This window comes from Phyllostomus hastatus, unplaced genomic scaffold (assembly GCF_019186645.2).
Source record: "Phyllostomus hastatus isolate PE091 unplaced genomic scaffold, TTU_PhHast_1.1 phas_scaffold_1066, whole genome shotgun sequence".
In the NCBI taxonomy this organism is placed as follows: Eukaryota; Metazoa; Chordata; class Mammalia; order Chiroptera; family Phyllostomidae; genus Phyllostomus; species Phyllostomus hastatus.
In genome coordinates, this window is record NW_025334004.1 from 3,233,352 (window position 1) to 3,759,303 (window position 525,952).

The window sequence follows — 525,952 nt, forward strand, 5'->3', positions numbered from 1 at the left end:
GAGAAAAAAAGAATAACAGGCTTAAGCTAACAAAGAACAATAATATAAAAATATGGTATCAAATCGGCATCATCGGTTTACAAAAACCAATCAATATTGTTTGAAACAAAACATTACCAAGCACATCGAAAAACATTACCAAAAGCATCTCCTAGTCTTGATTTTACCAGTTTTAATGGGAAAAGCCTTTTCTCACCAAGGGTCTATTGATATTTCCAGGAAGCAAATCCCCAAACACTTCTTTCTTGGAAAGTATTGCTCAACTTGTATTTCTAATGTAACACGCTAGCCTGGGAGATTATGAGTGGAGACCAGAGGAGATAAAGAAAGTCACAATTTGAGGGATCCCTAAGCAAATAAATAAAATTTAAATCGTCTGTTTAAATAAAATAGGAACATTTCCCATCTTGGTTGAAAACCACAAGGCAGAGGGTTTAAGCAGTTTTGAAACAAACCTATAATTTTTTAATAAACGAGCAGAGACTAGGAAGTAAAGTAAGGGCTTCTGGGGGCTGAGGGTGATGGAAGAAATTATGTTAGAAGACCACTCTTGGTTCATGTACAACAAAAAAGTTTGTTCTTTTTTCTGTAAGATGGCTCTAGTAGCGCTTAGCTGCCTTTGACTTCATTTGAAACAATTTTATTAGACTGTATTGTGACAGCTGTCATATCAGCATGCAGTTTTCAAAATCTTATCAAAATTGGTGAATTTTTGTGTAGTTATTTTAATACTGAAGATGGAAGAAAATACACATTTTTGGCATATTATGTTTTATTATTTCAAGAAAGGTAAAAATGCAACTGAAACACAAAAAAGGTTTTGTGCAGTGTGTGGAGAAAGTGCTGTGACTGATTGAACCTGTCAACATGGGTTTGCAAAGTTTTGTCCCGGAGATTTCTTGCTGGACGATGCTCCACGGTCAGTTGAAGTTGATAGAGATCAAAGCAAGACATTAATTGAGAACAATCAATGTTATACCATGTAGTAGATAACTGACAAAATATCCAAGTCAATAAAGTTATTGGTGAAAATGAAAAACATGTCTTTCATTTTACCGAAAAAACCCAAACAGACTTTTCAGCCAACCCGACATCTTAACAGAACAGTCAGAATAAAATCTGCTAATCCTATCTTTTTTAATCCGTCAGGATGGAGTTAACATCTCCCATAAATAATATATATCACGTGAATGCACGGCCAACTACTCATGTCTCACTATTAAATTCACACAACACCCTCCCTTTCCTCAAAGAACATGTATTTTACAAATGTCATCTCTGTTCATCTCTCGCCTCTCTGTGGAGAACCCAGAGGGAAAATGTTGAGTGACTCAGTCAAGGTCACAGTGTGATGAAAGTGCTTGGAGCTGGAAAGGAACCCAAGACACCCCATCCAGTGCCATATGCCTGAGTTCTCACTGCTGGGTAGAGCTCATTGCAGCTGCGTGCATGTTTAAGTGATATATCAGTGCTAAATGGTAACACATGTAATGCTTCCCACTTAGGATATGATCTTGGCTAACTCTGTTGGAAAATATTATATGGAGATTTCTCCACAGTAAAAAATAAAATTTTTTGAGCAAAGTTTAAACAAAAAAGAACAAGATCTGAAGCCCGGACTATTCTCATCCCCACTTTTCCAAGGATGGCAGTGGCTCCAGCAACCTTGTTTTATTGAGTCTATTAAGGATGAAGGCAGAATTCACAGTTCAGGTGTTCTTTCTAGAGGGAATCATCAAATGAACGTAAGCAAACACCATGTCCTACAATCGAAAGTAACATTGCAAGGCAAACTCTGCATGGGAAAGTACAGAACTTTTTTTTATAACAATGCACACTCATGTGTCATAACTGCTTAGCCAGGGTGTCCCCCAGGCTGGGAAATGTGTTGGCACCACAGGAGTTGAAAGTTAGCCAGCACATTGAAGCCCAATCCTTTTGTAGGCTGAGAAACACTGAGGTCTGCTTAGAAGGCTCTTTTAAAAAGAGAATAGTACTAGAGCATCTCGTGAAGGTAAAGAGATTACTGAGTAATCTGTTGTGGATATGAACTAGTTAGTTTCTAGCATTCATGTAGGCTTTAATCAAAGTCTAACAAATTTAAAAAAGGCTAGAGACAAGCTCCCGAGGAGAATTATTGAGAGCCTTCAACTTCTCCTAGCATACATTGTGTTGGAGGCAGATTAGGGTCATATGGTGGGACACACATTTACTCCTCACTGAATAGCCATATGTTCTTCACATCTCTCAGCCCTTTCGCAGGTAGGTGGCCAACAAGCTGAAGCATTTAAAAGCTGATGCAATACTTTGAGCTTTTTTTTTTTCTGCAGCCACGGTGACTTAAAACTATGTGTTCCAAGTTTCATAGTTATAATATAGATACAATCAGATTGAGTTCCTGAGCTTCCCTCCATGATCCCTGCACAGACACAGGTCTTAAGGGATTGAGAAGTAAGCCTTTTTGTGTTAAACCACTGAGATTTGGGGAAGTATTTGTTACTACAGCACAACCTAGCTTATTCAGACTAATACACACAGGACTGATAACTTCCTCGTCAAAGGGGAATTTGACTAATTATGACTAATATCTCACTTTTTTTCTTATTTGGCTTGTTTCTCACTTTCTTGCTCTTAGGACACAGGATTATGATTGTAAAATCTTAGCCAATCCTTTCCCATGGACAGTAAGACCATGCACTTGGTATTAAATATGCATAAAAACAAACACTCAACCTTGCAGTATTGGTCCTGCAATACTGTTGTGCCTCTATTCAACACATGCCTCACCCTTTATTTGAAAATAAATCCTCAGCTGTTTCTCTACCTTAAAGTCTTCTAAAATGCACTTTGATTTACTTGACATTCAGTGGATTTCACTTTCTTTTTGGTAAACTATTCATCCATGGTATCTTTGAATACATCCCTTGGAAGCATTAAGGAAATTGTTTACTAAGCTGCTATTATGACATTTCTGGTGTTAGATGTATTTCCTTACAAAAGCTATTTTTTAAAAATCAAGCTTTACAAACAGAGTATTATACCACAGGTGATTGTAAAACAGAAATTGTGACTATGTGGCTTTCCCTTTGGGCCAAACCCCAAAAGCACTAGAGCTACAAGGATGCGCCATGTAAAAGCTCCAGACAATGCAACCAGTAGCTGAAGTCTCACATAATTGCAGTTCAAACATTAATTTGTATGCCGTTTGGGGTTTATTTCAAAATAAATTATTTAGCTTTTTAAAAACCAGCTCCAGTTTTTAGAAAATGCACAATAGAAGCAGTTATTACTACAATCACTAGCTGAACAATGTAAGTGGAATATTTTAAAATTCATTGTTCATTTGACCTTTATTTTCCTAGTTAAAATTATCATACTTTTGGAGTCTTATTAATTGCTCTGTGAAAACTCTATACCTTTCTGGGTGCCAAAGTCTTATTTTTAAATTTGAAGAAACCCCTAAAATGATACTGATAGAAACCTTTCTTTGCAGGTAGTCAATAGATGTGAGTTTTAGTTTAAACTGAGTGTTTGATTGTCACCTAGTGATTATCTGGAATTTAGTTTCATCATCTCAAAATTTCCTTAGAACCTATCAAGTTCTAGCATTTAAGCTTTTATGATATTGACATAAGTTTGAACGTCACAAAGAGAACCACTTGCATGTACATACATATCTGTCCATCTAGACGAATGTGTGTGTACAGATAGATAGATAAATAAAAGTATACGCATTTTCTTAACATTTCAGAGATGACTTTAAAAGCTCTTAATGGAGGTTAACATTTGAATATCATGTTCCTAGGTTATTCATTTTATAATTATTTACATCTTCCCTTTCCTTTACAAAAAGGAAAAATGTAAATACCCTTTCCCTCTATGTATTTTAGGTTGAACAACCCAGCAAAGTAGCAATTTGAACCTATACAAAATATAGCAATAATTTTGCTATATAAAAATTTGTGATGAAATTGTGAAGATTAAGAAAAAGAAACCTCATTTAAATTGGCGTTAGGAGGGCCTGTAGAGAGAGGTTTTTCACATCCTATTGCTCATCATCACTTACCCCAAACAGGAAGAGATATACTTTCCATCTCTAACAGGAAGATGTTTTTCTGCTCTTCTGCCCCAGCAGCAGGGAGAAGGGGGATCTTCTCCTCACCCAGCAAGCACTGAACTAATGAAAGACTGCTACAACTCAGCCTGTGAAAGGTCACTACGCTTTGAAATCCCAGTGTCCTCTGACGGACTCTTTGTTTTCAACAGCTGCCCCCCAACTCCCCAAACTCCTCCTTTTCTCTCCTTTGTTCTCTGGACTTTCATGTGGTTCACCATTAGACTGCCTGTCCCAAATTACAGTTCTTTGTTGTTCCTGAGTAAACCCATTTTACTGGAGAATATCTGGCTGCCAACTTGTTTAAGGTCAACAAAATTTAACCTGAAACTATGAAAAAATTACTCTCCCAAGGCAATAAAAAACATACAAAGGAAGGAAGGAAAGATGAAAGAGAAGGAGAAAGGCAGGCCCGCGTGTGCTTCCTGCAGGCTGGGTGGGAGGCTGCACGACCCCGGGGACTGACTGCTGGTCTTGTCTCCCATGCACGCACGGAGACTTGCACCGTGCCTGGCGAACAGCAGGCAGTCAGTGAATAGTTGTGGACAAAATGACAGTTTTGGAGTGACTGACAGCACCAAAAGTTTTGTCATTTAGACAGTGAACGATTGATTTAAAATTATTATTTTTTATCTCTTAACAAATCTTTGACCAAGCACACAATGCAGCGAAGCGCTAGGGGTAGGAAGTTCATATTTATGTTGGTCTCAGGTTATAAAAAGTTATTTTCTGTCTGTTCTTTGGACCTTTTTAGGTGTCCCAATCAACAGTGTTGGGCATATTTAAAATACTGATTGACTACCCTTTCCACCCCCGAATACCCTCACCTTTTCAAAATATTGTAACCAAACCTATGTCTCCTTCTGAGAGCCAGGGACAACCAAAAGACAGCAGGAAGTGTGATTATGAACCAGGGCAGAGGAATAAGAACTTCCGCCCTGGGATCAGCCCTAAATTTGGGGTTCCCACTTTTGGGGATTCTTTCTTCAACTCCTGTGACCTGCTGTGCTCTGGATCCTTCCTGCCTTCATCTTAGATATCTGTCTAAATCCTTAAGATGTATTCAGCTCCCTAGATTTTCAACCCATCATCTGCTCTGACATAAAGGAACTGTCTCATTCTTTTCAGACCTGGACTTCTCATTCCCCATCTGTTCTGACTTTGGCGACTTGAGACTTTGAGCCATGTCTGAATCCTTGGCGGTATTCTTTTGCTGCTTACTCCCTGACCTGACCCAAGGAAACAGAACAAATATAGGCAAATCATGAGAGACCATGGCACATAAAAGGGGAGGTCTGTGTGGATTACAGAGATTAGGAAAGATTTTTCAGGACAGGTGAGACTTAAAGGATGGGTTAACTCTGTCTTCCCTCTGTCATCCTGTTGGATGAAATGTTGCATGAGCCATATTTAGTAAAGTGGAATTTTTTTAGTATGCTGTGATGTGGATGCTCTTCATTAATTCACACCAACTTTTCTAGGTTCTATGTATTACAAGACCTCTCTGTTTCCCTTATATGCTAAAAACCCTTTGTGATTTGAGTTGACTGGGCATAGGGTTCAACCTCTACGTGTCCTCCCCTCCCTCTTCCTATTTTGCTCATGCACATCTGTGCTTGCTTATTTTCCATCTTCTCAGATCATAGTTCACGGTCCAGAAAGCTCATCTCAGAGTTGAGTTTCCTCTTGGGGAACAATCGTGTCAGTCGTGTCTGCCATATTGTGTGCAGCCATCCATGCTACACGCTGAACAGGCCTCGCTTAGCAGTGAGATCCAGGGTGGGTCTGGTCCAGGGCAGAGGCAAGCTCCCAGGGCTGTGTGGCAGGCCTGCCCTGGCTCTGCTTGGCCTGATTCAGGGCTTGGAAGGGGAGGCACAGAACTGTGCCAGGAGCTTTCTCTAAGGGCTCCTGTTCTTGGACCCAGCAGGCTTGGCTCAGTGACAGTGACATGTGTGGGGGCAGGACATGTGCTCCTTTACCAGGAACTCTGGCAGCTCCTGCAGCTGTGGGGGTGGCTCCCTAGTCTTTCCACCCACACCAGCCTTCAAAGGGGGTTCATCTCTTGCCTCCCATTGACCCCACAGCTCTCTTCCTCTGAGGAGTGTTGTACAGTGTGCCTACCTACTGTGGCAAGTAGGAGAGTTTCGGAGAAATTAGAAATTACGGCCTGTACTGTGCTCTTAGTCCCAGAGAGCTTTATAGGGTGATGAGTACTTTGCTCTTAAGCAAAGTATGCTAGATCCTTTTATTCCTCCCACCTTCTCCCGCTCCCGCCCCCACTGAGGCAAACCAGATGCAGAGGTCTGGGGGCAAAAAGGTAAGTTAGCTGCACTGTGCTCTTGGGTGTCCCGTGCTAACTCCATGTCAGCAGAGATTAATTTTTGATTGCTTCTGTCATCAGAGTGGTTCCGTCTAAGCTACTCTCAATCTTTAAAATTAGCAGCAATGTAGTTATGAGTAGGAAAAAGTCCCAGATCAGGAAACAGGTGCCCAGCTGTAACCATGAGGCCCTGGGCAAGATAAACACTCTCTCAGGTCCAGGTTTCTCATTCGTGTGTAAAATGAGGCACGAGTATCATAGATGATACTCCTGAAAGTTCCCTCCATGGGACCGGGCTGGGATTTATGACCTTGACTCTGGCTTCAGCGTACCTCTGAGTCCACACTGTTCTCTGGTTTGTACACTCTGTTCGCACTTTCTGCTGCGGCACTGTCTGCTGAGTTGGCTAACCTGTCTCCTTGGCCGCCTTTGCTTCTGGCCCATTATAAGAGAGAGTGTTTGTCAAATCAAAGCACAGATAGCAGGGGGGTATCTAGAAGTGGCACTAGTATTCAACACACAGGGGAGCTTCTCAACGAAAGAGCCAGGTGCCCGCCACGTTTTTCTCCCGGACAGCCCCTCTAGGACACTGTATTTTTCACACCATGTTCCATGTGTTAGTTCAAAGTCGTGCACTACAGAGCCTGCTGTCTGACTGACATGAACAAAATGACCTCCCTGCCCCTCCCTGGTTCCCCCATTGTGTCTGTCAGTTTTCTTATCTATAAAATAAACCAATAGGATCTACCTTGTAGGTATGTTATGAAGACTAATGAGATAATAGCTTGTAAAGTGCTTAGAACAAAACCTGTACATGATAAGTGCTTGTGAAATACCTAGGTATCCATGAAATGTTGGCAGGTGTGTTATTAAAAAATAAATAAATGAAAGGATCCCCAAATAAAGTAAGGTCTTTTGGAAAATCTGTGTTGATCAAGGTCATCTATGTTTTTTTTCTTTAGTCCTCAGCACCTTTAGTGTAATGCTCTGCCGGGGAATTTTGAAACTTTTTTGGATGCCATGAAAACCAGAGGATGTGATTTGGAATTTCCCAGGCTTACCTGACTGTGGAGTAGATTTTACGAAACATCCAACATTGTTTTAGGGAACTCCAGCGCATGTCATGGAACACGGTTTGAGAAACGCAGCGCCGGGTGCATGGCAGCTGCTCCCCAGCGTGTTCAACTGTCATCAAAGGTCTCCCTGGCTGCTTTGGCTCCCAGGCCCTCCTCATCTAGCGGGGTGTCTGTCACTCATTGTGCTGAGTTTTAATTATACTTTTCATATTTATATGAACAGTGCTTTTCATATTTCTATCTTTACTTGAGCAATTACTTGCTAATGTTAAAATTAAAGATTGGTTAGATGGAGCCACCCTATTTAAGAAGCAGCCAAGAATTAGTCTCTACTGAAATGGAGTTAGCATGAGCTGCCACAGCCCAAGAGCATGGTCCCACTAATTTATCTCGACCTATCCCTGACCCGATTGTGAAGAGATGCCTTTGTTAAGAAATAGAGGTTGTCTGTGAACTCCTGGGATTTATGACAGCCAGGGGCCTGACCCCATGGTGCTTAGGATGGTAGTGATTTCGTATAAACTGGAAATCCTTCCCTCATCCTCCTGGATATGACCTTCAGACAACCAGATGCTCTAGCCTCTCACCAGGCTCAATGTGCAACAGGCCTCCCAGAGAGCCTGGTCTGCAGCTGAAAAACAGATAGTGAGCAAGGGAAGGTGTGGGGCTAGGCCTCTGGGGCAGGTATGTGCCCTTACAATTATTGACTCTGCCCAAGAACTAGAGCTACAGGGATTGGGTTAGGGATTAGAGCTTCCTGGGACCAAGGACTTGGTGGTGGCCCATATTACCCACAGCTGATAAAGCCCAAACGTATTGGCCAAGCAGTCAAAACCTTCCCAAACTGGGCCAACCTCACTCCTCTCCCTAACGTGTCAATGAAAAGCTCTTGTCCACTTTTTGGGGACCTCCCCATAAATGCCACCCTGCATTTCTTATCCCTCTGAACCTTTGCTTGAATAACCTTGTTTTCATGTTCTATGCCAAAATCGTACCTATCTTAAGACCAAATTTTAAAAAATCATACTTCCTTCCTTAATACCCGCCTATGCTCTTCATTCAGGGGTTTCAGGATTCCCCTCTTCTAATTACTGTAGTCTCGCATGCTCCATTTTGAGTCCACCTCTACTTTACATTATGGCTCTTGGAGTAGACGTGATGTTCACTCACAAAAAAGAATTTGCTTGAAGAAGGGGACTGTGCTGTTTTTATCCACATCCTCAGCCTTTGTGCTGGCATTCCACCAAAGTCTACTGGTGTCTACAAAGTAGACACACCAAAGTCTACTAAGAGCTATTTATTTTGCAGGGTTATCATGACTTAGTCTCCTCTGGGCTAACTGGTTTGCAGGCACAGGTGATTTTCCTTTTTCCTCTGAGCTTACTAAGTATGGAATAGGGTGCACCACCTAAGAATGGCATTCAAGATCCTCCACCATCTGGAATCAATGCACCTTTGAGCACCTGGAGAAGGGGTTTAAGCTTTCCAAGTTTTTCTCTGAGGAGCAGCCAGGTCTAAAGCAGGCGTTAAGGCCTCAACATGGTTAACACTGTGTGCTGGACAATTCTTCGCCGTGGCTGCCTGTCCCGTGCACTGCAACATGTTCAGTAGCTTCCCTGTCTGTGCCCGCCAGATGCAGAAGCACTCTCCTTACTGCACGCCCCACTCTCATAACCAAAAGTATCTGTGGACATCGTGAAGCGTGGGGGGAAATCCCTCCTGATTGAGAGCCACTTATCTAGAGATCTCTGGTGGTTTGTTCTGAGTCTAGCAACAAAGGGCATGTCTTCCTCTCTAACAACTCAGGTGATATCTCCCTCATTGGGAGCCCACAACAGACGGATGTAGCCAGGGTTAGGCAAAGGCTTTCTGAACAGCAGGGACAGGCAATGCATTGCCTGTGGTTCCCCGGTGCAGTCAGGAATAGAGCATGACACACGTGACACAGGGCAAACCGAAGGGAAGCAGACAGGGAGTTCGGTGAGTGCTTTTCGAAGTCTGGTTCATGAACCTTGTGTTTTGGAGAGAGGATTAAATATAAAGATTCCTCGGCTATTCTTTGGCCCACTATATTGAAATTTGGACTGTTAACAACTTCCAAGGGAATTCTTATGCATCCAAGAGTTTGAAAACCACTGCATTAGACAACAGTGCATGTTCATTTATGTATCTCAAAAAATCATTTATTTTTAAATAACTAGGGACAGTGTATTAACAGCACACCCCAAAACTGGAACTTAGCTTTGATACAATGAAAAGCACTATACCTTGTTTTCTCTTTTTCTTTTCCTACCTGCTTCCTGAACACTAACACGGTCCATATGTTCATGGAAAAATAAAACCCCACCCGATATGAGACGGGTCACACACACCTGCATGAGTCTATCCTACCCCAAGACCTGGGGGGCGTTGGACCCGAGTTCTGTCTTCAGCACAGTGTGGGCACCGATGTACCCCTCACTCCCTTTTCCAGTCGGCTGGGTCTGTGCTTCTTTCTTCCTGACCCAGGAGGAGATATTTTTGTGACTTAGGAGGAAAAGTGAAAAGGTAAGCAAGCACAGATAAGATGCTCTTTGGCAAAAGAATGGGATAAAGTACATTGTAATTGCTTTGAAATTCATTATGTGATTTGGGTTTGTATTCTTAGAAGCAGAGACTAAAACTCTTGACCCCCAGATCCCTAGTGGTAGTGCAACTAAAGTTACGGCTGCCCCACACCTCATGAATGGGTAAGTAGTATTTTCTGTTAGAGAATGTAGTCTTCTTCCTTTGCTACCTTCCATTGCCTGGCAACAGTGCCAGACACACTGCAGGAGACCTGTAACTCCCTGTTAATTGGAATTCAGGATGGCATAACCCTGTAGGACCTATAGTTTGGTGCAAAAAGGCATCTGGATGTTGACCTGTGCACAAAGCAGCATGGATGGCCTTCTTATAACCCTTAAGAGACTGGGAGCAGAAGGGACCCAGGTACTGCCCAGACCCCTAGACAGAGCTCATCTAGTGTCCTTGCTTCTTGGCAATGGAAATAATTGACACTGTGGAGAGAATAAGAGAGAAGACAGCAATGATGCCAGGGCAGGTCTATACCAAAACGACAGACCAATCCAGTTTTCCACTGGAACTGTGTCTCTGAGTTCAAAGACGTCCCCCATCATCAGACCTGCTGAGCCAACACAATGAAATGTAAATACAGCCACATTCAGTAACGTGATACCACTGGAGGCCTCCCCTGACTTTCTGCAATAAAATCTGGCCCTGGTTCTTTCAGATTTATGTTTCTAGGGGCTTTCCTTTTTTGGTTTATTAGCATGCTTGCTCCTATTTGTGCAGCAGTTAGGCTGGTGTCTTTGCATTTGCAGATTACAGGGGTGTCAATTAAACATCAAATGAGGGCTCTGAGACCTCGGAGCAGAGGGATGCATTTTTCACAGATATTTGCTTAGAGATGGTTGAAACTTGAGACTAGAGGGATCTCTTTTTAGCCAGCCTTGCCTAATATTCTGGCATCCTACAATTTTGTACACTTTTTAAGGAAAAGAAAAGGAAAGTGGGAGGGTGGGAGGGTTTGTCTTTCATTATCTGGGTTGGAGAAATGAGGAAATGTGGTGTTTGATTCATAGGCAAAGTTGTCCTGGCAAGTGTTTTGAAAGTGAGATTTTATAGATCCTCTCTACCCACTCCACCCCTCTACGTTAGCCACCCGCACCCCAGATCAGAAAATGTCTTTGGTGGATGGAATTACTGGCCTCAATTCCTTACCCACACCCCTTGCCATATGACTTTGCAGCCTCTGGCACAAAAGGCAAAGTAAACTTTCTCACTGGTTTGAGACTTGCTTTGGCCAATGACGTGTGGGTGGCAGTGGCCATGTGCCATTTCTGCACTTGGGCCGTAAGAGGCATCACTACTCCCATATCTGTGAGGAGAGGTTTTCCCAGAAAATCTCTCCCTGAGGCCCAGATGAATACATAGGGAAACTCAGCATGGAGCCAAGGGCTGCTAGACCTATGTCTGATGCAGAGGCAGACTTGAGGAGCAATACCCAGATGACTTGCAGACCTGTGAGCAAGGGTAAACGATTATTGTACTAATCCTCTGGATTTTGGAGTGAATTACTTGTCATGCAGTAACAAGGTGTAGCCAACCTATACAATATCCTTAATCCCTTTGTTCCCCCAATTCATATATTAATTCTCAACTCAATTTGTTTAGAGACAAATGGATAAGTTTTGTAGCCCCTTCCAAATGTTGCAAGTAGACACCAGCTCTTCTTTCTAAATAATAATGCCTCCAGGGAAGAGTCTGCATCTTCCAGTCTTATCCGTCCACAACCCTGAGCTTGTGCTTGAGACAGTCCAGCCCAGAGGAAAAGTACAAGGCTTGAGGATTTAAATTGTCCTGGAACAAAGTCAAGCTTTTGCCACTTAATAACTGAAACTTTGGTGAGGTCATTTCATATCTCCGAAGCTCAATTTGCCCATATATTGAGGTTGTAGGGAGATAGTAGAGATAATGTACATAAAGTGCTCAGCACACAGTAAGTGTTAAATAAATGACAGCTGATACTATATTTGTGGAATAAATCAATAAATGCTGTGTTCTGTCAATATTAGTGGCTCTGTCCCCTTTGAGAGATACCTATCTCTTTCCTTCTGCTAAATATGGCAACTTCCCTAGGCTCCTTCTGGAGCCTGTCTGTCTGGGGCTGACACTGCACGTCAGCAGCACGTCTTCCCTCCCTAGTTCCTGCTCAGTAAACTCTTTCATAAAGGGTGCAAGCTGTAGAGCTGCCTGTCCTGGTTAGGTGGTGCTCTACACTCTCAACAGCAATAGCAGCAACCACAATAATAATAGGCATTACTGAGTGCTCACTAGGTTCAAATACTTTACATGGAATCCTATGCTGTGGACTGAATTGTGTCCTCCCCCGGCCCAATTCTTATGTTGACACCCTAGCCTCCACTGTGACTACATTTGGAAATAGGGCCTTTAGGAGGTAACGAAGGTTAAATGAGGTCTAAAGGTAGTGTGATAACCTGATAGGACTGGGGTCCTTATAAAAATAGGGGAGACACAAGAAAGGCTTCTCCGACCCCTCTCTGTGTGTGCATAGAACTGTGATTTTCAACCCGTGTGCCACGAGAATTTTTAAAACATGCAATACCTGACTATTTAGTCAGGGGCATTGACCTCTTTTCCCTTAGATTGTTAAATAAAGGAATGACAACAGCCAGCACCGTAATTGCCGTCAAATATAAATGAATCAAAATTATACCTATTTTTTTGTCAGATTGGCAAAAAGTATATTTTTTGGTGTATCACAAGATTTTAGTAATTAGTTTATGTGTGCCATGAGATAAAATAGGTTGAAAGCCACTGGCACAAAGGAAAGGCCGTGTAGAGACACAGCGAGAGGTGCTGTCTGTCCACAACCAGGGAGAGAGGCCTTGTTAGAAAGCAGCCATGCTGGGCCCTGGCCGAGCTGGAGCATCACCCAGTTTGCCAAGGGCGTGGGTTCAGTCCTCCGTCAGCGCACATATGGGCAGCAACCAATGAATGCATACATAACTGGCACAACAAATTGATGTTTTTTCCCCTTTCTCCCTAAAAATCAATAAATAAAAATTAAAAACAAAACAAAACGAAAACCTAGCCATGTTAACACCTTGATTTCAAGCTTCCAGCCTCCAGAGCCATGAGAAGATAAGTTTCTGTTGTTGAATCCACTCACTTTGTAGTGTTTGTTACGGCAGCTGGAGCTTACTGAAACTGCCTGTATAGTTGATGTTATCACCATAACATTTTACAGTTAATGAAACTGAGGTGCAGAGGGTTGAAGTAATGTCCCCTTGGCTCACCTCTAGCAAAAGCTGGAGCCAGCACTCTGAGCTCCACAGACCTACACCAGAGTCTGTGCGTGAAATCTTCTGTCTTTATTGTGATCACGTCCGGACAACCTCAGTCACTGCAGGCGGCTTTCAGGCCCCAGGCGGACAGTACCTGCGGCCACCAACAGGAGCAGGCCCGATGCCGAGAGAACAGAGCGTGGGCCCTCAGCTCAGGTTTCACAGGTGGAGAGGCAAGAATATGACCTACAGATAGGGTTTCTTTTGGTCAGAGCAGAACTTCAGATATCAGCTCAACACTACAGAAAGGAGGCCACCTAGAAAAAAAGACTCCTCCCCAAATCGTTTTGTTTTGGGGCAGGGGTGGCGCTGGGAGTAATAAATACTTTACAGTGTAAGTAATTCCATTCACTGCATATTTTATCAAGTCACCGCCTGGTGTTAAGAAAAAGTAGTGGGTTATATAATATATTTTTTAATTTTATTTTTTAGAGGGAGGGGAATGGAGGGAGACAGAGAGGGAGAGAAACGTTAATGTGAGAAAGAAACATTGATCTGTTGCCTCTGCACGCCCCCCACTGGGACCTGACCCTCAACCCAGAAATGTGCTCTGACCGGGAACTGAACTGGTGACCTTTCAGTTTGCAGGCCAATGCTCAACCCACTGAGCTACACCAGCCAGGGTGCTGGTTATGTAATATTTATAAATATTAATAAAAGAACAATGAAGTCATTTTGAACTACCTCTCAGTTTATCTTTCTTCAGTGGTAAGTCAGCTTTTCTGCCGGCACTCATTTCACCCTTTTGGCCCCAGAGAAGCCCCCAGGGCAAGCGACATGTAGAAAAGGAGGAACAAATAATGTTGGGGACATGGTGTCACTGAGGAAAGGCTAGGAAAGCCTGCTGTTTTGCCTTAGTGAAGTGTGCGGCGAGGAGAGACAGGTAGAAAAAGGTGGTGAGGTACCATATCCCTACCTCCCTACTAACTCCATTCTGAGTAAAACCCCCCAGCTAATGGGAGAGGGAGGCAGTACTACATGGTAGAAACATCTAGATAGGTTTAAGGAGAGCCTATAACCTTTAATCTAGTGGCCTGCTTTCCTCATTGTGGCCTGAGGGTGCTGGGAGCCTCTATGATGGATTTTCTCTCCATCTGTACCACAGACATTTGGGGCCAGGTAATTCCTTGGCTTGAGGAGCAGTCCCACGCAGTGTAAGATGTTTAGCAGCATCTCTAGCCTCTACCTGCTGGCAGCCCTAGCATCTCCCCATTGGTGACCATCAAGAATGTCTCCAGATGTTGTCATATCTCCTGGAGGCAAAATTGGGTTTCCTCCCCATAGGGACTGCTGTCCTCGGAGAAACCCAATGTTTGGCTACGTGTCAGAGTGACAGTGATGGAGTGGCTCAGGTCGGGAAGAGGTCAGTGATGGGCGGCTGAGGCCGGGCTCCTGGCTCCCTAGGGCTTGCACACGGTGAGCAGGAAATCTAAAAATTTCAGTTTGCTCTGATGATGATGAGACTCAGAGGTGCTGGAGGCCAGTGACACTGCAGAGATCTGAAAGTAGATGGCTGGTTCTGAGGTTGTCAGCATGGCCAATGCCTGTCCAGGACAAGGCTCACCCGACTGCAAAGACAAGCGAGAACCAAAGCAGGGCTGCAGGTCCCAGGCCCTCACCACCCACTTATATCTGACTCCATTTTTGGTGAAAATCCCTGAGAAGGGGAGACAGCCTACATGACCTAACCTACATGAAGAAACTACATGAAATCAAGAACATTTTTCAGTTCAAATAGATTTTACATTAATTCAAAGAAATTGAGGTACCATTAATTGATGTTTAAAATCTTCCCTTCCCAACTGCCCAGTGCTGTGGGGGAACTCCTGAGGAATATTGCATCAGTAGGGAGCAGAATGAAGGAACTACCTTTCCTTTGCTAACCTGAAGAGCAACGTGAGTGTGTGTGAGTCCATAACGTGGTAATAGCACAAACACGAATCAAGTGCTCACTGGGTGTTGAGTATTTGCAGGGATCATCTCATTTCACCCTTAGAAGCAGCCTTATGAGGCAGATGTTTCCACTGTGGTGTTTTCTTTACCTGAGAAAAGTGAGTGCAGCTAAGCTCAGTGATTGGTCTAAACTGTCACGGCGGGGAAGTGATCAGGCGTAGATGCAAACCCAGACAGGGTGACCCCAAAGCCCGAATGCCTCGCCCTCCCACCATGCTGCCTCATTACTGTGGCACTTTGTGTCCACACACCAAATTCATCCATTTGTCCCTTTTACCATACTTCTGAGCCATTCCATGTCTTTTCCATAGTGATGCTTCGAGAGAGCATTTCCAGCATTTAATTTCTATTGAGCAATGATTTCTTTCTCTTGGGAGCTCAAATACTCTCAAAACCGGGAAGGAGCTAAAGGGAGCATTTGTTGTAGCAGATTATTCACGGTAAAGAATTTGCTGCACCCAGAGCAACAAAGATCTGTTTGTGTGCAGGCTGCAAGGGTGGCATCTGTGTCACACTGTGTAGCATAAGCAGAGCACTAAGCAATGAGCTTATCCCCTGGCCCCATGAAGTGGCCCTCAGTAACAAGGTTTTGTGGATGGACTTACTGGATACTTAGCAATTCCCTTGCCATTCTTTCTGAAACAGCCAAGGATGAAGCATTATCAGAGAAAAAAGTCAATTACATAAAAATAGGTCTTTATTTTTTCTTGTTTGTTTTTTAACAGTGATCAGTTTCTATTTATTTAAACATAACTTTTTGGTCTATAAACAGTGTCTTCATGAACCTGACCTTCCTCTGCAGTCAGCTTCTTATCTGGGTATGACGAGAATGTAGAAGAATCATTGACTATCCCAAACAGCCTTCTTGTTTAAAGAAAGCTAAATTTTTAAAATTTTGTGAAAGAACAAACTTTTTTTTAGTCATTGCCATTGGGTAGATTTAATCATGTTGGGAATTAATTTCTATTTACATGCTGACCGTGACCCATAGAAGATAGTTCCTGATACTCTCAGGTACTCTGAAATTTTCTGATACTTCTCCAGTTGATCAGTGGGTTCTAGTTCTTCATGTGAATCTACATTGGCCTGTGATGTTTTGATCAGTAGAATACAGTAAAAATGATGCTATTCCAACCCTGGGCTTGCCTTTAAGAGGACCACAGCTTTAACTCAGCCTGTTGAAGCACTGCAGTTCCAGGTGAGAAGTATGACCACCCTGAGGTTGCCAGGGCACCCTGAGAAGTATGAGCCACATGGAGGGTCCCCGGAGGAGGGACAGGGGGGAGGAGGGAAGACAGAGAGAGAGAGACGGACCCTATGGCATCAGACAGGTGAGTGAAGAAGCCATCTCAGAGTCTCAGAAATGGGTCCTTCTGCCCCAGCTGGAGTCAGAGGTGAGTTCCCCAGGTGAGCTCTTCTTGAATTCTTGAACTACAAAACTGTGAGCAAAATTAAATGGTCCCTTTAAGCTGCTAAATTGTGGAGAAGTTTGTTATGCAGTAACAGGTAACCAACTTTGCAACTACTCAAAGCTGGAGGGGGTCATGGAATCATCAATTCTAATACTTTTATTTCACAGAAGAAATTGAAATCCATAGCTGTGAAAACAGCAGGACTTACAGACACTTTTTTGTAGATCAAGGGGTCAACCATTGCTTTAATAGCTTTGTGACAACTTTCCCAGATAAGAATATATCTTGGTCTTCAAATTTCTGATGAGGATTTTTACTGCTGCCACTAGATTCGTAATCTGCCATCACCCCCTTTTGCCACCTAGTGCCTGCTCTCCATGGCAGGGCTCCTTCTGAGGAGTCTGTCTGGTCCTGGTACCCAGAGTCTTCCTCCTTTCCTCCACCTCATCCATGAGCAGTTTATTCAACTTCAAATGCAGACGGGACGCAAAGGACGTTGTGAGTCTTCATGTGCCTGGGCTGCTCCATTGGAAGCCATCAAAGGGCAAATCCCAAGGCCCCAGGATTAGGACAGTCTCCTGTGTTATCTGCCTCTTGGCTCGTCCCTCTGGTTGGCCTCATCCTTGCTCACAGCTGCTTAGCCAAAGCAAACCATAGCCCCGGATGCCCCACCGCTCGGTTTCTGTGGCCACGTGCTCTGTGCAGAAGTTGACCACAAGCTTTTAACGTAATAGGGAAGAGAGTCCACAGGAGACCCAGTTCAGCTGACTTCCCCCAGTTAAAACTTCTCTTGGTGGAGAAGCCCCTCAGGAGAAAATCTTCCTGGTATTCCCTGTCATTGTCTAGCTGAGGTTCAGAATACAGCTGTCTCCACTACATTTGCCCCAGCCGAACTCCATTAAAAAGCACTTAGCTTTTAGACACTAAATATTGTAGTTTCCTAAAATGGAAAAAAGATCCACCTGGAGAGAGGCAAAGGGGGAAGAATTGGGAAATTGTAATAGCATAATCAATAAAATATTATCATTATGCTTAGTGAGAAAACTGGGGAAAATAGTTAAAAGTTATTGCCAGGCCTGGCCAGTGTAGCTCAGTTAGTCGGAGCATTGTCTCATGAATGGAGAGTTTGCAGGTTTCATCACTGGTCAGGGCACATTCCTAGGTGGCAGGTTCGAACACCGATCGGGGCTTATAGGAGGCAACTGATCAATGTTTCTCTCATATTGCTGTTTCTCTTTATCTGTCTCCCTTCCTCTCTCTTAAAAAAATCTCCTCGAGTAAGGATTAAAAAAATAAATAAATAAAATAAAATAAAATAAAATAAAATAAAATGCAGAAGGTCTGGGTCTGGAGCCCAGAGATGTGCCAAAAAAAAAAAAAAAGTTATTCCTAAATGACTAAGAGGACAGGAAAAAAAATTATAAAAATAAAAACTTCAACTTCAGACTAGCATTTTTCAGAGTGGTTCAAGGACCATTTTCATCAGAATTACATGGGACGCTGTTAAAAAAAAAGATTCCAGAGTTTCATCCCGGACCCACTGAATCAGGCTCTCTGGGCTGGACATACAAATTTTCAGCAGCTCTCCAGGTGGTTCTAGTGCTCACTGCAGTTTGAGGCTGGCTGCCTTAGATTTATTTTACAAATTTCACGAAACATTTTCTGGGAAGTCAATGTAAATTTCAACTCTGATTTATTGCGTCTTTCCTAATGCCTGCATGGGCACGTGTGTGTACAAACACACAAAGACGCACACAAGTACACACGTATCACAGTGTTTCCTGCACTAATGGGAATGGGTGAAGGAGTGGAGGCAGGCTAATTTAAATCTTTATATGTGGTTTTTAGACCTCAAGACTCACCCCTTCCACTTTGCCTTATCTTCTCCCTTTAACATTTCTTTTACGCATGAAACATTTCCCCCTTCTTCCCTCTTCGGTTTTCTGGCCACAAGGGAAATTCCCAGGTGCAAGAACATCCAGTCCTCCGCCTCAGGAAAGACTCTGATGTGGATCTTTGAAGATGGAGGAACTTAAATATTAAAGGATCCACCAGGTGCCAATAGAGTTGAGCAGGAGTCCCAAAGGGGAATTTGTTTTCAACGTAAATACTAATAATCTAGTAATTGTGAAGCGAATATTTATGGTGTGTGGAGTGCTCTCATCAGCGCCCGCCTTGCTCTTCTGTGAGATGTCAGGGCCGGTAAATCAGGCAAAACATGGGAAAGCCATGACCTGGGGAGTTTCTGCTGAGCGTGCATTCCTTCCCTCCTTCACCCCCGACAGTGTTTGGTTCCAGGCCTCCTCCTCGTTAACCCTTCAGGACCAAGCCTTCTGCAAGTGGTTCCACAGCGGGGGAGTACAGTGGTGGACAGAAGTGGGTGCAGTGACTAGCCTTCATTACCTAAAAGATAAATCATAAGATACAAAATAACAATAATAGGACAAATAAATAATATAATAATAAATTATAATACACAAATAAACTGAGTTTCTTGTACTCACAACTGTAAACCTACTTTTGCCCACCACCATACAAAGCTTAGAACTGATTAAAACTTATAAAAGCCTCGGATAAATACTTCTGTTTTCGTTCCTTAGATACTGAATAGCCAAACATTGCCTAGATGCTACCTATTCTTCAAGATTTAGCTCAAATGCCAAATTTTCCATGAAGCACTTACCATGTTACAAATACTATTATTATGCTATTAGTTTTATACTGATTAATATTAAGATTAATATTAATATAACTATAGAAATATAGGGTACATGATAACATGCTGGTAGTGTTATACTATATATTAATATTTATCATAATATTACTATTCTCCAGTTAATATAATACTAGCCAATAATAATAACAGCTACAACAATAATGGTTAACATTTATTAAGCGTGATTCAGGCATTATGTCCAGCTATAAGTATTATCTCATTAATGCTTACCACCATTCTGTAAAGCAAATACTATAGGTGCTCTCACTTTGTACACTAGGAAATGAAGTTTCTCTCAGCTAGAAAACAGTAAGATAGCGATTTGAACCCACAGCCCATTTGCTCAATCAGCACTTCACCCTCCCCACTCCCTCAGGTCCAGACCACCGTGTGCACTTTGGCTGCAGTGCTTGGGCACCACCTGCCCTTTCTTACAGTGATGTATGAGTCGTCAACTCCTGTAGGGCAGAATATGGTTTATCTCGGAATGCCTGAGGACGCTTAGCTCTGTGCCTTGAACATAAAGATGTGCCGTTCACACACCGTTCTGACTCAGTTAAGATGCCACACTTCCCACAGGGTCCACCTTGCTGGTGACAAGGGCAGCCCATCCTCTCCTGCAAACGGTTCCCAGATAGTGCTGATTATTCATTTCTAGTAACAGCAGAAGGTCCTGTCTGCATGATTTCTACGCCCATTTCATCAAGGACGAGGGCAATGATTTACTCAACCAGGTTTAAGATAAGTTCTATTAAACTATATAGTAATTGTGAGAATAGTGATCACTGAGCACTTCCCATGTGCTGAGGAAAATGCTAAACCCTTTACAAAGTGAATCTCACAATCCTTATCATGCTTCTTTGAGGTACATATTATTATTTTTCTATAGCTAAAAGTTCAATAACTTGCCCAATGTCACCCAGCTAATAAGTCAGAAGGTTTGCATTTGAAATTCAGTTTGACTCCAAATCTATGCTTTTAATCGTTTAATCACTGTTCTAGTCAGCCTATTCTCTACCTTCCCTCTTTCTTTCTTTCCAGAAATATTTATTGAAAGCTTCCTCTGGACTCAGCCTCCATCAGGTGAATAATGCAAAAGTTAGTAAGCAAGACAAGGCCCTTGCCATAGCAGGGTCTTGGGGGAAGTCACAGTTGACACAAGCAATTAGGAAACAAGACAGCAGCGAGTGCTACCTGAGAGTCTACTGTGCTGTGAGAACAGAGGCAGCACAGCCACAACTCCTGGGGACCTTGCTCAGCTTCTTGAAATGCAGAATCCTCACAGCAACCCTCTGGTCTAGGTGTCAGTAGCCTCATTTGTATGTGGTGATCATCAAAGAGGTCAGAACACACATTCATGACCATACAGACAGCAAGCGGCAGGCCTGCTATTCAAAATCCTGCCTATAGAACCCATGGCTGTGCTTTCCTTACTAGGCAAAGTCACCTGGGACTAATATAAACTAAAATGGAACGAGTGCCTTCCTCTATGGTGGGCAATGGGTTTGTACTAAATAAAATGAAGTTGACATTTTTCCTAGCCAAACTATTATTCCTCTACACACTTTCTGGAAAGAAATGCCCCAAATTCCTGCTTTTTGATGATTCTGTCCATTTAAAGACATGGAGGAAACCTTGAGATGATGCATCCTGCACAGTTCTGCGATAATCGAGTTTGCTAAAAAAGTATTCCTCAGTTCATTTTATTTAGATTTCAGATCTGCCTTAACTTGGATTAATAGCAAGAATCAGTGGCTTTATTCTAGGCTATGACAAACTGATCACAGACTAGTACTAAATGCTGAAAGAAATACAGAGAGGCCAAGGTACTTGATTGCTGGTGCAAAATTAAGGATGTGAACTTCCAAGGGGTACTCCAGCCTCAACTGGTGACTCATTGGAAATTTCCAGCATTTAACTCCTTGTTGGTCTTCTGAGTTTTCTTTACATTTTTGTAAAAATAACCACAATAACATGAAATGCTATTTTGAGAATACCAGATCCACCCAAGAAGAGGAGATAAAAGAGGATCCAAAGCAGTATCTTCCTTTAAGGGCAACTGAAAGCTTTCACTTCTCTGAAAATGCTTTTTACAGGAGTTCATACTGGGTTTGAACCGTTGCTGAAACATTCAACAGAGTAGAAGAGCCTCCAACATGATGTTTATGCTCATCGATCCAAACCAGCATCTTGGCCATAACAGAGGAAAAGCTTCAGGCGTTTACAGAGCACTGGGGCTCCATAGTTGTCCTTGCTCCTTTTGAGTTCCTCACGTTTAATGCTGTAGTGGTTTTGGAGGGTCCAACAAGGCTTTTTCCCAATAAAAGACTCTGCTAAACTCAGCTATCCCCTGCTTGGGTGCTGCCATTCCACACAGCGACATTCTGAAGCCTCGGTGCTCTCAGGATGCACCCCACATGCTGAACTGCACCCTTCATTTCAGTGGGGGCTGATTATGTTTTTAAAAATGGCTCTTGTGAACAGCATTTGGACGTGAGACAACTAATTTTCTGCAACATGTGTGGATTTCCAGAAGAAAGCCAGAGGGGCTAAGAACACTCTTCCTCTGTTGACTACACAAAAATGTTTTCAACATCTGCCTAGGGCCAGACTTCGTCTCCTCCAGTTTATTAAAAACACTGTCCTGGAGCGTCTGTATTAAAGGAAGAGCAATTTAATGAGCCAAGTGCTTTGGAACTCATCTTTTTGAGTTGTGAGATACACTAAAGAATAAAAGGGCCCCAACTGGTACTGACCCTAATTACCTGAACACAAAATTTAAACAGAAAAGTCTGGTTTCCTTCTGCCCCTTCCCCTTTACCCCTTACCTCAACAATTTTCTCTTTAGTTAAAGTTCAGCAATATTTAACTAATATATCATGCTAGTGAATGTCATTTTTATCTGACCAGGACTCGAAGCAAGTTCAGACACAGAAAAACTAAAGTATTATTTATTCTTTTTCTCAATACTCACTAAAAGTATTGACATCCCAATACTTTTTTTTAACAGAAGGCATTGATCTCTTGTGTAGATCATGGGAAAGATGACCTCAACAAGAATTATAACTGTTCCTTGCAAAAAATGATGCACCATGAAAAAGTTGAGGAAGGGACTGGTTAGCCCTGCATGATATAAAATTGGGGGTGTGAGGGATCATGCTATAAGTAAAAGTTTATGAAAAGGCAACTCACAGGCAAGATCGAGCCCAGAGATGTGTTTTGTTTGGCCTACACAGAACTCCCATAGAATTGAAATTTATTTCTAGCATTTTAAAATGGGAAGAAAAGAAAATATCTTTACAATCTTGGGTTAGGCAAAAATTTCTTAGATAGAATACCAAAATCATGATCCATGAAAGAAGAAAAGAAGATAAGATAAACTTTGGCAAAATAAAAACTTATGACTTTGAATGGCACTATTAGGTGATTGAAAGATGAAATCTTGGATTGAGAGAAAATATTTGAAAATCACATATCTTATAAAGGACTATATAACAATTACATAAAACTCTCAAAATCCATTAATAAGAAAACAAATAACAATTATAATGGGCAGAAGATTTCTTTTACTCCTCACCTGAGGAATTTTTCATTGCTGTTTTAGAGTGACAGAGAAAAGGAGAGTAAGAAACATCAATGCGAGAGAGGAGCATCGATTGGTGGCCTCCTGTATGTGACTGGAACAGACTGCAACCTAGGTACGTGCCCTGGCTGGAGGTCAAACCGGCAACCTTTCATTATGCGACGACACTCCAACCACCTGAGCCACACTGGCCAAGGCAAAATGGGCAGAAGGTTTAAATCGATGCTTCACCCAAGAAGATATATGAGCAGCAAATAAACAATTAAAGAGATACTCAGCTGAATTGGTCATTAGAGAAATGCAAATTTAAACTACAATGAATTATCACTATATAGCTATTAAAATGGCTGAGATTAAAATGACTGACTATACTAAGGTTAGCAAGCATGTAGAGGAAATGCATCTCTCATACACTGCTGGTGGGAGTGTGAAGTGGTGCAGCCATTCTGGAAACATTTTGGTACAATATGACCCAGCCATTGTGCTCCTAAGTATATATCCAAGAGAAACAAAAGCATATGCCCAGTGACTTACACACAAATATTATAGCAATTTTATTCCAGTAGCCTCCAAACTAGAAACAACCCAAACGTCCATTGACAGATGAATGGATAACCAAATTGTGGTGTGTACACGCAATGGAATACTACTCAGCAACAAAAAGGAATCAACGATTAATACACACAATGTGAAGGAGTCTCAAAATAGTTACACTAAAATGTTTATATTAATAATGATGATACCTGCTCCACAAATGAAAAAAGTTATGCTGAATGCAAAAAGAAAAACCCCCAAAGTGCATACTACATGAGTCCATTTACATAAAATTCTACAAAATGTAAACGAATTTAGAGTAACAGGAAGCACATCTATGGTTGACTGGGGATGCGGGTGAGAAAGAAGGATTATAAATGGAACAAAGAAACTTTTGGGGAAAGGTTTTCAGGAACAACTATAAAGGACACATGGACAAAACCAAGGGGGGCTAGAATCGGGGAGGGAGGTGGGGATGGGTGGGGTGGTGGGGGAACGGTGAGGGGTGAATGCAGACAACTGCACTTGAACAGCAATAAAATAATTTAAAAAAAGAAACTGTTGAGAGAGATGGATATGTTCATTATCTTTGTTAAGGTTCTGGTTCATAGGCATATATATACATATATGTATATATACAGGGTCTGGCACAAATAACGGCCCTTTTTATTACAAAATCTTTTTATTACGAAACCATAAGCATGTAATTCTGTAACATAACAATATCACACTCGAACACACCATATGACATTGTAGGTGAAACATTCAAATTGCTGTCCATCTTGTGCGTGACATTCACATACCCTATCAACCACATTCAAGCAGGTGTGGTTGGTTACTTCTATCGGATCCTGTATATTAAGCTGTGCATTTTAAGCACATGCAACTTATTGTATATCAATTATATTGCAATAAAGCTGTTAAAAATGGGCAGGGTACAGCTAAGTATTTTGGGTGTTGGGTTTCTCTTAAACACTTAAAAATTGTGGGCCTTAATCCTGCATGACCCCAACAGGCTGGAGCTGGGGGTCACCACTTTCATGGGACAGATCGTCTGTCTCGTGTTCACGGCTATCTTCCATTGGCTCCACGTCATTCGCTGAGGTTACCTGCTTAGCCTCTGCAGGCACTGGACTTTACGATTTCTAGGCTTGCCCCACCTCTTGCAGGCATTTAAGTTTTCAATTGTTCTCCTTACTTCCCAGATTAAATTCCCTTTAGAGAAGTTTTTCAAGTGTAAGCCCGCTGTCAAAGATCACTATGGCAGAAGGGAATTAGGGGACTTTATGAGGGTGAATAGCTTCTTTTGACTTTCACATACAACCTGAGACAACTGTTCCCTTGCCTGCTCAGGAGCCTGATTTCAGCTCTTCAACTCAAAAAGCGCTGGTTGGCAGGAATCAAAGGAATGTTTTATTAAAAGAGGAGAGTTGATAAGGCTTCTGTAACCTTCCATAGCTAAAATCACAGGGCTCAAAAGTTGAACAGAATGTTCCCCCACGGGACACTCAGTTAAGTCTTTGGCTGAAGAGCCTCTCTTCATGCTGGGACTCCGTTGGCCTGACTTTGTCCCACAGTCCCCTGTCGCTGCTTCTAAAATAACTATTTGCTTCACTAGGTGCCTCTTATGAGTTTCCTTTGCACCCCTAGATTTCAGCATGGGAAGTCCAGGAATCCCTGTGCTAATGTTGGTGATAATTATAACACTTTCAGATACCCAGAATCAAAAGAGGACTCCCCTTGTTTTGAGATCCATGCTTTCTGTGTGTGGTTCATTTCCCTCATCAGACGTGAAAACCTTAGAATGGGGTAATCATGTCTGCTCAGACCAATACAGCCCAGTCCTTTGAAGCTCAGAGCTTGGTCTAGACCACAGGCTTATGGTATACCAAGTGGCTGAAAACTTCCTCCAGCCCTGGTGTTCTTGCCATCTCTCCAGGAGGATTCTCTACCACTTCCTCAAGCAAGTCTTCTTCTAGCATCTGTCTCCATCTCAAATCTGCCTTCTCCAAGGGGGGCGGAGTTCACCTGAAACTGCAGAACATTTTTAACTTTCTGTTTGCATCAAAAGATGTCTGAATGCTGCGTATCTATTGAAATTTATGATGTTTATACAGATGCCAACTGTATAATTACATAAAGCTTGGAGACTGGAGATGAAGAAGGAATAACTCAGTTTGAGTCACTTTCTGGCCAGATCAAATTTAGAGAAAGATATTATTATTATTGAGAATGGCTATTCTAGCCCCTTTGAATTGAGTATCAGTTGGTAAGCCGAGGCAAGCATGAGTAAATTCTCCATGCCATGTTCATGGAGGGAAAAAATGGTGGTTTAATTAAAGTACAGAAATCATGAGAGTACATACACAGAGTCTTTAATGACAATGGTGGCCAAGTCATATTTTCCCATAAAGCTGCCCAGCTGCCACTGTCTGAAGCATATCTGGAACTCCTCTTTTTTGCTAAAACCTGCATCAGGTAATTTTGAATGTCCTTAAAAATATAAAACTTGTGTGGTTAAATTTTCATTTATTTTTATTTTTAAAGATTCCATTTATTTATTTTTAGAGAGAGGGAAATGGAGGGAGAAAGAGAGGGAGAGAAATATCAATGTGAGAGAGAAACATCGATCAGTTGTCTCTTGTACATTCCCTGACCGGGCACAGAACCCACAACCCAGGCATGAGCCACAACTGGGAATCGAACTGGTGGCCCTTTGCTTTGTGGGACAATGCCCAGCCAACTGAGCCACACTGGTCAGAGCTTGTGGGCTTTTAAAATTTTTTTTTATTTTTAGATACTGATTTTGGTGATTGCTCGGTGCTGAATAGTGAACCTCCCAAGTAGAATCTTTGCAGATATGATTATGTTGAGATGAAGTAACACTGGATTATGGGGGGCCCCTAAATCCTGTCTAACTGGTGTCCTTATACGGAGAAGAGAAGAGACACAGAGACAGACATGCAGAGGAATGAATGACATGTGATGATGAAGGCAGGTATTAAACGGCTAAGTCTACAAGTCAAGAAACTTCAAGGATTGCTAGGGACCACCAGAACTAGGAAAAGGTGTGAAGAGACCTCCCCTAGAGCCTTGAGAGAGTGAGTATGGCCCTGCTAATACCTTGATTTTGAACTTCTAGCATTCAGAACTGTGAGAGAATACATTTCCGTTGTTTAAGCCACCCAATGTGTAGTACCTTTTTATGGCAGCCCTGGGAAACTAATCCAGGACTAAGTTGGATGTCTGGAGTGATCAAGCTGAGTAATTCTGCTACTGGTCAAAAATCCTATGATTACCTGACAAGACTGATTTTATCCTATTGATCTAAACCTGAACCTAAGTGACACAAAAAGAGTGACTGCCTTTAGTGGCAAGCACTTTTAAGACTGATACTTTGAAACATTATCTCATTGATGTTAAAAAAAATGGAGTGTAGTGTCTCATCTCCATTTTACAAGGGAATCTAAGGAGTTGATAAGTTAGGAAACTTGCTTGTGGCCATGCAGCTGCTAGTGGTCAGAATTCCAAGTGTCTGCTTCTTGCACCAGCCCACACCACATCCCAGAGTCTGAAGGTGCCTTCCAACAAGGGATGAGCGACAGACACATCTCCGAACTAATTGTATCATGTCGCAAGGTGATAGATTTGCAGAGCAGTTCTCTTGAACAGCAAGTTCTGGTATTTATGTTTAAAAAATTCCTTGTTATTACTTTGCAGCCCCATATTATCTGTATTACTTAGGATTTTTTTTTTGCCTGCCTAACTTATCACTCCCTGAGGAGGGACTGGAACTTCTTTTCTATCTTGCACGGAACTGCAGAAGCTGTCAACACTTAGTCAATAATCAGTACCCAAGCTAGCACAGTGATCCCACAAAATTATGACCCCTCAAGCCTTGAAGACTAAGAAAAATATTCAGTTGTGCAATTTTCCACTCTTATAATAATCATAGGAATGTGGGTCATGTTATTCCTAGTTTTATATCATTATCCAAGCCACATTTGACTGAATGCAGAGTGGGGCCCAGGAATCACCCAGGACAATGTATTCTAAGACAACTCATGGTGGTTGGTCGGGCTGTCTGACCTTTCTAGTCTTTGCAAACTAGCTGGGCTTTTTGTCCCTCCTCTGCCTACGTGGTGCTTACCACGCACATAGTAATAGAACAATTGTAACATTTAAACTTTTTCTTTTTTCTTCTTTTTTAATCTTGTTAAGAAGGACCAGCTCGGCCCTGTGGGTTGGGTGAGCGAGGGCCCGCTTGCGTGTTCACTGGCTCTCTAATTCAAGCGGAGTCAAGCTTGGGAGTCTTCATTTCCTCTACCCAACTCTAAATCTTTATCATTCTCTGTCCCCAGCCAGAGAAATGTGGTGTACCCCATGTGGGAAGTGTTATTTACAAATTGTCCTTGGGACTCTGCATCCCCCCTTTTCTACATGTGAGTGTGTCTGGATGAGGCGCGTACCAGTGTTTAGGACAATGCATGAAGAGAGGATGGCCTGTGTTGAGTTCTGAGGACCAACTATGGGTTGAACCCAGTCTTACAAGTCCCCAAATATTAGTAATTCCTCTAAGAAGCATTTCTAAACTGTACACCTGATTTCATGTCTCCTCTTTCAAACCCTTTTTTTTTTTGTGAAGTGAAATCTTTGACTTCTCTTTTTTCATTCTCCAACTTTTTGTTCTTACAAAATTAGTTATATTTATTTTTCTTTGGAATAGCTATGTAATGACCTCTTGTTTTGTCACATTTTGTACTCAAATTTGTGTTTAATTATTAGGTGTTTACAAGGTAAAATTCAGAATTCATGGTCTATCATGTAAGCCTATCACATAAGTCTTATTGCAATCCTCAGCCCCTGCCCAGCCTGTTTGTACAACACTCATTCATTTGTTCATTTATCTGCCCATTCAACAAAACTCTATTGAATATGTAACAGGGCAAAATTATAACCCACTCCACCATTCTTTTGACATTGTTTCTGTACATTCTGACTCTGACTAATATGTAGCTTGTAGATGAACAGTATGTTTGCATAAGAACCCTAGGAACTAACTTCACAAGATACAGACTCTGACCTTCATGCATCTTAGCTCTGGGACATTTGCTGACCTTCAATTGTGGAGCCAGGATGACATGGAGCCAGGGGCACTAAACCAGTATGACGCACACAGGACCAGCACTGTCCTTGTAAGAATGGACTGTGCTGGTCCGCATGTAGGGAAGTTTTCAACCCTCTCCCATTGGTCTCTTTTTTCTGCTCCCCCTCCCCCTCCTTATAAAACCTCTGCCTGCACTAAGATGTGGTGAGGGGTTTTGAGACACGAGTCCCCTATCTTCTCAAGGAGATGGGCTTTGAGACAAGAGTCTTCTATCTTCCAGATGGCCAGCATCTGAATAAACCACTTCCTTTTACCACCACCTGTCTCTTGAGTATTGGCTTTTGAAGCAGTGGGTAGCCGGATCTGCATTCAGTTACAAATATCTAACAAGTTTCAGACACTGCTTTGTGTTGAGAACAGAGTGGTGACATAGGCAAGCCTGGTCCCTCTTCTCATGGACCTTACAGTCTGGCGGCAGAATGCAGCACTGAACGTGACCACGCAGTGCAACCAGCTCTGTCAGCAGGAAGCACAGGGTGCTCTGAGGGACACCCTAGGAGGGTGTGTCCCTCCTGTGAGGGACCCTAGAAGGTCGGACCCTAGGGACAGAGTGTCCCTAGGGGAGACACATAACCTGGGCCCTGAGACCAAGGGACTCTCTCAGAGGAAGTGCTATCTGGGGTGAGTTCTGACCTGTGAATAGGAGTTAGCCAGCTGGAAGATGGGAAAACTTTCTTGGTGGCAAGAAGACCAGGTATGGAGCCCAGGGGAGACAGCATGTGCCCTTGGGAGCTGAAAGAAGTTCAGTGTAGCGGGACAGCAGAGTCGGGTAGGGCTGGGAAAATGGGGGCTGGGGTCAGAAAACAGAGGCCAGATCCTGGTGGACTTGAGAGCCTAGTGAGCTACAGTGTTGTCCTAAGGTCGGTGGGCAGCCATTGTAGGTTGTAAGCAGGGCAGGAAACTGATAGGATTGATCTTTTAAAAAGTGCATTCTTCATTCTTGCTGCCTTACAGACAGTGGGGTCAAGACAGTTCCAGATACAGTGACTGGAAACCCGATTGGAGGCTGCTGTTCAGACAAGGGGTTAATGGCAGTAACCTGGAGCATGGCAGAGAGGACAGGAGATGCGGACAGAATTGAGATATTTAGATGCCAAGCTGGTCCCAAATATGTCACATGATTGCATTCACATCATACATTCTCTTGATAGGTAAGCATTGCTCCCTCTGTCCAGAGTGAAATTCTACTTACACTGATGTTATATCTATTCAAAGCCTTTTCTGACCTTCAACCCCCAGAACCTACACAAATGCTTGTAAGAGTTTTCTTCTGTATCCCTTATTTCAAAAACAGAATTAATCTATAATTCCAGTTCTTCTTTTCATAGGATATGTATTTTCTCAGGCGAATGCCGAGCAATATGAGTAGAAATCATGTTGATATTTTTGTATGTCCCTCCACCCACTCCGTATTTCCCGCTGCACCTTGTGCAAGGTGCATGAACCGTAAATATTTGTCCTGTTGACCAGCTGTGATCTTGCTCCACTTCTAAAAAATTTCCAGCTGGTTCTCTTTCAGGTCTCATTTTGAACTGTGAAACATTCATTCATTCATTCATTTGCTTTTGCTTTTATTGGTTCACTCAACATATTCATAAGTGTCTGCTACATCTTAGCCACTATTCTTAGGCTGATTCTCTGCTTTTCACTGAATTTTGGATATTGTGTTTTTCATCACAGCCAGACCCTCTTGCCTGTTCGCCATATAAAATGAGGCTTGAATGTATGGGAAATGTTTTTCTGCTATAAATGCAGCTTAGCACATGGTACGCAGATGAGCCATCTTATGGCGTGGGGAGGAACTAAGGTGTGGAATGGTTCCCTTGGCTTGCTAGGTAGAGTACGAGCCTTCTGTAGTTGGCAAATGTCTGGCCCAAGGGACTCAAACTCTGGTATTTGAATGTGTATAGGGCTCAGTTAATTCTGTCGTGTTTTTAAAACAGTTCTTGATGTTTACCCAGTCGAAGCAGAATTACACAGTGCCAGATACTCCAAAAACATCAATCAGAAGAATGTCAGAGTCCTAATACAAACTGCTTAATGTAAAGAAAAAGGCTGGTTTTTGCCCCTGTCGCCTCCTTGGCCCTGAGCCCGCCATCACTGCACTCCACCCTTGCAGGAATGGGCACTGGCTGAGCTGTGGGTTGGAAGGGAAGCTTCTGTGTTCCTAGAGTCTTCTGAACTACTCTGGCTTTAAGTGATTTTTTTTGCTAGCATTGCATCAAAGCTCTTTTTGGCAAAAAAAAGTTGCCATATAAGATTAAAAATAATTTGGGGGGCAGGATTTCTACCAGGAATTGAACAAACAATGTACTGTCTTAAGCTGGTCCCAAATTCCTACTGCATCTGCTTTGTACAGTCCCCATTTCATAAAACTACAATTCCTCATTTGTCTGCATTTTCTGTGCTTGTGTGTGAGAGGAGTCACACTCCTTTACTTCTGGCCCTAAAGGCACCTTCCCAAGATTGGGAAAGCCTCTTAATTTGAAATCACAGGAGCCCTAAATAATACAAGTACCCCGGCCAATACCTAGCAAACTACCCCATTGCTTCTCCTGCTCAGGGCAGTTGTAAAGCTGCTGACTCCTCAGCTAATTTCCCCAAGAGACTGCTGAAGTCCTGATCCATTTTCGGGCCCAAACCACCACCTTAGATTCTGATACATTTCCTAATTTCTTACTTGAACCCCCGCCAATTGAACAGATATGGCCACATAGCATAAATCAGACTTTTTAAAAAGTTACTGTTATTTGAAGGTGCATTCATGAGTCTTTCAATCAATTTGTAGAAATTTGTAGGTTCAACAAACTGTTGTCCTGGGCAGTACTCTCTCAGCTGTGATCATAGAACTGATTTCCTTATGCCTAATTTAAACTTAGATATTTCTTGATTCTGTTTGTTTGTTTGTTTTTGATAATGGATCTGGAGATCATGAAGTCACTTTAACTTGCAGGTAACAAAATCCTAGTTTAGACTGGCATGGGCTTCCATACACTGGAAAGCTTGGGGAGCAGGCTTCAGCACAGCAGGACCAAAGGTTTGAAGGGTATCCCCAGGACTCAGCTTCTCTCTATTTCTCCATTTCTTCCTTTGCTTTCTGCCAGCGTCAGCTTCCGTTGCACGTTTCATGAACAATAGTAGTAGCAGTCGGCAGTAGTAGGAGCACATCCTCTCATTTGGGGGTCTTGTGGAAAAGTATATTTCTCTCCCCAAGATGTTCTGTTTAACAAACTTCTGAACCCGATCAGAATTCTTTAGCCAAAATTTTTTCATATGCCCGTCCTGCAACCAGTCACTCTGGCCAGTGGTGTGCTGATTGGTACAGGACAACCCGGACGTGGGTAGAGTGGACTGGGAGCCAGGACAAAGAGCCCTCAACCCAACAAAACTGAAGCAATACCCACCGTGGTTCCTATGTCAGAGGGGACTGTGAATCTCCTTGCCTGCCCCAGGCTAGGTTTGTGTTGAAAGGCGATCCAATCTGTAAAACCATTTAAAACTCTCTTAACGGGATCTGAATTAACCGTACTCATATATGTGTGTATGTTATTTTTATACTTTTTGGCATACTTTGTTTTTCTATTTGTTTATTGTGGTATTGTTTCATTTTTCAGTTTTTATCTTTGGTTTTCTTTCTGTATTATGCCATAGTTTAAAAATGGGGTATTGTAGAGTACATTTTCAAAATTCTTTTAAAAAGTTCATATGTCATTTCGGATGCCATTATAGAGGTCGAACAGATAAATGGAAGGTATTAGCTTTTATCTTTTAATGAAGTTTGTATAATTCAACTGTTAAAAGAGATTTGTTAGCATTCATTACCTTAAATGGGACGTTTTGCCTGAATTGAAAATAAGCAGAGATTAGCATACAAAATCCTCAAAGTGTTTGAAAAATTTGACTTAGTTAAGGTACGTACTCTGTATTGACCTCAACAAAACTGATCAAAATGCCCTTTCATCTCTTTGCTGTCCTAATCCCTACATGCCAGGCGGAGAGGACGGCGGGCTTGTCTGCTGGTAATTATTCTTAATGCTACTTTGTAGGCCTCAAGTTTCAGTTATTCCACACATACAAAATTTAAATAGAAGTGAGCAAACTTCTACAGAATCTGGTATTATCTTTATAATTACTATTACTAATAATTATACTAATGATGGCTACTAACTGTTGAGTACTTCCTATGATTGGATAAAGTACTTAAATTTACAATGAAATAGGTGGTATTATCTGCACGTTTGGGAAAGAAAACCAAGGTTAAGAAAGCGCCTCTGAGATTTCACACAACTAGTAAACTACAAACCTTGGGGTTTAAATACAAGCCTTCTTTATATCAAAACTCATGATTTTTGTTTAGGTCCTGTTAGTGGATACACATAGTTTTTAGGTCTGTGGGCCAAAAGTAAAGTTGCCTTGGGAAGTCCTTTTCCTTGGCTCTCATTGGCCAGACCTGGAGAGGGGCTTCACTTGGATTGTGTACAGTGAGTCCTGAACACCCTACTGTGGACATGAGTTTCGTGCATCAGAGAGCTCTTACATGGTTGCTCCTCACATTTAGACCTTTCATTATCTGTCAGACCTCACAGAAGCAAGCCATCTGTAAATTTTGCTACTTGATCAGTGCTTTGTCATGTTTAGGAAAGAAGAGATTGAGAATACGGATTAAGATGAGTTGGAAATGTACATAAAGTTACACGTTTCTATCTCATGTCATAAATAAGAATTATCAATCTATTCCTGGACCTTAGCATACCAATAACAACAGGAAAACTCTCCATTAACAGCGGGCTCTAAGTACCAAGGCATCAGGTGGGAAAGCCTCTTTCTTCAAGGTGAGTAGCCTTGAAGCTACCCTAAGCAAGAAAGGAAATGTTTTTGGCCAACCTTGTTAAAAAACTCAGGCATAGTTAGCTTCAGGCACAACTAGGTCAAGGGGCTCAAATGTCACGAGACATCTGGGTCTCTTCACCTTTTATCTCTGTGTTCACCTCTTGGCTTACTGCTCCCAAAGATTCCCCCGATGGTGACAGGGTGGCCACCAGAGGCTGTACGCTTACTTAGTCTATCAGCTTTTAAATCCAGTAGAAAAACAATATCTTTTTCCTGAGAGTTCCAGCATGAATCCTGAGAATGTCACTTTGGCTTGGGTTACACACCCACCTCCTGAATCAATTCCTGACACCAGGGGAGAGAACTGGCCAGGCCAGGTTGTGTGCTGTCCTCTAGCTCCGCAATTTTCAACCGGTGTGCTGCACGGATTTTTAAAACATGCAACACCTGACCATTTAGTCAGGGGCACATGTGTAGAGATGGCTTTCTAAAAGAAAGTCAGGAAGAAGGGGATCAAAAAACAAACCAACCAAACCCAAAACCCTCAGGTGTCCATCATACTTTTTCAGAACTCAATTTCTCCATCTGAAAATCGATCCCACTCTAGACTCCCGTGTGCTCCAGTGCCCTCTGACGTGGAGAAGAAGAAAGCTGTGGTAGGTGGGCTGCTGCCCTGGCAGTGGGTACAGATATACGGGCTCTGGACTTTCTAGTGGCCCAGTAGGCCTAGAGGCTGCAGTAATTGAGACAATGGTGGGTCCCAGTTAGGGGGAGGCGTGAGAGAGAGCAAGATCAAGTCTAAGGAAAAACAGATTGACTTTTCAACATCCACTTAGGGTGGTTATTAAACAAGCCTTTTAGAGCACTAGTAAGGTCACCATTGTGCTATACCCTGCTGGGCTGCACTCTCAAGATGTGACATTAAGAGGTAACACCCACTGTTACCGGGTGACTAGAGAGTTAAGGACGAAGCGGCAAACAACACAGGACAATCAGCAACAGGAGTGATGTGGGCGGCACTGAGCTCATTAGAGGTCTTGGATTCAGATGTTTTGCAAAAGTCACTTTTTCATCAGTTGGGTAAAAATATTAAGATCTGTGGTTTATGTTCCAATATTTTTAATAAAAAAGAAAGATAACAAAACCCAAAGAAACATCTTGGGTCCCTAATGGTAAAAAGTGATCCTCATTCTGTGAGTGTTATTGGATATAAAAAGTCAAGAAACCTTCATTTCAGAGCGGAGAATCCTGGTACCCATTCCTGGATAATAGAATCACTGCATTTTGCTGTGTATAATGCACACCAGCATTTTTGTGTGCATTATACATGGAATTATCATACCCATTTTCATACCCATGGTATGTAATCATTATATCCATGTATATTGTGCATCCTTGTTTTTCCCTTACAAATTTTGTCCAAAAAAAGTGCACATTATACACAGCAAATTACAGTAGTTATAGGTAATCCACAAAATAAAATAGAGGGCTTCAGGTAGAAAGAGAAACCCAAGCTGTGGAGCAGCTCTGGGAGAAGAATACTCAGAGATTAAGTAAAATTTTTGTGATTTTTCCAACTCAGAAATTTAATTCAGATTAATGTTAGAAGAAAACTCTTATTGCATTCGAATGATAAAATAAAAAGAGAAGAAAAAATAAAGATACCCTATTTTTTGATTTCCTGCCATACAATTTGTGCCAGAGAGCTGGGCTCCTAGGTAACTGACCCCCCCGAAAGGGTGCCCTGGCCACCCATGGCCAGCCCGCAGCACCTCCTCTACCCGGAAGCAGATGCTGGTCAAAGAGACCAGCCCTGTGCCCGTCAAAGTATAAGCTATGTATGGCAAATGGGATTAGAGAGGAGTCGTGGGATCTCAGACATTTCTGAGAGAAATGAATAATAGAGGGCCAGGCCTCAGATGATCTTTTCCAAATGGTGGGCGGCCTGCCGGGGATGTGGGCTGCAGATGGGAAGCACACTTTCCCGGGGTTTTGTTCTATTCTCCAGGCTTCTCTTAGCCACCAGAAGTATTCATTTCCTGCCATGAGCAGGGATTCAGAACATGGGTGTCCAATTCACTCTTTGGATAGCTTGGACAGCTGCCTGGGCCCTGGGATGTTGGAAAAGGTGAGTGGGAACCAACTGTTAAGATAGGCTATGTCCCACCCAGGTTCTCAGTCCCATTTCTGCCTCTGGATTGCTGGTGTAGCCTCTCCTGACCTCTTCCTCCTCAACTGTCCCATCTCTGACCCTCTCTGAACATGGCTGCCAGAGCCATCTTCTTAAATTACCATTTAAAGTGGTGAACGCTTGTCCTGAAATTCAGCAAGGACTCCCCTTCGTTTCCAGGAGAGCGTTTGAATACCTCTAACTCAGACCAGTGTCCTTCAGACACTCTGCTTGTGCCTCCCACTAAATCTTCGCCAGTCTCTTCCCCTTGCCTGAATGTTCCATTTGCAGCAGCTCCTGATCCTTGTCCACTTGTCCCTCCCAAACTATTCCAGCTCTTGAAGAATTCTCTTTCAACAGATTGACTGTATCATATAGTATCTGCCCTGCTCCTTGGACAATTGTGTCCTTTTCCCCTTTTTCTTTTGGGCACATTTTTATACACGTCTGTTGATGAGACTATCAATTTCTTTCTCTCTTGTATCTCTCAGAGGGATGATCATATAGTAAATATTTTGTAATTATTTATAGAGTAAATGAATACAAAACTAAATGATATTATAGCACTACAGACATTCTTGTTATTTGAGTAAAACATAGGTTAGAAAAATGACAACATAACCCCATCCTTTCCATTTCCAAATCTGAGTTTGATCTACTAGTTGGTCAGTGTGCTCTCTCTGCCTCTTGTTTTAATCTGTAGCAAGAAGAGGTACTAGAAACCTCTTTCATCAGCAGAATATTCTTACTGTCCATTCCTCTGCTTGGAAACCTGTGATGATTTCCTGCTGATACTATGTTGATAACAAACTGGCCCCTTGACTTCCCTGGTCTCATGGCTCCTCCTTTTATCAGCTTCCAGCAAATTTATCTGCCTGGTTCCTACCTCATTGTACTTCCTGTTTCCAACCTCATTTTCAGGGCGGGCTGATGAGACAGCCTTTGCTGCTTCTTTCTCCCTGTCAGATGGTTGCTTTCCCTGACTCCTGGGCACAGAGCAGAGGCGTCTGAAGTTTTATCTTTAAAGCCATGTGAAAGCTCCTCTTAAACTGGAGTATGAAAATTGGTGGAAAACAGCAATCTGATTTACCATTCAGTGCTTACGACTTGTTGAGTTAAAAAAAATAAACAAAAGCAGGCATATTTAAAGCACTAAAGACACATCAATTACTTCCAGCTTGTGCTATTTCCTTTTGAACTCTCATCTTGTGAAGTTTGTTGTCTCCCTGCCTCTGAAGGCCTTTGCCCCCTTCTGGGTCTGAACCCACACCTCAAGGGGATCTCCACCAGCACACAGGAAGCCAGGGAAAGTGTGCAGTCCCCGAGCCCAGCTGGTTCCCTGATGGTTCAGCAAACCCAGCTTGCCATTGCCTTCTCACTGAACAAGCTGGTGCCCTACCTGAATGCGGCAGATCAGAGTCAACGGTGGGTGGGGCATCCTGACTTTCACGGTGGCCAAGTGCAAAAGCCTCCACTTCATTGTCCCTGATTCACAGATGAGGAGGCTGAAAGTCCAGGAAGTGAACAGTACTGGTGACAACAGTTCCTAAGAACGAGCAGAGGCTGGGATGCAATTTGGGGCCTCATTTTCACCCTTGACTATCTCTTGTTTTAAAATCTGCTTTCCTTTGTTTTTGGTCAGCTTCAAGGAGTGGAACATTATGGGATCTCTGGGGGGTTAGGGTTAAATCTTCAGGTGTGATTAAGCCCAGGGACTACTGAGGTCAAATGCTGCATTGTATGAACTTTCCTGTGACTTCAGTCTCATGGCCAGGACAGGGCCCAACCGGTGGTGGAGTTGAGCATCTGTGAGAACTACAGAGATCAAAAGAACATTATTGTTAAAAGGGGTCCAAAAAATCAGTCTTCCTTAGGTAGATGAGAAAACTGGGGCCCAAGGAGTATGTAAAATCATTCTTGAATTTTCTTCTTCATTCATTCTGCCAATATTTATTTAGTGTTAACTATGTCTAAGACAGAGACTACAAGGTCCTGGTGTTGGTTTGTACCAGAACTCAAAGCTTCTTATTCCTGGCCCAGTATTGCTTTCCCTTCAAAAAGTAATAAGCCTGCATCTTAATGAATTACTTGACCATTTGTCAAGCACCAATTAAATTCCAGGCACTGTATACAAGCGTTTGACATAATTATCTCAGTCAATTTTTTATACCATATTGTAGGGTACATGATGAAGAAACTGAGATGCAGAGAAGTTGCATATGGTGTTCAGACCCTGCAGCTGGTGAAGTGACAGAGGCAGGACTGAGTTGGAAGTCCATCTGACTGCAAAGTCCCGGCTCTTTTCACCACGTGCATGTGCTTCTCAATTGCTCCCAAGACTCCATGCTCAAACCAGGCTGACCTTTCTCCCCACTAAGGGGCTACATTCCTTTTCAGCACCAAACCATTGTAAATGCAGTTCCCCTGCTAGATACGCCCTCCTCTCTTCCTCTCTACCTGTGCATTCCTACTGGTCCCTCAGGGCTCACTCCTTGATTAGCTCATACTTCAGGAATGTTTAAAGATGATGAAATCTGGTCGCTAAGGTTTAACTTAGCTGAACTTGATCTTTAGAGAGCCATCATTCCTTCAACTGCATTTTATTTTGTCAGGTTTTACTGACATCTCAGGTCAGACTGGCAAACAGTAAAACTACATAAATGTTTATCACGGGGTCTTTAGAAAAAGAAGGGAGACCTTGACCTGTCTTCTTTCCTTTTGTCTAGAATGAATTGCTGCTTGTCTGGGGGATGATTATTGGCTATTATCCAGCCAAGTCAGGAATGATCGGAATAATCAGATATTCTGATGAATAGAGTTACATTACACAGATCATCAGTTTTCAAGGAATTTAAATGAAATACACTTAACACAGATACTGTACTAAGCATAATCCTATTGGCTTGCTGGGTTTTGCTGCTGATCTGTGAGTACCAATTACTGCTCGACAGGAGTTGAGCTGGTGGGGAAGTGCACTAGAAGCCAGGTAACTCTGCCTCTAACTTGCTAAGTGGTTTTGAGGCATTCAGCCTTTAAGGGTCCTGTTTCCTCCTCTGTAAAATGAACATGTTGGATTAGATGTGGCCTGGTATACATGTTGCAGGTATGCCATGATCTACTCCTGGGCCCATGTCATACATCACTGATCAACTGAGGCACTTTCTCCTTTCATCCCTGACAACCTCAAGATCCTTCTAAACCCACTGTGGCCCATGTGGCTCGGTTGGTTGGAGCTTCAATTCCCAGTCAGGGCATGTACCTGGTTGTGGGTTTGATCCCCAGTCTGGGCACCAATGGGAGGCGACCCATCAGCACTTCTGTCTTGCTTGGATGTTTCTCTCTCTCCCTTCTTCTCTCTCTAGAACCAGTGAAAAGGTGTCCTAAGGCAAGGGTTTGAAAAAAGGACCATTCTAAACACAGTGTTCAGCAGCAACCCTCAGTGGACTGGAGTTGGCACATGAAATGCAATCTTTTGCTATCATTGATCTAGATGATCTTCAGGGTCTTGGGTTTTAGGAGTTGCCTGAAGCAAGTGAATGCTAGATGGAAAGCTGGATGATGAGTAGTTTGTAGTGCATCAAGCACTAAGCATTTGACCGCTCAGCTGAGGTTTTTCCCCACCCCACCCCCTTCAGTTCACTGACACCCAGGTTGATGTGGCTACTGAAAACTATGGCAGGAATCACATCTAAAATCCTGGATGGGTGAGTCCACATAAGTGGCGACAAGGGAGGTCTGGTCAGCTTGGCTCTCTGCCTAAGATTCAGCTCAGCTGTTCACTTCTTTCTGAAGCCCTCCTAATCAAAAGAGGATCAAATAAGCCCAGATCTGAGTTTCCTTAGCCCACAGCACTAGGGTTGGCTGTGTCATTCTACGCTGTGTTTAGCGGACTGTGAAATACAACCTCCTGGTGGATTATAAACCCCTTTGGGTCAGGAAGGAGGTTCTAGTGATCTTTTGGATTCACAGCCTGATTCCACAGCTAACAGTCTGTTTAACACCTGACAAGTTACTTAACCTCTCCTGCCTCAGTTCTTTGTTTATTAAATAGGCAAATAATAATACTTCACACTTCAAAGGTTTGTCGTGCACATCAAATGAGATCATTGGTGTAAGCACTGATAAGATCACATGGATAAGATCGCATGGTATATTTTTATTATTTTTATTCTTATAAAGTTGCAGCCTAGCACAATGTCAGATGAACAACAGGTGCTAATGTATATGGACTGATTTAGTTCTTAAAGGACCATCAGAGGTGAGCATCCTGTTTGAAGGGACTGATGCAAGAACCATGAGGGAGACAAATGTCTGGGATCTGTCCGTGAGATGGTGGGGAACTGCACAGGGCGGAGTTAGTACAAAGGGTCTGGATCCGCCTGCCTCTAAAGCCACCAGAAACTGCTGATGGGAGGCACGTGGCAAGGGCAGAAGCGCCACTCAGTTTTCTGAGCTTGGGAAATTCTTATTTTTTAACTGGTCTTCCATTTTTTAAAGCATATTTACAAATCATGAAAGTATTTTTGTTAGAGCACATTATTTTAATCTCGTGTCCTCAGAAAAATTTGTGAGCTTAAGTTGAAGGCAGTAGCACCCTCCCATATGACGTTGAAGGCAGGATCACCCTCCCATCTGACTAATGAGGGAGGCTAAGTCCGAGAAAGCTTATGTGACTTTGCCTAAGGACACACAGCTTGTGAGGGGCACAGCCTGGCTCAGCCTCCCACCTCCACAGTCTCACCCACTCATTGCTCTTGCTGTCCATCCAGAAATGTAGTTCACTTTTAGGTTTCCCTGTAGTTTGTTTGTTTGTTTGTTTGTTTTTAGCAGCATTTACAAAAGTAATTTTATTAATTCATTAATATAAACAATGAATTGATAAGATACTTTTATCTTCCTCATATCCTCCAACCCCTATGTCAAATGTTACTTTGTGGTTATAAGAAATCATAAATATAGAAATAGGGAAGAATATTGCCACAAAAGGAGCCTGCAAATCATGCCTGGGCGTGACTGTGGAACCTGAGGACAAAAACAGCATATAATACTTAATGAAACATGTAAGGGTCAGAACTGGGTTTTTATTTGAAACGTGATCTTTATTTTGCTGCCAAATAAAATAAAACAAGTATAAAATAGGCACAAACTACTGCTGGACATGTTTCCCTAAAGACTTAGACATAATGTAAAACCAAGAGTTTGTATATTGCCCTTTAAAAGAAACAACACAGGAATGTGTACCTTCAGAGTAGAAATTACTTTTAGTTTTCTTTTCCATGGTGGGGATAAATTTGCAAGGAACCATTATCAATTCATCCCTCCTTCCTCCTGGGGACCAGGGCATATAATAAACCTGTTTTCCAAATCGCCCCCACCGTGACCTGAAATGAGTGGGCCCGAGTCACATGCTTGCACACTTGAGAGCCCCCACTACGGCTCCAGCTGACTAAGATGATCTGACCCTTATGACCCCATAGGCTGGCGAAGCCAACCAGAACCCTCCTTTAGATGTGTTAAATCGCTGAGAGGAGGACTCAGTGGGTGTATACACGGGAGGAGTGGGGAGAACACGAAGATTGGGTCTAAGAACTACACTGGGCCATGTCCACAATGAGCACTCAGAGAAAATGTGCAAGGAGAAAAATGAAGTACATACAAAAAGAGTAGTGAAGGCATGAGAAGGTATGAGAAAGACCATGCAGGTCCTGAAAAATAGAGGGGTTGTTTTCCAAACCCAAGAGTCCAGTGCTAGTTCATGAGGTCTGGCTGGACTTCTGGCCCTGCAACGCTATAAGATGTCACCAAGTCTTGGGAGAGTGTAAGCACTCTAATTATGGGGTAAATTATTGATTAAATAATCTCCCTTGAGCTACTTTGAGTGGATTTTGTTCCTTATATCCAAAGGGGCTTTTGTCATGCAGCTTTCTGTAGCTGACATGTGGGCTGGTGGTTCATTTCAATACTCAGGCAAGGTTTTTTTTTTTTTAATGTGACTGTTTATTGTATATTTAACATGCTTCAGAATTTGTACAAAATATTTTACTGCATGATCTCATTTAAGCCACACAACAATCTAGGTCAGTACGTACAATTTGGTACCCACAGCAATCAGCAATACGTACTATAGTCACGCGCCATGTAACAATGTTTCAGTCAATGACCAACCACGTACATAATGGTGTTCCCATAAGGTTTTATAATGGAGCTGATCATTCTAATTGCCTAGGGACATCATAGCCTCATAATGTCATATGCAAAGTATTACTCACATGTTCGTGGTGATGCCATTGTACACAGACCTACTATGCAGTCATATAAAGCCTAGCATGTACAATACATTAGGAGGCTACACCATCCAGGTTTGTGTAAGTGCACTCTGTGGTGTCCACACAACAATGAAAAAATGTATCCTCAACATTAAGTGGCACATGACTGTTCTTTAATCTGATTTTATAGAGTAGAAAACTAAGTATGAGCATAAGAGCAACTGCTCTGACTCAAGGTCACGCAGGTAGTAAATGACAGAGCTACTACTGCAACCTCGAACTGGGCAGGTCATTCAACATTTCTTAGCTTCAGTTTCCTAACTGTAAAATGGAGACAACAGTATCTGGAAGGAAAGAATGTTCTGAGATCTCAGGACACATACATCTAAAAGTGCCTGATACAGTGCCTCATACTCAGTGTTCAATGCTTATTTGTTTAAAATAGCAATAAGGCAAATGTTGTTAATAAGATTTCATGGATGGGCTAGAGGAGATCTGTTTACTCCCCAAAGTTACAAGCAACATTTTATGCATATGTCAATGTCTTTTTTTTTCCCTGGAAGGGTGTTTGCTTTCAACAGTTTTCACACAGGTCTGTGCTGCCTCCTACCCTCATACCAAAGTAAAATACATATACTTTAAAGGAAATTTAGGATTCTCCTTTGCCCCAACTCATTGCTCACTCATCCCCAAGAAGGAAGAGTTTTGCAGTCATGGTGAACTTAGTGGAGTTTTCATGTACTAAGGGAAAAAAAAGCTAAATTCTTGATTCCTACCTGGGAGCCCTGGGCCTCTTGGCTACATTCTGCATTGCTTCTCTCTCAGTGGTCTGCGTGGCTTAAACCATTAACATCAGGCTATCTCCTGCTTGGGTGATATTTAAGGAGAGGTGGCCCATTTAGGTCTCTTTATTCCAGGCAAAATAAATTGTCATAGGTACACAGGTCTGAGCCTCACCGTTGAGAAGATTGGGGCCAAACTTCAGAGGGTAATCAAGTCTTCCTTTTCCAGGTGTTCTTATCTGGCCCTCATTGGTGGTAGCATGCTAGCAGGAGAAGATTTGGAGGTCAAGGTCCTATCTATCTCCCTAACTCTCAATAGAAAAGTCTACCATTTAAAAAAATCATCCTTTGTGATTATTACTTCCCCACCCTCCACATGCAAAGTCTCAGGTGGAAGGCTTCCAACCACTTGAATGGCTTTACTGATAAATGATCTAGGCAATTTTATTTTCTATTTTAGCTTCAACATTTGGGAAGGTAATTTCATAACTAAAATCAGCCTTTTGAGAAGGGTCTTTTTTAAACATATAATGCAATAGTAACACAAAACATTTACTGAACATGAAACTAGTGTTTTCCATGTATTATCTCTAGTTCCCAACCACCCCCATGAGATTGGGTATATTATTATCCCCACTTATAGATAAAGAAACCAAGTCTTGGATATGTGATAGATATTTTACTGGAACTTTCAATTACTAAACTGTCATTGGTTTGCTTTATGCTACAATAGGAAGTATGTGGTATATGAGTGAAAGGCCATCTTTGGGGACATTTGGGTTTAATTTTTAACTCTTTCACAGTTAGAAAAATCAATTCTCAGTTTCTTCACCCAACAAATCAGGTATCCTAATACTTGCCTCCCACTATGTCAATGACACCTCTTCCTGAGTGTACACACATGTCCCCAAAAGAGAAAACATTATTCAGCTTAGTTTTTACATTCCATGTTCCTGGGGGTCAGCCGGCCATGACATACCCTCTGAAGTTCGTACAGAAGTAAATCCAGATTTGGTACTCTTTATTGAGCCAGGCAATATTATTAATTAAAGTTTCAGTAACACTCTTCTATCTTCTCAGTTCCCAGCTTATTAAATGGGCTGACATAACTAAATACCGTAGACCGGGGGGCTCAGACAATAGACATTTATTTCTCACAGTTGTGGAGGCTGGAGGGTTGAAGATCAAGGTACCGACTGATTTAATTCCTGGTAAAGGTCTTCTTCTGGGCTTACAGAGGGCCACCTTTCTGTGTCTTCAGGGTGGAGAGAGAGAGTAATCTCACCCATCTTCTTCTTATAAAGCCACTGATCCATCACAAGGGTCCCACCCTCACGATGTCATTTAACTCTCATTATCACCCAAATAACATCTCTAAACACCATGACACTGGGGGTAGGTGTTCAATATATGGGGTGCAGGGCTGCACAACTCGGTCCATAAAAATGGCAGTTTAAAACAACTGAGACAAGAGAAGGCTGCTAACATCATTTTACTAACTAATTATTAATTAAAATGAATTACATTTGATCATCTAACATAAAAATAGAGAGACCAAGAGAAGGTCCTTTAAAGAAAATGCACTTATACCAGCATTTTAATTTTCTTTTATCTTGTTATAGACTAACAAAACTTTGTCATGAAATGAATTTTGTGAACCATTATTGCTATTGAAAAGTTTTGTATGAGTTTACAATTAAAGAGATGGAAAATTTGCTTTGCTTTTTAAAAATGTTTTTTGGTTGGACTAATTTGTACACAAAGTTTTTCTCATTTTTAAAGTGCTGGGGTTCTGCTTTGGCCATTGCTTAGACGCAAAGTCCTTGGGAACAGTTCATCATTGATGAATATTACAACTTAAGACATGTTTCTTCAGCCCGATCAAGGACATCGAAATGGACAATTTTAGCTCTTTATCTACTCGAGGTTCACACAATTCTCGGTTAGCCAGTGTAAGATGTTAATTTCAGAATCTGATAAACACTAGACTCTGAGGTATTAACCCTTACAACTGACATCTATCCCAGCTAACCATATGCCTCTGGAGATAGTTGAAGAAGAATTTCAGTTATCTAAGGCTCATGTGGTTTCAGCTCCAGCTGGGACTTCAAATCATGTTTTCAGAACACAAAGAACACTTGATAAAGTTGGAGAGAAATATTTTTCGAAAATATGTCACCAGGCAGCTTGGGAGTGAGTTAACAGAACCATCCTACAGGGTATGAATTTAACCTTTGATCTCTGAAGTGAAGGTTAGCAAATTTGTTTTTACTGCACATCTCTTATAATCATCTCAATGGTTGGGTAATCAATTTCTAACGATACTGTGTTTGCAGGTAAGTGATACTTTCACCTCCAGTTTTTAGTCTCATAACCCTCTTTTCTGAATTAAATTCTACCATTCTCCTCAACTTTTTGTGGGAGAAGAATCTCAAAACTTAAGATACAATATATTAGAAGGAGGAAAATATACTGTTGCCTGCAAAAAAAATTAAAATGTTGAACAAAATGGTTTAGTTATTTTTTTCCTTCTAGGAGATGACATGAAAAGATACTGATTTTTATCTCTCAGTTCACCTGAAGTCTTTTTACTAATCCCTACTTTAATCCAGGGTTGCAAAGTACAGCCCATGGGCTAAATCCAACTCACTGTCTATTTTTATAAATAAAGTTTTATTGGAACACAACCGTGCTCATACATTTAGCTATTATCTCTGGCTATCTTTGGTGCTACAATGACAGAATTGAGTAGTTGCAACAGAGATTGTATGTCTCTCAAAATTTAAAATATTTACCATCTGGGCCTTTATACAAAATGTTCACCAACCACTTTAAAGCAAAATAACTTGGTATGGCAACATTGTAAAAACAGATCCTTAGAAACAAATATGGTTGGGGATAAGTGAGGATGGACACTAGTTTTAATACAAATATTCACTCTGCAGAAACTGAGTCTTAGAATAACATCGAGCTGATGAAAAGAACAATAGCGGGGGGTATATTGTAATGAGATATAGACAAAGTTACTAAATCCATTTTCAGTTGCCCATCTACTACAAATATACCACGGTAGAGATGAACACGGCATCTTCAGCTAATGTCAGCCATTTGGGAACAAGAGTTCCTTCTCTGCAGCAGATGCGCGGCTCCGAGTTCATCATGAGTGCGCTCCCAGAGACAGCACAGCATGTGTTGTTCTGTGAGGGGACCGGACTGGCCTGTCAGTGGAATAACTAATTTCATTAAAGGGCCTGGGGAAACAGTGGGGGTGGAGGACTGGGCAAGAACTTAGAAAAGCCGGTTTTAACCCTTTCTGGACATGACTGAATTTACCTTTTAAAAAATAATAAATCTGGTTAAGAAATGTCTACAAAATTTAGACCAAAAGAATGAAATGCAGTCTGTAGCAGTCCTTGCCAGTCATCCTTCATGGGCAGCTGCCAGGAGCTGATACACAAAGGTGATCATTGCACTCAGGGTTATTTCAGTCACAGACACTCGTCATCCTTCGAAATTGCTCTACTCCAAAGATTCTAAATTCCAACCTCTGCTTTCCTGTCTCAGGAGTGAAATGTATAGTCTGATGAGGGTAGGCTCTCTCAACTTCCATCTCCAACCCAAACTGTCAGGAGTTCATCCTGGGTCTAGATTTTTGACCTGCCTCAGGAGGACAGAGACCCACCTCTGAGCTTGTGCATGGCCTGTTTTCTGCTTTCTTTAGGACACTGCTTTCTCATCTTCAGGTTCTCCCTTTCTACCGACTCCTTCCATTTTCCTAACAAGCATCCTGGGGTCTCATTAGTCCTAAAATTATGAAAATGCAAAACAAACCCAAAACATATTTTCTTTGGCTTTGCTCTTCTTGTTTGCTACTTTCCTAGTTCACTGTCTACTAGCAGGAATAAGACAAGGTTATGAGAACATACAACCCCTACATGTCAGTGGCTTGACAAGAAAGTATTTCTTCTTCACGCCATGGCCGCAGAAGACCAGGTGGACCTCTTTGAGAATAGTTGTCCTCTTAGACAGGGACTCAGCGATAAGGGGCTTCAATCTTTGTTTTTGTCATCTAGGTGACAAGTTCTTCTCCATGACCACTGCTGCAGAGAGTGGTGGAAAATCAGGCATGGGCTTTTTACTGCTTCACTTCACATTTCACTAAAAAAACCAGAGCCTGACTCCTCTCAAGTGCAAGGACACTGAGAAGTACCATCTTCCACATGCCGGTATGGAGAGCAGAACCAGACATTGGTGAGCATAGTAATGCTTTTCACAGCAACCAAACTTCTGCACAGAGGTTCCTAAACTGCCGCCTCTGCTTCCTCAGCATTGACTCACTGTCTGTCCAGCCCACATCTTCTGAAATTCGGCCTTGATCACCATCAGTTCACTGAAATTCCTTTTTTTAAAAAAAAATCCAATATTTCTACAATGACTTCCTTCTTGTCTCTCTGACCATATTTTCTCTGTTATTACCTCCTTGGTGTTTTTGTAAAATTTGACCCAAACTTTAATCCCTGTCTTCCGGAATGCCCTTCTTTGTTTATATGACAACATTTGCAGCGCTTTCTAATCACTCCACGTCCTCTTCCACGCACCCTTGCTCAGCTGCGTTCCCTGACTTCTCTTCCTTTCCCTCCTGCTCAGTGTGGGAGTTCAGGCAGCTCAGTGCTCTCCGCTCTCTCTCTGGGCTCTTTCTCGGGCTTCAGCCTTCAGGTCTGACATGTAACTCTTTGATCAACCCTTTCACCCCTTTCTCTAGATCCCAGACTACACTTAACTTTTGGTTAGAATACACGTGCAACATGTAAATTAATGCAAACTCATAGTCTCTCTGAAAAAGCAACCCTTCTCCTGACCCCAAAAGTTTTGTTAATGGAATTGTATCAGTTAGAACATTGTGACTACAGGTGACAGAATACCCCAGCTCAACTGGCCTAGAAAATGAGGAAGTTTATGATCTTAAGTAATGAGAAGTCTAGGTGCTTCTCTCCGCCCTGGCCTGCTCCCGCAGGTTCCTGGTCCGAGAAGGTGGGTTTCAGTAACAACTCCAGTGACCAAATTCCGAAACAGCAGCCTCCGAAAGAGGTGCCAGCTCTTTTTGCTTTTGTTTTTAAGAGTGAAGACACCTTTTCCAGAAGTCTCCCTAACAATCTTCCCTTTGTTTCTTAAAGAAAATTTAATAACAGCTTTATTGAGCTAGCCTATGCATACTATGGACAATAATTCATCTATCTAAAGTATACAATTTATTGGGTTTTGGTACATTCACAGAATTGTGCAGCCATCAGTCACCACAATCAATTTTTAAACATTTTCACTGCCCCCAAAGAAACCCTGCATTCATTCCCCTCTAATTTACTTTCTGACAACCACTCATTTACTTTGTTTTAATGGATTTGTGGTTTCTGAACATTTTATGTAAATAGACTTACACGATATGTGGTCTTTTGTGTCTGGCTTCTTTCACTTAGCATAATGTTTTGAGGCTTATCCATATTATGCCATGAATTAGTACTTCATCATTTTTATTGTTGAATAATACTCCATTGTATGGATATACCACATTTTGTTTATTCATTCAGCAGTTGATGGACATTTGGAGGGGTTTTTTTTTTGCTCTTTTTGCCCCAAATTTTGCCACATGCTCATGCTTATTCCGATCTCTGGCAGGAAAACAGAGTGACCTGGGTGTCTTGGACAAATCAATATTCCCCCAACTCACCTCCAGAGCTGAGGGTAACTGCGTCCATTTTCTTTGAAGCAGTGGGCAAACATTAAACAAAATTGGAGGGAGGAGGGGTGATGGGGAATGTGGGGAAAAACCAAGGTCTGCTACAGGCAACAACCAATAATTTAGTCTTACAACTGTGGCTTTTTCTTCTTCCTGACTATAGATAGCAAACGGGCAGCCAAGTTTGTATATCTGATCTCTGCAGTTCCTCCTCTCCCCTTTCCCTCACCCTGTAGTATGCCCTTTGCTTCCCACTTCAAGCTCATATTACTTTTTATCTGTTTTCTTCTAACAGCCCCCTGCCCCCCCAGCCTTTCAGTCATATCCTTTCCAGGCTCCAGTCCATTTTACACAAGTTTGTGAGAGCAGTCTTTTCACAGCATATATTTACTAGTAACAGTATCATAGCTCCTGTTCAAAAGTCTTCCACAGCTCCTTGCCTAGGAAAAGCCAAGTCCAAATTCATCATTTATACCTTTAAGGTCAGCTTCATTATAACTTTAATTATTTATTCTTTTCAGTTCTAAATTTATTTTTCTATTTATGAAAAACCCTACCTATAACAGGTAGCGTTTATTAAGCTGCTGTTACGTGCCAGCACCGTTCTAACACTTACTGGGATTATTCCATTGATTCCTCACGAGGACTCTGTGAGGCCCATACAAATATTTTTACCCCCATTTTCAAGATGAAGAAGTTGAGGTGAAGTACTTTGTCCAAGATCACATGACCAATAGGTGGTAGAGCTAGGATTCACATTCTTACAGTTTAATTCCCATGTGCTCCAATAAATTATTTTTTATTTCTCAACTCTCATCTCCTCCCTGAAGCCTTTTCTGATCCTATCTCTTTTTTTCCACCTGCTGCCCCCTCATCACTGATTGCCAGTCTCACCCTCCTTTGTAACCATGCAGTTTTCTTTATAACTTGCTTAACCCACTTCTCAGATGTTACTATAAGCCTTGTTAGAATGAAGAGAAGGGACTTAGCATTTATTGAACGCTTACTAGTTGTTACCTGCCTCGCTTGTCCCTGCTGGATCATGCACTGGAGGGCAGGAATTTGTGTTTGCACTTCATGCTGCTCATCACAACAAGCCATAGTGGGATGAACGGGCAGCCTGGCTGGGCTGAGAAAATGGGGAGGCATGAAATTTAAAGAATGACGGATTTTTAGAGACACAGGGATCTGAGCATGACTCTCTCCTCAATGTATCCGGTTGTAGGATCTGGGCTAAGTCACCTAACCATTCTGTTGTAAGCTGAATTACATCTGCCCTCCACCCCAAAATTCATATGTTGATATCCTAATGCTCAGTATCTTGGAATGTGGCTATTTGGAGATAGGGCTTTTAAAGTTGTAATAAAGGTAAAATGTGGTCATGTGGATGGGCTCTAGTTCAATGAGACTGGTGTTCTTGATTAGGACGCAGACACAGAACAAAGACCGTGTAAAGACACTGAAGGAAGATGGCTACCCACGAGCCAAGGAGAGAAGCCCCTGGAAAAACAACCGTGTTGACACCTAATATACCCTCTGAGCCTCAGTTGCCTCATCTGTATTATCAGTAACAGGAGGTTGCTAGAGGATTTAGTGGAATAAAATTCTTAGCATGGTGCGAGACACTCCCTGGTATAGCAACTTGGCAATGGCAATTTTGCCCTTCTGTCTGTTACTCTAGGGTGATACCTCTCGGGACAGGCAGCGTCAAGGTTTGGAGGGGCTTAAGGCTGAAATCCTTGACAACTGGCAAACAAGCGGGTTGAGATGAACCTTAGTAGTTGCAAATGGGAAGATTCCACAATGAAGCACTGGGCAGATGGAAATGGAGTAGGAGCCAGCAGACTGGCTGTAGCAGTGTTTGCAAGGAACAGAAAGCTGGTCTCAAACAGAATTGAACAATAAATAGGCTGTATTTGGACCCATCTGTGAGCAGCTCAGGGATGGACACAGGAGCTTGAAGGACAAGACAGGACTTTTACCCCCTCACTCTCTCAGTGGCTGGGTTCCTTCTATACTGATTTGGTTCTTCCGCAGACTTCACATTTGTAAGGTGTAAGTTCTTCAACTGGATCGCCATGGTTGTCAGATGTCTGCAGAGATTTTAGACTGTCACTTCCTCTAATTTTCAAAGGCTAGGAGGGAAAAGTTGACACTTCTCTTAATCATTCAGGCCGGGGCCCTAGCTCTCCGAGAGATTGATTAGCTGAGTCACGTGCCCAGCTCTGTGGCTGGGGGTTATGGTAATCTGCTTGTTACAGGCCAGGTCACCTGTGCCTTGACTGAGCCTGAACCACCAAAGAAGGTCTGAGGGAAAGATGGCGACTGTAGCTGCCCAGGGCAGATGACCACCATACCCACGTACACAGAGGGGTGGCTTTCAACAATAAAACCAAACCCTGAAGTCTCTCTCTGTACTTTCCTCCCTCTCTCTTCCTTTCCTGCTGGCTCACTCTTCCTCCTTTCCTCTCCTTTTTCTTTTCTCCATCTTATTCTACTCCTTAAAGTAGATTTCTGACTCCCGATACATTTTTGTGTTGATGTAATGCACGTCCATTTGGTGATCTGATCACTGACTTCTGAGGTGGTCAGTCTTTGGGCTGCTGCAAGACTGAATGGGGCAGGGCCCTTTGGGAAAGTGGTGGGGTCAAGTTTAATCAAGTTAACCCTTCTGGTATACAAGGGCTTAACGGCCTTCTAGAATCCATGTTCCGGCATTTCCAAGCCTCAGGCTTGAGAGGACTCTATTCCAGGTGTCACCATCACATGGGACACACCAAAGAGATACAACAATAATAACAATGGCTAACATTAAAGGAGCACCTACTATGTGCCAGGCACTGTGGCAAGCACTGTACATGCTCCAATTTCATGTCACCCTCACTGGGGTCCAGAGAGGGTAAGGAACTTGCCCGGTGTGCCATTGGCAGACAGTGGCCGCGCCAGAGTTCAAAAAGGGTCTGCCTGACTGCGCACCCCTTACTCTTTACCTCTCAGCCCCTCCACGCCACCTCCACAGTTGGCAGGCCTGGTTGGACTGCAGTCTGTAAGCAATTAGCAAAAGCAGTTCTCCAGCAAATCCAAGAAACAATCCAATCTGGAAAAGGGGAGGGGAAAGCCATCTTCAAAGAGAAGCTTTTTTCCTCCCCAGCTGGTTGAGGGGAGCAGTTTGCCACAGGCTGCTGAGGGCAAAGAAGGGGCGGAATGCTCACTGAATGTTCATTCTCCCAATTGTTTTTCTATGACACTGAGCTCACACTCCAGGGAAAATGCAGGGCCTGAACTGAAATGTCTCCCAAAGCCATTCAGCCAGGGCTTTGAAAGACGCTTTGTTGTGAAAATCTCTTTGCTGTCTTGACTCTCCCTGGGCTGAGGGTGCCTGATAAAATACAGGATAACCAGTTCAGTTTGGATTTCAGATAAACGATGCATATTGTTTCAGTATAAGTATGTTCCATGCAATATTTGGGATGTACTTATACTAAAATGTGATTTGTTTTTTTATCTGAAATTCACATCAAACCGAGCGTCCTGTATTTTTATTCACTAAATCTGGTAACTCTGCCTGGGCTTCAAGAAGAAGCCTGAGCCCTCCTGCCTCGCTGCCCAACCAGACTCCAACTGGTTTTGCCTTTCTTGTGAAGGAAGCAGAGTCTGGAGATGCATTCTGGACGCTGCACGCTTATGTCTGCTCTATCTTGTTCCTTTATTTTATTTTTTTGTTCTTTTTCTTTGAAAGATTTTATTTATTTATTTTCAGAGAGGGAAGGGAGGGAGACAGAGAGAGAGAGAAACATCAATGTGCAGTTGCTGGCGGTCATGGCCTGCAACCCAGGCATATACCCTGACTGGGAATCGAACCTGCGACACTTTGGTTCGCAGCCCATGCTCAATCCACTGAGCTACGCAAGCCAGGGCTATCTTGTTCCTTTAAGAAAACTTTTTAAAAAAATATGATATGGACTTTGTAAATAATAATAACAATGTTGATAATAACCCCTTCAGGATCTGGAAAATGTCTTGAGAGTTTGGGGGGAATCGACTTTCCACTAAAGTTCCTGGAAATGGGTCAGTGCAACCTGTGTGTAATACCAAGCAGCAAACCCCACAGCTGCGGTGTCTGTGAGAGCATCTCACAGAGGAGGTGGGAGAGGGCCCTGACCTCCCTGGAGCAGAGACCTCTCCCTGGGGATTGGGGTTGAATTCCCTGAGCTCCTCAGGACCAAGTGACAGAGGAGGACAAGATGCAGGGGAGGAAAATGAGAGGAATGAGAAGGAAGAGAGGACAGGAGGGGGAGGAGGCTTTGGTGCAAATTCAACATCATTTTCTCCCTTGCCATGCGCCCTGCTTCCCTCTCAGTTATGAGTCTGAGAGCACATTCTTGGCATTGACACTCTCCTACTTGGACCCTTCTCTTTGCTTGGCTCCTGGCACAGTGAACTTGGCCATGTGCTGCAGTAATGGGCCATCCCGGGGAGGGCCCCATCAATTCAGCAGCAGGCCGGCTGTCAGAAGAGCCTTTTCAAAAGGGAGGACACCCTGGGAGGGAGAGTATTTGCCAAGCAACTAAGAGTCCCCATGTTTCCAGGTGTTTAGTATATGTTTGTGGGTGTGCACAGCAGGGAATACAAGACCCTATTGTGTTCTTCACTCAAGTTGGCTGAGGGCCTGGCAGCCAGAGTGGGTCACAATTCACTACAACTCAACACATTTTTATTGAACTTTTAAGTCCAACACCCTCTGCTCTGCTTATAGGAAATATGAAGGTAAGACTGATCCCCTCTCTTAAGGGGTTTCAAATCCAATAGGAGATAAGGCAAAGAGACAGCAACTTAACGCGAAGAGCAGGGCAAGTATCCTCAGAGAGGTAGAAGCCAAGTTTAGGAGGTATTCAAGAAAGAGTGAAAACATTTGCTTGGAGAAGTAGTCAGAGATGTAACAGAGGAGGTGGCGCTCAGGGTGAAACTTGCAGGATGGGTGAGATTTCGTTGAGGACCTATTAGGCAATTGGTGTTTTATTGTGTTTGACATGGAAATAAATCCATCCCTAACATTGATCCAGTATGAATTCCGCTGATGGTAAGCATGGTCACACCGGGGGAAGTACCCCAAACAGCCGGGCATGACCAGTTATGTTATTAATACAATGCTTCCTCATCTTGGGGTAGCCTCGTTTTATCAACTACTGCCATGGACAGCTGAAACGAGTCACCAAGCCCAGGTGTTAAACACTGTGTCGTGTGGCTTACATACAATATCATACTCAGTTGAAATGAATGGCGGCTTCCCAGAGAATATTATCATCTCGACTGCGAGTCTAACAATATAGAAGAGTCAATGATACAAGTCCATAAAGCAATTAGCCTACCATTTTTTTCTCTCATTTTTTTCATTGATATATACTGTTTGTCAATGGGTAGATTCAGTAGAAATTATCAATATGGACTAATAATCACTGACACTATTTTTCTTTCTACATTGTGAAAGTATTGCACAGGTAGAATCCTATTGTAGTGAATTTTACTAAGACCCATTTTTGGATTTGAGCTCTTGTTATCACTGTGGGCTGCTCTGTATGTTAATATAGCAGTTACTTAATGAAGAAATCATGGGTAATAAGTTTTCGGTAGTCTCTGATTAATATTTGTTGACCTCCTTAGAATTTTTTGATCTTTAAGTAACTACTACCTCTTTAGACATTTTTGACCTTTAAGCAGTGTATTCATGTGACTCTTACTACTGAACACTTGTATTGTGTTAAATACTTAACCAGATATATGGCAAGGTTTCTAAAATATTTTATGGAAACTGTGGTATAACATTGTTTGAAAATGCCTGGCTTTTGCTTACGTGCGCCATAAAGTTCTGGAGAACAAAAGGCCTCGGCTCCTTTAAGAAAGAGGTGGTGGGCTTGGCAGCTTATGAATTTGGCTGGCACAGTCCTTGGCATGGAGCAACTTTCCAAGTTGAGGAAGTCTTAATACAGGCGGAAGAGGTAGAGCTTTGAGCTGACTTTATGAGGGCCTAACCAACCATTTCCTGATTTAAAAAAAAAAAAAAAAGGATCACAGGAAATGCTATTACATAGGCTTTGATAGTTTAGCTTTCTTTCTGGCGAATCTTCAAGGGATTGAGACTTCTTTTCACCTATCAGCAAAAGGAAGTGATATCCCTGAAAGTCGCCCACTGGCTTTAAGGGTGGGGGGGGGGGCGGTAACGAGGTAAACGGTTGCCTCCTCTCAGGGCAGCTCAGCACAGATGCTAGGCAAAGAGCGGCACAAGTGCGCACTCCACCAAGAGCTGGGTAAGTTACTTCCCATTTCAATTTCCCCTTCCAGTGAATGCATTACACTGTTATTTTATAGGGCTGATATGAAAATTCATTTATGCAACTAATACAGTGAGTATTAAGCCCCTCCACACACCAGCCCTCTGCAAAACAAAAGACAGTCCCAGCCTCGACAGAGCGACAAATGAGAGGGTGTTTGCAGAGTCAGATACGAGGAGTCAGTACATGCCATGACAGAGGCTTTTGTCCCTACTATGAGAAGCTCAAGCTTCTTAAAATAGTCACCTCCCAGGCTTCTTGTGGAAGGACACCTCCCTCTGAAGCACTGATAAGCAGAGTGCTGCTCAGAAGTCCTCCAGTTTAGGTTGGCTCCCAAAGGAGCTTTCCTCAGGCTCCTTCTGAAAGTAAAATGGAGTTGGGTAAAGTGGTCACCGATCAAGTTTTATGAGGGAAAATCCTCAAGTTATATTTCTAAGGTTGGAATTCTTTTTTTTTTACTTTCTTACATTGATAGACTTGCTGTGTGTACAAATATGTCAGTAGTTAACAGGTGGTTGTTATGTATGTGGATACTTTAACAAAGGTTCTTTGTGTTTTTCTTTCTTCGCCTTTTATCTCTTTCTTTCATCTCTTCTTTCTTTCTTCTTCCTTCCTTCCTTCCTTTTTTCTTCCTTCTTCTCCTCCTTTCCCTTCTTCTCTCCCTTCTTTCTTTCCTTCCTTCCTTAATACAGAAAGCATAGAAAAATAGATCTTGTACTTTGAAAACCCAACTACTTTATCTACAAAGGATCTGTCATAACTAAGACTCCTCTATCTACTACAGAAATGACTGTCATGGGCCTATCAGAAATTAACCAACATCCCTTTCAATCAACAGATAATGCCTGCAGTGTTGCGATATCTGTGGTGATAATATTTATACATGTGTTATCTTATTGAACTGCATAAAACACATTATTTTCTCTTAAATATTGATGTCCAAAGCTAACTTGAAACCACAGAAAAGATCTTCTAAAATGATATTTCTTGCACATATGGGCTACAAAATGGTGCGAAGGACAATGTTTTTTGTGTACTGCAACTTCAGCTGCCATATAGCATAAACCAGACTGTATTTTTAATATCTATCAATGAACAAATTGATCAGTCAACACACAGTTATCGAGTATGTGCTTTGAGTAAGAATCTATGTGGACCTTGAGGGAGTTATCTCCCAAATTTAAGTAAACAAATATTAGACAGGATTTTTCCCTTTGGGAACCATGAGGTGGAAGAGATGACAAAAATTTAATGAACAGTTCAAAGCCAAGTGACAGATGTTTCCCCAAAAATGCCAAAGGGGAGACTATAGGGAAGGCTTTTGAGGAGAGTTGTTTTTCAAACACAGGTAGGGTTAGGTAATTCATTTCTAAAACTTTTTTGATGACAAATGGGACAAATGTCTCTCTCTAGCAACTTCAACTGCCTTGTGGTACAAAACAAACTGTTTTTCTTGTATTCATCAGCTAATAGATTTATCAGTCAACAAACATTCGTTGGGTATGAGCTTTGTAGATGAACCAAGGCTGGATCTTTTAGATTTTTTTTTTCACTTTTGGAACTTAATGAATTTTAGATCATATGTGTTGAGTATCTGAGGACAGATCTTCAACCTCTGTAATGTTCTGGGAGGAGCTGAGCTCAACTTCTAGGAGCCTCAGAGACTCCGCATTTGGCCTCCCCCGTGGCTAGGTTTGAAAGCCTGTAGTGTAAGGCTCGTGACATTCTGATGAGCCCTTCTCCACTGATAGGAACTTCGCTTATGTGGAAAAGGGAAGTGGAGGCTAGGAGGCCCATGAGTCTTCAAGGACCCCTACCTTAAGCTTTAAAGCAAGCCAAGTCTCCTGCATCCGACAGTTGGGTTATTTTGGTTTGGAAGGAACGTGTGTACCTGGTGACTCCCAAAGCAAAAATATGAACTTGCTCCTTGTTCATTCCCAGGTCCACTGGACCTGGGCCATGGGAGAGTTTTGGCTCACTGGGCAGAACAGATTACTGGGCATGCCGTGGAGCCACCATGTTTTATGAGGCTGGGAGCAGGTTACACAAAGTGCCACAGAGTGAGAAATATTTGGATGTTTGGAAATATTTTTCTGCTTAAAGCTCTGAGATTGCAAGGTTTTTCTTAGCCCTGCGGAATTCCTCTAGCTGCCTGGGGATTTCTAGGTTTCTAAGAAGCTTGAGGTGGTTGTTAACCTAATACACAGTTAAAGGGAGCCAAGACAGCTTTCCTATGCCAGCTGTGTGGTAGGATGTCTTTTTAAAAGGCTCTTAAAAATCAGGCATGTAAGGGAATCCTTCTTTCCTGAACTGGGGCCTCTGAAATTGGGTCAATGGTTCTCATTCTCATCTCCCTGCCTGCTTTGCTGAAGTGCAGTGTAGGCAAATAAATATCAATGAATTGCTTAATGATTTTCATAAGGCTTTATATTTTCAAGGCCAGGGGCTCTCCTGAAATGTTTGATCTACTCCATATGAATCTGTTTCCCAAATGGCCAGCACATGTCGAGGCCTGCCGTCCTCCGGGTTACAGGAAGACATCTTTGATGGGTTAACCGCAGAGTAACTGAACTCTTTTCAAGTCCCTTTCAAAAGTTCCTTTGTCCTGCTGTGGATCTTGCCACTTGGGCCAGATCAGCAGAAGGTTGCTCCTGGGGAAGGGTTCTAGTTCATTCTCCCTCTGATCTGGGTTTGGTTTCTGGGTAATGCCATCTGTAGCCTGGTGGCCCAAAGGTTAAAGCATAAGCACCAGTCCGTTACGAAACAAGGACCCCAACTCTAGAAGGGCCGCTCATTCTTTTCTAGCACTCTCTCCCCAGCTCACACCTGGATGAATTTCCTTAAAGCCAAACGAAGTCGTCATCACTCTCAACCATCTTGGGGAGGACTGGTCTTGCTATCAACAAAACCTCTTGGCAGCTGCCCAGTGCTGCTTTCAGTAGGATATTACTGCTTTGGAAGTGGACTTCCATGTTCTAAAGTGTTGTGTATCTTTTTCCTAGGCTGGGTAGAAAAATTAGTCATTAACTTTCTTGACATTTTGTACATACATAGTAAAATGGCCATTTGGTTTGGTTTGTTTCTACACAAGCCAAATTTTGATACACATTCAAGCTGCAGAATAATGAGTGAAACATACATGGATATTATCAAGTCGAGATGGCAAATTGGAGAAACAAAGGGGGATGAAAAAGGCAATTCTGGTAGCAGCCGGCATGTGCTCACTGAGGACCAAAATATATATTTTGTTTTTTTCTACAAAAATTACATTGGTTGTAAAAGCAGCTTAGTTTTAATCCAAAATGTAACAACTATTTGTAAAAACATAAAATACGTGATAAAGCAAGATTTGAGAAAATGGAAACATCTTTCCCTCTTTGTTATGATTTCAATGTTAAAAAAATATTTTTATCACTAATATTATCATCATTAGACACTTCTTAACTCTGGATTTACTATATAGTTCCAAGATAACATTTGTTTTTCTTAGTTACTATAATTCTGGGTGTCCAAATGCCTCAGTCCATTACTTATTTATACACTGTGTAAACTGCTGGTAGCTTTTGGCTAGTTCAGTAAACATTTATTCAAGTGGCGACTGACAGGCCCAGCTTAGGCTTCAAAAGCCAATAGTTTCTGTCTCTGTCTCTGTCTCTGTCTCTGTCTTTGTCTCTGTCTCTGTCTCTGTCGTCTCTGTCTCTGTCTCTGTCTCTCTCCCTCCTGATATTAACTGAAATCCTGGGGCAGCAAAAGCTTTCCTTTAGGCTGATACTCGGCTCTGGTAAAAAGTTATTGCCCCTTCATAGGAGAGAGCCTTGCTAGTTTCAGATAAACCTTCAACCACCATTTTTATTTTGATTAATTGAATAAGCCTCCATACAACCACCTAGTCCAGAAAGCTGGGAGTCAATAATAGACTCCCATCTTCTCATTACAACCCTTCTCCCCACACATGCAGTCAATCACCAGCTTCTGTCAGTCTTTCCTCTTAATCACTGAGGAGCTCCACCCTCTCTCTGCTCAGCCCTCACCATTAGGGCTCTTCTCCAGGCTTAAATGTCTGGGTCGCAAGCCTGGAGTTGCCACAGCGGCTCCTTCCCTTCATCTCCACTCTCTTTGCTCTTCCGTTTCCTTCCCCTGCCTTTGTTATACAAAGCTTAGGTTGTCTATCACTTAATTAAATTTAATTTAATAATTAATAGGCCATGGAGCTATGATTCAAACTAGTTGGCAAAATTTTTTAAAATTATGAGCAGAATTTTACTGAATGTTTCCCATGATCTATTATAATGTCAGTGTGATAAATTACATGATTGATTTTTTAATGTTAAACAATCCCTGCATGCCATAAAAGATATAAGATATTTGTCTGCACACTCACTTTGGATTTCTTGCTAATATTTATTTAGAGTTTTTGCATCATTGTCCTTATGTGGGACTGATTCTTATTCTCTCAGTGTCTGGCTTTGAATCAGGGTTATAATGGCTTTATAAAATATGCTGGGGAGTTTCTCTTGTTTTCTATTCCCTAGGATAGTTATTTGTTAGTGGTTATTTTTTCTTCCTTGAATTTTTGGAAAAAACTGCCCACAAAGTCTTCTGGAGGTAAAATTGTTTGTAGTATATTTAAAGTTATTGAGTTAATCCCCACCCCCACCCCCCACTTACTGGTTATTCAGTGTTAATTTCTTCTCCAGTTAATTTCTGTAATTTATACTTTCTAAAAATTATCTCATGTGCCTACGGCTTCAATTATATTGGCCTAAAGTTGTTCATGTGATTCTCTTATGACTTTTAAATATTTACTTTTTCTGTTTCAATGTCCCTTTTCATATCTAGTACTGCTTATTTCTGCCTCTTAAAAAATCCGTCATGCCAAGAGTTTGTCTGTTTAATTACTTTTTTGAAACAACAAGCTTTTCATTGTGTTGATCAGATGAGTAACCATTCGTTCTTGACACCACCACAAGAGCAACTTTGGAAACTGCAATCTGCTCTTCAGAACCCACAGCCGCCTCCGACACACCCTCCTAGCTACCACACAAGCTCACCCCCACACGAGGCCCCCCCTCCAGCAGTTTCGGATTCCTTCTGGGCCCCAACTATGTCACCCCATTTCATCCTTGGTGCCTTTTTACAGATTGTCTTTTTTCTTCCATTACCCACTTAGTCAAAGTCTTTAAATTCCACTTCAATTTTCCTTCTTTCCAGCTTTTCCCGACTGACTCTCTCTCTCTAGGCAATCACTTCCTCCTCTGTGCTGTTTTTGCGCCTTATATGTATTTTCTTATTTTTCCATCTAGCATCGTGTTTTGTTTCTTTGTCTGCCACCACTTCTGGACCACTACAGGAGAACCTTGAGAGCAGATGCCATCCATTTTTCTTCTTTATTTCTAGCACTTTACCTTATTTCTCCTATTCCATATCTTTGTCAAACAAGGAAGGTAAAAAAGAGAGAGAGAAAAAAAAACCATACCATGTCCTTTTCCTGTATTTTAGGGGAGGTTGGCATCCAGCCTAACTAAGAAGCTAACTAAATTATTGTCAGGATGACTTAGCACTGAATCACCTATTTTCTAACATCTTTAAATGTCCAATTTTTCAAGCCAGTTATTTTCCTATTATAATGTCCAAGATTTTTTATGTCTGGACATTGTAATGCATTGCAAATACCAGACCAGATTTTAATCAGGCTATATAATGTTTTCCTCACAGAGTGTTTATTTACCAATGTATGCACTATTTAATTAAAAGGCATGATGAGATTTCATGACCAATCTCACTACCTTCATATTTAGGCAAAACATTGCATGTAGATAATTCAAGGAAACCTCTGTTTTAGCTCATAATTTTTCTTATCCATAAATTTACTCTTTATAACAGTCAACCTAGATATGAATACTCAAGATGAGAAGCTAATGAAAAAAGGCAGTTGAGCCCTGACCAGTGTGACTCAGTTGCTTGGGCGTGGTTCTGCAAAGCTCAAGTTTGCCGGTTACATCCTGGTCAGCGACCATGCCCGGGTTGCAGGCTCTTCCCCTGTCAGGGTGTGTGTGAGAGGCGACCAGTGGACTTTACCCTCTCACATCGATGTTTCTCCCTCCTTTCCCCTTTCTTTAAAAATAAATAAAGAAAATCTTATTAAAAAAAGAAAAAAGGCAGTTGGGGATTACTCTGTAAAGTACATGATTTTCTAACTACTATGCTGTACCTCTGAAACTAATACAGAATAATACTGACTATAAAATGTAATTGAAAAATAAAAAATATATATATAAGAGGAACGAAAATAGACTGTTGAGTGGTTCTTCAACATGGGAGTTAAGAAACCTAGATTTGAATCCCTATTCTACGACTTACCCATGAATTAGGATTTTAATTAGGTTAAGTTTCTTCAGGAAAACAGTGATAATGTTATATGACCCACCAGGTTCACGAGGGTTAAGTCATATAATTTTGGGCAAATACCATGCACAGTTCCAGGAATGTAGGGATACTCACTAAATTTTAATTTAACTTACATGATGAGAAATCACAAATGTACCTGCTGTGCAAATGTTAATTTCACACTGACAACATCTCCACAGGGGCATTTGACGTCAGCCTAATCAGAGAAAAGCCCACTGTCCCTGAGGCTCCGTTTGCTTTCTGAACTTGTTGGCCTGCAACACGACCCTTTGCTAATCCATTTTATTTTCATTGTTTTACTCAAAGGACAATTAATCAGACTTTGGGCTTTGGGAGTCTTGAGTTCCATTTTCAGCGTGCACAGTCTGGTGACTTCAGACAATCAGTGGAATGACACTCCTTTGTGAACATTTCTTGTATTGCCCCCAAGGCAAAGGATGAGTCCTATTCCTCCTTTCTGCCTGCTCAGCATTAACTTGGCAATGCTCGTTACCCTAAATCTGGGCTTCGATGTTTTCATTCATAAGAAAAATCCAATTCACGTAATATTTTTATCTGTCTGTGAACTGTGGGGGCAAGGCAGGTAACCAAGCCTAAATGTTCTACTGAAAGCATTTGCCCATGTCCCTTTAAATAATAATCTCTCCTCAAGGCCAGCGGCTCTTTCACCGACACCTCATTTTGCTGTTGGAAAGAAAACGTTTTCTGTGTTTTCTGTCTCCACCTGAACTGCTCTGTAATTCAAAGTCACTTTGTTTCTGCAATCACCCTAGGCAGCTACGTGCACATTACCCATCTACTATGCTGTCTAAATCAGGGGTTGAGGAAAAATCCCTCTGGGAAGCGTGAATAGCCAGCAGCTGCGTTTGGCCTGGCCAGCTGAATTTCAGCCGGCTTGTTGGCCCACCCCCAAGGCTGATAAAGCCTTTGCTAAGCCTGAGATTTCCCCAGCATTTGTGAACAAAATGGAAAGACTGCTTTCTTTCTGCCTTTCCATGTTCTTTGGGCCTGTTAACTTGTTTTGGGCAGAAAGAAAGTGAGGGAGAACTGTGCCTGGTCGGGGTCCACATGCTTCAAGCTTGCCTTAACTTATCCAGCAAATGCTGACCTATACTGCAAAGGCACACCCCAGGCCTGAGTAGGACAGAACTGCCTAGGGAGCCGCCCACCCCTCCTCCTCCTTCTTCCTCAGCCCAGAGGGCAGCCAGACCTGCACACCAAGTTCTCTCTCGTTAGCACTACAGGGGCAAGGGTGGGCACGTCGAGGCCCCCAGAGCAGGCACCTGAGGGCCACTCCACGCTCTATTCCCTCCAGGGAGTGAAGCAGTAACCAGGAGGGCGCAGAAAAGTTGATCTCTCTTGGGTTTATTCAATTATTTCCTTCCAGCCATTGTTTTTTGGAATGCTTTGCTACATTTCTTTAAAGTGGGCAGATGGCAGGATACTGGAGGTGTAAAACAGCTACAGAAAACAAGATGATTAAAACAGAAGGAATATGTATAAACCCTGCTGGATCATTCTGATATTAATCAGGCTTTTTTTTCTTGTTTCTTTTCCAGGATGTTTCAAGTTTTATGCTCCCCACCCTTTTACAAGGAAGACACAATGTATATATGGGCCACTCTGGGGGCTTTGGCTGAGAAAACTGGTGTCAGGTTTTGAATTTAGCTTATTTTGAGGATGGGCCCAACTGAAAGGCTTTAGAACAAGACCTTTCGCTTAGAGTAGATGGAGGAGAGCAAAGATGCAACTCCTGCAGGGGAGAGCCAAAGCTGGGTAGTCAGGGACGGTGCCATCCAAAGTACAGGAACCGTGCCTAAAAGAGATAATTTCAAGTTGAGCTGTGGTTTACCGCAGTGTCCTCGTGATCGGTTGAGTGGTCAGATGTCAGGGGTGACTGAGAATAAGTTCATTTTCCCACAGTGAAAGAAAGAAAAAAAATCACACCGAAAAAAACAAGTTTGCCCATATGAAACAAGTATTTGCACATTTCAGAGCTTGGCTGGAGCAGGCTTGAAAATGTATCATAATCCATGTGACTTTTGCGAAGAAAGCTGAAGAAGAAACAACAGTTATTGCTTTGATTAGCATAGCATTGTGCCCAACCCCCCTTCCTTCCCCTAATGATCACGAATCATTTTTCATGGTGGGATCGTTCTGCCTTGTTGTTCGTTCCTTTTGGAAGGGCTTCCGAGAGTTATGCGTTTACGCATTATGTTGCTGATGGGGAGAAGTGGATGAGTCACAGAATGATCTCGAGTGAAGGGCTTGGGGATCATGCTCTGTGAGCTGAGGAGCAGAGCACTGACCCAGGGTTTCTAGACCTTCCTCCTTCAGCCTATGGTCCAGCCTGACTTCACAAGCTCTGAAATGTGGCGGCAGCGGAAAAGCTTTTCCCTGCTCTGTGTGTGTGGGAGGACTCTGGGATTCACAGGGTTAAAGTGTCATCTGCAATGGGAAAATGGCTTCACCACAAATTCATCCTGTGTTTCCCTAGTTATGTTATTGTGTGTGTAATTTTTTCTCCTTTTCAAATACTATCCTCTTTTATGATCTCATATCCTAAAATGTCTCCTTTCTAATTTAGGGACAGGAATTCCATGGTTTACCACCCAGAAGAGGGTGCTTTCTTCCATCACATATGCCAGAAAAGCACCGAAAATCTCAAAGGCGAACACCCAGAGCATCAAATCACTGATTGTAAGATCAAAGTCTTGATTTGGAAATCACACGTCAGGTCGGGCAACTGCAAATCCCACCATCCTGGTGCCTTTTCTTTCTCTTTGTCTTTTTGTTTTATATTTTCATAATCATGTGTCCTGATCTGATCTCCCCAATCTCACTGAGCCTGCAGCACCTTGAGTGATTCAGTGGCTGTAAAATCCCCCGCCAACTTTGTTTTGGCTGGAATTGCGACCCACATATGGGAGAATTAAGCTACAACATCACAGAGCTAACAGCGAGCGAGCGGCTGCAGCAGTGGCTGATCAGTAGAAAAAAGTGACATCATGGCTCTTCCAGGACCTCAGGTCTGCAGTGCAAAGTGGCTTCCCCTCTGTACATCAGAGTCGGAGCCTGGATTTGAGACAAAAACAACTCTCCCTTCCCATAAATATCTGCTCTGGGGCTCAAAAATATTCTAAGTGCAACGGCTCAGAAATGGTCTCTTTCCTTGGAGACCCATCTGATTTTCCAATTCAATCACAAACTTTTTAATAGCACGTCATGAACCTCTCAGCTCATTATTTCTCTTCAAAGTCCTCCAGTTTGCCAGCTTAGAGCCTGTGAAGTGCTGTCTGATGATGTGCTGCACCATAAATAAACACACAGGACATGCTAAAATCCATCCTTCACTACCTCTGGCTTTCCCACCAGGAATACTGCCATACAACCAGGGACGTGTAATTTGCGGCAATTGCTCTGAATCAAGGGTGGTGTTTTTTCCCTCCTTTTTAAATGGGCCCAGAGAGTAATGTAGGTAATATAACAGATTTTATTGTGTTTTTATAAATCCCATTTTCCTCTTCTTCCCCTTGCCCCTTTCAGGGTCAGGATGTCGGAAGCATAGACAGTAAGAATATAAATGGACTCTCTAAAATAGCAATGACAGCTTCAACCATTCCTTATGGCAGGAAATCAGGCATTGGGTGATTTACCACATCTCTGACACTGAGTGTACCCTCTAATGTTTTTAAGTTGTGAGCAGACAACCATTTTACACGTGTAACCGGCCATGAAGGTTAGGGTGCAGAATGGAGGTTGCTGCTGTAGTCAAATAAGGCTCACACAAGCTAATCTGACGTGTGTTTTGGCCAACTCTTATTTTACTCTGTGGTAATCAGGCAAAAAATGATAAGCAGTTGACCCAAATAACTGTCATTTCTATTATTTTGTTACAGATTATGGTGGGATCAAGATGGTTTGGGGGCAGGGATGTAAGAACACCTCAATCTTATTCTTTCCTTATTTTTTCCTGAAGATTTTATTTATTTGTTTTTTAGAGAGATGGGAAGGGAGAAGGAAGGAGAGAGAGAGAAACATCAATGTGAGAGAGAAACATTGATTGGTTGCCTCTTGTATGTGCACTGACCGGGGACCGAACTGGCAAACCAGGTATGTGCCCTGCCTGGGAATTGAACTGGTGACCTTTAACTTGGGGGGTCAATACCCAACCAACTTAGCCATACCAATCAGGGCTCAATCTTACTCTTAATTATCCTCCTTTCCCTGCAGTCATTGGGGGACATATAGTCAGAGGGAACAATGGCCTGTAAACCACTTTGTATTAATGCCTGGGGCTTTGGACACAAAGCCCACTGCATGGCCCAGCAAAGCATCACCAGGAAAATTATTAGGTATAAAGTATGTTAAAACTTGGTGCATAATAAGAGTATTAGCATTCTCCAGAGGAACAGAACCAATAGGATTTATGAGTACATATATTTATATATTTTTATAGAAATTTTTAATAGGAATAGATGTATTTATTATAGGAATTTATTTTAACAGATTTATTATAGGAACTGGCTCACATGGTTATGGAGGCCAAGAAGTCCCACAATGTGCCATCTGTAAGTTGGAGAACCAAGAAAGGCAGTGGTGTAATTCAGTCTGGGTCCAAAGGCCTGAGGATTGGGGTGAGGGGAGAAGGGGGGAATAATGTAAATCCTGGTCTGAACCTGAGAGCCCGAGAACCACTGACGCCAGAGGGCAGGAGAGTGTGAGTGCCTCAACTCAAGCAGAGAGCACACTCTTTTATTCTATTCAGGCCGTCAATGGACTGGGTGGTGCCCATCTGTATCAGTGAAGGTGACCTCCTTTTCTTTGTCTACTAATTCAAATGTCAGTCTCTTCTAGAAACGTCTTCATGGATACACCCAGAAACATAATGTTTTGCCAGCTATCTGGGCACCCTTTAGTCCAGTCAAGTTGACCCGTAAAATTAAGCATCACAATAAGTTCTTGTGGTGGACAGAATTTTTGGCTCCCTGAACATGTGTATGTCTTAATCCCTGCAACCTAAGAGTATGACTTGTTACTGACAAGGAGGATTTAAAGTTGCAGATGGAATTAAGTTGCTAATCAGATGACCTCAACATAAAAAGATTATCCTGGTTATGTGTGTGGACCCAATATAATCACAAGTTCTTTAAATGTGGAAGAAGGAGGCAGAAGACTCATTGTCAGAGTGATGAGACAGAGAAGACTCAACCTGTCTTTGCTGACTTTGTGAATGGAAGGGCCCACTGGGCAAGGGATGCAGGCAGCTTCCAGAAGCTGCAAAAGGCAAGAGAGCAGATTCTCACCTAGAGCCTCAAGAAAGAAACTCAGCCTTACTGACACCTTGATGAGAGCCCAATGAGACCCATTGTTGACCTCTGACCTCTAGAACTCTTAGATGATGCATTGGTGTTGTTTTTAAGACACTAAGTTTGTGGCACTTTTTTTTTTTTACAGAAGCCATAGGAAACTATTACATTACTTAATAAATGTTAGCTGATGGTTTAATCTTTTTCTTTATCAAGTGATATCCCTTCATGATTAGTGAGTTTAAAGAGATCCACATCACACTTATGTATTTAATGTCTCATTCTGGATTTATTATCACTTCAACATCTATCTCATAGTCTCAAAATAAATGCTGTTGAATATAAAGAGCAGTTCAGAGCAAAAATTCTTATTGTAATATTGTCCAACTATGAGCAGCAGAAAGTGATTCTATCTAACTTAAGCAGGAAAGGAATTTGCTGGCAAGATGTTGGGTGGTTCCCAGAATTAACTGGAAGTCAGGAGGATCAGACTTAGAAAATTAGTGGGAGCTGAAGAAGATCACGAATCAGGCCACAGAGCCAAGATCAAGACTGGTTGGGTCCAGAGGTTTCCCCCGGACACTCAGGGCCAGTAATAGTGGACCTAAAATGCTACCACTGAGACTGTAAATATAATTTTAGCTCTACCTTTGAGCTACTCGCTCAAGATCCCAAGTTCTGGGCAAAGATGTCCATTGGGATCGTGCGGCTCTGACAGAGGTGCTTTCATAGTGGCTGGCAATGCCCCACCCGCCACCAAGACATTTACAAAGGAGGGTTCTCCCAAATAAGATGTTGGGACCCAGATAACTCCTCAAATGACAAATGTTGATTACACTTATCCTCTGTCAGTGTTAGTCCCTTTGGGCTGCTGTAATAGAATACCATAGACTCAGTGGCTTAAAAACAACAGAAATTTATTTCTCAGAGTTCTGGAGGCTGGCAAGTCCAAGATCACAATGTTGGCAGATCCACTGTGTGGTGAAGAGCTGCTTCCTGGTTCATAAATGGTTGTCTTCTCTCTGTCTTCACATAGCAGGAAGGGGAAAGGAGCTCTCTGGGGCTTCTTTTATAAGGGTAGTAATGACACTTATGAGGGCTCCACACTCATGACCTAATCATCTCCCAAAGGCCTCACCTCTAAATGCCATCACATTGGGGATTCCATTGCAATGTATGAACTTGAGGGGGAATTAATATTTAATCTGCAGCACTGAGCTTCAGTTTTCTTGTCCATACAATGGGGATGAGACTATCTACTTATTCCACTTCACCCCAAATGCAAGGTTCCTTCCAACTTTGGAGAACTACGGGAAGTTTCCTGAGCATGAGCATGCACCTCCACACCTCTGCTGGAATTTTATCCCTCCTTACTTGTCTTGCGACCTTCTACTCATTCTTCAGTATCTAGTGTGCTAGTTCTGGGCCTGTTCCCCTTAGACCCATTTTTTTCTTCCCCCACTCTGCTCTGTATTGAGAAGGAACTGACTCTTGCAGGCTGTGTTTTCTAGGCTTCTGGCCGAGTTAGGCCAGTGGGAGGCAGTGGCAGAAGATGTTCAAACAGGAAGAAGAGAGAAACCTAGTATTCCTCTTGTTCCTTGAGTAGTATCTTCACTCCAGCTGTGTTTTTTTCCATTGTTTCCCTCTTTCTGGAAGGCTTGCCTTGGTTCTAACTTCTGCCAGGTTACCTGGGACCCTGAGCCTCATGAATGCCAGCACTTTTCTTTGTCCCTCTATCCTAGAGATGGCAGCACCGTGTTTCCTACTGTTGCTAATATGTAGGTTGCTTCTCTGTCTTGTTCGGCCTTTTTAGCAATTCCATAATCTGTGGTTCTGGTTATTGTTTCTGTGTAACAAATTACATCAGAATTTAGCTGCTCAAAACAGCCATTCCACGCATCCAGAATTTGAACAGCCAGTACGATTTCTCTTTTGTCCAGTACTATCTGTCCCTCAGTTGGAAAGTCTCAAATACTGGGATGATGTGACACCTAGGGTTTGGAATTGTCTGCAGACTATTTAGTCACATGTCTGGTGCCTGGGCTGTGATGACTCAAAGGCTAGGACTGCCGACTGGAGCACCCACGCACGACCCGACATGTGGAACGACTTCCTCATGGCACGACAGCCTTGGAGCAACGAGCTCGCACGGTGGCTCGGGGCTCCAAATGTGAGGGGTCCGTCTGGCAACAAGAACACTCCCTTTTGTGCCCTGATGTCTGAAGTTGTACAGCAGCACTTCCTCCCTACTCCGTGAATTAAAATTCAAGTCCACCCAGATGCCAACAGGGGGCAGGAACATGGGTTGCTCCCTCCATGGGCGGGATGTCAAAGAATTTGGGAGTTGTGTTTGGAAACCACCACACCTGGGTTACCGATTGACAGTGTGGAAACCACTCCATTTTCCTTAGAATGCTTCCTGTTTTCCTTGTTGGATCTGATGATTCAGTTCAGTTATTTGCTCTAATAAAATTCCTTAAATTCCCCTCAATAGAATTGGTTGCTCCCACCTTTATGCTACCATGACTCACCATAACCTTTGGGTAAACTATTCTAATCACATGTTTCTCTTTCCCATTAGCCCAGGGTTGCCGGAGAGGCTAAGCCTTATGTTTGTCAGTTGCCTCCATTCTCAGCACCCATCCGAAATACAACAGAAAAACAATATATATTTAGGGAGTGAATTCATTTTTTTCACTCTAATCTCACTGATCGCCAAAACCATTTTGCACTCAACACTGGAAGAGAATTGGTTGGAAGCCTCCACAATGTACTAAAGATTTTGACCCCTGATACATAGCGAAGGCCATGAACTCAGATGCAAGCAGGGCCCGGTACGTATGTGAGCGAAGCAGGCAGGGACAGAGGACAGTGGTGGGTGGGACGGACCGTGTGACTGTTTGCCTTGACTTGAAAGGCTGCCCCGTCTAAGGCCCTAGTCACTTCATGCCAACAGTGTGTAAGGAATGGCTCAGTGTCTCAGAAACTTCTGATTCTGTACAAGCCATAATCTTTCTTTTTATATAATAACCTCCCGGTTTTTAATGTTGTGAAGTAATTCAAAAATCTAAAAACTCTTGTGTGGGCCAGCACTCTGCAAGCCAAAGCAAACACTATAACCAAAGACTGGATTTGCCTGGGACCACTCATTTGTGTCCTCTGAGTTCAAGTTCCCTGGGAATGATCCACGGATCACCTCATTAACCTGAACTTTAATAGCCTGGGATCGTCATCCTAGAAACATAACTTGTGAAAGAGGCATGTAAGCTTGTTAGCTTACACTCTCTACCATAGCAGAATGGACAATAATCTAAGAGAATAATGTAGCAAACTGCACTCGAACTTGTCCAATTTGCTTCATTTTGCCAACCTTGATTCTTAGAAAAGCGGTAAACCCAAAATTCACACAAAGTTTATCTTTTGAGGTTACAATATTTCCTCTATATTGTGCCAGTGATAAAAATGCTTGCATATTCAGGGAGAAGAGACAGATTGTCATGGAGAAATTAGATCGCTCTTCCAGAACCTCATACAGACGGCAGGAAGTTGATGCCTCTAACTTGGATACCTAAAACGTAAATTCCAGGTTTTAAAGGGAGAACACTGGACTGGCCGTCCGGAAAACTGCTTTCTAGAACTTGGCTTTGCCAGCATCCCGCACACAATGCCTGGCATAAGGCAGGCACTTGGTGATATTTGCATGAATTTACACATAGAGGAATGAGCAGCTGTGGGACTTTGAACAATTCATTTGCACTGTTTCTGTCCCTCAGTTTCCTTATGTGTAAAATGAGAAATTTGACACAGTCGTTTTACTTTTGTTATCACTGATAAAATATGCCGAGCACGTGCTAAGCATCCCAATAGACAGGTTCTCATTTAATTTCTATTCCTCCCTCAGCTCTAAAATTCTGTAAACAAGAGGTTCCAAAGAATAGAGCATGAATCAGGTGGGTGTGGAACTACCTAGCGAACATCTCCCCTTTACTGTTTTAATTTTATTTTTTGATTACAGTTTGCATTCCACACTATTTGGTATTGGCACAGGAGACATACATTCATATAGGTCACAAAGTGTTCCCTCTGATAATTCTAGTGCCCATCTGGCACCATACATAGTTACCCCGTTATTGTTAACTATTCCCTACGCTGTACCTCACAACCTGGTGCCTGTTTGTAACTATCGATTAGTACTTCTTAATCCCATCACCCTTTTGTTTTAAGCCCATCTCCCAGCATGCTGCTCTTCACTCTTGAATCAGGTGAGGATGGACCGAGAATTGACATTCTGCAAAACCACCGACTGCCAACACCACACGCACACACACATGCACCAACACACGCATGCACAAACACACAAAGCTGGAATAACACATTTCTGTATTTGACATTTTCTTGTGACTTAACTCTGCGTTAGGACAGATGCTCATGAAACTTAAATCTCTGAAGCCTCTTTGAAGATTGCTTCACTCCATATTTCAGCAAAGCTTTGTCAAATCTCAGGCACAGGCCAGGGAGAAATCTAAGTGAGTCATCTGAACTTTTTTCTTGCCTACAAACCTCTGCCAATGGTGCGTCTTCCCACAGCGCATTAATCCCATATTCAAAGCACGTCAGAGACAACTGGCAAGAAATGGTTTATTATATTGGATTGGACCCCTTCTGCCAAGCGTATCCATTCCTGTTCATCTTAGCAGAGATGGAGTTGCTAGTCACCAATCAGCAGATAAAAATCAGCTGGTAAGCTTACGCCAGCAGTAAGTGGTTGGAGTCACCTAGCCAGCTTGACAGCTTTTCCCTTCCTTCTCTCCTCCACCCCAGACCCGATCCCATCTCTCCTCTCTCTGTCATCTGGTATCTTTTTTTTTAAAATCCTCACCCAAGGATATGTTTATTGCTTTTAGATAGAAAGGAAGGGAGAGAGAGAAAGAGGAAGAGAGAAAGAGGAGAGAGAAACATCAATGTGAGACATAAATATCAATAGGTTGCCTCCCGAATGCGTCCCGGCCAGGGATCGAACTCGCAGCCTTTCGGTCTGCGGGACAACGCTCCAACCAACTGAGCCACCCAGCCAGGGCATGTGCCATCTTTTTTATCATTCATCCCCAGCTACTTGGAACACAGTAGGCACTCTACATATTTGGTGAACTATTTAGATGACTAACTTGCTGTGACAGAAAGTTCAGACAGTTCTCTTAGCTGACAATCATAAAGTCCAATTTTGTCATCATCCCTGCAGGGAGGAAAGCCTGTGTTTTAATGTGTGTCCAGCTCCGCATACCGTCCAACGCTCCACATGAGCACGTGGACTTGCGCTGTTTTGCCAGGTCAGCACATTGCTGGGCCTGCTGAGGGGGGCGGGCCAGAGGCCGCCGCTGAAGGGTCTGCTAACTGTGGTCTTCATCCCCATCTTCATTGGTGCACACCCTTTGCTTCCTGCAGGACTCTGCAGATCTAGTCTTTGCTTTAGGAAACCTTCTCTGACCCTTCAATATCCTGCAGGTTTCCCTTGGGTGCACCAGGTGCCCAGTTAATCCTGTGAGCATTTATTATCCTGTACTTTTACTGCTTCTTTAGATGCTTTTTCCCCCTTACTGGACTGTAGTAGATTCCCTACACTCTGCAGGACTGAGTCTTATTCATTCTTTTATAGTCAGCTCCTGGCACACTGCTGGGAGCATAGTAGGTTCTTAATTAATTGATTACCTTACTGAATGTATGGCGATTTTGTTTTACAGATAACTTTGTAGGCCCACACTTCACAAGACACAGAGGCCTGAGGCTATAGATAAACTGTTGAAATTGCCCAAGTTGGCAATTTTGAGGTTTTTGGTTAAGATAATAGTCCTGGCACAAAAAGGAAGGGTCTATGGCACTGAAACTCAGGATCTCCTAATGTCTGGGATTTGAACACTCACTCAAAGCTCTTAGGTGACAGTGAATTTTTCTGGAGCTTTGGCATTATATAGCTGTGGTGAAGATAAAAGAAATGTTTAAGGAAATATTTGGACGATGTTTCAGGGCTGCCACCTTGAGCCATTTTGAAAACACTGTGTCTACTCTACAGTTCATGCTGTGGTTGTGATTTATCCACTGCATTTCAGAGCCCCGATCACTGTCCCAGCCAGAGTCTCTGGGCTCTGTCCCTAGGGTAGGAGTTCAGCTCTCAGCGCTCTCAAAATTGCTTCATAAGTCTTTGGCTTTAACATGAGAGTGGCCATCTGTCCTAACCAATCCCTGAGGGAAATGCTAGAAGCAGCAGCACATTGACATTCGGGCCAGTGGAAGCAGGATGTGAGAGCCCAAACAGAAAGGCTTCCCGAGTTGCCCTGGCCGGGGGGTTCAGTGGGTTGAAGCATCGTCCCGTACACCAAAGAGGCTGTGGGTTCACCCCAGAGCACATTCTTAGGTTGCAGGTTCAATCTCCTGTCAGGCATGTAGGGGAGGCAGCCAGTGGATGTTTCTCTCTGACATCAGTGTTTCTCTCTCTCTCTCTCCCCCCACCCCCAAATCAATAAGGACATCCTTGGATGAGGATTAAAAAAGGAAGACTTCCCAGGTTATCCTCATGGTGTCCCCGTGTGGGAATGGCGTTGAGGCCAATGGGCTGAGAGGCTGCTGTTTCTATAGGATGTCTGTAGGGCCTTTGGAAGTTGGCATCAGCTTTGCCCTGGAAACCATGCATTGCCCTTGTGTGATGTTCCTGACGCCTTTTTATTACCAAAGGAGTTTTCTGGTAGTTGCTCTGTCTCTGGCCTGGAATTTACTGATGTTCTGTAAAATTCTGTGGAGGCTTCAGCACTCTAAACCAGCTCAGCTGCCTTTCTGGGGAGAGAGGGTGGCAGCACCCATCCACTGTTCAGAGACCAGAAGCTTGCCTCCAGTGCTCTGGGCACTTTCCTGCCCCTCCCTCCTCTCCTCCAGGCCTGAATCTGTCCCCTGGGGCCTGGCTCTCAGCCAGCTCTCAACTAATCCTTGCTTAGGTGTTAGGTGGCAAAGGCTTAAGGGAGATTAATCCTGTAGGAGCTTTCCACATTAAACAAAGTTTTCTTAATAAATCAAGGGCCATTAAAAAATCATCACCATAATATAAAAACAATTTCTTTGTGTTCCCTATAAATCTTTACCTTCATAAGTGAATAGAGTTATGATTATAACATATATGCAATCATTTTTTTCACACAGACACTTCACACTTTTTTATCACATTTCTAAACGTCCCACTTTCATCCTCCTAGTACTTTGAAGGTATCTTTTGCAGCATCTGCCTGTGTCAAGACGATTTCTCCCCCACACATCCAACTGCTCTCCCTCTCTGCCAGCCTCCTCCCCAGTGAAGTGGGCCCTGAGTGGAGGCGGCCGTAGTATGTCTGCCACCCCTGCCTCACCTCTGCCTAACCCCTGCCACAGCTGAATAAGCAGGACTAGCGCCGGATTCAAGGCGAGTGAATCTGAGCCTTTCCCCAGAAATGTGAAAGTAAGGCCAAGAAAATGACTCGTATTACTCTTTTTTTGGGTAGCTGAATCTGGACTGTGTCAGCTTAGGAGTGAAGAGTGGGTTTTCTCCAACAACTCAGTGGACCTGAGAAGAGAAGAAGCCAAGAGAGGACCGTCAGGCAGATGTCAGAGGTGACAGAACCTCTCTGAGGTCCAGGTATGTTCCCACTCATAGTTTCTGCGAGACACACTTGTATTTTCCAGCTAGTTTCGGTTCATTCTTATCACTCACCAACAAAAGCGTCCAAACAAATTAGAGTAATGATAATAAAACTGACGATACCGGACATGTGTGTGTGCCAGATTCTCCACTCACACCCGCTCATTTAATCCCTTCAACTACCTAACCAGTTAGCTCAGAGACGTTTAGTAATTTCCCCAGGAAAATAGATTATGTGAATTATGGACAAGAGTCTGAACCCTCATCTGTCTGATGCTATAGTCTTTGGTCTCAGCGATGATCTTATGTGGGTTCCCGAGGTACGTCTGCCATCCCACAGGTGGGGTGAATAGAGGGAAGACTTTCCATGCCTTCTAGGATTACTCTAATTACAGGTGCCGGCAAGAAGATATTTTGAGGCAGAAGCCCCTCTTTGCTCAGTCCCCTCAACAACCCCACTTAGATGGCACTGCTCTCCCTGTGTCCCAGCTCCTGGCTGTCCTTGCCTGGGGTTTGGTATCTCTGAGAGGGCTGCCCTCAAGGCGGGGAAACAAGGGGGGGAGGAATCCAGCAACAAGGGAGACATGCGCTGAGTCAGTTGCCTGCATGCACCCACAATCCATGGGGGACTGTCCAAGGTACCCTGGTGAGGGTCCTCCTATGGCCATCAACCCAAAGCCTGAGCCACCTTTCCTTGCCTCTCGACGGGATATTCTTATGCTTTTCAAGTGAGTGCCAGTCTTTTGTGCATTCATTCATTATCTATTAAATGTCAGTTGGGGACAGTCTGTCCTAATCTTGGGGATACAGGACAAATTAAATATCATCTTGATGCCCTAGAGATCACAGTGGCATTTGAAGACACTCCCTAACAACACCGGACATTAATACCAGATGAGAGCTAGACATAGGCTGTCTTGGGAGCTCAGAGGAGAGAGTAACTAACTCTGAAGAGCTAGGGAAAGCTTAATGGAGCAATGGACATTGGAGGCTGTGAGCTCTTGTGTTAACCTAAGTAGGGCAAATTCACAAGTTTCAGTTTCCTATGGCAAGTCATCTGTTGGGAATCCATACTGAACTAACTGCAAGGGTATTCCTCCCTATGTCTGCCTCCCAGGACACCATAATCTCAGGAGCTGATGACATGGGCTACACACCCCCATGTACACTAAGGATTCCTTGCCCATCACCCAGGAGTACTACCTCAGTGAAGAGAATCTTTGAGTGAAGGCCATCAGAAACATCGTTCAATGGAGGGAAAGGTTGATTGTCCCATAGTGACGTCTCCAAACGTGTAACTCAGATCTGTGACTCTGTGCAGGACTCCTCCTGCTGAATACAGCTCAAGGCAGAGAACACAGTTCCAGGAAATTCAGACCAAGTGAGCCCACTGGGATTTTTTTTTTTTTTTTAATTCCAGGCAATGATTAGATCAGAATACAGTCCATGTTCCCAATGTAAAGACTTCCCCTTTTGGCTACTGATCTTGCAGCAATTCAGAAAGCGGTTTGCGGGACAGTGGTTGCCCTTTCCCTTTACATAACGTTCGTGAATGTGCAGGCAGATGAAACTTGTCACGGACTGAAATCGCCAAGCAGAGCCCCCACCCCGGATGTGCCACATGAGTGCGGTTTATGGGTCCAGTGTTCTCCAGTGAGCATCCCAAATCCACACAGTGTTCCCGAGTGCTAAATTTGGAGTTCTGATTTAGCTGACAGATGTTTAAAATCACATTTAGTTGGACAACTCCCTGAGGAGGACACAGCTGCAGATGTGAAAGAGAGCGAGTTATTCCAGTTAAGGTCGGCGGGAACTCAGCCCGAAAACCTTCCATCTCAACCCGCCTTCTTCAGACAGGATGATACGGTGAAGGGACGTTTTCACGCTGATTCCACCCACCTTTGGCCACACCTCATTCCTTTGTTGAAGTCCTGTGGACATAAATGCAGAAGTTTTATTTTGGGTGAAGTAGGGTGATTTAATCATGCTTAGCTGAGTGGAAAGGGGGCTGCAAGTCTTTTTAAAAACTGGCACAAGGCCACGTTCGCAGCCTGCTTTGCCCCCCTGGTGGCATCTTGGGCCTGCAAGTGAATGTGATTCTGGCATTTTGTATTTCAGGATGAGAAATGGTGCCCTTCTTCATTGCCTTCCTTGTCTGACATCTCAAATGGTCCATCCTTTGTTTTAAAAAAAACAACAAATTTAAAATTATCCTAGCATCTTCTTTACAAAGTCACATATTTCAGACTTGTTTCAAGACTCAGACTGAAATGAATTTGTTTAAAAAAATTGTCTGTGTATTTGATGTGGGAGACTAGTGACCTTTGGTATTTTGTGTTTAAAAAAAATGTTTGATGTCTAAAATTTCCCTGCTGAGCTTGTATTGTTTCTGGTCTCTTTCTGTGAGTTTTCCATCCTCCACCATTGCCCACAGTCAAAATCAGGTCTTTATTTACTCAACAGAGGTTTTGATATAGTTATGAGCTCGTCCTCATGGCAGCCTCACATCGATGCAAATCACATTATGATGTCAACATTGATGCGATGTGAGTGTAAGTGAAGTGATGTAAAACCATTCTAGGACAGGGCCCAAGCAACACTCTTACATCGTCAGAAGAACGGCAGGAAGGGATTAATGGAAGATATCCTGCATTCATATTGGAGCACCGTGTATACCAAGACGTCACTCTCAACTTAAAGTTCTTATAAATCCTTCCTTAGAGATCACAAAATACCCTCAGTGGAAGTCGATGTGCAGCTGGCTAAGGTGGCAGAGTGGATTTGGCTCACAAATTTTATGTACTAGGATGCATAGTTACTATGTCAGATGGGTGACAAGCTGCGAACATACCAAGCTCAGCCAGCGCCAATTAGTCCCGAGAACCTCGTTTGTAAATGGTCGGGCTGGGAGGCCCATTGCTAGGGAGGGGGACTCAGGCATGGGGTCACCAGGGGAGGGTGAAACAGCCTCTAGGGCTACTGAGAGAATTTCAGATGGATTCCTGTGCTTAACATGGTAAAAGTTATACTGGAAGAAGTGCCTTTTAATACATGATTCAGTCCATGATACTATCTTTGAAACCATGGATGTCCATAGTCTGGAATGGAAGATTAAACACCAATACATTACCAAGGATAGCTTCGGAAGGGTGGGATTGAAGAAAGAAAGGAGAAGGCAATTAATCTCGAAAACAGATCTGTACTGTTTGGTTTGTTGCAACAAACACTTATTCTTTTGCTTAAAAACATCCAATAAAGTAATTGAATCATATATGCATAAACACACATTTTCCTCCCAAAAGAAATTTCACTGGATAGAGAATCAGGAATTGTATAATGGACTAGGCAGATTCTTTGACCTCATCTCTAGGGAATCATAGTATTTCTCTGAGAACAAAATGCATCAGAAGATACGGGTAATAGAGAAGTTGAAAGAGAGCCTGGAATGCAAAATGTTATTGCCATTATTCTTGATAGGACATAAAGGGTAGTTCAAAAATGTTGTTGACTGTGACATTAATGGTAATTCCTGTCAGAGAGAGTCTTTTAGGCACCATTCCCAGAGGACTTTGGATACAAGATAAATGTTTAGAACTATGAATTCTGGATCCTACTAAATAAAATCTAATTTAACTAGTGGAGAGAACAGTCTTCAAAGTCAAGTTTGAAGCCTGGCTTCACAACTCACTTGTTCTGATACCTTTGGGCAAGTTAGTCCATTTCTCTGAGCCTTAGTCCCCACAGCTGTAACAGAGGGTGTGACAATGTGTTCCTCCTGGAGGTGCAGTGAGAAGTGCACGGGATAATTAGTATTAACTGAATAGCCCTGGTGCGTATGTCAATCATGACTTCTCACTTCATCAGGAATTCTCCATGCAAAGTGCAATTATCATTTGATGATTGCAAATATTCATTCTCCTTTTACCAATGGGCAAACTGAGATAATGGAAAAAGTCATAAATTCAAAGTTGCAAGGTGAGTTAAGGTAAGGAATAAATCCCAGGTGTGAGACTTGGCCATTAGCTCATAATAGGGACCATTTGGTCAAATTATGTAGAGGTACTCTTGGCTTGGGAGCATTAGGGACTTGTGATGTCTGGATAAGAGAGAAGGCAGACTCATCCCTTCACCAGAGACGTGGGGATCCCTGGCACAGGGGTCACGAGGAAGTGTGGAAAGAAAGTGCACTCTCTGATGCTCTGCTACCAGTAGGCTTGACTCCCTCAAGCTAAAGAGCATTCTGGGTGCCCCAGTGTCCCTCCACCTTCCCCCGTGGACTTGAATCATTTTCTAATTCTAAACTCTGTTAACAGAAGAAAATGCTATCACTTAATGGTTACTTCTTAGTTGGCATTAATGTATGGTCTCGAATATACCTAATCATTGAAATTATTGCCCATAAAAATATTGGTTTGGAAAAGTACCAAGGAGTGGGTTAAAAACAATTGGTTGAGATTCACATATGTGGGTCTCCTCTTGAGTCCAGTTAGTAAAGTGAAGTTATAAAGACAAAGAAAAGAGGAGTTTCCGAAGATTCCAGTTCCTATCTGAGTGAGGAAAACAATCCCATTTCCAACTTGGTAGAAGCCATCAGTATCTACAGGACATTAGTTTTAATTAAACTGGAGCCAGAGGAAGGGATAGTTCAACAAACAAAAAGAAATATACTTACCATCATCATGCTCAGTAACCTTCAGCGCTAATCCTAATACATGTTTTCTCAATTTAGACGGGCATTGATGTGTACTCATGGGTGCAAGGGCTACTCATGGAAGCTCTACTCGGAACAAGTTTAAATGTCTACGCAAACCAGGTGAGTGAATTATGTCTCGCCTGCCCAGCATGTCCTGCTCCTGGAAGCTGAGGAGGGAAGCTCTGTACACTTCCATCTGCAGTCACCAGCTGAGCACATCCTGCAGCGAAGAACCAGGTATATAACTGTGCGTAGAGTATGCTAATTTTTCTCCAGGTAAACTGAGTAATAACAATATAGCACAGAACATGTATAGAATGAGGCAGAAATGAAAGCTAGAATTTAGGTAAAATAAGATTTGTTTTGGCCTAGAGAATGTGTACTAAATATCTAACAGTATCCCAATCCTTGACTCCCAAGTAAAAAACCCGCTTCCTCCTTGTACTCAACTCCCATCATAGTTTCTTCGCCAACAAATTTCCCAAAAGAACAGGAACTATGAAGCTAAGCAAACCTGAGTTGGTTTCTTTGATTCCTACAGTCACTTTGTTGTGGTACCACTCTGATGTTTTGTAACCCAAGCTGTGCAGGTTGGTAGGCATCGCTTATGGCTGGCTTAATACTGCTCTTCATCAGATATTTATCAGATACTAGGCAACTATGCCAAGGGTTTTATCAACATGAGTTCAGGATGTAATCCTTATGACAACCATATAAGTGTAGCTATTATTTACCCATTTTGCAGATGATGAAACTAAGACTCTTGGGAGGTTAAATAATGTAATGGTCACAGAACAAGTAAGAGGCAGAGCTGGGATTTGAACTCATCGGACTTTGAAATCCTGCTCTGAAACACCAGGTAGTGCTACTCTGACTTCCCAGACAGCGCTGTACTTTCTAAGCCTTCATGGGTGGTCCTTGGGCTGAATTAGACAAATGGTGTTTTGCTTAGTCCCAAATTTGTCTTCCCATCATCCAACCTAATTTCAGTATTTTACCAACACATTGATACCACTGGCAAAGAGAGTTGTCTTTTTTTTCTTTTTGAACAAAAATTTCTTTAAGGAAACCACTATACTAAAGTGGGGTAAGTCAGAGAGAAAAAGACAAATACTGTATGATATCACTCATGTGTGGAATCTAAAACAGCAGAGCTTGTGAAAACAGAGAGTAGAATGGTGGACTGGGGGATGGAGGAATGGGAGAGATGTTTAAGGGAATAATCTTGAGACTAGCAGATAAGTAAGTCCTGGAGAGAAAATGCACAATATAGTGATGATAGACAACAATACTGTCTTATAAACATCAAACTTGCTAAGAGACAAGATCTTTATTCCCACCACAAAAAAGAAATGATAACTGTGTGACGTGATGGAGGCGTTCGCTAGTGCTACAATGGTAACATTGCTGTATATAAATGTATCGAACCCACACATGGCACACCTGAAGCTCACACAGTGCTATGCCAAACGAGAAATAAAGTTCAATAGAAAATAAATAAATAAAACAAAAAAGGGGAACCATTGTAGTAAAAAACATTGTGTTTGGAGTTTAATGAAAGATATATTTGCTTAGAAGAAAGTGAACAAGAACTCTTTAAATAACTTTTAAAAAATCTGACTGGAAAACGAATACACTAATAACACATTCTTTGTTGCTTTTAGTTAAGGATTGATACTTCATGCACAGAAACCTTCTAAGGTTGCTCTGAACAAACTCCAACACATGAGACAGAGTTCGGGAAAGGACACATGGGAGGACATGAGAAGAAGGTAGGGGAGGACTTGCGTGGATATTCTCAGAAGGAAGAGCTGCCTTATCAATTCCAGCCAGTGCTGAAGAACTGGAAAGGAAGCAACATTTGGAATGCTAAGTGTGAAAGAAGATTGATCTCTTTCCTTTTTCTCTATTCCATAGCGGTATGGAAAATACACTTCCAGAACTGTGAGAAATAAATTTCTTTTGTTTATAAGCCACCAATTTAGGGCATTTTGTTATAGCAGTCTGAGTAAAGACAATAGTACATAGTGAGCACTTTCTGGGAAATAGAAAGAACAAGGTTTCATTCTGGGGAATTGTGGGACATGATGGTGGATTGATGGGCAGAGCCCAGACCAATGAAAACCTTGTATGTCTGTGACATAAGCAGAATTTTTTTAAAAATGCAAGATCATTGATGCTGTGCCCAATAGTATATCCTAGCCATGGGGCCACAGGGTGCAGTGGAAAAGTTCTCAGTCTTAGTTCCACAATCTGTTTAATTATTTTGTTGATGGAATGATACTCATCAGTTCTGTGACCTCTGGCATCCCAGGGTCCCACTGCCTTTGCCAGTAAATGAAGGGCATGAAGTGGGTAGAATTTGAGTTTCCTTTAAATATTTAAGTTCGAGGAGTATGACTCAGATCTGTGGTCTCCATGGAGCTTCAGCCCCAGGAAGACGGCCACGCCAGTCTGGCCGGACAATTCTGTACCACCGTCTGAGTTTCCTCAGGTTCTATTTCCGGTTGGCTACTGGTTTCCAGGGGTGCCACGGCTCTCTGGTAGTTTGATAATGACTACAAAAGTATAATACTTATAATAAATATGTAAATTTTTTGGGTTTCACAGTTTGCAAAATAGGGGAAAATGTATTTTCTATCACCCAATTGCATAGTTCCAAAGACTTCCATGTCTCAGAATTGCTGATTTGGCCTGATACATGGTTTTCTTCTTGCACTCTTCACAGATACCAAAGGGGATTCAGACCAAAGTATTAAATCTGTGACTTGCAGAATATCTAGCCTTAATATTTGGTACTTTATCAAGAAATTGTGATTACTGTATTTTGTCTGGACTCTATGGAGTCTGCTTATGTTAAGCTCTGATTTGCCCAGGCTATCGGAAGTACTATGGGTGTAGTGATTAAAAGTGCAGATTTCAGAGAACAAACAATTTCATCTCCCAGGGCCTTGGTTTCCTTATCTGAAAGTGGAAATGATACTAGGAGCTTTAATTAATAGGCAGTGAGAAAAAAAAAGCTTACTGCAGAGCCTGGCATCTGTAGTAATGTTAACAACAATTATAATTATTATTAAGAAGTGGAAGGTGAGCTAGGATCAGCAGAGATGCAAAAAAGACATGAAGAGAATTTGAGCAGGTGGGGTATGATTCAGATGTGGAGAGAGAACACGGTTGTCGGAAAGGGGCATGTGAGGTCTCTGAGTACCTGGAATAACTTTGTGAACCAAAGTAAAATTTAAATCCTAAAACAACTAGACTTTCATATATTTTGACTTGAAGAATAATTATTTTTCTTCACATTGACATTGTTGGCAAGAATAGCATTATCACAATCAAAAGCGGATTCACTGTGAAGCGAACAAAGCTGGAGCTTCAGCCTCTCTCACTGGCACGGCCCCTTCTAAGGCCCTGGATTGAATTTTGTTTTCATATATTTTTTCTTTTTTTAATGAGGTCCCCTAATACACACACTTCAGTGTCCCCCAAACCTGGATATGCCTGGATCACAATGAGACATAGAAAATTGTGGTTGTGGGTACAGGCTCTGGAGTCAGAATGGCCCAAGTTCAAGTCTCAGCTCAGCCATTTGCTACCTGGGTTAGTTTAGGCAAATTACTAAAGCGCTCTGAGGCTAGGTGTCCTCATCTCCCCAAGGAAGGCTATAAAAAGACCTTCTTGATAGGGTGGTCTAAATATAAAATGAGATTATGTGAAAGTGCACAATTAGTATTGCTTATTATAAACAGTTTATTTTTCTCCTTTGAGTAAAAGGAGGGTCTGGGTTTACTCACAGGTGACCTGAGCAGGGAATTCGTCAGTCATGCTTCTAGAGTTAGCATCATCCATTACTTTTCTTTGAATCCTTTCCCCTTTGTCTCCCCAACAGCCAGCAGCTTGCAGAGAAATTACATAGATGACATCATAAAGATCCTAGAAACAGTGGTCATCTCTTGGGCTTTCTTTTATGAGGCAATTTATTGGCAGAATACAGGCTGGTAAAATGCAGTGTGTATGGTCTTCTTTACAAGGCTAAGACCTTGGAGACTGTGAACCCTGAGGCCCCTTGTATAGCCAGAAAGTAACTTCCCAGGAAAGCTCACCTTCTCTAATGACAATGATCTGCTTCTCTGCAGGTGCCCCTGACTAGGGGAATGCTGAACTCGTGGTGGATTTATGCAAAAAGTCCTATGAAGAAAGAAACACATAGCAGGGCTTTGGAACTCAGATGGTAAGTCTGGGTCACTGATGGTGCTGCTCCCAAAATATCTCTCCTGATTTGTGGCCAAAACAGAGGGCTTTTCCCCCTTTATGATTAACACAGTGTGTTGGATGCCTGGCAGTCCCAGAATACTTTGCACTCTTGGAATTTCTAATTTTGTTCCTTTTTAAAGTTGTGAAATGATTCTTTTTCAGCCAGACAGTCTAGAAGTTGGGGGTGAGGCTTGGTCTCCCAGACAGAAAAATTCTATTCTGGTTTTCATGGTTTTATCATGTCACAGTTCAGACCCCTATTTTCAAGGCAATCTTCTTTCTTTTAAACACACACACACACACACACACACACACACACACACACACACACACACACATCAAATGGCTTCCACTTTAAAAATACCCACAATGACTACTACTTGGATCACTTTTATTTATTTATTTATTTATTTTTAAAAAAGATTTTATTTATTTATTTATTTTTAGAGGGGTAAGGGAGGGAGAAAGAGAGAGAGAAACATCAATGTGCGGTTGCTGGGGGGTCATGGCCTGCGACCCAGGCATGTACCCTGACTGGGAATCGAACCTGTGACACTTTGGTTCGCAGCCCGCACTCAATCCACTGAGCTACTCCAGCCAGGGCTGGGATCACTTTTAAAAGAACCTTTTGTGAGGAAGGTAGTTGGCCGGTGGTCAGTTGTTGCACGGAGCAGTCTGGAGCCCAAGGTCTGGACCATTTCTGCCTGAGCCATTCCTTCCTCTACCAGGCGACCTTTGCTCTCTTGCTCTCAAATGACCAGCATCAGACAAATCATCGAAAGCTTATGCTACGTGGCTCTTCCAGCCCCGTCCCCCTTCTTCCTTTACTTCTCTCACAGGCACCAGACCTGCATCACTACCTGAAGGACCTCCATACCTGCTCCCTGCACCCTTTATCCTCCACACGCATGTCCCCCTCTACACCTAATTTGATGCCAGTGTCTGCTTTCTGCAATGCCAAACTGATACACCATACATTTCATTTTTAATGAATTGCAAATCTCATGGAGATGTTTGAAGGTACATTGCTGCAAACCCAACAAGCAACATAAAACAATGCTATCTCACACAACGAGTGGTCAGCTTCTGGGAAGAATAGATGAGCGATACATATGCTAAGCCTAACTAGGGAGAGAATGTAACTTACAAATTATAGATATGGGAGCAATACAGTTAGACCTCCACATTCTGGGTTTGGGTACATTTTTTAAAAAGATGACCAGTGATGGGAGGGAGGCATGAAACAAAGGGAGCAGAAATTGAGAATCTATTCTCAATAGATTGAGAATCTATTAATGTAGAAATTAAGAACTATAGGGTCAAGTGTCTTCATAAGGGGACCAGAGGCCACACTGGGAAAAGATGAGAGTCCCCTGGGGACTGAGCTAAGAAATTCAGATCTTAAATATTTGGGGGATGGAACAAAATTTTATGGTCTTATAATTATAGGGAGAAACTTTGGTGTAAGATTTGTTCTTAAGCAGAGAAGTTTGTATGAATCAGTGGCAGTGGTCAAAGGAGGAATTAGGGAGGACCCTTTGTTTTATTATGTACTTTTCACAGACTTTTGAACCTCACTATGATAGAACAAGTTTATTTCATGTTTATTTCACTGAGAACAAGTTGTTGGGGTCAACACAATGCAAAGCACTGATTAACGCAGGCCTGGGGGTTCCCTCCCCGCTCCCCCACCACCCAGGGCACAGCACATCACCTCACTTCAGACCATGGGGACTGAGAATAGGTAAAGGGAGGGAGCCCACATGAAATTTTTGGAAGGAAAGGCAGTAGATGTTAAGGAGACAATTGGCAAATATTTACTGGAGTCAGCAAATTGCTGGAGTCTATGATGAAAGATCAGTGAAACTCCTGGAGGCATATCCTATTTGGAGGAGAAGCAATAAAATGCAAAATCCAGGTGAATCAAATCTTTCAGACTTCTTTGGCCACTTTAAAGGGTATGTGATAACCATGAGATTGAATAAAATGTTTTCATGCACAAAACCCTCTTTTAGCATCCACAAGGAATGAATATGAATTGCCGGTTCTCTGAATAAAGGAGTACTTCACAGCGGGACTCTGGGAACCCATGCTCTATGTGTAGATAGGATTAGTACATTGAACTAGGGTCCTGGCATGAAAGCATTTTATCAGTTTTTTCCCTCCTTTAAGATCCTGTTTTTTACTCTTTGAGATGCTGTGGCAGAAGAGCAAAGTACAGAAACACTGGTCAAATCTGAGTTGTCATTCTCACCCATCAACAAACCATGGCCGGGCCTCAGCAGTCATGAGGCGTAGCTGCTCTCTTTGGATGACTGTCCCACAGTGCGTCAAGGACAGAATCACGAATATCTGGGGGGAATCCTCAACAGGGTGACGATGTTACAGAATTAGGCAGCAAGGACCTGAGAAGACCCTGGTATTTGTGGCTTCCACTGTATCTTGACAGGCCCTTGGAGGAACCCAAGGGGGAGTCCTTCTTCAACCTGAAGAGCTGACCCTCTTGCATGCGATCGATCTTTGTTTATGCATTTATGTGTGTGTGTGTGTGTGTGTGTGTGTGTGTGTGTGTGTGTGTATGATCTCTATCAATCAATTTGTACTCCTCGGTGAGTCTTACAGCTAACAGATGTAAATTCGATCTGTTGGAACTTTTCCTCTGGTCAAGATCTCCTACCTATCAGACTGAGAGGCAGACTTTGTCTTCCAGATTCTCTCCACACCTTTTATTTTGAGGATTTAGCTGACTTGGTCAGTCTTCAGCCAGACACTCCAATGGCACCTTAGGGACCAAGCCTTGCTTGTCAGACAGCAGTTCCCTTCAGCTTCCATTGCTGTGAATGCCTCGGGGCTTTCCTAGCTGGAAGTGGTGACCAGGAGCTGCTCTCCGGGTTGTGACACTGTCCCCAGAGGGGAACCCTTACTTTGATTTGCTCAGTGCTTCCCTCCATGAGCAGCATGAGTCTGCCTCTGCTCAGCATCCTCTGAGAACTTTCCACAAGAGTGGTTACTAGCAAACACCCTACATAGATTGCTGATGGGACTCCATAACCACAACCCCTGTGAAATCCTGCTAGTTCACTGTGTGCTAGTTGGTGAGAGAACACATTTTTCAAATACTGGTATCTTACCACTGGACGGGTGAGAGATACACCCCAACTCCCAAGCAAATTCTTTTTCTGAGTGGCCTTGGTAGAGTCCCAGGAATGAGCTCATGTGTTAAAAGGGGTTTCTCCACCTAAACATCAAGCCCTTGCTTTGGGGCTATAGTGAAAAATTCCTTTGGGATTTCTCTTCTCAAGCTTCAAGACAGCCAGGCTGAAGTGGCTTCCATGCTGTTCATACATACACTGGTCTTGGCGGGCTGGTGGCCTGATTGATATTCTGAGGTCTAGCAAAGATTTAGCTCCAGGGGGTCACCAAGAGGTCATGGTCTCAATGATTTCCTCTGTTATTTATCTTTGGCTTGTGGTATTGGAGCCTGCCTTTGATAGCAGGCCTTTCTACCACAACTGCACAGACTCAAGCATTTCAGTGCTCTGGTTTGAGGTGGAGAAGGGTTGGCTTCTCATGCTGTGAAAATGTCACTGAGTGCATCTGAGAGTAGCTTATTCTGTTCCTTTTTTGATGAGCAAATTCATTTCTGGTTGTTTACCAGTGACACTTCCCAGACTTGGGTCAGCGAAGGAATCGTCCTGGTGAAGTCAGCAGTTTTTAGTTTGAGTAATTCCACTTTCAGTTCCTTGTGAGACACTCGTCTTGAGATGGAGATAAAAGTGGCATTTCTCAGACCTCCAGAGTGCATCTCTACTTTTCTACACTGCTTATGACTCACCTGTGACTGCCCTCCATGCAGCCAGGGGACCGTTTATGCTGAACTAGCCTTCAGATTCCTCTTCTTCGTGGCAGCAAAACTTCTGAGCCAGCTCACAAGGAAACCACAGGGCAACTTTGGTCTGGGCAGCTCAGCAGGCTCTCGGGTTCCCAGAGTGAGTGCCTGAGAGGACATCTCAACATGTTTCATGTGGGTTTGTTCACCCCATCCTGTTTCATTTTGATTTGAAACAACTGCTATCTCTCACCTGGGTCAGAAAGCAAGGGTTGCGTATGCTTTGGACCTGACGTGAAATATCTGGGCCTGAGTCAAATACCCAGCACTCTGGCCTATAAAATTGGTTGTGGTATGCCCTCACGTGCACTCACCGGCCTGCAGTGAGCACGGAATGCTGCGATGGCTCGTCAAAACACAAGAAAAACATACACAGAGACAACCAGGTCCTGTGGGGAAGTAGGAATGGAACGGCCACTCTCTCTAGTGGGGAGTGCCCTGTATCCATTCCCAAGCAGATTTTTATTGAGAATACAGACTTAGTTTGTGGATTCACAGTCTGGCAGAAAGGATTAAAAGAAGTAGGTGACTTACAAAGGTGCAGACAGAATCCCCGCTGTGATTCTGGGCAGAGCTTGGAGTTTTAACATATGGCTCAAAGGGCTAGTTTCGTTTCCTGCTTGTGCCTTCATATTCTAATTTAATAACATCCTCCAGCAAATAGATTTCACAGGATTTTGCATATGCTATGTCCCAGGCCTGATTACCATGGGGGTCCACCGTTTCTGGTCTGGGCTGCACCGCCCCTGTTATTTCCGCAGGCCTGAGTCAACAGAGGAGACAAAGGCAGCTAGGATACTTGGATTACTCACTTCTAACAACAAGGACTCAGGCTTTGACAAAGCTAAGGTGGCAGGGGTTGATGTCCATCACCCCTTCATTTCCACAGCCCCAAATCTCTTCTCAGAGGCCTCCTCGTGATCATGCCTATCTTAGGCGATTCCCTCCACGGGAAATCTTACCCGTCATTGGCTAACTGATCAAGCTTAGGAGGTCAGGCACAGAACAGGCAGCATTCATGCCAGGGAAATAAGTTTTGTCTCCTTAGTGGCTCCTGGTCCGGAGGTCTCTCACTCAGCCTAAGTCATGGGGGGTTACAGCTTCCTGAGACCAGGCAGGGAGGTCCCCAACAACGCCCTGTGTTCTTGTTCCCTCAAAAAGCACCCTCACAGGTGGAAAACATGTGGCCCCAGGAGGTCTTTTCTGTCTGATGCTTTATTTCTGCCCCAAAGTGGCAGGACAGAAAGTGTGCTGTGCCAGGCCATGTCTATCAAAATGATGCAACCTGTGACGGAGACATGGCCATGTGTGGGAGAGGGCAGTTCTGGGCTCTCCTCAGAGAAAAAGGACGTGCCATTATACTAGGGATATGCTTGTGAGTCAGATTCCCAGAACAGCCTCTAATGCACGATATCAGGATCGAATCACACTTGGTGTCGATCTCTTTCTTTTCTTTCTTTTCTTTTTCTTTCCTTCCTTCCTTCCTTCCTTCCTTCCTTCCTTCCTTCCTTCCTTCCTTCCTTCCTTCCTTCCTTCCTTCCCTTTCTTTCTTTCTTTCTTTTTTAACTAAAGCCTGTACCTTCTCAAGGTGGTTGATATGCCTTAGCCTCTCAGCATCTCCAGATTTGGACTAAGGGAGAACAGTTGGGTATAGGAGCTAGAGAGGATGAGTAGTAATATTATAGATTTTATATACTATCATATTTCTAGCAGTGGTTTCTGTGTGAACCCAGTTTACATAGTGACCTGGGGCACTAAAGCAAAATTTTATGAAATAATAGCTACGCTTATTACTTGTCAGCCTTCTCATTCTTTTTTCTCTTTCTGTTCTTTTAATAAAAAAAACACTTCTTGCTTTCCTAAATTACTATTACAAATCATTTATGAGCCAAACCCTATATTTAGAAAAATAACACTGCATTAATATAAAAGAAACATGTACAAGGGTATTTATTACAATAAATATATGCAATATGTTGTAAATTAAAAAAATCAGAAGACATTACTACATTTTTATAAATACATATAAAGTCAAAGTATAAATATGTGGCAATGTTACCATAATTTAAAAAATGTATATATATGATAAAAATAAAATAACAAAATTTAAATTTTAAGGAGTTTTATCTCCTTAAAGACTATAACACTTTTACTGTAAATTATTTTAAGTGTTTATATATATATTCATAATCAATCTATAAACTTTTAGTTTTATTTTCTGAGAGTTTTAAATATTCAACTATATTTTTCTCTACTTTTTAAGGGGATGTATATTTGTTTATAGTTACCCCTTTAATGCATGTATGCTTTTGTAATGCTTTCTTGTTCACATTAAGTGCTTTTAAAGTCATTATTTGCATTGATTTGTGTCAATTCTAGAACAATATTAAACTGCTGTATTCATATAATGTCTTTTGAAGATTATGCCAGTGCAAAATCAATCTGGCACTGGCCAGGGGACCTGGTTCAAGGTCTTTGTCACCACTGGGGACCACAGAGGTAGCTACTGACATCTGTGGGACCACCAAGCTCTCTATTGTCCCTGTGCGGTGAGGCTATGGGGGGAGCAAGATCCGCAAGCCCATACTGTGCTTTGCAAGGTGACTGAGCACAGTGGCTCTGTGCTGCCGCACCTCACCCTGCCCCCAGGGGCACTGGCATTGTCTCAGCTGCTGCTGATGGCCACTGTCAATGACTGTTGCACCACAATCAGGGACCACACTGCCACCCTGGGCTGCCCTGCCACCCTGGCAACTTTGCCAAGGCCACCTTTGATGCCATCTCTCAGACCTCACCCCCACCTCTGGAATCAAGTCTCCCTGTCAGAGGGTCATGGACCATCTTGTGAAGACCCACCCCAGAGTTTCTGTGCAGAGGACTCAGGCTCCAGCTGTGGCCACCACATCATTTTCTGTAACAAAATAAAGTGAGTTAACCTTGTTTATAAAAACAGCCATGGCTGGTGTGGCTCAGTGGATTGAGTGCTGGCCTGTGGACTGAAAGATCACCGGTTTGAATTCCAGTCAGGGCACACGCCTGGGTTGTGGGCTGGGTCCCCCGTCAGGGAGAGCACAAGAGGAAGCCGCACATCCGTGTTTCTCTCCCTCTCTTTCTCACTCCTTTCCCCTCTCTCTAAAAATGAATAAATAAATAAAGTCTTTAAAGTAGCCAATAACTTTCATGGTAATGATTTTCTCACTCCAAAACTTATTTTTCACCTATTATTTTTTTCAGATGAACTTTAGAACCGCATTTTTCATGTTTAAAAAATCTCATTGTGATTATGTTTAACCTATAAACTAATAAGAGGAAAATTAAAAAAATACATAATATTCACTATTCCCTTTTAAGAACATGCATATGTATTTTTACTTATTCAAATCTTTTAAAATATCATTATGGAAAATTTGAAAATGTTTCTTTGTATATCTTCCTAGAGATATTCCTTTGTATTCTGTTGTGGTTAATAAAATATATGTATATATGTATATATATATATATACACACACACACACACACACACACACACACACTGAACAACAGTGTGGTGATTGCTAGGGGGAGGGGAAGGGGGTATAAGGGGATTAAATGGTAATGGAAAAAGTAACAATAAAGATTAAATAAAAAATTAAAAAATATATAAGATATATATTCATTAATTATTATGGCATATAAAAAAATCATTGATCTTAAATATTTATAATTCTGTCTCTCTGGTCATTTCTCATTAGTTCTAAAATAAGTTCACCTGTGTAATCATATTGATGGAAGTTAGTAACCGTTTGCCTTTCTTTCCCAGCATTCCCATCTCTTAAATATCTTCTATGCCTTAATGCAGTCCCTAGAAATTTCAAGACATTGATGCAAAGATCTTTGACTTCTTCCCAATTTAATGTAGATGATTCTAGTAATTTGTTCTTAATTGTGATGTCTATAATTTAAAAATAGTCTTTATTCCTCTAAGGTAGCACCCCACTTCTCTGAGTTTTCTGTAAAATTTTACCAATAATATATGTTAATTTTATGACATAATTTTCAGCATCTATTAAAATAATTATAAGACTTTTATCATTGAAACTATTAATATGGTTTATTGTATGAGTGGATTTCCTGATTACAGGGACATTCTTTTAGCTAATTTGTCAGAGTTCATCCAGATTAACTTTTCTGAATTGAGTGACATTGGCGAATTTTTTTTTCTCCACAATCACCTCTGTATCATAAGCATTTTGTTTCCTGACAATCTTACAGTTTACAGAAAATAGTTTGATTTTTCCCCCAATGGGTAAATAAACATGGCTATTGTTATAATGAAAACATATTGTGAAAATTTGAGATTGGTGACTGCCTAGTACAACAGAAGCAGTCCCCTACTAGGTCTAACTCTTACCACCTTTAAATCAATTCTAATGAAAAGAATACCAAGAAAATAAAAATATGAGCCACTAAACCCTGATTACGCATTGTTGGCTGGAGATAAATCACAGTGGCAGAACACAGTGCGAACACAGGAGTGATGTTGGTTGTTTGCACAGGGAAAGCCTCACTGCCCCTCCCCCACTCTGCCACACATTTGCACACGCACAAACACAGCAGTTACACAGAGAGAGATTCTCTTGGGGTTTTTAGAGTGTAGTGCTCGTTTTTGCTCAAACTTTTCCTTCCTTTAATCATTTAATTATTCAACGAAGATTTATTCAAGGTCTACTATGTGACTTGCTCTGTGCTAGGTTTTTGGGAAACATTTTAGTAAGTCAGACATGATCGTTGTTTTTATAGAACTTATTCATAAGCTAAGACTCAAAGTTTTTTAATTTTTAATTTTTATGCCTTGTTAGACTTTATAAATTGTTAGTTTTTCAATCCCTTTTCCAATATCTTTTAGACACATAAGATAGCTTTCTAATTGCTGATGGTCTGAATGGTTTTGAATTACTTATTCAATGTGTTCCAGGTAATGTTCTGGTGTCTCAGGTAGACACTACTGGGGATTCCAAAGTGAAGAAAAAATCTTTGTCCAATGGAGCTTGCTACATTCTAATGAAACCCCAATTCCAAGGATTACCAGGACTCATTCAACTGTAATATGCCATGAGAACCATAGGCACTAAAAAAAAAAAAAGTGAATCAGCATTATGGAATGGCAACAAAGCAGGAGTTGGTGCAAACAAGGGATTCTATTTAGTAATTATTTAAATTGAATGCATTTAACCTTCCTCTTTAGGTAATTTAGTTAGCTGTGGTTTTAATAAATTTCTATACACGGTATTCTTGTATAGGACTCCAACTTTTCAGGTAGGTTACCACTAAACAGATTCAGTGGGCTTCTACAGTCTGGTGCATTTCTTCCCTCAGACTTCTGACTTCATAGACAGGAGCCTTTAAATAGTAGACAAAATGATGAGAAGTGAAGTATGAATATGTATTAGATAGTTTCAAATGGTAGGGCAGGTCTCCCAAATGCCCCCACCTTCCAAATAAAGTTTCCCCAAATAATGGGAGGCATCGTAAAGTAGCAATTTTCTGAAATCACCTATTCACTCTGAATAGAAACTATATAGGGAGAGTGCAGGTATTGTTGTAATTATCTTCTCTATGGAGGTGGGTATATTTTTGTTCTATGGGACAATTCTTTTTTTTTCCTATGGGACAATTCTATATCAGCAATGTTTCCTTTGGTGCTTGTTGTATTTCAAATAAGAAATATTGATTAGTTGAATTAATTCATTCATTAGATCAACAGATTTCTATGAAGTACCTCCTATGTGCCAGGCCCTGCTGCTGTCGTTCTTGCAGTTTTGGTGACAAGACGATACTGAATGACTAACTATGCATGTGAATACTATAATGAGAGTGAGGAGACTAGGGTGCCTGGGGGAAAACACGGTACTGTGCAAGGTATGTTCAGGGGCATGGCAATAACATTCATTCATTTACTCAATCAAGAGTCATTAAGAATTTCTGAAGACAAGACTCTGAGGTCAAACTTACCATGGCACCTGCATGCAGTCCTCAATGAGTTTTACAAATATTCTCTTGGTTTCCTGACTAGGTCTAATGCTACCTATAAAGGCAGGAGTCTTTATGAGGAAGGATAATTCTCCTAATAATGTTTTACTAATAATAATAGTAATAATAATAGCTAACATTTATTGAATACTTTCTATATGCAGGACACAGAGCTAAAATCTTTACATGTATATTCCATAACCCTCAGAATTAACCCTAACGTGGGTAAAGTTAATACCCTCATTTCATAGATGAAGATCTGGAGGCTCAGAGACATCAGAAACTGGTCTGCTATCACACGTTTAAAAGTGGTGGATTTAAGACGGCATGGAGCTCCACTACGAGTCATTGCTGTTTACCAGGAGTTGAGCTTTTAAAAATGAAGGCCAAGGACAGGGAACGAATCTGCATACTTAGCCAAACACGTTAAGAGTGTGAGAAAATTCACTCCTAGTGTTCACAGTGTTTCAGAGCTTAAGTATAGGCATATCTTGTTTTATTATGCTTTACAGATGTGTATTTTACAAATTGAAGGAACTAACTCTCCACCAGTGAAAAGATTACAAATCACTGAATGCCAGTACTCACTTTATTGCGGTGGTTTGGGACCGAACCCTCAACAGCAACAAGGTCCGCCTGTGAACAATCTTCCAGAGAAGCCAGTCCAAGCACGCAATTTTTTTTGCAATCAGCACACATGCTTGTTAAAGGAATGACACTGTTCATTGCAGAGAATGCTTCTACTTTACACCATCTCTACTCCTGGTTTCTTTCCAAGGACCACTTTAGAGCAAACCACCTTTTCCGCAAGCAACAAGGGTCTACTTAACTGTAAGAGGACAAGAGAAAGTGGCTCCCAGCTGGTCTCAGGTAGACACTACTATTCAGTGTCATGAAGATTTTGAAGAAACCTAGAGCTTTGGAGTTTCACCAGTTTGCTGTCAATGCACAAATTTGCCCCATCATCAACTTTCCTAAGTGTCCTATGTAAATGCAGAGGGAACTAGCCTTCTTGGGGGCCTCAGGGGCACCAGGAGGATCTGCTGATGCTCTTCTTCCTTCTCCTTCTTCCTCCCCTTTGTCACCCTCACCATCATTGCCATTCATTAAGCACTTACCACGTGTGCAGTCTCTAAGGTTTTCTGTATATTTAAGCCTCACAACAATCTTACGAGTAGCTACCATTAACTCATTTTTCAGGCGATGAGGGGTCTGTGAGGCTCTGTAACTGTCTCCAGGTCATACAATGAAGATAAAATTATGGATAAAATACCAGAGAATGTGTTCTTAACTGGGAAGCTATACTCTTGTCTTAAAGGATTTACAATGGGGCATAGGATCAAGGAAGAATGGGCCAGATGTGTGGATCTAACATAAGCCTGTATTTACATAAAATCAGAGTGTTGAGATTTAAAAGTTCTTAATCTGAAGTCCATAGACCCCTGAATGTCTAAAAATAGACTTTGGAGGATTTGTAACCCCCAAAACAGGAGTCAACAAATTGTTTATTAAAGCATCATACAGTTACCTATTTTAGGATTTGCAGGCTATATGGTCTCTGACAAACACTTACCTCTACTGTTGTAAAAAAGAAACCATACACAATACACAAATGAATGGGCAAGGCTGTGATCCAATGAAACCTATTCACAAGAACAAGTTCTAGAATGGTTTACAAATTCTATGTGCATGTGTGCAGTTACTTTTACTGTTGTTTTTAGGAGAATATCCATAGTTGTCCATAGCTTCTCAAATGGGTTCAAAACACAAGATGGCTTAAGAAATGGCGAAAATGGTCTCCACGCCCTCTAAACTTTGATTTCCAGGATTCCATGATTCTACATGCCTTTTAAATTAACCCTCTCTAGACAGTCTTTCTCTTTAGTAGGTTCATTTGATGGGTTCTTCTATGAACTCTTAGTGAGCTATAATTACAGTCTGTTGAGAAGGAAATATAGGACACATTACCATTCCAACCCTCTTTGGCTTATCTGGCCAGGTGATAATGGGTGAGACACAAATGCACTTCAGATTGGAATACAGCAGTTCAGTCCTGCACAGGCTGGTCTGAGGTTCGCTGAAGCTTTTTCTTCTTCCCAGAGACCACTTTCTGTGTCCCACTGAGCCTTCTCCAAAGAGTGGACTCATTGTCCTGATAATACAGTTTGGATTCCTGGAGTCAGCCAGGCCTGCTCAGGCATGGTGTAGAGGGATGTTTGCCTGGTGCATCTCTGCAGCTGTTCAGGCACGCTCTCCTAACTAAACCTTGTCTTTCTCTTAGGATTCCCCAGCTTCATGAGTTAGAGCACCTTATTTACTGTCTGCCATGACACCAACATGCACCTTGACCCTGCCTTCCCCACCATGTGACTTGTCTTCCCCTAACTAGAATCCTTGGGAGGAGATTGTTGATCATATTCCATTGTGCCTGCCACCATAGATCCTGATTCCATGTTTTGCATGTACTTTTAGGTTATTAGTATTGAGATCCCTGAAAGCTACAGACAGTTTTCAACTCTTGCATCACTTCTGAAAAATCTAAATAATGATTATCTAGTCCACTTGAATAAAAAGCAGAATCAACTGCTTTAAATTTTAGAAAAAATTTAAAATAAGACAAATATGAATCACAATGTGATTGCACTTATATTCCAGGTTTCTAAGAATGGAGAATTGAGCAGAGAGGGAGAAGCAGGAGGGAAAATAAAAGGGAAGAAAGAAATGACAGAGGAGAGAAGAATGGAACAAAGGGAATGAAGAAACAAAGAAATACAAAGGAAATGACCAATGTAGTCTGTAGCCAACCAACTACTGTTAGGTTCATGTCCAGCATCTTTATGATGCAGCTATTTCTCACAGCAAGAGCCCCCCCCCCCGAAGGAAATAAACCAGCAAATGAAAATAACAGGAATATAAATCATGTTGCTGGTATTAGGGAAACTTTATGCTATACCAGACCCTTGTATATATCACATCAGGATTAGTGCTAGCTCTCTGAAATGAACCATCAATAAGAGGACCACACAGTGCTCACTGTACCTCCAACCAATGTTTCAGTTCAGCCTTAATTACCATGTTCATTTGGCAGCAGTATAGCACCACGTGAACAGAACTGGGATGCATGGATCTTGTCTCGGCATCTCATTATGTGACCTTGGTTGACCAATATCTGTGCCTCTGTTTCCTCATTTGTCAAATGTGAATAAGAAATCTTTGCTCTGTTTATTTCACAAGAATGTTAGGAGGATGGAAAGTGGATACTCACACATATATGAGTATATTTTATACTCATCCAAATATAAGTATATATAAATATATTTATATTTGTATATATTGGTCTATATAAAAATATATATTTATATAAATATATATAATTCACATATATTGGCCTATATATAAACATATATATATACACAAAAACATATATAGGCCAACATATAAAAATTAAATATATTTATAAGTATATATTTATACAAATATATATATATAGAAATTGGCCAATATATATACAAATATAAATATACTTACATATATTTATATTTAGATGAGTATAAAATACCAGGTTAATGTAAAATATACTTTTTTTTTTTTTACTTAACAAGGTAATGGGTAGGCAGGGGTGGGGATGATGCCATTTTGCACAGAAGGCTTGGTGACTCAGTGAAGTGTCTTTTCCCCCCCAACTGGCCTACAATTATTACTGCTTTCTTGATGTTTTTAGACATACTTCCCCCCTTCAGGAATGCCAAAGGTGAAAAATACTACTCTGCTGATATAATTTGTCACCCTTGCTGCCGGAGCTAGAAGTGCATAGACAGTTCAGTAATTAAGCTTTTCAACACTGCATCATAAAGTTTTATTCTGGCAAAGGCTATATTTATCAGCTAACAAGTATTAAATCACCCCACTGCTCCAGCCGTTTCTCACTTGAATATGCTCCTTTCAAAACAGAGCAGCTTTCCTTGGCTGGCTTGATTAACGACGCTGTTGTTTGGAAATATCACGGCGCAGTGTGAACCTGTGGGGCTGACATACACACACCTTGGCAACTGTTCCAAATGGTGCTGACCCTGGTTTCCCAGGGGAGCTTGATACCTTAGCCCTGGGTCTTTTAGGGCATCCTGGCCATCTGAGTTTTCACAGCCTTCTGGGATGCCTTCCAGCACAAGATAACCCCATATCCATTTCATTTCTACAGGGAAGGGGGTAAATGAAAATGAAGAACATAAGCATTTCATACATTTTTACTTCCTTATCTTAGCATCAGGGAATTGGTCTCTTCCTCTCATAGACAGATCTAAATGTAAAATGAGTTTTCAGAATGATTAAAATAGCAAAGTAACTGATCTACATATAAGGCAGGGTTGAGTTTTCTTTTCATATTGCATATAGTCTTCTCACAATAGGTACAAAATTATTAGGGAGACACAGAGTGGAGAGATATTGAAAGTCACCACTAATGGCTTAGAAGACTTTTGTCTTTATGCATCCCACCCCACCTTTACAAATTTTTTTCCTTTCCTTTGGAGGCTATACATTCATGAGAGAAATATAACATTGTTCTTAAAACTTTAGGATATTTTCAGTCAAATGATTCCAGAATTATATTAAACAACAAAAGTTAATACATTTGAATGATTTTTCTACCTTTTAAAGGATAAAGCCAAAATAAAGAAAATGTTAATCAAATATGGGCCAAAATGATGAAAGAAGTCTCAGTATTTTTTTAATGATATCATAGCAGAAATTACATTAATTTCCCTTTTCTTTCTCTGTGTTCAAAAATAAATGACATTATACATAGGCATTTCTGTTTTTCATCAACCAGTTGCTAAAAGGACACATAATACTCCCCAGAATCACGAAACCCACTTTGTAGCTGTATAAGTAAGTTCTTCCAAAGCCCGTGTGTATGTATGATCAGTGGGCATGTCGGTGTGAAGCTTAAGGTTGCTACGAAGATAAGAAGTCTTTTGTTAGACTTTTCTTAGTTTGAGAGGCTACAACGATTCCTTTACTTTCCAAATGATAAAATAGAACTTACCATTTTGCTCTTCCAATTAGCAACAGGTAGCTTGTTTGGAAGGCTGAGAACCAATTTCTCTCCAGCCAGCAAGTCACCGGGTTTTCACTGAACCATGTGGGTCGCTGAACCAATATGTTGGCAAATATTGAACTACTTTAAGTACATCTAATTTCTGGTTCAACACATTTTTTGGTTGCATTAAATTCACTAAACCTGACGCAGTCTTAATGCCACATCACATGCTGGAATGCACATAAATGTAACAGCAGTAGCCATGAGAGATAACATAAGGTAGAGAGCAACATATTTTCTCTCAGTTTCCATTTAATTTTCATTTGTCATAATAAGCCTTATTTTCAAAGTTAAAAAGCACTGTGTGACTTGGAAAATCCTGTTGAATCTGGTTCTTTTCTGACAATTTAAAGAGAGGTTACTTCATCAGTCAAGTTGCTCTCTCAGAGATGAGGACACAGCTGACCTACAATTCAGGATTATTTAATGACTTGGGAGAAAAATAAGAAACCAAAATTATTCACAGTTTGGAGGAATGTTGTAGTTCAGCAGGCTGCAAAAATACTGAATCAAGGGTACACTTGAAGATTAAAAACCAGGCTTTGATAATGGTTATTCTTTATTTGAAAGCAAAATTTTCAAAAGAATAATAAAGGTTTGGGAACATGAGTTGTTACTGTGATTTCACCTAATTTTTTTGGAGGGTCATTTGTTATTCTTAAGCACTAATTTTGGTCCATCAAGAAGTAGTCATGGCAACTCAGAAAAGTGGCAAAAGGTAGAAAGTCCAAAAAATTTTTATTGTAGTGTGGGTTGTAACTATCAAAATTTTAAAATTGATTTTATACTCCATAAAAAAATGACAAACATGAACAATTTTTTGGTAATTTCTCTCATCAAAATAGAAAACAAAACAACCAATAACAGAGAAGTGTGAAATCCAAAACCCAAAGTACATGTAGAAGATAAGAACACAGATACTAAATAGACTTATTTGCGTGATCACTTTTTAAGTTATATAAATGTGTAATCACTATGTTGTATTCCTGAAAGTCATAATATCGTATGTAAGCTGAAATAAAAAATTAAAAGAAACACAAAGAATACAAATTAAAAGAATACAAATACTAAATATGATTCTTTAAAGCTTCCAGAACACATAAGGCAGAAGCGATGCAGCCATCAAAGTTGGACTGAGTAAATCCGTCCCCTCCGCACACGAGGAAAGGTTTGAGATGAAGAGTCATTTGGCCAGGATATTTGGCAGCAGCATTTGTAACCTGAAAAATATTTTTAAAAAATGGGGGGAGTGTTGCAATTAACATTCTGTGCTCCACTGTGTTATCATGTCAACACCCACCTGGGCAAGGCTTCCTGACCTGGAGAGATCAAGGTGTCTTACCAGAAGCAACAAAAAACAAAACCAAGACACCTGTGCTTCCCCCTCATCCAAGTGTTTACACTAATCATTCTTACATGTTTACATTTTCAATTGTTTGATAAGATAATCAGAAGAGCACTGAACTTCAAAATTAGTAGCTCATGATTTGCTCGATTAGTTGAAAATATACTGATTTTTTTTTATAAGAAGGAAATGACATTCATAGTATCATTCACCGAATATCAAGTCCAGGCCACATGACAGACAAGGTGGGTAGAAAAGAGCTTTGAGGGTCGTTTCATTAAGGAGTTTTCAGTTCAGCATGACTGCTGGCACTTTACAGGGACCACAGGCTAAGACAGAGAGAAGAAAGGGCACTATGGGAGCACACATGAGTGGGCCCCACACAGCACATCGGGACAACAGAGGAAGCTTCAAAAGGGCGTGACCAGTCATTTCTGAGTTCTCATGAGTGTGTAAGAGTTTGCCAAGGAAGCAGAGACAGGGCTTTCCATAGAGAAGGAGCAGCATGAGTAAGTGCCCAGAATCTATGGACAAGAGAGAAGACAGTTTACGGCACTGCAGGCCACCTGCTGTGTGTGTGTGTGTGTGTGCATGTGTGCATGCATGTGTGTGTGTGTTAAGTGAGGACATGGCCAAAAGGCGAAATAAGAAAGATACAGGGTTTCAAAATTTAAAAATACAAAACATAAATATAAAAGCCTATTAGAGTGTAGAATTTACTACTTAGCCAAAATCAGGAGAATCAGCCGAAGTCTGAAATTTATTTTATTTTGTAGAACCAGGTTTATAATATCTGAAGTGATGAAATAGGTATAGAAAGATTATTTCCTGGAAAAAATATATCCTCAAAATTCGGGTGAATGTTGCTAAGAAGCATCCACAGCCAGGAGAATGAGCAGGAGGTGGATGCCATTACCTTGGACACTGAGATGGTTTGGCTGTGAAACACTAAAAGAACCCCAAAATACAAAGCACACAAATTTATTATGAAGGCAGTCTCACTTGGGACTTCTCTACACAACTTCAGGGGGCATCATTCATGTAGACAGCAAGTAGCAGTTCTGACCTCTCTTGTACAAAGTTTCCATAAAGAATCTGCTAGTTTAAAAATCACACAAAAAAGTCAGGAAATGTAATAAATGCTATCTGAATTGTGGAGCTGAGATTTTGGTTTGAGACAGGCTGTTACAATTTTTTGAACCAGGAAAACTTTGCCTAGGTATGTTTTTATTTATATGCCATATTTTACTTTAAAAATAAGGTGGTACAACTATTCCTTTGTTGGGTCTCTAAAGCTATGGACCTTTAAAGACACATGTCATTCAGCTACAAGTGTAAAATTTTGAGTATGTCACTTCTCTGGAGGTTGCTTGACAACATCATCTATCAGAGACATTGCAGATAATCTTTTTTTAAATTATGGCATACTTTTAATCTACATTGAATTGTCCAGACCATGGACAATTCAACATAGCTACAGCTTTGTTTTTTTTCCAGCTTTACTGAGGCATAATTAATTGACAAATAAAAATTGTATACATTTAAGGTGTACAACTTGATGTTTTGATATGTGTAGACATTGTGAAATAATCACCATAATCAAGGTAATTAGCACATCCATCAGCTCATGTAGTTACTTTTTTTTGGTGGCACACATTATGATCTACCTTCTTATCAGATTTCAAGTATACTATACAGTATTGTTAATTAGTTACCTTGTTGCACATTGGATCTGAGGACTGAGTCATCTTGTATAACTGAAACGGTACCCTTGACCAACATGTCCCAATTTTCCCCTCCCACCAGCTCCTAGCAATCACCATTCTATGCTCTGCTTCTACGAGCTTGACTATTTTAGACTCCACATATAAGTGAGGTCATGCTGTATTGGGCACTTGTCATTTCCTAGCCAATAACCTTGAAATCAGCAGTAAAGATCTGAGTGACTAAAATAGACAGCACATAGTATAGGCACTGAAGGACAGTCTTGGGCATTCAGTCAGACCTTTAATACTCCTGCTTTAGATGGAATTTTAACCAATCAGGTTATCTGATTTGTTAGTGAAATGCTAAGGGAGGAAGAAGACTGTTTGGTTCCTATATAAATTAGCAATTTCAGAATGTGACAACTGATAGTGGAGGGCCAATTAGAGAAGGGACAAATAACTTTCTGGGTCTCAATAGGCCCCAAGAGTGTCAGTTCATTAGTTTTCCCATAATCATTAATGCCCATGATGATGGTCCCAATACCCAAGAATCAATTCTAATGTGCATCAAGTATTCATTGTTAGCATTACTTGAATGTCCACTAATACCACATGCTTTACATGCATACTCCCTTTAATTCACACAGCAACCCTATGAGGTGGTTTCTCATTTTATAGTGAGAAAGCTGAGACTCAGAAAGATTGTTGTTTGTCCAAGGATGAAAAACTAAAAGGCAAAGAAACAGGAATTCAAGCAGAGCAGGCTGACTCTGGAACTCACCCTCCCAATACTTTCAGAAATATTTCCATAAAGAACTGGATTGAAATGTCCACACTACCCAAAGCCATCTATAGACTCAGTGCGTTTCCTCTCACAACACCAATGGTATATTTCACAGAAATAGAACAAATAATCTGAAAATTTATATGGAACCACAAAAGACCCCTAGTCGCCATAGCAATCTTGAGAAAAAAGAACAAAGTTGGAGGATTACACTAACATATCAAGCTACCACAAGGCTATGGTAATCAAAACAGTATGGTACTGACATAAAAGCAATCATGTAGATCAACGGAACAGAAGAGAGAGCCCAGAAATAAACCCACACCTTTATGATCAATTAGTACTTGACAAAGGAAGCAAGAATATACAATGGGGTAAAGACAGTCTATTTGATAAATGGTGTTGGAAAAATTGGGCAGATACATGCAAAACAATGAAGCTAGACTACCTCCTTACACTATATACAAGAATAAACTTGAAATGGATTAAAGACTTAAATGTAAGACTTACAATAATAAAGATCGTAGAAAAAAATATAGGCGGTAAAATCTTAGACATTTCCCATAACAATATTTTTTCTGATGTATCTCCTTAGACAAGGGAAGCAAAAGAAATAAATAAATGAGACTACATGAAAGTAAAAAGTTTTTTCACAGCAAAAGAAGCCATCAACAAAATGAAAAGAGAACTCACTGAATGGGAGAACATATTCGCCAATAATACATCTGATAAGGGGTTAATATCCAAAATTTATAGAGAACTCATACAACTCATCACCAAAATAACAAGCGATCCAATTAAAAATGGTCAAGGACCTAAGTGGACACTTCTCCAAAGAGGACATATAGATGGCCCATAGACATGGAAAGATGCTTACCATCATCAACCATCAGAGAAATGCAAATTAAAACCACAATGGGATATCACCTCCTACTTGGTAGAATGGCCATCATAAGCAAATCAACAAACAAGAGATGGCAAAGATGTGGAGAAAAGGGAACTCTTATGTACTGTTGATGAGAAAGCAGATTTGGTATAGCCACTAAAGAAAACAGTATGGAGGTTCCTCAAAGAATAAAAAATAAAACTGCCGTATGGCCCAGCAATTCCACTTCTGGAAATATATATGAAGAAACCCAAAACACTAATTTGAAAGAATATGTGCACTCCTGTGTTCATTAAGGCATTATTTACAATAAACACATTTTGGAAACAACCCAAGTGCCCATCAATAGATGAATGGATAAAAAAGCTGTGGTACATATACAATGGAATATTACTTGACTATAAAAAGAATGAATTTTGCCCTTTGCAACAGCATGGATGGACCTAAATGGAACAGAAGAGATGGACCTATGCATCCCATCCAACTGGCTGTTCCTGAGTTATATCTTTTTATAATTGGTGATATAAGTCAGTGAAATAAGGCAGTTAGAGAAAGGCAAATACCATATGATTTCAGTTATGTGTAGAATCTAAAGAACAAAATACATAAACAAACAAATGCGAAACAGACTCATAGACACAGAGAGCAGACTGATAGCTGTTAGTGAGAAGGAGGGTTGGGGGCTGGGTGTAAGAGGCGAAGACGGAGAAGTACAGATTGGGTATTACAAAACAGTCATGGTGATGTAAAATACAGCATAGAAAATATAGTCAGTATTGTAATAGCTGTGTGTGGTGCCAGGTGGGCACTGGAAATACTGGGGAGAACACTCTGTAGAGTACAGAGTCGTCTAACCACTACGCTGTTTACTTAAAACTAATGCAAAATAACATGGGATGTAAACTGTAATTGAAAAAAATTTTTAAAGACTTGATTTAAGTAAAACAAAACAGAAACGTTACATAGCATGATAGTATAATTTATAAGAAATGTGTGTTTGGTCATTCTGATGACCAAAATATATTTTTCATATATATCTGGTCTTTGCCCACAATTTCTGACTCACAGCTCCTGAAACACTTGAACTTTCTTAAGTTTGAGAGTGATAAAGTTGCCTCTTGTTATGTTAATGATGTAACTTTTGTAAAGTCAAAAAATTAAGAATGGGGGCTGGTTTCTAGTGGAGCCTGTAGGAGGCCGCTCTGTGTGGTGTGGGCCCAGCTCCCACTGCGAGATGCACAGGACCCACACCCACGGATAGGTTCTCCCGTGGGGAATCAGGCCTGCAATGTGCCTAGGCCACTATGAGTCTTGCTTTTTGCTAAAACTCCCTTAACCTGAACTGAAGACATTTACTGCAAAGTAACTTCCTAAAATCCATGCTAAACCTTCCAAGGATGAGTGTAACCAGTTCAACCACTTTTGCCTTTTCATTTGCAAATACCCCTCTTCTGTGATGTGATTAGCGGCACTGGTTCCTTTGTTTTCTGTAAAAGGTAACCACCTAAAGTGAACCTGTGCATAGTAAATGAGGACCATAATGTAATGTGCGGAGAGATAGAAATAAAGGCCTGTCATGGTGGAGGCTGAGGCTTTTTCTCCCCTTGAGAGAAAAGCCATGCTGTCCCTTTCCCTCCACTGGACTCGGTAGTCCATGTGAATGTCTCATTTCATCCATAAAGACTTGGACGCTGCGGGCCGGTGTCTGTGTCAGAGCCAACCCTGTAATTAGAGGGTTGATATTTTCAGTCTTATCCTACCCACCACCTCCATGGAGGGGAGAGGAGCTGAAGATGGAGTTCCATCATTAATGGCCAAGGATTTAGTCATAAAAATCCTTGGAGCCTCATAAAACCCCAGAAGGACAGGGTTCAGAAAACTTCTGGGTTGGTGAACACATAGCGGTATTAGGAGAGTGGTGTGTCCGGAGAGACCATGGATGGTCTGGGTCCCTTCCTACATACTTGCCCTGTGCATCTCTTCCAACTGGCTGCTTCTGAGTTATATCCTTTTATAATTGGTGATCTAATAAGTAACACGTTTCTCTGAATTCTGTGAGCCACTCTAGCAAGTTAATCGAACCTGAGGAGGATCATGGGAACAGTTAAATTGGCCAGTGGGCCCAAAGCACAGATAACACCTGGGTTTGTGATGGTCTTCTGAAGTGGTGGCAGGTGGGTAGTCTTGTAGGAGGACCAGCATGTATCCTTTACCTGTAGAACCTGATGCTATCTCCAGGTAGATAGTGTCAGAATTGAGTTGAATTCTTGGACACATGCTGGTGTCTGAGAATTGTTTGTTGGTTTTGGGGGACATCCCTCAACATTAAAATCAGTACCAGAATCTATTTAGGTAGTCACATAGTTTTATGCATCTGAAAGATACATATAAATAAAATAACTCATTCATATATATATATATATATATATATATACACACACACACACACACATACAACACATATACACATGTGTCTATAAAATTTTTAAAACAAGAAAAATGTTTGATAGTCACTTAACTTATGCATCTGGAAAATTTACATAAATGGGATAACTCATTCATATACATTCCTACATATACATGTGTATGTGTCTATCTATGTATAACTTATGCAAACATACAAATCTTCATTTGTGATAAAGTTTTAATACATTCCAGGTGATGTCCCCGAATAGATAAGCCATGGCGCTATTAAACAGTACACAGTATTAAGGAGGAGGGAGTGTAAGGGAAAAAGTTCTGCCCAGGGGTGAGCTGATCATGTATCGGTGCTGTGTAATTTCATTTGATGGGTAGTAAATGCCAGATGCCAGATCACATGACTGGAAAACTGGGCCACTGATTAGCTAGCCTGCCGTTTAATGAAATCAATCTCGCTGCATTTAGGTGGAATCACCCATTTTGCAATTACCCAGTGAGGAAAATATGAAAACATGAAGTGTGCGTTGGCAAGTTCCTTCACCCAAGTGAAGTGGAGAGTCCTGCAGGGGAGCAGCTCGTAATTGTCAAAGCCACAAGTTCTCACAGTAACACAGCCTTTGGCTGTGCTTCCAGCCACAGTGAAGAACCACAGCTCAATGACTGTGTTTAAAAGAAATGTCAGGGATGAAACAACCCCCTGGCAATCCAGGTTGCTTCTGCTCACATGTGTATCAGGGCTGGATAAAAAGAACTCCCGCTGCAGAAGCTCATGCTGCGGGGTTGCTAATGTAATATTTCTATAAACTTAGGTGATGCTTGAACTGAACATAAAAATTCATAGCAGAAACAGTTTTATTTCTAAGCTATTTAAACCCACATGAATGCATTTTGTAACTTCTCTCCACCTGCAGAATAAAATGCACACTCCTTGGCCCCATATGGGAAGACCTTTCATAACCAGATCTTGCCTCCATTCAAGCCTCGTCTTTTGCCACTTCACTCGCATGTCCTATCTACATTCAAACCAAGGTCCTTCGAACACATCCTTCTTTGTTGTCCTTCTGTGACTTTGAACAAGCCATTTGGCTTGGTGATGTTGTATTGTTTCCTTTCTTTTTTGCCAAGTAAATTGCTCATTTTTTGAGAACCAGTACACATGTCACTGCTCTGAGGTCTTCTTGCTCTTCCAGGCAGGCTAAGTGCCTTTTCAGCATGTTATTTATAGCTATTATGCGACTTGCTATTTTGCACTGTAATTATGTCCATGCCTGTATTCCTTCCTAGATTGCATGCTCCTAAGAGTAGGGACTGTGATGCACTAAATTTTGTATGTAAGGCTGAGAAGGGTGGCTAGCCCCTATTAAGTGTACAGCAAATGTTTATTGAGTTAAAAAAAAGACAAAATATTTTATATAAGGTTGATCAAATAAAGGTCTTTACAGGGAACCACCTACACAAAGGGTTATTAAGACACTCCCCCAGAGCTGGCAGAAGCTTAAACAGGAGAGAGGCCACGTGGAGAAGGCTCTCGATAATGGTGAACAGAAGGCTGGCTCCTTGTCTCTGGTTGTGAGCTGCTTTATGTGAAAAATCTCGTAATGTCATGTTTTACATAGAACCACACAAACTCGCTGGTTCTGTAGGTCAGAAATGGTATTGTCAATTTTATATGGTTTAACTTAATAGTTTTTTGTATCATGATTATTAATTACAAAAATTAATTCCCCCAAAGTTCCTTTGGTGTAAGAACGAAATTAAAGACGAAACGAGGAATGTGGACAAGCAGGGGAATGGGTATTTCCATAAAGGACAGTTGATAATTAGCAAAAAAAGATCAGTGGCACACACGACAATGGGCAGTCTTCTATCCATACCCACACTGACACGACAGACCGCCTCGGACTGTCAGACATCTACCTGCACGGACCGATCTTACTGCGCTGGGCTATGGAATGGCTGCCTTTTAGCCTGATCACTTCTAGTTGGCCATCCAGCCCATGATTTGGATACTTAAAACCAACCTTTCTGAAATAGGGCACTAAGTGATGTTCAGGTGGGTAAGGCAAGAATTAAGGTCTCATAAATTCTAATCCTAGACGTGCAGTTCACAATCAGGTTCTTAAGGCTGCATCTCTGCACTTGTTATGAATGTAAATTATACTGCATTTCACTGAGTCTAAGTCACCGTCAGCTGGAAGAGGCGCCAATATTTTATGTGCCAGAGAGAGAAAAAATGATGTCATCGTGACATAAAGCTTTATTTTATATTTACTAGAGTTATTCTTTTGAGCTTATTTACATGTGGAACTTTTGCAAACAAAAAGGAAACAGAAGAGTAATACGTTGGCTAAGCCTTTTCAAAAACTCCTTCACACTCAGAGTTTGATGTCCCTGCGGCACTCTCTAACTCAAGGTCGGTGGTGCCCACGCTCTTCCCCACACAGTCTGCCTCTGTGCCGCCTACAACACGGGTCAGGGGCATATCTTATGGGTGTGTTCCACTGAATTGTCCTTTCTGGGGGTTTCTTCTGAGCCACTGACACCTGTTCTGTAAGTTCTTCCATGAAGTCCCAGAGAATAGAAAATTTCTGCTGGGACTCACATTCTTTTCTCTTTAAATAATCTGTTAATTTAAATATCAAGAGGTTTCAGTGGGCTCCCAGTTAGACCACTAGAAATAACTCAGTTCAGACGTGTGAAAAAATGACATTCTGGCTGTGTCCTGGTATGTACCGACTGGGTGGCATCTTCCAATTGATGAAATATAGCAAATATTAGATAGGGTTAGGAGAGAAGCATCGTGAATACTTTATAGTAAACACATAACAAACCAAAAGATGATGAATGGTCACATCTTTCAAGGAGGGAGTTTTCTGGTAATAGCATAAGGTGTCAGGACTTCTAACATCTTTAGGATTGCTGGTTTAAGCCTTCCATTTTCTCAGTTCAACCAAATGAACAGCCTCAGGTGAGGCTGACAGAGATAGACTGGTTATCAGAGAATCAATTTGCTCATTTACAAAGGTAAATGTACCGATTCCAGAACCAAGTCTGGTTGCCTTCCCAGACCATTCATCTTAGTAGGCAAATTCCCTCAACTGTGTCACAGATTATAGGGGTGACACACGTTTGGCATCTCCCGACAGACATCGCTGATCAGTTGTGGCATTCTTTCCCACTGAGCCCAGAAGTGGCCTCAGCTCCCTGCCCCCTTCACTGCTTCAGGCAGACACTACCAGTCAATTGGAGTTGGCACCTGAGAGAAATCCTATATAGCAATCCTGGATGAGAAGATTGCAGAGCAAACACATAATTAGAAATAAGGGAATTAAGTATTCTTTACTGGTTTTTTTCTTTTTTCCCATTAAGCCAGGATAGTCTGATGCATTGCCTCTCTCCAAACCAGAATCATGTCAATGCGGAGAATTAGGATCACATCAGGAGCCATTTTCTCTAGCTGATGCCGGAGGTCGAAATCCAATTCCTTCTAATAACCTTCTAATGCCCTCTCCCCAGATCGCTGCCCTTCCATACAGCACACCAGGGCTTTGCCTGCAGTGTGAAAATAAAACACAGGTATTTTGGCTACAAAATTGCACACTAAAAATATCAGAGTTTGTGGGAAAAATAGAGTTGGGGCAGATGACTCAAATCTTATGGAACTTTGAACCAAGCATGAACTAAAACAATAAACATCACAGTAAAGTGAATAGAACAGTTAACATTCTCCCAGCCTCTGCATCTAGCTACAGGGTCCACCCTTTGCAGCCTAACCCCCGGGGCTTGTCCTTTCTCCTTTGAGATGTAGGCCCTGGGAGACAGTTGCTTCTACAAGTGACTATTCTGAGCTGAATTAAAAATATGATCTGGCATGTAGCCTTCTTCATCAATCTGTCATTTTAGTGAAGGGAAAATATCTGTGGTTTGTTCATCAGCACTTACATCTTTGCTGACAAAGTTAACATGATGGAAAACCCCGCGGTTCTTAAAGCCATTGAAACAGCCACTATTTGCACTTCAGGAAGACACTTCTGGTCACTTTCTGGGTTTTTTTTTTTCCTTCAGAGCTTCATGTTTGCCAGGGCTTTATCTTTGCTTGTGAGAAAACATAACCTGATCACCTGAAAACATAAACATGTATGAAACCAATATAATTCCTCTGTGATACTGATCTATTTCTCAATTGCATTTGAGATAATTCTGTTAAAAAAACCCGAAGGTGTTGTAAAAGATGGTAGGTGACTTTACTGCTTTTTTATGTTCTATGACATTCCCAAGGGTCACTTTAATTACACTGGAGCGTGCCTGAGTCCTGACAGCAAATGGCGCTGTCTAAGCCATCACTTGTGCTGTTGAGACTCACACGGCATCTTTTTTTAAATTAGTTTTTAAAAATCAATTTCAATGTCTGAGGGTGACTCTCTAAATTGTCCCTGCATTCCAGGGAAATCTTCTTGTCTCTTAGTTGTACACTAACTTGACTGGGGCAAACTCTGAGTAATAACCTCCTCGCCCTGGCATTTCCCTGCCCGTGGTACGTGTGAAGTGCTGACCAAACTGGCGGCAGAGATGTCTGGGGAGGCTGCGATGCTACGGAGCTGAATCACACATTTCCTCTCTGCGTCTATTCTGCTGCCAGTGTAAACCTGAACCCATGCCATGGAACATAAACAGTAGAAATTGAATATTTGGTTAACTTATTCTTTTATAGCCTCTATGCAAAGCGCAAAGGAAGTGGTTCCCAAAAGCCAATCTATGGCAAGAATGGGAAAAAAATAAAGAAAATTATGCACTTTTTTAATCGGGCTAAATGTATTGTATTTATAAATTTGTTATGATGTTATATCTTTATTATTTTTTTAGTTATCCTTTTCATTAAATTCTTTTAGCTGTGTTTTTGCTTTTTAAATTCTTAACTGCAGAATAGAAAGATAACAATATTATATCAGTTCTCAAAACAGTTAAGGGGACTTTACTGGTCCATGAAATAAAAATGCTTCGAACCACTGTGCTGAGGCAAGGCACTTACGTGGCTCACAGCAGTCTTTGTCAGCCTCAAGGATGTTTTCCGAAAACAGGGGTGGGCAGGGCAGCAGTGGTTGGCTTCACAACCCATCAGCAATCTCAGGTAACACTGGACAATCTGAGTTTGGACTTAGTGAGTAGATGAGTATTTTTTAAAAACTTTATTTATTGATTGATTTTAGAGATGGGGAGAGGGAGAGAGAGAGGGAGGGAGGAAGAGTGAGAGAGAGAGAGGGAGAGATTTGTTGTTCCACTTATTGATGCCCTCATCGGTTGATTTCTGCAACCTTGGTGGATCAGCATGATGCTCTAGCCAACTGAACTACCTGCCAGGGCTGGGATGAGTGATTTTTAAAAGTGGAATAAAACCTTGTGTAAAACACAAGATTTCCTAGAAATGTGTACAACGTCTCTTCTGTGAAAATATTAATTTAGACAGAACCAGAATCTAGGATAACAAAAGTTTTCTTTGTTCACCTGTGGCTAAATATTCAGGTAGTAATCATAAAAGGTGTGGCAAAGATGGGGATTTGGGGGGAAAGACTTTATTAAATGTGGAATAAATACCTATATTCAAATTCATGTACTTAGAGGGAAAGTGTGGTTTGTACTGATTCGCTGTATACATCTCATTCTTATCATATTCCCAAGCATCTATCACATTGTCTGTTTTCAAAAATGGGGAGAAATGTAAACAAATGAAGGAGAAACCAAAACATATGCTGATATCCCACTCCTAGGAAAAAGATGGAACTTCCACTGATAATCGAATAAAGACGATGTGGTACATACAATGGAATACTACTCAACCATAAGAATAGATGAAAGACTGCCGTCAGTGACAACATTGATGGATCTTGAAATAAGTCAGATCAAAAGTCAAGAACCATATGATTTCACTCATATGTGGGATATAAAACTGAAAGTAACAAATGGACAAATGAGAAAACAAACAAAACCTCACAGACACAAGCCACAGCATGGTGGTTTTGAGGGAAGGGGTGGGGGAGGTAGAAATGGTAAAGGGGGTCAAATGTATGGTAACAGAAGGAGATGTGACTTTGAGGGGTGAACACACAGTGCAACATACAGATGGTGCATTGTAGAATTGCACACTTGAGACCTGTATAATTTTATTAACCAACATCGCCCCAATAAACTTAATAAAAGTTTTTAAAAATTAGAAAAGAAAATGATGGGACTTCACTATTGTATCAATGGTGAACAATACTATTGATCCCTAAACAAATTTCTGTGATACAAGAAAGGAAGATCTGACAAATGAAAGTTGAATGTAGACTTTTTTTAAGAGCACAAAATGTTTTCTACTGGCTAAATTAAAAATGTAATATATCCATTCCTTTCTTTTATTTTTTAATAGTCCCTAACGGGTTTGATGCAAATGCAATAAAACGTTGCAGATTCCTCTACACTTAACTCACCAAATTGCATGTGGTAAGAGACAGCCGATGTTCAAAAGCCTTTATGAGAAAGCTATGAGGCAGTGTCTCACTCATTTTTGTATTCCCACTATTTGTTACTCCCTAATATACAGTTAATGTGGGATAAATGTTTGCCCACAGAATATATGCCTGCAGGACAAAACAACACAAATCCAATTTTTTGAAAGTTTTAAATTCTCAGTGTTCAAATGGTATTTACTGTAGTGGATTTTTTCCCTCTACAAAAATAATTTATTTTGGTTTCTCAGTCTCCACATTTTTGTTTTTCTTTATGAATTGCCAAGTTATTAGCCTCCTCTTATTTTAACACACGTGACACCTCACCATTCTAACCCAATTCTCGGGCAGAGGCACTGTCCAGGAGACAACTACTGGTGTATTCTGGTACCCACACCCCTTGCTCTGACACTTATATCATCTCCCCTGGCAAGGTGGATTCTCTGTCTGCAGCTCCTGTTTTGCAGACTGCAGGCACAAGCACCAGGAATATTTGAATCACCCTGAATTTCAAGTAGGAAGTGAAGATATATTCTTAGGTAATTAACCCTTATCTCATAAAAATAGCTTGAGAGGTGTGTAAAATATAATTAGACAGATGTGCATATGTGTCTATATGTACGTGTACGCATGAGAGGATATACAGACGTTGCCTTTATTCTCAAAGATGGGGAGACCAGAGCGACGCAGCCCATGCTGTCTCTGCAGCTGATGGCAAAGCTGCAGTACACCTGCACGGATGAACGGTCTAAATAATCCTTTAAGTACTTTTTTTCTGGGAGATGGCAAATACAATCTTAAAGGCTATAGGTGTCAGAGAGAAAAAAAACAGTTTTGGGGGTGATCTAGACAATTTATGTCTATATCTTTTTAAAATTCTTTCTTAAAATAGTCAACTCTCTATGCTTTGATTTTTGTGGCACAGCCAGAAATCATATACATATGGAATATATTTGTTATATTGTTGGAAAAAGTGACGATAAGGATTATTTATTAACCATACATTGCATATTAGTGAAGATAAGTGAGATCCAGAACTGGGATAATAATGATAAATTGGGGGTGTTGATTTTACCATTGGAAATATTTTTAGGTATATTTCCTTAAAAATATTGTACCTCTTTAGGCCACTGGTGTTTGAGATTCTCAGTCCTCTATTATGTTATGTTATAGTACTGAATATTCATAAAAAGCTTTATCGACACATGGGTGTTTTCCTGTAGAGATGGTACATTTTTATTTTTATTTTTTATTTTTGTTATCTTTTTTCCATTTTTAATTAGTTCTTATGTTTCATAAGAACTAATCTCATCTTGTCTCTGTTCTACTCTTCTCTCTAGTGTTCTATTATATTTAATGGTGATTTCATAAACTCGTTTCTTTGTTGTGCATTAGGGAAAGGTTTGCTTGTGTTGTGGGTTCCTGGCTCCAGACAGAGCTCAGTCTCTGATACTACAAAGCACTGCTATAAAATTACTATTGGTTGGAACACCGTAGGTGTGAACAGAGTGATGTGGTTTGGTCAATTCTCGGTGGAGCTTTTCACTTTATTGGTATTTGTCTATTCAATTTAAATAAACCATTGGGTAGATGCAGGCAGAACGTGCCACAAATCATTTATATGATCCATGTAGCAGCTTTAGTGGGCTCAAACTGCTAAGGACATACTTCGCTGAAATTGTATATTCAGTTGCTGAAGTCTACACTGAATCCATTTAGATCTAGTCTATCTTTTAACGTCCTGAAAACACGGGAGCAGTCTGTTTTGATGAGGACTTGTTCAGAACAAGCACACAATAAAGAAAGAAATACTGTTTCCTTTAGTACTGTTGCAGTAATAATGGACAAAACAAGTGGTATTACATTACCCTATAGAATTTTTAATTTAGTAGAAAATGGTTCTGTCCTTCAGCAAGTTTTAGTATACTCATTCATTAACCCTTCAAATATCTGGTGTGTCCCCAGTGTTTGCCAAGCACTGCGTAAGGTGTCACAGTACAGAGAGCAGTTCCTAGGAATAAGGTGATTTAACAGGCTGGAATCCTTTTGTTTTCATCTAAATGTAAATGTTGCACCACAGTCTCTCAACAAATCCAACTCTTTGGGATCCTAGGATGCAGACGGCAAAAATGCTTTTGACTATGAGTCTGGAGATAAAACTGAAATCATCTTTCCTACTCAGCTGAGCCTAATCACACCTTCTCCCCCATTCAGGTTAATAGCTGCTTAATTTCCTGCCAATTCAACCTTTCTTCATCCCTTCTCCCATCCCCTCTCCCTTCTTCTTCCTGACGACCCAGAAACGTGGTTGTTTCTTTTTGGTTCTCATTCACGTTGGAATGTAATAGCTTTTTGTTTAGGCTGTGCAGTTACGGCAAAAAGATTGTAACCATTTTGATCTTTGTTTTAGAAAGAACCCTCTTTCTACTTCTACCACTGTGAAAACAAAAAGGTCAATGTTTATGCTCCTCAGAGAGAAAATAATGGAGGATAAAAAAAGGTGGTTTTAAATCAATTTAATTGAGGAGTAATTTATATACATTAAAATTTACTCTTGTGTGTACTGTTCCAAAAATTTTGGCACAAGGTAACAGAGAGGCCTGACTAGGTCCCTGGGGTGCCTGTGAACCCTGATCTGGCAGGTGAGGCTACGCTCCCTGGAGAAGGGAGGGGTTGGAGAAAACCCCAGGGTGGTTGATTGAAGCTGCAGTGGGGGCATGAAAGACCTCCTTACCTGCAGGTAGGGTAAACAACTAACATGGCTCTTGATACAGCTTGCACAGAGCAAGCAGTTTGAAAGGTCACGATACACGGTTATTGTGAAGGAGATCATGGCAATGCCCCACCCCAAGCAGAGGAGCTGTGTCCCTGTGGGCGACTAGAAACCATCCTACCCACTTCTGGATCATGGTGGCAGAAAGAGGGGCAGAGACACTCTGTGGGCTGACAATCATGGTGGATGCCAGCCATGGACATTTTTGCCTTGGATTTTGGGGTGAAAGATTTAAAATGGAGGGCATGTGGAAACTTGCCCTTTTTGTGTTCCCCTCCCCATGCCTGGTTGGGGGGACCAGAGTGTTCATGGGACCAATGGATGCTGGCCCTGCTTGTGGCTCTTGCCTTGCCCTGATAGCATGATTGGGAGCAGCCTCGGTGGGATGTGCACCTTGCTGGTGGCAACTCGCAGGACGCTCTGGCCCTGCAGTGCTTGGCATGGCTCGACACCTCTCCCAGTCTCTTGCCCTGAGAGTAATGCACAGATGTGCAGCCAGAGGACTTTTGCTGCCTCCATGAGTGTGAGCAGCCTTGGGTGCCAGGGCCCTGTGCCTGGAGCCCCTCTCACAACCAGCTGCAGTGATCTGGCAGCACCCCTGGCTGGGGAAAGGGAGAAAGCTGCAGCAGGGCAGTAGGGATGTCTGTCCCATAAGTGTGCACTCCAGAAAGAGAGAGAGAGAGGGCGGGGGGGGAGAGAGGGAGAGCACGCACCTGGGCTGGAGAGATGTAGCAGCCTTGGACTTCCAAAGGACAGATTAAAAATGGAGTGGAGTCTCTCTGGGCATGGATTTGAATTTGACTCTTTTGGGGAACAAGGGTATTTCTGTGTTTTGCAGAAGAGAATGGCTTGGAGCAGGGGAGCCCCCACCTCTGCCAAACTGGGCAACCTGTTACTAAAAAACCTTTTTCCTCCCCCACCAAGTAATTGTGTTATGCTTGTGTATGATGGCAGGTGGCTGAATCCCACTTCGTTCAGTAACTAAAGTACATGGTTGTGTTTGCTACCACTATAAACAATTAGAGAGCATTTCCATCAACATTCCCCTTGCCCCTTTGTAATTAATTCTCTTGTCCCAATCACAGCTCCTGCAGCCACTGATCAGTTTTCTGTCCCTACAGATTTTTCAGTTCTAGGAAGCCATACAAATAGAATAATACACTAGGTAGTTGTTGAGTCTGACTTCTTTCACTTAGATAATGCTTCTGAGATTCACTCATGCTACTGCAAATATTAGTAGTTTGTTTCATTTTATTACTGAGCAGTTTTCATTTCTGGATGTCTAACAGTTTGTTCATTTACCACGTGATGAATATTCAGATTATTTCCAGTTTGGGGCAATTATTAATAAAGCTGTTGGGAACATTTGCAAATAGGATTTTATGTGGATATATGTCTTTATTTCTCTTGGTTAAATCCCTAAGAGTGACTTTGCTGGGTCATATGGTTAGTATACATTTAATTTTGTAAGAAACTATGAAACTGTTTCACAAAGGGCTGTGCCGTTTTGCATTCTCACAGTGACATGTGAAAATTCAGTGGTTCCACACCCTTGCTCATATTTGGCATCTTCAAAGCTTTTGATTTGAGCCATTCTAGCAGATGCAGCGTAGTCCTCATTGCAGTTTTAATTTATAGTCCCTTGATGACCAATGATGTGCAGTATTTTTATTGCCATCCACCTCTCTTCTTTTATTGCGTGTGGTAAAATACACACAGCACAGAATTTCCTGTTACTAATAGCCACTGGCAAATACTTATCTGCTTTCTGTCTCCATGAATTTGCCTATTCTGGATATTTTGTGTAAATGGAATCATTCAAGAAACCATCTTTTTGTCTGGTTTCTTTCAGTTAGGATAATGTTTTCAAGGTTCATCCATGGCATAGCCAGCATCCATACTTCATTGCTTTTTTTTCTCCTTCAAATGTTTAATATATGCATTTTCTACCATTTCCTATGGCTCTTGTTATTAGAAAGACATTGAACACATTTCCCATATAATGATTGATTTTTTAAAACCGAGGTTAATTTATTTCTTTTTATGGCTAATATTTCATTTAATAGGTATTCCACATTTTGTTTATCCATTCATCAGTTGATGACCAATTAGTTTTTTCCCACCTTTGGCTGTTGTGAATAGTGCTGCTATAAATATTTATACACATTTTTTGTTAAAAAGCACTTTTTTAGAGCTTTTGGGTACACACCTAGGAGTGGAATAGCTTGGTAATATTATAATTGTATGTTTAGCCTATTGAGAGACTGCTGAACTGTTTACTATGGTTTCTGAATCATTGCAAATGTCCTGGGAGGTACAAGAATTCCATTTTCTCAACTTAACAGCACTTGTTCTTTTAATTTTGCTTTTTTATTATTAAAATATTTTATTTATTTACTTTTAGAGAGGGAAGGGAGGGAGATAGAGAGAGAGAGAGAAACATCAATGTGCGGTTGCTGGGGGTTATGGCCAGGCATGTACCCAGGCATGTACCCTGGCTGGGAATTGAACCTGCAACACTGGTTCGCAGCCCGCGCTCAATCCACTGAGCTATGCCAGCCAGGTACTTCTGCTTTTTTAAATCATAGCCATCCTAGTGGATGTGAAGTGGTATCTGATTGTGGTTTTAATCTGCATTTTTTTAACGTTTAGTGGCATTGGCATTGGGCATCTTTTCATGTGTCAGTTGACCAATTGTATCTCTTCTTTGGAGAAATGTCTATTCAAGACCTTTGCCCATTTTAAAAACTGTATTTCTTTTTTGGTGTTGAGTTAAATAGTTCTTTATATATTCTTGATGGTGAACCCTTCTCAGGAAGTGATTCACAAATATCTTCTCCCATTCTATATGGGTTGTCTTTTTACTTGATAATTTTGATGAAGTCTAAAATATCTATTTTTTTTTCTTGTTGCGTATGTTTTTGGTGTTATAGCTAAGAAACCACTGCAAAATACAAAATTGTGAAGATTTACCTCTATGTTTTCTTCTGGGAATTTTATATTTTGAGCTTGTATATTAAGGTTTTTGATCTATTTTGGGTGAACTTTTGCATGCAATGTCAGTTATGGGTCTGACTTCACTCTTTTGTATGTGGATGTCCAGTTGTCCCAGCGCTGGATAAACAGCATGTTGAAGATACTGTTCCCCCCCCCCCCCCGCCCCATTGCATGTTTTTAGGAAACTTGTCAGAAATCAATTGACCATTATATGGGTTTATTTCTGGTCTCTTGATTCTATTCTATTGATCTATAGATCTGTTCTTATGTTTTTACCTTATTGTTTTGATTATGGTAGCTTTGTAGTAAGTTTGCAAGCCCAAAAATGTGAGTCCTCCAACTTTGTGATTTTTCATGACTGTTTTGGCTATGTGGGGTCCCTTGTGATCACCTTTTCCATTTTTCAAAGGCCATTGGGATTTGGATAGAAACTGAGATACATCTGTATATCACTTTGGGTAATATTGCCATCTTAAAAATATTAAGTATTCCAGTCTATGAATATGGGATGTCTTTTCCTTGAAGTTGTCTTTGATTTCTTTCAGCAATGTTTTGAATAACAGTTTGTCCATTTGCCAGAGAAAAATATTCAGATTATTTTGAGTTTTCATTATAGAACTCTTACAATACTTTTACAATGGTTAAAATGTCATATTTTTAAAGTAAAGTAATCTTAATTTAAAAGAATATATGTATCCCTATGTTCATTGCAGCATTATTTACAATAGCCTAGATATGAAAGTGCCCATTAATAGATGAGTGGTTAAAAAATACGGTGAGATATCTATATATCTATATATCTATATCTATATCTATAGCTATATCTATATCTATATATGTGTATATATATATATCTCACAGTGTATATACACACACACACACACACACACACACACACACACACTATACTGGAATATTACTTGGCCACGAAAAAGAATAAACTTTTATTTGCAACAGTATGGATAGACCTAGAGGGTATTATGCTCAGTGAAATAAGTCAGTCAGAGAGAGACAAATATGGCATGGTTTCACTTAGATGTATAACCTAAAGAATAAAATAAACAAAACTGAAACAGATTCATAGACATAGAGAGTGAACTGGTGGGTGCCAGAGGGAAGGGAGGTTGGAGGACTATATAAAAGGGGTGGAGAGATTAAGAAATACAAGCATGTAAAGGCATGTAAAGTAGAGCATGGGGAATGCAGTCAATAATATTGCAATAACTATGTACGGTGCCAGGTGGATACTGGAAACATTGAGGAAAATACTTTGTGAAGTATATGATTGTATAACCCCTATGCTGTATACCTGAAACCAATACAAAATAGTATTGAAAGTACACTATAATTGAAAATTTAAAATTAAACTTAAAAAGTAAAATGAAGTACTCTTTCAAGTATTTTGCCCATTTTTAAATAATTGCACCATTTTTTCTTATTACTGATTTGTGAGAATTTTTATATGTTCTAGATACTAGTCTTTTATCAGATATATGTTTTTTCAAATATTTTCTCTACGTTTGTGGTTTGTCTTTCCATTTTTTAAAATAGTATCTTTCAAAGACATTGTTTTTAATTTTAATTAAGCCCAATTTATCAATTTATCCTTTTATGGTTTATACTTTTCGTCCTATCTAAGAAATGTTTGCCAAATCCATGAGCATAAAGATTTTCTCCTATGTTCTCGTCTAGAAGTTTTATAGTTTAAGGTTTTCCATTTAGGCCTATGATCTATATTTGGTTAATTTTTGTATACTGCATGCCACACAGGCTTTTGAATCTAAACTGACATGTTCCAGTTTCTGTTTTGCTGGTTACTAGTTGCATAACATTAAACAAACATTCAACATGATTCTTAGTTTCCCCATTTAAAGTAAAGATGGTAATATTTATTTCCTGGTCTATCAGAGATGTTGTGAGGATGAAATGAAAAAAAAAGTATAACAGTGCTTTCTAAAATCAGAGTATGAATGTTAACTATCATTATTTCTAGCTGACAGCAGTAACAGAGATCATATAAGAATGTGTCATAATTGGGAGAAAGCCAGGACTCAAACAGTTACCAGCAGTAGAGTAAGGTGTTTAAAAGCACTAGCTTTTAATTAGACCCACATTTGAACTCCAGTTTTGCCACTCCCTGGAGGAAGAACCTCACAGGGATCCTGAGCTCTCTCATTCTCACCTTTCTTATCCATGCAGTGGGGACAGTGTCTAAACTCTACAGGGTGTTTGGAGGATGAAGGGAGTTACATACAAAGCCCAATGAGCTACACGGAGTAGGAGATTAATAAATGGCAGTTTTGAGACAGAGGATAAATAGATACTGTAGGTAGGTAGTAGGTAGATAGATAGATAGATAGATAGATAGACAGACAGGCTCTCTAATAAAATGACAATGTGGACTCTCATGGTTTACAGAAGTCCTAGGAAGGGAGCTGCCTTTGAGTCTTTAGAATCCGGTACAATGTCTGGCATGTAGTAGGAGCTCAATACATGTATATTAAATGAAAAGATGAATATATATATTCTTAACTTTTAATGTGGATATAAATAGCTTTTGTCAACTGAACTTTTTTTTTTTTTTTGCTGGGTTTATATCATATTACTGATCTTTAAGGAGAACAAGTAGATTTAACTTTTGTGTAATAGGGTTAGAATAGGGCCACTTCCTCTTATGGTGTCCATGTCAATATAACAGCCATCATCCAGTTTTAAGTGGTAATATTGGGTACAGATGAATATATGTAACATTTGTTCTGGAAAGATAACACAGACTCCTTTCAAAGTTTTCTATAAAGTAGTGCTGTTCAAAATAATTAGTTTTTCTGAATAAGTGTGATACTGACTACATAGCAGGGTAAGTCCCACAAGTACTTGAGTAAAATGATTTAATTAAATGTATATGTGTTAAAACACTTTATAGCTCATATAATATGAGATTTTGTGAAACGGGAAATACGTACCCATAAAACTTCAGTTAATCTATGACTGTATATCCTTAATTCAATAACCAGAATTTCTCAGCTGATGATCTCACACATATGCAGCTACCTCATAATAAGGTGAAGTAACTAGTTAATTACATGCCAGTTACAAAGAAGCGGGAGATTACTCCATGGATTGCTTAGGACTGACACCTGTTATATTTCCTGCTGTTGATAGATTGGGTCATGCCAGAGTCCACTGATCCCAAAAGGCCTGTTTTGGCTCTTTATAGTTTACTGTGATCCTATAGCATATAGGCAAGAGTGCTTGTGGCCATAATTTCATGCCAGGAAATGTTGACTCATGGCATAAATGTGTTGAATTTACCAAACACTGGAAAATGTGCAAGTTAGTTTAGAAATGAATGGTAAGAAGCTGAAAAATTCTATTAGCTTAAAAAAACCCAAGTGAGAAGAGTTGCTTGTATCCACAGGAGATCTACCATTTTTATCTCACCGTTTGTTATATTATTCAACAGTCCCTATGGTATGACTAAGTGTCATAGTTTCTGGCAATGAAGCAGTCCTTCTGAAACACCCCTGTTAAAAACACTCTCTCGTTCATTTTAACTACTAATGCGATGGGGTAGGTTCAGTTGTTACCATTTACAGATTGGGCCCTTGAAGTTTAGAGCTGCTATTCAGTTTCCTCAAAGGCATATGGAAAGCCAAGGTTTGAACCAAAGTCTGTCTGAGTCCAAAGTTCAAGATCATAATCACAGCACAGTATTAAAAATCCAGGAATTATGAACACAAATGTAAAAGAAAAGATATAGGACTGGTGGCAGAATGACCCCCCGCCCCCAAAACAGAATGATTTTATTGAGGAAATAAACTACTGAACAACATAACTACTATTTTAACTCAAACACAATTATTGACTTTCAAAGTAATTATCCTAGAAGACCACATGTTTAAGTACATAATGATGCACTGGCCAATGTCTTTTAGGGGTACCAGCTTTGAACTGCTTCTAGATTCAGCCTAACAACCACATTAAAACAGATAAATACAAACAGCTATGTTTCTTTAGTTACTGCTATAAAACATTTAAAAAAATTATCAAGGTTGAGCAGCCATTTTATTAAAAAGATTTAAGTCCAAATGACTTTTCAATTGTTTCCAAAACATTAAATTCAAGGTCAAATTTCAATGATCTGATCCAACTAATAATATACTGAAGAATACATGTCAGTCTCTGAAATAGATGCTCCATCTTGTTGAAATAAAAGTGCAGCTTATCAAGGCGACCAACAACTTTGAAAGTGACAGTCCTTTGTAGTTATAATTTTGGTATATTCCTATAATCAGTTACTGCTTTCTAGTTCCTATCTACCTACAAGAAGAAAATGAGGAAGATACAATAGAAGATGCATAAGAAAGAGAAAGAAAAAATGAAATTACCAATCACCACCTGACCCTCCAATCCTGAAATTAGACATAATTACCCACCAGAAATTAATCTCATGTGGGAATAATATATTTCAATAAATATATGGGTGGTCTCAGGCTTTTCTTTGTACACTGCCTCCTCTCCCACCAAACCCAAATCGCTAAGGAAAATTCTGGCCTCACATCGGTGCACATTTCCTCTTTCTCTTTTATTTTTTCTAACTGCTAGGGAATTCTATGCCAACTGAGGTATTCAGGTGAGGAAGACCTGAGGAAGCCAAAATAAGGAATTTGCATTGAAAAGGGCAAAGACATTTATTCATCTAAGAAGGAAAAAAAAGGATAGAGTCAAAAGTGGAGCACATGGCCCAGTTTGGTGTGGCTCAGTTGGTTGGAGCATCATTCAGTACACCAGAGGATTGGGGGTTCGATTCCTGGTTAGAGCATATACCTAGGTTGTGGGTCTAATCCTCATCGAGTGTGTATGAAAGGCAACCAATAGATGTTTCTCTCTCACATTGATTCAAGTCAATGTTTTATAGCCTAGGCATCAAGTTATACTAACTGGATAAACATTTAAATTATGGAGAGCAAATGGGGGCAAAAAAGGGGAAAATCTGTCATTGCGATGCAAAGTTTGTTTGCACCGCCAACTTATTCAAATCCCAAATGGAAGGCACAGGGCACCTCCCAAGTCTTTCAACATGTTTTCTTTCTTCATCTGCCTCTTTCCTCCCTTAAGGCAACTCCCACAAGAATGCACTGTTATCTTACTCAGGACAAAAAAATTTGAGTGTCTTAGGAGTGGCCTTGAACAAATATTAGCCTCTAGGGTTCTTTGAGCAGAGGACTAGCCTTGTCGTAGGAATTTGTTGAATATATGAGTAACCAAATGAATAAATGAAATATCTTTCACCCTTGCTGCCAATGTGGCATGTAACATTAGAGGTGGCTCTGGGCATGGAAGAACAATATAGGGATACAGGAAACTGACCCCCACTTTCCCACCCCCTGCCACAATATGCCCTTATCTTTCTTCTTCAGACAGCAGTCATTTCCTTTGAGTGCCTTGAGCCTTAAAGGACTGATGCTCTCCCTGGAGGTTTTATGATGGGAGTGGAAGATACTGCCTCATAAAGGATAATGGGGAGATTATCCTGGATTATCCAGGTGAGCCTGATGTAATCATAGGGTCCTTAAAGAACAAGTGAGGCAGAAGAACAGGTCAGAATGAAGTAACACGAGAAGCACTTGACCCACTGTGGCTGGCTCTGAAGATGGTGGCAGGGGTCTCAAGCCAAGGAATGTGAAGTTTCTGGAAAATATGAAGGCAAGAACATGGATTCTCTCCTAGAACCTACACAGGAAGAAACATAGCCCTACTGACACCTTGATTTCAGTGAGACCTATCTTGAACTCCTGAACTCCAGAACTGTAAGATAATAAATTTATGTTGTTTTAAGCCATCAAACTTGTGTTAATAGGAAACAGCGTCAGTGAAGAGGAAACAGAGGGTCAGTGAAACGGAGTAAAGGACTCAAGAGGCAGATAGACTGGTTTTCTCATTACTAGCCAATGGGCCTTGGAGAATTTATTTCATGTCTGTGAGGCTTTGTTTTCCTCATCACTGGACTTGGTTGAAACTAGCAACCTTTAAGGCTACTTTTGATTTTAAGTGAGACCACGTCTTGGCATTGCCCAGCTCCAGGGGGCCCACACTGTGGGTGCTCATCACCACTATCTCCCTTCCTCTTCTTCTGCCAACCCTCCGGTCACTGGGTGCCAGGATGCAGTGTAGGGATCACAAGTAGGAAAAAGAAAATGGATGTGGATAAAAAGTTAAGCCTGAGGGGTCTGGAAATGGAAATCAATACCACTGCTGCTTGGAGCACGGATGGCAGCAGTTCCATGGTCTACCCAGAATTTCATAAAAGAAGGGTTTGAAGGCCAAAGAGGAAAAAGGAAGTGGTCGAGTGTGAAAAGTAGGAGAAGATCTGGGTGGAACAAGACTGGGAGGAGAAAAAGGAAGAGAACATAGGGTGGAACCCAGGCTGGAAAAAAAGATCCCCATGCAAGGGGACTGTACTGCTAATCAGAAATATAAGAAAAAAGTCAAAATCAGTTGTCTGTTCCTCTTTCTTTTTTCAGGTCCTTGTTTCTACCCCATTCTTCCCTTCAGTTTAAGCACCACCTTAGAACTTACTCACACACAAACACTGTGAATTACCACGGTAGATCATGCATCCTGGATGGCAAGGGAAGAGGGGTGCTTATATTTATGTAACATGCAAAGGTTAAAGTGGACATTTTAAAAACACTAAAGAAATGTTCTCTTGGGAGTAAAACTGAGAACTAGTTAAATGTTATTGGGTCTCTGAACCTGTTTATTTCATTTTCTAAGCTGATGTGAGGGATTATCTATACCTACCTAGCTCGTTAGCTATCATCTACGGAGCTACCATCTCACAACATAGGTAAGGTCTCTGCTACCAACGACAATGCTGTGTTCTGTAGAGTGCTGCTCAAGGTACTAAGAGAAGTCCATGAGTGGTGGAAAATGCAAACTTCTAAGGTTGAATGACAACTCTTCCCTCTTAGACTTTGTAGCCAATATAGATTTCATGACTACAGAGCTGTAAATGTACTGGAATAATTTCATGAAAGAACATCCAAACTGTCACAAAAATCATTGCTAGGGTTTGGATGTACTCTGTTCAAAATTTTGTGATTTTGCGCAACTTTGAATAGGTGATTTGGTAGTAGTAAGGTCACATGTATTCCTACAACACAGTGAATTTTAGGAAATAAGTAGGTTTTAAAGTCATGTTTTTGGTTTATTAAATTATGTTAAGGAAATTACAGAAAAAACTCACAAACTATTCTTTCTTTAAAGGAATGTTTATAAATTGCAAAGTGACTTGCTGTGTGATCTAGCTTCATATCATATCAGAAGATTATTTCCCTGACTTTTTCAAGTCAACCTAAAACTGAGTTAAGTATCACTTAAAGACATTAGCTGTTGAGATTTTTCTATGCTTTTAAAAGGAAAAAGTCATCTTCTAAAGTGACCATGACATGTTTAAGTAAATATTTTCCCCAAAGTTTTGCTGTATAATTTACCTTGAGAGGATATGAGTAAACACATAGATCTGCAGCAATTTTAGGAAATAATTTACAATTTCCCATTTCCTCTGATTTTGGAAATCCCTTCAAAATACACAAAATCTGCTTCAATTTCTCACAACACCACTTTTTCTAAAGGCTTCGTAGCTTAGATAACCAATAGCCCCAGGGGCTCGGGAATCTAGGGGGAAGATAGACAGCTCTGTGTCCTTTCCCCTCCTGCCCTTTGCTCCACTGTCCCCAAATAACTTCACAACCAAGTTTACAGATCAAAAGGCTTTTTCTAGGAATACTCACAAACTTCTACTGAAATATGCAGAGACCTTCAGAAAAGTCAACATTTACTCAGTGTTAAAGAGCTTTAAGTTTGAACTGTAGTGCGATCAGCAGGTTTATCTAACCCTGCAAAACAGCCGAACTAGCTGATCTGTGCAGGTATTCATCTTTCTCCCGCAAAGAGCTCTGCTGGCGGCAGTCAAAACCAAAGTGGGAACTAATAAAAATGAAAACTGTGGTAGCAAAATACACTTATGAGGTTAATTTGACGTATTGCAAAAATTTGGGAGGTTATAGTGGTTTCTACATAACCACAGTACTGATTTAGAGAAACCCCAGGGAAACAGCTGCATTTTGGTACATAACTTGCCTTGCTTGCATAGGAAACCCTGGATTTTCAGGGTGTACGTTTTGAGATGCTAAAATTTAAACATTAGGTTGGGGAAAATTGTAAGCATCTCTTATTGGGAAATAACAGGATAGTAAAACCTATAGAAGTTGACACGCATTAGGCAAAGGAAGAGATAAAGTAAAGTCAGTTCTGCTGACCTGTTAAGAAAACTGTGCTCGTACTACTGGATTCCATGATTACCTGTGAATGTCTCCATTTCTGGCATTTGGTAGCAACTGGCTGAGGCAAGCCTGGCAAAACGTTCTCCAGCTGCTGGAAGATTAACTCCTGCACATCCTCCGTGCTGTGTTCCAAGTGTGCAACTCCAAATGCAACAGTGGTGTGAATCACGAGGGAAGGCCCGATTGCCGACGATGCTAGCATACAAGGAACATAAAGATACATCTTAAGAGGGTAACAGGGTAGGGTCTCTCAGCATTTCAATCCAGATTTAAGACTTAATTACAATAAACAGGCAATAAATTGAGGGCAAACAGATTCTAATCTTTAAAGCATAAAACTAGGCTATTTCTGAAGTTCAAACTCAAGCTTCTCTGAAGAAGAGGGGAAATTCACGATATATTTTAGAGAATAAACTTCTAGGCCTTGCTAAAGAGTGGGAAGGAAGGGCACCTAATACATACTGCCTTGGGTATAATCAAATTTATTTGTATGTTCATCTTCTCTCATCCACTAAATTATAACCTCTTCTGGGCAGGAACCATTTCTTATATATAGTCCATATTCTCCTTAAATTTGAAGAACAAAGCACATGTTCAAAAAATACTTATTCATTTTTGTTAAATGGGTTACAAAATATTTTGCTGAAATTGTTAAATGTTAGAACAAAATACCTTTCCCATTTTAAAAAATCGAGTTTCTCTCTAAAAACAGGCTTGATTTTCTAATAGTTTCCTTTATCTTTTAAGTAGCATTAAAAATAAAAGTCTGCTTCACTTATAACATGGAGTTACTTTCCATTTTTGTTTGCCATTGAATTTTTTTGGTATATTTCACAATTATAAATAATGAATGTCTGCTTTGTATCTTTGACTCTTTAGTAGAATATAGGAAAATCAAATAAAATTCAAAGTTGAAAGCAAAGCAACTGAGGCATTTATAAAAGACAGACTTGGCAGGAATGTTAACAAGAGTTTGCCTACTATTCTTGTTTGCTTGAAACATGCAGAGGAGAAAGTTGAGGGAAAACAATAATAGATCTGAAATGCATGAAACAGTAGTAAGAAGTTGGTGCTCCCCACTACTGAGAGAAAAGAACATTAAATCTTGGAAGGTACTGACAGGTGTTGGCAAACCTGATTCTGAAAATTCTTTAGTTTGGGATTCTAAAGACAATGATATATTTGAGGTAGGTGTGTACAATTTTACACAGAAAAAATTGAAAAACATGCCACTTAACCTCTTTGCACTTCAAGGTTCTTTGGATTTTATATATAATCAGAATTTTAGCTTTTATATAAAATCGTAGTGCATGTGAAGTGCTCGGCATTTTCTGGCACAGAGTAGGTGCTTCATAAATATAAACCATGGGAATAAAAACAATAAATCTGATATATATAAGGGAAAAGTTCTCATGGTGTTGCCCAAATGATAGGTGTGAGTTATTTTTTGTAAAAGTACTTCATTTTTCCATTGCTTTCTGCTCTGAGAAACCTTGATTATGAATTTTACACAAAGTAACAAGGGAAGAACATCCCAAAATGCTGTAAGCATTTTAAAATAAAGAGAGTACTTTCCAATTTTTATATGTGTGAGGCAGGAGATGGGACTTCAGAGTATGCTCAGTGAATGCAATGGTGAGGGAATTGTCTGCTGTTTCCACAGCACCTGGAATGACTTGAAAGTGTAAATCAAGGGACCATCTCTTTGAATGTTCAAGGTTTAACCTGTCAGTGTAGACTGTATAGGGTACCACACAGAGGGAAGGACCAAGGAATGCAAAATCTCAAATTCTTTCACCGAATCCCACCACAGTGAAACCTATTGCATATTGTCGCAGGGTTAGAGTTAAGTTATTGATGCTATCAGTTAATAAATTCAGGGAGGCTTGTTCATAGCAAGGGGGTGTCAATACCACCACTCTTCCCACGAGGTGCCAAATCTTCCCGGAGACAGCGAAAGCTACTGGGTCAGCATTCTGCAGCAGGAGAGTTGGGGTTCTGAGTTGACTTATCTATGGCAGGCTTCAGAAAAAATGAATGCTATCTGTGTGCTGAGAATCAAGAGGTTGCACTGACCCAGCCATTTATTCTAGGGGAACTCATAAAATTACTAAGGGCAGCGATGGTGCATTGCCAGGTTTCTCTCATTTGCATTAGCTATCCACTCCAAGGAGAGCAATAAAAAAGGAAATTTAAGACCTAAAATGAGACAGTTCTTGCATAACAATGAGAGAACAACCTAGCTACTTGGGTTTTTTTTTTTTTTGGAATCAGATATTTTTTGGAGAATTTAGATTAAAAATTTAATAGCCTTAACCTAAAACAGTATGTTTTAAGATAAAGCTCCCCCACCTCCCAAATTAAAGGGTATTTTTAGAAACAAAAGTTCAAAAATACAAACAGCCAACTAGAGTTTAAATGTGACCAAGATTTGGAAACTGAGCATTATAAATAAAGCCACAAATATGTTAATAGGATTCAGTGCATAAATTCAGTATAATCATTATTCCTTGGTCACCAAGAAGGTAATGATGTTATCTTTTTCTTTTTTTTATTCAGTTTAACAAGCAACACACTTTACTTTTGGCATTTCAAATGTAAGGTTCATAGTAAGGTGACAACTATTTCTGTATTGTTGGGAGGTGAATGGCTTTAGTCAGTAGATATTTGAACCCTTGCATCCTTAATAGCTCCGTGGTCTTAGACAATTTAATCTCTCAGGCTTTGCTTTCTTCCATGAATTAAAAGGGAGTATTACAATTTACCTTATAAGACTGTCACAAGGATTAAATGTTAGGACACATAAAAGCCTTTTTTCAAGTATAAAGTGCTACACAAATGTGAGACATCCGTAGATAATATTCTTTTTATCTTTTTGACATCTGTGCTGTAGTTAGAGCAGTGTTAGAAAGGGATAACAGAGTTGACTCCTCTCAAAGTATTCAGATTGATTATGTAACAGAACCACTGGGGTCTATAGCCTGCTACCAATAAGAACCTTGACTCCCAAAGCTAGAGTCTTCGGAAAAGGAAAGGAACTACTTATTCAAAAGTTATACAGGTTTAGAATAATGGGTGAATTCTATTGTTAAATCTCACTCCCTTTAGAAACAAACAAACAAAAAAAAACCCCACCCAGAAACACATTATCTTGCCTGTGCCACCCCCTTGCCAAACCAGGCCAGTGAGAAGTACTGTCTCTCAGGAAAAGAAATAGAAGCCTGTAGAGTAGCTGGGCAGATTCTTGTCTGTATTCTGGCTTTTTCCAGTCATCCGTGCTCAGCTAGCTAGGCTCCTGCTCTTAATCTAAAACCATATCCTCATGGTGGGCTGCTGGGGGGAGGTCCTTCAGCATTCTTTCAAACCACGTGGCCAAGACCCCCCTTCTCTGCTCCCAAACCTCATGTTGAGGGACAGAGAGCTTCTCATGGCTCTCCTACTCTCCTTCCCACAGGGTCCAGAGCTCTAGCAAGGCTGAGAGAAATAGAGATAGAGATAGAGATAGAGATAGAGATAGAGATAGATAGATAGAGAGAGAGATAGAGATAGAGATAGAGATAGAGAGAGAGAGAGAGAGAGAAAGAGAGAGAGAGAGAGAAAGAGAGAGAGAGCACAGCTGCCCCCATACCTGGGTTTAAATCCTGGCATGGATATTCCTCCATAACCCCATTTCTGACTCCTCCCACACTGGGTTACACCTGTCAGCACTCTGGTTTCTTCTGCCTTTCTTGGCTGCCATTCTTAGTCTGGGCAAGCATGGCCCTGTGACATAGAGCTGACTACCTTCCTTCTCTGGAGCAGGTGCAGCGAGCCCCTCCAGTCAGGGCTACATGCATCACAGGTTAGAGTCATGCCGATCTCTTCGGCTCTGAGCAGGCACAGCTATTTAGCATTACTAAAACACTGGCCAAGTTCTTTAGATATGCAAAGTAACTCTCAATGGCCCTGCTCTGTTCCCCGATTCCCCAAGCAATAGCTCTGGGGGTTTTCTTTGTTTTGGGGGTGACCTCTAGCTCAGCATCCTGTTACAATTATTCTATCAACACCCCAGGAAGAGTGTCAAACTATTCCTGGGTATTGGCACAGAAGTTTTTTTTTTTTTTTTTTTTTTATTGTGGTAAAATACACATACCATACAATATTCCATTTTAACCTATTTTAAGTGTGCAGTTCTCTGGCATTAAGTGTACTCACATTGTCCTGCAAACATCACCACCATCCATCTCTAGAATGTTGTCTTCTCCAACTGATACTCTATACCCATTAAACACTAACCTCTCACACTCCCCTTCCGCTAGCCTCTGTCAACCACCATTCTACTTCTGTCTCTATGAATTTGACTATTCTAGGTACTCATATAAATGGAATCAAACAATATTTGTCAAGTAATTTCATGACTGGCTTATTTCACTTAGCATGATGTTTTCAAGGTTCATCTATTTTGTAGTATGTGCCAGTTTCTTTTCTTTTTAAGACCACAAGATATTCCACTGTATGTATATACCACATCTTGTTCATGCATTCATCCACAGAAGCAACTTGGGTTGCTTTGACCTTCTGGCTATTGTGAATAACTATAAACATGGGTGTACAAGTGCCTGCTTCCACTTCTTTTAGGTAAATAGCCAGAACTGGAATTGCTGAACCACATGGTCATTCTATGCTTAAATTTTTGAGGAATAACTTGACTCTTTTGCACAGTGGTTGCATCACTTTTTCATTCCAACCAGCAAAGTACAAAGAGTCTAATTTCTCCACCTCCTTGCCCACACTTGTTACTTTATTTCTTATAATAGCCATTCTAATGGGTATGAAGTGGGGACAGAGTTTTAGTTTACAATTTTGGATGGGGGTCCAGACACTGGAAGTTGATGATAACAACAGCAGCAGCCCTAGCTGTGACAGCAGCATTATCATCTCTGTTAATAGAACACTGAGATACTGAACACCCTCACTTGAAATACAATAAAGAGCTAAGGACATTACTTATTATCCAAACAGAAACTGAAGTTTGTTCTGAATTAAGTATACTAGGTGCCTCAGATCCATGATCATATTAACCATAATTATAAACATTAACAGGTTAAACTTGCTTTTGTGTGTTGTGTGCCACTGAGTCAGCTCTGACTCCTGGTGTGGGGTCCACAACATCCCGTCCTCGACGGCCCGGCTCAGCTTCCGTAGACTCATGCCTATGTCTTCTTTTACCAAGTCAATCCATTTCATATTTGTCTTCCTCTTTTCTTGCTGCCTTCTATTTTTCCATCTCCACTGTCTTTTCCAAAGAACGCTGCCTTTTCGTGATGTGCCCAAAGTAGGCCAGCTTCAGTTTTGTCGTTTTTGCCTCCACTGATGTTTCAGGTTTAACTTGCTCCAGGACCCACCTGTCCCTCCTTCTGGTGGTCCAGGGTACCTGCAGAGCTCGACAGCACACTATTTCAAGTGGATCAATTGTCTTCCTCTTTGCCTTCTTTACTTTCCAGCTTTTGTATCTCTTCATAGTAATTGGGAACACAAGGATGTGGATGATCTTACCCTTGGTTTCTAATGATGCATCTTTGCTCTTGGTAATCTTTCCTAATTCTTCTCTTACTGACCTTTTGAGTCTCAGCTTTCTCTTGCTTCCTTGGCTCAGTCTCCATTTGATTTAATGATTAAACTTGCTTAGTTAAAGACAAATATTGCCATATTGGGTCAAGAAAATAACATCTAACTATATGCTGCTTTTAATAAAATACATTTTAAAAACAAATCCTAACTCAATTATATGAGGTCAATGTGATCTGTGTGATACTTTAAGATTTGTTAAATGGCTTCATACATAGTCAGTTTTCAGGTGTTACATGTGTGTGTGAATATCATTTTGTAGATGTTGAATTAACATTTAAAGTCCATTGGAGTAATTTTATTAATTGAGTAGTTCTAAAACAACTAAATTCCCATAAACTTTTTGTGTGCTTAATCAATTACTGAAAATTTTTGCTATATATTGAAACCATGTTACTAATTTCCTGCTATTTCCTGATACCCTTTACGAAGACATTATGAATATCTTCCATTTAGAAGTGCGTTTAACCTTAAAGTTTATTTCTGCTTTCTATTTGTTTCACTTTTTCAAAAATTTTTTCTTTTTAAAATTTTGCCTTCTTTATTGATTAAACAATTTTACCCCTTATTCCATTCTTTCCCTTTACCAGTTTGGAAGTTATATGGCTTGCTTCTATTTTTAGATCATCCACAGATTTAATCATCCATATAAAGTAAAAAATTATCATCTTTATCCCTCTCCTGCATAATAGAAAAAACTTAAAATATTTAAACTCTGATTTTATATGCTTTTGTTGTTCAGGATTTACTTCTTCAGTTTTGTTTTAATATAGTCAGTGTTTGTTTATATTTAACCACAGTCTCTTTTGTGGATTTCACATCTTCTCTCCAGGGTCATTTTCCTTTTCCCAAAGTATCTTCTTTTAAAGTTTTTTAATGAGTTTCTGCCAAAGGAAAACTCTCTCAGTTTTTGTGTCTCTAAAAATGTCTTTATTTAATCCTTGTTTATGAAAGATAGTTATCCTCACTATATAATAATAATAGACTAAAAATGTTTTCTCTTAGCACTTTAAAGAAATTATTCTAATGTAGGCTAGCTTTTAGTAACGCTGTTAAGAAGTCAACTTTTAATTCGATTGCAGGTTCTACGCAGGTAACTGTTCCTTTATATCTGGATATATCCATTATTTTCTCTTTGTCTTTGGTGTTCTACAGTTTTACTTTGATATCTTGAGGTTTGAGTTTCTTTTTGTTTACCTTCTTCGACTTCATTGGTTTTTCTGAATCTGAAGACTCATTTTTGTCAATGATTTTAGAAATTGTTCAGCCATTAGTTCTCCCTGTTCTCTATTCTGTGTGGAGCTCTGATTAGAGAAACAATGGTTATTCTCATTCTATCACCACATATCTTGTTCTCTTTTTAATACTTTCCTTCCTGTCTCTGTGCTAGATTCTGTGAATTTCTTCTGACTGATCTTTTAGTTCATCATTCTTCCTACATCAGTGTTTATTTTGATGTTTAATTTGTCCTTTGAATTTCAAATTTAAATGATTTTATTTTTATTTATAAAAGTTTTATTTTCCAAATCTTGCATAATCAATTTGGATGGTTGTTTTCTCCCTAGTCATACTGTCAGTGCTTTCTTTTATCTCTTTAAACTTAGTCAGTATCTTACATTGCGCGTTTGGTTGTTCCAAAATTGGCAGTCCGTATGAGTTTGATTCTGCTTTCTGTTGTTTTGGATGGCTATTACTCATAATGGTGTGCTGCCTTTTATGTTGTGTGACTTTTTTTCCCCCTATTGTTGGCACCTGTTCCTATAGGGAGCCTAAAGTTCCTAGGAACTTTATCTGAGAAATTCTTTGAGGCTTAAGTTAAAGAGTGTTCCTTTGGAGATTTACTTTAGGTTCTGTCAGATGCCTTGGGGCAATTCTGCCCAGGACTACTTCAACTAGATTTTTAGAATATACTGGCAGAATAAACTCTGGCACTAAATATGCCTGAGGGTGAATATGTGCTTTGGCATCTCATGGGAGACATTTTCTTTCTTTTATGTTTTTTTCCACTCCACTCAAAAACATTCAATCATCCCCATTTTCTTCCTCTGCCAGTTAGGATGTATCACATACAGAGAAGTTCTTTAAAGCCATAAAAGTGTACCTGTCCGTGCTAAAAACCTTTAAATATTAAAGAAAAAGGGTGATTTTTCCTTGGAAAATAAAAGTTATCAAAATCAACTTAATATAAAAACATCAGTATTAACTAAAATACATAAAAGATTTTGAAAAAAGTCAATAAGTTAAAAATAAAGTGTTTGGGACCTGATTGCTTCACTTGTGATTTGTTTAAAATTGTCAAGCAAATAGAATGTTGATTGCAGATGCACACATCACATTTACACATACCAGCACACCAAACTGCAGATCATTCTTCTCTTAAATAATAGGTACATTCTTTCATATGAACAGGTACAATTGAGAAACACATCATCACATCATATGTATTTAAAAAACATCTATTAATATTTAATATCAATTCATAAAAATATACAATATGAAAAAAGGTAACTTTCTCAAAGTGAGATAGTGTATCTTTACATCACATTTTACAATTAAATAATATATATTTTCACAGTAAAACCAGCATAAACCAAGGATGCTTCATAATACCAATGGTATTCAGTATTGCTCTGGTCAGTGCATTAAGATAAAAAATATAAGTGAAGTTTACAATTACTAAAAAAAAGGAAAATCATAGGAATAAAAACAATAGTAAACCAAAATAAAATCCATCAAATTAGTTAAAATTTTTTGATATTAAATTGATTTTCCTATATGCCAGCAATAAGTAGCAAGAAAAAAATCTTAATTCTACATGAGGTTGTTGTTTTTTTTTAATTAGAAAAAATAATTCTAAAGGAAAAATAAAGCAACAGGATTATTTAAAATTTTTGAAAAATCGGTGAGTCAAGACTTGCTTTGCCATGTGTTTAAATGCATCATTAAAACAGCATGGTATTGGTTGACAATACTAGTCAAGGAATCAGAAAAGATACTTCTGGAAAAATAATCCTAAAATATATTAAGTTTTTAGTATAGGAAAATAAACAAAGCAATGGAGGAAGATCAATTCTTTACATTGTCCTAGAAAATTGGAAATACTAAAAAACATAACTCTTAGTATTCCTCTCCCTCTTCTGACCAAATTTGTCACCATTTCTGATTTCTTACTTCTGTAACCATATGAGAAATGTACATTTTTAGGCCACACAACGAGCTCAAACTCACCGAGACACCCTATTCACATGCAAATACCTCAGAGACATTTTCTACCCAATAAACTTTATTTTTGGCAATATCTACCAAGGGACAAAAGTTAGGTCATCAAGTTGGACAGAAGCTGAGTCTTTCAAAAGAAGTCTAAGGCCAGCTCTAGATCTCATCTCTGACAAGGAAGTAGAGACTAAAGAAACAGAGGGAGTGGCCTGCACTATAGCTGCAGGGCAAGAACATCAAGGAATGGGCGAAATACTTCTGCTTCTACTGATTCAATCAAATGAACAGCACGTGGGTGGCTAGTACCACGTCTGCTATGATGAGAAACTCGGCGGAGGCTTACATCTTAGTGGGGAAGGTGACACACAAGCAAAACAATTAGAGAACCATTATCTGCTAAATGGCATGGCACCGACAGTGTGTGCAAGTGAGGTTTAGGAAAAAAATGCATGTGAAGACAGGAACTGGAGAAGGAGTTGAGAGCCATGGTTTGGGGGTGGCAATACCCAGCTCTCCTTCCTCCCTCTCCCTGGCGGAAGTTGGTGCTGAGTTTCCCTCTCTCTACTCCTGTGGAACTGGCTCAACTATCCTTGCCCTCTAGCCATGAAAGCTCTCATTACAATTTAGCTCTTTCATACGGCTCCAGGCTGCAGCAGCAAATGCAATCAAGAGGAAGCCAATCACATCAGTAAATCCAACAGTGATAAAAGTTAAAAAGTTAACTCGTCTTCCATGAAAGAATACATAGTGAAAGAGAAGGGAGAAGAGTGGGGAGGGGAAGGGAGGCTGAGGTGGGGGAGATATGTGCTTCTGGTGTCTCTCTCTCCCCTTCCTCCTCTCTCTAGCACAGCCAACCCAAACAAGCATATAGCACTCTGCCATTTGGCATTCCACGTCGTTGGCAGTGTGTCTGCTGTTCTGCGTGTCTGCTCCTGGCCCAGAATCGGGAACTAGGCCTCACCATTCAGAGGGACCACCTGCAGGTTTTATTTGCTTTTCAATAATCTCAAACCTATTTCTTACGTATACATTACAGAGGCCAAAATTCATCTACAAGAGGCCTACTCATGTCATGGGCAACTTCATTACTTCCAATTTTATCTGCAGCAGTGACTTTTGTAATAAGTGTTTATATTCATTCAGTACAATCTCATGGTTTTAACTGAAGAGTAAGGTTCTGAAACTGTAAACTTCTGAAATGACAGCATGGGCCAGGCACAGACAAAAATGGTTGTACTCCTAGTTTTCCCCTTTACTTATTTCATTTTTATCCTATTATCTTTGAGGAGAAATATTTGTTTTATTTTCTTCCTTATTATTTCTCTGGAGGTAGGGGACTATATTAATTGATACAGCAATTGCTTTAAATAGCTAATGAAAATCACTGATGAGGTTTCAATGAAGAGTCTCATTTGGGAGATATAAGAAAATAGTATCTAAAAAACTAACAGGAGAGGGTAATTGGCCTAGAAAAGATTCAGAAACAGAAATGGAGAAATTGTATTCTTGTCAGGAACTGGATACCAAAATTCCCTGACAAGCCCCTGCTTCTCTTTTTAAAGGTAAAATATCTTAAAAAGGAGGAAATGATAGGGCTAAAATGGTACTCTTTTAAAAGACAGGAAATATAGCTCAAGTTCAAATGTGTCTTTTTTTCTCTTCCTGTGGAAGGTAGTACCTAACTCTTTTTACGAAACCATGATATACCATCTAAGATTGACAGAAAAACCTGCAGGTCTTTTTTCCCTTTAAGAAACAAGATACACTTTATTTAGTATGAATGAATCAGTTCCCTTTCTTCATCTTGATTGCACAGCCAGTTTTGGAGGGGCATCAGTTGAGTTTTGTATGTTGAGTCAGAAATTCTGTCTCCCTACTCCCTGACTATATAACTTTAGGTCGGTTATAACATGTCTGTGATTCCTTGGGCCAGTGTTCCCCACAGGATGACCCATGCCATATTAGTAGTTATTAGGCAAAACAACAATAATAAAATTTTTGGGACAAATATATTTTTGAAATGTTTGTCTTAAACAAAATTATAGAGGATTTCTGAGTTCCTAGTATAATTATATACAGTGTGATTCTTTAAAGGGATGATGCTAGAAAATTCTTTTTGGTGTTTTAAAAGTACTTTTACTTAAATTACAAAATTATTTTTTAAACTGATGAAAACAGATACTATACTTGATCTTAGCCAAAAGGCAGAGAAGCGATACAAAATTATTTTTTAAAAAAGGTTATTCCAACACTGTGAAAGTGTATAAAGTGAAAAATAAAAGTATTGCAAAATTATTTCAGATATAGCTAAATGGTGCTCCAAAATTCCACCTGCCCCGATAGCATACAAGAGCTCTCATTTCTCCATACTCTTTCCAACCCTGGGTAATGTTTGCTAATCTTTTAGGTTAAAATGTACCTCGTTTTTAGTTTTCAGTTAGTTACATGTGAGTGGGGTATTTTCACATACAACCCAATTGGTACATTCTTTTCCAGTGGTCTGCCTTTTTGTTGTCCTTGTGGTAACCATAGTGCCAACCTCAAGATTGCTGTGCAGATTAAATCCTTGTAAAGCGAGAAGTTTAGAGTTTGGCACATAGTAAGTACTCATCAAGTGTTATTTGGCAAACCTACCTATCAAGGCTGACTCACTTCATTTCAGAGGATTAGAGTTACTGCGGTTTTATTGTGCCATCACTCTTACCTTCCACTTCATTGACGGGAAATCAAAATCTCAGAAAATGATGCATCATGGGAGAAAAGTGCATCCCAGAATCATAGCATCTGTCACATTGTATTTTTTTATTGTTTTTCAAGTACAGCTGTCTCCATTTCCTCCCCTCCACCCTCCCTGCCCCTCCTACCCCCACCTCCCATCCTCGATCATAGCCCCTTTGGCTTTGTCTATGTGTCCTTAACACATGTTCCTTGACATTCTAATTGTCTATTTACTTGTCTGTTTTGCCTCTAGATGGAAAGCTACTTCAACTTACTTGTTTTACATTTCTAACACCTACCTCAGAAACTAGCATGTGGTAAGCAATCAATTTTTGTTCAAAACATGGATGAATAGATGAATGAATGAATGAAGTAACAGCTATTCACCTCCTATTATGGCAGATGAGGACTTAGGTCTTCCACATCACCCTTCTCCTCACTCCAACTCATCTCTCCAACCAGCATCTCAACAGTTTTTGGTAAAATTATTCATCAGAGTTTACATTATAATAATGTATAGTAATGCTTCTGAGCAACCAAATAGTCCTTTGTAACCATACATCCTGTTTTGTTCAACCCTTCATTTTTCCTAGAGTTGATAATTAGCTCATCTTTTCATTTTGCTTGATTCTTGATGTACCTCTAACACTCTAACATATTTTTTCCAAAATGCTTGAACACCTCTGTTATCTATCAACTTATAACTTTTTGCACACACTCAAACACATCAGTTCCATTCTCCTCCGTCCCTGAGACCTTTCTCTCAGAGGACTGCATGCTGTCTGTGTGCACCTAGAGCCTGGGTAGGCAGGGTAAGCGCTCCGCCATCTAGTGAATGAATAGGATGTGGACAGCTCTACCGGGCAAAACAACAGCACATTTAGAATCTGACAGTATTGAATGCTTACAAATAGACAATTATAGCTGTGGTTCTATATGTGACCCTAGGGAATTTCCTCCATCACTGAATTGGAAATACTAGCTTTAAAAAACACTAACACACCTAATAGTTTCTTCTACTCTTTTGGTCTTTTACTTGTTTATTTTAGGCCTGTAGGCACCAACATATCTGTGGACGTATGCATTAGCCATTTTAAATACAGGACAGGAAGGGAAGTTTTCAAGCTGACGCACGTGTATATTTGTAATCCTTGTTATCCCAGGCTATATATGTTTGGATTTCTAATGTTTAATAAGACATACATACATCCTCTAAACAATTCTGTATAAGCTAACCATTCTGATAGACATTTAGTTAAATATAAACAAGTGTGTAAAACCCCACATGATGAATTGAAAATAAAATGAGAACCCCCCTTAAACTTCATACTTCCAATTTCAGATGTTTCCCCATAGCTCCAGTATAAGTAAATGTATACAAATTCAGGAAATAATCTTCTAGTAAACAACGGAAAATTGTTCACAGAAGAGTATGCTCTGCCTTCTCTAGCCAACTGAGAAAGTAAGTGATAATATTTACCAGTAATCCAAGATATTTAAATAATAAACAACATATTACCTATTTCCGCCATACCTGTGAATGCTGGAGTGGATACTAGACACTTTGAGGTGGGTTCAAGAGTGAGAACAGGGGCTGGGCTGGACTACGGGAGAGAATTTTCTACTGATTAGAGGAGCTAGGAGTAGACATAAGAATTAAGGTGCTGAGTCAAATCTTCAAAGTGGACAAGATTTCATAATAGACAAGGTGATCAGTGGAAAGGGCTGACATTAGGGATAAGAAATAACCAGTAGAGTTGGGCCTGAGGGATGGGCAAGAAGTACTCCTAGTACTGGGAGAAAAAATACACATTGCCTACACAAATTCACTTTAATTTTTTTTAATTTTTTGTACTGGATTGGCTTTGAGTCATGAAGAGGATCAAACTGGTTCACAAATGGTAATCTTCTACCTGGTAATCCACTTAATAGATTCAAGAAACTTAGTACCCCTTGAAGAAAATGTATGGGATAGCATAGTTAAATATTGACCTCCGGGCTAGTTAATGAGGATCGCATGAGTGAATGTATATGGTCATCACCTGTTCAGCATCCACTGGCTCTTTTGTGGCAACAGCACCCAAATTTTGTTTTAGGGAATTACCCCTCCCCTGCTTTCAGCCTTGATACATGTAGCCTAGCCTAAACTGGTCAGTTATCCATTCCTACTGGTCATAGTGAATGGTTCAGCAGTGGACTCAAGCCAGGCCAATCAGATCAATGAGATTAAATTCCAGGACTAGTGTTAAGGTTTGGGGGAAACAAGGTTTGGGGAAAGACTCCTAAGTCTTACTTCATTACATGGGATCTTAGCTAATGCTTTCCTCCATCCCCCATTCTCAGGACTTGAGACTTCTTTGATTTTCCAATCACATTTAACTATTTAATTGGAAATTCTGATATTTTCAAATCTAACCATTTTAGAGGAAGTCATTTCTTGATGGGTTTCCACTGCAGCAAACCAAGGAGACAAGAATTCCAAACCATGGCAAAGATAAACCCTTGCAGATCAACAGAATTCCTGTTACAGGAAGTTCTGTGTCATGGAAGTTTTCCTCTTGGCCAAGAACTCATGTTTGAGTCCAACCCTCTCCGTCATTCCTCCTTTTACAAACGTGCAGGACACAGATCGGGTTTTGTGAGACAGATCCCTCCAGGAGAGTCCCTTCAGGAAAGCTGTAGCAATAAGGAAGACACCCTCAGGTGACTGATTTCTAATTAGAGCATTGTTTCTACCTTCTTTGATGGAGCAGATATGGCCTCAGAGTTTATTACTGTCCCTTTAAAAAAGGCACATTTTTATATTCTTATCAGTATAACTCAAGGATTGTTAATGATCTGTCTAGGATTACTGATCAGATGAAAAGGCAATGTCTCATGGAAATATCAATACTTAATTCAATTCCACAAACATTCTATTGAATAGACTTTAAAATATATATCTTCAAAAGTTTTCATAAATAAAGTAAGGAAAAAAGAGAACATCAGATTAAACATTGTTGAACTTTTGCTTATAAAGAATTTTAACTTTATATTATTGTCCTGGAATATGTTTTATTATCCCCTGTAGAATGGAAGCACCAGGAGGCCTGTCTTATTCACCTGAGCATCTAGAACAATGCCTGGCCAATAGTTGGAGTTCAATAAACATTCATTGAAAGTGTGACTGATGAATAACTTATGTAGATATAATTTTTGGAGCAAAGAGAACATAGGTTCTTTTCCTTGTAAAGATTGTTCCCTTACAGTCAGTTTTTGGATTCTGATCCTTCACTTTAAAAAGAAATATACCATAGAATGCTTTTAAAATGACCCAAACTTATAAGTATATTGAAAAATCATGGTCATAACATGAAATTGTTTTTGAAATGAGCATTTTTCTCTACATTAAATCTTTGTAGAAAGTGTCTGTGGGAAACATGACAGTAAGAGATTAAGGATTACTAACAAGTATAATATTACCATAAATGAGCACATTAAAAATTCAAGAAAGGCTTTATAACATTGGTAAAATACATAATTTATAGTATACCAATCTATGGGGTTTATAGTATCTTCATACAGCCAATTTTGCTTAATATTATATATTTGAAATATTTTTTTACATTCTCTGGCAGAGATAGTTCATTTTCACCATAGTCCATGTGCTCCCTGACAATTCCCAGCCCATTTGGTAGTTAAGCTGGGGCCATGTAACTAGTTTTGGTCAGCGGGCTACGAGGGGAAGTGAAGCGTGTCACATCCAGTCCAAGGCTGTTAAAGCTGTTGTGCTTCCTCCATGTCTTTCTCACTTGCACTCTGACATCTGGGGCTTGGGTTCCAGAAGGCAGAGCTACCCAACCTGCATGCAACTCTGTGTAGCCCCAATATATCAACCACAGTTCCTTTAAGTTTTAAGCCTATGCCTATTACCTACCCTGATCTGTACATATTCTTTATTTGGAGAGTAAACTTTTCAAATGGTGTACCCTGGAAATAAATGGATTTAAAAGCATCTCATGTTTCCGATCAGAAATCCCCAAATTATCTTGTTTTCCTCATCAAATTTTTTATTAAGTCTCATTAATTTTTTAAAATTAATGAACATTTAATTGAGAAGTTACCATATGTTAAGCACTATGCCAGGTGCTAGAGATACAAAGATGAGTGAAGTAAATTTAGTGTTTCCATTCATGGACCTTACAACTTGAAGATGAAACAGGCTTTAAATAAATAATCCCATGAATAAAGGCATAGTTACTGAAAATTAAAATAAGTGGTGCTATAAGAGTACAATAGGAAAGCATAATTAAATTAGAAATCTAGGAATGGCCTCCTCCATGGAAGTAACATTTAAATTGAGACAGTCTAGGCAGAGAGAACAGAATGGACAACGTTTTTGAGTGGGAGAAAGCATGGCCGGAGTGAGAGGTATGACGGGAAAGTGAAGCAAGCTAAGAAGTGAGGAGTTAGTGAGACTGGCATGTGCCAGATCAGCGGTTGGCAAACTAAGGTCCTTGGGCCAAATCTAGCCTGCCACTTGTGTTTGTGAATAAAGTTTTACTGGGACATAGTCATGCCTCTTCCTTCATGTAATGTCTGTAACTTCTGTTACATTAGTAGAGTTGTGTAGTTGGAATGGAGATGGTAGATATATATAGCTCACAAAATCTAAACTATTCACAATGTGGCCTTTATAGAAAAAGTCTGTGACAGTTTGTACTAGGTCTCTCAGGACCTTGTAGGTCATAATAAAGATTTGAGACTTAATTCTGTGTGCAAAGTGAAGACATTAAAGGGTTTTGAATGGGAAAGTGCGTGGCACAAACAGATATGTTTTGCTATGTGAAGGATGAACTGAAAAGAGGCAAGTATGGGAGGCCGGTTAAAATAAGACCATGACTTGGTTGTGACAGTGGTGATAAAAACAAGTGAATACATTGCCTATTTTGCAAGCAAGATCAGTATGACTTGGTTACAGATTGGTTGTTGGGGTGAATGGTGGCAGGGGTGGGGGCAGAGAAACAAAGAATGATTCCTGATTTTTGGCATAAGGAGACAGGAGATTGGTGGCTCCATTTCAGAAACAGAGAAGACTGGAGGAGAAACATATTTTGAATTTGGAAGGCAGGTAATTGAGAGCCAGTGTTTACATATAAAGTTTGATTTTAACATATATAACTGTTTAAAGAAAAGAATAAAACAACTCTGATGAGCATTTTCTGAATTCTACTTACTACCCAGGGCTAGAATGATTTTTCTTCCATGTTCCTTGCCCTAACGCCTTTAAAAATTCCATAGATTCTACCCATTTAAAGAAAGCAGCCACATTTAGTGGGATTGCACACAGTTTGGGATCTGTTTGGGAGAAGCTTTTTCTTTGGCCAAGACCTCCCAAGTTTTATGAAAACATCTATTTATCCTGAGACGCAAGGAGATTTTCAGCCTGTTGCAGCTTTTATTGGCACTGCCAAAAGGAAAAACGGAAGGGTTTCGATAGTCTTTTAATTGGGCCCTACCCAGGTCCTTAGAGCAGAGGATTTGTCCTAACTCGCACTTCAAGTTCCAGCCCTGACTGGAGTTCTTCCATAGTGTGTAAGAAAGCTCTGGTTTTCTGTGACAACAGTCCACTAAAATGCCCCCCTTTCCAAATACTCATCAGCAAGAAGCAGCCATCCCTTATTATACATCGTTATTTCGGCCTACTCAGCAAAGTGCCCTATATGAAATTTTGTGTGTTAAGCGGTATTATGATTGGACTATTCCCGAATTGGGCAAAATTTTCTCCTTGAGCCAGCATACTGGTTTGCCTCTAAGGCTATCACTCTATCACTGTAGTTGCGTAATTATGTTCTACTTTAGATTTGTAACTGTTCAAAAGAATTCCATGAACAGATGAAATTTATCTCTGGGCTGGAAGATTTGATCTAAAGCTTTGCTCTCATTCTTTTGGTGTATTGAAGAGACGTTTTTGCCTTGACATTATAAAATGTTGAATTTGAGAGACCGAGACTGATCAGATAATGAAGTTTTTATTTATGAAAATGTCAAAATATTTCTGGCCCTTTTCATAGAGGAAACTTACTGGTTTACTGTGGACATTCTTATCTACTTTACTAATAAGGCTAGTGAAATTATTTTTCCTGTTAAATTTTGACAGAACAAAAACACCCAAGATTGAGTCTGAGCAATCTGGTGAAAAAGTTTAAATCAAAGGGGCTATAATCTTTATAATGTTAGCTACTCTAAGAAACTATTATTATGATTAAAGATAGTGGAAAAGGCATTTTACTTTTAATAAAAAAGAGTGGATTAGGTTCAACTGCGTTCGGGTTTCTGAGATGCATTTTCAGCTTCTATTAAATAATGTAAGGCTATAACAACAACAACAAAGAATTCACTAGGTATATTATATAATAGAAATCTAATTCAGTGAGGAAAACTGCATTTTAAATTCATGGATGCTTCATTCTTACAAACATGAACTTGGAATATTTCATACTGAAGAATTCCCCTAGTCTCACAGATCAGTTATAAATATTAATGGAATTGCACTATTCTTTTCAGATCCTAATGTTTAATATTCATTCATATTATGCAGGGAATTCAATGTCCTGTACAATATATGTGGATCCTTCTCATTATCTAAATGAACACATATAAGAAGTCTGTAGGTGCAATGATCTTTAAAAACATCAGGCCCCATGTATCTTAAGGGACATATCAAAGCCTTCTCAACTCACTTAATAACAAGAAAAACATTGGTAATAAACCAAAGGGCCCTTTAAGCTAAATGGACTCAATTACATCACATCTGGGCAAAATGATAGATTGGTGACTCTGGACAGAATTAAAAATTCTAACTGATATAAAGTATTTATAAAACATGATGAAGTGATTTCCTGTGGTGAGATTCTGTAGTGAGACTCTGAAGCCTGTTCTTGAATCAGTCTCAGCCCTTTGATTTCATGATGACTCATCTCAGAGTGCCTAATTCTTCTCAGAATGGCTACCGTGTGAATTTTGGGGGAATTATTCTTATTCAAAAAGTGATTTGAGATTGTGTAAAAAGAAAGGATGGCATCTAACCTAATGTCCTCTGAATCTAACAGCTTATTCAGGCAATGAGATATTGTTTAGCCACCCTAATGTATAAGTGTTATTATTTTTCACAAAAGATAATATAACTAAACTTCCACTATTGGCAATTGTCTTCCCTATTCTCTTTCTCAAAATGAAAAAAAGTATATATAACTAATAGGATGAAAGTATAGAATAATTTATATGTGCCTACTATGTGCCAAACATAGTACTAGAGATTTTGGATATACTGTATTCAATCCTTATAACATTTCTGGGAGACTTTATTAACATTATACTTATAGTAGAGATTAGTGAAGCTTAGAGTGATTAATAAACTTAATCAGGGACTGCTGGCCAAGATGGAGGCATAGGTAGATAGACTTTGCCTCCTTGCACAACCAAAAGAAGGACAACAACAAATTTAGAAACAAAAAATAACCAGAACTGCCAGAAAATTGAACTGTAGGGAGTTCTGACAACCAAGGAGTAAAAGAAGAAACATTCACCCAGACTGGTAGGAGGGGCAGAGTCTGGCAGCAGGGCTGGAGAGGTCATGGCAAGGCAGCAGCTGGAGGATGGGGTGGGTGAAGTGGTAGCTGGGAGACTGGGCAAGGTGGCAGCTGGTAGAGCAGGTGGTCCCACACTTGTGTGCGGATAAACCAGGAGAAACAACTGGGGAGTGAGACAGTCAGTGTAACCCATGGTCCAGTACAGGGCAATAAAGTCTCAAAACCTCTGACTGAAACACTTGTGGGAGTTGAAGCGGTGAGAGAAACTCCCACCCTCACAGGAGAGTTCATTGGAGAGACCCACAGTGTCCTAAAACGTACACAAGCCCACCCACCCAGGAATCAGCACCAGAAGGGCCCAGTTTGCTTGTGGGTAGCAGGGGAAGTAACTGAAAGCTGGCTGAGAGCTGAGCAAGTGGCATTATTCCCTCTGGGACCCCTCCCAACATGAGTTGTCTCACTCTGGCATATACCTAAGGTTCTGCCCCTTACTACATAATGGGCACCCTGAGATAAAAAAAAATATGGCCCAAATGAAAGAACAGATCAAAGCTCCAGAAAAAATACAGCTAACTAATGAAGAGATAGCCAACATATCAGATGCAGAGTTCAAAACACTGGTCATCAGGATGCTCACAGAAATGGTTGAGCATGGTCACAAAATAGAGGAAAAAGTGAAGGCTATGAAACATGAAATAAAAAAAAAGTACAGGGAACCAACAGTGAAGGGAAGAAAACTGGGACTCAAATCAACCATTTGGAAGAAGGAAGAAAGAAACATTCAACCAGAACAGAATGAAGAAACAAGAATTCGGCCCTGGCTGGTGTAGCTCAGTGGATTGAGCGCGGGATGCGCACCAAAGTGTCGCAGGTTTGATTCCCAGTCAGGGTACATGCCTGGGTTGCAGGCCATGAACCCCAGCAACCACACATTGATGTTTCTCTCTCTCTCTCTCTCTCTCTCTCTCTCTCTCTCTCTCCCTCCCGTCCCTTTCTGAAAAATAAATAAATAAAATTCTTAAAAAAAAAAAAGGAAACAAGAATTCAAAAAAATGAGGAAAGGCTTAGGAACTTTTGGGACAATTTTAAATGTTCCAACAACCAAATCGTAGGGGTGCCAGAAGGAAAAGAGGAAGAGCAAGAAAACTTATTTGAATAAATAATGAAGAAAAACTTCTCCAATCTGGCAAAGGAAATACACTTCCAGGGAGTCCAGGAAGCTCAGAGAGTCCTAAAAATGTTGGACCCAAGGAAGAACACACAGAGACACATCATAATTACATTTCCCAAGATTAAAGATGAGGAGAGAATCTTAAAAGCAGCAAAGAAAAGAAGATAGTTACCTATAAAGGAGTTTCTGTAAGACTATCAGCTGATTTCTCAAAAGAAGCCTTGTAGGCAAGAAGGGTCTGGAAAGAAGTATTCAAAGTGATGATAGCCAAAGACCTACATCCAAGATTACAAAGCTATCATTTAGAATGAAAAAGCAGATAAAGTGCTTCTCAGATAAGCTCACGTTAAAGGAGTTCATCATCACCAAGTCCTTATTACATGAATGTTAAAAGGATTTATCTAAAAGAAAAGAAGATACAAATACAAACAGTAAAATGACAACAAACTCACAACTATCAATAACCAAAACTAAAAAAACAAAAACAAAAACAAAAATGAACTAAGCAAACAACTAGAACAGGAACAGATTCACAGAAATAGAGATCACATGGAGAGTTATTAGTGGTGAAGGGGAGTGTGGAGAATGGGGGAAAATGTACAGGGAATAAGAAGCATAAATGGTAGGTACAAAATAGACAAGGGGAGGGTAAGAATAGTATGGGAAATGGAGAAGCCAAAGAACTTACACGTACGATCTATGGCCATAAACTAAGGTTGGGGAATGCTGGTGGGGAGGGTACAGGGCAGAGGGGAATAAAGGGGATGGAAAAATGGGACAACTGTAACAGCATAATCAATAACATATATAAAAATAAAATAAAATTAAATTAAAAAAGAAACTTAATCATGATTATAGAGCTATTAAGTTGAATCACATGAAAATGCTGGTATTCAACCATTTTTAATTTACAAAGATAGTGATATGACATGGTTCAATCTAATCCTAAGTGTTGAGTTATAATTTGAAACTAGGTTTGTTACTGCAAAATATTCACAGAACCATGCTGGATAAAACTGGTTATTTTTGACCATTCATGATAAATACCAAGTTGTGAATTATGCAATAGAGAATCCATCACTCACCAAACCTTGGTTAATATGAACTATCATTTATGGCAAGATTCTTATGCAAAATGTAATTTCACTTTAATATCATTGCAATATAAAAAAGAGAGAACTGCTACACCGTTTCAAAGAAATGGAACATTTGCAGAACTCACCACATATTTTCTAAGTTACATATCTCAGCTGGAGCACAACTGTTCTTTAACTAACTATTAAAAAGGAATATCTTTCACAAAGAGAACAGTGGGATCCTTTGAAGTGTAACCTTGGAAATCAAGGTCTGTGTTACAGGGCATCATTCAAAGCAGATGTATCATCCCTGGACACAATGGTAAAATTGTTACTGAGAATATCTGTACCTCTCTGGGAAGAGGGCTCCATAAAACTTCCAGATCTTAATTGATAATACCTCTAATCCTATATAAAGAATTGATATGCCCAGTTTGCAAGTATCTCTCCAAAATAGGCTTCTAATCTTTCTAATTGCCAAGACTCACATGTGGTCTTCAATGGCTTCTAGATTCAGCAATTAGAGAGCTAACTTGTTCTATGTGATTTTAAGGGCAGTGGGAACAGATACCTAGATTGTCTTAGGGATGAGCAATTTGATGACAGTCATTACCTTTTCTTGCCTGCTCAGTGGGTGACCAGTACTGAAGTATTAATTATCAATGTTATTTCAGGACCTGGGAAGGGCTTCTCAGAGCAGCAGAAGGGACAACTGGCTGAGCAAATATTTATTAAGCACCGATGCCTACTCCTATTAAGCCTGATGTTAGTGTCTATCTTTTATTTTCAATCTTGATCAAGATCAGAGAAATCAAGAGATAGGCAGCATGTCTGATGGATAGTGGCATGTATTCCCACTAAAGGAGAGAACTTCTAATTCTGGAGAAAGCAGTAGACACTGCAAGCAGGGCATATCAATTCTTTAGCTCATGAGACATTTAGATTGATCCGAGGAGGAACTCTTGACAGTGAAGAAAATGGTGGAATCATTTCTGAAGGAGCTCTGGGCAAAGGAAAGTTCCCACCTCTTTGGGATAGTGTTGTCATGGTCCCAGATTAAAAAGGACCAGAATAAAGACTTGTCAAGCTCTCCTCCGGCTCAGCAAGTCTTGACTGTCTCCCAGGACCTGAGGCTCACAAGCTGTCTGAGAGTTACACAAGTTTACAAGACTGTTCTCAACTTGCAAAGGTTTTGAGATGCCTCCAGATTGATGAAAACCAGGCACTTCCTGGGAAGCAGAGCAGAGCACATCATTCTGAGCTCTGGCTCCCAATCCAAGGTGTTGACAGCTTTACTTCAGACCTCAGTAAAGACTTGACTTCAAGATCCTTTGAAACAGTTCAGTTCCACAGAGAGAGCCTTTTGCCAATCTCCAGCTCTCAACAGATTGACATGGTTGTGGGTATTATGGACACATCAAGTTGAGCTTGCTTTATTTGAGGTCCAGAGGATGAGGAGTTCTGTCTTAATTCTAAATAAGGTTCTCAAACAGATGTGAGGTTTGCCACATAAACAGCAAACTCAAAATTTCTGTGCAGGGGCTAACCTAAAGAAACCATAAAGTCCCAGCCCTGGCTGGCATGGCTCAGTGGATTGAGTGCTGGCCTGCAAACCAAAGGGTCCAGGTTTGATTCCTGGTCAGGGTACACACTTGGGTTGTGGGCCAGATCACTTGGGTTGTGGGCCAGTAAAAAGGTGCATGAGATACAACCACACATTGATGTTTCTCTCCCTCTCTTTCTCTCTCCCTTCCCCTCTCTCTAAGCATAAATAAATAAAATTAAAAAAAAAAGAAACTGTAAAGTTCTTATCTCATTTTATCCTAGATATTCCAGAAAGTACCTGCACTATCTTGACTACCTAACAACTCCCCAGTAAAGAGCAGCCAGGGATTTAAAGCAGTTGTTCAATCCAGGACTACGTCGAGGTTGTAGGGGGTTGCAAAAGGGGGTTGCAAAGGAAACTGAACAGCCAAAGTTACAAATCTACCATTGTCCCTACACCATTGTCCCTCAGGTCAAGCCACAGCCTCTCATCATCTTCTTTTCTCTTTTTTCCTTCCCATTCTCTGCTCCCGCCCTACCCATTTTTTCAGGATGTCTGAAATGTTCTCAATTTGGCAAAGCAATTTAGTTCTCCTCACTCCTACTTCCAAGCTGGCATTTTATCTCTTCTGGGTCCTCAGCAGGTAAAAGAACCATCTCTTAAAAAGGACTGAATTATGGATAGCAAATATTGGATGGTATCACATCTAATACAGCATTTTCTTTATTAGACAATAGCTGCACACCTAGTTAACATGATGTTTGTTAACGGAGAGGTCAGAGGGACTGTGGCAACTTCCGCCTGTGAATGTCTGCCGATTCTACTCTTCTCGCTATACATGGCCTTACTCACCTGCTCACAAAACCAACAGAGTTCATCCTTGCTGTTTCCTTTCTAAATTGGCAGCAGTGATGGCAGCCTCTGTCAGTTTTTCTGTTGCTCTTGTCTATGACCTGAAAATTTAGATCACAGTCATCTGATTCTCATTCCTCCCTTACCTTCCACTAATAGTGGGTAAAAAAGACATCCAGTCATCGACACATCTGAGTTTTGTGTGCTGGACCAAGTCTTGGCCAACGCAAAGGTCTTTTGTAAATCTCAGCCTGACAGCCACAAGCCAGAACCAATACCACAAGTGAAACCATCACTCTCAGAGGGCAGGGTGGCAGGACACAAAGGTGGAATGCTGACACAAAAAGGGACTTAGAGTATTTAATGTTTAAGACTCACTTCTTAGTGTGAGTGCTATATAAATCTGTAGTTTGGAGCTGCTTTTAGTTACAGAAATGCCAGGCAGCTGTGGACTCCAGGCTCTTTAACCTTTTGTTCACTACTTCTTGAACTTTTCATGACCTATGTGCATCTATGGAACTTTTCAGCAGCCCTGGACAAAGTTCAATAATGGGTCATACTGAAGTTTCTGATTTATTCATGTATTTAAGTATTCCATAGCCCCAATCTTTTATTTCTTCACCAAAAAAAAAAGAAAGAAATTTATTGGGTTCATGTTGACAAAAAGTCTTATGAGTTCTTTTAAAAGCTCATGATATTATTACGAGGCAACATGACTCTTCTGTGTTTTGATTGTAAATATGAGTTAATGTTCTATACATTGTATATATCAGTGCATCCATTTATATTTATGAGGACTCTTGATTCCAAGTCAGTGGTTCAGCAGAGCCTCATATATCTATGTCCTTCAGAATTCTCACTTGAGCAGACTTCATGAAACCTTGTGTTATGAGGGCGGGGACTACAGAATCCTCAGTTCTTAGCACAGAGCCTGGCACACAGAGGCAGTCAATACATATTTGTAAATAATTAATTGTTCTACTGAATAAGCTGAGAATTCAAAACATATAAGGCAAATACTTGTAAATTCAATTTCTCTGAAAGAAACTTCTGTAAGATATATTTTTCCCAGTAATACATTCCATAGAATATTTTTAAAGCTTTTTTTTGATGTTATATATTTAGCTGCTTTTCCACTTTCCCCCCATCTCTGGCATTGATTTTCATACTGAGTTAGCTTGCTTGACAAGTGGGAGGACAAGTGCTGTCTTGGATGTGAATCTTTCCCATTGAGGATGGCTTCATAGGGAAACCAGAGGCGGGGAGGGACTGCTGTTTGCTTTTACTTTGTGTGCAAATGTTCTCCCTACATTCATTTTCTGAGTTATTTTATTTTCTAAGGAAAACCCATTTTTGTTTTTAGAAGTGGCAAATATTATGTGAAATAAGGTTCGTTTATTTTATAATGTGTGATTTTAATTTAAATGACAGCAAATGGGTATTTATTTTATATATGACATATGCATATGTATATTTACATATATTTTATATATACATTCATTCCAAATAAAGGGTGGGGGTAGGACAGTGTTAGTGACAAAAAGAGATGACTCTTTCTGGTCTAGTTAGATACCAATGTCAATAAAATACAGTGGAGTTACAGTATGTGAACATTTATATTATATGGATTTACCTAGCCACACTTAGCATCCTGCCCCAGGTAGTGAGAAAAAATAGTTTCAGTGCAAGGCAGTTAGATTTTACATTAAGAAATGTCATTACTGGAGCCTCCCATAATTTAAAACCAGCATAATCGAAGATGAATTTTCCATAAAACTGGCACAGGAATGCAGGCGTTTCTTTGCTGTCTGAAGTGGCACCACCACGGGCTGTAGCAAAAACATGGTTTCCCACTGACCCAACCCTCCAGCTTCAAAACTGGGTGACTGTTACTATTAAGCAAACTTCTGTGTTTCTCTTATCTCAAATGTTGCCAATCATCTGAGAATTTATTAACACTTTTATGCTACACTATTTCAAATTTGCATAACTCTGATTTTATAAATTGCTACTGCATTGGGTAGCCTTAGTGCTTTCACCCACCAACCCACTCCATTTGTACAGAGAATTTAATCTGTGAGGAAATACGACTGCTATTTTTTTCTTTCCAGTGTGCCTTTCATAGTAGAAAATATCACTCTGCCCTATAAAAGAAAACCAAGCATTTCATCTAGCCTTATCCAAAGAAACTGAAGTCTATTGAATGCTGGAAAAATACTGAATTTACTGCAAGTTACATCACTTTCCAAAATGTCATGTCGTTTTAAGGGATTTTCAAAGACAATTTTGAATATACGTGGTTCTTTATGTGCCAAATTTAGAACTCTACCTCCCACATAAGATGTGACTGACTTGAAGATAATAGGCATTATTTGTTGCCAACCTGGCATTAACTACTTTGTTCTTTCTCTCTAACAAATCCTTATTTTGTTCAGGTATCTACTCCTCATATGACTAAAGAGAAAATTATCCTAATACCCTTCGCAGGAATAAATCTTAATTTTCCTAGGCTCATCACGACAGTCAGCCCCCTTGCCAGCGGTTTGTTTGAGACTGGTTGGTCGAATAACCCAATTCTGACCTATGAGATTCAAGATGAGGCCAGTTGAGGAGTTTCTGGAAATATTTCCTTGATTTTTAGGCAGGGACGGAGACAGGGAAGAGGAACTATTGTTCCTCTTCTTCCTAAGCATGTTGTTGGGTCTAGCTGGGACCCCAACAGTCACTGCCATCTCTCTACCAGTCCTCTTAAGATGTCAACATCAAAAGTGGAAGGCAGCACAGGGGGATGAATCCTAGGTCTTTGAAGATATTGCTCAGTTCTTGAATCAATGAATTCTGAAGTCTCTTTTCTTCTTCTTAGATAATATATCAGTAAGCTTGGGCTGTCATAACAAAATACCATCGACTGGCTGGCTTAAACACCAGAAATTTATTTCTCTCAGGTCTAGAAGTTGGGAAGTCTGAGATCAAGATACTCACTGATTTGGTTCATGGTAAAGACTCTCTTTCTGGTTTGCAGATAGCTCACCTTCTCACCTTCATAACTCTCCTCATTTGGCCTTTCTTCGGTGTGTGCGCCAGAGTGGAGAGGGACCTTTCTCTCTTCCTTGATTTATATGGCCACCAATCCTATTGGATTGAGAGCCCACCCCTATGACCTCAGTTAGCCTTAGTTACTTCCTAAACGTCCTCTCTCCAAATATAATCACATTGGGGCTTAGAGCTTCAACATATGAATTTTGGGAGAATGCTATTCAGTTTATATCAGGTAATCAAATAAATGTCCTTATGTTGTTTAAGGAAGCTTAAATTGTTTCTTTTTCTACTATACATTACTAAATACATCCTTACAGATATCAGGTCTTATGAAGCAATACACAAAGGATAATATCTAAATCATGACATATAACATGAGAGGATCAAGGGCTATTTTCCTTCCTTAGAACAAAGCAGTTGTAGAGTTAAAGATGGTTAGTCCATTTCTGGTCAAGGTAGCAGCGTAAGTAAACACTGCTTGCCTCCTCACACAACCACATCAAAATTACAACTAAAATATAGAACAACCATCACTCAGAACTGTCAGAAATCTAGTTGAATGGAAGTCTGACAACTACAGAATTAAAGAAACCACATCCATCCAGACTGGTAAGAGGGGCAGAGACATGGAATGGGCTGGTCTTGCATCCATGTGTGATGATTAAAAGTTTGGGAGGGATATCTCAGGAGTGAGGAGTCCCAGCCCCACACCAGGCCCCCTAGCCCAGGGATGTATTAACAAAATACATCCCCATAACTTCTGGCTGCAAAAAGCAGTAGGGATCAAGTCAGTAGAAGAAACTTCTGGAGTCCCCAGCAGTTCCTCTTAAAGAACCCACACAAAGACTTACTCAGACTCACTCCTTCTGAGCTCCAGCACTGGAGTGGCAACTTGAAAGGAACTAGTGGCACACAGGGAGAAACTGAAATGTCTGATATCAAGGCAGGAACTATGGACAGTTTTTCTGAGACAGAAGAGCAGGCAGAGGCCAATGTCCCTTTTCTGAGCCCTCCCTTGACAGAGCCACAGAGCTGGTAAGTGGGGGCCATATCTAAGACTCTATCAACTCCGCTAACACTGTCTGCCCCACCCTGGGGGTCCCTTGAGATTTTTTCCCACCCAACTTATGGGTCTACCCAAGTTGTTAACTGTGACTTTTCCATATGAGTGGCTGGTCTTGGCTCATGCTTCACAACTTCCTAAATCCTATCAATAAGCAATAGCAAAGTGGCCCCAGACCTGGCACCAGCAGCAACCAGCCCAGATTCACAGCTTGGCTTCACCTGGGAATTTCCCAGACCAGCACATGTATTTAAGATTGCTTTATAGCTTATGCAGGGTGGCCATGGGAAAAACAGGTTGGGGCTGACCTTGGCCTGCTCCACCCAAGAAACTGTAGAGCCTGCACAACTGGTGGATAGCTACAGACCATGTTGGAGCACCACCACCCTACTCCTGCACAGCCAATCCTCCATGGAGGGTGCAGGTTGGTGGTCAGTAGTCACAGCCAGTCCTTGTACCTGATTGGCTAGGGTAAATCCCTCCCATTGATCTGCCAACACCAGTCAAGGCTCAACTACAAGAGGAGGGTGTATTCAGCCTACACAAAAGAGCATGACTCAAGTACCCAGCTTGGGTGATAGGGGAGGCTGTGACACTGGATCCTACAGGACACCTATTATATTAGGCCATGCTACAAGACACAGAGTCATATCACCTCTATCTAATACATAGAAACAAACACAGGAGGTTGCCAAAATGAAGAAACAAAGAAACATGGCCCAAATGAAAGAACAGATCAAAATTCCAGAAAAAGAACCAAAGGAAATGGAGATAAGCAATCTATCAGATACAGAATTCAAAACACTGATTATAAGGATACTCAAGGCACTTCATAAAGACCTCAACAGCATAAAAAAGATCCAGACAGAAATGAAGGATAGACTAATTGAAATAAATAACAATTTACAGGGAAACAACAGTAGAGTGGATGAAGGTGAAAGTCACATCAATGATTTGGAAGATAAGGAAGCAAAAAACAACCAGTCAGTATAACAAGAAGAAAAAAAGAAACCAAGGAAATGAGGATAGTATAGACAGACTCTGGGACAACTTCAGGAGGTCCAATATTTGAATGATAGGCATGCCAAAAGGAGAAGAGAAAGAGCAAGAGATTGGAAATCTATTTGAAAAAGTAATGAAAGAAAACTTCCCTACTTTGGTGAAGGAAATAGACATTCAAGTTTAGGAAGCACAGACAGTCCCAAGCAGGATAGATGCAAAGAGGCCCACTCTGAGACACATCATAATTAAAATGCCAAAGGTTAAGTTTAAAGAAAGAATCTTAAAAGCAGCAAGAGAAAAGCAATTATGTACAGGGGAGTTCCCATAAGACTGTTAGCTGATTTCTCAAAAGAAACTTTTCAGGCTAGGAGGGATTGGGAAGAAATATTCAAAGTCATCAAAAGCGGGGACCTACACCCAAGATTGCTCAACCTACCAAAGCTATCATTTAGAATAAAGGGCAGATAAGGAGCTTCCCAGACAAAAAACAAACAAACAACGCCCCCCCCAAAACTAAAGGAGTTCATGATCACCAACCCACTATTATATGAAATGTTAAAGGGACTTATTTAAGAGAAAGAAGAAGATCAAAACTATGAACAATAATATGGCAATAGATACATATCTATCAACAACTAAATCTAAAAAACAAGCTATGCAAACAAGAAGAACGGACAGAATCATGGATACGGAGAGCATTTTGATGGTTGCCAGATGGGAGGGGAGTGTGGAGTAATGGGTGAAGAGGTGAGGGGATTAAAAAGTACAAATAGGTAGTTACAGAATAGCCATAGAGATGTAAAGTACAATAAGTACAGTATAGGAAATGGAGTAGCCAAAGAACATGTACTTGAGACCCATGGACATGAACAATGGTGTGAGGATTGCCTGAGGGAGTGGGGGGTGCTTGGTGGAGAAGGGCAAGGGAAAGGAAATTGGGACAACTGTAATACCATAATCAATAAAATATAATTAAAAATAAAATAAAATAAAATTTAAAGAAATGATTAGTCCATTGTTGTTACAGGGCATTTCATGAACTGCTGATTGTACACATATGTGGTATCATGTTAATGTAAACAGTCCACCACTTAGGGAGTTTTAAGTTATAAAAGAAACATTTTTCTAAGATCATGTGCTTTGATATAAAAACATACTCCAGCCTGGTTCCACCACTGTAAAGTTCTGGCAAGCCAGAAGACAAGAGTTGATGATTATGTCAAGCAAGACTTCTAACTAATGGCTCAATGAAACCATCACTGTATCATAAAACACTGTAACAGTTGGAAATGGCAATCCCTTTCAAGAATTCTGTAATTTTAGATTATTACACTTTATTCCATAAAAAGCAGTAGCTCAGCGATCACCACAATGCTACAAACAAGAATGCACTTCACCTTTTTGCCTGAAATGAATCAGTTATGCTTATTCTTGCAATTCAAGTATAAGTTTTATAACTATCTTCAACACAAAGAATGGAGTGCAGATTTTATGGCATTCTAGTAAAGCTCGTATGAAACATTTTACCTATCATTAAGTTACATTGTATACAAAGTAATTTTACGTAGTCTCCCAGAAGAAAATAAGTAAAATGATATTAAAGTGAAGGATTTTCATAACAGCATAAAATTTACCTTTTTCTCCCCTAGCCTGGGAAGAAGAAACAAGAGCACACTTATCAAATTTTTTTAAAACACAAACTCAGCCAAGAAACAAATGATGAGAAATACATTTGCATGTAGATGAATCCATTTTAAAGCCATGGATCTTGGGCCATTTTGAAATCTTAAACCTTCCGACACCATTTTCATGAACTCAGTAATACAAACCATGTTGTGAATAATTTTTCTGAAAAACTGCTGGTTTCACTGTGTATTTTATTATTAGCCAAATAGGACATTAAATTTTATCCCCCGTGGCTTGGAGTTAAATGCTTGCTCTGTGCAGAATGGCAACACTCAATTAAACCGCATTTTTCATGATCTACACCCACCATTGTTACTGTATTTAAGGGAAATAATGAAGGCACTGACCTATATTGCGTTTCTTATTATCAATGGAGATGAAGCGTATGCAGGGATTACTGGTGATGTACTGCCCAGCCCAAGGGACATCAATCTTCGTGCCAGCTTCATAAAAGAGGCCCAGAGCGTAGCGAGAGGAGTAGCTCACCAACTCCAGTTGCTCCCTTTGGCATTCACTAATTACTGTGGAAGAAAAAGCACAGGGCATCAAACTTGCAAATATCATCTTTCCTTTTAGTACATCAAATACAAAAGTCCTTTAAACTAGTTCCAACAGCTTCCACCAATTCCATCTCACTTATAATGAATTTTGAAAGGTAATGTGAAATAGCATCAGCTTTTATTTCTTTCAGAATGATTACTGACCTTGGCACAATTATTTTTACCACGCTGAAGGTCCAAACTCTTTAGACTGGCATTCAAGGCTCTCAAAATTTGGCACCAAGTTGCTTTTCTAGCTTTGTATCCTAATTATTATCCTGGGACTGTCTGGCCACATTATAGATTCCATATACTGAGCACTTACTATGAATCCAAGTCTTTGCCAAACACCTGACACAAGGATTTCACTCTGTCCTCACAACTGCTCTGTAGGGTACAGTGTTTTTCCTATTTGACAGCCGGGGAGACCGATGCCCCATCTTTCAAGGACCTCTTAAATTCTTCCATGTCACATAGAGATTTGTTGGCTTGTCATCTTCCTGTCAATGGATTATAATAGTTCCTTAAGTACAGGGACCACACCTTAGTCATATTTGTTATAGACCTCCACCCTCCTCATTATAGGCACACCAAGGATTGAAGTATAAAAGTATAAAAAGGGAAACACAGACCTGCAAAGCTAGTTAAAATACAGGAGGTAAATAATTAACAAATGGAAAAAAGACTGGGAAACAAATTAGGTAGGTTTGGGTTCAAATCCTGATTCTGTCACTTACTTAATCATTCAGTTAGAGTGCTCTCGTCTATAAGTGGCAGCACTAGTACAGGGTGTCTGAGTGTGCTGTGAGGATTACATGAATAATGCATAGCTCAGTGCTTGGCACAGGGTATGTGTTCATGAGATAGGCACTTTTTCTATTAGAGAGATGAAATTATTTAGGAAAATGGGACAATATTTCATCCTGGGGTGGAAAAGGAAATTTCCTTCACATGTGAATCTCCATGTCCAAACTCTTTATCTTAAAGGGTCTCAGGGAGCTGCCTGTTCATATATGTACGGCATTAATAATTTGCATTTCAAAGAAGGCCATAGTTCTATTTTAAAGGTCTATACAGGCAAATTCAGAAATGCAATATATGAAACATTTTCATTAAGTTGGTAAAAAATATCCTAAATAAAAAGACTGATAGACGGACCTCAAGGATGACAGCTAATTTTAGCTAGACCTTGGAGAAGTGATTTTAGGTGGTCAAGAGAAGGCAAGAGGGGTATTTAATGAAGTATTTAAGCACAGCAATAATCCTACACATTATTATAACACATTCCTGGCTACAAAACATTTGTAGAACTAAGACCCCATTTAATCTTCACAAAAGCCCTGCAATGGTAAGTGTATTTACCATCCTCATTTTACCTCCCTAGGAAGCTGAGATTCAGCGTGGTCAAGAAACTTGCCCTAGATTACACAGCTCCCAACTCACAGGGTCAAGATGAAGCCACAATCACTGCACCGGAGTCACGCACAGGAACTCATTACTTTGTGCAATCTGCCACCCCCCCACTGCACACGCCCCTGATCTGTAAGTCTGACCTTCAAAATGAACTTTGGTATTGCTTTCTCCTCAGACATTAATGATTACTTTGCACATGGAAGTCTAAGCCATCACTCCCTTTGACCATCATTTCCTGCTTATTAAAAGATATTAACTGCTTGATAAACAAATGATCTTCTGACATTGGCCTCATTACACTCAATGTGTCTTGGGCTTCATTTGATTATTTGATCTGTTTTTAAAGTTCTGGCTTGATGTTATGCTTGACTGCTTTCCTAGGGGGAGGAGGTGACGAAGACTAATACCAGCAGTTGAGCACATATTGGAGTCTTAGTGATATCACTAAGTTTCCCAGTTTTTCGATTAAAAAACAAACCAACAAAACTGTGGAGTCAGCTATTTAGTAAGTGAAAGGGCCTAAAACTCCTTTTTTTTTTTTTAAACACAAAGTGAAGGTCAACTAGGTTGACAACCAAATGGGACCTTCCGCTCTCCCCACATGCACATTTGCACATTTAGCTAGTTTTTAGGCAAGCTGCTGAGTGGCAAATCCCACAGGGTAGCCCTTTGAAAAGGTAATTGATATCTATATAGAAACAGAAATTAACCTCAAACACCCTTGCATGCTCTGGGGGCTCTCCAATTCATTCTGAGAACAAGGAGGTGAGACTTCTGATGGAAACGGTCTCAATTTCTGGACATATTCACTTACCAAAAGTTCATTTTCAGGGCCTTAAAAGTTTTTGATTCTTGCCGGACCTAACAAAATGTTCTGATTTTGCTTGAATTTTTTTTCTTTGAAAGTTTTTCTTATGCAAATGCCAGAGGGAACATCCCTGGGCCCCAAATATATACATTTTTAGCAAGAAAAATGGTATATTCTTTACTATCATGTATTTGTACTAACACGTGTTATTTATCCTAAAATAATTTCTCACATAAAAATGCCCAATTCAACATATGAATCTTTATCTGGATGTCCTAATTACATCCTAATTTAATTCTGAACCACTAGGATCATACACTCTCTGTAACTATGCACACATGTACTTATAATATTGAATATAGGTTTCGACCTTGATGTGAGTAAAGTGGCTATAAATTGTAGTGAACAGGGTACTTTACACTCCCTACTTCTATCCATTAGAAGAACTGTCCTTATTCCGTTCTCTTTGTGACTATGCCTGTGTGTGCATGTAGTGTGCGTGTGTGGGAATGGGGGAGGTGGAGGACAGAGGGAGAAACAGGAAGTGGTGGAGGGAGAGAAAAAGAAGGCCTGACTGTACTCCTGAGAACGCCCTCAAGTAATTTCATTCTTTGTTTTCTTACCTATCAAAGAGGCTAAACATACACATTTTGTCTATTTTCTATGTTTTTTGGTGAAAATATTCATTCATTCATTCTTGACTTTATGCCAAGCACTGTTCTAGATGGCAGGGATAAAGCAGAAAGATAAAGGCCCTGCTCTCACGTTACTTATATACTAGTGGTAGAAAGACCAATGATAAATAAATAACCTACTAAATGGTGTGTCTGTTGGTGATAAGAACTATAAGGAAAATAAAGCAAGGTAAAGGGATAAAAGTGACAGGTATGGGTAGTGAGGCTATTTTAGATAAGCTGCCAGGGGTCTAAGTCTCCTCTGAAGATTTTATCTTGACTTACATGTGAAGTTACTACCAGTTATGAGCAAAGAACAGACATGACCCAGATTCTGTTTTAAAAATAATAATTTTTAAAATTATTATTGCATCCCTGGCTACAGAGATGCAACAGGGGAGTTAGGGCAGATAGCTCCACAGCAGTCGCAGACTAGGGAGAACAGTAGAGGAAGTCAGGAGTCACTACATTTTAGATGGAATATATGAATATGAGTGTGTATAAGTAAATACATTTACATTATAATTTACATATATGTCTGCATTACGTGTTCATATATATGTCACACACATATATATAAAACTATACCTAATATAACTTTTGATGTTTAACATACACACAGAAAAGTATGCCTTGATGAATTTTTAAAAGGGAACATACCAGTGTAATCACTAGTTATATTAAACAACAGATCATTCAGTGATCCTGAATTCTAACACTATAGATTAGTTTAGCTGTTTTTGAATGCCACATATACAGAATGATGTGGTATGTACCCTTTGTGTCTGGCTTCTTTTACTTAATATTAATGATTGTGATATTTATACATGTTGTTATGTGTAGTTGTAGTTAATTGTAGTTAACGTGGGAAAGTATTGCTTCCATGTATATACTACACTGTATTTATCCATTCTACTGCTGATGGACATCTGGATTGTTTATAGTTTTTGGAAATTACAAATGTAATATGAAGAACATCTGTATGTGTTTCTCTTGGGTACATATACCTAGTACTGGAATTACTGGATTGTGGGGTTTGCTTATATTCAGCTTTAGTTGATACTGTCCTCTACTTTTCTAAAGTGATTGTACCAATTTCTACTTTCACTTGGGGTATATGAAAGTTCAGTTGCTCCATATCTTTGTCCAACTTCACTACTATCTGCCTTTTATTTTGGGATGTAGTACTTACTATTACGTGGTGGTTTTAATTTGCATTCCATGATGACTAACATTTGGAAACCTCTTTCAATGTTTATTTGCATATCCTTTTGTGATCGCTTGTTCAGATCTTTGCTCATTTTTCTTTTGGGCTGTCTGCCTTTTTCTTACTGCTATTTAGGAGTATTTTAGAGATTCTGGGTATGAGTCATGTATGTACAGTAAAACTTTCTTCTCCTTAGTGGCCTGCCTTTTCACTCTCAAACACATGGTTTGATGAACATAGTTCTCATTTAATTTAGTACAATTTATCTTTTTTTTTCATTTTAGTGAGTACACTATTCTGTTTAAGAACTTCTTGTCTACTCTAAGGTCTTAAAGATATTTTCTTATTTTTTTCTTTCTGAAAGCTTTATTCATTTACCTTGCACAGGGTTTTGCATATATTTTTGAATATTAAGCAGCCAGGATTTCTGTTGGCTTGGAAAGGTGGTGTGAGGCCCCCCAAAAATCAAATGAGAAATAGATAGAGTGTTACTTCTCATCTACTCTAGTGAAATAGTAACAGCTTTATTGTTCCATAATCGTTGCGGTTACAATAGAAAAAGAAGACTAGAAGTAGCCTGAGACAAAGACTGAGACTCATAAGCTTTGTGTGTCCAGGATCCCAGGACACTGCCTGGTATGACGTGGGCTTTCAGTAAATGGTAATGAATACATCCTCATTGTAGAGTATTGGAGAGCACACAAAGGCATAAAGAGACAAAAGGAAAAATAATCACCATATTCTCATTAGCCAGAGAAACAAACAATGATTAACATTTTGGCATTTTCCTGATTTTTTTCTTTAAACATGGCTGTGCTCATATAGTACATACAATTTTGCAAAGTGCATTTTTGCTTAGGATATGACAAAAACTCCTCATTGTACACATAATTTCTAATACTTCCATAAAATTTGATAGAAAGGTTGCTGTGTGATTTAACCATTCCATTAATTTTGGACATTTCTTTCTTTGTCTGTTGTAATTAAAGCTGTTATACATATCCTGTGTCTAGATCTGTATCTATGGTTTTAATTATATCCTTTAGATAGAATATTGGAAGCAGAATTACTCTTAAATTGATTTTCAGAAAGACTGCACCAATTTATACTTCCACAGAGTGTATGAAAGACCCATTTCACCATATTCTTGCTTGTGAGGTTTAATATACATACTAACCTTTTTTTTCTTGATAATTCAATAGACCAACACAGATACTTTGGTTTTAATATCTATTTCTTTAATGACTGATGAAACTAAACATTCTTCATATGTCTACTAGCCCATATATGTTTTTCTCTTTCGGAAACAAGCTGTTCACGTCATGCTGCTAACCAGTCTACAGGATTCTTCACGTTAGTAGGTTAAAATGAGTGATGCATTATAGAGACTCTTCATTAATTATGTTATAATTTTAATGTGCTGTTTACTTTTTAGTATTGTATATATATTATAATACTTATGCCAATGATCTTACCAGTTGTTTTCTTTCTTTCTTGTGCACACTCAGACACCTGCCGGTGCTCTTGGGCTCTCTCTTTCACCCTGCTTCCCTCCCTCTCTTTTCTGTTTAAACACTTAAGAGGCCAAAACTTGATTTGTGCTGGTTATTCTTTCTCCCCCAGGTCCAGGCCTTCTCTGCTCTGCTCTGCGCCCAGGGTGACTGCCCTCTCTATAGGGTGAGCTCTCTGGAGTTCTTTTCTGGATGGTATTGGCCAATGAGAGGCTTAGACAAGAGACTTCAGGGCGGAAGGTGACAGACACTGGAATATTGATTCCTTCTGCTCCTTCCTGCTTGCCAGGTGCTGGCAATGCCGACTTCCGCAATAGTTAAAGGTCTTTTTAGGTAGCTCTGATTCCAAGGCTCCAGTTCTCAAGGGGATCTGGACATCCTGTTTTCTTCTCTCACCCACTCAGGCCTAGCAGCAGTAAGGGCTTCCTGTTGTTACTGTCCCAGGGTGTCACAATGTCCTTTGCTGGTTGCCTTAACCCTAACTGCCATTCTATAAATGCCCTTTCGTTAAAGTCTTCCAGTGAAAATCTTCGTGAATACACCATCCATTTCCTGCTGGGACCTTGACTGAAAAAATATTTAACTATATTTTCTTCTAGCTTCTTCTAGAAATAATGCACTCTGAGGCAAAACATGACACATTCTACTCTTACGGAGTTCTAGAGATCAACTTTTCAAACCAAGGAGTATTCTGAATGAGAATATTTTGTGCTTCACGAAGGTCTGTGTTTTCATAAGTAAACAAAGTACTGCTTTCGATTATGTTTTTTCTTCATCTAATTCTGGCTTTTTTTTTGGCACGAAAACAAATACTTCAATGTTGCTAGTAAAACAAACACCTTTTGGCACTAGCACGGCATTCACCATAAATACTGTAGTTAATGGTAAACGCTGCTCACACTGACAGTTGGTGCTCCAGAGCCTTAATCTCTTTCCAGGAGTTTGTTGTCTATAGCCAAGTACAGAGGATTGCTAAATTCCTGATTTGCCACCATATGTGAAGAATTTCAACTCAGGGACAATTGAAATTAGGATGTCAACTTGTGTTATAAGCATTTCAAGGTCTGCATCAGGGGACACTGGCCGCTCTTGATTTACTTATTCTTGCTTTTATCTTTTATGTTGAATTCCACGAACGTCAAGAGATTTCCTGCACTTTTCATGTTAGACCATTCAGATCTGTGGGCACATGAAACCAGCAGAATTTTAGCCAGAATAGCCAATTCCTCTTTACTCAAAGTAGCTGTAGAAATAGTGCTGAAATACCCAGTTTCCATAAATAGTTCTCCTAGCAGGCCAGTGCAAGAGTTTGAACTGTTACCATTCACGAGCTATTTCTTTTGTGTAAAAGCATCACAGAATGTCTTGTTTCACTTCACCTGGAATAAATTGAATGGTCACTTGGACTCTCTAGGTATAGAAACCATTAAGCCTGGAAGCACAGTTTCAAAAACAGTTTTGGCAAGCAATAAATCTAGAGTTTATTGGTGACAGACTTCAGCAGTTATATATCTATGTGGAATTTCCCTGGGGAAAGATTTCTTTCACCCTGAGAAGCATCTCTAGAGTCAGAAAAATCTGGGTTTGAATTCCAGTTCTGACATTTACTGTGTGACCTTGGTCAAGTTGCTTAATCCCTCTAGCATCTGTTTTCTTGTAAAATGAGAAGTATAATAAAGCCTGATTAAAGGATTATTAGGAAAATTAAATGAGATAATAGTAAGTGCTTAGCACAATGCCTGGCACATAATTGCCTGCTCGCCAAGCTGCCCCAGTGGCCTTTGAAAAGGAATATTTAACTATTCAATGTGGCTGTAGCTAACATTGTAACTCATAAAGCCTTTTGACTTTCTCCCAACCACATGAAGTCTCTGCTGGTTTACAAACTCACTACCCACTCTTCTCTCTATCTGGATGGAAGTCCTGTGAAACTAAAATGATAGTGAGTTGTTTCTATAGCAACTAGTTCTAACCACAGGATTAGAAAAATAAACATTTTTTAATGTAGGAGCCGTTTTCTAAAAGAATGTGGGATTATTTAACTCAAACATTATTTGCTGTAGGTCTACTGTGCACCCAGCACTATGCCAGTCACTGTAAAATACCTTTTAAAAAAAACACTCAGCAGAGTCTACGATAGAATTTAGACTGAGGCATAAAATAATTTTATCCTGGTTATTACCAATTTTATCCTTTGGAAGCTTCTCTTTGGGCTTCAGAATAAAAATGTAGTTAGCTTTCCTACTCTCTGTACAGAACATATACAGTCAGCCTGGAAACCACAGTAGGAAGGTTGGAAAATGCTAGCGTTATTTCCATGCCCTCTAAACTTTCAGACTATTATGTCATCATTCTTTTTGTAGGAAAAGCACTGAGTTTCAGATGAGAAGGAATATGAAAATAAAGCATTGTGTGTTCTATTATGCAAAATGTCACAGAATATCATACATATTTTACAGCTATGGCCCTGTCATTCATGAGCAATGTAGAAATTTTAAAATTCACAATAATTAAAGCTTGATTACATGTCACCTCATATTTTTACACAGATACTTATTTTTATATTTATCGCTAGTGTTACTTTATACTGAGGCAATGACTTGGTGAATTAGTCTAACTCAAAACTTTTGTAGTTTTAGAAATCAGAAAGCAATGTTTGCAAGGATCTGGAATCTGCGATATTGTGGCAAAAAGTCAGAATTTGGTGATGTAACCTCTAGGACGCTCAGAAATATGTTCATCTTGTACTTTGCAAATCCTCTAGTTTCTTTTCTATTTACGTAACAACAACTCCCCACTATGCTTAGCTAAAGCCAAAGCAAATAAACTGAACGTGGGGAAAAAACTGTAATGGTACCAAACTTCATTTAGTGGAAGCTTACAGCATTTTGCTTATTTTCAAATTAGTGTGCTCCCAGAACTAACAAAAAACTCAGTTGGATGTAAGGCACAATTATTTTTGATCTTCATATTAGCTTATCTGTTCTTTGCAATGTTTTTTGAAAGTTTGTTTTCTTTTTTTTTTTTTTTTTGGTGCTAATATATTTGATTTATTGATTATGCTATTACATTTGTCCCTTTTCCCCCCTTCCCTCCCCTCCACCCTGTACCCCCTCTCCCACCCACGTTCCCCCCCCCCTTTAGTTCACTTCCATGTGCAATTCTTATGAGTTCTTTAGCTTCTACCTTTCCCGTACTATTCTTGCCCTCCCCCTATCTATTTTCAACCTACATTCTATGCTACTTATTCTCTATACCTTTCCCCCCCTCCCCTCCTCCCACCCCCCCCCCTGTTGCTAGCCCTCCATGTGCCCTCCATTTCTGTGGTTCTGTTCCTGTTCTAGTTGTTTACTTAGTTTCTTTTGGTTTTGCTTTAGGTGTAATTGTTAATAATTGTGAGTTTGCTGTCCTTTTACTATACATGTCTTTTTCTTTATCTTCTTTTTCTTAGATAAGTCCCTTTAGCATTTCATAAAATAAGGGCTCGGTGATGATGAACTCCTTTGATTTGACCTTATCTGAAAAGCACTTTATCTTCCCTTCCATTCTAAATGAGAGCTTTGCTGGACAGAGCAATCTGGGATGTAGGTCCTTGCCTTTCATGACTTGGAATATTTCTTTCCAGCCCCTTCTTGCCTGTAAGGTCTCTTTGGAGAAATCAGCTGACAGTCTGATGGGAACTCCTTTGTAGGTTACTGTCCCCTTATCTCTTGCTGCTTCTAGGATTCTCTCCTTCGTTTTTACCTTGGCTAATGTAATTATGATGTGCCTTGGTGTGTTTCTTCTTGGGTCCAACTTCTTTGGGGCTCTCTGAGCTTCTTGGATTTCTTGGAAGACTGTTTCCTTTGCCAGATTGGGGAAGTTCTCCTTTATTATTTGTTCAAATAACTTTTCCACTTGTTGCTCCTCCCCTTCCGGTACCCCTATAATTCGAATGTTGGAACGTTTAAAGGTGTCCTGGATGTTCCCAAGGCTCTCCTCGATTTTTTTAATTCTTATTTCATCATGCTTTCCTGCTTGGTTGATTCTATCTTCCTTCTGGTCCACTGTATTGTTTTGAGACTCAGATTCCTTCCTTTCTCTATTGGCTCTCCTCCGCGTATCTTCCTGCATCTCTTTTATGGTAACCTGCATCCTTTCATCTAAATTGCGCCCAAAATCAACCAATTCCGTGAGCTTTCTGATTACCAGCGTTTTGAACTGTGCATCTGATAGATTGGCTATTTCTTGGTCACTCAAAAGGATGAGTCCTAGGGGACTGATCTGCTCTGTTGCACACATGTCTTATGTCTTTCCCTGTCTCTCTCCTTCGGTCTGGTCGCTCTTGTTAAGGTGGGGGGCGGAGCCTTAGGTGTTCACTGGGGCTGGGCGCCCCAGTCGCTAGATTGTGACGTTATATGTGGGGGCGGGGGGCGGGGCGGGGGCGGGGCGGGGGCGGGGCGGGGGCGGGGGCGGGGGGCGGGGCGGGGGCGGGGCGGGGGGAATCAATGGCGGCAGTTCAATTCTCCTGGGCCCAGACCTTTCCCTGGGCTCCTGGGCTGCGAGCTCTGCCCTGGTCCACAATCGCTGCCCCACTGGGTCCGGCAGCCGCAGCTTGCGCACTCAGGGTCCACCGCTGTGTTCCTGCGCCCCAATGGCTGTCGCGCTGATTCCGCGCCAAATTTCCCCCGACCTCCGTGCGCTGCCGACCCGCACCAGCCCCGCGCCCGCTCGGCTCGTTGTCTCCTACCAGTCTGGATGTACGGGTCTACTTCAACTTCTTGGCTGTCCAACTTCCATTCAGATGAATCCCCTGTCGGTTCTGGGTGTTATGCTGACTGTATTTTATTGTTGTTCTAATCTTGGTTGTGTGAGGAGGTACGGTGCGTCCACCTATTCCTCCATCTTGCCGGAAGTCTCGAAAGTTTGTTTTCTTAATATGCTGGTTGGTACATTTAAAAATATTGTTCACTTTTTTATTTCCATTTTATTTGTGTTAATGAATTATAAATTTTACTGCTAGGTTTAAATCATTTCCCCCTGTTTTTCTTTTTCTTTTTATTATTGTTCAAGTACAGTTGTCTGCATCCTCCTGTTTTTCTTCTGAACTTTACATCACTGCAAATGTTTAATCTGAACGATGTGACAACAGAGATTATCCTTAACTGAACACTTGCATTTGTGAGCCACAGCAAAAATCTTTATGTGTATAAATACATGCATATCAATATAATGCGATTCACGTATTTCAACTCATTGAGCTTCAATTTCCTCATCTGTTAAGTACTAGTATGACCTAGCTTTAAAAGTTGTTATAAAGATTAGAAAGTCTGTGTTCTAGGTATTATTAAAAAGTTTTTGAAATTTTATATTCCGAAATAGGGGCAAATAAAAAGTAATAGTAGCAATTGTTGCTGTCATTGATGTGGCAAGGAAAGGGACGAACAAGATAGCCTTAACTGGTATATAAAGGTACACTTGTTAAGATAAAATTTAGAAGTGGGAACAAGGAAGGAAGAAAATAATTTTTTTCCTAACTCATTTCTGGAAAGACATAATTTTATATCCAATTTTGTAGCTTCAAGGTATTTGTTTCTGATCTATAGCTTCAGTTATATAATATTTTATCAAAAAGTTTATTAAAATATTTTTACCAGGTATTTGTATTTTTTACTAGGGATCTGTTATTAACCAAAATTGATATACAATTAACTTGAATAAAATTAACCATAGCATCTCTATAGCCTCAAAATAATAAGTAGTTTTCTTCCTTCTTATGACATATTCCAGACCCATGATTCTACCATTTGTAGAGTCAAAAACATAAATTCTCCATTGCTTTCCTGCCCTAACACACCCACCTCACACACCTGTTTACTCTTTGCTGGCAGGTAAATGTGTACATCTGTTAGGTATCTCCATGGTGGGGTGATAAATGGGATCTTGTCATTGCATTATTTAAAGAGCAAATTCCAGAGATCAAACCTTTTCCACACCTGTGTCTGCTTAGGGACATTAAAATGGAGCTAGGCTCATTGATTAAAAAGACATTTAGAGTAAAATTATTGGGTTACCTGATGAAATCTTTTTAGCCATATCTGGTTTCACCCTAACTTATGGGTATCCCACGGATATGAGAATTCAATTGCAGATCTTCTTTGTAACCTCCGCCCAGCCAACCTCGCCCTCACCTCTAGCTTAGGCTGCAAACTGGCTGTCCTGGTCAGGCGGACACCTAATAGCTTACTCTTGCCACCTCCTTTCCTAAGCTGCAGACCCAGGTTACCTCCTCTGCATTCGCTCTCCTCCTTACCCAAGTTGTTCTGTTGTCTCAGGAAGATCACTTTTTAGCTCACCAGTTGCCTTCTCTTCCTTATTTCTTTTATTCTATTTATGAAGAAGACATGGGCCCATACCCCAACAGTAGAACAGAGAAACTCTTTGCCTGCCAAATAAACTGAAAATGGCTTTAATAGTTGGTGATGCAGAGATAAGGAAAGCTACATATTTTGTGGCATAATAAGAAGTAATAAAGAACCGTAGCTTGTAAAGAGTTCCTTGAAGTACCCTTCAGAATCTCACAAAAGACTCTACCTACCTCCTCATCTGGCTTTTCCTCAATAACCCGTGCCCAATACAAATAGAACAAATGTATTGTGTTGTATCTTGTTTGGGCAAATAGGTAGTATTTCTATCATATTAACAATAAATAAGCTTTTGTGGACAAGACTGAAATAGCAGATTAGAATATTGGTTCTGTGGGAATACACATTCCTAATTTGGAAAAAAATATTACCAACAAATAGTTTATAAACAGAGTGCTGCCTGGAAGGGGAACTGATTTATGTTCTGCTTTCTCACTCGGTACCAATTTCACTGTACTAGCTTGTCCTCTTGCCTAAAGACTCAGGGACATCGGTACAGACGGATAAAATCAGAATAGACAGCCCATAAAAAAATTAATTCACCTCTATGTCAAATAATGCTTACTGAGAAACTGAATTGAATGATGCAGCAAATAAAATATTTATTTCTTACATGCAATATAAATGAGTCAATGTCACTCTGAGAAATTTAACTTTTTAATTTGCTAAGTTGGTGTTTGTATTTTACTAGCAATTGCAAAAGAATAATCTATGATTCTCTTACTAGTGTCAAAAAGATGATGCTGAGGGGAAAGCAGCATCGTGGCAAAAAGATGATGCTGAGGGGAAAGCAGCATCAGCTATCACTCCAGCTAGCTTGGGAAAGCATGCAGTCTACATTGTTCTTCACTAGTCTCTGAATCCCTGGCCTTTATGTCTATGGTGGCAGGTACCAAAATCAGGGTTGGATTACAAATTTGCATAACCCTGTGTGCAGTGATCTAGTTATGTGGGAGATACATGAATCTTATGCTACATATAGTTAACTCTACAACTGCCAATATATAAATATAGGTACAGTAAATAAACATAAAATTTTACATATCACATTTATATGAAAAGAACCCAGATGGCTTTGGTAAACAACACATTTAAAACTTATTTTCTTTTTTGAAAAAAATTTTTCTCTGTTCTAATAGTCTTGGTAAATATACTACCCTATATGCTAATGCACTTAACATTACTAAAAACAATGTAACAATTTAAACTTCACCAGAAATAGCAATCCATGAATTATAAATCATTTATTAAACTTAATAAGTTTTAATATAGAAAAATTATCTTGGAACAAAATAGTACTTTATTTATTAAAAATCAGATAAAATTAGCTCCATTTGAGCTTCTTTCTTTCTTGAATATAATTCAAAAGTATTCTTTAAAAAGCTGAAATGCAAGATAATGTACATTTCTGTGTTTCCCTCTCTTTCTCTCTCACAAACACACACACAATGTAGAAGACAACTATAAACTACAGGGGAAAAAAGCATGTTATGTTCAATATGTTATGAGTATATGTTCTAAAGTTGAAGAATTAGTTGAATTAAGGAAATATTTTTGCTTTTGTTTACTTAAATGTGAAAATTTAATGCTATGTAAGCAGAGTATGCAAAATAAGTAATTTTTCACATTCTAAAAAGTAGCCAGTTTTTAATAACATTTGAGCAAAAATAAACTCTTTCCAGACCAAGAATTTTTTAAAACCTTGGGAAAAACACAGTGCTAAAATTTAGTCCAATGTTTTTGTTTTTCTTATCTTCCTTTTTATCACCCCTCCCACTCTTTTTACAAAAAAATTTAATGAACTGGGAAGAATTACCAATCTGATGTGTGATTGTCTCGAGTTGTTTGATTTGCATTTTCTTGATACACAATATGGCAGATAGATTTTTCCCTAGATGGTGGCAACAGTATCCTCCATCCTCCATTCTCTTGTTACATCGCTTTTATCAAGAGATAGGATCTATATCCTCTTCCCTTGACTCTGAGAGAGTTTGTGACTAAGGCAGAACTGACACTACTATATACGATTTTTGAGCTAGGTCATAAGAGTTGATACAATTTATGCCTGGTTCTCCTGGGACACTTAGTCTTGGATCCCAACCATTGTATTATGAAGAATCTCAGGCCACTTGAGAGGTGGCTTAGGTTTCTGGCTGACAGCTCCAGCCTACACCAGCATCAACCCACAGACTGGAGTGAAGATGCCTTATGAAGATAACAACCCCCAGCTGTTGAGTCACCCTCCAGCTTTTGAGTCTTTCCAGCTTAGATCCCAGACACTGTGGAGCATAGACAAGCTGTTCCCATTGTAACCTGTCCAAATTTCTGATCTGTGGAGTTTTTGATATAATACAATGGTTGTTTGTCACTAAATTTTGGGATTTGTCACACTGCCATAGAAAACTGCAGCAACCAGGGAGGTGAGTCATCTTTTCATATGTTTATTGACCAATTGCATGTCTGCTGTGTATTGCTTATTCATTAACTTTGCCCACTTGATCTTGGGTTGTGTCTTTCTTGCTTATCTGAGAGGCCTATCCAGAAAGTATCCAGCCAGGTACTATGAAAAGTAGAGACATTTACTGAAGAAGATACAAGACACAAGAAACATTGTACACAGGACAATGACGCATCAGTCCCCTTCAAAGTGGGCACCTTGGGGTCTCACACAGTTAACCTAGTGTCTCTTCGACTGTTCAAAACTCTCTGCAAAATCCTTATTGGAATCACCATCAGCTGCTCCATCACATTTTCCTGAATCTCATCAATGGTCTGAAATCTCTTCCTTTTCAAAGGTGATTATAGTTTTGAAAAAAGCAAGAAGTCACAGGGCTCCAAATCTGGGCTGTAGGGGGGCTGAGTCACCTGGGCGGTTTGATGTTTCACCTAAAAACTCTGCACGAGATGTGATGCATGAGCAGGCACATTGTCATGATGAAGCTGCCAATCACCTGTTGCCATAGTTACAGCTGTTTTTGTCGTATTGCATCTTTCAAACAACAAAGAACGTTGAGGTAGCATACCATATTAATTGTTTGGCCTGGAGGGTGATACTCATGATGGACAACACCTTCCCAATCAAAAAACGCAATTAACATGGTCTTGATCTTGCTCAAAGTCACGAGCATGACCAAGACCATGCTCGTGACTTTGCATCGCCTTCTTCAGGTGTGGAGAACCAGGTGACTTCCATTGGGATGACTGGGCCTTCGTTTCCATATCATAGCCATAGAACCACCATTCATCTCCAATTATGACCTTCTTGAGGAAATCTGGTTCATTGGTAGTGGTTTGAATTGAGTCATTAGCAACTGCAGCATGATGTTCCTTCTGCTATGGTAGCAGAAGTCACAGAATGAATTTTACCACGACATGTTGCATGCCAAGATCCTGCGCCAAAATCTTGACATAGTGGTTTTTGGAATCCCCAGATAAGCTTCTAGTTCTTGTAATGTCAGTTGTTGATCTTTGTTGATCGCAGCCTGTACACATTCAACATTCTCAGGTGTTCTGCTTGGTGCAGGCCTTCCAGAATGTGGACCGCTTTCAACAGATTCTTGACCATCTTTGAAGTGTTTGTGCCACACTTTTATTTGTGTTGCATTTGTTGCATCATCCCCAAAAGCCTTCTGAATCATCTGAATAGTTTTCACAGAGGAATGTTCAAGCATGATGCAAAAGATTTGGCGCAGATTTGTTGCTCTACTCAGTCATTTTGAATGTGACAGCCTCACAGTACAAATACTCACTCAATGGTGTCTACCGCCCCTACTGACTAGTACAGTGAAGTCGTCATTGTTCACAGTGGAGCATTCCAGTCCACTCTACTTGGCTGCCAGTTTACCTCAGTGTCATGCAAACTGTTCTCATTATATTAACAATGGCTGGACTTTTCCTGGACAGACCTCGTCATACATTTTGCATATAATCCTATACTCGTTACATACATCGTAAATGTATTCAACCAATTGCTTCTTAGGGAATAGAAAAGTTTGAATTTTATATAGTGAAATCTTTAAATTATTTTTTTTTGTTTTGGAATTCTGTCTTTTTAAAGGAAAGTCTTTCCCACCTGAAAACTATAAAAAATCCTATATTTTCTTCCAATACCTTTATTTAGGATCAACTCTTTAATCTACCTCTAATTCATTATATCATGTGGTATGAGGGAGAGCAAATTGAACTCTTTATTAATGGAGAGTTGTCTTTATATCATTTATTTAAATAATCCATTCTTCTCTGAGTTGAAATGCCTTTTTTATCAACTAAATTCTTAAACATATGTCTATTTCTGGACTCTTTCTGACTCATTGATAAATTTGACAATTTCTACATAAATTCTGTTTTATTTTAATTTCTATAGCTTTTTGGTGTGCCTTAATATCTGGTAGAACAAGTAATCCAGCCTCACCATCCCACCCCCAACTTCTTGCTGAATCTTAAACTTTTCATCTTTCATATGAATTTTGAATCAACTTGCCAAGTGCCTTAAGAAAACTGCTTTGACTTTATAGATTAAAGGGGGGCCCACTGATGTATTTATTATATTAAGTCTTTTTGTGTGTGAATATGCTATACTTCCTGATTTATCCAGGTCATCTTTTAGGTCTTTCACTGAAATTTCAGAATTTTCTTCATGTACCCATGTAGAACTCTTGTTCAGTTTATTCCTAGGCAGTTTACTATTTTTTTCACTTCTTGAGGATAATTTTTTAAAAATATTATATTTTCTAATTAGTCATTGTCATAGTATGACAAAATCATTAAATTGTGCATATATGTATTTATACCTATATGTATCAAAACATATTTTGTATTTCTTGTGCTCATTTTTTCCTATTTGCTCCTTCATTAGTTATTATAGGTTCTCAGCGATTTCCCTTGAATTGTAGATGACCATTATGCCATCTACAAATAATGGCAGGATTGTCTTTTCCTTTCCAAATTGTGTCACTTCAATTTCTTTTCCGTATGTGGTTGCATTGGAGAACATCTCCTATACCAGTGCTTCTCAAACTTTAACGTGCATGTGAATTACTTAAGGGTCTTGTTAAAGTGCTGCTTATAATCTTAACAAGCAGCCAAATGATACAGAACACATTCTGAGTAGCCAGATATCTACTATGTTAAGTAGCAGTGATGATACTGGTCTCTTCTGTCTTATTTGTGACCTCAGTAAGAATTCTAATTCTTACCCAACCCAATAATGGGGATAAAGAAACAAAGTTAAGTACCTTAAATACCTTGCACAAGTAGCAAATGACAGAGCAAGACTCTGACCGAAGTGAGCAATTTTGAGGCCCTTGTTCTTAATACTCACTCTATAGTAATTTCTGTGATAAAACAAAGATAAATACGTCTGAGGCTGTTTTAAAATGCAGATCACCTATCACCTGTTTTAGAAAAAATTCATCAAAGTTCTTATTTGAACTTTAACATTTACTCACCTAGAAGAGAGGTTGGTAAACTACATTTCATGTCCCATATTTGACCCCTGTCTATTTCTCTATGGCCGTCTAGCTGAGAATGGTTTTAAAAATTTTAAATGACTGAAAAATAATCAAAAGAATAATAACATTCAGTGACATGTGAAAACGACATGACGTTGGAATGTCAGTATCCACAAATGAAAACGTATTGGAACCAGTCATGCTCATTTGTTGGTATATTGTGGTTGGTTGCTTCTCTGCTCCAAAAGCAGAATAGAACGGTGATGACGCAGACCACACAGGGTACGCTCCCATGGCTGGCAATGCTGTTGGGTGCCCTAACACACTGATGCAGTTATAATTTTCTATGTTTCAAGCGCCATTTTGGCCTATGACACCTTTTATTGTTATTTTTTGAATTACCACTGCATACTCATGTCAAAATAAGAGATAAGTGGATTTCAAATGGAATGTACGGTGGAGCGTGGATGGTTTTACTATGGAATTAGATGGCAAAGCACCGTGTTTATTGTGGAATGACACTGTAGCCATGCTGAAAAGTACAACCAACATCAGCATTACTGGATTCCAGCACTCATCACAACTCACATGAAAGCAATGGTCATTAAAATTTAAAAAATACTAATGAAACAATTCATCACAGCAGAATTTTTTCACAAAAATGAAAAGTGATAATGAGGCTGCAACCAAGTTTCTGAGTGCCTCCTTTACTGCCTAAGCAAGGAAAGCTGTTTGCCAATGGTAAGTAAATTAAATTGTTTTATTGCAGCAATTGAAGAAATTGTCCAGAGAAAATAAAGTTCTTTGAGACTATTTTTTTTCTGGTGAGAAAAGTTGCTTGAAGTGTTCAGAATATTGGGAGAAAAGTCAATAGTCAATTAAAAAACAAGGTAAATGATTTCCAGTGGTTTTCCTTGGAGTGGATCTTGTCTTTGAAGTGACTAAAGAATTAGCCTCTCTCTAAGCACCCTGAATGGTAAAACAATTAGGTGAGAATATTTTTGAAGAAATTGAGAGAACACTAATTCAGAACAATCTGAAGGAGAATCTTCTAAGATGTGTTACAAAAAATGGTAGTAAAATATTTCTTTTTAAGCAGAAATAAAGGCTCAGTTACACAGATTTTACACAACTTGCGAAAATATAAAGCATTCTGAGCCTATAGATAGTCACTTGATTATTCACCAGTCGGTGCTTTGAGGACAATAATTAAATCTATCTTATGCAATTAAAACACAGTTAATGGTGAGCTTCATTTACTTTTTTTGGACTTAACCACATCAGTTCTGTAAGTATTTGGAGTAATAGAATCTAAAATATGTTATTTCTCTACCACATACCAGATCAATTGCTAACCAGTGCTAAAATTTTATCTTGATATTTTTGAGGGCCATGGTTGAAATTTTTGTGAATGACATGTGCCACCATCCACTAAAGTAACTGAACACTGGATGATTTTGGAAATGAGTTTTCATTGTGGAATTGATACTGTTTCTTCATGAATACAATCCTAAATTAGAAGACAAAACAAGCACTGAAATGTGAAACTTATTACTGTGGTAAAGTCGTTTCAATGACAGTTAATGCTGTTTGAATCACATGTAATGTCAAGCTGCTTTATACATTTCCTGTGCTGTCAAAAGTTAAAACAAGAAGCAAGACCTCCACTTCCACACAAATGTGCATTAGATATTTTATCTGAGCTCAAACTACAGTTCTAGAACGTTTTTTGGACCCTGATGCAAGTGCAAATAAAATTTCCATATTTCAAAATCCATTTAACTGTACAATTGAGGAGCTTCCACCTACCTTTCAAAAGCAAATAATTTAATGACATGCTAAAAGGCAAATATTAAGAGAAGAATTGAATAGAATTCTTTAAGTGCCTTCCAAGCAATAAATGTGCTCAATTAAAATCATATGTTCATGGACAGATACTAGTATTTGGCCGTACCTTTCTGTATGAAAAGCCATTTTCAAAGATGAAATATGTGAAATCTCATTATAAATCAGCATTAACAGATGGACATGTGTAATCAATTCTGATGATAGGAAATACTAACTTTGAACCCCAATTAAGTGAAAGGTTATCCCTCCTCTACAATAAAAGAATTGCATTGATCTCATTCATGGACCTATATTACAGAAAATTGTACTCTATTATTATTACTAAATTTACAATTTTGTCAATAAAGATTGGTGGAAATTTGTTTTCTTCCTTGTTATGTAAATGCCTATGTAATATCCTCGATTTTGCCTGCTGGCCTGCAGAGCCTATTCTATTGACTCTCTGGCCCTTTACAGAACAATGTTGCAAATCCCAAGTGTATTCTCCTATGTCTTTTATTGTCACAGGTGCCAAGTGAAGATAATTCTCAAAATCGTTTTCTAAGTTTGTTTGTTGAGTACTAACTTCGTGCAAAGCTTTTTCCTTGTGGGAGAGGCACTACAATTTCCAGTTTATGGTGCAGAGAAATTGAATTTCAGAGCCTTCCCTACAGTCAGTTGTATACTTGGAAGTGAATGAGCCACTTTTAAACGTGGTCTTCCTGGCTGCAAAGTTTAGGTTGTGGGACCTTGGGGAAGTTACTTAATCACTCCAAGCCTTTTTCTCTTCCTCATCTATAAAGTGGGGATTGTAACTATAGCACCACCTATATCATAGATTTAAGCATTAAATTAATTAATATAGAGCTTACTTAGAAGAGCTCCAGTGGAGAGCATTCTGAAATGAGCTGGTAGTCCAATAACGGCAAAGGGATCAATAAAATAGCTAATTATTTAAAAGGAGTTGATTGAGGATAGTTCCCAATTCAGCTGAAATTGGAGCTTTTTAGTTATTATGGAATCTGTGCTATTTGGTTGAGGTCTGTTAAGATAAAGAAACTAATATATTATAAACATGCAAAAATTAAACACTGCATTTAAATCTAACTAATGTAGATGTACTAAAGTAGTTCTCATAGCCAGGTGGAGTCATAGTTACCTGACTTAATCCCAGCTTTGCTACTTGTTAGCTGTGCGACATTGGTGAAGTCACTTAATCTCTTTGATCCTTGGTAGTTTCCTTCATAAAATGTGACTTATAAGTAGCCTATCATATAGGAAGCATGAGGATTAAAAAAATTGCATCAAAAGTACCCACGGCTTGCCGTGAATGAGAGAATGAGCTCAGTAAATGTTAGTTCATTTTTCCTGGTCTGTAGCCTTTCTAACCTGACCCAAAACTTAGAAACAAAGCAAAGCAAAACAACAAACGAACCAAAGGAAAAACCACAAATAAAACCGAAATTACTGATTGGGTGCTGGAGGATAAGGACACTAGAAGGAAGGAAGAAAATGAAAGGACCTTACTAGAGTTGCCAGATAAAGGACATCAGTTAAATTTGCAGATAAACGGTGCAAAAAATTTTTTAGCATAGGTACATCCCAAATATTGCTTGGGGTACACTGACACTAAATAATTGATTATTTATCTGAAATTCAGTTGTAACTGTGTGTCAGGTATTTTTATTTACTAAACCTGTCAGCCTAGGCATGACAGAATTTAGTAAGAAATCTCTTACCCTGGATGGTCAACAAGAGTCAGAACTCAAAAGAGCCTGCCTCAGTGTGTTTCTAACTCTCTAACTGCGAAGGCTTCAAGGAAAGATCGACTCCATACTCCATGTATGCCAAACAGGAGGCCCTGACAGGAAACCCCGTGTGAGAGATTCTGCCCCTGTGCACCTTCTGAAGGAGCCTGGTGCAGAGGCTGCTGGGAAAACCAAGGCAGCCTGCCTGTTGCTCCCTTGGGTCCTTTTGCCCCAGGCTTTCCTTTGGGTGGGGCCCTGTGGTTACATTGTGGTGACTCTTTGTCTCCGTGCCCCTGCCACACCCGAAAACAGGTTGAAGGAGGGGCCAAAAAAAAAAAAAGGCTTATCAATATAATTTTTCTTAGCTGGTCTGTGCTTTACCTTCCTGGCCTGCAGAACTTTAATTATTACTTGGATGCAGAGTGGCTGCAGACTGTCATTGCTGGGCCTAATTTAATAGTCTGCTTGCACGAAGGCCGACAGAGATTGCTTTTGTTGCACTTTCAAACAGCTCGAAATGGTGGCTCTTTTACCTTGAGGAGGAAACTCTGTGGTTAAACTGTAGCCTAGGTATTTTTAGAGCCGTTACCATGTTAACCGAATTTTGTACATTTCACCTGCAGGATATGAAGTAGTGCTTAGGGCCTTCCCTAAACTCTAACAAAAAAAACATGATTAGACAGTTATTAATACTGTGTTTAGGACCAAATTAATGTTATCAGAAAAGCCACTTACAAAATAGTGGGCTGCTAAGACTGCCTTTTTGTGTGGGTGGTACTGTGCCATTAGGAAGTATTTTTTTCTTTGACATACAATGATTTGAAGGAACCTAACCAAAAGGCTAAAATTGGTTAGTTCTAAAGGTCAGAGCCTGAAGGCAGTGACCCATTTGTTAATCATTAAGCTTTTCTAAGCTGTCTCTGACAGAATTCTGGCTTTCTGCCACTTCTCTGGTCATTTTTAAGCTGCAAATTCTTGTACTGTTTCAGTTTTTAAGTAGGTAGCAAAGGTTATGAGAAAGACATCACTTGTTATTTTTCCTTATCAAATGTCTTTAGGGTTTTGGAAGGCAGAGCTGTTTTATGTTAAGGGAATCTCCTTAACATTCTTGCTACGTGGTATTTAAAGATGAATCAGTGTGTCCTCTAAAAGGGAGGGTCTCTAGCTATTATTCTAATGTTAATTAGCCTCCAAAGATAAGCTGGAAGTGAGAGAGGGGACACCCACTTAGTGATTAGGTATTACTTCCCAAATCACTGCTATCCGAGCTGGTTTTCTCTAATAATCCCAGCACTGAAAATTCAAATAACAGGAGCATTATAACCACATCTTCTGTCATCACTTAAAAACTGGAAGAGCTTTAAAATATCTTGAATATATTTTGTGAAGCCCAATGATATTCAAGTGATATGACATATTATTCCGAAATTTAATGCAAGTTTATGCTCTAGACTATCTGACATGAAGTTGGTTTGCACACCAAAAAACTCCCATAAACAAAACTAAATTTTATGTAGCCAAGGGATATTGAGCTGCTAAAAAAATGCTTGCTACAATACTGAACATCGAATAGCTGGTCTCTATTTCTCAAGGGGAAAAAGACACAGTCAAACCTTGCTTATCCCTAACCTAAACTTCTGGGAGGCTTAAGTATTTGGAATTGCTCCAAATGCTGAAGAGGGAGGGGGAGGGATGGAGAGAAGGGCAGCAACAAGAGGAAGAGAGAGGGGGATGGGGAAGAGAGAGGGGGAGAGGAAGGGAGAGAAAATGAGAACTAACAGAAAGCAAGCAAGTCAGCTTTTAGAAGTAGACCTGAAGCCCTAGCAACACTGAAAAGAGACCTGGAGGTTACATCTGATTGGCTTACCAGCCAGAAGGAATGGTGAGCTCTGATTGGTTGGTGATGATGTCTCCAAATAACTAGCCTTTTTCGGGAAAGCAAATTTATGTGTCAGAAGGGGGACAAGAGACAGAAGAAGCAGGAAAGAAGAAAGGGATGAGAACAAAGTAAATGACAGCTTATTTGCAACAGAGGTGATAATTTAGATTAAAATGGGAAGAGAATAACAACACCGATTTAGGTACCTGCTTTAAATTTACAGGATGCTTTTTCATGTAATAATTGATATTGTCTTTACAAAACCTGCAGGGCTCCCAGAAGTTAAATAGCGCGCCTCAGCTCATTCAGCTAGTAAGACGAATAGCTGAGGTTTTTCTGGCCGCAGAAAATCCAACAAATCCGAACAAATCCAACACTTTTGATGCCACACAGGTGTTGTGGAGATTATGATTTGTGGTCGTCCTGCGGGACAGAGAGCAGCAAATGCTCCGATCGCAGAAAAGAGAGTCAGAGAGTCGGAAGCCACATCAGCTTGTAGTTTAGTGGGAAATGCAAATGGGGGTGAAGGGCTCTTTGCCCTTCATGATTGCAGACCTTGAAAACACAGACAGAGGGAACATCTCTGTGGGTATTTGGAAGGAGATAGAATACTGGTGCAAATGAGACTTGTGTCTAGAGAGCTCCAAAGGCAGCTCTGATATATTTCACTGGGGTGTATTACAGTCTTCTTGCATTTATCATGTAGAAGCTGGATACCTAATTACTCCCCCTCCCCCACCTCTCCTTGAAAGCCATTCCTTCCTCAGGCTTAGCAAATAGCATCACCATTCACTCAGCTGCTCAAGCTAAAAACCGGAGAGTCATCTTTGTCTTTACTTTCTCCCCATATCTAATTTATCAGCAAGCCATGTAGATTCCATTTCCAAAATGTATCTTGACTCTGGCTGCTTCAGTCCATCTCTGTAGTCAGCATCATTTTCTCCTCCTAGGCTACTGCAATAGCTTCCTAGTTGATTTCTCTAATTCCTTGCACCCCATCTTCTCTAACTCTTGTCCTTCTCCCTTCATTTCTATTCTCTGGATTATATCAGCTCTCTGCTTAAAATTTGCCCTGAGAATAAAACTCAGAATCCTTGCTATGACCAGTCCCGATTTTCTTTGCATCATTCTGCCTAGAACTCAGCACTCTAGCCACCGAGTCCTTATTTTGGTCATTATAACACTCTGCAGTCTTTCCAGCTGAAGGGCCTTCAGTTTGGCTGTTCCTTGTCTCCACATCATCACATGGCTGGCTCTTCTATTTTATGTAATATACAAAGATAGGGCTTCTTTCATTCTCACTCACAGTACCTTTCTGTTAATTTCCTGTGATTTCTCAATATGAAATTACATGTTTTTGATTTCTTGTTAATCATCTTTTTATATATCTTCCTCTTACTAGTCATCAGGCACAATTAAGGCAAAGACCAAGTCCATCTCAGTCACCCCTGTGTCTCCAGGTCCCAAGACAGTAGTATGTTGGAGGTACTGCTTGTTGAATGAATGACTGAATGTCAAGGAGTTAACATACTTTGGTGACAAATCAAAATCACCTCTGCAGCCATGGAGCCATGGATGTGGGTACCCTGTGTTTCCTGAATGTGCTCTGTTATTTGTTAGTTCCCATTGGAGTTGTGAGTTCTGATATAGCTGCCATCACCTGGGAAATTCTACGGGATCTAAATACCATAATTTCCAAGTAAGGGAATGAAATCTCGTTTGGGTTGGGGCTAGGGAATTGGTATAACTTCATTCCTAAGGCAATTACTAGTAAACAATAGAAATCACCCTGAAATTGGAGTTTAACTAAAGAAATCTATTTTGTAGCACATGGGAAAGTGTGATACTGGTTTGCCTCCTGCGATTCATATGCAGGGAGGCATTTGTTCTTTTTTAAAGCCATGAAATTAGAAGACCCCACCTCTCAACAGACCAGTGCTGTTTTCTTGACAGACCTGGGAGCTCACACATTGACCACAAAAAAGCTTGTCTCTATTTTGACTTTCCAATTTGTGTCTGTGAGTGATGCACATACTCTTAGCAACAAGAATCATTCTATAGATACTTTAAAATCACAGAGAAATCAATATGTTGGTCAGGGTGTTGCTGTTTTAATTACATTTGTGTCAACATTCTAGTTTTGGGATTTCTTAGCTGACCTATTATGGGTCTCTTTGAAAATGAAGTTTACCATGGTGCCCTCTGGTGGAATCAACCAGACGTTTTTAAAGCTAAAGCCTCATCTGGTGAGAATGCATTGCTCTGTCACAGAAAGGAAAGGAGCAACTTTAAATAGAAATGTCCATAAACTATAAGAAGAGTTCTCTAGTTATGGGGAGACTGCACAAAATACATACATATCTGCTTTCAGATTTAGGGATATAGTTTACAGGGGTGCAGAGGAAAAGCCACCACATAAACACATGTAAATCTAAATCCATTAGAATGAAAGCTAGGAAGCCGCAGCGTTTCAGACTACCTGGCAACATGGAAGCTGACTAATTAGGTACTGTTTTCAGAAGGTCAAAAGAAGGTTGCAGCTATCACAGCAGCAACAACAACATTCATAAACAGTCATGAACACAGAGGTAAGAAGAACTTGGTTGTAGTTTACTGAGAGCCGGTGGAGATTCAGTTCATAGAACTTTTGTCGTTCAATTCCTCATCAGAACTGATAACACCACATGTCCATCAAAATGGCGAGGGTCCCAGTGTTGGCTCTTTGAAACTGTTGTGACTATGAAATTTAGTGCCTTCTTCACAGAACTGCTTTCACTCATCTCCACAGGGAGACAAAGTAAAGGTCTTTTGGATGCCATCTGAGTTACATACAACTAGGATCCTACTGAAGAAATGTAGATGATTGGACCAGCCAACGACAGCATCACGTCAGTGGGATTACACAGCGCTTCTCCGAGAACCGTGGGGTCTTAAGACAGAGGGAGGCAGTGTTATTCCATGCACATCACTTTCTATATTTTTTCACTGAACTACACTGAATAAAATTCTCATTTACAATAAAAATTCCAAAGGAAAAATCAAAGAAAGTGTTTGGGCATTTAATCCATCAAAGTATCTGTAGATTTTTTAGTAATTATTTCAGTTTTTAAGTATCCTGAAAAGTAGAAAAGGGGGCAGAGTAGCAGCTGAGTTCTGAATACAGCATACTTACATTTTATCAGTTTATTACTTTTCTTATTGGGGAAGCTTCTTTGAAACTTGGTGTATCTCAAATTAAAACAAAAACAAAAACCATAAAACAAACAAACAGAAAAGCAAACAAAACATCCCTACAAGCTCATTTAAAGCAGTAGTTCTCAAGGATTGGTACTGCCCTCTAGGGGGTATTTTGGGACTATTTGTGTGTGTGTGTTGGGGAGGTGTTTATGTAAAACTGAATTTGGTCCTGGGCTCCATCTCACAGGGTCTAAATGACTGTGGTGCTGTCACTGACACTGAGTGGGTAGTGACCACAGATGTGAGTGGCAGTTCCACAGCATGCTAGATTTTCATATCCCACCAACTATTTGTGTAGATTTAAAAAGACACACACACTTGTATGTAATTATTTAAGCCTAGGACCAAATTCAGTTTTACATGAAAACACTAATATTTTTCACATGGTTTTAATATACACTGAATTTTTGAGAAATGCAAGTTCAATGTAAATTGAGAGAAGATTGTACTTTGTTTTGTTTGGAACTTTATCAAGAATTGTTCAGCATTTTTGAAAACTATAACATCAAAGCTACACATGGTATTTGAGTACTCTAAAAACATGAATATAATCATTTCTATTTGTAATATCCAATCCAATTTGATCTACAAGGAGATGTATCTGAATTTTTCATTTTATTTTCCAATATAGTTGTACCCAAGTATTTTAAATTAGTATTAATCTATTATTTTCTCATTCATTATATTATGTTTAAGGTAATTATACTGAACTTGTGTGTACTGGTAATTTACATTGTCCATGAATTTTATTTCAGAAAGGTAAATGACATTATTAAACATTATTTATTATTAAAAGAGGACTTTGGGGTGATAATACAAAATAGCAGAGTAAGGAACTTTGAAAATCCTCTCCTTCTTAAAAACAATGAAAATAAAGCAAAAAAATGTCAGAATGAAACTTTTCAGAGCTCTGGAAATTAACCAAATGATTGCAACAATCGGGAAAGCTTTTATTCAAGAAAATAGCTGAAAATCAGTAAAAACGGTGAGATTTGTTGAACCGCACTTGGCTCTATTCCCATCCTTTCCCTCCCCAGCTCTACAATAACCTTCAAACCCAACAGCCTGCAGTCATGGTGAGAAACCAGCAGCCTGGCAGCCATGGGAGGCTCAGAACAGGATTAGAGCCCCTTCAGAAACCCATTCGCAGAAAACTGTCGTTATTGGACCTATCCAGTGAGCCTATGGAATAACCCACTCATAATGTTGTCTGTGGGTGACTTGACAGCACTCATCCACTATGAGTAGCCTTTTTCTCAATGAAAATAATTTTCTATTATTTGTAGAAAAAAAGTTAGGGGCAATTGTTTCACATCATAGCTGCCAGAAGCAGTTAGGGCAAATAATGGCTTACTAAAGTTTAAAAGGAAAATCTAGAAAAAAGTATGTCCATAGGGATATTTGAAAAGCACACACACATTACTAGAACCTATAGGCTTAATAAATGTATACGGAGGTGAACATACCTAGCAGGATTGTGTTCAGGAAAAACATGAATAGAACCTAACCTCTTACTTTTACCTAACCTTAAGGCTCTGTGCAAGCAGAAAGTAAAAGCTAAGGCAGAGTTACACAGTGCGTGCTGGCGTGTTATTTATATGACCCAAACAGTCATAGAGCTCCTTGGCAAATACTGAGGGACTTATTGGCTCCAGGAAATTAATAATATTTTTGTTCAATCATAAGTCAAACACTAACCTAGCCAGTAGTGATTCCAGTGGCCACCCATGACAAAGAAATCAGACATTAAAGAGTTAGTTCAGAAAAATCAAATAACCATTAACAAATAGCAACTGTAAAAAATTCTGAAGAAGTGAAAGACTCTGATTTCAGGAGTTGCAACAGTATATTATTTAAAATATAAGTTTTCAGCCAAAATTAGTAGAGATACAAATAAATAAAAATATAACCTACACACAGGACAAAAACAACCAATAGAAAATGTCCCTGAAGAAGACCAGACACTATACTTACTAGGCAAGGATTTAAACCAGCAATTCCATTTGTGTTTAAAAAACTAAAGAAACTATCTGAAGAACTAAAGGAATGTATGAGAATGATTCCTCGCCAAATAGAGAGGATCAATAAAGAGATAAAAATTATAAAATAGAGCCAAATGGAAATTCTGAAGTTAAAAAGTAAAATAATAGAAGTAAAATTTTCATTAAGTGGCTCAACAGGAGATATTAGCAGGCAGAAGAAAGAATCAGCACACTTGAAGATAGTATAACTGATATTGCCAAATTTTAGGAAGAGAAAGAAAAAGAAGAAAAAATATACAAAGCCTTAGAAACCTGAGGAACACCATCAAGTGCACCAACAGATGCATAATGGGAATCACAGAAGAAGAGGAGAGAAAAGAGCAGAAAGGATAGATATATAAAGAAATAATGTCAAAGCATTCTAAATTTTATTAAAAAACCATCTACACACTTTAGAAGCTCAACAAACCATAAAATAAAACAGAGTCACACACAGTCACATGGTAATAAAATTGATGAAAGACAAAAAGACAGAATCAAGAAGAATCAAGACAGAATGACTCATTATATACAAAGTCTCCTCAATAAGATTAGCAGCTGATTTCTCATCAGAAACTCTGGCAATAAAAATTCAGTGGCAATGACATATTCAAAATGTTGAAAGAGTGTTTATCAGCCAAGAATTCTATATCAAGTGAACCATTCTTTAAAAAATAAAGGGGAAATCAAAACATTTTTAGATAAAAAATGTATGAAAATTCATTGTTAGAAGACCCGTTCTACCAGAAATACCAAAGGGAGCCCTTCAGGCTAAAATAAAAAGTCACTAAACTGTGACATGAATCCACATAAAGAAACAAAGTGCACTGGTAAAGATAACTGTACAGACAAGTAAGTACAAAAAACTGGACAAATACACTTTTTTGTTTGCATGTTTTATGTGATTTAAAAGATAACTTTATAAAGTAGTAATTATAAATCTGTGTGGATGTGCACACAATGTTTAGGATGTAATTTTTATGGCTACAATAGCACAAAGGAAGGTAGAGGGAACAGAGTTATTTATAAGAGCCAAGTTTTGTGTACTATTGAAATTAAGTTGGTATTAATACAAACTAGATTGCTATAAATTAAGAGGTTAACTGTAAACCCAGAGAAATCACTAAGAAAATAGTTTTTTAAATATAGTAAAAGAAATAAGGGAATTAAAATTATATTCTAGGCAATATTTACTTAATCAAAAGAAGGCAGTAATGGAAAAATAGAGGAACAAAAAAAGATGTAAGACATATGGAAGATAAATAGCATAATGGCAGATATTACTCCTACTGGTTCGGAAATTACATTAAATGTAAATGGCTTAAATATCCCAATTTAATGCCCTGGCTGGCGTAGCTCAGTGGATTGAGCACGGGCTGGGAACCAAAGTGTCCCAGGTTTGATTCCCAGCCAGGGTACATTCCTGGGTTGCAGGCCATAACCCCCAGCAACCGCACATTGATGTTTCTCTCTCTCTCTCTCTCTCTCTCTCCCCCCTCCCTCCTTTCTCTCTCTAAAAATAAATAAAATCTTTAAAAAAATATTCCAATTTAAAGGTTGAGGTTGGCAGAATAGACAAAAACCCGATCTAACTCTATGCTGTCTATAAGAGACACGCTGTAGATTTAAAGACACACATAGAAAGTAAAAAGACAGAAAAAGACATACTATTCAAACAGAAACCAAAATAGATTTGAAGTGGTTATACTAAAATACCACACAAAATAGACTTTCAGACAACGACTGTAACTAGAGATGAAGAAGGACATTTGTAATAATAAAAAGGTTGATCCACCAAGAACACATACTAATAAAAGTGTGTGCACCTAACAACAGAGTCCCAAAATACATGAACTAAAAACTGCCAGAAGTGAAGGGAAGAATAATAATTGGAGACATCAATACCCCACCTTCAATAATGTACGAAACAATCAGACAGAAGATCAAAAAGGAAATAGAGGATGGGACCAACACTATAAACCATTAGACTTCACAGACATATTCAGAACACTCTGCCAAACAACCCCCAAGTAATATATTCTTCTCAAGTATACAGGGGCCATTCTCCGGGGTAGATGCCATGTTAGACCACAAGACAGGTTTCAGTACATATAAAATAATTGAAATCATACAAAATATGGTCTCTGATCACAATGAAATGGAGTTAGAGATCAGTAACAGACAGAAATGTACAAATATGTAAAAATTAAACAACACATACCTAAGTAACCAACAGGTCAAATAAAACACAATAAGGCAACTATAAAATATTCTGAGATGAATGAAAACTAAAGCAAAACATATAAAACCTCTGTATGGGATGCCGGTAAGCACTGATTAAAAAGAAATTTATGGCTGCAAATGTCTTTATTAAAAAGAAGAAAGATCTCAAATCAATAATTGAACGTCCTACCTTAAGAAACTAGAAAAAAAGAGCAAATTAAACCCAAAGAAAGCAGAAGGAAGAAAATATAAATATTAGGGTGGAGATTTTTAAAAAGAGAGAGTAGAAAAACAATAAGGAAAATACAAATAATCTACAGATTCAATACAGTGCCTATCAAAATCCCAGCAGCCTTTTGGGGGGTTAGAATTTGACAAACTTATTTTAAAATTTATATGGAAATTCAAGAGACATAGGATAGCCAGTACAATCTTAAAAAAATGTTTGAGGACTCACACTTTCCAATTACAAAACTTACTACATAACTATTTATTGTTAAGTATAACAGTATGGTACTGGCTATAAGGACAGACATATAGATCAGTGGAATAGAATTGAAAATCCAGAAATATACTATGTATCTATGATAAACTGATTTGACAAGCTGCCAAGACCATTTAATGGGAGAAAGAATGGTTTCAACCGACTAGGCAATCCTAAAATTGTGTATCCTGCCTCACCTTTTCCTTCCCACAAAACCCACAATATATGTTTTTGCCCTTATTCCCCTCCTTTCTGCCTCCTGACTGACCGTGGTGCTTCCCCACAGTATTGGCTAGTTTGAATAATTTTTGCAGGCTCTGGGGTATAGAAGCTGTCCCTACTTGTATGGTACCTGGTCCTGGGTTAATTAGGGCAGGTGGATAGTGGCCCAGAGTGTGAGAGACAGATAAAGAAGGTGGCCAGGGGACATAGGCTCTGGATTGGTTGCTCTGCAATTGCAGAGGCAATATCATATTAATTTACATATGTGTTAATTCAGGTCTTGGCATATAAAAGACATAAAACTACATGTATTTCAATTGAATGAATTAGTAGATTGTCATTGTAAATACCCAAGCAATCATTACACATCAAGAATGGGATTGAATTAAATTCTACTTATTTGGGACCATTTTTTGCTTGTGGAAAGATCTGGCTTTTTCATTTTTTTTTTTAATCTCCCTGGTTCTATGTGACCTGGATTTGTTCACAATGACATATTAATTTTTTTTAAAGTATGGATATGTAACTCAGATTCCTCAATGAGCTAGATAATTTCTTGAATATTATTTCTTATATATTATAATTTTAAAATAACATTCAGTTCTGTCCTTTAACAAAACATTTTAATTTTCCTTCAGAAAATGATAATTCAAATTATAATAGATGTTAAGTTCCAAGGCTGCCCCCAAATTTTTCCCTTCCCCCATCACCCCATGACTGTCATTAACCTGTTAGGTAAATTTTACGTTTTAGGAGACACACCAATGATGAGAATCGCAGGTCTAATTATTCTGAAAAAAATCAATGTAAAAAAAATCAGTGTCCCAAATAACAAAAATCAACATGCTTTCCATAGCCAAAAGATTAAAATTCCTTCTAAATAATACACTACTAAATAATTTGTCTATTCTTAGTAAGTTAGCAATAATAAATATTGAGACAGGTCTTTATAACATATATTTGAAATTTGGTACTAGAAAGTATTAGAATAGTTGGACAGAATTTAATTCATTAGTGTTCACAGCCTCAGCCTGTAAAAATATTAAACACTAGAATGGGGTGTTTTAACTAAATACCCCATTTAACTAAATTCAATCTATAGTAAACTAAATTAAACCTATAGTAAACTAAAAGTTAGGCCAAGACTTTTTTTTTCCTCACAATTCAAGATTCTTCATTGCCAAGTATCAAAATCATCATGAGCAATTCTCTTAAAGTTTTACTTTAGTATAAAAGATATCAGAGATATGACTGAATATGGGTAAGCCTTAGGAAATACCATATAAGATGATATTTTGCATTACCTTTTTGCTGTTGATTTGTTTACTTTTTAAAAGATAATGACGGTGAAGTTTCTAGGCAGATATAGCATGGAAATACTTAAGTTCCACAGGAATAAAACAACCACACAATCAAAATCAAAAGCCCACAGACAACATGTAAAACAAAAGGAGTTGACATAATACCCCACAAATTCTCATACGTGGCTGCTGAGCTTGGGAGAGTGTTCCGCATAATCCAATTCATAGGCAGTGCACACGTGTGTGGTTCACTAGGTCTGATGATGATGATGGATCAGTTTGGGTCATACAAATTCTTAAAACTAACCAACCAAAGCTCCCTAACAAGACAGTCTGCCACTGTGGAGAAACCGGTGAGAGGAGAATCCAAACTGAACGCACTGGGCCAACAGGACAGAGAAAAGAGAAGGAAGGGCCGGTTAACAGAGAGGTCGGCAGAGGGGAGACAGATCTCAGAATCATGAGGACATATTTTCTGATACACATTTTAAAAGAGGGAGCTCTGCATTTCCGAATCAACAAAATCCATTTTGGCCCATACCTCCTTTTGCAAAGAACAGGGAAACTCATTCACTGAAGCTGAGCAGCAGAACAGGATTGCCCATAAAGGGCACATAAAAAAAAAGAGAGAGAGAAGGAACAGAATAATTTCCCTACAGATAATAAAAACATGCCAGAAGGAGGTAGGATAGGCGTTCCAAAAGAGGAAAACTAGACCAATGGAACAGAACAAATATTATACTAAATATTGTTTTTTTAAAGAAACGGAATTAAAACTACACATTGAAAGAGAGCATCATGTCCCTGGAAAAATCAAACAAGAAGAACCATTGCTGAGATATATTTTACAATAGTAAAGCTATGGGACTTTATAGTTTAAATCTAAAAGTTTCTCTTAAAAATAGTAAGACATCTTTTGAGTGTTCAAGGAAAAAAGACCAAGTCATTCACAAGGAAAATGACTTCAGGTTATTATCACTCTTTGATGGCAATATTTTATGCAGAAGACAATGGAGCATAATATTTAAAACACTCGAAGAAAATGTGAGCCATGGATTTTACAATCACCCAACATGGTCTTCAAGTAAAATGGCCACAGGCAAACAGTTATGAACATGTTAGAACTCAACAAAAATATTGTTTATCTGCACCTTTATTGAGTAATCTCCAAGAGAACAAGTTTTATACAAGTAGTTACTAAATAAATATTGATAAAAGTACTGATGAGCAACCCATTAGCTAATTAAAATGTTCCTCAGAAATAGTCTAGCTAATAAAGAAAAATATCACAGGTTTTGAAATCTCTAATGAGCTAATAGATCTTGACAATGACCATTAATAGCCAGTAACAATTTACCTTTTGATAGAAGAATATAGTATCACATATGAAGTAGTTTTCTCTGCCTTCAATGAATCTGAATATGATCAATTCTCTATACCTAACCATCAATTTATAGGAAATGCAAGGTTCAGAAAACATGTTGCATCACACAATAGATATTCATTTGGCAAAATATAGTCTGTAGAAACTATATAATATAAACAGGCCCTACTTTCCTCCACGAAAAAAAGAATTGCAAGAAGACAAAAAGAAAAGGAGAGGGAACTCACAGGTTAAACAGGATCTAAGAGACATGTAAGTCAATTGTTTATATTTCAGTTGCAGTTACATTGTAAAGACTTATTTTGAACTCAAATATGAAAACATACATACACACATATGAAAATTAGGGAAGTATGGACACAGGCTAGCTATTTGATGGTATTAAACAATTATATGACTGTATACTTAATTTTTAAAAATTACTGTTAATATTTGAGAATGTGATAACTACTGTGGTTATGATTTAAGCAAAGCACACTTATCTTTTAGAAACACATACTGAAAAATATTTACAGATGGGAACTACAGATAAAACAAGGTTGGTCATGTACTGATAATTGCTGAATCTGGATTCATTATTCTGTGCTCTTCTGTATTTGCATACATTTAAAAATTTATATCATAAAAAGTTTAAAAATAAAAGTTCAATGGAGAGAATCTATTTTAGTTAATTTAAGAGTTCTTGTACATTTTTTTCCTGGCTGAAATACATACATTGTTCTGGAAAAAGTAGGATGAGAGCCTAGTTTTTAATGCATATATTATACAATGATAACATTGTATAATTTATAATAAAAGCAGTTGTCTATTAAATTCCTTTAAATACACAATTTCCATACCTTTCTCATTTGGCAATCCTGCCTGGTCAACTTTATTAGTGTAACATAAGGAATAGCCGAAAGGCTTCATTCACTGCGTTGTAGAACAAGAATGCAACCAAGAACCAGGTGACTGATTTCAATCCTGCCTCTGCTCCCGAGAATCCTCGTGACCTGGGACAAACTGTTTAATCATCCTTAGTTTCATCATCTGTGTAATTAAGGAGTAAGACAAACCTTTTTTACAATTCAGACCTCTACTATCTCTGATATGTTTTGGGGTTTTTTTTTTTAGACATTTTGTTCTGCTGTAAAAGCATGAAAGGATTTTCCTAAAAAGAGATAGGTAGGAATTTAAAATTTTCTGAAACATTAAGTCACAGGCCAAGTGACATTCAAAATGGAAGAGTAATTTACCCAGATAGGAAACACAATTTTTAATAAGGGAAGGGGAAAAACATGACTCGAGGTTTTTGGAAAAGATCTGAAGGTGGTAATGGATCCTGAACTTGCCAGGAAGTACCAAAGGGGGACTGCAAGGGGAAACAAGCTCGATAACTAGAAGTGCACAAGAAACTGCAGCAAAGAGAAACCAGATCCTTGACTGAGCATTGCCCAAACTCCGTCTAGTTTTATCTTTAGTGAAATGCAGTATACTTGGGAATTATCCAAAAGGCAGACATAAATGTGTTGAAAGGGTTATAAAACAGGCAAAGCTAAGGGACCAGGAGCAGCTGGCCCAGGGAAGAGAATGCTGGCGTAGAGAGAAGCTATAATAACAACCTTCAACTAGGCAAAGAAATATTATCCAGATGAAGATAAGGAGCTGTTTCAGTCAGCTGGATAGAGTCAGGACTTACATTACAGAAGAAAGAATTATAGATAGGCTTAGGAAAAACTCCCTGGCACCTGGGAAATTGGAAATGTTACTTCTCTGGGAATCTCTAAGCACAGGGAAAACGCCTGCCTTGAGATGATTTCAGTGTTGCCCTCCTGAAGTTGTTAGGAGAACTAAATGATGTGTATCTAGTGATTTATGTTCAAATATCATAGATGTGGGTAAAAATAATTGCTTTGGTGTAGACTGCAGATACCAATCTGGGAGACACAGATTGGGCCTCATTTCCTTCTCTGATTCTTTCAATTTCCTGCTCCCTTGAACTATCATCATCATCAACATCAAAAAGTTCTTATTAAGCTCTGGGCATGGGGCATGTGTAGAATATGCCAGTCCACTACCAATGGAAAGAACAGACTCTCCATCCTCTGGAATGTCCAATCCTCCCCCTGACAAAAAAATGCAATATGGAATGGCTGGCTTAGTTTTTATTGCTGTTTCAGTTTGGTTTGTGATCCCTTTTCCTATGGCTACAGTCTCTTAGGTTCCTTTCTGTTTAAAAGGGCGAGAAAAAGAGAGATGTCTGTGTCATATGTATACGACTGATGTGGAGGACAGAATTAATACTGGTACAGAGAATGGGGCATGAGATTACTGAGGTAATAGGTGAAATCATCATTAGAGGAAAATGGAGAGAAAATAGTGGGAGTTAGCATAAGTAAATAAAGGATGGCCAACTCTAGATCTTTTAGTAGGTCAACAAATATTTACTAAGTGCTAAGAGCAAAATGCGAATAGAACAGGCACAGGTCTGCCCTGCCACAGCTGCTGAACTAATGGAGGGAATCATAATTGCCAGGGTGAAAAGGACAGCCAGGCACCTGCGTTGATAGTCACTGTTAGATAACTCTGACTTCAGTATTAGTATTTACTCTATAATATGTGGAAATCTGTTTTTGTGGGCAAAACATGAATGACATTGGTGATGTGACTTGCAGACTGAGTTAACATATAGCATAAAAAATGCTTCTGTGGAAGGAAGTCATTATTAATATGAACTTTGGCTTTGCTGTCCACACTACTATTTTGCTGGATTTTTTTTTACTTGCTTTTACTCCCATCCCCAGCAGTGTACTGATGAAAGATGAAAGAAAAGGAGAGTTCTTAAAGAGACAGTACACATATTACATAAATACAATTGTTAAACGGGTTTGAACTATACCTTCAGCACCTCAGCTAAAGATATCTGGGAAGTCGCCAGAATAAATCTTAAAAAGATAATCATGGTGACTTTATAGGGAGAAGAGTTGTTTAATTAGGTGTGAAAGTTTTTGTTTCCATTTATTTTCTCTTTTTGTTTAATCTGTAGACATTATGCTATGAGATAAAACTTCTCCCTTTCAACAATTTAAAATACTGAATAATACTGTATTTTCAATTTTGTGTTTCCATAATGTATTTTAATAATATTTAAATAATATTTAACTTATTTTTTACAACTCTCCTTATTCCAGAAAGTATATGAATATAGGCTTATTTGTAAATTGTGTTTCTCTGTGAAAAGTGTGATTTGTTTCAATTGTGAGTATGTGTTTTTTTAAAACAATGTGTTGAGAAAAAAAGCCTTAGTAGAGACCCAGTTCTGAAATATAATTTAAATAAGAAAATATTATTCAATTTATAAAAATGTTACTTTATACCAAATTGTTCAACCATTCAGGAAACATCTACTATGTAAATTTATTTTTACACACTTGGTATGGGCAAGAACAAAGTCTATGCACAATGTCATTTAGTCATTAGTTGAATGTGCAATCAGAGGGATCAGGGTTGACTTCTCATTTTCAGGTATTGTTTGAGAACATTTTCACAGTAATGTGATTAGGAAGTTAATTTAATTAGACTTATTTTCCATTTGGAATCCAAAATGAGGAAAAAGACCATGTGCAAGAAAACACACATCTGAAGGCATTAGAAATGCCTTTCTTCACCCTGTGTCAGAAAAACAAAGCTCTCATACTAATATTAGATGAGTCATGATTCCTTTCTTACTTCTGCAAGAGCCATCACATATATGAATCATTCATTTCAGTTCCTAATGATTTAAACAGAGCCCAGAAAGATTTTATGAGTCATTAGTACCTCTAACTTAGGGAGTGATTTTATCTCATCTTTTCTACTTTATAAGAAATCAGTTCTAGATTGCAGGCTATCTCTCCTACATCTGAAAGTTAATTTCAGAGAATCAAAGTAATAGAGTCAAATAACTCACTATGCACATCAAATGCCCGTTATATTCAACTTCTAAATGCTTGGTGTTGAGCAATTTGTTGAAAAAATCAGTGGTGAAGGTGAAATTCATTTCTGATAGCTGATAGCTGTTTTTGTGTTTTAAATCTTTTTACTTATCACTTCTAAGAGAAATTACACTAACATTTGTTAGCTCAGTAGCTCCAAAGAGCAGGCTTTACTTCTTTGTCTTAATATCCACTGCCAAATCAGAGGTCAGCAAATTTTTTTCTGTGAAGGGTCATATAGTAAACATTTTAGGCTTTGTGTGCCACATATATACTCTGTTGCAACTACTCAATTTGACATTGTAGCCTGAAAGCAGTCATAGATGACACATTAAAAATTGAGTATGTCTGTGTCCCAATAAAACTTTGTTTAGGAAATCAGGATTTGCTCCATGGGCTGTGGTTTGACAACTTTTGGTCTACATGAAGGCAATATTCATAAGACTGTGGAAAATAGAGGAAACTTTCTATGCAAAGTTTAATGAAGGAGTAAAAATCCAAAGATCTTTTTAAAATTATTTTTCCCATTTTATTGAGATATAATTGATATATAATATTGTATTAGTTGTAGATATACAACATAATGATTTGATATATATATAGTAAAATGATTACCATACCAAATTCAGTAAATATCCATCATTTTGCAATTACAAATTGTTTTCCTTGTGATGAGAACTTTTAAGATTTATTCTTTTAGCAACTCTTGTATCTATAACACCATATTGTTAACTATAGCCGCCATGTTGTGCATTACATCATCAGAACTTTTTTGTCTTTTAATTGGGAGTTTGTACCTTTTGGCTACCTTCAACCACTTTATCCACCCCCTAATCTCCCACCCTGGCAACCACCAATCTCTTCTCTGTATCTGCATTTTTTTTAAGATTCCATATGTAAGTGAGATCACAAACACCTTTTAACAAGTTATTTAAATATTTATACTTTTATTATTCAAAGAAATTAAATTGGATAACTTGAAGTTTTGATCATTTAAAGTCACAATGAATAATTTCACCCTACAATCATTCCATTTGTTCTCAATTTATTATTTTTATATTGCAACTTCAGAAAATAAAACTTCTGCTTGGATCATGTTAGTACAAAAGCTCTGAAGATTTAAATGAACAAAATTGTCAGTTGTACTCTCTTGACATTTGTTGCGAAGCAAGAAAGGTGCTCTGATAGCTGAGGCTAAATCATAATTTCAGATTTAGGATATCACAAAATAAACTAGTCCCCATGAAAATATGATGTGGACTAAAAAGTAAATTTAGTGGCCAATACTAAAATATAATAGTTTGAGACATTTAACAACACAATAACTCTAGCTCTAATTTGTATTGAAGGGAATCTTTAGAAGAGTTAAAAGTCATGAAATCACATGTAGAAACACATGATTTCAACTTCATTCTTCTATTGGAGCTGTTACATGGCTAGGCTCAGATTCTCCCTTCAAAGTAGGCTGAATTCTCATGATTTCAAAAAACAAGGGCCATTTCCTGTAATGATTCTTATTTCAGTCAATGAGTTCTATAGGAGTTGGTCAATGCACAGTCTACTGGTCAACCCTATAGCGATCCTTGTGGTCTCATCTCACTCTGTGAGCTTCAAATAATTTACATATGAGCATTTATTCATTGCTCCTAGTTCTAGAACTTATTGATATTCATCTATTCATTTGATTTTTGAAAAAGTAGAGTTTATTTCCTCACTAGACCATAGGAAGAATACATGTTGTAAACATTTTATCATTAGGTAGATTTTGATTGTGTTTCCCACTTCCTTTCTCATGGATTTTGCAGATTTGCCCACTTACTTCTGGCTGACTGACTTCCACATTCATACTGGCCCACACTCCATGCTATTTTTTCCCTTCTGTCTTCTCCCAAACTTTTAAACTCATTGTTTATGTAATTAGGTCAACAAACACGTATTAAGCACATTAGGTGCCAGGTCCTATAAAAAGAACAAGACACAAATATAGTTCTGTAAGGAGTACACACCTAATTAAAAAGCAAGACTAATGGTTAAAATATAAGATATGCATTAGATAACATTGAAGTGCTCCAGAGGTAGAGCTAACTCTCTCTATTCTAGGAAGAATTTTAAAAGTTGTAATGATGAACTGAATCTTGAAGAACACACAGAAGTTATCTAGTCAGAAAAGGAAGGGACAGGAAAAGGTTTTCCAAGTAGAACAAGTCCTGAGCAAAAGCATGAAGGTAAATGAGCACACAGAACACTCCGGGAACTCACATGGTCCAAGTGAAGGGTGTGGGAGGCTGTTGTGGTTAACAAGGCTGAAGAGATGAGCCTGCGTCATATCATGCTTAGGAGTCTAAACTTTGTTTATCCTACAGGTCACTGGTTCCACTGATGGATTTTAAGAAGGAATGTGGTATGATCAGATTCACATCTCAGAAAGTCCACGGGTGAACAGTAATGTGGAGCTGTGAGAGACTGAAAGCAGAGGGACTGGCGAGAAGGCCATTGAAATAACTCAGGGAGGAGATGAGGGAGACCTGAAGTAAGATAATAGCAATCCAGATGGAGGGCAGAGGAACCCAGATAGAACCCTTACATTGATCCTGTTCCACTGTGTGCCAGGCACCATGCTTTACCTTTACTTATTCCTCACAATAGCAACATAACAGGAGTAGTGAATGAAGGCTGTAAGCACCTCAGTTCCACAGATGAGGAAACTAACCTGGGTTAAATAATTTTCTGAGGTTTATAAGATGACAAAGATGAGATTTACACATATTTCTGTGGTTTCATGGAAAGTTTATAAATTTTTTAGGATATACTACATCATTGATAAGAAAACCAGGGAAGGTGGGAGTGCTAACGAAAATGATCAATAATATGAAATGCCTCAACAGAAGTTGAAAAAAAGAAAGACCTGAACAATGTCCAAAGGATTGAACCTCATAGGTGACTTTAGAGGAAGGCAGTTGCCTTGGAACAAAGGGTTTGAGATCAGGTGACACGGGGAAGAGAAATGAATGAGGGGAGAGGGTGTGGGTAAAGCACTCTCTCAAGATGCTTAGCAATAATGAAAATAAAGTCATCCTAAATATTCTGTAGCTCCTCAGTTGCTCTCTGTATATGCCTACTGAACTACTCAACATAAAGAAAAATTTACCCATGCTTGAAATAGTATTTGTCAAATTGTGGGTTCTCTCTATTTGTTGAATGAATAAATGTTTATTCTTGGCACTGATACTGAAGAGAAACTAGAAATATTTAAAGCCTATGTTTTAGACATAGATCTGTTGATGATGTCCAGCCTCAAAGGAGAAATATTTATTCACTACTGTGTTTAAGGAATCTTTAATATTCCTTTAAAAGTAGGAGAAAATACCAACTCTTATTTTTAACAGGAAAATATAAAGTCAAAAGGTCTCCTGGTTTCCATTCAACTTTTCCCAGATACTGTGTCCCTAAATCTTTCTGTTCTGGCAGTAAATGTCTTTTTCTTTCCTTGATCTTTTCTTCTGCTGAACTCCTCATCACTAATCTAGATCTCATGCCCCAGCTCTGTTAATAGCTTTTGCTGGCCTACAGTTTCTTCTATTCATTCATATGCAAACTATAACTTCATTCCCAACATTACCTGACTGTTCGTTCGTTCATTCATTCATTCTATGAATAACAGCTAAGCATCTGCGTGCCAGCATTGCTTTTGGCACTGTGAAAATAGCAGTCAATGGTAGTGTGCTCCCTTCTCTCATAAAGGTGAGTCTAACTGTTCAGGATTTCTCTTCATCTTAACACTGACTTGATCTTACATCAACTTGATCTTATACAATTCTTGCTTTGTATTTATGGTCTTCCTCCAAGTAGTTGACCAAATACTGCTTTATTTGTAGCAGTATTGCTACAAACTGCTTGGCCCACACTGTTAAGCATCACTGAGGTCACCTGAGGTAGAGGTTAGGTCATATTTTCCTTTCAAGTTTAAGGGCCTCTTCCTTCCTCTTTCAGATATCTCTTTTCTGTGCTTCATTGGTTTTTGGATGGCAGATCAGACTCTTTCACTTTGTCTCCAATTCTCATGTTCAGATATGTTTCAAACAATTCATTTGAAAGGATCTCATCCATTCTGTTTTCTACTGTTCTTGCAGATGGTGATAAAGTTTCCCCATGTCAATAACTTCTATTCATCATTTAATAGGTAAGCCACCAAGAATTCTGACCTTATTTTAGTCCTGTCATTTTATATTTCATACCAAAATAAAACAGTTTCCAGTCACACCTGTAGCAAAATTAAAGATACAAAAATACCATCTATCTGAAGAAATTAATGAAAATAACATAAATATTTTTCTTATTTAGGCTGGTTCTATACCTTCAACTTAACAGTTATAAGGAGTTTTGTTTGTTTTGTTAATTTACTCTTAACACCTGGCTACCATGAAGCAAATATTCTGAATCTATTTGGACATACACAGAAGGCTTATAACTTGGTCTTCTTTCAGTCTAAGTTTGTCTTGAGAGTGTAATAAAAACTAGCTTTCCATGAGCTTAAGAAACAAATGGTCAAAAAGTACTAGAGCTACGGGACAGTTGAGAGTAGGAAATTCAAATCGCATAATTTTAGAGATGTGGAAACTGAAGCTGGGAAAGGTGAGGTTGATATTTAAAGACTGGTTTAGGGCATAATTTCCGTTTCTTTTCTTAGCCCTACAACTGCTTACATCATGGGATCTTAATGCAATACCCATTTTGTGTGTGTGTACATACCACTCATCAGATTCTCAGATTCTTGAAGAAGGTGAAGACTATTGTTTGAGACTTGATTTTAGAGGTTCAGATTTGACTATGTTGTCTTCCTTGGTGAAGTCCTAAAATGTGTGTGTATTTTGCTTACTGTTTGTATGGGGAAATCACGAAAACAGGAAGGCTCTTTTAAAGTTTTCAGTCACATGTGGCACTAGCAACCTTTAGACCTTGTTAACTCTTATTTTAGTGACATAGAGGGTGGAGGTTAGAAGTTGTTAAGTATTGAAAGACTCTCTTGCTCAGAAATGACCTCACCAAACAACCTGCCCATTAGGGATTCACTTAGTTAACCAAACTTGTCTTTCAAACTGATTGCAATTAGCTCACCAGATTGCCTCTGTGCTGGCTCAGATATACTGCAATGAATACGATGAAGTTTGACCTTGGGCAGGGTTTTGGTGGTTAGGTTTCTAGGAGAGACGAGTAGAAGGGAGACTGCAAAAGTACCAAAAATCTCCTGTAGTTTTCAGTGCTGCCTCCAACCAAAGTGCCCAGAGAAAGCACACAGATACTGTGAAGTATGTGTGGCCAACTAGGCTGCAGGCACAGTAAGGCGGCCCAACTTTGAACACAGATACTTCAGGGTGTTGCAAAGGCAACAGAGAATCAGAATGACAATTCATGAGCATATGAGCAAATGAACTTATGAGAGATGGTTTTGTGGGTTGGTGAAACATTTGCTTCTCTTTGCCTGTCAAGGATGTCAGCTCCCACCTCTCTCCAAATAAACAATCCACATGGGAAATAACTAGAGCTCACTGTGAAGCTTAGAAAGGTATATGGCACTTGAAAGAACTAGGAGTCAAGAGTGCATTGAGACTGTGTTTCATTCAAAAGATTGATTGCTAATCTTGACTGCATTGGCTGGGTCAATGACTTCATATCCAAATCTCAACCATAGCATTTACTAGTCTGAGTTGGTCTGTGCTTTTTGAATAACTCCTCCACTCTTCCTCCATTAATAAAGTGAAAAAGGTGGTTTGTGTGTCTTTAGAAACATTCAAGAACTAAAAGTTGACTTCATACAGATTTATTAGCTACGTGATAGAACAAGTTACATGATCTTTCTAACTCTCAGTCTTTCTACCTGTAAAATGGGGATAATAGTAGCCCTGTCTCATTGGTTGCTGTCATCTTATTAGGATAAAATGAGTTGTGTACATACAAGCCTTAGAATAGAATTTGGCACATAATAAGTACTCTATTAGTGTTAGCCATTATACCTTGCAAGGGCCAGCTGTTCTTGCTCCCCGTTTAGAATGGACATGAACTGATTAACCTGAAAGTCAAGAACAGGTGGAAAATGAAGACACAGTATTAAGGTTCCACTGGCAGTGCTTCTGGTCCTCCAGGTTTTCTCCTCCCTGTGACTCTCCTGACTTTTGCAGTCTTCTGTGATTCTGACCTGTGGGAATCTTCTGGCCTTGCTCTTCTTAGACCTCCAATGTTCTGACCACAGTTAGCATGACAAAACCTGTTTCTGCCCTTCCATGGCCCTGACCTTGATTCCTGTTGCTGTATCATGATAGTAACTCTACCTTATAAGTTGAGGCACATTAAGAACTCCCACTCTCTTTTCCTTAGAGAAAATGCTACCGTGAATTCCAAATAGGTGAAGGTTGCAAAGCTATTCAATTGCCACCTGATAACTTGACCTCATTTTCTTCTCTTTGCTCTGAGAAGAGAAATATGTGAATTATGTTAATTTGAAAGTTCTATTAGATTTTTTGAGGACTTTAAAATTTTTACGCACTTTTTTATTTGTTTTATGACAAGCCTATGCAATCTATGTAATTTAAAAAACTGCATATGCAGATATAATTATATTACCCTTCTGCTTAAAATTTTGTTTGTCCTATGTAATCTAGGCCCCAGCTTACCAAAATCTGGATGGAGCAATTTTACAAATATCGTATGTCCCTTTGTGGAAATAGGGACATAAGAATATCCTTATGTTGTTGAGTGACTGACTGAATTCTTGGGAACCCAGGAAACAGTGTATTGGAGCCCCAAGATGATCATTTCCAAGTTAGCATCTGGAGCTTAAATGAGGGCAAAGATCATATCTTAAAGAATTTTATGTTTATTGTTTATGAACCAGATTCTCATCCTATATAGCTCTATGAGAATTTCCGCAAGGGAGGTTTCTAAATTCTTTCACAAATTTCCCTATGGGAGTTCTTGGAATTATATAGGATGAGAATCTGGCCTTCCTAGGCTTCGTGATATGTTTGGAGAGGGGAGCGGGAGTTCAACTAGGTTATTTTTGTTTTCTGCTGAATTCTTCTGGGGAAAGTTGTACTTTTTGAATCAAGATTTTATGTTTTAAAATTTCCAAAGGGTTTTGAACACAGAGTCTAAAGAATGTAGTATTGTTTAGTAGCCTCAAACATGGATTTGTACATGTGGTTTGAGACAATATTTCTTAAAACTGGTGTTTCTTCTTACACACTTACCATAACTAATGTTTCTGGTGTTTCTTCTTTTATGCTTACCATAACTAGAAAATCTTGGTAAAGAATATCATATTTAAGTTGGAATTTAGAAGCCTTTGATAATAGTTCTTTTTTAAATGACAAGAGTCTACATTTATGGGAAATTATTATCAGCAAAACATTATGTAGAACAGCTGTAAATAGTTTACTATGTTAATCTGACAGGCAAATGAACAAATAGTGTAACAGTGTGAAAGATAATACAGCATGTTTCCCAAAAGGTCAAAATGCCAGTAATGCCAAATAAAATGGTACTCTTGTTTTTTGAGAGGACTCACAGGCCAGCTCCTGAAATACGAGTTGCAGCCCTTTAAATGTTTAAGTTATTATGACAATGCCAAGGATTTCAGCCATAACTTCAATATCAACCCTAGAGAACGAGAACATTTTAAAAGTGTTCTTCGTCTTTCACTTCATAAAATTTCAGGCTTAGGACCTCGGCGGGTTATTTTCTCTGGAATCGTCATGGTTTGGCTTTTCTTGACCATATGGCTTTATGTACTGTAGATGCTTTGTTAAGATGCAGATACAAATACAGTTTTATGTGACAGTGGTGACATCCCAGACTCACATATACTCATGTTGCATAATTACTCATTTTCTCTTTTGGAGTTAGTGATCTGAAATGAATATCCACAGACTTTTAAAACACACAAAAATATCCACATAAAATGAAGCTAAGATTGAGTAATCATCCAGTAAATTCAGAATGGAAACAATGATACTTGTCTTTTTTTTTTAATTTCTCACAGGAGAGGCAGAAATAGTCAGCCATGTTTTTGCCTTAATGAAGCTAACAATTCAAAGTATTTTTTTATTGCACGCCTATGTCTTGGATGGTCTCACATGTTATCCCATTTGCTTCCTGCAACAACCCTGGTAAGCAGGAATATTTAATTGTGTTTTATTTATTAGAGGAAATCAAGGGTCAGAGGTCACTCAGCTGGTGTGTAGTACATATACAAATTGAATCCAGTTCTGATACTGGGCTCTTCTCTTGATAACACAGGATAAAACTTAAATACAATATATTAGATCGCCTTTTGGGCGGTGTTTAGGAAGCATGCATTGTTAGTCTACCATATAGTGCCAACCTTGTGCACACTTCTTTATCATGTCATTATTGTAGTGTGTTCCCAACTTTGGCCATCTAAAACGGTGGTATTTGCAAAGGCTTACAAAATCTGACTTTGGGAATCTTCTGAATGAATGGCTAAAAAGGCTCTCACTTGAGACAAGGATCTGACATACACTCTCCCTCTCTGTCTCCATTAGCAGGAATCTCATGGAATTGCACAAACAGTTCTAGTGGCCAGGATATTAAATTGGCTAAACATCTTCTCTGTCTACTAATTCTTATTGAGCACTCTTGGGGTATATGTGTATACACTAAAGTATAAACTACATATTTTGTTTATGTTCCTGGGCTAAGGAGTCTTTGCAAATGTTATGGAGAACTTTAGGAGTGACAGATTAAGGCAGATGATCTGCGAGACCCCAGGGAAGACGCCCTTATGGAAAAGACTGTGTTCTCAAGCATACTATGGACATCCCTTAAAAGCAATTTTCTAAATGACCTTACTCTGAGAGGCTGACCTACTCTCTCCTTTCTCCTGCTGAACCCTGATGGCTGACCTCGGGTGAAGCAGAGTTGTTCAAACCCTCCACTGGCTGACTTCAAGGAACAGCATTCAGGTGAGGAAGGCCTAGATTCTGTAGAACTCCTTGAAAGTCTGGCAGTTTCTTCTTTTTCTAAAGCCTATTGCAAGGTGAATATGGCTCAAAATGGGGCTTCAGCAACCCCCTCTCGCCCACAGACACGTCATCTAAGTACAAACAGTGCCTTTGCTATGCAAATACCACTTCAGGGAGGTCTCCCCGCTACTCCTTTCCAGCAGACTGCTGCTTCTGTCCAGAACTGGTGCTGGCCAGCAGGGAACAAAAGGCAAGACTTCTGCATGAGAGATCATTCGTATGGCCACCGTCAGAAGATACATGCAACTGGTCTGTGGTGGGGCCATTCACTTCATCAGGTTCTGAGTACTCCACTGTCCATTCGAAGCTCGCTGACCTCTCCACGGAAGAGGTGAGGGAAATAGAGGAAAACTAGACTACGCCTATTCTTCAAGACATTGTGTTTATTTTCCAGGTTTAATTCCTGCTTCTCCATATTCCTTTGAATTTTGAAAGATGTAACAATTTAAGTAAATTTCTCCATTTTCTAATTTTGAGAAGTATTTTCCTCTTCCCTGAGATCTTATTCTGCTGCACATGTGCCACTTACTAGAAAGAACATAAGATTTAGAGCCAAACGGTCCAAACTTGACCCTCGCTTGATGAGTGGTTTTAGCATCAGTTGGTCCCTATTTCATTGTTGGCAACATGGTGGTTTCAACCTATCTCGGTGTTCTCGGGTGGGGAGAAATGGGATGATGTCTAGGCCCTGGTAGAGGCTAGTAGAGAGTAGGCACTTACTCTATAGAGGCAGTACTATTATTATGCATACTGTCATGTATAGCCCCGCTCTTTCTTTTAGGTTACCAAAGTGCCATATAAATCATTAAGCCTTAGAGACCATCAAATATAAAGCTCGCTGAGGTTAACTGATTTTTAACACAGCTATCTTAGTTTGTCTTAACAAATTACCGCAAATAGAAATTCATTCCCTCATAGTTCTGGAGGCCAGAAGTTCAAAATCAAGGTGGTGTTTAGGCCACACTCCTCAGAGGCTTTATAGACTCTGTTCCATGCCACTTGTTTCTGGCGATTGCTGGCTTTCTTGGTTCATGGCCACATGGCACCAATATCTGCTCTGTCATCACATGCCTCTTCCTCTGTGTTTTTCTTGTCATTGAATTTAGGGCCAGCCTGTATAACTCATCATCCCAGGATTCTTAATTCCCATCGGTAAGTGTTCCTTTTCCAAATAAGGTAATATTCACAGGTCCAGGGATTAGGATATGGGCATATTTGGGGGAGGGGTGGGCACCATTTAGCCTACTACAATAGCAGTCTGAGTTTAGGCAGTAATGCTATGCTTGAAGTACAGGGGTGTGATTGGGTTTGGCTGTGGTTTGTTAAGGAATGGGGAGTTACTTGTGCCTGAGCAGAACATCATCTTAATACCCAGTTACTCTTAATCAGATTGAATCTATACCAACAATCCCAAATAGAGAGGGCCCAAAGGTGTCCTGCTCGGCAGGCTGAGCTGAGGCCCTGTGAGGTGCCAGCCATGGGCTGTTCCTGTGTCATCTGATGGGAACACTGAGGAACATACCACACCTCTATGTCTGCATGAGGAAGGTCCCAGTTTCCCCTGGTGCCAGAGGCTGCAGGAACTGCCCCGTCACCTTCTCCAAGCATAGCAACAGAACGTAACTTTTTCTCTAAGGAACCGGACTCTTCTTCCTTACTGGGTTTCCGGTGGACAGGAAACATTATTAATGTTGCAGATGACGTTCTACGCATATTTTATGATCCTGTGCGCTCTGTTCTTTCTGAGCAAAGGTCTATTCACTTGCAGCAAAAAGAAGCTACTCTGCACCTCTGGAAGAAATAAAAAGCCTTTAATTTAACTAGTAAAGATTAATAATTAAGAATCTAATATATTTCTGGTAAAGCTTGGGTGAGTTTTAAAAATGAGTCATTTGTAATTTGGTCTTCTCCCGCATATAGTCACTGTCCCAACAGTCCACACACCTTCAACAACTTTTTCCCAAGTCCATTTTTGCTGCCACGTGCCTAGTCTGTCCTATCCACACACATCTAGAGGTGTGGTTTCCTAATTAGATCACCTGCCATGAATTACTCTTTTTTCTAAGTCATTACTTTATCTTATATCATATATATGACTCTTTTGTCCCCATTATATACATGATTAATACAGATCCTCTGATGGCTGCTAATTGCCTACAGAAGGAAATTCCAATTTCCTAGCCTGGCATTTAAGGCTCCATACAACCCAGACATAACCTATTGCCTTAACCTTCTCCCTGCTTCTGCCAGTCCAGTCAACGTGTATGTCTCAGCCATGCTTCCCCCAACATTTGCTGCTAGCCATTCTTTTGCCTAGAATGGTTTTTATCTTCTGTTCTTCCTCCTGTAGAAAGAAGACCTCACAAAAGCCCACACGTCATTGTTCTTTTTATTGCTCATTACACAAGGTCACACTGTATTATAATTCTTCTTTTATATACATGTCACCTCATCATAACTTGGTTCCTCAAGGGCAGGACTTTCTTTTATCTCTTTCTAGGCCCAATACTTCTACTGTCCTTCTCATAAGTAGTCTTGATAAGGATAAAGCGTCTGGAGGGAAAAGCTCTATCTTTATTTCATTAACTTCTGCTCTATCTGAAACAGTCACTTAAACATTAAATGATAGCTCCAAATATTAAATGTGGCCTTCCTGTAGGAAGAGTGAGAATGCATCCTTCCCTGATAGCTCATCTTGTTTTCTGCTAACACTGCCTTATTCAACGCACTTGTGATTTTAAAACTATCTTATATTGAAAAATGAAGGATATGAATTAGAAGCCTGGGAGAAAAAGTAGTCTCCAGGGCATGTATAGTATTACCTCAGATGGTTACTGTTTCAAAACCAATCTACAGCAGATACTATAAATATATCTGGCCTTTCAGTATTTCTTTCAAGGAATTGAAAATGGCATTTTTGGTGGCCTGGATTTCCTTGAACAGATCATTTGCTGTTGTAGTGTGCCACTTCCTCATACTCCCTTTCCAGATACCCGGAAATTCTGATGATTAACTAATTTAAATTCATTAGGGTGTTCTGTTTACTAATTATGATGAACCCTCAGAACATAGAGCCGATCTTTGGTTTGAAAGCATTCCTAATTCATGATTTAGCTTGCCCTAAGTGAGCAGTTTGATAGAAATGCCATAAAATACAACATTAAAAAAAAAAGACCATGGAAGAAATCACTTTTCTCTTTTGTGGCTGTCATCCAGTTATTGTCATTTTTCCAATTAGGTGGATTTTATTAAGAGAACACTTTTCAAAATGCAAGGAACCTTGGTGATAAGTCCAAAACCACTGAAAACTAGTTCTGTTTTAAGGGAAAGCATTCTCTTCTTTCCATGCTTCCGGACCATTTTACATGCATCTAATTTCTGGTTCTTCTAACAGCATTGTTAATGGCCCTGATTTGTAAAAAGGCGGCATGATTAGGCTTGCCTTGTGTCTGCATTTATGCCACACATATGCTGACACACGACTTGTCAGCATTGCCCTTATCTCTTATACTGTAAGACACGCTCTATTTATGTGGACTCAACAGTATTATTAATAGACACTGTGGTGCAACCAGTGCTCTTAATAACTTCTTTAGAAACTAATTTTGTGGAAATGGACAAGGACCGACTTTGTTAAGGTCAATTACTAAATATTTGCTACATCTGAAGGAACATTAACTGAGAAGGTTGCTTTATTGAACAAGGAGTGTGAGGCTTAGTTTGTGGGTTAAAGACTCTCCTCAAAGTAGCGCCGCCTATAATTGAAATAGATTTAAGTAGAATACAACAATTCCAAACTAAGACTTTTATGTAAATGCTTACAAAGCCTACTAGGTGAATCAAAAAAAAATGAGCCGCTGCACTGGCCATTTTGGTATTTATCTGTTAAACTCATTGGTTGGTCTGTTGTCAGTCGGCAGGACTGTGCATTGGCATTGCACGTTGTCCTCAGCTCCTTGGTTCTTGCACTGTGTGAGTTCCTGTTGGGACTGCAGATGCAGCGGGTATGGGCCCTTCCTCTTGCAATACTCTCAGCCGTTCATTAAAAGCATGGCAGAGGATCAAGAGCACAGCTTGGCACCATGGCAAAGGGCATGGGCTCTCAAGCCAGGTGGATTTGTTTTGAACCTGGCTTGGCTATTCACTAAGTGTGTGACCTCTGGCCAATTAGTTGTCCCTCTTATGTCTCAGTTTTCTCCTCTGTCATGTGAAGGTTTCCTTCAAAACCCCATCTCTTCCCCCCACCACTTATCATTCTCTTTTACCCTATTTTTGTTTCCTCTATAGCTCATATTACCACCTGGATAATGTGTCAGCATTGCATGAAGCTAGATCAGCAGATTCCTTCACTTTTATTGCCACCTGGCACAAGTGTGTGAGTCTATTTGTTTGTTTACTCTAACTCCCTCCCCGGGACTGGAAGGTCCATGAGTGCTAGAACTGTGTTTTCTTCACTCAGTACATAAAATTGGACCTGCACATAACAAATCAATCTATATAAGTTCATGGAAGGATGAATGAATAAATGAAAAACAGGGATAGAAACTGGATGCACAAAATGTCAGTTCTCTGTGATGCTCCTGGGAGACCGAGAGGATTAGGCAAAGAAAAACTAGAAGTTCATCACTGGAATAAAAGATATAATCCAGGAATAGACACAAAAGGAGCCTGATAACTAATGGGAAGCAGAAAGTGATAGGTGGCATGAAGGCAGTTTTGTGGAAGTGCGTGGATGGTGAGTCTCTCGGCCGCAGGCCATGAGAAAGGCAGCGTGCCAAACTGAACTGGAGTGGAAGGGGAGATGGCTCCGTGCCTCCCTGATGACTTGAAGCAGCCGACACCAATCCTAAACTGTTTTGTCATATCCTAAAACAAATGGAACATTATTCTCTCCTTTGTGGTTATCCAATCAAAGGCAAACAATAGGGTGATGAGTGAAGGAAGCTGCTGTTCCCGCTCCATGTAATGCCGACACATTACCCAGGTGGTAATATCACACAGTGATCAGATATACGCATTTTTTTAATGCATGAAAGCAGAGTAAGGAAAAGGCATGGAACCAGATGCTCTTGGTAACTGGGCCAGAGGAAATGTCTAGTGTCAAAGACAGCCTTGGTCCTTGACACAAGATCTGCTGTCACGGTGATATTTCTGAGATTTGGAGCAATGGTTGGTAATGTGTTTCCCTTCATCTTCATTTGAAGAAGACTCATTCACCAGTACTGAAAAACATGAAGAGTTTACATGACCTTCCAGCATCCTGCTTGTTTACAATTCTTTATATGCTTTGAATTTGGTAGCTCCAATATATTATGATAATCAGGATGCTCCGACACATTGCCACACACTGTAAATCTGGGTGATATCCACACCACATCATTAGCACCATGTTCCTGAAAGGTTTGAAGAGGCGGAGGGAACTGTGCATATAACACCTCACCCCCGTCGACGCCTTCCCCCCACTTCTTAGAACAGATGGCAGAGAGGCATTAGTTGTCTCATGTTTTGTTTTAAAATGTTTTATTGTAAAATAAACAATTCTGCAGTAGAGCTTTTATTTGTTAGAACATGCCACCAAACTCCAGGTTAAATGCCCTTACCTCTTTAATCCTGCCCCAAAGCACAAGTCAAACAAAAATAAAAAGTTGCATCAAACCAACTAGAAATTAAGCACAGAGTCAAAAGGAACTAACAAAGCTGCAACTCTACCTGCAACTTACATCTTTGTCATGTGTTCCAGCATATGGAATCTTCCTACTTACCACAAATTCATGTGTTCATTGTGCTGCGTTTAGTTTTAATTTGCACTGTAGTCTGTTTAAGGTGGTTAGACCAAGTCACTGTAGTAACTTTATCTTTGTACCAAGGGTAAGGTACAATGCTAGGTATGGATGTGTAGGGCATGGTCACTGCTCTTGAAGGATTTAAAATCTGGCTAAGTATCTTTCTTGTACAACAGCTAAAAATATACAACAGTATGTACTAAGTGACAGCTAATTGATTTAGACCACAGCTGCCATAGGTGTTACCAGACAGGGGAACAGGTCTGCCTTGAGCCAGCTGTAGTGTGTGGGTTCTTGACTTTGTGCAGGGAAGATTTCACAGCACGAGTCCAGGTGACTATGAGGGTATGCTTATTAAAGCTGGGGACAGTGAAACAGGGAAGGGCTTGGCATAGAGGAAGCAACAGGGGAGGCTAGGCTGCCTTAGCTCACTGGAAAGTCAGAGGAAAGGGCATTTTGGGGACTGGGTCAGGGGTCAGCCTAGGATAAGCTGCCAAACGCCCATGGCCTTAGAGTTTAGGAGGCGCATGTGCCTGTGAAGAAAGGAGTGGGGGAGGGTAAGGAAGGAAAGAAAATGGTGACAGCTGCTCCCCAGAGGGAGAGCGCTCATGCTGGGTCCTATGTCTCAAAGCTTTTATTTCTTTTGCAAACGGGAGTCTTAGGGGAGCTCTCAGGGGAGGGTTTCAGTGGAATATTCATCAGTTCTCCAGGTGTGTCAGGTTAGGGTAAGGATCTCCACTGACTGGTCAGTGGCAGGGCAGGGAGGGCTTTAGTTATAGCACTTGGTCCTGGCCTTGCCCACCTGGCTCTGCTGTTTTTATGAGCCTGAAGCTGGAACACAACTGAGGCCCAGATGTTGCCTCCAGGGAGGGAAGGTGGGTGGTGCGGGGAGGGAAGGTTACCCTGGGGGTGAGGTTCTGTTTTTCTCAGTTTTGCCCTCTGCCAGGTACTTGGGCCTTCCCCTCCGGTGCCCACCTGTATCTGGCTGTAAATTGCTCCTGGCTGTGAATTGCTTGGCTGGTTTGTTCAGCTATCTGTCTCAGTTTCCCTATTCTACCTGCCAAATAAATTTCCTAGCTTCTCACTACCCTGTCTCATAGAGGACCAGGAGAAGGTGAAATAACTTACACTTAGAGAATGAAATGTTTGTGTAGGGTGTGAGCTGAATTAGTAGAGAAGGAGGGAAAGGCATTCCAGAGTGAAAGCCCAGCAAGAATAAAGGCACTGAGACAGGAAAACACTTCAGGGTATTTTTTTTGTGTGTGTGGGGGGTGGGTAGGCAATCAACTATGGCAGAAATGATGAAACTCAAAGGTAGTAAGAGCCAAATTAGGATGCATAAATGTATCCCTGAAAATTTTAAAGTTCCAGGATTGTCCCCAAAGTAGCTTGGAAGTTTACTCTTTGCTGAACGGAGGGCTAGCATACTATACTTTGAATGTGAATGCATCTATACATCCATTCATTCATTCAGTTGTGTGATGGTGTAGGTGCTGCAGATATAATGAAGTTAGGATCTGGGCTTCCTCCTCAGGAAGATGACAGTCTAATGTGAATTACAGAGAAGTACACATGAGTTACAACCCAGGTGGAAAGTCATAGCCATGTCAAAACCGGGCCACCTTTGGCAGTTCACTAAATTTCTGTTTTATGAAGTGGGCCCATGTGAATAATAAGCAGCCCAAAATGAAGTCAGCCAGGGACTCATCCCCACTCATATCTTTGATATCACAACAGAGGACAACTGTACTGACAACTTATGGAGGCCACACATTGCGTGTAGGTAATGCTCTGTCTTCTTCCTTTTCCTAATGAAAAACAAGGAAGAAAAAGATGATATCAAGGGAAAAGTCCTCATAATTCAGGCCCTCTGAATAGACAGGTGCTTTCAGGAGAGAAAAAGATACATAAATTTTGTTATTCCTAATTGCTAGCATTTAATCATAGCCAGAATTTAAAGATCATATTATTGCTTTCCTGGCATTATTCTACGTGCATTACATATAATAACTCAATTATCACAAAAACTCCAGGAGTCAGGTATGATGATTGCCCCCTTTTTATTGGTACCTAGTGGTTAAAGTTGCTCAAGGTACCAAAGTCAGTAAGAGGATGAGCTAGGATTCAAACTTAGCTGTTCCCAAGCAGCAGGCCACACAGCTTTCTCACATGGGGAAAGATCCCCTGGGGTAGTGTGGTGCAGGGAGAGGGGGACCCTCAGAAAGACATCAAATAAAGATCAGTTAAGTCTAAGAAGTTAGAATAGGTAGAGCAAATCGATGCAAAGAGCCAACATTTTTTTTTCATTTAAAAACACTGCAGTAAGAATGAAATATAAACAGGGAACAATTTCTTTTAGATAACTGACAAAAATAGTAGTTAATATGGATTGAGCATCTACATGTGCCTGGTACTTCATACCAGTACCAATATTATCCCTACTTTACAAAAGGAAAATTGAAGAGATTTATAGTTAAATAAGAGAGGTTTGTTTAATCTTTATCACAATTCAGCCAGTTAGCCAGGACTGGAATACAAGTGTCTGACTAATCTTTACTGCCACACTATATGTTAATTATAGCTCCAGGTTATCAGCCCTGTGGATTCTCTGGGCTTTTCTTTTTCCTATTAACACATGAGGGCACCTGAAGCCATGCTGGGCTGGAGTGTAGTCAGGGTAAGGCACTGGGACGATAATGCTGCTTGTCTTTGACAAGGTGGCTGGCTCTTTAGGGCATTTCAGAACCAGAATGTCTCTGCCTCTACCATAATTGTAGAAAATTATGGATCCATTTTCAATATTTGATATTTAATACTTATAGATTCATTGTTCTTTCTCTTAAAGTAAGATATTTTACTGCCTGACAAATTTTAAGTTATAAACTCCAGACCTGAAAATCACATTTCACTTTCAGTTCAAAGAACAGAAAAGCATAATTAACAAAAGTATGGAAGTTGGGGATTGAATTAATGCTGTTAAGTTTCTGATTGCCAGATAAGAACTTATTTACTATTTGATTTGAATAAAGGTACATGTATAAAAAATGGTATAGAACAGGGAGAAATCAGTCATATTCTTAAACTCATTAAGGGGAAAGACAAAAATGATACTTATTAGGTATCTTCTACATGCCTGTCATTATATTTTATAGTAACTCATTTGTTTCTCAAAATGACCCGTGGATTATTACCTCATTTTATATACGAAACAATTGAACTTCAGCCCCAGTAAGTAGTTCTTCCTAGGTGAAACAATGAACAAGTGGCAGAGGCAATTTAGACACACCTATGCTTTTTAAAATATATATATAACTATGTTACCTCTGCACTAGGAGAAAGTAGAGAAACCAACTCTTGTTCTCACTCAAATTGTTATAAAGGCTCCATATACCCTGAACAATAGAAAAAGAATAGAGATTTATAGACAGAAATAATGCAAATCAAAAAGGGCAAAAACCATTGTTAGATATTAGAGTTAAACAAAACATCTATCTATGGTGCCTAAAGTATTTTACTTTCAATAACAGATTCCCAAACTTCTTGCTCCATTTTTATTTCTCAAAATAACATGCAAGTGTGATACTAAATTTATTTTCCAAGGCAAAGGACTAGAACTATTACTAATAAGAAAATACAGTTTTGCATTTCTCTGGATAGCTTTATAAAATGTCCCTCTCCCCCATCCAAATGTTAAAGGCTTGGCTATAATGTAAAAGGCTCACGTTTATTCATTTACCTTTCTCAAATATTGTCTTTTGCAGTAAATGTACTGGTCTAAATTTGATTCTGTTAATGACACTCTACTTCAGCTGTCAGATAGCTTAACTATGTCTAGAAGCACAATTGAAGAATAATCTGAGACTGATAAGACTGTTTGCTGTGGTTTTGACCCTTAGGATAGTGGGAGGGTATAATCCTTTCTATTTTGCACAGTTCTGAGAGGACAGCCACAAATGTGTAAACAAATGTGAAAGAGAAATAAAGGGGATAGCCAGATTGCCAGAGATCCATTACTTTACCCCTGGGGTACGTGGCTATTACAGAACTGGGGCACATGCCAACTGCACTGAATTCAAAGGGAGGCTCCCTGAAGTGAGTCATCTATTTAGACAACATCAGAGGAATATCAGGTCAGCTCCTACTGGGTGAAGAGGTAACACCATGGGCATCTGGTAGTCACATTGGGAATTATATTAATTTATGGTAACCCGAGTACAGAGTGGCAAAGTGTCATTAAATGCTAAAGCAAACTTATTTCTATTCAGGACAGAGAGAGTGGATGGTCATGCATCTTTTCTCTTTAGCTACACTTGCAAACATGGATGGCAGCAGCCATGGTAAAAGATGAATATCTAGTTTACTAAGTAACATCCTGGTGTCTTGAGAGAGTTAATGCTGACCAATTGCCCATTCTGAATAGTGAAGCAAAATGAGACAGTCGAAAACAACCAAACTATAAGGTCAGGGAACTGTTAGAGTGTGGCCCTGCCGCTTTCTGTCAGTGTAACCTTGGGCAAGGAACTGCATCTCTCTGAGCCTCAGTTTAGTCATGTGTAAGATGGGTATACAAACAGTATCCTCTTTATAAAGTTCCTGTATAATTAAGATTGTTACAGAACAACAAGGGGGGGCGTGGAACAATATATTACCGAAAGGAATCCCCCAGGTTCGTTAAGTCCACCACCAGAGGAAAGACATCTCTCAATGCCCAAGATTTGTGAAAAGGAAAGGAATTTATTATTCATTTGAAATAACACAAACTAAAGTTACCCACAAATGCACACAGTCCTCTCAGCACCCTCCACATGGCAAAAGGGAGCACTTCCAAAGCCTCATGGTCCCAACCAAGACACCAAAGCTGCGTGGCCCTAAACAGACATGTGGTCCCCAAAAGAGTGACGCCCAATGGCTGCCAGGCCTCCATTTAAATCCCAGAGCCAATCTTCCTCTGCAGCCCCATTTCTGGCTCCTCCCACAATTGGCCACAGCTGCCAGCATTCTGGGCCGATGTGGCCCTGTGGTGTGGAGCGAGTTATCTCCAAGCTCTTCTGGACCCTATTACAAATCCCTGTTTGGGGCTCCCCTCTTGGCTGCACCCTGTTGCAAGATAATATATAGAAAATCCATCTGTAATTTGAACAATGCTATACAAAGGTTAGTCATAACCACTGCACTTAAAAGTTAAAAAGAAAAAAGGATTCCCAGGCAATATAATTCACATTTTAGTTTCCTGAGCAGGAATGTTGAATGGACTTGGAGTCCAGTTGGTCTGTCTTCCAGAGCTAGGAAGGACAAAAATGGCAAGAGTATTTTGCTAAGCTTAAGTCCCTTCACCAATTTGTTCTTTTGTGGATCATGCTTTTGGTGTTATAGTTAAGAAATCTTTGCCTAATGCCAAGCCACAAATATTTTTTCTATGTTTTCCTTTAGAAGTTTTATAATTTTAGGTCTTATATATAGGTTGATGATCCACTTTGAGTTAATTTTTATATGTTGTGAAAGATCAGGGGTTTTTTTCTTTTCTTTTTAGTGTACAGTCATGCAATTGATCCAGCACAACTTGTTGAAAAGATGATCTTTTCTCCCCTGAATTACTTTTACATCTTCATCAAAAATCAATTGTCTGTATATGTGTGAAACTGCTTTTATTCATTTCCATTGTCCTAATTGTCTATCTTCATGCCAATATCACACTGTTTTGATTACTGCAGCTTTGTGGGATACTTGGAATCATGTAATGTTGGCCCTCCAGCTTGGATTTTTTTCAGCTTGTTTTTGCTATTCTAGATATTTTGCATTTACACATGAATTTTAGATTCAGTTTGTCAATGTCCACAAAAAATACGCAGGAAATTGGATTGGGACTGTATTGACTTTATAGGTAATGTGGGGAAACTACTGCGTCTTTCAACCCATGAAAAAGGTATATCTCTCTATTCAGACCTTCTTTGTATCTGTCAGCAATGCTTTATAGTTTTCAGTGTATGGGTCCTGCATATCTTTTGTCAGCTATGTCCATAATTGTTTCATTTTTAATGCTATTATACATATATTATTTAAAACTTTTTATTTTTGATTTTTTCATTGGATAATGATCTTATAGTCACAAGCTTGCTAAACTCACTAGTTCTACTGTTGTTTTTGTAGATGTCATTGGATTTTTTACAAAGACAACTAATGGCATTTGTGGATAAAGACAGCTTTATACCTGCCTTTCCAATCTAGGTCATTAGAAACTTCATATTTCATTTTCATGCTGGATTGCACTGGCTTAACCCCCTTGTGTAAACCTAAATAAAAATAGTGACAGCAGTCATTCTTTCTTTTCTTGTTCCTGATCTTAGTGGGGAAAGATGTGGTCTTAATTATTATGAATTATGTTATTGGCTGTAGGTTTTTCATAGATGCCATTATCAGAATGAGGAAGTTGTACTCCTGGTTACCTAAGAGTGTTTGGATTTAGTTAAATGCTTTTCAATAGCTTCAATTGAGATCATGTTTGGTATTTTTATTTTTTTAAGTTTCTTAATATGGTGAATTACATTGATTTTTTAATGTTAAACCAAGCTGTCATTCATGAGATAATTCCCATTTGGTCATGATCCTTTTTTATACAGAACTGGATTACATTTGCTGTAATTTTGTTCAGAATTTTTATTTCTCTGCTTATAAGAATATTGGTTTGTAGTTTTCATTTCTTGTAATTTCTTTGTATGGTTTTGGTATCAAGATAATAATGCTGGTCTCAAATGAGTTGAGAAGTATTCCCTGTATTTCAATTTCTGAAAGCATTATGTAGGATTGATATTATTTATTTTTTAATTGTTTGATAGAATTTCTCCAAATTATCTAGGCCTGGAGTTTTCTTTGTAGGAAGGTTTTTACCTATCAACTAATTTGTTTTAGTAGGTATAGGGCTTTTAAAAATTTCTTCTCAAGTGAAATTTGGTAGTTTGTGTCTTTGAAGAAATTTGCCCATTTCTTCTAAGTTGTCACATTTACAGACATGTTGTTCATACTATGCCTTCACCTTCCTTTTAGTATGTGTAGAATCTCTAATGATGTTCCCTCTCTCATTACTGATGTTGGTAATTTGTGTCTTTCCTCTTATTTTAAGGATCAGACTAACTAGAGATATATTAATTTTATCTGATCTTTTCAAAGAACCAACTTTTGATTTTACTGATTTCTCAACTGCTTTTCTGTCCTATTTCATTAATTTTCACTTTGATCTTTATTATTTTCTTCCTTATGCTAACTTTGGCTTAATTTGCTCTTTGCTTCTTAAAGTAGAAGCTGAAGTCACTAATTTAAGACCTTTTTTCTTTATAAATACAGGCATTCAGTGGTATAAATTTCCTCCTAAGCACTGTTTTAGCAAATTTTGATACGCTGTATTTTTATCCCACAAATTTTGATATGCTGTATTTTTATATTCACTCAGTTAAAAAAAACTTTCTAATCTCCCTTTTCATTTTTTCCCTTGACCCATGGGCTATTCAGAAGTGTTATGTAGTTTCCAAAAAACCTTGAAGATTTTCCAGAGACATTTCTATTATTGAGTTGTAATTTAACTTCACTGTAGTCAGAGAACATACTCCGTGTTACCTGAATCCTTTAAATTTACAGAAAATATTTTATGGCCCAACACATGGTTTATATTGGTAAATGTGTTAAGGTCATTTAAAAAGAATGTGTATTGTGCTGTCGTTGGTTGGAGTGCCCTACGAGTAACTGAGATAACTTTGACTGATGAGTATTGCTCAAGTGTACTACATCATGGAAAGGGGCACTGATATCACTGACAATTATTGTGAATTTGTCCATTTCTCCTTGCAGTTCTATCAGGGTTTTTTTTTTTTTCATATGTTTTGAAACTCATTAGGTATATGTGCATTTAGGACTCTTTTGTCCTCTTAAATTGGTTCTTTTATTTTTATGAGATTATCTTCTTTACCCTGTTAAATTTTTTTTGCTCTGAAATCTACTTTGTCTAATGGTAATATAATCACCCAGCTTTCTTTGCAGTGCTAGCATATATTTTTCACCTTTTTCATTTTTTAATGTACTTATATCTTTATATTTTCAGTGTATTTCCTTTTGGCAGCATATAGTTGCATCTTGATTTTTAAATCTAATCTAACAGTCTCTCCTTTATAATTAAGGCATTTAGACCATTTATATTTAATATTGTTATTGATTTGGGTGGGTTTAGGTTTATCATTTGATATTTGTTTTCTATTTTTCCTATCTATTCTTTGTTCCATTTCCATCTTTTTTCTGTTTTCTTTTGGAATGAATAAATATTTTTTAGTGATTTTTATTTATATCCTTTGTTGGCTTATGAGCTGTAACTCTGGGGCTTGTTACTTCAGTGGCTGTAAACACGTTTTAAAGTCAAAGTTTTCAAATCAAATACCAAGGAGGATATAAATCTGACCCCCTGTAAGAAGTCTATGATTATGTGTCTTGCCTTCAATTTTTGGAGAGGCATTAAAAAGAATGAACTAAAAAAATCAAACTGAAACAAATGCTTACAGTTCACCATCTTTCCAATGGAACCAAATGCCAGAATACATTTTTACTGCTTTTAAACCAAATTCAATCATAGTTGAAGTAAGATTTTTCTTGTTTTTTTTTTTTTGTTTTTTTTTTCATTTAATTTATTAGGGTGACATTGGTTAATACAATTATATAGGTATCAGGTGTACAGTCTATAATACACCAATGTATATTGTATTGTGTGTTCACCACCCCACATCAAGTCTCCTTCCATCACCATTTATCCTCCCTATACCTTCTTCTACCTCCTTCCAGCCCTTTTTCCTTCTGGCAATCCCCATACTGGTGTCTGTGTCTATGAGTTTTTATTTAATTTTTTTGCTTAATCATTTTACCTTTTTCCCAGCCCTGCAACCTACCTCCCTGCTGAGAGGTATCAGCCTGCTCTTTATCTATGAGTTTGTTTCTATATTTCATTTGTTTATTTTCTTCATTAGATTCCATATATGAGTAAAATCATATGGTTCTTGTCTTTCTCTGACTGGCTTATTTCACTTAGCACAATGTTAACTAGGTCCTTCCATGCTGTCACAAAGAGTAAGATTTCCTTCTTTTTTAAGGCTGAGTATATTCCATTGTGTAAAAATAACACAGATTTTTTATCTACTCATCTGCTGATGTATACTTGGGCTGCTTCCAAATCTTGGCTATTGTAAATAATGCTTCAATGAACATATTTTTTAATTAATGTTTTGGGTTTCTTTGGATATATTCCCAGAAGTAGAATTGCTGCATCATAAGATAGTTCCATTTTTAATTTTTTGAGGTATCTCCATACTGCTTTCCACAGTGGCTGCACCAGTCCGCATTCCCAGAACAGTACAGAAAGGTTCCCATTTCTTCACATCCTCACCAACACTTGTTTGTTGATTTATTGATGATAGCCATTCTGATAGGTGTGAGGTGATATTTCATTTTTGTTTAAGTTTGCATTTCTCTGATGATTAGTGATGTTGAGCATCTTTTCATATGTCTATTGACCACCTGGATGTCCTCTTGAGAAGCGTCTATGCAAGTCCTTTGCCCATTTTTAATTGGATTGGGTTTGGGTTTTTTTTTTTGCTGCTGAGTTTTGTGAGTTCTTTATAAATTTTAGATATTAACACCTTAATAGATGTATCATTGTCAAATATGTTCTCCCATTCAGTGGGTTGTCTTTTCATTTTGTTGGTGGTTTCCTTTGTCGTTCAATAACTTTTTACTTTGATGTAGCCCCATTTGTTTGAAGTAATATTTTGGAACCAGCTGAAAATTTCTATTTTAAAATGATGTATAAGAGTGATTTAAATGATCACTCTTAGTGATGCCATGCTGAACTTCTTAAGAAGTTTTGAATGTCAGAAATCATGTTAACCCAGGCAAAATAGTAATAATTAGCACTTAAAATAATTGACTAAAAAGTCATGTTATTGTGGAGGTCACAGGAAAGAGATTATTATTTCAGTGAAACAAGGAGAAACACTAGATTCAATTTTACATATCTCTGAACACATAGATAGGTGTGATGAGTAGAGTTGAGGGCAAAGCAGGAAAATTTCAAGGGTCCTATAGTGTTAGTGAATCCCAAGACCCCTGTATCTATAAGGTGAATGTCTCCATCTGAGAGATGGAAGCCAGCATAGAAAAGCCCATAGTTCAGACTTATTTTCCTGACTATTCCTATAGGAGCAAGATGGTAAGGCATAAACATGGGGATTCAGAGACAGATGACTGCAGTGTGAGTATTCATTTCATCACTTGGTCTATGATTGGGTACCTGTGCTACCCAGGTCTGTCGTTTAACCTCCCAGGGTATATTTCCTTTTCTCAATATCTAAATATCATAATTTTGATATTATTGAAATATCCTAATATTCATTTTACAATATTTTGATGAGAATTAATAGAGAAAATTATAGACATTTATTATTACTGCAGCAATATCAAATTCCTTTGCTTTACATTAACATAATAATAAAAGTTAGGTGTTAGAAATGTAATGAATTACCTTCCTGGAACCCAGATATTCATCTCAATAGCTCTGTGAACATACGGTGGTTGTTATTATCAGTATTATTAACCACAACAACTAATGACGGGAGTAAGGGAGGACTTAGATCAAACCTCTTTATTCAGCAGAAGCAATGGAATTTCACTTCAGCTACGCCACTCATGTTGATATCTAATGCTTTCTGCTTTCATACTCTCTCGCCCAGACTACAATTACCTAAGTATCAGTACCAAAGCAAAATAATGTAATGGGATGCATTTATGATGGTTTCATTACAGGCCTGCCATTTTTTTCTGCAGGTAACAAGGACAGTCTCTTGGAATCTTCAGGGCAATGTGGCTGCATAAGAGGAGCTGGGTGCCACTTGCAGTGTCCACTGGCACTACTAAAAATCAGCCTGTTCTACTAGATTCCCCAGATGATTAGATTCTTCAGTAAGCTTGTGATTTGTCAATGTTTTCTCTTTGATACAGCTAGTTTTCTCTCTTTTATCCCCAAGCACATTGCACAGCTACCTTAGATCAGAGATGCAAACCTTTGGAGCATTGAGGCCATATTGGAAATCTTTTGAAAACCCTAGGGCTAATTCTTTAATGTATACTTGCATGAAACATCAATGCATTATTGGAGGTAGTCATATCAAACACAAGTCAGGTCTTGCCATTTGCAGTCTCCCAGCAGAGTAAGGATGTGCGCGCGTGTGTGTGTGTGCACTAATGAGGTTCAGTATAAAGGTACTCAGATGGGTCGAGAATTAGAAAACTTTGGTTCTACTTCTGGTTCTATTCTGTAAGATCTTGGTAAGTGGGGGCATAAAACTCTTATTTGTGTCCAGAATTCTTATTACATGTCTATCATTATTTGTTACATATGTAGAAATATTTGCTACATGCCACTATTAGCTGTGAGATCCTGGGCTAGTCACTTAACATTTCTGAGTCTGTTTCCTCATCATTAAACTAGAAACAACAGTCATAATACCTTAGAGGCTATCCATATTGTGTGAAACAAATGAGTCATTATATGTGATCATATGTAAACTGGAAATCTTGTTATGAAAATCAGAATACATATTGTTTGGGAGCATAGGCTCTGGCATCAGAAGACTTGGTTAGAATGGCTATCAGATTCTTGGGCACATTCTTTAGCTTTTTATAGTTATTTCATCTGTGACATGGAAGTAAAGATTGGATCAAAATGGTGCATTGAATCCAGGAATCCCTGTTCCCTCCCATACAAGTCCCATGAAATAACATGAAAACTTTTGTTTTATTTTTAAATGATTTTTATTGTTAATTTTTCCCATTACCGTTTAGTCCCCTTATATCCCCCCACCACAATCACCACACTGCTGTCCATATCTGTGAGTCCTTTTTTCCTTTTTGTTCAATCTCTCTCTGCCCCCGCCTACCCTCCCCATGTTAGCCATCATCCTGTTGTCTGAGTCTTTCTCTATTTTGTTTATTAGTTCAGCTTGTTCATTAGATTCCACAAAGGAGTGAAATCATATAGCATTTGTCTTTCTCTGACTGGTTTATTTCACTTAGCGTAATATTCTCCAGGTCCATCTGTATTGTCACAAAGGGTAAAACTTTCTTCGTTTTATGGTCGAGTAATATTCCATTGTGTAAATGTCTCATAGTTGTTTTATCCACCCATCTATGGATAGACACTTGGGCTGCTTCCATATCTTGGTGATTGTAAATAATGCTGCAATGAATATAGGGGTGCTTATGTTGTTTCAAATTAGTGCTTTGGGTTCCTTTGGATATTTAAAAAAAATAATTGTAAAACTACATAGCATTGGAAAATAAGAGCTTGTGCTATCAAAGGGCTAGAGATTTTAAAGCATCCCTGAAAGTTAAGAATCAGATGGAGATTCACACCAGAGGAAACCATGCCCCCAAATGTGAGCAGGAGAGTGCTCTGTGAAGGTGACAGCATTTAAATGTGATCTGTACTTTTTGTAAGCAGATATAAGTAGCAGAAGCATGTTTGTGTGATCGGCTGGCAAACTAAATTCTGATCATCTGTCTTGTTACTTCCCCCACCTCAGCTTCTTCATTTGCTGAAACAGTGAGACAGAGCCTAATGGGTAGGAAGGCAGGCACCACCAAAGATGACTAGAGACGACAGGAGAGGCGAGGCACCCCCCAAACCCAGAAAGTAAGTTTCCAGCACAATGAGCATTTATCTTTCCCTTCATTTGAGGGCAACTGTAATTACAATCTGTATCTTCTCCTACCCCCCACCAACTCCCTAAAAAGATTTTCAAACACAAGGTGAAAGAACAGATAAGAATCAAATTACCAAGTAACAGGAGTAAACCAAACACGACATGAAAAATATGAATAAAGATCAACAAATAATACCCCCAAAGTACATAAGGAAACAGAATTTATGGAACTAGCAGAAAATTTTTATATAAGTAAAACTAAAAGAGAATCTAGAAAATATAGCATCATAAAAGAAGAGACTGAAAATAAAACAATGAAAGAATTTGGAATTACAAATTTTCAGACAACACAAAAAGCATCTCTGTAGATGGCTGGAAAGCAAAAGGGACACAAATGTGGAACCAAAGGAAAAGAATATAAATAAAAGTATAAAGTGGGGGTAATACTAGTGGCTCCTCATTGTGGTGTTTCCAGAAAAAAAAGAAAAGTAAGACTGCCTAGTTCAGTGGCTATTATATAGGAAGGTTATAATAAAGAACTATTTTATTATAATATGGTTGTTACAACCATACTACATAATTTTCAATTATCAATGTTACAATTGTTATTATATTATCACTGAAATGGGGTCTCAATACTTGATCTCTCTGCAAGGTCCTAGACCTAACACTGTAAGAGCTGATAACATTGAGAGGAAGAGAGAGGCAGGGGGAAGCCAGGAAATAGGGTGAGGATCCTGGGGCAAGGGGATGACACTCAGGGAGGTTAGGTAAGGGAATGTAGGAAGTAAGATGTGAGGATAAGAAGGGAAGGGGCATGGAAAGGTAAAGAAGAATTCCTCACCTGGTATTCAGGGAGGCACAGCTTCTGGGCTGGTGTGTGAGCTCATTCTGGGTTCTGACGTGCTACTTGGGTGGAGTGAAAGTGTGATGATACCAGGGGCTGGGTGGAGGCCCTGCACATGACAGATGCTGCAAAGAAGGCCAGCATTCCATTCATCCCGCAGCCTCTCATGCCCTGCCGACAAAACACCCCTGTGGGTCCTTTGGATCAGAGATAACCTCAGACCAGATGGATCTCCCAGGATGGTTCTGAATTAGAACAAGAATTCCAGGCCTCTGTCCTATAAACAAGTCTGCAGACATGAGGAGGTTTTATATTTTATTTTCGTCAAGGTTGACAAAGCTGCTCACAATTATATTTCTTAATCAAAGCTTCTACCACTTAATAAGAATATTGGCAGCAAAGCAATTTCAGCTTGCTTGTAAGAAATGTTGCCAGGTTACAAGCCATGCAAGTATCCACAAAGCCCTAATGCACGCAAGCCCCCGAGTGCCTTTTAAAAGAGTTGCTATTTAAAAATTATCCTTTGGGCTTTGAGTTGGTCCTTGTCCCTCAGAATTCTATTATTTACTCCTATAACTAAATACATGTCTTTATTTTTAAAAGAGCGAAGCAGGACAGCTAGGGGCATATTTCTGGATATTTTATAAAGTACTCATCCAACTAAATATTATATTTCATTACCATTTAGTGCATAATAATAAAAATCAGTTTGCATATACTATCTACATTTCCATGTATTATTTATACAAGCTTGAGGTTTGTAATTTCAAGACCAAAAATATTGATAGAAATTTGCATATTACTGAAAGGCATAATTTATTGATGAAACACACAAATAATAGAGGTGATGCTTACAGCAGTTTGGAAGCCAATGTATAATTTATAGCACCAAACAACTTCATGAACAAGAGTGAAAATTGCACATTAGGCCCTGCCTGAGAAATATGAGCCATAAAACTAAGGCATTTTACTTTCGTCTTCTGTAACAAGGGTATCTTTGTGGGAAAGTGATAGATTGTTGGCTTCCAGTCTGTGAGTGGCATAAAGAAACATCATTTTGCTGGAGAGAGAAGGCAGGCACTCATCCTTCTTTCTGCCTCTCCAGTCTTCTAGTCGTACCAACCTTTCACCAGCATTTGAATGCAGAAAGAATATCTATAAAAGATTGTATTTAAAGCTCCATATAGATGGGGCTGAATTTTGTATCAACAATGTTACTCAAAACCAGACAAATTTATACTTATATATAAAATAATTTATTTTAAATTCAAGATATTTATAGTATAATAAGAATTATTGCAAGTATTGTATCCAAGGTTTATGTCTTAAGGTGAAATCCGATTCAAAGTTTACACAATGGATCAGTTTTCTACAAAGAATTTCCAGACCCCAGGATTAACAGACTATACTGGAGACTTGGAATTCTTCCCAATTCTCACCCCCACACCCTGATTTCTTACAAAACTTTGTTTCCATTCAAATGGCTGGTTAACCTCCATGTGACTCATGACTCCTGCAAGGCTGACTTTGTCCCCATCTTAAGGAAATGGGGGAAGGATGTTATTTAGGCTAAACCAATCACAGAAATCCTGTTCTCTGTGCTTACAGATGCTCTGAGGTTCAATTTCATCCAATAAGATGTGAAGAAAAATCTACTAGGGTATTTCTCAAGAAGATTTCTGCACTCATATGAATGAAACTCAGGACAAGAAGGCGACATCCCTTGCCCAGATTTTGCCATGGCGGAATGTGATGCCTGAAAAGGTTGCATCCGTCTTGCAGCCATGAGGCAATCCAGTCGGAGGGCAAAACCTCTACTTTGGAGATGGCAGAGGGAAGAAGATGGGAAGAAGTTGGGACTCGATGACTTGATAGAGCTGCTGATTCAACCCATATTAAAGACAGCCCCAATTCTGAATTTCTTGTTATATAAGCTAATAAATTCCTTCCATATTTAGGTAAATCTGAGTAAAAATTTATAATTTATGTCACTTGAAGAACTGAAGACATCGTAACTTACCTATGGACCATTTGCCACTTTTTTTTGGCTGCAGGGCATTTGTTCTCCCAACCTAATGCCACCCTTTTGAAATTTGCATAATTATTATTGTGTTAGAGTTCACCTTGGTGGAGGAGTATGTTTCTTAGTAAAGAAGCAGGAAGGTCAGATCCTTTCTTTACTCTCCCATGTAGCATCAAGGGAATGGGCAGGTGATCTGAATTTGGCTAAGAGTATGTTTTACTCCTTGTCATTAATCTTGAATTGCTGGTGGAAGAATGGAAGAAACATGGGTAAAGATATTTATAGTAACTATGTGGGCCGACCAGAAATCTGCTGGAGACTTTTGCTGCTCCTTTTCCTTCTCAGCTCATTGGAAGTCCCTTGTGTTCCACCCATTCCCAAGCCCAATTCACCAGGCTCCTATTTATTCTTTGAGTTGCCCTCAATATATACATCTGTGTTCTCCCAATACATTCCCTTCTGCTTAAGTTAGTCAGAATTAAGGTCTGTATATCACAAAAAATAGGAACTACAAACTGACTGATATCACAAAGCAGATCCGATTCCTAACTCCAACAGCCGAAAGTGAACCTGTCCTGATACACACGGGTCAATCCAACATATTCTCAAGTGCAGCACAAAATAGTTTTTCTCCTTGTTACATATTATTTCATTTCCTCTTTCTCACCTATCAAAAACCATTTTAACCTCAGTAGAACTACAGCAAACACCAAACTCTTTTCAGTAACAGACCGTCATCGTTACTGTGACTGTTGGAAGGCTCTGAGGCCTGCTAGTGGCTCTTTAGTATGAACATGGAATCTTCAACTCCACGTATCCCTGGTGCCATTTAGTTTAATCTCCCACTTATTACTACTATGACAAGCTCCAGCAATTCCAAGTGATTACATCGGATGGTATAAAATATAACAAATGTCTTTCTCGTTTCCTCAGAGCAATTTTAGGATCTGAAATCAGCAAAGGTGTCTTACCATCATGTTTGTTAATTGGTGAAGACATTTTTGAGAGTTTTTAGAACCTGCTCAAACACACTCTAAAGAGAAATATGTAAATACAATCAAGGTCAAATTTTGGCCAAAGAATATTGTAGCAAAGTTTGTGGTTAAAAAAAAAATGAAGCAGGTTGTGTACAATATCAGCATCTTTTGAGGCATTTGTACAATTTCAATACATCAGAGGCAAAACATCCCATACAGGTGAGCCACTCAAATTGTCATTTTAAAACTAAGGAGACCAAGGCCTAATGTAATGGAAAGTGACTTTCTGACAGTGACAAAGGGGGACTCAGACTCAGACCTCACAGCTCAGAGTCCAATATACTATATTTTTCGGACCATAAGATGCACCTAGGTTTTAGAGTAAAATAGGAAAAAAAATTTTGAAGCAAAAATGTGGTAAAATATGTAATAACATAATAACATAGTATTTCACCAATATAAATGTAAACAGAACTCAACAGCAGCATTAACAACCATAATTCCTTCCAAATTTGGGGGGAGGGTGAAAATACAGTAACACCCTGCATCAAGGTCTTAATTTTTCCTTCAAGTAAATATTTCAAATGTCTGTACCATCCTTTCTGTACTTGAAATCCTGCCTGAAATTGCAATGCCTCCTACAAAAGTAATCAGTCTGCTCCAAAACCTATTGATTCCTTCATTATCTGCTTGGAATATGGCTAATTGTGTGCATGCATACCTTTCACTCCTATCGGGTTATACATTCTCTGAAGCCAAGGATGGTAGCTTCTTCATCTTCAATTTCATTTCTTTATAGGGTCTGACAGTTTAGATGCAATAACTAATGGCTGAGAAGCACTAAAATGCACTCAATGAACATTTGTTCCCCTACAAATGTTTGTGGGAATTCACTGTTTAAGATGTCAGTCCTCTTGGCATCCTAACAATCACCATCATGGATACATAGTGCAATAGTCTAAAGCAGCAATTAATGGCCAGGATTTCAGGTCAAGTGTTAGATTTGGAGAAGAGATAATCTGTGGTTAATGCTCCTCAAATCAAAGCACCGAGGCAGCCTTGGACTTGAATTACTTGCAGGGTCTGCCCAGACATGAACATAAAATGTTAATCATAAATATATCATTCAAGATACTTTCCAATGCAAAGAAGGAAAAGTCCCATTCAAAGTGACTTAAATTCACTTTGACTAAATAATAAGGAAATTAATCATCTCATGCAACCGGAAACCCACAAGAAGAAAAGATTTCAAGTTTGGCTAATTCACTACTATATTATGTCCCCTTGGGCTAAATTCCTTTTACCCTTCTCTTCTATAATGTTTGGTGTTGGCTTTTTCCTAAGGCTGGTCCCTCTCCTCTCCCAATTATGCAATAAAAATCTTTCTCTGTCATTTGATTCTGGGTCACGTGACCAACTAACTAGACTTATTACAGTTACTACAGGAGAGTTTGATTCTGCCTGGTTTAGAAAGTCAAGGATGTTTCTGGAACTAAGGATGTGTTTAGCTTCTCCTCAGTCTGCTGCGCTGTTTGGAAAAGGGGCAGATACCTGAGCAAATTCTGTTTCTTTTGGAAAGAAGGAAGAAGGGAGAGATGCTGGATAGGAAAATATCAGTATATATGATCTAAGAATGGCAACTCTTGCAAGTATAAATTATGGAATTTCAATTTAAGAGAAAGAAAATCGCTTTCTTTTTTATAAATAATCGTGTGTTATAGATAATACATATTTGTGTTATCTTTCCACTGGATCAAATGAGTTCTATCCTGATTACTTATGAATTGACAGATTGAGGGAAAAATTCTTTTTCTTCATGGCTAGTCATGTAATTTTTGGGAATCCATGGCAATTTATAAATTCCCAGATTGAACAATTTCCTTATCAGAAATTGTCCTTTGCTTTCCCTTTCCAATTCTTCCAAATTTCTTTCTATGCAGTATTTATTTAGAGAGAGCTGTTCCTTCCTACCTACTTGTATACAAGTTGATGGTGATTCACTGCAATCATGCTATGCTAATCATGGTGATTAAGGAAAGAGAGGAGCACATTATTGTGCTGGAAAGTGGGTATTTTTCTCAGGATTTTAAAAAAAATTGACACTAAAAGGCAATTACTTACAGGCCTTAAAAGTCTCTCAGCATATCTGCAGCACTCAGTGTATCTTTTCAATCTGGAGGAGGTAAATGCCAACTCTGGGTGCTTCTTGATTTGGGGATAAGAACAGATTCACAGTCAAGCATAGGTGTACTCTCTTCAGTCACAGCCTGCTTGGTGGGCAGAGCAGTGAGAACTACCTTTTCATGGTACACAAAGTAATTTGGTGGTGGGGAATGTTTTCTGGGGGCAGAAATAAATTCTCTAAGCAACAGAAATATAATCAAACAGAAAAGATGAGCTGGAGATGTGAGGGTTGCTCTCAAATGTTTCTGTGTTTGTTCCATGACTAACACATATAAAAAGGAAGGGAAAAACCTTGCTAGGTCTAACGGGGCTCCTGGGGGACAGCTCCCAGCTATGATGCTTTCACTTACTCACACAGCCAACTTGAAGTTTCTTGTGTGAGAGGAAGAAAATAGCTCCTCTGAGGCAGAGGCAGCAGGGTTACTACACCCTACAGTGACACTCTCCCAGAAGCTTCCTGCAACAGCAATGACAAGCTCACATAATATGACAAGAAGCTGGCAATGTTTCTTTGGAATTTGGAGATTGTTCAGAAGCTCTTCTGCAGAGACAGGGATCCTCTTGGGTCCTCAATTGCATAAAACCGAAAAGAGGACATAATTTTCTTATGTGTAGGATAATATAGTTTTATGTAGGACTTTGTTGTTTAGTTTTTTTAGACAGTACACAAATAGTTTACTGCTGCAGCACATTACTCTCTGAAGTATATTTTGTATATACTATACCAAACTTGATTCATTTAAGGTGTCTCGATGTGCCTTAATAAAGTGAGTTTCCCTTACATTCAAATATCGCAACTGTATATTCACCTGATTAAAACTTGGTTTTAAGGCTCAGATTCTGGTTTAAAGCACTAAAAAATCCCTTCATTGATTCACAACTCCCACTTTTCTTTCTTGTTAATCTTCTAGAAGAAGCTTACGCTTTCTTTAAGCCATGGAATTCTGACATTCATACTCTTCACTTGCCCCCTCATTAATTTTCTATCTTTAATTTATAGGAGCCATGCCACAAGCAGCTCTGCTCACTGGAATTTTATGCCTCATCTCCCCTGGCTCTCCTCCCCTCCTCCTAGGAGCTCCTTTTTACTCCTCTCTGAGAATTCCTTTTTTTTTTTTTGGCCTGCACCATGTTCCACAGGATTCTCTTCTCTGCCTCTTATTTCTACATGTTTTCATTCTCCTCCTGATTGATCATCTTGCTTATACTCATGCCTTTAGCAATCATAGCAATACTTCCAGTTCCAACACTGGTCTGAGCCACAGATCCTACTGTAAAGCTCTCTACCAGATAGCTCTACTTCAGGTCCCTCAGGTATGTCAAATTTCATACAGCCCAACCTGAACTTGTTCTTCCCTAATTAAGAGATAAAAACTACCATTTTAATAATCACTCAACAACTTTAGAAACCTCAGCATCATCTACCCTCTCCTCCACTCCCACATCCAAGGCCTGAAGATTAGACCTGCTACAAGTTTTCCATATCTTCCCCTCCTCTGTAGTTCATTGCCTGTATCCGGGTTCTTACCATTCGAAATAATTTTCTAATCTTTATTCTCTCTAATTTGAGATCCCCCTAAAATGCACTTCATTCATTACAGTTTCCTCACTGTAGTCTGAGTGACCTTCCTAAAGTCCTTTTAAAGAATTTTGTTAAAAGCCTTAAATCCTTTTATAATTCAACATAGTTTTCATAGTTAAGTTCAAATTCCTAATAAGGTCCTTCTGATCTGTTTATTGAATACCAATCTCATCTCACCATTGCTTTCCTCTCTGACCACCAAAGACTCTCTATTCTGGGCACAATTATATAGTTATAAGTCCCAAATATGCTCCCATTTATTCATACATGAAGTCCCCATGAATGGAATAAATTCTCCTCGATGTGTTTAACTCACCAAACCTTCAAAATTCAGCTCAAGTGTTACCTTCTCTAGAAAGCTGTTTTGAATTCTTCATTCTGATTTATATTATTCTTCTGAGTTATCTTAGTTTACTTTTTACTTTCCTTTCATTACCCAACAGTGATTTTTATTAACTCATGAACTCATAAAGGGCAAGGACTGTTATTCATCTTTTTGTTAATTGTTCTGAGTATTTAATAAATGTTTGTCTAATAAATGATTGAATTAATGAGTCAATGAATGGATGAATGAATGAATAAACCCAGATACTTTGAAGAATACAAAAGACTTATCTGACTTACTCTCTCCCCTAAATAATCTTAAATTTTTAATACTAACTTAAGAAATTAGAAGATGATTCAATAATGGAAGGGCATATAATTAACTACGGAAAGTTGGTAGGACCTACTAGTATAGCAAAATCAAATTGTAAAATCTAATGTATTTTTCCTGTTCTTAATTTTTAAAAACTTTTGGACTTTATAACATTAAGCAACAGAAGGCTAAATTTTTTAATTTGTTTCAGGGAGAGAGGACACAAAGGCATCAAGAACAAGAAATCCAACTCTTGGCTTCGAATTCCAAAATACATCCATAAAATTCATGGCAGAATCAACAGTACTGAAAGCTGAAGAGCTTTTGATTTGCAAGAGGTGGGTCTTTTGGGAGGAAAAAAACAATATTTATAACTTACAGTAGAGTCTGTGAGACTTCAAGTGTGGAAGTTATATCAAGAATCTTAGAGAAAGCTATAGAACTTGATGAAAAAGGGCAGAGAGAGGAAATCAACACCCTTCTTGGGATAAAAAGTGGGTCATACAGAGGGAAAAGCAGAAGAAATAAGGGGAGCTAGACATGGGTATGGGATGCCTGCTCTCTGTCCTCCACCCAAGGTTGAATCCTTCAGAATTGGATGATAGAAAATACATTAGAGGGATAGATTCCACAAAAAAGATCTCAGGGTAGAGCCTATCAGAAAAATCTCATCCTAAGATGCCATCTGAGAGTTAGTATTTATGCAGGTGGATCTGAGGTCAGCCTCAGAGGATATGCATATCCCAGAAATAGGTAGGAAGAGCAGCAAAGAGATTTGGAGCAAAGAGATTCGGAGCCCTCAGGTCCACACATCCTGAGAGGTCTATCAGACTGGAAGTCATAGGAGGACCATTAACATCAGAGGAGACCAACACACAGCTATGCAGATCACAGGAAACTAATAGATCACAGTGAGGAAAGGGGGGGCTTGCAGACCAATCCCCATCTTGGACTCAAACTATCTACCACCAAAGAACAAGAGGAGAAAATGATGGAAGGTAATCTTGAATCAATAACAGTATTCATTGTTAATTAGCAATTAAGTGTCCTTTAAAACATCCTTCTCTAAATCTCCTAGTTTGTTTTGAGTTTTCTTGTTCAGTGTTTACAGATGTTCTCTTTGATATCATTACTCCACTCTGTTTACATAGCTTGTCTCTGATACTAGTCTGTTTCTTAAAAGCAGGGACTCTTATCTTTGTATCCCCACTATCTATTACCACACAGAAATTTGTCAGTAAATATTTATGGATAAAAAAGAATATATTGATCAGGAATATGGATAGTAGTCTGAATTAGTGATGTAGATTTCAGGGAGTTACTGGAATACACATTAGAAGCTATGAGAGTGGATAAAATTGCTGATGGATTATGCATAGTGAGAAGATAGATTATCACAGAAACAATTTTTAAGGGGTAAAAAGAGAAAGAAAACCTCATTAAAGAATGATTAGTGAGAAAAAAGGGAATAAAGGGAGGGTAGTATCCTAGAAGCCTAAGGTAGAGAAAAATTCAAGAAAGGGAGTATTCAACAGAGCCAAATAACAATTGGAAATCAATTAAGATAAGGACAAAGAAATGACTATTGGATTTGATCACTAGGAAGTAATTGGTGACTTTTTCCAGTGACATTTTGGTGGCATGGTGGGAGCAAATATATTCAGAATCAATTTTGTAGGTCCAACTTTTTCTATAGGTGGTTGCTTCACTGATGTCTGGATAAGTAAGTACAAAGCACCAAGTTCAGCTTCCTGTTTAAGCCATATTCTCTAATAGTACTTCAGCAGGGCATGCTGTTCTTTAGGAGTCTATTGGGGTTCCATTAAAAATGCTTTTATATCCACATGGCTTTTGTATCTATTTTCAATGGTTAGAATTTAAGGAAGTCAGGTATATGATGATAACCTCTAAACCTCCCAGAAGGTCAACTCCTTACCAAAAGTTACAAAGCCTAACAGAATTACTCAGAGCTCCAGTAGACAGAGGTGGTTAAGTCAGTCAAGAGGAACATATTAAAGTCAATTACAGCTCAATATGAATCAGTTTATCAGATTTATTTCCCCTGTGGCCAAAGAAGCAAGAAGTAGGACATGTTCTAAAGTGTGGGGATAGAGGTGAGGGTGTACCCAGGGGTGATGGAGAAAACATAAACCAGGAGCACGGATAACCTGTGCCTATTTCCTGGAGGATTAGTTAATCAAGTCTGGACATGTTTCCTTCATTTGAACTCTTTGATCTATATAAGTAATCATTTTAATTCAATTCAACAAATACTTAGTAAGTACTGTTATTTGTCAAACACTATTTTAGGAATTGAAGGAAAAAGCTTGAAAAAATAAAAACAAACCAAAGTAAACAGGTTAGCTCCTGTCTCCAAGGACTTCACAGACTAGCACCTGGTGGGTGCACAAGGCCATGTGCAGATGATGTTTTGTTGGGCTGCACACTTGAACCCTTATGGTTTTGTGAATCAATGTCACCCCAGTAAAATCAATTTAAAAAGAAGTAGAAAAAGAAAAGAAAAAAGGAATATCTCTCAACAATTCTGTTATTTTCCAGAAAACAACATAAAGAAGTTCCCCAAGTCACTTTACCCAATACACACCCATTCACCATTTAGTCTTTTGTTTTAAAGGGAATATTAGTCTACCTCCCAAGGGGCCTTAGTTCCAGTGCGCCTAGAACAGTTTTAATTGACGGGCTTTAGGGATAGAAGAAGCTGCATGAGAAGTCAGCAAGAATATTCTTTGATAAAACTAATAAAACTAGTCTGATCAGAATTCTCAAGATTTGGAAAGGGAATCATATTTGTTTTATTACCATCTCTTATTTGTTTTATTGCCATCTCTTATTTTCCATCTCAACTAAATAAATTAGGAATGGTTATTTCCAGGGTATTTCTCCCCATGCTGGGCAATAAATCTCAAGTTACTCCAAACTGTGTTTCTGGTACGGTAGAATAAGCACCCAGAACTTTAGCAAAATTAAAGTTCTTATGGCTTTCCTAAGGTATACTTGCAGCTTGCTTTTATTTCTATTAGATGTTTTCTTGAAAAAATATATGTGTATATATATATATATATATATATATATACATATATATATATTTCTTACAGCATATTATAGTGGTAATGACTGAGAAATCCAAATTCAAACACTCTCAAATTGTACTGAGAGATAGGGAATGCAAATAAAAGAGGATGAGACAATTTTAGAAATAAAGGGAATAAAAGGAATATTTACAGATAAGGTAAAACTAAGACTCTTTGATTTGCCCAAGGTCAAGGAGCAACTTAACAGCAAAGCTGAAAATAGAATCCAGGTGAAGGACCAGGTCCTCTGCAGGCTACATCACAAGCAGGGCTGTCCACTGCACAACTCAAAGGGTGGCACTCACACCAATTGAGCAATAACACACCCTGAAGTACAGCAGGCACCGGGCACGGAACCAACCCCAGTGTGGGCTCTGATGACTCATAATATAGCAGCCTCAGAGCTACCAGAAGCCTATCAGCTCTTTCATTAGTTTCCTGAGATGCCTAACTAAATTAAAAACATTCAAGGTGGGAGGCAAACTGTCAGTTTTGGTCCCTATACTGGGTTGGTTTCCCCAAGAGAAGTGAGAGACCTTGTGGTTGACCAGTGCAACTCACCACAATAACTCATGATTCTAACGTGTTTTCCTCACTGCCTCCTTGTACAATATCAGTAACTTTTGGAATGATCCCACTGGGTCATACTTGTAGGCTTTATATAGCATAAGCATTCTACATGATTTGCTAAAGCAGAATAGAAAATAAAGAGCCTCCCTCCTCTATCCACAGGAAAACACCACTATCACTACCACCACTACCACCACCACTACCACCACCAACAACAATAACAACGAAGGAAAAGAAAACAAAAACCTCACAAGATATTGTAGGAAAAATCTTGGCCTTAGCTAAAATCCCTAAAGCCTTTGTGAAGCCTCAAGAAAGAATTTTTCTTCCTCATCACCCTTCGGGAATTTACACAATGGTGGTGCATCAGTGGCTTGAAGAATTTTAACCTGAGACGGCCATCCCCATATATGCTCTCGTTTGAGTGACATAGTTGATGCTACACACCACAGTTGCTGCACCCACCAAGCATAATATATAATGATTGTGTTGTAAAGACTTTGGGGGTTTGTGTGGCTAAAGGAAGCAATAAAGTGGAACAAAGTCATAATACTAAATGTTAGCTCATTATCTGAAGCATTGGTCTGCCTCAATGAGAAAACATCAGCGGGAGGGCAGGAACAATGAAGACGAAGATGATGCAATTCATTAAAGAAAACCATTTGCCACCTCAATGGCATAATGAAGCAACACAGCTTGCTGAAGCCTCACACTCGCAGTAAAACTAGTGAGTTTTCTGCTGAACAAATGCAATGGCATGCAAACCAAGGCAATGCATTGTCTCTGGTGTGAGGCACATTACAAGGGAAAAGATGGAGGGCTGCTGGGGTTTCTGTTGTTGACATTTTACAATTTTTAGAAGAGAGCGTATGTTTGAACTCAGACTCAGAAAGTGCATTTTACTAGAATAAATCCCTCAGTAACCTGTCAGTCTTCAGTATCTAGATGTCTTCATTAACCAAGCCTCCTGAGCTTTCCAGCAGCTATGGAGGTCTAGAAGCTAGATATGACCCCAGAGGCAGCAGGCATTCCGCCTGCTGATGCAGTTCCTACAGCAGACAGACAGGGAATCCATCTGAATGGTAAGCTTTCGGGTATCCTGATTCCTCACCCAAATCCACTTCCCCCTCAAGAAGCCTACCTTCCACAGACATCCATTGTGGGGTGAGACTGAGAGGTAGCTCGTTCCCCTCTGAAAAAGCCTTGCCTTCTAGCATGGCAGATTAGCTAAGTGAGTTACAATTCATGTCATTGGTTATTCCCAACAATTCTCCAACTAGGTGCTACCACGTCCATTCTGCAGATGCAGGGCACAGATGTGGCAGAGGCTAACAAATCTGTCACATGCCATATGAAGTTTGCTCTTTTTGTCCATTCTCTTGAACAGATTCCAAATGCAGCATGGAGCTTCCCGTTTACGAAACAAAGGCCTCGTTCGTTGTTCTTCGGTGGTAATGCCTTCCTTTTCTTCTGCTTTTTCTCCATCCTTCCATCTCCAAACACTTCCTACATTCATTCTTACCCAGCCCTTAGGGCCCAGCCCCTTGGGAGTTCTCCCTGTCCTCCAGCTGTTAAGAATGGGGTATAGTTCTCTGCTGAATTCCTATTGGCACTTGGGATACAACTGTTTTAGGCTAAGAGCATACCACTTGACTGGATAATTTTCTTTCTCTATAAACATCTTCCATTCAGTGTGCTACAAACTCTCTGGAAACTGGGACCTTGTCTAATTTGTCATCCTCTTTCCCTATAGAATGCTGTGTACAAAGGTTCAAAGGAAGAATAGAATTTGTCTATAAATTAAGACAGGCAAAAAACCCCCAGGATAACAGTCCTCAACTTAGCTTCAAAAAGAACAAATGTGTCCCTTAATTCTAATTTTGCCCTGGTTTATAGTTCAGATATGAGCCTCTAGCTAAAAGCCAAAGGGCACATTTTCCCAGGGGACACTAGAAAATGCCTTATAAAAATGAGCAGCAGAAGACGTTTTTATTTGTGGGAGGAAGGGAGGGAGAAATGGTGGGAGGAAGGGAAGAAAGGAGAAAGGAAGAATGTTAGCTTGGGCCCTTAGAGCTAGACCTTTAACTTAGTGCTTCTGATATTTTTCTGTAAACCAGAAATTTACTGTTCAGTAAAAACATATGGTGTGAAGCTCTCTCTTTCTACAATACTTTTTGGATGGTGAAGGTAGAGAGGAGAGGGGATCAGGCTGACAGGAAGTGGGAGAAAGGAGGTGGGAGAAGAAGGGGGAGGGACTGTTTTCAAAAAGATTTTAGGTGGATAAGGGCTTTTCCCTCCCATTTCCTTTCCTTTTGAATTTTACTATTAAAAGGATGCATTTTATAGCTTCTCTATTTTCCAGCAGTTATGTCCCTTGATGGAAACATGTTCTGATGTTTACAGTGATTAAATCTGTCAGTGGGAAAATCCAGTGTTCAATTTAGAGACAAAGCCACAGGACCAAACCTACCACCTTTTATTGGAAACATCAGGAGCAACCAAGAGAGGCAACTTATTTATTTTAAGCCTGTATGGACAGTTTGCTTTTTCTGCCTGTTCAGTATTGTGCCACAGCAGAAATATTGTACTGTACCTTTGCTACTAAAACAGCACTAGCACGCCGGGAGCTTGCTAATCAATTTTTGTTAGAGTCAACAGAGCCCCAAGACACTGTTAAGAAATTCAAGGTTTGCAGTGGTGGCTGAAAAGGAAAACAAATGATTGGGCTCGCTCTTCTCCGTGTTTCCACTCTTCTTGGCAGAGGACAAATGTTTACTGGTGACTGAGAATGCGATGTACCATTGACTTCTTTCCAGCATGACTGAAGCTCTCAGGTCAGCCCTCTGTTCACTGAAAGGCACTTGTGTTCTGACATAGCTGTGCTCACGGTTAAAGGGCATTGGATCACTCCAAACCCTCAGCAGTACTATAGGTACTAAATAGACTATTAGGTAGGACTGAAATTGAGGTGACCCCTACAATTCACAGCTCAGAAATACACTGACCACCAAATAATTACCTCATATCCCAGAAACTTGATGGTGTCTTTTAGTCTAGCACTGAGAAAAAAACAAAACAAAAGGAGCAAGCAAATACTAATGGAGCATTTGTTGGGTTTAGCATGGTGCTAAGTAGTTTAGTTTATTTAACCCTCACCAGATCCCTCGGAAAGGTAGATTTTATGTTCCTTTTAAGAAGTGGAAACTAAGGCTCACATAGGTTAAATGAAGACTAATAACATCTACCTCAAGCAGCTAAGAGGTATACATGAAATACCACATGTTATTTTTACATTTGTAGTTCCTTCTGGCTGACTGTTGGCATAGCTGACTCCTTCCCATCCTTCATGTCTTAGTTTAAGTGTTCCTGTCTCCAAGAAGCCCTCCCAGATTACCTATTTAAAGTGTCCTCAACCTCTGCCTATCACATTTCCCCTTCTAATCTAGCACCTGTCACGATCTGTAAATATCTGATTATTTATCTTCCAACAGAATGAAGCCTCCATGAAGAAAAGAACTATTTCTATTTTGCTCATTCTCTATGTCTAGTGCTTAGCACAGTCCTGGCATGTAGTTTCTGCTCAAAAATACTAGCTGAGTAAATGCATGAATGAATGGATAATAAATCCCCTAGAAATTCAGAGCTACTAAATAAATGGAAGTTCCCTACTATTTCCCTCTTACTTTCTGACCATTTTGGGGTTTACTCCTAATTGACTTCAGTTTGCATCTCAGCGACCAGCAATCCTGTGTCATATTACACTGAACGGAAGTAGAAGGAGGAGAAGAAAGCTACGTTGCTTCTGCTCTGTAGCAGTAGAACTTGGGCTGCTTTTCTACTGTTGAAGGGAAGAGGCCTATTTATTTTAGGCCTGAGTAGAGGAAACCACGTGGGTAGAAATTAAAAATCTATTGCTTCTGTGTCTACAGAGGAGGGAAGAAACTTAATAACGGGAAAGAAGAAATGGTTCCTATGGTGCAAACAAACTTGTCCTGACCATATTCCACTATCATCAGAGAGCTTCTGAAAATGCCAATCTGCCCTTAGCTTCCAGGTCACGACAACAGTCAAACGTCTGCTTGGATTCAGAACTTCTGAACTCTGGTTTGCCCTCAAGGCTTGGGACCTATCCAGAGCTCAGACAGGAATTAAGGGTTGTTTGTTTTCTGGGTGAGGATTGAATGGAGGCCTTTGGGTGCTTTCAGTTGGGCTCTACAACCCTTGAAATTGATGATCTTCCAGCTGTCAATCAAAGTAAAGTTGGGGTGACAAAAGATGGTCTGACAACACCTTAAAAGTGTCTACAAAATCTGCAGCAAGTAGGCTTCCTCCATGAAAGTCAGCTTCTCCTTTACTTAGGAAATCTTTCAATAATCACAGATGAAAGCACAGGTCAAATGTTCCTTGACTCTGTGAAGCTTTCTCTGGCCTTCCCAGGCATATAGGAGAGCTCCCTGATATCCCACACTACCATCTTGGTGCCTTTTACAGGATTTACCTACCTGGCGTACGGGATGTCTTGGACCATATCCAGATGGTGATCCCATGGAGGCAATGTCTCATACATTTTTGCATCCAATTGAGATCCTAGTCTCATCAGATGCCAGGAATATAGCAAGTATACAATGCATAATTGTAGGATATATATTTGAATAATAGAATTTTGGAGCTAAAAGTTACCACAGTTAGTGGTTTAATATTTTATAAAGCCCAAAGAAAGGTAAAGTTTTTGTCCATGATAGTTGCAAAGTAGCAGATAGGATATACTCAAACAAATATTATTTATTACTTGGAATTTAATTGTCATGATAAAGACTTTCCAAAAGTTTCAAAATCTAAAGCAATTTGAAATACTTTCCATCTAATTATAATGCTTAGCCTTTATTTAAAATCTTTCACTAGGGTTTCAAAAGACCATATGTTTTATACTTCTGAGAATTTGTCAATTAATAATTGTCCTATAAATAAGTGTTGATTATTTCTATTATCCTTGAAAGTGTCTGTTTATGAATACTGATTTGAATTAATTACCATATTTTGGCATGTATAATGTGCACTTATTTGCCAAATTTTTGAGGAAAAAATAAGGATGTGCATTATACATCCTTCTGTAGTACTAATTCTGTATCTATATAAATGTTTTTAATTCTTTTATTTATGCTTATGCATTAGAAGTATAACTCTAGAAAGCAATAACAACATCCAGATGCAAAATAATACCCTGGAATATGATAATTGGTTCTGTTTTAAATATAAATAAATAAAAAATTAAATTAAAAAATTAAAACAAAAGATTTTTTCCTGAAAGTTGGGGCCAAAAATGTGGGTGTACATTATACACAGCAAAATGCAGTACTTACTAATTTATATTTGTATATATTGACAAACCAATGACCAAGATACTAGGTATACAGACTACATTAGATAAAATTTGATGTGAGACCTCTTCAGGTTCTAAAATGGTAGGCCTCTATGAACTGTTCTATACATGTTTATTCTCTCTTTAATGAACTTTTTTGGGTAATTAAGGTATCCCAAGCATTGGGTGTCAGATACAATTACAGGTACTGGGGAAATAACACACTGTCTTATAAATAAAGTAGACAATCCCTGCCTTGAAGTTACTTACAGTCTAATGGAGGAATCAGGAAGAGAACAAAGAGTATTTTAATGACTGCAGTAGCAGGTTTCACAGTGGAGGTGTGTGCCTGATGTTGTGGGACACGGAGAAGAGAATAATAACCTGCCTGAAAAGAGTTAGGGAATTCTGTCTTCTACATAGCCCTTTAAATAAATTGAACTGGATGTTGAGGATTAAGAACTTATCGAGAATTCACTCGAGAAGTCTTTAACTTTAGGTTGGTCTCATGTTTGGCTAAAAAATAAAATACAGTTTTTCCATCTTCTCTGGTAGGTTCTCAGAAAGCTACTCTTGTGGCTGTGTGCGTTGTTCTTTGGGACCTTAAATCTAGCCGAGGACTTTCAGCTCTCAAAATAATTGGCTTTTACCAAGTGAATTTTTCTTTTACTTGTCTTCCTAAAGTACAATATTGACCATTATTTCAAACAAATAAACTTTAAGGATATGGAACAATAGAAAAAGCACTCAGCTGGATGTCTGGAGACCAGGGGTCTAGCCTCAATTTTGGCCCTAACAAACCATGTGACCTTGGACCAGAGCTTCATTTTCAAACAGCTATCAGCTCAAGAAAACCTTAGGTCAGAGCAGCTTTTGATATTGGCCATGATCTACTGTTTGCAAAACTTTCTAATATCCATGCTTCAAAATGAGAAAGAGCTAGCAGAAAGCCTATAAAAATAGCACTGTGAATTCATATCTGCAAGCAAAAGAAATGATGATGAGAAAAATATCCCTTTAGTTTCTTCAACTTAACTAAAGAATCCCTGCTTATCATTTCCCCCTTGTCAGGGTACAAAGGCAATGATTCAGAGTTAATATTTTGTTGTCTTTAAAGTTACAGTGGCATCAAATGATTTTATAGCCCCTTGGGGCCAGAAAAATCGCTTGGAAGCAGAGTGTACCTACGTGAGCAAGTTGTACTACATAAAGCGGCAAATGATCTTAGACAATTACAGAAACCTTTATATCTCAATCAGTGCCCTGGAGACAACCAATAATGTTGGCAGATACTGCTAAAACTGTCAGCAATAAGATGTGAGGGAAACCCAAACCAGAACTTTTAACAAATTATGAGGTTCTGAAAAAGAGCAGAAACCTCTCTGGTAATGGCTTACATTAACAATACAGCTGCCTCTCCAAGCTCCCCAAGTCATAAAACACTAACAGGGAGGAACTGAAAGAAAAACATGTGCGCACTACAAGGAAACAGAGATTAGGAGAAATGGACCTTGTGTGGGGCTGTGGTGGCTGCCAAACGAAATGCTGAAGACTGGTTGTCCCCTGACGTGAAAACAGAGTCAACCACGACGTGCTCATTGGGAATGGCCACAAGTAGGACTGTTTATTTCATCCATAGATCATAGTGCTCAGGGTGGTTCAAATGGGAACAGCTGAGCTTGAACTGCTAGTGATGGTGATTTGAGCAAGTAGCTCAGTTTCTGTATCTGTCCAATGTGGATAACAGCAGTGCCCACTATATAGGCTGTTGTGAAGATTAGCAGAGTTCATACAGGTAAAGCACTCGTAGCGCCTGGTAATTGAATATTCAATAAATGCTAGCTATTACTACCTCTGTTCCTGCTGCTCCTACTAGGCAATGAACCCTTGTCAAATAAAACAAGACCATCCCCCCCCCCCAAATATTTACATAAAACCAGACAGTATTATAGAATACTGGCAAATAAATTCAAGAGTTGTTATTTAGGCACAAGTCCCTATGTTTCCACTTTGTTGGCTTATTCATTTTGTTATTAATTTATACAACAAATATTTATTGAGCATGGTGCTAGGGCAGTGTGCTATGGGTTACAGTTCCAACAGTGAATAAGATACATAGTCTCTGAACCCGAAGAGCTCACAGTCTAGTTGGTGGAAAGCAGACAGAAAATTCTGAGTAGTTATGTTTGAGCTAAGTGGAGGGGTACAGTGGGGGTCCAAGGAGAGAGAAGGGAGGGACCCAGATTGGATGGGTGGTGCAAAGGCCAGACATCACTCCCTAGAGGTGATATCTGAAATAAAATGTGTGCTAGCATAAAAATGGCCAATAGAATTGAGGGTAATAGCCAGAACACCTTGGATTCCCTGGGATCACTGACAAAGAGGCTACAGTATGCTTTCAAAGTTAATGCCTACTTTTGCTTTCATTCTTTTCACAGATGTTTATGAAACCTTTATATATCATGATTTCATATTATTTGCTCTTTCAAAGGAAATATCACTTTTAATGACTGCAGCATATATTTGTAAGTGGAAATTTGATTCAATCATACCTATGAAAACTCTGTTGGAATGCATGAAGTCTTGTGGGGCCTTGGGTTGACCACTACTGACCAATAATAAGGTTCTCTAGACTCAGAGACCTGGTACACAGCTACTCTGGGCACTGATGTGTCATTGGGGTTTTGTTATGCCGCAGTAAGGCAGGAGGTAGAGTTGCTAAGTCTGATATTCATTGCCAAAGGGGGAACAGGAAACTCTCTGTGAGCATGGGATGTAAATGAGAGATAACAGGTGATGTACTGTGAAGAGTCTAAGACTGTCCTGCTCAGTGCCGCCATTGGAGAAACCAGCTGCACCACTGCACGGCAACACAGTTCCTTTCTGAGTGTGGGGAGAGGTTATCTCACTAAAGGTCCCCAGCACCAGTAAGTGGAAATCAAGAATTTTGTCATGAATTGCACCAACACTGACTTTAAAATGTACTATGACAGAGAGACATTAAAAAAAAAAAACAACCCAGAGAAATATTCAGTGAAAGCAAACAAAGAGTGAAGAGGCTTCCTACTGTTTAATTCATCTTTAGCCCCCACCCCTACCTTTGAAAAAATGACCAATAGACTGAGGATCTTCAAAGAACAAAACCTTGCCCCACCTGAGTTCTGCATGTGAAAAATAGCAAACAATATTTTCTTTTTTTCTTATTAAGTTGTGATCTTCAAAATGCACTTTCTTAATTCAAAGAGTCCCCCATACATTTTGATAATTTAAACATTTAGTTAAAAGTATGCAAACAAACGAGGTTTCATTCATTTGAAATCAAGGCCACTTGGAGAAGAAATAGTGAGAGAGATGCAAAGAATGTCTGAGCATAGTGGGTATTTCATTCCTTTTAAAACCACACTTCAGTGGCTCAATGAAAAAAAAAAACAACCCCTTTTTATTTTTAAAATATCTTTCCAGGTGAGATTGTCCATGTCCAATCCATGCCCTAGAGCAAAATTTTACAGCTGAGTAACAAACCTTCTAAAACATGGATTTATAATAGAAATGCTGTCCGGAAGTTAATCACAGTGGGCTCCAGTAAGGTATAATTCTTGTCACCAGTTTGGAATTTGGAGAGAACATCAGCCTGATGTGACCGTATTTATGGTCACCATAATTATCCCCGTTATTTCATTTTGTTGGGCTGTATGGCAAAGGACAGAGAGCAAGCTCCTCCTTTCTTCACTTTATAGCCTCCATTTGCCCAATGGTTTCAGAGAAAAAACAAATCCTTTCAAAAGAGGCCAGAATCAATAACAGGAGTTTTAAGTTACGACAGTCTGAAGGCAAAAAAGAAGTCCTGCCTGCTTTTAAGCGAGAAAGCACAAACACACTCTTACTAAAGGCAAAACTAAAAAAAAAAAAAAATTAAATCTTAACCATCTTGAGACTTTTTTAAAGGATTTTGACAGGGTGGGGTTTACTCTTCTTAGGACATCTGTTTTCTAAAAAAATACCTAGTGCCTCATCAATAACTGTAGAATTTAGCCTGTGACATAAAGAGACTGGCTGAGGCAATTTACCAACTTTTTGCCTTAAACCAGTGCCTCTCAAATACTAGAATCATCTGGAGGAATTAAAAAAATTCTACCTGCCTGATAAACAATACTAGGGATTTAGATGTAATTAACATGAGGTGCAGGCTGGGGAGCAGGGCATGTGAAAGCTCTCCAGCAGATTTTAATGGGTTCTATGCCCTTCTACTAAGAGTAGAAACTGTGGTCCAGCAATGTCCATCAGCATCACCTGGTCGCTTATTAGAGGAGAAGAATCTCAGGCCTGACCCCAGGACTACTGAATTAGCACTGGTACCCGAGCAGGATCTTCAGAGCATTCACATGAGCATTCAAGTTTGGGAAGCATTGACCAACAGCCATTCCAAACATCTCCGGAGTCTTGGAATCAGTCTTAAAGGAATTCCAAATACCCACTGCAAATATTATCTGATTCACATTCCACAAAATAAAAACAGGTAGGGAGTGTTCTTCCATCTGATCAGAAGCTGGAAGAGAACAACGGGAAGGGAGTGATGATACTGGTGTCTCTCAAGCTTTCTGTGCTCCGGATCCAGGGCCAATACAGAGGCAGGAATGGGCCGATGGGAGGGAGGGGAAGAGGGAAAAGGGAAGTGGGAGACAGTGGCTGAAATAGGCTATGATACATCAACGAATGTTTATAGTTACCAGTCATTAAATATTTAAAAAATCATCTCTGTTTTTCTGTTTTGGCCCACCCCAGAGCATTTCTCATCATTACCTGGAACATGTCAGATTCTTTCCATCACAGGGTCTCTGTATGAGGTTTCACCTCTGCCTAAAATGACCTTCTCCAAATCTTTGCATGGCTAACTCCTGCTTAAAATACAGCTCTCAGCTTGTCTTTTCCACAGCAAAACCTTCGTTGATTACTCAATCTAAAGTAGCCACCCAGTTTTATATCATCACCCTCATTTTAATTCTTCTCTTCATAGCACTTATTACATCTGACAGCTTTCTTATTTATTGGGTTTATTTTCTCTCTTCTCTCTTTAAAATTTATACTTCAGGAGAATAGGGACCTTGTCTTATTTAGTGTTATATTTGCACATACTCACTTATTTACCCAGTATTTATTGGTTTTTGGCCATCTATTATATGCAGGGACAGTTCTAGATGCTGGGGATAGAGTACTTTTAATAGTACCTGCCCCATGGTAACAGTTTAATAAATATTTATTGTTGAACTAACTACTACTCTTCTACAAACATTTTAAAAAGGCCACTATAGACTATTCAGTGCTCTGAGCTGAAAAATTGCAAATGTATTTCCTAGCTAGAGAGTTCATATTCTAGTATAAAAGACAGATGCAATATGCACCTAATAATAATACAACCTCAAAAGCACTAAAGTAGCCTTCAGAATAAAAAACTATGAGCATGAGAGGGATGCGTCAAGAACTCTACTTAGAAAAAGTGTTGAAGGGGTGAAGTGTTTGGAGAGCATTTCAAGAGCTGGCCTTTCTAGTGTATATCAAAGGGTAAATCAGGTGCCATCAGGCATAGAAATAATAGAACATCTAGTCAGAGGAAGAGGCTAAGCAAGAAATGTTAAAGAAAATAAAACGGATGGAATACTGAAGAGGTTAATGGGGCTGGAGTGAAAGTTATTTTCAGGTAGAAAATGATAGAAATAATGCTGGAAAGTCAGGTGGGGGCCCAACTGTGACAAATGAACTGCCAACAGAATTTTAATTTAGTATTCTTTTCTAGAAAATAATTTAGTTGTATATATGAAGATTTTTAAATTATTAATTATCTTTGATTCAGTATTCCAACTTGTTAGGATTTATTTTAAGAAAATAACCACATAGCTGGACAGTGATTTATGTTTAAGAATGTGTGTGGGCAAAGGGTTTATAAAACCCTTTCCCATTTCTGCATGAAAATCTCACCTTCAGCTACCTGTGAATCTGATGAGAGGGCAGGTCAAGTATGTTCACTGCTAGCCAACCTGACTTTATAGTAAAACTGCTCCTGGAGTGGTAGGTGATATGTAGACTAGCAAAGCTATCAATAACTGATAGGAACCAAGCATTGGGCTTCCCTGAGTATGATAGTCTTGTAACTGAATGTGTCATTTAAAGGACCTTGAAACTTATTCCTATGAAATTGCTGCAAAAACTATTGGCTTCTTGGGGTGAATAAGGCTTCCAAACCAAGACAGTTCCTACAATTCCCTGATGTGCATCTTTGTACATGATCTGCTATGGACCTCTCCAAGGACTCCTTTAGGAAGGACTGACCATTGCTGCCCTTCTAACAAGTGGTTTTCCTGGAATCCTTTGGAGTAGAATAGTGTCAGCTATGGTCTGGAGTCTGATGTTGAGTTGAGCCAAAGAGAACTCCTGATGCTGAATGTGTAACCCAGAGCTTTTTAATAACAGAACTAGGGACAAACTAAGTGCCTAACAATAAAGGAATAATTAAATATAGTCCATTCATAAAATGGAACATGCATACCTTTGAAAGTGTGTGTTTCTGAAGAATATTTAATGTCAACAAAAATGTTATGATATATTAACTGAAAAAGTGTAATATGAGAATGAATTTATGGTATATATATATATACAATATATGTTTTTATAAATCATACAGGAGTTTCAACAGAAAAGTAGATAAAGGCAGCATATTAGAAATCTTATATTTTGTTGCTTTTTGCCTCTTCTCTTTCCCTTGGCACAACTAGTTTTTCCCACTCATATATTTGTGATTCATGCCATTTTGGCCATCACAGAGCTCAGAGCCCTGGCTACAGTGCTTAGCCTATGAGCCAGGCCTATCAATCAGGTTATCTTATCCCATTCTCCATAGTCACTGGGACATATGGCTCAGGTAGAGCCAGTTAGGAGTCATTCCTGGGGGATCTTAGATGTACAAATACTGAGAAAAATAAAGTGAGACTACTGATTTGGGTTGGGATGGAGAGACAAGAAAATATCAACATTTGCTGCCAGTGCCCAGGTTCCTGCGATAAACAAGGGAGCAAGGGTTCCCTTTCATTCTGTAGGCAGCCCAGGTGCAGGGAGCTCAGGAGCAGAAGGGTTATGTGGTCACACAATCTAAAAACACTGAGTAAAGAAGGGGTTTATTGTGAGGCTTCTTCACTAATCATATTTGTACTAAAAGAAGGGAAGGACGCAGTATGTGGTATTAGTCAAATTTATTTAAACAGCACAAAATTTTTTCTTTTTCTTTTCTTTTTTGAGGAAAACTACTAGCATGTCTGCTAAGATTTGTTCTTAGAACACAAAAAAGAAATGCTCTTCTGAGAAAATAATATATCAGTCTATGTGTTATTTTGTTCTTTGTGCTCTGCTACATTTCCTAATTTTTCTACAACTAAAAATTGTGTTTGAGATCTATATTAATGTCCACATAACAGATATAAGATGCAATATTTAATATATTGCCTGTTTCTATCTGTGAAAGGACTTAGGCTTTCTTTCCTTTCATAAATGTATTAGTAGTATTTCTAATATATTAGCATTTTTTATTGCTCCAAATTTAGGATCAAAAGTCCCTCCCCTATTACTAATGGATACATACAATTTTTATTTTTAATTTCAGATCTTTCTTCTTTGGTTCAGACCTTGTATGAGGGCAGCCAAGTTTACCATATAACCATCATTTTAGTGTATTAGGAGAAAAGGACTTACTTGTTACCTGTTCAGTAAATTATGAATCTTACTGCATTTTTTGTTACCCATGCAAATGTGTGTATACATATATGTGGTTTACAAAATGGTAACATATACAAATGATTTCATAACTTCATTTTAATATTTAAATTTAATAATATGTGATATCCATCTTTCCATGGCAGCATACAGAGCTCTACCACTTTTAAAAATGATTTGTTTATTTTTACATTAATTTATTGGGGTGACATTGGTTAATGAGATCACATAAGTTTCAAGTGTACATTTCTATGACATATGATCTCTACCACTTTTTATTAACCACTTTTTCCTAGCTTAGTATTAATTATATGGATGGAGTCATACAGATCTTAGCTGTTTGACCTCATTGAACTCCTAAGTGCCTCAGTGTTTGTCTAACTGGGGATAACCTATCTACGTGGAAGATTTGCAATAAATTTAAGCAAAATGCTGTAAGTAAAGCACTTAGTACAGGGCTGGAACAGAATGTACTCAGCAAATGGAAGCTTTATCATTATTACTATTAAAGAGTAATTATTCTGTTACCATTGTCATCAGTGAAGGGCTGGAACAGAATGTACTCAGCAAATGGACGTTTTACCATTATCACTATTAAAGGATAATTATTGTGTTACTATTGTCATCAATGAATAATTAGGTTATTTCCAATTTTTGCTTCAACAGACAAGACAGCAACACATTCAGTGCACCATTGTGTGAACATTTCTATAGAATAAATTCCAAAAAGTTGAACTGCTGGATCACCAGTATGTCCATTTTAACTTGTTTACACAGCCAAATTTCCTTTCAGAAAGGTGTTTCCAATGGGCACTCCCTCTCTCCAGCAGAGGGTGCTACTTGCTGTTTGCCTTCTGGGAAGGCAACACAGAAGGGAAGGGATTTTAGCAGGCTGTTGAAGTATGGCTAGGGTGTGGCAAGGCAGAAGAGAGAGGGTAGTCCTTTGGGGGTGTCTCAGGGGTTCTCAAGACCACCCTTTCATATGATGATTTGTGAGAAGGACTCACAGGTCTCAGAAAAGCTGTTATAACCATGGGCTATACTTCATTACAGTGAAAAGATATAGATTAAAATCAGCAAAGGGAAAAAGCACAAAGGCAGAAGTTCAGAAAAAAACAGGTACAAGCTTCTAGGTGTTGCTTCTCAGTGGAGTCTTATGGGGACACACTTAACTCTTGCAGCAATAAAGTGTAACCCACGTGAAATGATGCCAACTAGGAAAGCTCACCTGACTGCTACTGGGGGTCAGTCACAATAGGCTCACAGAGCCCACTTGACTCAGATCAGTTACTCAGAGTCTAGCTCCCCACTGGAGCCAAAATAGGCTTTCACCCCAAATAAGGATATATCTGGTTAGACTGGTATGCCAAGGTCTTAGGCATGCAAATAAGTGTTTCCTATAAATATAATGGCTCAAGCCTTTGGACATACCAATTGCTCTTTTCCACAAATACACAATGGTCCACGACTATCAGCATAAAGAAACACTCTTATCAGAAAGAGTATTTCAGGAGTTCAACAGTTAGCTCCCAGGAGCTGGCCGAGGGCTAGTCCTGAAGACATGCATTTCTCTGGATTCTGTAGGATTTGAACAATCCAGACCTGTTGACCCATTTCTTCCCATGGTGGGAGGGCATGAGCAAAGGCAGGAAGGTGGGATTGCATAATGCAGGATTATGGACAAGAGTGTAAACCAATGCAGTTAAAGAAAAGTAGAGCAGGGTGAGAATAAGTGTGAAAGCAGCTTGGGTCAAATCATGAAGAATCTTCAATGCAGAGAAGCATGAGTTTGAGAACAATTACTTTGATAGTGGTTTTAAAGATGAGTTGGAGTAAAAAGGGTCTGGATTCCAGGAAACCTATTAACACGCCATGACATAGGAAGGCCTGAAGCAGCGTGATAGCCGTGGCAATGGAAAAGACCTTACGTGAAACTATGAGAAGCAACCATAATAAGACTTCAACAGTTACTGAAAACAGGTGGACAAAGGTGAGGGGAAGGAAGAATAAACCAAGAACCACCTACACCTCATCGCCTGGGGAGCTAGCTCACTGACACAGCACATTACTCTCTCCAAAAGCTACTAAGTTCAAGTCTTTGGTACAGAGTTTGGAAATCTGCATTTCCACAGGCTTCCCAGATATTCTTATCACCACTAAAGCCTGAGATTCTCTGTTCTCTACAGTGCTCAGAAAATCATCTATGTTGGGAATTTAAACATATCTCAAGTTGTGAATATAGGAAGTGTAACAGGGTACAGTCAAGGGGGGGGGGCAAATAGGGATTTGGAATGGGGCCCAGAACTCAAGGTGTTCAGGAAATATTAAGATGTCCTCACCGCCCCCTCCCCCCCAAACAGGTGTGGGTTGGGGGAAGGGACAAGTGGAGCAGGGCCATTGAGAGCTGTTTTGCATAGCAACAGCTTTGCAGCTAACCTCTGGCATGGTCATTTAACATATCTATAACCTTTAACTGGTTGCATAGATATGTTAAATAGCTGTGGCCATGCTCTGAGCCAGGGGGATGGAAGTAACTTCCCCACCAAGACATAATTAGGGGGCAGATCCCCCGAGTTACAGCACCTGTGTGGGAGCTTGGAGAAGATTGGCTCCATGACAAGGGGTCATGCCTGCCCAGACTCAGGATGGCAGCCCAGTAAAGCTGGAAGGATATGAGTGTGGGCAGGTGTAACTGATTGTAGGAGGAGTGGGAAATGGGGCTGCAGAAGAAGATTGGCGTGGGGATTTAAACCCAGACACAGCAGCCATCGCAGAAGGAAGAACCACACAGTTTTGTCTGAGAGTGGCAACCCTCCCCCGGCCCCACCCCACTCCTTGCAGCCATTGCAGGAAAAGACCACACAGCTGTGGACATGTAGGGTAGAACCACTTGGTCTTTAGCAGAATGGGGACTCCTGGAGGCCTGCAAGAGAGAATCACCATGCAGCTTTAGCAGAGAACCACCACTCGGCTTTGGCAGAGTGGCGACCCACCCCCCTTGCAGCCATTGAGGAAGGAGAACCATGCAGTAACTGAGGGAGGTCTACCAGCCAAGACAGATTACTGAGAAGAACTGAGGGCTGCCTGAGCTGTGGACTTCTATTTCTTTTCCTGAGATACGGTACCCCAGACTGGGCAAAGGGGGGAAGGAAGGACTGTGTGTGTTTGTGGGTGTTTTAAGGGACTTTGGGATTTTGATGAAGACATTAGGTGACTACTTTAAGTCTGTATAGCATTAAATAAACATTTCCTTTCCTTTTCACAAATCTCTGGCATTGAGAGACATCTTTCCTCTGGCGGCGGACATAACAAACCTGGGGGGTTCCTTTCAGTAATAGTATATTGTCCCAGGCCCCCCTTTTTGCTCTGTAACAGAAGGAGTAAAACTGTATGAAAAAACAAATAACTTTTTTTCTCCAGGCAATTCAGCATAGGAGTTTCAAGGTAGGCATGTGGATAGGCTGAAACTCCTATTGCATTTTTGTGGGTAGAAAAAAAATGGCACATGGGCCTTGATGTTTGAAAAGAATGGCTCAATTCTACAGACTCAGGGTATGTCCAAGGGTATGCCCTAGGAATACAGTGTAGATTATGAAAAGCACAGCTCTCCTTTCCCAAAAGTGACAAGATCTTTGCTCAGCACAACCTATAACTGCTACAAATATTATACAGCATATATTTTGGAAATAAGCACATTAAAGAGATGCCTTTATATACAGAAAGTGCAGAAACTTTTAAAATTTGGGCAACCCTTTGGGCCTTAGAATGTTTATGAAGGAGATAATTTTTTAAATGAAATTTCAGAAGAAGCAAACACTGAAAGTGACAGTTCAGAACTCAGAATACAAGACTAACTTAAATAAAAATCCAAATATATATTTTTCCTCCCTTCTAACCTCTTCATCTAGTTTTCCTCCACCCCCTCACTGCACCTTTTTTTCTTTCCTAAATGAATCCTTCTCACTACTGGGTGACAGTGAAGAAGACAGCATTCTCCAACATAGGCAGCTTCCTTCATTTAATATAATGCTGATGATTTCTTTCATTAAGTTTTAGCATCCGTTTGAAAATCTGGCAAATACTATGATACATGCTATCTCCATTAAATGCATTAAAAGAACATTCATTCAATCAGGAAATTAGTTAAATATTCTCTAAATAAATTATATTTAAGATGTTATGTATAAAATATGATAATTCTGGAAGCAAATCAAATTATACATAATATTTTAATGTTCTGTTGAATAGAGTGAAAAAAGCATAAGCTTTAGAGCCAGACAGATATCAGTTTGATTTATGGCTCCAGATTCGGGGAAGTTATCTAGGCTTTCTGAATCCATTATTAGATTCTCATCCATTATCATTGTTTCTAAATGAGGCATTATCGGCATTTGAGGCAGGATAATTCTTTGCTGTGGGGTGGTTCTCAGCAGTGCAAGACAGCTCTCACCCCTATGCTCCTTTCTCTAGCTATTTAAATATAAGTAGCATTTCTACCTCCAGCTTTGAGACAATCAAATGTCCCTATAAATCTGCAAATGCCTTCAAGGAGGATGGGGATGCTCCAAGTTCAGAGCAAATGCACTAAATGCGGGGCGGGGGGCGGGGGGCAAAGGTAGGTTTACAGTCCTAAGTACTCGAAACACAGCATTTATCTTGTGGTATTATTTACTAATTATTGTATTATTTTCCATATGAACAACTGTAAACCCACTTTTCCCCACCCTGTAATACCTCTTTGAGTTGGGAGCATTTTCCTGAGACTTTTGGGTTAACACACAGGTAGTTACGAGAATGTGGTGAGGTCAGTCAGACCTGGACTTAAATTCTAGCCCTGTCACCAGAGGCTGTGTGTATATAGTAAACTGCTTAATTTAAGCCTGAACATCTCCATAAAATTACATAGGAGTAATACCTGCCTCAGAGAATTCTTGCAAGAATTCAATGAAATAATGTGTGCTCAGCACTGAGCACCGAGCCTGCTGCAGCATAAGCACTCAGTCAAGTCAGCCCTAGTGGCTGCAGTTATTGTTGTTATTAAAGCCAGATGCCTGAGATTAAAGGGAAGGGAGGTGGCGAGGAAATAAGATATCTTGTTTAAGAAGTTTTGCAAAAACAGAAAAGTAGGAAATAAAAAGTACCTAGAGAACGTAGAGCCATTAGTGTCATTGCCTAGTTAGGGAGAAGCTGTGTGCATTTGAAGGCAGAGGGCAGCTAGTAATGGTGAACATGAGGCTGAGGTTCAAGAGGATTGGAAGGGTGGCTATACCAGGCGATGTGCTGAGGAAGCGGGCAGGCTCGAGCACACAGGGAGGAAAGATTACTGGCATTCCATTGTGGCTTTTCCAAACTTGCAGCTGTGTTTACGTGTTCTTAGGGTTTGCCTAATTTCATTGGGATTTTCACGGATTCTACACTTTATTAGCGCATCATGCTCTAAGTTATGGCCAGCCATCAACAGAGCTGTTTTAATATACCAAACTCAAGAAAAAAGAAACTGGAATGGAAAGTGTGCTGATTAAATAAGGGAGAGCAATGTATGAGGAGGTGAAGCAATTTCTTCCATATAACTTGTCCCTGGCAATAGATCTTGTTCTCAGAGTTCTAATATCTGATAGCATTTCAAGGTATTACATTTTTACATTACTACTTTTACATTTTCTTTAAGTATGTTTTCAATGACTTTTTTTAAACCCCCAGTTGCCCTTTATTTCTTCCTCTACCTTCTATATGTAGTACTAAAAACCTTTCCATATCTGATTTATTCCAATGTCCTTTCAGTTCCTAATCTCATCTTCTTATACCAAGAAGAATTTTCCAACATGATTATTTTCAAGTCATCCCTCACATAAACTTCAGAGATGCATGCCATATTCTCTGTGATGATCCAGTAATCAGGGAAAATAATGCGGTCTCTGGTTTCTAGGAAGTAACACTGGCTCCAGTGGTATCATTATAGTTCATGTTTCCAAAATTAAAAAATAAGGGAAAATAAAGCTTAAAGAGTATAGTGCTGTATTAAAGCTGTGTAAGAAGTGACTGTAAGATTAAAAATAGCTATGGAATTGTACATCTTCATAAAGTGCCCCCCACAGGATACTACTCTTTGTAGATGCTCTTCAAATCCAGTGTTTTATGGCATCAGAGACTCTGCCAACCCTACGCCTTTCCTGGAGGTTCACAGTCAGTCCCCTAAGAGTCCTGAAGACAAGAACTTGTATGGCTTATTTCATCATTTCCTCCCAAACCTATCTAAGGATCGTATGCATGTTTAATGCAATGCCTACTAATATCCCACAGAACTAGTGTTCTGAAGACCATGGTAGTGAAAGACCAGAATTAATTTGTTCTTCTTTTAGTGTTGTTACTGTTTTTCATTTTTTAAAACTTCCAATCCATTGATGGCTAAGATTGGTGCTAAATACAAAAGCATACATTTGGAAGTCATGGCAATGTAAAGTTGCCATGAAAGTCTCTAAACATGTACTCCTGATACCTGAATTATCCTGTCATAGATTGGTAGCAAGCAGTGTTCAGGCAGGCACTGATCCATGGACCATGCCAAGGAGCAGCTCAGTCACTCATTGTGCACCACCCTTAACCTTGGTGGGATGTACACCACTAGGAAGAAGATAGTGGAGTGTATACATAAACTCCCCCACTCCCCAAATGAATAGGTAACATATTGAAGTAGCATGCCTTTATCTTCAGGAATGTTCATGAAACTCACTTTCTAAATCAACAATCTTATAATATTTTAAAGCAGAAGTCTGGACAAAATATAAACCACTTCCCTAAATTGTTGTTGAAGAAGTACATATCTTCAACATGAATCCCTTTCCTCATAGATGTGGGTATTTGGAAATAATGAAAAAGTGGTAAAATTCTTTCCTTTATTTATTTATTTTTTTGCAAATTGTATTAATGGAGTTGAGTGGTAAGGAGGAGAGACTGGATTTGTTTGCCAGGGTACTGATATTCACAAAACACACAAGTCCAAAGCGTGGTTAATAGCCAAGGCAACGAGTTCCTGAAGCAGCAAGGCTTGCTGAATTCAAATCTAACTACATCTTTTTTAAACTCTGTAAGTGCTTTCTGTTGTGCAGCTTTCCCACAAATGGAAAGAATGCAAAAATAGTATGACCATTTTTGAACAATTACCTTGCTATAACATAAATGAAATTCAAATTCTTGATTTAACCCCAAGCAACAATTCAGGTAAATTATATTTTTTCTATCAATGACATTAAAGAATGGATAGCTATCTATTATTAAGAAAAGAACGGAAGAATGGTACGGTGTGGCCTAAATTAACAACAACAATTTAGGGATTGTTTCATGTCTAGAGTTGCCTCTTGAACAGTAATATTCAGGATTTGTTCACAGAAAATCTGACTAATAGAGCAACAAAGTGGGTGCCTATCACCCTGTAAAATTACCACAATGAAGACCAAAAATGGCAGGAGTGGTGGTGACTGCAGAAATGACAGTGATGACAGTGATGGAGAGGAAGATGGTGCACAGGGACACTGATGATGATAGGGATGACAGTGATAATGGGGATTCAGAGATGATAACAGACAATACAGCGGCATCTAATCCTCACTGATCACTTCTGTCTTCCCAGCAATGGACTGAAGGCTCTATAAGCATCACCCCACTTAATTCCCATGAACTTCCTCTGAGGTAGTCACTGCCACTGTTACTTTTCACAGCTGGGAAACTTCAGGGTCAGAGAGGGCCAGTATTTTGTCGAATTCATACAGCTCTCCAGTGTGGGAGCTGGAATATAACCAAAGTTCTGCCTGACCTTAGAGCACATGCTTTTGATTACTAAGCTATGCCACCATCCACTATGTAATCCTGTCTGGGTATTCATAATGCATGTCTGTTGAATGTATGCATGGAATCTTATAAGGCCATGTAGCCACTACCTATTTCAGATAGATTAATGTTTATCCTTGTTAGATTTTCATCTGATTTCTTTTTAAACACCTATAAATATTAAAGCTTGAGAATCAGCTGCCTCAGGTTCTTTGTAGAGTGAAGTCCACTAGCAATAAAGACTTTAAAACTTATTCCAAGATGTCCCTCATATTATCTCTTAGACATTTAAAAATGCTTACTTTCTCCCACCTAAACACATTCCTTGTTTCCTAATGTCTGCCTTCAGCGCCACATTTCTCCTAGTCTCTAAGATTCCTAGGCTTGAAAACATAAGGGCACCTGACTCCTACCTCCCTCTATGCCTTCAGTCCAATCAGTCGTTGATACTTGGCAACATATCTTCATTTCTTTTAGATTCATCATTTTCTTTCCACTCCCACTCCTGCCATGCCAGTGTTTCATCCCCTTGGGCCCAGTAGTTGATTTTAACTACATGACTGGGTTAAATCATACCACATGAGTCCTCATTGCCTATCACTTCAATTTCAAATATCTCACCCTGTTACTAAAATATCCCTTTACATGTGGCCCCACTTTACCTCAACCTTATCTGCCAGTAGTCATCAAAGCATGCCTGGGCAGCTCAGTAGCCTTGCAAGCTCACTATTGTCCCCCCAGATAAAGAATAAACCCACAATATACAGGGTTTATTCATCCTCAGTTCACCTTTCCCACTTCAAGTCCCTAATTACCCCCAACCAACTACCTTCTGTGGTAACACTTCTATTACACTGAACCACGTGATAACTCTCATGTGCTCTTCTCATACTTCCTCTCTGCAATCCCTTCTCAAATTGTAAAGTTACATTTCCCTATTAAGAACCAGGGATAACAGGCTTCCTGTGTGAACTTCCACTTATCCTATGCACAACGGACACTGCCTTGAATCCTCTGCTATAGAACTTATCATCTAGCATCGTTGTAATTTATGTTTGTCGTACTCTACCTGCTGCTTTTCATATCTTAGCAAATAGCACAGTGCATGGTCTACAGCAGGGTCTTAATAAATGCTTATCAAATGAATTAATTAACTATTTACTCCAAATATGTTCTGCTCAATCCTATGCAACCCATTTATAATGTAATCCTTATCACTGTTTAGCTACCCCAGCCCATGACTTTAAGAATACTGAAAATACTTGCCCAAACAAGCTCAAATTGACTTCTCCCTTTTACTGATTTGACATAGTCTTAACTACTGTACCTTATTATCTATCTATCTATCCATCTACCTACCTACCTACCTACCTACCTACCTATCCTGTCTCTATAGTTAAGTGAGGAGCCAGAGTATCTTGGTTTGAATCACAGTTCTACCAACTAGCTTCTGTTTCTTAACATGTAAAATAAGTGTAATAGTAGCTACTGTATGGGATTGTTGTAAGGATTAAATGAATACATAATGAGTGCTCAATAAATATTAGCTACAATTATTATTAGGGTGGTAAATATATTTTATTTTTTTCTTTGTATGTCCTATCATGGCATCTAGAATGATGTTTAACTGTAGCAGGTATTCGGCAATGGCTTGTTGGCTTTAATTATAGAAGAGCAAAAAGTCAATTGTCTTTCTTTGAGGTCAATTTTTCCATATTGATTCTTAATGATTATGAAGCATCCTCTATATAGGTTTCCTGTAACTTTATTAAACAAATAATCCTTGGAAGCTAGAGTGTTGCAAGGCATTTTCATGTTTCTACCTGAAGTAGTAAGTGAGACAAATTTTATTGGCCCAGTTTGCACCTGAGAAAAATTATATTTGGTTTCCTAATCTGAAAAATAAAGCTAATTTGAATCTTTACCTCATAGCAAAATTGTGAAGGTTAAATAAGGTAATCCATGTAAATGAAAGCACTAATCCTCTTAAACATTAGTGGCAACATTAAAAATCTCAGTATCATCATCATCATTGAACTTGTCTATGCAAAGGAAAACAAAAGAGAAATATGAGTTATCAATTCCTGGCCTCTCTTAGCCTTCCACATTTTGGGGAAAGTAACCCAAATTCCTCTTGTATGCCTATGTGCAGAAGCTATTTTCCATTTATTTTTGTTCATATCAACCACCTTCTTTGTACATTCTTTTAGTTTGTACTTTTTTTAAAGTACAGTAAAAAGTGGGTGCAACATATAAAGAAAAATGCACCAATAGATCATAATAAAAAATTCCTTACAACCAGTGTTAAAATTATGCTGCCATCTCTTAGCCTTTCACATTTAGGGAAAAGTAACCCAACTTCTTCTTATTTGCCCATATGAAAGAGCTATTTTCCATTGATTATTTTTTGTACCTTCATTGTGCATTCTTTTAGTTTCTACTTTTTTAAAGGTATAGTAAAAAGTAGATCCAACATATAAAGAAAAATTCACCAAATGATCATAATAAAATAAATTTTATAACCAATGTTTTGAACTCTGCATCTAGTAGATTCTTTGTCTCCATTTTGTTTAGTTCTCTAAGGTTTTGTTCTGTTCTTTCATTTGGGACATGTTTCTTCATCTTTTCATTTTGACAACCTACCTGTGTATGTTTCTATGTATTGGGTAGAGCTGCTATGTCTCTTGGGCTTGGTATAGTGGCCTTATGCTGTAGACGTTCTGTAGGGTCCAGTGGCACAGCCTCCTTGATCACCCAAGCTTTTCAGAGACAAGCAATCTACTTAGTAGATGAAGAGTTTAAGACAGTGATTATAAAGATGCTTAATGAACTTAGTAAGAAATTCAACAGCATAAAAAATGACATGGATACCATAAAAAATGACTGGTCAAAAAAAAAGAGATATTAGCTGAAATGAAGAATAATTTACAGGGTATCAACAGTAGAGTGGATGAAGCAGAGAATCAAATCAGCAATTTGGAATATAACAAAGCAAAAAATAACCAATCAGATCAGCATAAAGAAAAAAAATTAAAAAATGATAGTGTAAGGAGCCTGGGACAACTGCAAGTATACCAATGTTCATTTCATGGGGGTGCTGAAAGGAAAAGAGAAACAGCAAGATATTGAAAACCTATTTGAAAAAATAATGACAGAAAGCTTCTCTAACCTAAAGGAAATAGACATATAAGTCTAGGAAGGACAGAGATTTCCAAACAAGATGAACCCAAAGAGACCCACAAGATGCATCATAATTAAAATGCCAAAGGTTAAAGACAAAGAGAGAATCTTAAAAGCAGCAAGAGAGAAGCATTTAGTTGCCTACAAGGGAGTCCCCATAAGACTGTCAGCTGATTTCTCAGAGGAAACTTTGCAGGCTAGAAGGGACTGGCAAGAAATATTCAAAGTGATGAAAAACAAGGACTTAAACCAAAATTACTCGACCTAGCAAAGCTATCATTTAGAATGGAAGGACAGATAAAGAGCTTCCCAGGCAATAAATAAATAAAGGAGTTCATCACCACCAAACCAGGATTACATGAAATGTTAAAGGGTCTTCTCTAAGAAGAAGAAGAAGACAAAGAAAAAGATAAAAAAGTAAACAATAAAATACATGATCTATTCAACAACTGAATCTAAAAGTGAAAATAAATGAACCAGCGGAACAGAAAGAGACTCACAAATACAGAGAACATTTTGACTATTGCCAGGTGGGAGGGGAGTTGGGGGAATGGGGAAAAAAGTGAAAAGATTAAGAAGTACAAATTAGTTGTTATAGAATAGTCACAGCGATGGGAAGTACAGTATTGGGAATATAGTCATTAATAGTCTAATAATGACCATTAATAACTGAATGGTCTCAGATGGGTAAGAGATTTATCAGGATGATCACTTAGTTACATAATGGCTAATGACTTGGATTTACACCTGAAACTAATACAATATTGTATGTCAACTGTAATTGAAAAATAAAAAGTGATTTGAATAAAAATGGAAATAAAACTTACTGGAAAAAGAAAAAAATATTCCTGTTTAAAACTTGTATGCCACTTGCATATTTTTAATATATCCTTGCAACATCGCATCACATTAGCTCTTTGTACAATTCTACACTCATTAAGTCTTCACTCATAATTTAATCTCCCTTCCTCTTAAGTTTATGATTATGAGTCTTTGTCCATTATATTCTTATATTACTGCATTGTACTTGCCTTGCCAGACCTTCATCTAATTTCTGAAAGCTTATTTTCCTATTTAATAACATATTTTGAATTTTAATTCTACCCTGAAAGCATTGGAAATGTCATCTCCTACAGGAACTTTAAATCTGGTAAGATATTCTGAGTTGTGTTTCCTGGGTCATCAATTAAGTGCAAATTCTTTGACATAGCTGTGGGCTGAATTTGATAGGTTCTTCAAAGTTGATGACTAACTGCTAGTAGTTATCCTTGAAGGGAAACATTTAGTAAAATTCGTACTTTTCTAAGGTTCTTATGAGACTTTAGTCAAAATGCTGTTATACTTCCCTAAGAGGAAACTTTATTCAAGTTAACACTTTCTAAGATTCTTACAGAACTAAAATCAGTATTGTTCACTACTCTGTTGTGTGTGTTTGTATATGTGGCATATGTTAGAAAAATAACCTATGTTGGTCTGGTTTGATATTATTTTTACAAAGACATGACCAGTAAGATTCAAATGTTTTATGTTGTAGTTTCTTGAAATTAAATCATTTCCAAGGTTTCTTCTATATCTGCTTTCAATTCTGTCATTGTTTGCTTTGTGTATTTTGGGGCTCTATTGTTAGGTGTGTGTGTTATTTATAATTGTTATATCTTCCTGGTATTGACCCTTTTATCATCATGAAATATTCCTTTTTTCTCTCTAGCAATATTTCTAGTTTTAAAGTCTATTTTGTCTGATAGCATTATAACCACTACAGTTTTCCTATAGCTACTGTTTACATAACATATTTTTTTCATCTATTTACTTTAAACATATTTGTGTCTTTGAATCTCACTTATGTCTCTATAGATAGCATATGGTTAGGTCTTACTTTTAATAACAGTTCACCAATCTCTGTCTTTTAAACTTGTGTTAATTAAACACAAACCATGTTTAATTAACATGGTTGGATTTACGACTTCCCTTTTACTATTTGTGTTTTATATATAACCTATCTTTTTTTCCTATTCCTTCTTAATGCTTTTTTGTGTTAAATATATAGTTTTTCACATTACTATTTAGCCCTCTTATTCACCTCCCCACAGTCACCACACTGCTGCCCATTGCCATGAATCCTTTTTCTTTTTTACTCAATCCCTCCAGTCCCTCACCTCCCACCCCCCATAGCTGTCCTCCTGCTTAGTGTACTATTTAACTCCTGTGTTAATTTTTAAAATGATTTTATTTGTAGTTATTTTCTTAATGGATGCTGTAGGGATAACCATATGCATCTTGACTTATCACAATCAATTTCAGACAAATAAATTAATTGCATTGAAATATAAAAGACTAGTTCCTTTCTAATTCCATTCCCTCTTCATGCCTTGTGTTATTATCATCACATATACTTTATATATGTACTTATACATACTTATGTAAATGCAACAATACAGTTTTATAACTACTAGAATATTATGTCATTTTAGGAAGTTATGAGAAGAAATAATAAAATACAGAACTTTTATATTAACCATTGTATATTTTATTGACCTTTTATATTTACCATTTCCCTCCTTTTTCTTTTCTTTCTATGAATTTGTCTTTTAGTACCACTTCCTTTTCTTGTAAAGACTATTTGTGCTTTTCTTGTATGACAGGTCTGCTCACAATGAGCTTTCTGTTATTATTACTATTTTTAATGCTGGATGACCTTATTTCAGCTTCATTTTTGAAGACTAGTTTTATTGGATATGTAATGCTTGGTTGGAATGTTTTCTTTTAGCACTTTGAATATGTCATTCAATTGCTTTCCGTACTTCATTCATTCAAATGAGCAGTCAGTCATCAATTCTATTAATTGCTCGCCATGTCATGAGCTGATTCTCACTTGTTGTTTTTAAGATTTTCTCTTTTTCTTTAGCTTTAATAGTTTGACTAAAATTTGTCTAGGTGTAGATAGTTTTGTGTTCATTCTTCATGGGATTCATAGGATTCATTGAGTTTCCTGGATTTGTAGAGTAATGTTGATTTTCAAATTTGAGAAGTTTTAGGTCATTATTTCTTCAATAATTTTTTTCTCTGCTGATTTATTTCTTTCCTGTCCTTTTGGCACTGACATTATATGTATGTTGGTATTCTTGATGTTGTCCCACAGGCCTCCAAGGTTCTTCTCATTTTTTTCAGTCTTTTTCTTTGTGCTCTTTATATTGTATATTTTATTGATCACTTTCAAGTTCACTGATTCTTTCTCCTGCCATCTTAACTATGCTCTTGAGACACTCTAGTGATTTTTTAAAATTTCAGTTCCTGTATTTTTAACTTCAGAATTTCCTTTTGAGCCCTGACCATTGTGGCTATGTTGGTTGGGCATCATCCTATAAAACAAAAGGTTGCCAGTTGGATTCCTGGTCAGGCCACATGTCAGGGTTGCAAATGTGGTCCCTTGTTGGAGGTGCATACGAGAGGCAACTGATCAATGTTTCTTTCTCACATTGATGTTTCTCTCCCCCTGTTTCTCCTTCTTTCTCCTCTCTCTAACAAACAAATAAATAAAATCTTTAAAAAGGCTACAAATCTTAAAAATAGAAATTTCCTTTGGATATTTTTATAATTTCCATCTGCTTATTGAGATTTATTACTTGTTAATTTATATTGTTAAAATTTGGTTTAATTCTTTAAAAATGATTTTATTTAGCTGCTTTGAAGTCTTTGTATACTAAATTCATCATCTGAGGATACTCAGATGGTTTCTATTGACTGCTATTTTTCTTACACTTTCCAGTCATTTTTATTTACTTTTTGTTGAAAACTCAACATTTTAGATAATATATTACAGGAAATCTGTATTCTGATTTCTTCCCCTGAGGATGGTGGTTGTTGCTTTTTATTGTTGTTTGTTTGTTTGTTTTTGCAGCAATTTGCCTGGGATAAATCTGTAAAATTTGTCTCATGGAGTGCAGCCACTGATAACCCTCCTTGATTTTCATTTTTGAAAATTCTTGTTTTAATTCTTAAACCTGGATTCCCAAGGATCATACTTGTGACTGTATAGTTTAATGTATGACAACAATTGGACTGAGGTTGTGCTCAGACATCTTGAGCTAGTAAAGCTTCCATCTTCTGATGGCTAGATCCATAATTCAACAGTGTTTTAAACATAAAGCTTCTCAGATTACTGTATACCTTTGGGTGATTGTACAGAACTTAAATGGTTTTCTGTTTTTCAGTTTTTATCCATCTTTATAATTTCTTTTGTGGGAAGAGGACTTTCCAAGCTCCTTCCTTGATCATAACTGAAAGTCCTCAAAATCGGGGTTTTGACTTTTTGTCTCTGTATTCCAGGGCCTAACATACAGCAAACTTGTAGTAAATGCTGATAGAATTTAACTCTTCAATTTCCTTTTTTTAAAGATGGATACATTTTCTAAAGACTGCATAGAAAATTTTTCTGTTAACTGTCATTTTTCAAACTCTTGGCTACTAATTCCATGATGACAGTTATAGGTTCCCTAAATTCCATATGATGCACATCACAAACTTGCTTATCTGAATAAATTTAGTCTTTTTGATACTCTTTTTCCTCCAAAGATTTATTGAGCTAAAATTGACATGTAACCTTGTATAAGTTTAAGGTGTATAACATAATGATTTGCTACACACATACATATATATTGTAAAATAATTATGTTGGTACTCTTTATTTCTTCTCTTATTCCAATTGTGTTTTTTATATTTTTGATTCTCAAAGGCCAAATAAAATTTTTTTAAAGATTTAATTTATTTATTTTTAGAGATGGGGAAGGGAAGGAGAAAGAGAGGGAGAAAAACATTGATATGTGAGAGAAACATTGGTTAACTCTCACATGTGCCCCTCCAGGGGACTGTGCCCGCAACCCAGTCATACACCCTGACAGGGAATAGAACCAGCCATGCTTCACTTTAAGTGACAATGCCCAACCAACTGAGCCACACTGACTAAGGCCAAATATAATTTTCCTTGACAACATCTGGGTTCCTTTCTTTGCGGGCTTCTCTTTGTTCACAACACTTTGTTCCTGAGAATCAATAACATAACATTGCATAACAAAAACCCTTCATACTGTATACTTTGCAAGTAATTTTATTATAAATTAAGATACATAATAACCTTACAAATTGGTAGTAATAACTCAGTAATAAACTTTTGCAGATTTTGCAAACAAGTGAATATAATAAAGATAATTAGAGACAGTGCATCACAATAAGTATCCTTTTCTTTAATATTTTATCCAGGGTATCACAGTTTTAATTATATCTTATTGAAGATACTCTTGTGAACACATTCAATTTACTATACCCCACAATTCTGAAAAAGTTGTCTTGATAACATTATACATCAGCTACAACTTATATCAAGTCTTTGACAAGATGAGAATTAAAAGCAAATGTTTATAAGAATTATTAATCTGAAGGGTAACCTGCATAAATGTTCATGAGGGGTCTCAGTAATAGCTTGTTTTAATCTCAATAGCTACTGAGCCAGCTCTACTGAAAATTTAACCAATATCAAAGTCTAAATCTTTAATATAGTGAAAAATCTTCAAAAGGATAGGCTTCCCTTTTGAGAAATACACTTTACATATGTTCTGTGTATTCACTGATAAAATACAGTAACAGATTTAGAAGGCAGCATTTGATATTTAAAAGTGCACATTTGTACTTTCTTACAACTGCCTAATTGTCTCTTTCTATGGCAATGTGGGGTGTAGAATGGGGTCAAGAAAGACAGTCAAATTCCTGAACATGGCATTTAATCTTTTTCCATAAAGGCTTTTAATAACAGAAGAAAAGGAATTTACAAGCTGAGTCTCATTTCTTCTTTCTACCCCCATCTACCCTAGAAGACACTAATAAGAAGTGAAAATGCCAAAAGGTAGACAGAAAAAAAATGGAAGAAGAATAAGAACACAGTGTTTGGATAATACGTAGAGCAGATAATGATGCCATGAATAATTTATTTATAAACATTACTTTTCTAAACTTTCCATCAATCACTTTTTCATTAGTAAATGAAGGTAGAGACTAATAGCACACCTTTAAAGTTATTACATGTTAATTTCTTTAAAGTTGAACTGCAAGACAGATTGGGAGGGGAAAACAAGGGAAAAAAAGCATGACAAAAATTGTTAAAGGTCAGTTGAAGTATATCTCTCTATATATTTAGGTCTTTAATTTCTCTTGGCAATATTTTGTGGTTTCAGTGTACATATCTTACCCATAGTCAGATTTATCCCTAAGCATTTCTTATTATTTTATGCTTGTTCTTGGGTCAAAAGACTCATTGTTATTAAGATGTCAGTTCTCCCCCAAACTGATCTATAGATTCAACAAAATCTCAGCAAGTTTTTTGAAGAAATTGAAAAACTGATTCTGAAATTCATATGGAAAGGCAAAGAGCCTAGAATTGATAGAAAAATTTCAAAAAGGAAGAACAAAGCTGGATCAATAAAACTACCTGGTTTCAAGATTTATTATAAAGCTACAGTGATGAAGACAGTATGTCTGGCATAAAGACAGATAATTAGTCAATGAAACATAAGAGAGGGTCCAGAAATCAACCCAGACATATATATGAACAATCGATTTTTGACAAAGGTTCAAAGGCAAGTCAGTTAAGAAGGAGTAGTCTGTTCAGTAAGTTGTTCTGAAACAACTGGCTATCCATATGCACAACATGAACTTTGTTCCATACCTTGCACTAGATATAAGAATTAACTCAAAATGGACTGTGGGATTAATGTAAAACCTAAAATCTGTAAAACTTCTTGAAGTAAAGTTTGAGAAAAATCTTTGTGATATGATCATAAAAGAATACATTTATACAGTCTCTCCTTCAAAATTAACAATGTATACTCTTCAAGAGATACTGTTAAGGAAAAGAAAAGATAGCTAAAGCATGAAAAAATATTTGCAAAGCATATACTTAATGAAGGATTTGAATTTAAAATTTATATAAAGAACTCTCAAGACTCAAAAACAAAAAAGGGCACAACCAAATAAAAAATATACAGATTTGAGTAGACACTTGGCTAGAGAAGATATACAGATAGCAAATAAACACATGAAAAGATGCTCTATAGCATTAGTTATCACAAAAATGTAAATTAAAACCTCAATGGGATACCTCTACATACCTATTACAATGGCTAATGAAAAAGACTAACTATATTATGTGTTGACAAGATGGTAGAGGAACTGGAACTCTCACACTGCTAGTGGGAATGTAAAATGGTATAACCATTTGCAAAACAATTAGACAATTTCTTTAAAAAAATCAAGCATGCACCTCACATATGATCTAGCCATTTTACTCCTAGGTATTTACCCAAAAGAAAAGGAAGCACATGTTCATAAAGACTTGCATACAAATGGTCAAAGCAGTTGTTTATAGTCCCAAACTGAAAACAACCCAAATATCTACAACAGATAAATGGATAAACACACTGTTGTGTATCCATAATTGGAATACTATATCACTGATAAAAAGAAATGAACTATTGATACCTGCAATAATGCAAATGACTTTCAAAATAATTATGCAGAGTGAAAGAAGAAAGGCAAAAAGTTGTACATGCTGTATGAGTCCATTTATATAAAATTATAGAGGAGGTAAATGTTATCTATAGAGACAGAAAGTAGATCCATGGTTGCCTGGGGATACACGGGCTGCAAGGTGGGAAGAGGAATAGATTACAAAGAATCATGAGGAAATTTGGGGAGGGTGTGGATATACACATTATCTTAAGCGGTTTCATGGGTGTATACACAGAGAAATGTACCATATTATAAATAAATATAGGTTATTATAGGTAGAATATACCTCGGTAAAACTGTTTAAGAAAAATATGGCAAATGTTACCTGTTAAGAACTTCAAAGAGTTGACTGTAAAGAAAATACCAATAAGTAAATGAAAGAAAATAAAATATAATATTAAAATATGAGAACATGGAATGAAAAATGAAATAAATGTGAAGAAAGAGAAGTTAAAGGCTAAGAGAACAAAAGTACTGGAAGCCAAATTTTCCATGATTACTGTACAGCAGGTGTATGCTACGTTCTTTTGTAAAAGCAGAAAGTAAAGTAATTTGGCCTCAATTAAAATGCTTGAGGGAGGAATTTGGGTCATAGTTGTGAATGGCAAAGCTGATAACATTTAATATGAAGTGTATGCATTTGAATATTTAAAAGACCTTTTAAAAAATATGCTTTGTAGTCAGCTCAGACTGCATGACCTCTTTTAATCTGTGATGTGCTCTTCAGAACAGACAAGTGATTAACATGCAGATCATTATCTGTAGCAATGCACACCATACTCAGCAGTCCTGCTCTGAAATCTGAGAGTTCCTGGTCCTGGTCCTAATTGCATTATGGACTGGAACTCAGCTTGAAAGCAAATGATTTGTCTTTTCAGTATCTTCCAATTTAAAAGTGAGAAAAGAGAGGCCTACATTCTATATGGGGCAAGATCAGTTAGGGTTTTCCACACTTTCAGTTCCCTGGAGATAGTCCCTGGCCAGGCGAAGTTATTAATTAAATGGCATCTTTGCAGTTATCATTGTTGTCTCAATGTAAATGGTAAGTGTCCTCCTACTCCCACTGCTTCTAAGAAGAATGCTTTTGTCCATTCAGAAAAGAAAAGAAAGAAATCAATCCTCCAGTACACTGACTGATTACCTATGTATTTCAATGGCACTTTATCACCACGGCACCCAAGTACTCGGACCCTGGCAATAAATTGGGAACAAGAACATCAAAACCACAGCTCTGTGTAATGAGGCCAGTATGCATTCTAGGACATGCATCTTTGAAGATGTTCCCTTTGTATAAACAAGTAAAAGGCCAAAATGGATGTGGAGCATATGGTCCCCAAGTGATTCAAATTGAAACTTAACAGCAAGGACCTCATCAATTTGAGCTCCCCACCTTCTCACAGAAACAGATAACCTTTTTGCATAGAACCACCTCAATGTATCAGTCCTGTTGTAGAGATGCTCCTGTCAGCAAATTCAACCAAGAAGCCATGTTCATTGGATCTTTAAGACTCAGTTCATCATCTGGGATTTTAAGACCATCATGAACGTTTTATGAATTACTAATTTTTTTGTACTGAGGAACTAAAGGTGAGATACTGCTAGAAGGTTGTCCATTGTATACAGAGACCAGCTATATTGGAAAATATGCTGAAATACCATGAAGTTTTTAAAACTTATTTTATTTTATTTTTTATTGTTGTTCAAGTACAGCTGTCTCCATTTTCACTCCACCACACCTTCTGCCCCACCCATCCCTGCCTCCCACTCTCAAACCTACCCTCTTTGTCTTTTTCATGTGTCCTTTACACATGTTCCTTGGTGGACCTTCCCTTATTTCCCCCATTATCCCTCTCCTCCTCCCCTCTGATTACTGTCAGTTTGTTCTTTATTTCAATGTCTCTGGTTATATTTTGCTTGCTTGTTTGTTTTGTTGATTAGGTTTCACTTATAGGTGAGATCATATTGTATTTGTCTTTCACCTACTGGCTTATTTCACTTAGCATAATGCTTTCCAGTTCCATCCATGCTGTCGAAAAGGGTAGGAGCTCCTTCTTTCTTTCTGCTGCATAGTATTCCAGTATGTAAATGTACCATAGCTTTTTTATCCACTCATTTACTGGTGGGTACTTAGCTTGCTTCCAGCACTTGGCTATTGTAAATTGTGGTGCTATGGACACTGGGGTGCATAAGTTCTTTTGAATTAGTGTTTCAGGATTCTTAGGGTATAATCCCAGCAGTGGAATTGCTGGATCAAAAGGCGGTTCCATTTTTCAGTTTTCTGAGGAAATTCCATACTGTTTTCCTCAGTGGCTATACCAGTCTGCATTCCCACCAACAGTGCACTAGGGTTCCCTTTTCTCCACAACCTCACCAGCACTTGTTGTTTGTTGATTTGTTTATGACGGCTATTCTGGCTGGGGTGAAGTAGTATCTCATTGTGGTTTTAATTTGCATCTCTCTGATGACTAGTGATGTTGAGCAAAGGACATAAAGGAAAGAATAAACAAATGGAACCTCATAAAAAAAAGTTTCTGCATGGCTAAAGGAAACATCAGCAAAATGAAAAGGGAACCAACTGTATGGGAAAATATATTTGTAGATGATACTTTGGACAAGGGTTTGATCTCCAAAATATACAAAGAACTCAAACAACTCCACTCCAGGAAGACAAACAACCCAATTAAAAATGGGCAAAGGATCTGAACAGACTCTTCTCCTAGGCAGACATGCAGAGGGCCCAGAGACATATAAAAGGATGTTAAGCTCATTTTAAAATAAACTTTCTCTATATATTTATGACTATATTTTACAAGGGAAAATACATTGCAAATTGTTAATTTCAAATTATTCACTTAATAGTCAACCAAAAGACATGATTTAAGCTGATTTTGAAGCAAGTTATAGCAAAACATTTACCTTTTAGAAAATGAAATAGTGAAACCATTTTGCAGTGCCTCAAGGTAATACTCTAAGATGTGATCTCTAAGCTTATTAAATATCAAATAGTCTGAATTTATTTTAAAAGAAACACATGTAGTCTATAGTTACTTTCATTGTAGCTAATTCTCTATTGAATAATTTTCAACTGACAGATTCTCTTTACTCTCATGTCTGAACTTTTTAAGCCGATGGTGGGAACTCCTGCAATCTTTATCTAAAAGACCTGTGCACATACAAAGTGAACATCAGCCATACTTTGACAAAAATTACTAAATGAAATCAGACAAATATGGAAAGTTGTTTATATTTTTTAAGGTCAAGAATCTTGTTTATTAGCAAATGTAAACATACTGTTTGCAGAGTAATGTGTTCTAGGTCTTTTAAAAATAACGTTATGGACTGTAGTTACAATAAAAACCTACCTAAAACTATGATATATTTATTTTTTTAAACTTTTATTTATGTTGATGCAGAGCCTGTTTAAAAACTTCAGGATTCTAAGGCTGTACAATATAGCAACAAAATATCAATATCTTCTTACCTAAAACTTGGAGTTTTAAAATTTAAAATTTTATGTTTTTTTGTAAAATTCCTTGAAGCCACTAATGCCATATAATTAAGTCTTGGCATACCAACCACCTAGCAGTTGTAACATATTAAAGCCCCCAAAAGAGAGGAAAAAAACAACTAAAACCTTGGGGCACTTTAAAAGCTTATCAGAAATATTTTCCTTCTGGGGGCCTAAAAATGGATGAAAATAGACTCTGTTCTATCAGTTGCCATTGCCTCCTGAGTATATTTGAGCTCACTGACTAACTATTCTCAGAAAGCTTATGGAATACTCTGGCCTATATTTCAAAGGTATATTAAATGTATCAAACTAATTTCTTACTAACCTACTACTTATTTATTAAGATTTCCTCATTGTGATTAAGCAGTGCTCTGAGCACTCTCTCTATAGCCCATGTACCTGTGCAGTATGTGCAAGGAGAAAGCATTAATTAGCTGTTACAATGTCTACCCATATAGCACTGCAGATCTTGAAGAGGTAGTGATGATATGAGAAGGGGGTTATGAAGGGGCATGAAGGTGAAGGCTATCTCAATGTTTCCTAAACAGAAAATGTTATTGCTTAGAGATGTCAGAAGTGTGTTGGAGTAAATAATAATAATAGTAATAATAATAATAATAATAATAATGTAAAATAAAATAAGTAACAAAGTAAAAGTTTAAAATGGTAAATCATTTTAGGTTTGTGAAAAGCTGGGATAACAAAGTTAATAATGTGCTTTACAGCAGAATTTTTCACATCTTAATAGGCATTGTGAGTCAAGAGGAAAACAGTCTGTGTGAGAACCTTTCAATCTTATTTTACCAGCAACTCAACCTCCAGTCCCGTCACTGCCACCCCGCCCCAACCCCGCTCTGCAGAACATTTCCTAGTATACACTCTGGGAAACGATGCTCTAGTTCATTTTAAAAAGTAATGTTCCAGGTAGAATTTAGTCTTCTTAAGAAACACCCAAACAGTGGGTATTGGAGGCATGCAAGCTGCTAATATATTTATAGGAGCAAAATTATTAACCTGGTCTTTTACTTATTCAACATAATTTTTCTCCCTAGTTTGGCATGTGCAGTTACCTAAACTTCTTCAATCTCATCATTTCCAAATATTTGTTAAAAGACAATTTGTAGATGGCTCCCAAAAGTGGGGAAGCAGAATGACCAAACTTAGGGATATGATGGTTTCTCTTCTCTCGCAGTGTTTATGGCAGCTCCCTTTCCACCCAGGATAAAGTTCTGAGTAAGGGATTTTAAGTTTTGAAGATGAATAAATGTATGAAAGCATCTAAATATATTTTATAACTGAAAACATGTATAGACAAGTGTTACTTACAATAACTGACACGTTATACTAGTCAACATTTTCTGTTACATGAGCAATTAAATCAATGTAAGGGACTCATTTTTCACTATTTTACCAGCAGGCATCAATTCCTAGCTCTGGCATGTGTTTATCTGTAAGCCAGCTTTACATGAACCATTATGATAATCTGATGTATAGCTAGAAGAGATAATAAATGGATATTTAATAAGAGTTACCTGTATTATACTTTTTTCATCAATGACGTATATTCTGATATTCTGGTAAAGTAGATAATAAATGTAGTAAATGGATATTTAAAAGGGGCTTAAACAGATTACAATCTTGTTTTCCACCATATTATGCAGTGTATCTTCTAATGATAACAGACACTATATGTAAGCACAGAGGAGAGCATGCAAATTAGGCATCAGTTATTAGTCAATGAATAGCTACAACTTGATGTCGATTATTTTGTAGTTTTTTTTTAGCTCTCAGCAAATTGTCCTCCCCTAGATCACTTTCTCAGTTTTCCAGTATTTTTTTCCTGAACATTTATCTTTAAACAGAGTACTTTACTTGTTCTTCTCACTTTATAAACCAACTCAAGACCACTATATTATATTATTGTAGAGACATATGTACAAATTCAGGACTGTCTTATCGTGGGGTAATACAGTGCCCCTTTCTTTTCTCTCTCTCCTTCCCTGTCTTTTACTCCTCTCCCTTTTTGTTACAACTGCAACAACTCAAAAAGCATACTCTCAAGTACCTTAATTGCTTCCTTAGGTGTAATGGGGATGTGAAGTCATCCAAAGCTGCATTTGTCCATTTTGATTTTTACCACCATTGATGACTGGGTTATAAAAACATTCCCAACCAATTCTGAACACTAGCAGAGCATAAACAAGATAAAAATCACTGGGAGACAATTCAACTGGCAATAGCTTGACCTCTGACTCTGAAATTAAACTAAAAGAAAACAGATTATCCCTTTACTGTGATAGTGGAAGATAAACACCAAGAAACATGCCCTGATATGCACAGTAGACTTATTTTAAAAAAGGTAGGGAGGAAAAAAGAAACATATGGATTCTGTTAAAATACACTGACAAAGACAAATTTTTGAAAGGAAGAGGAAAAGGAGGAGTTAGGGATGTTCAGATTTTGAACAGTGCTGAAATTAGCTTCAGAGTGGAGAAAGTTCCACATTAGGAAGTTACATGGCAAAATGTTAAAGACAGTTTGTTAAAAAGTGAAAACATGAAAAAAAAAGAGTGGCTTTCACTTTCTTAATATTGGTACACAAATGGAATATCTATTTATTCAACAAAACATTTTTTTTAGTCATTCTGTAAACAAGCTCTGTTTGGGACAGTGAGAGAAACAAGGATAAAAAAAGTTTAAATGGGAGTGGATAAAAATTAATAAAGGCTCTATAATTTAATGGAACTAAATTTATTGTTTTCTTTGCATTGAAGGTATTTATTTGTAGCTCTACTTACTTTTCAAAAATATCCATTGCATTGTTTCTAAGGTGACCCAAGATTATTCAGAAATTATACGTGAAGTCTTTCTGGATATGTATGGTACCATATTCAAAAGCTAGTCTGACAGAGGGACTATTTTCAAAGACTAATATTACAAATGGTGGTGGAGCTATAAGAGAAGAGCATTAGATCTGGGATTGAAAACTTGGTGCAAGTCTCAACCCCACTGCTTTTCCAGCTATGCACTTTGGGGAAACTCTGAACGGTACCTACAAAAATCAGTAGTGAACTTTTCTCTCAAAGTCTCTAAGGCCAGACTTAATCTTTCATTCTCTTTAACTGAACAATTATGCAAAAGCTTCAGGACACCAAGATACCAGTTAAACAGTTACTCTGCTGTCCTTATATTCTATACTCAAGAGAACAATAAACAATGCTCAAGTATCACCAATTTATTTCTGTCTGAAAAAATCTGAATACCCCATCCTTGAGTTTTTGCAGGCTAGATGCTGAGACTTGCCTCCAATTCACATGCTTTGATGCTAAAAGATGTTCAATACCTTTTTTAAATAACCTTTCCAAAAAGGGAAACAATTCCTAGTGATGATAACTAATCTTATTTCCATTACCTAATTTTGGATATCCTTCTCAGATTTTAAGAAGCAACATTAAATAATAAACTGGTACAACTTGAGATAAATGATTTGTATAGTTTCCAATCATATGTTTTACTTGTTGCAATAATATGAAATTTCTCTGCCTGAGAAAGGTGCACACAGATATTAGTACGACTTGAAAAAATTAGCTAATAGTCTCAACTTGTTATCTTCATCTTTATTTCCCAGAAGGAAGAAAATCCTTAGATAAACTGAGTGGGACGAGATGGCTTTGGGTTTGTAAGTCTTACAGTACCTGGTTGTGTTGTGTGAGACACGTAAATTAAATTTTCCAAGCATCAGCTATTATCTTTATAAGATGGACAAATAGTACGTTAACTCTCAAAACCTCAGAGAGATTGTGCCAAAATAGTTTTCATTTAAGTAAATGGGGTATACTGGAAAGAAGGGAAATCGAAAGGGATTAAGGGGATTGAGAGAGGAGAGAAATTTGGGAGAAAGAAGAGAATGTTAAAGTGACAATGAGAGAGGGTAGTCTGTGTGTAGAAGTGGGGAGAAATGGAAGGAAAAGGGGAAAGATGTAAAAACTTGGTTTGGGGTTAGCCTAATTGACAAAGAAATTCAAGATTAAGGGCAACAGGAGTGGAAATGAGAGAGTATAGGTATGTGTATCTCGGCACTTTTTCTTTTGGTTCAGGACTTTGATGAGTGTCAGCTTCTAGTGGGAATTTTGAAAGAGAGTATATATTTGAAAAACTGGGCCAGGATAGAGGAAAGCAGCTTTAAAAAGTTGTTGTGGGGATGCATGAAACAAAAAGGGAAAGAGGCAAACATTTCTAACTTGTCTATTTTGCCTTTCATATGGGTTGCAGAAGGCAAAGGGGACAGAAAGAGGAGGGGAGAGAACACTCATGCAGCTTCTGGAAAGAGAGAAGTACCCCAGAAGGACACCTTTAAGGGAAAACTATTTGACGTTTTCTACCTGTGAAAGCAGGAGAGCAATTGTCCAATAGGCAGAGTGAATATAGACTTGACTGTATGAATACAAGGCAGTAATTAAAACTTCTGGAATTAAGGAATTGATAGGATTTTAAAATTGTAAAGCTGCATTCCCTTGGCATGTTATATTATGAGTGAAGGATCCAGAACTTCCAAGAGAACTATTTAGAATTTCATTAACCTGGGAAATGTTAAACTTCAAGAACAGAATAGGAGAAGGAAGACTCTGTGGCCCAACAGTTTACTTCTTCAGATGCTGAAATGCAGAAAAAATAGCCTGATTGACTTTTGGATTAGGAGATCAAAACTTGAACCAGCATTTGAGACAGGGAGACAGGATGATTCTGAGAAGTCAATGAAGCATAAACACTCTCTCAAGTAAAATGCATAAGAACCTCCACCAATTTCAAAGACTTCAGAGGCTGTCTGCCATCAGGTACCACATGCCTTTGCCACATGTAGCACACAACAAACTGGATTCCTTCAAAAAACCCCAACAACACCTGATTTCATGGAAGACAAAGGTTAAAGCTGGAATAGGCAAATACATGGTAAACAGCTCAAGAAATGGTAGTTGCAACTCAATAAAGCATTTTCCTATGGTGTGCAGCCTGGGATGATTTTAAGTTTGAGATCCACAACTTACCTAATGTTTCTAAAGAGGGAGACTATGGAACTTTTATGGGAATACACACATAGCTATGGCGATGTCCAAAGGCTACAGCATTTTAAAAGGGAGGAAAGAAGAGGTGCACTAAAGGTCGAGAACCTCAAACTGAACATATTGCTTCCCTGGAAAACACATCAAAATGAAAATGAAAGAAAAGAGAAAAGTCATGGGCCTATATAATGGGCCCCAGTGCGAATGAACTTGATTGCTAGCAGCAGCAAAGGTCAGGGGAGGATATGAAATCTGAGGTAAAGGAAAACTAAGTAAATTAATTTTAAAAAGTGAGTTCAAAGTTGTTTGGGAAGACTAACTGAACTTGTTGAAAATATTGGAGAAACACACTTAAATTAAAAAGCAAAAGTACAGATAATAGACACAAGTCCAGCCCCGGGGCTAGGTAGAAGCCGTACAGAATTAGCTTATTTTCATGTTTTAGTGTTTCAAGGTGAAAGAAGATGACAATCATCAGGACGCAGTTTTCAACTTGCAGTAGCCCAGACTGAAAGTGATGTAAAAAGGCTCCTTGAAGGAGATTTTCAAAAGCTGAAGTGGGAGAGAGACAAAAAGAAAATGGCAGATTTGGAGACAAAAAGCCATGGATTTAAAACAACAATGGGAAAGTCTTTTACAAAGAGAGGTGTCAAAGGCCTAACTCTGAAAAGTAGAAGTTGGATTTGAGGATGTAGGCATTAAAAAGGAAGAGATTTTTGTTTAAAACCAGGAACGGGTAGGAGAAAAAATAGGCCAAAGCAGAAATGTCAAGCGAAATATCTTACATAACCAACGGATGGTTTAAACCAATACAAGTTCTGGGAGAGAATAAGCACCTGTCCAAAGGGAAGGTGTGAGGAGGGAGAGACTCAACAACACCTGGTCTCTGACTACAGTGTACCATTGTGAGATTTTTAGAGCCAACTAGTTCGAATTTTGGAAGCAACCTTGAGTAAAGTAGTTATAAAGCAGTGTTTGTGAGGTCTTTAGGAGAGGAAAAGGCAAAACATCCCGATCAAGAACATAAAATTTATTTGGATATGATTCAGGCAAGAATCAGCCATGGATACTAGAACTAGTGGATGAAGGCTTGGTAAGAAACAGGATATTTACAGAGTCTCAAAGTATCTTCCAAATTACTCATTAATTATAAAGGAAAATAGTAACTTAACAGTGGACATGTCTACAAACAGCCGTTAACCAAGTGATCACCACCAGGTAACATCACCAAGTTAGCATCACCAGCGGTAGGAAAAGTCAACGTCATGTGCCTCCCAAACACAATGTTCCCAGAAGGACACACCTCACATCCAGGCAAAAAATGCAAAACCTGGATCTAATCAGGAGGAAACATCAGACAAACTGAAATCAAGGAGCATCCATCTTATAATTGTCCAGTACTCTTCAACTTTTCAAAACGATCACAGTCATGGAAGATGAAGATTGAGGAACTGTTCAGATCAAAGAAAACTAAAGAGACATGACAACTAAATAAAATATGTGATTTTGGAATGAATCTTGGAGTAGGGGAAAAATTTTTGTTGTTGTTATAAAGGGCATTACTGAGACAATTGGCAAAATTTGAATATTGTATATAGATTAAATAATATTGTATCCCACATTAATTTCTTGATTTTGAAAATTATACTACCATTATGTAAGAAAATGTCCTTGTTTTAAGAAAATACACACAGAAATATTTAAGAATATGAGGCATCACTTCGCCAACTTATTCTCACATAGTTCAGAAATAAATACCAGAATTATTACTATCTATGGGGGAGATTAATAAAACAAATGTGGTAAAGCATGAACATTTGGAGAATCTAGGTGAAAAATATACAGGAAACCTTTGCGTTATTCTCTTAGCTACTTTTCTATGTCTCAAATTATTTCAGAATTAACTATTAAAAATCTTCTGGAAAGAACAAATTAATGCAATTCATAAACTTTAATTGGATCCTAGTTTGGGAAAGAACAGCTATTAAAGACATTTTGGGAAAATATGAATATAGACAAAATAGTAGATGAAATTACAAAATGATCATAATTTCGGCCAGGTTTGACAATGTCAGTGTGCTTATGTAGAAGAATGTCCTTGGGCTTAGGAGGCAGCACTGAGGTACTTGAAGGTAAAAGTGTTGTGTGTATGGAAGAGCCCATCGCTGCGCAAGAGATATGGCAGCAGCAGCTAAGCACTCACCAGTCTGCACTGCTCTACTGGGCACAATATTTCTTTCACTCCTTAGCTGGGCACAGCATTTCTCTGCCAGTGACTATCTTGGTCCCTAAGGTGTAAAAACTCCCATTTGATTAATCCTCTGTTAGATGGGGTTTAAAGCAGGATTTCTTGGTTCCAATGAGTCCCATAATTTAGTGTAGTGGCCATTCAATATTTCCTTATTGTTCTGTCTCCCCGCCCCCGACCCCGGGGCTCAGACCTGTGTTTCTAACAGTATGTTATAAGCTCTTAACACAAATTATTTGTTATTGTGGCTACTTTATCAGGTCTGGCTTTTTTTTTTTTTTTGCAGGGTGGGCATAGAAGGCCTTCTCTCCACCCCCACCCCTCATAGGAGGCTTCTCAGCTGCTCTGCAAGTAGACTGTTATTGACCACCCCCACAGCAACCAGACAGATGTAAATTCCAAAGTGGACACAGCCTGAGTGATTCCTTAAGAAGCTTTATAGGTTCCTGTCCATCCCCTGCCATCACCACCTCTTCAGCAATCAATTTCTGCCAGCCCTGATACAGCACATTTGTCCCCATATTCCCAAAGCCCAGCAGTGGACCCTGCCCATCATCCAGGTGAGCTCCTGAGGAGTACTTATAAGAAATAGGCAGACTAGTCAGCAAGAAGGTTGTACTACAGTCTAAAACCAAGTGTCAAACAGATAAAAGGGTGGAAGTCATAACTTTATGCATATATTTATAAGATATGCAGGCTTTTGAAAATTCTCCTATTGGCAGGAATAGGCATAGAGGAAAGAATTATGATCATGTATAATCATAAATATCTGTTCCAATGAACTTGTAAAGATTTAATGACAGCAAAGTCCTGCTTATGGTTAGATAAGAATTTTAATAGTGTTTTCTAGGCTGCTATTTCTCTTGATGTGCCAAATAGAACTTTTGACTAATGGGACATAAAAAGGGAAGGCTTACTTTCAAATACCTGAGCTGTAAGTTAGTTCCCATTCTGGTCCAAACAGGAGGCCAGGGAATCATTATTTTTGAATCATCTCACGGTAACTCCCTGGAGGTAGCAAGGATTAAGAATACTGGGATTAAGTCAAACGATTATATAATTTGTTCTAGCATTTAAATTACACCCCAAAAAATGTTCTAGAGCTGAATGAACTTATCTACACTGGAGAGATCTGTATTTTTCTACACTAGAAGTAATCTTTGCTCTAGAATGATTCTGGGCTTAACTGGAGTTATTTCTGAACTATCATTTAGGAACACATAAGGAGTTAATGTTTCCTGACATCATCTGGATTGTTTAGAGCGACTAAACTCATATCTTTGTTTAGTTGCATTCAGGATAAAAGTAGTTCTTGAAGACTACAGATACAAACTAAGGCAAGTAAATTATGCTATTTAGTGTTGACATTTCTCTGAACTTGAGAAAAGTATAAATCTCTATCCTCAGAGTTTAATCAAAGTTTAATTCAAAGATATATTTTAAATCATCATCCTCTTCAAAAAGTTTGGCTTGGCTGTTATATTTTTCCTCTGATGTTACTCAGCCTCCCAAGAGATAACTCAAAAGCAGTCTAGCAGTAGGAGATATATGATAAAAGTGTAACTTTGTCTAGCAAGAGGATAAATTTGATTTGTTTTCACTTATCATACATAAACATCTATCTATGTAATGAAATCGATATCTTAACTCAGAAGAGGACATATAATGGACTAATATATACTAAACACTATACCTAATTCATAAGTACTCAATGAAAGTTAGCTATTCTTATTTTGATGCTGCTGAACTAGAAGCAACTTTCTCCTGTTAGGCTATTATTAGAAAAACTTAATATCAACACTATTAATTAAATTGTATACTAAAGGGCAAATCATTTGAGCCCTTGGAGATATATTTTACATGATTGATAGTTATGAATTAGCTAGAAAAGTCATTACCTTTAAATTGGTGTCCTTGTCATTAAAATGGGACAGTACCCATTTCATAATTGGGTCATGAAGAAAAGTGAAGCTATCATACCAGACACTCAATTAAGTATTAATTCTCTCTCTAAGCCCTATGTCCTCCACAGCTATGCATAGAGTAGCACACAATCCTATTTACAAAATAGATTTTAATTGATGAATGAGATATAGCTAAATATTATTAACACCTGAGTTCTCAACAGTGAAGGCTCTGAACAGTCTATCTGTCCACGTTCCTGGGCAGATTGAAAGAATTAACATAATGACTTTGTGCATGGCACTCCTATGCTCCTCTGAGGTCTACCATGGCATTTAAGTAGGTTGATCTTGTGAGCTACAGTGTGTTAGCTTTTAAACTACCTTTGTCATTTGCACATTTTATACTCAAAGCATTTGGATTCCTCTTTAATCAATAACCTAAAACCCTGGTACTTATCAGAGATGTCACCTACAGAATGAACAATTTTCAGCACCTGACAAGACTAGCTTCAAACATCTGATTTTTTTTTAGAGAAGCTAACAATGATCTATTCCTTTATTTTTTAAAAGCTCTTATTATGTTCTGTTCATCCAGACAAAAAAATTTACTCCCGTATGATCTTCTCTTCTTGCTGAGAGCTGGTAGGATAGTATGGAATAGGCCCAATTCTTTATACTCCTATTATGCCACTTTATGCATGTCTTTCTCCTCTACTAGGTTATGGTTTTCTTTACGAAATACAGCATAGTAGAAGAATACATTCATCTTCATACCGGTCATACTGCTTTAATCATAAGAGTGTCTTCACTATAAATCCACAGAACTGTGTATATCAAATTGGAATCTGTCTATCACTGGAATCAGAAACACCAGGGATATTTGCTTAAAATGCAGGCTTTTTTATTTTATCAAGACTTCCTAGCCCTGGCTGGCATAGCTCAGTGGATTGAGTGCAGGCTGTGAAGCAAAGCATCGCAGGTTCGATTCCCAATCAGGGCACATGCCTGGGTTGCAGGCCACGGCCCCCAGCAACCGCACACTGATGTTCCTCTCTCTCTCTCTCTTTCTCCCTTCCTTCCCTCTCTAAAAATAAATAAATAAAATCTTAAAAAAAGACTTCCTAAATTATAATTGCTGGTTTTGGGATCTGTGGACATTTTACCAAGCTCTGCAAATGATTTTTGTGTACAGTAAAGTTTGAAAACTCTGTAACAGAAGAAGGTTACATGTGAGGAACTTCAGCTTCCTCCCCATGACCCGGAAACTTCATGCTTATCAGAAGAACTAGTCTCTTTTTTTAAATGATCAAAAGCACTTATATTCCCTTACTGCAATATATCTTAAAGGACAGAATATTAAGTGAAAAGAGATAGATTTTCTTCTTCTCCTGTTGCCTTCTTTCTTTTCATATCGGGAATTTTAAAGTATATATATATATAAGTAGATAGAATAGTATAATGGGCCCCAAGTGTCTTTCCAACATCCAGCTTCAGTGGTCATTAATTTATAGCCGTTTTTATCTATCACTCCACCCATTTCTCCCTCCTCTAAACAGGGTTTCTGTTTTTTATTATTGTCCTCAAAACATGATAACAAAAGCTAAGACACTTGTGCTGAATAGCACAAGTGTGTAAGATGATCTACTGAAACTTAATTTTGAGTATAGGCATAGAAATTGATTTATAACCTGAAAACTCATTAAAACTATAAAGTTGCAATTTGATAGATGTGTAGTTCTGCTCTGGAGCAGAACAAGGTGGTTGCTAGGATTAAATAAGATAATATTCATGACATCCCATAGTACAAGTGCTGTCACAGAATAAGGGTTTTGAGACTGAAGTCTCTGTGTTAGACAACGTGGTAGTTTTAAAATATGTTTGCTCACAAATTTTTGACACTCCTCCCCCCAGAAAGTGGAGTTTATTTCCCTTCCTTTGAGTGTGGACTAGACTCAGCGACTCACTTCTAGTTTAATAATATATAGCAGATATGATAGGATGATACTTCTGGTACTCTGTCATAAAATGGGCCCGGTTTCTGCCTGGGACATGTGCACAGTGGACACACATGCTTCCTCTCATCACACATTTTGGAGGAAGACAGCTCTCAGGTCAGAAAGTGACCCAGGGGAGAAGGAAGCCAACTGTCATGTCTTGAGAACACTCGGGTAGCCTACAGAGAGGCCCCACTGGCAAGAAACGAAGACTTGCTCGCAGCCATGTGAGTGAGCTAGGAAGTGGATTCTTCAGCCCCAGTTGAGCCATAAGATAACTGGCCCACAGCTTGACTGCAACCTCATGCAAGGCCCTAAGTAAGGTGACCTAAAAGCTGCTTACATTACTTACCACAGCAAAATCTTGGGAACAACCTAAATATTCATCCATAAAAAGCTCACTGAAAAGCTCATTGTGTATCTGTGATACACAATGGAATGTATGTTCTTTTGAGAAAGAATGATCTTTATGAACTTGTATTAGGGTGATTCCCTGAATATATGGTTAAATGAAAAAAAAAACAAGTGCCATAAAATGCATATTATATGCTACTTTTGTATAAGAAGGGGAAATGTACATGTATTTATTTATTTTTACTTAAACAAACATAAAAATTGAGCTGAAACTTATAAATATAAATGGGGTCAAGACATTTTGAGTTTTATATAATTTTGACTTTGACCACATATTTTACATATTCAAAACATAAAACTAAATCAAAATAGTTGGAAAATAAAACCCTTAAAGGGACTAAAAACTGCAACAACTAAATAAACTATGTATCAAATAGATAACACAAACACAATAAAAAATAATTTAAGAAACTTTTGAACACAGTATTCAGACTATATATTCTAACACATTCTAAGAACAAAATATATAATGAAATCTATTTTTCTTAGTAGTCTTATTATTGTTGGTTGAAATACTACTCTTACAATTCTGAATCTATTTTATATGTACTGGAACAAATATATACATATATATTTAAATATTTAAAATTTTTAACATGTTTAAATATTGGTTTCGAGAACCAGAGTTTTTACTGTGCATGAATGTGGATACCACTGGGGACTGGAGTAAGGTGAGGAAGAACTCTGTGGTGCTACATTTGAACTGGATGTATCAGTATGATCTCATCACTTAAAAGTGAAATCTTAGGTCTGTTCTTTGAAGCAGCCTAGAAGCAATGACACTCCAGTAGCAATTAGAATGCCCAACACCTAGATATTGGCTTCCAAATAATATTACCTGCTAAAAGAAACCAGTTCTCCTTCAAGAAATGGTTGATTCTAAGTCTAGAGCAGAAATAGTACAAGGTGAGATTTCAACATATTTTGCCAGAAAACAACAAAGTGCCCAATAGTAATGGCATCATTTCAAAAGGATCCAGGAGGGGCTGTCACTGGATAAATCTGAGTCTCTCAAATAATAGCTATGATAATAAGTTATAACATATTTAATGTAAAAAGTCTTGATTCGCACTGAAAAGTCAGAAGTGGGTTAAGCTGCAGGGAAGGAGAGTGGGAGAGAGAAACAAGAGAGACAATGAAAGAGAGAGCGAGAAAATGTATGTGTATATTATGTGCATGGGAAGGAGGAAGAAAGAGAGAGGGGAGGAAGAGATATTTACAAAATAATAGAACAACGACAATTGAACCAGGCAAGAACTGCCACCAGATGCCAAAACCAACTTCTTAAGGAGAATATAAATTTGCATTGTCCCTGCAGATTACTTCTTACTTACAGAGTATCATTCCATACATAACTTATTAATTACAAAGGAGTAAAAAGATTCTTTACAATGGAGAGAGATCTAGTAGTCAACACCTTAACCAAATGATCAAACTTTTCTCATCAATAGAACAAGCTGCCATCTTGTGCCCTTTGATGTGATGCAGTAAGAAAAGAACATATCATCTGTGTGAAAATGTTTACCCTGGTGGTTCACAAATATGACCCCAAGAGCAGCAGCACCAACATCACTGGGGAACTTGTTAGAAATGCAAATGACTGGGCTCCGACCCAGAACTATTGCGTCAGGAACTCTAGGGATAGGCTAGCAGTCTATATTCAATAAGCCCTCCAGATGATTCTGAAGCATGCAAAAACTTGAGAACCAATGGTTTAATCTGAATCTAAAGAAGAAACAATGAGATACATTCAGATCATCAGATTTTCTACAGGCTTGACCTCTTTAAAAACGTCAAGATCACAAATTACACAATAGCAGAGCCTGGGATGGGTTGTGGGAGGAATGTTTTAGATTAAAGCTGAAGAGATATAACAGTGTAATTCAATGAGTGAATTTTAATTGGATCTTGAATTTAAAATTAATTTAAAAAACTGTCATGGTATCTGCAACTTATCAACTTACTTTCAAATGATTCAGGAACAATAAGAACCAATAAGAACCAGCAAACAAAAATAAATAAAAAATAAACATAAATAAAATCTATATGGCTTTATTTGTATATAGGAAGAAAATAAATCTGATACAATGGCAACAATTGATATTAGATGTCATTGAACTTTTTTTAGCTTTTCTGTAATTTTGAACATTTTCATAAGATGGACAAAAATTAATGCAAAAATATATATGGAAACCAAAAGAAAGGTGAATCTTCTATTAAAACAAAAACAAAGAAGTCAGAATACAACACCATTCTGTAAATTTGTGTTTGCAAGGTGAAAGGCTCAAGTATTATGAAGCAATTAAATGCTTGACAACTGAAGCGACAATACTGAGATAACTGGGTTAGTCACTCACTGAGCTCTGACAGAGTCCTCACCCCTGCATTTCATGGCCTCCCACATGTGGACTATATTAAAAACTGCTGCACTTCCAATTTTTCCCTTTACTACAGAGGAAATGCAGAGAGAGTTAATAACATCATCAACCATAAGCTTTTAAGGTTCAGCATCCTAATAAAACTGATGAATCTTGACTTGCAGCCTCAGCAGTTAAATTACTGCTAGGAAAATCACTGCCAATGGCCAAGTTGCATGAAAGAATAATTATACATGTTTACTGTTAACCATAAGTCAAGTCCAAGAACTATGCAATGAAATATAAAATGCAATTAAATGTGAATGCACAATCTAGGGGCCTACCTGCCCCAATGACACACAGACACACACACATACACACATGAAATGAGTAAAGTACTTTCCTTTTTTTCCATTTTATTTAGTTTATTGAGGTGACACAGATCAACAAAGTTATACAGGTTTCAGGTGCACAATTCTACAACACATCATCTGTACACTGTATTGTGTGTTTACTTACCCCAAGTTAAGTCCCCATCCATCACTATTTAACCCCCTATACCCTCATCGACCTTCCTCCACTGCCCCCCCAACCCTCAATCACCACATTGAAATGAGTATACCACTTTTCTTTGGATGTTTGTCCTGGTAATTTTAAAAAAATCTATTGAAATATACAGAATAGTAAGTCCTAAATGACATTCCTAAAAGAAGTGGTCCAATCAGCTGCAAACAAATCAATAAAGAAAGTGCTATGTTAATGGAAGTATTAAACTTTTCATTTTACAGTCATCTGTTCTTGAGAAACTGTACTATCATAGCGAGATGCTCTCCCCATATTTAAAGTGCATGATTTACAGCTGACTCTTTTTTACAGCTTTTATGAGAAGACATTTTTTAGCTTTCCCATGTGAGTTGCTAACATCTGCACTGATGAAAGAATTATAAAGCACAAAATTCACAAAGGATTACCACTATCAGATTTTTAAAAAGAGAAGCAATATATTATAATTTGATGTACTGATAGTTTTTGAAGTACTTTCCAATGTAAACTTCAAAAAGATCATAATAAATATTTAATTTCAATGCAGCACACATCGAGAGTTCAAAATTAGTGGCCACTAGGAAACTAAATCCGCTGATAAAAGAATGTAACCATTTATTATATCTACAGGCATGATTTTGAACTGTGATTATATGTAAATCTTATGTCTTTACAACTGATATCTGTGGGATTAACTGGATATTTCTGAAACTTTAAAATAGAGTAAACAGTCACTAGTGAGAAGAGTTAATCAGTTAATGGAGAGCAGTTGCAGCTGCAAAATGAATCATCATTCTTGGAAAATTGAAATTTTGAACTTGAATGGTCTCTATTACCATAAGCACTATTTTGAAGCCTTTTATTATTAAGTCTCTTACCCTGTCTTTAGTTGCCAGCTGTGTATCCATTAAACTTGGAGAAAATAGCAAATTCCAACTGATAAGCAGCTTGCAACTGAGGGTTCTTCAGTGAAACGGAGCTCTGGAGAGGAATCATAGTGTTCCGTGCAGACAGACAGATCTGTATTTGACTACTTCCACCACTTACAATCTGTGTACCCTAATGAAAATCATATCAGGTTTTCATGCCTTTATTTATCCATTTGTAAAATGGGTTTATTAATAATTTTCTACCACATGGGTATGCTGTGATGATTCCATGAGAAAATGTACCAGTACGTAGAGTATTTGCCAGAATGTCCAGCTCTTAGTAAGTGCTTAGTAAATGTAGTTAGGATGATTGCTGCTATTGTTATTTAGCATTATTGATTGGTATAATCCTGATGATCTTTACTAGCATTTCCCCATTAGTAGCTTGTGAGTTATTGGTGCTGGTGGTGGTTCTGTGTCGTGTCCACAGCAGCTATGGGGGTGAAGAGTGAGAAGACCACAGCCTTGGAACTCTGTGTCTTCAGGTGGAGGCCTGTTGCCCATAATTACTCTCACTTTCCCAGTCTCCTCTCCTATGTAGGAATGCCTATTTGGAACATTATTTCCATAGAATAAAAGAACTATGCAGGAATTTAAGGAAACATGGTTTCTAATAATGTCAAATATTCCCATTTTTAGCTTAATCCCTAAATATGTCTGCTGATACACTGATTTACTAGCACTGTCCTGCATACTTTCTCAAAGGCACTGCTGCACATTTCCCTCTGGGGTCCAGGATGCAATTGTTTTCGAATGACTGCTTTTCCTTTGGCAAGAACCTTTTTGTTGTTGTTGTTGTTGGCTGGCTGTTAAATCCCTTCTAAGATTGCCCCTGTGGAGTTCTCTTCTCCCATTCCTGAACTGAATTCCTCTCTAGTTCTTATTTGGCCCCCAGTGAAGTGATACTGAAGAAATGAATGAAGTACTTTGAAGTTCAGTGTCATGATACCAATAAGAGCCTAGATGAACTCATTACTTCCTTCTCTATTTGTGTGATTGTGATTTTGTGACATGTTGGTCTTTGACACTGGCAAACAAAGACAGGCAATGAGTGCCCATTATCTTAAATGAGGGACTGAATTGCATTAGCCCGTGAGCTCCATGAGAAAATGGACCGCATATATCTTGCTCCTTACTATATTCCCAACACTTAGCATAGTGGCTGGTGTGGGACAATATGGGGAAAGTATTAGTTGAATGACGGAATAAATGGCAGAAAGAAAGCAAGAGAGAGAGAAAGGGATGGCAGAGGGAAAGAAAGAGTTCTAATCCTAGTCCTAAATTCAGGATAAAATATATAAAATGTTTGATTGCCTTTTTTTAAAGAGCCAACAAATGGTTAAATTGAATATTTAAGAACAGTTTAGGTTAAAAAAAAGGTAACAACTCAAAAATATATGCAAAAAGCAATTAAATGGGTGAGACATTCTCTGCAAAAACACTACATAAAAAGGGAGGAAGGCTTAAATACCTATAAGGAAGGACATTCTCACAGTTATGATTATTAAATACTAAAATAAGGTACCAATTGGTCATACAATCTGTCTTTCTCAAATACGTTTGATAAGTGTGATAGCCATCTGCCTGTGAAGATTTATGACTTTCTGCAAAGATGACTTATCAAGCCCCATTTCAAAACTGATAAATTTTTCATAGTCTCCTTTCTACCTATGTCCAAATGGTCATTTTAAGTCATCCCCTAGGATATTAACATTTGGAGTTCATGTGCCTACTGAGGCTTTTAATATAAATGAACATTTGGAGAATAACTTAGGATTGGAAGTTTCAACCATTTGACATTTCATGAAAGTATGTCAAATTTATGTCAGGCTTTTGGATAGAAGACTATATTTTCCCCAATAGAATAGCATGGTATACATACAAGTTGAATGCACATTTGGGATAATATGCATTGTATGGTAGAACAGAAGAGATGACTCAACATTTAAAAAATTAAAACAAAACCAAAAATATTGGCTCAGATAATTATAACCATCCTGATGTAAACTTGCAAAAATAGCACAGAAAAAAATACTTTTTAAATATTTTCAATTATTCAAAACTTAAGAAATTATTTAACTATCAATTAAAATTTCCACTGACTCATATCACAAGCAGCTTCAGAATAAATCTTTCGCCAAATGTCTCCTATCCTTAAAGTGCTTCATTCAACAGTAATACATTTATCACAATATCTCTATTAATAAAGAGAATATATTTATATCACCAAAGATGAAAATAAATAACAGATAAGCAGGTTAATATTTATTAAAGGCTTACTATGTAACAAGCACTACATTAATTAGCACCTTACAGACGCTTAAAACTTTAATCTACATTAAAACAACATAATCATTATGCCCATTTTAAAGATAAAAGGCTGAGAGTTTGAGTGAAAATAACAGGAGACATAGAATATGGATTAGAGTGAGGGACAGCTCTATTACAAAATGGGGATTCAGTGGGCATTATCTCCCGCCCTCCCTATCAAGCCAGCCAGTGGTGGGCCCCTGGCATTCCACAGGTACACCAGACACCTGGGCCCTCCTTTCTCAGGAGAATCATTTTTCAGTGACACACAAGCCACAAGTGATTGCAACAGTTCCCTCCATTCCTGAGTGACCAAGATGTAGGGTATGAAAGAGAGACTCAAGGAGAATGCCAGAGATTTTGGCTCAAGCAACTGGCGTCAGAATTGTCATTTTCAAACATGGGGAAAGCTGTGGGAGGAACATGTTTGTAAAGGGAGAAATCCGAAGTTCATCCTGGATGATTTAAGTTTGAGGTGCTTATTATACAAGCAGGTTGAGTTCCTGAGTAGACTGGAGTTCAGGGGAGGGACAAAGCTGCATATGTACAACTGAGACTGAAATCGATGAAAATGGATGAGGAGGGTGTAGATGAGGAAGGGAAGAAGGCATTGGATTGAGTCCTGGGACACTCCAGCAATTAGAAATCTAAAGAGGGTGAGAGAGAGTGAGGACACTAAGCGAGGAAAGAACAAAACAGAGAGTTTGGTTAAGGACGCTGGTGAAGACAGCATTTCAAGAAGGAAGGAGTGATACAAATCTAAGCTCAAGTCCCCAAGGTAGGTCAAGTATGATGAAGGCAGAAAATTGATAGTTGGATTTTACAACCTAGAGATGACTGATGTCCTTGAAAATTTGATGGTCATGCTATAAATACTGTTTTATTTCTTATTTTTTAATTTGCCATTAAACATTCTTGATTTGAAACCATATTTTTGTGCCTGCAGAACAGTCCATAATATAAATGTATTATAATTCATTTAACCAAATTGCTGTTGTGGATATTTAGATTATTTCCATTTTTTTACTTTTATAAATAACAATTCAAAATCATCCTTGCATGTAACCAGTAATATTATATTTAAGAATTCAAGTGAGTATATGGTATGCACTAAAGTGATATAAAATACAAGGGGAATTTTGCTACTAAATAGCATATTTACAATTATTATTCATAGCATTTATATAATTTAATCATGTAGTTCTATAATATTTAATATTAGATAGCATATTTATAATTACTATTAGTAATGGTAGTTACAATATTATACAAAAGAAGTTGGAAAAATTCTGGTACATAGCAATCCCTTTATAATGCTAATATTTTTATTAGTGATTGTTACTCTCTTCTTTAAAGGAGGGCGAGATTTAAAGAAAAAAGTGCTTGCACCCTTCTGTGTCAGAAGCAAGTCCCCTTTGGCCATAATTATTGCTTCAGTACATGGTCTGGGGATGATCTTTTTGGAAGGTTTCAATTGCATATATGTAGGGAGCTCATATGTGCCTGCAAAATGCATACATGCCAATTTATAATAAAAAAGTGTTTACAGTTTACAAAACACTTGCCACTCTATTGCTTGACTGATGCTCAGAAAACAACATGGTTAACAAAAGTTCTCCATTAAGCCAGTTATCTGAATTTGTCATTTTTCACTCTACTCTATCCTTCACCATAAACCACATAATAAAAAACTAAATAATCTGTAACATGTGGCTCCTAAGCATCTGTAAAATGGAGTACACATTTCTTGGCTGTACACTCAGTTTTCATTTTCCTTCTCTCCCAGTACTCTCCATAAGGCCTCTGTGCCCCAGCTACTCTGTACTGTTCACAGGTCTCCGCTGAGGGCTTCCCTTTCCCACCTCTGTGGCCTTGGCTTGGAATGCAGTGTTCCTAGCACCACTTGGTAGTGCAAAAGGCAAAAAGGTTTTGGAATTAGACAGACCTATATCCCAGCTGGGCCTTTTTCACTTACCAGTTGTGTGGCCTTGGCAAATTATTAAACTCAGAAACTCTTTTACCACCTGCAAATGGTGATATGAATGACCTATCTTGCAGGAAGGCAGCGAGAATTAGAGAAAATAAGACATCAAAAGTATCTGGCCAGATAACTATTTATAATGTTTTTAAACTTTATTTTTGAGTAGACAGTAAAGAGACATGATTCAAAACAAACATGTATAAAAGAATAGATCGCCTTCCACCCTGTCCTCCTGATGAAGTTCCCCTATCAGAGGCTCTATTCCCCCCACAATCTTTGCACGTCCTTTTAGAGATATTATCTACAAATGGTGGTATCCATACAGACTCTGACATCTAATTTCACTTCATAATCCTTCTTGGAGAGCCTTCTGTCTGTGCATAAACATCTGTCATATTCTTTTTAAAAATAGCTATAGTTGCTCTGGCTAGTATAGCTCAGTGGATTGAGTGCGGGCTGTGAACCAAAGAATTTCAGGTTCAATTCCCAGTTAGGGCACATGCCTGGGTTGCAGGCCATGGCCCCCAGCAACCGCACATTGATGTTTCTCTTTCTCTCTTTCTCCCTCCCTTCCCTCTCTAAAAATAAATAATAAATAAAAAATTAAAAAAATATATCTATAGTGTTCCATGGTATGGATGCACCATAATTAAGCCAGTCCCGTATGAATAAGCTACAATGTTATTAGCATTTTTTCAATATTTTATAAAAGTTTTCAAATATTCACAAAAGTTGCAGTAAATACTCATAAACTCACCAGCAAAATTCTGTAAATAACATTTTATTATGTACTTGCTTTATCACATATCTAATTTTCCCTTCATCCCTCCATCTATTCCGCTCATATTTTTAATTTCAGAATATGTTGCAGATAACATTATACCTGCCTCAAAATATTTAATGCACAAAATTTATTATTAGATGTTAAATTTTTGCTATTATAATTGGTTATGCAAAAAATTTTGTATAAATGCTATTTCATATGTGTGAATATTTCTTAGAAATTGAACGGTTGGGAATGTGTACTTATAATTTGGAGGGATATTGCCAAATTTTCCTCTGCTGAGATTATAAAAATTGACACTGTCACCAGCAATATATGTGTCTCTCTTTACCTTTATAATATATTACCATTAAATCGCCAAGGCCAAAGATGAGAAAGTATCTTGTAGTTTTGTAGTGCATCTTATTTTCTTCATATGTTTAGGAGCCACTGCATTTCTTTTTCTTTCAATTCTCTACTCCTTTGTCTATTTTTCTACTAGATTACTGACCTTTCACACTGATTAGTAGAATTCTCATATTAAAAAAACTAGCCCTTTCTACTGAGTTACAAGTATTTTTTCCCAAGATTGTCATTTCTGTTTTGATTTTAATATGAATTATTTTCCAAGCATAGCATTGTTTTTGTTAATTTACTTTCAAGAAGTACTAAATACTGATTTACTATTTCTCCATTATTTATCGTCCCAGTATCAACCCTCATAACTGCTTCACTCATATTCTGCTGAATTATTTGCAGGGTCCAACTGTACTGTCTTTTCCACCTATGAGCTCTTGCATATGTTGCTTCTTTGTAAAACATTCTCCCAGTTCTCTCCTCCTGGCTAATTGCTACTAGTCATTCAAGACCCAGCTAAAAGGCTGCTTCTACAGCTAAGGTTTTCCTTACTTCCCCAAGGCAGGTTTCAGAGGTTTTGCCTGTTCTTTCATAATGCCTTATGCACACCCTCATGAGAATACTATGCTTCTATAATATAATTAATTATTTCCTTGCTTCCTTCTCTATATCTTTGGAGGAAAAACTATCATTTATTCATTCATCATTGTATCTTCAGTCTCTAGCCCCACACCTGGCATATAAGTAGATGCCCAATAAATATTTAAAGAAAAAAAGTAAAAATATAAGAAAAAAAGGGAGGGGGGAAGAAGAGTGAGAGCAATTCATAGAAGGTGTTCCAAACTGAACTGTGGCTCTCCAGTTTATGTGAAGCCCTAACCCCCAGTATGTCAGAACATGACTGTATTTGGAGATAAGGCCTTTAACAGGTAATTAAGATGAAATGATCCAATCCTCCCAATATCCTATAAGAAGAGGACACACAGAGAGACACCACAGATGCAGGAAAACAGAAGACCATGTAAGGGACTTCTGGCCAAGATGGAGGCATAAGTAGACACACTGTGCCTCCTCGCACAACCAAAGTAAGGTCAGTAACAATTTAGAAACAAGATAACAACCAGATCTGACAGAAAATTGAACTGTATGGAAGTAGAACAACCAAGGAGTTAAAATATACCCATTCATCCAGATTGGTAGGAAGAGTGGAGTCGAGCAGCTGGGTAGAGAAGGGTCTTGGCACAAAAAGCAGTGGCACGGGGCGCATAATGCATCCCAGGTGTGTAAGGCATCCTGAGCCCAAGACTGCAGTGGGCCAGGCAGCTGGAAGACCCAGTGAGGCAGCGACTGTGAAGTGAGGCATTGCACGCACGGTGCCTGGCTGTCCAGGCCACATTCAAGTGCAGATAAACCAGGCGAAATTGGGCAGTGAGACAGAGCATGCAACCCAGGGTCCCAGTGCTGGGCAATAGAACCTTGGGGCACTGATTGAAAACACCTATTGGGGTTGAGGTGCAGGGAGAGACTCCCAGCCTCACAGGAGAGTGCATTGGAGAGACCCAGAGGGTCCTAGAATGTACACAAGCCCACCCACATGGGAATTAGCACCAGAAAGGCCCAGTTAGCTTGGGGGAAGCTGAGGAAGTGACTGAAATCCAAAGGTGAGAGGAGCAAGCGCCATTGTTTCCTCTCAGACCCCGCCCCCACATACAACATCACAACACAGCGACTGTGTTGCCCTGCCCTGGAGAATACCTAAGGCTCCGCCCCTCACACGTAACAGGTGCAACTAGACCAAAAAAACAGAGGCTCAAATGGAAGTACAAATCAAAGCCCCAGAGCCAGTACTTTTAAGTGACCAAGAGATAGCTAATATCAGATGCACAGTTCAAAGCACTGGTAATTAGGATGCTCACAGAATTGGTTGAATTTGGTTGCAAATTAGATGAAAAAAATGAAGGCTATGGTAAGAGAAATGAAGGAAAATGCACAGGGAACCAATAGTGATGGAAAGGAAACTGGGACTCAAGTCAATGGAGTGGACCAGAAGGAAGAAAGAAACAACCAAACAGAAAAGAATGGAGAAATAAGAATTCAAAAAAATGAGGAAAAGCTTAGGAACCTCCAGGACATCTTTAAATGTTCTAACATCTGAATTATAGGGGTACCAGAGGGGAAGAGGAAAAGAAACAAGTGGAAAAGTTATTTGAACAAATAATAAAGGAGAACTTCCCCAATCTGGCAAAAGAAATAGACTTCTAGGAAGTCCAGGAAGCTCAGAGAGTCCCAAAGAAGTGGACCCAAGGAGGAACACACCAAGTCACATCATAATTACATTAGCCAAGGTAAAAATGAAGGAGAGAATCCTAGAAGCAGCAAAAGATAAGGAGACAGTAACCTACAAAGGAATTCCCATCAGACTGTCAGCTGATTTCTCAAAGGAGACCTTGCAGGCAAGAAGGGGCTGGAAAGAAGTATTCCAAGTCATGAAAGGCAAGGACCTACATCCGAGATTACTCTATCGAGCAAAATTTTCATTTAGAATAGAAGGGCAGATAAAGTGCTTCTCAGATAAGGTCAAGTTAAGGGAGTTCATCATCACCAAGCCCTTATTTTATGAAATGTTAAATGTTAAATCTAAAAAAAGAAGATTAAAAACATGTATAGTAAAATGATAGCAAACTCACAATTATTCACAGCCACACCTAAAAGAAAAACAAAAACAAACTAAGCAATCAACTAGAACAGGAACAGAACCACAGAAATGGAGATCACATGGAGGGTTAGCAACAGGGGGGTGGGAGAGGGAGAGAGGGGGAAAAGGTACAGAGAATAAGTAGCATAGATGGTAGGTAGAAAATAGACATGGGGAGGGTAAGAATAGTATGGGAGTAGAAGCTAAAGAACTTATGACACATGGACATGACTAAAGGGGGGAATGTGGGTGGGAGAGGGAGTGCAGGGTGGAGGGGAATGAAGGGGGGAATGGGACAACTGTAATAGCATAATCAATAAAATATATATATATAAAAGAAGACCATGTAAGAACACAGCAAAAAGGTGGTTTTCTGCAAGTCAAAGACAGAGGCTTCGGAAGACCTACCAGCACCTTGATCTTGGACTTGTAGTCTCTGGAGCTGCGAGAAAAATAAATTTCTATTATTTAAGTCACACTGTCTGTGGTATTTTATTACAGCAGTCCTAGCAAACTAATACAGTGGATTAAAGGATATAGAAGGGAAGATGGCTAGATTAGAGGCTATGTGCATGTAGACCTTTAGAAGCATGTGGAAGATTCACGTGCTAGAAAATATGTCACACTGAGAAAAAAAGTGTTTCATTTTCCATTTGGAACAGAGAGATGACGCTGATTTTAAACTAAAACCTCTATTTTCTAGATTACAATGTTTACATATAATTAAATTTGATTTTGATTGGGTAAGGCTCTCTCAGTTATAATTCTCATGGATTTGAATCATAAATTTAATGGATTTACATGGTGTGAGAATTTAGTCTGATTATAACAAGCCACTCAAGCTTGAGGAAGCACATGCATTCAGAGCAATATCACATTGTTGGGACTGTTGAGAAATCCCTGTAATTTTTAGTCTAGCTGTAAAGTTGGATGGTATTTTTCCAATTTAGTATTTCCCTTTTTACCAGTGAGTTGCTTTATTTCAAAGAGACATTTTTCTTAGAAGATGAAATTTGACGCACTGATATATTCAATAGTATCATGAAAAAAGAAAAATTAATCATGAGACATGAAGTCCTTGAGAGGGCATTTGTGGTTGTACATTTCATCTCTGATGATGGCCCTATTCTTGTATTAAAAACTATATGCCAACTTTGACAAACTGTTCATTTCCCTTCAGAGTTTGGGTATGTCGATATATCTGTGACAGTACATAAATCATTAAATGAAACCAAGTAATGTCTGCTTTTCATCTCAATATATGATTGAAATGTGTGAAATTATACTCTGTCTATATTATGACAGCTATGATCTGGAGGCTACATGGTTAATTTCCCTGACAGACTGTAAAATCACCCAGCCAGGAATGGTGAAAGCTGTTAATCAGGAAGATAACCTTTAAAAGTCTTGCTCCTTTCATAATGGTTGCTAGTTAAATATGAACATCTGGAAAATCATTATAAATTCATTGTGCATAACTCTATTTTGTCCTATGTACAGAACTTTTTATTACAGACTTTACATCATAAGGGAAAAACAATCATTTTTTACCATGCACATATGTGATGCACCATTTATTAACAAAAATCGGCATTGCCCTGGGAGGCTCTAATGCTAACTATAAAATAGAGATAATAATATTTAGTCGAAAACACATCTAAAAGTTTACTGTTTTAGCAATGTTTGGAGAATTTAAATGCTTTGAGTATGTTAATTTTTATGATGTCTCAGAGGTTCACTTTGATATTTATCTTACATGTATATAATATAAACTGAGCAAAATGCCCTTTTGTTTTGCACGTACATACACAACACAGTGATAAATTTGAGGAGTGATTTCCAGAAGCCATTCTTTATTCCCCGAATATTTTTCACTGGTAGTCTAGAAATAATCTTTCAACATGGGCACCTACACTATCCAGTGAAGAGATTTCTTCTAGATTTCTCATAGACACAAATGCCTAAAATCCTAAGTTACTTATGAACAGTGTAAAGCCAAAGAGGGTCATATAATTTTGACTGAATAAAGATTTCCTCACTGAACAAAACTCGATTGTCAATGCCAGGAAAGTCTGTGAAGCGATTCTCATGCCGGTTTAAAGGGAACTCTGAGTTTGACACAATGGGAAACGATGAACAGATCACAGCTTTACCTAATGATGTTAAGACACTAAGATCGTCCTGTTATAAATCTTAATTTTCTGAAGCATATAACTAGGACAGATCCTAATCCCAAATGAAACTTAATTGACAGTTGTTTTTAAAAACATGGTAGGAGAGATTTCTCTTTTTAGTGTTGCCAAATAGAACTGACTTTGGATGTTTCTTCACTGTCACTTCAGCCAAGTTAGACCCTAATGAGAACCAGTCCTTTTGTCTTTAACCCAACAGATATAATAAAATTTAAAATCTAGATTTAAAAAAATAATGAAAAGGGCTTTCAAAAAGCTTGGCATTAAGAGTATATATTAAGGATATAATTGGCTTGCCATTCATCTCTCCCATTAGACTAAGAAGTGGGTGCTATCACTATTTACCTAGAGAGCGGGGAAAGGGAAGGTAAGAAGAGTGAACATTTATTGTTCACCTACCACTTGTTAGCTCCTATGGTATAGAGGCTTCTGTTAATACTCACAACAGCTTTGTACAGAAATTAAAAGAAATTAGGTGACTTTCTACACTAGCAGAACTAAGTTTAAGGTTTGATCCCAGCCCAGCACTTTTTCCATTTGACCATGGCACATCCTCAAGGAAAGACAAGATAATTCTTTGGCTTTTGTTTATAGAAAACCAGTACTTTCTCCAGCCAGCAATGAGTGGCTTGTAAGCTTGGCTACTCTTCAGAATCATCTGAGGAGCATTTAAAAAGTATGTGGGTTCCACAGCCAGAGACTCTGATTCACAAGGGTGGGATCCTTCCAGGCATTTCTGTTTGTTTTTTTTTTTTTTTTAAATCTTCACAGGTGAGTCTGATGCATATTCAGGCTTGAATTTCTGTGCTTTCCAAGCCTAGCAAATGTCCCATCCTTAACCTTCCTAAATTATACACACCTTTCTGGATGAAAGACGAAGATTAAAGGTATATGCACTCTAATAGTTACTGAACATCTTCTTAGCCCTCACATAGAGCATGGACTTGCCATATTTTTAAATAATATCTCATTGAACACATACAGAAAAATTTCCAGCTGCAGAGAAAGTTCAGAATTCATAACAGAATTATTTCCCCCAAATACTGGCCTATTGAAAACAAACTTTATTGAAAATAAGTTATCAAGAACCAAGAGTCTATATAAACACTAGTTTATGCTAACTTAGACAGACCTGGTATTTTTACTTTTCTTCCTGTTCTTAGCATCTCCCTCCATCAAAGTCTCTATTAGGCTTCTTTTTCTCCCTCATTGAGTATGTTATTTCCTGAACATTTGTGTTTTCTTCAGGCCTTGCTGCAAAATGCGCTTAAAATATTTTCTGTCCAAATCAAATCATCCTATTTCTGAGTTAGTCTTTTCTGGTTCAGATCTTAACCATGGGTATTCTATTTCCTTGTTCCAACTTTCAAAGACAGTGCCTTTTAGGGAATTCATTGCATGATGTGTAAGGGAGGTAGAAGCAAGGCAAGGCTCAGAATAATTGTGTTTAATATTCGGACCCTGTTTGGTTCCCAGGTTTGTGAGGCCTGAAGTGTTGGGATTTTTATCCTGTAGATAGTAAGGAAGCACCGGAGGTTTTCGAGAAGCATGTTATGAAATTCAGTGTGCCCACAATGGGTAATAAGGACTAATGAAGGAGTACACCAAGGCAGTTGTGATTATTAGGATATAACAGAAGAAAAGGGTGACAGATTAAAAATAATAAATGAGGTTTTCATTGAAGGATGTATATATCAGTAATAGAAACACAGCTATCAGAACTGGTAAATAATTTAGGAGAGAATAAAATGTGCTAAATTTGTGATAAAATACATTTCAGATAACAGCGGTTACGGTAGCTAATGCGACAGAACTGGATCTTAGAGAAGTTCTAAACATAAGTACGGATAAAAAGAGTTAAAACTGTGGCACAGCATCATATTAGCAAGGAAAAGAACACAGCGGTCTGAACAGCAAGAACTGAATACACCCTAGGAACACCCATATTACCAAAATTGACAATGAAACAAGGAGATTCAGATTTTAGCCAATAAGTTGGCATTAAAGGGTGACTTCTATCATTACTCTTGTTGGATGGTGTTACCCAAGAAACAGTAACTGTTACTTCACTTCTACCCTGGAGTAAATGCTCAAACAAGCTCTGGCAGGCTCAGTGCGCTCGCTGGCTGGTCCTACCCCCAAACATCACCCTAATGCTGTCTTTGAAGACTCATCTCCTAATGAGGACTTTTGTATACCTCATTAACTACATTTTCCTAAAATGAGGCCAATCAACTCTTGCCTTGGGCTGAAACAATGTGGTAGTGTGATTCCCAAGTATTTATTGATGCATTAAAACTCTGCAGGGTAGGACAGACCGTGCCTGAAATACAGAGGTTTAATAACATGTTGAAGAAAAAATGTGTGACTGAAGGTGAAAAACTTGAATTCTGCAAAAACTAGCTCTAAAAATTGAAATACAAAATAAAAATTCTAAATGGCAATGATGTAGAAGTTGGCAAATGGATGCAACGATATAGTTCGGTAGTGTAGATTTTTGTGAGTGAAGCCATTCTGAACCAATACAGATTTAGCAAGTCTGGCCCTGGATGGTGTGGCTTAGTTGGCTGGAGCGTTGTCTCATAAACAAATGGCTATGGGTTCTATTTCTAGTCAGGGTACATTCTAGGTTGTGGGTTCAATCCCTGGTCCACGCAACACCAATGTTTCTCTCTCTCTCTCCCTCCCTCTCTCTAAAAGCAATGAAGAAATATCCTCAGCTAAAGATTAAAAAAAAAGATTTAGTAAGGCTGGTGTTGAGTATCCATGACACAAAAACTTGTGCCTCTATGAAAAAATGCAAATTAAATACAAGCCAGTGATGCTATGCTATAATTTAAAAACCAAGTTTTGTACAAGAGTATTTTCAGCACATGACTGACAGGAAATACAAAGCAATCACCCCTTCAGGCTCAGCACTGGGTAAGCCTTTATAAGAGACTGATTAGCTTCAGTTTTAGGCCCTGAACACATTTATAGAGGATTTGGAAAGAATCCCACTGAGACAGATTAAAGAAATTGAAAGAATAAAGAGTGATAAAAATCGGGCCCAAACAGAAAGACAAAGAAACGTGGCTTATTTAACCTAAGAAAGGAAGGCTGATAAGGAAATAACAGCCTGTAAGTATTTTGCCAGTGTGGCAAGCAGCTGTTCTGTTTTTCTGTAGGCAGGACAAGAGAAAATAAGCTTCCACAGCAGAGGCAGCAGAGTGAGTGCACCACTGGTTTTCCCCCCAAGAACTTCTTGCCTACAGGGGTTGGGGTGTAATGGTTGGGAGGCCCACAAAAGGCAGCAGCATTTCCTTTCCCTGGACCTTCCTTAGTATGAATGAGAATGCAGCTATGTAACCCAAATAGCTATCCAGAGAAGGAGGAAGCAATTCTATAAACAGAGAAATCCTTTTCTCTCTTTACAGTTCTCAGAAACATCACATACACTTGTGCATCAGAAGATGTGAGAAGAAACATTCAGAAGAGATTTTTTAAAAGATTTTATTTATTTATTTTTAGAGAGGGAAGGGAGGGAGAAAGAGAGAGAGAGAAACATCAAAGTGCAGTTGCTGGGGGCTGTGGTCTGCAACCCGGGCATGTGCCCTGACTGGGAATCGAACCCGCGACACTTTGGTTCGCAGCCTGCGCTCAATCCACTAAGCTATGCCAGCCAGGGCTTGAGAGTATTTTTTCATAAGATTTGTAAAAGGATGAATTCTGAACCTTGAATCATAAAAATGTTTTTAAAAAGAAAATATTGCTATTGATGAACTACAGGTCTGCTTTGCACATGCCGCACTAAATGTCATTCAGAAAATAACATTATTCAGGTTATCTATATATCTATACTCCTGGCCAAGTGTGAAAGGAGACTTTACTTCCACTATCTATTATTCCACAAAAATGAACATTTATAGAATTTTCTTCTCCTTAGAAGGAAGGGACCACTTTACATCAGGTTCCAAGCTCAGGAACATTCAGCCACAGTCCATCCTTCCCTTTGAGTTTAGAAAATTACAAATAACAAAACGAAAGATGACTCCCATCTCTTTCTTGGATTCCAAAATATCATACTCATCGATCATTGTAGTTTTTTGGGCACAGACTCAGTTTAAAAAGAAGCCAAAAAGGGTACTTTATAGATATAGTAGTCTTCCTTATCCACAGGGTATATGTTCCAAGACCCCCAGTTGGATGCCTGAAACTACAGATAGCACTGAACCCTATATATACTATGCTTTTTCCTATACATACACACCTATGATAAAGTTTAATTTATAAATTGAGAAAAGGAAGGAATTAACAATAACAAATAATAAGAGAACAATTATAACAATATACTGTAATACATGTTGTGTGAATGTGGTCTCTCATAACTAAACAGCTACTAAGTGACTGGTGGGCAGGTAGGATATACAGAGTGTTTATGCCAGACACAGGGATGATTCACGTCCAGGTGGGATGGAGCAAGATGGTACCAGATTTCATCACACTACTTAGAATGCTATGCAGTGTAAAACTTATGAATTGTTTATTTCTTGAATTTTCCATTTAATATTTTTGGACAGCAGTTCACTGCTGTAACCAAAACTGGAAAATGAAACCATGCATAAGAAAAGGACTACGGTATTGTATGACAATGCAGAATCTAGCTGGGATTCTCAAAGTCGGAGTAGTTTCAGAATCACCTGCAGAATAAAAGAATCACTGTTTAAATCATAAATTTGCCCTTCCCTCCCTTACCTTTAAGACAGGACAATACATCAGGGAAATCAGTGAGTAGCAGCCTCATACCTACCACATCTGCTTGCTAGGTGGATTTCCCATGGAGTTAGGACCAGTGAGCTGTGCTTTGGAACAACACCGCATCCTGATTGAATAGCTGCTTTCTGAGATGCGCCAACCACTGTGCTAATCTTGCAATAATTTCTGCTTGGCTTTGGCCCTTTGTTTCTGTTTTAACTTTTTGAACTCTATCTTCTGATAATGTTTAACCCTATCATTTCTTCAGATGAATTAATTATAACAAACTACTTAGGTCTCTTGGCTTCTGCCCTTTTTCTTTGGCTGTAGCCTTTCCCTGATGGTCTCTGGGGCCCTGTTTTTTCTTTCTGTTTTATTACAGCAATGGAACCATTTGGCTCTCCAACCTCAATCGGTCAGCTTGACATATATGGTGTGACCTTAAAAAGGTTTTATTTATTTGGAGTCCAATTCAGCAACAGAAAACTTATTTACCTCAACATCTAACATCATATAGTTAGCACAGGACACAGTAAGTACTTCATATATGTTGAATAGATGTGTGAATAAACGACCTGTGCCATGGTCAAGCCACTGGCAATTTTCTGTTTCATAGGCTAGACCTGCTGTCCAAAATAATTTTATTCCGTTACCTATATTCTCAAGTAATTGTAAAAAGAATATCCCATTTTATTAGTTACTTAAATTTAAATTACTTAAACTGAAGCAAAATTTAAAATTCAGTTCCTAACCACACCAGACATATTTCAAGTGCTCAACAGCCACACGTGCCTAGTGCCTACCACATCAGATAATGGGACATTTCCATCGTCACTGAAAGTTCTATTGGAAAGTACTGATTAGACTATTTTCAAATTTATTAATGCAATATTGGCCCTACATATAAACTTGTGCCAAACACTACTAGCTGTAGCTAATCTTTCAGTATACTTCAAGTACTAAAATTCCTTGCCCTAGACCGAAAGCAGATAATACTACAGTTCATTTTCCCCATCTGGCAACCCAATGGCAAGGGACATCTAAACTCCACATAAGAACTATAGCAAAAAGAAAATTTACTTGTCTAAGTCATCTGGGAAGCAAAAGATGTTGTGTTGTTGTTGTTGCGTATGTGTGTGTTTAAGAGGTACATGAAACAAATATTTAATACCAGAATTATTCTTTCATTCAACATCCCATCCCATAAAATTCCTGTGGATCATTCCTAATATGATATATATTCTACAGAACGTAAGAAACCTTTAAACCTCCTCATTTCACAGTACAATAAACTTGCTTCACATTTATAAAGGCCCCAGGAAAACCCTAAATAACTACATATAGAGCACCTAGATAATAAAATAGTTCAGATGGCTGAATCTATAGCAATACAGAAGGGCATTCAAAGTTAAGGGGAGATTATTTTCTCTAAACAGGTTTTTAGCAGGCCTTATTTTTATTTTTAATTTTATTTACTTATTTTTGTTGACATAGAACTGTGCTCAGAAATAATGCTTCACAAGTTTGCAATCATATCTTAGATGTGCAGTTATGTACAAGGTCTGCCTGGAAAAAGTCCAGCCATTGTTAATACAACAAGAATGGTCTGCATGACATCAATGTAACCTGGCAGCCAAGGAGAGTGGACTGGAATGTGCATGTGTGAAAAATGACAACTTCACTGTACTAGTCAGTGGGGGCAGTAGACACTGTTGAGTGAGCATGTGTATTATGTGGCCATCACATTCAAAACAACTGAGAGAGTACAGTGACGAATCTGTATCAACTTTTGTAGTATGTTTCAACATTCCTCCACGGAAACTATTTGGATGATGCAGAAGGTTACAGCTATGGGCAACTGGTGACTGGCAGCTTTATCATGACAATGCACCCACTCATGCATCATGTCTTATGCAGAGTTTTTTGGCTGAAACATCAAATCACCCAGGTGACCCAGCGCCCCGACATCCCAGATTTGGTGCCCTGCGACTTCTGACTTCTCCCAACAAGAAAATCACCTTTGAAAGGGAAGAGATTTCAGACCATTGATGAGATTCAGGAAAATACAATGGGGTAGCTGATGGCAACTGAGACAATTGTGTGAGGTCCCAAGGTCCCCACTTTGTAGGAGACTGATGCGTCATTATCCTGTGTACAATTTTCCCTGTATCTTGTATCTTCTTCAATAAGTGTCTCTATTTTTCATATTACATGGCTGGATACCTTCTGGACATATACCTTTGTATATGCCTGAAAACACTTACTGGTATTCAAACTGATCCTGCAGCGAAGGAAGTGATTTTCAGATTTCTAGATCATAATATCTTACTAAATTAGATATTCAGGATTATTACTAAGACCTTATCAATAAATATTCACCCACAAAGAAGCTCAAGTGGGTAGTAAAGAATATCACTTTTTATTCATTTGACTAGAGTGCTATTGTGGGGTATAACTAAGTTAGTAAAAACATTATATGGTACATTTCTGTATTCATTTGCAACATTAGATCACACTTTAAGCAGACAGAAGAGATCATAACACCTCCTAGTAATAATACAAATATGTACTAGCTGCTCAGTTCTCCTCAGACCGTTAAGAAATCGCTATATGACTTTCACTAGAAAACCTGGCCAACACCCACAAAAGCCAATCAAGATTTGTGGGATGATGTGAAGTCCAGGTAAATGTGTTTACCAAGGTGCAAAGCTGTACCTTAGCTCTTGTTTAAATCTACTTCATCTTCATAACCTTGCAATGAACCACAGTACCTCAACTATGGCCAATGAAAATCAAGTAGGCCTACTGGTTACTTTACCAAGATCAAAATGGCAAGAGCAATGCAGCAACTACAACCTTAGGCAAAATATATTATATCCTTAACTACCAAATTTAGAATTCATATTAGAATGAGTATATGTAAAAATTCAATAATACAGATCCTCCTCTCCCAAATGATAAGGAAGTTATGAACTTCCATTTAAACATAAAGAATTGTTTAGGTGTTTGTTTCTGTTTCCTTATTATCTCCCAGTAAGATGACTATACATTTAAAAGTGAAAAAACAAAAAAGAAAAGAGAAAACTTGAAAACATAATAGTAGACAAGGCACAGTAACAACATTTTTAAAGCTATTTAGTAGATGGATGATAGATAATTGCCTAGGCTTTAGATATAGCTGAATTTTAAGTTTTCAAAGGAGGTGAACAGTGGGAGGCCAGCAGAGATGCCGAATTCTAGAAAGGTTCAGGAACTGGAGGCACCAGGCATCTCAGAGGGAAGCAATGGGAGATGGAAAAGAAAAGAATGTGGTTGAGAACTTGGATTCCAGGGATCCCCACATTTCTCCTCTACCCTTCACCACCATCATCACAGAAGACTCTGAAGAGGCTAAATCAGATAGGCATGGAAATCTGCACATGGGAAACTCTTCTAGTTATGCAGAGGATTACGCAAAAGTCTGCATATTCAATAATGAGACATTGTCTCTTCCCCAGCTTCTTTCCTCTATTTGGCTTCCAGAAATCTAGCAGCCTGACCTTTATACTCCCTGCATTGCCACAGCCCCACCCAATCCCACCCCCAGGCAGAACACTAAACGTCAGTTCCTGAGAAACTGTCCAGCTGGAGAGAAAGGCCTACAGATACTAACATTTAGGAACAGGTTTCTTACAGTTTCTCGGGTTGTTAACTATACAAAGGACATTGATTAGAGAAATGAGTAAGGAATGCCATGTAATCCAGACTCCGTTATCCAAGCCATATGCTCTGAGAAGGGGCTAACTTTTTCCAATTAACATAAAGGTATCAACTGGCCAACAACTCAAATGTTCCAGGTGACACCTTTTTATAACTCACACAAAGGTACTGTGAGGGTCAACTTCAGACCTATTTGATAGACCCTCTCTAAATGGTCAGAACTTAGCCTAATTGTCCTTCAGTAAAATGAACTAGTTCAAATGCCACCCCCCCAACCAGAGCTTTCAACTGGCATTTAGTCATGCATCTTTAAAATATGAAATGACAACCACAGGTAACCATTGTGAAGAACATGAAAAGCAAAAGACCTAAACAAACAAAAAAGCAGCAACTGAGAGGGAAAAAAAAACTTAAAAAATTTTGTTGTCCTCAGAAGGATAGGAGAAGATATTGTATTTATAAAATAAGAAAGGATACTATGATAAAGTAAAATTTTAAAAATTTCAGCAGAAAGACTGAAAAATAACATTGAAGAAAACTTAAAAAAAAGCAGAAAAAATAAAAAAAGTGAATCCATAGGAAATAGAGGGGAAGCACCAAGGCAGGACCATCAAAAACGGTTAATAAAATAACATATGATTTCCAGAAATGCATGTTGGTTCACTCCCTAATAAATTAAAAAATGAGAATTTGCTTTAAAAAAAAGTTGATGGTTAGACAAGAAAATGTTTGAATTAAATATTGTTTAATAGCAGGTGAACTGAACAAATATTTTTCAATAAATGTCCCCAAAGGCATTGGTCCCAATACTTGATCCAATGTGTAAGAAATATTCTTCCAAGAGGAGGAATCAATGCAGTACAATTGCGGAGAACCAGAGAGTGGCATCTGACTTCAGCTGTCATGACTTCCTGGAGGGACAGAGGAGTACAGCAGAGGGCAGCCTTCCTTTATTAATGACCTTGTAGGTTAACAGGCATTGCTAGGGCAACAAAGAGAAACATGACTGTAGAAGGGCATGTTTAGGTTCTGAAAAGAGAGGGAAGTATAAGAGAATGGTATCTAAACTCATCTTTTGGGTAAATTGTCTATTTTAATTTAGGTCTGCTACAAATTAGATTTAGCAGACTATTTGAAAAACTCCCATTAGATCAGGTATACTACAATTCCACTTAGTCCTGATAAAAGCTTAATAGAGAGAGCAAGGACATTCAAGTTATGAAGGCAATTTTTTTTCCTAGTCAGATGTTAGAAATGCAGGTGGTCACCACCTCAAGCCATTTCATAGATCTCAATGCCACTAAATCATAGCTGCATATTTTCTGCCATTCCTAAATTTCTGCCACCTTTATTTATTCACTGATTTTCATACAATAGCACATGCTAAGTCAAGTCAGGGCACTATCCTCTGTCAGAAATTCCTATTACAATGCCCATTTCAAAGACCTAGTAATCGTTTTTACAGCATGCCAATGATGCGTGTAGTATTCTCATGACTATAGATCAAGCAGAATGACATAACTACTTTTTGCTCTTGTGTAGAATTTATTTGTTCTGAGGTTGAATGCCTTTAAGTTGAATGAGAAAAGGGTGAATGAGGACATGTTAGATCAGCTATTCAGTGGTAGAAGCAAAATTATTATCATCTCCCAAACTACTGAGTAACCCTACAGTAGGATAAGGCAAATCAAAGGTCAACAGAATTGTTTGCTTCCCCCAGGGAAGTATCTGCTTAAGGCATACCTGGATGAGCCTTTTAAAAAGATGCATAACCCATACACACAAAACAATGTGGTGATTTTGGGGGGATGTGGGGTCGAGGGTAAGGAGGGGAGGTGGGCAAAGTGGGAGAAGATCAGGACATCTGTAATAGTATAAACAATAAAAATAAAGTAAAAATAATGAGATTAAAAATTAAGGCAGATCTTTATAACCCCCCCCCCAAATAAATAACTTAAAAATAAAAAGAATTAGGTTACAAAGACCCTTATAAATTTTGGTATAAGAGAATTTGTTGTCAATTAGACTCTTAAATTCACATTTACGAGAGCCTTTACATTTATGTTAAATGTGTAATCTAATTTGTAACCTAAATGTAACCTAACTTGTAATCTAAATGTAACCTTTACATTTTATGTACATATTATAAGAAACAATAATCATTACACACGCTATACTGACATTTTGTAAGACTTGAAATATTTTATTTAAGTTATCTCAAAGACTTTACTTATTTCATCTCTTATTTAATGATACACTGTTGTTTTTATCTGAAGTTGAGTCTTTGATTAGGAATGCAACTCATTATTGTGTGTGCTGATCCAATGGGAAAAAAACAATTCATTTTTCTATAATCTAGTTTATGTTATTGTTTCTAATGATGAAATGAAGCAAAAGGCAAGGATTTGTCCTGCTGAGGAACAAGGGAACAATAGAATTTAAATTTTTACTATGTACATGTCCATGGATTCATGAAAAGGCACAAAAAACCCCAAACAAACAAAAAACCAAAGTCTTTGCAAGATAATTTAAAACCTGGGAGGACAGATATGTATTCAAACACTTAGACCAGGGCTGTAAAATTCACTTTCACCAGGGTGGGGGGTGGAGGGGGCAGGGAGCCACATCAGCCTCCTGGTTGCCTTCAAAGAGCCTGAAGTAGTTTCTGGACTGTGTAAATGTAACTACTCCTTAACTAGGAGCAAGGAGCTCAGTGCTGCCTCCAGGTGGAAACAAGGTGTCAGGCCAGATAAAATAAGGTGGAGGGCCAGATTCAGCCCTCAGACCTTGTGTTTGCCACTTGTGACTCAGAGGCTACAGAAAACCTAAAAATAAAGTGTTAGGTAACCACAAAAGGTTTTGCAATGTATTTAATGATCACAATATCAATAGTAATTTATTGCGAAAAGAAGTTGTAGATGTTGAAAAATCTGCACAATTGCATAAAATCAGTGTAAGTAGAGGTGGGAAAAAAACACTAAAATCAGATGCAAAGTCACTTATAAATGATGACCTGGCAGAGAGAAACCAGGTAACTAAAGGCATGATAAGTGACTGACACAGTGCTTTTAAAATCAAATTAAATTAAAAGATGATCTACATAAAACTGAGCTTCTGGAATATTAAGAAAATTATGTGGGTGCTGCAAAAGTCAAAATCAATGTGATTGAATTATTCCATCTTATAATTGTCAGAAAATTATGCTAAAAACTCAATAAGTATTTTAATTGTTCTTTATACATTCCAGGAATTAGCATATAATCTCAATTACAACTTAAATTTTATTAATCATAAGAAAAATAAGCTTATGTTATAATATTTAATTTCATTTTCAAGTTAAGTTCCAAATCAGTCCTTTCATTCTTATTTACTATGAAATTTTGGTCCCTGTTTAATTTGGATTCCCCTTGACTGGCCTTTTCCCTAGTACTGGTCATCCTTGGTTAGAAAGGACCACCAAGTGTTACTTTTGCATGAGAATATAAAAAAATGATTCAGGAAAGTACCCTTGAAGGACGAACTGGATCTTAACAGAAATGAGGAAATGGTAGAGAAAGAAAGTGTTAGGAAAAGATACAGAAATGGAAACATGTAGACATGTCAAAAGGAAAAGAAATAGATTAACTTGACCTGAAAAATCAGTAGAAATCAGTAAAATGGGGCTTTGAAGACCTAATTTTAGTTGGGAGGTACTAAGGAACCCCTCAATGTTTATATGCCCAGAAGACTGAAATGATCGCAGATGCCCTTAAGATTACTTTGATTTCAGATATGAAGATGGATTAAAGTCGGATTTGACTAGTGGCAGAAAGATTCCGTAAGGGGCTTTGTTACAGTGCAGGCAAGAAGTAAGTGATGCATAGAGTCATGACAGAATTGCAAGCCAACGGGATGATACTGCATTGAACACAAAGGAAGAGGAACAGGTTTGGTGAGAGGAGTAGTGTTGAAATTAGCTTGGCACAAGTTGAAATCTGTGAGCAGCCTGAGCCCTAGGTCTAAATCTTGGAAGAGAAATCAGGGTTTAAAATAAAGATTTGTGATCCTGTGCACAGAAACTCTTGGAGTAAATGGAATGCTAAGAGAGAGCATAGAAAAAGATGACTCAAGAAAAAACCTTGAGTAATGCCTGTATTTTAGGAGTAAGGAAGAAGACTAATTAACAAAGAAGAGAGGAAAAATGTGATCCCAGTTAGAAGAACAAGCAGAGTTCAGATACAGAGTAGCCAAAATACAGAGTAGCCAAAAGAGAAAAAGAGCTTTATAAAGGAGGCTCTGAAATAAGGAGGGTGAAAACAGAGAAAAACTACAAATGTTTACAGAGGAGGTCATTGGGGTTGGCCTTTAAGAGAATGGTTTTATCAGAGAAATAACAAAAGAGGTGTAAATTTGTTTCATGGACCTGTTCACACACTTGCCTTCTTAAACTGGAGACTTCCGTGCAGTGTTATGCAATAGAGAAGCCTGAATGAGGCATCATGAAGCATGGGTTCTAGCCCGGCTCCCCCAAAGAGCCACGTGGTCCGGAACTGGCCATATAACTGCTCTAAGACATTAACGTCCTCACTCGTAAAGTAAGAGATGGGGTTAGGGAAAGGGGCTCATGCCCAGCTAGCATTTCATACTAGCTACAAGTACAAGAAATAATAAAAAATAACATTCCATCTCCAATTGACAAGAGTTTGAGATAATCCTCAAAAAGTATTGGCTTTAGAGTCAGACACACCTGAGATGGATACAATCTTGGGTGCCTAGCAGATCTGCAGTACTAAACAAGTGATTTAACCCCAAACTGTGGTTTCCTCTTCTGTAAACTGAGGTCAATACCAGTACCACCCTCACGGGTTGTGGTAAGAGTTACATGAGGCATGGAAACGTATTAGCATAGTTCCTGGAACCTAAAAAAGGCACGTAAATATTTGTTGGCTAAAAGAATAAATATTGGCTAGCATTCTTAGAGAGGAGAAACAACAGTACGGATGGGATCATGTAAGAAAGGAGCTTAGACCTTTAAATAAATGTAAAGTGTGAGTGAGAGAGCAGGGATTTACAGGGACAGTAATAAAAAGTTAAATATCAGCTGTCAGCTCTGTCATTTAATGAGAGTAAGACTTAAGCAAGCGAACTAATTCTAAATCTTGGGTACAGGAAAAAATAGAAACAAAAATGCCAGACTCTTTACATAAATTAAATCTAAGAGTTAGGTCCATGAATGTTAGCTATACTGTTCTTGATTCTTTTTTGATATAGCTACAATATTTCATTATAAAAATTATTGCTCCATTGGAATATACTTGCATAACACTGGGATTATGTGAGAGTTAAATTAAAAAGCAGTTATATCATAGCAGTGTTTTTATTAACATGGTTAGTGCTCAAGAAATGGTTGCTGCTGTTATTTATTAATATAAGCATCATATCATTACTATACTATCTTAGGGGATAAAAGTAAGAGCAGAAAGGGAGGAGCAAATAGATATGCAGGATGACAGGAAGGCAGTGAAAAGAGTGGAAATGAAATTAGCGAGACTGAAACCAAGAGAGCAGCATGAATAACCAAAATGTTAAGTTTGTATGAGTTAGAAAAAAATTATATCAACTCAATATGGTAACTCTGATTGATTCAAGCTGATCAGAAATTTTCATTTAAGTTTTTCATCAATAAAATTGAAAAATTAAAATGTTGATGACCTATGCACATATCCAAGGGGAATGTATACAAATTGCTCACCAAGAGAAATGTACAAGAATGTTCATAAGAGCACCGTCTATAATAGCATCACCTGGAAAACCACCCAAATGCCCATCAACAGTGAAAGGGGCCAAGTGTGCTACAGCTACATGATGTAATGCTACACAGCAACAAGAAAAAATTATTTTAACTACACATGTCAATAAGATAATTTCACAAATAACAGTAAGTGAAAGAAGCTAAGCACTTAGCTCATACTGCGTGATTCAATTTAAATGAAGCGCAGAAACAGGCAGAAAATTAAAAAACAAACTATGCTGTTGGAAGTCAGAGCAATAACTCCTGGAGGATGGGAGAGTTAGTGACTGCGAGGGACAGTAGGGGGACTTGTCAGGTGCCAGTGTTTCCTGCTTCTTGGCAGAGATGCTGGTTATATGGATACATGTTCGATTTGTAAAACTTCATCAAGCTGTGTACTTAATATATGTGTACTTCCTATATGTATATTTCAAAAAAGTAAAAAAAAAGAAAAGGACATGAAAAAAGATGGTGTTGATGATGACAATTTTATAACTGTGAACTCTTTCCAAATGTAAGGTCCCCAGGGGAGCTTGGAGAAGAAAAAATAATGATGTACTTGTTGAGTCATTTCAGAGTTTTAGCAGTGGAAAAATATAATTGATATTCAGAAACTGTTAATGCAGCAGAATTGTGTGGAAATAAAGAATTTATAAGTGAATTCAAAACAAGCCTCAGATGTAGAGAGCCAGATGGGGCCTTTATTTCCTCGTATGTGATTCTGACTGGGAAAAAATCTATCTTTGGAGATTAACCTGTGACTTTTACAAATAATGAAAGTGTCTGGCATGTACATAGAGGAAGATTGACTCTGGGCCCACAAGTTTGCTGATTTTGAAATGGATGTGCTAAGAAAGAACTTTATTTAAAAGAGTTGACTAGAAACAGCTGCACTTTGTTGTCAGAAAAAAAATCCACAAGTATTCTAAGACTTCAAAAAATATAACAAACAATGTGACCTCATTAACCCTTAGAAAAGACATTTCTGCTATGGTTGTATTCAGTCATGATTTATTTCTCCTCAAAATCCCTTGCCATGTCTGACTTTAGAGATGCTTCCAGAAAAGAGTAGAGGAAGCTGAACTTGAAAGAAATAATAAAATTCTTGTTCTTTCCTAGGGAAAACAGTGATAGTGAAATTTGATTTTTTCTTTTCTTAATAAGTTTGAGCACAATCAGTTGCAGTTTATTCTTAAAAAGGCTAAACTATGGGTTGAGGTGCTTTGTTTTGTTTTTAAAGCAAAACAATAATTGAAGAAGATACAGAGGATATTCTTAGACATTATCCTGTCATTTCCTTTTTTGCAGTTTTCCAAGAGAAGGAAACTACTTATGAAAATGTATGTGACTGCTGACTTAAGTTACTGAGGGGAGTTGTTACATTTTTTTGCTGGAAAATTTTAAGAAAAAGGTTAAATAGCCATTTTAAATTATTTGGAATTACTTCTCCCCAAAAGCTGTGGCCAAATAGGACTGGACTTCATATTGTTCTCTGCTTCCATAAACAATATTGGGAGTCTCTCTTTCATGGGGTGACACATTCTGTGCCCACCAAAGAAATGTAAATTCCAAATCATAGTGAACATGAACTGTAGTTTCAAGAGACTTAAAAATTGTTTCTATAAAACTGAGGCAAACAGTTGATAAATTAACCAGCTAGTGCAGGCACAAATACTTCCGATTTTTGAGAGAGGAGAAAGGACCTCTTGATTACTTATTTTTTCATTTTCTATGTATCTGGGAGGGTCTACAATGTGTTTTGTGAAGATGTAACTCAATGCCTTCTTGTTGAATAACAGCACTACCTTAGAGTGAAAAGATTTTATAGTTTACAAAATGCTCACATAGTACTCACATACATTACATGTTGAAAATACTAAGAATTTGGGAGGTAAGATTATGTCACTTAAGGTAACAAAGAAGCATTCAGAAAATCATAGCATAAGTTCTGATCCTAGAGTATAGAGACCATGAGTCCAAATTCATGACACTTCAATGTAAAGAGAAGAACCCAGATATTTGGAATGAAGGCTTTTCCATAGGACACAGAGTTGCTGTGTAGACCCCTAGCTTGGTCTCTTCTCTCTGGAGCCCTACAGTCACCATAGTGCAAGCTCATATAGCAAGGATGCTATCTGTTTTTCACCACATTATCTCCAGCACCTAGTGTAGCATCTGGAGCCACAATAGTCACTTAGTATATAAGTGCTATAAATTCATCTGTGTAAATACATGGCTTGCTTTGCAACATGGCTACAACAACACTTTCTTAAATCTCAGGTCCCTAATTTGGGAGTCAATGTAATGTATTCAAAGTTAAGTCATTCAAAATAAAGATTTATGAAAGTAAAGTTGTATTAATTTTAAATGTTCATCAAGCTACTGTAATATAACAAATGTTGTTCATGAACTAATTCTTCAGTATTCACATTCATTTATTCCATCAATAGATTTTTAGCCATCATCTATGAAAAAAATACTGTTATCACTTTGATAATGTAATTTACAAACTAACAAAAATGAGTTAAATTAGGTTTCATGTCTACCAGAATGTCAAGATAATTTCAAATACAAAATTTATGTTGTGATAAAAAGTATTTCGTCCTGGCTGGCATAGCTCAGTGGATTGAGTGCGGGCTGTGAACCAAAGTGTCTCAGGTTCGATTCCCAGTCAGGGTACATACCTGGACTGCAGGCCATGACCCCCAGCAACCGTACATTGATGTTTCTCTCTCTCTCTCTATCTCCCTCCCTTCCCTCTCTAAAAATAAATAAGTAAAATTTAAAAAAAAAGTATTTCAAGTAATTATATGGTTTTCAAAATATAATACCCTTTTCCCCCTATTTTATGAAAACTTACGTTACTAATAACATGTTTGTACTACTGTAAGATGTAGCCTTTAGAAATGCCCATGGAATAGCTATGCTAAATTATGCATCACAGTTCCTGAAAAATTCTAAGACGCCATATTCTCCCAAAAGTCAAAGACAAGCATTTCATAAGCCATTGTGAGGCTGCTGGAAAAGCAACTATTTTCTGGTTCAAGGAAGTGAAAATTTTCTAAAACAAGGCATCTACTATAACCTATTACACATGTTACTATAAAGCATTATATTTTTTTCAACAAATATGTAAGAACTAACATATCCAGACAATCGTGCTGTTTAAAAGTGATGCTGTTATACCAAAGCTGTTACTATTATTATTCATATTTTGAAAAATTATCTTCTGAAATTGCTTTTAGAGAATCCTGCTCATTCTTTTGAATATCTACAAGGATAGCAAAACTTTTCCTTAGAAAGTAGAAAATCGTTTTAGAAGAGTCAAAGATTATTTAGGCCATGGGCAGAGAAGTACGTATGTATCTAAAAGCATGTATGACTACAACAGCAATTCAAAGAACTTTTCTAGGGTGGCTCTAAATTCTAAAATTTAGAAACTACCACTCGGGCAATTTCAAAAAAAATACTTTGTTCTAGTTTTATTTAAAAGAGTTGACTAAAACTTTATTTAAAAGAATTTTCCAAAAATAATGGAGAATTGTGAAATAAGTAAAATTTCCAGGGGAACTCTCTGAAGGACAACACACATTTTAAATAAATTATATATAAGTAATATTAAAACCAAATCTTGAAGGCTTTAACTGACCATCTCCCAGGCCCAGTGCTGGTAAAAGTGGGCCTTGGTGCGCAGCTTGTTTCTTTCTGCAAACACCCAGGCCCAGGAGAGGGAGCCACAAGCTGTAGATCACTGATACCTCCAAACAGGTTGCCTGGGCCCAGTCACAGGCAGCATCTGACATAGGACTGCACCTTTGCAGATTTACCTAACACATAGAAACATACAAAGAAGCAGCCAAAATGGGAAGACAAAGAAACAGGCCCCAAATGAAAGTATAAGAGAATACTCCAGAAGAAGAACGAAATAAAATTGTGGAATGCAATTAATCAGATACAGAGGTTAGAGTAATGATTATAAGGATACTCAACAGCATGAAAAAAGACATAGAAACCATAAAAGAGGATAAGTCAGTAGAATACAATATTTGAAATAAATAATACACTGGAAAGAATAAACAGTAGGTTAGATGAAAGAAAGGATCTAATCAGTAAGTTGGAAGACAAGGTAGAAAAAACATCCAAGCAGAGTAGCAAAAAAAAAAAGAATTTTTTTTTAAAATGAGGACAGTCTAAACCCCAAATCTCATTACTTTATAGGCATACCACATACAGTTTTTTCATGTGTCAAATCTAAATTAAGCAATGACTATGGTAATTTGGTAGAAGCAGGATAATTTTCTACCCTTAATCAGAAACTGAGTTTTGGAAACTCTGGGGTGCTCTCTCAACATGATCAGGAATCACATTCTGATATGGTGTGGCCACTCACTATAGGTCTTTCCTTACTGCATTTCTTAACCCACTTGAATTTAAAATTCTAGAATAAGGTTTCAACAAAAAATGCCAACTTCTACCAGTTATTTCCATGTTAAGGCTGCTAGTTGTGAAAACTGTATGAGCATTTCTATTGTATAGAGAGAAAATATTTACTCTGTGAGCAGTTTTCAAAATGGAATCTAAATCAGTATGTAAACTGAATTCTCTAACTACAAGTTTTCTAAATTGCAATGAAAAATTTAATACTTTCTAAAAAAAACACAAGGCTACTTTGATAACTACTGAAAAGAACAACGTGTCTGTGTACAATGTCTTAACTCTTTTTCATCACGATGCAATTCTTGTGTTTCATGTTGACTTTGACAGATTCTGGCTTTTCTCAATGAAAATCGATACTTGGCCATGATATGAAATTTAATGCTGAAACAGAATAAAACATATCCTGTAATTCCCACATATGCTTTTTTATTAACATGTAGTATGTCATGCAAATGACCCTTTGTGTCTGACACATTTAACCCCTTTGGACTTCAACAAGTAGCAACAAAATAAGCAGCACATGAACCTTTCTAGTATATGCCAAGAATTAGTCCTTTTTTATTCATTCAAATATTTATTGAGCAGCTAGGGAGATGCAAAAATGTTTAAAATATGGTCAAAGAGGTGAGGCAAATGAATAAGAAGAAAAGTTCACTGAACTGCAGAAGTCAAAAGAAAAGCTCTTTAGGAGGTTAAAAGTGAGATTGCTTCCCACTTGGAAGAGAGCATGGGTGAGTGGTAAATCAGGAAAGGGGTTTGAGATTAAAATGGAAACTTCAGTCAGATTGCTGATGGGCTCAGTATGGACTACATTTGTTTCTCCTTTTCTTCTTTCCCTATCTTTGCGTTTAATTTACCACTAGTGCCCAGGATTGTTCGATGGTCTTTTTCTATGCTTGCTTGCATTTTTGCTTTAACGTCTTTTATAAAACAAGGTTCTTTCTGCATGTTAGGAGTTTTTCTCCTTTTTTTTTTTTTTCGAAGGATTGCTGACCTTTTGATCTTGGTGTTGAAGGTTTTGAGTCATTTCCATTCTGGTTTGATTTTTGTGTATTTTTGGCTGGTTTATCTCATACAGACTTCTTTACTGGAGTGTTTTCTTTAGCTTCCTCATCCTTAAAATCATCGTCATCTTCATCATCATATTTATTAGCAGTAAGTTTTACTTTCTTCTGTGGAAACTTGCTATCACTTCCAGGGGCAGAAAGCTTTCCAGATATACTTAGGACTTCCATGTCTTCCTCATTGTCATCTTCTGACTCTGCATTTTCCCTACAGTGGTTAAGTGCTGTCCACGAATATGCACAGGCTCTGATCACATTTCAATGGTAAGACCTCAGATGGTGTTACTTCAAAGCCACCAAGGGAAACCATTGGCTGCACAGGCATTTTCAAAGTTGCCAGTGTTACTTTAATTGGATTGCCTTCATAATTCATTGCCTCTGGGTCAGCAATGTGCAATTCATCCTTTGCCCTAGCCCCTAAACTGACCACTCATAAAGATAATTGGTGCTAATTTTCATCATTATCCACCTTAAAGTGGCTTTAAGGCTTTTTATTAGCTTTTAGTTCATAACTGAAAAGATAGTTCTGGGGCCTTGAGGGCACACACCCATGTCCACTGAATCTTTCATAGGGTGGTGGAATGCACTTTGGTGGGGAGAAGGCAGGCAGAGATCAACGACTTCTGTTCAGCAGAACAGACACACAGGTACCAGAGAAGAATTAGCATTGAGAACACATGGTACTACTGTGTGTGAGAAATCAGGAAATCGGGGCAGCAAGATTATGTTTGAAAAGAAAATTATTTTAACCTTTAGCTTGAGAAAACAATTGACCTAACAACAGTTCTTTCTTTTGCCTTACAAATTATATCTCTATATTCTAGTTAAATCACGTCTGGGTCAAATTGACCTGAGGCAAAGAAAAATATCTTCTTTGTGCCACTCTAAGTAAATGTATGGTACTAATAAGGACTTCTTGCCTGTGAAGTTTATTTGAGGATTCTTCACGGGGGAGGAAGCCTCAGTGGCTGACTTGTCTATCTGGTGAGGGTCGGGGTATGGGGAATGGGGAGCTGGAAGGGATGGCAGTTTTAAATGGAACCCTCCGCAGCCTACTCCAAGGACAAGAGGAGGCATTTCTGAGGACAGGGAGCTAAAGAGGGGAGTGACACCCTTATATGGGGGACAATTCATGTGACTGTCAGAGTCTCTTTCCACTGAGTTTCTTCTTAATTACAAGCCTTGCTTAAAGATGGATCCCTGTGATATAAAAATTCAAGATTACAATGAATGGAGAACTAGCCCATCAGATTCATGTGGGCCCACTTGAATCTCCCTCCCTCTTTAAGTTCTTAAACTTAGTATCTTGGAATCAGCTCTGAGACCTTAAGTGTGAGGCTGAGCTCAACTATGATTATTCTGTGCTGCTGGCACAGGAGCTTTGGTGAGAAGAGAAGGCAGCCCAAGGAACCACTCATGTGACTGGGAAGGAGGAGCACAGATCTCCATTTTTGGTTCTGTTTTGGACTCATTAAGTGTACTCATAAAAAATGTGCTTTTATTTGCTTTTATTTCTTCATCTAAAATGACAACACATACATCTTCCAGAAAGGGTGACATTCACAATTCCAGCACAAACATGTTTCTGTCAATGCGAAGCCTTACTTGGTGCGACACCAGTGACTTCACAGTGAGGCCTGGGCACAGGCTAGAAAGGGTTAAATGACTTATTTGCCAAATTCAATTGCTAGGAAGAGATGGGACGATTCCAAGCAGTATAAATCAGCTATGCATTTAGAAACTATTATCAGGAGCACTAGACAGCACTGCATGATGTTCTGCAAACGACAAGTGATGTCAAAGCTGTGAGGCTGCGGTGCTGCCAGGGCTCAACACAATAACAGATGCTGAAATTACTGCTGAAGACGCATATTTGATTACAAAGGGACCCAAGAGCAGTAAAGCCCTTGGAAAGCTTCCCTCTGAGTTTTACAAGAAAGAAGATAAGCAGCACTCCAACTGTAATCACAAAATATAATAAAAATGCTCTGGACTCTCACAGGACTTGTGAGTATATCCCCCTTGAGTGGTATAAAACCATTCCATTCCTAATACACAACGATGAGGGAAAAGTTACCAAACTTGAGGTAATGTCTACCTGGAGATACAGACAATTTTGTAAGGAATCTTTTTAGACTGGGCTTTTGAAAGAGGTGAACTTAATTAAATTGCCCCCCACTGTTGGGAACCGCCCTGACTGGTATCAGAAGCTGAAACCCCCGCCTAGCTAAGGCTAAGGGAACACCCTTGGAACTGTGAGCCAGCAAGGAGACAAAAGCTTATCTCCCTGGCAGGAATGCTGCTTCTGCTGCTTTACTCATGACTGAACCCCCAAAAGCTTGGTCGGTTAGCCAAAGACGGGTAAGATTCCCCACGGGGGAGACGACCTAAGCCAGGCACAATCACTTTGGGAGGCCCCCCCCAAAAGAAGGACTTGGGGGGCTGCAGCAAAAGGGGGGTGATGGACCCTCGCTCCTCGGCTTTGACATAGCCTGAGTTCTCAGCGTCTGGGAAAAAATCTCCTTATCTCTTGGTTACCTAGTTCCCTTGCTCCACCTAAGCCTAAAACAATGACAGGGTGGTACAGCTTGGTACTGAGAAGTGCGGATTTCCCGGGGTGATCAGGCCTAAGAAAGAATATGTAAATTACTATGAAACCTTCTTTGTTTAGAATGCTCTCAGTTGAATGAGAAGGGTCTTAGGAGGAAGTTAGTTTGTTCCTCAGTCTTACAGCTCTTTGACCCCCCAACTCAATAGACGGGCAGAGTTCTTTGTTTTCTATAGTTCCTTACTTCCCCGAATGAGTACTGTACTTTACCTGAATTATTATGCAAAATGAGCCTAATAAAAGCAGGTATGGATGGTAAATCAGCGCGCTCCCCACTAGGGGGGGTGGCCATTTCGTCCCTACTTCCCCACAGAAACTAGTCTGTCTCTGTGCATGTGTCTTTTTTTCTCGCGTGTTTATCGTCGAGCCATCCACAGCATTCCGTGGTCACTGCTGGCCGGTGACCCACGCGCAACACCCCACCTACATGTTCCCACCTCTCCACCTCCCTTTGTCCTCATGCCTCAGTTATACAATCCTTTCACTCAATATTTCCAGCCTAATTCCTCGTGATATGTGATGACCTGCCAGCTTTCCCCCAGCCATCACCATCCCTCCATCCTCTATCCCATCTCCCACTCTCATCACCAGCTCCTAGTATTTCCATCCTAGGTCTTGCCCACAGTCTCTTTCCTCTCCCTTGTGAATTGGAAAGTTCAGACAATAACTGTGAAGAAAACCTTAAAAACCCACATGTGAATTCATTTCAACATTAAAGAAAAAACCTTCTAAAATTGGTTATCTAAGAGTTCCCCATGTTCTTCTGAAACTTCTTAAATGCCACTTCATGCTTTCTGGTTATATATTTTAAAAGTTAGATGAACCAATGGGTTATCTACTGGTTGTCTAGTATGATCCAAATTATATTTTTAAGAAATGATATATGAAGAAAGACACATAAGAGATGAAATTTAGATAAAATGTCTCTGGTAAAGCAAACTTAAACTGCATAATGACATTTATTTAACAGAAACAATCAGTTAAAATGTACTAAATACACACAAAAATACTTTCTATACCTTATAAAATATTTGTAAATGAATCATAATTAAACACAAAGCATGCCATTTGTGAAGATTTTTGAATGGACTAGTGGCACCAGGAACCAACTTTGACCATTGTGTTCCAAAAAGCTGGTCTATATGAGAACCAGCTTCTGCTCGGTCACCCTTCCCCTCTCTAAAAGAAAGAAATAAAATCTTTTAAAAACAAACCAACAATACCAACAAAAAAAAAAAACTAGTGACATATTTTTAAAAAGAATAAAAACTAAAATCCAAAACTATAGAATACTCCAAGTATCATATTTGATACCATACTTACTTTTTATATCTATCTTATAGTGAAGTAATTTTAAGTGCAAAAGAGTATTTTAGCATTGTGGCTTATTCAAAACATTTTAAAGTATTATAAAAAGAAAAAAAATGCTTTGCTGATCTTTTCTCCTGCTTGATCCAGAAATAAAAATATAAAGTTATAAAATGAATAATGGTGACTTTTAAAAACTCTGAACAGTTAGAATAAAGATGAAGTTCACTTATTTATGTTGATAGCAATTAAGACAATCAAGTTTTGCCCTTTGTGCTTACTGCAAGTAGACACTTTTTTTCTCACTTTCATATAAGAAACAGTAATAACTCAATGAACACTATCATTGAAGAAACTTCTGGTACTGACAATGCTTTAAAATAGTTAATTATTGTCTTCATGTTAGGGGTAAATAGAAATTTTGTAATCAAATCCATTATTCAGAAAATTTGTCATATGTCAATGATTAAACAAAAAATTATCCAGGTAAGAAATGTTAAAATCTTTCTTAACCAACCATAAACTTATTATTGAGCTGACTAAATAAAATTTCTGGAGAGTAAATATTAGAAAATCTAATGTTACTTGAAAGAGAACGAGAACTTTCAAATTCTAAATTGAGTTCTTACCAAGAAACCAAAACAATGGACAACAAATGTAAATGTCATTTACATTTGCCACATAAATGACAAGAAAGGAATCATGGAAGGATGATGGTATACCAAAAACAGAGGTCCAGCAAATGCTTACTGAACTAAGTTTATGGTGTGTGTCTGTGCTCATGAGTGTGTTGGGAATGAAAGGTTGAGGAAAAACGAGTATGAGCATTTTTAATTTCATTTTTCTAAAACAACGGCTCTAAAAGGGTACATCAACCCCTTGAGATAATCTTCAGATATATCATGTGCTCACCTCAAGACTTCATTTTCCTATTTACTTTTAAACTCTTTTCTCTCTTTCCACATTGATTTATGATAACACTAATCTAAAGAACATACTCCAAGTCCATGACCACTGTGCTCACAGGGGAAGTAGATGTGAAAGTGCTTTCATCAGCCTGTCTTGGCTTGTGCATGCTAGCACTGGGATGCTCTCTCAAACTTTATGCATTTGAAAAGCATGTTTTCTTTCAATTATTTAGTAGGGTTTTACAAAATTTACTAACAAACACAGCCTTGGCACATGCTAAGCGAAACTAATTGCAGATAAAGTAGATTCTATCTTGGTTAAAGTAAATACATTTCCAAATATCAGCATTTTGAAATTCCAAGGCAATTTTGGCTTTCCCAATTATGGGTAGAAAATAAATAATCTTCTATGTAGAGGCAAACCGTTTTTCACTATAAAGAGAATTATCTCATTAAAAGATCTATGCCTAAATAACTCCCTAGTCATTTCCAAGTGAATTGCTCAAAAGTTCCTTAGAACTAGTTAGACTATCAGTACTTGACTCAGCAAAACTGCAAGGATATAAAGATGCTTTCACACTGCTGGAGAAAGCAGTCAACTGGAATTATTTTTAAGAAAGGAGAAGTAAATTCTATTCCTCATAATGCTTACGTAGAGTAGGAATTGAGTTAGGAATGGTTATAACGTCCAATCTGATTATCATTTGTAGATGAGTATCAGCAAGTTTCACTAAAACATTATTGTTAATGAAAATAATTACTGGATATATTAGTTTTCTCTTGCTGCTGCAACAAATTACAAACATAGTGGCTTAAAATAACATAAATGTATTATCTTACATTTCTGGAAGTCAGAAGGACAAAATAGGTCTTATGGGACTAAAATCTGGGTGTCTGCAGGCTGGTTCTCTCTGGAGGTTTTAGAGGAAAGTCTGTTCCTTGCTTTTTCCAGCTTCCAAGGCCTGTCCTTGGTTCTTGGTTTGTAGTCCCTTTTCATTTTCAGAGCCAGCAATCACACCTCTCTGAACTTTGCTCTTATCATCATACCTCAGCTGCTTCTGATTCTTCCCTACTGAGATTAATTTGGATCCACCAGATAACTGAGGATAATCTTCAACTTCAAGACCTTTAACTTAGTTACATCCAAAGTCCCTCTTTCCACATTAAGGTAGCATTTGCCAGAGATTATTAAGATGTGGACATTTTTGAGGGGCTATTATTTTGCCTACCACACTGGATATCAAAACATGGAAGATGAACAATTGCCCATCTTGCTCTTTTACCATGTTTTCACTATACTTGAAAATCTGTGATTCATTTGTTGAGTATGAGAAGCACCACAAACAGTGAAAAGTAGTGCAGTGCAGTGCAGTGGTTAAGGACTGGCCCCTCCAAATTCAGCATGCCTGGGTTCCAATTCCAACTCACTCACCTTCAGCAAGTTACCTAACCCTAAATTTCTCATCTTTAAAGTGGGAATAATAACTGACCCTACCTCTCCACATTGTTGTAAGAACTAAATTACCATATATAAAACACTATCATATCAAAAGCATGTAATATCAAAAAAATAACTGTCATATCTTTTATTATTAAACATACTTTGATCTTTCAGGGTTGTAGATCAAAAGAACCATTGTAATGGTTTAAAATGTTTGTTCATGGTGAAGCTGTGGAATCCTTTGAGAGGTACCCAGTTGCACCTGTTTTACCAGTAATGATTTGAGATTTTAGTACAACTTCCAAAAACCATCATATTCTTTGGTATCAATCTGAGTAACCAGGAAGTGCAATATTGAATATAATTGTGATTTTAACAGAGAAGCTGAATCAGAGAATAAGATTTCTTTTCTTGCTTAAATACCTTTATTTTAATGTATCTTCCAATCTCTTCAAATGAATCACACTGGTTCACAGTCTCCTTTTACTTGCATATAGAAGAATAGCTTGTGAAGGAGGCAAGTTTCTAAGGCCTGATCAATTAACGCAGTTGTGGACGTTTGTTTCTTGTTGAGCCTGGCTCAGTCATTTTGTCACTCTTCTTTGCTGTGCTGTTTTTAACAGCAGAGACGATGTTTAAATATGTGACATATAACATGTCCTGCTGAAGATATAGACATTTCATAAATGTTAAACATCGTGTCAATTTTCTTCCCCCAAATAATTTATGCAGTGTATTTCATTAGAGGTTTTTTTTTAGATTTTTCTTTATTTATTTTTAGAGAGGGAAGGGAGGAAGAGAGAGAGAGAGAGAGAGAAACAATCATTAGAAGTTTTAAAAACCCTTTATGAGTACGCTACTGTGGAAAACATTGTGGAAGTAAAAAACATAGACTCCTGAGAAATAGCTCTGAAGGCCAAAGTATATTTATGAATACCTTCCCTAATCCCAGCATCTTTAAAACATTTCTGGAATTTCTTGGCACAACCTCCATTCTGGTTTTTGAGACGTCTAGGAAAATTGTTCCCATTGCTTTCCAATCATATTTTCCTTATGACTGGTCATCCACTATATTTAGTCATCCGTCAAGACTCTGAGTGGCTGTCTCCAAGTATGAAAGGGTGATGACCTACTACCTCATAAGGTGGTCATAAGAGTAAGCAAAACTACAATTATGGAAGAAGTATTCCAGATGAGGAGATAGCATCACTAGAGCAAGTCCTATATTAACTAATTTAAAATATAAACTTGGTAAATTTTAAAACATAGGTGCACCTCATGAAAGAACTAGTCATATTTCACTTTTACCTCATTACCAAGTATATCCCTACATATTTACAAGATATTTTTACAAATCCATGCATTCAAAGACCAACAAATTAAAGAAGTATTCATTCAACACACATGTATCAATAGTATCTAGCATTCTGCCAGACCCTGGAATGCAAAATTGATAACTTCTTGCCATCAAGAAAGTGTCATGACAATAGCATCAATGTGCATTAAGATATGCTTATTCAGAATCATTAATAAAGAGAGTGGACTGATACATGTGAATGTATGGCATAAAAGCTAGGTTAGGTCTCTTACTTCACATTTAGGGGAGTGAGACCAGCAGCACAGAATGATTAGACAGTAATAGACTGTATTCAATATGAAAAATCCTGGCACATGCTTCCATTCATATTGGGCTTCAGGAAAAGCTAGAGCTTTTGTCATATAGCTGTAGCCCTATACACGCTTATCTCCTAAAACTTATTCCCATATAGATAAAAATAAAAAATATTGCCCATATATGTAAAATAGATATTTGAAATATATCCAGTTTGCTATTTTAATTTTTTATAATACAAGGCACAAAAATGGAAATAAAAATAATTCTCATTTAAAGGAAATAAACAGAAAAGAGTGAAAAATCAGTGCAGGAGAGATGAAATTAAAGAGACAGACAAGTGCCACTCTAGCATCAAGCTGGAAAGCCAGTACTGCATCCAACTGATTGATTCACAGAATCAGTGAACATTTGCTGCTGAAAGAATCATGAACATCACATAGCCCAATCTTCTCATGTCATAGTTAAGGAGATTGAGGTCCAGAAAAAGCAGTGGTTTGATTTTTTTCTATATTCGCAAATGAAATCCAGTTTTTCAACTTCTCCAGGTATAAAACATGATTAGATTTAGAACAACTAATATTAAAATTTGTTATTGTTAGACATGGTGCTAAACTTATGAGTTGATTCAAAATATATACAAAATAACTATGTCTTGAAATTCCGTTCCTCCTTCAATAGAACATCCACACTTACATCCACCACTACCCACTTGTCTATCCACTTATATGTATACACACACAATCTCCAACATTTTTGTTTTTGGTTGTTGCTATATTTTGTTGATACTTAGATGTATCTTTTTGGAAGTGAGAGAAAATTCCTACACTAACTTCTGTTATATTTCATTTAATGGTTTAATTGTGCCAGTAGAACTGTGTTACAGAAATAAAAATCATTTGTTTGCAAAACTTCAGAAATCATTCAGCTATCATCAAAAAAGATAGTAGTTTGTTTTTTTAAATGAAAGTTCAATGAAAAAGCAAGGTAAGAGAGGGATATTTTTTTCCTTTGATGAGATAGTTGAGGCTAAAAAGAGCACAAGTTGAAAAAGTCTTACTTCTTGAAGTATAATCAAGTATTATGGCAGTAGCATAACAGGGGATTTTGTCATTCAATTTTTAATTCATTCATTCAAAAAATATTATTTAAGATAGTGTAAGGTGGTACAAATAGAGTAAGACTCAAGGAACTCAAGTTTAATGAGTGAAAGAGATAAATTAACCATTATTTAAAAAAAAAATTAAACCTTAGTTTGAATATAAGCCTTTCTTTTTCTTTCCTCTCCCCTCCCCAGCAAGTCTAATGCGTTCAGGAAAGGTGCAAACTTGTTAACCAAGGTGTTTGTAAACAACCATGAAATATTTCTCTCTCACTCACCCAAAATAACATTTTATAAATACACTTTCTTACATCTATAACCTGTGATTTCATGTTCAAATAACTCACATTTCAAATAGTGATTACTCACACCTGCCTTTCTTACAGGAAAAGAAAAACTGCCTTTTCAAAGCATCATTTTGGCTTGGATTTTAGATTGAGAAGGGATCTCAGAAATCTAGACTTCAATGATCTCATTTTACAGAGTTGGAAAATAAAGTCCAGACACATTGGCATTTGCCCAAGGTAACCATTTAGAAGCTGATAACGAGAATTCTACACAGAATTCTAATTATTCTAATTTAACTTAATAGTTTGTTCATTTCTCCATAGAAAATACACATACACAAGTTCTTTTTTCTCATATCAGGAACTCTTGTTATACTGGCAATGGCTAAGCAATTGAGCCACATGGATCGGCTCTCCATCTTCTTAATTGTATCTCTTTCTGCCCGATGTTTTCAGGCTACCAAAGACCAAGAAGTACAAAATAAAGACAGAGAGATGTTCTGCCAAAGCAATCACAGATCTTCAAAGTTTACCATTTATGATTAAAGAAAAGTCAAAATATTAACAAGCCTTTTATTAAAAATCAGTGATAAACTTTTATCAAAATTTCTAAAATATTTCCAAAAGTCTAAAGAAAGAAAGCACTCCCAAAACACCCCTTAAAAACAATTCTACTTTCAGCTGATACAGAGAAATCAACTGATGAAAATAGCAAGATCTGAGAACTATTTTGGGAACTTTGGCTGTCCATGGTCTAAAAGCCACATTTATTTATAAAAGTGCAGATCTCTGTATCTTAGCTTGTTAATGACACCATCAGGCAACCAGATTTGAATGTCTGAGTTTGTGTTCATATGAAAACTTCAATTGCTTGTGATCATAATACATGCTCATTTAAAAAAAAAAAACAACCAAAGCATTGAGAATTAGAAGGGATCTTAGAATGTGTAGTATTACAAATAAGCCAGGTTTTGGAGTCAGTATATTGATTCTTCCAGTAGGTAGTTTCAAAGCATTAGAAAGGAATTTTTATCTCCCTGGTTTTCTCCCTGGCAGGGATAATAACAATACTGGGTTGTTTTAAGGATTGTTGACATGTAAAATACCTAGCACATAAAAGATGCTTACAAATTGGAGCTATAGTGTTTATTCTAGTTCCGAATTCCTAACTGGCCATGTGTTTGAAGAATGAATAGCAGCACAGGGAGCTAAAACTTAGAAATAAGTGCCAGACATGTGACAGATTCAAGTTAAATAGCAGCAGCTTCCTTTATTGACCACTGATCATGTCTCAGCAATTTACTAGGTGCTTTCATACATCATCTTATTTATTCCCCCTAATGCCCTGATGAGGTAGGAATCATCACCTTAGTTCTACAGAAGAGAGTCAGGGAGCCAGAGAGGTTATGTAATGTGCCCAAAGTCACAGAGCTAACAAGCGATAGAGCCCAGACTAGCAAGGGGAGAAAATATCACCAGTAGTAGCCCTAACTATATACAAACAATGAGCTCAGAATCAACTAGAAGAAAGGTGCAATAGACAAATCTTCCCACGAGGAGCTCCTTAAGAACTAGGGCCAGGGCTCATTAATCTACGTGGACTCAGAATCTGGGACTATTCCTAGAATACAGTGAGTGCTCAATAGATAGGTGTGTGTTATAATTAGTTGAAATGCAAATGGCAACTCGGGCAATGAGGAATCACATTCTCTCAAAGCAATCTTTGTGACGACAGTCAATACAAAAGAAAAGGTATAAGAGTGGTGAGAATATTCATGCATAAAGAAAATAGTCACAGGTTAAAAATATCTTCATACATCTACTATGTGATAATGACTACTGTGTTCATAGAGCTTTGCCCCCGTTATATTATTATATAAAGATTTCAACCACTGCCAGTGGTATTACCTTAAAACATGAAGGATAATGAAGAGGATCACACACACACATACACACACACACGTGTATTAGGGGATGGCTTAAGCTTCAGTCAGTTGTATGTGGTATATGGGAAAAAATCTTCATGAAAGAAAATTTTCCATGCAAGTGGTAAAAATGAATCAAAAGCCTAGTTCTCTTTTATTCAAATAATAACTATACCTTAAAGTCATGGCAAAATAAATTCACAATTATGTCAGATATGTGCAACAGCATTTATACAAATGAAACCTCAGTAATTTGATAGCTTGCTCTTTCTTGGTGAGTGAAGTGGGACTATTATGAAAGCAAAGAGAATCTTGGTCTCTCAGAATTTTCAAAAAAAAATAACACTTTAGTCAAACCAAAATCCCCCACAGCAAAAACCTGCATACAGCCACATCCAGTGACTAAACTGTGTTTATATTTTTCTTAAGCAACAGAGTTCATTCTGATAATTCATCTACAAAGAATTGTGCCAGAAAACCGCCTATTCATTTTCTATATTCTGTTTGGCAAACAAAGCATGACATACAGCAATATAAAAGAAAAATATAATCCCGGGATGCATTCGCAATGATTGCAGACAAGTGTTCTAAATTGTCTTAGGCCCGTGGCGCTGGTTTTCAGAACAGCATTCAAACACTGCCGCATGCTGTTCATCTGCGTGTCCTGCAGTCAGGAGGTACCAGGCCTGGCCTCCTCAGAAGGATAAATCACAGGCCAGATTTATGAAGCTGTTAACTCTTTAAAGGCAACAACCGGTCTTGTCAAACAGAAACATAACAATCTTGAGAATTAGTAATTCATTAGAATTGGTAATTTCTAGTACAGATTTGATAAAGCACACAATTGTGGCCATGACAAAGTGGTCTCTATGAGCACACTGTTTCCTATGGAAAGAACAGAAACTCAACCAGGAACATTTTGTATGAAATGTACTGAGTTTACTAATGTGTTTGAATTTTATTTTACAAATTTCATAACATGCTCTCTTTATCAGTGCTAATATTATATGGTGCCATATATGAACCATGATCTCTAAATACAGGGTCTGGCACAAATAACACCGCTTTTTCATTATAAAATCTTTTGTTACAAAAATCATAAGCATGTAATTCTGTAACATAACAACATGAAACTTGAGCACACCATATGACATTTTAGGTGGAATGTTCAAATTAAAACTATATATTATTAGACCTATATTTTCATCCTACCAACCACAGTCAAGCAGATGTTACTTCTGCTGGACCCTGAATATTAGTTTAAGTATATCTTTATATACTCTAGGAAAGTGTATACACCTAAAAGTAGTGTAACATCCAGATGCCTATAATATACTTCAAGGTAGGAATTGTGTTATATTCAGTTTTGTCCTTCCTGTAGTAGACAAAAGAGTAGATGCTGAGAAAATGCTTGTTAAAAGTGAATAAATGTATGATGGGATGATTAAGTATAGTTCAGAATTTCAGAAATTTCTAGAGAATGACTACCACATCTTCAAAGAAACTACCATTTACTTTGTTTCTTTTTTATGAAAATAATATATGTATCTAGGAAGAGATTCAAAACTAGCTATCATTTTTATATCCTCTTCCCACATTCCCATATTCAGAATCTACCAAAATAAAAGCACTAAAATCTTTGCTGATTTTAGTTACTTTTATTAGATAGTAAGGACTTCTTATCTGAAGTCCTTAATATTAACAAAATCAAGAATAAAACATTCCAATAAAAAGCATAAAAGTATTAAATTGAAAAGAATCTTAGGTCACATGCAACATAAACTCAGTATTAACTCACATTATTCATTGGTTCAAATACTTAAAATTTCTAATGTGTTTAGAGAAAATCAAGTGCTGAAGGAAAAGAATATTGGCTTGTCTGATTTTAAACTCAGAATCATTAACTTCAGGTGGGTCTTAGGGTTGCCTAGCCATCCGATGTTCTACTCAATGCATTCCCCTACATGACTGGATCACACTTCTCCTTTTCCTTTAAGCCTTCAAAATCTCCTGCCCTCCTAAATCTCAGCTGATGATCTTCCTTCTTGTTTCACTGAGAAAGCAAATCAATGGGAAGAGGACTTCCATGAGCTCTCAACTCCGAAGACGACATCCTATCTGCGCCTGTGCCCACTGCTCTGGCTTCTCTCCTATTATTTTGGGGGAACTGTCTGGCCCCCATCTGAGGGCCCATCCTCTGTCTTCTACTTGGGACCATGACTCCTGTAACTGTTCAATCTTATTGTGTATCATCAGTTTTCCCCTTTCTACTAGATTCGTTCCATTGGCACACAAGCATGTTATAATACATCCCAACTTGAAAATACAAAACAATAAAAATGATCCAACTTCCTCCTCTACCTACCAGCCCAATTCTTCTCACCCTTTCACAGGAAAACTCCTTCTAAAGAATTGTCTAAATCATTCCGTTCTCAATAGAGGTGATATTACCCTCAAAAGGCAAAATTTGACTCTTCCCAGATGAAAAAGTTGTATTCTTTTTATAGATAAAGCACATCATACATATAATATGTCACAAATATAAAGTATGTCTGTGATATTAGAATTTCTTGGGGTAGGGGAGAAATTAGGGGAAAATGTCTTAAAAAGCTCCTTAGGGAGGTGTTAATGATAAAAGGTTGAGAAACACTAGTGTAATCTCAACGTCCTCTCTTCCTATTTTTTTCATTCCCAGCACCCGCAGAAAATACTGTTGTCAATGTTACCTGTGCCCTCCACGTTGCTAAATTCAATAGCCAATTCTTTAAAAAAATTTTAATTATATCTTATTATTTATGCTATTTTAACTGCCCCAATATTTCCCCCAATGCCCCCCTCCACCCAGACCCTCTCCACTCCCTCAGGCAATCCCCACACTGCTGTCCACGTCCATGTGTCATGCATATATGAGTACATTCTTTGTCTACTATATTGCCCATGCTGTCCTTTACATTCCCATGACAATTCTGTAACAACCAATTTGTACTTCTTTTTTTTTTTAAAGATTTTATTTATTTATTTTTAAAGAGGGAAGGGAGGGAGAAAGAGAGAGAGAGAGAGAGAAACATCAATGTGCAGTTGCTGGGGGCTGTGGCCTGCAACCCAGGCATGTGCCCTGACTGGGAATCGAACCTGCAATGCTTTGGTTCGTAGCCCTCGCTCAATCCACTGAGCTACGCCAGCCAGGGCCGATTTGTATTTCTTAATCCCTTCACCTTTTTTGCCCACCTCCCGACACCCCTCCCACCTAGAAACCATCGGAACATTCTTTGTATCTATGATTCTTTATCTGTTCTGCTTGTTTATTTTGTTTTTTTAAATTCAGTTATTGATAGATATGTATTTATTGTCATTTTCTTGTTCATATATTTGTCATATATTGTTCATATAATGTTTGAGCTTCTTCTGAAAGAAGACCCTTTAACATGCACAAACTAGAGGAGGAATTTAGCATCCTGATCACTTCTTTCTTCCGGCACTTTCTTAGCATCACTAATGCTTGGGTGCTCCTAACTCTCTGAACTCTTGAGAGCTGATGTCAGGAACAGAACTGAGTCGAGCAACCAGGAGTTATTGTATCAGCATCTGAATTGCAACCACTCTTTAACATGCCACCACTACTGCTATACAGTCCAAGTCACCTTCATTTCTGGTCAGTGTTTTTTCATAACATTAATCCATTTCACGAGCTCAGCTGTTTTCCAGTCTAACTTCCACACAAGAACAGCATGACAACACCACCTCAGATCTGTCAGATCTTGTCATTCCTTCCATATCATTCCACCTCATGGGGAGTAAAAGCCAAGGTCTTTGTCATATATAAGCTTTGCTACTTAGGCCTCCTGCTTCTTCTCTGCTCTCATCTCTTACCCCTGCCCCTGCCCACACACTGTACACCAGTCACACTGGTCTCCTTGTGAAACTGCTCACACTTTCGGGCTTTTCAACTTGAAGCTACTGTACTTCTGCTTGGATATCCCTCCAGATATTCCCACGGCTCACACTTTCACAACCTTCAGGTCTCTGATGCTCAGAATCACTTTGTCACAGACCTGCTCACACCATATACAAAATTACTCCTTTTTATGTTTTATCCTCTTTATCTTGCTTCACTTTCTTTCCCAATACTTCCTGTCACCTCACATAGATATTTGCTTATTTCTCCTCCTCCTGCTAGAAAAGAAGTACTTTGGAGCTTTTATTGTTTGGTTCACAGCTGTATTCAGTGTGCCTAGAACAATTCTGAGCACACTGTAGATGTTTGATAAACACTTAAAATGAAAAAAATGAATCCAACATCTAAATAAAAGATTTAAATTATCATTTAAAAATAAAAGTGGATTTAATTTCTCTTCTGGGAATAAAATGTCATGATTTTATATGCCCATGGCAAGTAAAATTATAAGACACTAAAAATATCTAACAAGTCACAGAAATGGAAAGGAAGCTCTGCTTTGGGGACAGTGATTTTGAGAAGGCTAATTCATGGAAGAAATTTTAGGAGAGACCAATATTTAAACAGCTTGCTCAAACCATTAGAAATTTCTACATTGGTAAACATAATATTTTGTGCTAGCTACTCAAGTACTTTTTTAGATTTTCATTCTTTTCTAAAAATGAACATTCAAATCAGAACGAGAAAATGTCATACTTGAAACAGTACTTCAGAAGAATGATGGATGATCAGAACCTCTGGTCAGCATATAGCCATGTCTCATAAATATGATGTATTTGTGAAAAAAAAATTGGAAGAAGGCTTGTCCAATATAGAATGTTGGTATTATCTTATACTTCCCTTCCTTTCTTTTAATCTTTTAAAGAAAAATATTTTATTTGTTTATTTTTAGACATGGGGAAGGAAGGCAAAAGAGAAGGAGAGAAACATCAATGTGTGGCTGCCTCTCGTGTACTCCCCACCCAGGGAGCTGGCCTGAAACCCAGGCATGTGCTATGACTGGGAATCGAACTGGTGACCCTTTGGTTCCCAGGCCGGCACTCAATCCACTGAGCCACACCAGCCAGGGACTTTCTTTTAATCTTAATGTTTAAACTTCTCCACTTTAACATTACTATTTCATTGTGGTAATACTTTCTTATTTGTGTTCAACACATTTCATTTGAATCTTCAGAGATTTATGCCAGAAAGTTAAAATTCTTAGTTCTCAAATTTCTTCTCTCTTTCAAATGCCTTTGCCAGCTCAGAGGGGGAGAAGTTTAATTTAAGTCAGTTGGTGACTCAGTTGGTGATAATGACGCAATTCATAAATTATAGCTCTCTGCTCTTTCATCTCACCCCATCTCTAGCTTTGACACTTCTTTGTAAAGCTTTCTGATATTGAAGAACTCTGAATAAAAATAAAGTTCTGAGTTGTGAAGGCAGAATTAAGGAAGGATCTTCTGTTAGAGGTGCAACCTGGTGGCCTAGTTTCAGACATGTATCTACTGACAGCATGTGTACAAAAACAAAAAAGTCAAAAGCAAGACATCATTGATGCACTTATATCAAGTATAGTGAGATCACACATATTAATGTTGGGTACAGGCACAAAAAGGTACAATGTCCCACTTACTAGAGCCTGGAGAAGATCCAGATTCCAGATCTGCCACTCAACAGTTATGTGACCTCAGACAAGTTAATTTAATTTCTCTGCTTCTCACTTTTCTCTTCTATAAAATGGAAAGAACTACTTCTCATAAAGTGGTTGTGAAGAATAAATGATATAATGTAGGCAAAGTGCTTAGTAAGTATTCCCAAAATGCTCTTCGATGTTGGCTATCATCATCATCTGGTTATCCCTGTTACTCCTTTTTTCCCTCCACACAGCAATTAGCTCCCGAGAGGGGTACAGGTAGGTAAAGTGTCTCTGTCCGGCCAAGACTTAGAGTGGGTAGTCAGCACATGTAATAGCACTGCCACATCACTCTCAGCTCCAAGATGGATGGGAGTCTCCTTCATTTCCGCTGACTCCTGAGTTTCCAGAGGGTGGTAGAGAGGCAAATACTAGCTTGGGTTCCCTCTTAGGCACTTACAGAAAGAATGGAAGATTAAGCAGAACCAACTCTCAGCTCATAAGCTTGCAGCCAGACTAATAGAGCAGATGATATCTGAAGTTTAGAAACTGAATTATTTTCCCTCCTGTGGGGATGGTCTGCTGGAAAAAGCAATGAAGCATGTTACTCATCAAAATCTTTTCTGCAAAATGTCAAACAAAAATGAAGAATTTAAGCTTCTTCTAGTAAAAAGAATTGGTTTTCATTTTTCCATCAACAATGATGGGAGATTCTAGAAGTTGTGGAAAGAAAGTTGAAGGTGTTTATTATGAGCAATATGTTACCATTATATTCTATAGTGCATAATAAGTTCTAAGATTAAGCATTTTTGTAGTATAGCTTACTAAAGTTCCAAGTGTCTAAGGATAGCACATACGATAATATTAAAAGCCTATTAATGCTGTTCCCCCAAGTCCTGCAAATGTTTTCTTCCTCTCAATACAATTAGGTAAAGTTATTTACCATCTCAATGTATCCAGGCAGGCTGAAAACGCAGATTCAATGTTTCAGATGAATTACACCTCTGTTGTTTGTTCAACAGATGTTCACATCCAAGGCTTAATACATTCTGCCCCAAATCCACATTTCCAGCTTTATTTCTCCGAAATCTCCACCACAAAGCTTTTGTTCCGAGTCAGTCTATTTTCAGTTCCCAAGATATAAAATAAGCATTTATATTTCCAACATTTTGCTAAGACCCTTTTTCCTCTCCAAAGCATTCCCTCCTTTACTCTGCCTGTCTTTGAGACATATTTCAGATTGTGTCATTCATCCATCCATTCATTCATTCATTCAGTAGAGACTGAGGGTGTACCATGTATGAGACACTTACAGGGAATCCTGGGCAAAATGGGATATGTAAGTCAAAGCCAGTTCCTGTCTTCCTGTACTTTATATTCTACCAGGAAAGACACACACTACAAAATGGATTAAGCCATTAATTAATTACAATTGTGATATGTGTTAAAAATATGAGGGACAAGAAACTAGTATAACATGTATTAGGAGCAATGGCCTGGTCTTGGAGGTCAAGAAGGCATTCTTGAGGAAGTGTTTTGAATTGAGTTTGAAGGATGAGCAGGAGGCTAAAGTGGGGCAAAGGACAGTCGACAAACTTTCTTGATGAGGGCATGGTAATTATTAAATTGGTTATTAATAAAGATATTAAGGAAAGTCTTGCCTTCAGACATTAAAACTGATATGGTATTTTTCCCTATTATCCTGGCCCTGTGTAAAGTTGGGGACAAAAAGCAATAATGATCCTGAATTTGAAGCTCAAGAAACTACCAGGAAGAGAACCTAGCCAACTGCCCTCAGAATTCTGAGAAATTGCCAGCAAGAGCTGGCCTTACTGCTCTGAGCCTCACGCGCTGCCTGGTCAATATAGGAGGAAGAATCAAAGGTATGTGAAAGCTCAGCTTTGGTAGGAATATCACATTCCTGGAGAGAAGCTATCTCCTCTAAATCCTGAGTAGGGGAGAGGGGTACCATAATTCTCCTTCCTAAGAGACCTCTAGGGAATGATTCAGAAGCAAACCCTCAGGAGAAAGTTCCAAGAAGGGGTGACTGAGACGTTGTTTGCTAACTAGGTGGTTGCTGAACTGCAGAACCCACAGGGGCTGGGGCAAAGCTTTGCTAGTAGGCTGTCTACAACAAACATTTCTGCCTCTAGGCCAGGTGAAGGCCTTGTTAACAGCCCCAGAGAGGTTCAGTGAGAAGCTGAAATCTGTTCACTGGGCCAAGAAAATACATGACTGACTACATGTAAAACCATCACCAAGCATCAGATAACAGGAATGAACAATAGGAAGGCCAAAGCCACCAACAAGAAGCCATTAACAGGAGCAATCAATGTCTCCAAGGGAATGTAGTTTGAAGGGAGGAGTGAGTAGATATTCAAAGGGTGTCTAAGGGGTGTGTGTATAAAAACAGACCCCATAATCCACTCTGCCCACAGCCTCTGATACTATAGACAGATTTACCTGGCATTAGGTGGAAGGAATGAGCTCTGAATTCAGACTGGAGTTGAAAAATAAACATGACTAAGTCTTAAAAAACAAAATGAGACTATTCCAATGGTCAAAAGTGACTAGAACTTTTTAGCAAAAAACAAAATGAGACTATTCCAACAGTCAAACGTGACTAGAACCTTGTAGCAAACAACAAGATGTTATTAAGGTACTCACTCTCTAGAAAAACATGAAGTTCAACACAGGAAAGTTTGAGGGCAGTTCCAGGAAAAAAATAAAGATTTCTCATGTGTCCATTCCATATTGTCCCCTTAAAAATGAGTTATAACTACAAAGTGACTATAAAGGCAATAGTGATGGTATCAGCACGGGAATAAATAAATGAAACAGAACAGATACCCAGCAACAGATGCAAGTATATATGGAATTTAACATATGGCGAGTGAGGAATTTTAATTTAGTGGGAAAAGAATCTCTTATTAGATAAATGGTGCTGATAACATTGGTATCACTGTGGGGGGAAACACCCCAAGGAGCTAGATCCTTATTTCATACTTTATAAAACACATGTTACAGATAGGATAAAGATTTAAAAGTATAAGAACTAAAATATACTTAAATATATATACACTATAAAATACAAGTAGAATATTTATATGACTGTAGAGTGAGGGAAATAAATAGTCCTTGGCAAGTCAGGAAATCCAGCATCTGTAAAAGTAAACATAGACCTAATTGACTGAAAACATTTTTTAAAGAAATGATGGCAAACAACGTAAATGAAAGCAAAAGACAAATAAATAGTTGTCTGGGAAATAGCTGTAATGCAATATACAAAAAGTAGTATCTCACATGTAAAACGCTCCTAACACACACAGTGCCCACTAGAGAAGCAGCCATGGGAGTGACCCAGACATTCACAAAGAAGAAATCTAAATGGCGAATAAACGTATGAAAAGAGGCTCAGTCTCACTTTTAGTCTAGGGAAGTGCAAATTAAAGCAAGATCAATGCACCTGTTTTCATTGATCACTTTAGCAGAAATCTTAAAAGATTAATAAAATCTTAAAAATATCTAGTGCTATTGAATATACAATATCAAAAAAAGGTATTCTCAAAAATTAAGAATGAGAATCATCATAAAATTTTTGGAAACTAATATGACAATATCTATTAAAACATACAAGTCTTTTTTATCTAAAAATTTCAATTTTGGTACTTTATCACCCAATATAGCAATAAATAGGAATAAGAAAAAAACTGAAGAGCACACAACTGTCCATCAATAAATAATAAGAGATATAAAACTAAATCCTGTTACTTCCAAATTATGAAAGATTATGGAGCTGTTAAATATAAATAAATTATATATATATTTACCTGGAGAAATGTCAATGTAAAAAGCAAACTTCAAAACATGTCTTCAACACGTTTAGAAGACATCCTTATGCTTGGAGCAAATGTGGAAGAGCACTCACTAATTACCTCACTAATTAACATAAATTACCTCTGGGGGGCAGAGAAGGACAACGGGACATGGAATGCATGATTAATTAAACTTCAGATTGTTTCATTTGCTATAAGATTACTAATCACATTTGTCATTTAAAGTAATGAAGAAAATATTTTGGGAGAGGAGGAGAGAACTACTTAAGATTTTTTGACTTGCCCAACAACATCTAGTACGATAGGCATTTAAAAAATATTTGTAGTATGATGTGGGGAGGGATAGGGAGTGGATGAAACAGGTTTAAATGTGGGTTTTTTTAAGATTTTATTTTAATTATTTTTGGAGGGGAAGGAAGAGACAGAGAGGGAGAGAAACATCAGTGTGTGGTTGCATCTCACATGCCCTCTACCAGGGACCTGGCCTGCAACCCAGACATGTGCCCTGACTGAGAATCGAACTTGGTGACCCCTTGCTTTGCAGGTTGGCACTCAACCCTCTGAGTCACACCAGCCAGGGCTAAATATGTTTTAATAAATAAGAAGATAACCATTAATGGAGTGCCAAAGAACTGTAGATCTTATAAGTAAATGAAGAAGGAAATAAAAGAAACTTGAAACAATTGGCAAATATAAGAAAACAGTCAAAAAGTGGGGGGAATGAAGCAAACTAACTAATAGACATCAATGGAAATGTTAGAAACAAAATAGTTGTTTTTTCAGTAACTGTAAAAGGATTAAATTATCCTATCAAAACATAGAAGATTTTCTTGTTGAATTTAAAAACTCCTATACAGGACTATAGGAGCTATAAAGGACACATGGACAAAACCAAAGGGGGTAGGATGGAGGGAGTGAGGTGGGCATGGCTGGGGTTGGGGGGGAGGAAGTGGGGAGAAATGGAGACAACTGTACTTGAACAATACAAAAAAGAAAAAATATATTTAAAAAAAACTCAGCTACATGGTAGCCTCTGGAAACACCTAAGTAAACATAAGATAACACAGGAGGTATTATTCAAAATCTCCACAAATATCATAAAAGAGTTCATAATAAGTCCAATAAAATTATATAATATCTTTAGATATAAGGTATACAATTTTACTGAAGGACATAAAAATACCTAAATAAATGAACTATTTCATTTCCTTGGATGGGAAGGTGTACTATGGTATAGACATTAAATCTCCCTATGTTAATGCTTAAATTAAATGTAATTCAAATCAATATTTCAACAGTAGTTTTTAATGAAACCTGACTCTAAAGCATGCAGAGAAAAACTAAAAGATAGATTAGCCGAGAAGGCTTAAAACAAAAACCATCGAGAGGGCCTGATTCTACTCTATAGTAAAATAACTGGCCATGAGGAAAGGGGTTTAGAAGAGAAAATCTGTTTCAGCTTTGCAGTGTCAAAGCAATACTTTATAAAACTAGAAACCTAAAATGTCCATAGAACCATTTTAATACATTAACGTAAATCCAAAAATAGAACACTATGTAGTAAAAATAATGACACCCATGAGCATTCATTAGCATTGGGAAGATATTCCTAAAATGTTATAAAGTTTGAAAACGGAAAATATATTTTTATTTCTACCTCAAAAAATATCTGAAATGTGTATTCACTGGGTTAGTATTTATGGGGCTAGAATTATGAGTGGATTTTATTTTATTTTTACTTTCAAATTTTTCATCAATAAACTCCATTAACTGAAATAAAAGTAAAATTGAAAAAATAAATAATATTAGAAGAAAGGAGGAACTGAACAATTTTACATATCTTAAGGACAGCAATTAAGCTGCAAATTGGGAGGTAGGATATCTGAAGCCAGAGTATGTAGCCAGATGTTAGAAAGGATGGCAGATGAGGGGAAGTGTGAGGAGCTTTGTTTTGCTTGTTCCAGCACTGAAGTGAGGACAGCGGAGGCATGGTACATAAGTAACTACTGAGAAAGTGGTTATTTACTAGGGCATCTTTAGAAATTTAGAAATATACCCCCCCAGAACCTTTCATAGTTCATTAAAAACACACCAACTGTGAATTTACTGAAACTTTTAAACTATTCATGATCTCCACAAATATCAAATATCACACAGTATCTTGGATACAAATACACAGTAGACAAGGATTTCTGAAGAAAGGAGACCAAACTGGATCACTCTTCTTGCCTCTCAGTTCCTCTTTGAGACTCCTCTGATCTGTGGCCACACGATCAGCATAGACCTGACTATGGCTCTCATTCATATTCTTGCCAAAGGCCTTTGATCCAAAGTTAGTAGAGTAGGGACAGGGGTGGCAGGGCGTAAGGCAGAGTATAACTGGCCCATTTTTCCCCTGGAGCTATACTGACATCTTTTTGCTCAGATGAATAACATTCTCACCTCTATTAATTCATCTGGTAGAAGTGAGAATGCACCTGAGCCTACACAGGGACAGGAGCGGCACTCACAGGGAGAGGCAGGCACCAGACCTAGTTTCTCTCTTCCTTTATGAGGAAAAAAAAACAAACAGCACTCTTGTTTTAAGGATATGAGAAAGCATACCCAACTATAAAGGAAACATATTAGCTAGGAGACCTTTAAAATGTGCATTCCTTTAATCCAAGGGTGTGTGGGAGAAAACCTGAGGATCTCTGGGTGGGAGGCAGTTTGGTACAGGGAAAGAAACCTTCCAGGCACCTCATTACTCGAGATCACCGACCATATGCCACCAGTTTTATTTTGCAATGTTCACTCAACATCCTCTCTACTACCTCCGTTACTGTGCTAGCAGGAAATGGAAGAACTGTGGCAGGGAAGTCAGCTGTGTGGATTTCAGGCCCAGATCTTCCCTTGCAGCCTGATGAAGAGCTCATGTGAGAAACATGAAATCAAGACAACATTTGAAAGATGTCTTTTCTCTTGACCATACTCTTGCCTGTATGGCCCCTAATAAATAGTGTGACTATGTATAAGGCAGATCATGTCTTAAATTCCTCATCTCCAATATCAGAATGGAAAAAGCAATGAGCCGCAAGGTTCCTTGTAGTCCTAAATTCCATGATCCATCCAAGGTTCACCTTTTTACCCTAGCATTGTGAACCATGCATCAAGCCAGGACTGGTAGAGTCTATGATTATCTGACCTCAAGGAGCATATAATCAAATTGGTAAATAAAACAAAACAGATGCTCATTCATTCAGCAGATATTAATTGAAAAATACTACTAATGCATGGATCTGGCTGTGACACGGTACTTGATTCCGGGTGGGGACAGAATGGCTTATAAGGCCCCTTTCCACATGGATTTTATGACTTAGTGGGGAAGCCACTTACTGAAAAATAAGCATCACAATAAAATCTGATGAGTGTTATTGCAGGGCAGAATGTCTCAAACAGGCCTAACTGGGGAAGCAATCATTCCCATGGGCTTTGTGTTAGCAATACAAGATTCCTGGCCCTACCAAAGCCTAGGAATCAAAGTCTTCTCAAAAGTGACCCTTATATGTTTTTAACTAGTAGTTTTTATTAGGCATGTTTCGTGATCAAGAGTTAGTAGGAGAAATACCCAGAAGTGGGATTACTGGGTCATTTGGTAGTTCTAATTTAATTTAATTTAGAGGAATCTAGGTATCGTTTTTCACAGTGGCTGTGCCCATTTGTAATCCCACCAACAGTACACAAGCATTCCCCTTTCTCCACATCTTTGGCAATACTTGTTTGTTGATTTATTTTTTTTGTTGTTGCTTTATTGATGATAGCCATTTTGACAGGTATGAGGTGATACCTTGTTGTGATTTTAATTTGTGTTTCTCTGATGATTAGCAACATTGAACATCTTTTCATGTGTCTATTGGCCATCTGTATATCCTCTTTTGAGAGATGCCCATTCAGGTCCTTTGCTCACTAATCAAATTGTTTTGGGATGTTAAATTGTATGCGTTCTTGATATATTTTGGATATCAACCTCTTATCAGATGTATCAATAGCAAATATCTTCTTGCATCTAGCAGGTTGTCTTTTTGTTTCATTAATGGTTTCCTTTGCTGTGTAAAAACATTTTAGTTTGATGTAGTCCCATTTGTTTATTTTTTCTTTTGTTTCTCCTGCTCAAGGAGACATAAAAAAAAATTACTAAGAGCAATGTCCATGAGTTTACTGTCCATGTTTTCTTTTAGAAGTTTTATGGTTTGGGGTCTTACATGTAAGTCTTTAATCCATTTTGAGTTTATTCTTGTGTATGGTATAAGAAAAAAAAATATGTATCCCTATGTTCATTGCAGAATTATTTACAATAACCAAAATATGAAAGCATCCTCAGTGTCCATTGATAGGTGAATGAATAAAGAAAATGTGGTATATATATACAATGAAATATTAGCCATAAAAAAGAATGATATTGTACCATTTGAAACAACATGGATGGACTTGGAAGCTATTATGCTAAGTAAAATAAATCAGACAGAGAAATACAAATACCATATGATTTTCCTCATATGTGGAATCCAAAAAACAAAATAAATGAACACACAAAACAGAAACAAACTCATAGGTACAGAGAACAAACTGATGGTTGCCAGATGGGAGCAGGTTTAGGGGGCTAAGTAAAAAAGGTGAAGAGATTAAGAAGTATAAATTGGTAGTTACAAAACAATCACAGGGATGTAAATAGAGCATAGGGAATATAACTATGTATGGTGTTGGGTGAGGATTAAATGAGATGACTTTTGTAAGGTTAATACATAGAAGAAGAACACCGTTATAGAACCAGAGGGTGAATTGTGAATTATAAGAGATTCACTATATGGTCCATAAAGCTTCCCTGGTCTTCCAACTTGGAGAAGGTAATAAAAGTAACAAGTAATTGCAGCCCCCCCCCCCAAAAAAAAAGTAGTTTTGTTTCTTCCACAGAAAACAAAATAGGGAGAAGGAAGAGTTAGGAGGAAATCCAGACCACAGTGCCGTAACCAAAAGGGAAGTCTTTCAATTAAGAGATGGTACATACGTAGATCCTAAAAACTGGACATGATTTAGAAAAAGAGATAGATATAGAATGAAAAGTACAAAAAAAGCCAAAGACATGGGACTGCTCAGAGTTTGTATGAATATAAGACTTGTAACACAGCCCCAGCTCTGTCTCTACCTCGCTATGCACTTTTGGGTAAATTAATTAGAATAGGCCTAAATTTATTTCCCTGTGATATTATGGGGTTTTGTGAATTATATTATAGTTATAGCTTTATATATGTTCTGTGTTTTAATCACCTTCACATTCCTTTCTAGTTTAGAAATTCAGACAGATGAAGTTCCAGTTGCTTGTTTTTTTCTTTTGTTTCCCTTACTTGAGGAAATATATCAGAAAAAAAATATGGCTACAAACAACATCCAAGATTTTACTGCCTATGTTTTCTTCTAGGATTTTTATGGTTTAGGGTCTAACATTTAAGTCTTTAATCCAGTTTGAATTTACTCTTCTTTGGGGTATAAGAAGGTGGTCTAGTCTCATTTTTCTGCATGTATCTAATTTTCCTAACTCTATTTATTGAATAAACTATCTTCAGCCCATTGTACATGCTTGCTTCCTCTGTCAAATAAAGGTGTGGGTTTATTTCTGGGCTCTCCATTCTGTTCTATTGATCAATGTGTCTATTTTTATGCCAGTACCATGATGTTTTGATTACTATGGCCTGATAGTACAGTATGATATCAGGTAGCATGATTCCTCAAACTTTGTTCTTCTTTCTCAAGATGGCTATTGCTATTTGGGGTCTTTTGTGGTTTCATATAAGTTTTTGAAATATTTGTTCTAGTCCTGTGAAATACATCATTGGTATATTGATAGGAATTGCACTGAATCTACAGATTGCTTTTCTCATAGCAAAGGAAACCATCATCAAAATACAAAGACAAACCACTAAATAGGAGAACATACTTGCTGATACATCTGATAAAGGTTTAATATCCAAAATTTAAATGAACTTATGAAACTCATACCAAAAAACCCAAACAATCCAATTAAAAAATGGGCAAAGGATCTAAATAGATACTTCTACAAAGAGGACATACAGGTGGCTAATACACATATGAAAAGATGCTCAACATCACTTATCATCAGAGAAATGCAAATTAAAACCACAATGAGATATCACCTCACACCCGTCAGAATGGTTACCATCAATAAATGAACAAACAATAAGTGCTGGCGAGGATGTGGAAAAAGAGAAACCCTTTGTACTGTTGATGGGAATACAGATTGGTGTTGCCACTGTGGAAAGTAGTATGGAGTTACCTCAAAAAATTAATCGCTGCCTTAAAATCCAGTGATTCCACTTCTGGGAATTTATCCAAAGAAACCTGAAAAACTAGTTCAAAAGAATATAAGCACCCCTATATTCATTGCAGTGTTATTCACAACCCAAGATGTGGAAGCAGTCCAAGTGACCATCAGTAGATGAATGGATAAAACAACAATGGTATATTTACATAATGAAATACTACTCAGCTGTAAAAATGAAGAAAAGTTTACCCTTTGTGACAGCATGGGTGGACCTGAAGACCATTATGCTAAGTGAAATGAGCCAGTCAGAGAAAGACAAATACCATATGTGGAATCTAATGAACAAACTAAACTAACAAGCGAAATAGAGGCAGAGTCACATATAAAGAGCAGGCTGACAGCAGTGGGGGTAGGAGGTGGAAGATGAGGGATCAAAAAAACACAAAAAACTCTTGGACATGTATTGAACACGTACAACAGTGTGATGCTTGAGGGGAGAAGATGGGTGGGTGGAAGTGGATGAGGTACAAGGGGGATAAATGGTAATGAAAAAATACAATAAAAATAAACAATTTTTTATAAATAAACAAATTTTTTAAAAAATAAACAATTATTTTTAAAATTACAATTTTAAAAATAAACAAAAATAAAAATTCAGAAGGGAACTGCAATATATACTGGGATCCACTAGATGGCAATGAATGGCTTTATAAACAGATATCTCTTCACAGAAATTCAAACTGTCTAAAATCAAACAAGAGTATATTGTAAGAGTATATTATAAACTCTCCAGAAACAAAGAGAGAAGGGATTAACTTATTCTTCATACTTAAGTCATTACTGAAACTTATAAGGTAAAGAGAAAGCAGATCTTCTTAACTCCTTTCTTTTCTAACCATAGGCATGTGTCATCTTTGTTAGGACATTCTGTTAACTGTTTACTGCCAGAGTGGGTTATTTCATAACAAGAAAGCAAACAGAATTGTTTGCATGGGGTCCAATTCTGAATTGAGATAATTCAACACCCAAAACACCCTAACCATCAATCAATTGTACCAAGTCAATGATTCTTAAACTTTTTCATCACGAAGAGCCTACATATTCTGTGATATTATTGCTCCACTAAAAAAGAAAAAAATCTATTTCTTTTCCAGCATGATATGTTTTTTCAGATTACATCAACATTATCCTTTTTAATAATAAGACTAAACTATCTTTATTTTTAAAGTTATGACTATTCAAAAAATTGTAAAGAAAAATATAAAAATCATCTTTAAACAATAAAAAATGTTAAAGTGTTTCTGTCAAAATTTAGTTGAAAAATATTTTTCAACCCAAACTGAAAAAATATAGATGCATCTTTTTATTTTTCAGTTTAAAATATTTTGAAATCTTTTCCTGTTAATAACTATATTATTACATTAATAATCACTAGCATTCAATTGTTCACAGGTAAGTATTTGCAAAATTTATACAGAAAGTGTTCTGAGGGAACATATTTTAACTGAAATGTCTGGCTTTCTGGACAATACTATCCTTCACAAAATTGACAGAAATAGCCCCATTTAAAGATGACTAATGATAAGAGAGGGACCTATGCAGAGAAAAGGAGAAAGACAACAAAACATAACAGAACCTAAAAAATGAGCTGATGAGAAACGCACATCGAAAAATTTTTCAGGAAGCAGAGTAGTTCAACAAACACTTAGGCAATGACCTGAAAACAGTGAAGAATTATACGACCTCTTTAAGAAAGTATCTCAAGATAGCAAAAAGAACACTTTGAAAACTGCATGGGTGACATGGAGAGAAGGCTTTTTAGAGAAAGTCAAAAAGTAATGCAAAGACCGAAGTTGAAAGTGAGTTCACACAAAATGCCAGTTATGGGAGGGAGATACTCTGTGTTTTTTAAGATACGCTGAGATCCTAATAAATGTGCCAGAAATAATTCTTCAAGTATCAGAAGAAAACTTAGTTGACAATAAGGGGAAAGCCAAATTTTTAAGTAAAACAATGGATGGCATGCTCCATGCAAAACTGACACACAACTATTACACATCTTTATGAAATTACTGGAGTCAAAGATGAACAAATTTTAAAAAAGGTGTCTTCCAAAATAAAGCATCTCTGAAAGACTTACAGTAAAAAAGGATGTAGCATATAAATTTAATGAAGATATATTATGAATCAAATAAAATGGTATCAAAAATCATGAAGCAGAAATTGCCCCCAAAGCTCTGGAAAGATATAAAGAAATACAATTACAGTAAGAGAATTAAGTTATCTCTCTCAGTCCAATATAGTTCAAGTACTCAAAAAAAAGGATATGGAAGATCTAAATAAAATTATTATTTGGAAGGCCCTTAAACACATACGAGGTGTTATGTTTCATACGTCGCTAATACAAATACTTATAAGTACTTTCAAATTGCAATGCTGAAGGATCTCTTCTTACATACAAAACTATTGTAGCTTTTAAAAAGTGGAATATGTAACTAACAGCACAACTGAATACATTGACCAATAACTGTGTTTTAGTAAAATGTTCCAGCACATTATTTAACAGTCTCCAAATTTATCCAATTATTGCAGACGCCATGACAATAAATCATCCTACTTTTAAGTGACTTTGGCAACAGACTAGAAGTAGGCTCATGACAGAGATCGTTGAAATTACTTTTCTAATTTGCCCATAGCTATATAATAAATATTCCAATCACTTCTATATCATTACCGCACACTGCACTAGCAAAGAAGGTACTGATATATTGTTACTGTCTGGTAGAACTGGTATTTAAAGAAAAGCTAATTACTTTCAAGATCTAACAAGCAGCTATTTTCTTCCTCAAAGAACAATTTCTATTACAGTTCTAAATCTATGATAGATACACCACACTTATTACCAGTTTTCTTTCTAATAGTGGCATCGAAGGCCATTTTTCAACCAAATCCATTGTCAATTTTAGTCAGGCAACAAAGTCAAAAGCTCCAGGCATGTCATATCCACTGCCCTTCCCACATGACCGAAAGTCTTGCCCACCATCGCCAGGCTCTGCTTTATTATAACTCATGGGCTTCAAGGCAAGATGAGGTGTCCTCTAGAAGTCAATGACTTTGATATGTCAGGCTCAGTCAGACAGAATGAAAGACAGGAGAAAAATCAGTGAAACCTAGCATAGGTAGAGGCAAAGCAGATCCACAGAAAAGCTTTTCTTAGGAATCCAGGTAACAGGGAAATCTAGAGACAGAAAGTGGGTGACAGTTCATTCATTTAGGGTTAGAGGACAGAGGGATGGAGGCAAGGGCTTTAGGATATGGATTTTCTTTTGGGGTTATTAAAATAGCCCAAAATTGAGAGTGGGAATGGTGGCATATATTGGTGAATATATTAAATATCACTGGAATGTATATATTTTTTAAAGATTTTATTTTTATTTATTTTTAGAGGGGGAATGGAGGGAGAAAGAGAGAGAGAAACATCAATGTGTGGTTGCTGGGGGTCATGGCCTGAAACCCAGGCATGTACCCTGACTGGGAATCGAACCTGTGACACTTTGGTTCACAGCCCACGCTCAAGCCACTGAGCTACGCAAGCCAGGGAGAAATGTGTATTTTAAATGAATGAATTACATGGTATGAGAATTACATCTTAAAGCTGTTTTTGAAAAAAGGCAGGGGAGAAGCCAGGTAAAAGGTGAGCCAACAGATCCCAAGCAGGGAAGAACATGAGACTCTTACTCAAGAGCAATCAGACATGAGGTTGGCCAGGGGTTCACATAATTAATGCTGTCATAAAAACCATCTTTTCTCCAGGTTGCCCACAAGAAGACTGCTATTCTTACAGGCCAAACTACTGCATATCCATCAAAATTATTTACATCTTAAAGGCAAGACCAATAAGAAAATTATTCAACTTTTAACTGGTTAAGGGTTTCAGTCTGACAAAGGCTAATACCATGAACCAGGCCATCTTATGTTTGTAAAAATTTGAATCAATAGGATCCATACTATTAGACCCTTTGCTAAGAGAGTTAAGCTGAATTCATGCTTCCAAAGAAATCCCATTCCCAGAAGTAAACAGCACAGGCTGAGACTCACAGTTTGCAATGTCACCTTCAAGCTGCAGAATCTGAGGAACGGGCATCGTGAGGACAACAATATCAAACTGCTCAGGGGAGCCTGTTTCCTTGGAGACTTCCCACTTGTCATTTCTCAGGTTGATCTGGGTCACACATTGTCTGAAACAGATATCAGCACCTGTTCCAAAAGCAAAATCATGTTCACATAAGCAGAATTTTCCTTGTGAATAAAGGGGGAGAGAAGAGTGACCAATTGGGTCCGCCTGGGTGAATAGATGGTAGAATTTGTCCTCTACGTCCCCTGAGGTTCACTTTCTTTACTTTTATTCTCATTAAGTGGGAATTCCTCTCCTTCTGGCACTCCTGGACCTACCTATCAATGCCTGCTCTGGGGAAAAATATGGTTACAATCAATAATAATAGCTATATTTTATTAAGCATCAGCTACATGGTGAGACTACACAAAGCACTTGATACACATTATACCAATTAATTTCACAGGTAAGGAAACAGAGCTGGAAATGCCATGCCATAATTTAAAGCTACATCTGACTTTGAACTCATTATCATTATAAAGCAAGTATACATTTTAGTAAAGGTGTTAATTCTTTTCTGTAGTAACAGCAAGAAAGAGCAATATCCCCTATTAAAGGAATTATTATTCCCTATTAAACCTGAAAAAAATCTCTGTAAGAGAAATCCAAGTCCTTATCAATGGATCAACTACCTTAATTAAGAAGAAATTAACAGAAACACAATCTAGAATATCCTCTTATTGCATTTTTCGTCTTTGCACTTAGCCCAAAGGTATTTTAGTAATTATTTGAATAGGTATTTGATTAATATTTTCTTCCCTTCTACTCTGTAATTAAGTCCGTTTTGTTTCTGTATATAGCATATAGCCTCTACAGTACAGTCCTTGCCACATACCAGGTATATAATCAATGCTCATTTTAGGCAGCAATTTTCAGCCTTTTTCATCTCATGGCACACACATACTAATTACTAAAATTCTGCAGCACACCAAATAATATATCCTATGTTTTGCCAACCCAACAAAAATACAGGTATAATTTTGATTCATTCACACTGGAAGGCTATTGTTGTGTTGGCTGTTGTCATTTTTTATTTGACAATCTAATATTCTTCAGAGACTGCCCACTGCACATAAGACAAAGTATAAAATCTTTAATATTGCTTACAAAGCCCCTTATGATCTGGCCCCTGTCTTAGTCTTGAACTTCATCTCATCACTTTCTTCCTCATTCGCTACTCTCCAGTCACGATGACCTTCTCTAGTTCCTCGAGCATACCAACTTGATCCTAACATCAGAACAGTTCCAATTTCATGTGTGCACTGCATGGAATTATCACCACTCATATCTTGGCCTAGTTTCTTCTTGCTTACCTTTCAGGTACTCATGAAAACAGCAGTTGGTCAGTGACACTTTCTTTGACCCATCTCCCCTCTCATACCTCTGCAACCAGTTAGATCTTCTTATATGTTCTCTCATAAGGCTCTCATTCCTTCTTAGCATTTATTAAGTGACTTTGTGTATATACATAATTAGTCTTTCCTCTCTGTTAACAAAAGTAGGAACCACATCGCTTATTTACCACTGTTTCTCCAGCACATAATGTTTAATAAAAAATTTTAAAATATGTAAATAGCTATAAAGATATCAGAATATTAAAGTTTAAAATTTTATAAAAGCCAATATGTTTGTGATATATGTTTACTCAACCTTCTTCCTGGCCTTCCTCTATTTGATAGAGAAAATCTATATCCATTTTTCTACCATAACTTCCTACAAACAGGTTTTAGGGTGCAGCAGTTCAGAATTGATCAGACAAAACCTGAGGAAATGTAAACAATGTCTAACTAAATGCACTGCTTTAGAGAGAGAGAATAGAGATAGATTTATTATCAACATAGTCCAAACACGTTATAGAGTGGTTTATGTAAAAAGTCCCATAAGCATATATTTTTCAAAACAATAAATATAAACATGTCACTTGGTTCTGTGGCTTTGAGAAGGATGCTCATTAGACAGGTCGACAACTCCCCCCCAATTCCTCATCCTGCTTCCCCCCACCCACCATGCCCTTGCAACCAATGCTGAATTGGAGATGGCCTTGGGAGTGCAAGTGGCTGATGAAGTATGTTGCATTTTTATGACATGAAAGATAGGAAGTGTTCCACACTAGAAGAAATCAAGAAAAGAAAGAAGGCTGTCATTTTTTGTCTCTGTCATTTTTTGTCTCTGTGCAGACAAAAAATGCATCACTGAGGAAGGCAAAGAGAACTTGATTCTTGGTTGGAGATGTTGGTGTAGCTATTACCATTCCTTTTAAACATTTTGTGGGAATGCTTCCTGAGGAAGCTTCTCACTATGCTTTCCTTGATCCAAGCTTTGAAATCAAGGAACCCAGAAAAGAGGAAATGCCATTTTTATTTGTTTGTCTGCTTTTTTGCAGGCACCAGAACTAGCACCACCTCCAAAAAATAAAATTGATGCAAGCTCCAAGGATGCAATCCAAAAGAACTTTCAAGGCATAAAACATGAATGCCAAGCAAATAGGCCAGAAGACCTGGGCCTGTATTGCTGAAAGGCTAAGTGGGTCCTTAATTGTAGCTTTTGAAGGATGCCCTGTGTAGATCATTGTTCAACGACGCAAATCAAAAGGTTTCGTGTTTAATGTTATCCTCTTGCTCTATGAGTAAAGAAAATATATTTAGGCCAGGGCCTCAATGAGAAGGAGATATCTTGTCATCTGTTAAACTAAATATTCTACAAACACATGCAAACAGCCCTAAATAAATCTAAAATCTAAAGTTTAAAAAAAGGATAAATATAAACATATATGAATAGATAAATAGAGACAGCCATGTAGATTAATAGATAGGTGCATAAACACTTTTCTGGAAGCATACATTGGAAGCTGTTATTAATGATTAGGGGAAGAAAACTAGCTATTGAATATTGAATAGGGAAATATCTATTTATAATTTTCTTTACAGTATTAATATTTAATTATGTGTATAATTTTTATTTTAAAATGCTAATTTTAAAAGAAGGCAGAGAAAATCCTATTCCCACCTGATTCTTTCAAGTAATGTTTAATAATTGAAGAAATTCCTTGAGGAGCCACAAAGTTCCGGTCTCCGTCTTTCACCACCATTCCTTCGATAGGAGAGGTCAGAGGCTTCAAAATGCCAAGAGCTAACAGTTCGTCATAAAAACTGAAATAAATCAATATATATAACATAATTATATGCTATAATTAGCTCTAACATACCATATTCTCTCACAAGAATTCTTAGAGATTATAATATTAAATAATAACCAGAAGTTGTCATATGATCAACTCGACGCATGTTTTGTGCTAATAAAACATAATTCGGGGGAAGAACAGAAATGTTTTGAGAATCCATAAATCTTCTGCTGACATTAATTGAAGGCCTATTTTCTTGTACATTTCCAAATAAATAAATAAGTTGGTGAAGATGAACCGGAAGTTATTCAGTACACTAGTTTTATTTAAGTTGGTTAGCATTTACTTCCAACACAGCTATTTCATCTTCCTCGGCACCAACAGAGCGATTCATACTTACTGGGCCATTTCTCTGTTCCATCTAACATCTCATTTGACCTTCACAACAACACTCTGAGGCATGTATTACAGTTTTCCCATTTTACCAGGTAAACCTTTTAATGCTGAAACCATCACAAATAATATCAAAATAATTTCACTATATTATAAGAAGCAAAGTTTAACCCTGTGAGGTATGGATAGTTTATTTTTACATCATACCGCTAGTAAGACTGATTCCACCCCTCACCTAACTCACCTGTGGTGCTTTTTGGCATAGTGAGGAGTGCGCGTGATGTACTGGGCACCCAGGTCGACCGTGCTCTGTGGGTTCTGAGGGCTGCTGGCGGTGGTCATTCTTCCCCCTTGAATTAATCCACAGCAAATGTCTCTGCATTAGAATACCCTTTTGCAATCGATGCCACTCACCCCATCTTACCCCAAATGGGTTACCTTACATCTATGTTAGAAAACATTGTTTTTTGAAGTTGAAGTTTTTGTCATCCAACATTGGTAGAAAACAGTTAAAAGAAAGTTTGGTCACTGTGTGATTTTTTAAAGAATGACACATGAATAACACAGCAGTGTTCAGTACTGTGGTGCGTACAGCTACTAATTTGAATGAAAGGAATGAATGAATAAAATAATGAATGAAATGTCAGAATGAATCAACCAGTGAATGCTTTCACTCTCTGAGTCAGGATTCATGGGAATAACTGGATCCTGTAAACTACATCTTCATTAGGTCTTGGTCAATGCGTTTTTTGGGATCCACATAATTTGGAGAAAACTGCAAAGGCACAGGCAGGCCGAGATGAAAATATTTATCGGCGACAGCGGTAGGCCCAAGCTCGGCAAACTCCGGTCAGGATCACTTCCAAGCCGCTGGGGCCTGGTGCGTACTGGCACACCGCAGCCAACCTAGCCGGGGTCGCGGCCTCCACCCTCCACCCCGCTCAGTCTCCGATCACGTGACCAGGCGCGCACTGCGAGGGCCGGACCGCGCCGGGGCTGAACTAGCTGCGTTTTCCCCGGACTTTTCTGGGTGAGGCCCGTGCTACCTCAGAAACCGGCGTCCGCGCTGGCTTCCTTTCCGGCGTTTGGCCGTTAGTCGACCCACCTGAGTCCCCAGCTTTGTCCCACACAACAAGATGTAAAGGACCGGCCGCCTCCTTCCTTAGCAGCGCAGCGCACAAGCTTCCTGTTAGCCCCGCGCCCACGATCAGCACCCGCGCCATGGCCGCTGTCTTCGCGGCGACCCTGCACGGCCTGCAATTTTTGACCAGGCGGCTGAGACCGAGGTAGCACTGTCCCCTGAGCAGTCCCGCCGGCCGGCCTGCAGGGGGCAGAGAGGAGGCGACCGGAGCTGAGAGGCAAGTCTGCCCAGTACCGAGCTGCAAACTTGCGCTTTCCCCTCGGTTGGAGGGCCGGGAGCCGGGAGCCGGCGTGTAAAACCCCGCTGGCGCCGGTAGATTAAGCTGCAAACTCCCGCCCGGCCCTCGCTTAGAAAAGCCTGGAAATCGTATAGGTTAGTGTGACAGTCCGCCTCTACACTGGGCTGGTGCTGACCACTGCGGAGACCCAGCCCAACGTGCCTGCAGGGTAGCTGTCACTGCTTGCTAGGGCCTTTGCTCTCAATATTCTAAGTCTGAAAGTAGGGATCCGAGGGGACATTCCAGCGAGCCTCCCTCCAGTGCCTTAATGGCCGCTATTCACATCATAGAAAAAGATTTTGGAATCAAGAAAGTTTTTTTTCTTAAACTAGCCCTTGGGCTTTGTGTTTATGTATCTTTTTGAATTTCAGTTTCTCCATCTGTGAAATGGGAATGATAACGTCTACATTTCAGATTTATGAAGATGAAAGATACTTAATTCACCGAAACACTTTGGATCACTCAGCTCTTCAGTAAATAATGTTTTATGTCATAACACATTATAAATGCTCTAAGGGATATAAAGATTACCACTGTTCCGCGCCCCCAACATGGTCCTGGAAATTCTCAGTGAAACAACAAAAAGCAATGAGAAGTCTGAACTATTAAAAAAATAATTAAGTTGCACTGAATTGTAGATTAAAAAGTTTACCTAGTAAACTCTAGGGAAACAATAGCTATAAGAACTAATAAGAAAGTTGACAATGGTAGCCACTTATAATGAAAACATTTACAAATTATAAGTCCTACTTTCTGTCCACATCATGAAGAAATCACCATGCATTAAACTGGTGATGGATTAATATTACCTATATTCAATAAAAGAACTAGAAGAAGCCCTGGCTGGCATAGCTCAGTGGATTGAGCCCGGGCTGCGAACCAAAGTGTTGCAGGTTCAATTCCCAGTCAGGGTACATGCCTGGGTTGCAGGCCATGACCCCCAGCAACCGCACATTGATGTTTCTCTATCTCTTTCTCCCTCCCTTCCCTCTCTAAAAATAAATAAATAAATAAATAAAATCTTTTAAAAAAAAAGAACTAGAAGAAAATACAGGTGAACATATATAGTCTAAGAAGGCATTTCTAAGCATAAAAATAAAAGGTAGAACTGAGAAGAAAAACGGAATGCACAAACATTACAACTTGTATGTTAAAAACAATATAAAATAACAATAGTGAACAAATTTTTAACACCTATGAAAGATGAAAGTTTGATAATTTTATTATATAAAGTCTTTAAGACATAATTAAATGATAATCCAAAGAGAAAATATTCCCAGTCTTAATAGAATCCTTGAACAGAAATACGGAAGTCCAATAAACATATAAAATGTTTATATGTTTATATAAAACATAAACTGTTTATATTTATATAAAACATATAAAATAATGTTTAACTCTTCCACATTCAAGTACAAATTAAAATGAGATGCCACTCTATTTGTTGGGAACTGCTTTTTTAAAATGTTAAATGTCTACACTTGGCACGAGTGTAACCAAGCACACTTTAATGTTATTACTGGTAGAAATGTAGTAGGTTTACTGGAATAGAGTTTGAAAATATATCAAATTAAAACTATGCCCTTTAAAAGAGATATTCCAGGTCTAGACATTTATCTTAGGTTATCTAACCTATAACCTAAGATACAGGTTAAAATGTGTTTACCTCAATGTTATTAAAAACAGTGATGTATACAACAGAGGACTGAGTAGATTATAGCTATTCATATACCTATATAAAACTTCTTTAAAAACATGGTTTTGAATATATAAAAACATGGGAAACTACATATGCTGTAATACTGAGAAAAAGGGCTACAAACTAGTAAAATCCCAGATTCTTGTAAACACACAGATAGATACAAACACATGCAGTTACAGAGAAATATGAAAGGAAGCACACTATTAATTTTAAATGTTTTATAAGGACCCAGATTTTTCTAACCACTTATTTATTTGTTAGTTAAGCTAATATGCCAAACATAATAAGATAATATGTCCCTGCCTTATTAGTTGTTTATAGTTTAAGACATTTGTCTGAAATTGAAAGCTTCAATAATACGATTCACAACAACTGTGGGGAACCAAGCCCCCAGGAAGGGGTCAAGAGTTAGGGTCCTGCATTGTGAGAATGATGCTTGGGCCTGTTCCTTGGCCTCGGGGGAGGTGACCTGACACTACCCCGGCCTTGTTTGTTATCGGATTGTTCCCAAGAGAAGGACGGGGAGGTGCCGGCGCCTTGGGGCGGTGCGTCGTGTCCTTGGAGTTAATCTAAACCAGGATGTTCTGTACGTGACCTGAAGGGGTGTGTAAACTTTCTTGAACAAAGACTCTCATCGTGTAGCAAGCATTCTATTTTTAGAACATCTCACTATATAATGACAGGAGTTTTCAATAAACTTGCCTTTTGCCACCAGAGCATCTGGCCGCTCTCTCTTTTCAGTCCGTCACTGCGCGTCTCGAACCCACTGCCTCGCTGGCCGCGGCAAGTGGCGCCCGAACGTGGGGCCTGAACCAGAGGTCTTCGGGGGACCACCAGAGTCCTGAGATTGACGACAGCAGAGCCTGACAGGACCGCTGCTACAGGGGCCCGGTAAGTACACGAAAGAAAAAGAAAACGAAAGTAGCAGGGAGTAGACGAAGAGAGCTAGTAGAAATGGGGGTTTCGCTTTCTACCGAGAGGGAACTCTTTGAGCAGGTACTGTGTTCCCTATTGAGGGGACGGGGAATTTCCACGTCGAAAGGGCAAATCCATCACTTTGTAGATTTCGTTCAGCAGATCTGCCCGTGGTTTCCAGAAGAAGGGACTATAAATATAGATACGTGGAAGAAAGTGGGGGAGCGCATCAAAGAGCATTATCAAGCTAATGGCCCTGAGAAGACACCTGTAGATGCGTTCTCTCTTTGGTCTCTTGTTCGAGACTGCTTAAGGGGGGATTCTGAGCTTGCCAAGTGGGAGCGCAGCACGCGGGGCAGTCTCCGTGCTGCTCGCCCGGCGGAGAATCTATATTCCCCACCACCTCCGCCGACCGCACCTCCCCTAAAATGGGAACCGCTGAAGTATGATCAGCCAGAAGTGAACTTATCGGAGAAATCGCGGGCTCCCGATCCAGCAGAAGTTGATTGGGGGGACCTTGCTGAGCAGGCAGCATCGTATCACCCCCCTCAGGAGGTGTTCCTCGCCTCGGCCGAGGATGAGAAGCCGGCCGGCGAGGCGGATCCAACCCTGAAAGAATTATTGTCTGTGCTTAAAGAATTAAGGGATGAGCGAGTTCAAAGGGTTAGTAAGCAGGAGGTTCAAATGCCCCCAGCCTCAGCTCCCTCTCCTCCAGACCCCCTGTTTGCCGCTGGGGTGCCGCTCATAGCCCGTGTAGGACATCGGCTTAACCCTCCACCAGGATTTACTAGGCACAGTTCTCCGTTACAATTAGCATTGCAACAGGCGCGCCAAGCGGGGGACCCCCTTGAGGGATTCCCGCAGTCTCAATTGTTTCCCATTATTAGAAGGCAGGGGCAGAATGATCAGGGAGAGGTTCTTGACATTCGTGATTATGAGCCCATTTCCTATAAGGCACTAAAGGAGCTTAAGTTAGCCTGTGCCCAATACGGAGCTACTGCTCCTTTCACAATTGCTACCATGGAGACTATTGCTGGGAATGTTTTACCTCCTCATGACTGGAAGACCATATGTAAGGCGGTGTTGACAGGGGGGAGACTATCTTTTATGGCTGGCGGAGTATTATGAGCAGTGTGTAGGTTATGCAGGAACAGACGCAGCTCGCCGGGATAACCTTACTGCAGAACAATTGCAGGGGGGCAGGAGATTATTCAGGTGCTGAACGCCAATTGTTATACCCGGCGTCGGCATATGATTTCATCAGATGGGCTGCTACTGCGGCCTGGAGGAGACTACCTAAATCAAGAGTCCGAAGAGAGGAACTCTCTAAAATTCGGCAGGGGCCTGATGAGCCATTCCAAGATTTTGTAGCTCGGCTCTTGACGGCCACTCAGCGGGTCATTGGAGACACTGACGCTGCGTCCATAGTAGCCAAGGAGATGGCTTTTGAAAATGCCAATACCGCCTGCCAGGCTGCCATGAGACCGTGGAAGGGTCGCGCTACCTTAAATGATTATATCAAGTTGTGCGCTGACATTGGGCCTGGGTATGTTCAGGGCCTTACTATAGCTGCAGCCTTAAAAAAACAAACAGTTAATGAGTTCTTGGCCTCTAGAAGAGATAACAAGAGAAGGAAGCCCGGACCGCCTGGGAGCTGCTATAATTGTGGGAAGCTTGGCCACATTGCTCGGCAATGCAGAGGAGGTACCCCTCAGAATTCAGGTTCCGCACAGCCAGCTTCGGCCCGGGCTCCTAGTTTATGTCCCCGATGCAAAAGAGGCAATCATTGGGCCAATGAGTGTCATTCCAAAAGAGATAGAGAGGGGAACATCCTCCCGTCACAGGGAAACGGGAGGAGGGGCCAGCCTCGGGCCCCGCAGCAAATATACGGGGCAATGAGCAATCCCGTGCTGGATTCACCTCCAGTATCCAGCGGCCAGACGTTTCCCAGCTTAAGCGAGCCACCCCCAGGGAGCGCCGGCTTGGACCTCTGCCTCTCCCAGCATGTAACCTTGACCCCTGAGATGGGCATGCAGGCTCTACCTACTGGCACATATGGGCCTTTGCCAGAGGGCACGGTCGGGTTACTTTTAGGAAGAAGCGGTTTTACCATGAGGGGACTTTTTTGTAGCTCCTGGAATAATCGATTCTGATTATACGGGAGAAATAAAGGTTATGGCAAAAACAGAAAAAGTGATTATTAACCTACCCTCTGGCACCAGGATTGGGCAACTTGTTCTGCTTCCTTATCAAACTTTTGGACAGCCCTCCCTACAGGAGAAGGGCCGTGGGATCCTCTGGATTTGGATCCACTGATGTATTTTTGATGAGGGCCATTAAATTAGACTGACCGGAGTGTCAGCTCCAAATCAATGGAAAGGACTTTAGAGGCATTTTAGACACTGGAGCCGATGTGTCGGTAATCTCTCTAAAGCACTGGCCTGAATCTTGGCCTATGCATCCAACTACTACGACCCTCCAGGGGGTTGGACAATCCTCCTCCCCCTACCAGAGTGCCTCCTTGCTTAATTGGTCTCATGAGGAAGGCTCCTCTGGGACCTTCCAGCCTTTCATTCTTCCCCATCTTCCAGTGAATTTATGGGGAAGAGATGTTATGGAAGGTATGGGCTTAGTTTTGTGGCAACCAGGAACCCCGTTACAGTCTTTTTCTTAGTGGCCACGGTCTCTCCTGCTTCATATGCGGATCCTATAGCATGGAAGGATAATACACCCATATGGGTAGATCAGTGGCCGCTTTCCAAAGAGAAACTTTCTGCCGCGCAACGGCTGGTGCAGGAGCAGCTAGCGGCTGACCATATTGAACCTTCTACTTCCCCCTGGAACTCGCCTATCTTTGTCATTAAGAAAAAATCAGGGAAGTGGAGACTTTTGCAAGATTTAAGAAAAGTGAATGCCTCCATGCACCCTATGGGGGCCTTACAACCTGGTCTGCCTTCGCCCGCCGGGATTCCCCCGGGCACTTATAAACTTGTCATTGATCTCAAAGATTGCTTTTACACGATCCCGTTGTCCCCTGTCGATTGCCCTCGCTTTGCTTTTAGTGTTCCGACCATTAACCTTCAAGAGCCCATGAAACGTTATCAGTGGAAAGTTCTCCCACAGGGCATGGCTAATAGCCCGACCTTATGCCAAAAATTTGTCCAACAGGCGATTCAAACCACTCGAGAACGATTTCCTGATACTCTGATTATTCACTATATGGACGATATCCTCCTTGCACATGCTGAAGAACGGCGTTTACTTGATACCTTTTCTCACATGCAACAGGCTCTTCATTCCTCAGGGCTCCAGATTGCAAGCGATAAAGTCCAGACTGCCTATCCCTACTCCTACTTGGGATTCCAGTTAAAACCCTCCCTTTTTACCCCTCAAAAAATAACCATCAATACGTCCTCTCTCCAAACGTTACATGATTTTCAGACGTTCCTAGGTGAGTTAAATTGGTTGCGACCAGCTCTGAAATTGACTACCGGAGATCTCAAACCTTTATTTAATATCCTCAATGGAGACTCTAACCCTTCTTCCTCTAGATCCTTGACCCCGGAAGCTAAACAAGCTCTCCAGCTGGTCTCTCGGGCCCTACAGGAAGCGCAGTTGACCTATTGTGATGTCACTCGGCCCTGGCAGTTAATTATCATTCCCACCTCGCTGACACCAACAGGCGCTCTCTACCAACAGGGTGTTTTGCAATGGCTCCATGGCTCCGCCACCCCGCGGAAAGCCCTTCTTTCCTACCCTACCCTGGTGGCGGAGCGCGTTCAGCAAGGCCGTAAATTATCTATACAAGTCCTAGGCAGGGATCCTCCCACAATTATTATCCCCCTATACTGCAGAGCAATATTCTTGGTTGATGAATTTTAATGACTCCTTTGCTCTTGCCTTTGAAGGGTTTGCAGGTGAAATAGCTCATCACCTCCCGCATGACAAGATTCTACAGTTCGCGCACGTTGCCTCTTTCATTTTTCCTAAGGTTGTCGTCAGTGACCCCATCGCAGGGGCCATTTCTCTCTTCACTGACGGCTCCTCTAATGGCAGAGCATCTTTAGTTACTCCTGATAAAACTTTTGTATGGTCCACCTCCTTTTCATCTGCACAGGAAGTTGAGCTCTATGCAGTGTCCCGCGCGTTAGAGCTTTTTCAGCAGGCAATCAATCTTTACACTGACAGTCAATATATCGTTCGTGCCTTATCTGTCCTTGAAACAGTCCCTCTGATCCATACTCACAACCCTACTATTTTCCAATTATTCCTTACAATTCAATCCCTCCTTCAATCTCGTTCTTCCCCTTGTTTTGTCGGACATATTCGAGGTCACTCCCGGCTCCCTGGTCCTCTTACGCAAGGTAATCATTTTGCTGATCTTCATACACAAGTCTATCTGTCACAGGTACAGCAAGCTACGGATTCTCATGCCCTTCACCATCAGTCAGCCCGCTCGTTACGATATCAATTCCGCTTGACCAGGGATGCCGCACGACAGATTGTCAAGTCATGCTCTTCCTGTGCTCCCTTATCCCCTGTTCCTCATTTTGGCGTCAACCCTAGGGGCCTTCGCCCTAACGATCTCTGGCAGATGGATGTAACCCACCTTCCCTCCTTCGGGAAACTTCAATATTTGCATGTTACGATTGACACCTGTTCTCATTTTTTTATGCGCTACACCCCCTTCCCGGCGAAAAATACCCGTAACGTTATTCTTCACCTCCTTTCCTGTTTTGCCATTTTAGGAACCCCTCGTGTACTGAAAACTGATAATGCTCCTGCCTATACCAGCCATACTTTCCACGATTTTTGTCTCTCTTTTCGAATTATTCACAAAACCGGTATCCCTTATAATCCACAGGGCCAAGGGCTTGTTGAACGTGCCCATCTTACTTTGAAACACCAGCTTACTAAATTAAAAAGGGGGGAGATGGTATGATCCTCGGTCCCCGAAATTACTGTTAGCCCATTCTCTTTTCGTTTTAAATTTCCTCACTCTAGATACCGAGGGGCGCTCTGCAGCTGACCGCCATTGGGGCCCACGTATGAGTCAATACCCACAAGTTTATTGGAGAGATCCCGTTGACGGGTCACGCCATGGCCCAGACCCAGTATTAGTATGGGGAAGAGGGTATGTGTGTGTTTTTCCTACAGACGCTGAGACTCCTCGTTGGCTGCCTGAACGCTGTGTTCGTCATGCCCAAGAGCAAAATTCGCAAGCTGACAAGAAGGATGGAGAGGATGTCGCTGACGACACAGCCTCAGATCAGGAGGCCGAAGAAGAAGCTGCGCCGGCTGGCGCTGTTACTTAGCCTTATCTGGCTCTTGAGGCTGTCGGTGAGCGCGGAGGTGTATTGGGCTTTCGTCCCGAACCCCCCTGTCATGCACCCAGTCACTTGGGAAGACAACGAGTTCATTCCAGTTTATGTCAACAACACCCAGGTACTGGGCACCCCTTCCGTCGGACACGTGATACCAGTGAGTGCAATGGTCAATTATTCAGGCATATCTACGACGCAGCCACTTTGCTTCTCCACCTCTCTGGAAAACTGTACTCTTATCCAGAGGTATGAGGACTGGGACAGTGACTTTAGTAATGGGACTCACTGGGGTGTTGATATGCTGTATTTGAAACGCAACAATACCTCCGCCACGATTGGCATAGGAACTCCCCCTGCCGACATTCCAACTTGCAGAAGTCGGACCCCGTCGCCCAGCCAATGGGGACCGGCCTGGAGGATTTGCCATCTCAATCAAACAGTTTGCGACCAAGGGGTTTGTGACTGGAGTGACTTTCGCAACGGCTCGTTGCGGCCTCAAAATCTTCTCTACGGAATTTGGACCAAAAACAATAGAACCTATCAGACTATGTTGTGGAAAGCTGTGGCCTCTCTTCAGTATATTACCGTAGCAAAGAGAGCGGTCCAGTGGATGCACATAGGAGCTCAGGACGCCATCTCTTGGTCTGGAAATCAGAAGAATGTTTCTGTGATAGCTTGTGTGCCCGACCCTTTCGCGTTCATCGCTGGAGACTTGCAGGTCTCTCATAATACTGTATATAACCTAACCTGTGATCAGTGCTATCTAACTAACTGCCTTAATTTATCTATGAATGTTAGTTCATTTGCTGTATTGAAACAACCTTCTTTTGCCTTTGTACCTGTTAACCTTTCCACCCCTTGGTATGAGGACCCTGGTTTTGCCATCATCCAAAAGGTTAATGACTTAATGTTGGCCCGCACAAAACGGTTCGTAGGAACGCTCATTGCAGGAATATCTACCTTAATTGCCCTTATAGCTACGGCCGCCACTGCCGCCATAGCACTAACAGAAGAGGTTCAGACCGCGGACTTCGTTAACGAGCTAGCTCGCAATGTGTCTGTTGCATTCCAGACCCAAGAGGAATGGGATCGAAAAATAGAGCAGAAGTTGAATGCTCTGTATGATACCGTAAGGGTTGTCGGAGAAGAACTGAACTCTCTCGAGGTCCGCTCCTCTCTAAAATGTCACTTCCAATACTCACATATTTGTGTTACCCCGTTTCCTTACAATTCTTCTCGATTCCCTTGGGATAAGGTGCGGAATCACCTGACGGGAATCTGGCATAATTGTAACACTTCTTTGGACCTCGCCACCTTACACAAAGAGATACAGGATCTAGTCAATGCCCCCCCATTGGATGTCGACATTGCCCGAGATGCCGAAAAATTCTTTAACACTTTAGCCGGTTATTTTCCCTCCATTCACCAACTTTTGTACAATTGGCCAGGAACCGGAGTCGTTGTCCTTATCTTACTGCTTTGTCTTCCGTGCATTTTGCGATATCTACTTGGGCATATCCAAAATCTATACCTCGATTTAAAAAGACAAAGATTGGATTATAAAAGACATGAGGTACCTATTGCCTTGTCCTAAACAAAGAAGGGGGAGATGTGGGGAACCAAGCCCCCAGGAAGGGGTCAAGAGTTAGGGTCCTGCATTGTGAGAATGATGCTTGGGCCTGTTCCTTGGCCTCGGGGGAGGTGACCTGACACTACCCCGGCCTTGTTTGTTATCGGATTGTTCCCAAGAGAAGGACGGGGAGGTGCCGGCGCCTTGGGGCGGTGCGTCGTGTCCTTGGAGTTAATCTAAACCAGGATGTTCTGTACGTGACCTGAAGGGGTGTGTAAACTTTCTTGAACAAAGACTCTCATCGTGTAGCAAGCATTCTATTTTTAGAACATCTCACTATATAATGACAGGAGTTTTCAATAAACTTGCCTTTTGCCACCAGAGCATCTGGCCGCTCTCTCTTTTCAGTCCGTCACTGCGCGTCTCGAACCCACTGCCTCGCTGGCCGCGGCAAACAACATTCTAAAGTCACAGAATTGTCTAGCTAGAAAGGGTATTTAAGGTAGTCTATTTCAAGGTCCTCTGCCACCACCATTTTATATTCATAAATATAGACATTAAGTGAGCTTTTCCAAGATTACAGAGTATTTGTATGATGAGGCCAGGGCAGATCTTCATAGTCTTTTGAAAGTATTCTGTTCTTGTCCATCATCTCTTGTTTTCTCATTTCTGTTAATTGTTTGATCATCTTGCACAATCAGGTCTAAAACCTCATAATCATCTTCAATAGCTTCTCTTTTCTCATTCTTCATATCTGTCAGTCCTCTGGTCTTTTTGACATCCTCTTTGTAATTCAATCCCATGCGATTGTACACCAGAAAAGTCTGATTCCCACTTCCACCAGAAATGTACTAAAATGCCTATTTTACCTCATTCTTGTCAACAGTGGGCATTTAGCATTCTGAAAGGTAATCACCAACAGGTTAACCATTACCTAAGTTCAGGCAATCATTAGTTCTTAACTGAATTATTATTATTAATTGTTTTAATAGTTTTCTAACTGGTCTCCCCACTCCTTGTCTGTGTTCTGCACCAAGCTTTGAGATCAGTCACACCACCATCCTCAAAAAGCTTTTAGTAACTCTCAGATTCATACAAAATCAAATTTAACTGCTTGACATAAAAAATATTCAGTGACATTTCCCCAACCTGTTTATAACTTACATTGATAACCTTCATATGCCCCATGTTATTGCTAAGTTGAATTATATTGTCTTCACTGAGAACATGCTCAGATTTTCCACTTATTTGTGGAAGCGGTAAACCTTTGCTTATGCTCAAGAACTGTTGACACGTGTTTCCTGGAGTTGTGAATTTGCATTAATTCTTCACTCTCTTTTTCTTTTCTCCTCTGATCAACAATATGCTCTTTATAAAGTTAGCCAGAATTTGGGATTCTTGTGACCATTGAATAGAGCTAGTCATGGTGGCTATGATTTCTCATTACTTTAATCTTTAGGGATTAGTATAACCACCCACACCATTTCCCATTCCCAATCTCCAGAAAAGGTTACATTAGTCCAGAACTGTAACTATAGATTTGTTGGTCCATGGTTGGCTACTGACACACATGTATCTTTCAGAGAGAGTTGGAAATAACTAGATGACCTACAAAAAGTAGGACTGCAAAATAGCTGAGACAGATGTACTTGTATTTACTCTTCCTAGTCACCTTGACCTTTCCTATTAACTTCTTTCCTAGTCCTGATTTTGCAAGGCTGACTCCTTCTGTTAATCATCAAGCTTACAAGTCACTTAAAGGGGCCTTCTCTCTGGTTACTGGACCTAAAACACCCACCCAGTGACTTTATTCCATTAACCTGTTTTGTTTTCTTCAAGACAATCACTTTTAGAAGTTATTTTGTTTTTATGCCCATCTACTTATTTGTTGTTTACTTATTGTCTTTCTCCTGCTAGAATTTAAGAACCAAGAGGGCAGAGACATTTTTATATCAATTGCTAGTATCCCTGGTGACTAGAATCAAAGTTAGAATTCTCAGAAACTGAGAATTCACTAACCTTTGGCCTAGAAGCCATACAAGCCTTTTGAAGATAATACTTAAAGTAAGATACGGTGAATGGCTATTCAGTTGAATGATTGCAATATTAAATATCTTTTCTCATAGAGTGTTTTAATGCTATAATATGCCTGTAATAATATATCATGCCAGTCAGCAGGCAATATCTACTAGTGTGATGTACAGTTCTATCTTCACTTAACTGTATTATTGGTAATTTAGATAATTTTTGATGGCATATCTAACAGTTTTAGATCATGTAAAAACAAGATGAATAGTTCCATGGGGCTATTTTATAATCAGGATTTTAATGGGAAGTCACTGAAACAAATTTAACCAAAAGAAAAGTGGACAAGGATATTGAAACTGTTAACCTTTGTACCTAAAAACTAATTTTACCGAATCAAGGAAAGAGGCTTAAAATTTTGGTTGACCCTGATCACTATGCATTAAAAGTATAATAGATATGTCAAGACAAAAACTAAATGTGAGAATGTGCCATGATTAATGAATTACAATATGCAGAACAAGAGAGGTGATAATCCCATACTGTAGACTGGCCAGACCACACTAGAATACTAAACTCAGTGCTGGATCCCAGATTTAAGAGAATCATCCAGAAAGTGGTACCATTCCAACACAAACTGACCAGGATGGTAAACAGGCCTGAAGTTACCTTATTTGAACAGGTAAAGAGGATAGAGATTTCTAGCCTAGAGAAGACTTCAGGAGAACATGATACCTATCCTCAAATTCGTGAAAGAGCTTAAGGGAGAAAAGTACTTAAACATTTTCAGTATCCTGAAGCAATCAATGAAAGCTACAAGAAAGTAGGTTCTGCCTTAACTCAATATGTTTAAGGAATAATTTTAGGTAGACACATCTAAAACAGACTTCTGGTCAAGATGGAGGCATAGGTAGACACACTTCACCTCCTCATGCAACCACAGAGAGAATTACAGCTATATCTCAAAACAAGTAACCGCACCTGTCAGAAAATCGAGCTGCAAGAAAATCTGACAACCAAGGATATAAAGAAGCCACATTTGCCCATACAGGTAGAAGGTCTGGAGTTGCGGAGATGGGTGGAGAGGTGCAGGGATATAGCATGGCATGGAGAGGTGGCAGTGTCGTGGAACAGGCAGTTGCATATTCATTGTGTTTTGGATAAAAATCAGGAAGGATACCTTAGAACCTTGCAATCCCAGCCCCAGGCCAGAATGCAAAGCCCAGAGTTCCAATACTGGGAAGGTGAATCCCCATAACTTCTGGCTGTAAAAACCAGTGGTGGTTGGGGCAGCAGGAGAAACTGCTGGATTTTCAGGATACCATTGAAAGGGCCCAAATAGACTTAGAATGTGTGCAAACCCACCCATGCTGGGATTTACCACCAGGGCAACAACTAAAAGGGTGCCAGTAGCATACAGGAAGTGGGTAAAGTGACTAGGAACAGGGCAGGTGTTAGGCAAACCTCCAGAAGCCAAGCAGTAGTAATGCCCCCTCTACAAGACCTTGCCCCACACAGAGCCTGGTGAAGTGGGTTGCCTGCCCTGGCAATTACCTATATATGCAGACATCAATCATTTATTGTTTCTTTAGTCCAAACATATTCAAAATGAAAGCTGAAAGAATATTTTTCACCTGAAACAATTAAACTAGATTCTGCTAGTATATAATGCTTAACACATTATAGCAATAGAGATGGTAATCCATTGTCTTCTAATTAGACCTACAAAAGCTAAGATTGTTGCAATAGTGTCATAAGGATAGAATATTGCCATTACAAAAACAGCAAATTACAGTAATAGTAGATGAATATTTTTACTGTGGTTCACTGGAAAGGGGACAAATATTAAAAGTGAACAGTACAGCTGATTAACAATCACCATATAACTTTGTCCATGTGATGTTTTAATGTTTTATTCATGGAATGTTAAAACTGAAGCTGAATGTCACTTTGTTCTAACTTTCTATTTCATTTAAACATGTGCCATTTTTTGGATGCCACAACAGTTTTTGTGAGTGGCAGGGCATAACATGGATTAAAACTTTTAGATACATTAAATAGAAAACAGAAATAAAAGACTAAAGGAAAGACATTCTATAAAAAACACTGCCAATAAACCACTTATTTTAAAACAGTTAGATAAAGGCTTCAAAACTCAAAATTAATTTCTGATAATAACTTCAAGAACTATATGTCAGAAAGTGTAAAAAATGTTTTAAACAGGACAAAGAAGTATTAGGACAAAGAAGTATCCTTAAATCCCCCCAAATGGAAACAATTACATATCCGTGTCATCCACAAAATATATGTAATAGGGCAAGACTTTTCCTCAAACATGGAAGACCTCGTCAAAGGGGAACGAAAGATAGATTTAATTTAACTTATATTACCCAGTACATGAAACACAAAATATGTGCATCATTTGCTAGCTTTCATGATTCAAAACTAGTTTGCTACTATGTCAAGTGCATTTTTGTTTTTACCAAAACAAAATGGAGACATCTTCCATGCTAGCAAGCATCTTTAATGGTCACACTTATTTATTCCACTCCTAGCTGGAAACATAAGAAACTGGTATGTACTGAATGCTTCAAGTGTAAAATTGAATGTCCTTTGCCATACTACAGTTAACTGGAACTTGTAATAAAGACAGACAATATTTCAGCAGCTATAAACTTTGTTCACAGAATTGTTTAGAGATTCATGCAAAAATAAAAGATGTCATCCCAGACTTACTGGCTGCAGACATCAGTTGAGGAATTGTGCTAAATTAATGACATATCTCTGCCCCCCAAATAGAGAATACAAACATTGAAAATCTGCTGTTCTTTTCTCTGAAAATTGCAACATTCTTACTACTAGTTTACTTGCTATTTTTGGAATCTGACTGCTTTTAAATATCACTATTCATGTACATCAAGTTGATAGACTTTTCCGAGCACCTCTCAAGTGATCTGCTTCCATGTTCACATTCATGCTAAGAGAACAGTTAACAAGAGACTTACTCAAATAACTGCTTCCTTCCCTCTCCCACCCAAACACATCAGACTCCATCCCACGGAGAACACAAAGCTGTTAACTAAACAGTTTTTACTAATTTTAGTTGTTACCTAAAGTCAATTTACTAATTTTAAAGATATTGCAGTTTTTACACACTTCACTAATTTTTTTAACATTTTGCAATTGTTCCACTTTGCAGCACAGCAGTTCATACATTCTACTGTACAAAATTACTGGCAAGACTGGAATGATGTATTAATGGAAGGCAATATCATGCTAATTACATTACCAGAGAACAAAAATACAGTGAAGACAACTTTCACTATACCTAGTTTAAAGAAATAAAGGAGAGGAGGAGGTTGTTGAGCAGCCAACCATCCCTGTACTGAAGAGGGGAAGATAGAAAATGGTTATATACTAGTCTGGTCTAGTATTGAAGATCATAGTATTTAAAGTTTTGATTTTTGTTATTCAGTTCAAACTAAATAATTTCCTTTCAGAATATACTTGTAGATATGTTAAGGTTTATGTGTAAACACAGGTCACAACAAGCAGATAAAATGCCCTCATCATTTTTCAAACTATTCTCTACTGGAAAACTATTCTCTACTGGAAACCCCCTGCTGCCTTTCATTGCAAATTTCAATGTTAATGAGTTCAGAGTACACATTAGGGCATTTTGATGCGTGCATAACAAGTTCCTGCTGGTTTGTATTTTGGGGGGTGAAGGAAGCCAATGAAAAAGCAAGAATTTCCAGTGGCACTATTTATGTTCCCAACATTAATAGGCAGAAACAGTAACACTTAAACAAAATGTAAAGCAGAGGATTTTTTTTTGACTCAAAGGACCTGAATTCAGTTGGGCATGTCCTTTTAAAAACTTCCTTTTGTTGTAGATAGTTTAAGATATAGTCATTCCTCAGTCCTTAATTCTACAAGTCTAGATTTGTATATTAACAATGTTAATCTTGTCATGAAATTGGGGAAATGAGAAATAATGTTCACCTCAAAACCAAAGGATACTTTTCACACCAAAGAAACGATCAAAAAGCTGTGTTACATTCCAAAGCCAAAAACATTAGTAAAAATGCAAACACCATAAAGATGTACCCCTACCAAGACTTTGCCAATAGTGGGGCTTCACTGACACTGTCCTGTGAAATGGCCTTCCATCTGCCCAGTTTCACTTCCAGAGCCAAGTTCCTGTGCCTTGCCACCTCTTGGAGGAGTTCCTCATCTAACCTGGTCATCTGTTATTCCATCACCCACTATTCCATGTGGATCACCAGGGCCTCAATAATTACACCTGATATCCCTGCGATCATCACCACCACATCTGGTTTCTTGCTCCCTAGCAGCACTTGTTCTTCCTCTTCCACATTTAAATGCAGTTCCCCTCAGAGCATAATTGGTTTTGCAACTAAAATACTCTGAACTGGTTTAGAGTAATCAAAAATTGTAAAACCAACATTTGGAAGCTATTCTCCAACACCTTTGTTATTGATGTGAAGTTCTACAACATCATCGAAACTGATGAAGAACTCCTTCCGTTCATTTTTTAATCAATATTGTGTGGCAAGTTACAAACAGAAAGTTGAGGCTGTAGGGATAGCAAATTGTTTTACAGCTTTCAGATTCATTCTGTTTAATATCCCTTCTGCCTGGTCTTGGTCTTCTAGGAGGTCATTGTTTATTCCTTAGGTCATTGTTCACACACACAAGGTGGCTAAGACTGAGCTTCTGGTTTGTTTTCTAGGTCATTGTTCTTTAGGTCATTGTTCACACAAAAATTAGCACACTAGTTTGCTAATCCTTTCTTTTGTTTGGTCTAGCCTACTGTTGAACCCCTCTATTAATATTTCAGTTCAGTTACTGTATGTTCCACCTCTGTGATTTCTGTTTGATACTTTTCAAGATTTTCCATCTCCATTCAAAATCCTCACATTGTTCATTCATTTTTTTCCTGATCTTTGGGAGTATATATATGACTATTATTTTGAACTCTCTGTCAGGTTAATCACTTATCTTGATTTCACTAACATCTGTTTCTAGAGTTTTATCTTGTTCTTGTGTTTGAAATTCCTGTTTTTTCATTTTTCTTGACTTTCTATGTTGGTTTCTGTGCATTAGCTAAAATAGTCACCTCTGCTAGTCTGGACAGAGTGGTCTCAGGTAAGTGATTAACCTTATGAGTCAGACTGGCCCATACTCTATTTTTCTGACATTCGTGATTACCCAAACCACCATTTTTGTTCTTAGTGGCTCCCAGTAGTTGAGACCATGTCAAGCCCATCAGTGGCCCAAAGGGGAGGATAACAGTAAGTACCCAGATATTTGCTGAATCAAATGCCTAATCCTCAGTCCGCAGTTTTAGAAGTTTGCAAAATATAGACCCTGTTTAGGGAAAGATGAGGAGATGGGCATTTTTTCCAGCTCCCTGTACACTGAACCTTGGGGTAATATATACACTGGGTGCTCATGACCACTAATAACTGCTTGTTTGTTTGCTTATAGCCTTGTGTGTCTTGAGGGTGCAGGTGTGGTTGGCTTTCAGACCTAGGTGTTTGGGAGAGGAGGTCCATTGCCAGAGCGAATGACTTAAAAGTTGGGGCCATGGATGTGGTGCTGATACCCTTTTCTCTCAGGAATAAGCTGGGAGTTTGGGAATCTCTCCAAACTGTATGGTATTGTGCACAGTGGGATTTATGGTGTGAGCATGTTTCATCCTTTTCTACCCATTTTGAAGTGGATATTTTCCTATTTGCCTGATGTATAGAAGTCGCTAAGGTAGTTTCTGGGTTTCTTGCAGAGGGACTTGCTCCATGTGCATCTAGCTGTTTATTTAGTATGTCTATGGGAGTATGGCATGCAGGAGCCTCCTTTGTCACTTCTTTAAATATTGCTCAAGTCATTATACTTTTAACATGTAACTCATGATCTTGCAAAATTAACTGACATTATTCAACAGAAGTTCTTCTATTCCTATCTACTTATTATTATGTGAACAAGGTATCTTAGCAGTTACAAACTTTCCTTAAGCCCTATTTCAATTAAATCCAACATATCAAGAAACAGTATGCTGTACTAATCCATTGGTCACAAATATTCTCTAATATATCTTGGTTTATCTTTCTGGACCCCTGGTTATTCATATGTTCATAAATATACTATTTACAGTTTAAATATTTGAGGTTTCTCTACATTTTCTTGATATTTTCTTCCAATTTAGTTCTGTTGTGGTCCAAAAACATACTTTGCAATATTTTAATATTTTTGAAATTTATTAATACTTATTTCATGACCAACATATGGTCTTTCTGAGTGAATGTTCTTCATCTACTTTAAAAAAAGTTGTGGCATGATATTTCATAAAACTAATTTGATCAAGGTTTTGGCTCATCTTGCTCAGATTTTCTATATCAACATTGATACATTATTAATTTAATTAACTTTCAATGTATGATAAAGCTCTTGGAGTTGGGCTAAATAATACTATAATGGAGACTTCAAAGAAGGAGTCTCTGCTATGAAACATGGCAGCTGGAAAAGCATGGCAGTTGGAAATATGGGTTTTGAAATGAAGCGGGCCTGAATCTGAACCTCGACTATTATGTATCGTGTATCTTTAGACAAGTTATTTAATTTTTAAGAGCCTCAGTGTTCTTACCTGAAAAAGGTAATGTTTTCTACTTCATGGAATTATTTAAAGAGTCAAAGATATTATTTGCTGCAATTTTAATAGTATTGACATCTGCTTTTATATGTAGATCCCAAATGTGGTACCTCTTCAAAGTGATATCTTTTATATTAAATCTTGGAACTACTCATGGTGCTCTTCAATATCGAAGATCTGTGAACCCTGAAGCAAATATGAATATTGTAAGTTGTTAGAAAATAACTGTTAAGTTGATAAAATAACAGTGAATGTTACCCAATTTTTTAATTTGATAGATCTATAGTCGAATTTTTATTTCTGCACCCACATATTTTTATATAGGTTAACTAATATGAGGTCTGTCCAGAAAAAGTTCAGCCATTGCTAATATAATGAGAAGAGTTAGATATATACATAGTCATGTAAACATTTATTGATAGAAAAATATTTTTAAATTATATAAGGGTAAGTAGGTAAAAATCTAAGTTATTAGTACTTAGAAAAAGAATAATCGGTTAGTTCTGAGGAATCTCCTTGGAGACAGGGGTTTATGTTTTTTATTTATCCAAGAATTCCTATTGTAGAAGGTTGGTGCTTAGTAGGTGTCTACAAATACTTATTACTGAATAAATCAGGAAACTGATAAAAAAAAAGGGCCTGAGGTTAAAAGAACTTATTATTATATTAATAAGTTAGGTTAATTAATTTATATTAATTGTCTTGAAATCTATTCTGAAAGGTTTGCCGTTTTTTTTTTTTTTTGCCTAGAGTCAAATTATTTCTTATTGGGGATATCCAGATGAAGAGTATGATATTGTAACTGAAGATGGTTATATTCTTGGTCTTTATAGAATTCCTTATGGAAAGATAAAAAATGATAACAAAGCAGGTATTATTCAATTCAAGATAAATTGTTGACTCTCTAGGGCCAGAATTTCTTAACTTTTTTTATTCCTTCTCCTCAGTGAGTTTAGGACAAGAAAAGGAACTGAACGGCAAGTGAACAGTTTACTTCCTCATACATCTCTCTACGTGCCCCAAGAAGAGTTTGATTCTCCAGTGGCTTACTGTTCACAGAGTGGTTTTAAAGTACGGTGGAACACAAGTTGTTTCTCCCAAATGTTCTTTTGTTTTTCTTCTTTTTTTAAGATTTTATTTATTTTTAGAGAGGGAAGGGAGGGAGATAGAGAGAGAGAGAGAGAAACATCAATGTGCAGTTGCTGGGGGTTATGGCCTGTACCCTGGCTGGGAATGTACCCAGCTGGGAATCGAACCTGGGACACTTTGGTTCGAGCCCGCATTCAATCCACTGAGCTACGCCAGCCAGGGCCTCCCAGATTTTCTTTGTGGATCACTTTACTCATACATGTTGATTCTCTGGGACTTGTTTAATTAGGGGTTAGAAACACTCTGAACCATAATAACATTATTCTGTAGGAATGAAGAATGGCTGGGAAAATTTTTTCATAATTATGACTCTTTCCTTCTGTAATAGCAGAGATCAGGTGGGTAGCAGCTTCATGGCTCTTTATTGCAGCAATAAGTGTATCACTAGCAGCAGAGTGAGGTGGAAAAAATGCATGCACTAGCATTCATCACTAGAGTTATAATCCTCTATCTACACTTATCAGCAGAATATGTAATGGGTTACTTTGTTTATTCATCTAGTTGCTCAAATAAAAGCCAGTTTTTTCTCTTTAGATTTTTCTCCTAGTAAAGAATTTTTCTCATATCATAAGACACCATCTCAAGTTCTCATTTTGAATATTAAGTATATTTCAGAGAAGACACGTTAATTTAAAACAACCCCAATCAATGTAATTTTGTATTCTAATAAAGGTGACATCTACTAGACAGAAAGTATTAACATAAATTTAACATAATTATAATAATCATTCCTTAAGGTAAGATTTAAGTTTGCAAATCTTGTAATAAAATATTTAAAGATAATTTAAAAATACAGTACATGCCTTAGAATTCTCTATAAGCAGGTCAAGAGACAGGAATTCAAGTGAATATTATTTATGGATGGAATGTTGTCAAGAGAAAGTAATGTGGAAATCAGGGTAGACCATGCAAAGGAACTAAGGAAGGATGTGACTCAGCTACATCTAGCTGCAATATGATCTCAGAGGACCTCAAGGATTTATGAATTGTGCTACAGAGGTGGACCCAGTTGTAGTTAGAGAACTAGTTTTTGTGTCCCCATATCAGTCAGTGCCTAAGGCTACCTATAGAAAAAGATGTAATCTCCTGAGTGAGGCAATTCCCATTTGCTTGGGGACAGGTCTACAGAGAAAGGGGCAATGGTGAGCCCTTCAAAAGCAGTTTATAACAGCTAGGAGAATGGCCTACCTGCTTAGGAAAGGAATCCTAGGTGGGGCACCTAAATAACCTAACAGAACGCATCCCTTGCACTACTCAGATTCACCTGTTTTTCACATTAAACTTATTTCATTCAGGAACAGCTTTTCTAGAATTGCGGTTGGTCATAATTCCTGGGAAAACTTATGAGAACAGGTTAGTGGGGCAAATTCGTACATCTGCTGTTGTAGCTGATTTTAATGCCATAACTGGTACTCATAAATTCCCATTTCCACTACCCATCATAGATTTTCCTCCCTCCCAGTTATTTTTCCTGAAGAGGTAAGCCAGGCCCTCATCGCTATGGAAGGACTACTACATTCATAACAGTTCATAGTTGCTGACTTGAACTTTTACAGCTAAAACAAGGCATGGGAATAACAAAAGATGCCCAAGAGAATCATCTGAATAACAAATATAATTTCTCTGTCTTCAGCAGCCCTACCTCTTTAAGATGATTAAGGCCAATTAGTCCTGCCATTACGGTAATGCTTTCCTTTGTCTCCCAGTCTTCTAGCGGGAGGAGCCCAAAGTGAACAGGCAGTAGTCATAGCTTTAGGTTTCTTAGGATGTTTACTCTGTGCACCGCTATAAGCATTTGCTCTCTGGAAACCAGGACCTCTAGATCAATAGGGCCTAAAATTGTGAAGACAGAAATTGTAAGTCTCTAAAGGAGTTACCAGGAGTGATAATGATCCTTAATGCTGCTCCTTTTTTCCCCCTTGAAACTTATGTATTCTACTAACTAGGGGAATCAGCACTGTATTATGATCGCGTGTTTAGGGTGTATAATAAATCCCGAAAGACAGTATGCATACTTCCAGGATATCATATCCCAGCTGCCATCTCCCCTGAGCCCTCAATTTTTTGTTTCATTGTTTTACAAGGCTGGCTGACTCTTGATTATAGTTGAGTTGGGAGTGAGTTGGGGAAGGGGACAGTGTCCCATGTAGGTAGAGCAGACACGCTGTGAACTCTTGAAGAGCGGTGCTGGCTATGGTCCTGTGTGGAGTGAAAGGCAAATCATAGCAGAAATGTGTATCAGACCTACTGGTAATGAATTGCCCTTTCCATGGAGAAAATGGGACTGAAGTATCTAAATTATCTCCAAGTTTCTTTTTCGTCTCATTGAGGGTAGGTACCACGTAAGATCTCCTTTACTGACAGGTCAGACATACTGCCCCGGCAGTAGCTAGGTCTGCCTTGGCAAGTAGGCCCATAATGATGGGCCAGTGTTTAGCCTACGTCTCCACAATCATGACTTTGCCTTTTTGAGTGTGTTGCATAGCAATGGGGTTGCTAAAAACAGTATCTGGCTGACATAAATTGGTTGAGTCTTCCAAAGCACTTGCTTGGTTAGTGTGCTCTGTGTAGTGTTGGTTGCTCTTCCTGTCCCTTTCCTAACGACTCTCCCCACCCCCGCAACACACAAGTTAAATGTTGTTCTGCAAGGCTGATGGGTGTAGGGTTAGAGGAGAGGTTCTTGCTCCTTCTGAATAACTGCTATTTCCTCTTACAGGTCTGCACCACAATAAAGACTTTTTCCAGTCTTTTCTGTGAGTTTCATGTAGGCTCCATGGGAAAGAGCTTGCAGGAGGGTATAGAATTTCCCAATACCTAATGCACTGAGAAGCTTCATCTGTACCTGATTCACTAATTACTTATTCTACCTGAACTCTTCTGATTGTGTCTCCCTTGTAGGGAGGACTTATGACTCTTCTCACCCTGCAAGCACCTGTTTCTCTTCAGATTTTGGTCCAGATTTGTGCTTTGTGACATCACTTTTTTATGAGTTTTTAGAAGTTATGAATTCGAACCTAGTTTTTTCTAAAAGTGTGAGTGATTCTTCTTCCAGTTATCTGGAAGCATAAATGAAAGCAGAAATTCTCCACTTCTTAGCTTTTAAATTCTGCTGCTGTTCTCACCAGTACATTTTTTAAAAAAACTTGGAGGATAGAACATCCTCCAAAATCTCCCAAGGCATCTTTATCAGTTGGTGGGTATTCTGGTCTTATTTAATAGATTTAGCATAACTACATCTAAACCCTTTTCTCCTTTCCTTCACAATTCGCTGCTGCAATTCTGAAATTTTCTAAGCTTACAAGAACCCTTAACTGACTTTAGGAAACATTGTCAGTTTCACTTCTTTAGATGATAATAAGGTGGATTGTGTGTGAATAACAACTTGTGGGAGGGGGGGAACCAAGTTACTAGTGAACATATCTTACACTATTGAAGAGATGGTATTTCTCAAAAACCTTGGATGTATAAAGTAGGGCTCTGGGAATTCTGTTAGATGAGTAACACACAGTTGTAATGATGGCACCTATATTAAATATGGCTGATGAATGTGATAATAAAATCGTTTCATGAAATGAAAAGTGGGAAAATCATATAAATATTATACACACACACACACACACACACACACACACACACACACAAATTACTATTACATACAGTGGTACCTCCGTACTCGTTAATCCGTTCCGATGAGTGGCAAGCAGTGATGAGTGATGAAGCATTGTCTCTTGCGGGGTGGCGTCATGGCTCATACAAGTTTTAGCAAGTGCAATGAGTGTCAAGCAAGCACCAAGTGCTGAAATATTTTTTCTCATCAAAATGGGACAAGTACCAGGTTTGACGAGTTCTGAAGCTGAGTACTGAGGTACCACTGTATTTGACTATTCTATATCCTTAAAGTTTATATGTTTAAGTGGGACATGACCTAGTTGCTCACTTGGTTATCTGAAAGAAATTCAGCACTGAACTTTGTTAAATGATTCTGACATAGAAAGGGATTAAACATTATTAACAGCCTATTTATATCACTTTTGAAAAATGTTTAAACTATAATGTATTAAAAGATTGAATTTCAGATGAGATATTCATGTAGACATTACAAAATTTTTTTTTAAATTTTATTTATTCTAGCTCAGAAGCTTGTTGTATACTTGCAACATGGTTTGCTTACATCTGCCAGCAGCTGGATTTCCAACCTTCCCAACAACAGCCTGGGCTTCATTCTGGCAGACGCTGGTTATGATGTTTGGATGGGGAACAGCAGGGGGACCACCTGGTCCAGAAAACACTTGTACCTAAAGACAAATTCCAAAGAATTCTGGGCTTTCAGGTACAAATAAAATCAAGAAATGTTTCATTTTACTTTATAAGTGTATTAAACATTTTTTTCCTTTTAAATGAAATTTAAAAAGTCTCCTTTCTCAACTGAGGGCTTTTAATTGACCTTATAATCAAGAGTGCTTGATTTTAAATTTGTTTCTCATTTTTCAGCGGTAAGCTTTATTGACTACCGATTTCCTTGAACTACTCTTTCACCCTGTAACCTACATTTTAGTCTAATCCACTATCCTTGGAACATTCAAATACCCTCTTTGTCAGATTACTTTGGGGCAATTTCATTTCCTGGACTTAGTGCTCTCACAGAAGTCTTTATTCAGTAGATGCATTATACCATGTAACTTCTTGATCATACCCAACAAGAGCTGAAATCCTCTTTACTCATCTACCTATTTATTACATTCAAATGTTAATATAACATTGCTCCAAGTTGCATTTTTCTTTTTCTTTTGTAGTTTTGATGAAATGGCTAAGTATGACCTTCCAGCCTCCATCGATTTCATTGTGAAGCAAACTGGACAAAAGGAAATATTTTATGTAGGCCACTCACAGGGTACAACTATTGGTATGGCCAGAAAGATTGGTGCCAGTATTCCTTAGTTACATCTTAAAAATTTGTACATATGCTTCTTAAGGATGTAGATAAGCTTCCAGACCTGTAAGTGAGACAAGGCAGAATTGAGGCAAGCATTGCACAGCAATGCCCTAGGAGTTTGTGTCCTGCTTCGATTCCACATAGTCTTCTCTGGTCACAAAGAATTGATTGTACAAACAAGGTTGTTTGTTGCTTTGTTTCCAGTTGTATAAAAATTGGATATCCATCTTCGGTCAAAGTGAGATCATAACTATCACCTGTTTCACAAACAGAAATTTCATAATTTTTTAAAACTATAGCCTAAGGCTTTATGGGTAAGAGACTTGAAAAGGTTGTTTATATTTTGGCATTTAGAACAGATTGAATTTAAGAAATACTGTATACAAAGATGAGGAAAACCTCCCTCTACTTAAACACATCTAGAAAAGAACTCTCATCTCCTTACAACACTAGTGCTTCTGTCTAATGTGTAACAACTTACCTTTAAGAAAGTGTTTCCTAACATAATTTCTTACATGGTATTATAAACCTGCTTATTTAAAGTTACTCTTTCTACTTTGGAATTAGAAAACTTTATAATAGAAGCTAATATTAAATGAGTTTTTTTGGCTGAAGAGTATCACTTTCTTATGGAGATTATCTTCCTACTAGAAAAAGTATCTTGAATAATAATCTATTCCTAATTTTCACAGATATTCTCTCTGACATTTATTAACCATGTGTGTGACTTTTAGTCCAGATTTTCATCAGCTCTTCAGTTCTGTGAAACTAAGAATCTTAGAAAATTATTAAATTTAAAAAAGTGTGATAGGTCACCCAGAGCTTCTTGACTCATAATATAATACATAATTTTTTGGTTATTTGACTTCTTAGAACCCAGGGAGAAAAAAACAATACAAGTAGATATCTGCAAGTTGATCACTTGCAAGGGAACAACCTCTATTTGCTATAATAATGACTTAAAATTATCAGCACAATATAAAGTGGTGTTTAGTATTTTCTGTACTAGAAGGCAAGGGAGTTTTAAAATATATTAACAGTAAACATTAAAACAATTTGACATTTATTGAATTTTTCACCTAAAGTGTAAGATTCATTTACCTGAAAAATTCACTAACCACATTTTTGCCATTGTCATTTATACAAATATTCAATATTTTCTGTTTTTTAAATTATGATGTTACAAGACTGATTTATCAATGAACTCTCATCATTTATGGTCTTTACATATTTTTAATCCTAATAATTAGCATTATGTTGTGACCAATATGTATCTCTCATACTGGATTATCAGGAAATATTTGATAAGTAAATTAAAAAATTAATAAATTAATTGTTTAGAACCTACTGAACTTTTATTCACCACAGTGTCTTTTCTTGCATGCTAGTAATTACTTAGGAATAGTTCATTTATATCTTTTTTTCAGGTTTCATAACATTTTCCACAATACCAAAGATAGCTGAAAGAATCAAAATATTTTTTGCCCTAGCACCAGTTTTTTCCATTAAATACATAAAAAGCCCTATAATTAAAATGGCATACAAGTGGAAGTCAGTGATCAAGGTATGTTACTTATTTCCTTTATGTTGTTGCTCACCCCAAAAGACAATGATTCTTACTTTCAAAACATAAAGTCTTAATTAACTATGCTTGCACAGAGCCACATGCATGAACTGATTTTTTTGTTTGTTTCATTCACACTGGATTCTTGCCTTTGTTTTTAGAAAAGAATCTGTGGTACTCTAGAACATCTTAGTGTGAATGAAAATCTAGCAGTCAAATCATATCTAAATTCTGCTTCTCAGTTTTGTCCTTAATTTAAATGCTTTAACCTACTGTGAGATGCTGCATTAAGTTATAAACACAGTGAACTCACCAAATCATTTCTTGATACATTATTTTCCTCTTCTAAATATGAATAAAATAAATTTATTTTACAGGTATTTTGGGGCAACAAAGACTTCTTACCTCATACCTCATTTAAAAGAATTATTGGTTCAAAGCTATGTCCACTAAAGATTTTTGGTAAGATTTGCCATGATATCTTGTTCATGATGTATGGACATGACCTGAAGAACTTAAATATGGTAAGAACAAGTTGTATGTATTTAAAACATATTTTGTCAATTTTTAGAAGGCAGCTCTTAGTAGAGTTTATTTTAAGCTTTGTGTGTCATTTTATGATTTATCCATATGTTCTAGTAGTTAGATTCCTTGCTCTTCTGATTCTGGGTTCATGCCAATATTGTGACACTAAGTTGATTTGCATATTGGGATTGTTTTGCTTCCATATTTGTAAAGAACAGAAAGCAGCTGTCGTGTTGGGCATCTTCATTAACCTTTGCTATTAAGTATTAGTTTCCTATGGTTTATTGAATTTAGGTTGCCTTCTATTTACTTGTTTCCCATTTCTCCTCCTCTTATATCCTGGTTCCAAACATGGTATCTTCCTTGTTGATCCTTTTGTAATTAGAAGTGGTACCTGTCAGTTACTTACATGCTTCTGGCATTCATCAAAATTCTAGAGTGGGAAACTGTTTGGTATTCAAGCTACTATTACCAAGTCCACTTGGATTGATTGTTTGTAGATTCTCTTAAAGATATAGGTATTCATTCTAAAATTTGTCATTAAATAAAAAATCCAGACTTCCGGCAAGATGGAGGCATAGGTGGACGCACTGTACCTCCATGCACAACCAAGATTAGAACAACAACAATTTAGAGGTAGAATAACACCCAGAACTGATAGAGAATTTATCTGAATGGAAGTCAGACAGCCAAGAAGTTGAAATATACCCATTCATCCAGACTGGTAGGAGGGGCGGAGAGGAGCAGCCAGGCGCGGGGTCTCGGCGAGGGGAGAACAGGGAGAACTGAGCACATAAGGCAACTGGGAACGCGTAAGGCATCTGGGGCACACAAGATTGCAGTGGGTGGACCCTGAGTACGCAAGTGGCAGCTGGCGGACCCAGTGAGGTGGGGACTGTGGACCAGGGCAGAGCGCACAACTCAGGGTCCCAGAGAAGGGACTGAGGTCCCAGGAGAATGGAGCTACCGCCATTGTTCCCTCCAGCCCCCGCCCCCACATACAACGTCATAATCTAGCGACTGGGGTGCCCAGCCCTGCTGAACACCTAAGGCTCCACCCCTCACTGTAACAGGAGCAACCAGACCAAAAGAGAAAGAGAGAGAGAGAGAGAGAGACACGTCTCAAACAGAAAAACAGATCAATGCCCCAGGACTCATCCTTTTGAGCGACCAAGAGATAGCCAATCTATCAGATGCACAGTTCAAAATACTGGTGATTAGGAAGCCCACAGAATTGGTTGATTTTGGGTGCAAATTAGATGAAAAAATGCAGGTTACCATAAAAGAGATGAAGGAAAATGCACGGAGAACCAATAGTGATGGGAAGGAAACTGGGACTCAAAACAATAGAGTGGACCAGAAGGAATAAAAAAACAACCAAACAGGAAAGAATGAAGAAATAAGAATTCAAAAAAAAATGAGGAGAAGCTTGGGAACCTCCAGGACATCTTTAAACATTCCAACATCCGAATTATAGGGGTACTAGAAAGGGAAGAGGAAAAGCAACAGATTGAGCATGTATTTGAACAAATAATAAAGGAGAACTTCCCCATTCTGGCAAAGGAAATAGACTTCCAGGAACTCCAGAAAGCTCAGAGAGCCCCAAAGAAGTTGGACCCAAGAAGAAACACACCAAGGCACATCATAATTACATTAGCCAAGGTAAAAATGAAGGAGAGAATCCTAGAAGCAGCAAGAGATAAGGGGACAGTAACCTACAAAGGAGTTCCCATCAGACTGTCAGCCGATTTCTCAAAAGAGACCTTACAGGCAAGAAGGGGCTGGAAAGAAATATTCCAAGTCATGAAAGACAAGGACCTATATCCCAGATTACTCTATCCAGCAAAGCTTTCATTTAGAATGGAAAGGCAGATAAAGTGCTTCTCAGATAAGGTCAAGTTAAGGGAGTTCATCATCACAAAGCCCTTATTTTATGAAATGTTAAAGGGACTTATCTAAGAAAAGAAGATAAAGAAAAAACATATATAGTAAAAGGACAGCAAACTCACAATTATTAACAACTACACCTAAAGCAAACCCAAAAGAAACTAAGCAAACAACTAGAACAGGAACAGAACCACAGAAATGGAGATCACATGGAGGGTTAGCAACAGGGGAGTGGGAGGAGGAGAGAGGGGGGAAAAGGTACAGAGAATAAGTAGCATAGATTGTAGGTTGAAAATAGATAGGGGGAGGGTAAGAATAGTATGGGAAATGTAGAAGCTAAAGAACTTATAAGTATGACAGATGGACATGACTAAAGGGGGGGAAATGGGTGGGAGAGGGTGTACAGGGTGGAGGGGAGTGAAGGGGGAAAATGGGACAACTGTAATAGCATAATCAATAAAATATATTTTAAAAAATGATGGTATCAAACTAAAAAAAAATCCAGAGTTGGCAGAAGCAATTGTGGCATTTGGACTAGTGATTTGTCCATGTACCTGGACCTTTTAAGCACTTTTCAGTGAAAACCAATTTGTTCATTCAATGAGAGAGTTCAATGTGAGTGGGGAGGGAGAGAGATAGAGAGATAGATAGAGATAGAGATAGATAGAGATAGAGAGAGATTTTCTCTTAATTTCCAAATACATTTTCATATCACAAAAAAAGCTGGTTTTATTCAACCTCAAGGTCTTATTCCAGGCCAAGAGAACTATGTATACAATAGCATAAATATGAAAGAAATACTTCATAATAGAAGAAATGAACTCATTTCTCTCCGTTTTGCACATAAAGGTGTGAGTAGTGTAACTAAGGCATAGGAGTTTTTAAAAAGACTGTTTTCATATCCTCCCTTTTGCATATTATTGTGTCCATGTAGTATTACATACCCACTGTGGACTGACTGAAAGAATGCCATCTTTCAGTCATGAGAATAATATAATCATAGATTTAATCTGAAGTTTTGCTTGCCTCATTTTTTCATTCTGTGTTTTGGGTAGTATATTTAGCATTGCTATATTTTCTGTAATTATACTGTGGTTTCTTGGAAAACTTTTTTTTTTGTGAACTATAAAGGAAGCTTCTGCTTTGGTTTCTTAGCCTTCAACTTTGTGGGTCTCCCTTCTGGGACGAAAGTCGACAGTACATAGGTTGTAACATAGTTTGTGTCCTGAGTTATCCAGCGTTGGGAATGTTTAAAGCAGAACAATTTCACACAGACTGTATATGGGAACAGAAAGAGTGATAGTGTAGTTCAGTTAGATTCAGTCTTCTTGAGCCTACCAAGATCTATGGGGGAAGATAGGGTCTGACATGGAATGTCTTTCCTGTAGTCAGTATGAATAACTGACAGAGAATCCAGCAGTGTGTAACAATGTTGCGCGTGGGTCACCGGCCAGCAGTGACCACGGAACGCTGTGGATGGCTCGACGATAAACACGCGAGAAAAAACATGCACAGAGACAAACTAGTTTCTGTGGAGAAGTAGGGACGAAATGGCCACCCCTTCTAGTGAGGAGCGCGCTGATTTACCGTCCATACCTGCTTTTATTAGGCTCATTTTGCATAATAATTCAGGTAAAGTACAGTACTCATTAGAGGGAAGTAAGGAACTATAGAAAACAAAGAACTCTGCCCGTCTATTGAGTTGGGGGTCAAAGAGCTGTAAGACTGAGGAACAAACTAACTTCCTCCTAAGACCCTTCTCATTCAACTGAGAGCATTCTAAACAAAGAAGGTTTCACAGTAATTTACATGTTCTTTCTTAGGCCTGATCACCCTGGGAAATCCGCACTTCTCAGTACGGAGCTGCACCACCCTGTCATTGTTTCAGGCTTAGGTGGAGCAAGGGAACTAGGTAACCAAGAGATAAGGAGATTTTCTTCCAGACGCTGAGAACTCAGACTTTGTCAAAGCCGAGGAGCGAGGGTCCATCACCCCCCTTTTGCTGCAGCCCCCCCAAGTCCTTCTTTTGGGGGGCCTCCCAAAGTGATCGTGCCTGGCTTAGGTCGTTCCCCCGTGGGGGAATCTTACCCGTCTTTGGCTAACCGACCAAGCTTTTGGGGGGTTCAGTTATGAATAAAGCAGCAGAAGCAGCATTCCTGCCAGGAAGATAAGCTTTTGTCTCCTTGCTGGCTCACGGTTCCAAGGGCGTTCCCTTAGCCTTAGCTAGGCGGGGGTTTCAGCCTCTGATACCAGTCAGGGCGGTTCCCAACATAACAAGGCAATGAATGGAATCAGGCCAATGTCACTCGGGAATAGAAAACAAAATAAGAAAACTGAAGCAAGCTGTCATGCAAGGAAGAACAAGTGGCAAAAGCTCTCACCAAAGTAACCAGGAAAATGTATCTCCAAACAATTCAGAATTTTGACTTTGTTCAAGTCCATGATTCTTCAGTGATGGCTTACAAAAGTAAATTCTAACACTTATAAACAGCCCGAGATATCTGAGTACAGTAATTTATGGCTTGTGGCTATGATTTGAGTCCCTTTAAAGAATAGATTTATTCTGACCTATCTATTAAAGTTAATGTAGAGACTTTGTAAACATTTCAGATTACTCATGGATACAGGTTAATGAACATTTATAAAAGCTACTTATAATCTTCTTTTCCCAGGACAGTGAATGAGACAAGGTGTTTTTGGTTGAGTAAATCTTCAGCCCACACCAGGGTAAATAATGGTGACCATGAATGTTAGTATATCCAGAGTATGCCATCCAAGACAAACATTATATTGGAGCTTATTTCAGGCATAAGAAAAAATATGATTACAGGATACAACAAACACCTAAGAGTAAAGTAGAGAATGATTATGTTAAAAAGCTTTACACAGGTCATTTTAAACAGTTTTATCAGAACTTTACTCTTGCCAGTTCCAACTCCCTTGAGTTGCAATGAAAACAAATTTTAAGCGCCCCAGAAAGCCAAATGGCAAAAATTTTTAAAGAGGTGACATAACAAAAATACATACAGAATTTTACTTCTGGCTATGAGTGAATAGCTGAGTCTAGAATTATCCTCTGAGCATAAATAACTAGATAATTTGGAACAAATTTAGAAGAAAATATAGACCAAAATATCTCAAGTATGCAAGTCTGGGTCAACATTCAAAAATTAATGTGTCCATCACATCAATGGGTTTAAAGGGGAAAAAAATCACATGATTATATAAATAGAGGTAGAAAAAGCATTTGACAAAATACAACACTTATTCATGTTAAAAAAAAATAAGAAAACCCCTCAGTAAACTAGGAATAGAGGGACACTGCCTCAACTTGATAAAGACCTACAAAAAAACTACAACTTACATTATACTTAGTGGTGAAAAACTTGAAGCTTTTCCACTAAGAACAGGTACACAGCAAGGATTTCTCCTCACGATTTCTCTTCAGCATCATACAGGACATCCTTGCTAATGTGGTAAGGCAAGCAAGGAAATAAAAAGGTCTACAGATTGGGAAGGAAAATATAAAATTGTCTTTGTTTTCAGATAATAGGACATCTGTGTAGAATAGCTGAAGAGCTGACTAAAAAGCTCCTGGGAACTAATGAGCAATTATGGAAAAGGTTGCAGGATATAAGATTAATACTCAAGAGTCAGGATGCTTTCTCTACAGTTTAGTCGTAATTCCAGATTGGCTGTGGGAGGAAGCTAGTGCAGCTTCCACTTACCGCTCCACCCTTGTAGGTCTCTCTTTTTAAAAATATGTTCTTCCTTTCTTTCTTTATCTATCCTTTCTTGCTTTCTTTTGAATTAAAAATTATCATTCATTTTTTCTTTCTGCATTTTAAGTTAGATATTGTATTATTTTCAATAAAATAAATAAAATAAAGAAATAAAATATGCATAATTTTAAAGTATAAAGTTAATCAATATTTTTATGCTTCTCTTAGACAGTTTGAGTATCTTGGGCCACTTTAGCTCCTATATATCTTCTTTCTGATTTTTGTTGTTTAACTTTAATTTTATCCTATTTTTAAACATCACCACTTATTATTATTTATTGGATGTTCTCTTACTCCCAGATATTTACTGCTTTGTTTTCATTCCTTCCTCCTGAAGTTCATCCTTGAGAATTTTCATTAATGAGGGTCTGTTATGGCTAATTCAGTCATATTTTGCTTATCTAGAAATAATAGATTTCATAGGGAATAGCTAGAAAGTATTATATACTAATTCATTAAATGTTAAATTATAATGCTGTTTAAAATAAGCTGAATCTAAACTAATTATTACTTTAGAAGCAATGAGTATGAAAGAATAGCTATTACAATTTTAATTCAAAATCAGATACAAATCAAAACTATCAGTCAATAGTTTGTTCTAATTCAGAGTATCCAAACATGCCACAGATGTAATTTCAGCTTTATTCATATAGCATGAAAACATGTTTATAAAGATTTTCTGTTGCTGTTAACTGTTAATATGTTTATCAATAAATGACAAATATTAGCAACCAAGATCAAATCTGATTTTATTAAATTTGACCTTTATATTTTACCTCTGGCTTTCAAATGAGCAAACCACATCAGGTATGAAATTTAGCTAAGGTAGAACAGTATGAAAGAAAAGCATCAACTCTGAGGTAGACAGACTTGGATTCTAAAAGTTTAAGACTTTTGTTATACCATTTTTACCAACTGCTTATTAACTCCTCCTTTACACTAATTATTACATATTTTATTTTCCCAAATTAAATAAATAATTTTAGGGTCAATATTAGGACTTTTATTTCTTATATACCAAACACAGAGCTATACATGTTTTAAATACAGTATTTTTAAAAATATCTTATTCACTGATTGATGTTCCCAAAGACTGTAGGCAAACCCAGATTACAGATTGACATGAGGCCACTATATTTTTTAATTAGCTTCACTTTCAGTTGTGTAAAACATTAGGCCCCCAGTTTATCATGGAAAAGGTTTCTTTAAAAATCTCTAACTGCCTTGGGAGGCCCTCAGCTAATTTATATTTTCCTCAACTAGCTAAGACCTCAGAATGAAACTTCAAATTCTCTAAAATAACATTAAGGAAAAAAGTGGCTGTAGTACTTTGCTATTCTCCTTGGGTTCTTAGTTATTTTTTTTTTAATTTGTACTGGTAATTTCTTTCTATTTTTTCTGCTCTTTAGTGTTTTCACTAAAAGGTGTGTTTGTGTGTGTTCCATCACTTTTGATTGTTTTCAATGTTGGGTAATAGACCACATAACTTAGAAAATAATAGTTTCTATCTTAATGCAGAAATTCTAAAATTAATAAGTATACTTATATATTTATTTTAAATATAGTTTTATAGGTATTATTTATTAACTTTTTCTGAAATTATTTAGTTCAATAAATATCAAAGATTACACTTCCTGTGGTTGGACTAAGAATAAAAATAATTTTTTCTTCCCTCAGAGTCGTATGGATATTTATATGTCACAAAACCCAGCAGGAACCTCTGTTCAAAATGTACTCCACTGGACTCAGGTATAACTTTTAAAGTACATTTCAGTGCAAGTTTATTTATATTATCCATGGGTTATCATATCATTCTAGGATTCATGCCACTGCTGTAAAATGACAAATTTGGAATGATAGAAATAATTATTACATATTTGTAAAAAAATATAGTTTATAATATATTAATATAATTTATTAGACCCAATAATGCTAAGAAATAATAAGAACAAAATAATTATTTTCAGTTTCACAGCTGAGAAAATGTTAATTCAGAACAGTAGAATAGGGACCATCTAAGTCATGTCCATTTTTTGACTTGAAGATTCAAAGCCATTCCTTTAAGAAATCAAGCAAACAAATAAAATTAAGACTAGTTTTTCACAAGATTACATTTTCTTCTCCATTAAATTGTGAACTCCAGGGGGACCATTAGCAAGTTTTGTTCATTTTTTAATATTTTCAAGGCCAAGAGTTCTTGGAAAAGAGTAGATACTCAAAAATCTCTGTTAAATAAATACTGATGAAGAAAAAAATTCAGTGTGAATATCATATTAATGCTGAAAATCAAGATAATATCACAGAAAGAACACTATTCTCGAGATCACAATAGCAACCACTGAATCTTTTCTCTGAACCTTACTGTTAATGGTATTGAGTTAATCTCCTTCAATCTTGTGAATTTAAAAAGTAGAACTAATAATAATTTTCTGACCTAACAATTATGAGATTAAATAGTAAGATAATTATGAGTGTTCTTTAAATTTAATAAACACTAGGTAAATTTAAAGTGTCATTGAGATTTTGGTTAAGGACTTCTCATTTAAAAATGTTTAAATCTATTAAGTGATTGTTTAAGAATAAATTATTAAAATTATTTTTATTACTTATCCTTAAGTTTAGTTTATACTTAGTTATAGCTAGACCAGGAAAATCTGAGCAGCCTTTGCATTTATTCATTCAATGAAACTATATTTATTGAGTACTTACTTTGCATCCTATACTGCTCTACGCTCAAGGTATAAATCAGTGAACAAAAATATATTCATGTCTTCCTTAAGCTTAAATCCTAGTAGTAGATATACAGACAGTAAACAATAAAAATAACAAATAACTAAATTATTAAAATGTTAAAAGGGACTAAAAGCTATGGAAAAATGTGAGGAAACTAGGGGGGAAAAATTAGGCATGCTAGGTAGTAGGTTGTACTTTTCAGTAGAAATGTTAGGCCAAGCCACGATGAAATGGTGACATTGGAGAAAAGACTTGAAGAAGATGAGAAAGTTAGCAATGTGAAAATCTGGGTAAGAGCATTCTAGATAAAGGAAATAGCTAATGCCAAGCCCTGAGTCAGGAGCCTTTCTGAAAGGCACAGATAAAAGGTCTGTACGACTAATGTGAGCAATTTAAGAGAGTGAGTCACAGGAAAAGGCAGAAACGCAATGGGGCAACAGAAAGGAACTCATATGCCATTGCAGGGACTTTGGCATTCAGTATGATGTGGGTAACCACTACAGGTTTTTGAGCAGGAAGGTGACATGACAGGATTTACATTTTTAAAAGAACATTTTAGCTGCTACTTGAGTAGACTGTAGTGGGGCAAGGGTAAGGGCAGTGATCAATTTTTGAGATTATTGTAGAAACCCAAACAGTAATTAATAAAGGCTTGCACTGATGTGTTCCTAGTAGAGTTGGTGAAAATGGTTAGATTCTGAATATGTGTATACTGTAAACAAAATTTACAAAATTTAATGATGGATTATATAAGATGTGAGAAGAAAGAATCTTGGATAACTCCACAGTTTTTTACCACAGTTTTTTAAGCAATGAAAAGATAAAATTGCCATTAAAGGAGAAAGAGAGGTCTGATGGTAGAGTGGGCTTGGCAGGGAGCTAAGATGTTCTCTCCTGGGGTTGTTAAGTATTAGACATCCGAGTGATGAATTTGAATAATTTGAATAGGCAGTTTTTTATGAGTCCATAATTTACAAGAAACTTATAAAAGTAGATAAACATTTGGAATATGAATGACATTTAAAACCAAGAAACTGGATGAGAACACAAATAGAATGAACACAGAGAAAAGAAGCAAGGATTGACTGCTAACATATGAAAAGATTATGAGGTCAGAAAGAAAAGTATAACATAGAAAACTAAAAAGAAACATTGAATGAAAATGAAGACCAAGAAATAACGCTGTTCTAGAAGGTAACTAAAGGAAAGAGCTCAAGGATGAGTGAATGAACACTTGTGTCAAGTACTGCTCATACATGAGAAACTATCTCAGAATTGACCAAAGTTTTAAAAATATCTAGGTCATAATTAACCTTGGCCAGTTTGGGTAGAAACAAAGAGCTACAAAAAAAGTGTTCTCAGGGAAAATCAGATGTTCAACAGAGCAAGAAGATACAGAGGCCTATTAGATAAGAGTTTTAAGATCTAGACTGATGAAGGAATTCCAGATGACACTGAGAGTTTTTATAGTTGGGGACAATTGGAAAGAGATAAAATGGGTGTGGGGGGCATGGTGGTTTGGAGACCTACAAGGTTTATAGTATTAGAGAAGATGGGAACCTGAGACTCCACATTTTCTTGTAATGAAAACATAATCAAGGAAGAAAGTGGACATAACCATATTGGGCCAAATAAGCTTGGAGCACATAGTGGTAGTGAGAATGTGAGTGTTAAGGCTGAAGCAAGCATATTTAGTGAAGTATCATGTTAATCTTAGATCACTTAGTGTTAGACACCTCACTTTTGACATCTGTGAATGAAGCTAATGATTTCTGGTGAAGCCTAATGTTACCCTAAACACACAGGCCGCCTCTTTAATAAGATAAAAGGCCTTGGAGTGATGTGCATTTAAATGAAGAAGAAAGATTCATATTCTGTAGAGTCCCCTGGCCCCCAACTCACACCTCCTCCACCCATAATCCTATGCAAAAGAAGGGAGGAGCAATGAAGGTCACCTGCACATACACCAACAAACCCAGTAAAAAAAGGCCATATGTACAATGCATTCCTAATTTGTCTCTACTGCCACTGTGATGAAAAAAATGAATATAGTCTTGCTTTTTTATTTTTCTTTCAGCTTTTCAATTCTAGTTACTTGAAAGCTTTTGACTGGGGCAGTCCTGTTCTGAACTTGGTTCATTTTAATCAGGTACATAATTATATGTAAACTAAAAACTCTGTCCGTGATCAATTCAGAATATCTTGCTATAGATAAAGGCTTATCTATTAAGCCCAAGAGTACAACAACACAGTAAGAAGGGGCAGTAGATAAAGATAATTTTGCTTTTGATTCATATTGTCACATCCAGTCAAAGTGACTTTTCCATGTTTTCCTTTTTTACATATTATTTTATTTTTTAATTGAAAAAAAATTTTATTGTCATCCAATTATAGTTGTCCCCATTCTCCCCCTCATTCTCTCCTCTGCCCTACCTGCTCCCACCTCCCACATTCAATCTCCTCCCCCCCACCATTGCCTATGTCCATTGGGTCCTTTTTACATGTTCCTTGACTTGCCCTTCTACTTCTTTTCCATTATCCCCTTGTTCCCTCTCTTCTGATCACTGTAAGTTTGTTCTTTATTTCAATGTCTCTGGTGGTATTTTGCTTGTGTGTTTGTTTTGTTGATTAGGTTCCACTTATAGGTCAGATCATATGGTATTTGTCTTTCACCACTTGGCTTATTTCACTTAGCATAATGCTCTCCAGTTCCATCCATGCTGTCATGAAGAATAGGAGTTACTTCTTTCTTTCTGCTGCATAATATTCCATTGTGTAAATGTACCACAGTTTCTTGATCCACTTATTTACTGATGGGCACTGAGGCTGTTTCCAGCACTTGGCTATTGTAAATAACACTGCTATGCTTTTCCATGTTTTGTACATATTTTAACAAATATCTTGTAGAAGCCTAGAGAAGTTGACAGGCAGTAGAATAATTGACCATCCTGCAAGAGAAAAAAATATTATGTTTGTAATAGACATAGCTCTATGTTTGATTAAATAAGAAAGAAAAGTGTAATATAGTTCTTGACCCTAAAACTAGTCTATTGAGGAAGCTAAGATAAATGCATATAATAATTTGGAAAATGTAGAAGTGAAAGCAAAGTTGGTAAAAAAAAAAGTAGTATGAGTATAATAACAGAAGTTCTGCACTATTAAAGCCCAACTTTTTGTTTCAAAATGTATGGTTTTCCACTCTACTTTTATTCATTAGCTAAACTCCATGCTGGATGTAGTTTGCTTATGTAAAGTTTGAAATAACGTAAACATTAAATTCAATAAAACCAGATTTGACCTTGGCTACCAGTATTTATTATTTAGTGATAAACATATTGATAGCCACAGAAAATTTTGATTAACACACTTTCATGTTGTGTAAGTAAAACTGAATTTACTTCTGTGGGATGTTTGGATACTCTGAATTAGAACCAACTATCTAGTTTTGATTTGTATCTGATTTATTTCTAAGTAAAAATTATAATAGCTATTCTTTCATATTCACTGCTTCCATAGTAGTTATTTAATTTCAGGTTATTTTAAAACAGTTTTTTAACTTAACATTTAAAGAATCAGTAAATAACACTTTCTAAGTGTTATTCCTTGTGAAAACACTTATATTTACTCATTTATATTTAGACAGCTGCTCCACTATACAATGTGACAAACATGAATGTGTCAACTGCAACTTGGAATGGTGAGAGTGACTTACTGGCTGATCCTGAAGATGTTAACATTTTACTTTCTGAAATCAGAAACCATATTTACCATAAAACTATTTCTTATTACAATCATATAGACTTTTTGTTTGGATTAGATGCATATCATCAAGTTTATCGTGAAATCATTGATATTATCCAAGGCAATCTATAAAGACCATGACACTTGTTTTAAAGGATCTATATAATTTTTAATAAAAGCCGGTTATTTTTCCTTACTATGTATGTATTTCCAGTTATTTAAATAAAATCTGAAATTTTTCCCTATAGTTTTTTCATTGCACTTAGGCCTTCCATTCATCAAATCAGTGGCATTTGTTACATCAGGGGAAATAACAGATAATAACTTAACCCAAAGAAATCTGTTGTGTTTCTAAATAGAATGTAAATAAGTAAAAAGAAAAGCAATAACCTTGAATATTTTTTACTGCAAGAGATAGTTTTTTCAGAAAGATGTGTTTTCTTTAAAGATTTTATTTATTTATTTTTAGAGAGAGTGGAAGGGAGAAAGAGGTAGAGAAACACATCAATGTGTGACAGAAACATCGATGGGTTGCCTCTTGGCCCACAACCCAGGCAGGTGCTCTGACTGGGAATCAAACCAGCAACCCTTTGGTTCATGCGCCAGTGCTCAATCCACTGAACCACACTAGCCAGGGTAAAGATGTGTTTTTATAGAGAGATATGAGCATATGTGATATTATAAAAATACATTTAGGAAGAATACTTGCTGATATGAAAGCTAATTTTTCTCTATTCTGAATGAAGAGTAAAACTCTTTCTGAGCCAGATGCAGGAGTTTGGGGAGGGGGAGAGAGTAAAGAGAGCCTTGATGCCAGTATAATATTGTTACCGACTACCACATTTTAGGCTAAATTTTAGAGGTAGAGAAATGGTAGGAGCCATAGAGGGGGTGTGCCTCACTCCTTGGGTGTATAACCTGAGGAGACTGAATTTGCCTGTCCAGCTTAGTGTGTGTTAAAAGTAGTGGGAGGCATGTATTTCAATGTAAATAGATCTGAGGGTGGCTTCACAAAATATGGCCAGCAGCTTAGTGCATGAAAGATGCAAGAGCCTCTTACAGACCAGAAAAGCACAGACATGTTCAACAAGGTACAGCCAATGGGAAGATATGGGATGAAGGAATACTGTCAGTAATTCCAACATATATTAAAGGAGCCACAGGCTGTGGTAAGACAATGGGTATCTCCAGCAGGTACAGAGCACACTGCAGATTTATGCTTCAGGGGACACCAAACTTTTCTTCCTTCCAATTCCTAACTAATGTATAATTTCACAGGCCTTTGGTAATCCCTGGGGAGAGCAATATGGAAAAGGGGAATTCTAGAACTGAGTGTGAATTTACCACATAAAGACTGAGATAAGCAATTTACTATTTACTAGGTGGGAAAATTGAATTTTCTACCTTTGACAAAATGGAGATTGAAAGCCAAGTCAAGTTCAATTGGAAGCTGCAAATTTTGTATTTAACACATGGGTATGGACTTTAAAAATTGTTATACCCAAATAAATGGCATGTGGATAGATACTGAGAAAAAAATAAAATACATGCATATATTATTATTAATATAGCCAAAAGAAGGCAAACAATAACTTTAAAGATAATAATGAAGGCTAAATATAAGATTTTTTTTGGTAACCCTAACAAAGGGTTAAAATAGTAGAGCACTGAGAGTAAATGTATATCTAGTGATCTCTTCAAGGATGTTAATATAGCATGTATTTCTTAAAAGTTTTTGAATGATTCTTCAAAAAAGGCTAATGTAATAGGATACTTACTCAGAAGAATTATTCTTTAGACAATAAGTTGAAAATAAAAATACATATAACATACAAAGTGTTGTCTAAAACTAATAGAATATTAATACTTTTAATCTGTTTGACCTACTTGGCATCACATGACACAGCCAAAGAAAACTATTTTTCAGGCTTCGGTCATATATCAAATATTGATTTGGGGTGGCAGTATCTGTCTATAAATTGTTAGAACACTCACAAGTTTTCTCCCCAAAGTAGTTTTTCATAATTCTATCCCAATATCTATATCCAAAACATCCACACCTCAGGTCTCTACTCACCTCCATTGTGGTAGGGACTCATAAATTTGTTTTGCCCACGTGGTGGTGAGAGAAGAGGAGAAGGAAGGACAAACCTCAGCAGGATTAGGGCTGGAACTTATTGAATCTAAGAGTAAGATCAAAACCCTTATCTCCAGACTTACGGATCAATTCAAGACCAACTGGCCAGGACAATTGCCAGCATCCAGACTGGTTTTGTCCAGAAACTTTAAACCACACCTGTCTTTGTTTCTTCAAATGAGTCAACAAAGAAGATCCAGTTTCAACAATCTATTTTACTATTGCCTTAAATATTAGAAAAAGCTATTGTCTCTATCCTAATCTCAGTTTGTTGTGTAAAAGGTCACCAAGCTTGCCAGGTATGCTGGACTACTGTCGTGTGGACCTTTATATTTTACAAATGTGCAAGTGGTCTTTCTACTAGAAGCTATGGATTTTAAAGTCAACTCCCTTTCACCAATAATTATAGTATTAATAAAATACACATTCCCTTCTAGTAAAGTATGGTTTTACAAAGACCTAATGTTACTTTTAAGTGTAATTATTTGTGAAAATTCTTTGCTTTCTGTGTATTCAGCTAGCCTACTCCCTCACAGTACTAAGTGACTGATGGACATACCCCAGTTACTCTGTAGATAGGAAAAGGTCTTACTGGATAACCCTAAGCATGCTGGCAACGTATCCTGTCAAATTCCTAACCTCACTCACCCTCTGTCTATACCTTCTACAATCGATTGAATATGGTCTGCGGACATGAAACACTTTGGGGCATTTACTATAAAATCATTGGCATGATAAAAAAAATCTTCCTACTAGATGCAAAGCTCTGGGTGTCATTGTCATTGGAATTGTTTTCCTTAACACTATTAATTTATCTTTCATATTACTGTCATAGTATTCCTTGAATTTTGCTCAAAAATATAATGGTAGTAAAGGAGCTACTCACTTTAGAAATGCACAGACTTAAGTAGATACACGTTTACATGGACTCCAAATTATGAACATCTGTCCTGTATAAGTGTCTGTGCTAACTATTCAGAGTGATCAGGGTGAGTCTAGGTTTCTAGGGGAGTTACAAGGACAATGTAATCTCTCCCAAGAGACAAAGAAACTTTGAAATTTTATGAAGACAATTGAATGGAGTCATTTCATGAGCACCAAGAATTTTCTTATGAATTTGTGAAATAATGCATTTCTCTTTCATATAGTCCTCTGTTTCTTCACAGCCCTTTTCACAGCGTATGAAAACTTTTGGGGACAATGTTAAAAGTCCACAGTATGGTTGGTGACCAAGCACAATGTAAACTTGTCCATATGGTGTTTTAATGTTTTATTCATGGCATTTAAGCTGAATGACGCTTCGTTCTAATTTCCTACCACACTTAGTATCTGCTGTTACTTTTGGGGCCAGAACAGTTTCCATGAGAGGCATGGCAATATCCTGGATTGTAAATTTCAGATATATGGAATGGGAAGAAAGAAAGAAAAAAGTAGAGGGAAAATATACTGTAAAATCTGACAATAAAGCATTAATTTAAATGTAGTTTGATAAAGACTTCAAAACTCAGAATTAATTTTCTGGTAAGAACTTCAAGTACTATACATAGAAAATGTGAAATGTGCTTTGAACAGGACAAAGAAGAATCCTTAAGTCCCCCCCAAATGGAAATTATTATAGATGTTTTTCCTCAAAATATATGCAATAGGGCAAGACTTTTCCTTAAACATGGAAGACCTCATTCAAAGAAAACAAAGGAACAGATTTAATTTTACTTATTTTGTCCAGTACATGAAAAACAAAATATGTGCATCATTTGCTAGTTTACAAAATGGCAAACAGTTTTCATGATTCAAAACTAGTCTGATACGATGACAAGTTCATTTTTGTTTTTACCAAGATAGAATGGAGACATCTTCCATGCTAACAAGCAGCTTTAATGGTCACTCTTATTTACCCCACTCCTAGCTTGAAACATCAGACACTGGTTATTTACTTCAAGCGTAAATTAGATATCCTTTGACACTCTTGCTGTTTACTGGAACTTGCAGTAAAGACAGACAATAATCCAGTAGCTGCAAAATTTGCTCAAATAAAAGATATGTCCCTGACTTAAATTCAGAACCACTTGGCTGGTGACATCAGTTCAAGAATTGTGCAAAATGTATGATATTTCTCTTCCCCCAAAATAGAGATGCAAACACTTAAGAACTGCTGTTTTTTCTCTGAAAATGCAGTGTTCTTAGTTGGTCCAAAGTCTGTGGGTTATTGTTAAGCTGAAAGAACAGTTTACAATACAGTGTCCTCACTTTGGGTTTACTTGCCATTAATGGAATCTGACTGCTTTTAAATGTCACTATTAATGTACATCAACTTGACTGATTTTTCCAAGCACCTCTCAAGTCATCTGCTTCCATGTTCACATTCATGCTAAGAGAACAGTCAACAAGAGACTTACTCAAATAACTGCCTCCTTCCCTCTCTCTCCCAAACATACCTGACTCCATCCCACAGAGAACACAAAGCTGTTAACTAAAGAACAAGGTGAATAATATACTAGTTAACTTTACTAATTTTAAAGATACTGCAATTTTACACACCTCACTAATTATTCAACATTTTGCAGCTATTTGGTTTTGCAGCACGGCAACTCATACGCTGTACTGTTCAAAATTACCAGCAAAGATGGAATGATGTGTTAATAGAATGATGCATTAATAGAATCATGCTTATTACGCCATTAGAGAACAAAAATACGGTGAAGACAACTCTCACTGTGCACAGCTTAGAGGAAGGAAAAAGAGGAAGGGGAGCTTGTTGAGCAGCCAGCCATCCCTGTACTGAAGAGGGGCAGATAGAAATATCTGAGATATGGAGCCACTAAATCTGCTCTAGTTTTTAAGAGCAAAGCATTTGAAGTTCTGGACTATACTCGCAGCCTGGTCAAAAGAGGCAGATAAATTTCTCATTTCTCAAACTACTTTCTCCTGGAAAAAATGATAAAAGATTTTTTTTGCCCGTTGCCTCCTATTGTAGATGTCAATGGTAATGTGTTCAGGGTATATACTAGAGCATTTTGATGCATGCATAACAAGTTTCTGTTGGCTTTTATTTTGGGAGGAACTAAGAAAAAAGGCAAGATTTTCCTATTGCACTATTTGTGTCTCCAATGTTAATAGGCAGAAATAGTAACACTTAAACGGAATGTGCAGGACAGGATTTTTTTTTTACTCAAAGGACCTGAAATCAGTTGGGTATGTCCTTTTAAGAAGTTCATTTTGTTGTAAATCATTTAAGATATCGTCATTCTTCAGTCCTTAATTCTCCAAGTCTAGATTTATAAATTTACAATTTGAGTCCTGCCTTGAAATTGGGGAAATAATGTCCACCTCAGTTTAACTCAAAACCAAGGATGCTTTTCACATCAAAAAAATGATCAAAAAGTCCATGTCACATTTTTAACCTAAGCCCAAATCAACAGGAATGCAAACACCACAAAGAATGTACCACTGTTGCCAAGATTTTGCCAACAATAGGGCCTCAGTGACGCTGTCCCATGAAGTGACATTCCACCTGCCTGGTTCCTCTTCTAGAGCAAATTTTTTTTTTTTTTGCCATGCCGCCTCTTGGAGGAGGTCCTCTTCCATCCTGGTCACACATCATCCTATCACCCACTATTCCATGTGGACCACCAAGACCTCAGTTACTGTGCCCAAAGTCCCTCTGATCATCAATCACCACCATCTCTAGTTTCTCACTCTTGTGGCTCTATTTTTTTCTCTTCCACATTTAAATGCACTTCCCCTTTAAATATAATTGGTTTTGCACTTCAGAGTCTCTGAACTGGTTTAGAGTCGTCAAAAACCACAAAGTCAAAATTTGGAAGCTTTGCTGAATACTCGGTATCAATGTGAAATTCCACAACGCTTCCAAAATTCATGAAGAATGCTTTCAGTTAATTTTCATCAGTATCATGTGGCAAATTACCAAAAAAGTTGATGACTGACTGGATAGCAAATTATTCTATGGCTGTTGTATTTATTCTGTTTTATTTCTACACTCCCTAGTATTGGTTCTCTAGGAGGGAAACCAAGACATTCTCTAGTTCATTGTTCATGCTCATGAGGTGACCAAGACAGAACTATTAGTTCAACTCTCAGCTTTGGTGGTTCCTGAGGCAAAGAAACAGGTTTGGCTGTAGTATAAGTAAACTTCTCTAACTCTTTTAAGTTCTTCTCCCTCACTGCTGATTTTAGCTCTTCTGTCTCGGTTTCGGAATCTGGGCCAGGTTCAGGTTCATGAGAGGATGCTTCCAAAGGCTCCTTTATGCCATTAGTCAGAGGGTGAGTTTCATAGTATCCACTGTTAGTATTTTCTTGTACAGGTTCTGGAGGTGGTTGTCTTTTCTTGTTCTTCTACTTCATCTTCTGATTCTTCATCAAGTTGTGGTTTAGATTCACCAAATACTTCTTCCTTATAACAAAGCATATAACTGGGAACGTAAAACTTGTTTGGGACATATACCTCAGGAGCCAGAACCAAGTTTTGCATAAACCTCCTCTCAGGCTGTCCACCATTAGACAGCAAACTACTCCATCATTCAATGTTGTGTGAACATCCACATGACAAATTTTGGCATGACATTCACTGAAGTTTAGAGACAATACTTTGTGGTATATATCATTTTGGCCATAAACAACCCCTGGTGCTTTTCGCTAGCATCTACTCCACCATGAACATAAGAAGAATTCCTGCCATAAAACTTGTGTAAATATTCTGGAGCTTTATTCAGCAAAGTATAATATTGCCTCACAAATCCTTCATCCTATAAGCAGTTGACTGGGCTTCTGCATAAATATTTCTTCATTGCACAATGTCAAATGCTCCAGACAACAGCACAGTGGCTACTCACATGAAGATCAGCAGGATAGTCTCATAAAATTCAATTCAGATTCTTTTTTTTAAAAATATATTTTATTGATTACTGTTATTACAGTTGTCCCAATTTTAGCCCTTTGCCCCCTCCACCCAGTACCTCCATTTCCTCCAGCACCCTCCCCTAAGTTTATGTCCATGGGTCATGCATATAAGTTCTTTGGCTTCTCCATTTTCCATACTATTCTTAATATTCCCCTGTCTATTTTGTACCTACCAATTATGCTTCTTAATCCCTACACCCTTTCCCCCATTCCCCCACTTCTTCCTTACTGATAAACCTCCAAATGATCTCCATATCGATGATTCTGTTCCTGTTCTGGTTGTTAGTTTGCTTTTTTAGATTCATTTGTCAATTGTCACTCACTGCCTTCTCCTTTAGATACATGTAGAGTCTTAGAAGCCAGAAAATCTCATTGCTCCCTCACAACCAGCTACTCCAGGGCACCAGGCACTGTGGCGAGCAATCAGGAACATAGACATCCCCATATGTTTTCAAAGGGCAGGGTTGGGTTTTGTGTATTAACTAGACTATTATCTGCAAGGTTTGAGACCCTGGTCAAAGACAATAATAAAGAACCCTTGCTAATTACATGTATTTGCAGGTGGTTGTCTAACTATCTAGTCTAAACATTTTAAGCATTGTATCTATGCAAAAGAACATTTTTTTAAATCTTAGGTCTCTTTGTTTGAGCCATACTACATAGTAACTTGCATTATACTTTTAGTTCAACGGTGTTATATGTTTAAGCCTTCAAGAATCATTTTTAATGTTTTCTAAATCATTCTTAATCATCACAGCTTCTTTGGCCAATATTTGTGATTGTTAAAAGTTAAAATTGACAACTCACCCTAGCTGGTGTGGCTCAGTGGATTGAATGCTGCCCTGTGAACCAAAAGGTCACCAGTTCGATTCCCAGTCAGGGCATATGCCTGGGTTGCAGGCCAAGTGCCCAGTTGCGGCATGTGAGAGGCAACTGATAGACATATCTCTCCCACATTGATGTTTTTCTACCTCTCTTTCTCCTTTCCCTTCTCTCTAAAAATAAATAAATAAAATCTGTTAAAACATTGACAACTCAATAGTATGTTAAATTGAATGTAGTATTTGATTTTTAGATGTTCATTTTATATCTTGATGATGTGAGGATATTAAAGACATTATATCAATTTAATCAGTAAATGAGTAATTTGGCCATTGTTGAAGTTTTTTATATAAGAAGTAATAAAAGATTAATGATAATACTAAACTTTCAGAGAAACATAATCATATTTCTTAGGGGACCATGAGCATAATTTCTGCTGAGCAAAATTGATATTTGAATTATTAGGTTCATTTTTTCTTTAACCCAACTGTACATTTTTAAATGAAATATTTGTTGCATATTAATCTATATAAGTGTATCTACTTGAATTAAGGTTTATTCTTCTGGGATTTGATGTATTTTTTCTTCTATTTTTATAACTACATAAAATTCTTAATTACTAGATGACAAATTTCCTTCTTAGTTTGGCATTTTTGTCATGGATGTCTAATAGGAAAGTATTGTATCTTTTATTCTCTCTTTTGAGAAACAACACATCAGTCCTCTAGTGTCTCATGAACTGGCTGTATTGATATGTTACACTGAATAATTTAATTTCACACAAACCAACAGTTATCGAATTAACCTTTAAGAATACTCTTGTTAAACTTCATAGGCTACTAACATATATCTTCAAATTATAAACACCTAAGATAATGTTGGATCAAATTAAGTAACTCTCTCTGGGGCTATCCCAAGTAGTTCCTTATAGATGTTGGCCTAGGCTCATCCTGAATAAACATTTATAGTGGAGAAGACATAGTCTTTAGAGATAGACTTCCTAGTGTCAAATATGAGCTCAGTTGCTTTCTACACACAGCTTGGGGAAGTCCTCTTTCAGCCTTGGCTTGCTCATCTATAAAATGAGGAGTATAATGCTACTTACCTCATAGGGTTAGACTGAGAATTTAATGAGATGATACTAATTATAACTGATATGTTACTGATTTACCCAGGGTTTACTAGGTGCCTAATATGCTGTTAAGAACTTTACTTTTATTATCTTAATGAATTCTCATAATAACTCCAGGACATGCACTATTACTGGCCCTGTTTTGTAGAAGAGGAAACCATCTTAGAGAAGGTAACTTGCTTGCACATGTAACATGTTGAACACTGCGCAGCACACAGTGAGCTCTCTGAAAATACTAGTTACTGTTACTATCTTAGAACTTGTCATCCTTCCCTGAACATCTTCGAGCACATGTATATGACTGGGTTGTTGGAATGTTTGATAACTCAAACTATTGGTCAGATGCCCTCACTTCACAATAACAAATTACTTAGAGGAGTCAATAGATGTTATAAAATTATGCATTCCTGAAATATTGGATCAAAGCCTTCTGGTTTAAATGTTAAAACACTACTCATTGGTCTTCACATATTAGTTTGTCCCTTCCTAAAATATGATCGTGAAGACGTGGTTTAGTTTTTAAAAATCACTTTTGAGAGATTCTGTTATATCTAACTATTTGCTAAATAAGAGACCAAACTATTAGGCCAGAGGGTCAGATTTAGGTCTTGAGGGTTCTAGTCTGGTTTTACTGTAAGTCAGGCACTATGCTAAATGCTCTATGTGAATTATGACAAATGGTTTTACGCGTCTGTTGAAATATCATCAGCAACAGAGAACTCATCACTTTTCAAAGAATCCTACTTAAATCTGATGATCTGGATCCTACCAGTCTTCACTATATCGAATTAAAATCTTTCTATGTGTGACCTTCAAGTATTGCTCCTACAATGCAATCACTTCTTAATAAAATACATTGAATTATTTATTTCTGGCACACTGATGTGGACCCCGGCTCATGGGGTCTGGCACATTGTGGATGGGGGAGAGACATTCATACAGACTACCAAGTCCTGTGGAGGAAAAGGGCAAGTGGCTTTGTTCTCAAAAGGAGCAAAAAACCACAGCCTCCACCGTGAGAGGCCTTTATTTCTTTTTCTGGTCACATTACATGATGGAACTCATTTACTATGCACAGGTTGGCTTTAGGTGGTTATTTTTTTTACTGAAAACCAAGGAGCCATGCCACTAATCACATCACAGAAGAGGGATATTTGCAAATGAAAAGGCAAGAGTGGTTGAACAGGTTACACTTGTCCTTGGAAGGTTTAGCCAGGATTTTAGGAAGTTACTTTGCTGTAAATGTTTGCTGCAAATCAGGGTGAGGCAGTTTTAGCAAAAGCAACACTCAAAGCAGCCTAGGCACATTGCAGGCCTGATTCCCCACGGGAGAACCTATCCGTGGGCATGGGTCCTGTGCATCTCGCAGTGGGAGCTGGGCCCACACCACGCAGAACGGTCTCCTACAGCACACTAACAATGAACTGATATAAAACTGTTCTCCACATTGCATTCCTTCCAATATTTGAAGACAAATATCCCTTCTACTTTAAGCCTTTTCCCCAGCTTAATATCTGAATATTCTCAAACTTGTTTGTGATTATAACATATAGGAAGTTTTGATGTTCTGGGTCTAATGTCAAATATTCTTTATGTGCTGAGAAACAAGGGATAATGGCCATCAGAAGAGCAAAATGGTAGAGTCCTGTCAAAATGATGATTTGGAAAAAGAAAATTTATAAATTGTAATTTTATTCAAAATGTAAAAGTTAAAAGGATTACTAGTTCAGGTCTACTGAGTCTGAGTGTATGTGAAATCCCTAGTTATTGTTTCACAAAAAATGCTAACCAGTTGCTCCAAGGATCACGTTAAAAAGCAAGGGTACTAAATTTTAGGTTGGAAAACCCTGTTTAAGCTGGAACTTACTAGGTTTTTATGAGAGATTAGATCTAGTAAGTCAGCTCATCAGTTAAGCTACTTTCAACGCAAAACATTTTATGTTTTATAGCAAATACATTTTGTGACTGCCCTCTTGGCTTGTATTGCTTTACAACTACAAAAAAAAAACTAACAATTTTGGTGATTTATTTTTACTTTTTAAATTATACATTTTCATTTTCATAAATAGTGCTCTATATACTATACTATATATACTAAATACATTGAATTCTATGCCTTGCTATTATAATCCCTCTGGGATAACAACTTTTTATATAAGCACACACAGATCTACCTTACTGTTTTCTTTTAAACAATATGCATGGCATTCTGTGGTGTAGTTGCAAAATAATTTATAAAATTATGTTCTTTACTGATAGTCATTGAATTTATTACAAATGTTCCCTATTATAAACAATGCTATAATGAACATGATAATACATATATGTAGGCACATTTGTAATTACATTTGGGGCTAAATTTCTAAATGTGAATTGAAAAGGATATGTATTTTAAATTTTCATATTTTATAAATTTTTATAAGTATTGCCACATTCCTCTTAAAGATCTTTCAAGCCCTGGCTGGCGTAGCTCAGTGTATTGAGCACGGGCTGGGAACCAAAGTGTCCCAGGTTCGATTCCCAACCAGGGTACATTCCTGGGTTGCAGGCCATAACCCCGAGCAACCGCACATTGATGTGTCTCTCTCTCTCTCTTTCCCTTCCCTCTCTAAAATGAATAAATAAAAAAAATCTTTCAAATATTTATACTTTCATAAACAACATTTAAGTGTCTGTTTTATAACTTTGCCATTACTATAATTTATCAGACTTTATTTAATAGATGAAAACTGTTGCAACATTATGGTTTTAATTTATATTATATTGATGAAAAATGAAATTGAGAATTTCTGCAAACATTTTTAAGTCTTAAGCTTTTAAGACACTTTTATTTCTATGAAATGTTTTTACATGTACTGTACCAATTTCAATTGTCATTGGTATTCTTTACTGATTTGTAAAAGCTAATTAAATATTGAAGAAATTAAGCTTTTGTAATAAGAGTTGCAGATATTTTTTGGAGTTTGACATACGTTTTCTGACTTTTCAAAATAGCTTGCAGAAGCCTGCCAATTTTGACAAAACAATTATGTGAAAGATTGCTAACTGAAACAATAGCACTAAGTCAGTCAACTTGAAATTACCATTAAATTATCTAGGAAGGAGGTTGCTATTTCCTACCTGTAAAATATGAGGGGGTTGAATTGAGAAATTACTATAATCATTTTCAAATCATGATACTGATGTTCCTTTTAATTGCTCAACACTTGTGAAAAAAAATTATTTTATCATCCAATACACTATCAAGTTATATATGTCAAAGCCTATTTAAGTACTTTCAATAGGTCATATCATAGCAAAAAATTTAAAGAACAAATATCTTCCTAATATTGCATTCACGTTACTCTAGTTACAGTAGCATTTTGAGAAGGTAGAAGTAGCTTTTAAATCCACATAATTACCTCAAATCGATAAATATTTTGGAGACTATTAATATTAAATAAGAATAAATAATATTAAAAACATCATGATAGCTTTGAATACATATTATATTGAGATTGAATCTACAAGAGTCAAATGCCCACACAATGCCTTACCACCCCCAACTTTGAACTCTCAAAACAGGTTGGCCAAAGCTTTAACATAAAGCATAATAAGAATATGATATTCTGCTAGAAAATTAGCATACTTTTTAATCAATTAAGTTTCTTTCAATATCACTTCAAAACCAAATAGAAAATGTTCTTAAGCAAAAGGAATCAAAAAGAATGAAAACATACTAAGCATTAAAATGCCTGTACTAGTACCCACATGTCCCAGGTTTGGGTTCAAAAGAATATAACAAAACCTAAGCATTTCCCTACTTAACCTGAAGATAAAATTAACAGAAAATAGGAGTGTTATGAAAATGTGATAGGTTAACTGTGGCAGAAATTATTCTTCTACTTCAGGTAGATGTGGTTATTACTAACAGTAGAAAATTTGATATCTGCACTTGGAACTACACGTGATTTCTTTGGAGGATCAAATCCTGCAAGCCCTAAAATGAATAGGAATGTTGTAAGTACTGGAGGATTAAAAAACCTATAAAACCAAGATGTCACAGGTGTGCACAGGTGTGCACAGGTAACCAGGTTCTTAGTGATCGAGGACAAAGAATTGAACTGAACACACAAAGTTTATAGCATAAAGAAAGAGGGGAGGTTTATTAAGTGATAGTACACACCACAGGACACGGGAGTGAGCCAGCTCTGAGCAGAGGGAAAAAAAAAGGGCACGTGGGCTGGGGGATTCTATTCTTATAGAGGCAGAAGCCCCCTGCTAGTCTTTGGTGGGCTTTTTCCTGCGCAGGTACAAGGAGTTGGATTTCAAAGCTACTGTGCATGTGTGGTTTCCCATGACTTTCTTGATTGGCTACTGGAGAAGGGAGTCCCACAATGTTATTTCATTATAATGATATTATAATGAATCAGGGGTAGCGCGCAGGCACATTCTATGATTCAGAGTTGTCCCAGAAAACAGGAACAACCCGTCTTAGGGGGTCTTTGTCATGTATAGGTGTTTTCTACCTCAGCCCTGTGGGGCCTCTGGAGCTTCCTTCCTGACTACCTCCTGCCTCAACTTCCCCCCTGAGAGACATGGTTCTCAAAAATCTTTTTGGGGTTGTTGAAGGATGAAGATCCGTCTTCCATAGCTGCTTCAGGCTTAGATTGGACAGTAGACCCTGCCTATTGAGAACCACGGAACTCTCGCCCTATTCTATCTAGGGGTTGAAGAGGAATTCCTGAGGCCACCGCAGATGCTGTATGTTGGTCAGCTTCAACATCGTTCTCAGGGATTGGTTGGAAACCTTGGAGCATCATCAGTTTGACGTGGAACTGCTTAAGTCTAGAAGAAACAAATTTAACAAGTAAATTAAATAAGCAAGGTCCTAAAAGTAGTAAAACCAGCAGTGTTATTAAGGGCCCTAAGAAGGGTAATAACCATGTTAAGCCAGGGAACCAGGAGGTCAGGGCTTCCTTAATCCCTTGGCCCTGTTGATTATACTTATGTAGCCATCCTGCCTGTTCATAAATTTTCTTTATGTTAGTTTCGATCACTCCAGAGTTATTTACATAGGTGCAGCAGGTTTTATTGATAACAGCACATACCCCTCCTTGTTCTGCTAGAAGATAGTCAAGGGCAAGGCGGTTATCCATGACTACATTTGCCAATGAGTCTACTGATCTTGAGAGTCCAGCTAGAGTACCAGCAGTATCTTTGGAGATTTCTTCTATAATCTTAGTGAGTTCCCTTAGAGTGGCCTCATGATAGGCGAAGCCTCCCCAGGGGGCTGCAGCGGCTATAGTGGCAGCAGCTCCAGCCACTACTAGACCAAAAGCTCGTTTTTTTTCTGCTGAGAGATGGACTCCCAGGACCCATAGTTATATTTATAATGGTAAGGTCTTGGGGTGCCAAGGTCCCTAAGGTACAGTCACCCCCCATGTTTAGAGTTGCTGAGATGAGTATAAGCAATAGCTTCTTGAAGTTCTGAATGATCCGTTAGCCAGTTATTGGGAGTCCCACATAGCCAGACGAGCCCCGGGGGTGCTGCAATAACTGTGGCATTAGTGGAGTTATATTTGTTAAGGAGGGCATATGGCAAGGGGGAAAGGCAGTCCTTAAAAGGGCCTAAGTTATTTCCTTGATCTTTCCCCCCTGCAGGAGGTGGTAGAAATTTTGCTAATACTCCTTGAAGAGATTGGTTTAATTTCCAAGTAACACATTTAGAAGTATCGTTTGTATCTGCATTGTGAGTTTTGTCAAAGCAACAATGGGTACTATTAGGAATACAGTTAGAATCATAATTCGGGTAGCATACTATATGTGACCAATTTAAAGGTTTGAAAATTTCTTCCTCAGAAAGATTCTCTAGAAAGCTGGAGCTTGAAAGAGAAGCCAGGGCTTTAAATGGGTCAATGGCCCTTGTATGAGTATTATTATAACATGGGGTACATCCCATCGTACTGTTGCACTTAAGAGAGGTGCTGGAGTAATTAAATGGCTTTAATTCTAGTGGGGTCATACGGAAACACAAAGGAGGATTTCTCTCCCATGTGACTCTTAAAGAAAAAGGGGAACGCGTGTAATTGGCAGAGGAATTCAAAGCACTGATTAAGGATTCATTAGCTATTGGGTAGGCTTTTATATGAGTATTATATCTGGAAGGAGTTTCCGGGTTAGGATGACATATCCAACATTGGGCCAGGTTTTTCTCCTGCTGCTAAGGTTCGAGAAGCATTCACTAGAAAATTTTCATCCCATTCCGTTACACAGGGTGCAGGCGAGTAGAGAATGGTTAATAGAAACAACAAAGACATTTTCATTTTAGACAATCCACCCAGATACAATTCCACCCAGAAGGAAGTGAGCAAGCCTTTATATGAAGCAGAGGACCAGTACGAATAGGAAGTTTTCAAGAAGTGCAACTATCCAGAACAATGGTGATCTTAGTGCACTGTTATTGGTTATTACTTATCTTTTTAGGGCTTCCTCCTTTTGAACAGGAACCTGAGGTCCTCCAGTGGCTCGCAGGTATAGTCTGGGCTTTGGGTCTCCAGCCGGTCCTGAGTCAGATTGGGATCCGTGGGGGCTAGTTTTACCCTGGAAATATGAACCCAACTATCGACCCCCTAAGAGTTTCACAGCCATAGGGGTACTCAGGGCTACCTGGTAAGGCCCTTTCCATTTAGGGTTGAGTTGGTCTGCTGGTGATCCCTCCTTCCAGGTTTTAAGGAGTACCCAGTCTCCCGGAGATATGGCAGTTTGAAAATTCCCTTTTGGGGCTGGTAAAACTTTATTTCCATATTCCTGTAAAGCTTTCTGCACTTGTCCTAAGTTTATTATATACTTAATTGCTTGATGGGTTTCTGTATCAAATATTAGATCTAGAGTCAAAAAAGGGCCGGGCGTACAACATTTCAAATGGACTGAGTTTAGTATTGGCCTTAGGGGAGCCCCCTAATTCTCATGAGGGCTATAGGCAGTAACTTAGCCCAGTTTTCAGAAGTCTCTTGACAAAGTTTTGCTAATGTCCTTTTTAAAGTTTGATTTGCTCGTTCTACCTTTCCAGAGGACTGTGGTCTCCAAGCAGAATGAAGATAATATTTTATGCCTAGAGCTTCAGAAACTGCTTGAGTGATTTTAGAAGTGAAGGATGGCCCATTATCACTTTGTAGGGATCGTGGAAGACCAAACCTAGGTATTATTTCCTTTAAGAGAGCCTTTACTACTTCTGTGGCCTTCTCTGTCCTTGTCGGAAAGGCCTCAATCCATCCAGTAAAGGTATCTACCAGGACTAGTAAGTATTTGTATCCTTTACAAGGAGGCATTTTGGTAAAATCAATCTGCCAGTCCTCTCCAGGATAAGTCCCTCTTCGCTGAATAGGTTCTATCAGCGGGGGGCAGGGATGGCTTTTGCCCAGGGTTGTTATCGGCACAAAGAGTACAAGCCTGGCAAATATTCTTTATGGTAGTAGCTATTCCCCTACCTATGAATAATTTGTTAACCATTGTCATTGTAGCATCCCTCCCAATGTGGAAGGAGTCATGCAAAGCTTTTAAGAACTTCCACTGGGAGGCTTGAGGAAGGAAGAGCCTCTGGCCAATATATATCCAGGGTCCTTCATGGATACCTCCTTGCTCCAAAGCCCAAGATATTTCCTCAGATGTATAGTTGGGCTTGATATCTGAGACATTTACAGGGGGGAATAAAGCCATTTGTCTATCAGTCCCTAGCGCTGCTTTCTTTGCTTCTTGGTCTGCTCTCCTATTTCCCTGAGAGATATGGGACATATCCTTTTGGTGGTCTTTGCAATGCATAACTGCCACTTGCTTAGGGAGTCTAACTGCTTCCAATAAATTTAAAATTTCTGGTCCATGTTTAATAGGGGAATTCTTAGCGGTGAGGAGCCCTCTTTCTTTCCATATGGCAGCATGAGCATGCAGAACAAGGAAGGCATATTTGGAGTCTGTATATATATTGACCCTTCTTCCTTGTCCTAGAATGAGAGCTCGGGTGAGGGCTATAATTTCAGCCTTTTGGGCCGAGGTTGAGGGTGGAAGGGGTTGTGCCTCAATGGTGTTATATAAACTAACTACTGCATATCCTGCTTTTCGCTGCCCATTCTGTACAAAGCTGCTCCCATCAGTGAACCACTCATCATCAGGGTTTTCTAAGGGCTGGTCTAATAAGTCAGTCCTGCTCGATTGAGTAAGACTAATAACGTCTGAGCAGGAATGGATCAAATCTGGGGATGATTCTGTAGGCATTAAGGAGGCTGGATTTAGGGTGTTACAGGTCTTTATAGTTACTTCAGGATTGTCTAGAAGAAGGGCCTGATATTTGGTCAGTCTATTTCCTGTTAGCCAGAGGTGCCCTTTCATTTCTAACACCCCTTGTACCTGATGTGGAGTTAAGACTTCTAACTTCTGTCCGAGAGTTAGTTTACTAGCTTCCTCGGTTAGCATGGCTGTGGCTGCAACTGCTCTTAGACACGGAGGCCACCCAGCTGCTACAGTGTCCAGTTTTTTTGAGAAATATGCAACTGGTTGAGGCTCATTCCCTAGTCGTTGGACTAAGACCCCTAAAGCTATCCCTTGCTTCTCTGCTATGTATAGAGAGAAAGGCTTGTTTAAGTTGGGGATGCCTAAGGCTGGGGCTTCGACTAGAGCCTGCTTGATTTTATTAAAAGCCTGCTCACATTCTTTTCTCCATATAATGGGTTCAGTGTCTGGCCCCTTAGTAGCTTCATACAGAGGTTTGGCTATTAGCCCAAAGTTGGGGATCCAAATCCTACAGAATCCTGCCATTCCTAAAAAGGAGCGAAGCTGCTGTTTAGTAGCAGGTGGAGTTAATTCAGTAATGGCTTTAATTCTCTCCTGTGATAATTGCCTACATCCAGGAGTCAAAATATACCCTAAGTAATTTACTTTTTTGTTTGGTAATCTGAGCCTTTTTCTTTGATACCCGATACCCTCTTTCAGCTAGGAAATTCAGAGTCTGGATGGTATTTTGATCAGAAGCCTCCTTGGAGGGGCTGCAGATTAGTATATCATCTACGTATTGTAAAATGGCCCCTCCTTGTAGCTGTAAATCTCTAAGATCCTTTTGTAATACCCTAGCAAAGAGATGGGGACTGTCCCTAAACCCTTGTGGCAATACAGTCCAAGTATATTGCTGATGTATCATTGTCTTTGGATCAGTCCACTCAAAAGCAAATAAATACTGAGAGTCAGAATGCAAAGGGATGCAGAAGAAGGCATCTTTTAGATCTAATACTGAATACCACTGAGCATCATCTGGTATCTGCGAGAGCAAGGTGTAAGGGTTAGCTACTATTGGATGTAAAGGGACTACTGCTTCATTGACTAACCTTAGGTCCTGGACTAGCCTGTATTCTCCTGTAGGTTTCATCACTGGTAAGATGGGAGTGTTGCAAGGAGACTGACAAGGGACTATGAGCCCATGTTGTATAAATTTAGTTATGATGGGCTGTAACCCCTCCAAAGCTTCTTGTTTAATAGGATACTGCTTCCTGTGAGGGTAATCTGACCTGGGTTTTAACTGGATTTTAACCGGTAATGCAGTCTTTGCTCTTCCAGGAACCCCTGACTCCCAAACTAGTGGGTTTACTGCATCCAGAACTGAACTTGGGATTTCTTCCTGATTTCGAACACTACTGATTATCATCACCTTACTTAACTCAAATGGCACTTCAGGGAACAACAAGATGGTTCCCATCTGAGCTAAAAGGTCCCGGCCTAACAGAGGAATAGGGCACTGAGGAACAATTAAAAAGGAGTGTTTGAATATTCGACTCTCAAATTGGCAAGTGATAGGGAATGTATAAAAAATATGCCTTAGGATTTCCTTCGACCCCCATTACCTTAACTGATTTGGAGGAAAGAGGTCCAGAGTAAGAGTTAAGGACAGAGTAAGTGGCCCCTGTATCAACAAGAAAGTCGATTTTCTTACCTGCCACATCTAGAGTTACCCGGGGCTCCTCGGTAGAGATGGGAATATGAGTATTCCCTGGGGCCGACCTGTTCCCCGGGCACCTTCAGTCCTCAAGAGTAGCCATGGCCTTGGGAGATGACCCCTTTCCACTATGGGAACGGGGGCAGTCTACCTTCCAGTGCCAGGGATCAGAACTGAAGTTCTTGCATAGAGGACAGGGCCTCGGAGGTGGCTGAGTGCAGTTCTTTGACCAGTGTCCAGGGTGCTTGCACTTATAACAGGTCTGATCCTTTTGCCCCTGATTCCTTTGAGGCCTCCCCGAGCTCCCCTGATGGGGCTGGTTTCTGCCAATGGCACTACTAAAGGCTAGTACAAGGAGCTCTGCTTGCCTCTCCCTTTCCTTCTTTCCCTGTTTTCTTTCCTCCAAATCCCTATTGTTAAAGACTGAAAAGGCTGTATCCATGAGCTGATCTAAGGGGGTCTGCGGGCCCATTTGTAATTTCTGAAGCTTCCTGCAAATATCAGGGGCAGATTGAATTATAAAATGCTGCCCTATCAAGATTCGACCCTCCGGGGATGAAGGGTCCAAGTTTGTATATTTTTTGGAAGGCTTCTACTAGTCTGTTTCTGAAGAGAGCTGGGTTTTCTTCCTTGCCCTGAAAGATTTCCCTAACCTTTTCATAATTCACAGGTTTCTTGATGCAGTTTCTCATTCCTGCCAGTAAGCAATCTATCATTGCATCCCTACTCCGGATCCCTGCCTGAGTATTGTATTCCCAGTTAGGTTCCTGGTCCGGGACAGCTTGGGCAGCTGGCTGGTTAGTGCCAGGGTTCTGGGTATGCAGCTGATCTGCATACTTACGAGCCTCCTCCCAGATCCGCTGTTTCTCGTCTGGGGAACAGCAGGTGGTCAGAATTATGTACAAATCCCTCCACGACATACTAAATGCTAGAGTAAGAGTCTGGAAATTACTAGTGAAACGTGAAGGGTCCTCTGAAAAACTCCCTAGCCTGTCTTTACATTGTTGTAAATCAGTTATAGAGAATGGCACTTGTACCCTTATAGCACCTTCAGGGCCTGCTACCTCCCTCAAGGGTAGGAGTGCAGAGGTGGTAGGGAGATAAGAAGCGCCACTTCTAGTATGTCCTGCAGGGCTGGGATTTTTCCTCAGCTGGTGGCTTTAGGTTATCCATAGCATAAGGTGGTGGAGAGGTCGCTCCCTCTAAGGTAGGGGCAGAGACTTCAGAACTCTGGGGTTCCCTTAATCTCCCTTGAGAGACAGGTGGGGAGCTAAGGAGGGTATCTTCTAATTGATCAACACTTGGGCCTGTAGGTTTTGTCAGGGTGGGGCTGGAGCAAAATGAGGGATCTCGGTACAGAGCCATAAACGCCTGCACGTAAGGAACTTCAGACCATTTGCCTTCCCTCCGGCAGAATAGATCTAGCTGTAGGATAGTATTATAATTTGTGCTCCCATTCTCAGGCCATATCTCTCCACCCCCTAATTTATACTGGGGCCAAACAGTGTTACAAAAGAAAACTAATCTCTTCTTTTTTAAGTTTTTGGGGTCAAATTTATCCCAGTTGCTAAGAATGCAACCCAATGGTGATTTGGAAGGGATGGAAGATGTAGTTCCCATCTCGACTGTGGTGATCCTAAGAGAGAAGGAAAAGAAACAAAGATACTCCTTTGCAGACTAGAGGCGTCCCTCTCTTTGCTGCCCTTAGGAGATTCCTAGTGGGCCATGGGCGTCCCCTGGGATCCCACCGAACTACCAGACGTCTCTGGCGAAAGAGATTCTAGTGAGAAAAATACTCCCTTGCAATCAAGAGGCGTCCCCCTTTTCTTGCCTCAGGAGCTTCCTAGTGGGCCACAGGGTGTCCCCTGGGATCCCACTGAACTACCAGACGTCTCTGGCGAAAGAAATCCTAGTGAGTGTCGGCCGACAGAAATCGAAAAGACTTGAGAGAATCACCACAGTCTACTTTTGTCTCTAACTATTGGGAAGGAACCAGTCCTGCATTCTTGAGCAATTTCCTATAATCCTGAAAATCCCAGACTCTACCCTTGTGGCCCTAGTACATTTCCATTTCTGTATTCTTCATCTATGGGGACCCTCATTTTCCTGTAAGCTTTAAGATCTGGGGCAAAGGAAGTGCCTTACTAGAAAAATAATTTCTGGCCCTGTAAACCATTAAGAGGAGCACCAAGATGATCTTATTATAAAATGACTCCTTTCCAGATCACAAAGAAGACCCTTAAATATTCTATGTAATTTTCCAGAGCTTTAAGAAATTGTACCTGCGTCTGAAATCTCCCAGAAGGGACCTCAAGCCATGTCTAAAACAACACCCTTCATACTGGAGGCGTATCTCATGGAGGGACAATGAACTGAGAGGGGAAATTAAAATACCCTTATAGAAACAAGTAAACCACCTTAGAATTCCAAATTCAATTAATTAGGTAAAAGTGGCTCTATGCAGCCATTCTAGTAACCAGCGACCAGCAGGTACCTGTTGTGCAGTTCTGAGCGATGTTGCTGCTTACAATGATAGTATACACGTGGCAAAGATGGGAGTGGCTCATTCCTGCAACTGTACTTAGCGCTAGCCTAACAATGACCCCCAAGGTAGATATCATAGTACAAAGACAGCAGGAACCCTTCATACATAAAAGGCAAGTGGGGTGTGAGTGAAGGTATAAAGATCAGAAGTCAGTTGGGGAGGAAAAGCATAAAAAGACTGTCCGTGGGCCTGATGAAAAGAATGCAAAAGGAAGTCACAGTGCAGGTGAGGTGGTGACTGATATCCCGCTTGGAAGGTCCGACTATGCCTACTGGGGGAGTGGCCGCGGGGTGGGGCAGTGTTTTGTGATTTCCACAGTGTGCCTGACCGTTGTGCGGACATTTTCTTGTACCTGGCGGGGACTAAGGCTAACCCCATTCCGCATCCAAGTTATCCTATCACAGGAGTCTTCAAGCGGCGGGCGCCCTTGTGGCTTTTAACTGCCCGACCTGTGCCCGCAAATTAGCGGCCGACCTTCCGTCACGGAACATCAGAGTCACCGAAACAGAATAGGTGATAACGGAAAAGGGCATCCCGGGTGTCAGAGCAGCAAAAGGGGGCTTACCACTCCGGTGTCTTCTCCTGGCTGGCTCGCCAAAAACTGTCACAGGTGTGCACAGGTGTGCACAGGTAACCAGGTTCTTAGTGATCAAGGACAAAGAATTGAACCGAACACACAAAGTTTATAGCATAAAGAAAGAGGGGAGGTTTATTAAGTGATAGTACACACCACAGGACACGGGAGTGAGCCAGCTCTGAGCAGAGGAAAAAAAAAAAGGGCACGTGGGCTGGGGGATTCTATTCTTATAGAGGCAGAAGCCCCCTGCTAGTCTTTGGTGGGCTTTTCCTGCGCAGGTACAAGGAGTTGGATTTCAAAGCTACTGCGCATGCGTGGTTTCCCATGACTTTCTTGATTGGCTACTGGAGAAGGGAGTCCCACAATGTTATTTCATTATAATGATATTATAATGAATCAGGGGTAGCGCGCAGGCACATTCTATGATTCAGAGTTGTCCCAGAAAACAGGAACAACCCGTCTTAGGGGGTCTTTGTCATGTATAGGTGTTTTCTACCTCAGCCCTGTGGGGCCTCTGGAGCTTCCTTCCTGACTACCTCCTGCCTCAAAGAGATTGTCATCATTTAGAATTATAGTAAATTTAAGCTTTTACATGCTCAATTACATGTAACAATATCTACTTACTAGAAACATTAAAGAAGTAAGCTAAAAAAGTTTTTTTTCCTCATCAGAGTCAGATGATTTCTTACTGGGGATACCCAAGTGAAGAATATGACGGCATGACTGAAGACAGTTATATTCTTGAGATCTACAGAATTTCTTATGGAAAGAAAAATTCAGAAAATAGAGGTATAGCCTTTTCCCCCTTTCCTTTTTTTCCTTTCTATTTCTCTCTCTTTTCTTCCCTTCATTCCTTCCTTGTTCTTTTCCTTCCCCCTTTTTTCTTAACTTTTTCCCCCCTAAACACTTAATGAGTCTTGCTCATTTTGGAAATGCAACACTGATGAAGTAGTATCTTCAGTCTTCAAAGAGATCACAAGGGGATATATAAATAAACAGATGAGTATAATCATATGTGATCAGAACAATGCTAGATTTATGCACAGGCTATAAAGCTAGAAGTCCTAACATAGGCACCTAACTAGAAGTCAAGGAAAGCTTGCTCTTTGTAAAAAAAAAAAAACTGAGCTCAGTCCTAGAGGATCAGGGAGAGTTAGCCTGGGTATGTGTTACAGAGGGGAGAATTGGGAGACAAATAAAAGTTCATTTTCTAAACAGATAAAAGTCATTTTTTTGCTAATACTATGAAAATTTTATCTTTTTCAGATTGTAGAAATAGTGTGAAGTACAAAAAATATAAAAGTAAGTAAGACCACTTAAATTAACATCAAGCTGAATTTCTTTAGAATATTTTTTAACAGTTTTGGGAGGTATAATTGGCATACAATAAACTGCACATACTTAAAGTATACATTTTAATAAGTTCTATCATCTGAGAAACTATTACCATAATGAAAATAAGATATTCAAAAATAGTCAACTCAATGAAGCAAATCATTTAATTCTTGGGTGGGCCCATAGATGGGATGTGATGGAGTCTCTGGGGATTTCCAAGGTGGAGCAAACAGTTTTAGCCAGATTGATGGAGTCTCAGATATGGCACCAGTCTGTTGGCTTTTTGACTCTGTTGTGGGAGGGTTCAGAGGAGGGACATTGGTCTCTGACTGCATTTATGTCTGGGAGAAAGCTATTTCCCAGCTCTCGCCTTCATGCCAGATGCTTCACTTTCTCCCTGTATGTCACTGGTGTCTTTCAAGCTGCTACCCCAGTGCTGGAACTCAGAGCGAGTGAGTCTGGATAAGTTAAGTTAAGTTTGTGTGGGAGTTCTTTAAGAAGAACTACTTGGGACTCCAGAAATTTCTTTTACCGACTCAATCCCTGCTTGTTTTTATAGACAGAAGATATGGGGACTTATCTCCTGGCACTGGAACCCTGGGTTGGAGGACCTGGAGTTTGGCTGGGACTCCTCACTCATGAGATATTCCTCCTGAATTTTTACCCATTACATGTGGATGTTGGACCAGCCCGTTCCGCATCTGTACCTCTCCTACCAGTCTGGATGGATGTGATTTCTTTAATTTTGTGATTGTCAGACTTCCATTCAACTTAATTTCTGATGGTTCTGAGTGATGGTGGTTCAATATTTTAGTTGCAATTTTGATGTGGTTGTGTGAGGAGGTGAGCTGTGTTTGCTTACGCCTCCATCCTGACCAGAAAAGTCTTCCCCACTTTTATTTCCAACAGTTCGTTCTGGCTGAGTTGTGAAGAATACAATAGAGAGGGACATAGTTCATATTAAATGCAGTGTAACAGTGCATACAACTGATTATTAAATCAGACATTGTTTTAGGGATACCAATAATCACCAGCTACAGATATTGTTCCATTTTTATTAAATTGCAGCTTTAATGCTGTGCATCAGAAATGATGTCAACTGATTTTAAGGAGCCACCCCAGAAAGCACCTGGCAGTCACTAATGTTCTGCAAGCAGCAACACTTAGAGAATCTAGTTTTCAGTTTCTCAAACAGACCCTTAGGTATAATAAATATGTTTGACTTTCAGAAATTATAACAAGAAATATGTTGTTTATTTTGTCCTTTTTTTCTTGCAGCTTTGATGAAGTGGCTAAATATGACCTTCCTTCCACACTTGACTTCATGTTAAGGAAAACTGGACAGGAGAAGCTACATTATATTGGTCATTCCCAGGACACCACCACTGGTAGGTAAAACTGGCTGAAGCAGGTAGTTTAGTTGATGTAGACTTCTTTCTAGTGGCTACACAGGCATGTTGGTCATCATGCTAATCATTTTCCACTCATTATATAATGTAATATCAACAACAATGCAAGGATATAGGAACAATTATTATTCTTATTGTACACATGGTGAAAGAAAACAGGGGGTAAATACTTTATGTAAGGTAACACAGTTATTACAAATAGTGTAGCTCAGATATACCCCAGGCAGTCTGACTGCCCACCCGTGCTCTGAAACGCTGTATGCTCACAACCTCTGGAGTGAATTGATCTCACTCATTCAACCACATTAATGGAGCACCTAGTATGTGTCCTAGACTACAGCAATAAATAAAATAGACTAAAATCTTTGTCTTCCTACTATCAGTGTGATAGTAGGGATACACTAGTGGGAGGAGGCAGAGAAAATACTAAAGATTAAAAAGTAAAATACAAAGTCTGTTAGATAACGGCAGTGCTATGGGGAGAAAAGTAGATCAGGGAAAGATATTAAGGGGCATCAGAAGGGTACACAACAATTTTACACAGGGAATAGCACCAGCCACTCTCTAAGTAACAATGTGAAGGAGGCCAGGCAGTGAGTCATATACACGGTATATCTGGAAGACTGATGTTCCAGGAAGAGGGATTGGAAAGTGAAAAAGGTCTGAGGCTGAACTACACTTGCATGTTTAAGGAATGGAATTAAGGCCTATTTACTGTGCAGGTGAATCAGATTAAGAATGAGAGACAGAGAGAGAAATGAGACTGGGAGAGAAGTTTAGGAGGGCACACTGCTCAGGGATTTTTGGCTGTTGTAAGGATTTCAGCTTTCACTTTACATGAAAGAGAAAATTACAGAAGAGTTTTGAATAGAAGAGTCACATGATCTAACCTACTGATCCTCTACAGAATCAGGAGTAATGTGATGCTGTTAACAGGATCCTTCTCATTGCTGAAGGGGAACAGGGCTGGAGCAGAGAAACCAGTTAGAGGTCTCTTACACTAACCCATTTCAGAGACAGTAGTGACCTAGATGGCAGGGTATGGGTACCTGGGGCGTTAATAACAAAGATTAGGCTCTCTGTTTATTTTAAATATATTTTGGAGGTGCGATCAGCAGGATTTGCTTATGTATGGGATATGGGTGTAAGAGAAAGAGAGTCAAAGATGATTGGCAAGATCTGTGGCCTGAGCACCTGGAGTAACGGGGATGTCATTATCCAAGCTGAAGAAAACTATGAGAAAAGATGATGTGACAGGGGAGAGCAGGAGCTCAGCTTTGGACCTGCTGAATGTTAGGTGCCTAATGGAGATTCAAGTGGAGGGGTTGAACTGTCAATTATAATAAAAATTTGGAGTTCATGGGAGAGGACTAGACTGAAGATACGAAATGTGAGTCATCAGTACATGAGACAGCATGCAATAACCAAAGGAGAAGTGCAGACAGAAAAGAGGAGTCATCCGAGGACTAAGCCCTGGGCCACTCTTAGTTTAGAAGATGAGGAGGAAACAGGAAAAGAAACTGGGAAATAATAATGACTGGTATCAGGAAAACCAGGAGTTTCTGGTATTCTGGAAGTCAAGGGGGAAAAGTGTTTTAAGAAAGAGAATGTGACCAACTCTGGATGGTGCTATTGTTAAGCCATGTGTAATGAAGTCTGAAATCTGACCGTTGGACTGGGCAGCCTAAAGTTATAAAAGCTTTCATAATGGCACCTTTGAGGGAGTGGTTGAGGTGGAAGCAAGTGAGTTCAAAAGAGCATGAGAGAAAGTTGTAAAGGAAAGAAGTAGGGTGGAAGCAGGAGCAAATGAGGCATCATATGGGAGAAATAAGAGCATGTTTTTATGTTGATCCTCACTCTTGGCTGATTACTTTATCTCCTACTATAATTCTGAGCTGTCAGAATGTTCATATATAGATACATATGCAGGAAACTGGATGAAATTGTTGGTGGGAGCCTGTGAAAGTTCTCTTCTTATTGCTGGTTTCTCCTAAAGTATAGATCTCACCTGTAGAATTTTATCCTGTTTTTTTAAAGATTTTATTTATTTATTTTTAGAGAGAGAAGGGAAAGAGAAAGAAAGGGAAACATCAATGTGTGGTTGCCTCTCTCACACCCCCTACTGGGGATCTGGTCTGCACCCCAGGCATGTGCCCTGACTGGGAATTGAACCAGTGGCCCTTTGCTTTGCAGTCAGGCACTCAATCCACTGAGCCACACCAGCCCAGGCTCACCTGTAGAATTTTAGACAGAAGAAAAGATCAGTGAAACAGAGATTCCCAATGTCCTTATCATCATTTAATAGGTCATGTTCCCAAGGAGATGAAGATTAATACTCAGGATGTTATTTAAAAAAAACATTTTTAGGGGAAAAGGCAAAAGAGCAGACAAGGGCATGAGAAGCTGGGTTGGGATTCAGTAACAAAAAGGTGACTCAGCCAACTCTGTATGCGATAGCTCTTCTTGAGAGATGGGGCTGTTTTACCCATCTCGTGGACAAGTCATTAAATGTAGGCTGTCCCAGGAGGGAAGCATAACCTTGGGTTCTCATGGAGAAAAACAACATTAGAGAGGACTCACCACCTATCCTGCCACTAGAATCGAGTAAGTGCCTTAGACTTGAAGGGGGATCTGGGCCATGCAGCTCAGCAGCAATAACACATGGTCAGCAATCAACTCAAGATCCTTTGTGAAAAAGAGGGAAATTTTCTAGATGACTAAGATTTACTCCTTTAACTTCCACAACTACACAAAAATTAAACCATTCTGGATGGAACTATGCATGCACTTCTGACACACTTTTTCTGTCTTTTTAAAAAGCACATATTGAATATTGTTTAACATCTTCTCAATGATCTAAGTTTATGAAACTATTGCCTTGAGATGTAATAGAAAAGTTTCCTTAGGATTTCTTGAGATGAGTAAAACTGCTTCTCCTACACCAAAATAACTTCAGTCTACCATTCTTTGGAGTTATTTGAATTTTGAACATATCTATTCTTTCTCTTTTGTGGATAATTTGTCATTGTTTTCAACATCTTCATATATTACTGTAAGTAGATTCCATCTTCAAATGTATATATCCCCAACTTCTGTGCAGTGGGAAGTTAGATAGGTATCCTTGTTAGAACTGCACCTAAAATAAGATTAAGCTTATTTTGCACAAGCACAGAGAAGTCACCTGTCTCATATGTGATTCTTACTCTGGGTGATATGCTGGCTATAATGTGAAGAGTTAGGCAATGGAATAAAAAAATCCCTTAATAAACTTTGTGCTCCTGGAAAAAAAATATTTTTCCTCAAAGAGAATCAGGCTGTATATTATATAGGTGAGACTGTTGTATAAACCTGAAAGCTTTTTTTTTTTCAGGCCATTTCTGAGTCTCCTCTATATGCCATTATTAAGAATAAAAAATGATCACCCAGTGTAGTTTGACAGTATGGAATTTAACTTAAAAACTGTTTAATTACATCCTAGCCTACTAATATGCTACTGTTTACAAAACCAATTAATTACAGTGTGAGCTGAATGTATTTACTACATGTCGGTATTTGAATTATCTTGGCTACTCATTTGTCAAGCATTTACTTATTTGCCAAGTACCCTGGTAAATACTTTACATGAGTATTCACCTTGTATTGCTCCTATACAACTAATGAAGCACTCATTATTGTCCCCATATTTCATTTGAGGAAACTGAGTCTCTCAGAGTTTAGGTGACTTGTCCGAGGTCACAAGGATTATAAACCACAGAGCCAGTTTCCTATTCAAATCCTATTTAGTCAGATTGTAAACTAATGCTTTTGGCCTTTCTGCTTATGTAGTGTACTCACTTTAAAAGTTATCTCATTTGATGAAATGAATTTAAATACATCAAATTTTATGTATAGTATAAAAACTTTTTTTGTCTTAAAGTTGACCTATTTCTAAAGTCAAATAAAAGAGTTTATTATAACTTTTTTAAACTTCTAAACTTTTATATACTTTATACTTTATTATATACTTTATAAACTTTATATACTTAAAACAGCAATTAAGTACCACCTCACACTGGTCAGAATGGTTATCATTAATATGTCAATAAACAAGTGCTGGTAAGGATATAGAGAAAAGGGAACCTTAGTGCAATGTCGGTGGGAATACAGTCTGGTGCAGCCACTGTGGAAAACAGCATGGAATTTCCTCAGAAAACTAAAAATGGAACTGCCTTTTGACCCAGTGATTCCACTGCTGGTATTATACCCTAAGAATTCTGAATCACCAATTCAAAAAAACTATTTACCCAAATGTTCATAGTGGTGTTATTTATAATAGACAAGTGCTGGAAACAGTCTGAGTGCCTATCAGTAAATGAGTGGAAAAAAAAACTTTGATACATTTACATAATGGAATACTATGAGCAGAAAGAAGAAAGAAACTCCTACTCTTTGTGACAGCATGGATGGAACTGGAGAGCATTATGCTAAATGAAATAAGCCAGGTGGTGAAAGACAAATACCATATGATCTAAATACCAACTACCTATAAGTGGAACCTAATGAACAAAACAAATGAACAAAATAGAATCAGAGGCATGGAAACAAGGAACAGACTGACTGTGACCAGAGGAGACAGGGTGGGAGATAAGGGTGGAAAGAAGGGGAAGGGACTAGTTAAGGAACATGTATGAATGACCCATGAATATGGACAAAAGGGTGGAGATTGACTGAGGGAGTGGGGAGTGGCCTGGGCAGAGAATAGCAAAGGGGGAAAATTGGGACCACTATAATAGAAAAACAACAAAATATTTCATTTAAAAATTTGAAGTAAAAATTGAGTTTAAAAGGACCTATTTCAGATTGTACACAGGTCCATAAAACTATACCATTATTACAGAAATATGTTTTGTGGCTATTTCAAAATTGCTATAGATCTACCAGATTTTGTTTTTATAGCTCTAAAATTTACCTGTTCTATTAAATTATCAGTAGCTGAACATATACATATAGCTTATGCTTTTTTAAAGAAGATTTTACTTATTTATTTTTAGACAGAGGTGAAGGGAGGGAGAAAGAGAGGGAGAGAAACATTAATATGCAGTTGCCTCCCTTGCTCCCCTCCCCAGCTAGGGACCTGGCCCAAAACACAGCCATGTGTCCTGACTGGAATGGAACCAGTGACCCTTTGGTTCACAGGCTGGGGCTCAATCCACTGAGCCACACTAGCCAGAGCATATAGCTTATTCTTATTAGAAAAACACATTGTTATTTTAAAAATTTATGTTCATATTCACAACTGATCTAAAAAAAAATTTATAGACACTATACAGTTACCCAAATTTGCCACTAGAGGGTAGACTTGGAGATTTGCTTACATTTTCCCTTTTAATCTAGGGTTTTTACCTACTCTATCAATAGATGTTGCTTGTGCTCATTTTACTTAGCATGTTAAGCCCTTCTATTAAAAATTGTGAAGATTTTATTTTAAAAAATGTAATTAAGTCTTAAGGAAGTTCACAAATGCTAAGTACTTTAATATGGCATCAAATTCCTACAAAAATACTACAAAATAGGTAACATTATAACATTTTTACAAAGAAAGGATACTTAAGATATACCGTGTGTACAGAATCTTATGGCAAACATTGGAATCAGGATTTGAATTCAGGTCTGCCTGACTTCAAAATCCAACTTTGTCCACTCTTTCACACCAGCAAATTAAATCCTAATACCAATAAATCTTTTGCATGATCCCATGCTACATGATACATCTTTACCTTTGGTACTACTCTTACTGCTTTGTTTTGTATACTGCATACGTGTGATGTGTTTTTATCACTGCTCCTACATTTGTGAACTCTGTAAATTCAAGGAACGCATATTGCTCCTCACATCGTCTCTATTGCGTGGCACAGGCAGACTCCTATTTAATTATTGAAGCTTATTATTATGTGCCTCTACAGTTAATATTTTTACTAATTTTTATTTTAAAACTAGTTTAATGACTATTTATTTTTCTTTATTTGGCTAATCTGTCCATTTCTTTACTGTGCCAGATTCTCTTACAATCACAGGTAAACAACAAGCATATTTAAGATTAGCTTAATGATTACAAAATATATTCTTAAACTTCATACAAAACTTATAATTCCCTGAGTTTGATTTGCTTAAACAAATTATTAGTAATTTCTACTTAAAACATTTATTTTTGATGTTTTCAAACAAAAAATTGAGCAAATAGAATAGCCCCCAAATACCTGACCTAAATAATGGTTAGTTTTTGGCCAATTCTTTTACATCTATAGCCCACTACAGCCAGCACAAACTGTCTTAAAGCACATTTCTAGATACATCATTTCATCTAGAAATATTTTATATATAGCTTTAAAACATAAGAAAACTAAAAATATGACCATAATGTAAATAGCTTGCCTAAAAAACAAACAAATAAAAAATTCCTTAATGCTATAATAATCCAAGAAATGTTTACATTCCCATTATTGTCTCATAAACAATGTTTAAATCAGGACGTAAACACACCCATGTATTACATTAGGTTTATAGGTATCTTAAGTATCTGTCTATACCAGCCCTTTCTTCCTCTTTTCTTATTTCTTTTTTGCCATGTATTTATAGATGATATTCTCCAATCTTGAGATAATGTAATTCATCTTTGAGAATATTATATATTGATTTTTTTGCCAAGTGCAATCTTTCTCTATTGTCATATGATATACCCAATTAATATCCCCATTTTAGCTTTTAATATTTATCTACTTTCTAATGTGGCCACATTAAACTCAACCTATACAAATAATATACTACCAATAAAATTTCACTCCTGAGTCCCTTTATCCCATCATCTCCTCCCATACAAGATAAATTTATAAGGCTCTGATCGTCAACATCACATTGCAGCTAAATCTCTAAACCTTAGTTTTGTGACTCCATATCTCCTGATCTAATCTAATATAAGGAGCTTCTCACAATTTCTAGCTTTTTATTTAACCAACAGAGGGCTTAATTCCTAAATCAGAATCAAGTTTATTTCTGAGTGTCTCTTGAAACACTTTTTCCATCAGGATATGATGGACCTGTAATATTAATAATTAATCCTTAATCATAATAATGAATAATGATATTAATAATAATAAATTTCTACCCTCATGCCAAAGTATCAGGATATTCCTTTGAGAATGATTATTACGCAATGAGGAGATTTTTTTCCTCCTGTACTTGTTTGGTTACCCTTTTTGTTTCTGTCAAGTTTTGATTTTATTTACATAACCTCCAGATGAGCTAACTTTACTTATTAACAATTAAAAGCTCTTTCTGGAATCTCTGTTATATCCTATGAATAAACAGCATGGTGGAATCAGAAAGACAAATCTGTCTGGAGGAGCTCTGATAATCAGAGACACAGTAAGGTAATTGTCACTTGTTCTATAAGAAAACACTCCCACAAAGTCACTCTTGTGTTTTTCCAAATAATTAAGGTACATGTCCTCCTTCCCACAAGAGGATCCACAGAGACATGAAAAGATGCTCAGTATTGCTAGCTATCAGAGAGATGCAAATTAAAACCACAATGAGATACCACTTCACACCAGTCAGAATGGCCATCATAAGCAAAGCAACAAGCAACAAGTGTTGGAGAGGTTGTGGAGAAAAGGGAACCCTAGTTCACTGTTGGTGGGATTGCAGACTGGTACAACCACTATGGAAAATAGTATGGAATTTTCTCAGAAACCTAAAAATGGATCTGCCTTTTGACCCAGCAATTCCACTGCTGGGATCATACCCTAAGAACCCTGAAACACCAATCCAAAAGAACCTATGCACCCCAATGTTCATAGCAGCACAATTTACAATATCCAAGTGCTGGAAGCAACCTAGGTGCCCATCAGTAAATAAACAGATCAAAAAACTATGGTACATTCACACAATGGAATTCTATGCAGCAGAAAGAAAGAAGGAGCTCCTATCCTTTGTAACAGCATGGATGGAACTGGAAAGCATTATGCTAAGCGAAATAAGCCAGGAGGTAAAAGACAAATACCATATGATCTCATCTTTAACAGAAACCTAAACAACAAAACAAACAAAAAAGCAAAATATAACCAAAGACACTGAAATAGAGAACAGGCTGACAGTGACCAGAGGGGAGGTGGGAGGAAATTTCAGGGGAAACGAGGAAGGGTTTACAGGAACAAGTATAAAGGACACATGGACAAAAACTAGGGGGGGTGGAAATAAGAGGGAAGTGGGGAGGGATGGGTGGGTGGGCTGGGATGGGAGTGAAGGAGAGAAAACTGTATTTGAACAATGATTAAAATAAAATAAAAAAAAATAGGTACATGTCCTCCTTCCAAAGTATCTCTTGGGCCCTTGTTGCAAATGATCCACAATATTACTCTCCCTGTATTTGAAAGCTGAATTCAATGCAAGCACAATTAGGGAATATATTTTGGCTGAATACTGGGCAATTAATTTAGAAAACTGTGCTTTCAATATGAAGTGGTCAAGATGGTAAAAAATAAGAAATAGCATAGCCAAACATGAGCTTTTAATAAAAGAATCTTTACCCTTAAGATAATTTAAAATACTCATTGATCTTCTAATCTTGGTTAGTCTATATAGAAAATATAAGCATGGGCTGATGTGAAGATTTTTTTTTCTTACTGGTTATTTCTCACCTTTCTTTTTTTCTTCATGACAAGGGAGAATAGTAGAACATAAACTTGGAGCTGAATGTGGATCTAGATTCTGATTCAATATCAGTGGTGTTGATTTTGGGTAAGTTTTCTATCATCTAAGTATTTGAGAATGTTTTGTACTGATTCTTTCCTGCTACGTGAAATGCTTTTACTGTAAGATCACAGTCCAATCCAATGTATTCTCCCGTTTTAGTACTTTAATATTTGTCTTTTAAAATTTAGGATATTATCTTTATAATACATTTACATTACATATCATGTTTTGCTACTTTACAATTGTTTTGGCCTATCTGTTCTATTTTGTAGATCTGTGGTCAATCCTTGTACTATGCCATGCTTTTTAATTTTTAATAACCTTAAAATTCACTTTAAATTATAGTTGGGTATGTCTCTTCTTATTACTCTGACTTGAATATTCTTAAGTAAATTGTCTTGCCCTTTTTATTCTTAGTAAAAAAATTACATTTTCTGTAAGTTTTCACTGAGATTTTCATTAAAATTGCCTTAAACCTATTTAATAATTCAAATGATTTTTCAAGCAGAATCTCCTTATTCTAAATGTTATATGTTTGGACTTTTACTCAAGTTATCTTTGATGTACCTGAGTATAATTACATAGTTTCCTATGTTTAAGTCACTCTCACTTTTTATGCAAGTTATTTATAAAAATTTTATGATATTGTTGCTAGACTGTATTCTGGTATATATACATATATGTGTATATGTGTGTGTGTGTGTGTGTGTGTGTGTGTGTGTGTATATATATATATATATTTATTTATTGCTGGTATATCAGCTAAAGAGTTAGAAAATCACTTGTGGGGTTTTTTTCCAATGTATATTGTATATTTTTTTCCAATATATATTTACTTCATCCTCCGGGATTCTGATACATAGTCTAGAGCCCCCTCCAACATTACTTACGATTATGTATGTCATTCCTCAAGACTGGAGATGGGAGCAATAGTAAGTGGCCCTGAAGTAAAACAAAACTATTTGGTTTGTTGTGGGGGTTTTCTTCCTTGTTTGTTTTTGCATAAATCACTCTGTAATTTTTCTTATGACTTCTCTGAGTTTTTCTTTTTGCATTGAGCCATTTGTTTTCTAAAATAAAGCTCAAACATTCCCTTTAAGTCAAAAAGAAAAGTGCCTCTATTAATCACTCAGCAGTGAATCTAATATGTGCAAAAAAACCATCCTGGGTGCTTTGGGAATACACAGCCCTGAAGATCTAAACTTGACCTTTGGTCAGTCAGGTTTGAGTAGGAAGTGGCATGTGATAGTCAGTAAATTGAGATAAGCCAAAAACAGAGAAACAGCAATAAAAATGTGTATTCATTAACCTTATTCATGGTCTGTCTTTCTGAATATAGGTATTATGTAGTGAAAATATGATTGTTGAGGTAGAGTGCTGAAGCAGGTATTAACCTAAATTCTGAAAAAAAAAAAAAAACAGTCAGACTCCAGCATTTCTGCACATCTCTACCCTTTTCTGTCTTCACAAATCAAGTGCATATGGAAATCTTATCTTGACCTGGGATGTAGAGGTAAATCATTGTCCTGAGGTTGGAAGAGGTGGAGAGAGAAGCTTTATTATCTGATCTGCTCCTTGGAGACAGTGTCAATAACCTTCCTAAAAAAAAAAAACCCAAAAAAACAGAGGGTTGTATCCTCTCATTTTCATAAAGCCAGTAGTGCCAACACTTAATAATAGGTTGTCTCTGAATGCTAATTTCTAAATTGTTTATTAGAAACTTGCAACACATTTTCCTATGAAAAGGATGTTTTACATCAGATCTTCTCAGACCTTAGTATATAGTACAAATCTCCTGGAAACCTTGGTAAAACAGACCCAAGTCCAGAAATGCTGGTCATTAAGTCTGGAATGGGGTCCATTGAAATTGTATTTTTAATAAGATGGTGATCTTGGTCCATAGGAACAGTCCAGTTTGAATAATCCCCAATGAATAGAAATGCAAACACACTCATACACTGCCACGTGAAGCCTCTCCTCCCTTCCACAGAGCCTCTGGCAGCCACCAAGAGAAGTGGCCGAGACCCTGGCAGTGGAGTTGCTGTTAGTCAGACCAAATAAGGTTTTGGCAATGGGAAAGGATTAAGCAATACAGATTAGGTGGAGGAGGTGTCAGCAGTTGCCCTACTGAAGGACTAGGTAGGAGAGGGAAGGCTGTGCCATTTGGCGCTTCTTGGCAACTACTTTCATCATGGTCTATGAGAATACATCCAGCCATCACAGTGACTTCTGGGCAAATGGAGTGAATCCCATGGAAAGGAAAAGATGGGATTTAAAAGCATTAACTTTCCAGAATGGTTCTTTCCCAATTCTTGTCAACTCATGGTGATATCACCTTTTCCAACCATAGTTAAACATGTAATCTAGACTCTTACTAAAAGGACTGACACTTATTTGACACCTACAAAATATCAAGCACAATCCTAGGCATATTACATGCATCGTCACATTTACTTTTTGTCCTCATTTTACAAGTAGGAGCCTAGTTAAAAAGAACAAGCACATAGCTCCCACCTCTGCCTGGATTAGTGGCTTTAAATAAAATGTTTCACCTCTCCAAGCAATATTTTTAAATCTATAAATGAAAGCAATCATTCATACTTTGTAGGATTATGGTGAGGATTAAAATATATAGGTCAAAAACTTATCCCATAGTTGATGTTCAATAAATAGTAACTACATCATCATAATTACCATTATTGTCCTCATTATGCAAAAATTTTAAGAAATCACCAGAGGAGCTTATTTATGCATTCATTGGTCGATTCTTATATGTTCCCTGACCAGAGATCGAACCCATTACTTTGGCATATCAGGACGATGCTGTAATCGACTGAGATACCCAGACAGGTCTTTCTTAAGACTTTTAGATTTTCTATACATAAAATTTTGTCACCTGCACATGGAGACAATTATATTCTTCTTTTCCAATTCTGATGCCTTTTTTCTTGTCTGATTACTCTGGGTAGTACTTCCAGTACTATGTTGAACAGGGTTGGTGAGAGTGGGCACCCTAGTCTTATTCCTGATGGTAAAGGAAGAGATTTCAAACTTTCTCCATTGAATACGATGTTAGGTGTCCTATAGTTTTCTAGAAGTGTCCTTTTCTGGCTTTCGTCCTCAGTAATGCTGTCCTCCTATAAAAATATTAATTGTGAAGTTGTTTATACAGGCAGGCAATATGGCCAATTGGTCTATAGAGGAAATATTTCTTGTAGAGAAGGAATTTTATTTTTGTTTCTTTTCATTTTATAGAATGAACAGACATATCTTTTCAGTATGTGTAGCTTATTGAATAATAAATAAACAGATAAATATTGACTTAGAAACCTCATTTGAAATGAACTATAAACTATATTTTTGGAGCACATAGACTGTGTCTACAGATGACATTTGAACTATTAGACTTACAACAAAATACCAAATATCTACATAGTAGTATAATTAGGCATTTTGTGCTATATGAATTAAATGTCTTAATGGGAGGCTAAATGTCATGATATTTATCTCTCACCAGCTAGTTCTTTATACACATTATATCTTCTCTGAACATCAGTTTCCTAAGCTGTAAAATGGGCTTTATATTATCTTTACTAAGCAGAGTTTTGGAGACAATTAGAGTTAATAGGCTATCAGTCTCAGGACCCTTTTCCTAATACTGTGGCCTCTTAAAGCCCCTACAAAATTTTAAAAAGAGATTTTTGGGGCTTGCAAAATCCTAGGTGATTTCACTTCATCATAAGCCAAAACATGTGAGTGTTTTAAGCCATATATAAATCTGAATCATTGAACAAATTCTGATAAAGATCCTGTGGTCCCTGCACTGGGGACCACATAGCAAACTGTATTTCACTAATTTCAAAATGTGTTTTTTACATTTTTATATCTCTTATATATACTTCTTATAACTGATGATGTCTTATAAATATGATTGACATTGTTTTCTCTTTCCAGGAATATATATTGTAATGAAGAAGACATTTTACAAACGGGACATTTAGATTCAATAAAATACTGTAAGAGCTTCAGGGTTTGTTTTTTTTTTTAGTTAAACACCCAGTCCCTAGGAAAATTACATGCCTCAATAAATTGCTACTTTCATTAGAAGGGGGAGTAAGTTTTGATGTTTGTCTTGTCCATGGGTATAGCACAGGAGCTCTAAACCCAAACCAGGGAACTGCTTAAGTGTTCACAATATTTGCAAAAAACCACACAGTGCCCTAGCCAAGATGGACATGCCATTTATTACTCACATTGCAGGGGAGTGCACTGACGGCAGGTGCGAGCCCGCTCCATTCTGAGGCTCTAATTAGGGGTCCCAGACACAGGAGGAGCATGTTCTGCACGTGACTCTAAACTACACTGCCGACGTGTGTACAAGGGTCAAGAAGAAGTTGCAGGGCAAGAAGCTACTCCCAAAAAGAGATAAAGAGGGAGTTACAATCCATTCCCAAAACAATGCATTCTTTCTGGCCAGTGGCCATCTGACCAACCCTCAGTCATGGTAGGAGGAAGGGCCATGTCCGCTGACCCCACAGTGAGCCTTGTTTTCCCCTGGCTCACGATCTCCAGTATACTCCAGGCATTCAAGATACCAGACGCATAGGCACACAGGCACACACAAAAGGTCTTCAGTGCACAGCACTGGAGGGTTACATTCCTTAAAATCGAGACCTTAAACCTCATGCTAGCCTAGTTCCTTACCAACAGGCCCATAAGAATACAAACTTCAGAGGACAGTACACCAAAGTAATACATCAAAACAAAAGAAGTCATTATGCAAACATCAAGGCATTGCACCTCCTTGATGAAACAATGCCAAATTCCTAGTTCAGACCTAAAGACACAGATTTTTATAAAGACTTAAATTTTTACAGTGGTTTTATGTTTACAGCAAGATGGGAGGAAGGTACAGAAAATTCCCATATACTCCCTGTTCCCGGACATACATAGCCCCCCCCCCCCCATTATCAACAACCCCCACCAGAGTGGTACATCTGTCACAGTGGATGAACCTTCATTGACACATCGTAATCACCTGAAACCCCTAGTTTTTATTAGGGTTCATGCTTGGTCCTGCATGTTCTATAGGTTTGGACAAATGTATAATGACATACACCTATCTTTATAGTATCATACAGAGTATTTTCCTTACTCTATAAATCCTCAGAAGGCATATATTTTACTTTATTTTATTTTTAAATTTTTATTTATTGATTTTATAGAGAAGGAGAGAGAGAAACATTGATTTGCTGTTCCACTTATTTATGTATTCATTGCTTGATTCTTGTATGTGCCCTGAGCAGGGATCAAACCCACAACCTTGGCATATTAGGACAACACTCTCAACCAACTGAGCTACAGGACCAGAGCTGAGGGCATAAATTCTAAAATGTATCCAGATTGTGACCCAGTTGCACTTCATCCTATTCCCTTTAAGACCTCTCTGGCATTAGTCATCAGTATCAGTATCAGCCAACAACTTGAGTCAAACAGGAATTACTTTGTTCTTTCCCATGCTCAGCCCTACTACCCTGGAGATCTTGGAAATCCTGATGAAAGAGGAAGAGGATGTGCTCCTGAAAGAACCTCCTCCTCCAGCATGGTAAGGCAAGGAGGAGAAGCAAAGGAGCCAAAGAGGCCTCATCCCTCAAGGGTTGTAAAGCCACTACTGATTTAGGGAAATAAAAAGCATCTTTGCCCGCTATTTTGCCATCTTGGGTTTGAAAAATAAGTTTCAAGAAGAACACAAAGGCACAAATAGGAATGTAAAAGTAAAACTTCGAACAGAAAATGGATTCCGTTCAATTAATTAAATCATAGATGAGATAAATTTTTAAATGAAAGATTGACTGACATACTTACATCACAATGAGCACAATAAACAGAGAAGTGGGTACTCTCAGCACTGTCAATGAGAGTATATAACCTATTTCAGAACAATCTGTCAACATAGAATAAAACTGAGCAGCTGTATAACCTATGACCTAAAGGTCTTGCTCCTAAAAATGTGTCTCAAAGAAATTCTCACATAATTAATACAAAGTGTAAATGTTGATGTTTGTAAGGGCAGGGAATTTGAGGAAATCAAAGTATCTGTCCCTGAGGGATGAGATACTTAAAAAAATGGGTATTGTGGAACTCGATCAGACGACAAGAAAAAAACAAACCACCTGTGCATACGTGCTGTGTTCTCCCAAATGGGGCTGACTCAGACGTGTGACACAGGCAGTAGCACAGGGCACCACACTTTGTTAGATACTTTGCTATTGTCATCGTGAAGTTCTTAACAGTTGCTAATAAGGGGCTCTGAATTTTCATTTTGCACTGGCCTGCACATTTTAAGTAGCCAGTCTTGTTCATAAGCCTAGTGTAGAGTAAGACAAGTAGGAAACAGAATATTTATTGTAAAATACTATACACTTTACAATGATGTGTTACAATTATTTTTTAGGGAGAAGTGGAGGTTGCATGTATGATGGTGGGGGTCAGGGACACAGGTTAAGATTAAATAAGATAAGAATAAACACAATAGTAGAGAGTCTGTGAATGAGTTACTGATTCCCTGTAAGAGTAGGCAAAGTGTAAGGATTTGGATTTTGGGAGGGTGAATGATGTATTACAAAAAACTTTTGGTAAAATAGTTCAATATCAACCATGCAATACTTGAAAAATCTACCTTTCCATTTCTTTTGCTCAAAAATATCTCATTTTCTAGCATAGGCTAGTTTTCAGTTGTTTATATATTGCCAACACATGAACTATTTTTCCAGTTGGTTTTGTCTCTCTTTAGAGATTCAAAATGTGTGCTAGTATAATGTATTACTTTGTAAGTGGAATTGTCTATTACAAATATAGGTACGTGTGGACAAAAAGGTGTCACATACTAAACCTGACAAGTTCAAGGGTGGCCTGCATGGCAGCCTTAGAAACCAGAGACCTAAAAGATGGTCTGAAATTGTAACTTACTAAAAGCAGTTTATGGCAGATAGTCACATCCTAGCCTAGAATTTTCCCTGACAAAAGTCAACCTTCACCTTAATTAAATCTATTGTCTTTTTGCATCTATGATAAAATACCTTTGCAATGTCAAAGTAATTTCTTTTTCCTTGACCCCTCAAAGCAGATACCACACCAGAGCACCAGAGTGGAGACCACAAAATCCCTCATTATTATTGAGTTAATTATTGGCTGTCAACTGTCCTGTACCCTCCTACGTAAAAGAAGTATGTGTCTATTATTTTACTTCTTATCCAGTTCTTGAAGTTTCCCAGCTATGCTTTCTCCTGCCTTTCTCATCTGTCACCAGTGGATTTTATGTAACCCACTTCCATCCTCTTTTGATTGTAATGTGTAAAGCAGGGTGCAGAGCAGCCATTCTCTGGAGCATTTTCTCAGTTCATTGAGATTTTGCTTCCCGGCAATGGTCAGTTTGGCTCAAATAGACTCACAAAAATTTTCCACAGGTTTGACTGTTTCTTACATTGACATTATATAAAATGCTTCTCATAAAGCAAATAAATCTGTATAAAATTTTAATTAAACTGCTGAAACTATTATAGCATTAAAAAGAAAACCACAGACTCAAAACGGTGTCACCTGTGCTAAAGCATTTGCTACTTAAAGAAGATTTTATACCTGACCTAACTGCAGCTTCAACATTCATCAGAAATGTGATCCTGATCAGTCTAGAATTTTCTGGTCAAGTACGTGGGTCCTTCCTACTCACCCACCCCTCAAAGGAAAAAGACAATCTGCATGATAAAACCCTTGCTGGTCCCTTTCCCCCCAAAAAGGTGGCATAAAAATAATATATTTTGCTGAAGCTCCCTTGCCCCACCTTCTTTCAAATAAAAGCTTTTCATTGTGTACAACACTCCTCCCCACCCCAGAATGCCTTTTTACTCATCAGATGGGATGATGTCTGATTCATGAATCACTTCTATTTCCAACTACAAATTAAAGCCAATTCCACCTACAATTTTGAATCAAATTACCTTAAATGTATTTAAGAATTGACATGATGCAAAGATGTGAAGATATGTAAATCAGGCACATGCCACTAAGTCCTGGCCACCTGACTAAGTAATGCAAGTTGTGAAAAAGTGCATTTGTGACCATCTCCTATGCTCCGAGGGGACATCGCCATGACATGCCTATGCCAACGGTGAAAATTCAGAAGTTCATTCAAGAATACTCTCTCTCTTCTTTAGATGACTTTTAGACATGTAAAATGTTAGTTTTAAAATCATACTACAAGTTTGGTTGGGTGAATTTAGCCAAATTAGATTTGCAGCCTCATAATTATAATGAAAATAGAAACATAAAAATCTATATAGTTCTAAAATTCCTTATAGCTTATCTAACACCAAACCTCCACCCAGTGCAGAAACTACTTGTGTGGTTAGGAAAGACCAGTTACGAAAATAAAAAAGTCTGGCGGGTTTTTTTTCTTTTTTTTGGTTGGTTTGTTTGTTTGCCTTTAGCTAGTTGGAAATTTTGAATGAGAGACACTGTCTTTCTAGGCTTCAGGTAAAAAAAAATGGGCACCTTTTTTGCATTTTCTGCCAGTCTGAATACCCAATTTACATAACAAGGTAGAGGAAATTAGGAAAACCAAATTAATGAGAGCATTAATTAGTAGTGAATAGCATTATAGGTGTTGTGATTGGACAATGCAAAGTGATTTGGCAGTTTACAGAGATGCTTATATGACTGACTCATTGCATCCAACTTTAAGTGAAAATTATTTTCTGAACTGAGACTCTGTATTCTACTCAGGATCTTCCAATTCATCTCACCCTTGAGGCACAAGGAGTTGAGCAGGACTGGCTTGGCATGAGCAGGGATTTTAGTTCCTTACAACTGTTTTTTCATTACTCCTAAGAACTCACGTAACGAGGTTGCCTGGATGGCATCTGTTGTATTTGAAGCCATAATTAATCTGTTTCAGTTGAGAAATCTGTCATTGCAACATCTGCTGGGCTGTTGAGAACAGAGCATGCTCCACTGACAGCTGCCTCTGGAAGGGCAGGAATCACCTGAAGCTCCCAAGACTTGGAGAGAGATCCCCAGAGACTTCAGGTAATAACTATTGATCTATTTGCAGAGCCTGAGTCATGGTATTTCAGTGAGACATGGGAAATATTTGGAGGTACAAAACTTTACATGTTGGTGAGGAGCACTGTGTTTTGATTCTGTCAGGTTAAGCAAGAGATAACAAAAGTGTATAATGTGACCACTCCAGATAGAGAAGACATATGGTGGTGTTTCCAGGCATGCTATGAGTTTTCCCTTTCAGAAAGTTGTGGTAGCATTCACAAAACAGACATTACTGTATCTGAATCTCAGTGAAAGGTGGCATCGCAAGTCTATACCTGGGAAGTGCTAGTGACAGATACTTTAAGGATTTAAAAGACTTTTCTTTGGGATTGTGCATTTAAGGGCTTGGGAAGTAATATTTGGATAATGGTTTTACAAATGTTTCACATTTACAAAAAGCCTTTTATTGTCTTATTCTGATGGCTTTGAGCATGGGTATTCTTTCTTATGAGAAGGGTCATCTGTAGGGAAGTGTGGGACCAAATGCTTGGCAGGAATCACTGCACTAAGTGACATTCCTGCTTATGGGAATCATGAACACCCTTCTAATAGCTTGTGAGGGACACACCATTTTCCTTTTCTGCTTCTTTGTAATGAAAGTCTTACTGGATGTGGAGTGAAAAAGTGGTTCATATGAACTCTCAGAATTGCAAAACTGCATTCACATCTGGGGAGATGAGGATGAGCCAAACTGATAGACTAATATCTCCCCCAGAAATTGAGAGATAAATAATTGTCCTTTAATTCTATATATCCAAGCTAAAGGTTATTGTTTCATTTGTTTTCTATTCTTGAGAAACAAGAAAGAAGTTGTTATGAGACTTTGAAAAAAGAAATCAGTTCAAACATCCGATCCCTTTAGCACACTTGACACTTCAGACTGGAAATATGAGTGTGGAGCTAAATTTTGGGATGGGAATATGGTGTTAAAGCAGTCATTTTACTCTAATACAACTTGCTTTAACGTTCCTTCACTGGCCCATGCTAGTCTACTTTCATAAAAAAAATGAACAAAAAATTATTCCCTCCACAGCTTCTCCTTTGTTATCTATTTTATTTTATTTTATAAACTTTGAAGCAACACATTTTCAGAGTTCAGGTGCTTCATCCTTAATATTGTAGACGAGCCATGAAAATATTGTCCTCTAGTTGTTCGCTGTATTTTTTTCTCTCTTGAGCATTTTATTCCCCATTTATCCTAAAACTCTTCCGCTAACTCTGGGCTCAGGGCTTAGAGCTATTGGCCTCTCAATCCTCTTTAAAGATCCTGTCAACAGTGCCCAGTCCTTCATTTGACACTAGGAGCTAAACTCAAGTGTGAAATGCGTAGGTCTGGGTATCCTATTGTGCAATGATTTCCTTTCATTCACTTACTAATAGTCTCCTCACTCTTCCTGATTCATTTCCTCTTTCACTCCATGGGTGGAGGAATTGGGAGAGCAGCAAACCAATATAGATTAGGTTCTGATTAATTTTGCTAATAGTTGTGTTACTTGGTGAGTCACCATTCTTTGGTAAGATAGGAAAATATCAGAGCTTTGTGAAGGAGAAAGCTGAAGTAACAGCTATAGGCAGAATCTAAATTTTTGTAAACATCCCAATCTCTTTTAAATTGAACACATCAGGTAAAAAGGAAAAATGTGGCAGATGTCAAAATGTTTTTGTTGACAGAAAACAGCCTCGGGCAAGCGCAGTCATGTGTATATATAACTGACCAAAATTCCATAATAACCAAAAAATTCAGGGAATTTCAGAAATAATTGGTCATTACAGGTGGAAATAAAAAAACTTGTGGATGCTGTGCCATAAGACTCTTGGGACCTTTACTCAAAAGTTTTTGAGTTTGAACTTATATCTTATTATTTCTAAGCATCCTAAGTATATTTTTAATTTTTTAAAGATTTTTTATTTAGTTTTAGAGAGAGGAAGGGAGGGAGAAAAAGAGGGAGAGAAACATCAATGTGTGGTTGCCTCTCGTGTGCCCACTACTAGGGACCTGGCCCACAACCCAGGCAGGAGCCCTGACTGGGAATGGAACCAGCGACCCTTTGGCTTGCAGGCCAACACTCAATTCACTGAGCCACACCAGCCAGGACTTAACTATATTTGCATTATAACAATATACTCCAGGTAAAATCCTGGTGCAGCGGGTCAGGATCTTGCAAAGTAGTCCTTTGCAGCTCCAGAGTCCACTAGAGCAGTCAGGACCATAGCAGCAGCATCTCCTTTTTCATTAGTACAGGTCACGTGGGCCCCCTTCTCACTGATTGCTTTCAAAACACATGGTCAGCTCTCCTCTTTCCCAAGCCGTGTGGCAGAGAGGAGAGCAAGAGAGAGAACAGGAGAGAGAGCTTCATGGTGGTGCATCACCCCTCCCTCGGCTCTCCTAGTCCCTTCCTTCCAAGCCACACGGAAAAAAACTCTTACTACAGACAGCCTGCCCCTCCCTGACTACTACTCCCCACAAGGCCCAGAGAGCAAATGGCTGCCGCACCTAGTGTAAATCCCTGCCCAGAGCTTCTGGCACGACCCCATTTCAGACTCCTCCCACAATGGGCTATCTCTGCCTGTTCCCCATATCTTCTGCATTCTCTGGCTGCCATTGTTAGTCCAAGTATGCATGGCCCCATGAAGCACAGCGAACCACCTCCAAGCTCGCAAGTACCTGGCTCCTTCACGGGTTAAAGTCACGCCCATCTCCCTGATTCCTGGCACAGCTTTTTACCATAACTATTAGACTAGTCAAGTTGCCACAGGTATGCAAAATCTCCCAGTCACTGTGCTCTGCTTCCACCCCCCAAGCCAGGTTTATGGGGTCATATCCTCTGAACCACATTACACTCCCGTCCTTGTGGCTGCCCCTGCTGCTGCTACGTAGAGAGACAGCACTCTAAACATTGGACCTTTAAGCTGTGATTATATCTCGTTGGGTTGGGACAGGGTAAACTTTCTTTCAAACTAACCAATCTTCTTCCGAATCCTCCAGGGCTTGAGCAGGGCCTCCCACCCTCCTATCCAGGCTCTTTCCCGGATGTCTGGAGTTCCTGCCTTCATTCCATCCAGTCCTTTTCCCAGATTTTCCCAGGCTAGACTCCTCCCCTCCTCCCCTTCTGGTCACCATTTTAGATCCTGCTGCACAGACCTCAGCAGACAGTTTTTCCCCTCACTGGTTCCCCTACCCCCATGGGCGGGAGCTAAGTAATTGTCCCTTGGGGTCATCGGAAAGCCAGTCCTTCCTCCCTCCTCAGGGGATGTTAATCCCTTGGTGGGGCAATGTGGCTATCCCCTAGTTAATCTGGTTTAATTAGCCGTCTGGCTCTCTTCTCTTTCATTAATAACTAACTACCTGCCTATGCTAACACTTAGAAATATTTATGCTGACATATAAAACTTTTTATCATAATTTTAAACAGTTAAAAAGAATGGACTTTAAGGCACATTATAAAAATTGACAGGTTAAATTAAAATTGTTACACATTTAAAAAATATATCCAATAGAATAATGACTTGATACCTAATATTTGGGGAAAAAAACTCGTTTAATAGATTGAACATTTATATCTTTGGGGTTTTTATCCTTCAATTCATATTCCCATCTCACCTTTTTAGAGGTGTTTTACATGTTTCTATAAATATACATCTTAATGAAATATATTAGTATGCTTAAAAAGTCTTTTATCAATCAATTGATCCTTCTTTGTAACTAAAAAATAAAAATGCATTGATATTTTCATTGTTTCTACATCTTGTTATCATAGGTTGCATTTTCTTTCATTTTTTTTTGCATGACAAAGTCTTTATTTTTAAATGATTGTCAGTACACCAAGTAATAATATATAACAAGTTCTTGAATTCTATCATCTAGTGATTTTGATAAAGAGATACAAAAAGCAGCCCATACAGTTACACAAGTATTCATTTTTCCAACTCTTAGCCAGAAAAGGCTATTTTAAGGCTGGTTGCTGCTTTGCACAGGTTACAAACAACAATTTACTACTTTTTTCATAGAAAAAGCCCCTAACCTTCAAGAAAGTTTTAGGGAAAAAATACATATATTTAATTACTTTCTTAAAAAAAAAAGTGTTTCTTACTACATCTAAGAAACTAGATTTGCTGTTGTCCAAAAAGTAAAAGGACCTAATACATAATATACAGAAATAATTTAATAGCTTTTTCACAAGCTTTGCAAAACTTCATATTCCATGGAGGCATCTAAAATGCCAATCCATGGAACAGCTGCTTCTTTCTTCTTCCTCTATCCATTGATGCTGTAGTTTTCATGGCTTTCTGGCTGGATGTGGCAGACAAAGGCCAACAGGTAATCCAGCACTTCATCTCTGTTCTGCTGGAAGTAAACCTGGAGGATGATCATCTTCTCCTGGGTGTCCTTCTCCACTTCATTGCTGCTACTGTCTGAAATTCCGGAGCCACAGCATCCTTGGCCTTGAACTCCTTCTCCTTCTCCAGGCAGTACTGTACAATTTCAGCCTGAACCTTTTCTTTGGCTTGCTTCAGCCTCTGGCTCTTTCATTCGTCAGCCTTGCACACCTTCTCCATGGCCCATTTCTCCAACTCGTAGTAACAAAGGATGCCCTGCCACTGACTGGCTATGGCGGTGGTGATTCCAAAGCCCTTGGTCGACCCACAGTTCAGCTCTTCCCTTACTTTTTTAATAACTTTATTATAATTTCTATTAGTATATAATTGTCAAAAGATCATAAATATATTAAAAGTTTAATGAATAATTATCACGCATTAAAATAACACTTTAACAATAAACTCTTAATTACATAAATGGACTTTTTCATTTAATTTATATATCTAGTGATGATTATTATTTCTTGGTAGAGGAAAGATACTCAACATCAGTTCTTTCCCATTTATTCAACAGATGTAAGTGCTGAAAAACCGTGTTTGCATAATTTTATTCAATTCTTCAAACTCTTTCTGAAGCTCTGTGCCACAAATCACATAATGATGCTCCCCAAAAATTATTTTTAATGATTCACCTCCTAACCACTTGGTAGATTCTTTTTCAATTGTTTCAGAGCAAAGGATTATAAACTAACTGATTTGCAAAGGTTAATTGCCCTTGAAGAAGATGATCACTTCATTAACAATAATACCACTGTCTCAGCACCAATGTCAACACTGCCAAGTGTTTCTTTGTTAGGCGCCTCCAACTTCTTTACAGCCTGGGGCAGTGACCATAGATTCAGGAGAGAAGAGAGGCTTTTCCTTCACAGAGTTAGAAAAGGAAAACCTGCTTGAAGCTGGAAATTCTCAGGTCCTATCAATTTTAGAAAAGAGTATATATGGGAGCCAAAGCTCTATACCTAATTTGATTTTTTAAAAACTGTTTATGTACCTGTGTATTCTTTAAAGCCATTGCATACCCTAGTAGCAAGACTATTGGTACATACAATTCTTTGCAACAGTTTTTCCTGATCTAACATAATATTGTAAGTATGTCTTCATGTTATTATGTAGTCTTCACAAACATTTTAATAGCTTTGTCCACAATATTTAATTAGTCATCTAAATAGGACTATTCTGAGGTAAATAAGCAGAAGAATGAGTGGAAACAACACAGACAGTAATAGGGTGAATGCCAGAAAGAAAGGGGGTGGGAGGTAGAAGAGGGGAAAGTGGGAATAAATGGTGATAGAAGGAGACTTGACTTTGGTGGTGAACACACAATACAATATGCAGATGATGTATTATAGAACTGTACACTTGAAACCTATATAATTTTATTAACCAATGTCATCCCAATAAATGTAATAAAAAAGGGAAAAAATAAACAGTGGTTGTTATAGTGGGTGTGAAGAACTATCACATTGTAGTTTTAAATTTCCATTTCTTCATAACTAAAGACATGGAATACTTTTTCATATACTCATTAGTGATTTATGTATCTTCTTCTCTAAAGTATTTGTTCACAGCTTTTGACCATTTTATTATTGTCCATTTGACTTCTATTTAACTGTAAGAGATTTATATATAATCTGGATAAAATTTATTTGTCAGGTCCTTGTTTTACAAATATTTTCTCTAAGTCTACAGTTTCACTTTTAAATTTCTTAATAGTGTCTTTTCTGTAGTACAAGTTTTTAATTTTGATGAATTTTGTTTTGCTATTTTTTCTTTTCTTTTGTGCGTGTGTGTCCTAAGATGTTTGCCTGCTCCAAAGTCAGAAAGATTTTCTGTGTTTTTTCCAAACTTTCATAGTTTTAGTTTTTATGTTGAGAACAATGGTTTGCTTTTAACTTTAGTAACTCAAGGGCTGAAACTGATTTTTTTAACATGGTTCTAGCACCATTTTTGAAAATACAATTTTTTTCCATTCAATTACCTCAATTACCTTGAAAGCTTTGCTCCAAATCAATTGAGCATTTATGTATGTGTTTATTTGCAGATTAGTTATTGTATGTCATTGAACTATAGATTTATCTTTGTGACACTATATGCAGTCATTCTTGATTACTGTGGAGTTTTATAGTAAGTCTTGAAAGCAGGTAGTGTAAGTCAACCGACTTTGTTTCTTTTGCCAATTTGTTTTTGCCATTTAGGTCCTTTTAAATGAGGTTAGTTGGGAAGAATTTCTTTATTTTCTAGTTCTGATTTTTTTTTCTTAAATTTTAATCATCTTTCCTTTAATGTTAAATAGAATATTCATCAATAAAACCACGAGGGCCTAGAATTTTTGTCTTTGTGTGTGTACAAATTTATGATTGCTCTTTTTCCTCCCACTCTCTCCTCCTACATTTGCTTTCTTATTTTCTGAGTTCACTTATTTTCTAGTCAATAAAAGATGAAACAAAAGAGTATGCCATCACTGTGATGACAGGGAAGATAAGATTACATGACTATTACTAATATTGGACTTGGCTTTCATATATATAGGTATATATGCATATATATACATATATACCTATATGTACACACATACATATATTTGCTGATATGTACATAATTTTTATCGCAATCATCACATCTCCCTCTGGCTGTGAGAATGTTACACATTTTGTTTACATTTTAATGTGCATATGCATCCTGAATTTGTGTTGTGTTGTTTATTTCATTGTTAAGTAAACTTCATGCACAAGATAGATTCATATATCTAAGATCTCTCCCATTTTCAATATTATCACTGATGATAATTGTATACTCAAATCTGTTCAGACAAAATTACTCATCTGTTTTAATCTTCTACTGAGTTACACTGTTCCCAAACTTTCTAACATCTATTAATACTTTGAGAAAATTTCATTATAGATAATTTTATGAGGAAACAAGACTCAGTGAAAAGAGCATGGAGTAAAATAGATCTTGTTCAAATCCTAATGTCATCCAGTCAGTTCCTTGCTGGGGACTGGCCCTACTCTTGTGCCCTCTGGGACTGAACCTCCAGGCTTTTGATTCTTGTAGGAAGGAAATCAAGAATGAAATGAGAATGAAAGAACAAAAGCAAATTTCATTCAGGGAAAGAAAAAAAATGCCAGAACATGTGTTCCTGGAGACAGGACCAGAGCTTGAGCCTGAGACTGGCATCTGCCACCTGTTTCCCCACTGGTTGCAAGTCTCACAGGGTTCTGCTGTGTAAGAAATAGAAGTACACATTGGGGTGGATGTGGGTGAACTTGCGAGTTAGTGGCACTCTGGGTCAAACTTATAAAATTCTTGGAATTTCTTGGAATTTTATAAGTTTCCAAGGGTGGGTTGTTTCTGAACTTTGTGGCATCAAATTCTGGCTCTGCCTTCTGGTTGGGAGGGGGTCTTGTTTCCAATATGGTCCATTCTGGGAAGTGTCACTGTACTGCTGCCCCTCAGTCTTCCTTCTGCTTGTGGTGCCAGTTTTCATGACAATAATGGTGTAAGGAGTTTTGGAGTTGGTTTTGTGTCCAATTTTTCCTCCATCTTGGATTATTCTGGTTTTAACCAGTCCTTACTGTTGACTTCTGTGACCACTGAAGTTGCAGGTGTTTCCTGCCATAAACTATTTCCCTCTCATCGTGTGTGGAGGTGGGGGCTCTGGTGAGAGGACCTAGTGGCTTATTGGCCTGTGATGTCTGGAGCTACCTCTGTATTCCACTTGTCAGGAGTTTTCCCTAACTTCTTTCTATCCTGAGTCATGGACTTGCTATTTTCTACCTGTGAAAAATAATAATTGTGATGATTGAACATATAGGTGTTCGATGAATGGTATTATCAATCTAAGGATTATAGATTAAATAAGTAAGGTATTAATATAATAAAAAATTAAAATTCTTGAGTGAGGTTATAAACAAACAGAAATTCTTAACCACTCATATGTTACTATTTCAGAAGAGATGTTGGTATAAAATACCTGTGATTTATTTACAATTTAATTCAAGGAGTTGTACCATATCTAGCATGAGCAAGGTTAGACACATGAAAGATATAAAAATTATAAATATAGTCGGAGTATAAAATGTGGTTCTTGCTTTTAAGAAACTTGTGGACTAGTTTGACAGCCAAGTGATACACATCTGAAACAATCATTGAATAATTGAAGGTATGTTATACCAACAGCTACCATTTATTGAATGCCAAGCATTGTTAGATGTCTTATAGACATTATTTATCATCTTATTTATCATCTCAAGCTAACTTTACAAGGTAGATGTTATTATACTCATGATACAGGTAAAGAAACTAAGTTTCAGGGAGGTTAAGTTAACTAGCAAGTCACCCAACTAATAGTAATAACAGTGATAGCCAACACTCATGAAGTGTCTACAGTGTTTATCTTCAGTGGAGACACAGTGATGGATCCAGTTTTCGAGCACAGGAAAGGTGACTGATGGCCAGTTTTGCTCTCTGTAGTCAGAGGTCTAAGAGAGGCATCTCATGGCTGCCACATTCTCTCAATTAGGACAGAGCCAGACTTTTAACTCAAAGTTTGTGCAGAACACCCAAGGACTTATCCTTTGCTTTACCATTGAACAGACTGAGATTCATCAGAGGGTCATACATAGAAGCTGGCCTTTATGTGTTTTTAGAACAAAAACTTGTTTAGAACTACCTGTGGGGTCATTGTACCTGCCTATTCTGGCTAATTCTCATCTCTATTTTGACAACATAGTTAAGAATTGGGGTGTGGATTCATTGAGAATACTATCCAAGTATCAACATACGCCTTGGTTAAATGTCCGCCTGATAAATCTGACAATAACTATAATGGGGCAATGAGAAAAGTAGAATGAAGTTCTATATTATTTATGAAATTCTTTTGTTGAGAAATTGCCACCCTGATTTATTTCATCATCATTGTATCTGTAGATGGAAAATGTTTTCCTTATGAAAGTTACCTATATAGTCCACATGCATTTGATGTAAAATATTTAAACCTATATGAAACAAAAAATATAACAATATTCTTTCAAAATTCCCTGGCTGCATTTGCTAGGAGGAAAGACAGAAAATAACCACAAAGAAGGGAGAATTTTGATTGATGGAGGAGAGTCTTAACAAGTGGTCCCATTCCTGGCACTTTTTACAACCACACTCAGTTAGGTCCACAGCGGCTCTCGCCACAGGCCCTGAGGGCACCTGCCTGCAGGAAAGTTTTCAAAGATAAGCTTCTAATTTTTGGTTACTTGCATCATTTTAGCTTTCCCTTCATGACACAGATTATTTTTGGTATAGTAAATAGGAAAATAAATAAATATCAAAGCAGCATTTCCCAAGTGTGTTCCTTAGAAAATTTGGGTTATAGTATATTTAATTGGTATTATTCAAATGATAAAATTCTAAGAGCAAGTAAGGCCATGAAAAAGCAGATTGTTTTAAACACAGTTAAACAGTTGTCTTGAGTGCAGGATTATATTAAGTCCTAATATCATATGTAAGTTAAGACTCTCTAAGCAAGTCATGTGTGTAGCATTTATAAATATTTATACACATATATTTATATATAGTCAATGACTCGAGCAAGTCACACACACATATGCATATATAGAGTCTACTATTTATCTATCTATTCTAACATGTTTCCCCATGAGCTCCTTTTACAAATAACATCTTATGGGAGACATGTATTATCTATATAAATTGTATATGATTTAGTCTGGGCACTTGAGGCTAAAGGTCTCACTTCTGAGAACTGACAGCCTTCTGGAATTTATGTCTGTGTTTTCTAAGTCTAACATCCTTATATGCATTAGTTTGAACCAGCAGAATATCAATCGATGTAGGACACATTCATCAGGGAGCCATCATAGAAACAGGTCAAAGAAATTAGAGGACTGTTGGAGTATCATTAAAGAGAGATGCCTGCATCAGGCAGACTTACCCAGCAATTACAGCTAATAATGTGAGGCTCAGATAGGGCAGAGCAGGTAAACACACCCCTGGAAAGCACAGGTAAACAGCCCTGGTGAGAAGTGCCTGAAGAAAGACTGTTTGACTAGGACCTGCCACTCCTTAAAAAATGACCACAGAGACTCCTTTTGACTGGGAGTGTCACCCTGCCCTACCCAGATCCATTACCCAGAAGAATGAAACCAAGGCAGCTGAATGGGCTCCCTGCCACAGCTGCAAAAGATAACCTGTCAGGACTAGCACATTCTTGTGCCATCTCTTGGGACTAGGCCCAAGCAGCACATGGCGCTAACCACCTAGACCTCCTCCCCTGCACAACTACCAGCTCCACAGGTTCTCATGTTTGCCTGGTTTGGAAGAGCGCTAATTCTGTTTTAATGCAGAGGCTCCAGGTTCCCTTGCCAGTGACTGTAACTAAGAGGCCTCAAATCCCAATCACTCAGCAGAATTTGGAACATCTAAACTGTAAATACCCTACAAGAAAAGGCAAATTTTAAAAAAATTGCTGTACTACCTGCCCCTAAGGTACATTCTTGAATTGAACTGAGGACATAATCAACTGAAAGCTTCCTGTCACAGAAGGCCAATCAGGTGGGGTGAAATGAAACCAGGTGAGAAAGATATGATAGAAAGTACTAGTCACTTTGAAACAGTCTTTAAGATTAAATAATGGACTCATCTAGCCTTTCACTCATCTATTTATTTGACAAACATTTATAGGGACGTCCACAGTTCGTCTCAGAGAGACAGAAATGAGAATGGAATAGTTTCTCTTCTCATGGGATCATGTCAGTCTAGCTGGTTTTCCCACATTGAAATGCTTGTGAATCATTTGGCACACTGGTTTAAAATGCAGATCCCCGACCACAACCCCACAGAGTCTCATTTAGTTAGGCAGGGGTGGATTCTAAGAGTCTTCATTGTTTTTTATGGTGATTATGATGCCTGTGGTCTGTGGGCTGCAGGTGAATGCAGATCAGCACAAAACCGCCAGAGAGCGCTAGTGAGTCTGTTCTGAAGGGACTGAGTGGGTGAGAGTTCAGGAACATTTCTTTCCCGTCAGGCAACCTGAGTTCAGACTCAGGCTCCATCACTATCTATTTGACCTCAGGTAAATGACTTGACCTCTTTAATACCCAGTTTCATTTGAAATAAAATGAGAATAATATTTCCTATCCCTTGGGATTACTTTAAGAATAAAGTGAGTTAATATATGTCTGGCACATTATGTGGCACATAATAGATGCTCAATACATAACTGTAAAAGTAATAATTATTGCTATTGGTGGTGTGATCACTACCATAATGATTCAGCAGAACTAAGCTATACTAATCAATGTAAGTTAAACACAAATACATTAATATAAAACTGCATAATTCATGCTATTAATCATATTAATTATAGTATAGATTACTTACATTAATACATATAGTCAACAGAGATTATGACTAACAAATTCAAGAAAGGAATTCATACAATTTTCTATAACAGAGCAGTGAAGGCATGCATTTCCTGCAGAGTAAGATTTACCATCTCCTTTACATGTCAATTGGATATAAAAATCTTATTCACAATGTAAAATTGTAATAATTCGACTAAGAAAAAGATGGAAATGGGGGAGTGGTGTTGAAACCACAGAGAAGAGAGAGAAGTGACTCCTCTGCTTTACATAGCCCCATAATATATGCTCACACACACATATATAATATACACTGTAGTTTAAACTGTATAACTACATTTACGTATGTACTACATGTATATACTATACATATAGTACTCTTGGCATGGGCAAATGCATAATCCTATGGTAAAAGCATATGCTTTGGAGCTAAACTTACTTTGGCCTGAACTTTGCCATTGTCTTGTCCTAGAAGAAAACAGCAAATCAGCAGAGAGAGTGTTTTCTAACAGAATCTGAAGAGCTTTATTTTGTAACAATAGTAGTAAGTGGGAGGTCTCCTGCAAAATGTCCCCCTCTGTTATTTTTGCAGTTGTTGCTTATTTGTTGTTGTTTTTAAACTCAAGTAGTTTCAAAGTCAAATAGGTAATGTATGTCATCTTTTTAACCCCCATAATTTGTTTCCAATATTTTCTATTTGAAAAATAAATTTTTCTTATAATAAATACTGGACATAGAACATTTAGAAAGAAGGAAAATCCTTTAAAAATGAAAAAAACAATCATCCATTCAAGTATTTGCTATTCAGATGTAACCATAATAAAATTTGGTGCTTAGTCTTTTTTCCCCCTTTATAATTTGTTTTCTCATGAGTTCAAAATATGCGCACATGCCCTGGCGGCTTGGGTCAGTTGGTTGGAGCATCACTCTGGGCAGTGAAAGGTTGCCAGTTCAATTCCAGGTCAGACCACATGCCTAGGTTGCTGATTCAATCCCTCACTGGGGAGCCTGTGGGAGGCAACGAATCAATTTTTCTCCCTCTCTTTCTTTTCCTATCTCCCCCTCCTCCCTTCCTGCCCTCCGTTTCCCTATAAAAATCAATGTTCTCAAGTGAGGAGATATCTACACAATTTATGTACGTTGTTTTTCCTTATTAGTATATAATAGGAATTTCACATATCACATGTAAAAATAATACTTGTTATCTAAATAATTTCATTCTTCCTCACTCATAATTAATTTTATCAATCTCTTATCTTGGTAAATTTCACTATTCTAAGATATAAGAAATAATTTTATACATGTTACCTACATATATTATATTTCTTTTGGATAGACTCCTGAAAATAAAATGACTGAGTGAAAGGTATGAATATTTTTAAATTTTTAAGACATGCTAAAAAATTTCTTTCCATTAAGGCTATGCCAGTGCTCACTCCCACCATCAGAAGAAAAAATATTAATTTATCCATAATTAAAGTTATTAAATCTACTTTGATTAATATATTGGCCATTATATTTCTTTTTCTGCAAATTGTACATTTCCTTCTTTGTCCAATTACCTATTGGACACTTAATTGACACTTTCTTCTTTCTTTCTACTGAAAAGTTACCATTTAGATTTTTCGTGGGATGAGTCTTGAATAAATTAATTATATTACTTGTTAGAGCACAACTAGAAGTGTGTTTCTCCTCGCTCCCACAGTACTGTTATAGAATATTATGCCATACTTCACATTTGGAATTCTCTTTGATGACAGGAATATTAATATTTCCTTTCCTAGGCAGACCCCAAATGTGGCAGCTTTTAGCAGCAGCATGCTGGATGCTTCTTCTTGGCCCTCTATGTGGTTATCACAAGAAAGGAAGCATCACAAATCCTGAAGCTAATATGAATATTGTAAGTCATCCATTAAGGAAAAAAATAGGCTAAGGATTTATTCAGTCATCATTATTTTAGACATAATTGATGTGATTGTTTAGTTTTCAACAATTCTAATTTGATGGAATCTGTGCCTCCTTCCCTGTTCCTTGACATGACTAACTAATCTAAGGGTTGAAAGACCTGATTCAAGTTGGGAAAGTTAATTCTCCCTCTCCTGGTAGTTGAGCTACCATCTCACAGTGGCTCACTGAAGAAAATGTTCATGAGTTCATACTACAGAGTATCCTTGAGTTCTTCCTGAGGTTTTGTTTCTAGAGCAGTTTCTGTGATTTTTGAACTATATCAGTGTACTCCTTTAGTTCAGTAAGCTGGGACTGGCTTTGGTTTGCCCTTAACCAAAAGTATCTTAACATGCAGGAATTCATACCAGAAGTGGGATTGAATGAAGTAGAGTGATAGAATAGAACAGTGCTGCGAAGGAAGGAAGGAAGGGAGGGAGGGAGGAAGGGAAGGCAGGAGGGAGGAAAGAAAAAGACAAATGACTGATATCCACTGTAGACTTTGTTCTAATGGGATACTCCATACTCCTGCGAACACTGTACACCACTGATGTGCTTGCCCGCACCTGTTTATATTAGAACTTTAAGAATAGAACTGTCAAAGTTTTAAAATTAGTGTCTTGTTTCTCACTCCAATGCACCCAGCAGACACCCCTAAACTTCTACCACACTGCTGAACTCACAATCTATAAATATATGTCCTCAATCCAAATTCTCCTTTACCTCCCATATTCACACACATTTTATTCTTTCTGATCTGAATGCTTTTTGGCTCTTAATTATTCTATAATAATCATAAGAATAATAAACATTAGTCCTGGCTAGAGTGGCTCATTTGTTTGGAGCATCATCCCATAAACCAAAAGATCACAGGTTCAATTCCCAGTCAGGGAGCGTGCCTAGATTGCAGGTTTAGTCTGTTTAAGGTGCTACTAGAGCAGCTGATCAGCTTCTCACACATCGATGTTTCTCTTCTCTCTCCCTTCCTTCCCCTCTCTCTAAAATAAAAAAAAAATGTGTTCTTGGGTGAGGAGAAAAAAAGAATAATTAACATTATGGATCACTTAGATTGCGCCAAGCACTATTTTAGACTCTTTATGTATAATCCTCACAACATATCTGTGAAGAGCTACCATTATTATTTTTGTCTTAGAGTTGAGGGAAATGAGGCAGAAGAAGGTTAAGTAATTTTCTAAAAGCTTCATAGCTAGCAAGAGGAAGAGTTGGAATTCGGTGTCATACTGTGAGTCTCTAGAGTCTGTGCCCATAACCACTGTTTCATGTGGTCCCATAACGTATACACACCTCTTGTGTGCCTGGCATGGTCAAATACATAATCTTGTGGTAAGGGCATGCTTTTGAGCTAAAGTTACTGTGGCTTTAATTTTATCTTTATCTTTTTCTACTTGTACAATCTCAGACAGGTTGTTAATCTTCCAGCAGTTCAGTTTTCTCAGCTGCAAAAATGGGTAAAATTTTATCTTAAAGTCTATTTGTTAAGATTAATAAAACAGGAGGTATAAACCATCTTCTCTGCAATAAACAGTAGTTCCCCTCTTTCTTGTGTATCTGTGGTTGGGATATCTTTAGTTTACCCCTCTAGATCTACTCTGTATTTTTTTATACTGTTTTCTCTGTCCAAGAGGCTGACCTGTAAGAACTAGGTCAACAAGCTCCCTGGACCTTTGGTTTTCAGTTCAGTTCATCCAATGGAAATCGTGAGCAGGAGATCAGAAGGAAGGGGGAAAGTGAAATCATATGAATTATTGCTTTGGTCCCCTCCATGAGGTCACCCTAGACAGGCCATCTCCCTCTGCTAAAAGTTACAGCTCTCTCAATGTGGTCCTCTCTGCTTGACTTTCTGGTTCTGTTCTGGTAATCACTTCCTTTCATCTCCTTCATGGTAAAAGTTCAGTGACAGCTCACTTGTTATTATCCATAGGGTACTGCACAATCACCTGTGGTTTCCCTCATTATGACCATATAATTTCTTGTAAAAATTTTTGAGAATAAACTGGGGTGCATTAATAATATCAGGCCAAGCAAAACAAAGTAATACAGTCACCCAATCTTGCCTCACTCATGCCTTTGCTGTATCTATCCCCCTTTAAAGCCCTCCTCAAGCTATCCTGATTGTCCTGCTTTATTTTGTCTCAATACACAGAGGAAGGTAGGCTGTGACTTAAAGTATTATATTGCACTGCAGGTATAGAAATCAAGAGACTGCATCATGAACATATATATTTTTCTTTCCTCTTTTCAGAGCCAAATTATTTCTTACTGGGGTTATCCTTATGAAAAATATGATGTTGTGACAAAAGATGGTTATATCCTTGGAATTTACAGGATTCCTCATGGAAGAAGGTGTTCAAGAGCAGGTAGGATTAATTTTGTTATGAAAGGCATAATGTCTAAGGGTGAGATTCCTGGATGTGCTGATAGCAGCGAGGCAGCTTTTGTTCTGAAACAGAGCCCAGTGTCTTCCATTAGAGACGCTCCACCTCTACTACTCCCTTCCATCTGTACAACCCTTTGGAATTTTGAAGACATCTTATATACACTGTTTATTTTGTCTTTTATTTCTCTTTGTCCTCTTTCCTAAAAAACACAAAAAAGAAAACTCAGTCTTACTCTAGAGTTACCATTTCCTAGCTTAAAGTAGAAAACTAGGAGTCATTTTGATAATTCTTCTTCTTTACCTACTATATATATAGCCAATCACCAATATTGGTCTTCTAAATTTCTTTCTTATTTGCAAAATTCTTTTAACTTCAAGATCACTCAAGTCTAGGCTTGTACATCATTATCATCTTTTCCTTTAACTACTACAATAGCTTTCTAGCTGCCATTATATCAGTTGTAATTAGTCCTCCACCCAAGCCAGTGGAATTTCATTTTTAAAGTAAATCTGACACTACTAGTTCTATACTTAAACTGAATGAAAGGGCCATTTCTAGCTCCCTGCAATATAGGCTGATATCTGTAGAGAGGAGAGAGATTCATTTGGCAAGAATTCTTTACTTGTTTTCTAATTTCTAGCTCCCTTTGTTCTTTGGAGTGTTGTTGTATAACAAACACTGTAACATCAGAAGGGTTAATTATTTAAAGAGAAAATCTCAACTTTTAAAAAGAGGGAGCTATGAAATGGTGATGACTTAATAGAAACATCCATTCCCTCCCTATCCCTACAATAAGTTTATTTTCTTTATAAATACTCACAAGAACTTTGTTTCCTCAATCTTTTATCTCATGATCTCTGCCAGGAAGCTGGCAAAATGCAGGAGATGGAGAAGCTGCCTGAGGGCTCAGATCAGGGAGGGACTATGACTGCCGTCTGTAGAATTAGTAGTACCTCTTCCTTCTGTCTTCTGAAAAGCTGGGTAAATGGACACAGTTCCTTGCTTTCAGATGCTGAAGGCTCTCTGAGAGTCCAGTCTGGCCTACCCAATCTTCAAAAGCTGGTGCAGCACCAAAACTGACCCGAGGGAGAGTCCTGAGGTAGCAACAGAGCATTCCAAACCATTTATTTAAAAAAAAAAAAAATCCTGGTCACTTCTCTGTCTTCTTGGAGTTTTCAACACCATTTCCCCACTTCCTTTTTTTCTCTTTTTTAGTCAGATTGTTTCAATTTTACATTATGAACAAGATTTTTATATTAACAATTTTACATGGCATAACATTTCACTTAAATATTTGAACCTTGCTATCTGAAAGAACATATTAAATTAAGCAGTGTGTAAAATATCTAGCGTAGTGCCTGGTATTCAACAAATGGCATTTTTATGGTTTTTGTTATTATTTGGAGAAAAAGTTAGTTTTACTATCAGTTACTTCTTGAGAAAAAATGTCATTAATATAAATAATAATAGAGCAAATATTTGTTGTCCTGGACAGTCTTTTATGTATTTAAATTCTAATTAATTCTTATGACTCTGCTATGAGATAATGTCATTATTACCCATTATGCAGATAAGTGAGCTGAGATAACCACAAAAGGGTTAATACATAGTGGAATAGATTTTGAACCAGGACAATCTGACTCCAACACCTACAGAACAACACAATACATTATATATAATTTCAAATTTTACAAAAAGAAAAGCAAGATGTAGAGAAGATAAATAACTTGCCCAAGTAAGTAGTTCAGAAACGACTTGAACCTACGTTTGCGTAGTGCCAGATTTCGTCTCTTAATGTCTCTTCTATACTACAGGAAGTCAGGAAAGAGAATTCTCTTGTGGCTACTGAGGAAGTAGACTTGACATTCTTGTTGCCTGTGTTTTGCAGCTCCGAGGCCTGTTGTTTATTTGCAACATGGCTTAATCGCATCTGCCACTAACTGGATTTGCAACCTGCCCAACAACAGCTTAGCTTTCCTTCTGGCAGATGCTGGTTATGATGTGTGGATGGGGAACAGCCGGGGAAATACCTGGTCCAGAAAACACTTGAAATTTTCACCCACATCACCAGAATTCTGGGCCTTCAGGTAAGGAGATACATAGTAACGAATAAAATGTATACTTGACTCATATATATGGATGAACACTTCAATTTTTCCCTTTCTGTCCAAATGCATCCAATGAAATCCTCAAGAAGGAAATAAATGTTTTCTCCTTTGCCCAGGCTTTCTTCACCAGCTCTGAAAAAATGTCCTTATTATTGCATTAATGTTTGTCTCTAACACCCTACTTGCTGGTATGTGGGGGGGGGGGTGGTAAACACATGCATGCATGTGCATATGCAAATTGTGTATGCAAAAAAATCAAAATGCAAAAGTCAGCCTTAGGAAAAGGTTAATTCCAAGACTATCTCTTTGTCCATGTGGACTCCAAAAGAAGCTGACATGGTACTCTTATGAAAGAGGAAAAAATGAAACTGACTGATAACTGGGACCAGAAACAGATTCTTGTTGAAAATCCTGAGAACTAGACATTCATGATATGCCAAGGGTGAGCCTAATCCTGTGTGAGGATGATACGCAAATGTTTACTCACCGAGTGGTGAAAAAACTCTTCCCTTCACATGGGGGCAGTATTGAAATCTGCCCCCAGCGGTAGGTTTTGGGGAAAATAAGGAGAAAGCCTGACTGTGGGATGATTAAAGAGCAGAGTGTCGCCACCAGCCTTCCCTTAGGCACTGTTGGCTCTAGAAGCCAGGCCTGCTTGGTCACTGGGACAGACCCTTGCACCTGCACTTGCAGAGGCAGTTAGAACCATGCCTTGAAGGCCGTGAGAGTCTTTTGTTCCCTGACCTCATTTCCACCTTATTCCTGGAAGCCACTTGGCATTTCCTAATTGCATGCCCCAGTGCAACTGTGTCATTGAACTATTGCAAATAACATGATGATTCCCGAGATGAGTGTTTTCCCAGCTACACATACAAACGCACACACAAAAAGAAGCACCTGAAGCTACTGATAAGTATTCAGATTCCCAGGTGTCTTCCTTGATTCAGCCTTTCTGGGCCGAAGGCTACAAATCTGTTTTATTTATTTATTTGTTTGTTTATTTATTTTAAAGATAACATTTTTTAAAGATTTTTTAAAATTTAATTTTTTTTAGAGAGAGAGGGGAAGGGAGGGAGAAAGAGAGAGAGAAACATCAATTTATGGTTGCCTCTCACGTGGCCCCCACTGGAGACCTGGCCCGCAACCCAGGCATGTGCCCTGACTGGGAATCAAACTGGGGACCCTTTGGTTCACAGCCCATGCTCAATCCACTGAGCTACACCAGCGAGGGCTGTTTCCTTTATTATATATTTTTTCAAATACAGGGTCTGGCACAAAGAATGCACCTTTCCTTTTTTACAAAATCTTTTATTACAATATTGTAAGCATGTAATTCTGTAACATAACAATACCACACTCAAGTATATCATCTGACATTTTAGGTGAAATGTTCAAATTAATACTATAATTTATTAATCCCACATTATTACCCTATCAACCACGCTCAAGCAGGCCTTACTTCTGCCAGATCCTGTATATTGCATTTTAGGTAATTGTTCTTTTTAAAGAGAGTTTGGTAAATCTGACATAGAATTAAGTGAAATGTGAATAGTCTTTTAGGAAAAGCATAGACCTTTGTAACTCAGATTTTTCTAATTCCAATTTCTTAACTGTGCAATCAAGGTGACTTGCATCCTCAGAAGTCCCAGAGACCCATAATATCACGTATTAACTCTACTCTTAGATTTAACAAAAGCTAAGTATCTATGCAATGAATGTGTTTGGATATTGCAGGCCTAACAATGATATCTTTTCCAATTTTGTTGTGTTTTTTTCCTTTGGCAGTTTGGATGAGATGGCTAAATATGATCTTCCAGCCACAATCAATTTTATTGTAGAGAAAACTGGACAGGAGCGACTCTACTATGTGGGCCACTCCCAGGGCACCACCATCGGTGTGTTTGGGGCAGGTGTGACCTGAGAGTGTCAGAGGATCTGCTTCCCTATTCGTGAAAGGGGTCAGGATTTCTTCCCTCTGTGATGTCTCTAGCTTGGGGACTTGAGTTGGAAAGCCATTTTCTCTGTCTGATTTCTGAAGATTAAAAATAAAAAAGGAGAACCACAACAAGGACTTTTCCCCATAGAACTAAATCTGGAGATTGATAAATAAGCCATAAGGAGAGAGAATTATTCATTTTTATACACAAGAAACGTTTTTCAGATACTGGATTAGATGCTGGGGTGGGGGGCAGAGGTAAATATGGCAGACACTTTTCCTTTAAAGAGCTCACAGTCTAGTGAAGACACTGAAAAGAGAACAGAGAATTACAAATCCCACCGGTCATGTGTCGTGATCAGCACACCCTTCACTTCCCAGGGCGTGCGGGGATGGGCTGGATGCAGATGGGGCGTGTGGACAATACCATGAGGCACTTCACTTCCTTCACTACTCCTCCTTCTGCCACAGACCTCAACAGTGTCGATAGCATTTCCACCATTCCCTTTTCTGTATCCTAATCCTAATTAAGTTTCTAGTATAAAGACGGATTGTATATGCCTGTACATTACAAATGTGTGAGACCATTATCATCCATATTTTACAAATGGCTGAATTTAGAAATCCTTTCTAATGGTGATACTGCCAAATAATATCTTAAGCTTTATATATGTGTATTTTAACCTTCAAAAGAATCATCCTGTAAGATTCCTTTCCCACATTTACAGATTTCAAAAACTGAGACTCACATAGTTAACCCACCCAAGTTTTAAATAGCTAGTGAATGTAAGCCAAAATTAAAGTCCAGTTTTGTCTGATACCAAAGAGGATGGTTGAGCAAGGAGCTTACCTCCATATGTCCCATGAGGGCTGTGCAAACCCTCTCTATAACTCTTGCACTCTCCAAGGACAAGGAAGCACTTTGTTCTGAATTCACCAATTCCATTCTTGGGAAATTTAGAAAATCCTCCTCTACAAATTGTGCTTACTCTGAATTATTTTTTATTTCTATTGTTGTTTTTACTATAACTATTTTTTGTGTGTTTTAAAATGATTAGGAATTTTTTTAAGTCTATAAACTAGTGTTTTCTTCCCTTTCAGCTTTTATAGCATTCTCTACAAATCCAGAGCTGGCTAAAAGGATTAAAATATTTTTTGCATTGGCTCCAGTCACTACAGTGCAATACACCCGAAGTCCTATGAGAAGATTAACTACTCTTTCCAGACAAGCAGTCAAGGTATGTGACTTCCCAAGGTTAATTCTGTAGGTACTAAAGTTAGATCTGTTCCCAGTGATTTCAACAGAAGAAAATCAAATGACATTTTACAAACCTCTGAGACTGTAACAGGTGCTGGAGGTATCCACGTAGGCACTGCTGCTGTATAATTTTACCAGCAGGGTTCAGGGGGCTCACTCTGGTGCTACACCACCCTACTGTCTTCATCAATGTCTTCTCTCTTTCATGTTTGTCATTCTTCAATGACAGATAAAGCAAATGCCAATTGGATTAATTGATTTGTTTGATCTAGTAGATTAAATCTCTCTCCAGCGCCCCCTAGTTTCTGAGGGGCAGTATATAGTTGTAGTTGAGATCAGGGCATGAAGCCAGACAGCATGGGTTGGAATCCTGGCTAGCTGGGTAAATTTAGTCAAGAGCTTAACTGTTCTGTGAACCATTTTCTTCATTGGATAAAGTGGAGATAATAATAGTCTCTACTCATAGGACTGCTGTGATGATAAAGTGAGTTCATTTTTCGTGTAAATCCCTTAGGTCTTGCACATTATAAGCTTTCAACAAATGTCAACTATTGTTATCACTGTCATGCATTTCATGTAACATATACCTTCCCCCATCTCTACAAGTACTACTTTCCCCAGATGCCCACAGTTCACAGACTCCCAGCCTGTTAGCTCCTCAAAACCTACACAGTATCTTTCACCTCAGGTTTTTCTGCTAGCTGACAGTTAGCTAAGCTCATCACTTACTCAGTCGAAGATAATTGGTGTATGTGGGTTGATGTGTTTTCATATTGCATATTAATACAGGCTTTTACCATGGCTAACAGAAGGTAATCATAGTGTTTAATTGAAATCAATAATTTCAGTTAAAGCAAATACTGGGATAATTTTTACAGAAGCCAGGAATTTTGGTTGGTAAGAGATAAGCAAATTAGCTTATGTTGAGTCAGTTCCATACCTGTATAACTCAGAAACACAGTAGCAGGAAAGCCACCAAACAACATGGAAAATACTCTCATTTCCCTCATAGTACTTGGACCTCTTATACCATAAAGGTTCAGTCTAGCCTGGCCTCACTGGACTGTTTGCTAACTTATTTCAGCATTCCCACACAGTTAAGAGACACTTTGATATGACGGGCTCTTTCTATTGTTCTCAATTTGCACAGCTCTGCTTCAACTTTTCACATGTTTTGACACACTTATGGTGTAGTGCAGGTTGATGCAATTTTGTGAAAAGATATCTAAGAGCTACTATTTCAAAGGCATTACATCAAGAAACAGCAATGTCTATAAAAATCCATGTCAGCCAGTGGATATGACTGAGAACTAGGGTGCAGGTGAGAGTCATGGGAGACTTGACTAAAGGGAGAGTGCGGCACAGTTAATGGGAAGCAGTTACGTCATGTTAAGAAGTTTAGATTTTGTTCTATTGGTAATGAAAAACCAATGAAGAATGTGAAGCAGAGAACTGGCTCGATCAAATTTGCACTTTTAGAAAGATTGCCCTGAAAGAGCTTTGACTACAATAGAGGAGCTACTAGATGTGACCCACTAACTTCTAATAGAAAGTCCAGCATTATAATGATAGAGTAAAAATAAAAATATAGACAAACACAGAGAAAAGTCAAGATGTTTCTAGTCATGGGATTTACAGAACTTCTTAGAGGATGTGACATTTGAATTTGAGATTAGAGGTCAGAATTCAACATACAGGGTGGGAAGTCTTTCCAAACCAAAAGGATAACATTACTACTGAAATAGTAAAACTCGAGCCATGGGAAACCACATGTAATTGACTTTATTGGTGCTTTACAGTTGTAAAAAAGTATATAAGAAATAATATTGGAAATGTAGAAATAGATTCTAACAGGAATTGAGTGCTAAGTTCAGAAGTTTAGAATTTACTCCATAGGTAATGGGCAACGATGGAAAGTCCTTGCACATGGGCAAGGGCATACACAATGCTCTTTTTAGTGAAGATTCTCCTGGTAACTAAATGGAAGTGCATGGGAGTAAAGGATATCATGAGGGACAAAAGATAGAGTGCTTATGGGATTATTTTAGCTGATATTTATGCTACATTTTAGCTGATAGATGAGAATCTGAGCCAGAGTTGTCCAAAAAGAAAAAAAAAACTACAGGATTTGATAATAAAGTAGACATGATATAAACTTTGAGAGGGAGAGGCTTCTTTCTCTTCCTTTTTCTTATTAGCCAAAGTTCTAGTTAGTTCTTAATTATTATTCTTAGTTCTTAGTTCTAGTTCTTATTAGTTCTCAGACATAATTGGAGAATGGCTTCCTCTTTTATTGGAGAACTGGACTGAAACAACATTTTCACTGATTAGTATCTAATTGGTATTAATTCTCTAATCAGTATCTCTGATTAGAGAATTCTTTTTATTGATACTATTAGTTCTTTTCTATAACCCCTTAACTTCATTTTGATTTGATTCAATTCACATTACATACTGGCTAAAGGACTTGAGTCAGATAGGACAGAGTTCACATTCTGCCTCTGCTTTCTGCCCCTTGTGACCTCGGGCAAGCTACTTAACCATTTTAAACCTAAGTTTTACATTTATAAAATGGGTAGAATTTGAAGTTGTGCTGTCATCAAGATGGTGAGCTTGGAGGTCCTAGCACGTCTACCCAACAGAAACAATAAAAACAATAAAACAAGTGTAAACTGATGAAAATAGCTCTGGGGAACTTCTGGACTATAGTGAAGAAACAGCAGAAACCATTTGGAGCTCAAACACCAAGAATGGCTTCATGGAAAATAATAGAAAGCATTTCACCTGCATCACCCCACGAGCTAGTATGGAGCAGCTCATCATTCAAAAGGATCCCCTCAGAGGGACTTCATCAAGTGGCTGAAAAAAGAGCAGAAGAACTCCATCAAGCCTCATCACTGTCCTGGAATTTGCAGCCTTTGTTACCAAGAATCCCCACAGTCTTCTCTAGTGCTAAACCCAGCTGACAGAGATGCTCTGAGTTCCCGATGCTGCATCTCCTCTCCAAGGCTAGAGCTGTCACTGAGGTGAGACTTGTTTCCAGGAGCCCCAGTTGAAGCTTTGCCCACTTTTGAATCAGGATGCCACGGTGCCTTGCCATCTATGGGACTGGAGTGGCCACTGTTTTGCCTCTTACTCTCTGGGTCCCAAGTCATGGTTTTGAACCACCATCACTGGGGCCACACCACTGCTTCTTTGTGCTCTGCCCTTGGCACCCAAGTTGGGGTTTCATCCTAGCATCATTAGAATGGAAAAAAGTCCCAACACTGGCCCCCCAGGGGTAGATGTGGGACAGCAGCAGCTTGGCCCTAATGATGCCATCCCTAGGGCATGTTGCTGCTACACCCTGCCTCTTGAGCCTAAGCCACCACTGCACCCTATCATCCCTGGACCCATGCTGCTCCTGAGTCTCCCAACTTTTTCCCCCACCTCTGGGCTTGAGTCACTGCAATAAGCACAAGAGACCCAGACCTTAATTCCATAGGAAGTGTGCACATGCCCACACCTCAGAATTAATACCACCACCACAGTAAATATACCTATGCCTCAACCTAGCTGCTATGGTAGTTCTGTGTGTACCTGAACCCTGGACACTGATTTTGCTGCCACATTGAGTTTCAGTGAACCAGACCTGGTACAAGTAAGTATACCCAGAGCTATAGCTTCTTCCCATGCACAAAAAGTAGGAGAATACCAGCCGTGTTTGCCACTGAGGACCTTACTAATTCTAGTCACCACTGCTACCGGAAGACCTCCACAATTTTCGCCACTGAGGATTCCTGCAGTCTTCACTGCTGTTAATCTCAGCTGACAAAGCTTAAAAGAATTAATATCAATACTACTCAAATTCTTCCAACAAACTGAAGAAGAAGAAACACTTCCAGTTTTATTTACAAGGCCAGCATTACCCTGGTACTAACATCAGACATAGATGCTACAAGAAAAGAACATGATGCAAAAATCCTCAAGAAAATACTAGCAAACTGAATTTAACAGTACATTGAAAGAATTAATCACTGTGATCAAGTGAGATTAATTCCTGCAATGCAAGGATGTTCAACATAATAAATTAATAAATGTGAAACATCACATTAATAGAATGAAGGATAAGAATCTATGATCATCTTAACTGATGTAAAAAGGGCATTTGACAAAGTTAAATCTCCTTTATGATAAAAATTCTAAACAAATTTGGTATAGAAAAAAATATACTTCAACATAACAAAGGTTATATATGACAAGTCCATCGCTAACAGTATAGTCAACAGTGAAAAGTTAAAAACCTTTTCTCTAAGATCAGAAACACTTCTATTCAACATAGCACTGGAAATACTAGCCAGGAAAATTAGGCAAAAAAAGGAACTAAAAGGCATCTAAATTGGAAAGGAAAAGGTAAAATTATCTCTGTTTGCAGATGACATAACCTTATTAAAAATACCCTGGAGATTCCACCAAAACTATTTAGAACTAATGAATGAATTAAATAAAGTTTCAGAATATAAAATCAACATTAAAACACATGCATTTCTCTACCCTAAACAATGCATTCTCTGGAAGAGAAATTAAGAAAGCAATCTTACACACAGTAGCATCAAAAATAATAAAATATGTAGAAATAAATTTAACCAAGGAAGTGAAAAACAGGTACACTGAATATATAAAACATTGATGAAAGAAATTGAAGAAGATACAATTAAATGACAAGATATAGTGTGTTCATGGATTGGAAGATTAATATTGTTTAAATGGCCATACTACCCAAAGTTATCTATAATTGAGTGGAATCCTTATCAAATGTTCAAAGGCTTTTAACAAAAACAGAAAAAGAAAACTACCCTAAAATTCATATTAAACCACAAAGGTCCTGAAAAACCAAATCAATCTTGAACAAGAACAAAAAGTGAGATCCCAGATGGCAGAAGAGTAAGTAGAAGCTACACTAACTTCCTCCCAGGACCAATTTGGAATTACAACTAAATTGTGGAGAAATCATCCTGAATAACCAACTGAACACTAGCTGGAGAGAAACCTTATAGCCACAGACAGACAGAAAAACCACTTCCCCACAAGACTGTCCAGCAGAGGGAGCCACATGATGTGGATCACTGACAGCTCCAAAAATGTGAGCAGTACCGGTCACCAGCAGTGTCTGACAAAGGCCTACACCAGAGTCTTTGTAGATCTACCTAATAAAAAGAAACAAATACAGAGAAGCAGCCCAAATGGGGAGACAAAGAAACATATCCCAAATGAAAGAACAAGAGAATTCTTTAGAAGAAGAGCTATATGAAATGGAGGCAAGCAATTTATCACATAGAGAGTTTAGAGTAATGATAATAAGGATACTCAATGGCATAAAAAAAGACATAGAAACCATAAAAAAGAACAATTCAGAAATAAATAATACAATATCTGAAATAAATAATACACTAGAAGGAATAAATAGCAGGTTATGTGAAATGGAGGACTGAATCAGTGATTTGGAAGACAAGGTAGAAAAAACACCCAGGCAGATCAGCAAAAAGAAGAAAGAATTTTTAAAAATGAGAAAAGCTTAAGAAACATTTTGGACAACATGAAGTGTAACAACATTCACATCATGGGAATACCAGAAGGAAAAGAGAGTGAGCAAGGGATCAAGAACCTGTTTGAAGAAATAATGACAGAAAACTTCCCTAATCTGGTGAAGGAAAAAGACATACAAGTCCAGGAAGCTTAGAGAACCCCAAAGAGACCTGCACAGAGACATATAATTAAAATGATAATGTTTAAAGAATAGCAGGTAGTTACCAACAAGGAACCACCATGATGTTCCTAGACACAACAATTCTCATTGGGGGAAAGCAGTCCTGAGGGGGAAATTTATAGCATTACAAGCCTACCTCAAAAAAAAAAAAACAAGAAAAAAGCTCAAATAATCTATCTTTACACTTAAAGGAACTTAAAAAGAACAAGAAACAAATCCCAAAGTGAGTAGAAGGAAAGAAATAAGTAAAATCAGAGCAGAAAAAAATGAAATAGAGTCTAAAAATATTTAAAAGTCAATCAATCCAAAAGTTGGTTGTTTGAAAAGATAAACAAGATTGATAAACCTTTAATCAGACTCATCAAGAAAAAAGAGAGATCCAAAATAAATAAAATCAGAAATGAAAAAGGAGAAATAACTCACACCAAAGAAATACATAGGATTGTAAGCAAATATGAGCAACTACATGCCAAAAAACTGGATAAACTGGATAAATGGATAAATTCCTAGAAACATACAATCTTCCAAAACTAAATCAGGAAGAATCAGATCATATGAATAGATAGATTACACCTAGTGAAATTAAAGCAGTAATCAACACACTCCCAACAAACAAAAGCCCTGGGCCTGAGGGCTTCACAGGTGAATTTTACCAAAAATTCCAAGAAGAACTAATATGTCTCCACCTCCAATTATTTCATAACATTCAAGAGGAGGGAAGGCTCCCAAACTCATTTTATGAAGCCAGCATTATCCTAATTTCAAAGACAGATAATGACACTACAAAGAAAGAAAATTATAGGCCAATATCTCTGATTAACATAGATGCTAAAATCTTCAACAAAATATTAACAAACCAAATAGAGTAATGCAACAAAAAGATCATACACCATGATCAAACGGGATTTATTCCAGGAATATCAGGTTAGTACAACATTCATAAATCAATAAATGTGATTCACCATGTAAACAAAATGAAGGGTAAAAACCATATAATTATTTCAATACACACAGAAAAAGCATTTGCTAAAATCCAGCACCTGTTTATGATAAAAGCTCTCAGGTAAGTGGGATTAGAGGATTATACCTAAACATAATAAAGGCCATATATTACAAACCCACTGCCAGCATCATACTCAATAAGCACAAACTATAAGCTTCCCCTTTAAAAGCAAGAACAAGACAGGGATGTCTGCTTTCACCTCTCTTATTCACCATAGTACTGAAAGTCTTAGCCACAGCAATCAGACAACAAGAAGAAATAAAAGGTATCCAAATTGGAAAGGAAAAAGTAAAACTGTCATCATTTCAGATGATATGATATTGTACATAGAGAAACCCAAAGATTCCACCAAGAAACTGCTAAAACTAATAATGAATTCAATAAAGAAGCATACAAAATTAATATCCAGAAATCAGTTGCATTTTTATATGCCAAAAACAAACAGAAAGGGAAGTTAAGAAAATGATTCCATTCACAATTCCTACAAAAAGAATAAAATACCTAGGAATAAACCTAACCAAGGATGTAAAAGACCCATACTCAGAAAATTATAAGACACTGAAGAAAGAAATAGGTGAAGATACAAACAAGTGGAAGCACATATGGTGTTCATGGATAGGAAGAATTAACATCATTAAAATGTCCATATTACCCAAAGCAGTCTATAGATTCCACACATTTCTTATCAAGATTCCACTGGTGTGTTTCACAGAACTAGAACAAATATATAAAAAATTTATGTGGAACCACAAAAGGCCCCTCATAACAACAGCAATCGAGGAAGAAGAACAAAAGTTGGAGGAATTAAACTACCTAATATGAAACTATGCTATAAGGCCGTAGTCAACAAATCAGCATGGTACTGGCATAAAAACATGCATAGATCAATGGAACAGAATAGAAAGCCAAGAAATAAACCCACACCTTTATAGTCAATTAATATTTGACAGAGGACGCAAGCACATACAATAGGCTAAAGATACTTTTCAATAAATGGTGTTGGGACAATTGAACAGATATGTACAGAAAAAAAGAACTAGACCACTTTCTTATACCACACACAAGAATAAATTCAAAATGGGTCACAGACTTAAATGTAAGACCTCAAACCATAAAAATTATAGAAGAAAACATAGGCAGCAAAATCTTGGACATTTCTTGTAGCAATATTTTATCAGATATATCTCCCCAGGAAAGAGAAACAAAAGAATTAATAAACAGATGAGTACATCAAACTAAAAACAGTTTTCACAGCAAAGGAAATCATCAGCAAAGTAAAAAAACAACCCACAAATTGGAGAACCTTTTGCCAATACATCTGATAAGGGATTAATATCCAAAATTTATAAAGAATTTACAAAACTCAACACCAACAAAAACAAACCCAAACAATTCAATTTAAAAATGAGCAAAGAACCTGAATAAACACTTCTTGAAAGAGGGCATACAGATGGCCAATAGCCATATGAAAAGAAGTTCAATATCACTAATCATCAGAGAAATGCAAATTAAAACCACAGTGAGATATCATCTCATATCTGTCAGAATGGCTGTCATCAGTAAATCAACAAACAAGTGCTGGCGAGTATGTAGAGAAAGGAGAACCTTTTTCCACTGTTAATGGGACTGCAGATTGGTGCAGTCGCTGTGGAAAGCAGTATGGAAATACCTCAACAATTAAAAATGGATCTGCTCTTCAAGTCAGCTATTTCACTTCTGGGAATATATCTGATAGAACCCAATACACTAATTCAAAAAAACCTAAGCACCCCTATGTTCATTGCAGTGTTATTTACAAATGCAAATATATGGAGGCAGCCCAAGTGTTCTTCAGTAGATGAGTGGATTAAACAACTGCCATATTTACACAACGGAATACTACTCAGTTGTAGAAAAGCAGAAAATTTTACACTTTGCGATGATATAGATAGACCTGGAGAACATTATGCAAAGTGAAATAAGTCAATCAGAGAAAGACAAATACCCTATGATTTCACTCATATGTGGCTTCTAATGAACAAACTGAACTAACAAGGAAAATAGGGACAGACTCGTAGATGGAGAGCAGGATAATTGTGTACACGGGAGGTTGGAGAGTAAAGGGATGGAGCAAAAAGGTAAAAGGACTCATGGGCAACAATGTGGTGATTGCTGGTGGAGTGAGTATAAGTTGGGGACTAAATGGTAATGTGAAAAAATACAACAAGTTTTATTTAAAAAAGAAAAAGAGCAAAGGTGAGTCATCACACTTCTTGATTTCAAACAATGTTACAAAAACATAGTAATCAAACAGTAACATACTGGCATAAAAAACAGGAACATGAACCAACAAAACAGAACAGAGAGCCCAGAAATAAACCCCTACTTATGGTCACCTAATCTTTGACAGGGCACTATGAACACACAGTAGGAAAAGGATAGTCTTTTCAATAAATAACATTGGGATAACTGGCTAGCTACATGTAAAAGAATAAAACCGGATCCCTATGTTATACCACACAGAAAATTAACTTGAAAGGGATTAAAGAGTTAAGTGTGAGACCTGAAACTGTAAAACACACAGAAGGAAACTTAAGGAAAATGATGACATTAATCTTACCAATAATTTCTTTTGATAGAATACCTAAAGTATGGGTAATGAAAATAAAAAAAAGAGGACTAACCAAAATGCTTCAACTCAGCAAGTGATGTAATCAATATGTTAAGAATGTAACCTACAGTACTTGCCAAGTATCTGATACAAGGTTAATATAAAATATACAAATAACTTATATAACTCAATAGGAGAAAGTGAGTAATTTAATTTAAAAATGGGCAAAGGACCACAAGTTTTTTCCAAAGATGATATACAAATGACCAGTAGATATGTGAAAAAGTGCTCAACATTATTAATCATCAGGAAAATGCAAGTTAAAACCACAATGAGACATCATCTCATACCTGACAATAAGATATCATCTCATACCTTTTAGAATGGCTTTTCTCAGAACGATAAGAAATTATAAATGATGGTGAGAATGTGGAGAAAAGGGAACCCTTCATACTGTACTATTAATGGAAGTAAACTGGCATGGCTCTTATGGAAAATAATATACAGGTTCTGCAACAAATTAAAATACAAAAATTAAAAAGAACATAAAAAGGCCAAAAGAAAAGAAGGAAATATTTTCATTTGCAACAACATGGATGAATCTGGAGGGCTTAATGCTAAATGACATAAGCCAGACAAAGACAAATGCTGTATGGAATCACTTATGTATGGAATCTAATTTTAAAAAGCCAATTTTGTAGAAACAAAAACTAAAATGGTGCTTTCTGGACTGAAGCATGGGAAAACAGGGAGATGTAAGAAAGAGCATACAAGCTTTTATTCATAGGATTTTTAATGTCATATAGTGTCAATTATTCATTAAAGTTGTAAGTTAATAAGTAAATTTAAAAATATAGAATTTGTCAAGTTGTTTGGGATATTCATTGAGATCATTGTACTGGACTGTAGTGAGTGCTCTATAAATATTATCTAGTATTATTAACTGAATTTATTTTGCAGTCAAAGCCACAGCCCTCTGTGTTTCAAATCTTCTTTCTCCCCCACTCGCCACCCCTTGTTTTGCCCCTGGGCATTTATGCCTTCCCCTTCTTATCTTTCTTTGTTCTAAGTTATAGCTTGCTTTGACCCTTTGCTTTTTACATATTATCTATGATACTAAGTATTAATATTGTTTCCATTTCTTAAAAGGAAAACTTGAGTCTCAGAGAGGTTAAACATCCTATTCCAAATTGCCCAGCTAATGGGTGGCAGAATCAGAATTTGAACCCAGATCTGATCAAGCCATCCATGGTCAGTGCTCTTTTTCGTATGTTGTCGTTTTCAGTGCCGACCTGAAGAAGTCAGTCTTGGGTCATTATGCAGCCATACACACTGGTGCCCAGCTTAGTAGGCTGTTGAGGGCTGAATGCAGTCCCTGTTCTGCTTGACAAGCCATGTGCTCTGGCACAGAGTCATGTGCCCAAAAGAAAGGGGAGGGGTGCTTTTGTAATTGTCACAAAGGTGCCAAAAAAGCTAACAGCAGAAGCGTCTCTCCATGCTGTTATGAGACAAACATGTCCCTCAAGAGCCAACCTGGAATTACACTGACAAGTCAGCATGTTTACCACTCCTCGAGTGGATGCTATACGGCTGGTTAGTCTGAATTATTATCCTCCCTTTTAGGTTAGAGCAAAGGACCAATTATTTATCCTCGGGTAAAGGGATGTTAGTTTTGCTGAGTCACTCATGCATGGTTACAGAGGTGGAGTCAAGTCAGAGGCTATCATGCTATTTCACTATATTTCCTATATTTAGGAAAGTAAACCATCAGAACAAAGAACAAGAACTTCTTGTGGTACATAACCTCTTCCTTCACATCATATTTTCACAGTCAGTTACTCTCTGAACTGGCTGTCTTCTTTCACATGAATTTTCTGCCAAGTGCAGATGATGAAGATATTGGCAAATGAAAAATAAAAATGTTCACTGAGTAAAATCAGATCCTGCCTTTTACTTTAATTACTTATTTATGTTGTGATCTGTTTAGGTTATCATACTTGAGAACACAGATGTCAACATTCTTTTAAAAGATAAGCACCATTAAATTATCATGAAGATAGTTACATAGGAAGAGTTACAATTTGTTAAATGAATTAAATAAATTATCTGACATATTGTTCAAGGGTTCCAGTGACTGTGACAAAGTGAATAAGAGGCCAGAATAAATTAGATAATGCCTGCAGGGGCCTGAACTAGTTTAACATCTTGTAGCCTCTCCCTGTCTCCTTTCCTTCCTTTCTCCGGCCCTCCCTCTCTCTGGCATGAAGGATTATATTAAGTCATGGCATATCATGTACTTCATTAATATCCCATGGAATATAAAATATTTTATTAAATATTACCTTTGGTTGTAAAGATAACCATTTTTCACACTTGGAATTTAATGAATTATAACAGTAGGAATTTACTAAAACTGGTTTACCAAAGATAATATGTTATTGCAGTGCATTAGTTCAATAAAAATAAATGCTAGTTTTTTTTTGTTCTTAGTTGTGATTGCCAATTAAAGAAGAATTCCAAAATAGAGAAATGATAGTATTTTAGTGTAAATGGATGTTTCCAAAAGTTTTAAGTATCAAAAAAAATCTTTTCACCTTTATATCTAGCTTATTATCCTAAGATTATAAAACTATTTTATTGTAAAACTGCGGCAATATTGGATTTATATGCATAGGGATTAGATTTTAATTTATGTTTTAACTTCAAGGATTCTTAAAGTTCAAAAGATATGTTCAAGTTACTTGCAATATTACTAGAAATTCCATGAGTGGAGATTGATTTATTTGGGGTAAGCTTTTGCCTCTAGAAAGAGTGTATTAAAAGATTCTGGAAGGAATGACTTACCAAGTCTGTATTAGTCACTAAATATAATAATAGTACGGTTTTTGTAATGTTCACTAGGTCTAGAAAATGCACTAGGGATCTTTTAAACATGACTTATTGTCTTCACAGCAGTTCTACTTAGTGCACATTGATTTTTCCATTTTAAATTTGAGAAAATTCAGGACACTAGAAATTAAATACTTTTCTAAGGTATAAGAGAAAAAGTCCAAAATCAGACCAAGGTTTCTCTGGTTCCAAAGTCTAAACTGTGTTCTGTGAGGACTAATTTCTTAGGGGGCATTACAAAAACACTCCAAGAAACAGATCTCGGGAAATAAAGTGAGCTGAGGGAATTGCAAAGAAAAAATTTAACGTAACTCTTGCTTTCACTGAGTTTTAAGTACTAAGCAGATGTCATCTTCTGTCCAGCCCTTGTCTGAATTACTACTTATTTTCCACTGTTGACATGCACTGCATGAAATTTGATGGTGTTTTAAATTGAACTTGCAGGTATTATTTGGTGACAAGATGTTCTCTCCTCATACATTTTTTGAACAATTCATTGCCACCAAGGTGTGTAACCGGAAGCTATTTCGTCGTATTTGCAGCAACTTCCTATTTTCTTTTTCTGGATTTGATCCAAAAAACTTAAACATGGTACGTGTAAGTAGTTGGATCTGGGAAAGCAATTGTTTTGTTGCACAATGGTTAGGAGATGTTATTCTAAATTGCACAGAAACCGTGTTGAAGGTCTGCTTTTTGTCTCCTGAAATGTTAAAGGATATTCAGTTTCCATCCAAAGCTGAGAGTCCACTTACTTTAGTACGAGGATTTGAGAAAGTTTTCTGCTAAAAATTCTTTTTTTAAAAAAATTTTATTTATTATTTATTTTTAGAGAGGGAAGTGGGGGAGAGAGAGAAACATACATCAATGTGCGGTTGCTGGGGGTCATGGCCTGCAACCCAGGCATGTACCCTGACTGGGAATCGAACCTGTGACACTTTGGTTCGCAGCCTGCGCTCAATCCACTGAGCTACGCCAGCCAGGGCTAAAAATTCTTATCAACTCTTGCTATTAGCCAAAGTTCCACATTGGAAAGCCCCTCACTTTGATTACAGCTATGGTTTTGCAACTTACCTTGCTGTGCATGAGCCCTATCTTAGACCTAGTGAAGTAGAATTTCAGGAAGTGAGCTCAGGCATCTCTATTTAAATCAGTTTTCCACTTTCATGTAGAAATAGACATTTTGTGAGCCACTTCTTTAATCCAAAGAGATAAAGGGGTGGCTCTTCAGTGATAGCTACACATTCACTGTTCAAGGGATAGGGAGAGGATAAATGTTGGGTGCTTGTCGAGATGTCGTCAACTTAACTGAAGATCCTTTCCTTTTTTAGTTACTACTAGCTGACCCAAACAGTGGGAAGAGGAAAGAGAGGCAGTTACTGTTTACTGCCCAGTTAGAGAGGAGATATGTATGAAACCAGAGACAAAGCTGAAGGTGATTTCCACTTGTGTCTCAGATTCTGCACAGAGATTTGTATCCCTCTGGAGGTAGAAAGCACTGATTAATATTTTCCTTGCATTCAAGCAAGGTTTAAAATGTTGTTTTTGCAAAGCATGTGTTAGCTTCTGCTTTTCACATTCCTTTCTCACTTTCTGAATTTACTGGGGAGACTGTGTTTGCCTATCATTTAGATGGAAGCATTTCATGTAGGCAAAGCTAAGTAAAAACACCTTTAAGCAAACTCAATAGAGATAATTTCAAAATCACCCTCTCAACATAGTTTAAGAGTTTGCTAAAGTAATCCCTCACAAAATGCCACACTTGAACATAAATTGACAGCCCTCATTGTACATTTATGCAGTGAGATTGCCTTCTTTTTTTCTCACTGTTGGGGCCCAGACTATGGAATATTACAATGCCTGCAAGAATGTTTAGTAAAGTATAACCAGGGGTACGTAAGTAGAATGTTTGTAGAACTTTGAAAGAATACACATGTCCCGAACTCAGCCCTGGAGATTTTAATATTGAATCTCAGGTTTGGGTAGCTTTAGTTGTATTTTCTAAAGCTCCAAGATGTTTCTGATGTTTACTTTGGTGGACAAATCACTCATTTTGTATACTAAAAAACCAGAATGCAATTGAAAATATGAAAAACTCAAGGTTTTTTAAAAATATAGAATAAATTTAAATGTTAGTAGAGGTTAAAATATTGGGTGGCTCATATCCTACAAACTTTCACAGAGCCCTATAGAATATTTTAAAAATCAGAAAACAAATGGGAACATTCAGAACTGTTCTCAGTATCTTACAATGAACAACTTTCTTAGAATGTCCTTTGGGACATAATACAAGGTGAAGAAGAAAATCAATGGGGCTTTTATCCCATGACTTTCTGCCCCCTGGGACCTGTCTGAGAGGCAACTAGAAAGAAAAGGTGTATTATTTTCTGCCTCTGACCCATGGGATGCCCTTTGTGGGCTTCATGAAGACACTGCTCAGGACAGAAGAACAGAGCTAAGGGAAGGAAAACTTCTTAAACATGGGCTTCTTTGGTTAATATGTCTTCAGAGAGTATGCTGTATATTTATTACTACAAGAAAAATCTTAAAAAAGTATTCAGATTTACTTGTGATGTGATTATATGATTAGCCTCAAGATGAAACATGATCTCTTTACTGTGCAGAGTCGCTTGGATGTTTATCTGGCACAGAGTCAGGCAGGAACGTCTGTTCAGAATATGCTACACTGGTCCCAGGTACGTGCTTCCTGTTTCTGATGTGGTGCACACATATCTATGCAAGATCTCCGAGCAGCACCCCCAGACAGCTCACTGCAGGGTTTTGCAGGCACCTGTCACTGTCCAGCTGATATTTCTAGAATCAGCATCAACACATGTTGATTTCCTTTACTCCCTTCTTGTCTGCATGTCCTCAGTGCTTAGAGTCTGGGCCTGGTTCCCACATATTCTAACTGAGTTCTGATCCTTAGATTATTCCAAACTGCCTTTTCTAGGGAAAGCTTATATTTCCTCTTCTGGGACATCACCAGTTCTACCAGAACTTTATGCATCATGATATAGGCTATTCCAGAAAGATCTCACCCTTCTTTTGGCCTATGGGCCATTTCAGAGTATGGAGTTTTACTCAGAGAAAATTAAATATTAGGGAGGGATCAATATAGATTAATGTTGTCTGTTTTTACCCTCAGTTTAAGTTTTTTTCTTTGTGTTACTATGTTACTCAATATTTGACAAGCTCCAAGATAAGTCAAGTTCAACTAGTGTAGTTTCCTGAGCCAAGTATGTAAGAGAGTTCGTGTGTAGAATGGGGGGTAGAGAGGAGAGTTCTTTCCAAAATTTTAATGTATCTGAGATCTCCAGTAATTTGCATTTAAAACTGCACTCTGATACATTAGTTTCTTGCTTTAAACTTTAAAATCATGGCCATAGTTAGCCTGAAACACTGGTTGGGAATTTCTGAAATAAGCCTTCAAGTTTGTATCAGAAAAAAGATGTTCAAGGCATAGCACCTCCTGCTGGTGAGGAGACAGACTCACTGATGGGTGTGGCCTTCCAGGCAGTGCAACTTCAATTTCATATTTACTGAGCACTTACTATGCATTCTTTTATCATTTCTATACATGACTTCATCCAATATCATTTAATTCATTCTCATGACAATCTTGCAATAAAGACACTAATATCCTTGTTCTACAAATGCCATAGCCAATCCCTTACACATCTCACAGCTGACTCCTCTTCCAGGGCATTCTTCTCGGACAGAAAGTCCTTTTCAAGATAGAAGTAAGGTTGGGGTATAAATTATTTGGTCATAATTTATATAGACAGTTAAGGCAAGAATGAGGAAGATGGTAGTAACATTAGTAAAAAAGATTTGTTGAGCATTTCTAGGTGTTACATGTTTTTATTGCTCTATTTACTCTTCACAACCTATGAGAAGAATGCTATTGTCACTCCTACTTCATAGGTGAGAAAACAGGTTTAGAGAAGACAAATATCTTGTCCCGGACCACAGATTCAATATTTCTTTAAGCTTAGATGCAAAAGTCCACGTTTTTAACTAGTATACTCTATTGCTTCCCATTGCTAAAGTCTTGCAAAATTCCAATAACAGAAGGCCACTTCCTCTGTCGATATAAATCTGATGGGATCATTTAAAACTAAAAGTCAAATTTAAATTGATGAGTGTGGAAAAAAATACCCGAGATTCAAGTTAAGAAAAAACCCTTAGAGTAGTCTGTGAATAGTTTAATGAAGAGCTTGAGGTAAAGGTAAAAATTATCTGCCTCTTCAAATAGGCATGGGTGGCAAATAACAGAAAAAGGAACCCCAAAGTATATGAATGTTTCTGTTGTAATATCTGAAGTCTAAAATTAAAATGCGCAAAAGGTCAAGTGTGGTGTCTCAGACACGCAGCTTGTGGCCACCCTGCTGTTAACATGGCAGGGTGCTTGGTCCTGCAGACAGGAGACAGACCCAGAAAACCACACCTTCCACAGAAGCACCCCAGGTGTTCTGGGAATGAATGTCCCTTTAAATAGTAACAAAACTGTTTAAGAATAGGGAGTATCATCAGAATATCCTAGACCACCTGCTAAGGATAATAAGGTTTAAAGTTACTTAATAATAATGGCAGATATTTTTTAATGTAAGAGATGTATGGGTGGCCCTGGCTGGTATGGCTCATTGGACTGAGTGCTGGACTGAGAACCAAAGTGTCTCTGGCCCAATTCCCAGTCAGGGCACGTGCCTGGGTTGCGGGCCAGGTCCCCAGTAGAGGGTGCAAGAGAGGCAACCACACATTAATGTTTTCCTCTGTCTTTCCCTTCCCCTCTCTCTAAAAATAAATAATTAAAAATCTTTTTTAAAAAAGAAATGTATAGGTGGTGTCTTTTAAATATATATAGATGTAGATATAGATATGTAAATTCCTTAAGCCAAGATATTTAAGAACCATTCAATTCAGCATCTTTTAAAACTTTTCTGTGTACAGCATTGTAACATTTTAAAGGCATTTCTGTTTGAGGATCTTTATTGGAAAATTAGAAGGGGGGATACAAGCTTAACAATGTTTCAGAAATTAGTATCAATTTTTATTATTTGGCTTATTAATCTTTACTGAATTTTAAAAAGTAGGATATCATGTCAATCTTCTCTGTACATTTCTTACTTACTGTCTTCAAGTGTTTGATTTTTTGGTATCATTTTAATGTGTTTATTCTTTTATCATAGGCTGTTAATTCTGGTCTGTTCCAAGCTTTTGATTGGGGAAACCCTGATAAGAACATGGAGCACTTTCACCAGGTAAAGTAATAACAGTCGTCAGTGGCATACTGTGAATGAGCTAATGCATGCAGGGTGGGCAAAAGGAGGCTTACAGTTGTGAGTATACAAAACACAGCATTAATTCTTGTATTATTATTTATTGATTATTATATTATTTTTCATATGAAAAATTGTAAACCTACTTTTGCACCACCATGCATGGCATCCACTCATTAAATACTTACTAGATCTCATTCAGACCATGCCAGCTATTTTTTATGGGTCATATATTAGTTATTGGTTTCTTACCATGTGCCATATCATTACTTTTGATCTTCACTATGGCCTTGCAAGGCTCAGAGAGGTTAAGTAAATTGTCAAAATTATTTAGCTAGTAAAGAATCAAAATATGACCCAGGAGTTTCTGGATCTAAAGTCTATTCTTCTCCTACTCTACTCACTGCTTTTCAAAAAAAAAAAATAGAAACTCTTAGCATTTAAGATCATATATTAAAGGGAGAAGTAAAGATACATAATTGTTGTTTCTAGAGCATATGCTCTGACTTCATATTCATCTCTCATAAAATGAGCTCACACTGTCTTATTAGTTCTTTGGAAAGTTGTTTACTACTATACAGGATCATTAAAGATACACCAGACAGGAATGTCCCCTTTAGGAAGAATCCGTGCTATTCCCCAGAGAATGCTACATGAAGATATTTCTTGATGTTCTCTATGAAAAGTTTTGGAGCAAAAATTCCATATTAAGGGAAATATGTGTGTTTTTTAGTAAATAAGGGAATTTAATAGAGATTTCAACTTTTTTTCTGATAGACTGAGCTCACATTAAACAAGTAGTCATCAAAGGTACATGGGTTTTGCAAACCAGGGATGTGGAAGTTTGGAAATTTTTTGAAAAGTGGATTTTCAGTGCCACCATAATAACTACAATAGTAAAAATGAATAAATTCAACTGGTGTGAAAAATCTGACTTTTCTCCTAAACTACTATAATTACATATGTGTGTGGGGATGTGTGCCCAAACACACTATGTCTATATGCACTATTTACTCATAATTATCCAATTCCTTGCCTTGGCAAGAGTATATAGCTGCTTTAGGAAAAACTTTTAGGTGGTGGCCTTACTCTGTAAGACTCAGATACCTCTGTGGATAAGATTAAGTGACTTGCAGGTATTAGCTTTATCATTATGTTTTCAGATTCTATTTTTTAAAATGATGATTCAGGTTTAGCTATGAATATTTTGCTTGGTACTTTGGGGGAAAATCCTAAACAAACTGAGGGCAAACTATATGCATGGTTAAAAAGCAATAAACCTAGTCACAACAATAAGTAATAACACTATACATTAGACAAGTGTAATTACCAATGTTATCACCAATCTTTTATTATAAAGAAAGCAAAAATTTTTGGCCAAAAGACACTGTGTATCACTTAAATCCTAATCTTAATATTCATTTTAAGATTAGTTACCTTTGTTACTAAGTAACAAAGGTTACTTAGTTACCTTTGTTACCTTTCTAGGCTCTCCATTCATCCTTAGCAGGGTATTAAGTCATTTCAGTAAAGATATTCTGATTTCAGGGGCTTCTCAGACCTCTCTTGTGTCCTGAAGCTTGCTGACATTTGTTGCTGCCACTGTTGTGTTGCATTATCATGTACTTTTTATCTCTGTCTTTGCATTTAAATAGTTATGCCTTGTGTTATTCTATTGAGAAAAGTGTAGGGTCAGAAAAAGCATGTCTCTTTTCTCATCAGTTGCACTTTCCATTTGAGCTACTGCACCAGGCTTTCCTGAGTCCGTCTTCCCTTCGCATGCACTACTGACCAGTGCTGATCTGCATTCATTTCCTTCTTTCCCTTTGCATTGCCTTCGTTTAACAACACACATTCTTATTTACCACTTGGTCCTAAGCTCAGGTCCAATGCCTCCTGGTATTATGGGTAAGGATAATATGCTCTAAATATAAAGTAATACAAAAATTGAAACACCAACCCATCAATTGGAAATAACATCTGGAATCTGTACCAGTGTGCTCTGCCTGAATATCACCCTACAAAGAGAATGCGGGGTACACAGTCACCAGGTCGAGTCTCCCTCAGGCATATTTCTAGTTCTCTGAGAAACCTCTCCCTGAATACCCTGGGAGCAAGTGATCCCAGCCCCAGGAACTGCCCAGGGTTCCAGCATCAGGAAGATAACCCCCATTACCTCTGGCTATAAAAACAGTGGGGGTTGGGGTGGCAGAAGAAACTGCCAGATTTTCACTGCTTAAAGGACCCACATGGACTTAGAATGTGCACAAATCACAGGGCAGCAGCTGGAGGGGTACCAGTCTCACACAGGAAGTGGGTGAAGAGATAGGAAATGAGGCAAGCACCAGGCAGACCTCTGGAGGCCAGGCAGCGGTGTTTTCCCCTCTCTGGCCACCCCTTTGGAGCTGGGGAACAATGAGGTAGGTTGCCCTGCCCTGGCAATTACCTAAGGCTCTGCCACATACTATTTACAGGTGCCTTTGCTACATAGGCCATGCTACTAAGACAAGGAGTAAAAGCAGTTCTACCTAATACACAGAAACAAACACAGGGAGGTTGCCAAATTGAGGAAACAAAGAAATATGGCCCAAACGAACAGAACAAAACCCTAGAAACAGAACTAAACGATTGGAGGTAGCCAACCTATCAGATGCAGAGTTCAAAACGCTGTTGATAAGGATGCTCTGAGAACCCACTGAGTATGGCAAAAAATAAAGGAAGAAATGAAGGTTACACAAAGTGAAATGAAGGTTACACAAATTAAAATGAAGAAAAATATATAGGGAACCTGTTGGTGAAAAAAAGAAGCCAGGATTCAAATCAATGATTTAGAACAAAAGGAAGAAATAAACAGTGGACCAGAACAGAAAGAAGAAATAAGAATTAAAAAAATTGAGGAGAGGCTTAGGAACCTCTGGGACAACTTTAAACATACCAATATCCAAATTGGAGGGGTGAAAGAGGAGAAGAGGAAGAGCAAGAAATTGAAAGCTTTTCTGAAAAAATAATGAAAGAAAACCTCTAATTTGGTGAAGGAAATAGACTTTTCATGACTTTTCAAAGTCATGAAAAGCAAGAACCTACAACCTAGATCACACTATCTAGCAAAGCTCTCACTTAGAATTGAAGGGCAATAAAGTGCTTCCAAGACAAGGTAAAACTAAAGGAATTCATCATCACCAAGCTATTATTACATGAAATGTTAAAGGGGTTTATTTAAGAAAAAGAAGATCAAGACTATGAACATTAAAATGACAACAAACTCACAGCTATAAACAACTGAATCTTAAAAATAAGAACTAAGCAAAAAAGCAGAAGAGGAATGGAATAATAGATATGGAGATCATTTGGAGGGTTATCAGCTGGGAAGCAGAAGGGGGAAAGAATGGGGGAAAAGGTACAGGGAAGAAGAAACATAAATGATAGGTACAAAATAGACAGGAGGATGTTAAGAATAGCATAGGAAATGGAGAAGCCAAATTACACACACGACCCATGGACAGGAACTATGGGGGGATTGCTGGAGGTAACGGGGGTACCAGACTCAGGGAAGCAAAGGGGAAAAACTAGGACAACTGTAAGAGCATAATTAATACAATATACTTAAAAAAAAACCCAAAACCTCTCCCTGGCCTAGGTCACGTTTTCCTAAGGATCTATATTTTTGTCCATATTACCATTTCTTCCTAATTTTGCTGCCAAAATTAACTATTGCATATTAATCTTCTCAGGCTGCCATTAAAGTATTCTAGACTGAGTTGCTTAACAGAAATTTATTTCTCACAGTTCTGGAAGCTGGAAGTCCAAGGACAAGGTGGCAGCATGGTTGGGTTCTGCGGAGGGCTCTCTTTGGCTTGAAGAGAGCCTACTTCGATATGGGCTCATAGGGCCTTTCCTCAGTGTGCGCTCTTCCCCTTCTCATGAGACCATCAATTGTATTGGATTAGGGCCCAACCTTTATGACCTCATCTAACTTAATGATATCCTAAAAGCCTTCTCTCCAAATATAATCATTGTGGGGTAGAGTTTTGACATACAAATTTGGCTTAGGTTGGGGAAGAGTTTAGTCCATAGGATATGGTAATAGTTAAGACTCAGTTGCAAGTAGCATAAATCAACTCTATTTTACACACACACACACACACACACACACACACTGCTTTAGTAAACTAAAAGTATAGTGGTAAACTCACAAAAGCCAGGAACTTAAACACTGTCATCAGGGATCTCTCTCTCTCCCTCTCTCTCCCTCTCCCTCTCCCTCTCCCTCCCTCCCTCCCTCCCTCCCTCCCTCCCTCCCTCCCTCCCTCCCTCCCTCCCTCCCTCCCTCCCTCTCTCTCTCTCTCTCTCTCTCTCTCTCTCTCTCTCTCTCTCTCGTGCTTCCATCATAAAAGTAGTAGGATAGGTGACTAGATGTATGTAGTTCTTTCAACTGCAAACCCAAAGAAAAAGGCAATCATTTTTAACAGTTCTGGCAAAAAGTTCCAAAGAGAACTCGAGCTGAGTTTTAATCATCTCTCATACAACCACTGTGGCCAGGGAAATAAAGAGCTAATTGGCCAGACCTGGTCACCCTGGACCACTCTGGAACTGGAGGAGAGGAATTTGTTGAATCAGCACAGGAAAGGTGTTACCGGAGCCCAGGAGTCAGGGAAAACTTGCCAGGAGATGAGCACCCCGGGCACGATTGCTCTGTAACAGGCTGGCTTTTTTTTTTTTTAATATTTTATTTATTTATTTTTAGAGAGGGAAAGGAGGGAGATAGAGAGAGAGAGAGACATCAATGTGTGGTTGCTGGGGGTTATGGCCTGCAACCCAGGAATGTACCCTGGCTGGGAATCGAACCTGGGGCACTTTGGTTCCCAGCCCGCGCTCAATCCACAGGCTGGCTTTTTAACATCATATTTCCGATGTCTGTTTTTATGAATTGGTTCCAATGCTCCCTGAAGAGTCTGCTCAAATGTCAATAATTCCCCTGAGCCCAGGTTTCTGCATATGTGGAGGGGTATTTATATATATCCTATCCAATATTTTGTTTGAAAGGACACACTCCCAGTCCAAGTGCTACTAGAAAGATGATGTCCATAAAAATACAGGCCCCTTTTCTTTAGGATCATTTCCTATTTCCCCAAAAGTGAAAATCAGAAATACAATGGTTGTTTTTCTAAATTCATAATTCATGTTATTGCCCTGAAGCATTTTAAGTAAATTTAACATTTTAATGTCTGCATATCATTAAGTGTATCCTAATTGTGCATTTTTAACATTTAAAGAACGTGCTTAAAAACTGATAATGTTAGTTCTATAATGTGGTTTTCCATGAAAACTTTTTTTCTTTCTCTCTTTCTCTTTCATTGTATTTAGCTTACACCTCCTGTATACAACGTTTCTCAGATGGAAGTTCCAACAGCAATGTGGAGTGGTGGACAGGACAATGTGGCTGATTCCAAGGACACTGAAAATTTACTTCCTAAAATCACCAGACTCATTTATTACAAATTTATTCCTCACTACAATCATGTGGATTTTTACCTTGGACAGGATGCACCCCAGGAAATTTACCAAGACCTAATTAGAATGATGGAGGAATGTTTTTGAAGTTAAATATACTTACCTTTTTCTAAGCAAGCAAGTTTCCATGATAATAATATGGCATACAGACCCAAAAGCGACCCCTCCAATGACTTGCCTCCTCATGTTGATGCATTTGTGTAGTTTGCACTCCTTGGGTAAGGGAGGGACCTGACACTTGCTTCTAGAATTGGCGAAGGTGATGGGCTGTCACACCCTTGATTAGATTATGTTCCTGGCAAAGGTGCCGGGATGTCACTCCCTGATTACTTTATATTGTATAAGAAACCATGTTAGCAGACCAGAACAGGAGATTCTCCTTGCTGGCTTGATGAAGTAAGCAGCTATGTTGAGGAAACCCATATAGAAAGTAGCTATGTGTGGCTTCTAGGATCTGCTGGTGGCCTCCAGTTGACAACCTGCAAAGAGTCAGGACTCCGTCATACAGCTATAAGGAAATGTATTCTGCCTAAAACTTGAATGAGCTTGGAAGTGCATTCTTTCCCAGGAAAACCTCCAGCTGAGAAGGCAGCCCCGCCAACACTTGGATTGCAGCCTGGTGAGACCTGGAGCAGAGGACCTCGCTATGCCATGCCCTGAACACTGACCCACAGAAACAGTGAGATAATAAATATATGTGGTTCTACACTGCTAAGTCTGTGGTAATTTGTCTTCAGCAATAGCAAACCACTACTGCTATTAATAATAATGTTATTATTGCTGTTATTATTATTTTTGTCTCTTTGGTTAGAAGATTGAGAGACCCGGCTATTTCCCTTTGTCATATTTCCTTTGGCCTGAAGAACCTCCTTGAACATTGCTTGTTTTGTAGGTCAGCTAGTGACCGATTCTCTCAGGGCTTGTCTGGGAAAGAAATCTTTATTTTGACTTCATTTCTTCATTTGTTATTGTGATTAGGACATTTAACATGAGATCTACCTTCTTAATGTATTTTTAAGTGTATATACAGTTTTGTTAACTATAGGTACTATGTTGTACAGAAGATCCCTAGAACTTTTTCTTCTTGCATGACTGAAACTTTGTACCTGTTGAACAACCATTCCCCTCTTCCTCCGCCCCCAGCCCCAGGCAGCCACCATTCTACTCTTTGCATCTATGAGTTTGACTATTTTATATACTTTATAAACATGAATCATTCAGCATTTGTCCTTTGTGACTAGATTATTTCACTAAGTACCATATTTTGCCATGTATAATGTACACTTTTTTTGCTCAAAGTTTTGAGGGAAAAACGAGGATGCACACCATTCATTGGTAGAACTGAAACGCGGCTGCACATCATACACAGCGACATGCAGTATAATGTCCTTTAGGTTCACCCATGTTGTTGCCTATGACAGGAGGTCTTTTTAAAAGCTGGATAGTATTCCAATGTATGTATTGGAATACATACATTGTGGAGTGCATGAAAAATGCATCCCACATTTCTCTTACCCATTTGTTCATCAGTGAACGTGTACGTTGCTCCCAGATCTTGGCTATTGTGAATAATGTTGGAATGAACCAGGAGCACATATATCTTTTCAAGGTCTTGATTTCAATTCTTTTGGATACACAGAAATGAGATTGCCACATCACAAGATGGTTTTATTTTTAATTTTTTGAGGAAATTCCTGTTTTCTATACTGTTTTCTATAGCAACTGCACCATTTTGTGTCCCCACCAACAGTGTATAAAATTTCAAATTTTTCCACATCCTCAATAATACTTGTCTTTTGTTGTTGTTGTTTTTTGACAATAGCCACCCAAACAGATGTGAAGTCATATCTTACTGTGATTTTGATTTGTAGTTCCCTGATGATTAGTGATGATGGAAAAAAGCTTATACCTGTGAGACTTCTGCTCCAGGAGGGAGGAAGAAGAGGGGAATGTGTACATCCTTAGAAAGGGTTCGAGAGGCTCCCAGAATTTCTATCTGTGCTGACTGGTGAATTCTTATCTTGCCTTAATTTCTGAAAGATATTTTTCCTTACAATTGACTTTTAGATTGACCTGCTTCATATTTTGTTGTTGCTCCTTCAGTGCTTTAAAAATGTTGTTCATTGACTTTTGGAATATGTAGTTTCTGGTAAGTATGTAATACCATATCTCTGTTTCTTTGTAGTTCATGTACCTTTTTTCTTTGTTTTTAAATATTCTTTTTGTCAATAATATTTAGCAATTTCATTTGGGTGAAACTTGTGTTTTTGTGTGTATTTTATTTAGAACTTTACAGGCTTCTTGGATCTATGCATATATAGTTTTTATCAAATTTGGAAAAATTGTGTCCATGGTTTCTTCAAGTATCTTTCATGCTTTACTTTCCCTGGGTCTCAAATCACATATATGTCAAGCCACTTGCAGTTGACTCACAAGTCACTGCAGCTGTGTTTTCCCTGAGTGATTTCCTCTGCATGTTTTAGCTCACATACTTTCTCTTCTATGGCTTCACATTCTGCAGTTGTTTCTTTTGCACTATCTAATCTGCTGTTACTATACTTGGTGCATTTTTTTATTTTGGATACTGTATTGTTTATCTCTAGATGTTTCATTTAGGTCTTTTGTATATCTTCTGTATCTTTCTTCCTTGCTTTTGTCTTTAAATTCTTTAACATCATAAACATATTTTACTACCTGTTTTAACATACTTTCTGTTTACTTAATTATCTCTGTCATTTGTGAGTTTGTTCTATATATTGACTTTCTTCTGCTTAAGGGCTATATTTTCCTGCTTCCATTCCACATTCATAAATTTTTATTGGATGCCAGACTGTAACCAAACGCAGATCCAGCTATCTGCCACTACAAAAGCCAATACTTGAGAGGCAGGTGCTGATATAGGGGAAGTGGTTTATTTTCAGATGCCAGCCATCTGAAAGATGGGGGACTCATGTCTCAAAGCCCATCTCCATTTCTCTCAGTGGAGGCAGAGGTCTTTCTAACAAAGAGATGAAGGGAAGGTGTTGAAAACTCTATGGGCAGACGAGCACGGTCCATTCCAATAAGGCAAGTGATGGTCTGGTGTGCATCATGCTGGTTTAGTCATTCAGGATTCACATCATCCTGGCTCCACAGTCAAAGGAGAGTAAATTTCCCAGAGCTGGGATTCCTGAAGGTTGGGGTCAGTTTTTTGAAGTTAGTTCCTAGGATTCTTACATAAACATGCTGTTTAGCTACAAGCTACATATTGGTCTGAGTCAGCACTTGCAGAAATAATATCAAAGGATGTTGGGGTGGGTTATAATTTTCCACCATTATAATTTTCCACTGTTACAAGACTGAATTTTGCATTGTTGAATGCTGAATTTTATTTTATCCCTTTAAATAGGGTTGGAAATTTTTGGCAGTCAATTAATTTACTTGCATCTAAGTTTGACTGTTTTGAAGCTTTTCCATCTCCCAGAGACAGGTCTAGCAATCTCCCCTCTAAGGAAATTTAGCTCTAACACTGAGACAAGTCCTTTCCAAGGTCTCCATTGAATTCCCATGTGTTCAGGGAGGTCTCTTCTTGCTGGTTGGTAGGAACTCAATTCGATCCCTATGTATACTCTAGAAATTGTTTTACTTACAGTTCCTTGGCAATTATTTTCCTCTGAAAGTTTACCTTTGTGCACTCTTGTGGAATTTTACCCTGTCCACTCTTGTGGAATTTTGTCCTTTGCATTAGTAGATTATTATTTAGCCAAAGGCTCCGGAAGATGTATCTTGATATTTCAAGAGCGCTTTCTCTTGATTGCTCCTTTTTCTTTGCTACTCAGTCCCATATATTTTATTGTCTTCATTCTCCCTGATTTCTCTGTCACCTTCTGTCTTTGTCACCTTCAGTAAACTAGACCACTGAGCTTTCTTTGGGTTCCCCTACCTTTGATGCAATGTGGAAATTGTTGATAGGCAAAAAGCTAAGGGCTTCATAGGGCTCACCTGATTGTTTTCATCCTCTTAGCTATGGTCACAGTGCTGCCTGCTCACCAATGTCTGAAAAATGTTTATTATGCTGGTTCCAATTTTCTAATTTTGATGGTAGGATGATAGTTCTAAAATTTGTTACTCTCTCATGACTAGAAGTGAAAGTCAAGATCTTTTTAAAAGTTATATCATTCTGCGAATGTGTAGCTGGTAGAATTTTTTTGTCTACAATGTTTCCCTTAAGCTGAATGGAATTATAATTGTCACAACATTGCATTTCTTAATCAAGTTGGATTTTCTTGTTTTTATTGCTTTATCTTAAAATTATTTTCTTAATTTATAATTTCTTTTCAGTAGGAATATCAAAGTACATCATCATCACTTTCATCAATTATATCAATTCAATAATTATAGTTTGATTTTGTACTATGTGTCCAATATTCTGAACATTGGCAGCTTCTAGAAGGGAGAAAACTTTCACATGGCACCATTATTTTTCAGTCTAATCATAAGCCTACTTTGTGAAGGAGGTGGGAGGTCTCCTTAGTGGTAAATAGTGTTTGTAGTCCCTGCCAAAGGATTTTTTGAGCATCTCCTTAAAGTTACAAGTCATTAATTTAAAAATATTACCCTGCATTTCTTATACATTAAAGGCTAGAGATATGGGATGAAAGAAGAAAAATGTGGTTCTTGCCCTTATGATTTATGTATTGAATTTAAAGTGTAATGGGAAATTTCAACATTGATGGCCGGTATTGACCATAGAGCAAGGATTCTTTCTGCACCGACCGTCTGGCTTACGTTGCCTGAAAGTCTGTGTTTTCAGCTGTGAATAAGGACAGTAATTAAAATAATGAACATTATTTAGCACTAATTGTGCACTTATTAATTTAATTAACTTTTATTAAATATATGGCCTAAGTCATTCACCCCTTTCCATATCTTTGTTATAAAGGTACTATGCTTAGCTGTAGGTCCAGGACAAATAATGCCCCTTTATTTTATAACAAAAGCTTTTATTACAAAATCATAAGCATGAAATCCTGTAACATAACATATCACACTCAAGCACACCATATGAAATTTTAGGTGAAATGTTCAAGTTGTTGTCCATCTCATGCAAGACATCGCTACCAACAACACTCGAGCAGGCCTTACTTCTGCCAAACCCTGTATTTGCTAGAAGTCCACTGAGACTCAGAAAACATGAATACTAGCTCAGGTCAAATATTTAAGAATTAAAAGTGAATCTGAGCTTTGATCCCAGAGTTTTCTGACCCAAATCTTAGGCTTTAAATCTTTCTTGTTTTGTTTCCCAATATGGAGTCCAGGTTAGGGTAGTTGAGTCAGGAAAGTGCCTACTTGTTAGAGGATTCTTGGGGCAAGACCAGAATTTAACACAGACTTAAAGTAAACAGAGAAACTAAAGCAAAATCTATGTCACCTGAACTACAGAGAGGACTGACTAAACCAGCAGCAAGGGCTGGGGATGAAATGGGCAATGCCAGGGCAGAACAGGAGTGTGCATAAGTATGTAAAGCAGGCTACCCAAGTTCTGAGTCAAAACCAGGTTGACAGCTTGGTTGGTATTCATCTGACAAATCTGTTGACAGGAGTGTTGTGATGGCTTTTGCATAGCTTCAACACTTCAGGGTAGCAGCTAAGTATCATCCTCTTGACCCTTCCCAATGTAATTCTTGTCAATGAAGCCCTGCCCTGCAACCTTGGAGAATGACCCAAGCCTCAAGAGAACAATCTTCCCTTCAATATTTAGTAGAATCAGAAAGATAATGAATAATAAACTAACAAACAAAGTAGAAACAGACCCCTAAGTATAGGGAATGGACCAATAGCTGTCAGAGGGGAGGGAAGTTGAGGGGTGGGGTGAAAAAAACAACCCCATAGACACAGAAAACAGATTGGTGATTAGCAGAGGGAAAGGAGGGGGAGAGGGCAGGTGGAGGAGGGTATAGGAGGGATAAATGGTGATGGAAGGAGATTTGACAGTGTATTATAGAATAGTACACCTTTCTTACACATTCATACATTCATAGCTGAGATTCCTTACACAAGGCTGAACATTTTCACATTTTTAGGTTCTATTGACTCACTCATTTTAGTGTTGGTTCCAGAGTTGCATCCTGCGCACCAGCATGGTGTCTGACAGGTCCATTGGTTCAGTAAAATGAAAACCAGTTCTCTCTTAATCATTCCTTTTAAGGATATCTTGCATACTAGCAATATTTGTGAAGATCATCATAACAAAGAGTTGTTCGCATTTCTATGGCACTTCATGGTCATTTTAAAGTGCTTTCACAGGTATAAATACCTTTCCTCTTATAGACTGAGAGGTAATATGGGGTCACGATGGAAATGGTGCTAAACAATGAAAGTTCCAAAGCTAGCTCTACTAATTATCATTAATTCTAGCAATTTCCTTTTTCCACAGAATGGAGGCATTCTTTCCTGTCTACCCCCTATGCTGTCTTAAAGATCAAAGATGTTTATGAAGCACATTTGTACAGCACAGTACTGACACATGGGCCTTGAAGTCCAAGTTGTTTAGGTTTAGTTCCCAGATCTATTGTGACATTCATATCCATAAAAAAGTTTATCATTCCAATCTATATTTTTTATCTGTAAAATGGAGATAATGTTAGTACTTCTATTATTGGGTTGTTGTGAGATAATGAATTAAAAAATTTAACACAATGCCAGTTACATAGGAAGCAGTTAATAAGTATTATTATTTATAAAGTGTTATATAAAGATAAAGGCTCAATATTTTTAATCATAACCAAAACCCTTTATAGAAGAATAAAATGCTTAATTTACATAGGAATTAAGTGCAGTATATCAAGTCATTAAATGACATATGTAAAGTCATACCTATTTTCTTGCCCTCTTTAGACTTGTGTATATTAATATTTACCTTAATAACATTAATAGAAATCATATCTACCTATTATTTTGAAACACTCTTGCCAAGCACTATGTTAAATGCTTCTGTACTTTTTCTTGTTTAATTCTAATAACACTCCTAAAGATGGACTCCATGTTTTCCCATTTTACAGATAAGGAAATTGGATATTTGAAAAGTTAATAACTTTCTGAAGGGGTGGAGCCACTTTTTAAAAATATATTTTATTGATTATGCTATTACAGTTGTCCCATTTTCCCCGCTTCACTCCCCTCCACCCTGTACACCCTCTCCCACCCACATCCCCCCCTTTAGTCATGTCCACGTGTCATACTTATAAGTTCTTTAGCTTCTACATTTCCCATACTATTCTTACCCTCCCCCTATCTATTTTCAACCTACAATCTATGCTACTTATTCTCTGTACCTTTTCCCCCTCTCTCCTCCTCCCACTCCCCTGTTGCTAACCCTCCATGTGCCCTCCATTTCTGTGGTTCTGTTCCTGTTCTAGTTGTTTACTTAGTTTCTTTTGGTTTTGCTTTAGGTGTGGTTGTTAATAATTGTGAGTTTGCTGTCCTTTTACTATACATGTTTTTTCTTTATCTTCTTTTCTTAGATAAGTCCCTTTAACATTTCCTAAAATAAGGTCTTGGTGATGATGAACTCCTTTAACTTGACCTTATCTGAGAAGCACTTTATCTGCCCTTCCATTCTAAATGAAAGCTTTGCTGGATAGAGTAATCTTGGATGTAGGTCCTTGCCTTTCATGACTTGGAATACTTCTTTCCAGCCCCTTCTTGCCTGCAAGGTCTCCTTTGAGAAATCAGCTGACAGGCTGATGGGAACTCCTTTGTAGGTTACTGTCCCCTTATCTCTTGCTGCTTCTAGGATTCCCTCCCTCATTTTTACCTTGGCTAATGTAATTATGATGTGCCTTGGTGTGTTTCTTCTTGGGTCCAACTTCTTTGGGACTCTCTGAGCTTCCTGGATTTCCTGAAAGTTTATTTCCTTTGCCAGAATGGGGAAGTTCTCCTTTATTATTTGTTCAAATATGTGTTCAATCTGTTGCTTTTCCTCTTCCCCTTCTGGTACCCCTATAATTCGGATGTTGGAACGTTTAAAGATGTCCTGGAGGTTCCTAAGCTTCTCCTCGTTTTTTTGAATTCTTATTTCTTCCTTCTTTCCTGTTTGGTTGTTTTTTTCTTCCTTCTGGTCCACTCTATTGTTTTGAATACCAGTTTCCTTCCCATCACTAGTGCTTCTCTGTGCATCTTCCTTCATCTCATTTATGGTAACCTGCATTTTTTCATGTAATTTGTGCCCAAAATCAACCAATTCTGTGAGCTTCCTGATCACCAGTGTTTTGAACTATGCATCTGATAGATTGGCTATCTCTTGGTCACTCTAAAGGATGAGCCTTGGGGCATTGATCTGTTTTTCTGTTTGAGACAGGTCTCTCTCTCTCTCTCTCTCTCTCTTTTTTTTTGGTCTGGTCACTCCTGTTATGGTGAGGGGCAGAGCCTTAGGTGTTCACCGGGGCTGGGCACCCCAGTCGCTAGATTGTGAAGTTGTACGTGAGGGGTGGGGGCGGGAGGGAACAATGGCAGTAGCTCCATTCTCCTGGGACCTCAGTCCCTTCCCTGGGATCCTGGGCCTCGTGCTCTGCCCTGGTCCACAATCACTGCCCCACTGGGTCCACCAGCTGCTGCCTGCACACTCAGGGTCCACCTGCTGTGATCTTGCACACCCCGGATGCCTTACGTACTCCCAGTTGCCTTATGCACCCAGTTCTCCCCATTCTCCATGCGCCACAACCCACGTCCGGCTGCTCCTCTCTGCTCCTCCTACTGGTCTGGATGAATGGGTCTACTTCAACTTCTTGGCTGTCCGACTTCCATTCAGATAAATTCTCTGTCATTTCTGAGTGTTATTCTACCTCTAAATTGTTGTTGTTCTAGTCTTGGTTGTGCGTGGAGGTACGGTGCTTCCACCTATGCCTCCGTCTTGCTGAAAGTCGGAACCACTTTTTTGAGGGGCGAGAGCAGTGACCCCAAAGCTGTCTCTTCCTACTGAGGCCAGCATGCTCATTAACCATGATGCTATATTGCCTCTCACAATGGAATGTTGCCAGCATAAGGGTATTTCTGAATTATTCTCCATTTTTTGCACAATCAATTAAATAATCTCTAATGCTTCATCTAGTGCTATAATACCTGCTATGGAGAGAGAAGGGGACCAGGTATTGTGTGCATGCATGGAAATGGGAGATTAATATATTTTTATTATTTTAATTAAATCTCCTGGAGTGACATTAGTTAATAAGATTATATGACTTTCAAGTGTATATTCTATGATACATTATCAGTATATCACATTGTGTGCCCACTGACCAAAGTCAAATCTCCTGTTACCATATATGATTCCTTTTACCTTTACCTTTACCTTTACCAGCACTCCCATCCCTCTTCCCTCTGGTAACCACCATACCATTGTCTGTGTCTATGAGGTTTTTTGTTTGTTTTTCTTATTTTTGAGTGCCAAGTATAGCACATTATCTCATTTAATTTTTACAATAGTTTATGAGTGAGATGTTAGTAAACTCATTTTACCTATGAAGAAGATAAGTTCCAGAAATAATTAGGTACCCCAGGTCCAATGGCAAGTAACTATCTTGTTACTCTGATTCCCAAGAATATTTCCATATGCTGTCAAGGTTGTGATCTAGGTGTAAATATAACCATATGTAAATGGAAGGTGAGAGAAACCTTGGAGTGTCCACAGACAGAAAGAGAGCCAGAGGATGTGGAGTTTATCTGGTTTCCAAATGAACTTGGGCAAAGGGTCAGTTGCCTCATGGCAGTAGATTTGTCTGTCTCTTTTATGGTCACACCAATGACCTCTCAGGCACAGAGTCAGTGATTTATGAATGGTTGTTAAATAGCTGAGTGTCCTCTCTGTCTTCCAAGTACTTGACTGGGTCCTGAGGAAATTGGGGTACTTTTAAAACAAATTCATATGTATTTGGCTAAGACTCATTTCTCAAGAATTTGTTGGCATAAATAAGGAGCTATAGATGTGAAAGAGAGAAAACAGAAAGAGATCTGAACCTTGGCAGGGGAAGCCTGGCTGGCCGGACACCAGAAGTCTTCACAGGAAGGCACGTCTGGGGACTATGGAGTATCAGAGTGTCATAACCTGATACTTGGCCTTGTTAGTGTCCCAGAAATGACCTCACTTAACACGTGCTGAGTCACATAACCGAAATGTAACTGAGAAGCTATGAATCATAAGCCCCAAACATGTAATTTATATTAAAATCTATAGCTGTCAAAAACCTATATCAATTTTTATGCCAAACTAATGGATGGTTTCCCTGTAATAAAACACATAGAAAGTTCCAGTAAGACAATGTTGCTTGGTATGCAAGGATTACAGGGGACTTCCCATAAGACTGTCAGTGCTTTCTCAAAAGAAATCTTGCAGGCTAAAAAGGATTGGCAAGAAATATCCAAAGTCATGAAAAGCAGGGACCTACAGACAAAATTGTTCCACCCAGCAAAGATATCATGTAGAAACAAAAGGCAGATAAAGAGTTTCCCAGGCAAGAAAAAACTAAAGGAGTTCATCATTACAAAACCATTATTATATGAAATGTTAAAGGGATTTATTTAAGAAAAAGAAGATCAAAACTATGAACAATAAAATGACAATAAATACATATCTATCAACAATTGCATCTAAAAAACAAACTAAGGAAACAAGAAGAATAGAGACAGAATCATGGATACAGAGAGCATATTGATGGTTGCCAGGTGGGATGGGGGTTTAGAGGAATGGATGAAGAGGTGAGGGGATTAAGTACAAATAGGTAGTTACAGAATTGCCATGGGGATGTAAAGTACAGTACAGGAAATGGAGTAGCCAAAGAACTTATTGCATAAGCAATGGTGTGGGGATTGACTTAGGGAGTGGAAGATGCTGGGTGGAGAGGGACAAAGGGGGAAAAGCTGGGACAACTATAATAGCATAATCAAGAAAATGTAATTTAAAAAAGCCAGAGGAAGTATGTGGTTTAACAGAAACCATTACCTACATAACTATTCAAGTGCACTGAGCCTTTTCCATAAGAAAACAGCAGTCTAAGCACATTACATTTAAGCTTCACAATAGCTTTATAAAATGATACCATTTGTATCCTTTCTTTGTAGATTAGGGAACTAAAATTTGAAAATATTGGGCAACTTGCCTCAGAATATCATTTCTCTAAACTTCAGGATCTTGAATTTAGATACTATGCTCTTAATCTTTATGCTATAATATTGTGTTTATTATGAACTAGCTGGGCACTTATGAAGAGTAATGAGGTAGACATTGTTCCTGCCCAAATGGAACTTCACAGACTAAAGAAAAAAGCAGATACTCTACATCTGCTTACTCACATAATTAAATCTTTCATTAAAATTGTGCTGAATCCACTAATATGAAGTGCACCCTTATCAGGTGGACAGGGAAATCTTCTCTGAGGAAATGAAACTGTGGCTGAGATCTTTAAATTTTCAGATATTACGGGCAGGGGAATGGCCCAGGTGGCAAGGAGCTGGCTTACTGAAGAGAATTAAAGAAGCACAAGGAGACAGGGAGTACTGAACTTAAAGATGCAGGTTGAGCCTGGTTTTTAGGTCTTCCTAAACACTCAGAGAATTGTGACTGTCAAGCCATTAATAAGTTGTAATCTCAGGAGTGTTCAAAATAGAATCAGGTCAGACGTGTGATTTAAAGCAATGATAATATTGGCAGAGTGGAGAATGAATTAGATGGGTGTAGGGAATCTAGTTTGAAGATTGCTGTGGTTCAGCTGGAGATGAAGGTCTACTCTATTTGGAACCATAAAGCTAGCCATAGACAAACGTTTTCTCAATTCTACATTAAGGATTCTTAAGAACCAGTAATGAATTTTTGCTGATACCCATGATCTACAAGCAAAACCTCTCAAGAAAGTTGCTATGTTGGTGCTTATTCAATCAATACCATATGATTTCATGCATATGTGGTATCTAATGCACAAACTGAACTAACAAGCAAAACAGAGACACACTCATAGATGGAGAGCAGATGACAGATAATTAGGGAGGGGGAAGTTAGGGGGTGGAGGGATTGAGCAAAAAGGAAAAAGGACTCATGAACATGGGCAACAGTGTGGGGATTGCTATAAAGGGACTAAATGGTAATAGAAAAAAATAAAGATTAAATAAAAAATAAAAGAAATGGAAAATTTAAATCTGGGAAATTATCAAACGTGTAAATGATTTTAAATGCTAGCATAATTTTGGTGACATCTTGGTCAGAAAATTTTAAATCATTAATAAAAACTTTAAAATAATAGTTTGGCATTTGTTGTTGAAGTAAAGTCAATAGAACAAGCCATCTTTCTAGATTGACTGACCTTGAGATCATTGACAGATATTGTACTCCTGATAAATGATTGTAGGTAAAATATTTGTGCACATCTTTTTGGCTAGACAACAGTACTCAAGCTCAGCTGAGGACCAGGGGCCAAGCACTTCAAAAGACACGTTTGATGATTCAGATAGGAGGAAGCTTGGTAAGGAGATATTCAATTCAGGTTGAATATATGATACAAATTCCATCTCGGGTGAGCACTACATGGAAAAATAAAGAATCTGGTTGAAGAAAAGTTGTAGAGAAAAACAAGCATGAGGCTGATAGTATAGCCACTAAGTCAGATACAGCTATCGAGTGCTAATAATGTGATTAGTCCTAATGGAGATGTGCTGAAAATGTAACAATCCTCACATTTCAAAGACTAAGTGCAAAAAAAAGGAGAAGAATGAAAAGTCAATAATATTGGTGACATTTTGAAATGATAACATTTTGGATTTATTGGTTTAAATTAAATGTAATACAAAATGGATTTTACCTGTTTCTGTATATTTTTTAAAATGTGGCTATAAGAAAATTAATTTATATATATTTTACATTACAGTTTTCTTGGACAGCACTGGTATAGACAATCAAGAATAAGGTTATTATTGCCTAAGAAATCTGGTTATTTATACAAAAACTTGAATAATTCTTTACTTATAAAGTTTTTTTATATATGGAGATATGAGAGAATATAGTGTGTGAAAGATCAGATTGTGCCATAGTTTTCACATTTGAGGATAATTATAAGGCTAACTGGTAGTAGTAATTTTTTATTCGTACAATGCAATATTTGAATAATGGTAAACTTATTCCAGTTTAATACAAAAACAAAACAAGATTGATTTTTCCTATGATTTACTTTCTCCTATTAAATTTACCATATAAAAATGTTAAGAAATGTTTGAAACATATGTAAGAGTAAAGAAATACATTAGAATTTATAGCCAAGCTGGTAGCTTAACATCGTTAGTATGACTCAGTAATTAAGCAACCTCTCATCTCACACAATCATTCATTCATTCATTTCTTCATTCACTCAACAAATAGTTTTGATATTGATGGCGTTTAGGAGACAAATAAATCAAGACACTGTGACGCTTGAAAAGCCACCTCCCCATTTTCCGAAGTACTGGGGAGATTCGAAGGTGATTTAACAGTAGCTGCATAAAACAGGAAATTAACTCTGAAAAGAAACAGGAGCATGTATCAAAAGAGCCATTGTTACCTCTTCCTACATTCTAATCACTATTTACCTTTGCAAATTGTTGAGACAATTTAAAAACTAGACCCAACTTGAATTTCTGGCTGGGTGTTCTGCATGTTGTTTTTTTTTTAAAGAATCTTCATTTGAATATACCTCCTACAGGAATTCAGATACAAAATGAGCTCTAGCTAATACCATACATAAATTCTGCACATTAAGTAAGCAGTTAGGCAGGTAAACCTGCTTGGAGGAATGGATGGCATAAATTTCCTCCCATTGGATGGTGTGGCTCTTCCTCTTCATTCTCACAAACCTTTGACCTTTGTCACTGATAGTGTCCTGATCCTGGCACTCCGGGTCGTGGATGTCATCAAAGGCAATAAACAGCACTTCTGGTAATAACTTCTCTTTAAATGTAAGTGATCTTTCTTTTGAGCATTTGGTTTGGGATGGAAAAATGTTCAATTAGCTCTTTTCAAGAATTTTTAATATTTCACTCATTTATGATAGGTAGAAATTTTTATTTGTCATTTCTGTCTTCTACCTCTTTGCCAGAGCCACACTGAATTGGGAGATGGGAGCAGTGTAGTGGAGTAGAAACGAAGATGCATTGACGTCAACACTAAGGAGAACATGCTCCACTCTAACAGGTAATCTCAAAAACAGCATTGTTTCTTATAGATAGTATAGACTTTGACAACCATGCTGTATGGGTAAAAAATTTGAAATTTAAAATGTAATTTAAAATGCCTTTCCTAAAGCCAAAATGTGCTAATGGATCATTTTATGTACACATACACAGGCACACACACACACACACACACACACACACACACACACACACACTTTTGGCTTTATTGGGCCCTGTTTGAATTTTAGGATGCATAATGAATTAGATAAATTGCCTAGTGAACTAGCAACAAATTCTGTGGTCCTGTTCATACAAAGTCTCAAGGGAGTAAAGTTTCAAATTATTTCTTTTTCTAAAATTCTTAGTAGTTTTTATTTTGTTGGTTATGCCTAATTTTTTTTTTACTTTGAATTGTGTTGAAGGGGAAATTATACCCCCTTTAATACAGTCATGTGCTAATAAAAGGCAATCTTTGGGGAGAATGAAGCAAACAAAAAAATGAGGTGTAATAGCAAACGTATTTTGAATTAGAACATTGGAAAAAAACAATAATCCTTTCCCCAGATAGATATCAAGTTCAAGGATGTATGTTCAACTACGTATTTTCAGCCATCTTAATGATCAAATGGGCAGCCATCATTAAACAATTTGCTGAAGCTGGATATGGTCCTTGGACCAAGGTATCAGAAATACCACAAGCCTTTTGAAAAGCTACGTTAATTGACGTTTTAGCTAACATGCTTTTCCAGCTCTAATGTCATCTAGCTTTATGGGGGGTGGGGGAAGCAGGAAAAATTTGAGCTTTTAGAGATTATCAACTCTCATTTTATATTTCACAGAGCCAAGGAAGAAGTTTCAATGTATTTTATTTTAATTCATTTCAATATATTAAGTAATTACTGAAATAACAAGTCTACATAAGAAGAATGGTGAAAACATTGTGGAAAAATTAGCCACATTTATTTGTTATGGCTTTGTAGCTATACAAACAAAAGCAAACAGAAGGTATTTAATAATCTTCAGTGTTGAGGAAGGAATATAAGGAGGCAATGGGGTAGAAATTATTTTGAGATTTAAGCTAGTCTACACAGTCTGTAAAAGCCTGAGAAGTTTAACTATATTTACGCTATTTCCACAATAAGTGATGGCAACAAATCATCATTAATAATAATACTTTGCTTCCTAGAACTCTCCAAAGAGTCTACTGGTCTTGTTAGAAAGGGATGATTTTAAAGTCGTAATTCATGAGAGATCCCAGACAAGTCCACACAGCTCTGCCACTGTGCTGTACATCATGGCAAAGCATGGCTGAGTCTTTCATCCAAGGCTGAGGACAGATTGGTATCTGACCTTTCCACCTATTCCAACAAGCCGAGTGCTTTCTTTCACTCCACCTTAGTTTAAATGGCATAAAATTTCTCACACAAGTTGGATAGATTTAGGATTTGGACAAATATGGATAATCTTTGTTTTTGAAAGAATTTGAGCATGAGCCCAAACTAATAAAACTTAAACTCCTGTATCATACTGAATAGCAATTTAACCTTTCTTCATGCTGGAAGATGAAAGAGATTTAAATACCACTTGGGCTCTAAAGGTAGGCTAAGTGAAGTAAAAAATTGAGGCACTATGCCTCCGTTGTCTAGTATGTCAGGTGGTGCTTAAGGCTAAACTGTCTTTACTCTCCTTGGGTCTCCATCTCTACCTTGTTTAGGGCAGCTGCTGAAAGGTCGGTGTGTTAGCTCCCCAGTGGTTGCTGCCCAGGTTGACAGCAGGTTGAATCTCTTTAACATAGGGGTCAGTTTCCTCTGCCACAGGGCTAGTTCCAAAGTCTTTCTGGACTCAAGAGCTGGGAGTCAGGATGGCTCATCTTGTGAATTTAGTTACATTCACATGCCTACGCACCAGGTTAGCAATTTCAGCTTTTTCATCTCGTAACACACATAAACTAATTACTAAAGTTCTGTCACACACCAAAAACTATATATATTTTTGCTGATATGACAAAAATAGGTATAATTATTATTGATTTACCAAAAAAAAATAGTAATCACCTACCCTTTTTGCTCTAATGTGATTTTTTAAAAAATCAAATAAATGCCTTTACTTGTATGTAAGGATTTCTGGTACTAAGAATTAACCAATCAGAATGCAATCTTATTATGCGACATGACCAATAAGAGGCAACTTTATTATATGACCCATATATTCATGATTCAAGACAGGATAGTCAGACCAGAGAGCTATTGTTGTGTTGGCTGTTGTTATTTTTTTATTTGACATTCTAAGGGAAAAGAGGTCAGTGACTCTGACTAAATAGTCAGGTATTGCATATTTTAAAAATTCTTGTGGCACATTGGTCTCGTGGCATTAGATGGTTGACATCATTACTTTCACATATAGTTGACTCTTAAACAACAAGGGGGTTATGGGTACTGATCCCTTACCCCATCAAAGTCTATGCTTGACTCCCCAAAGACTTAACTACTAGTAGTATACTGTTAACAGTAAACCTTACTGATAACAGAAATAGTTGATTAGCATGTATTTTGCACATTATAGGTATTATATACTATATTCTTACAATAAAGTAAGTTACAGTAAAGAATGATGTTAAGGAAATCATAAGGAAGAGAAAATACATTTACAATATCTACTGAAAAATGTGCATATAAGTGGACCCACGTAGTTCAAACATGTGGTGTTCAAGCACCAACTGGACATTGCCTCATCTGACTTGCACAGTAATGCCGTAGGGTTGAGGAGGTAGCTATTATTATGTCTGCTTTTGTGTGTTAGGATCCTGAATGCATTCTACTTCCCTATTTGACTCACTGGTTTCAAAATGTTGCTGAATCCTCCCAGTAGTGGTAGACACTCAGTGGAAACATGAAAGATTTCAGTCAAACTGGTTATTTGGCGTCCTTTAGACCATTGTTTCCCAATCCACGGGTGCACTGTGGCATTCAGTGTGCTGGGAAGACGCCCTGGGCGTGCCTGTCTTATCTGCCTAGCTTCTAACTGTCACTGCAACCATATCTCATTCTTCAGCCTGATGTCGAATGCCGAAGGTCAGAGGTTCCTAACCCATAGGAGTCGTTGGGAGCAGGGGAAGCTCACTTAACAAGGTAAGATCAAGATTTATCACTAGCAGGAGGCAGTCGGGCACAGCAGTCACATGTACGGGCTCTGCAGGGAGGCTGCCTGTGTTCTTGTTGTATTTCTGTCACCTGTTGGTTCTGTAACCTTGAGCAGATCTTAAATCTCTCTGAGTCTTTGGTTTTTTCTCCATTAATAAAATCAGGATAATAACAGTAACTACCTCGTGGAGTTTTTTGAGGTTTAAATAACATATCTGAAACAGTTAGAACACTGCCTGGCACAGGCCAAGCATTCAAAAGATGTCTATTATTTGTTTCAAAAGTGTTTTAAATTATACAACATTTACAGATATAAAATTGTCTTCAACCAGATAGATGGAAGGTTGTTTCATTTCAAAAGTAAATTCTGAGTTTCTAGAAGTCAGTCATTAATTTGTTAGAGCAGAGACTCCCTGCTATGACCTTCTTCCTCATTCTTAGATTAAGTAGTGAAAGAGTTTACACTGCACTTAGTGTTTTATTTATCACTTAATCCTCTCTCTAACCTGTAATCTTTCCCTATAACCATGTAACATGATTATCTTAACTCCACCATCAAGGAAGCCAGGAGACAACGCCACTAAAAATAACTCGCCCGAGGTTAGGAATCTCGTTTGTAGTGCAGCTGGACTTCAATCTCAGGCCAGAGGAGTTCTCATGTGACCAGCACTGGACACTGAGATGATGCTGGCCTTTGAAGAGACATGATTAAGCCATGCCACAGAGTACAGATTGCACTTTTATTTAAAATTTGCCATTTGGGTGACCACTACAGAAATAATTACATCGCTAGAAACCTATCGCGAGCTTGTTTGGTTGAAGCTTCAGTTCTTGTTTGTTTTGTAGGATGCTTGCTAGACTGTAGGCTACTTCCACTTTTAGTTTTGCCATAGTGTGAATTTTTAGATGTTCCGGCAACTCACAAGTGAACAAAGACTTAAAATAATTTAAAAATTGTGATTAAAATAAGACAAAATAAGACTTCATACATACTAAAATTCATTTTATTTTCAGAAATGGACTATATCAAGGTAGTTTTTATGTGAAAAAAATATTTTAATGATCTTCAGAGTTAGCTCACTGTACTTTTTCCCTTCCACACTTTGTCAGCTTTCTCAGGATGTTAGTTAAATTTTTTATTAGGGTACTATACTCATTTCATTAATTCACTCTGATCCTTGACATTAATCTGTGATATTAAATGTTTTATGCTAGGCATTCCCATGATGTGGCTGTTTTTAACAACAACCTGTTTGATTTGTGGAACTTTAAATGGTGATAGATTCTTTAATTTCGAAAATGAAGCAAACCCTGAAGTGTGGATGAATATTGTAAGTCATGGAAAATTCTGAAGAACATCAAATAAAGCAGATTAATGGGTTATGAAATTATTAAAGGATCTGTTATAGCTGAACATCTCTGATAAGAAAAGAGATATAAACAGGAGATTTTTAACATTTCTCCAAAAGTCAAGCTAGGTAGATCGAATCTTTTGGCTGAATAAATAATACTTTCTAGTAATACAAAGCAGAACTGTATTTTTATAAACAATTTATATTTCAAGAATATTAGAAATTTATATTTTAAGCCACCCAGATGATATTTATGACTGCTGCTTACTGGCTATGATTTTATTATCTTTAACCAAAAAAGGATCTTAAAAGACAATTGACTTGAGAATATAGTTTTATCAACAGAATGGGGCATTGCTAAATATTATCTCCCCCCTCAAAAAAAAGCCAATAGTAGACATTTTAAAATATTCTACTTACTTTTTTATCAAGACTTTATATAGTAAATTAATTTTACAGTTACCTAGTGCTACAGATTACAGATAATTTACTCCAATAAGCACATACCAGATGATTTGTTCTAGCTTCTATTGATGACACTTAAAGAAGATGTTTGGCTAACACTGTCTTTTCGCGGGGCAGAGCGAAATCATCACCTATAATGGCTACCCCAGTGAGGAGTATGAGGTCGTCACTCAAGATGGGTACATCCTCAGCATCAACAGGATTCCCCATGGGCGAAGAGCTACTAGCAGCACAGGTGCAAAATGTCTCTCCTGCTAAGAAGGACTGCGTGTGACTAAAATTCAGTACTGGCTTTTCTTTAAGAGCATGACTGATTTCTCAAAACTTGTTTGAATTTTACATTAGCATGTTTTAATTTTTTTGTTGTTTAAGCTGTTGCAGTTGTTCTCATTTTTCTTTCCTTCTCCTCCCTCACTCAGCTCTGCCCTCTCCCCACCTCAAACCAATCCCCATATTGTTGTCCCCCTCCACGGGTGTGCATAAATGTTCTTCGTTAAATCCCTTCACCATCTCTCATCCCATCCCTGCCTCTAACAGCTGTCAGTTTTTGTTAGGTATCTAAGCTTCTGTCATGATCTTGTTAGTTTATTGTGTTCATCAGATTTCACATATTCAGATCATGTGGTATTGGTCTTTCATTGACTGGCTTAATTCACTTAGCATAATTTTCTCCAGGTCCATTCATACTGTTGCAAAATATAATAATTTCTTCTTTTGACTGCTGCATAGTATTCCATTGTGAAAATGTACCACAGCTTTTTAATCAACTCATCCAGTGATGGAAACTTACTCTGTTTCCAAATCTTGACTATTGTCAATAGCTCTGCCATAAACATAGAGGTGCATATATTTTTTTGTATTGATGTTCAATATCTTTGGTGTATATTCCTAGAAATGGAACTGCTGAGTCAAAAGGCAGTTCCATCTTTAATTTTTTTAAGGATACTCCATACAGTTTTCCATAGCAGCTGCACCAATCTGCATCCCCACCAACGGTGCACTAGGGTTCCCTTTTGTCCACATCCTCTCCAGCACTTGTTGTCTGTTGATTTATTGATAGTAGCAATTCTGCCACGTGAAGGTGACATCTCACTAAGGTTTTAATTTGCATTTCTCTGGTGATTAATGATGTTGAGCATTTTTTATAAGTCTAAGGCCCTCTGTTTCTTCAAGGGAAGGAAAGAGAACTTCAAATGGGGACTTTCACAGTATGGGAATCAATCTCACATTAGTCTTTAAATGGTTAACAAGGAGTCTCATTCTTTTCTAATACTCTGAAGACAGCCAAGAACCTAAAGCTACAGAGGGCAAGCCTGGTCTTGCTGACTGCAACCAGGCTTGCTCATTAGGGTGTGAATGTAAAGGTAGAGCTCACATTTTGTTGGCTCATTATTAATTTCTTATATGATAAATTGCTGTATTCCAAGAAAGTGAGTTTTCTCACTGTTGGAAAGGGATTTGCTAGATTGTAGGAGGTTGACTATGGGGTACCCCCAAAGAGTCTCTATGGCCCCCACTAAAAGCAATAGGCCTCCCTCTTCAGGATAAAAATTCAACTTAAATGGTTGATGATTGAAATGTTTTCCATGACAGGAAACAATAACATGCACATAAGCTTTGACCTGAGGGAATGATCGTTTGTAGAATGAAAGAACATGGGGTTAACATAGCCCCATTCTAGGATGAGGGGCCAGCCATGCACACGCAGAGGAATTACACTCTCTAAAGGGGAATGGAGAACTGCAGAGCCTCTGAGCGGGGAGAGAGTGAGCAAAATCTCTGCCAAGCCTTGGTGGCAAATCATCTACCATGATTGTCATGGCACATCCCCCACCACCTCCATCTCCATCTAGAGGCGGCTGTCCTCATGTTGTTTGCCATTGTCTCTGTGAGAAAGAAATGTTTAATTCAAGAGTTTACAAAAGGGGGAAAGCTGTGATGTTGGTTGGATTATCTGACAAAACATGAGATACTCAGTTAAAGTGGAATTTCAGATGAACAACAAACAAGTTTTTTGTGTATGTCCCATTTGAGGATATAGTACTTAGACAAAAAAGTTATTCATTGTTTACCTGAAATTCAAATTTAATAGGACTTTCTGGGTATTTTTGTTTATCTTGCTTATTTTCTGATAAATCTGGCAACACTCTGGCAACTAAATCTCCTCCAGGCATTGGGGAAAGGGGACTATGGAATACAGAAGAAGAAAACTTTTCCAAGGGATGGTTTTGCTCCAAGAGGGAGAATTTGGGAAGACTTGGAATTAAAAAATCATTTATTAGTTGTATTGTTCCAAAAGCGTTATATTAATTTAAGTCAGGTAAACTTTGCAGCAACCCCACGGAGTCAATACTATTGATAGTTATTTTGCAGATGATGAAACTAAGGCAAACCGGCTATGAAATAGATGAAGTCAAACCAATAACAAGTGACAGAACAAGGGTCCAACCCCAGGCAGCCTGACTCCAGAGCCTGTCTTCCTAACAACTAAACTGTAGTGCCTTTTAGGAACATTTAAACCTGGTCCTTCTCATCTCCCCAAATGAATACTCTCTCCATTGGGAATTTGAGAGTTAGCAGTGGAATGTTGAGCTGATTTTACTATTACAGTTTTCAAATGCTCTCCAGTGGGTTGAAGCTCAGGGTTTGGTTAGAAGTTTGGTGAAAAATTAGTGATTGTCCATTTATATACACTCCCTCTTCCCCTGTGGAGAAAGGACTGGAAGAGGGATAGGACTTCATAAAATGCGATCACTTTCATGTCTCTGTGAGACAAACCCAGAAGACACGTAAACATGAAAACATGGAGCAGAACAGTTACAAACACGTTTGAAAGGAAACAGAAGTCAGCCCGAGTCCTGGCTCTGTACCTTGCTAGCTGGGTGACCCCTTGGGAAAGTCAATTACCTTAAGTCGTGGTTTCCACATCTGTGAAATGAGGATCCTCAAAAGAGTAGCTACTTTATAGAGTTATCATAAGAATTTAATAAGCTCTTACATGTCAGTCAGTTGGCATAACACCAGGTGCAAAGTATGTGCTCAAGAAATTTATGTGATCAAGAACTCTTCATTAATGACAGGGAAAAAGTGAATATTGTTTTTGGTTTTTGCTTTTTCTGGTGTGAGGTGTATGTGTGTGTTTCTGTCATATTCCTGGGATGCTTTATTTATCATAAGTTATTTTCTCATGATCTATCTATTTATCTAAAGATCTCTCCTCTCTCCTTCCCCCCTTTATTTCAGGACCAAGGCCAGTTGTGTACATGCAACATGCGCTGTTTGCGGACAATGCCTCTTGGCTTGAGAATTATGCCAATGGGAGCCTTGGATTCATTCTAGCAGATGCAGGTTATGACGTCTGGATGGGGAACAGTCGGGGCAACACTTGGTCAAGAAGACACAAAACACTGTCAGTGACTGAAGAGAAATTCTGGGCCTTTAGGTAAACTGTATCTAAGAAAAATCATAAAGAAAGTTGGAGACAATTTCTTTGAATGTAATAGTGTGAATGATGTTAATGACAATCTATGATATTTGAAATCACAGTTCCTTGTAGTTCTTACTAACATCTCAAAGGACAGAAACAGCAAGAAGTGATTTCCACTGATTCTCCACATAGGCAAATTACATCATTTTAACACAATTATTTTAACATCCAATTCTATCCAATGTTATACATTTAAAGTATGTCACAGGGACAGCTCGGGAAATTTTTATGACCACAGTAGGCACTCACTCAATACTTATGGAGTGCCTAATAATATACACTGTTCTAGGTCTTGAACATTCAAAAGTGAACAAAGTCCCTACCGTCTCAAAGCTTACATTCATTCTGGTGCTGCTAACACAAGTCTTTTTTCTTGGACAGCCAATCAATTTTGCAATGATGTGTATCACTACTACTTTTTATTTAGAGAAACTGGTTGAACTGTAGAGAACACCGTTTTTAGGAAAATTCCAATTTGAAGTCTTTAAAACCTTGTTAATGGGCAATGGAAAAGCATCCCTTGATATGTGATTGTTTCTTTTAGTGCAAGTGTTTTCCGCTGTCATCAGGAGGCTTCCCTTCCCAGGCCCAAAGTCCCTATTCATATGCAAGCCCACTGCTAGAACAGAGTGGACATTCCTACCGTGTTGATGAAATGCTCAGATCCCCCTGACAGGCTGAGGAGAAAGGAAGGGTAGAATGAATTGTTAGGGTCAGAGGTTTGGGGCAGTGCGGCGAGCGTCAGGAAGTATTTTGTGTCACCCGTCCTTGGAGGGGAGCTCAGATCTTATTTATTGTCAGGCACCACAATTTTCATCCTTGGGAATATCAATCTAGAGATTTCCTCACGTGTTGTTTTCACAAACGGTCCTCTCACCCAGGGCGTACCTGACTCCACTAAATGTGATGTATTAACTGTTCTCCTGTGTTAATGCCAGCTGAACTGGTACTATAAGATTTTGGTGTATGTTGAATAATATTCATTTACATGGACAGAAATATTAATAATAACAACATCTAACTGAGTGCCTACTAGCAATCAGTGTTGTTTCTTTAACACTATCCAAACCTTAGATCATCCCTGATATATAGCAGGTGCTGTTACGTTCATGTTACAGATAAGAAAACTTAGGCTTAGAGCATGTAAGTAACTAATCTAAAGTTATTCAGCTCGTAAATGCTGGAATCATGATTTACAATCAGTTCTGTTTCCGAAGTGGGGCATTAAAATGGTCCTAAGAGTGTTTGGTCCCCAGGACAGGGGGAGCTTGAAGTAGAGGCATGCAAACTAGACAGGAAAGAAAAGTGAAAGAAACAATGGAAGGGAGTAAAGAGGAGTGATAAGACTGAACCGCAGATAGTGTGCACAAGTCTTGGATCATTCCTGTTGTTAGAAAGTGACCTGCATGAATGCAGTGAACAAAAGCTAATAGCCTACATATAGTTGGATAAATATGACATATACACGAAAGGAGTGGACAGTATGGAATTCTGTGTGTAAAAATAAGTGAACAAATGCTCTGATTTTAAACCTAGTTGTATTGATAAGCCCCTGTTTTATTTATTGCAGTTTTGATGAAATGGCCAAATATGACCTCCCAAGAATAATAGACTTCATTGTACATAAAACTGGGCAGGAGAAGTTGTATTTTATTGGACATTCACTTGGCACTACAATAGGTATGTTTATGAGAGTCAGTGTTTTACAAGGGTCAGAGTCTTCCAAGAGTTCGCTTTTAAAGTGGATCAGAGTTACCACCATTGATAGTGTCCTTACTACTGTGTCCTGTGCTAAGCACATAACTCTAGTGCCCTAGGTGACTGCAAACCTGAATTTCAGAGACTCTATGGGGGCCAAATCTTTCCTCATTTCTGAACACATTTGTAACAGTGATGCCATGTCCCAGAATAGCATGTACCCAAAATCCAAATAAGTATCCAGAGAGTAAGTTTCTAGGCTCCCTCTGAGTTGAAAAAGTAAAGCCTAATGACATAAAGTAATCCCTGAAGAATATACGAACACATCAATCATAGCTTCCCCAAATCCACATGGAATTTTAAAAATAAATAAATAAAAGGGAGGAGCTTATATTTACATTTGAACAAATTGAAAAGATGTGATCACATTTTTTGAGTTGGAACACATAAGCTTACCATAATAAATCAACTGGGCTTATCTATTTAGCATGTAATTTAATATTACAGAATAGCAATTAAATGTAAAAAAACTTTGAGACCAAGATGCTGCTCTTTGAAAACATACTTCTTAGTGATTACCTAGATCTTTTAGGGGTGGGAATCAATAACCTAATTCCAAATAAAAATGTAAAAGGATCCATACTATTAAAAGTGTGAATTTATTAGAGATCTTCCACTGAAGTTTCCAATTTTAAGAAATCTAGTTATATGAAAAATATTTAAGTAGGGGTGAAACTGTGCAAGAGGCAATATGCATTCTTACAGTAGTCTCATTGTTACCTTATCATCAACAAGAATTATATATTTATCAGTGCTTTATACCAATTGGCAGCTTACAAGCTTGGAATAGGCAGTGAGCACCAGAGAGCACATTCTATAAGGGTATCAAAGAACTAACAGGAGATACCCCCCTCAAAAAATGTCACTAACAGACAAATAATTACACCATCATAACTAACACTTATCAAGCATTTACTAGGTTTAGAGACCCGTGTTTAGGAACTTTCCCATAATACTCTCTAAGTTTCAGAACAATCCCGCTATTATTTCTGTCTCATAGAAGAGGAAACCTAAATTCAGAGAAATTAAGTGGATTGTTCAAGGCCTCTTTGCACGTAAGAGACAGAAAGAACACAGATTTGAACCAGGTCAGTTTGACTTTCTCCATGAGGTGTCTGGGCATCGAATGGAGCAGGAAGAAATGACTTGAGTGGGGTCTAGAAAAGTGGGTAAGACTTAGATAGGCTCTTATATCTGCTCTGCCAAGAAAACAGAAAAGTTGATCATCAGTGCTCTGTATTGCATTTAGGACATAAAAGTTTTTAGTGACCATTATTTGCACATTGGGCAGAGCAATTCTTGTTTTATGGGGAAGACCCACCCAATCTTTGCAGGGCACTTAGCTATCCTGGCCCCAGCTCACTAAGTGATAATAAGACTCCCCAGTGAGGATGACCACCATAACACACACAGAGATCTTCTAGATGGAGGTATTATGCTTGTTTCAGAGTCTTGTATCAATGGCTCAGTAAATTGATAAAAAAAAAAAAAACCTCTTTTCTTGGCCAGCACAGTTTCAATAAGAATTTCAGAGGGTAAAAAAGAAGCTTCTGCTGTGGCCACACACACACACAGTGGTAGGGGGTGAGAAAAGGCACTTGGAAAATTGAATACACAGAAACTCCACATAACTCCTTCTGTGTGGAGCTGATCCCCAGCCACATCCCCATAGAGTGAGCAATGGGCACAATGCTATTGCTTAAAGATCAGAGCAAATGGAGACACCTGGTTCTTCCTGGGACCATGGTGGACCGAGGGAAATCCCCTTTCTTCTTGGAAGCAGGAAAAATTCTGGAGGGTTGCTAAGCATCTGGTGCAGCACTATGAGCAATGAAATCTCATTCCATTGTGAGAAAGAGAAACTGGAATAACTCGATGATGCTGCAGAAAGATCTGAGTCACCTCCCGTGAATTGATTCTTTACATCTGAAAGCTCTGGGACTCATTCTGGTAACTCAGAGTTGGGGGTAAGATGGCAATATTGCCAGCACTTAACCCCATGCTTTGGAAGTGAGGTTATCCATAGTTCACTTGGCAGTAGTTGCTTTGGCAGCTTATCCTTCACTCCCTCACTTTCCCCAAGCAAGTGAAATTGTCCAGAATTTTCTTTAAAAAAGGGGACTTGAGAGGAGAGAGGACTGAAGGCAGATTTCCCTTGCAGAATAACTCAGAAGAGTCTCCCAATTCATTCCCAAGATCACTGTAATAGAAGGATAAAAATGACAAAGTCCCATTTTTGTTAGTAGAAACATTGTGTGTGTCTCATTTTTACAAGATTGTCTTGTCTCCTGTTCCCTCAGGGTTTGTGGCCTTTTCCACCATGCCTGAAGTGGCACAAAGAATCAAAATGAATTTCGCCTTGGGTCCCGTGGTCTCATTCAAATATCCAAAGAGCATTTTTACCAGTTTTTTCCTACTTCCAAGTTCTGCAATCAAGGTAGGCTCTCTAGTTCACCAAAATGTATCCAAGGGTCTCATTTTGGGTCATAGATCCTTATTACTTTTAAATCTGTTATGAAGTAAAAATAGGAAGTTTAGATGAAACCTGTGGAAAGCAGACTCTGCAACCAGATGCTGATCCATGCCCATGTGGGTCCATGCCTGTACCATAGTATCTACAGTTCTCATTCACAATTTATGGTGCTCTGTCATTAACAGACCTGACTATGTATTTGATATCAGAGCTTCTAGCTGAGCTCTGTGCTGTGCCAGTTTAAAGTCCATTCATAAGTTGTCTTCTTCCATTCTTGTTCCACTGGGCCGGTCAGTAAACTCACAGCATCCAAATGGAAGACTTTTCTAGTTTTGTATGATCGCAGATGTCCCTGACTTTGATGTTAGATAAACTTGAATAATATAACCCTTCCTATATGGGAGCTTGTTCTCATTTACTAAAGCTATGATTTTAAAGCCTCAATGTCTTACAGTTTAATTATTTATTCAAATATTTCTTGGTTATTTTCCAACAATTGGAAAAGCAGTTTGATTACTAATTGTGAATTTGGAATTTTATCCATTAAGTCTATTTTTCCGTTTGCTTTTTCTTTCTCTAAAAAGGTCATTGGCACAATGAACATGGTATTTTTACCACGATTGTTCCTTAAATTTGGGGCGAAGGATAAAATAAATTTTGGCCAAAATGAAGTCAAGGAGACAAATTGCATATCAGTAATTCACAATAAGATGAGGCCCTGGTTTACAGTGAAGCAGTGGAAATGAGGGAAAAAATTAATTGTGAGCTAAGACAAGGAAGAATTTCCATAGGGCCTGATGATTAGTTTGCTAATAGTTTGATGTACTGTTATTGTGAGCTCACATGATGTAACTTCCCTTCTGTGCTGTTGATAGTTCTCTTTCAAAGTGTGTTGATATCAGTGTTTTCCAAATTTGGACAGAGTTGAGCAGACAAATTAGTTAAATTAAATTAAGAGACAGACACATCTGTCTTCTAACAAACCAGTTTTGCTTATGTCTTGCTTTGCCTACAAAGATTGGATCTGAGGCAAATATTGTCCCTGGCTTATGTGTTTCATATCCCCTACTGTCAAGTTTCCCACCCATTTAAGTCCCATTCCCTGGCCCCTCCCACCACTCCATGATATCTGCTGCTTGTTCTAATTCTCTCATCAGAGATGCCCCACCTGAGGTTCCTTTCCCAAGCCCCAGAAGTTTTACTATGCTGCCTCCCATGACAATGTTTCTTCTGTCCGGTGACAGCCTGTCTTTGGTGCACCACTCTCCACTTTTCAGCATAAGAGCTAATCTGGGACGCTACTAGAAAACCAGTGCACACATGGGTAATAGAGAAAACCCTGTTTTTCCTGTTTATTAAAGCAGATATTTAACCCTAAGGAGAAACCATCCTGCTTTTCTTGCTAGTTAATGAGAAATCAAAAATGAGGCCAATTACAGAATACTGTGACAAGCTACAGGGAAGCTTCATCATGAAGAAGCAAATTTGGGTTTGAGGGTTCTTATACAATCTCTTTGTAAATTATGTCTGGTGATCTTCCCTGGCTGCAGATGGATTTATAAGTAGTTACTTTGCCTGAGTGAAGAGGTCTCCTTGACTGCAACAGTGAATACAAATGCGAATTGATCCCCAAGAATTCATATTCCTGGGATAATGAGAAGGTCAAAAAGTCTGGAAATGGCTCTGGAAAGGATAACTATTTTTTTTATTTTTACAGAGACTTTTTGGTACCAAAGGTTTCCTTTTAGAATATAAATCAGAGAAGCCACCTTCTATCAAAATCTGTAACAATAAAGTATTATGGGTGTTATGTAGTGAATTAATGTCCTTATGGGCTGGATTCAACAAGAAAAATATGAATATGGTATGTATAATGACCATGGGACCATTGTTTTAAGAAATTACAACTTTCTTTTGACTTATTTTGATGTGTCTATTACACTGCATAAATTAATATGGTATTCTAAGCCCTTAAGGGCAGAGATTTGCTATGCATAGATTAGGAATTTAATGAACCGTGAATGTAAAGACTGGGAAACAGAATAAATAAATAAACCTTGCATCCATGGTCAGGTTTAGGAAAATGAGTGTTCTGCAATGGGATTCACATATTCATAATCAGCCATCACCTACTACAGTGAGTTTGATTTTGTAATTAATATAGTGCATTAAAAACTAAAATTCTAGAAAAGAAGAGAAGTACATACAAGCATTGAACTTATTTCACGTGTGCCCTCACATATTGAGTGAGTTTGGCTTCAAATAAAACTCAGCACCTAACTTGGAAATTACAAGACAGAATGCAATGGAGATGGAATCCCTCTTCTGTGAAGAAGCAACAGTCCTGTTTCACCAGCTCTGTTTCCTTGTATTGAGACTTCGAGGAGGAGGAGGAGGAAGGATGAGGAAGAGGAGGAGGAATTGACATTTGCAGAGGAGCGCAGTTGGATAGTTATCTCTGTCATATTCCAAATGACAGCCACATGAGACTGTGGCAGTGAAGCTGGTCCCAAACATTTCTCCACCAGCACACTACTCTTCAAGAAACTAAGTTGTGTTATTCCAAAAACCATGAGGAAACATTGTTCAAAGCTTACTTATTCTAAAGTAAAGATTTTTAATAGTTCTCTTGATTGGCTTTATTATATTCTGAGATATAAAATTATAATTACTATTATATCTCTATAATGTAATCTCTATAATGTTTATAGAGATTGAAGTACAGTACACACAGAAATGATTATTACCTTTTCTTTTACAATGTTTTATTTTATTCTCACAAGAGTCTACCAAATTGGTAGCACAATTTTTAGTATCTTCATTTAATAGACAAAAATACAGAAACTCATACATGTGAAATAACTTGCCCAAAGTCATGAAGATTATAATGAACAGCGTTAGATCTTGAAATCCAGGTTTCTTGATGTACTGAGCTGTGACAGAGCCTGTCCATGCACATCCACACACCTCCACGGCAACTTGCACATAACACCTTTCCTCCATGAGGTCCATCATCGATTCTTCTACTTTAAAATAAACTATCTTATAGTTTCAAAATCAGTGCAGGTTTGCTTTCTAGCAAAGTATGCCCCTGGCCAGCCCATTATTCACTCATGTTCAAGTGTCTGCCATGAATTAAGATTTATGTCAATGCTTTGCCTTGCTATTTTCAGTACCGCAGTATTTGTTTATTAATGTTTACCAGAATTGTTTTCTGTTTCTGAAAAGCATCGCTTATTTCTGTAGATGATTCTTACTGTAACATGTCGTTTGTTTCCCTCCAGAGTCGGATGGACGTGTATATGTCACATGCTCCCACAGGATCTTCGGTACAGAATATCCTGCACATAAAACAGGTAGGGTCTTTGCTGTGGGAACCATTCCAATCCTTATTTTCATTAGATATTGAAAGACAGAGTTAGCAGGCCTCCCCTAAGAAGCTTAGAACCTGGCTTTCCTTTTGTTCTTGTCACTGTCTTCATGGTTTGATTTCCCTGGATTTAAAGAGAGAGGTCAAGGAATGGTGCAGATCACGTAGGTAACATAAGTGAGCCCCATCTTAAGTTAGAGCTTGTGAAATAGGCCCTGAGCTGCAGCAAGAAGGAAACTGGGAAAATCTCAAGAATTTGAGCCTTCCCCAGAGAAAGAAATATCTGAAATTTGACTCCCCGCTATGAGTTTTGTTTTTCCATGAGCTTTTCCTTCAAACCAAGGGAGATCCTTGCTCTCTGTTGACCTTGCTTTTCATAGTGGTAAAAACGTATTTCCACCTTTCTAGTGGTCCAGAAGCCTCCCAGCGTACAGTGTGTTTTTTTAAGATTTGCTGTTATCATTCATGATTCTTATTCTGAATATTATATTTCTTTAAAAAAACACTTATTTCAGCTTTACCGATCTGATGAATTCAGAGCTTACGACTGGGGAAGTGAAGCTGAGAACATGCGTCACTACAATCAGGTGAGTTACTCAGAATGCCCCCAAGCAGGGTGGTTTTGAGACATTGTGGTAAGAAATTATTTGCGAGTGAGAAGAATCCTATCTGATAATTGGTGGTATTCACACTGATAGAGCTTCTTGAAAATTTTCTAATTTTAATAAACACTCATTGCAGAAAATCTTGGAGAAAAAAGCATATATACTAAGGAAATTAAATAATTTATAATTCCTCCACCCAGAGATAACTAGATGTATCAATATTTTGTTGAATTCATTCTAGTCTTTTCAGTGTTATTTCTTTTACATAACTTTCAATATTTCTTTTTTATTTACAGTTATAGCAAGACATAACCAATGCTACTGATGTATTTTTAACATAATTTTTAATGGTACATAATAATGAAAATTGTTTTAGAAAGATCTACAAAAATTTACAGAGTAAATGAATACACATTTCTTGATTCCAGTGAGATATTACATGAATGTTAAAAGAGTATTATCCACCATGAAGAGTTGAATCTTAAGGCATCACTTACCTTTTAACTTTACACACCAAAGTTTATACAGTCTTTCAGCTCTCCTGTGCTTTTAATAATCCTGTTGCCATCATTCTTTTTCTCAAAGTCGAGGTCTGGGCTTCTCCGTATGAACTTAACACATTGAATTTAATTTTTTCAATATTTACCCAGACTGACATATTTAAGACTACTTATTAGTGCAAACAACAATAAATTAAGTTCTTTCTGAGCATCACAACAGTCAATCAGACTAGTCAATTTCTTAGGAATGTATTGAATTGTTAGAGAAATGGTTCTGCCAGCTCTTAAGACAACTATGAAAGCTGTGGATATTATCATTACTATTATTGATCAGCTTGATGAAGGTGTTATTTACACACAATAAAATGTACTAATTTTGTGTGTCCAATTCAATGAGCTTTGACAAATATATTCATTTGTGTAACCATAACACCATTAAGATATAGAACATTTCCATTACCCACAGAAATTTTCTCCTGGTACACAAACTATGTATATTCACAAATGCATATATTCACAAATGTTGAGAAAAAGGCCAGATAAAGTGATTATCTTCAGAGAGGGGAAGAAAGAAAGGGCGAATTGAATGGACATGATGGAGTAAAGGAGGCTCTCATTTTGGACTTCACACACGTCTGTTTTCATCCATTATTTTTATTAAACATGTTTTATATTGCTTACATTTAAAAGAAAAATGAAACAAAAGATATCACAAGTGCATTTAAGATCATTATAATTAAGTACTTTTGTTTTTCATCTTTATTGAGGTAAAAATCACAAATAAAATTTTAAGATTGAAGTGTAAAATGTGATACGTGTGTGATAATGCCCCTAGAATTCATCAACAGTTAGCTAGTCCTACCCTACTCTAGGCCACTCCTGTTTTATTTGTTTGTGATTTTAGATCATTTGAAGTCAATTGTTATTACATTCTAATTTCTGCAGTTTGCCCTCTCCTTAAGTTTCCAGCACAATCATTGTGCTCACTCTGTTTTCCAGGAGAAGAGGACTAACCCAGGCAAACTCCATGAGGCTAGGGATTTCCTTCTCTTTCGTTTGCCAATGTTTTCCCACCTAGCAGAGTACCTGGCACTCACTGGGCCCTTAATATTTATTCATTGCATGAAGGAAATTTCTTAATTTCCCTCTTATCTACCTGAAAATGTGTCTGTCTTCTTGATTCTATCCTTCATTTCTTTCTCAGAAAATGAAAATCCTCTTATTTTCCAAGTTAGCCTGGTCTTGTGTCCTTGACCTCGTCTCTTCTCATCCTTTCTTCACTCTTGCTCCTTTTAGTATCTAAAATGAACTCTTGTTCTTTATGAAAACCAGAGTTACCATAGTCTCCTTGCTACTCAGCCCCCTAACTTGCACTTCCATAATGCAATGATCTTTGATTTTTTCCTTCCTGTTTTGATTGCTGTTTGTGCTCTACTTTGGCTATTCTCTTATCTCCTATGAGTCTGCAAATGTCAGCAGACCCCCAAGATTCCTTACATCCTTCTCTCTTTCTTCCTTGGAGAACTTAGCCATCTGCATAGCTTCAATTATCCTTCCTGTGGACCATCCATACTGCTTTCCTAGATTTTTTCTGGACCTCCTTCAAGGCATTCCACTATATGATACCCATACAGTCTTCCTAAAACAGAGCTCTGAGAAACGACCCTGCTTTGTCCCCAAAACTTCTGAAGCATGTTCAAATACCTTAGCATGGCATTTAGACCTTGACTGTCTATGTTCAATCTCATTTCACATGTTTTCCTGTCTGGGTACATACAGGACAGCCTGCCATTCCTCACTGTGGCATGCATGATCTTCCTGCCTGCTAAGAAGGTCTCCCACCCTCCTTCCTATCGGTCAAAATCCAACCATCACTCAAGAGTCATTTCAATGACTTCTTTTTATATGAAACCCCCAGTTGGAAATAATTTCTTCTTTATCTTTGCTTCTATTGTATTTGTGGAGTGTTTTGCAGCATTTACCATACCTTACTTTGTATACAAATGTTTATTTGGTTATCTTGCCTTTTTTCATTAAACTCCTTGAAGTTAAGGACCATTGCAGGTTTCTTCCTATTTCCCTCAGGGCCTGGCTGAACTGTGAACTTGGTAGATATTGATTTGGCAGCCTTTCTACTCATTTGGATTTGGTTGTTGCTGTGAGGAGCTTCCTCTCGTGAATGCCCTTTCTCTCTCTTCCACAGAGTCGTCCACCACTGTACGACCTGACGGCCATGACAGTGCCCACTGCAGTTTGGGCTGGTGGAAATGATGTTCTTGTGACCCTCGAGGATGTGGCCAGGGTACTCCCCCAGATTGGGAATCTCCATTACTTCAAGCTGTTGCCAGACTGGAACCACTTTGATTTCATCTGGGGCCTCGATGCTGCTCAACGGGTGTACAGTAAAATCATAGATTTGATGAAGGCATATTCTTAACTTCAGTACATCTACATTTAGTTAAAAGTTGCTTCCAAGCCCATGAGGCTTTGGGAAAAATGATAATTGGCAGCTGTGTGGTCTACCCCAACATCCTCCACCTTGTTGATGTTGCTGAGTGTTCCCTCATCGTGGAGTCTCAAAGCGGAATTATTTCAACTGTGCTGCTCTGTCTCTGAGAAATGTCCACACCTGGAATCTCAGAGTCTTTTCCCTTCAGTCAGAGTTAGGCCCCCTTCTTCATCCAAGAAGGCCCAGTAAACTTATCTTTGCTAAATGTACACTCGAGAGGGGAATTAAAAGAGGATTTTTCTTTCCTATTTCAAGTATATACAGTGGCTTCATGAAAATGATACTTGCTTCCCATCCCCCTTTTCAAAGGATTGCACCAAGCTTAGGAGTGCTGGCCTAGAGAACAAGGACTAGTCAAAGCAGCTGTTTGGGAATATATTCTGGGTGGCTGTGAGCCTGTGGCTTCCTTGGAGTCATATTTAAGGCTGTAGTCATTATGGCTATATACATGCAAACCATGAAATAAAGCCTGGTCCATGTCAAGCATGAAAGAAAACAGCAGAATGAAAAACTAACCGAATTCCAGTATTCCAGGAGCTTGTTTTACTTGTTACAAGCTAGAAAAAAAAATAAGAGACAAAATTGGGGATGTCTAGGCTAAACTAAATTACTAATTATTAAACCTATGTACTATAGGTCACCGTCTTAAAAACAAGGTAAAATTATTAAAGCTTTTGATAATAGTGTACTAGAGCTTATTGACAGTAGGAAATAGTCTTAATTTCTAACATATGAGGAATATTGCTCTTGTTTTGCTCTAAAGATAAACTCAGCTAATCAACCATTACATCTTCATCATCCAAGCAGAATATACACAGCTGCATTTGTACCTAAGTGCCATTTAAAGCAGTTCCTAGAAAGCCCAATTTAGACCCAGCAGGGGAGGCACTTGGAATATCCAAACTCCTGCTTTGTTTCAGTCTCCAAATGGTGCCAGACACTGATTTCTAGGATTTAGTAGAGTTTCAAGAGTAGCATGGAGTTTTAGTATCAGTTCAGGCTATACATTTATATTACATGCATTTTTTCTGTTGATATATTTCAATAAAAATATTTTTTTAGAAATGCTAAGCTTCTCTGCTTTAAATTAATACACTAAGAAGTATAGAAGAAAATAATGCCCCACTAATCCCATACCACTACTTTTTATACTGTAGCTCTGCATATGGTAGCAAATATATTACCCATCAGAGAGCTGAGTAATAACTTAGTTTTGCTAAGAGTTTTACATGAAATATCTCATTTGAAACTTATAGCTCTATGAAATAGTACTATGGTAATTTTCATTTTACAGAGGAGAAAATTGAGGAACAGAGAAAAAATAAGGCATATAAGCCAAATGTGCCTAAGACTATACAAGTGAAGGAGTCGTGATTTCAACCCAGGAGGTCTGATATCCCCAAATCCACACTTCAGCTTATCCTTGTGTAAATGTTTAGAGGCTCCATAAGAGACAGTGGTCATATTTCTATTAACCTAGGCTGAAATTACCTGGAAAATTAAGGAAGCAGATAGGAAAATAATTTTTTCTTCAAATTCGAAGCATTAAATTGAGATGAGTGGATAGAACTACCATATGATTCAACAGTCCTACTTCTGAGTATATATCCAAAGGAAATGAAATCACTGTTTTGAAAAGATATCTGCACTCCCATGTTTATTGAAACATTATTCACAGTAGTCAAGACACAGAAACAACATATATATACACATGCACATATGTCTATGAATATATACACATATTCATTATATGTATGGATGTGTATATATATACATATATGTTCATATAATTTTCAGCCATACAAAGAAGGAAATCCTGCCATTTGCAACAACATGGATGGACCTTGAAGACATTATGCTAAGTGAAATAAGTCAGACAGAAAAAGACAAATACTGCATAATCTCACTTATACATGGAATATAAAAACATCAAACTCATAGGAACAGAGAGTATGATGGTGTTGCCAGAGAATGAGAGGCAGGGGAAGTGGGGAAAAGCTGGTCCAAGACAAACGTTCAGTCATGAGATGAAAACGTGCTGGAGATCTAGTTCACAGCATCGCAACCATGGTCAACACCACTGCACTGAGCACTTGGAAGTTGCTGTGGGAGATGAGCTCCAATGTCCTCACCATAGCAACGACTAAGGAGTAATTATGTAAGGGGAAGGATTTGTTAACTAATTTTTTTGTGTGTAAAAATTTCATGATATATGAGTGTATCAGGCCACACATTGTACATCTTAAACTTATACAATGTGGTATGTCAATTATAAGCCTATTTCAATAAAGATAGAAAAATAGGTCAATTATGAACACATTTTTTACTATTGTGTTTGGAATATCTGGAACAGCTCCAAGTAGGCAGAAAGTCTAACAACCCCTTCATTGATGAGGAACTTGGGTATAGACTTCATAGTATGGATTTATGAAAATTTGACAGTGTTTTCCTCTTTTTTCTTCCCCATAAATTTATACAAAGCAAGAAGCTCATGCTCATTGGCCCTTAACAGGCTCACTAGGTTACTATAGTTCCTCAAGCTTAAATATCCTATTTATAATTTTTATAGAAAAATATAAGTAATAATATTCATTTCAATCAATATGAATTCATGCCAAATGCAAATTCTTTGGTGAATTTCTTTCAGAAAGTATAATCAAGGGCAAGGAAGCTATTGGCCCACCCGGCACCTTGCTCAGCTCTGAGCACTTCCCCGTTCTCCTCCCTTGGGAAACTCATCCACATCTGCCACTATTTCTGAACAGTTTTCCCCAAACCTCATGCCCCCAAATTAACACTTCTTCTAAATCACTTTTTATTATAGATTGATGGAAAACTGCAAAAATAGTGCAAAGAGGTCCCATGTATTCTTCACTCAGTTTTTCTCAGAAGTAAGATGCTCCATAATAACTACAGCATACTTTCAAAACCATGGAATTAACCTCGGTACAATCCATAGAACTTACTCAGACTCATGAGTTTTACCTGCGCACTGTGTGTGTGTAGTTCAACGCAGTTTTATTACACATGTACATTGTGTAACCAAGCATCGCACTTAAGATATAAAACTGTCATTGCCACAAAAAATTTTCCTTGTGCTGTTGTAGTCAACAACCACTCCACCCCACACCCCAACTCTTTATGAACCTAACCCCTGGCAATGACTAATACAGTCTCCATCTCTGTAGTTGTGTAAATGAAATCATGCAATATGTGACCTTTTGATACTGGCTTTTTTTTTCACTTAGCATAGTGCCTTGAGATCCAGTCAAATTGTTAATGCACCAAGTTTGTTCCTTTTTATGGATGAATAGTATCATATGCATCCACCACGATTTGCTTAACCATTTTTGCACTGAAGGACATCCGGTTTGTTTCCAAGTTTTGGCTTTATCTTTTAACTTTCAGTCCTTACCCAGGTGACTTGGAAACAGAAAACAATTCAAATTCATTAATTTGCATTAATTGCTACTCCCACCCAAAGCCGACATTCTTGCTAATATCATCTCCAATGTGCATATTGTCCTAAGGAGAAATGTTAGTTTCTCTAAAAGTGCTCATTAACTTGACTGCACAATCTTTCACTCACCTCTTAATCTGACACTTAGGGATTGCAAAACGTAGATGTGGTTTTCATTGCATGTTACAGTTCTAATGTAATTAAGAAGCATTGTCAGAGTGAAAACAGATTGCTGGTGTTCTTGCCAGATTACGAAATACTTCTGCCAACCAGTGTCAAGGTGTGGCGGGGCTTCAGTCCCACCAAAATCTCCACCAGTATAACATCTCCCATAGAACAGAATGAAAATATAACAGCAACAACATTGTGCAGGCATTTAAAATTGTATGTAAAGTATAAATAAAAGCACCCATTTTTTCTGTCCTCCCTGCCTTTGTTTGTTATTTCAATTTGTGTGCAAATTGCTTTCCTGACCAGACAAGTCAACTGAGCAAAGTTAAGGTATTCGGAATATTATGTGCCCTTTATAAGCTTCATCCAAATAAGCACTTAAAAAAATACCTTCCATGCCCTACAATTGCATTTCCTCACCCAAGAAAAGATCACTGGAAATTCTACTATAGGTAATGAATTCCTGGTCCTGGACCCTGTCAAAGCAGGTCATCAACAGAGTGGGGTGGAGAAGCTCTGAGCATCGCAAAGAGAAGCCAACAAAATAGAATGGAGGTGGAGCAAAGAAAAAATTACTAACCACGTACTCTACAAGAGTGTCACAAGGATATATATATATAAACTATATGTTTATATGTTGTAATAAAATATTTCCATTACAATAATAGACCAAGTATGTTATAAAAAATTAGAAATACACAAATGTTAAAAAATTCTTTAATGCTAAGTTGCTCTAATAAGTGAATATTTTTAGCATTGTGTAATATGCATCCATATTTCCAGTTATTTAAGGTTTTGAAGGGGAATATAGAAAATTACATAGTTGCAAACAATAGCATTCACCTTAGCTCATTGAATATTGAAAAGACTTAGTTTTTCTAAGTAATCAAAGGCCAGAGACAGACAATATGAAATACAGAAAATATTTAATAATACATATATCTTTGCCTCCTAGGCTGATTACATAAAATATAAAGGAAACCCTTTTATAATCTTTTATTAAGACCAGTCATCTAAGATAGTCTATGATTTCTATGATTTTCTATGATTTTATGATTTTAACAGAGAAATCCTATGATTTTATTCTATGACTTTTATCAGAGAGAAATTAAACTCTAGTTTTGCATCAGTGCATTGTTGAGCAAGCCTGGCAGGTAGTTGGTGTGCAGGAAACCTTCCTAACACCGAGGATGCCATCAGAAGACCTTAAATGCTGAAGGTGATGAAGCTCCCACCCCAAATGCTTCTTGGGGAAATTCCTCATAAGGTCCCTGGGCTAAAATTTGTCTTCACCCTGAAGAGCTCTTTGATTCTCCCCATCCTTACACTATTATATGCTCACCCAATTCCCTCTACCTTCAAACTGAAAGAATCGTCTCTCTCTTTAGACTCAGTAGCAATTTACTGTTCCTTTTCTATGCACCTGGCCCTTTCCTACCTTACAGTTACATTGCCTTATTGTGTGGTCCTCTACCAGAGAGTGACCACCTGGGTGCAGGGGTTTACTTTACCTCTCAGCAGGTCTGCCAGGAGATTTTCATAGATCCAGTCCCCAATAAATGGTATGCCACAGAGTCTCCATGGGTGATTTGCATTCTTCATGAATGAGAAGGAATATCTTTCTCCCTGTCTTGATGACTCACTCTGTATCCATATGCAGAACCAAACAAGAGGCAGAGAGGAATTTGTGTCAGTTCCTCAAGGGAAGCTTCATGCAGATGTAAGCCAGGAGCAGAGTCATCCCTAAACATCTTGATTCTTCCCCAACTGTAAGTAGGGTGGCGTTCTCCCAAACTTGAGTCATTCACATTCCTCGGTCATGTTTGCCATTGTCTGCATGCCACCTATGATGCTGCATATTTAAAGGTCTCAAAATCAATTTGCTTATTTGAATTTAAGAAAAAAACCTTCTGAAGCTACTATAAATGGGAGGAAAAGGTATTATTTGCCCCAACTTGAAGATGACCATAAATATACCAATAAAAAGCAGACAATGGATAATAAAATACATAGAGGCCATGGCTAGTCAGGGCACTTGAGGGTTTTGGTTTTTGGCACTTAAGTTTTAGAACTGTCTTCTTTTTGTTAAATACCTTCTCCTGATTTGAAAGGAAGAGTAGCAAGTGCTAGAAACAAAGATCTAAACCAAAGTTTGATTTTCTCCTTGATGTACACAGAAGACTGAAAGAAATTTGATAGCGAGTCTTTGATAGGATGAGTAATGGCCCCCCCCAAATGTTCTAACTCCGGAAACCTGTGAATATATTCCCTTATATGACAAAAGAGACCTCGTAGATTTGATTAAATTAAGGTGGTTAAGAAACTTGAGGTAAGGAGTTTATTCTGGGTAACCTGAGTGGGCCCAATGTAATTACAGGGTCCTTATAAGAGGGAGACAAGAAGGTCATTGTCAAGGTGCAACATGACAATGAAGCAACCAGAGTCCAGGAATGCAAGCAGCCCCAAATCTGGGAAAAGCATGGAAACAGATTCTCCCTGAAGTCTCCAGAAAGAATGCAGCCCTCCCAACACCATGAGCTTAGATTTCTGATCTTCAGAACTGTACACGAATAAACTTATTTGATTTTAAGCCACTAACTTTGTAGTAATTGTTTACAGCGCCATAGGAAATGAATACAGACTAACATACTACAGGGTTCAATGACGTTTAATACCATGCCTGTGTATCAGCTAAAACATCTCACAGCCCCCGAGCTGTGTAGCCCACACTTGGGGAAACACTGCCCAATAAGCCTTAATAGGTCATGGGGGAAATGCTATCCATTGTCCAAAGAAACTGCAGAAGAATTTAGGCCCGAGGCAGTGAAGCTGGTTGCTAAGAGGACGACTGATTATAGGGGAAGCTCTGAGTGGTCAGTGCCCTGTTTCCTCCTCTACTTTGACCTCCCTTTGTACTGCAGCATCCAGCTGAGGAGGCTTCATTCCTGAATCAGCCCTGGTTCAGCAACTGGAGTCGGTGCTGAGGTAGGTCAGAGCTGTGGTTCTTTCCTCTACTAAATTGCACTGCCTTTCTTTAAATTACTATAGGGTTGGGACTATTTTATTAAGTTAAAAAAATGATTTATTGTGTTCTTGTTCAATTACAAAAGTTAAAATCTGTTTTTATGGACAATTTAGAAAATAGAGATAAACTAACAAAGAAAATGATAAATAGACAATATCATCACCACTAAGAGAAAACTACTGGATTAATATTTTGATATATTTCTCTCTGGTCCATTTCTGTTCATGTCCATCATGACTTTAAAATATTCAATAAATATTATTTAGTAGCCACCATTTCTCCATTAAAATACAGAGTCTGGCAGAAGTAAGGCCTGCTTGAGTGTGGTGGGTAGGGTGGTGATATGGGTGTAATAATTTATAGTTTTCATTTGAACATTTCACCTAAAATATCATATGGTATGCTTGAGTGTGATGTTGTTACGTTACAGAGTTACATGCTTATGGTTCTGTAATAAAAAAGGACCACTATTTGCGATGGACCTTGTATATTATGAAAGTTTTAGTATTACGTGTAATATAAGTCTACAGCATATTGTAATGACTGACCAGCATTCTCTTATAAGGATCAACCTGAATGCATCAAACCATTTCATTCACATGGCTGTTCGTGCTGTTTCCAATTGTTCATTCTGGTTCTTACACATATCTTTGTTCACCACTGATGGCTCCTAGAAATAAGTTTCTAAGTTTGTATTTACTTTTTTATACATATGGCCAAATTTTCCACCAGAGAGTTTACATTTTTTGAAAAGAAACATTTTTTGAAGGGATTTAGTTGCAAATTTGAGTAAATAAAAAAAGAGAGGAAATAAGTGGTAGCAGTTTTGGGGAAAGCAAGATGAATCTTTTGATGTCGTGTTTCTTGTGATAAGGAAGAGGGTGTGCTGCCCTCCCCTTGACCCGGTCATCTGCTGGAGAAAGAAGAGGGCAAAGAGAGGTGCTCTGGAAATGGACTAACTTCTTAAAAAGGAAAAAAAGTAAGGAAGGTTTTTCTGGTGGGTATTTAGGTGAATGTATAAACTCTTCTGGTGTCAATGTTTTCAGGCTGCAGAAAGATGTAGCAAGTGGGCGTTTCTCTTTATGGCAAAATGTGAAAGGTCATTTTCAGTCTTTGCCAATTTCAGAAAAGTCTCATGGTGTACACTCAACCAACGATAGATTTGGTGGTTTAATCGATAAAGACAATCACATTGTGAACCCGAAAGAAAATCTCTGCTTTGGTTGTCTACGCAGATTGTTAGATGGAAAACCCCAAATAACTTGCTTGCTAAGTGTTATGGGAAGGCCCACGACAGCCAGAGCAGCTGAGTCCCGGGCCAGGCAGCTTTGCCTAAACCTCATCTGCAAACTCGTAACTACTAACACACATGGTCCTGGGGACCTTTCTATTCTAATTGAAATATGATGTAGAAAATTTCCAAGCAATCAGCTTTATTGGCAGTCTTCCCCTCCACCAGCCTGCAGACTGATGTTAACCCTAATGGTAAGGATGCTGACAGTCAATAGCAACATATTAAGTAGCTTCTAGGTGCCAGGTATGATGCTGTGTCCCTCACATGTACATTATACTTGGGCTTCACAACAATGCTGCAAGGAAGGTATTATTATTATTATTATTATTATTTGGGTAAGAAAAGGAAAAATTAGAAAACAGTCCAAGGGTCCACAGCTAGTGAGAAGCGTAGTTGGGATGTGAGCCCAGGTCTGTCAGATTCCACTGTTCTCTATTGCTCTCGTAGGCGGGACTCCATGCTGGGTGTTGTCGGTGGTTTGAATCTTCATGGTATTTCCAGGCTCCATAACTAAACCTACACATCCTCATGCTTGCCTCTTTAACGGCCCTGGGAAAAAATTTATAAACAAACAATGGTGGCTAGAGTTTTTTAAGGATCTTGAATTATTCTAGCTTTTACTAGGTATATCACAGACTTGAAAGAGCAGAAAAAAATGTTTTTCTTCCATATCATTCAGGACATTGTTTTAACATTGTTTATAAGGTTTCTGGATTTTTTTGTTGTTTATTTTGATCTGTTTTGTTTGGTGTGTATTAATATGAATAGGCTGCATATTCCCTGTCGGAAATATGTACCAGACATACTACCAACAATTAAACAAACAATGCAAAGAAGGAAACCTTGGAGAGAATCTTCTGGAGATAATGTATCAGCGATGTTAGTGAGAGAGCTAGGTAGGTGACCTGCTGCTATGTTCTGGCAATGGAGAGATTCCCAAAGGCAAGAATGAATAAGAACGAGAAGCAATCTCTGAATACAGAGACACTTGCCATTTAATTCTCTTGAAGGGGGATAGTGGCAATTGCTAGGATGTCCCCTGAATGATAATGAGGTGACAGAGGAGCCTCTCTCTTGATTCTACTTTCTGTTTGCTCTTTTCATTCCATACTGCCCCGCTTGGCTTAGCCCCCGGTCATGCTGAAGCTGATCTTAAACACTTGGGCAAGTTGTTTTTTCTTCTGGGTCTGCTTTTTGTTTTTATTATTACAGTTGACATACCACATTATATTAGTTTCAGGTGTTCAACATAGTGATTAGACATTTATAAAAAGTACAAAATGATCACCTGGATAAGTTCTGTACCCATCCGACACTATACATAGTTATTAGAATATTATGGACTGTATTCCCTATGCTGTGCATCCCTGTGACTACTCTGTAACTACCAATTTGTGAATCTTAATCCTTTCTCCCTTTTCACCCATCCCCCAATCCCCTCATCAATTTATTCTCTGTATGCATAGTTTGTTTCTCTCTTGTTTGTTTATTTTGCTTTTTAGATTCACATATATGTGAAGTCATATGTTATTTTTCTTTGTCTGACTTATTTCACCCAGCACAATACCCTCTAGCTTCATCCATGCTGTTGCAAGTGGCAAGATTTTATTTTTTATGGATAAGTAATATTCAATTACATACATGTACCACTTCTTTATCCACTCTTCTATCAATGGATACTTAGGTTGCTTCCATATCTTGGCTATTGTAAATAATGCTGCCATGAACATAGGGGTACTTATGTCTTTTTGAATTAGTATTTTGGATTTCTCGAATAAATACTCTGGGCCTGTTTTATCTGTAAAATAAACCACAGATCGACTGGATTTTGGTCAGCCTCAATATGTTATCTTCCTATAAATGCCATCATTTCCAAGATCGGAGCTGAACAACCATGCACTTCTGCACCCTTCCAGATAGGGAAGTTCCAGCCTCTGCCCCTTTCATGTCTTCGGTGAACCCTCCCATGGTGTGTGGTGCTTCATGCTGCTCTCTGTCTGATCCGAAACGCTAACCTTGAATCCACTTAAACCTGACTCTCCATCAAGTGCTCCAGGGCTAAAGTAATCCCCAACCATTTCTCTATAATGTCTATCAAAATTCTCAAAATCTCAAAGGGTAACAACATAAGTAGAAATTTTCTAATTTTTTAAAGGAACTGAGGTACAATGTCAGAGGAGAGATTATAAAAACCATTTTACCTAGTGATTTTAAATGTATAATTTCACCTAGGGGAATTATATTTGAAAACAAAATTTAACTGATACATTGGCAGACTCCTTGATGCTTTTCTGCAGAAACCGGGCTTCCACAAAACACTGTGTGAAAACTGCCAATGTAGTCCCACCTAAATTTGAGAGATTCCAAGGCCTAGAGGGGCAAGTATCCTCCCTACGATCCTACAAGTGGCTGCCAAGGGACCCAGACACTAACTCCCATCCCAGTGCTCTCTCCACCTCACCTGTATGCCTCATTGGCCGAGTTCCTTTTTCACAAGGGAGGTTTCAGGCCTTAGGACAAAACAAAGCAGAATTGTTTTTTCGTAATTAGGGGAAGAAAGATGTTTGGGAGCAAACATATTGACTCAAGTGGCTCCTAAATTAATTATCTACCTTCTTGGATAAATTAATCCTACATTTGATTATGATCAGGTTTATTTACCTACATAAATCTACTCACAAGTCTTAAATCACTCTAAGTTCAACACTAATACTTCATCTACTGGTTTATAACAGGTTAAAAACTCCTGTTTTAACCTGTTAAAGGAGTTTTCCTAAGGCTATTACTCAGAGTCCGTAAGTCTGTGGTCATGAAGCCAGATGCCCTGCTCTAGAAACCAGGAACTGGAGTTAGGCTGTGGAAGGGGCTGAGAGTCAACGCTTAACCCAGGGCTCTTTGGAGACAGAGACTACTTCGATGCTCTTATTTTCCTTCTTTGGTGAAACGTACACATGAAAAAATATCCTTCCTTTGGCTGCCATCACATTTCCAACCAAGTTTCATGTCCTCCAGACGACAGAGTGACTGTATAAAGGTGTTAGCGGTTCCCTAAAGTTTGAAGGGACCTGCAAAGACAGACATTCTGTAGTGGTTCCCTAAAGTTTGAAGGGACCTGCAAAGACAGACATTCTGGTTTCTGCTGTTCTCTTTCTTTCACCAAAACACACTCCACTAGGAATTATGTCTAGCTAGCTCTCTGATTTCTTTTTTGGATTAATTCTTCCATCACAAAATCTTCCTTCATGATTTGCAAATATATTCTGTCAATTCATTTCAAATTGTCTTTCTTTTTTGGTACATCCTTTGGGAAACCATTTTGTAGATAAGAATAATGAGTTCATTAAAGGATGAAACATTAGGAATGCCAATATTGAAAGACTCTAAAATAACGTTTCCCCCTAATTGCTAAGTGTACTTAGAAAATGATTTTGCTGCCATTGAAGCAATGTTGGAAGTTCAGGCCCTTTGCTGCTGTTCTCATGTCTCTGTTATCCCTTGACTGAGTGACTTGGATGCTCAACATCTCACTAAACTATGAAAAGTTCTATTTATCAGAGTATTTGCAAAATGCCTCTGTGGGTGGCACTAGGTGATTCACTGACCTACTTGGCATTGTGCAGACCAAATCCATGTGATCTTATTTTCTAGGCTTTGCTGTATTTGTTTGATAAATGTAGCCCATTTTTATGACACTTAATTGATGTTTAAGTCCACTCTGAGATGAAAGAAAACCAAACGAACACAAACCATCATTAGCAGTTGCAGAACTGAGTAATCTGTGTGTTTGTTTCATCAAACCTGGCAGTTTCTCCTGATACAATTTTAAAACCTCAAAGAGGTAGTGGTTATTATAAGTTATCATTTTATTACATTTTTTGGTGCTGATGGATAAACAGAAAATTTTAACCCTAAAAAGCCCAGTCTTATTTCACTGCCTGGGATCAAATTTCTCTCCGGGGAAGGAGCCAAGTTCGAACAATTTGTGTCTTGGGGATTAGAGCTTCTCTCCTTGCAGGGGGGATGTCTGTGAGCACTGCACACAGAAGCCCCCAAACCCATTCTTCCTCAGAGCTATTTGGTTCACCTGATAAAAAATACAAATCCCTTGACCTCAAACCTGGACACTTGGCTACAGTTCGTCTAGCGTGGGAACTGAAATCAGCATCATCAATCAGATGATTCTCAGTCTGATTTGCTTGAATACGAGAGAGAAAGTAAAGGTGGAAAAGTTTATCACTACCTGGTCTTATTAATGTCAGTGCTTTGAAAACAACACACAATTAGTATACGCATTTGTTGTGTGGCAGATCAATGTGTCCTCCAGATGATGAGAATAAAATATTGCATACATGGAGAACAGGTCTCACCCAGAAAGCAGGCAGCTACTGAATCATGATGACGAGCTTATATGCAAAACCACTTCTGAAGGAGTTATCAACAGTTAATAAAAAGTCAATAATTTTAAATAGTTATTTAAACAACATGCTCATATACCTTTTCTAAGTAGCCTTTGTTTTTCAGGCATATATTCATATACCGCGATGAATGTAGGCCAAGATTTCTCAACCTCAGCTTTTGGGTGTGTAAATTCTGTTTTGAGGAATCTGCCCTATGCATTGTATGTAGGATGGTTAGCAGCACCCCTGGCCTCTACCACTGGATTCCAATAGCACTCCTTCATGATGACAACCAAAAATGCCTCCGGACATTGCCAAAAGGTTCCTGGAGGTGAACTCACTCCCAGTTGAGAAGCATGCTTGAGAAGAATCCTGTAAGCACTGGGGGACTCAGGATTTAGTGACACAAGGTGAAAGAGGAAAGGCAGCAGTCACAGCAGTGGAACCAGAAAAGACTATCCAGTGAGTGACGATGGCAAAACTAAGCAACTGTTTAGAAAAAAATAATCCAGATTCAGTACCTACTCATACTGAAAAATAAATTTTAAATGTTCTGGAATTCTAAATTTAAAAAAATTAAGAAAAATAGAACATATTTTTATAACCTGTGTGTAAAGAAAATCTATCCAAAAAATCAGAAATTATGAAATGTGAAATATGAAAATTTCAAGACTGAACTCCATACGGTCTTAATACTTCTTTTTTTCCATTTTTTATTGTTGTTCAATTACAGTTGTCCCCATTTCTCCCCCATTACTCTCACCTGCCCTACCCACCGCCACCTCCCATGTTCAATCCTTCCCTCCTGTTCTTTGTCCCTGGGTCCTTTACACATGTTCCTTGACTTGACCCTTCCCCTTCTTTCCCTGGATAACCCTCTCCCCATTCCCTTCTGGTTACTGTCAGTTTGTTCTTTATTTCTGTGTCTCTGGCTCTATTTTGGTTGCTTGTTTGTTTTGTTGATTAGGTTCGACTTTATAGGTGAGATCATATGGTATTTGTCTTTCACTGCCGGGCTTATTTCACTTAGCATAATGCTCTCCAGTTCCATCCATGCTGTCAGGAAGGGTAGGAGTTCCTTCTTCCTTTCTGCTGTGTAGTATTCCATTGCATGAATGTACTACAGTTTTTGATCCACTCCTCTATTGGTGAACACTTAGGCTGTTTCTAGCACTTGGCTATTGTAAACTGTGCTACTATGAACATTGGGGTGCATAGGTTCTTTTGTATTGGTGTTTCAGGGTTCTTAGAGTATAATCCCAACAGTGGAATCACCAGGTCAAAAGGCAGTTCCATTTTTAATTTTCTGAGGAAATCCCATACAGTTTTCCACAGTGGCTACACCAGTCTGCATTCCCATCAACAGTGTATTAGGGTTCTCTTTTCTCCACAACCTCGCCACCACTTGTTGTTTCTTGATTTGGTTATCATGGCCATTCTGACAGGTGTGAAGTGGTATCTCATTGTGGTTTTAATTTGCATCTCTCTGATGGCTAGTGATGCTGAGCATCCTTTCATATGTCTCTGGGCCCTCTGTATGTCCTCCTTGGAGAAGTGTCTGTTCAGGTCCTTTGCCCATTTTTTTAATTGGATTGTTTGTCTTTCTGGAGTGGAGTTGTGTGAGTTCTTTATATATTTTGGAGATCAACCCTTGATTGAAGAATCATTGGCAAATATATTTTCCAACATGGTTGGTTCCCTTTTCATTTTGTTGATGTTTCCGTTAGCCATGCAGAGGCTTTTTAATTTGATGAGATCCCATTTGTTTATTCTTTCCTTTATGTCCCTTGCTCTAGGGGACATATTGGTGAAGATATTGCTGCATGGGATATCTGAAATTTTCCTGCCTATGTTCTCCTCTAGGACTTTAATGGTGTCATGACTTATATTTAGGTCTTTTATCCATCCTGAGTTTATTTTTGTGGATGGTGTAAGTTGGTGCTCGAGTTTCATTTTTTTGCATATAGCTGTCCAGATCTCCCAAGCACCATTTGTTGAAGAGGCTATGTTTACTCCATTTTATGCTTCTAACCCCTTTGTTGAATATTAATTGATCATAAAGACATGGGTTTATTTCTGGGCTCTCTATTCTGCTCCATCAATTTATGCGTCTGTTCTTATACTAGTACCAGACTGTTTTAATTACAGTGGCCTTGTAATGTAGTTTGATATCAGATAATGTGATTCCTCCTACTTTGTCCTTTTTTCTCAAGATTGCTGAGGTTTTGGGGGGTCTTTTATGGTTCCATATAATCACATCTTTATGAATTCAACAGAAAAAATCAATGAAACTAAGAATTCATTTTTTAAAAAAGAGAAGAAAATTGATGAAACTTTAGCTAGACTAACAAAAAAAGAGATAGGTCAAATAAAATCAGAAATGAAAGAGGAGACATTACAACTGATACTACAGAAATGCAAAAGATCATAAGAAACTACTATGGATAATTACATTTCAACAAATTGGATAATAAAATTGAATTATCTCCCAGTTTCAAGAGTTTTTGTTTTACTATTTTTAGAACTCTTGTTACTACTTTTTAAATGTTTGTTTGTTTTTACTGTATCAATTTCTATAGTTTTTACACTAGGATGGATAAATTTTTAGAAACACCATAAGTAAATGGAATTGTACTGTATATTTTTGAATTTTCTAGAATTTCCGTGGTAAGTTTAGGATATAAATATTGATGTTTTCAGAAATTAACATCTCAAAAATTTTAAGCCTTCTGTAATCCAAGCAACAGTGATATTGTCCAATTGTTATTTTAAAAATCTTGCCTAAGCATAAACATAAATACATTGTTATCTTGTTTTGCAGTAATGTTTAAAATACTTCATGGGCTGTGGGTTTCTAAACTGATAACGTCATTGTTAAAATTCTGCAGTGGGGAAGAACTGTACTTATTTAATATTTGTTCAAAATGTAGCTCTTTGAGTTGGACGTCACTTTCCTGCTTCCAAAATGACAGCTGTGAGCTCACAAAGTTACCCAAGAATTTGAGAGACAAATTGAATTCTATTTCCTCAGCATTATCTTGTACTCAGGGAGGTCAGTTTCCAAAGGATGAAAGATAAAGGTGGGGTGAGAAGTTGTCCTGCTACCACAAACACAGGATTTTTTCTGAATTAATGAGTTTATTGGTATCGATTCATTTCGTAATGTCTGTACAATACTGACAAGTATATTAATCCAGTTTGGGAGTTGATCTTATCTGACTATATTGAAGCAAATGTGAGTAGATTATATCTCTCAAAATTATAATAAAATTAT

The 525,952-nt window shown here is 38.4% G+C and overlaps 4 protein-coding genes and 5 pseudogenes across 9 annotated transcripts; 4 read left to right on the forward strand and 5 right to left on the reverse strand.

The window, feature by feature from the left end:
* Window positions 1-97,815: 97,815 nt before the first annotated feature.
* RNLS (renalase, FAD dependent amine oxidase) lies at window positions 97,816-350,804 on the reverse strand. The gene is made up of 7 exons (XM_045854200.1): window positions 350,597-350,804; window positions 349,736-349,841; window positions 348,984-349,126; window positions 345,902-346,060; window positions 156,852-157,025; window positions 125,977-126,152; window positions 97,816-99,432 (listed from the first exon to the last, which is right to left on the reverse strand). Exons 1-7 carry the CDS (start codon window positions 350,712-350,714, stop codon window positions 99,280-99,282), a joined length of 1,029 nt encoding a protein of 342 aa, XP_045710156.1. The 5' UTR covers window positions 350,715-350,804; the 3' UTR covers window positions 97,816-99,279.
* On the reverse strand, window positions 136,897-136,997 carry LOC123829162 (annotated as a pseudogene).
* On the reverse strand, window positions 314,634-315,460 carry LOC123828989 (annotated as a pseudogene).
* On the forward strand, window positions 348,013-348,541 carry LOC123828821 (annotated as a pseudogene).
* An 18,415-nt stretch (window positions 350,805-369,219) lies between the features above and the next one.
* LIPJ (lipase family member J) lies at window positions 369,220-389,564 on the forward strand. Of its 2 annotated transcripts, XM_045854140.1 has the most exons (9): window positions 369,220-369,324; window positions 369,869-369,989; window positions 374,399-374,597; window positions 375,061-375,170; window positions 376,628-376,764; window positions 377,142-377,288; window positions 384,636-384,707; window positions 387,769-387,840; window positions 389,331-389,564. In XM_045854140.1, exons 1-9 carry the CDS (start codon window positions 369,220-369,222, stop codon window positions 389,562-389,564), a joined length of 1,197 nt encoding a protein of 398 aa, XP_045710096.1. The 2 variants fall into 2 exon arrangements, with proteins under 2 accessions (XP_045710096.1, XP_045710098.1); XM_045854142.1 differs by lacking the exon at window positions 377,142-377,288 and having other exon boundaries at window positions 369,316-369,324.
* A 6,049-nt stretch (window positions 389,565-395,613) lies between these two features.
* Window positions 395,614-396,830, reverse strand: LOC123829011 (annotated as a pseudogene).
* A 5,504-nt stretch (window positions 396,831-402,334) lies between these two features.
* LOC123828794 (lipase member K-like) lies at window positions 402,335-476,648 on the forward strand. 5 transcript variants are annotated; one of them, XM_045854136.1, is made up of 9 exons: window positions 402,335-402,439; window positions 412,192-412,309; window positions 450,075-450,273; window positions 452,080-452,189; window positions 453,332-453,468; window positions 466,161-466,307; window positions 468,338-468,409; window positions 470,906-470,977; window positions 476,360-476,648. In XM_045854136.1, the coding sequence occupies exons 1-9, from the start codon at window positions 402,335-402,337 to the stop codon at window positions 476,591-476,593; spliced, it is 1,194 nt and encodes a 397-aa protein (XP_045710092.1). In that variant the 3' UTR covers window positions 476,594-476,648. The 5 variants fall into 5 exon arrangements, with proteins under 5 accessions (XP_045710092.1, XP_045710093.1, XP_045710091.1 ...); XM_045854137.1 differs by having other exon boundaries at window positions 450,174-450,273; XM_045854135.1 differs by lacking the exons at window positions 402,335-402,439; window positions 412,192-412,309 and adding exons at window positions 445,624-445,743; window positions 448,051-448,165.
* On the reverse strand, window positions 436,352-444,302 carry LOC123828990 (annotated as a pseudogene).
* A 13,641-nt stretch (window positions 476,649-490,289) lies between the features above and the next one.
* On the forward strand, window positions 490,290-511,954 carry LIPN (lipase family member N). The gene is made up of 12 exons (XM_045854162.1): window positions 490,290-490,456; window positions 490,597-490,691; window positions 493,724-493,800; window positions 495,028-495,143; window positions 495,747-495,864; window positions 498,873-499,071; window positions 500,687-500,796; window positions 503,175-503,311; window positions 505,065-505,211; window positions 506,632-506,703; window positions 507,233-507,304; window positions 510,026-511,954. The coding sequence occupies exons 4-12, from the start codon at window positions 495,036-495,038 to the stop codon at window positions 510,257-510,259; spliced, it is 1,197 nt and encodes a 398-aa protein (XP_045710118.1). The 5' UTR covers window positions 490,290-490,456; window positions 490,597-490,691; window positions 493,724-493,800; window positions 495,028-495,035; the 3' UTR covers window positions 510,260-511,954.
* Window positions 511,955-525,952: the final 13,998 nt, after the last annotated feature.

Coding starts and splice junctions, on each gene's coding strand:
- LOC123828794 (XM_045854136.1), top strand. CDS start 402,335: ATGTGGTTATTACTAACAGTAGAAAATTTGATATCTGCACTTGGAACT. Junction 452,190..453,331: donor CTCCCAGGGCACCACCATCG/GTGTGTTTGGGG, acceptor CTTCCCTTTCAG/CTTTTATAGCATTCTCTACA. Junction 453,469..466,160: donor TTTCCAGACAAGCAGTCAAG/GTATGTGACTTC, acceptor TTGAACTTGCAG/GTATTATTTGGTGACAAGAT.
- LIPN (XM_045854162.1), top strand. CDS start 495,036: ATGATGTGGCTGTTTTTAACAACAACCTGTTTGATTTGTGGAACTTTA. Junction 495,144..495,746: donor CTGAAGTGTGGATGAATATT/GTAAGTCATGGA, acceptor TTCGCGGGGCAG/AGCGAAATCATCACCTATAA. Junction 495,865..498,872: donor AAGAGCTACTAGCAGCACAG/GTGCAAAATGTC, acceptor CCTTTATTTCAG/GACCAAGGCCAGTTGTGTAC.
- LIPJ (XM_045854140.1), top strand. CDS start 369,220: ATGTGGTACCTCTTCAAAGTGATATCTTTTATATTAAATCTTGGAACT. Junction 369,990..374,398: donor AAAAAATGATAACAAAGCAG/GTATTATTCAAT, acceptor TATTTATTCTAG/CTCAGAAGCTTGTTGTATAC. Junction 387,841..389,330: donor ACTTGGTTCATTTTAATCAG/GTACATAATTAT, acceptor ATTTATATTTAG/ACAGCTGCTCCACTATACAA.
- RNLS (XM_045854200.1), bottom strand. CDS start 350,714: ATGGCGCGGGTGCTGATCGTGGGCGCGGGGCTAACAGGAAGCTTGTGC. Junction 346,061..348,983: donor ACATTACTTGAAAGAATCAG/GTGGGAATAGGA, acceptor CTTTTGGAACAG/GTGCTGATATCTGTTTCAGA. Junction 157,026..345,901: donor TGAAGGTGACATTGCAAACT/GTGAGTCTCAGC, acceptor TTTCTTCCACAG/TAATTAGTGAATGCCAAAGG.